The sequence below is a fragment of the Oncorhynchus clarkii genome, chromosome 5 (assembly GCF_045791955.1).
Source record: "Oncorhynchus clarkii lewisi isolate Uvic-CL-2024 chromosome 5, UVic_Ocla_1.0, whole genome shotgun sequence".
NCBI classification, from domain to species: Eukaryota; Metazoa; Chordata; class Actinopteri; order Salmoniformes; family Salmonidae; genus Oncorhynchus; species Oncorhynchus clarkii.
This window is the reverse complement of record NC_092151.1, coordinates 6,767,938-7,344,653: the sequence shown is the minus strand read 5'-3', so window position 1 is coordinate 7,344,653 and position 576,716 is coordinate 6,767,938. Positions and strand designations below refer to the sequence as shown.

Below are 576,716 nucleotides of genomic sequence, written 5' to 3'. Positions count from 1 at the left end.
ATAACAACCAGACTTAACAAACTGAGGATAAGGGCCAGACTTAACAAACTGAGGATAACAACCAGACTTAACAAACTGAGGATAAGGGCCAGACTTAACAAACTGAGGATAAGGGCCAGACTAAACAAACTGAGGATAAGGGCCAGACTTAACAAACTGAGGATAAGGGCCAGACTAAACAAACTGAGGATAAGGGCCAGACTTAACAAACTGAGGATAAGAGCCAGACTTAACAAACTGAGGATAAGGGCCAGACTTAACAAACTGAGTATAAGGACCAGACTTAACAAACTGAGGATAACAACCAGACTTAACAAACTGAGAATAAGGGCCAGACTTAACAAACTGAAGATAAGGGCCAGACTTAACAAACTGAGGATAACAACCAGACTTAACAAACTGAGGATAACAACCAGACTTAACAAACTGAGGATAACAACCAGACTTAACAAACTGAAGATAATAACCAGATTTAACAAACTGAGGATAAGGGCCAGACTTAACAAACTGAGGATAAGGACCAGACTTAACAAACTGAGGATAAGGACCAGACTTAACAAACTGAGGATAAGGACCAGACTTAACAAACTGAGGATAAGGGCCAGACTTAACAAACTGAGTATAAGGACCAGACTTAACAAACTGAGGATAACAACCAGACTTAACAAACTGAGAATAAGTGCCAGACTTAACAAACTGAAGATAAGGGCCAGACTTAACAAACTGAGGATAACAACCAGACTTAACAAACTGAGGATAACAACCAGACTTAACAAACTGAGGATAACAACCAGACTTAACAAACTGAGGATAACAACCAGACTTAACAAACTGAGGATAAGGGCCAGACTTAACAAACTGAGGATAAGGGCCAGACTAAACAAACTGAGGATAAGGACCAGACTTAACAAACTGAGGATAAGGACCAGACTTAACAAACTGAGGATAAGGACCAGACTTAACAAACTGAGGATAAGGGCCAGACTTAACAAACTGAGTATAAGGACCAGACTTAACAAACTGAGGATAACAACCAGACTTAACAAACTGAGAATAAGTGCCAGACTTAACAAACTGAAGATAAGGGCCAGACTTAACAAACTGAGGATAACAACCAGACTTAACAAACTGAGGATAACAACCAGACTTAACAAACTGAGGATAACAACCAGACTTAACAAACTGAAGATAACAACCAGACTTAACAAACTGAGGATAAGGGCCAGACTTAACAAACGGAGGATAAGGGCCAGACTTAACAAACTGAGGATAAGGGCCAGACTTAACAAACTGAGGATAAGGGCCAGACTTAACAAACTGAGGATAACAACCAGACTTAACAGACTGAGGATAAGGGCCAGACTTAACAAACTGAGGATAACAACCAGACTTAACAAACTGAGGATAAGGGCCAGACTTAACAAACTGAGGCTAAGGGCCAGACTTAACAAACTGAGGATAACAACCAGACTTAACAAACTGAGGATAAGGGCCAGACTTAACAAACTGAGGATAAGGGCCAGACTAAACAAACTGAGGATAAGGGCCAGACTTAACAAACTGAGGATAAGAGCCAGACTTAACAAACTGAGGATAAGGGCCAGACTTAACAAACTGAAGATAAGGGCCAGACTTAACAAACTGAGTATAAGGACCAGACTTAACAAACTGAGGATAACAACCAGACTTAACAAACTGAGAATAAGGGCCAGACTTAACAAACTGAAGATAAGGGCCAGACTTAACAAACTGAGGATAACAACCAGACTTAACAAACTGAGGATAACAACCAGACTTAACAAACTGAGGATAACAACCAGACTTAACAAACTGAAGATAACAACCAGATTTAACAAACTGAGGATAAGGGCCAGACTTAACAAACTGAGGATAAGGACCAGACTTAACAAACTGAGGATAAGGACCAGACTTAACAAACTGAGGATAAGGACCAGACTTAACAAACTGAGGATAAGGGCCAGACTTAACAAACTGAGTATAAGGACCAGACTTAACAAACTGAGGATAACAACCAGACTTAACAAACTGAGAATAAGTGCCAGACTTAACAAACTGAAGATAAGGGCCAGACTTAACAAACTGAGGATAACAACCAGACTTAACAAACTGAGGATAACAACCAGACTTAACAAACTGAGGATAACAACCAGACTTAACAAACTGAGGATAACAACCAGACTTAACAAACTGAGGATAAGGGCCAGACTTAACAAACTGAGGATAAGGGCCAGACTTAACAAACTGAGGATAAGGGCCAGACTTAACAAACTGAGGATAAGGGCCAGACTTAACAAACTGAGGATAACAACCAGACTTAACAAACTGAGGATAAGGGCCAGACTTAACAAACTGAGGATAACAACCAGACTTAACAAACTGAGGATAAGGGCCAGACTTAACAAACTGAGGATAAGGGCCAGACTTAACAAACTGAGGATAACAACCAGACTTAACAAACTGAGGATAAGGGCCAGACTTAACAAACTGAGGATAAGGGCCAGACTAAACAAACTGAGGATAAGGGCCAGACTTAACAAACTGAGGATAAGAGCCAGACTTAACAAACTGAGGATAAGGGCCAGACTTAACAAACTGAAGATAAGGGCCAGACTTAACAAACTGAGTATAAGGACCAGACTTAACAAACTGAGGATAACAACCAGACTTAACAAACTGAGAATAAGGGCCAGACTTAACAAACTGAAGATAATGGCCAGACTTAACAAACTGAAGATAACAACCAGACTTAACAAACTGAGGATAAGGGCCAGACTTAACAAACTGAGGATAACAACCAGACTTAACAAACTGAGGATAACAACCAGACTTAACAAACTGAAGATAACAACCAGACTTAACAAACTGAGGATAAGGACCAGACTTAACAAACTGAGGATAACAACCAGACTTAACAAACTGAGGATAAGGGCCAGACTTAACAAACTGAGGATAACAACCAGACTTAACAAACTGAAGATAAGGGCCAGACTTAACAAACTGAAGATAAGGGCCAGACTTAACAAACTGAGGATAAGGGCCAGACTTAACAAACTGAAGATAAGGGCCAGACTTAACAAACTGAGGATAAGGACCAGACTTAACAAACTGAGGATAACAACCAGACTTAACAAACTGAGGATAAGGGCCAGACTTAACAAACTGAGGATAAGGACCAGACTTAACAAACTGAAGATAAGGGCCAGACTTAACAAACTGAGGATAAGGACCAGACTTAACAAACTGAGGATAAGGACCAGACTTAACAAACTGAGGATAACAACCAGACTTAACAAACTGAGGATAACAATCAGAATTAACAAACTGAGGATAACAACCAGACTTAACAAACTGAAGATAACAACCAGACTTAACAAACTGAAGATAACAACCAGACTTAACAAACTGAGGATTACAACCAGACTTAACAAACTGAGGATAACAACCAGACTTAACAAACTGAAGATAACAACCAGACTTAACAAACTGAAGATAACAACCAGACTTAACAAACTGAGGATAACAACCAGACTTAACAAACTGAAGATAACAACCAGACTTAACAAACTGAGGATAACAACCAGACTTAACAAACTGAAGATAACAACCAGACTTAACAAACTGAGGATAACAACCAGACTTAACAAACTGAGGATAAGGGCCAGACTAAACAAACTGAGGATAAGGGCCAGACTTAACAAACTGAGGATAACAACCAGACTTAACAAACTGAGGATAACAACCAGACTTAACAAACTGAGGATAAGGGCCAGACTTAACAAACTGAGGATAACAACCAGACTTAACAAACTGAGGATAACAACCAGACTTAACAAACTGATGATAAGGGCCAGACTTAACAAACTGAGGATAACAACCAGACTTAACAAACTGAGGATAACAACCAGACTTAACAAACTGAAGATAACAACCAGACTTAACAAACTGAGGATAAGGACCAGACGTAACAAACTGAGGATAACAACCAGACTTAACAAACTGAGGATAAGGGCCAGACTTAACAAACTGAGGATAACAACCAGACTTAACAAACTGAAGATAAGGGCCAGACTTAACAAACTGAAGATAAGGGCCAGACTTAACAAACTGAGGATAAGGGCCAGACTTAACAAACTGAAGATAACAACCAGACTTAACAAACTGAGGATAAGGGCCAGACTTAACAAACTGAGGATAACAACCAGACTTAACAAACTGAGGAGAACAACCAGACTTAACAAACTGAAGATAACAACCAGACTTAACAAACTGAGGATAAGGACAAGACTTAACAAACTGAGGATAACAACCAGACTTAACAAACTGAGGATAAGGGCCAGACTTAACAAACTGAGGATAACAACCAGACTTAACAAACTGAAGATAAGGGCCAGACTTAACAAACTGAAGATAAGGGCCAGACTTAACAAACTGAGGATAAGGACCAGACTTAACAAACTGAGGATAAGGACCAGACTTAACAAACTGAGGATAACAACCAGACTTAACAAACTGAGGATAACAACCAGACTTAACAAACTGAAGATAACAACCAGACTTAACAAACTGAGGATAAGGACCAGACTTAACAAACTGAGGATAACAACCAGACTTAACAAACTGAGGATAACAACCAGACTTAACAAACTGAAGATAACAACCAGATTTAACAAACTGAGGATAAGGGCCAGACTTAACAAACTGAGGATAACAACCAGACTTAACAAACTGAGGATAACAACCAGACTTAACAAACTGAGGATAACAACCAGACTTAACAAACTGAGGATAACAATCAGAATTAACAAACTGAGGATAACAACCAGACTTAACAAACTGAAGATAACAACCAGACTTAACAAACTGAAGATAACAACCAGACTTAACAAACTGAGGATAACAACCAGACTTAACAAACTGAGGATAAAAACCAGACTTAACAAACTGAAGATAACAACCAGACTTAACAAACTGAAGATAACAACCAGACTTAACAAACTGAGGATAACAACCAGACTTAACAAACTGAAGATAACAACCAGACTTAACAAACTGAAGATAACAACCAGACTTAACAAACTGAGGATAACAACCAGACTTAACAAACTGAAGATAACAACCAGACTTAACAAACTGAGGATAACAACCAGACTTAACAAACTGAGGATAAGGGCCAGACTAAACAAACTGAGGATAAGGGCCAGACTTAACAAACTGAGGATAACAACCAGACTTAACAAACTGAAGATAACAACCAGACTTAACAAACTGAAGATAACAAACAGACTTAACAAACTGAAGATAACAACCAGACTTAACAAACTGAGGATAAGGGCCAGACTTAACAAGCTGAGGATAAGGGCCAGACTAAACAAACTGAGGATAACAACCAGACTTAACAAACTGAGGATAACAACCAGACTTAACAAACTGAGGATAAGGGCCAGACTTAACAAACTGAGGATAACAACCAGACTTAACAAACTGAGGATAACAACCAGACTTAACAAACTGAGGATAACAACCAGACTTAACAAACTGAGGATAACAACCAGACTTAACAAACTGAGGATAAGGGCCAGACTTAACAAACTGAGGATAAGGGCCAGACTTAACAAACTGAGGATAAGGACCAGACTTAACAAACTGAGGATAAAAACCAGACTTAACAAACTGAGGATAAGGGCCAGACTTAACAAACTGAGGATAAGGGCCAGACTAAACAAACTGAAGATAAGGGCCAGACTTAACAAACTGAAGATAACAACCAGACTTAACAAACTGAGGATAACAACCAGACTTAACAAACTGAGGATAAGGACCAGACTTAACAAACTGAGGATAAGGACCAGACTTAACAAACTGAGGATAACAACCAGACTTAACAAACTGAGGATAACAACCAGACTTAACAAACTGAGGATAAGGGCCAGACTTAACAAACTGAGGATAAGGACCAGACTTAACAAACTGAGGATAACAACCAGACTTAACAAACTGAGGATAAGGGCCAGACTTAACAAACTGAGGATAAGGGCCAGACTTAACAAACTGAGGATAACAACCAGACTTAACAAACTGAGGAGAACAACCAGACTTAACAAACTGAGGATAAGGGCCAGACTTAACAAACTGAAGATAAGGGCCAGACTTAACAAACTGAGGATAATGGCCAGACTTAACAAACTGAAGATAACAACCAGACTTAACAAACTGAGGATAAGGGCCAGACTTAACAAACTGAGGATAACAACCAGACTTAACAAACTGAGGATAACAACCAGACTTAACAAACTGAAGATAACAACCAGACTTAACAAACTGAGGATAAGGACCAGACTTAACAAACTGAGGATAACAACCAGACTTAACAAACTGAGGATAAGGGCCAGACTTAACAAACTGAGGATAACAACCAGACTTAACAAACTGAAGATAAGGGCCAGACTTAACAAACTGAAGATAAGGGCCAGACTTAACAAACTGAGGATAAGGGCCAGACTTAACAAACTGAAGATAAGGGCCAGACTTAACAAACTGAGGATAAGGACCAGACTTAACAAACTGAGGATAACAACCAGACTTAACAAACTGAGGATAAGGGCCAGACTTAACAAACTGAGGATAAGGACCAGACTTAACAAACTGAAGATAAGGGCCAGACTTAACAAACTGAGGATAAGGACCAGACTTAACAAACTGAGGATAAGGACCAGACTTAACAAACTGAGGATAACAACCAGACTTAACAAACTGAGGATAACAATCAGAATTAACAAACTGAGGATAACAACCAGACTTAACAAACTGAGGATTACAACCAGACTTAACAAACTGAGGATAACAACCAGACTTAACAAACTGAAGATAACAACCAGACTTAACAAACTGAAGATAACAACCAGACTTAACAAACTGAGGATAACAACCAGACTTAACAAACTGAAGATAACAACCAGACTTAACAAACTGAGGATAACAACCAGACTTAACAAACTGAAGATAACAACCAGACTTAACAAACTGAGGATAACAACCAGACTTAACAAACTGAAGATAAGGGCCAGACTTAACAAACTGAGGATAAGGACCAGACTTAACAAACTGAGGATAACAACCAGACTTAACAAACTGAGGATAAGGGCCAGACTTAACAAACTGAGGATAAGGACCAGACTTAACAAACTGAAGATAAGGGCCAGACTTAACAAACTGAGGATAAGGACAAGACTTAACAAACTGAGGATAAGGACCAGACTTAACAAACTGAGGATAACAACCAGACTTAACAAACTGAGGATAACAATCAGAATTAACAAACTGAGGATAACAACCAGACTTAACAAACTGAAGATAACAACCAGACTTAACAAACTGAAGATAACAACCAGACTTAACAAACTGAGGATTACAACCAGACTTAACAAACTGAGGATAACAACCAGACTTAACAAACTGAAGATAACAACCAGACTTAACAAACTGAAGATAACAACCAGACTTAACAAACTGAGGATAACAACCAGACTTAACAAACTGAAGATAACAACCAGACTTAACAAACTGAGGATAACAACCAGACTTAACAAACTGAAGATAACAACCAGACTTAACAAACTGAGGATAACAACCAGACTTAACAAACTGAGGATAAGGGCCAGACTAAACAAACTGAGGATAAGGGCCAGACTTAACAAACTGAGGATAACAACCAGACTTAACAAACTGAGGATAACAACCAGACTTAACAAACTGAGGATAAGGGCCAGACTTAACAAACTGAGGATAACAACCAGACTTAACAAACTGAGGATAACAACCAGACTTAACAAACTGAGGATAAGGGCCAGACTTAACAAACTGAGGATAACAACCAGACTTAACAAACTGAGGAGAACAACCAGACTTAACAAACTGAAGATAACAACCAGACTTAACAAACTGAGGATAAGGACCAGACTTAACAAACTGAGGATAACAACCAGACTTAACAAACTGAGGATAAGGGCCAGACTTAACAAACTGAGGATAACAACCAGACTTAACAAAGTGAAGATAAGGGCCAGACTTAACAAACTGAAGATAAGGGCCAGACTTAACAAACTGAGGATAAGGACCAGACTTAACAAACTGAGGATAAGGACCAGACTTAACAAACTGAGGATAACAACCAGACTTAACAAACTGAGGATAACAACCAGACTTAACAAACTGAAGATAACAACCAGACTTAACAAACTGAAGATAAGGACCAGACTTAACAAACTGAGAATAACAACCAGACTTAACAAACTGAGGATAACAACCAGACTTAACAAACTGAAGATAACAACCAGATTTAACAAACTGAGGATAAGGGCCAGACTTAACAAACTGAGGATAACAACCAGACTTAACAAACTGAGGATAACAACCAGACTTAACAAACTGAAGATAACAACCAGACTTAACAAACTGAGGATAAGGACCAGACTTAACAAACTGAGGATAACAACCAGACTTAACAAACTGAGGATAAGGGCCAGACTTAACAAACTGAAGATAACAACCAGACTTAACAAACTGAGGATAAGGGCCAGACTTAACAAACTGAGGATAACAACCAGACTTAACAAACTGAGGAGAACAACCAGACTTAACAAACTGAAGATAACAACCAGACTTAACAAACTGAGGATAAGGACCAGACTTAACAAACTGAGGATAACAACCAGACTTAACAAACTGAGGATAACAACCAGACTTAACAAACTGAAGATATCAACCAGACTTAACAAACTGAGGATAACAACCAGACTTAACAAACTGAGGATAAGGGCCAGACTAAACAAACTGAGGATAAGGGCCAGACTTAACAAACTGAGGATAACAACCAGACTTAACAAACTGAGGATAACAACCAGACTTAACAAACTGAGGATAAGGGCCAGACTTAACAAACTGAGGATAACAACCAGACTTAACAAACTGAGGATAACAACCAGACTTAACAAACTGAGGATAAGGGCCAGACTTAACAAACTGAGGATAACAACCAGACTTAACAAACTGAGGAGAACAACCAGACTTAACAAACTGAAGATAACAACCAGACTTAACAAACTGAGGATAAGGACCAGACTTAACAAACTGAGGATAACAACCAGACTTAACAAACTGAGGATAAGGGCCAGACTTAACAAACTGAGGATAACAACCAGACTTAACAAAGTGAAGATAAGGGCCAGACTTAACAAACTGAAGAAAAGGGCCAGACTTAACAAACTGAGGATAAGGACCAGACTTAACAAACTGAGGATAAGGACCAGACTTAACAAACTGAGGATAACAACCAGACTTAACAAACTGAGGATAACAACCAGACTTAACAAACTGAAGATAACAACCAGACTTAACAAACTGAGGATAAGGACCAGACTTAACAAACTGAGAATAACAACCAGACTTAACAAACTGAGGATAACAACCAGACTTAACAAACTGAAGATAACAACCAGATTTAACAAACTGAGGATAAGGGCCAGACTTAACAAACTGAGGATAACAACCAGACTTAACAAACTGAGGATAACAACCAGACTTAACAAACTGAAGATAACAACCAGACTTAACAAACTGAGGATAAGGACCAGACTTAACAAACTGAGGATAACAACCAGACTTAACAAACTGAGGATAAGGGCCAGACTTAACAAACTGAAGATAACAACCAGACTTAACAAACTGAGGATAAGGGCCAGACTTAACAAACTGAGGATAACAACCAGACTTAACAAACTGAGGAGAACAACCAGACTTAACAAACTGAAGATAACAACCAGACTTAACAAACTGAGGATAAGGACCAGACTTAACAAACTGAGGATAACAACCAGACTTAACAAACTGAGGATAAGGGCCAGACTTAACAAACTGAGGATAACAACCAGACTTAACAAAGTGAAGATAAGGGCCAGACTTAACAAACTGAAGATAAGGGCCAGACTTAACAAACTGAGGATAAGGACCAGACTTAACAAACTGAGGATAAGGACCAGACTTAACAAACTGAGGATAACAACCAGACTTAACAAACTGAGGATAACAACCAGACTTAACAAACTGAAGATAACAACCAGACTTAACAAACTGAGGATAAGGACCAGACTTAACAAACTGAGAATAACAACCAGACTTAACAAACTGAGGATAACAACCAGACTTAACAAACTGAAGATAACAACCAGATTTAACAAACTGAGGATAAGGGCCAGACTTAACAAACTGAGGATAACAACCAGACTTAACAAACTGAGGATAAGGACCAGACTTAACACACTGAGGATAACAACCAGACTTAACAAACTGAGGATAACAATCAGAATTAACAAACTAAGGATAACAACCAGACTTAACAAACTGAGGATAACAACCAGACTTAACAAACTGAAGATAACAACCAGACTTAACAAACTGAGGATAAGGACCAGACTTAACAAACTGAGGATAACAACCAGACTTAACAAACTGAGGATAAGGGCCAGACTTAACAAACTGAAGATAACAACCAGACTTAACAAACTGAGGATAAGGGCCAGACTTAACAAACTGAGGATAACAACCAGACTTAACAAACTGAGGATAACAACCAGACTTAACAAACTGAGGATAAGGACCAGACTTAACAAACTGAGGATAACAACCAGACTTAACAAACTGAGGATAAGGGCCAGACTTAACAAACTGAGGATAACAACCAGACTTAACAAAGTGAAGATAAGGGCCAGACTTAACAAACTGAAGATAAGGGCCAGACTTAACAAACTGAGGATAACAACCAGACTTAACAAACTGAGGATAACAACCAGACTTAACAAACTGAAGATAACAACCAGACTTAACAAACTGAGGATAAGGACCAGACTTAACAAACTGAGAATAACAACCAGACTTAACAAACTGAGGATAACAACCAGACTTAACAAACTGAAGATAACAACCAGATTTAACAAACTGAGGATAAGGGCCAGACTTAACAAACTGAGGATAACAACCAGACGTAACAAACTGAGGATAAGGACCAGACTTAACACACTGAGGATAACAACCAGACTTAACAAACTGAGGATAACAATCAGAATTAACAAACTGAGGATAACAACCAGACTTAACAAACTGAAGATAACAACCAGACTTAACAAACTGAAGATAACAACCAGACTTAACAAACTGAGGATAACAACCAGACTTAACAAACTGAGGATAAAAACCAGACTTAACAAACTGAAGATAACAACCAGACTTAACAAACTGAAGATAACAACCAGACTTAACAAACTGAGGATAACAACCAGACTTAACAAACTGAAGATAACAACCAGACTTAACAAACTGAGGATAACAACCAGACTTAACAAACTGAAGATAACAACCAGACTTAACAAACTGAGGATAACAACCAGACTTAACAAACTGAGGATAAGGGCCAGACTAAACAAACTGAGGATAAGGGCCAGACTTAACAAACTGAGGATAACAACCAGACTTAACAAAATGAAGATAACAACCAGACTTAACAAACTGAGGATAACAACCAGACTTAACAAACTGAAGATAACAACCAGACTTAACAAACTGAGGATAACAACCAGACTTAACAAACTGAAGATAACAACCAGACTTAACAAACTGAGGATAACAACCAGACTTAACAAACTGAGGATAAGGGCCAGACTAAACAAACTGAGGATAAGGGCCAGACTTAACAAACTGAGGATAACAACCAGACTTAACAAACTGAAGATAACAACCAGACTTAACAAACTGAAGATAACAAACAGACTTAACAAACTGAAGATAACAACCAGACTTAACAAACTGAGGATAAGGGCCAGACTTAACAAGCTGAGGATAAGGGCCAGACTAAACAAACTGAGGATAACAACCAGACTTAACAAACTGAGGATAACAACCAGACTTAACAAACTGAGGATAAGGGCCAGACTTAACAAACTGAGGATAACAACCAGACTTAACAAACTGAGGATAACAACCAGACTTAACAAACTGAGGATAACAACCAGACTTAACAAACTGAGGATAACAACCAAACTTAACAAACTGAGGATAAGGGCCAGACTTAACAAACTGAGGATAAGGGCCAGACTTAACAAACTGAGGATAAGGACCAGACTTAACAAACTGAGGATAAAAACCAGACTTAACAAACTGAGGATAAGGGCCAGACTTAACAAACTGAGGATAAGGGCCAGACTAAACAAACTGAAGATAAGGGCCAGACTTAACAAACTGAAGATAACAACCAGACTTAACAAACTGAGGATAAGGGCCAGACTTAACAAACTGAGGATAAGGACCAGACTTAACAAACTGAGGATAAGGACCAGACTTAACAAACTGAGGATAACAACCAGACTTAACAAACTGAGGATAACAACCAGACTTAACAAACTGAGGATAAGGGCCAGACTTAACAAACTGAGGATAAGGACCAGACTTAACAAACTGAGGATAACAACCAGACTTAACAAACTGAGGATAAGGGCCAGACTTAACAAACTGAGGATAAGGGCCAGACTTAACAAACTGAGGATAACAACCAGACTTAACAAACTGAGGATAACAACCAGACTTAACAAACTGAGGATAAGGGCCAGACTTAACAAACTGAGGATAACAACCAGACTTAACAAACTGAGGATAACAACCAGACTTAACAAACTGAAGATAACAACCAGACTTAACAAACTGAGGATAAGGACCAGACTTAACAAACTGAGGATAACAACCAGACTTAACAAACTGATTATAAGGGCCAGACTTAACAAACTGAGGATAACAACCAGACTTAACAAACTGAAGATAAGGGCCAGACTTAACAAACTGAAGATAAGGGCCAGACTTAACAAACTGAGGATAATGGCCAGACTTAACAAACTGAAGATAACAACCAGACTTAACAAACTGAGGATAAGGGCCAGACTTAACAAACTGAGGATAACAACCAGACTTAACAAACTGAGGATAACAACCAGACTTAACAAACTGAAGATAACAACCAGACTTAACAAACTGAGGATAAGGACCAGACTTAACAAACTGAGGATAACAACCAGACTTAACAAACTGAGGATAAGGGCCAGACTTAACAAACTGAGGATAACAACCAGACTTAACAAACTGAAGATAAGGGCCAGACTTAACAAACTGAAGATAAGGGCCAGACTTAACAAACTGAGGATAAGGGCCAGACTTAACAAACTGAAGATAAGGGCCAGACTTAACAAACTGAGGATAAGGACCAGACTTAACAAACTGAGGATAACAACCAGACTTAACAAACTGAGGATAAGGGCCAGACTTAACAAACTGAGGATAAGGACCAGACTTAACAAACTGAAGATAAGGGCCAGACTTAACAAACTGAGGATAAGGACCAGACTTAACAAACTGAGGATAAGGACCAGACTTAACAAACTGAGGATAACAACCAGACTTAACAAACTGAGGATAACAATCAGAATTAACAAACTGAGGATAACAACCAGACTTAACAAACTGAAGATAACAACCAGACTTAACAAACTGAAGATAACAACCAGACTTAACAAACTGAGGATTACAACCAGACTTAACAAACTGAGGATAACAACCAGACTTAACAAACTGAAGATAACAACCAGACTTAACAAACTGAAGATAACAACCAGACTTAACAAACTGAGGATAACAACCAGACTTAACAAACTGAAGATAACAACCAGACTTAACAAACTGAGGATAACAACCAGACTTAACAAACTGAAGATAACAACCAGACTTAACAAACTGAGGATAACAACCAGACTTAACAAACTGAGGATAAGGGCCAGACTAAACAAACTGAGGATAAGGGCCAGACTTAACAAACTGAGGATAACAACCAGACTTAACAAACTGAGGATAAGGGCCAGACTTAACAAACTGAGGATAAGGACCAGACTTAACAAACTGAAGATAAGGGCCAGACTTAACAAACTGAGGATAAGGACCAGACTTAACAAACTGAGGATAAGGACCAGACTTAACAAACTGAGGATAACAACCAGACTTAACAAACTGAGGATAACAATCAGAATGAACAAACTGAGGATAACAACCAGACTTAACAAACTGAAGATAACAACCAGACTTAACAAACTGAAGATAACAACCAGACTTAACAAACTGAGGATTACAACCAGACTTAACAAACTGAGGATAACAACCAGACTTAACAAACTGAAGATAACAACCAGACTTAACAAACTGAAGATAACAACCAGACTTAACAAACTGAGGATAACAACCAGACTTAACAAACTGAAGATAACAACCAGACTTAACAAACTGAGGATAACAACCAGACTTAACAAACTGAAGATAACAACCAGACTTAACAAACTGAGGATAACAACCAGACTTAACAAACTGAGGATAAGGGCCAGACTAAACAAACTGAGGATAAGGGCCAGACTTAACAAACTGAGGATAACAACCAGACTTAACAAACTGAGGATAACAACCAGACTTAACAAACTGAGGATAAGGGCCAGACTTAACAAACTGAGGATAACAACCAGACTTAACAAACTGAGGATAACAACCAGACTTAACAAACTGAGGATAAGGGCCAGACTTAACAAACTGAGGATAACAACCAGACTTAACAAACTGAGGATAACAACCAGACTTAACAAACTGAAGATAACAACCAGACTTAACAAACTGAGGATAACAACCAGACTTAACAAACTGAAGATAACAACCAGACTTAACAAACTGAAGATAACAACCAGACTTAACAAACTGAGGATAACAACCAGACTTAACAAACTGAAGATAACAACCAGACTTAACAAACTGAGGATAACAACCAGACTTAACAAACTGAAGATAACAACCAGACTTAACAAACTGAGGATAACAACCAGACTTAACAAACTGAGGATAACAACCAGACTTAACAAACTGAGGATAACAATCAGAATTAACAAACTGAGGATAACAACCAGACTTAACAAACTGAAGATAACAACCAGACTTAACAAACTGAAGATAACAACCAGACTTAACAAACTGAGGATTACAACCAGACTTAACAAACTGAGGATAACAACCAGACTTAACAAACTGAAGATAACAACCAGACTTAACAAACTGAAGATAACAACCAGACTTAACAAACTGAGGATAACAACCAGACTTAACAAACTGAAGATAACAACCAGACTTAACAAACTGAGGATAACAACCAGACTTAACAAACTGAAGATAACAACCAGACTTAACAAACTGAGGATAACAACCAGACTTAACAAACTGAGGATAAGGGCCAGACTAAACAAACTGAGGATAAGGGCCAGACTTAACAAACTGAGGATAACAACCAGACTTAACAAACTGAGGATAACAACCAGACTTAACAAACTGAGGATAAGGGCCAGACTTAACAAACTGAGGATAACAACCAGACTTAACAAACTGAGGATAACAACCAGACTTAACAAACTGAGGATAAGGGCCAGACTTAACAAACTGAGGATAACAACCAGACTTAACAAACTGAGGATAACAACCAGACTTAACAAACTGAAGATAACAACCAGACTTAACAAACTGAGGATAACAACCAGACTTAACAAACTGAAGATAACAACCAGACTTAACAAACTGAAGATAACAACCAGACTTAACAAACTGAGGATAACAACCAGACTTAACAAACTGAAGATAACAACCAGACTTAACAAACTGAGGATAACAACCAGACTTAACAAACTGAAGATAACAACCAGACTTAACAAACTGAGGATAACAACCAGACTTAACAAACTGAGGATAAGGGCCAGACTAAACAAACTGAGGATAAGGGCCAGACTTAACAAACTGAGGATAACAACCAGACTTAACAAACTGAGGATAAGGGCCAGACTTAACAAACTGAGGATAAGGACCAGACTTAACAAACTGAAGATAAGGGCCAGACTTAACAAACTGAGGATAAGGACCAGACTTAACAAACTGAGGATAAGGACCAGACTTAACAAACTGAGGATAACAACCAGACTTAACAAACTGAGGATAACAATCAGAATTAACAAACTGAGGATAACAACCAGACTTAACAAACTGAAGATAACAACCAGACTTAACAAACTGAAGATAACAACCAGACTTAACAAACTGAGGATTACAACCAGACTTAACAAACTGAGGATAACAACCAGACTTAACAAACTGAAGATAACAACCAGACTTAACAAACTGAAGATAACAACCAGACTTAACAAACTGAGGATAACAACCAGACTTAACAAACTGAAGATAACAACCAGACTTAACAAACTGAGGATAACAACCAGACTTAACAAACTGAAGATAACAACCAGACTTAACAAACTGAGGATAACAACCAGACTTAACAAACTGAGGATAAGGGCCAGACTAAACAAACTGAGGATAAGGGCCAGACTTAACAAACTGAGGATAACAACCAGACTTAACAAACTGAGGATAACAACCAGACTTAACAAACTGAGGATAAGGGCCAGACTTAACAAACTGAGGATAACAACCAGACTTAACAAACTGAGGATAACAACCAGACTTAACAAACTGAGGATAAGGGCCAGACTTAACAAACTGAGGATAACAACCAGACTTAACAAACTGAGGATAACAACCAGACTTAACAAACTGAAGATAACAACCAGACTTAACAAACTGAGGATAAGGACCAGACTTAACAAACTGAGGATAACAACCAGACTTAACAAACTGAGGATAAGGGCCAGACTTAACAAACTGAGGATAACAACCAGACTTAACAAACTGAAGATAAGGGCCAGACTTAACAAACTGAAGATAAGGGCCAGACTTAACAAACTGAGGATAAGGGCCAGACTTAACAAACTGAAGATAACAACCAGACTTAACAAACTGAGGATAAGGGCCAGACTTAACAAACTGAGGATAACAACCAGACTTAACAAACTGAGGAGAACAACCAGACTTAACAAACTGAAGATAACAACCAGACTTAACAAACTGAGGATAAGGACCAGACTTAACAAACTGAGGATAAGGGCCAGACTAAACAAACTGAGGATAAGGGCCAGACTTAACAAACTGAGGATAACAACCAGACTTAACAAACTGAAGATAACAACCAGACTTAACAAACTGAAGATAACAACAAGACTTAACAAACTGAAGATAACAACCAGACTTAACAAACTGAGGATAAGGGCCAGACTTAACAAACTGAGGATAAGGGCCAGACTAAACAAACTGAGGATAACAACCAGACTTAACAAACTGAGGATAACAACCAGACTTAACAAACTGAGGATAAGGGCCAGACTTAACAAACTGAGGATAACAACCAGACTTAACAAACTGAGGATAACAACCAGACTTAACAAACTGAGGATAACAACCAGACTTAACAAACTGAGGATAACAACCAGACTTAACAAACTGAGGATAACAACCAGACTTAACAAACTGAGGATAAGGGCCAGACTTAACAAACTGAGGATAAGGGCCAGACTTAACAAACTGAGGATAAGGACCAGACTTAACAAACTGAGGATAACAACCAGACTTAACAAACTGAGGATAAGGGCCAGACTTAACAAACTGAAGATAAGGGCCAGACTTAACAAACTGAAGATAACAACCAGACTTAACAAACTGAGGATAAGGGCCAGACTTAACAAACTGAGGATAAGGGCCAGACTTAACAAACTGAGGATAAGGACCAGACTTAACAAACTGAGGATAACAACCAGACTTAACAAACTGAGGATAACAACCAGACTTAACAAACTGAGGATAAGGGCCAGACTTAACAAACTGAGGATAAGGACCAGACTTAACAAACTGAGGATAACAACCAGACTTAACAAACTGAGGATAAGGGCCAGACTTTACAAACTGAGGATAAGGGCCAGACTTAACAAACTGAGGATAACAACCAGACTTAACAAACTGAGGATAACAACCAGACTTAACAAACTGAGGATAAGGGCCAGACTTAACAAACTGAGGATAACAACCAGACTTAACAAACTGAGGATAACAACCAGACTTAACAAACTGAGGATAAGGGCCAGACTTAACAAACTGAGGATAACAACCAGACTTAACAAACTGAGGATAACAACCAGACTTAACAAACTGAAGATAACAACCAGACTTAACAAACTGAGGATAAGGACCAGACTTAACAAACTGAGGATAACAACCAGACTTAACAAACTGAGGATAAGGGCCAGACTTAACAAACTGAGGATAACAACCAGACTTAACAAACTGAAGATAAGGGCCAGACTTAACAAACTGAAGATAAGGGCCAGACTTAACAAACTGAGGATAAGGGCCAGACTTAACAAACTGAAGATAACAACCAGACTTAACAAACTGAGGATAAGGGCCAGACTTAACAAACTGAGGATAACAACCAGACTTAACAAACTGAGGAGAACAACCAGACTTAACAAACTGAAGATAACAACCAGACTTAACAAACTGAGGATAAGGACCAGACTTAACAAACTGAGGATAACAACCAGACTTAACAAACTGAGGATAAGGGCCAGACTTAACAAACTGAGGATAACAACCAGACTTAACAAACTGAAGATAAGGACCAGACTTAACAAACTGAGGATAAGGGCCAGACTTAACAAACTGAGGATAACAACCAGACTAAACAAACTGAGGATAAGAGCCAGACTTAACAAACTGAGGATAAGGGCCAGACTTAACAAACTGAGGATAAGGACCAGACTTAACAAACTGAGGATAAGGGCCAGACTAAACAAACTGAGGATAAGGGCCAGACTTAACAAACTGAGGATAACAACCAGACTTAACAAACTGAAGATAACAACCAGACTTAACAAACTGAAGATAACAACCAGACTTAACAAACTGAAGATAACAACCAGACTTAACAAACTGAGGATAAGGGCCAGACTTAACAAACTGAGGATAAGGGCCAGACTAAACAAACTGAGGATAACAACCAGACTTAACAAACTGAGGATAACAACCAGACTTAACAAACTGAGGATAAGGGCCAGACTTAACAAACTGAGGATAACAACCAGACTTAACAAACTGAGGATAACAACCAGACTTAACAAACTGAGGATAACAACCAGACTTAACAAACTAAGGATAACAACCAGACTTAACAAACTGAGGATAACAACCAGACTTAACAAACTGAGGATAACAACCAGACTTAACAAACTGAGGATAACAACCAGACTTAACAAACTGAGGATAAGGGCCAGACTTAACAAACTGAGGATAAGGGCCAGACTTAACAAACTGAGGATAAGGACCAGACTTAACAAACTGAGGATAACAACCAGACTTAACAAACTGAGGATAAGGGCCAGACTTAACAAACTGAAGATAAGGGCCAGACTTAACAAACTGAAGATAACAACCAGACTTAACAAACTGAGGATAAGGGCCAGACTTAACAAACTGAGGATAAGGGCCAGACTTAACAAACTGAGGATAAGGACCAGACTTAACAAACTGAGGATAACAACCAGACTTAACAAACTGAGGATAACAACCAGACTTAACAAACTGAGGATAAGGGCCAGACTTAACAAACTGAGGATAAGGACCAGACTTAACAAACTGAGGATAACAACCAGACTTAACAAACTGAGGATAAGGGCCAGACTTTACAAACTGAGGATAAGGGCCAGACTTAACAAACTGAGGATAACAACCAGACTTAACAAACTGAGGATAACAACCAGACTTAACAAACTGAGGATAAGGGCCAGACTTAACAAACTGAGGATAACAACCAGACTTAACAAACTGAGGATAACAACCAGACTTAACAAACTGAGGATAAGGGCCAGACTTAACAAACTGAGGATAACAACCAGACTTAACAAACTGAGGATAAGGACCAGACTTAACAAACTGAAGATAAGGGCCAGACTTAACAAACTGAGGATAAGGACCAGACTTAACAAACTGAAGATAACAACCAGACTTAACAAACTGAAGATAACATGTATTGTGTGTTGGGGGACTGTGTTGATGTGGTACTGATTGTATTGTGTGTTGGGGGACTGTGTTGATGTGGTACTGATTGTATTGTGTGTTGGGGGACTGTGTTGATGTGGTACTGATTGTATTCTGTCTTGGGGGACTGTGTTGATGTGGTACTGATTGTATTGTGTGTTGGGGGACTGTGTTGATGTGGTCCTGATTGTAATTGTGTGTTGGGGGACTGTGTTGATGTGGTACTGATTGTATTGTGTGTTGGGGGACTGTGTTGACGTGGTACTGATTGCATGTTGACTCCTACATCTCTTTCTTCCGTGTTTGTGTGCTCTTTAATATTTCAACCTCCATCTTGTGATATTATTTGATTTGTCTGCACCTTTAAGATATTATCAAAATGATCGTTTAGACAAAGGGATATAAGACTAACACATTTATAGTACTGTAGATTGTGTTAGAGATCATTTTAATCAACAACAAAAAATGCAGATCTTTCTTGCAGTGACCAGAATTGCACTGTATAAACAAAGCCAACAACCAAAAACAAACAATGTAATGATATTTTAAGTAGTTATATTTTAGCAATGAAAGCCCACGGAGTAAGGTTCAATGATACAGCTTGAAACTACCAACTGCCCTGCAGTCAAGTAAATCCTGCTGTCTACCGTGCACGCTGGAGGGGGGGGGGCTTTGTGGGGTGTTTGGAAACCTAGGGCTATAGTGACACGCTAATGTGGAGAGTCCTGACCCCCCTAACACCATCTAAAGGGCTAGGGACAACCCCACCCTGGTTTAAATCGTAAGACATTCACGTCCCCACGGTGCCTAAGGAAACACAGGCTGTCACAAAATGAGAATATGTATATGCATTATACCAGTAGCTCAATGTGAAATATGGATGTTTTATTCATTATTGATTTCTCTTAATTGTTCTGCTTGGTTTTCTCAGCTGGAAACATAGATCACACTGCCTCGTGGGGGAATTACTGTAATGGTTCAAGATGTCACCCATGTTGAATACTCCATCGTGTTGTATAGTCTAACCACGGTGTGATGTCTGGTAGTCGTAACGCAAACAATGCAGATAGATGGATGTCATTTATGGATGTGACGCCACATCTTTGAAGTAGAAGTGGTTTAGTAGAAAGGTTATATTAGCAGTGTTGACATAATAAGAATTAGAGCAATTTATTCAACAGAAAATGGTAATTGCACCACCAAATTCACATTTTTTAAATTAAGTTTGGAATGGGGACCTTCAGGAGAGCTATACCACCCTGCTGGGAAAACGGCAACATGGTGGACACCAGACTCTTTGTGCACAGTTTGGAGAGGTCTGTTTATATGTTAGTATACTGGCCAACCTTTGGCATCACATCTCCTTACAGTCCTACGTTTGGGTTATTAACTTGCCCCTCACTGTCTCGCTTATAATTATCGATAATCTTTTCTGGGGGGTCAAACCTCAACTCCTATTTGCTCCCAATATCACTTCTGTTTTCGTTTTCTGAACCGTGACCTTTAATGTTGACCACACTGTTGTGGGACTCCTTCAAAGTCAACAGGGTGGCCATTTTGAATGTAAGTTCCAATACAGATTACAAAAGACAACAGGGCCAAGATTCAGGGAAGATGGAGTGACAGCCAGTGTCTATGCTGGATCCTGATATTTGCCCTTTGGGTTTCTCCATCGGTGCTGAAGGAGAGTCCCTTGAACGCCCTGGGAAAGAAAACACAGCCCCAGTAACTCAAGCTGGCCCTTGGTCAATAAAGACACACAAGACTGTTTGGCCACACGGACACCTCACACATGGCCCTCAGACCACATAGGAAATTAGCCCAGCCACAATATTTTCAATAGATTACAAGCAATACCACCTTTTTTTCACTATATCACTGAGCCCTTTGCTCTAAGCCAGTGATTCATTTTCTTAGCCTTAATTTCTCCTTCTCATTCCACCATCAAACTAAGCACGGTGTGGACCTCAGGTTGTATGTCAGGCCATGGGTTTATGTATATACCAGTCAAAAAAGTACCAGTCAAAAGTTTGGACACACCTACTTATTCCAGAGTCGGGGGGGGGGGGGGGGGGGGGGCAGCAATCGGTTGAAGAGCCTGCACTTAGTTTTACTAGCATTTTAAAGCATTTGGAGGCCACGGAAGGAGTGTTGTATGGCGTTGAAGCTCTTTTGGAGGTTTGTTAGCACAGTGTCCAAAGAAGGGCCAGATGTATACAGAATGGTGTCGTCTGCGTAGAGGTGGATCAAAGAATCACCAACAGAAAGAGCGACATCATTGATATATACAGAGAAAAGAGTCGGCCCGAGAATTGAACCCTGTGGCACCCCCATAGAGACTGCCAGAGGTCCGGACAACAAGGCCCTCCGATTTGACACACTGAACTCTGTCTGAGAAGTAGTTGGTGAACCAGGCGATGCAGCCAAGGCTATTGAGTCTGTCGAATAATAGTGAAGACATCTACACCATTAAATAACACATATTGAAGTGTTAAACAAATCAATATATATATATATACACTCAACTGGCCAGCATCGCAGAGTCGCCTCTTCACTGTTAACGTTGAGACTGGTGTTAGGCGGGTACTATTTAATGAAGCGGCCAGTTGAGGACTTGTCTAAAGAAGGCCAGTTTTATTGCTTCTTTAATCAGACCAACAGTTTTCAGCTGTGCTAACATAATTGCAAAAGGGTTTTCTAATGATCAATTAGCCTTTTAAAATGATAAACTTGGATTAGCTAACACAACGTGCCATTGGAACACAGGAGTGATGGTTGCTGATAATGGGCCTCTTTACACCTATGTAGATATTACAGTACAAATCAGCTTCAATAGTCATTCACAACATTAACAATGTCTACACTGTATTTCTGATCAATTCAATGTTATTTTAATGCGCACAAAAAAATAGCTTTTCTTTCAAAAACAAGGACAATTCTAAGTGACCCCAAACTTTTATACGGTAGTGTATAATATATTTTTATTTTAAAAAAATTACGTGGGAAAACAAACTCAATCAACTTTAACGTGACTAAAACCAAATCGTAGAAATTATAATGGACCTAAATTTAAAAAATATGGATAGAGGAAACAGTTTAGGAAATTTTGACGGCAAGGAAATAGAAAATAAATTCACTGAGGCCCGACCTCGTTGAAGACCAAATGTGGCCCCCAGAGCTCGTTGAAGACCAAATGTGGCCCCCAGACCTCGTTGAAGACCAAATGTGGCCCCCAGACCTCGTTGAAGACCAAATGTGGCCCCAGACCTCGGGGAAGACCAAATGTGGCCCCCAGACCTTGTTGAAGACCAAATGTGGCCCCCAGACCTCGTTGAAGACCAAATGTGGCCCCCAGAACTCGGGGAAGACCAAATGTGGCCCCCAGACCTCGTTGAAGACCAAATGTGGCCCCCAGACCTCGTTGAAGACCAAATGCAGCCCCCGGGGCAAAATGAGTCTCGTTTAACCCCTGGTTTAACCCATCGTACCCTGTAAACTTAGCCTCGGTGATCCTCCTCAGCCATTGATGATTTTTCAGTGTCATTAGTGCCTACTGGTACATGTCTGTGGAATGCCTGCGATCTGTTTGAAGCCTGAGCCGGCTGACAGGGCCCGGGGGGACGACTCACCGTGGCAACGACCCCAAGGGTTAACTCAAGCCACCGGCGTCCCATGCCTCCTGCTCCCTGTCGCCCGGGGCTATGGCCCTGCACTGCCGCACGTCTCTGTGTGCTTTTCCCAGAACCCTCACTGCCTGCCTAGGCCAGAGTGGACACATCTCACGGTCAGTCAAATCAGTCGCTACCGGTGAGGCTCAGCTGAGGAGGTCAAAGTTCAGATGGAAAAGAATAGAGCAGAGATCAGTCACTGTTCTGAATTATTTATTTTTTTAAGTCTTAAAACATGTCATCAACTGTTAAAACAGTACTTCCTCAGACATACACTTACTGTACAAAATATTAAGAACACCTTCCTAATATTGAGTTACAATTCTCACCAGGGATGCTGGCCCATGTTGACACCAATGCTTCCCACAATTGTTTCAAGTTTGCTGGATGTCCTTTGGCTGGTGGACCATTCTTGAAACACACGGGAAACTGTTGAGCGTGAAAAACCCAGCAGCGTTGCACTTCCTGACACAAACCGTTGCTCCTAGCACCTACTACCATACCCTGTTCAAAAAGACACTTAAATCTTTTGTCTTGCCCATTCACCCTCTGAATGGCACACATACACAATCCATGTCTCAATTGTCTCAAGACTTAACAATCCTTCTTTAACCTGTCTCCTCCCCTTCATTTACACTGAAGTTGATTTAACAAGTGACATCAATAAGGATTGATAGCTTTCACCTGGATTCACCTGCTCAGTCTATGTCATGGAAAGAGCAGGTGTTCCTAATGTTTTGTCCACTCAGTACATGGTGCTGATTATTGCTGCATTTTACTTTGGTGTAGACAGGACTGCTGTTACTCTCTTCCTTCAACATCGGTCTTTTATTTCTTACCTTTTGATTAAGAAAGAAATGGTTGTTGGTTGGTTGTGTACTCAATAGAAGATTGTAGGTGACATGTTTTATGGGATTTATGAAAACACACACAGTAGTGTATCTAGTGGTTCATGAGCACAGCTAATTTATGTAGGCCTGTGGTAAATATAACAAATCTTACCTCAGGTCTCTCAAACAAGTATTTTAGTCATTACAGAAATTGCTTTATGACAGGTGAACAATTTTTTGAAAACCGCTCTTAGTCGACTCAATGCTATTCCTAGAAAGGGTGTTTTTTTAATCTTCTGCTAATTTGATTTGAAAGAGACCGGATGAATGAAAAGATCCAGATAACGGCCGTTGTTAAAGTTCTGACTGCTGTGTACTCTCGTCTTTTTAGCAAACAGAGGCAGGGCTGTTCTCTCTGTCTAAACTTTACCCATGGTTTTACGGAAGCCCAATATAACCACTGAGCAATTATGTCACGAGGGGAAAACAAACATGGCTCCGTTGCTTTCATATCCGTCAAGAGGCTTTTAATGTAAACCAATTCAGTGATTCAGCTACACTGTGACAGTCACCTAAACTAGTGACGTCACGCACAGTACATATCCATTATACATGTACAAAGCTTTAAAAAATATGAGGATTCTGCTTGAATTAACTTAGCAAATACCAACCAACAGATAGAAAGAGATCTAAAATACCAACCTATAGATAGAAAGAGAGATAAAATACCAACCTAGAGATAGAAAGAGATCTAAAATACCAACCTAGAGATAGAAAGAGATCTAAAATACCAACCTAGAGAAGAAAGAGAGATAAAATACCAACCTAGAGATAGAAAGAGAGATAAAATACCAACCTAGAGATAGAAAGAGAGCTAAAATACCAACCTAGAGATGAAAGAGAGCTAAAATACCAACCTAGAGATAGAAAGAGATCTAAAATACCAACCTAGAGATGAAAGAGAGATAAAATACCAACCTAGAGATAGAAAAGAGAGCTAAAATACCAAACTAGAGATGAAAGAGAGCTAAAATACCAACCTAGAGATGAAAGAGATCTAAAATACCAACCTAGAGAAGAAAGAGAGATAAAATACCAACCTAGAGATAGAAAAGAGAGCTAAAATACCAACCTAGAGATAGAAAGAGAGATAAAATACCAACCTAGAGATAGAAAGAGAGCTAAAATACCAACCTAGAGATGAAAGAGAGCTAAAATACCAACCTAGAGATAGAAAGAGATCTAAAATACCAACCTAGAGATAGAAAGAGAGCTAAAATACCAACCTAGAGATAGAAAGAGAGCTAAAATACCAACCTAGAGATAGAAAAGAGAGATAAAATACCAACCTAGAGATAGAAAGAGAGGTAACATAAAATGCATTGTGTCGGCCTACGCAGGATGGCTTGAATGAGTACCATCCACCTTGGTGTTCTCTCCCAGTCTGCACCTTCCAGTTCCTTGGTGGTGTTGTAGAATCGGACATTGCTTCTGAGTATTTGGACACAGTGCAGATAGGTCCTAAAACTTCTGCCAACGATCAGTGTTAACTGCTAGCCTGTTACGTGACTCGCCAGCCTTGTCACAAGCCTGACTATCACAAGTAGAGTCAGTAGAGTCCAACTGCAATTCCAACTGCTTATGACTGCGCTATTTTAGCCTTACGTTGGTTTCAGTTCTCAGGCAGTATAAGACACGTGTCAAAAGTCAGACAAGGCAACATTGATTCATAACAATTAGAGCTTTATCATTAACCATGAAAGCAATGAAAGCTGTGTTTGATCCCTTTTGACAGGTCTTGTGACATTTTACAGGTAATTGTAATGAAATAAAGTGCAAACTACAGTAGCAACTACACAGTTAGGTTCCTAATCAGTCTAGTTTTAGAAAACGACATTTGATGCATGGCTAATTTGTAAAAATGTTTAGTTTTTTTGGTTCCCTTTGAATGCCACTGTGATGTGGTTATTTTTTTTCTTGGTAAATAACAGTTGTAACAGTGTATTACAAAGCCTTGTGCAGCTCAATAATCTCACACGATCAATACTGAGCTTCAGAACGCAGAGGTGGACAATCAACTGGCTGTTCAATTATTTAGCCCCTCCCCTCGGTCCTCACGGAATTCTGCCTAATCTCCCAACGTTCCCTATTGAATTCCAAACCGACACTCCCAATACCATTCCGACTGTCATAATAATGACAGGCCTAATAACGTTTCCATTGACAGAGGGAATGTATATGAGCTGATATTAGAGTGAGGTGACCTCTGGTGTGTCAAGCACACAGCACCCATGTCATGTCATTGACCTGATGACCGGTGACCGGTGACAACGCCCAAATATATGAGGGTGACCATCGTCATCTATCATTTGATGCTATCTCATACATTTAAATCTGTCACTTGTCATAGGGTCACCAGGTCCATGATTGCTTCATATTACTGCATTATGCTTCATAATGCGTATGATACTTGTCGATTTGTGGAGATGAGGGCATTGATCCCTCTGAATCCCATGCATACCAGATGGTGTCAGCCGTTCACCACTGAAACTCTAGAAAAGGTTTCCTGTGAAGATTTCAAACGGCATCCATTGAAAAACTGGAGATGATGAGTCCCACTCAAGGATATTCGTTAGGATAATGTCTTCAATGCATTTCTCATTCATATTTACAGTCCAGACATCACAGTTAAACCCAGTCCTCCTGCTCTACAGTTATTGGCACAGCGTTCTAAACTATTTAAAAAGTTGAGCCATCACATCTCACTACAGTCGACCAGAGCTAAGGAGATGCCTCTCCAAAACATATCTATGACGGCATTTACACAGGCAGTCCAATTCTGATCTTTTGCCACTAATTGGTCTTTTGGCCAATCAGATCAGATCTTCCGCCAATAATTGGGCAAAATATCAGAATTGAGCTGCCTGGGTAAGCGAAGCCCAAGTGTCTAACAATTAGATTCCATATGTGAACGAGAAGCTTGTTTGAAGTTAATGTATACCCTTTGTTGACAATGGGTTTAAAGTATTGCATTGATGGTTCAGGCATACTGTCCCAACCTACACGAGTACGTTCTAATCAAAATGGCTTCAACCACATCCAATTAACACAAGTCTAGTTAGTTAAGTGCTTGTTTCAAACCATTTAAAGGTTTGTATTTCATGCATCCCTAGTATTGGGTAATCATGCTCTGAAGAGCTCCGTTGGGAAATGGCACATTCTGTGAAAGTGGCGAGGTTAATAGTAGCATTGGTAAAGTGGGTCTTTTGTTTGCATGCCAGGTTAAAGAAGATGGATGCTGTGATTTAAGGGCCAGTGCCATTAAACCTAGCCAGAATGACCTCTTTAGTTTGGGCTCCTGAATGGAAATAATTACCTAGCGAAGAAGTCAATCCATTAGCTGTGTTAGTATGCCTGTCAATAAGGCATTTCCTGGCGTTAGCTGTGTTAGTATGCCTGTCAATAGGGCATTTCCTGGCGTTAGCTGTGTTAGTATGCCTGTCAATAAGGCATTTCCTGACGTTAGCTGTGTTAGTATGCCTGTCAATAGGGCATTTCCTGGCGTTAGCTGTGTTAGTATGCCTGTCAATAGGGCATTTCCTGGCGTTAGCTGTGTTAGTATGCCTGTCAATAAGGCATTTCCTGACGTTAGCTGTGTTAGTATGCCTGGCAATAGGGCATTTCCTGGCGTTAGCTGTGTTAGTATGCCTGTCAATAAGGCATTTCCTGGCGTTAGCTGTGTTAGTATGCCTGTCAATAAGGCATTTCCTGACGTTAGCTGTGTTAGTATGCCTGTCAATAGGGCATTTCCTGACGTTAGCTGTGTTAGTATGCCTGTCAATAAGGCATTTCCTGACGTTAGCTGTGTTAGTATGCCTGTCAATAAGGCATTTCCTGACGTTAGCTGTGTTAGTATGACTGTCAATAAGGCATTTCCTGACGTTAGCTGTGTTAGTATGCCTGTCAATAAGGCATTTCCTGACGTTAGCTGTGTTAGTATGCCTGTCAATAAGGCATTTCCTGACGTTAGCTGTGTTAGTATGCCTGTCAATAAGGCATTTCCTGGCGTTAGCTGTGTTAGTATGCCTGTCAATAGGGCATTTCCTGGCGTTAGCTGTGTTAGTATGCCTGTCAATAAGGCATTTTTTAAACTTTTACTTGATACTGCAAATCATCAAACGTAGCCTACCTCAAATTGCAGTTATTTTCCATACTCCTTTGCTTTTTGTCATTTTTGCAGACAATGATGGACATAGCCATACAATAGTTAGCTGTGTACGCCTGTCAATCAAATGTGAAATGCCTGTCAATCAAATGTGACACACATGTCAATCAAATGTGAAATGAATGTCAATCAAATGTGAAATGCCTGTCAATCAAATGTGACACGCCTGTCAATCAAATGTGAAACTAGTTGATGGCACGTCATGCTACTGAACCGTGCACAGTTCCTTTGGGTACATAACATATATATATATATATATCATATCTGCAGCCTCCTTTACGAGTTACCTCCCATTGTCCATCTGATTCCGTTACCAAAAGCTCAACCCTGATTCAAACCACAAAGCATGTCACATCATAGGTGTTCTGTTGTTTCATTATTAGTCACTACTCCAGTGTGTGCCTGTAGTTGCTTAGTAATTCATAAAAAAATACACCATTTCAGGTCACACAGCTCAGACAAGCTCCGCCACAGGTCTGCACTCTGCACACAACTACCAGCTGCTGACAAACATGTTTCAGGCCTACCTGGTATAATTTAATCGCATGTATACGAACGGGGTCGTGGGTCAGAACAGTGAAACCGTTGCTAGTACTCCGGTAACATAGCTGCAGACAGGTGACAGCCATCTTTAATGTTTATGACAGAGCTCCCCTTCCCCTACCTCTGGTGATGTCATCAGGGTCCTGGTTTTATTAATAAATCATGCATGGCAGCGGGAGCTTGGGTTTCAACGCGAGTTTCATTCCTAAAATAATCCACCGCTTTAAATGATCTCAGCAGAGAGAGAGAGAGAGAGAGAGAACACTTTCTAAAACAATAAACTAATCAACGTCGGAAACCGAAGAAACAACTCGCCTTACAGGGCACCGAAGGGCCAATCGGGCCTCACGCATTGACAGACAGTCTAATGGGCATCGCCGGTTGGTCCTCGTCTAACTGGTGAGTGTGAGGTACATCAATATAAAGTTATGGATGGATCCTAGCTTGATACAGTATGTATTTATTAGTTAGAGATAAATCATTGTCTCAATGTCAATGGGAGATTTGGGTTTCTCGCACAGATCTGAGATTAGGATTCAGTTTAATAGTCAGTGTCATCACTACCAGATCAGATTAAAATATTATCTAAATATTACATAGAGGAAATTCACTTTACTCAGAGCATAAAAGCTAGCAAATATAATGTAAATGCATATTTTAAATAAATGCATATTTTAATCATGATTATTAGAAAGAAAATTACGGACTATTCCTTCAAAGCTCAGTTGTCCTGAGTCTGCACAACTCTGCCAGGACCTAGGATCAAGAGAGACACTCAAGTGTTTTAGTACTATATCTCTTGATACAATGATGAAAATAATCATGGCCTCTAAACCTTCAAGCTGCACACTGGACCCTATTCCAACTAAACTACTGAAAGAGCTGCTTCCTGTGCTTGGTCCTCCTATGTTGAACATAATAAACAGCTCTCTATCCACCGGATGTGTATCAAACACACTAAATGTGGCAGTAATAAAGCCTCTCTTGAAAGCCTATATCAAGTCTTCCATTCCTCTCAACATTTTTAGAAAAGGCTGTTGGCAACTCACTGCCTTCCTGAAGACAAACAATGTATACGAAATGCTTCAGTCTGGTTTTAGACCCCATCATAGCACTGAGACTGCACTTGTGAAGGTGTTAAATTACCTTTTAATGGCATCAGACCGAGGTTCTGCATCTGTCCTCGTGCTCCTAGACCTTAGTGCTGCTTTTGATACCATCGATCACCACATTCTTTTGGAGAGATTGGAAACCCAAATTGGTCTACACGGACAAGTTCTGGCCTGGTTTAGATATTATCTGTCGGAAAGATATCAGTTTGTCTCTGTGAATGGTTTGTCCTCTGACAAATCAACTGTACATTTCGGTGTTCCTCAAGGTTCCATTTTAGGACCACTATTGTTTTCACTATATATTTGACCTCTTGGGGATGTCATTCGAAAACATAATGTTATCTTTCACTGCTATGTGGATGACACACAACTGTACATTTCAATGAAACATGGTGAAGCCCCAAAATTGCCCTCGCTAGAAGCCTGTGTTTCAGACATAAGGAAGTGGATGGCTGCAAACTTCCTCCTTTTAAACTCGGACAAAACAGAGATGCTTGTTCTAGGTCCCAAGAAACAAAGAGATCTTCTGTTGAATCTGACAATTAATCTTGATGGTTGTACAGTCATCTCAAATAAAACTGTGAAGGACCTCGGCGTTCCTCTGGACCCTGATCTCTCTTTTGACGAACTTATCAAGACTGTTTCAAGGACAGCTTTTTTCCATCTACGTAACATTGCAAAAATCAGAAACTTTCTGTCCAAAGATGATGCAGAAAAATGTATCCATGCTTTTGTTACTTCTAGGTTAGACTACTGCAATGCTCTACTTTCTGGCTACCCGGATAAAGCACTAAATAAACTTCAGTTAGTGCTAAATACGGCTGCTAGAATCCTGACTAGAACCCAAAAAAAGTATCATATTACTCCAGTGCTAGCCTCCCTACACTGGCTTCTTGTCAAGGCAAGGGCTGATTTCAAGGTTTTACTGCTAACCTACATAGCATTACATGGGCTTGCTCCTACCTATCTCTCTGATTTGGCCCTGCCGTACATACCTACACGTACACTACGGTCACAAGACGTAGGCCTCCTAATTGTCCCTAGAATTTCTAAGCAAACAGCTGAAGTCAGGGCTTTCTCCTATAGAGCTCTATTTTTATGGAATGGTCTGCCTACCCATGTGAGAGACGCAAACTCGGTCTCAACCTTTAAGTCTTTACTGAAGACTCATCTCTTCAGTGGGTCATATGATTGAGTGTAGTCTGGCCCAGGAGTGTGAAGGTGAATGGAAAGGCTCTGGAGCAACGAACCTCCCTTGCTGTCTCTGCCTGGCCGGTTCCCCTCTTTCCACTGGGATTCTCTGCCTCTAACCCTATTACAGGGGCTGAGTCACTGGCTTACTGGTGCTCTTTCATGCCGTCCATAGGAGGGGTGCGTCACCTGAGTGGTTTGAGTCTGGGATCTTCCTGTCTGGGTTGGTGCCCCCCCTTGGGTTGTGCCGTGGCGGAGATCTTTGTGGGCTATACTCGGCCTTGTCTCAGGATGGTAAGTTGGTGGTTGAAGATATCCCTCTATTGGTGTGGGGGCAGTGCTTTGGCAAAGTGGGTGGGGTTATATCCTTCCTGTTTGGCCCTGTTCGGGGGTATCATTGGATGGGGCCACAGTGTCTCCTGACCCCTCCTGTCTCAGCCTCCAGTATTTATGCTGCAGTAGTTTATGTGTCGGGGGGCTAGGGTCAGTTTGTTATATCTAGAGTACTTCTCCTGTCTTATCCGGTGTCCTGTGTGAATTTAAGTATGCTCTCTCTAATTCTCTCTTTCTTTCTCTCTCTCGGAGGACCTGAGCCCTAGGACCATGCCTCAGGACTACCTGGCATGATGACTCCTTGCTGTCCCCAGTCCACCTGGCTGTGCTGCTGCTCCAGTTTCAACTGTTCTGGTCTGCGGCTATGGAATCCTGACCTGTTCACCGGACGTGCTACCTGTCCCAGACCTATTATTTGACCATGCTGGTCATTTATGAACATTTGAACATCTTGGCCATGTTCTGTTATAATCTCCACCCGGCACAGCCAGAAGAGGACTGGCCACCCCTCATAGCCTGGTTCCTCTCTAGGTTTCTTCCTAGGTTTTGGCCTTTCTAGGGAGCTTTTCCTAGCCAACGTGTTTCAACACCTGCATTGCTTGCTGTTTGGGGTTTTAGGCTGGGTTTCTGTACAGCACTTTGAGATATTAGCTGATGTACGAAGGGCTATATAAATACATTTGATTTGATTTTAATTTCATGTTTATTTTAGCACTCTTTTTTTTAGACTTAGTCTAATCTTAGTCATTTTGACTAAAAATATAATTAACCACTTCTGGGAAAATTGGGAAACACTAAACAAACAACAACACGAAGAGTTATCTATCCAAAATGGAGATGTATGGGTAAACCACTTCTCCAATCTTTTTGGCTCTATAACAAAGAATAAAGAGCAAAAACATATACATGATCAAATACAAATCTTAAAATGAACTATTAAAGACGACCAGAACCCACTGGATTATCCAATTACATTGAATGAACTACAGGACAAAGTACAAAACCCTCCAACTCAAAAAGGCCTGTGGTGTTGATGGTATCCTAAATGAAATGATCAAATATACAGACCACAAATTCCAATTGGCTATACTTAAACTTTTTAACATCATCCTTAGCTCTGGCTCAATATTTGGAACCAAGGACTGGTCACCCAAATCCACGAAAGTGGAGACAAATTTGACCCCAATAACTACCGTGGGATATGCATCAACAGCAACCTTGGGAAAATCCTCTGCATTATCATTAACAGCAGACTCGTACATTTCCTCAGTGAAAACAATGTACTGAGCAAATGTCAAAATGGCTTGGTACCAAATTACCGTACGACAGAGCACATATTCACCCTGCAAACACTCATTGACGAAGAAACAAAACAAAACAAAGGCACAGTCTTCTCTTTGTTGATTTCAAAAAAGCTTTTGACTCAATTTGGCATGAGGGTCTGCTATAAAAAAAAATGGTAAGTGGTGTTGGGTGGAAAACATACGACATTATAAAATCCATGTACACAAACAAAAAAGTGTGCGATTAAAATGTGCAAAAAACACACCTTTTTTCCCACAGGGCCGTGGGGTGAGACAGGGATGCAGTTTAAGCTTCCCCTCTTCAACATACAGTACCAGTCAAAAGTTTGGACACACCTACTCATTCCAGGGTTTTTCATGTCAGATCCACTTCACCATCCGTTTTACACCCGAAGATCCCTTTATTAATGGATGATCTACTGGGGGACTGGTATTGGGTATTATTATATTAAATAATAGTAGTTGAGACTCTGTATCCTATGTAGGTGTAGGTTAACAATACTTTGGGGCTGGCCCATAGATAGATAGACAGACAGACAGATAGACAAACAGATACAGACAGACAGATAGATAGATAGATATAGAATTACTAGAAAGGACAAAGCCCCTCAGACCCCAGCAATTTGACTGGAACACTCACGGTTTCACTCAATGTGAATGGGACTGTCCGTTCTAGTAATTATATTTCTATGGTGTGAATTGTTTCCCACCCCGGGGCGATAGCCCTGTAATCCAGATCTCTGGTTCAGATTACAGCAGGGGGATTAGGTCTGTCTGACTGGCTGCCTGCACCAAACACTCTGACGTCCACTATCGCTCCCCACGTCATCATATCAAGTCCTCATATACCCCAATGTATATTGGTAAGGAACTCCTATTTCAGGAGTGTTCCTAGGAGTGTTCCTAGTCTTTGTTCCTAGTTCTTTACCATGGCCATAACCATTCAAATACAACAAATGTCCTTTTAACAGATGTTACAAACAATGTTCACTACCGTTCAAAACTTTTGGGGTCACTTAGAAATGTCCTTGTTTTCCATGAAATGAGGAAATAGGAAATATAGTTAAGACAATGACAAGGTTTAAATAAGGATTTTAAATATTATAAATTATAAAGGTTATAAATAATGATTTTGAACTGAAGTAAAAATTGTGTCCTTCAAACTTTGCCTTCGTCAAAGAATCCTCCATTTGTAATCTGAAGAGATTTCACCGCATGCTTCCTGAAGCACCTCTCACAAATTGGATTAGCTTGATGGGCACTTCTTACGTGCCATACTCCATTATAGACAGAATACCAGCTGACTGCTTCTTCCCTAAATAGTTTTTGCATAGTTTGGAGCTGTGCTTTGGGTCATTGTCCAGTTGTAGGAGGAAATTAGCTACAATTATGCGCCCGTCCACAGGGTATGGCATGGCGTTGCAAAATGGAGTGATAGCCTTCCTTCTTCAAGATCCGTTTTACCAAGTACAAATCTCCCACTTTACCACCACCAAAGCATCCCCAGACCATCACATTGCCTCCACCATGCTTGACAGATGGCGTCAAGCACTCCTCCAACATCTTTTCCTTTTTTTCTGCGTCTCACGAATGTTCTTCTTTGTGATCCGAACACCTCAAACTTAGATTTGTCTGTCCATAACACTTTTTTTCCAACCTTCCTCTGTCCAGTATCTGTGTTCTTTTCACATCTTAATATTTTCTTTTTATTGGCCAGTCTGAGATATGACTTTTAGTTTGCAACTCTGCCTAGAAGGCCAGCATCCCGGAGTCGCCTCTTCACTGTTGACGTTGAGACTGGTGTTTGGCGGGTACTATTTAATGAATCTGCCAGTTGAGGACTTGTGAGGCGTTTGTTTCTCAAACTAGACACTCTAATGTACTTGTCGTCTTGGGGCCTCCCTCCCACTCCTCTTTCTATTCTGGTTAGAGCCAGTTTGCGCTGTTCTGTGAAGGGAGTAGTACACAGCGTTGTGCGAGATCTTTAGTTTCTTGGCAATTTCTCGCATGGAATAGCCTTCATTTCTCAGAACAAGAATAGACTGAAGAGTTTCAGAAGAATGTTCTTTGTTTATGGCCATTTTGAGCCTTTAATCGAACCCACAAATGCTGATGCTCCAGATACTCAACTAGTCTAAATAAGGCCAGTTTTATTGCTTCTTTAATTAGGACAACAGTTTTCAGCTGAGCTAACATAATTGCAAAAGGGTTTTCTAATAATCAATTAGCCTTTTAAAATGATAAACTTGGATTAGCTAAGACAACGTGCCATTGGAACACAAGAGTGATGGTTGCTGATAATGGGCCTCTGTACACCTACGTAGATATTACATAAAAAATCAGCCGTTTCCAGCTACAATAGTCATTTACAATATTAACAATGTCTACACTGTATTTCTGATCAATTTGATGTTATTTTAATGGACATAAAATGTGCTTTTCTTTCAAAAACAAGAACATTTCTAAGTGACTTTTGAATGGTAGTGTAAATTAGCAAAGAGTGGATGGGAGTCAAATTAAGACAGAATCATTGATGGGGGTCAACATGCTCAGAGGGTGTGTATTTGAGGGTAGAGAGGGTAAAGATGTAGGCTAGACGTGGCAGCTGTGGGGTGTCTGGGGTCCGGTGGCAGGTTGTCAACAGGGGAGGGTGGGTACACCCACATCACAGTCCCTCAAAGAGGCTATTCAGAGGTCCTGTACAACACCTATGGAAGAATAGGAAGGGCAAACAAACACACACACACACGCACGCACACGCACACGCATACACATGCACCGCCCTGCTATGGTACAGCCCAAAATAAATATGCATGTTTTATTGTCACATACACCGGATAGGTCCAGTGAAATGTGTTGTTTTCTACTGTCTACTACAGGTCAGGTTTACAGACAGGGGCCTCTGTCACTTTTGGGGACCTTTCCAAAGGGAAAGCAATGTAAAAGTAGATTTACACTGGAGGGATGACTAAGTACTGTCACTTATACAGTGCCTTCAGAATGTAAGGGGAATGAAAGTATTCATACCCCTTGACTTTTTCCACATTTTGTTGTGTTACAGCCTGAATTTAAAATGGATTACGTTTAGATTTTGTGTCACTGATCTACATACAATACCCCATAGTGTCAAAGTGGAATTACACTATATATAGAAAAGTATTTGACCGCACATACACACACACACACACACACACACACAACTGTATATATATATACAAAAGTATGTTGACACCCCTTCAAATTAGTGGATTTGGCTATTTCAGTCACACCCGTTGCTGACTGGTTTATAAAATCGAGCACACCGCCATGCAATCTCCATAGACAAACATTGACATTCGAATGGCCTTACTGAAGAGCTCAGTGACTTTCAAAGTGGCACCGTCATAGGATGCCAACTTTCCAACAAGTCAGTTTGTCAAATGTTTTGCCCTACTAGAGTTACCCCAGTCAACTGTAAGAGCGGTTATTGTGAAGTGGAAAAGTCTAGGAGAAACAACGGTTCAGCCGCGAAGTGGTAGGCCACACAAGCTTACAGAACTGGACCGCCGAGTGCTGAAGCGCGTAGCACTGTCCTTGTTTGCAACACTCACAACTGAGTTGCAAACTGCCTCTGGAAGCAACACCCGCACAAGAACTGTTTGTCGGGAGCTTCATGAAATGGGTTTCTATGGTTGTGCAGCCGCACACAAGCCTAAGATCACCATGTGCAACGCCAAGTGTTGGCTTGAGTGGTGTAAAGCCCCCTGCCATTGGACTCTGGAGCAGTGGAATTGCGTTCTCTGGAGTGATGAATCACACATCATAATCTGGCAGTCCGACAGACAAATCTGGGTTTGGTGGATGCCAGGAGAACACTACCTGCCATGCAAAGTGCCAACTGTAAAGTTTGGTGGATGAGGAATAATGGTCTGGGGCTGTTTTTCATAGTTCAGGCTAGGCCCATTTGTTCCAGTGAAGGGAAATCTTAATGCTACAGCATTCAATGACATTGTGGCCGATTCTGTCCTTCCAACTTTGTGGCAACAGTTTGGGTGTCACGTTCGTTGAATGGAGGAGACCAAGGCGCAGCGTGATATGAATACATGATACTTTTAATAAAGAATAAAACACATAAGACACTTAACAAACTATACAAAATAACAACACGACCGTGAAGCTACAATATAAACGTGCAGACACAGGCAACTAGACATAGACAATAACCAAACGAAATACCCAAAGAAGACGGCTGCCTAAATATGGTTCCCAATCAGAGACAACGATAAACACCTGCCTCTAATTGAGAACCAATCTAGGCAACCATAGACATACAGTGCCTTGCGAAAGTATTCGGCCCCCTTGAACTTTGCGACCTTTTGCCACATTTCAGGCTTCAAACATAAAGATATAAAACTGTATTTTTTTGTGAAGAATCAACAACAAGTGGGACACAATCATGAAGTGGAACGACATTTATTATTTTTAACAAATCAAAAACTGAAAAATTGGGCATGCAAAATTATTCAGCCCCCTTAAGTTAATACTTTGTAGCGCCACCTTTTGCTGCGATTACAGCTGTAAGTCGCTTGGGGTATGTCTCTATCAGTTTTGCACATCGAGAGACTGACATTTTTTCCCATTCCTCCTTGCAAAACAGCTCGAGCTCAGTGAGGTTGGATGGAGAGCATTTGTGAACAGCAGTTTTCAGTTCTTTCCACAGATTCTCGATTGGATTCAGGTCTGGACTTTGACTTGGCCATTCTAACACCTGGATATGTTTATTTTTGAACCATTCCATTGTAGATTTTGCTTTATGTTTTGGATCATTGTCTTGTTGGAAGACAAATCTCCGTCCCAGTCTCAGGTCTTTTGCAGACTCCATCAGGTTTTCTTCCAGAATGGTCCTGTATCATTCGTTCCACTTCATGATTGTGTCCCACTTGTTGTTGATTCTTCACAAAAAAATACAGTTTTATATCTTTATGTTTGAAGCCTGAAATGTGGCAAAAGGTCGCAAAGTTCAAGGGGGCCGAATACTTTCGCAAGGCACTGTATATAAACACCTAGATGATAAACAACCCCATAAACCTACAAAACCCCTACACAGTACAAAAACACATACATCACCCATGTCACACCCTGACCTAACCAAAACAGTAAAGAAAACAAAGAATACTCAGGTCAGGGCGTGACATTGGGGAAGGCCCTTTCCTGTTTCAGCATGAAAATGCCCCTGTGTACAAAGCGAGGTCAATACAGAAATGGTTTATCAAAATTGGTGTGGAAGAACTTGACTGGCCTGCACAAAGCCCTGATCTCAACCCCATCGAACACCTTTGGGATGAATTGGAATGCTAACTGAGAGCCAGGCCTAATTGCCCAACATCAGTGTCCGACCTAACTAATGCTCCTGTGGCTGAATGGAAGCAAGTCCTTGCAGCAATGTTCCAACATCTAGTGGAAAGCCTTCCCAGAAGAGTGGAGGCTGTTATAGCAGCAAAGGGGGGGACCAACTAGATATTTTTTTTATATCTAGACCGACTAGATATTTTTGATTCTGGAACGAGATGTTTGATGAGCAGGTGTCTACATACTTTTGGTCATGCAGTGTATGTTTTTAGACATTTTTACAAACTAATCTAAAATTAAATGCTGACATGTCTTGAGTCAATAAGTATTCAACCCCTTTGTTATGCCCAAATAATTTCAGGAGTAAACATGTGCTTAACAAGTCACATAATATGTTGCATGGACTAACTGTGTACAATAATGGTGTTTTTGAATGACTACCTCATCTCTGTACCCCCACACATACAATTATCTGTAAGGTCCCTCAGTCGAGCAGTGAATTTCAAACACAGATTCAACGACAATGGCCAGGGAGGTTTTCCAATGACTCGCAAAGAAGGGCACCTTTCGGTAGATGGGTAATCATTTTTAAAAAGCGGACACTGAATATCCCTTTGAGCAAATATTCCAAAACAAACATCCTGTTTTCAATAAGGCACTAAAGTAAAACTGAAAAACATGTGACAAAGAAAATAGCTTTATGTCCTGATTACAAAGCATTATGTTTTTGTTAAATCCAATAACACATCACTGAGTACCACTCTTAATTTTTTGAAGCATAGTGGAGGCTGCATCATGTTGCTTGTATTCGTTAAGGACTGGGAAGTTTTTTAGGATAAAAAATAAACAAGCTATTAATTTCACTTTGGATGGTGTATCAATACACCCAGTCACTACAAAGATACATGTGTCCTTCCTAACGCATTTGGCGGAGAGGAAGGAAACTGTTAAAGGATTTCACTATGAGGCCAATGGTGATTTTAAACTACTTACAGAGCTAATCCAACACAACAAATTACTGAGTACAACTCTTCATATTTCCAAGCATGGTGTTGGCTGCATCATGTTATGGGTATGCTTGTCATCGGCAAGGACTGGGGAGTTCTTTAGGATAAAAAGAATAGGAATAGAGCTAAGCACAAGCAAAGTCCTAGAGGAAAATGTTGTTCAGTTTCCTTTAAAACAGACACTGGGAGACAAATCCACCTTTCAGAAGGACAATAACACTGGAGTTACTTACCAAGACGACATTGAATGTTCCTGAGTGGCCTAGTTACAGTTTTGACTTAAATCAGCTTAGAAAATCTATGGCAAGACTTAAAAATGGCTGTCTAGCAATGATCAACAACCAACTTGACAGAGCTTGAAGAATTTTAAAAAGAATAATGAGCAATTATTGTAAAATCCAGGTTTGCAAATCTCTTAGCGACTTACCCAGAAAAACGAACAGCTGTAATCGCTGCTAAAGGTGCTTCTAACATCTATTGACTCAGGGGAGTGAATACTTGTATCTTTCCAATCAAAATATGAGTGTTTTGTTTTCCATTAATGCAAATAAATTAAATAGTAGAATTGGCAACAAAACAATGACAATTAAATTCATTTTAATCCCATTTTGTAACACAACAGAATGTGGGAAAAAATCACGGGGTGTGAATATTTTCTGAAGGAACTTTCTAGAGAATATTGTCGCTGGACCTGCTATAACGTCATGTTTGTGGTTGTCCTCAGGATGTCGGGCGATGCCTTCAAAACTGGCCACTAGGGGCAATGGTGAACACTATTACCATCAAGTAGGCTTGCGGCGTGTTACGGCGTTGTCGATGGGGATGACGGATGGGCGTAAGCCACGTTCAATCCCAGTGCTTGGTAACCTTAACCCTTAACTTGATGACTGTGGTCCAGGGTCCGGTTTCCCAAAAAGCAGCTTAAGGCTAAGTTCATCGTTAGAACCATCGAGTTCAGAGCCACTAAACAGAGCACAAGACTGGTCTCTCACTGGTATTATAGTCAGTCAAAACACATTTTAAGCTCTATATTTTATTTTTTTAAATGTTATTATTAGCTTTTATTTATTCAGGGTAGCCCAATTGAGACCACAGTCTTATTCCCATTGGTGCCCTGGGTACAAACATTTTCTCAAAATAGGAAGAACAATGTACTTTACAATTAAAACAAGAAGAATAAAAAGAAGCACAAGACACAAACTCAACACCACAACCTCACAATTTCAACAAATATACCACCGCAATCAATCGAAGCAACTGAAATCATCAATGAATTCATTCACCACCAGAGTCGAGACCAGAGGGACCTCAAGAGTTAATCAATCCTGAGAGCGTGTTTGGTAGCTCATTCTTTTATACTTCACAAAGGAAGTTAGGTAAGCTAATAAGTAATGGATAGTGTCAACACTCGCACAACTCGTGTGTTTGTGTGTGTGTGTGTGTGTGTGTGTGTGTGTCTGTGTCTGTGTCTGTGTCTGTGTGTGTGTGTGTGTGTGTGTGTGTGTGTGTGTGTGTGTGTGTGTGTGTGTGTGTGTGTGTGTGTGTGTGTGTGTGTGTGTGTGTGTGTGTGTGTGTGTGTGTGTGTGTGACATTACACACAGGTTGGCTGGTCAAAAAATATATTTGAAATAAATTGCCCAGGGAGCCTGTGAGACTTTGATAAATGGAGCCTGATTATTTTGAAGCTGTGTGTACATGGACAGGGTCGGCGCTAGAGAAAACCGTGTCAGTTTTCTGGCAGGTAGAGACATGTCTGTCAGCAGCTCTACAGAGAGACTCTGGTTGTAGACACCTGACATCCAAAAATAGTATAGGTTTATATTCTATTTTGTTGATTAAATTAAATATTTGTGTATGTGTATGTGTGTGTGTGTGTGTGTGTGTGTGTGTGTGTGTGTGTGTGTGTGTGTGTGTGTGTGTGTGTGTGTGTGTGTGTGTGTGTGTGTGTGTGTGTGTGTACTGTACGCATGTGAGTGTGAAATGGTTACTATATATGCAGTAGGGTCAGTAATTATTGGATCCCTTGATGAAGATTAACAAATTATAAAATTATTATAATTATTATAAAATAAATAATACAAATAGTGAGCTATATTTTATGCTTAAAATAAAATGTATATATTATTTATACAATTGCTCAGAGAAAGAGATTTTGTTTAACAAGTTATAAAACAAAATCTCAAAAAAGATATTAGTAAAAAATATTGGATCCCCTGTTTTCAATGCTTCAGCACACTACCTTGCGATGATAACGACACTGAATCTTTTTCAACAATATTTTATGAGATCGGAGAACACACTGGAAGATACCATTCCTCCATACAGAATCTCTCCAGATCTTTGATATCTTTTATCTGCCCTTATGGACTACCTTCTTCAATTCAAACCACAGGTTTTCAAAAGTCCGGCGTTTTAACCCCTATATTATCACTTTGTAGTACTTATTACAAAATATATTTCTCTGAGCAATAGGAAAATAAAAATGTTGGAGCATATTATATAGCTCAGAATTGTTTTATTTTTTATATTATATATTTTTTGCTTATCTTTATCAAGGGATCCAACAATTACACAGTATGTGTGTGAAAAGAGTTTCAAACCACAAATTACTCTCTAATAGCCAGTGTCCCAATTTGGCACCCTATTCCCTATATAGTGCACTACTTTTGACCAGAACCCATAGGGTGCCATTTGGGACACAAAGAATATCTTGTATGAATTACAGCTTCTTAGCCCTCTCAGAGCTTGCACTCAGCACAAGGAAGATGTCCCAAGGCGTTTTCCACAGGGAAAAGTTAGCAGCCATCTTTGATGGTTAACCTCTGCTGACCCTTATCTAAAAGCTGGCCCAGGCTCCCACAGCATGGAACTCCTGCTTCTCATTACACCGCAGTCCAATGAGTTGGAGGGGGAGGGGGGGGTTCAATCTTGAACATGGCAACCTGGGCATGAGGTTTTACTAGGATGCATTGCCATGTTCGAGACACAGACACGCACAAGCGTTGGATTCAATCCCACCTATTCAAAGACGAAAAGTAGGCAGGGGGTTAAGACCTCTGGTTAACTCATAGCAATACCGCAACTGTGAAGTGGTTCCAAAAATCTATTGATTTGAGAATAGAATGTCAAAATGAAGGACAAATGTTTAATGAAGGTAACTATAGGCCTTGCCTTTTGGAGATGGTGGATGGTGCACTATCAATCGTTGTATACATTTTAGCTAAATGGTTCCTTAGACTGCTGCAGTCATTCTACCACATTAGCAATGTCCCAGACTTAGCCAGGCTAACAAGATGGTGACAATCCCCTCAAGAGGTCCTCCTCCAAGTTACAAAATAATCTGGCCAACAAATAAACAGTTAAGGGATTCCAGCGTCGAGCCCATTGTGACAGATGTTAGTGTATTCATTTATTTTACCTTTATTTAACAAGGCAAGTCAGTTAAAAACAAATTCTTATTTTCAATGGCGACCTAGGAACAGTGGGTTAACTGCCTGTTCAGGGGCAGAACAACAGATTTGTACCTTGTCAGCTCGGGGGTTTGAACTTGCAACCTCTTGGTTACTAGTCCAACGCTCTAACCACTAGGCTACCCTGCCGCCCCCGTATAAAGATAGACTCAGTGGAGAACTCCAAAGTGAGAGACCTCGTCTTTCTGGTGGATAAGTCCTGGCTCTGTGTTGGAGAGCAGGAGGAAGTACTGCGACCAGGAGACAGAGATGCAGGCAGGCAGCACGACAGCGCAGCTGCCATCAGTCATTAGCTTTTTGAGGTACCTATGACATCATTCCGGGGTAGAAAAACAAGCCCAATAGCTTTAGTCAAAGACCTAAAGCATCATCTCTGTGAAGGCCAATGATACTCATCCTGCACATTGCTCTGAATCTGAGTGGATCAGTGGGTATGTCTGTATGTATGTATGTCTGTCTGTCTGTGGATCATTTTGATATAAATGCGTGCGTGTGTGCTTGATTATGTGTGTGTGTCTGTGTGGCGATCAGCACCACTTTTCTCTCACTGCATATAGCGCTTCCACCAAAGCACAATGGAGTGCATAAACAGTAGTCCCAGTCATATCATCCCATAAACAGTAGCCTCAGACCTATCCTCCCATAAACAGTAGCCTCAGACCTATCCTCCCGTTAAACAGTAGCCTCAGAGCTATCCTCCCATAAACAGAAGCCTCAGTCCTATCCTCATATAAACAGTAGCCCCAGGCCTATCCTCCTTTAAACAGTAGCCTCAGGCCTATCCTCTTATAAACAGTAGCCTCAGTCCTATCCTCCCATAAACAGTAGCCTCAGTCCTATCCTCCTATAAACAGTAGCCTCAGTCCTATCCTCCTATAAACAGTAGCCTCGGACCTATCCTCCTATAAACAGCCAGCAGCATACCACCCTGCATACCACTGCTGGCTTGCTTCTGAAGCTAAGCAGTTGGTCCTGGTCAGTTAAGGGTTGGTCCTGGTCAGTTTTCCATAAACAGTAGCCTCAGACCTATCCTCCCATAAACAGTAGCCTCAGGCCTATCCTCCCATAAACAGTAGCTTCAGGCCTATCCTCCCATAAACAGTAGCCTCAGGCCTATCCTCCCATAAACAGTAGCCTCAGGCCTATCCTCCCATAAACAGTAGCTTCAGGCCTATCCTCCCATAAACAGTAGCCTCAGGCCTATCCTCCCATAAACAGTAGCCTCAGGCCTATCTTCCCATAAACAGTAGCCTCAGGCCTATCTTCCCATAAACAGTAGCCTCAGACCTCCTATAAACAGTAGCGTCAGACCTCCCATAAACAGCCTCCCATAAAGCACCAGAAACTCCCAACAGCCACCTGTACAGGACCTCTGTCTCTCATCTGTGTCTCATTTACCTCCTCTCGTCCCAGCAGTGGTGTGTGTGTGTGTGTGTGTGTGAATATAAATATTAATATGATTTCACAGAACATGTTGTTTGCACTGTCAAGTTAAACAGAGAATTACAGTAGGCTATAACCCATCGAATTTCCCCCCGAATGTAAGTACACCAGCTTATGATTATTTTAAAAACAAACATGTTTTAACTAACTAATAAATAGGGTAGCCATCTACATCAATCCGTTAACAAACTAGCAAAAACATAATTCACACTCTATGTTTAACAATGTCCATTCTTGCTTTTTATGGACTGTCATTAGTAATAACCTTACCGTTACCATGTCATTACCTTATTTCAATAGTCAAGTTGAACAATAAACACCAGCCACGGGATATTGGTGAAGAATTAGATAATTATTGATTCTTTATATGCACATTTTATCATGTTTTAAATTTAAATTTAGAGAGGGTTTAGCACTAGAATTCACATGCAATCTGCATTTAATGGGGATTTTAAAAAAAACATTTTTTTTTTGCATTTTGCTCATGTTATTAACTATTTGTAATAGATAGCCTAGCCTATAGGCCTAGACTAGACCTCACATCAAAAGAGGATAAATTGACGGTCATCCAACTGTAATTGTGCATAATTTAATAAAGTATCAGTTGATGTAGTTGCAACATTTCTGATATTATCCTAGCCTACTGAATTATCACCTTCAAGACACATAAATAAGTCAGTCACTTTTATGAAGGCTGTTGCTGGCGGCCCTTGCTCTCCCTTCCCTTGACACTTCTCTCAAGCCCGAGAATGTTAATAACCAAATTCCGCACAGGGTGGTTCTCAGCTCCGTGGAGATTCTCATGTTAAAGCCCTATCGACTGGAGCCATCGTAAAAATGTTAGTCTAATTATCACTTCAAAATACTAAGTTTCAATGAGTAGCTACTTTTCGACACATATGCAGGCGTTGTGACAGCAGCTATCACAAAATGCTGCCTTCTCCGCCTCACCCTCACATTCGACGTCTCTGACTTCAATTAAACGCCAATTAAAATGTCAGGCAGGTGAGAAGAGCGAGGTTTTATCGAGGTTAGACTAATATTTCATTACTCACGGTGTGTAGCCAGTAGCTTATTTTAAACAGATCCCATTTGAGTCCTTTAAACCCGTGTAATCACATTTATATTTGTGTAGGCTATTTTTGTTAGAGAGGGCCCGTTCGCAGTCTAGCTGCATTTCGTAAAATTAAAACTGGGCATCTATTATTTAGATTTTAACCTCCTGTCTGAACTATAGCCTGTATTTAATGTTTATGGCAAGAACAAAACAAAGAGGCTTTATAGAATGTATGTAAGCCGATAACATTATCTATATAACATCTAATATATGCCTTTTGATTTGAATTCGTTCGATTCATGCTTTTCTGGGCCTAAAATAGATAAGTATATATTTGTTTTAAGCCTATGCATTTTGAGTAATTTGAGGGAAAGATGTTGGAAATAGAACATAATGTTTTGTAATAAATAAACATCTGTCATGATAGACGGCTACAGCTATTATACATACCTTTCATTCGATGTCAAATGCCTCCATCTTCATTTCTAAGAAAACACGTTTTGTTTTAAACGCATATGCTATTTCTTTGCAATTAAAATTGTAGTTATATTATGAATATAGGCCGAATGGATATTCATCACGCTTGCCCCACAGACAAGCATTCATTTCCAGATTCCTATTTTCAGTAGTATTGAGGCAATATGTGATCGATTGCGACTATGGAATATTCTATAGAATATCCCCAACAATGGCGCGAGTCTTCAATAGTTTCCTCCTGTTTAATAGCGCCATCTAGAAGCTAAATAGTGTACCACACATCATGGTATATGGTTATTTGAGATGTTGGACTTAAGTCTCGAACTTTAGCCTTACATTTTAGTAATTTAGCATACGGTCTTATCCATAGCGATTTACAGTAGTGAGTGCATACATATTGTGACTTTTTTTTCGTACTGGTCCCCGTGGGAATCAAACCCATAACCCTGGCGCATGCTCTACCAACTGGGATACACGGGACTAGTTATCTCACATACGTGTAGCCACACTTTCATTCTTCAAGTTCATAGACACTTGGGCAACAGAATAGCCTACACTAAAGCTCTCGGCAATGAGGGATTCACAGAGGATTTTGATTTATAATTGATTTACAATAAAGTATCGACAAGAAACATGTAGTAACCTTCATTAATAAATATGTATATTATCTCAATTATCACATGTAGGCCTATGTGTTATGAAAGTTGTTTTGCCTATATAAAACATAGGATTGTAGGCCGAATGGGATCTGGAGAACATAATACCTAATGTGCCAAAATCACCCACGTTGATATGCTACTTTCGTGGGACTCACAAAATGATATGAGTGACAGCTGGCTACTTTTCACGTCTAAGATTATATATATATTTTTATTGTTAACGCGGTCCTTGCAGAGTAGTACCCACCGTCTGCTTAGAATTGGCCTAACCTTGACGCGTGCACCTGCTTCTTATTTCCAGATGCTATCAATCTACTCGTCGATACAGCCTGTCATCATTGTGACCGCAGGCGAGAAGAGCCAGTTGAGATGCGGTTGATAAGTGGACAAACCGCCACGTGACATTAACCCAGTTTAAGGTGTAGTAGCTTGGTGTACAGTGCCTTCAGAAAGTATTCATACCCCTTGACTCATTCCACATTTTGTTGTGTTACAGCCTGAATTCAAAATGGATTACATTCATTTTTTTCTCACCCATCTACACACAATACCCCGATAGTGAAAACATGTTTTTAGAAATGTTTGCTAATTTGTTGAAAAATGAAATACAGAAATATCTCATTTACATAAGTATTCACACCCCTGAGTCAATACATCAACTTTGGCAGTGATTACAGCTGTGAGTCTTTCTGGGTAAGTCTCTAAGAGCCTTGCACACCTGGATTTGCACATTATTCTTGAAAAAATTCTTCAAGCCCTGTGAAGTTGGTTGCTGATTATTACTAGACATCCATTTTCAAGTCCTACCATAGATTTTCAAGCTGTATAACTAGGCCACTCAGGAACATCCAATGTCATCTTGGTAAACTCCAGTGTAGATTTGGCCTTGTGTTTTAGGTTATTGTCCTTCTGAAAAAGGAATTGATCTGCCAGTGTCTTGTGGAAAGTAGACTGAACCAGGTTTTCCTCTAGGATTTTGCCTGTGTTTAGCTCTATTCCGTTTCTTTTTTATCCTGAAAAACTCCCCAGTCCTTAACAATTACCCATAACAAGATGCAGCCACTACTATGTTTGAAAATATGGAGAGTGGTAACCAATAATGTGTTGTATTATATTTGCCCCAAACATTACACTTTGCAGTATTACTTTAGTGCCTTGTTCCAAACAGAATGCTTATGTAACGGATGTGAAACGCTAGCTTAGTTAGCGGTGGTGCGCGCTAAATAGCATTTCAATCGGTGACGTCACTTGCTCTGAGACCTTGAAGTAGTAGTTCCCCTTGCTCTGCAAGGGCCGCGGCTTTTGTGGAGCGATGGGTAATGATGCTTTTTGGGTGACTGTTGTTGATGTGTGCAGAGGGTCCCTGGTTCGCGCCCGGGTATGGGCGAGGGGACGGTATAAAGTTGTACTGTTACACATATGTTTGAATATTATTAGTCTGTACAGGCTTCCTTCTTTCCACTCTGTCAATTAGGTTGGTATTGTGGAGTAACTACAATGTTGTTGATCCACCCTCTGTTCTCTCCTATCACAGCCATTAAACTCTGTTACTGTTTTAAAGTCCCCATTGGCCTCATGGTGAAATCCCTGAGCGGTTTCCTTCCTCTCTGGCAACTGAGTTAGGAAGGAGGTCTGTATCTTTGTAGTGACTGGGTGTATCAATACAGTACACCATCCGTTGTATGTGTAGGCTACAAAGATGAGGTAGTCATTCAAAGATCATGTTAAACACTATTATTGCACAGTGAGTCCATGCAACTTATTATGTGACTTGTTAAGCACATTTTTACTCTTGAAATTATTTAGCCTTGCCGTAAGAAAGGGGTTGAATACTTATTGACTCAAGACATTTCAGCTTTTCATTTTTTAATTAATTTGTAAAAAATTCTAAAAATAGGAATACCGCGTTGAAATTATGGGGTATTGTGTGTTGGCCAGTGACACAAATTCTCAACTTAATCCATTTTAAATTCAGGCTGTAACTCAACAAAATGTGTAAAAAGTCAAGGGGTGTGAATACATTCTGATGGCACTGTGGCACAGAGGCATAGAAATCGACGAACCAACCATTTAGGCCTAACCAGGCACATTGTACTGTCCTCCTTGAGGAGTTTCTAACCAAAATGGGAGACACGGCCAAACTCCATCACGAAGTGCATGCAAAAGCAGAACACACGTGAAACGCAAATAATTTATTCTGAAAAATGTTTTTTCTTGAACCAAAAAAGTTCTAGATTTATGCAATATTGTAATTTATTCATTAAGGCAGCTTACCATATATGCTCAGCAATGTAACCTACAAGCCTAGTGATTTGCATATTTGGTTTTCTGTCATTTCAGTGAAATATTAAATTCAAATATTCAAAACAGTTTGAATCAGCCTACTCAAAATAACCATATTAGTTATGGGAACAAGGAAATTGATGATTGATTGATTTACTAACCTCCTAAAACTTGCTGTCATGTCATTCCAATTACCTAACATTATTTTGACAGAGGGTACAAAATGAAGTGTAACACTTGCCCTCTCTCTCATTCTCCTCTCTGGCCCGTGTCCCTCTGAACAAAAAACCTACACTGAGACGCCTGATTTAGGGGATCACAAACGTAGACGGAGCGCTACGGGATCCCTCACTCCTGACAAAAGGAGAGAGAGAAACTGGTGGGAGAAGGAGGAGACATTAATTTCCCTCTCAGCTGTAGGCCTTGTCGGATCCCCAGCCTACATTCCCCTCTCAGCTGTAGGCCTTGTCGGATCCCCAGTCTACATTCCCCTCTCAGCTGTAGGCCTAGTCGGATCCCCAGCCTACATTCCCCTCTCAGCTGTAGGCCTAGTCGGATCCCCAGCCTACATTCCCCTCTCAATTGTAGGCGTTGTCAGATCCCCAGCCTACATTCCCCTCTCAGCTGTAGGCCTTGTCGGATTCCCAGCCTAAATTCCAACGGCTGACGTGGAGTCTGAGTCCCTGCATGTGGCCTCCAGTCTGTCCATGCAGACATGATGGACGCTTGGTTGTTAGTTTGGGACCAGACATTGGAGGGGTAGTGGGGGGGGGGGGGGGGGGGGGGGTATAAAGGGGAAATGTAGTCTAGAGACATTTCGGTGACTCTTACTACATTTCTGACCTCCCGAAGCTTCAGGAATGTCTAGGCCACCTCCTGTGTGTCTCACGCTCATGCCGGTAGCACGTTGCCACGGTTATCTCTAAAATATGCTCCAACCCAATAACATTGATCAGGTCCCCCCAGAGCAGTCAGAGAGAAACATCTAGCTCACAGAGTTCATAGTGAGGTCAAAGGTAATGCAGCTCCTTTTCTCTCTGCGGAGACAGATAAGCTGATTCTGACACAGGACAGGATTTGGAGACTGTTCGGCCCCAGGTGGGTGAATCATGGATTTTGTGTTTCCTAGTGCCAAGTAGATGTCAAGTGAACCTAGTGTTTGGAATCTCCAGATTCTTAGCTAGATATCAATGTCCATGCTCACATAGACCTGATACTTACCTACATTACCATAATCAGATCATGTAATGTGATGTACAACTACAGTACCCATAAACCAATACACTGTACTTGTAGTGTATGTACAGTATGACAGTCTTAGATTAAAATAATGAGTTTGACTGTTTTGTTTGTTTAAAAACACAATACAAATACACATGTGGCTACAATGCTTTTAAACTCATTGAGGATAAAAAATTTTAAAAAATTAAGTTCAAACTAATTTCCATTGTGCTCTTCTCTAAATGACAGAAAGGCTTGATCGAAGGTAGGGAGCATCAATGGTGCAGGGCAGAGAGAAAAAGTAAAGACAGTTCAGGAGCTCGTCGTCAGGGCACCTCACCATGTCCGATTTGTTTTTACAGTTCCCCCGTAACCGCTGGTTGCTCGTCCTCCGCTGCTGAAAGTGTAGCACCCATTTGGTGTGATTGCCCATAGCAGCATGGAAACGTGCAGAAAGCCCACCACACATTGGCTGTTTGGTCCGGAACAGGACGGACCCTCCTCTGCCATTTCTGCACACCGTGTTCGGTGCTCACGGTGCTCATCTTTCTTTTGTATCACTCATATCAGGAAACGCCCCCCCAGTCAGGGTGATCTGGGAGTCAGGGTGATCTGGGAGTCAGGGTGATCTGGGATTCCGGGTGATCTGGGACTCTGGGGGATCTGGGAGTCAGGGTGATCTGGGACTCCGGGCGATCTGTGAGTCAGGGTGATCTGGGACTCCGGGCGATCTGGGAGTCAGGGCGATCTGGGAGTCTGGGCGATCTGGGACTCTGGGTGATCTGCGAGTCAGGGTGATCTGGGACTCAAGGCGATCTGGGAGTCAGGGCGATCTGGGACTCAAGGCGATCTGGGACTCTGGGTGATCTGGGAGTCAGGATGATCTGGGACTCAGGGGGATCTGGGACTCAGATTGATCTGGGACTCAGGGTGATCTGGGACTCAGGGTGATCTGGGACTCTGGGTGATCTGGGACTCAGGGTTATCTGGGACTCTGGGTGATCTGGGAGTCAGGGTGATCTGTGAGTCAGGGTGATCTGGGACTCTGGGTGATCTGTGAGTCAGGGCGATCTGGGACTCTGGGTGATCTGGGACTCAGGGTGATCTGGGAGTCAGGGTGATCTGGGACTCAAGGCGATCTGGGAGTCAGGGCGATCTGGGACTCAAGGCGATCTGGGACTCAAGGCGATCTGGGACTCAAGGCAATCTGGGACTCTGGGTGATCTGGGAGTCAGGATGATCTGGGACTCAGGGGGATCTGGGACTCAGGGGGATCTGGGACTCAGATTGATCTGGGACTCAGGGTGATCTGGGACTCAGGGTGATCTGGGACTCTGGGTGATCTGGGACTCTGGGTGATCTGGGACTCTGGGTGATCTGGGACTCAGGGTTATCTGGGACTCTGGGTGATCTGGGACTCAGGGTTATCTGGGACTCTGGGTGATCTGGGAGTCAGGGTGATCTGTGAGTCAGGGTGATCTGGGACTCTGGGTGATCTGGGAGTCAGGATGATCTGGGACTCAGGGGGATCTGGGACTCAGGGGGATCTGGGACTCAGGGGGATCTGGGACTCAGATTGATCTGGGACTCAGGGTGATCTGGGACTCAGGGTGATCTGGGACTCTGGGTGATCTGGGACTCTGGGTGATCTGGGACTCTGGGTGATCTGGGACTCAGGGTTATCTGGGACTCTGGGTGATCTGGGAGTCAGGGTGATCTGTGAGTCAGGGTGATCTGGGACTCTGGGTGATCTGTGAGTCAGGGCGATCTGGGACTCTGGGTGATCTGGGACTCAGGGTGATCTGGGACTCAGGGTTATCTGGGACTCTGGGTGATCTGGGAGTCAGGGTGATCTGGGAGTCAGGGTGATCTGGGACTCTGGGTGATCTGCGAGTCAGGGTGATCTGGGACTCAAGGCGATCTGGGAGTCAGGGTGATCTGGGAGTCAGGGTGATCTGGGACTCAAGGCGATCTGGGAGTCAGGGCGATCTGGGACTCAAGGCGATCTGGGAGTCAGGGCGATCTGGGACTCAAGGCGATCTGGGACTCAAGGCGATCTGGGACTCAAGGCAATCTGGGACTCTGGGTGATCTGGGAGTCAGGATGATCTGGGACTCAGGGGGATCTGGGACTCAGGGGGATCTGGGACTCAGATTGATCTGGGACTCAGGGTGATCTGGGACTCAGGGTGATCTGGGACTCTGGGTGATCTGGGACTCTGGGTGATCTGGGACTCTGGGTGATCTGGGACTCAGGGTTATCTGGGACTCTGGGTGATCTGGGACTCAGGGTTATCTGGGACTCTGGGTGATCTGGGAGTCAGGGTGATCTGTGAGTCAGGGTGATCTGGGACTCTGGGTGATCTGGGAGTCAGGATGATCTGGGACTCAGGGGGATCTGGGACTCAGGGGGATCTGGGACTCAGATTGATCTGGGACTCAGGGTGATCTGGGACTCAGGGTGATCTGGGACTCTGGGTGATCTGGGACTCTGGGTGATCTGGGACTCTGGGTGATCTGGGACTCAGGGTTATCTGGGACTCTGGGTGATCTGGGAGTCAGGGTGATCTGTGAGTCAGGGTGATCTGGGACTCTGGGTGATCTGTGAGTCAGGGCGATCTGGGACTCTGGGTGATCTGGGACTCAGGGTGATCTGGGACTCAGGGTTATCTGGGACTCTGGGTGATCTGGGAGTCAGGGTGATCTGGGAGTCAGGGTGATCTGGGACTCTGGGTGATCTGCGAGTCAGGGTGATCTGGGACTCAAGGCGATCTGGGAGTCAGGGTGATCTGGGAGTCAGGGTGATCTGGGACTCAAGGCGATCTGGGAGTCAGGGCGATCTGGGACTCAAGGCGATCTGGGACTCTGGGTGATCTGGGACTCTGGGTGATCTGGGAGTCAGGGTGATCTGGGACTCAGGGGGATCTGGGACTCAGAGTGATCTGGGAGTCAGGGTGATCTGGGACTCTGGGTGATCTGCGAGTCAGGGTGATCTGGGACTCAAGGCGATCTGGGAGTCAGGGTGATCTGGGAGTCAGGGTGATCTGGGACTCAAGGCGATCTGGGAGTCAGGGCGATCTGGGACTCAAGGCGATCTGGGACTCTGGGTGATCTGGGACTCTGGGTGATCTGGGAGTCAGGGTGATCTGGGACTCAGGGGGATCTGGGACTCAGAGTGATCTGGGACTCTGGGTGATCTGGGACTCAGGGTGATCTGGGACTCAGGGTTATCTGGGACTCTGGGTGATCTGGGAGTCAGGGTGATCTGGGAGTCAGGGTGATCTGGGACTCTGGGTGATCTGCGAGTCAGGGTGATCTGGGACTCAAGGCGATCTGGGAGTCAGGGTGATCTGGGAGTCAGGGTGATCTGGGACTCAAGGCGATCTGGGAGTCAGGGCGATCTGGGACTCAAGGCGATCTGGGACTCTGGGTGATCTGGGACTCTGGGTGATCTGGGAGTCAGGGTGATCTGGGACTCAGGGGGATCTGGGACTCAGAGTGATCTGGGAGTCAGGGTGATCTGGGACTCTGGGTGATCTGCGAGTCAGGGTGATCTGGGACTCAAGGCGATCTGGGAGTCAGGGTGATCTGGGAGTCAGGGTGATCTGGGACTCAAGGCGATCTGGGAGTCAGGGCGATCTGGGACTCAAGGCGATCTGGGACTCTGGGTGATCTGGGACTCTGGGTGATCTGGGAGTCAGGGTGATCTGGGACTCAGGGGGATCTGGGACTCAGAGTGATCTGGGACTCAGGGTGATCTGGGACTCAGGGTGATCTGGGACTCAGGGTGATCTGGGACTCAGGGTGATCTGGGACTCAGGGTGATCTGGGACTCTGGGTGATCTGGGACTCTGGGTGATCTGGGACTCTGGGTGATCTGGGACTCAGGGTAATCTGGGACTAAGGGTTATCTGGGACTCAGGGTTATCTGGGACTCTGGGTGATCTGGGAGTCAGGGTGATCTGTTAGTCAGGGTGATCTGGGACTCTGGGTGATCTGTGAGTCAGGGCGATCTGGGACTCTGGGTTATCTGGGACTCTGGGTGATCTGGAACTCAGGGTGATCTGGGACTCAGGGTTATCTGGGACTCTGGGTGATCTGGGAGTCAGGGTGATCTGGGACTCTGGGTGATCTGGGAGTCAGGGTGATCTGGGAGTCCGGGTGATCTGGGAGTCAGGGTGATCTGGGAGTCAGGGTGATCTGGGAATCAGGGTGATCTGGGAGTCAGGGTGATCTGGGAGTCAGGGTGATCTGGGAATCAGGGTGATCTGGGAGTCAGGGTGATATGGGAGTCAGGGTGATCACGTATAAGGCTTTAAAGGGATACTTTGTGATTTTGGCAATGAAACCCTTTATCTACTTCCCCAGAGTCAGATGAATTCATGGATACCATTTTTATGTTTCTTTGAAGGAAGTTGCTTACTAGCACTAGTGAAATTGCTAACTAGCGTTAGCGTAATGACTGGAAGTCTATGGGTATTTGCTAGCTACACAGTACCCATAGACTTCTAGTCATTGCGCTAATGCTAGTTAGCATTGGCTCGTGAAACTAACTCAAACTTCCTTCATAATGTACACAGAGACATAACAATGGAATCCACGAGTTCATCTGACTCTGGGGAAGCAGATAAAGGGCCTCATCTGACTCTGGGTCAGTAGATAAAGGGCCTCATCTGACTCTGGGTCAGTAGATAAAGGGCCTCATCTGACTCTGGGTCAGTAGATAAAGGGCCTCATCTGACTCTGGGTCAGTAGATAAAGGGCCTCATCTGACTCTGGGTCAGTAGATAAAGGGCCTCATCTGACTCTGGGTCAGTAGATAAAGGGCCTCATCTGACTCTGGGTCAGTAGATAAAGGGCCTCATCTGACTCTGGGTCAGTAGATAAAGGGCTTCATCTGACTCTGGGTCAGTAGATAAAGGGCCTCATCTGACTCTGGGTGAGTAGATAAAGGGCATCATTGCCAAGATCACAGTTGATCATGGCCCCACCGAATGTGCATTAAACACACATATTTCTGAAGAAAACAGAATATTGACACTAAATTCTAGGACTACCAACATATTTTCTCATTATCATACAATGTAATAAAGTAAATAGTTGTTTTAATGTAAAGCAAACGACTATTGAGCATTTATTTAAAATGTTTTTACACATATTGAAGAAATGTTGGCTCATTATTTTGGCCGTAAGGGTTGGTAATGCCAGTGATATCTCCGGCAAAGCATAGGTGTGTGCCATTGTCAACAGCAGTTGGGTTAGCTATATACATCCTTCAATCATTCCTCTCGAAAGAAAAAAAAAAGATCATAAAAACGTATTAAGAACGATTTCTGGTTTCTTATGAAATTGGCAAACCTTTCCCGAAGACCTCAAAGGTCAAGGCTTAAAATACCAAAGTCATTTTTCACTTAAAGCACTTTTGTCTATTCCCACAAAAGGTTGAATCCCGGGGTTCTGGAGTATGAAGGTGTTCCATTTGCTCGATAGTATGTATTGATTGGTTTGTTATTAGTTGGGGGAGAACGTTTAACTCTGCAGGGGGGGTCAAAGGAGAAGTTCTCTGGTATCGACGGGAGGTGTCACAGAGTGCATTCTGCAATAAAGGGAAGATTTGGAAAAGAAAACTGTCAAAGAAAAACTGAAAAGTTTCAATAAGGTTTCAGAGGATCAATGAGGATGTGGAGATGCAGATTTGTGTGTAAAGAATGAGATTGGATTTGCTGTAACGCTATAACCCTGTGTGACGAAAACACAAGGTACAACCTAAAAGGTCATTTTACTCCTCAAGTCAGGATCAGATTCTCATTTCTGTTTATTGAAAGGCTCCTCATTGATCCAGTGACTTGTGGCGTCATCGATTTGTTTGCCCCTGTCCGTTCCTTATTGTTTCCATAATCGCTATGAGAACATTAAGGTGGGATTGAAAGACGATGACTTAAATAACATTCTTCCACAAATCGATCACATGACCCAGTGTCATGCCTGGCAGCAAAAAAATGAAATAAAACCATAGAGAAATTGACAGATGACTTTTATCCATGACAAGTGTGGGTGTTCAAAATAACATTCAGTAATATATTGATGCTTACTGAATTTGGCAGGAATAAAACGTGTGATTGAATACAGACAGTTTTACAGTATGCTCATGACTGTTGGGACAAAACTCATGTCGGCTGAGTACTCAAGCATCCGTTATTTAGTTCTTGCAATGCATCATGGGTAGTACTCACCAGGGTATTTGAAGCAGCCATCTTGCCACGGCTATGTCTTTGGAAGACGTTTGCAACCAAAATGGGCTACGAAAACAAAGGCAGAGAGAGAGAGAGAGAGAAAGAGAGAGGATGGATGCATGGTGCCGTGGCATCAGAATGCACATGGTTCGCATTTTCCCAAATCCAGCTTAGACGCTTCTCAGACAGGCCCGGGTCGGCACGGAAATCCTGATTTAGATACACAGGGAGATAGACCCGGCCTTGCCTGGGATCTGGAGCGGGCGGCCCGGAAGTCAAACCCAAACTCTTATTAAAGCATTAAGTACATGTTGCTGCTGAATGCACTCAGAGGCTCCAGGGGAAGTTGTTGTCTTTTGAATTGAAAATAATGGAGTGGAGCAGAGATGAACGTGCCATCTGTGCAAACAGAGGGTTTAGAGTGGTAGTCTTCAGAGGGTTTAGAGTGGTTGTCTTAGGTGGAACCAAAGACGAAGTGGAGGGGAAGGGGCCAGATTGTTCTGTTCATGTTAGATAAATACAATGTAACATGCTGTTGTTTTTAACGGTATTATATTTGTGTGTGTGCGTGTGTGTGTGCGTGTGTGTGTGTGTGTGTGTGTGTGTGTGTGTGTGTGTGTGTGTGTGTGTGTGTGTGTGTGTGTGTGTGTGTGTGTGTGTACCAGTGTGAGTATACAGAATAGACAGAATCTGATATGTTTCTTCTGTTATCTACATTGAACAAATTGTTGATCAAACTGTTATCACATGGGTCATCTGAGCGCATTCCTCCGACCTTCGAACTAGTGGTGGCCCAGTTCTGTTATTTTAGCTCTGTCGACCCGCATCGGACCTCTTCCATTCAAGAGATTTTCTCTGAGAATAGTGTTGGCTGCAGTAATTACTTTGGCCAATTGAGATAGGTTCCCAGAGTTGAATCCCATGAATTGGTCCTTGTCAAGCCCCATTCGGCGCTAGCGGTCTGGGCTGCCATCCAGCCGGCTTCCCCTGACTGAGTTCCCCCTCTCTCTCTCCTGGCTCCCTGTTTGAACGTTGCTCTCTTGACCCTGAGGCTTGGTGAAAACTGCAGCCTAATTGAATTAAGCACTTGATAGCAGTGACAGACTGAGTAAATATTGTTGTAAACTCCTCCACCTCTGTGTCGTCAGAGTCTGTTGGGTTTTCACATGAGACCCTTGACACGTCGTGACAGTACCTCGGGCCCAGATCACACAATAGAATAATGTTAACGATTTAGGTTAAGAGCACACCCTAAGGCCGGTTTACAGTGGCCACAGTGAGTGACATCATCAACATTCTATTGTCATCTGACATCAAAAACGTAGCTGTCGTTATGACATCAACAGCCTGGTGATCCAAATAGCATAACTGCTACATATTAACACCAATAAAATAATCTATTTAAAAAGGAATTTAGTATGTCGATCTAGTAAGCCAGAAAACTAAAAGCATCTTCCTTAACAATGTTTAGAAATGCCCTTCAGATTTGTCCTGTAAAAAATAAATATTAAAATAAATAAATAAATATTTATACAGTACCAGTCAAAGTTTAGACACACCTACTAATTTAAGGGTTTTTCTTTATATTTACTATTTTCTACATTGTGTAATAATAGTTGAAGAAATCAAAACTATTAAATAACACATATGGACTCATCTAGTAACCAATAAAGTGTTAAACAAATCAAAATATATTTTACATTTGAGATTCTTCAAAGTAGCCACCCTTTGCCTTGATGGCAGCTTTGCACACTCTTGGCATTCTCTCAAGCAGCTTCACCTGAAATGCTTTTCCAAAGGTTTTGAAGGAGTTCCTACATATGCTGAGCACTTGTTGGCTACTTTTCCTTCACTCTGCGGTCCAACTCATCCCAAACCATCTCAATTGGGTTGAGGTCGGGTGATTGTGGAGGCCAGGTCATCTGACGCAGCACTCCATCACTCTCCTTCTTGGTCAAATAGCCCTTACACAGTGTGTTGGGTCATTGTCCTGTTGAAAAACAAATGATAGTCCCACTAAGAGCAAACCAGAAGGGATGGCGTATCGCTGCAGAATGCTGTGGTAGACATGCTGGTTAAGTGTGACTTGACTTCTAAATAAATCACAGACAATGTCACCAGCAAAGCACCTCCACACCATCACACCTCCTCCTCTATGCTTCACGGTGGGAGCCACATATGTAGAGATCATCCGTTCACCTACTCTGCATCTCACAAAGACAAGGCGGTTGGAACCAAAAATCTAAAATTTGGACTCATCAGACCAAAGGACAGATTTCCTCTTGTCTAATGTCCATTTCTTGTGTTTCTTGGCCCAAGCAAGTCTCTTCTTCTTATTGGTGTCCTTTAGTAGTTGTTTCTTTGCAGCAATTCAACCATGAAAGCCTGATTCACTGTCTCTGAACAGTTGATGTTGAAATGTGTCTGTTACTTGACACTGTGAAGCATTTTATTTGGGCTGCAATTTCTGAGGCTGGTAACTCTAATGAACTTATCCTCTGCAGCAGAGGTAACTCTGGGTCTTCCTTTCCTGTGGCGGTCCTCATGGGAGCCAGTTTCATCATAGCTCTTGATGGTTTTAGCGACTGCACTTGAAGAAACTTTAAAAGTTCTTGAAATGTTCTATATTGACTGACCTTCATGTCTTAAAGTAATGATGAACTGTCTTTTCCATTTGCTTATTTGAACTGTTCTTGCCATAATATGGACTTGGTCTTTTACCAAATAGGGCTGTCTTCCATATACTTTGTCACAATACAACTGATTGGCTCAAATGCATGAAGGAGGAAAGAAATTCTACAAATGTACTTTTAACAAGGCGCACCTGTTAATTGAAATACATTCCAAGTGACTACCTCATGAAGCTGGTTGAGAGAATGCAAAGCTGCAATCAAGGTTAAGGGTGGCTACTTATAAACCATATTTTAATTTGTTTTGCACTTTTTTGGTTACTACATGATTCCATATGTGTTATTTCATAGTGTTGATGTCTTCACTATTATTCTCAAGCTTCAAAGCTTCTTTTTTTAAAGAACCACCAATCAGGAGGATACAGACAGCTCAAGAAGTATGCTTAGATATGCAGAAAAGTATGCTTAGATATGCAGAAAAATATGCATATTTTTTAACATAGAATAAGCATAATGATTAAGGCTCTAGATTGTAGAAAAAATATGTTTCAGGTGTTTGAAAACTTCACAATTCCCAAATGTATGGACATGGGGGCATAATCGCCCACCAGACCACCCCCAGCCATCCTCACCCTCAGATTTGTGGAGTGCATGATGCCCCTGGTCTTAATAACTTAAAAGCAAATGTTTATGAATTATTACAGGAAAATAAACTCACAACAAGATCATTATTTACCAGTTAATGACAAGCTATTTAGAGAAAATAGCTTACAGCTGTGAGTGTGAGGAAATAAAAGCAGGGCATTCTGCTGGAGAATTTTAGAACTTGTGTCTCGTTGCTATCTCAGACAGGTAACCATGACAACGGACACAGCAACAGGGTCAAAGTTGAACTTTTTTCATCTGTCTGAGACTTGGAAACCGAAGGTCCGCAGCGACGGTCTACAGACAGCAGTCGGTCTACAGACAGTCCGCCGGAGTATAAATTAAACGTTGTTTTGACCAGGGACACTTGTCGCATTGTAATTGTCTACCAGCCTTTACAGAAGCCTGTGGTGTGTCGTAATTACATTTCATTGTCTCAACCCCCCCCCCCCCCCCCCCCACACCCACACACACACAGTGGTGTAAAGTACTTAAGTAAAAAAATACTTTGAAGTACTATTTAAGTCGTTTTTTTTGTGGTATCTTTACTTCACTTTATTATTTATATATTTTTTTACAACTTTTACTTTACTACATTCCTAAAGAAAATAAATGTACTTTTTTTACATGTTACCTGAAACCCAAAAGTACATTTTCACAGGAAAATGGTCCAATTCACACACTTATCAAGAGAACATCCCTGGTCATAACTACTACCTCTGATCTGGAGGACTCACTAAACACAAATGCTTCGTTTGTAAAGGACGTCTGAGTGTTGGAGTGTGGCCCCTGGCTATCTGTAAAGGATGTCTGAGTGTTGGAGTGTGGCCCCTGGCTATCTGTAAATGATGTCTGAGTGTTGGAGTGTGGCCCCTGGCTATCTGTAAATGATGTCTGAGTGTTGGAGTGTGGCCCCTGGCTATCTGTAAAGGACGTCTGAGTGTTGGAGTGTGGCCCCTGGCTATCTGTAAAGGACGTCTGAGTGTTGGAGTGTGGCCCCTGGCTATCTGTAAAGGATGTCTGAGTGTTGGAGTGTGGCCCCTGGCTATCTGTAAAGGACGTCTGAGTGTTGGAGTGTGGCCCCTGGCTATCTGTAAATGATGTCTGAGTGTTGGAGTGTGGCCCCAGGCTATCCGTAAACAAACAAAAAATACAAATAAGCCGCCTGGTTTGCTTAATATCAGGAATTTGAAATTATTTATACTTTTACTTTTTATACTTAAGTACATTTAAAACCAAATACTTTTAGACTTTTACTCAAGTAGTATTTTACTGGTTATCTTCCACTTTTACTTGAGTCATTTTCTATTAAGGTATCTTTACTTTTACTCAAGTATGACAATTGAGTACTACTTCCACCACTGCACGGACACACACCGTGTACTACAGTGGTCTATGAACCATTTTGGTCAGTCAATTCTCTCCATTTATCGTCATACATCCAAATACATCTCTAGGAACTTAATAACCCTGGTTGGTAAACACTGGTTGTTAAACACTGGTTGTTAAACACTGGTATTGCATCATTCACCCACTGGTCTCACAGGATGTGTCCTTGGCTCAGTCCTGGAACATGAGAGAGGAAGATGATGTGAGTGTGAAGTCTACACTCTACAGAACTGTTGGAAGTCTCTCCTCCCTGCAGGCTTCATGGCCCAAATTTCTCTCAGTTGCTAGATGCAGTTGAAGCCAAATGGTTTTGACTGGCAAGAGTTGAACATGTTGAGGCCACGGACTAGTTCCTATGGCAATTAACAGGACATATAATATAGAGAACATCATCGCATAGAACTGCTTAGCTGTAATCTAGTATTTAGTATGGTATTATGATCCCCGTTAGCTGGAGCTACTCTTCCTAGGAGTCCACACAAAACATAAAACACAACATAGTACAGAACGCCAACAGCACAGAGCTACATAAAAGGACACAATATATATAATTAATAGATATCTGAGTGTCTGAATGTATAGAACAACATACTGTACATTTTAAAATAAGAATTCACACTTTCATATTCTTATGCCTTAGGAATCCATGCAACATGTAGTCATAGTAACAGCTATGCTGCAGTCCTCCATTTTGTTTTGGTTTCTTACTGTTGTTACAACTGCTGGTTCTGATCCTAAATCTCTCAGAGCCAGTCGTTCTTTTTAACACTGGTGAGAATCTCACAACATTAGGAACCACCCGCGTCCTCACAAGATGCAATACCCCAAAATAAACACAATCTGTAGTGGTGAAACTGTCACGTCCGTTTGCGATATTACTACAACAAAGATGTTAAACAAAGATGTTCATTCAAACAGCAAACGTTGTTCGCTTTTTTTCCCACCTCTGACATCATCACGTGCGATAGAACAACACAGAATGTAGGCTACTAAGATAAAAAAATTTTTTTTACCAAGAATGCTCATCTTCCCCGTTTCAAAAACAAAACAATAACAAATGCGCCTGGGGCCGACCAGTGGCGCTGTTTCACCAAATGCAGATCTCAGGTTTAAAAAGGGCAGGTTCTGGTTCTCTCCTTCTGGCTTTTACCTCCTCTTATTTTTCATGTTCCTTCCCTCAGTCTCCGGACCCTTTTACCTAGAGAGGATTAAGTTTATAGCGAAGGGGAAATGAAAAGAGATGTCATTCCAGTGGACCAATGTGAACGCAGGTAAAAATGGCTCCCAAGCCACTGCGTACGAGAGGAAATTGAGAATTTGTCCGAGCAAGCTGTGTATGATCTTCTAAAACAGATCTGGCGGTGGAAGAACCCCTGGGTATTACCAAAACAGACCTGGAGGTGGAGGAACCACTGGGTATAACCAAAACCATGTGCTGTACATAGCAGAAAACCTGCCCTTGCTTTTGGCCCTGGCCAGTTTCATACTTGAATAACATTACTGTTTGAGATGGTCATGTAAGGTTTTGACTCCTCATCTCAGTGACCATGTTTGTACCCCTCACTATCCTTCGTGGGTTTTGCGTTTTATTCCAACTCCAAGCCCTCCTCCTCCTCCTCCTCCTCCTCCACACCCCCCAACATACATTGATTTACTGAATCCTGTCTCCCCCCCTCCTTTTCTCTCTCCATAATACCATGTTGTGGCATCCCCCAACTACAATGTTATTTATGACCTGAGTTTTCAATCCCACGGGGTCCTGTGCTTTAATGAAAGATGCACCTCTTAGCCCCCCCCCCCCCCCCCCCCCCTCCCCTCCCCCCCATCCTTAACCCTACCAGCCACTGTGCAGGGGGTTGAAGCTACAAGCTTGAGATTCCTCTTGTCTTTTGGGCAAGGATAACAGACACAAACCTTGGGGTCAACAGGAGGGAGTTGGAATTTAGATGAAATAGGTTCTCTTAGGAAAACAGGTGGGGATGCTTAGAGCTGTAATCAAAAGATGATTGCTTTTGTTTGGCCGTTGTTTTGGAGTCCTCTGTCTAAGACGTAGTTGGCAGAATTCTTCAGCAAAATTAAATACCTGCTGTCTGAAGATCCTCAAACTGACCCGTTATCCTCGAACTCAGAAGGCACCTTTGAACCTTCTCAGTGAAACAAACTGACTCTTTATAATTTGTCTCTCTGTCTGAGATTTACATAGCAAGGTTACCTTGTATAGGCTGTCCTTTCATACAAACTATTTACAGTGAAACAATGAACGTGACTGTGTATATTAAAGTTGTGTGTACAGGTGTTTGAAGTCGTTTCATCCCCCTAATCGTAAAAGTTAGGATTGAGGTTAGGGTTAGGGTAATCTGTATCTCTCTCTCTCTCTGTGTGTGTGTGTGTGTGTGTGTGTGTGTGTGTGTGTGTGTGTGTGTGTGTGTGTGTGTGTGTGCCAAAAGTGCCCGGAGTCACCCTGAGCTCCCGGATCAAGGAAAGCTTCCCCAGATTCCAGCAGATGTTCTGACCGCGTCTGAACTCACTCCAGCCGCCCAAGCTCCAAGCTTTCCTCTCTGGATCTACACTGGAAGGACGAAGGGTTCAGACATCTTTCCCTCTTCTTCCTCTCGGCCATCTTTTTTTTGTACATCTCCCACTTCAATCGTCAGTCTTGATACAGCTGTGTGGTTGGGTAACGTCTTTAGGTTGAGTGAGAGACAGCATCTGCATTCATTTACGGCTGTATGGGCTAACTTGTCCATCTGTAAACCACAAGGCTTTCATGTGTTTGGCGAAGGGTCTTTTTGGCAGCCATCTTTGTGGCAGGAAGTAGCGTGCAATAGCCTGATGTGCAACAGTGGACAACGCCTTTTGTAAAACCCTTAAATAGCCTCAAGAAACCGGACATCTATATTTGCCTAATCTGTCTGACCTCTGATCTTCCACACAGAAATTCAGTACTTTAGTGCTGACTTGTCACTGTAACTAAAATCAAGACAACTGATTGACCAATGCTGCAATAACAAATTAGTTCCAATGCATTATTCTATTCTATTATTATATATATTATATTATTATACAATTCATACTAACTGCCTCTGTAGTGATTATTTTTTTTAAAATCTTTTTATTTTATTTACAACAACAAACTCACTCATCACAAATTGTGAGCAAACTAGTTACAGTGCCTTCTAAAGATGATGATTGACATCGGAAAAAGAAGGTACGCTATCAGCTGATCATTGATGTTGATGATTGTTGTAAATCTATAACTAACACGATACATGTTTTTGTTGTTGTTGTACTGATGTACCGGAGCACAAGATCATTTTGTATCCCCTTTATAGTAAAGCATTGCATGTTTATTATCACATTTGCATAGAAGCATAAAGCAGTAGAGTTGAGGCCTTACAGAAGTTTTTTTTTTTTTAAAGTGGCCTTTTATAAACACATTTCATGTAATTCTAGGTCATTTTACATGACTGGAGAATTTGGCAGAATCTTTTTATAATACCGCACAAATGATGAAAATGAAGCTAGCCTTGCTTGCCATATCCACACATTTTTAACGTGACAATTTTGTCACTGAACCAGTGTTATTTAGTCCCTTATTATGACAGTGAATGTATATGTTCGGTTTTTAATCCCATTTCCTATAAAGGGGTAAGGCACAGGGGAAGGAAGGTGCTTTTCAGAAGTGGTATGGAATGGTTGATGAGCTGGGGTCACTACTACCAGTCCCTGTATTGAAGTGCTGTTAAATGGTTGATGAGCTGGGGTCACTACTACCAGTCCCTGTATTGAAGTGGTGTTGAATGGTTGATGAGCTGGGGTCACAACTACCAGTCCCTGTATTGAAGTGCTGTTAAATGGTTGATGAGCTGGGGTCACTACTACCAGTCCCTGTATTGAAGTGGTGTTGAATGGTTGATGAGCTGGGGTCACAACTACCAGTCCCTGTATTGAAGTGCTGTTAAATGGTTGATGAGCTGGGGTCACTACTACCAGTCCCTGTATTGAAGTGCTGTTAAATGGTTGATGAGCTGGGGTCACGACTACCAGTCCCTGTATTGAAGTGCTGTTAAATGGTTGATGAGCTGGGGTCACAACTACCAGTCCCTGTATTGAAGTGCTGTTAAATGGTTGATGAGCTGGGGTCACTACTACCAGTCCCTGTATTGAAGTGGTGTTGAATGGTTGATGAGCTGGGGTCACTACTACCAGTCCCTGTATTGAGGTGGTGTTGAATGGTTGATGAGCTGGGGTCACTACTACCAGTCCCTGTATTGAAGTGCTGTTAAATGGTTGATGAGCTGGGGTCACAACTACCAGTCCCTGTATTGAAGTGGTATGGAATGGTTGATGAGCTGGGGTCACTACTACCAGTCCCTGTATTGAAGTGGTATGGAATGGTTGATGAGCTGGGGTCACAACTACCAGTCCCTGTATTGAAGTGCTGTTAAATGGTTGATGAGCTGGGGTCACAACTACCAGTCCCTGTATTGAAGTGCTGTTAAATGGTTGATGAGCTGGGGTCACAACTACCAGTCCCTGTATTGAAGTGCTGTTAAATGGTTGATGAGCTGGGGTCACTACTACCAGTCCACGTATTGAGGTGGTGTTGAATGGTTGATGAGCTGGGGTCACGACTACCAGTCCCTGTATTGACTGTCACAGCTACACTTTTACCATTGAGCTGTATGGAATAGTAGACTGTATGCCATACACACGCCGTAATATAAATAATTTAGCTTAAAGATTTTTTTGTTTACAGTTCTATTAGTGTAGTGTGCCTCGATGCGACCTGTCACCCATAGTTACTTGTTCATAAAGTGCATATTTTTCCTTCGCTCGACTTGGATTTGGAAAACATCAATGCTCAGTGGATTGTATGACTTCGTTATAAATTAACTTGTAGTTGTCTTTTCTGGATGAAATAAGTAACAAAGTGTACTACTATAAAACTTTACACAACTTTCAAAGTAGAAAAAAGTGTGGGCTTTCCCCTCCAGTGTTCGGAAACTTTGGAAAAGGCTCGGCTGTAGCCGTTGTTACTGCTCTGACAGTGTACACGTCACAGCCCATAAAACCTACATAACGTTTCAGACAGCAACGACAGGAAGAACGTTAACAATACATAACATAGTCAGTAAAAGTAAATACACAAATAAATGGTTTAAAAAAAAAAAAGTACATAAAAAAATATAAACATGCAACAATTTACAAGTTACAGTTCATATACTGTAAGGAAATCAGTCAATTTAAATCAATTCATTAAGCCCTATTCTATGGATTTCACATGACTGGGAATACAGAGATACGCATCTGGTGGTCACAGATATCTTAAGAAAAGGTAGAGGCGTGGATCAGAAAACCAGTCAGTATCGGGTGTGACCACCATTTTCCTTCTCCTTCACATTGAGTTGATCAAGCTGTTGATTGTGGCCTGTGGAATGTGAAATGTCCTCTTCAATGGCTGTGCGAAGTTGCTGGATATTTTGGCGGGAACTGAAACTGCCTCACTAACGACCCCTTTTTCCTGTTCCCTGCCTGTACCTTAGCCTATCAGATTTCCTGTTCCCTGCCTGTACCTTAGGCTATCAGATTTCCTGTTCCCTGCCTGTACCTTAGCCTATCAGATTTACTGTTCCCTGCCTGTACCTTAGCCTATCAGATTTCCTGTTCCCTGCCTGTACCTTAGCCTATCAGATTTCCTGTTCCCTGCCTGTACCTTAGCCTATCAGATTTCCTGTTCCCTGCCTGTACCTTAGCCTATCAGATTTCCTGTTCCCTGCCTGTACCTTAGCCTATCAGATTTCCTGTTCCCTACCTGTACCTTAGCCTATCAGATTTCCTGTTCCCTGCCTGTACCTTAGCCTATCAGATTTCCTGTTCCCTGCCTGTACCTTAGCCTATCAGATTTCCTGTTTCCTGCCTGTACCTTAGCCTATCAGATTTCCTGTTCCCTACCTGTACCTTAGCCTATCAGATTTCCTGTTCCCTGCCTGTACCTTAGCCTATCAGATTTCCTGTTCCCTACCTGTACCTTAGCCTATCAGATTTCCTGTTATCAACCTATTGCCTGATCTCCCAGATGACTTCCCTAGCCTTTTCCCTGCCTGTACCTTAGCCTATCAGATCTGTTATCAACCTATTGCCTGATCTCCCAGACGACTTCCCTAGCCTTTTCCCTGCCTGTACCTTAGCCTATCAGATTTCCTGTTATCAACCTATTGCCTGATCTCCCAGACGACTTCACTAGCCTTTTCACTAGCCTGCCCCTGGACCCAGCTACCTGCTTCCTCCTGAGGTGCTTCACAATAAACACCTGCTGCGCCATGCGCTTGAAACCAGCTCTCTGTCTCTCATCGTGTTCATTACAGTCTGTGGTTGTTCTGGCCGGTTAGATGTACTGCCAGGTTCTCTAAAACAACATTGGAGGTTGCTTATGGTAGAGAAATTAACATTCAATTCTCTGGCAATTCTCTGGTGGACAGTCCTACAGTCAGCATACCAATTGAAAGCTCCCTCAAAACTTGAGACATCTGTGGCATTGTGTTGTGGGACAAAACTGCACATTTTAGAATGGCCTTGTATTGTCCCCAGCACAAGGTCTATGTCAGGTGGATGGATTATCTTGGTAAAGGAGAAATGTTTACTAACAGGGATATAAACACATTTGTGCAAAACAAATGAGAGAGAAAAGCTATTTGTGCGAATGGAACATTTTTGGGATATTTTATTTTAGCTCATGGGACCAATACTTTACATGTTGTGTTTATATTTTTGTTCAGATCTACTTGAGATTGAGTGATTTCCAGACTCTGGCTTCAGCTCACAGTCTTTAATCAAATCGCTGCATGACTGTCTGTCTGCTCTCCAATGGTCCTGCTGACTTTCTGTGCGATGTCAAACTGGACATTGGCCCTTTGATGTTGGATGAGGTCTTTTGTGAGGCTCACGTGACGTTCAAGTCCAACACTATGTTGTATCCTGATCCATCACCTGTATGCGGCAGGTTAGCCTAGTGGTTAGAGAGTTGGACTAGGAACCGGAAGGTTGCAAGTTCAAATCCCTGAGCTGACAAGGTACTAATCTGTCGTTCTGACCCCTGAACAGGCAATTAACCCACTGTTCCTAGGCCGTCATTGAAAATAAGAATTTGTTCTTAACTGACTTGCCTGATTAAATAAAGGTTAAATTAAATTCACTGTGCAGTTCCACCAGAGTCTATGAGACACACTGAGGCTTTGTAAAGGCACTGCACTTTCTTTTTTTTTTTTTAATCTTTTTTAATTTTCTTTTCCCCCTTTTTCTCCCCAATTCCGTGGTATCCAATTGTTGTAGTAGCTACTATCTTGTCTCATCGCTACAACTCCCGTACGGGCTCGGGAGAGACGAAGGTTGAAAGTCATGCGTCCTCCGATACACAACCCAACCAAGCCGCACTGCTTCTTAACACAGCGCGCATCCAACCCCGGAAGCCAGCCGCACCAATGTGTCAGAGGAAACACTGTGTACCTGGCCACCTTGGTTAGCGCGCACTGCGCCCGGCCCGCCACAGGAGTCGCTGGTGCGCGATGAGACAAGGACACCCCTACCGACCAAGCCCTCCCTAACCCGGGCGACGCTAGGCCAATTGTGCGTCGCCCCACAGAAATCCCGGTCGCGGCCGGTTACGACAGAGCCTGGGTGCGAACCCAGGGACTCTGATGGCACAGCTGGCGCTGCAGTACAGCGCCCTTAACCACTGCGCCACCCGGGAGGCCCCAAACTGCACTTTCAAAAGCTCTAGGCTGTATTTTGTATTCCTTTACCCTCATGTATATAATCCAAAAAAAGTTATTTTCCAGGACTGACTCTTTCCGCCGGCCACTGTGATAACTGAATCAGTTCCTTTCCAGGAGTGATTTTGTTTTTGTCAACTGATCAGATCACCTTCACAAGCGGGGGGGGGGGGGGGGGGGGGGGGGGTCTGAGCGGTCTTGCCATCTACTTCTACGGACAAATATGGGACATAAGGTTCATTAAGTAAACAGTTTGATCCTCCTCATCATCTCGTTTTGACCACCTTTCATCTTCACATAGTAGCCCTAAAAGGCATTTTATATCTGATTTCCTTGTCATTACATCTGAATATTTGTGAGGTAAATGCCATTTAACATTAGACTTGTAGTGCACAAATTGTGGTAACAGTCTCACAATGACACGTCCCACAAGCTCTTTGAATTCGTTCTTGAGATATTGTTTGTCTCCGGTGTTTGGCACCAATTTGCACATACGCACTTCACGGACTGATCTGGACACCTGTTGGGGGAGGTAATCTGCACCAACACGTTCCTGGGAGGTAATCTGCACCAACACGTTCCTAGGAGGTAATCTGCACCAACACGTTCCTAGGAGGTAATCTGCACCAACACGTTCCTGGGAGGTAATCTGCACCAACATGTTCCTGGGAGGTAATCTGGACAAACACGTTCCTGGGAGGTAATCTGGACAAACACGTTCCTGGGAGGTCATCTGCACCAACACGTTCCTAGGAGGTAATGTGCACCAACACGTTCCTAGGAGGTCATCTGCACCAACACGTTCCTGGGAGGTAATCTGCACCAACACGTTCCTAGGAGGTAATGTGCACCAACACGTTCCTAGGAGGTCATCTGCACCAACACGTTCCTGGGAGGTAATCTGCACTAACACGTTCCCAGGAGATCATCTGCACCAACACGTTCCCAGGAGGTCATCTGCACTAACACGTTCCTGGGAGGTCATCTGCACTAACACGTTCCTGGGAGGTCATCTGCACTAACACGTTCCTGGGAGGTGATCTGCACTAACACGTTCCTGGGAGGTCATCTGCACCAACACGTTCCTGGGAGGTCATCTGCACCAACACGTTCCCAGGAGGTCATCTGCACTAACACATTCCTGGGAGGTAATCTGGACAAACACGTTCCTGGGAGGTAATCTGGACAAACACGTTCCTGGGAGGTAATCTGGACAAACACGTTCCTGGGAGGTAATCTGGACAAACACGTTCGTGAGACGCGCCCATTATGATCCTGTGGTTAGTCCCTTTTTTATGTTCTAGTGAAATTATGTGAAAGTTGTCAACTGTAAATTGATATGGATTTCTCTGTGCATAGGCCCATGTAAAAAGGACCACAGAAACAAGTTAATTAACTCAAATGTTGTTCATTCCGTGTAATGCCCAATATCAGCCCAATATAGCTGCATATTACAGCCAAAATGGATAATTCATGATTTAGGATGTTATTTCATTCATACCATTTGATCATTGTTCAGTTTAGAGGGTCTCTCCTCTGATCCAGGAGATGGGATGTCAGGAAGAGCTTCGTTCCCTGACATCAAGACCTGGCCACTGTCTAGCTGGCCCCGATGATGGCAAACAGTGACAAAGAGGTCCAAAGCAGTTACCAGTGATTAAATTAATACAGCCAACATACATACTGTAGCCATGTAATGCATTTGATAAAGGACAGCTACTGTGAGCTGCCACGGTATAACACTGCCCTGTGTGCATACTATTCCAACACTGCTGAGATGAGGTCTGTCCTCGGATCCAGGGGATGGGCTATCAGGAAGAGATTCCATCCCTGGTAGCTGGACCTGTTCACTCTTAATAACCTGTTGATGCCAGAGGTTCCCCTCAGGGAACTCCACCACCACCCCCCCCCCCCCGTTCAGCTGAAATGGTGGCGCAGGGAATGCAAAAATATTCTTAGAAATATTTAACCTCCACACATTAACAAGTCCAATACCTCAAATGAAAGATAAACACCTTGTTCATCTACCCAGCGTGTCAGATTTTTAAAATGTTTTACGGCGAAAACACAGCACATATTTATGTTAGACCACCACCAAAACAAAAGGCAAAAGGCAGCCATTTTGTCCCACAAAATATAAAATGATAAAAGCAGGATTTTTTTTTAAATCATTGACTACCCTCTTGAAAATCTTCATCAGATGACAGTCATATGACATGTTACACAGTACATTTATGTTTTGTTCGATAATATGCATTTTATATCCACAAATCTCGGTTTACATTGACGCCATGTTCAGAAAATTCTCAAAAATGTCCGGAGGAATTATAGAAAGCTACGCCAGATAACAGAAATACTCATCATAAACTTTGACTAAAGATACATGTTCTACATATAATTAAAAAGATGCACTGGTTCTTAATGCAACCGCTGTGTCACATTTTTTTTTAACGTTACGGAATTAGCCTACCATGCAATAATCTGAGACGGCGCTCAGACGTAACAATATTTCTCCGCTATGTTGGAGTCAACAGAAATACAAAATTACAACATAAATATTCCCTTACCTTTGATGGTCTTCGATCAGAATGTAGTGGAAGGAGTCCTACTTCAACAATGAATCGTTTTCTTTCATAATGTTCAATTCTAGTGTCCATGTAGTAGCATCTGCTACCACTTTCAGCTCAAATGCCCAAAAAATTACTTCTGGTCCAGAATAATTTTGCATAAAAACTTCCAAATTACATATTACAGGTCGATGAAACTGGTCAAACTAAGTGCAGAATCAATCTTCAGGATGTTATAATCATACAGATCGAATATCATTCCAACCGGGACATCCATGTTCATCTGAGGCTGATTGGAACAAAGGACAAAGGAAGCACTTTTTCCCATGCGCGCCTTCACGCACATGAAAATCTTTGCGACACTCACTACTTTTCTTCCCATTAGGTCAAAGTTCACAGCATATGCTCCATTCCACTTTCTACTGAATGAGGACATCTAGTGGAAGACATAGGAAGTGTTTCCAGATCCATAACTTGTTGGGAAGGGAGGGGGCGATGACGTCAAAGTTGCCCCAACTTTCAGGATTCCAAAACTATTTTGGAAGATTGCCTGCCCTGTGAGTTCTGTTATACTCACAGACATAATTCAAACAGTTTTAGAAGCTTCAGAGTGTTTTCTATCCAATAATAATAATAATATGCATATATTAGCAATTTAGGACAGATTTTGATGCAGTTCACTATGGGCACGCAATTCATCCAAAGGGGAAATACTGCCCCCTATCCTTATTAAACATTAGAATATAAACTCTGGAGAAAAAAAGAAAGGTCCCTTTTTCAGGACCCTGTCTTTCAAAGATAATTCGTAAAAATCCAAATAACTTCACAGATCTTCATTGTAAAGGGTTTAAACACTGTTTCCCATGCTTGTTCAATGAACCATAAACAATTAATGAACATGTACCCGTGGAACGGTCGTTAGGACACTAACAGCTTACAGACGGTAGAAAATTAAGGTCACAGTTATGAAAACTTAGTACACCCTAGGCCTTTCCACTGACTCTGAAAAACACCAAAAGAAAGATGCCCAGGGTCCCTGCTCATCTGCGTGATCGTGCTTTAGGCATGCTGCAAGGAGGCATGAGGACTGTAGATGTGGCCAGGGAAATAAATTGCAATGTACGTACTGTGCGACGCCTAAGACAGCGCTACAGGGAGACAGGACGGACAGCTGATCGTCCTCGCAGTGGTAGACCACGTGTAACAACACCTGCACAGGATCGGTACCTCCGAACATCACACCTGCGGGACAGGTTCAGGATGGCAACAACAACTGCCCGAGATACACCAGGAACGCACAATCCCTCCATCAGCGCTCAGACTGTCCGCAATAGGCTGAGAGAGGCTGGACTGAGGGCTTGTAGGCCTGTTGTAAGGCAGGTCCTCACCCGACATCACCGGCAACAATGTCGCCTATGGGCACAATCCGACCATCGCTGGACCAGACTGGACTGGCAAAAAGTGCTCTTTACTGACGAGTCTCAGTTTTGTCTCACCAGTGGTGATGATCGGATTCGCGTTTATCGTCGATGGAATGAGCATTACACCGAGGCCTGTGCTCTGGAGCGGAACCGATTTGGAGGTGAAGGGTCCGTCTTGGTCTCGGGCGGTCTGTGACAGCATCATCGGACTGAGCTTGTTGTCATTGCAGGCAATCTCAATGCTGTGCGTTACAGGGAAGACATCCTCCTCCCTCATGTAGTATCCTTCCTGCAGGCTTATCCTGACATGACCCTCCAGCATGACAATGCCATCAGCCATACTGCTCGTTCTGTGCCTGAGTTCCTGCAAGACAGAAATGTCAGTGCTGTGCCATGGCCAGCGAAGAGCCCGGATATCAATCCCATTGAGCACGTCTGGGACCTGTTAGATCGGAGGGTGAGGGCTAGAGCCATTCCCTCCAGAAATGTCCGGGAACTTGCAGGTGCCTTGGTGGAAGAGTGGAGTAACATCTCACAGCAAGAACTGGCAAATCTGGTGCAGTCCATGAGGAGGAGATGCACTGCAGTTCTTAATGCAGCTGGTGGCCACACCAGATACTGACTGTTACTTTTGATTTTGACCCCCCCCCCCCCCTTTGTTCAGAGACACATTATTCAATTTCTGTTAGTCACATGTCTGTGGAACCTGTTCAGTTTGGGTCTCAGTTGTTAAATCTTGTTATGTTCATACAAATATTTACACAGTACATACCATTGGATCATCGTTGTAGAATAATAGTGAAGACATCAAAACTATGAAAAAACAAGAGTGTGCAAAGCTGTCATCAAGGCAAAGGGTGGCTACTTTGAAGAATCTCAAATATAAAATATTAACACTATTTTGGTTACTACATGATTCCATATGTGTTATTTCATAGTTTTGATGTCTTCGCTATTATTCCAAAATGTTTATAATAGTAAAAATAAAGAAACACCCTCGAATGAGTAGGTGTGTCTAAACGTTTTTACAACGACTGTACATTTGAACATGCTCTTAAAACGGTGGCACCTGCCATGGCCATTGTGCACTTCTTTGTCTCCCCTTCCTTGTTCCTGGAGCCCAAGTCTGGCAGCCTCAGTGATTTAATTTGCCCCTCCCACCCCAAGTTTTCTGAGCAGCTCAAGTGTTATCGAGTGTTAATCAAATGTTATGATGCTGTGGCAGTTAATATTTAAACTATGACGCTTGCTTCACACACCAGACTAGTGATGACATTTCAAGCCATGGATGTTTGGATATCGGGTTGTACGCAACCTCCGCACAAGGCAGACTAAAAGGCACAAACTTGATGATGTCACAATGACTTGGGAGCAGTGGGTTCAGAACAACAACAAAAACTGTATTAGATTTAGAATTATAAACTGGGTAGTTAGAGCCCTGAATGATTGGCTGACAGCCATAGTATATCAGACCGTATAGCACGGGTATGACAAAACATTTACTTTTACTGCTCTAATTACGTTGGTAACCAGTTTATAACAGCAATAAGGCACCTCAGGGGTTTGCGGTGTTCGGTCAATATACCACGGCTAAGGGCTGAGTCCTGGCACTCCTCGTTACATCTTGCCTAAGAACAGTCCTTAGGCGTGGTTTATTGGCCATATACCACAACCCCTCGTACCTTATTGCTTCGTTATACCATCACCCAAAAGGGCACTTGGCGAAAGGGAGGGCAAGGGGCAGGTGCTCGGGCACAGGTACAACCCTCTGTGCATGTGCCTGACATGCGGTATGGGAGTTCATTTGGTCAAGTTGTGTGAGGAGTTTTTTTAATCACATTTCATACAGAACGCAAATACAATTAATATAACATGTTGTCCTCTGACATGACATCTCTGGCTTTGCCATTATGATAAAAAAAATATTTAAAAAACCCTATTTGATGTTCAGTCGTTGGAGAGATCATACTGAATAGCGGTCTGAAACCGCTAATTGAGGGGGGGGGGGGGTTTTAACTAAGAGAGAACCAGAAGAGAAAAGCTCAACAAACTAAATGTACTCATCCATCTATGATGGCAGGGTGATAAGAATGGTGGCTCTCGTAAATCTGCTGATGAGTGACAAAATAGTCCAGTTTTCAGTAATCCTCTCCTCGTTTGACTGTGCTTGTCTAAGCGGGTCTAGTCACTCAAAGCCCCCTCATTTTGGATAAATGCCTGAACATGGTGGCCTTTCACCTTCATTTCTTCAGCTCCTTCTCTGGCCCGGAGCAGTGTAGTGGAACGGCTGCATTATCCTCGGTTCAGGTGGATGCGAGGGCCGTCGTTACGAGACTTGGGATCCCATGAATTGGCTCTTTGTTCAACAGGCCTCGGTAGAGAGGACAAGAAATGTGGTTAATAGCTCGGGAAGTGGGCCTAATCTCTGGCCGCCATTACTGCTAACCAATATTTGCAGGGATGACAGACTTACCGATGACAAAGGCACAGGTGGAGAAACCTCTCGTCCCAGACTCTGTTTTGATCTCCCCTCAGCTGGGTAGGGCATTCCAAAGGGGGCCGAGCACTGAGCCCTGAGGTATCCCTCTCTCTTTATGGTGTGCCAGATGTCAGTCAAGCCTTCTCAAGCCTTGGCCATTGCCCCTGCAATTGGGTTTATCTGGCAAGAAATTGTGATGATATCTTTGGAAAAGCTGGAGATTTAGTCATTACAGAAGTGGGAGATTTAGTAATCATTCATCTGCTCATTTTATTATTATTATTTTACAAAAAATGAATACAGTACAGAGTATTTTTTTGTATCGCAAATCAAATCAAGAACATTCTGACCTTGAATTTATCTTCATCTTGAATTCTAGATCCACCTGTTGCTTTGCTTTATGTGCCAACAGGGAAGTAAAATTGTCACTGGTTTGGTATAATTTATGGATCATGTATCATATCATTGATCTAAGACTTGGCACCAGCAGATTGTCATTGACTTGGCACCAGCAGATTGTCATTGACTTGGCACCAGCAGATTGTCATTTACTTGGTACCAGCAGATTGTCATTGACTTGGTACCAGCAGATTGTCATTGACTTGGCACCAGCTTGACTTGGCACCAGCAGATTGTCATTGACTTGGCACCAGCAGATTGTCATTGACTTGGCACCAGCAGATTGTCATTGACTTGGCACCAGCAGATTGTCATTGACTTGGTACCAGCAGATTGTCATTGACTTGGTACCAGCAGATTGTCATTGACTTGGTACCAGCAGATTGTCATTGACTTGGTACCAGCAGATTGTCATTGACTTGGTACCAGCAGATTGTCATTGACTTGGTAAAAATACACCTGATGGAACAGCGGGGACTTTGAAGAGACACACACAGGCACAGACACACGCATACACACGATAAGACACACACTCTATTTTGTATTGTAAATATGTGGTAGTAGAGTAGTGGCCTGAGAGAACACACTTAATGTCTGGTGAAAAGTGTTTTGAAATGTATAGTCATATAACTGCCTAAATGTTGCTCGAGACCCAAGAAGAGTAGCTGCTGCCTTGGCAGCTAATGCAAAAGTATGCAGGTTTGGGGCCTCCCGGGTGGCGCAGTGGTTAAGGGCGCTGTACTATCAGAGACTCTGGGTTTGGGCCCAGGCTCTGTTGTAACTGGCCGCGACCGGGAGGTCCGTGGGGCGACGCACAATTGGCCTAGCGTGTCCGGGTTAGGGAGGGCTTGGCCGGTAGGGATGTCCTTGTCTCATCGCGCACCAGCGACTCCTGTGGCGGGCCGGGCGCAGTGCGCGCTAACCAAGGTTGCCAGGTGCACGGTGTTTTCTCTGACACATTGGTGCGGTGGGTTGTGTATCGGAGGACGCATGACTTTCAACCTTCGTCTCTCCCGAGCCCGTACGGGAGTTGTAAGCGATGAGACAAGATAGGAGCTACTAAAAAACAATTGGATACCACGAAATTGGGGAGAAAAAGGGGTAAAAATAAAATATATATATTTTTTTTTTTAAGTATGCAGGTTTTGCTCGGGATTCAAACCTTCTCAAACAGTCTGATTCATACTCTTAGAGGGGCTTCCACAATAATGTGATTTATACCACATACAAGTTAAAGTATTGGGTTCTTCACTCATCCACACTAATCCCATCCCACTACCTTTACAAAACGTTTTAAAATGATATGAAAGCAAGCTTTTCTTTTATACTTACAAGACAATCAGCTTAAGCTGTTTTGTCTTGTTGTGATGTGGTACCTGCCTGTATTTCCTTAAATCTTTATTTTAGATATTTTTGATAGAAAATGTCATTCCTAACATTTTTTTTTTTTAGTCAGTAGGTGCCCAACGTACAGTAACATGTGATGGTGTATTGAACACAGTCACGTATAGAGGCCTATAGAGCCCGTATGTATTCCTGATTTCTGGAACCGTTAGCTTAACAGTACAATATTGACATAAAGCTCAGAAACACTTGTTTTGCAAACATGCTCCTGTTTTATCAATTTCCTGTGCGGATCAACGGGAAGTTCATTACCTCTGTCACATGAAATATGTATCTTAAAGTGTGTATTTGTATTTATTTTAGCAATAAAGATGGTGACGCTACAAGAATACACATTTACAATAGGCCTATATCTAAAAATACAATAATATACACCGAGTAAACAAATCATTAAGTACGCCATCCTAATATTGAGTGCACCCTTTTGCCCTCAGAACAGCCTCTATATCGCCGAGGCATGGGACTTACAAGCGTTCCACAGGGATGCTGGCCCATGTTGACTCGATTGCTTCCCACAGTTGTGTCAAGTGGGCTGGATGTTCTTTCAGTGGTGGACCATTCTTGATATACACAAGTAACTGTTGAGTGTGAAAAGCCCAGCAGTGTTGTAGTTATTGACACACTCAAACCTTTCATCTACACTGATTGAAGTGGATTTAACAGGCGGAGTCAATAAGGGATGATAGCTTTCACCTGGTCAGTCGATGTCATAGATGTGTTTTGTACACTCACTATATATATGATAAATGAGAAGGTTTGAATCCTAAGCAACCTGCATACACATTGTTTGATGTACAATAGACCAACATACAGTGGGGCAAAAAAGTATTTAGTCAGCCACCAATTGTGCAAGTTCTCCCACTTAAAAATATGAGAGAGGCCTGTAATTTTCATCATAGGTACACTTCAACTATGACAGACAAAATGAGAAAAAAAATCCAGAAAATCACATTGTAGGATTTTTAATGAATTTATTTGCAAATTATGGTGGAAAATAAGTATTTGGTCAATAACAAAAGTTTATCTCAATACTTTTTTATATACCCTTTGTTGGCAATGACAGAGGTCAAACGTTTTCTGTAAGTCTTCACAAGGTTTTCGCACACTGTTGCTGGTATTTTGGCCCATTCCTCCATGCAGATCTCTTCTAGAGCAGTGATGTTTTGGGGCTGTTGCTGGGCAACACGGACTTTCAACTCCCTCCAAAGATTTTCTATGGGGTTGAGATCTGGAGACTGGCTAGGCCACTCCAGGACCTTGAAATGCTTGTTACGAAGCCACTCCTTCATTGCCCGGGCGGTGTGTTTGGGATCATTGTCATGCTGAAAGACCCAGCCACGTTTCATCTTCAATGCCCTTGCTGATGGTAGGCTTTGTTATTTTGGTCCCAGCTCTCTGCAGGTCATTCACTAGGTCCCCCCCGTGTGGTTCTGGGATTTTTGCTCACCGTTCTTGTGATCATTTTGACCCCACTGGGTGAGATCTTGCGTGGAGTCCCAGATCGAGGGAGATTATCAGTGGTCTTGTATGTCTTCCATTTCCTAATAATTGCTCCCACAGTTGATTTCTTCAAACCAAGCTGCTTACCTATTGCAGATTCAGTCTTCCCAGCCTGGTGCAGGTCTACAATTTTGTTTCTGGTGTCCTTTGACAGCTCTTTGGTCTTGGCCATAGTGGAGTTTGGAGTGTGACTGTTTGAGGTTGTGGACAGGTGTCTTTTATACTGATAACAAGTTCAAACAGGTGCCATTAATACAGGTAACGAGTGGAGGACAGAGGAGCCTCTTAAAGAAGAAGTTACAGGTCTGTGAGAGCCAGAAATCTTGCTTGTTTGTAGGTGACCAAATACTTATTTTCCACCATAATTTGCAAATAAATAAAAAATCCTACAATGTGATTTTCTGGATTTTTTTTCTCATTTTGTCTGTCATAGTTGAAGTGTACCTATGATGAAAATTACAGGCCTCTCTCATCTTTTTAAGTGGGAGAACTTGCACAATTGGTGGCTGACTGAATACTTTTTTGCCCCACTGTAGATGTCCTAACCGACTTGCCAAAACTATAGTTTGTTAACAAGAAATGTGTGGAGTGGTTGAAAAACGAGTTTTAATGACTCCAACCTAAGTGTATGTAAACTTAAACTGTAGTAGCTCAATTACCTTGACTACCGGTACCCCCTTATATATAGCCCCGCTATTGTTATTTTACTGCTGCTTTTTAATTATTTGTTACTTTTATTTTTATTTATTTGTAGGTATTTTTCTTTAAACTGCATTGTTGGCTAAAGGCTTGTAAGTAAGCATTTCACTGTAAGGTCTACCTGTTGTATTTGGTGCATGTGACAAATACAATTTGATTTGATTTGACAGCTATATAGCTATAGCCAGTTTGACTGTATCATGCCGGAGTAGCTAGATAGATGAGCAATGCCTTTTGCATGTATTATAAGTTAGCAGCGTGGCAGTTTCCCAAAGTTTGGTGTTGACTATGAACTTTACTTAGCTAGCTATGCTTTATGGAAGAATGTAACTTTGCTATCTAGGATAAATTGTCAACATTGAGTTGTGGCGAACAGCTTGGAGAAAAAGGCCAAGTAGTTGGCTAGCTAACTGGCAAGCTAACTGACTATTATAGCAGTCAAGGACATTCACTATCTTATTTATTTGTCCTCTGATTTAGTTTACACAGATAACTTCAGCCATATGAAAAACCTTTGCTTCCTTTGCTTCGAGCTTGCTTCTCATCTGACTGGTGTTAGCTAGCTAGCTACAACTGCTAGCCTGCTACTAGCTAGCTGCTGCTGTTGCGCAGCAACCAAATTGCTTGTGCCGGTTTTAGAACTCTGAGATTCGGCTGAAAAGATGTTCGCATTGTCAGAAATGCTGCAAAAAGATAGCACATCGTTAGCTCTTAACGCATAAATTACACATTTAATAAAGGCTGTTACAACTACGTATTTAGTCAATCCGGAATGTTTCAATCCAATGGTCACTTTATGGACGCTATGTAACGGTGTTCGTCTATAGGAGGAGAAGAAGCGGACCAAAGCGCAGCGTGGTGGTTACTCATGTTCTTTAATTAATGGAAACTGAACGATACATGAAATAACTTAACTCTACAAAACAACAAACGGAACGTGAAAACCTATACAGCCTATCCTGTGACAACAAACACAGTGACAGGAACAATCACCCACAAACAAACAGTGAAACCCAGGCTACCTAAGTATGATTCTCAATCAGAGACAACTAAAGACACCTGCCTCTGATTGAGAACCATACTAGGCCGAAAACATAGAACTGACCCAAAACATAGAAAAACGAACATAGACTGCCCACCCAACTCACGCCCTGACCATACTAAATAAATACAAAAACAAAGGAAATAGAGGTCAGAACGTGACAGTACCCCCCCCCAAAGGTGCGGACTCCGGCCGCAAAACCTTGACCTATAGGGGAGGGTCTGGGTGGGCGTCTGTCCGCGGTGGCGGCTCTGGCGCGGGACGCGGACCCCACTTCGCCATTGTCTTAGTCCGCCGTATTGTCCGCCTCCGTGGCTTACTCCCCATGCCCACCCCTCTCAATGACCCCACTGGACAGAGGGGCTGCTTGGGACAGAGGGGCAGCTCGGGACAGAGGTGAAGCAGCAGCTCGGGACAGAGGGGCAGCTGCTCGGGACAGAGGGGCAGCTGCTCGGGACAGAGGGGCAGCTGCTCGGGACAGAGGGACAGCTGCTCGGGACAGAGGGACAGCTGCTCGGGACAGAGGGACAGCTGCTCGGGACAGAGGGGCAGCTGCTCGGGACAGAGGGGCAGCTGCTCGGGACAGAGGGGCAGCTGCTCGGGACGGAGGGGCAGCTGCTCCGGGCGGAGGGGCTCTAGCGGCCCCTGGCTGACTGGCGGCACTGGCGGCCCCTGGCTGACTGGCGGCACTGGCGGCCCCTGGCTGACTGGCGGCACTGGCGGCCCCTGGCTGACTGGCGGCACTGGCGGCCCCTGGCTGACTGGCGGCACTGGCGGCCCCTGGCTGACTGGCGGCACTGGCGGCACTGGCGGCCCCTGGCTGACTGGCGGCACTGGCGGCCCCTGGCTGACTGGCGGCACTGGCGGCCCCTGGCTGACGGGCGGCACTGGCGGCCCCTGGCTGACGGGCGGCACTGGCGGCCCCTGGCTGACGGGCGGCACTGGCGGCCCCTGGCTGACGGGCGGCGCTGGCGGCCCCTGGCTGACGGGCGGCGCTGGCGGCCCCTGGCAGACGGGCGGCGCTGGCGGCGCCGGGCAGACGGGCGGCGCTGGCGGCGCCGGGCAGACGGGCGGCGCTGGCGGCGCCGGGCAGACGGGCGGCGCTGGCGGCGCCGGGCAGACGGGCGGCGCTGGCGGCGCCGGGCAGACGGGCGGCGCTGGCGGCGCCGGGCAGACGGGCGGCGCTGGCGGCGCCGGGCAGACGGGCGGCGCTGGCGGCGCCGGGCAGACGGGCGGCGCTGGCGGCGCCGGGCAGACGGGCGGCGCTGGCGGCGCCGGGCAGACGGGCGGCGCTGGCGGCGCCGGGCAGACGGGCGGCGCTGGCGGCGCCGGGCAGACGGGCGGCGCTGGCGGCGCCGGGCAGACGGGCGGCGCTGGCGGCGCCGGGCAGACGGGCGGCGCTGGCGGCGCCGGGCAGACGGGCGGCGCTGGCGGCGCCGGGCAGACGGGCGGCGTTGGGCAGACGGGCGGCGCTGGGCAGACGGGAGGCTCCGGCAGAGGCGCCGGACAGACGGGAGGCTCCGGCAGAGGCGCCGGACAGGCGGGAGGCTCCGGCAGAGGCGCCGGACAGGCGGGAGGCTCCGGCAGAGGCGCCGGACAGGCGGGAGGCTCCGGCAGAGGCGCCGGACAGGCGGGAGGCTCCGGCAGAGGCGCCGGACAGGCGGGAGGCTCCGGCAGAGGCGCCGGACAGGCGGGAGGCTCCGGCAGAGGCGCCGGACAGGCGGGAGGCTCCGGCAGAGGCGCCGGACAGGCGGGAGGCTCCGGCAGAGGCGCCGGACAGGCGGGAGGCTCCGGCAGAGGCGCCGGACAGGCGGGAGGCTCCGGCAGAGGCGCCGGACAGGCGGGAGGCTCCGGCAGAGGCGCCGGACAGGCGGGAGGCTCCGGCAGAGGCGCCGGACAGGCGGGAGGCTCCGGCAGAGGCGCCGGACAGGCGGGAGGCTCCGGCAGAGGCGCCGGACAGGCGGGAGGCTCCGGCAGAGGCGCCGGACAGGCGGGAGGCTCCGGCAGAGGCGCCGGACAGGCGGGAGGCTCCGGCAGAGGCGCCGGACAGGCGGGAGGCTCCGGCAGAGGCGCCGGACAGGCGGGAGGCTCCGGCAGAGGCGCCGGACAGGCGGGAGGCTCCGGCAGAGGCGCCGGACAGGCGGGAGGCTCCGGCAGAGGCGCCGGACAGGCGGGAGGCTCCGGCAGAGGCGCCGGACAGGCGGGAGGCTCCGGCAGAGGCGCCGGACAGGCGGGAGGCTCCGGCAGAGGCGCCGGACAGGCGGGAGGCTCCGGCAGAGGCGCCGGACAGGCGGGAGGCTCCGGCAGAGGCGCCGGACAGGCGGGAGGCTCCGGCAGAGGCGCCGGACAGGCGGGAGGCTCCGGCAGAGGCGCCGGACAGGCGGGAGACTCCGGCAGAGGCGCCGGACAGGCGGGAGACTCCGGCAGAGGCGCCGGACAGGCGGGAGACTCCGGCAGAGGCGCCGGACAGGCGGGAGACTCCGGCAGAGGCGCCGGACAGGCGGGAGACTCCGGCAGAGGCGCCGGACAGGCGGGAGACTCCGGCAGAGGCGCCGGACAGGCGGGAGACTCCGGCAGCGCTGGAGAGGAGGAAGGCTCTGGTAGCGCCGGACAGGCGGGAGACTCCGGCAGCGCTGGAGAGGAGGAAGGCTCTGGACGGATGGGCCGGAGAGACAGCCTGGTACGGGGAGCTGCCACCGGAGGGCTGGGGTGTGGAGGTGGTGACGGATAGACCGGGCCGTGCAGGCGCACTGGAGCTCTTGAGCACCGAGCCTGCCCAACCCTACCCGGTTGAATGGTCCCGGTCGCCCTGCCAGTGCGGCGAGGTGGAATAGCCCGCACTGGGCTATGCAGGCGAACCGGGGACACCGTGCGCAAGGCTGGTGCCATGTAAGCCGGCCCAAGGAGACGCACTGGAGACCAGATGCGTAGAGCCGGCTTCATGGCACTTGGCTCGATGCCCACTCTAGCCCGGCCGATACGCGGAGCTGGAATGTACCGCACCGGGCTGTGCACCCGCACTGGGGACACCGTGCGCTCCACAGCATAACACGGTGCCTGCCCGGTCTCTCTAGCCCCCCGGTAACCACAGGAAGTTGGCTCAGGTCTCCTACCTGGCGTAGCCATACTCCCTGTTAGCCCCCCCCCAAGAAATTTTTGGGGCTGACTCCCGGGCTTCCATCCACGACGCCGCGCTGCCTCCTCATACCAGCGCCTCTCCGCTTTCGCCGCCTCCCGTTCTTCCTTGGGGCGGCGATACTCTCCTGGCTGAGCCCAAGGTCCTTTACCGTCTAGTTCGTCCTCCCATGTCCAATCCTCCTCGCGCTGCTCCTGCTGCTGCTTTCTCCTTTGCCCATTACCACACCGCTTGGTCCTGTTGTGGTGGGTGATTCTGTAACGGTGTTCGTCTATAGGAGGAGAAGAAGCGGACCAAAGCGCAGCGTGGTGGTTACTCATGTTCTTTAATTAATGGAAACTGAACGATACATGAAATAACTTAACTCTACAAAACAACAAACGGAACGTGAAAACCTATACAGCCTATCCTGTGACAACAAACACAGTGACAGGAACAATCACCCACAAACAAACAGTGAAACCCAGGCTACCTAAGTATGATTCTCAATCAGAGACAACTAAAGACACCTGCCTCTGATTGAGAACCATACTAGGCCGAAAACATAGAACTGACCCAAAACATAGAAAAACGAACATAGACTGCCCACCCAACTCACGCCCTGACCATACTAAATAAATACAAAAACAAAGGAAATAGAGGTCAGAACGTGACACGCTATGGTCTCGTTTTAATCCGTCATCTTGAATTTGAGCTAGGTAGGCGCAGAAAATACTCTGAAAACTAAATTACTAATGACCCTTTTTTTTAAAATTCGGTATGTGGTTCTTGGTAACAGCCGGACGGCTCATGACAGAGACGGGGAATGGGTTGTGTACCTCCAAATCAAGTTGATTTGCTAATTTAATTGAGATTGGTGTCCTATTGGCTTAGATATGATGGTAGGGAGATTTGAATTTAACATTATGCTTCAACCAATGCTAACACCCCACACAATAATTTCACAGATTTGGGACTGTCAGGGATAAAATGCCCTTCAGTGTATCTGGCTCTATTGAGGCGAGGCACTTCACACCCAGACATAATTTGCTGTTCCAAAATCCATTGTTTGCAGCTACTGATATTTTCAATGTTTGCATCTATCACTTTACCCCATCACATATCGCATGGTTTATCTAAACAAAAGATACTTGGCCTGACTATCTATTTGACACAAGTGTTGAGAAGCTAAGGCCTGGACTGCAGCGATGAAGGCACTATACGTTTATCTTTATTGCATTGTGGAGTAAAAGGCTTTTTGATTGTAAAAAACCCTGTGTCGGCTGGCAAAACGCCACACACTAGTCCTTGGGTAAGGCATGGTGCTGAATTCTCTCAATCCATGGCAAACTAAGGAAAAGTAAACCAAGAAAATCAACAGACTAAATAAAGGCAATAGACACCCAGAAAAGGGTATGGCAGGAAAATGTACATCATTAATAAAATAGAATTCTATGAATTCTATGCAATAATCTGCATATTTGTGGCTTATACTGTAGTGTGTAAGATAAATTCAACATTTTAAATAGTGAGTTGGGATCACAAGGTATTAACACAACTTTTATACAGTATGATTTTTTTTTTTTGTTCTTCTTGTACCTCTGTTGCCTAACATCTCTCTGTGCAATGTTTCAGAGTGTGGTGGGCCAGGGATGACCTGGATGGCGTGAGTAGTCCCTGATCCACCGCACGCTAGGCTCAGGTTTATGTCGTGCCGAAGCATTGCCCGCGCCACGCTTCGCTGGCTCTCTGTACGGACGCTTCAACCTCAGCGGAACCGTGGCTGACAGATCCAAAATGGACATTCCGAACTGAACATGCGGAGGTGGCAATCACCCGCCATTGTGTTCAATCAGTTTCTTCTTTGTTTATTCACCAAGCCCCAGTTAAACTGAATATCTTATCTCCTAAACGACTCATTTCATACTAGAATAAAAAAGGGGCTATAAACCTTCACTTACCATTTATTTTAATGAATTTAAACAAATATGGCATTCATAAAAATGTCAGTTTAAATGTTAAGAAGATTCGTTGATGTGAGGATCAGTCTTAGCAGAGAAGGTGAATTGTTTCAATATACAATCCTGTTATCTTGTGTTCAGACCCTAAGCAAATTAACCCCCCAACACACACACACACACACACACTTCCTCAGACCGTGTAATCTACCCCTTCTACCTTCCATTCAGCTGATCTCTTTTCCACCCAATGAATCCAATATTGTATGCCTAATAATTAAATCAGATTTATTGCTTTTGTGCGTTTGATGGAATTATCTGCTCGTCCTATCAGTCCTTCTCCAGATAGCAGAGGCAATATAAACGTTTGGACCCTCTCACAAAGGCCCATGTATATTTCATCAGCTACAGCAAGAAGGCCAAACATCATACAGGACTGTTCAAACACAGCTGTTGTTCACGCACCCCTTCACTGGACTGCCCTCAATGGATAGATTTAAAGTATCATATTTGCTTGCATGTCTACTTTTTTTGATTCTATAATATTTTCTATTCTTTTTTTTCCCGCCCCAGCCAGATAACAGAGCTACCTACAGATCTGCAACACACCTGCTATCCCAGACACTTCTCTGATAATGGACTGATAACTGTCAACTGGATTGAAACTGTCCTGCATGTTTTCAAAAAATGTCTAAGGTTCAATTTCAGCAGATTTGATAATACAGCTATGGACAAAACAAAATAAACTGCTATTGGATGTCTATTTAATCTCCCTACTAACATACAGTAATTCAATGTAGAAATAAATTGATAAAGACAAATATCTTTGATTTTACATCCAGGCCCAAATTCTTTTTGGTCACAGTACATTTCAGACAAAGTATTTAAGTAGCTGATTTCTTCTTTAAGATACACATATATGTCAATAATCCTTGCTCAACAGGACCATTCTATGGATGACATTTGGTGAAAATTTGATGAAAATTTCAAAAATAATTGTATTTTTTTGTTATTATTGAGGTGCTTGAGCTAAATATTATTTCGTTTTTAACTCATTTCCACACTACAGGTTTTGTAAATATTATTGGGTTTTTAACTCATTTCCACACTACATGTGTGTATAATATTATTGGGTTTTTAACACATTTCCACACTACAGGTGTGTATAATATTATTGGGTTTTTAACACATTTCCACACTACAGGTTTTGTAAATATTATTGAGTTAACTCATTCCACACCGCAGGTTTGTTAAATATTATTGGGTTTTTAACTAATTCCACACGACAGGTTTGTTAAATATTGTTAGGTTTTTAACTCATTTCCACACTAAAGGTTTTGTAAATATTATTGAGTTAACTCATTCCACACTGCAGGATTTTTAAATATGAATGGGTTTTTAACTAATTCAACACGACAGGTTTGTTAAATATTATTGGGATTTTAACTCATTTCCACACTACAGGTTTTGCCGTGCATACACCTATTGCTTTTCACCATATCAAGAGACAAGTAATGAGGCAAATTCAGGTAACTAGCCAACGTTAGATAAGAACATGCTGCTTCACCTGTCCTGTGTGATATTATTCAGGTATTAGTAAAAAAAAACAAAGTTGCTTCTGTTGTCTCTCACTCTACCTCCCTAATACCCAAGAACAGATCTGCTGATTTTACTCACTCTGTAAGAGTGAGGCCTCTGTAATACAAATTGCAGAGGACAAAAATGTTGTTTTTTTTTCAATCTAATTGACTGCGTCCCAAAATGGCACTCTATTTCCCTACATAGTGCACTACTTTTGAACCGAGCCCTTTAGGGCCCTGGTCAAACATAGTGCACTATATAGGAAATAGGGTGCATTTTGGGACATATATACTAGGAGTAAGGCTCCATTCCCAGCTGGAGGAGCTCAGGCCTCCCCTCTCTGATCCCTGCACCTGCCCTGCATAGGAGGGGCACACAGCGCAGGGCCAAAGAATGTCTGGTCAAGCGACCGGCCGGCGCAGGCCAACAAAGGCCCACTTCAGGACAGATTACAACTTCAACAGGAGACTCTTTGATCGGGCTACTTTGAAAACATCATCGATATCAAGATCAACCCTCGAGGTCAAAAAAGCCATTTCAAAATGCTGTGTGTGTGTGTGTGTGTGTGTGTGTGCGCGTGCGCGTGCGCGTGCGCGTGCGCGTGTGCGTGTGTGCGTGTGTGTGTGTGTGTGTGTGTGTGCGTGCAGATGTGTCATGCCCGTAGGGGGCACAGAGGCACGTGCTACCCGATCTGTCCTGTTTAAAAATAAAATAAAAAAAATAAATTGTTCTTGTCGTTTTAACTGTAATACTGCCACTTACCAATTTAATGAAGTTGTCTTTAGCCCCTCAACCTATCTCCCAGCCTCATAGCTACCAAGAAGCCATTTCAGGCTATCAATCAAGTTAGAATAACTACATGTAACTGCCAACATAAAGTGTCTCAACAGGGCGTTGGGCCATTAAGAACCAGAACCGCTTCAATGCACCTTGGTATGGATTCAAGAAGTGTCTTGAACTCTATTGAAAGGATGAGACACCATTCTTCCACGAGGTATACCATCATTTGGGGTTTTTGTTGATGGTGGTGGAAAATGCTATCGCACCCGCCTTGTATAAGTGTTCAATTGGATTGAGATCTGGTGACTGAGACCGCCATGGCATGTGGCTTACACCGTTGTCATGCTCATCAAACCTTTCAGTGACCACTCGTGCCCTGTGGATGGGGGCATTGGCATCCTATGGGGGCATAGTCATGGTGGAAAAAAATTATAGCCTGCCCAGCATTTTTATATATGACCCTAAGCATGATGGGATTTGAATTGCTTAATTAACTCAGGAACCACTCCTGTGTGGAAGTGCCTGCTTTCAATATACAGTACTTTGCATTCCACATTTACTCAAGTGTTTCCATTATTTGGTCAGTTACCTGTATCTTGGCTGGCATGCCTGTTTGCAAAGTTGGTAGACTTTAGAAAAGCAAGCAATAACTAAATGTACTGAATAAGACTCACGTTCCTTTCAATATTTTACCCAGATTTTAGTAGAGATGCAGAGAAGCATGTTAAGTTTCTTTAAAAAAAGGACCACCAGTCAGAAGGATACAGACAGCTCAAGCGGTATGTTTAGATATGCAGGAAAATATATATATACAGTGCATTCGGGAAGTATTCAGACCCCTTGACTTTCTCCACATGTTGTTACTTTACAGCCTTATTCTAAAATGGATTCAATTTTTTTTTCCCTCATCAATCTACACACAATACTCCATAATGACATCACAATACTTCATAATGACATCACAATACTCCATAATGACATCACAATACTCCATCATGACATCACAATACCCCATAATGACATCACAATACTCCATAATGACATCACAATACTCCATAATGACATCACAATACCCCATAATGACATCACAATACTCCATAATGACATCACAATACTCCATAATGACATCACAATACCCCATAATGACATCACAATACTCCATAATGACAAAGGGAAAACTGGTTTAAAAATATAAAAGTTTAAAAAAGGAACTTATTTACATAAGTATTCAGACCCTTTGCTATGAGACTCGAAATTGAGCTCAGATGCATCCTGTTTCCATTAATCATCCTTGAGATATTTCTACAACTTGATTGGAGTCCACCTGTGGTAAATTCTATTGATTGGACATGATTTGGAAAGGCACACACCTGTCTATATAAGGTCCCACAGTTGACAAAAACCAAGCCAAGAGGTTGAAGGAATTGTCCGTAGAGCTCCGAGTCAGGATTGTGTCGAGGCACAGATCTGGGGAAGGGTACCAAAACATTTCTGCAGCATTGAAGGTCCTCTGTGGAGATGGGAGAACCTTCCAGAAGGACAACCATCTCTGCAGCACTCTACCATAAAGGCCAGACGGAAGCCACTCCTCAGTAAAAGGCACATGACAGCCCGCTTGGAGTTTGCCAAAAGGCACCTCAAGGACTCTCAGACCATGAGAAACAAGATTATCTGGTCTGATGAAACCAAGATTGAACACTTTGGCCTGAATGCCATGGGTCACGTCTGGAGGAAACATGTCACCATCCCTACTGTGAAGCATGGTGGTGGCAGCATCATGTTGTGGGGATGTTTTTTCAGCATCAGGGACAGAGAGACTTGTTAAGATTGAGGGAAAGATGAACAGAGCAAAGTACAGAGAGATCCTTGATGAAAACCTGCTCCAGAGTGCTCAGGACCTCAGACTGGGGCAAAGATTCACCTTCCAACAGGACAACGACCCTAAGTACACAGCCAAGACAGCGCAGGAGTGGCTTCGGGACAAGTCTCCGAATGTCCTTGAGTGGCCCAGCCAGATCCCAGACTTGAACCCGATTGAACATCCCTGGAGAGACCTGAAAATAGCTGTGCAGCAACGCTCACCATCCAACTTGACTGAGCTTGAGAGGATTTGCAGAGAAGGGGGGGGGGGGGGGGGGGGGGGGCATAAAGTTGAACTGACAATACTAGGCATGCATGATTAAAAATAAAATTCACATTTAACCTAATGTTGACTGAATGGTGGTGTAAAGTGGTCCAAACAATATTACAATGCATGATAATAACGTTCTCCAGAGAAACATGAACGTTCATCATCCTTCACCTTTTCACTAGTTATTAAGTCACTTTAATAATTCTACCTACATGTACATATAACCTCAATTACCTCGACTATCCGGTGCCCCCTCACATTGACTCTGTACCGGTACCCCCTGTATACAGCCCCTCTTTTGTTATTTTACCTCAGCTCAAAATTTGATTTGAAAACATTTCAGGTTCAAAGGTTATGCCTGTCCTGGGAAAGGTCTCAAACTGAGAAACCATCGTCTGAAAGCTCTCTCAGGTTAGCCTGTACTGCCACCAAGTGTTGTTCACACGTCATTTCATAAATAACCCCCCCCCCCATGTTCTTTTTTTTTTATCATGCAAAGAGGCATCATTGTGGTCTCAAGAATATACAAATATAACCACAGGGAAAAGCATGCGCAGGATATCAAAGTCATATGCTTAGTATTTTCATTCATTTAGAACCATATACACCCAACGTTTCCAATAGGTATTTTTCAAGAATGTCCTGCCAAATAACTTCTTCCTTTTCGTTTTTTTTCTGCCAAATATCAGCTCATCGTCTCACTACGTTGCACATCAGGGTTGTATTTAATATGTGTTTTCTTTCGGATGAGATGAACTCAAATATGTCATTTAAAAGACATGATTTGAACTTTAAGAATTTAGGGGGGGGGGGGGGACATTGTTGTATGCCAACATTATGTATGAATCTACAGAAGTAAGAATCTGTCCGATAAACCTGCCACGTTTTTAGAAGGCCCTCCTCCAACCATGATTCCGACTCATCTGGCAACCCAGACAGTGAGGGCGGGCTGGGGGCGGGTTTGTTTACATTGCTCATCATGCGCCATGCGATTCTTGGTTACGTGATGACGTGGGCTGAAAGATTTCCAGTGGAACTCGGAAGAGAAGCGACTGTTGTATTCTAAATCAAGAGATAGAAATGAAATCGAAGGTGAGACAACTCTATGTTTCATGCACGTACAATACCGAGATATTGACGTATGGCCAGTCATTCTTGAAAACTTAGAAATTCATCTTAATCGTCAGGATTTGATGTATTCAGTGCATGGCTACTTGGTTAGCGCCATAGGCTAGCCTAGCTATCCAGCTTCTGCAACATGATTTTTCAGGATCGGGTGAATCACAAGGAAAATGGAAATGTGACACTTGCAACGTAGTATTCGGTATGCAAATAGGTGGGCACATAACAGTTTGCCGATGTTGAAATCAAAAGCTATATAGCTTACCTACGTTTTTACCTAATGGAGTTTTCAATTGTATTTTGTTGGTCACAGCTTATATCATTGAGTACCATTATTGAGTGCACACCCCACGTATGTAAATGATAATGGCCATCTTTAGCAAGTTGAAGCTACTCCGTGTGGTCTCCTTTGATGAATATGATTATGGAATATGTCGCTACGGTCTTATAAATTGGCATGGATAGTTAATCATAGATGTTGTGTTTTTATCGCATCTCCTAGCTAAGTGGGAGTGAACGTTTACTGGTATTATGTTCTATAACTTGTAGATCGATAGGACTGTGGTCTTTCTTTTCTATTACCTGTAGGGAACACAATATATTGTCTATACTTGGATTGTAGCTTGTTTTTTTAAACTTATGGGTGGCACAAATTGCAATATGGGGGAAAGGAATAGGCAGGGTGCAAATTTAAAACAGTAGTATTTAATATACTTTAAAAAGTGTAGTGTTTTTGCAAACATTATTGTAGTATTTATTAAAGTACTTTTTTGAGGATAATATTATAGTATTTACTATAGTATTATACAGTATACTGCAACATTCTATAGTAGGTACTACACATGATCAAGCGATACTACAATCTGCAGTATAGTATTCTACAGTATACTATATAATTCTATAGTAAGTACTGTAGTATTTTTTTAATGTGGGTACATGTACATATCTACCTCAATACTCCAGTATCTCTGCACATTGTACATGTGGTACTGGCACTTACCATGTATATAGCTTCCTCTCTGTGGCACTGGCACTGATTCTGTATATAGCTGACCCTATATGTAGCTGGCCTTGTACATAACTGACCCTGTATATATCTTCCTCTCTTATTTATTGTGGGGTTTTTTTTATTCTTATTTTGTTATTAGTTCTACTTGTTTATATTGAATACTGCACTGTTGGGTAGGGCTTGCAAGTTAAGCATTTTCCCTGTATAAGTGGATGTCTCAAATAAAACTTGATCTTAAACAATACAGGAAATAGAACACACGTAGTTAACTTCAACACAATTAAAAGGATAGTTCATGCAAAATCTATATTTGGATCAAATTACCTTTACCTTGAGTTGTGTCTGAAGGCCCATGATGACAGAATCCACAATTATGCATTATCTACTTCTGGCTAACAGCCTGGAGTTAGCATATTAGCATAATCAGTTTTCCATGAGTGGAAACAGCCAATCCGATGTTATCAAAGCTGGAGCTACCAGTTTGTACACCAGATATGTGATAACTATGTTACCATGATGGTCATTACAGGAAAGCCCTATATAAAACGACGCCATAGATTGTTCAACTAACCTGTTTTTGGCAAAACTTCCTTTGTTCTCGATTCGGGGGAAAAAAGTATGTTTCAAATGTCCATGTCCAATTGACGGTGGTTCTACAAAAACCCACGAAAACTCAGAAAGATTTCAAATCCACATTTGGCACCAAGTGAGGAGTTCCCTCGTCATTTAAGCTGCCAGGCATCTTGCATTTCCCAACGTCTTTGCAGGAACTAGTTGTTTCTATGTGACGCGGCCACACAGTGCTACCAAAACAAAGATCTACACACATTCAAGAGGCATTTCTCACTTGGTACAAAACATGGATTTAATATCTTTCAGAGTTTTCACTGACATTTGTAGAAACACCTGCACCTGGACAGCTGACATTTCTAAGATACTTTTTATCACTGAATCGAGAACGAATAAAGTTTTGCCAGGAACAGGTTAGCTATCACATACAGTGGGGCAAAAAAAGCATTTAGTCAGCGACCAATTGTGTAAGTTATCCCACTTAAAAAGATGAGAGAGGCCTGTAATTTTCATCATAGGTACACTTCAACTATGACAGACAAAATGAGGAAAAAAATCCAGAAAATCACATTGTAGGATTTTTAATGAATTTATTTGCAAATTATGGTGGAAAATAAGTATTTGGTCACCTACAAACAAGCAAGATTTCTGGCTCTCACAGACCTGTAACTTCTTCTTTTAATAGGCTCCTCTGTCCTCCACTCGTTACCTGTATTAATGGCACCTGTTTGAACTTGTTATCAGTATAAAAGACACCTGTCCACAACCTCAAACAGTCACACTCCAAACTCCACTATGGCCAAGACCAAAGAGCTGTCAAAGGACACCAGAAACAAAATTGTAGACCTGCACCAGGCTGGGAAGACTGAATCTGCAATAGGTAAGCAGCTTGGTTTGAAGAAATCAACTGTGGGAGCAATTATTAGGAAATGGAAGACATACAAGACCACTGATAATCTCCCTCGATCTGGGACTCCACGCAAGATCTCACCCAGTGGGGTCAAAATGATCACAAGAACGGTGAGCAAAAATCCCAGAACCACGCGGGGGGGACCTAGTGGCCTAGCCAGTCTCCAGATCTCAACCCCATAGAAAGTCTTTGGAGGGAGTTGAAAGTCCGTGTTGCCCAGCAACAGCCCCAAAACATCACTGCTCTAGAGGAGATCTGCATGGAGGAATGGGCCAAAATACCAGCAACAGTGTGTGAAAACCTTGTGAAGACTTACAGAAAACGTTTGACCTCTGTCATTGCCAACAAAGGGTATATAACAAAGTATTGAGATAAACTTTTGTTATTGACCAAATACTTATTTTCCACCATCATTTGCAAATAAATTCATAACAAATCCTACAATGTGATTTTCTGGATTTTTTTCTTCTCATTTTGTCTGTCATAGTTGAAGTGTACCTATGATGAAAATTACAGCCCTCTCTCATCTTTTTAAGTGGGAGAACTTGCACAATTGGTGGCTGACTAAATACTTTTTTTGCCCCACTGTATATCTAGCGAAAAAAAATAACAACAGTCTCACGGCGAAGAAAACGTGGACAGGTTCTTTGCGAGTATTGACATACAGGAAGTTGTGGCTTGCAGTGCAGCTTTGATAACATTGGTTTCGGCTGTTTCCACTCATATGCTAACTCCAAGCTGTCGCCGGAAGAAATTTTCAGATTCTGTCACCATGGGCCTTCAGACACAACTCAAGGTAAGGCATTCAGACCCACATATAGACTTTGCATGAACTATCCTTTTATGTTTTATTTGTTCTGATCTACACTGACTGTACAAAACATTAAGAACACCTGCTCTTTCCATGACACATACTGGAAAAAGGTGAAAGCTATAATCCCTTATTGTTAAATCCACTTCAGTCAGTGTAGATGAAGGGGAGGAGACAGGTTAAAGAAGGATTTTTAAGCCTTGAGACAATTGAGACATGGATTGTGTATGTGTGCCATTCAGAGAGCGAATGGACAAGACAACATATTTAAGTGCCTTTGAACAGGGTATGGTAGTAGATGCCAGGCGCACCGGTTTGCGTCAAGAACTGCAACGTTGCAGGGTTTTTCACACTCAACAGTTTCCCGTGTGTATCAAGAATGGTCCACCACCCAAAGGACATCCAGCCAACTTGACATAACTGTGGCTAACAAGGGTCAGCATCCCTATGGAATGCTTTCGACAACGAATTGAGAGTGTTCTGAGGGCAAAGGGCGGGAGGTGCAACTCAATATTAGGACGTTGGGCCTAATGTTTGGTATACTCAGTGTAAATCTATAACCCACATAGTTAACATCAACACAATTAATGACCTGTTCATGTTCTACATATTCTAGATCTAGACCCCTGGCTGCCATGGAGTCTGAGGGGAATGTGCTCCGCGTGGACTTCCCAAACTTCTCCGGAACCATGCTGCAGAAGCTCAACCAGCAGCGGCAGAGGGGCCAGCTCTGTGACATCATCGTAGTCATCCAGGGACACCAGTACCGTGCTCACCGGGCCATCTTGGCCGCCAGTTCGCCCTACTTCTGCGACCAAGTGCTCCTTAAAAACAGCGCCCGCTGCGTTTTACCTGACGTCATGCACCCGTGCGTGTTCGAACGTCTCCTCCTCTCTTGCTACACGGGCACCCTGCACCTACCTGCCGGCGAGGTGGTAGCTTTCCTCACGGCAGCTAGCTTCCTCCAGATGTGGCACGTGGTGGACAAATGCACTGAGCTCTTAGAGGTGGTAGGAAGCGGCGCTAGCACATTAGTGCACAAGTCTTCTGGTGGGCTGAGGGACAGGCCTTTCCCTGGGGACAGTAGCTACCACAGCCCTGGGGATGGCTCCATGGGCCTGGAGGATGGTGGAGGAGGAGGAGCAGTAGAGGGCTTTGCCAAAATGGAGATGGACCAGCTCCTAGAGAACAGCTTCTCCCCTCCCACTCTGGAGAACAACAGCACCCAGCCCAGCGGAAGCTGCTCGCCACCGGTCGACCACGATGGCTCAGGTAGTGAGGTCGCCAGCCAGGATGGGGACGTTGAAGAGGGTGGCGAGGGGGACTACCAGTACTCCAGACCTGCCTATGTCCCACCCAGTATCATGGGCCACAGGAAATGGGTCCACGTAAAGTCAGAAAGGCGCGCAGATTGCAAGGGCGACGGGGCCCTCTTTAGCGGGGACCCTGCGGTCACTGACCCTGAGCAGCTGAAACTTACCCACTCCCAGGCCTCAGCCAGCAGGAGCTCCCTGGACCACGGCATTGATGAGAAACCTGTGGCTCAGCTGGAGGAGAGCCTGGAGGAGGATCCTCTGGACTTCTACGGTACCTCCATAGAGGGCTTCTCCACCGACAAGGCCGACGGGACACCGCTTGGACTGAAAGATGACCTACTAGAAGGGGCAACTGGAGTTGAGGAGAGTGGTGGTGGGGGAGAAGGAACCCCTGGTGGCCTCCAGGAAGAGACCTCCCACTCAGGCTTCGCCTCAGTGGTCTACAAGCTGTACCCCTGCCAGTGTGGCAAGAGCTTCACTCACAAGAGCCAGCGGGACCGGCACATGAGCATGCACCTGGGCTTGCGGCCTTACGGCTGCGCCGTGTGTGGCAAAAGTTTCAAGATGAAACACCACCTGGTGGGCCACATGAAGATTCACACGGGCGTAAAGCCCTACGAGTGCAGCCTGTGTGCCAAACGCTTCATGTGGCGGGACAGCTTCAACCGTCACACGTCCTCCTGCACCAGGGTCCATCAGGCCCGGTGCGCCGTCAATGAGCAGGCTGCCCAGATCTGCTGATCTCGGATGTTATTTCCAAACCACCATTCACCTCGTCTCCCTCCCCCCTCCACCACTATCCCATATCAGTTTCACTGAATAGGCTGCTCAGATGTGCCTGTCCCGGGATCAGATTAAGACCGTGCTGCTTGGATGACCACCTTCCAATCAGTTTAGCTGGATTTAGAATTATATATCCGAGCGGCGGCCTGAGCCACCGACGCATCACATGTAACTGATCCAAGATCAGAATCCTGGAAAGCTTTGTAGTCTGGTCAGATCTGCTTGTGTGGAATCAGAACCTTAGGTCCTGCGGTGTGTGGACTGCTATACAGGGCATTCTGAAAGTATTCAGACCCCTTGACTTTATCCTACTCATGTTACGTTTCAGCCTTATTCTAAAGTGTATTAAATCGTTTTTTTTATTCCCCTTATCAATTTACACACAAGACCCCATAATGACAAAGCAAAAACAGGTTTTTGCTAATTTATTAAAAATAAAACATGTAAATATCACATTTACATAAGTATTCAGACCCCTTTACTCGGTACTTTGTTGAAACATATTTGGCAACGATTACAGCCTTGAGTCTTCTTGGGTATGACGCTACAAGCTTGGCACACCTGTATTTGGGGAGTTTCTCCCATTCTCTGCAGATCCTCTCAAACTCTGCACAGCTATTTTCAGGTCACTCCAAAGATGGTCGATCGGGTTCAAGTCCGGGCACTGGCTGGGCCACTCAAGGACATTCAAGAACTTGTCCCGAAGCCACTCCTACTCTGTCTTGGCTGTGTGCTTAGGGTCTTTGTCCTGTTGGAAAGTGAACCTTCGCCCCAGTGTGGGGTCCTGAGCGCTCTGCAACAGGTTTTCAGGTTTTCATCAAGGATCGCTCTGTTCTTTGCTCTGTTCATCTTTCTCTCGATCCTGAGTAGTCTCCCAGTCCCTGCCGCTGAAAAACATATCCACAGCGTGATGCTGCCACCACCATGCTTCACCGTAGGGATGGTGCAAGGTTTCCTCCAGGCGTGACGCTTGGCATTCAGGCCAAAGAGTTCAATCTTGGTTTCATCAGACCAGAGAATCTTGTTTCTCATGGTTGAGAGTCCTATGGGTGCCTTTTGGCAAACTCCAAGTGGGCTGTCGTGTGCCTTTTACTGAGGAGTGGCTTCCGTCTGGCCACTACCATAAAGATCTGATTGGTGGAGTGCTGCAGAGATGGTTGTCCTTTTGGAAGGTTCTCCCATCTCCACAGAGGAACTCTGGAACTCTGTCAGCATGATCATCGGGTTATTGGTAACCTCTGAGCAAGGCCCTTCACCCCCTAGGAAGAGTCTTGGTGGTTCCAAACTTCTTCCATTTAAGAATGATGGAGACCACTCTGTTCTTTGGGACCTTCAATGCTGCAGAATGTTTTTGGTACCCTTCCCCAGATCTGTGCCTCGACAAAATCCTGCCTCGGAGCTCTATGGCTTGGTTTTTGCTCTGACATGCACTGTCAACTGTGGGACCTTTTATATAGACAGGTGTGTGCCTTTCCAAATAATGTCCAATCAATAGAATTTACCACAGGTTGACTCTGATCAAGTTGTAGAAACATCTCAAGGATGATCTTTATGGGGGTATTGTGTGTAGATTTATAAGGATTTTTAAAATGTATTTAATCTATTTTAGAATAAGGCTGTAACGTAACAAAATGTGGACAAAGTCAAGGGCTCTGAATAATTTCCGGAATGGACTGCAGCTACTTAACAGGAGCGATGTGGAGTGTATGTAAATTGACTTTGGAGCAAGAATGTGTTTGGTCACACATCCAATGTGGGGTCTACGTTACCTCAATGTTCTCACATAGACACAACCACAGCCATTACATTTACTGTTTAAAAAAAAATGGGCCTTTCTTTTGTTAACTATGTGGATGAGGATTATTCTTATTTCCTTCAGTCCCCCTCATTTAGAAAGTGTCCCTTTCCTCAGGTGTCTGGATGTTGGGAGAGCAGTGCTGTTCATCATATCAATTAGCCAGCGATTCCCCTGATGAGTCTTCATTTTGAAACCTCACATGTCGTTTGCCATCCAATGACTTTATCATATCTATCACTTCAAAAATAATTGTGTATAAATATCTAATTTATTGATGTTTTTTTTTTTGGGGGGGGGATCGTGTAAATGAGACAATGTATCTTGGACATACTGGTACATTTGTAGGAAATTATGGTAGGTTTACATGATGTTGAGGTGTGCCAATGTACTGTAGTTAGGTCAATAAAACATGAGGATACTGAGCTATGGAATAGTGCTTTTGATATTGATTTGTGCATTCTATTTGCCGTTTTGAACATACTTTAGTTTAAAGGGGCGATCAGTAGTTGAAACAATAACAAAGAGTTCTCTCCGCCCCCTGTTTCTGTTAAAAGTTGAGGGACGGCGCTGGAGAAATGTAACTGCTCTCAAATTCGTAGACGGAGCTGTGGATGCCAGGACTGAACATCCATGATATCAACATGATAGTTTTAACCATGGTTTGAGGATATATAGTGTTGGTTTACATTGTTTGCAAACATTGGTGTAAAATAAGATTATATGTTGGGTTCTGATGCGGGTAGGACAGTTGAACAAGCTCAGAGGCATAAGTTATATTCTTCAAGTCCAAAAATGGATGTAAGCAATTGCAGATTGCCTCTTTTTAAATGAGATACACATTTCAATTTTGGAAATAGCATTCTTTGAGGCACTCCAAATATGTACAGTGCCTTCAGAAAGTATTCTACCTCCTGACTAATTCTACGTTTAGTTGTGAATTCAAAATGGATTAGATAGATATTTTCTCACCCATCAACACACAACATCCCATAATAACAAAGTGAAAACATGTTTTTTGACAATACAGAAATATCTCATTTACATAAGTATTCACACCCCTGAGTCAATACTTTGTAGAAGCACCGTTGGCAGCGATTACAGCTGTGAGTCTTTCTGGGTGAGTTTCTAAGAGCTGTTGACACCTGGATTGTGCAACATTTGCCCATTATTCCAATTCAAAATTCTTCAAGCTCAGTCAAATGGGTTGTTGATCATTGCTTGACAACCATTTTCAGGTCTTGCCATAGATTTTCAAGTAGATTTAAGTCAAACTGTATCTCATCCACTCAGGATCATTCACTGTCTTCTTGGCAAGCAACTCCAGTGTAGATTTGGCCTTGTGTTTTAGGTTATTGTCCTGCTGAAAGATGAATTAATCTCCCAATGTCTGGTGGAAAGCAGACAACCAGGTTTTCCTCTAGAATGTTGTCTGTGCTTAGCTCCATTCTGTTTTATTTTTCATCCTGAAAAACTCCCCAGTCCTTAACAATTACAAGCATACCCATAACATGATACAACCAACACTGTGCTTGACAATATGGAGTGCTACTCAGTAATGTGTTGTATTGGATTTTCCCCAAACATAACACTTTGTATTCAGGACAAAAAGTGAATTGCTTTACCACATTTTTTTGCAGTATTACTTTAGTGCCTTGTTGCAAACAGGATGCATATTTTGGAATATTTGTATTCTGTACAGGCTTCCTTCTTTTCCACCTGTCAATTCGGTTAGTATTGTGGCGTAATTAAAACGTTGTTGATTCATCCTCAGTTTTCACAGCCATTGAACTCTGTAAGTGTTTTAAAGTCACCATTGGCCTCATGGTGAAATCCCTGAGCGGTTTCCTTCCTCTCTGGCAACTGAGGTAGGAAGGATGCCTGTATCTTTGTAGTGACTGGTTGTATTGATACACCATCCAAAGTGTAATTAATAACTTCACCATGCTCAAAGGGATATTCAATGTCTGCTTTTTTATTTTTTCCCATGTACCAATAGGTGTCCTTCTTTGCAAGGCATTGGAAAACCTCCCTGGTCTTTGTGGTTGAATCTGTGTTTGAAATTCACTGCTCGACTGAGTGGCCTTACAAATAATTGTATGTGTGGGGTACAAAGATGAGGTGGTAATTAAAAAAAATAATAAACTTATTATATGACTTGTTAAGCCAATTTCTACTCCTGAACTAAATTCAGGCTGTAACACAACAAAATGTGGAAAAAGTCAAGGGGTGTGAATACTTTCTGAAGGCACTGTATGTATATATAGAGGCACTCAAACCTAGTTTGAACTAGAGCATGACTTTCTGCCAGTAGGCTACCTGTTAGCTAGCCTACATGTTCGTACAGTCAGCCACATAAAGATTGTCTGTAACATAATACAACAATAATTTTAAATGATGCCTGGCGTTTCAAGTCTGCTGTTTTATGCTCGCTAGGTTTGTGATTAATTCAATTATATTTCCAAACAACAATTTATATATATATATAATTTTTGTAAAAATGTTACCCCTTTTTCTCCCCAATTTCGTGGTATCCAATTGTTAGTATCTTGTCTCATCGCTACAACTCCCGTATTGGCTCGGGAGAGACGAAGGTCGAAAGCCATGCGTCCTCCGAAACACACCCCAACCAAGCCGCACTGCTTCTTAACACAGCACGCATCCAACACGGAAGCCAGCCGCACCAATGTGTCGGAGGAAACACCGTGCACCTGGCGACCTGGTTAGCGTGCACTGCTCCCGGCCCGCCACAGGAGTCGCTAATGCGTGATGAGACAAGGACACCCCTACCGGCCAAACCCTCCCTAACCCGGACGGAGTCTCAGAGTCTCTGGTGGCACAGCTAGCACTGCGATGCAGTGCCCTATACCACTGCGCCACCCGGGAGGCTACAATTGATATATTTAACCGGAAACCTCAAAGACATACAGTACCAGACAGAAGTTTGCACACACCTACTCATTCAAGGATTTTTCTTTATTTTCTACATTGTAAACTATGAAATAACACATGGAATCATGTAGTAACCAAAAAAGTGTAAAACAAATCTAAATATATTTTATATGTGAGATTAGCAGCGACCCTTTGCCTTGATGACAGCTTTGCACACTCTTGGTATTCTCTCATCCAGCTTCATGAGGTAGTCACCTAGAATGCATTTTAATTAACAGGTGTACTTTTCTTAAAAGTTCATTTGTGGAATTTATTTCCTTCTTAATGCATTTGAGCCAATCAGTTGTGTTGTGACAAGGTAGGGATGGTGTCCAGAAGATATCCCTATTTGGTAAAAGACCAAGTCCATATTATGGCAAGAACAGCTCAAATAAGTAAAGAGAAACGACAGTCCATCATTACTTTAAGACATGACAGTCAGTCAATATGGAACATTTCAAGCACTTTGAAAGTTTCTTCGAAGTGCAGTCACAAAAACCATCAAGCGCTATGATGAAAGTGGCTCTCATGAGGACCGCCACAGGAAAGGAAGACCCAGAGTTACCTCTGCTGCAGAGGATAAGTTCATTAGATTTACCAGCCTCAGATTGCAGCCCAAATAAATTCTTCACAGAGTTTAAGTAGCAGACACATCTCCACATCAACTGTTCAGAGGAGACTGTGTGAAATCAGGCCTTCATGGTCGAATTGCTGCAAAGAAACAACTACTAAAGGACACCGATAAGAAGAAGAGACTTGCTTGGGTCAAGAAACATGAGCAATGGACATTAGACCGTGGAAATCTGTCCTTTGGTCTTAATGAGTCCACATTTGAGATTTTTGGTTCCAGCTGCTGAGCCTTTGTGAGACGCAGAGTAGGCTAACGGATTACCTCTGCATGTGTGGTTCCCACCGTGAAGCATGGAGGAGGAGGTGTGGAGGTGCTTTGCTGGTGACACTGATACTGATCCTAATAAAATACCAAATACCTGTCAGTGATTTATTTAGAATTCAGTGCACACTTAACCAGCATGGCTACCACAGCATTCTGCAGCGATACACCATCCCATCTGGTTTGCGCTTAGTGGGACTATCATTTGTTTTTCAACAGGACAATGACCCAAAACACACCTCCAGGCTGTGTAAAGGTTATTTGAACAAGGAGATTGATGGAGTGCTGCATCAGATGACCTGGCCTCCACAATGACCCGACTTCAACCCAACTGAGATGGTTTGGGATGAGTTGGACCGCAGAGTGAAGGAAAAGCAGCTAACGAGTGCTCAGCATAAAATATATTTTGATTTGTTACAAACTTTTTTGGGGGGGTTACTATATGATTCCATATGTGCTATTTCATAGTTTTGATGTCTTTACTATTATTATACAATGTAGAAAATAGTTTTTTTTTAAATAAAGAAAAACCTTTGAATGAGTAGGTGTGTCCAAACTTTTGACTGGTCCTGTATACTAAAACCTCAGCATATTTATCATCAAGTGTTTAACTATGTTTTTGGGAAGTAGGTATAAATAAATGTAAGATCACTGTACCCGTAGTTTGTAGTTACACAATCTGCTAATCAACATATTGAATATAGTTTATATGGTTTCTTACTACTGATATATTAATGATTGCTTTTTAGATAATTTATGACTGTTTTTGACATTGTTGCTATATTGTGACTTATAACTTCATTTTTGAATGAGCATGGGTTCCCAATTTAAGATGATCCTTGAAGAATGAAGGTGAAATTGTAATAAAAAAAAGTGAATATTGGTACTTATACCACAACAAGGAATTTGCCACAGTCTGTCCACCAATATCTTGTGTGGTTTAGGTTAAAACGTTATTTATGCTTCACGTCATTTTTTGGGGGGACCTGTCAGTTTGCCAGAATTGATTGACCTCTATTTGTACTGCTTGATAATAGGAATGTTTTTGTTAGAAATGTTTTTAAATGAACCTGGACTAACAAAGGTATTGCAAATGCCTGGAATACGTCATTTCTCATTACTTTGCAGCATTTTTTTTTATTACTGTTATACAATGATATTTTTGTATCGGCTGCTAACGCTAACAAAATACAATCATTTTAGAGTAACAGTTGTTAGTCTTTATCACGTGAAAGCTAACTTTGGTGCATTTAATGCAAAGTCTGAACTATATGATATGCATATGGAATTTGAAACTATGCTATTTGCTTACGTTCGACTTTTATCAGAAGTTCTGTAGGTTTTTGGATCATCTGGGGAAAATGTAGTTATCAATTGAAAATTACATTTCTTAGAATGATAGGCTTATGTATCGATAATGAAAGTGGACAGTGAGATTCTGCGCTAGTTGCTACTTTCGTGAAGATGCAAAGTCAGTTCCAAATATTGACAGCCCCTTGGTGAAGATGAGCACAAATAAAACACATTTTGAGCTATATTGTATGCAAAAAAATAATAATCGGAAATCTATATTATACCAATACAATTGCTCAGAGAAAGAGCTTTTTTTTTTTTAAATTAAATTGAACCTTTATTTAACTAGGCAAGTCAGTTAAGAACAAATTCTTATTTACAATGACGGCCTAGGAACAGTGGGTTAACTGTCTGTTCAGGGGCAGAACGACGGATTTTTACCTTGTCAGCTCGGGGATTTGATCTAACAACCTTTCTGTTACTGGCCCAATGATATAACTACTAGACTACCTGCTGTTTAACAAGTAATACTTTTTTCTCAAAAATATAGATAACGGCACTGAGCCTTTTTCTAAAAATGTCTTATGAGTTAGAGAACACATTGGGAGTGATCTCAATATAGAATCTTTCCAGATCCTTGATATCCTTCATCTGTACTTATGGACTGTCCTCTTCAATTGAAACCACCGGTTTACAATGGGGTTCAAGTTTGGAGACTGAGATGGCTATTGCAAAATGTTGTTTTTTGTGGTCAATTAACAATTTCTTTGTGGATTTTGATGCTTTGGGTTATTGTCTTGCTGGAAGACCCACTTGCGGCCAAGTTTCAGCCTCCTGGCAAAGTGAACCAGGTTACAACTATATTACTGGAAAAATTCAAATACAATTCTTCATTTTGAGGATAAAGAAAACATAAGGTTTGAACAATAGTAGCAATTGAGTTTGTTTGGGATGCGTCCCTATATTAGTGATTTAAATTAAAACTACCTCACGGAAATTAGCATATTTATTTTACTATCTAACGAAAGTTGCGGACAGTTTTCCAGAACCATTTCCTAACCCTTGCTTTGTCACCATTTTGAGATTTTCTTCTTATAGAAGAACTTTGTGAATGTTTTGTACAAAAATAAATGTTTTCAACAATAAACGTTTTTTCCCCCCCCCCCCGTGTAACATTTCATTGTGGATTTTTTGTTTGGAAGCCTCTACTTCCCCAGGTTACATTTAATTATTCCAGTGATATTGCCTGCGGGCTATTCCCTCTTATGCTTTTGTACATTGAACTACCTACCAACAGTGTGGCGTTAGAAAATGGCTCATCTTGGCTAGAATCTAAAGCATCACGTAGCAGGGTTGTCGCAATAACAGAATCACAATACCGCCATACCTGATTGTTGGCAACAAAAAAAGAACCTGAAGCAAACTGACCTCTATGGTCCTTTTTAAAACACGTCTGTATGTAAAAATCTTGTGTGATATAGTTTGGGAATAAACACGTGGCTCTTGGTGACAACTGAATGCTGTGTGTTTGCGACATTAGAAGAAAATATTCTCAAGAAATTAGGTTTGCTTCCTATTACTACTACTACTATGACCGAGTGGTTGACCCACATGACATCATCATCATACTGATAATGTCATCATTGTGACAGTATGGTGCTTTACTGCTAAGTTATGAAACACATCGCTAACTAATGTAACGGATCACTAACTAATGTAACAAATCATTAACTAATGTAACAATTCACTAACTAATGTAACAAATCATTAACTAATGTAACAATTCACTAACTAATTTAACAATTCACTAACTAATGTAACAATTCACTAACTAATGTAACAATTCACCAACTAATGTAACAGATCACTAAGTAATGTAACAAATCACCAACTAATATAACGGATCACTAAGTGATGTAATGGATCACTAAGTAATGTATCAAAACTCTAATGTAACAAATCACCAACTAATGTAACAAATCACCAACTAATGTAACAAATCCCTAACTAATGTAACGGATCACTAACTACTGTAATGGATCACTAAGTAATGTAACAAAACTCTAATGTAACAAATCACTAACTAATGTAACGGATCACTAAGTAATGTAAAGGATCACTAAGTAATGTAAAGGATCACTAAGTAATGTAATGGATCACTAACTAATGCAAAGAATCACTAACTACTGTAACGGATCACTAAGTAATGTAAAGGACCACTAACTAATGCAAAGAATCACTAACTAATGTAACGGATCACTAAGTAATGTAACAAAACTCTAATTTCACAAATCACTAACGAATGTAACAAATCCCCAACTAATGTAACGAATCACTAAGTAATGTAACAAATCACTAAGTAATGTAACGGATCACTAACTAATGTAACGGATAACAAAGTAATGTAACGGTTAACTAACTAAAGTAACAAATCACTAAGTAATGTAACGGATCACTAAGTAATGTAGCGGATCACTAACTAATGTAACGGATCACAAAGTAATGTAACGGTTAACTAACTAAAGTAACAAATCACTAAGTAATGTAACGGATCACTAAGTAATGTAACGGATCACTAACTAATGTAACGAATCACTAACTAATGTAACGGATCACTAACTAATGTAACGGATCACAAAGTAATGTAACGGTTAACTAACTAAAGTAACAAATCACTAACTAATGTAACGGATCACTAACTAATGTAACGGATCACTAAGTAATGTAACGGACCACTAACTAATATGAAGAATCACTAACTACTGTAACAGATCATTAAGTAATGTAACAAAACTCTAATTTCACAAATCAGTAACTAATGTAACAAATCACTAAGTAATGTAACAAATCACTAACTAATGTAAAGGATCACTAAGTAATGTAACGGATCACTAAGTAATGTAACAAATCACTAACTAATGTAACGGATCACTAAGTAATGTAACGGATCACTAAGTAATGTAACAAATCACTAACTAATGTAACGGATCACTAAGTAATGTAACGGATCACTAAGTAATGTAACAAATCACTAACTAATGTAACGGATCACTAACTAATGTAACGGATCACTAAGTAATGTAACAAATCACTAACTAATGTAACGGATCACTAACTAATGTAACAAATCACTAACTAATGTAACGCATCACTAAGCAATGTAACAAATCACTAAGTAATGTAACAAATCACTAACTAATGTAACGCATCACTAAGCAATGTAACAAATCACTAACTAATGTAACGCATCACTAAGCAATGTAACAAATCACTAACTAATGTAACGCATCACTAAGCAATGTAACAAATCACTAAGTAATGTAACAAATCACTAACTAATGTAACGGATCACTAACTAATGTAACAAATCACTAACTAATGTAACGGATCACTAACTAATGTAACGGATCACTAAGTAATGTAACAAATCACTAACTAATGTAACAAATCCCTAACTAATGTAACGCATCACTAAGCAATGTAACAAATCACTAACTAATGTAACAAATCGCTAAGTAATGTAACGGATCACTAAGTAATGTAACGGATCACTAACTAATGTAACAAATTGCTAACTAATGTAACAAATCACTAACTAATGTAACGGATCACTAAGTAATGTAACGGATCACTAACTAATGTAACAAATTGCTAACTAATGTAACAAATCACTAACTAATGTAATGGATCACTAACTAATGTAACAAATCGCTAACTAATGTAACGGATCACTAAGTAATGTAGCAAAACTCTAATGTAACAGATCACTAACTAATGTAAATAATCACCAACTAATGTAACAGATCACTAAGTAATGTAATGAATCACAAACTAATGTAACTGATCACTAACTAATGTAACAAATCGCTAAGTAATGTAACAAATCACTAACTAATGTGACGGATCACTAAGTAATTTAAATAATCACTAACTAATGTAAAGGATCACTAAGTAATGTAAAGGATCACTAACTAATGTAACGGATCACTAAGTAATGTAACGGATCACTAAGTAATGTAAAGGATCACTAAGTAATGTAAAGGATCACTAACTAATGTAACGAATCACTAAGTAATGTATCAAAACTCTAATGTAACAAATCACCAACTAATGTAACAAATCACCAACTAATGTAACAAATCCCTAACCAATGTAACGGATCACTAACTAATGTACCGGATCACTAAGTAATGTAATGGATCACTAACCAATGTACCGGATCACTAACCAATGTAACGGATCACGAAGTAATGTAATGGATCACTAACTAATGCAAAGAATCACTAACTACTGTAACGGATCACTAAGTAATGTAACAAAACTCTAATGTAACAGATCACTAACTAATGGAAATAATCACTAACTAATGTAACGGATCACTAAGTAATGTAACGGATCACTAACTAAAGTAACAAATGGCTAACTAATGTAACGAATCACTAAGTAATGTAACGGATCACTAACTAAAGTAACAAATGGCTAACTAATGTAACAAATCACTAAGTAATGTAACGGATCACTAACTAAAGTAACAAATGGCTAACTAATGTAACGGATCACTAAGTAATGTAACGGATCACTAAGTAATGTAACGGATCACTAAGTAATGTAACGGATCACTAGCTAATGTAACGGATCACTAAGTAATGTAACGGATCACTCTCTTTCACTTCTCATGTGTGCTGAGTCTCAGGTTCCATATATTGACCACTAGAAGAAGCCATGTACCTTTCCGTCCTCAAGGACTGCTCTGAATCAGGGGGTCAAGGGCAGAAGCGCCAGAGTACATTTTGCCCTTTAGATCGCAATGAATAAGATGAACTGGACTAGACCTGATCCTAGATCAGCACTCCTATTATGAGATACTTAATACATACAGTACCAGTCAAAAGTTTGGACACACCTACTCATTCATTTAAAAAAAAAAAAATTCTACATTGTAAAATAATAGTGAGACATCAAAGCTATGAAATAACACATATGTAATCAAGTAGTAACCAAAATAGTGTTAAACAAATCAAAATATATTTTATAGTTGAGATTCTTCAAAGTAGCCATCTTTTGCCTTGAATGACAGCTTTGCACACTTTTGGCATTCTCTCAACCAGCTTCAACTGGAATGCTTTTCCAATAGTCTTGAAGGAGTTCCCACATATGCTGAGCACTCGTTGGCTGCTTTTCCTTCACCCTGTGGTCCAACTCTTCCCAAACCATCTCAACTGGGTTGAGGTCGGGTCATTGTGGACGCCAGGTCATCTGATACAGCACTCCATCACTCTCCTGCTTGGTCAAATAGCCCTTACACAGCCTGGAGGTGTGTTTTGGGTCATTGTCCTGTTGAAAAACAAATGATAGTCCCACTAAGCTCAAACCAGATGGTATGGCGTATCGCTGCAGAATGCTGTGGTAGCCATGCTGGTTACGTGTGCCTTGAATTCTAAATAAATCACTGTCAGTGTCACCAGCAAAGCACCCCCACACCATCACACCACCTCCTCCATGCTTCACATGGGAATCACACATACAGAGATAATCTGTTCATCTAGTCTGCGTCTCACAAAGACATGGCGCCTGGAACTAAAAATCTCAAATTTGGACTCATCAGACCAAAGGACAGATTTCCACCAGTCTAATGTCTTGGCCCAAGCAAGTCTCTTCTTCTTATTGGTGTCCTTTAGTAGTGGTTTCTATGCAGCAATCCAACCACGAAGGCCTGATTCACTCAGTCTCCTCTGAACAGTTGATGGTGAGATGTGTCTCTTACTTGAACTCTGAAGCATTTATTTGAGCTACAATTTATGAGGCTGGTAACTCTAATGAACTTATCCTCTGCAGCAGAGGTAACTCTGGGTCTTCCTTTCCTGTGGCGGTCCTCATGAGAGCCAGTTTCATCATCTTGCCATAATATTGATTTGGTCTTTTATCAAATAAGACTATCATCTGTATACCTCCCCTACCTTGTCACAACACAACTGATTGGCTCAAACGCATTGAGAAGGAAAGAAATTCCACAAATTAACTTTTAACAAGGCACACCTGTTCATTGAAATGCATTCCAGGTGACTACCTCATGAAGCTGGTTGAGAGAATGCCAAGAATGTGCAAAGCTGTTTTAACACATTTTGGTTACTACATGATTCCATGTGTGTTATTTCATAGTTTTGATGTGTTCACTAGTTTTCTACAATGTAGAAAAACCCTTGAGTGAGTCGGTGTGTCCAAACTTTTGACTGGTACTGTATGTCCATTGGCCATTGTGCCCATCTCCAGCTCTTTGTGTGTATGTCTCTTCATTGCAGTGCATCCAACACCAGCCAGATCCTGTTTATATTTGAGTAAGCCTAATTTAAATAGCATTTAAATCCCAACTAGAGGATCATGGGTAAAGCAAGGTAGAGAAGGGTAGAAGGCTGAACAGAAGATTCCCTCATTTTACCAGCAGAGGGCACAACTAGTCCAATGCACGGTAGGCTATGGTATAGCACAGGCTTCAAAGCGGCAGAGGTTTCTACGTATCTATCTAACTGTCTGTGACCGATGTATGTATGTTGAATCGGGACCAACTAAAAACAACAATGTCCAGCAGCCAACAGCTGAGAGTATCCGTAGACATTTCTCAGGTCCAGTCCAGATGGGGGAGGCTGTTGTTAGATAGGATGGGTGTGTAGAAGTCTCAATCCTGATTGGATGTTCTGTAGACCTTGGCCCTTGTCGTAATTACATTAGATACACTCGCCATTCTTTGAAGTGACCCAAAACACGTTTGCCGAAAGTCATACCACAGCGCCTATCTTAAGACACTCTGGATTCCTGCTTCCTGCTTCCTGCTGTCTGATCTGACGGGAACCTGATGGATTAAAACATATATATTTTTTAAACTAGGCAAGTCAGTTAAGAACAAATTCTTATTTACAATGACGGCCAAGGAACAGTGGGTTAACTGCCTTGTTCAGGGGCAGAACGACAGATTTTTACCTTGTCACCTTGGGGGATTCGATCTAGCAACCTTTCGGTTACTGGCCCAACGGCAGGTAGAAATGTGGACTTTACCGGAATTCTAACAGAACTACCATAGTAATGCTGCTAATACACAAGTAGTAGTAATAGCTTGTGGACAGCGGGCTGTAATAATCAGTCAAGGTAATTGGTCAACAAAATGTCTAACGTAGGGATGGTTAACTTCTATGTTCAAAATGTTAAAGACTCACAAAGTGTTTGTTATAAATATAAGCAGTAGATACATCAGGATTTTGGATCACGTAAAAGCAGTAAATATTATGGGTAACCATAGAGATTAAATAAATGTCCTTTGATGAGGACATTGTTTAAGTTTATTTTATTTTTACAGGGACATTGCACATTAATCAACATTTCAGTAAAAGTGCCTACATACATACAGACAGATTAACATAGGACAAGCAAGACATAGCATACAGACAGAGCAACATAGGACAAGCAAGACATAGCATACAGACAGAGCAACATAGGACAAGCAAGACGTAGCATACAGACAGAGAAACATAGGACAAAAAGCAGCAGGACAAAATTCATAAAAGCAACAAAGTGTTTCCACACCTCACGAGCTACAGACAACAGACAACATTGAAAGCGGCAATACACAGCTAGGGACCATGTTCACAAATCTGATTGACCTTTAGCCATGTCTTCATGCATTTTGTGAAAGTGTGATAGGTGGTGCAGTTGTGTGTGTCTGATGGCAGTGTATTCCAGACATGGGAAGCTCTCACAGAGAAAACGGATTTACTAAAGGTGTTTTTCCTTAAGGGAACTATACAGTCACCTTTCATGGCAGACCTTGTGGATCTGCTGCCATATGTTTGGGTTTTCTGTTTAACAAAAATACTGAGTGGAGGGGGAGGAGCCAGGCCATTTAGGATCTTGAATACAAGACATGTGTCGGTGTATTGCACAAGATTTCCCAACTCAGGAGCTCATGCTTTCTGAGGATGTAACAGTGATGATGGCTATTGGGCTTCCTATCAAGCACTTTGATAGCCTGTTTGTAGACAGACTGAATAGGTTTTAATGTTGTACAGCAAGCTTGGGCCCAACTAGTCAAGCAGTATGTTAAGGGGTGGAGTATCATAGATTTGAAGTACAGTTTTGCTACCTCTGTTGTCAAACAATTTCGTATAAATCTGAAATTAGCTAGGTTGAATTTGGTTATCTGAATTACCTTTTTCACATGCTTTTTAAAAGAGAGGTTGGAATCAATTATGATGCCAAGGTACTTAAAATCAGATACCACCTGGAGCTTCTCCCCTGACACATAGACATCTGGCTCAGTAGCATCTGTTGTCCTCTTTGTAAAGAACATGCAAATGTTTTTTTTTCACATTGAGATGCAAACATGAGTCACTGAGTCACTTTGTAACCTGGACCATTACAGTAGTGAGTTCTTGTGCAGCTTGTTGTTTGCTCTTTGCATGCACATATATCACTGTATCATCTGCATACATTTGAACTTCAGACCCAGTACAGACAGAAGGCAGATCATTAATGTACAGGCTGAACAGGAGGGGCCCCAGTATTGACCCTTGGGGCACGCCCACATCATAGCTAAGAGTGGGCGACAGCTCATTGCTCACTCTGACACACTGAGTTCTGCCTTCAAGGTATGGTTTCATCCATCTCAAGGCATCGGGGGGAAAAGTTGAACTTGGACAATTTTGTGATGAGAATCTCATGGTTAACAGTATCAAAAGCCTTCCTTAGGTCCAGAAACACAGCCCAACAAGGCCCCCTTTGTCCATCTTGGACTTCACATTTTTCAGAAGAAAGCAGTTGGCCGTTTCTGTGGAGTGTTTCGCTCTGAAGCCAAACTGCATGGAGTGTAATGTGAAGGGGCTGTTGTTGAGGTGGGCAATCAGTTGTTCTGCTACTCACCTTTCAACAACCTTCAACACCACAGGTAGGATACTAACGGGCCTGTAGTTACTCACGTCAGCAGGGTCGACCGATTTAAAGATGGCCATTATATTATGGCCGACTTCCATACCCTTAGAAACACCCCGAGACCAATAGATGTGTTGGTGACCTTAGTAATGGGGCCAATGAGTGACTCTTTGTCACGTTCTGACCTCTATTTCCTTTGTTTTTGTATTTATTTAGTATGGTCAGGGCGTGAGTTGGGTGGGCAGTCTATGTTTGTTTTTCTATGTTTTGGGGCAGTTCTATGTTTTCGGCCTAGTATGGTTCTCAATCAGAGGCAGGTGTCATTAGTTGTCTCTGATTGAGAATCATACTTAGGTAGCCTGGGTTTCACTGTGTGTTTGTGGGTGATTGTTCCTGTCTTTGTGTAGTGTTCACCAGATAGGCTGTATTAGGTTTTGAGTTCTCACGTTTCTTGTTTTTTCGTTAGTTTGTTCATGTATAGTGTCGTAAATAAAATACAATGAACAACCACCACGCTGCGCTTTGGTCCGCCTCTACTTCACAAGAAGAGAATCGTTACACTCTTTGTAGTTTTAAAGAAAGGTAGAGTCCAGCCCAAACACGTCTTTGGCTTTAGAGTTCTTTAGTGAGCTAATCACCTTGTTCACCTTTGATTCAGAAACCTCCCTTATGATGAAGACAGGTTGAGCATCCTTTACTAGCACTGAGCCCAATAAACCAGTGGAAGGGTTCTGTGTCAGTACCCTAACAGAGTCAATAAAGTAGGAATTGAAGACTATTGCTATTTTGACTGCATCCTGTGTTAGACTGTTATTCACCATGATTTCTAGTCTTTTTGTAGTGTTACTATGGTCTTTCCCTGTTAACTTTTTTACATTCTCCCAGATCAGTTTAGAATTTCCCTTTGCTTCACCAATTATGTTAATAAAAAAGTTTGCCTTGGCCTGTCTGATTTCTTTCATCACCTTATTTCTCAACATGGTAAACCTACGTCTGTCATGCTCTAATTTGGATCTTAGTGCTGTTTTTAGAGCATAATCTCGTTGTTTCATCAATTTCCAGATTTCTCCATTTAGCCAAGGAAGAGTGCTCTTCTGGCCAGGTTTGGATTAGATTTTCTTTAGGAAACGATTTATTGTAGTCTGGATTGTGGATAGAAAAACCTGACTATCAGCTTCCACGTCTGTATAGGACAAGAGATCATTCCAGTTAATTCCCTTAATTGCGTTTTCAAAATAGTTTAATTCACTCTTAGGTATTCTGAGTTGATCCGACTTTCTAACAGTAGAGAGGGTAAACCTGCTCTTAGACAGCTTTCTGGCTATAAGTGTCAGATTATGATCAGACAGCCCAGTAACCATATTGAATGATTTAGTCACTCTCTCTGGTTTATTACTGAACACCAGATCAATCTGTGTTTTAGAGCAACAAGTCACCCTGGTTGGCCCTTTAACTAACTGTGTAAGGTCAAAGGTATTAGTGATCCGTTTGAGGGTTTTCTTACAAGACTTGTCTTCATAATTCATATTAAAATCTCCCATTAAGGTGACCTCTTTCCCAAAGTCACATTCCCTAAGCATGTTATTAAACTGATCACAAAACACACTTTTGGTGGAAAGTGGCCTATACATTCCAATAAGGGTAAAAGACACTTGGGGAGACAGTGTAACGTTCAGGCCAATACATTCTAGTTCATTATCACATGACCACTCAATTTGTTTACATCGGATATGTTCTTTAATGTAAATCATCACACCCCCTCTTCCTCCAATCCTGTCTCTCCTGAAGACATTGTACCCAATCACAATCAAAGCTGCAGATGGAGAGGTTTTATGGAGCCGTGTCTCTGAGAGGCAGAGGAAGTCAAGGTTGGAGTCTGTGAGAAGACGTTGAATTTGATCACTTTTTGGAATGACACTAGGAATATTCAAGTGCCCCCCCTAGTAGTCCCTTGGGCTTAGCTCGTGGGTCCCAGATGACTCGAGAGTGATTGACGCATTGAAAAAAGTTACATTTTCTGTGTTTTCTGACGGCTGGGTTTAGGTCGTTTTGTTTCGTTGTCATTATCATCACTTACAAAAATGTACTAATTATTACCTTTAAATGACCATACCTTGGTTGAAAGCCTATTTAACTGGGTTCTAATACATGCCTATTTAACTGGGTTCTAATACATGCATAATAAACTGGGTTCTAATACATGCCTATTTAACTGGGTTCTAAATCATGCATAATAAACTGGGTTCTAGTACATGTCTACTTCATTGGGTTCTAATACATGTCTATTTCATTGGGTTCTAATACATGCCTATTGAACTGGGTTCATATACATGTCTATTTCATTGGGTTCTAATACATGCCTATTTCATTGGGTTCTAATACATGCCTATTTCATTGGGTTCTAATACATGCCTATTTAACTGGGTTCTAATACATGCCTATTTCTTTGGGTTCTAATACATGCATATTTCATTGGGTTCTAATACAAGCCTATTTAACCGGGTTCTAGTACAAACCTATTTAACTGGGTTCTAATACATGTGTATTTAACTGGGTTCTAATACATGCCTATTTAACTGGGTTCTAATACATGCCTATTTCATTGGGTTCTAATACATGCCTATTTCATTGGGTTCTAATACATGCCTATTTAACTGGGTTCTAATACATGCCTATTTCATTGGGTTCTAATACATGCATATTTCATTGGGTTCTAATACAAGCCTATTTAACCGGGTTCTAGTACAAACCTATTTAACTGGGTTCTAATACATGTGTATTTAACTGGGTTCTAATACATGCCTATTTAACTGGGTTCTAATACATGCCTATTTCATTGGGTTCTAATACAAGCCTATTTAACTGGGTTCTAATACATGCCTATTTAACTGGGTTCATATACATGCCTATTTAACTGGGTTCTAGTACATGCCTATTTAACTGGGTTCTAGTACATGCCTATTTACAGTGCCTTGCGAAAGTATTCGGCCCCCTTGAACTTTGCGACCTTTTGCCACATTTCAGGCTTCAAACATAAAGATATAAAAATGTATTTTTTGTGAAGAATCAACAACAAGTGGGACACAATCATGAAGTGGAACGACATTTATTGGATATTTCAAACTTTTTAACAAATCAAAAACTGAAAAATTGGGCGTGCAAAATTATTCAGCCCCCTTAAGTTAATACTTTGTAGCGCCACCTTTTGCTGCGATTACAGCTGTAAGTCGCTTGGGGTATGTCTCTATCAGTTTTGCACATCGAGAGACTGACATTTTTTCCCATTCCTCCTTGCAAAACAGCTCGAGCTCAGTGAGGTTGGATGGAGAGCATTTGTGAACAGCAGTTTTCAGTTCTTCCACAGATTCTCGATCTGGATTCAGGTCTGGACTTTGACTTGGCCATTCTAACACCTGGATATGTTTATTTTTTTGTTTATTTTTGAACCATTCCATTGTAGATTTTGCTTTATGTTTTGGATCATTGTCTTGTTGGAAGACAAATCTCCGTCCCAGTCTCAGGTCTTTTGCAGACTCCATCAGGTTTTCTTCCAGAATGGTCCTGTATTTGGCTCCATCCATCTTCCCATCAATTTTAACCATCTTCCCTGTCCCTGCTGAAGAAAAGCAGGCCCAAACCATGATGCTGCCACCACCATGTTTGACAGTGGGGATGGTGATGAGCTGTGTTGCTTTTACGCCAAACATAACGTTTTGCATTGTTGCCAAAAAGTTCAATTTTGGTTTCATCTGACCAGAGCGAGCACCTTCTTCCACATGTTTGGTGTGTCTCCCAGGTGGCTTGTGGCAAACTTTAAACAACACTTTTTATGGATATCTTTAAGAAATGTCTTTCTTCTTGCCACTCTTCCATAAAGGCCAGATTTGTGCAATATACAACTGATTGTTGTCCTATGGACAGAGTCTCCCACCTCAGCTGTAGATCTCTGCAGTTCATCCAGAGTGATCATGGGCCTCTTGGCTGCATCTCTGATCAGTCTTCTCCTTGTATGAGCTGAAAGTTTAGAGGGACGGCCAGGTCTTGGTAGATTTGCAGTGGTCTGATACTCCTTCCATTTCAATATTATCGCTTGCACAGTGCTCCTTGGGATGTTTAAAGCTTGGGAAATCTTGTTGTATCCAAATCTGGCTTTAAACTTCTTCACAACAGTATCTCGGACCTGCCTGGTGTGTTCCTTGTTCTTCATGATGCTCTCTGCGCTTTTAACGGACCTCTGAGACTATCACAGTGCAGGTGCATTTATACGGAGACTTGATTACACACAGGTGGATTGTATTTATCATCATTAGTCATTTAGGTCAACATTGGATCATTCAGAGATCCTCACTGAACTTCTGGAGAGAGTTTGCTGCACTGAAAGTAAAGGGGCTGAATAATTTTGCACGCCCAATTTTTCAGTTTTTGATTTGTTAAAAAAGTTTGAAATATCCAATAAATGTCATTCCACTTCATAATTGTGTCCCACTTGTTGTTGATTCTTCACAAAAAAATACAGTTTTATATCTTTATGTTTGAAGCCTGAAATGTGGCAAAAGGTTGCAAAGTTCAAGGGGGCCGAATACTTTCGCAAGGCACTGTAACTGGGTTCTAGTACATGCCTATTTAACTGGGTTCATATACATGCCTATTTAACTGGGTTCTAGTGCATGCCTATTTCATTGGGTTCTAATACATGTCTATTTAACTGGGTTCTAATAAATGTCTATTTCATTGGGTTCTAATACATGCCTATTTAACTGGGTTCTAATACATGCATATTTAACTGGGATCTAATACATGCCTATTTAACTGGGTTCTAATACATGCCTATTTCATTGGGTTCTAATACATGCCTATTTCATTGGGTTCTAATACATGCCTATTTCATTGGTTTCTAATACATGCCTATTTAACTGGGTTCTAATACATGCATATTTAACTGGGATCTAATACATGCCTATTTAACTGGGTTCTAATACATGCCTATTTCATTGGGTTCTAATACATGCCTATTTAACTGGGTTCTAATACGTGCATATTTAACTGGGATCTAATACATGCCTATTTAACTGAGTTCTAATACATGCCTATTTAACTGGGATCTAATACATGCCTATTTAACTGGGTTCTAATACATGCCTATTTAACTGGGTTCTAGTACATGCATATTTAACTGGGTTCTAATACATGCCTATTTAACTGGGTTCTAATACATGCCTATTTCATTGGGTTCTAATACATGCCTATTTCATTGGGTTCTAATACATGCCTATTTAACTGGGTTCTAATACATGCCTATTTAACTGGGTTCTAATACATGCCTATTTCATTGGGTTCTAGTACAAACCTATTTAACTGGGTTCTAATACATGCCTATTTAACTGGGATCTAATACATGCCTATTTAACTGGGATCTAATACATGCCTATTTAACTGGGATCTAATACATGCCTATTTAACTGGGATCTAATACATGCCTATTTAACTGGGATCTAATACATGCCTATTTAACTGGGATCTAATACATGCCTATTTAACTGGGATCTAATACATGCCTATTTAACTGGGATCTAATACATGCCTATTTAACTGGGATCTAATACATGCCTATTTAACTGGGATCTAATACATGCCTATTTAACTGGGTTCTAGTACATGCCTATTTAACTGGGATCTAATACATGCCTATTTAACTGGGTTCTAGTACATACATATTTAACAGGGATCTAATACATGCCTATTTAACTGGGATCTAATACATGCCTATTTAACTGGGATCTAATACATGCATATTTAACTGGGTTCTAATACATTAATATTTAACTGGGATCTAATACATGCCTATTTAACTGGGATCTAATACATGCCTATTTAACTGGGTTCTAATACATGTCTATTTAACTGGGTTCTAATACATGTCTATTTAACTGGGTTCTAATACATGCCTATTTCATTGGGTTTTAATACATGTCTATTTAACTGGGTTCTAGTACATGCCTATTTAACTGGGTTCTAATACATGCATATTTAACTGGGTTCTAATACATGCCTATTTAACTGGGTTCTAATACATGTCTATTTAACTGGGTTCTAATACATTAATATTTAACTGGGTTCTAATACATGTCTATTTAACTGGGTTCTAATACATGTCTATTTAACTGGGTTCTAATACATGTCTATTTAACTGGATTCTAATACATGCCTGTTTAACTGGGATCTAATACATGCCTATTTAACTGGGTTCTAATACATTAATATTTAACTGGGTTCTAATATATTAATATTTAACTGGGCTCTAGTACATGTCTATTTAACTGGGTTCTAGTACATGTCTATTTAACTGGGTTCTAATACATTGATATTTAACTGGGTTCTAATACATTAATATTTAACTGGGTTCTAGTACATTAATATTTAACTGGGTTCTAATACATGTCTATTTCATTGGGATCTAATACATGCGTATTTAACTGGGTTTTAATACATTAATATTTAACTGGGTTCTAATACATTAATATTTAACTGGGTTCTAATACATGCCTATTTAACTGGGTTCTAATACATGCCTATTTAAATGGGTTCTAGTACATGTCTATTTCATTGGGATCTAATACATGCGTATTTAACTGGGTTCTAATACATTAATATTTAACTGGGTTCTAATACATTAATATTTAACTGGGTTCTAATACATGCCTATTTAACTGGGTTCTAATACATTAATATTTAACTGGGTTCTAATACATTAATATTTAACTGGGTTCTAATACATTAATATTTAACTGGGTTCTAATACATTAATATTTAACTGGGTTCTAATACATGCCTATTTAACTGGGTTCTAATACATTAATATTTAACTGGGATCTAATACATTAATATTTAACTGGGTTCTAATACATTAATATTTAACTGGGTTCTAATACATGCCTATTTAACTGGGTTCTAATACATTAATATTTAACTGGGTTCTAATACATTATTATTTAACTGGGTTCTAATACATTAATATTTAACTGGGTTCTAATACATTAATATTTAACTGGGTTCTAATACATGCCTATTTAACTGGGTTCTAATACATTAATATTTAACTGGGTTCTAATACATTAATATTTAACTGGGTTCTAATACATTAATATTTAACTGGGTTCTAATACATGCCTATTTAACTGGGTTCTAATACATTAATATTTAACTTGGTTCTAATACATTAATATTTAACTGGGTTCTAATACATTAATATTTAACTGGGTTCTAATACATGCCTATTTAACTGGGTTCTATTACATTAATATTTAACTGGGTTCTAGTACATTAATATTTAACTGGGTTCTAATACATGCCTATTTAACTGGGTTCTAATACATTCATATTTAACTGGGTTCTAGTACATTAATATTTAACTGGGTTCTAATACATGCCTATTTAACTGGGTTCTAGTACATGCCTATTTAACTGGGTTCTAGTACATGCCTATTTAACTGGGTTCTAGTACATTAATATTTAACTGGGTTCTAGTACATGCCTATTTAACTGGGATCTAATACAGTACATGCGTATTTAAATATTTGTTATTTAAAATACTTGTTTTCTGTCTATTTCAGTATTTTCTAATACTTATTTTCAAATAAATGACTTCAAATACCCCTAACCAAACAGACCTGGATTCAAATACATCTCAAATACCTCTAGGACCAAACAGACCCTGGTTCAAATACATCTCAAATACCCCTAGGACCAAACAGACCCTGGTTCAAATACATCTCAAATACCCCTAGGACCAAACAGACCCTGGTTCATATGCCCCTAGGACCAAACAGACCTGGGTTCATATGCCCCTAGGACCAAACAGACCCTGGTTCAAATACATCTCAAATACCCCTAGGACCAAACAGACCCTGGTTCAAATACCCCTAGGACCAAACAGACCTGGGTTCAAATACATCTCAAATACCCCTAACCAAACAGACCTGGATTCAAATACATCTCAAATACCCCTAGGACCAAACAGACCTGGGTTCATATGCCCCTAGGACCAAACAGACCCTGGTTCAAATACCCCTAGGACCAAACAGACCCTGGTTCAAATACCCCTAGGACCAAACAGACCTGGGTTCAAATACATCTCAAATACCCCTAACCAAACAGACCTGGATTCAAATACATCTCAAATACCCCTAGGACCAAACAGACCTGGATTCAAATACATCTCAAATACCCCTAGGACCAAACAGACCCTGGTTCAAATACATCTCAAATACCCCTAGGACCAAACAGACCTGGGTTCAAATGCCCCTAGGACCAAACAGACCTGGGTTCATATGCCCCTAGGACCAAACAGACCTGGGTTCATATGCCCCTAGGACCAAACAGACCTGGGTTCATATGCCCCTAGGACCAAACAGACCTGGGTTCATATGCCCCTAGGACCAAACAGACCCTGGTTCAAATGCCCCTAGGACCAAACAGACCTGGGTTCATATGCCCCTAGGACCAAACAGACCTGGGTTCATATGCCCCTAGGACCAAAAAGACCTGGGTTCATATGCCCCTAGGACCAAACAGACCCTGGTTCAAATGCCCCTAGGACCAAACAGACCTGGGTTCATATGCCCCTAGGACCAAACAGACCCTGGTTCAAATGCCCCTAGGACCAAACAGACCTGGGTTCATATGCCCCTAGGACCAAACAGACCCTGGTTCAAATGCCCCTAGGACCAAACAGACCCTGGTTCAAATGCCCCTAGGACCAAACAGACCCTGGTTCAAATGCCCCTAGGACCAAACAGACCCTGGTTCAAATGCCCCTAGGACCAAACAGACCTGGGTTCATATGCCCCTAGGACCAAACAGACCCTGGTTCAAATGCCCCTAGGACCAAACAGACCTGGGTTCATATGCCCCTAGGACCAAACAGACCCTGGTTCAAATGCCCCTAGGACCAAACAGACCTGGGTTCATATGCCCCTAGGACCAAACAGACCCTGGTTCAAATGCCCCTAGGACCAAACAGACCCTGGTTCAAATGCCCCTAGGACCAAACAGACCCTGGTTCAAATGCCCCTAGGACCAAACAGACCTGGGTTCATATGCCCCTAGGACCAAACAGACCCTGGTTCAAATGCCCCTAGGACCAAACAGACCTGGGTTCATATGCCCCTAGGACCAAACAGACCCTGGTTCAAATGCCCCTAGGACCAAACAGACCTGGGTTCATATGCCCCTAGGACCAAACAGACCCTGGTTCAAATGCCCCTAGGACCAAACAGACCCTGGTTCAAATGCCCCTAGGACCAAACAGACCTGGGTTCATATGCCCCTAGGACCAAACAGACCCTGGTTCAAATGCCCCTAGGACCAAACAGACCCTGGTTCAAATGCCCCTAGGACCAAACAGACCCTGGTTCAAATGCCCCTAGGACCAAACAGACCTGGGTTCAAATGCCCCTAGGACCAAACAGACCCTGGTTCAAATGCCCCTAGGACCAAACAGACCTGGGTTCAAATGCCCCTAGGACCAAACAGACCCTGATTCAAATGCCCCTAGGACCAAACAGACCTGGGTTCATATGCCCCTAGGACCAAACAGACCCTGGTTCAAATGCCCCTAGGACCAAACAGACCTGGGTTCAAATGCCCCTAGGACCAAACAGACCCTGGTTCAAATGCCCCTAGGACCAAACAGACCTGGGTTCATATGCCCCTAGGACCAAACAGACCCTGGTTCAAATGCCCCTAGGACCAAACAGACCTGGGTTCAAATGCCCCTAGGACCAAACAGACCCTGGTTCAAATGCCCCTAGGACCAAACAGACCTGGGTTCATATGCCCCTAGGACCAAACAGACCTGGGTTCATATGCCCCTAGGACCAAACAGACCTGGGTTCAAATGCCCCTAGGACCAAACAGACCCTGGTTCAAATGCCCCTAGGACCAAACAGACCTGGGTTCATATGCCCCTAGGACCAAACAGACCTGGGTTCAAATGCCCCTAGGACCAAACAGACCCTGGTTCAAATGCCCCTAGGACCAAACAGACCTGGGTTCAAATGCCCCTAGGACCAAACATACCCTGGTTCAAATGCCCCTAGGACCAAACAGACCCTGGTTCAAATGCCCCTAGGACCAAACAGACCCTGGTTCATATGCCCCTAGGACCAAACAGACCCTGGTTCAAATGCATGGATGATTTAAATATTTTTTGTAATATTGTTTTTCTCCAAATGAATGCCAAGACTTTCTGAATGTATTTCCAAATACATTCCAATATTCAAATAGTTACTTCAAATTTTAAAAGTAATTGAAATACCCTAAATAGTATTTGAATGGTCTGTAAATTACATTATAGAATGTTGGCTAATAATGACACTGATGGTGGAATTATGTGCTTCTCATTTATGATCATTGTGTATATGTTAATGCTGTTATTGCAGTAGCCACAGATTTTCAAACTACTTGACCACACAAATGAATTGTCGGATAAGGTTCCATCTCTGTGGCACTGGCGCGTTATCTGAAACGAAGATGATGAAATGACCGATTGCACCTGCGCATTTACAGGCTATTTGCATAAGACCCGGTCTGTTAACCTACTGATTGGTTTGTCATTACATGAAGGCGGAGCTTCATGTGGATTCGAACCGCTGATTAGGCAATGCACCTAGCCGTAACATTACCGTTCTCCTAGCAGCAGGATACCATGCTGGCAGCATTATCGCATATTTATTTTCTTAAAAATAAGAGTCCCCCTGCAAAAATATGATACATTTTGGGATTTATTTTTTTTCTCTGCTGTTTTTCCCACCTTTAAATAAATAAATAATAATAATTTGATGTTTACGCAAATACTGATATGTTGAAAGCTATTGTGTAGGCTATATTGAATGAAATACAAAAATAAAAAAAATATGTTGTTGGATTTACTCAATAGTGTCTGCAAAACTTAAATTGGTCTCTTGTGCTGGGCAATGGGTTTAATATAGCTGACTCCTTACTCGACTTGGCAACGGGTTTAATATAGAATGCTGGTGACTCGTGACCCCACCCCCTCCATTCACTGGAATGCGATACACGGTATATGGAATTCTTACTGGCTTGTAGGGAGGGAACTTGTCTACCTGTCTGAGCTAAAGTGGGGTGGGAAATATTCAGTCTCTACTAACCAGATATAGTTAGTTTTGGATGGGGACAGTGTCGTACACATCCAGCAACGTAGCTTTATATGACCTGGTACTATCCATGGTCCTGAAGTCAATACACACCCAACTCAAATAAAATAATGACCTGATACTATCCATGGTCCTGAAATCAATACACACTCAACTCAAATAATGACCTGGTACTATCCATGGTCCTGAAATCAATACACACCCAACTCAAATAATGACCTGGTACTATCCATGGTCCTGAAATCAATACACACTCAACTCAAATAAAATAATGACCTGGTACTATCAATGGTCCTGAAATCAATACACACTCAACTCAAATAATGACCTGGTACTATCCATGGTCCTGAAATCAATACACACTCAACTCAAATAAAATAATGACCTGGTACTATCCATGGTCCTGAAATCAATACACACTCAACTCAAATAATGACCTGGTACTATCCATGGGCCTGAAATCAATACACACCCAACTCAAATAATGACCTGGTACTATCCATGGGCCTGAAATCTATATACACTCAACTAAAAAAACATGGAGCAAAACTTAAATGAGAACTTCTAATATTATCTAAGAATAAGTTACACTAACAACTCTACCCACATGTATAAATTACCTCAATTAACTCGACTAACCGGTGGCACATTGATCCTGTTGTATTCTGCACATTCTGTTGTATGTGACTAATAAAGTTTGATTCGATTTAATAAGATAAAGGCCAATAATCGCTTGTATTTCCTCACAAAATTACAATTTGGAGAGATGGGTTATGTGATCCATGAATCAGTCCTTTGGATTAATTGCGACCAAGGTGGGTTTATGAAAACCGTTGGAAAGTTATGTATAATTGGGTTGATATAACAAGATTTTACTAGGATACTGCCTCAAAAATATTTTATTTGCCAGGCCAATCGATTGACCTGATGCATTGTTTGGCACATGTCAAGGCTGGCCTTGGGCTGATTTCAATGTGTAAAGGTACCCCATCACAACACCATTAGGTCGATAAACAGGTATGTCAGGACATCATTGTTTCTTTAAAGCAGGTGGCTTCTCAACTAATCAATTGGTAATTGGCTCTTTCGCCAGGGCAAGGCAAGAGTGCATGGAAGTCTAGTATGGAATAGCATTTTTTTTCACATTGGAAGCAATGAAAACAAGTGTTAAGGTGTTTTGTTCTCTCTACCAGCCGATATGTATTCCATGTACAGTCTATTACAGAGTATGTGGGGGCAGAATGAAAAGCCAGCAGCAGGCCTTGTGACACAGTCCCCCTCCAAAACTAACCATATTTGGTTAGTAAAGACCCTACTTAGTATTTCCCACCCCACTTTAGCTAAGAGCTAGAAACGTTTTTCATGTTTTTAAAACCATATTTTGTATTTGTTTTCATAAATAACTTATTGCCTTTTCTTGTTGGCACAATAAAAGTAGCCATATATATTTTTTGAATGAGTAATCCACATTGCAAAGTTTTGAAATGCAGGCTTTTATTTTGAAGGTTTGCTCATTACCATATACAAGTGACATCATCCTTTGTGCTGCTGGCAGAAAAACGAGTCTTAGCCGTCAGGTTAAGTGCACCTACCTGACACTTCCTGCTGTCGTCGTTATGGGTTTTTCCTTTCATGCGCGTGAATGACGTTTCTTACATATATATCACTGCCATGTTTGTATGCCTTCATCAGATGTATTCAATTAGAATTTCCACGTCCTCCGGCTGAAGCGCTGCGACCTTGGGTATTAACTCACATTTGGAGGAATATTGGTTGCGGGGTAGTTTAGCCTGCATACGATAGGCCTACTACAAAGATTGGATTGTGATTTGGTGGTTGGAGTTTTTATTTTCGTTTACGTTACCCAGTTGATACAGCAGTGAGACGCAACAGCGAGGGACTGACCCTCGTATTTGTAGAGGTAAGCAACACCTAGGCTACTGCATTTTTGGTTTTCATTTTATTTCGAGCGTGTATCCTATAATAAAAACACATTTTTTTCTGTGCTCTATCGACTATCATGAACGCGGTGGCATAGAATGTTTGCGTCATGACGAGTGCTTGTACAGGGTAAAGGTGATCTGAACGAGAAAGTGGGTGTACACTTGGCCGTCTCGTACGCATACAAATCTGGGCTAGGTCTATGCGACACTTTCTGCATTGTCCTCGTGACTTTTGTTAACGAGATTTATTTGGCCTATTTTGAAGACATTGAACGTGTCAACAGTGTCTCTCTACTGTCTAGCATGTAGGCTACAATTGGCAATGCAACGTAAAGATTAATGTGTTCAGGCTACTAATTTATCAAGTGTGTTCATTTGCGAAGCAGTAATTCTGTAACCCTTTCTGCACTTTCCCGACAGCCTTGTTATAGGTTTGCTACATCAGCAGTTATAACATAGAATTTGACTTATAAATTAATCTACCCATTGACTATTGAAGAATATTACTTTATGCCTCATGAACCTAAACTGTTGTACCCCATCAGAACCCAACATGTAAGCTTGTTTTACAACAGTGTTTGTAAACAATGTAAACACACACTGTTATAGCCTCAAAACATGGCTCAAACTATAATTTAGATATCATGGATGGTCAGTCCTTGCATCCATAGCGCTGTCTATGAATTTGAGTAATTACATTTCTCCAGCGCCCTCCATCTGATTTTTACAGGAAGTGGTGGGGAGTAGGCTGCACTTTTTTTTATTCAACCTCTGATTGGCCCTTTTTTTTAATTAAGCAGTAAGTATAAAAAATATATTACCAACAGCCATTTTTATAATTCCATTTTATACCAGACTACCCTACCTAGGCAACATTTGGATGACCCTATTATTCGAAGAGGCAAAGTCCGCAATCTGTTCTCAATTTATTATCATGCAGCAAATCTTTAAAACATGTTGATCCAGTTGTTGGCATCTGAGTTTTATGGGTCCATATTGAACGTTGTTTCTGGAGCCTTCTGTTGGACCATAGCCTGGCTACCCCTACTCACCTCACCACTAGTGGAATAGCCCCTAGTACCCCTACTCACCTCACCACGAGTGGAATATCCCCTAGTACCCCTACTCACCTCACCACTAGTGGAATAGCCCCTAGTACCCCTACTCACCTCACCACTAGTGGAATAGCCCCTAGTACCCCTACTCACCTCACCACTAGTGGAATAGCCACTAGTACCCCTACTCACCTCACCACTAGTGGAATAGCCACTAGTACCCCTACTCGCCACTAGTGGAATAGCCCCTAGTACCCCGACTCGCCACTAGTGGAATAGCCCCTAGTACCCCGACTCGCCACTAGTGGAATAGCCCCTAGTACCCCGACTCGCCACTAGTGGAATAGCCCCTAGTACCCCGACTCGCCACTAGTGGAATAGCCCCTAGTACCCCGACTCGCCACTAGTGGAATAGCCCCTAGTACCCCGACTCGCCACTAGTGGAATAGCCCCTACTCATCTCAACTCTCACATTTGTTGCATTTAAACTAAACAAACATATAAATGCAACAATGTCAAAGCTTTTACTGGAGTTACAGTTCATATAAGGAAATCAGTCAATTTAAAGATGTTCTTTAGGCCCTAATCTATTGATTTCACATATGCATCTGTTGGCATGTCTGGTGAATATGCAGACCGTGGAAGAACTGGGACATTTTCAGCTTCCAGGAAGTGTGTACAGATCCTTGTGTATTGGGCCCCTGCATTATCATGCTGAAACATGATGTGATGTCGGTGGATGAATGGCACAACAATGGGCCTCAGGATCTCGTGACGGCATCTCTGTGCATTCAAATTGGCCAGTTAGAAAATGCAGTTTTGTTGTCCATAGCTTATGCCTGTCAATACCATAACGCCAACATGGGGCGCAGTGTACACAACATTGACATCAGCAAACCGCTCGCCCACACGACGCCATACACGTGGTCTGCGGTTGTGTGGCTGGTTGGACGTACTGTCTAATTTTCTAAAACAACGTTGGAGGCAGTTTATGGTAGAGAAATTAACATAAAATTCTCTGGTAACATCTCTGGTGGACATTCCTGCAGTCAGCATGCCAATTGCATGCTGCCTCAACTTGAGACATCTGTGGCATTTGTGTTGTGACAAAACTGCACATTTTAGAGTGGCCTTTTATTGTCCCCAGCATAAGGTGCACCTGTGTAATGATCATGCTGTTTAATCAGCTTCTTGATATGCCACACCTGTCAGGTGGATGGATTATCTTGGCAAAGGAGAAATGCTCACTAACAGGGATGTAAAAACAAATTTGTGCACTAAATTTGAGAGAGATTAAGCTTTTATTTCAGCTCATGAAACATGGGACCAATGCTTTTTATAATTTTAGTGTTATTTAGCAGCAACCAAGCCAACATGTTTCACTGGGAAACGACTGAATAATGCTGCTCTGACCAGGACTCTTCATGGTCGAATTGTACATGCTTTGAATGATGAAGCAATGTGATTTGCGTTTGGACTCCCACCACCACTGTGAAAGAGTTTATTTGTATCACACAAACCCGAGCACTGCTGCATAATGACATTAAGGAGGTCGTGCCAGTTAAAAGATGAAGTTCTATGAGATAAGACCAGGCCAAGTATGGTCTGACTTTGCATGTATTGTGCTATTAGCAAGGAAAGGGGGATATCTAGTGAGTTGCACAATTGAATACATTCAACTGAAATGTGTCTTCCACATTTTAACCCAACTCCTCTGAATCAGAGAGGTGCGAGGAGGGGGGGGGGGGGGGGGGCTGCCTTAATCCACGGCATCGGCGCCCGGGGAACAGTTATCGTGTGTTCACTGTTTTGCTCAACAGTAGATCGGCAGATTTTTCTACCTTGCCGGCTCGGGATACGAACCAGTGACCTTTACTGGCCCAAAACGCTCTTAACCGCTAGGTTACCTGTTGTTGATATCTTGTCAGTATCAATGTCGATCAACCATGGAACCTGACAGGATATGTTTGTATGATTTACTAATTGTGTTCCACTAGAGTACGATAGTGATCTGCCCGTGCCATAATGTGCTGTGATAACCAGTGATGTTGATATAACATCCTCTAATGGTCCCCCGGTTCCATTAAATCTCGTCACTGTTTGATGCATTCCTTGACTTGGTTTGCAGCTGAGAAGAGTGCCATTGTAGTCTTACGCTGACAATTTGCATACTTTGTCATTCCAGCCAACATTCCTAATGAAAGCCCAGTTGACAGCTCTACCTATTTACTTTGTTCCATTGTAAATCCATTGTGATGTCACTGTGTTTAATGATTTGTGTCATTTGTTTCCCTTCCGTCCACTTGTCCCTGTAACTAGCAAGTTGTGTTGAGCTGAAACGGTTGCCATTGTCACGTAGTGTTTTTTTATATAAACTATTGTGGTGCATGGGAGAGAAAGTGAAACCAGAGAAACTGGTGACACAGGAAAGAGCGTTTCTCATAAACAATGTTTCTCAAGTTAACAGGAGTTCACCTGAACTACACAGAGTATTTCCTGTAAAAAAAAAAAGTCTTATTATTTAAACAGTTTAGTCAGTGTTTTTTTATTTTAATTTGGCTACTTTGATTAATTTGTAATACTGAATGGTGGGACAGTTTGTCACATTTTTTCAAAGGTGAATTTAGTTGTTTCTTAGCAAGTCCAGGTCTGTTGTCTTCTAAATGGCTTGGTCATCATTTATAGATTTAATTGACTGTGTGCACATACCACTAGGGGTTTGTCAATCATTGTTGCTTACTGCAAAGGATCCACCCTTCGGCGCCACTATTTATCCTTCTCATTGCAGTGCTATAGACGTATTCCATTGAACCTGCCCAGCAATCAGTGTATAACATGTTCAACCTATCATCTCTGGCTAATGTCCAAGCTCTCTGAGGTGAGTTTCTTCCAACTACTCCTCCACAGCCACTGGCAGAGCTGCTTTCACCAATCAAATCCTTTCAGATTTGTCAGTGGACATATCCAGAATGTTGGCCACATGCTCTGTTATTAGACGTATCCAGAATGTTGGCCATGTGCTCTGTGGTTAGACTTATCCAGACTGTTGGCCATATTCTCTGTGGTTACCTACACTGGTAGTACTTTCTGTTTTAACATTTTGTGCAGTTTCTGAATTTCTCATCTAGTGGTTGACCTTGATCACCTTGCAGCAGATGGTGCAGCATGTGTAAGCAATGGGCCTAATCTGGAGACAATGGGATATGATCAGATTTTAATGAGGAATTATGTTACAAGCTTAACTCTCATTGCATCTGTCTAGTTTGAGAGGCAAAAGTGGGTCGTTTTGATTGAATCACTCAACCGCCTTCCCTAATATACATGACTGTGACTGTCAGGCAGATCTGGCAATATACTGGCATAGTATATCTCTCGGTGCAAATGTTATCACATAAACCGGCTTATATTTAAGCGATAAGGCGCGAGGTGGTGTTATGGCCGGTAACTCACCAGAAAACTGAAACCGCAAACCACCGCATATAACCATGACAAGGTTTCTGGGATTATGGCTGAATACGAACAGTGCAGTTAATCCCTTTGTAAAGGCAATCACAGGCTAAATGTCAGTACAGAGACTAAGTGGAGTCGCAATTCATTATCTTGCTTCACAATATCCACCATTGTTCCTATACCCAAGAAAGCAAAGGTAACTGAACTAAATGACTATCGCCCCGTAGCAGTCACTTCTGTCATCATGAAGTGCTTTGAGAGACTACTTAAGCATCGTATCACCTCTACCCTACCTGACACCCTAGACCCACTTCAATTTGCTTACCGCCCCAATAGATCCACAGACGATGCAATCGCACTACACACTGCCCTATCCCATCTGGACAAGGGGAATACCTATGTAAGTATGCTGTTCAATGACTACAGCTCAGCATTCAACACCATAGTACTCTCCAAGTTCATTAAGCTCCGGGTCCTGGGTCTGAACCCCGCCCTGTGCAACTGGGTCCTGGACTTCCTAACGAGCCGACCCCAGGTAGTGAAGGGGGTTCAGACCCAGGACACCGAGCTTAATGACCTTGAAGGGTACTATGGTGTTGAATGCTGAGCTGTGGCCAGTCACACCTCCAAATCAATCATCATGTTTGCAGACGACAAAACAGTAGTAGGCCTGATTACCAACAATGACGAGACCACCTACAGGGAGGAGGTGAGGGCCTTGGTAGAGTAAATAGCTTTTCACTCAACGTCAACAATACAAAGGAGCTGATCGTGGACGTCAGGAAACAGCAGAGGGAGCACTCCCCTATCCACATCGACAGGACCGCGGTGGAGAAGGTGGAAAGCTTCAAGTTCCTCGGTAGACACATCACTGACGATCTGAAATGTTCCAACGACACAGACAGTGTGGTGAAGAGGGTGCAACAGCGCCTCTTCAACCTCAGGAGGCTGAAGAAATGTGTCTTGACCCCTAAAACCCTCACAAACCTTTACAACTGCACAATTGAGAGCATCCATGCTCTCAATTGAGAGCATCCATCACCGGGTGCAAACTGCCTGCCCTCCAGGACACCTACATCAAACGATGTCACAGGAAGGCCAAAAAGATCACCAACCACGCGAGCCACGGCCTGTTCACCCCGCTATCATCCAGAAGGCGAGGTCAGTACAGGTGCGTCAAAGCTGAGACTTAAAAACAGCTTCTCGGTCCCATCTCAAGGCCATCAGACTGTTAAATAGCCATCACTAGCCGGCTTCCACCCGGTTACGCAACCCTGCACCTTAGAGGCTGCTGCCCTATAGACATAGACATGGAATCACTGACCACTTTAACAATGGACCACTAGTCACTTTAATGTTTACATACTGTTTTACTCATATGTGTATGTACTGTATTATATTCTACTGTATTTTAGTCAATGCCACACCGACATTGCTCAATCTAATATTTATGCATTTCTAAATTCCATTCTTTTACTTTGTGGTATTGTTGTGAATCACTTTTAGATTCTACTGCACTGTTGGAGATAGGAACACAAGCATTTCGCTACACCCGCAATAACGTCTGCTAAATATGTGTCTGTGACCAAGACTGAAATTAATTTGTATATCAGCATTCAGGGCTCAAACCATTCGGTTTATAATCGGCATTAGAATCCACTATTCAACAATGCCGTGGTGTGACTGTCAAGAAGGGTGTTGTAGAGTGGGCATTATTTTCAGATCTATACGGACAGTTGTTAAACACTTCCTGAAGTAGTTCCAACAATAGGTGCCTTACTACCGTTGTAAATCACTGCACCAAGCAGCCTTTACAGAGCTATAAAGATTTTTTTTTTTTTTAAATTGAACCAGGTAGGCCAGTTGAGAACCAGTTCTCATTTACAACTGCGATCTGGCCAAGATAAAGCAAAGCAGTCTGAACAGACAACACAGTTAGACAAACAAACGTACAGTCAATAACACAAGTTACAGAAAGCTAAACCAACAAACTACACACACTGAAATTGGATGCATGTCCAATGAGGGAAAAACCTTAAAGTTTTGTTTTCTTTGCCGAGACTTGTATATATTTTTTCGTAGCATCTGATGACCTAAGGTGGTGAGTGATGAACATCACTCGTGCGGTCATGACGCAGGTGGAGCTAGACTCTATCAAATCCTCCCAAGTGTTTCTTGTTTGTTGTATTTAGTTAGCTTCTAGCCTTTTATCATTTGCATTGCGATGTCCTCGAGTAACGGAAAGCTTATGTCCTAACAAGACAAGCAGTTTTTCTGTGCCAGGCAAAATGATGCTGTTATGGATGTATACACATTTTAAATAGAAAACAGCTTATGCAAATGGATATACTTTGCTGTTCTGCGCAGTTGGACGAGACTTTGTTAGCCATAGCTGGCTAGCTGGCAAGCAAGGGATTAGAATGTTGCCAATTTACATGGCAATTGAACAAATTCCTACTGGTTAGAGCGCTATAGAATTGTTTCCTTTGGTTACTGTGGTATAAGCGGGATAAACGGCTCCATTCTCTACTAGGCCCGGGACGATACCATTAGCACTTTTTTTCCCCCACGTCATAAATGAAAACACGAAGCAGGCAACTCATTAGCCCTTTTAACATACTATTTGTAAAATATGGTGTGCTATAGCATGGAAAATATATGTGCATCTGAATGATAACAGAATGTTTGTTAACAACATTTAGGGATGTTTTCCTAAATAAGTTAAATCCGCTTTTTTGTTTCCTTGCTACGATACCAAGGATTAAGGCGATACGGGTTTGGTCCCGGTTCTTCTCTACATTATCTTGGACGTCCCCACCACACTATCTGTGATTTCCAGATAATGTACAGTGGGGAGAACAAGTATTTGATACACTGCCGATTTTGCAGGTTGTCCTACTTAAAAAGCATGTAGAGGTCTGTAATTTTTATCATAGGTACACTTCAACTGTGAGAGATGTAATCTAAACAACAATCCAGAAAATCACATTGTATGATTGTTAAGTAATTAATTTGCATGACATAAGTATTTGATACATCAGAAAAGCAGAACTTAATATTTGGTACAGAAACCTTTGTTTGCAATTACAGAGATCGTACGTTTCCTGTAGTTCTTGACCAGGTTTGCACACACTGCAGCAGGGATTTTGGCCCACTCCTCCATACAGACCTTCTCCAGATCCTTCAGGTTTCGGGGCTGTCGCTGGGCAATACGGACTTTCAGCTCCCTCAAGATTTTCTATTGGGGTCAGGTCTGGAGACCGGCTAGGCCACTCCAGGACCTTGAGATGCTTCTTACGGAGCCACTCCTTAGTTGCCCTGGCTGTGTTTCTCGGGTCGTTGTCATGCTGGAAGACCCAGCCACGACCCATCTTCAATGCTCTTACTGAGGGAAGGAGGTTGTTGGCCAAGATCTCGCGATACATGGCCCCATCCATCCTCCCCTCAATACGGGGCAGTCGTCCTGTCCCCTTTGCAGAAAAGCATCCCCGAAGAATGTTTCCACCTCCATGCTTCACGGTTGGGATGGTGTTCTTGGGGTTGTACTCATCCTTCTTCTTCCTCCAAACATGGCGAGTGGAGTTTAGACCAAAAAGCTATATTTTTGTCGTCTCAGACCACATGACCTTCTCCCATTCCTCCTCTGGATCATCCAGATGGTCATTGGCAAACTTCAGACGAGCCTGGACATGCGCTGGCTAGAGCAGGGGGACCTTGCGTGCGCTGCAGGATTTTAATCCATGATGGTGTAGTGTGATACTAATGGTTCTTTGAGTCTGTGGTCCCAGCTCTCTTCAGGTCATTGACCAGGTCATTGACCAGGTCCTGCCATGTAGTTCTGGGCTGATTCCTCATGATCATTGATGCCCCATGAGGTGAGATCTTGCATTGAGCCCCAGACCGAGGGTGATTGACCGTCATCTTGAACTTCCATTTTCTAATAATTGCGCCAACAGTTGTTGCCTTCTCACCAAGCTGCTTGCCTATTGTCCTGTAGCCCATCCCAGCCTTGTGCAGGTCTACAATTTTTTTCCCTGATGTCCTTACACAGCTCTCTGGTCTTGGCCATTGTGGAGAGGTTGGAGTCTGTTTGATTGAGTGTGTAGACAGGTGTCTTTTATCAGGTAATGAGTTCAAACAGGTGCAGTTAATACAGGTAATGAGTGGAGAACAGGAGGGCTTCTTAAAGAAAAACTAACACAGGTCTGCGAGAGCCGGATTTCTTACTGGTTGGTAGGTGATCAAATACTTATGTCAGGCAATAAAATGCAAATGAATTACGTAAAAATAATACAATGTGATTTTCTGGATTTTTGTTTTAGATTCCGTCTCTCACAGTTTAAGTGTACCTGTGATAAAGATTACAGACCTCTACATGCTTTGTAAGTAGGAAACACTGCCGATTTGGCAGGCTATCAAATACATGTTCTCCTCACTGTACACAGCGTTGGCGTTTTATCTCTTTTTTTACTAATGAAGCTGACTCTAAATAGGATCATTTTGGGAAGCCTCCAATGGAATGTCACACTGTCATCTACCGTTACAATTCCCAGGTTGCACAGAAACGCACACCAAGTGTCTCTTGTGTTAAGCTGCTCTCCTTGGGGAGAGGTGCGCCACTGCTAAGGGAATACAGGGGAAACACTGCAGATGGAGGATGCTTCCCAGGGACTTGCTTTGGCCTGACTTTTTTTTAAATGTCAATGTACTGCAGATGGAGGAAAGGAGACGAGCGGAGGAAATCACTGAAAACTATTGAGATGCACCCCCATAGCATGGCCTGTTTTTTCCCCCTCAAAGGATGATGAGGGCATCGGTGATATGGGACTCTGAGTAGGCATCATTTGGTCAGAGTTTAGTGCTGCAGCCACTCCACTGACTGGCACCTATGCTGTGTCAGCGAGAGGCTGCAGGCTATGCAGTCCCCCTTCGCCTGTCACCCTTATGACCCATTTCTGCCAGTCCAGTGGAGACTAGACACGTAATTAGTAAGGCAATGTGGTGTTTGCAAACATCAAAACAGTGACTCGCTCCTGCAGGTTCATGCACTGCAACATCCGTAGAGTACTAACCCTACCTCACACAGGAAGTGGCGCTGGTCCTGATCCAGGAACTTGTCCTCTCCTGTCTAGACTACTGTAACTCGCTGGTCTCCCCGCTTGTGCCATCAAACATTTTTATGTCGGCTCTGCGATTCGAGCCAGCAACCTTTCAGTGACTGGCCCAACACTCTTAACCACTAGGCTGCCTGCCGCCCTGCAAACCCTTACAATTTATCCAGAGCGCTGTAGCCCGCCTGGTGTTCAACTTTCCCAAGTTACATGTCACCCAGATCCTCCGCACACTCCACTGGCTTCCAGTCGAAGTTCTCATCCACATCCACTGGATAAGGCTGCTTCCCTCCCTCCAGGCTCTGCTCAAACCCTCCACCCCAACCCGAGAACTCTGTCCTGCCACATCTGCTCTCTTGGCCCTCCCACCCCTACAAGAGGGAAACTCCCTCTCAGCCAGGTCCAAGCTCTTCTCTGTCCTGGCACCCTAATGGTGGAACAAATTTTGTATTTATTTATTTAACTAGGCAAGTCATTTAAGAACAAATTCTTATTTACAATGATGGCCTAGTGGGTTAACTGCCTTGTTCAGGGGCAGAACGACAGATTTTTACCTTGTCAGCTCGGGGATTCGATTCAGCAACCTTTCGGTAACTGGCCCAACGCTCTAACTACTAGGCTACCTGCCGCCCCAACAAACTTCCCAATGACCTCCCTGCCCATCTTCTGAAAACATCTGAAACCCAACCTCTTCAAAGGGTATCTTAAATAATCCCACTTAACTATATATATATATATATATATATATATTACTTGCTCTGACTTTGCTGATGGCTACTTTGAGAAAAAATGTACTTACTATGACTGCGATATGTGGTTCTCCCACCTAGCTATCTGAAGATGAATGGACTCTGGATAAGGCTGTCTGCTTAATGACTAAAATGTAAATGTGTGTTTTGCATCACTACAGTATTATCCCAGTCTCTTTTGTATTTTGATTGACGTTAACTTAAATCCCCACGACAACCATTAACGTCATGTAAGAGTGTCCGCCCCAGTGGCAGCTGTTTCCATATCTGGCGTGGCAAGAGGCAGCATCGCTTGCCAACTTTAGATGTGCAAGCTATCAGTTTGCAGGCTAACTAGAGCTCTGGTTTTTACGTCCCAAACCGTACATGATATTAATACACCACACACACACACACACACAGCACATCATACTTTTTTACAAATGTGTGGTGATATAACTGCATATCATGTGAAATGTCTCCAAACATCATGCAATGCATTTTTCTCATTGTTAACCTCGTATAGATCGTCTTCATGCTAATAAGGAAAACAGCATGTGTAACTAAACACGTGATCTTATATCTTCATTGACTACGCCCTGCTGACACACTGGATGAGGGTGTGTATGGAAGCAAAGTTGAAAGGTCACTTAGTAAGGCTCCTGCTAGAAGTTTAACCCGAACCACAGATTTGAGATCAGCTTTGCCTCCCTCACTCCTAACAGGACATGCAGTACAAGTCAAACATGTGGACACACCTCCTCATTCCAGGATTTTCCCTTATTTTTTACTATTTTTCTACATTGTAGAACAATAGTGAAGACATCAAAACTATGAAATCATGTAGTAACCAAGAAAAGTGTCAAACAAATCAAAATATATTTGTGATTTAATAGCCACCCTTTGCCTTGACAGCTTTGCACACTTTTGGCATTCTCTCAACCAGCTTCATGAGGTAGTCACCTGCAATGCATTTCAATTAACAGGTGTGCCTTGTTAATTTGTGGAATTTCTTTCCTTCTTAATCCATTTGAGCCAATCATTTGTGTTGTAACAAGGTAGGGATGGTGTCCAGAAGATAGCCCTATTTGGTAAAAGACCTAGTCCATATTATGGCAAGAACAGCTCAAATAAGCAAAGAGAAACAGTAATGATGGACAGTCGTAAGACATGAAGGTCAGTCAATATGGAAAATGTCAAGTACTTTGAAAGTTTCTTCAAAGTGCAGTCACAAATACCATCAAGCGCTATGATGAAAGTGGCTCCCATGAAGAGCGCCACAGGAAAGGAAGACCCAGTTACACCTCTGCTGCAGAGGATAAGTTCATTAGAGTTACCAGCCTCAGAAATTGCAGCCCAAAAAAATGCTTCAGAGTTCAAGTAAGAGACACATCTCAACATCAACTGTTCAGAGGGGACTATGTAAATCAGGCCTTCATGGTTGAATACCTGCAAAGAAACCACTACTAAAGGACACCAATAAGAAGAGACTTGCTTGGGCTAAAAAAAAAACACGAGCAATAGACCGTGGAAATCTGTCCTTTTTGTCTGAGTCCAAATTTGACATTTTTGTTTCCAACCTCTGTGTCTTTGTGAGACGCAGAGTAGTTGGACGGATCATCTCCGCATGTGTGGTTCTCACCGTGAAGCATGGAGGGGATGTGATGCTGTGGGGGCGCTTTGCTGGTGACACTGTCAGTGATTTATTTAGAATTCAAGGCACACTTAACCAGCTTGGCTACCACAGAACTCTGCAGCGATACGCCATCCCATCTGGTTTGCACTTAGTCCCACTATCATTTATTTTTCAACAGGACAATGACCCAAAACACACCTCCAGGCTGTGTAAGGGCTATTTGACTGAGAAGGAGAGTGATGGAGTGCTGAATCAGATGACCTGGCCTCCACAATCACCCGACCTCAACCCAATTGAGATGGTTTGGAATGAGTTGGACCGCAGAGTGAAGGAAAAGCAACCAACGAGTGCTCAGCATATGTGGGAAAAGCATTCCTTATGAAGCTGGTTGAGAGAATGCCAAGAGTGTGCAAAGCTGTCATCAAGGCAAAGGGTGGCTACTTTGAACAATCTAAAATATATTGTTCATTTCGTTTTATAAAAAATATATATATAAATATAATATAATATATATATATATATATATATATATATATATATATATATATATATATATATATATATATATATATATAATATATAATATATTTTTTTACATGATTCCGTGTCTTCACTATTCTACAAAGTAGAAAATAGTAAAAAAAATAAGCACCATTTGAATGAGTAGGTGTGTCAACTTTTGACTGGTACTGTATGTCAAACTAACCTTAAGTCAGTGTCTAGTCCTCGGTCTGCCTTTGCCACAGTTAAGTTTTTGGAGTAGGGGTGATAGTCCTAAACGTTACAGTTCAACTGTAATTAAAATCATTATGATTTTATAGCTTCTTGATTCTCAACTGGTATTCAAATTGCATGGATCTATTGCGGTGCAATTACGCTCTTAGACATTACTTTTTTGCTAAGAGTTGTAATTGGCAGTGCCAAAAGCTCCTCCATTTCCTAAGACCCAATCATGTCACGCTTTCTGTCCGTCCTCACTCCACTTCGCCCAGTGGCCCTGGCTCTGAACGAGAGAGGCAGAAGTACGAAGGAGCTCTGACAGAGGCTAATGAAACCCGATTTTTCAGCTCTTCTCTCTCTTTCCCACTCCTCCGTCTCCCTCTCCGGGCACCTCCCTTTCACTCTCTCTCCTGGACCCTGAATGTGCCAGGAGTTCTCTCGTCTGAAAGGCCAACGAGAGTCCATTCACACCCTCACTAGTGAGGCAGGTCTGCTGGAGAAGGGCCAGAGTGAGAGCTGAACAATTTCTCTAAAAAGCCTCTAGTCACGACCCTCCCTTTTTATGCCTCCTTAAGTTTCCCCTGACAACGCCAGTTGGCTTTCCCCCAATAAATTATTCTGACAATCACCAATTTAGGGTAAAAACTAAGGGTATACTTACTATTAAAGCTGGGTGATATGGCCAAAATATCAGATCATGGTAGTTTTAGAATTTGATGGTATGATGGTTTTTGAGTAATAAATGTTCTTAATTAGTGCGTGACCCTAGGGGGGCAACACATACCCACTGAAAATCAGAATGTATTTTCCCCCCATTCTGATTTGTTTTACACTTCAATTCAACTATAACCAAAAATAATTTCCTGCATTTTAATACATTTCTGTGTTTACAGCACTCACTTGAGAATTTCCACGCTGCCACATAGGCCTGCATGATATGGGCAAAAAAATCTAGGCCTTATTTATTTGTCTTTTACCTAATGTTGCAATTGCGATTTTAGATCAAATAGATCATAACACTTTGTTGAGCTGTTAGTATCATGGACATAAAATTATTAATTGAATTCTATATAATAGTGGGTACATTGAATACAGTGTTTTGACATGAAAATGCCAGGGCGTTATTGTGGACAGGGTAGGAACCACTGTTGGTTAGTGTTTCCTTGGGGACCCTATAATCTTTGGCTGGATTAAATATTTATTAATGTATCCAACATTCATGCTACGCCTATTCCTCTTTGATTTAGATGATACCGTTGCTCAAACATGCTAATTTAGGCTATAACATCACTGGTATCAGGCTGTATAGCTAGCTACTTTGCTCTGACTCAGCTGGCTAGCTGGTGTCGTGTCTGGACTCATTAAATGTGAAGACTTATTTATATCAACTCAGTTCTCTGTTTAATTATGTGTTTAAACTAATAATGTAAACATTATTAGTAAGTTGGGGCACCACGGAAAATGTTTGAGATTACAAAGTTGATATTTTTCCAAATATAATTCTTCAGCGATTTTTAATATCTGATCAATTAAGTCTTCTATTAATTTAATTATTACGTCCTCATTGCTGAACGTCGCAAACCCTTGTATATTGCTGATTCATTATGGAAACTAGCGTTCGTGCCGATATCCAAATTGGTTTAATTGATTTATTTACTAACTAATAATCACACAATTACATAAACAGATATTGGTTACTACTAACAATGATAGAAAAGTCCCTAGTGGACTAAGCCAATATGATGGTTTGGTAGACAAAGGAAAGGGGTGGGGATTGAGAGAGAGCGGGAAAGACTAAATGGATTCCCTACACACAGACTGTAATTATATTAATTGAAATGCTAATCCTTTGCACATAAACTGCCGTTCATTCGAGAATAATCGCAACATACGGGCGTAAATATGTACGTTGTCTTCTCTGTTGGAATCCTCGATCGTCCTGTGGAGTTCATTAGAGTCTCTGGTTAACTTTCCCGGAAGTCACAATGTATTTCGTGGTTAGAATGCATACTTCAGAGTACCATTCAGAAATATTCTCATAGAATAGATGCTTCGGCGGTTGTCAGCGTTCTCGTACTAGACTTGCGTAACTTCTAGCTGCAGACTAGTAATTATACGTGTAAGATTTGCTCTTATTCTGTAGTGATCGATAGTCTCAGAGTTGAACCCTTTCCAGCCATTCCAATGAGCGAACTCCGTCCCGGGGTTCTCTGACTTAATGTATATTTTGTAGGATGGTGTTTTATATTCGTGGAAGAAGGGGAGGTTCTATGATGCCTAATGTGATGTCTGGGTTCATGCGGGTGTGAGCTTTATATGAAAACCTTCTAAATGGGAGTATGGATTAACATCACATTACATATTTTCACAAATAGCTTCATGTTTAATCACGTACGTTACACAGTATTTAGATGTAAACCTGACAGCTGGGAAATGTACACTTTTAAGAGATACAGTTGTGTGTTTCCTGTCATGAGATCACCAAATTAAACACTACTCGTCATGACTGTCCACGGATCATTCCCACATTCTCAAAAGTATAAATATTGTTTAGTTCTCCCGTTTTGGGGATTAGGAGTTATGAACTAAGAAGCGCTTTGTTCTGGTTGACACTCTCCCTCAATACTGCATGGCAGTTTCTACCAGGTATTTATGACCTGTCATAAAACTGTAGAGAGAGAGGGGGGGCTGCTCTGATCCTCCCCCCAGGGCATGTCATGACACTAGCTAGCTAATAAATGTACTAACTAGTGATTTAGCATGCATTAGCGGCTAACACGATTTAGCCTAACTAAAAAGGAAACTAATTGTTTGCAGAAACAAACTAATAGTGTTATTATAACCCTTGTGGATTTATTTTAAGTAGCAAAGTGTAAACATCGTCATCGACGTTTTTGCATGTGCTGCATTGACCATGCAGACTGAACTCAAGTGTCTCATAGTCGAGGAACAACAAATGCGCTCCGTGAGTGTCAGGGTCTGGCTAGTTCTGTGTTGAAAGGGGCATTGAGAGAGATGACTCAAGTAGCAGTGTAAACTATAAAATGGACGTTACACACAGCATATCACATTTAACAAACATTCATAAACATTCAAATACCGTTATAGAAGGTAAAGTAAAAACCTAAACCGGTCTGTGCATCAATACTCGTGTGTGTGTGTGGTAAAATACAGTATACCGCCCAGCCCTATCGACTTACTATTCTGCGCTCCAGTTTTCATTTTGGAGATCCTTCAGAAGCTTAGAGAACGACTGATTTTGATGAACGCTTAACATTTTTGCACCGATTGTCTGAAAAAGCTTGGGATAATGGATACGTTTTGTTCTAGTAGTTCTCAGAGGCTATACTGAGATCTGGTCTGAATGGATGCTCTGCAATAACATTTTCATTGTTGATGCCCTTGCAACTTTCAAGTTTCTCACACAGGCTGACGTAAACCTTGCTTGTTTTAACATGTGTACAGCAGGCCATAGCCTTTTGAATCTTTGGTACCCCTGTCAGACATTACTCTCTTGCTGCAGATCCCTTGCGAATCACCACCTAAACCACCTGTTTTGAACTCGCCAGTGTTTGAAATCTACCATATTTACAATCGGAGCCTGTGGGGCTTTGACCTTTTCCGAAACTACCTTTGACCTTTTTTATCAGAGCTAAAAGGCCGGCTTTGAAACTCAATGGGCTTGTGCTTCTTCCTCGACTGCCTTCCTGTCTACACTGTGATGGGACGTGATGTTTCCCAAATCTCGGCAGTGCTTGTTTGTGACATCCAGAGCGAGTTCCTCTTGGGGACAGGTGACTTTGTAGAGTGTGTCATGACGGAGCAGGGTTCCTCTTAGGGGACAGCTGACTGAGTAGAGTGTGCCATGACGGAGCAGTGTTCCTCTTAGGGGACAGCTGACTGAGTAGAGGACAAAGGTGGTGCAAAAGGACATCATCTGAAATGGTCCACCCACACAGACAGCGGGGTGAAGAAGGCGCAACAGTGCCTCTTCAACCTCAGGAGTCTGAAGAAATTTGGCTTGTCACCTAAAACCCTCACAAACTTTTACAGATGCACAATCGAGAGCATCCTGTCGTGCTGTATCACCGGCTGGTACGGCAACTGCTCCGCCCACAACCGTAAGGCTCTAAAGATGGTAGTGAGGTCTGCACAACTCATCACCGGGGGCAAACTACCTGCCCTCCAGGACACCGACACCACCCGATGTCACAGGAAGACCATAAAGATCATCAAGGACAACAACCACCCGAGCCACTGCCTGTTCACACCGCTACCATCCAGAAGGCGAGGTCAGTACGGGTGCATCAAAGTTGGGACTGAGAGATAGAAGCTGTTTTTCAATCTCAAGGCCATCAGACAGCTAAACAGCAGTCACTAACTCAGAGGATGCTGCCTACATTGAGACCCAATCACTGGCCACTTGAATAAATGGATCACTAGTAGAGGTCAACGGATTAATCGGAATGGCCGATTTAATTAGGGCCGATTTTCAAGTTTTCATAACAATCGGAAATCGGTATTTTTGGGTGCCGATTTTTGCCTTTTTAAACTTTTTTTTTTTTTTTTACACCTTTATTTAACTAGGCAAGTCGGATAAGAACACAATCTTATTTTCAATGACGGCCTAGGAACGTTCTGCCTCAAGGGGCAGAACGACAGATTTTTACCTTGTCAGCTCGGGGGATCCAAATCTTGCAACCTTACAGTTAACTAGTCCAACGCTCTAACCACCTGATTACATTACACTCCACAAGGAGCCTGCCTGTTACGCAAATGCAGTAAGCCAAGGTAAGTTGCTAGCATTAAACTTATTTTATAAAAAACAATCAATCAACGACTGTCGTTGCTCCAATGTGTACTTAACCATAAACATCAATGCCTTTCTTAAAATCAATACACACGTATATATTTTTAAACCTGCATATTTAGCTAAAATAAATCCAGGCTAGCAGGCAATATTAACCAGGTGAAATTGTGTCACTTCTTGCGTTCATTGCACGCAGAGTCAGTGTATATGCAACAGTTTGGGTCGCCTGGCTCTTTGCGAACTAATTTCCCAGAATTTTACGTAATTATAACATTTGAAGGTTGTGCAATGTAACAGGTATATTTAGGCTCATGGATGCCACCCGTTAGATAAAATACGGAACGGAATAAACGTTTTGTTTCCGAAGTGATGGTTTCCGCATTTGACCTAAGGCTCGTATTTCTGTGTGTTTATTATAGTTAAGTCTATGATTTGATAGAGCAGTCTGACTGAGGGGTGGTAGGCAGCAGCAGGCTCGTAATAGTCAAAGGTATATGGTTTAGAGAAATAGTCAACGCGTTATAATTCCTGTAATAACTTGCGGCTGAACTTGAAAGGGGTTCCTTCGTTATTTTTACCGTTCCTGTCTTCCATAGAGAGTGTCTTGATCTACTTCCAATAAGGTCTGTGTTTCGCGCAGGTTAGGGTGCAGGTTTAAACTGCCTCTGTTCATGTCTTCCATAGAGAATGTCTTGATCTACTTCCAATAAGGTCTGTGTTTCGTTCAGGTTTAAACCGCCTCTGTTCATGTCTTCCATAGAGAATGTCTTGATCTACTTCAGATAAGGTCTGTGTTTTCGTTCAGGCTTAAACCGCCTCTGCGTTTTGATACCCATGTAAATATCACTAGGATAAGGTAACGTTTTGTCAACGTATTTTCATAAATCCACTCTACAAAAAATATGATCTTCGCTTATATTTAGCCAATATTGATCAGAGTTACCTTGTCCTATGGATATCTACACAGTTATAAAATTGGCAAGGTGGTGTAAGCCTACACGAAACACAGACTTTTTTAAGTTAATCTAAAAATATCCTATGGAATTAATGAATGAAGGAACCGCTTTTCAGATTTTGCTAGAAGGTGTCATGGGAATTATGACTTGCACTTTGGTAGTCAATTCTTACCATGTCCATTGTTTAAAATAGGATTTCCTGCATATAGAAATTACAGTTTTTGTTTTCAACATTCATCACAGGCAACTTAAACTCTATTTTTATTCAAACAGTTGAGAGTATTTGTCTCCTAAGCAGACTCTTCAGTATCATTGTCACTTCAGAGCTGTGAGTGTGTTTTACAGATGGCAGAGAAAAGCAGAGCACCAGTGTGGGACTATTACATGGAATCGGCACCAGGGAAAGCAAGGTGTCTTATTTGTGATAAATATGTCAGCATGGGGTCAGCAACGGCTAAATAAAAAAATACCACCAACCTGTGGAATCGCCTTAATAAGAACACCCATCCAAAAGCCCATAATATGTAGTATATTAAGTTAAAATAAGTGTTCATTGTTCATTCAGTATTGTTGCAATTGTCATTATTACAAAACTGCATATATATATATATATATATATATATATATATATATATTTTTTTTTTTAATCGGCCGATGAATCGGTATCGGCTTTGAAAAATTATAATCGGTCGACCTCTAATCACTAGGCACTTTAAATAATGGTACTTTAAATAATGGTACTTTAAATAATGGTACTTTAAATAATGGTACTTTAAATAATGGTACTTTAAATAATGGTACTTTAAATAATGGCACTTTAAATAATGGCACTTTAAATAATGGTACTTTAAATAATGGCACTTTAAATAATGTTTACATGTCTTATATTACTTATCGTATGGGTATACTGTATTTTATACCATCTACTGCACCTTGCCTATGCCGCTCGGCCATCACTCATCATATATTTATATGTACATATTCTCATTCACCCCTTTTTAGATTTGTGTGTATGAGGTAGTTGTTGGGGAACTGTTAGATTACTTGTTAGATATTACTGCACTGTCGGAACTAGAAGCACAAGCGTTTCGCTGCACACATGGTTAGCAGATGTTTGTGTGACCAATAAAATTATATTTCTCCTGCTATTTTAATCTGTCTTCAGTACAACAAAAATCCCTGAGAATGTTAACAATGATGTGCATCGCACAAAGAGCTGCAGCTGCCTATGGTTCCTCCAGAGGTAAAATAACAATCTGAAAACCCAGAAATTATTTTCATCACAGGTCTGCGCATGTAGTCAATGGATTTGACTCTGCAGTCTGCGCACATATATTAGCTCCTTTACAATGTTATTTTGTTTTCATATTGAACGGTGAGGCTAAAACGTATCATCGTGCTGCCGAGGTGGCCAGAGGACAATTGTTCCCCCCCCCCAGGTAGACTTGGAAGGTCAAAGATCAAATGACAAAATGATTCTGCATCAGTCTGAATACAAAAGGTCTTGCTCTGAAGATGGCGTCACAAAAGGAGAACGTGAATGGAGAGGGATTGATCTGGTGTTAAGAGCTGGACATATTGGCTGGGTGGAGCATAGCATGTTTTAAACAACTAACAATGGTGCATACATAGGCTACAAGATCAATAACGCGCATCCACATCCTACACAAGTTGGCTGTGCCTCAGTCTCTTTACAGCGGTTTCTCTCTGGGGTTTGCATTGACAGATGAAGACTGACTCGTCTATTAGCAGGGACAGTCGTCACCTCCAAGGCATAATGGTTCAGTAGAAGCCCCCCCCCCCCCCCTCCCCGCTGGGGCGGGCACATGAAACATTAGATTGTCACCCACTTATTCCCTGCTGCTAACGGCCTCCAACTGTGTGTGTGAAGTGGTACTGGCTAGTTCTTTTCTTGCAGTTTGGACTACACCACACCAGCCGTTTAGCTGGTGTTTGTGTTCATATTAATGCTAAAGTTTACTAAAGGTTCAGGAAATGCTTCCCATCTTGCTATCTTAGGTCTGACAAGAGGGATGGCTGCACCTTCTCTCCACCTGATCAAATGGATATATGACATCAGAGAAGCTTTAGGGGAAAAGTCTGTCTCCCCCCCCCCCCCTCCACCCACAATTTTATTTTTTAAACTTGCTCTTGGATATTCCTGCGTCCTGACGTGGTCTGTGTGGTGCTGGCTCATGCAGACTCAGAACAAATTGCGAGTCCTACACTGACTCATTCCTGGAAGACTCCAATTGGATGACCTGAATGGGAAAAGGTTAATTCCAATTCCTGTTAGTTCTTTGGCTCCTGGCAATGTGGCATGTCAGTAATAGCGATGGATGATGATAAAATTACTATAGCAACAAGGGGTTGGAACTGAATTATTATTTTTTTTTAAATTATGATCGTTCTAGAATCATAATTTAGCAAAATAAAGTTCAAATCCCAAAGTCACTGTTTTAATCGTTCCTTTTTTAAATCTTTAAAAAATGTTTAAAAAACACATTTTAGCTCGACATTAAATGATTTCACTAATCGGTGGTGATAAAGCAGCTTGCTATGGAGCGGGCAAGCTATTTGCATGCATTGCAAAGACTAGTGTAGGGCGTGAGATGCAACTGAAATTTTGTAGGTCAGGAGAGAGCGAGAGGGTGGAGGAGACTTGGCTTGAAGTGCAGGGCATCTTTGTTATGACTTGCGTTATCTGAATTAGGCCCACAGAATTATACCTATGGAGGAACATTGAATGTCTGAACTTCAGTTGGCTTAACGTTGGACCACCTAGCTAGCTAGCTAATGTCGTGTCTCTGACTATGATTACATTATGACATGCTATTTTATCAAATCGATTACCTACTGTTTAATAGATTACGTGATTTGAATTAAACCAGTAATAACCTGAGGCACCACGGAAACAGGAATTTATATATAGAGCGGTTATCTCCCGAATCCACTCTGAAGATCTTTAATATCGATAGCAGTTAATTATTATTCGGCACTTTATTAGTCTCATTCTGATGGTCGTAAAGTACTTGGTTATCCGCACAAACCCTGGCTAATGAGTTGAATCAGCAATACACATTGGCTTAATTATTTATACACATAATTACATATACATACACAGGATAGATTATACATCAATTACTAATCATGTCATGAAAAGCCCCTAGTGGGCAACCCAATATGACGGCGAGTTACACAAAGGAAGGGGGTTGGGCTTGAATGAAAGACCGGGAAGACTGAAGGACAAAGGGATTGGGTCTCTTTCGGACCTTGAACTTATGCTACTGTAAATACAGAATCTTGCCCAGCCGAGATCGCCATTGTCCTTTTGAATAATCTTTCTGGTCTTTTTGTTGTAGAAGCAGGTACGTTGAAGTACCCTCAGTTCTTAGGAGATTCTCTCCTCGTCTTAGGCTACGTTCTCAACTGCAGCTGATAACTAGACGTCTAGGATGTATCACTTCTTCTTTAGTGAATAATAGTTCAAAGTTGATACCATAATCCGCTCACGCTGTATTCTGGCTGGTCTAGTCGATTCACCATTCCAGCGTGGTGATCGTCACCTTCACGTTGAAAATCACCCGTTTTTTTAAACGTTAAACACTTCTGGAACTAAGGTTGACTTCCATCAACGGGCTTTTGCACTGAGAGAGAGGAGGAGTGTGTTTCATAGTTCTCAACCAATGTCTGTTCATTTGGGCGTGGCCACTGAGTGAGCATAAGCTTACTTAAAATCACATTTCATCTTCACACAGTTTCATATTTAAATTACACAACAATTCCATGTGAATCTGATAACTAGAATGTGTAGACTTTCCAAGATAAATTTGTTGTGCTATCGTCAGAAATAATATCCCAGACAACAACTGATCTGAGATCATATTCTTTAAGTACCAATGGACACTTTCAACTGGTTGAGAAAGGGAAATATTGTTCCATTCCCCAACCTTTTGATGTGACCATACTCTCTCTATGTTAACAAATCTATCTCTATCTCTATCTCTATCTCTATCTCTCACGAGCAGTACTAACAGTCATCAAGGACTGTATAAATGACAATCACTGAACATTTTTACAGGTTACAAGCTATACTGAGTCAGCATACATAATACAACAATGAACTATTAAGAACAAATGTGTGTGTACATGTCACACATCTCACTTTGGGCACGCACACCGTCCCACAAGCCCAGATATGATCTCTGCCGCTGCCTGAAGGAGACCAACAGTGTTGTGGGACCTGTATAGTCAAAAGGATGGGCAGGATGTCCGGGCCCCTAGTAACATCCCTATCACACAGGTCAGAGATTTTGAGAGGCAGGTTTATGGTACCCCCTCGACTCTCCGGCGCCAGATGTGGGTTTATGGGGAGTGGAGTGTGCAGCTCAGGGTTGTGAGGTGCTGGTAACAGTCAGCAGAATTCAAATAACACACCTTTTTGTAATGAATAAGTGAAATGTGATAACTATAGTTTTCTCAACTAGCATTGAAAAGGTTAATCCATTCTTCTCCAATGAAAAATCTCTCTAATTTCTGAATCACGTTTGTAACGTCACTAGGCTACTAGTAACATCACTAGGCTGCTAGCCGCGTCATGCTAGTAGCGTCACACGGCTGCTAGCCGAGTCATGCTAGTAGCGTCACTAGGCTGCTAGCCGCGTCATGCTAGTAGCGTCACTAGGCTGCTAGCCGCGTCATGCTAGTAGCGTCACTAGGCTGCTAGCCGCGTCATGCTAGTAGCGTCACTAGGCTGCTAGCCGCGTCATGCTAGTAGCGTCACTAGGCTGCTAGCCGCGTCATGCTAGTAGCGTCACTAGGCTGCTAGCCGCGTCATGCTAGTAGCGTCACTAGGCTGCTAGCCGCGTCATGCTAGTAGCGTCACTAGGCTGCTAGCCGCGTCATGCTAGTAGCGTCACTAGGCTGCTAGTCGCGTCATGCTAGTAGCGTCACTAGGCTGCTAGCCGCGTCATGCTAGTAGCGTCACTAGGCTGCTAGCCGCGTCATGCTAGTAACGTCACTAGGCTTGGGGGGTTTGGGGCAGATTGCCTTGCGAAGATGTCCAGCTGGCTGGCAGGCAGACACTGGAATAAGTTTTAGTGACAGTGAGGGCTTTGCATAAGCACTTTTTTTGTGGGACTGGGGAAAAAAATGGCTGGAACAAAATAACGTTGTTAACCGTTTCCTATGCTTTTAAAATAACTGTTCTGTTCCGGAACAGCATAGATGACTTTCGTTCTGATTCTGTTCCTTGAAAAAAAAAAACGTGTTCATTTTATGTTTTTGGGTTCTGTTCCCTGAACGGGTTCCAACCCCTCGTAGGTACTGACCTTCAACAATTTAGATGCACTCCAAAGCCTTAATATTCCATTTGCGTTAGCATCTTGTTTGATGCCGACGCGTATTAGTAAATATCCAGTGCACTCAATGTCCCCTCCCTAGGCCCAGGGTTGACCACTCTTCCCTGCCCGTTTATTTAGTGAATGCTGTTTTCTCCGGGCAACCATCAAACGGCACTCTGTAATCCACGCAGCCTGCCTGAAATTCTGAGCTGCGAGCTGTTGCCATAACAACGCCTGCAGAGCCAAGAGGGGTGCGTTTGTGAGCAGTGGGAGGGGGACGAGCAGTAACATCTGGCCCAGTTGTCTTCCAGCGAGGAATGGGGTTTTGACTTGATTGTTTACCTGTGACTGCCTTTTCGGGTACATCTTCACTTAGTTCTACTTGTGAGCTGAAAACCAATTGTTTGCCTCAAGTTTCTCATAAATGTTTAGTATCACATGGTCCTCTATATTCTTTCACCCCTCAACAGTTTTCTGGTTCCACATTCAGCTTAAATCTTTACCCACGATGACAATTCAATGAACAACTCCACATTATAATCTGTGATCCCATTTCGGCCACCAACGGGAACTTTGTCAATTCAGGTTGCAGTATGCTAACTCGGTCACACCACAAATGTGCTTGCAGCAGCTGCTACCGAATCAGTCTCACTACAGCTGCTACCGAATCAGTCTCACTACAGCTGCTACCGAATCAGTCTCACTACAGCTGCTACCGAATCAGTCTCACTACAGCTGCTACCGAATCAGTCTCACTACAGCTGCTACCGAATCAGTCTCACTACAGCTGCTACCGAATCAGTCTCACTACAGCTGCTACCGAATCAGTCTCACTACAGCTGCTACCGAATCAGTCTCACTACAGCTGCTACCGAATCAGTCTCACTACAGCTGCTACCGAATCAGTCTCACTACAGCTGCTACCGAATCAGTCTCTATTAAGATGGACAGCGTGCATAATGTATTGCCTTGCAGATGAATTGTTTACTGAAATGATTTTCAAGCCAGACTTCATAGCAGACTTCATTTTTTTGTTTGTTGATAACATAGCTACAGTATTTCACTTTTTAATGTGTATAGTATTGCTTACTAGGTGTGTCCAATCAATTTTGTAACCACTCCCTATTCTAATTAGGACTAATTGGAAAAGCTGTTCAAAAGGGGACATTGTATTATTTCTTGGTACTCCCTGAGGAAGGCCATGCAGCCGAAACGTGTCGTATTTTTAAAACTTTTTCTATTCAACATGCCATACAAATAAGGGCATTTGAATTCATTATACGAAGAGTGCCTTGGTCCTCCTTTTCCAGACTTCATAGTACTCTGAATAATCTAAACATCCAACCATCCCAACAGACTGTCTATAGACTGTGCAGTTTGATTTACAGTGGGGTCTGAAATTGACACCCTTGATAAAGTTGAGCAAAAACGACTAAAATAAATTCCCCTTTTTTTTTTGCATACCATATAGCTCAGTTTTTGAATTGTTCTTTCATACTAATACAAAGATCCGATCCATTGTCCTGATTGGTGGGCTAAACAGAGGATCTGCTTCGGGAAAGTCGTATTCCTGGTCGTAATGTTGGTGAGTTGACGTTGCTCTTATATCCAATAGTTCCTCCCGACTGTATGTAACAAAACCTAAGATTTCCTGGGGTAACAATGTAAGAAATAACACCAAACAACAAAATACTGCATAGTTTCCTAGGAACGCGAAGCGAGGCGTCCATCTCTGTCGGCGCCAGATCGTGTATATTCCTCCACCCCCCGCCAAAGCAGACACATCGACGGCCCTGAACGAACTTCATCTACTATGTAAACTGGAAACCACATATCCCCTAGGTCTCGACCCCGCCATGTGCAACTGGGTCCTGGACTTCCTCACGGGCCGCCCCCAGGTGGTGAGGGTAGGTAACATCTCCACCCCGCTGATCCTCAACACTGGGGCCCCACAAGGGTGCGTTCTGAGCCCTCTCCTGTACTCCCTGTTCACCCATGCCTGCGTGGCAATGCATGCATCCAACTCAATCATCAAGTTTGCAGACCACACTACAGTGGTAGGCTTGATTACCAACAACGACGAGACGGCCTACAGGGAGGAGTTGAGGGCCCTTGGAGTGTGGTGTCAGGAAAATAACCTGACACTCAGAAGCACAAGCACAAACTAGAAGCGCAAGCATTTCGCTACACTCGCATTAACATCTGCTATCCATGTGTATGTGACAAATAAAATTGTTTGATTTGGACTGCCCTCTTCAATTCAAACCACAAGTCCGGTGACTGAGATGGCCATTTCTTTGTCGATTTTTTTTTATATATTTTTTATTTTTTTATGTGTGTTTGGGGTTATTGTCTTGGTGGAAGATTCACTTGCGGCCAAGTTTCATCCTCCTGGCAGAGGCAACCAGGTTTTTTTGGCTAAAATAACCTGTTATTTGGTCAAGTTCATGATGCCATTAAAGGGCCCCAGGACCAAGGGGTATGGGGTTATAGTCTTGGTGGAAGGGGTATGGGGTTATAGTCTTGGTGGAAGGGGTATGGGGTTATAGTCTTGGTGGAAGGGGTATGGGGTTATAGTCTTGGTGGAAGGGGTATGGGGTTATAGTCTTGGTGGAAGGGGTATGGGGTTATAGTCTTGGTGGAAGGGGTATGGGGTTATAGTCTTGGTGGAAGGGGTATGGGGTTATAGTCTTGGTGGAAGGGGTATGGGGTTATTGTCTTGGTGGAAGGGGTATGGGGTTATAGTCTTGGTGGAAGGGGTATGGGGTTATAGTCTTGGTGGAAGGGGTATGGGGTTATAGTCTTGGTGGAAGGGGTATGGGGTTATAGTCTTGGTGGAAGGGGTATGGGGTTATAGTCTTGGTGGAAGGGGTATGGGGTTATAGTCTTGGTGGAAGGGGTATGGGGTTATAGTCTTGGTGGAAGGGGTATGGGGTTATAGTCTTGGTGGAAGGGGTATGGGGTTATAGTCTTGGTGGAAGGGGTATGGGGTTATAGTCTTGGTGGAAGGGGTATGGGGTTATAGTCTTGGTGGAAGGGGTATGGGGTTATAGTCTTGGTGGAAGGGGTATGGGGTTATAGTCTTGGTGGAAGGGGTATGGGGTTATAGTCTTGGTGGAAGGGGTATGGGGTTATAGTCTTGGTGGAAGGGGTATGGGGTTATTGTCTTGGTGGAAGGGGTATGGGGTTATAGTCTTGGTGGAAGGGGTATGGGGTTATAGTCTTGGTGGAAGGGGTATGGGGTTATAGTCTTGGTGGAAGGGGTATGGGGTTATAGTCTTGGTGGAAGGGGTATGGGGTTATAGTCTTGGTGGAAGGGGTATGGGGTTATTGTCTTGGTGGAAGGGGTATGGGGTTATTGTCTTGGTGGAAGGGGTATGGGGTTATAGTCTTGGTGGAAGGGGTATGGGGTTATAGTCTTGGTGGAAGGGGTATGGGGTTATAGTCTTGGTGGAAGGGGTATGGGGTTATAGTCTTGGTGGAAGGGGTATGGGGTTATAGTCTTGGTGGAAGGGGTATGGGGTTATAGTCTTGGTGGAAGGGGTATGGGGTTATAGTCTTGGTGGAAGGGGTATGGGGTTATAGTCTTGGTGGATGGGGTATGGGGTTATTGTCTTGGTGGAAGGGGTATGGGGTTATAGTCTTGGTGGAAGGGGTATGGGGTTATAGTCTTGGTGGAAGGGGTATGGGGTTATAGTCTTGGTGGAAGGGGTATGGGGTTATAGTCTTGGTGGAAGGGGTATGGGGTTATAGTCTTGGTGGAAGGGGTATGGGGTTATAGTCTTGGTGGAAGGGGTATGGGGTTATAGTCTTGGTGGAAGGGGTATGGGGTTATAGTCTTGGTGGAAGGGGTATGGGGTTATAGTCTTGGTGGAAGGGGTATGGGGTTATAGTCTTGGTGGAAGGGGTATGGGGTTATAGTCTTGGTGGAAGGGGTATGGGGTTATAGTCTTGGTGGAAGGGGTATGGGGTTATAGTCTTGGTGGAAGGGGTATGGGGTTATAGTCTTGGTGGAAGGGGTATGGGGTTATAGTCTTGGTGGAAGGGGTATGGGGTTATAGTCTTGGTGGAAGGGGTATGGGGTTATTGTCTTGGTGGAAGGGGTATGGGGTTATTGTCTTGGTGGAAGGGGGTATGGGGTTATTGTCTTGGTGGAAGGGGTATGGGGTTATTGTCTTGGTGGAAGGGGTATGGGGTTATTGTCTTGGTGGAAGGGGTATGGGGTTATAGTCTTGGTGGAAGGGGTATGGGGTTATAGTCTTGGTGGAAGGGGTATGGGGTTATAGTCTTGGTGGAAGGGGTATGGGGTTATAGTCTTGGTGGAAGGGGTATGGGGTTATAGTCTTGGTGGAAGGGGTATGGGGTTATAGTCTTGGTGGAAGGGGTATGGGGTTATAGTCTTGGTGGAAGGGGTATGGGGTTATTGTCTTGGTGGAAGGGGTATGGGGTTATTGTCTTGGTGGAAGGGGTATGGGGTTATTGTCTTGGTGGAAGGGGGTATGGGGTTATTGTCTTGGTGGAAGGGGGTATGGGGTTATTGTCTTGGTGGAAGGGGGTATGGGGTTATTGTCTTGGTGGAAGGGGTATGGGGTTATTTTCTGCTCATGCATTCTCATTTTGACACCAAACCCACCACCGGTGTGCATGGCCAAAACACCAATCTAACGGTTAAGGTTTGAATTTGGGGCGGGGGGGGGGGGCTGATCCTAGATCTGATTCAGAACTAACGGTGAGCAGTTTGAGCCTCATTTTCTCTCTCCAGGCTACTGTGTGTGTGTGTGTGTGTGTGTGTGGTAATGTAGTCTAAAAGCTAGGGCACTACGATGCAGAGGCTCCGTACGTGTGACGCCTCCGGTGGTTTGCGGGGTCCAAACCGATGCTCTGTAGCACATTGCCGTGCGCCTCCCAAATGTTTTAACAATGCGGAGGGCTCCGTATAGCTCCGCATTGACATGATTGGTTGCCGGTAGGTGGGGGCGGGAAGTACTGTACACAAACATACTTCCTTGATGACAGCTCTTCTCTCCGCAAAGCACAATAATTATGAATGCCCTGACTTCTGCGGAGGGCCGTTTCACAGTACAGCCACTGCAGACGTCGGACTGACCATGCAAATCCTTCAAGTGTTCTCATCACTTAAAGGTCATGGGGGATAATGGAATACAGTGTATGGGGGGGGGGGGGGGGAATTCAGCAGAGTCATTTGGTGGAGATGATCAACAGATACTGCACTGACATCGGAGTGTTAATTGTTTCAGAACATGTATTTATTTTACCGTTTTAAAGAACAAACATCCATTTGTCCTGGATGACTTACGATTACAGGAGGGCAATAAGGGCAAATCCCTCGTCCCGTAACATTCTGGCACACTTTCACTCCTCTCTATTCAACCCATGTGTTATTCCTCTCCTAGTTTAAACTACCTTGCCCTGTATGTCCTTCTCTTCCCCCCTCTTCTTCTCCTTCTCTAGTAAAAGCTGCTGCTGCTGTCTCCTTGCTCATTGTGTTTGTACATGGCAGTCTGACCACTGCTCTGTCTAGTACATCCTCCTGGCTGTCTAGCAATCACGCCCTCGATCTCATCACACATTCACTGTGTGCTTGGCACTCCCTCTTCTCTCTTCATCCTCTCCTCTCTCTAACCTCTCTTCGCCCCTCCTGTTTTCCTCTAGGGGCTGTTTTTGAAGGTTCTGGCTGACGTCCAATTGAACCAGAGAGGAGCATTTCAGTCAGGCCCAGCCTTGCTCTCGCTCGCTCTCTCTCTCTTCCTCTCTCTCCGTGTCTCTCTAACCTCTCTCTCTCTCTCTCCGTGTATCTCTAACCTCTCTCTCTCTCTCCCTCTCCCTCTCTCTCCGTGTCTCTCTCCCTCTCTCCTTCTCCCTCTCTCTCCGTGTCTCTCTAACCTCTCTCTCTCTCCCCCTCTCCCTCTCTCTCCGTGTCTCTCTAATCTCTCTCTCTCCCTCTCCCTCTCTCTCCGTGTCTCTCTAACCTCTCTCAGTCTCTGTCTGCTTTAGTAGTAATCCCTCCCTGTTCTCCCCGCCACTCCACAACCACCCCTGACATATATTGAATAGTTAAAGGCAGTCATGTGAGTGCTGCTTGTCATCTGCTCTCTGTTTCTGTCTAACTGGGTGCCCTGTCTAACTGGGCGGTCGTGTGTTGCTGGATGCCTAAGGCCAGGGTGCACAGTGTGTGACTGTTTCTGTTTGGATGTGTCTTTTTGGTTGACTGTGTGTATGTGGCTAGCAGTTTGTCTGCAGAGAGCGAGACAGAGCAAAAGGGTTTCTGAGACAGAGCAAAAGGGTTTCTGAGACAGAGCAAAAGGGTTTCTGAGACAGAGCAAAAGGGTTTCTGAGACAATGCAGCATTTGTGCGTCTTTTGAGTCTCTCCACATAATCCATTTTGTCTGACCCGGCTTCCACAGAGCTGTATTGAGTAAGGAGTCATGACAGTCTTTTTTTCCCCTTCTCTTTTTTTTGGGGGGGGGGGGGGGGAGAGCCGTACATTTACAATGAAAATATTCAGCGCTATGACATCAGGCCGGATATGAAGTAGACTGTGAAAACGGTATTTGAATGACCATATCTAGCTATTTTTTTTGATCGTCGCTGGTTTGCTAAGGCTCGGTTGGCTGTGTTCGCCTAGGGCCCTATATGTGCATACCTTGTGAATGGAGGGGCCATGTGACTGAACATCGTCCTGATCCTGTCTTGTGCTTCAGGTGAAAGACTTCAGGCATTTTTCAATAGAAACTAGCAGGCATGCAGAGAAGGCAGTCTTATTGAGCTGACAGTTTCGTTTCACACTGTAACCATTTTGTTTTTGTCGGGTAGCCAAGATGAATACAGGTGCTAGAGAACAATGTTTGTTGATGTCAAAACTTTTTTTTAAATTCTGGATCAAAGAGATAAAAAAAAAAAAAAATGCTGATCAGATGTGTTTCTCCTTTTGTTTGTTGGATGAAACTTTTAAAGACAAATATGAACCCAAATGTCTTTGATGCCACATCCCATATGCTCCTACCAAGATCATATTTGTTTCTGATTGACGTATTGCCTTTAATTTTGATGGGGATTTAATTGTTTACAACAACAACAACAAAAAACAAGGAGGTGAAATCTGGTTAGTTTATGGAATAGGACCATTTTTTTTTATTTTTACAAATGATTTGAACGTAGTTTCTTTTACTATGACCATATTGAGGGAAAGTATTGTAATGCCATAGGAAACAATAGAATGACGCAACGGGATTTAATATATATTGATGTTGGCAAAGATTTGCAAGGAAGGTATTGTGTGTCTTTATTAAGTAGATGCACAAGAATTGTGTGTGTAATATGCGTTGTTTAGATCTTGTGTACAGGAGTCTTAAGCAGCATAATTATAACCTTTTTTTTAAAAGTATAGGGTTGATAATAATACGAATGCATTTTAAGAAAATTGCGTATCGTGAGACATGATCACATATTTGATAAGGCAACATCTTTGAAATGCTCCATCTCTTTGTTATTGTTCATGATTGTCATTAATATTGATGTGGCCTGTACGGTGCTAGTGGCTCGGCCTGTACGGTGCTAGTGGCTCGGCCTGTACGGTGCTAGTGGCTCGGCCTGTACGGTGCTAGTGGCTCGGCCTGTACGGTGCTAGTGGCTCGGCCTGTACGGTGCTAGTGGCTCGGCCTGTACGGTGCTAGTGGCTCGGCCTGTACGGTGCTAGTGGCTCGGCCTGTACGGTGCTAGTGGCTCGGCCTGTACGGTGCTAGTGGCTCGGCCTGTACGGTGCTAGTGGCTCGGCCTCTGGGAATGTTTTTGTGGCTTAGAACAGCAAATGATCCCAATATATCTGATGCATATTCAGTCAGATGTCTGACTGTCACCCTCCTTTTTATAAACAGTGTGAATTGGTTCACGTTTCTATTGTGACTCGACTTGCTTTTAATTGGACCAAAATGAATGGATACAGATTGAAAGCACTTCCCCCCCCCCCAACAGTCTTTCCTTCCATCTCATCCTTTTTTGTCGCTCACTTCCTATTTCTTTCTCTACGTGTTTTCTTCCTGCCTTAGTCTGTCCTACTTCCTCTTCTCCCTCATCTCTCTCTCTTACTGTCCGTCCCCTCTCCTCTGTCGCTGGCCTTTCCATCTGCCACTCCTCTGCTTGTCACCACGGCTTTGTTTAAAGACCCACAATGCACAGCGCCGGCCGTGGCTAGACGAGAGGGCGAGCGTGCCCTCAGGCTGGGGCTCTCAGCCTTGACTTTGTGCTAATGAGCGGCACAGACCATTCTAACCCTTCTCCTCCCTCTAAACTATCTACCCCAACCACTGCATTCACCTCTCCCTCACCCCCCGGAGGGTTGGGGTGGTGGCAGAGTGGGAGGTGCGTTGGTGTAGCTGTGCCGTTCTGCCGCCTGGACACGCCCTTCTTGCTGGGTCTCGTCGAGCACAAAGACAGCCTTTTGGAAGCTGCTCCGAGCGAGGCCACATAAAAACGTCTACAGACTACACTGGCACCCGTGGTGTCCCCCTCTAAGCTGATCTAAAGCCCTGGCTTGGCCTCCAGCTTATGACGGTCACTGTGACCTCGCCTGTCACATCAGAAGATTCCCATCTGCTCTTTCCTGTGTTACAATGTCATTGCAGGCGCTAACATCTACTTCCTGGTTCTGACTTGACTCACTGTGCTCTTATCAAACTGTGATGTCAAGGCTTCAGCATAAGAAGTTTGCTTTGCTGATAGCTGCTGGGACTTTTTTAGTTAACAGCTGGAGTGTTAAATTAAACCCAAATACAAGTTTCTCTTTGGTCCTCCATAGTCTTAAAGGTGGAAGAAGGGGCTATATCATGTTGGTGAACAGATGTGCCAAACTGCAATTGCCTGTTGGATTTATGATCACTCTGGTAATTGAGCTTTGCACAGCTTTTCACTCGGCGGTAATAAAACCTAGATGCCAGTTGCTTGCGGATAATCTCTCCTCCCCTCTGGTGAAATGTGCCAGCAGTATCCCATCCATCCCACTGCTGTCTTGCTTCTGAAGCTAAGCAAGGTCGGTCCCTGGACTGGAGACGAGATGCTGCTGGAAGTGTTGTTGGAGGGCCAGTAGGGGCCCTCTTTCCTCTGGTCTAAGGCGAGTCCAATGCCCCAGGGCAGTGAAGGGGACATTGCCCTGCGTAGGGTGTCGTCCTTTGGATGGGACGTTAAACGGGTGTCGTGACTCTCTGTGATCACCTAAAGATGCGATGGCACTTTTATCATAAGAGTTGGTGTTAACCTCTGTGTCCAATCTGGCCCTCGTATCATCATGGCCAGCTAACCATCCCATTCATCCCCCTTCCTTTCCCCTTGTAACTATTCACAAGACACCCGTTAGATCCACCGTATATCTTCATTCAGTGTACGCTTTATTTGGTGACATTCCTAGCATGCAATGACATGTAATTTCAAATCAAATCAAATTTTATTTGTCACATACACATGGTTAGCAGATGTTAATGCGAGTGTAGCGAAATGCTTGTGCTTCTAGTTCCGACAATGCAGTAATAACAAGTAATCTAACTAACAATTCCAAAACTACTGTCTTGTACACAGTGTAAGGGGATAAAGAATATGTACATAAGGATATATGAATGAGTGATGGTACAGAGCAGCATAGGCAAGATACAGTAGATGGTATCGAGTACAGTATGTACAAATGAGATGAGTATGTAAACAAAGTGGCATAGTTTAAAGTGGCTAGTGATACATGTATTACATAAGGATACAGTCGATGATATAGTGTACAGTATATACGTATGCATATGAGATGAATAATGTAGGGTAAGTAACATTATATAAGGTAGCATTGTTTAAAGTGGCTAGTGATATATTTACATTTCCCATCAATTCCCATTATTAAAGTGGCTGGAGTTGAGTCGGTGTCAGTGTGTTGGCAGCAGCCACTCAGTGTTAGTGGTGGCTGTTTAACAGTCTGATGGCCTTGAGATAGAAGCTGTTTTTCAGTCTCTCGGTCCCAGCTTTGATGCACCTGTACTGACCTCGCCTTCTGGATGATAGCGGGATGAACAGGCAGTGGCTCGGGTGGTTGATGTCCTTGATGATCTTTATGGCCTTCCTGTGACATCGGGTGGTGTAGGTGTCCTAGAGGGCAGGTAGTTTGCCCCCGGTGATGCGTTGTGCAGACCTCACTACCCTCTGGAGAGCCTTACGGTTGAGGGCGATGCAGTTGCCATACCAGGCGGTGATACAGCCGGCCAGGATGCTCTCGATTGTGCATCTGTAGAAGTTTGTGAGTGCTTTTGGTGACAAGCCGAATTTCTTCAGCCTCCTGAGGTTGAAGAGGCGCTGCTGCGCCTTCTTCACGATGCTGTCTGTGTGAGTGGACCAATTCAGTTTGTCTGTGATGTGTATGCCGAGGAACTTAAAACTTGCTACCCTCTCCACTACTGTTCCATCGATGTGGATAGGGGGGTGTTGTTCCCTCTGCTAATTTGTGATTACAAACTCAAGAAAGAAAAAAAAAATGTATAATTTGGCTCCTATACACCCTTTTGGATTTGAGAGAGAATGTTTCATATGAGGTGACAGGACAGAATGTCACCTTTTTTTTTAATTTGAGGGTGTTTTCATACCTACAGTGGCAAGGAATAAATGTGAACCCTTTGGAAATACCTGGATTTCTGCATAAATTGGTCCCCCCAAAAAATCTGATTTTTATGTAAGTCACAACAATAGACAAACACAGTATAATTAAACTAATAACACACAAACAATTCTATCTTTACATATAGTTACAGATCAGACCTGCAGAACGGTCAGGAGGATTTTTGGACCATTCATCTTTACAAAACTGTTTCAGTTCAGCAATATTCTTAGGATGTCTGGTTGAACCACCTTCGAGGCCTACAGCCTTTTAAATCGGGTTGAGGTCAGGACTCTTACTCGGCCACTCCAGAAGGGGTATTTTTTCTGTTTAAGCCATTGTTTTACTTCTGTGTTTTGGGTCGTTGCGCTTCAATTGGCAGATAGATGGCCTCGCATTCTCCTGCAAAATGTCTTGATAAACTTGGGAATACATTTTTCCGTCGACGATAACAAGCTGTCCAGGTCCTGATGCAGCAAAGCAGCTCCAAACCATGATTCTCCCTCCACCAGACTTTACAGTGGGGATGAGGTTTTGATGTTGGTGTGCTGTGCCATTTTTTTTATCTCCACACATAGTGTTGTGTGTTTGTGCCAAACAATTAAACTTTAGTTTATTCTGTCCACAGAAATTTTGCCAGTAGCGCTGTGGAACATCCAGGTGCTCTTTTTACAAACTTCAGACGTGCAACAACGTATTTTTTTTGGACAGCAGTGGCTTCTTCCATGGTGTCCTCCCCATGTACACCATTCTTGTTTAGTGTTTTACGTATCGTAGACTCGTCAACAGAGATGTTAGCGTGTTCCAGAGATGTCTGTAAGTCTTTAGCTGACACTCTAGGATTCCTCTTAACCTCATTGAGCATTCTGAACTGTGCTCTTACAGGCATCTTTGCAGGACGGCCACTCCTGGGGAGAGTAGCAACAGTGCTAAACTTTCTCCATTTATAGACAATTTGTCTTACCGTGGACTGATGAACATCAAGGCTTTTAGATATACTTTTGTAACCCTTTCCAGCTTAATGCAAATCAACAATTCTTAATCTTAGGTCTTCTGAGATCTTTGTTTGAGGCATGGTTCACATCAGGCAATGCTTCTTGTGAATAGCAAACTCAAATTGTGTGAGTTTTTTTAATAGTGCAAGGCAGCTGTAACCAACATCTCCAATCTCGTCTCATTGAATGGACTCCAGCTGAACTGACTCCTGACTCCAATTAGTTTTTGGAGAAGTCATTTAGCCTAGGGGGGGTTCACATACTTTTTCCAACCTACACTGTGAATGTTTAAATTATGTATTCAATATAGACCAGAAAAATACAACAATTTATGTTATTAGTTTAATTAAGCACACTGTGTTTGGCTGTTATCGTGGCTAAGATGATCAAATCAAATTTTTATGACTAATTTATGCAGAAATCCAGGTAAATCCCAGGTAAATCCCAGGTAAATCACATACTTTTTCTTGCCGCTGTAAGTGTTTCAGCATTTAGAAATTAAAGCACTATGAAGTCCCACATGTCAAAAGTCATCATTTATTTGGTATAAAAGGTATAAAAGTTCTGTATTTGGTCTCCTGTTCCTAACACCCAATAATGACGTCTAGTTCGGGGCAGCAGGGTAGACTAGTGGTTTCAAGTTCAAACCCCCGAGCTGACAAGGTACAAATCTGTCGCTCGGCCCCTGAACAGGCAGTTAACCCCCTGTTCCTAGGCCGTCATTGAAAATAAGAATTTGTTCTTAATTAACTGACTTGAAAGGTAAATAAAGGTAAAAAAATATTAAATTGGCGTCATGTTCCTAACACCCAATTTTTTATTTTTTTACCTTTAAAGGCAAGTCGGTTAAGAACAAATTCTTATTTTCAATGACGGCCTAGGAACAGTGGGTTAACTGCCTGTTCAGGGGCAGAACGACAGATTTGTACCTTGTCAGCTCGGGGGTTTGAACTTGCAACCTGCCGGTTACTAGTCCAACGCTCTAACCACTAGGTTACCTGCCGCCCCAATGACGACGTCTAGTTTAGTATTTTGTCTCATGTTCCTAACACCCGGTGACTACGTCTAGTTTAGTATTTGGTCTCATGTTCCTAGCACCCAATGATGACGTTTAGAATTTGGTCTCATGTTCCTAACACCCGGTGACTACGTTTAGTCTGTGACTACAAACTCATGTGATTCATTTGCAGTTTGTTTTGGTTTATGTTTTGCCCAATAGTAACTGACATAACAAAAGGAAAACTGCTGAAGCACTAGCTAGAACATTTTTGAAATTGCACCTTGTGCATTCAACTATTACAACTCTCAACAGGAAGTTGAAAGCTCGACTTGAACTTCTTTTTTGACCCCGGCCTTGTTGAGAATGGCTGATCTGGGGATTTGAAATGATAACCTACCTCTCTCAATCACTCCGCTGTCGTGCTTTACGCCTCTACTCTGGGTCTGTGTCCGAGAATAATTTTTTTCCTTTTATCCTTTTGATATGCTTTCTTTCTCACTTCTCTCTTTCGATCTTATCTCGGTGTCTGTCTTGCTCTTTCAGTCATCTCTCGATCTCCCCCCCCCCCCTGCTCTCTCGCAGAGCCCTCTCACTTCTCTCTTTCTATCCCCCACTCAGACGTTTTGCTCTTTTCCCCCCTCACTCGCTTTCACTTTCTCTCTTATGTCTTTCTTTCGGTCTTCTCTCTCTGATTCCCCAGCCATCTCTTTTTCCTCCCTCGCTTTGCTCCTGTGGAGACACTAATTGCAGTGCAGCTGGAGGAGGTGTGCAATTATGGCCTCTGAGCTCGAGCCCTGTGTGTGCCAGCCTAATGGAAACACAAGACTCTCTTGCCACACACGCCATCATTTAGGAACCAATGGGTAATGTTGGGGAGAGATAATGACATGGCTCTTTAAACAAATTTTTTTTAAAGGTTTTTATTTCAGATTAAAAATAGCATCTTCATGGTTCAAGAGCCTCTGTGTTGCGGCCTTAAGTCCTGATTCTGACTTTTTTTTTAATAGAAACATACACAAGGCAACTGTGGGAGTTCTGATTCGTACCTTTTAACATACACAGGTCTACGTGGTAACAATACTGTTGAAATCGTTCATTAATTTGAATAAGTTGACTCATTGATACTTCTAATTATCCATTCTGATTTAGACATGTTTTATACTGAATGCCAGACTCTGTTAAATGTACTGTATATTTGTATTGTATAACATGTTGTAAAACTGGCCTTTGGAAATACAACATGAATGTAGGCCCTTTGATGTCGCAGACAATGCCTTCACTCACACTCTCTCGCTCATATGGGGGGGCCCCCCTGTGGAAGACCGAGAGGGGTGGAACCTAGGGTGTGTCCCAAAATGTCTCCCTATTCCTTTATAGTGGACTACGTTTGGTCAACCTGGTCGAAAGTAGTGCACTATAAAGGGAATAGGATGTCATTTGGCACAATCTCACACACACTATGCCGAGCTTCATTACCAGAAAGGGGACCCTTTCATTTCACCCTCCTCGCGACGTCATCAGTGTTTCCACGGTTACCCGTCACCGCAACGACACACTCGGCTATCCTCTGGAGGGAAGGGATGTCAGAAGGATTTAATTAGCACGTCTGCTTTTATGCCTCCCTGTCTCTCTGCGTTTCATCATCATCATCATCATCACTAATATTTCATGAGTTGTGTGTATTTTATAGGCCTCGCTGTGAGTCTCATTTGTTTCCGAGTAGGCATGTATAGCGGATCCACACTGACCTTTGTACTGTATGCGAGCTGTATGGGACCAGCGTGTGGGTGGTCCAGGTTCTGACCCGATCCACAAGGGTGTTTGAATATCAACAAGCCGTCTTGGTTGCTCCACAGATCAATATACTATATATATATTTTTAGTGTGTCTGTGTGACACCTTAGACCAGACCAGACCAGGGGTATTTATACCTGTTCAGTAGGGACCCCATTCCCCCCCACCACCACACCCCGAATCTAATGACACAACCTTCAAATCGGTACATTTAGATTTTTACATCAAATAATCTTACATTTATTGCATTTTTATCTCATTAATACGAGAAGCCAATGAATGCATATCAATAAAATTCTTACAAATGATCTTTCTCAAACATTTGTTAAGTTCAATCTGTGCTTTTTAAAATGTATTACATTTTGGTGACCCCAAAATGTTCCCTCCTGACCTCAACTTTGAATACCACTACCTTAGTCTGTACGTGTGTGCGTAAACTGTCGTCACACAGTGCTTTAGCTCTCCTGTATCCCGCAGTGAGGAGTGACGACTCAGACGGTCTGCTTTCCTGCGTGTGTGTGTGTGTGTGTGTGTGTGTGTGTGTGAGTGAGTGAGAGACACACAAAACAACACACAGTAGGTGGCAGGGTTTGTCATACGACTGGGGAAAGCTGGTGGCATCAATATTTTATCTGACTTTTTTATGACCTTAGCATCCGCTCTTCCTGATGAAACTGGGTTTGCACACAACCAACATTTCTGCAGAAACCATCTCAGGGAAGCACATCTGCATGCCTGTCGTCCTCAACAGGGGTTTTGACCTGACTGCTCTTCACAGGATGAATTATGGTTTCAACTGTACCGGGCAGATGGCGTCTTGTGGGCGAGCGGTTTGCTGATGTGAACAGAGTGCTCCGTGGTGGTGGTGGGGTTATGGTATGGGGCAGACATAAGCTACGGACAGCGAACACAATTACATTTTTATCAATGGCAATTTTGAATGCAGCGATACCGTGACCTATATCCTGAGGCCCATTGTCGTGCCATTCGTCTGCCGCCATCAACCTCATGTTTCAGCATGATAATGTCGCAAGGACTTGTACACAATTCCTGGAATCTGAAAATGTCCCAGTTCTTCCATGGTCTGCATACTCACCAGACACGTCACCGTTCGGGATGCTCTGGATCGTTGTGTACGACAGCATGTTCCAGTTCCCACCAATATCCAGCAACTTTGCACAGTCATTGAAGAGGAGTGGGACAACATTCCACAATCAACAGCCTGATCAACGCGATGTGAAAGGAGATGTCACACTGCATGAGGCAAATGGTGTTCACACCAGATACGGACTGGATTGCTGATCCATGGCCCTACTTAAATTTGTAGGTATCTGTGACCAACCGATGCATATCTGTATTCCCAGTCATGTGAAATCCATAGATTAGGACCTAATTAATTTATTTAAATTGACTGATTTTACATACAAAAATATATATTTTTGTTCAGTCTATTTTGCATGGGCTACACGTCATGCTGTCTCAAGTTTCCATATGTACCGTGTGGGTCCTCTGCTAAGAAACACCAGACTCTATTACGCTCAGGTTATTTACCCATTTTTGTCTTGTGTAACGCACAAGAGGAGAGTTTATGCACAAGACAGCGTGTAATACACAAGACAAATGGTCGGTCTCTATTTCTCTTTCTTTCTCTGCTAACTACTTAGACTAGCACTTTGGACTAAGGGATGCAAAAAATATATATATATCTGCATTGCCATGGCAACCCCCTCCAATAGCTTTCACACTTGGCGCCCAGATGGTACCCCCCCCCCCCCCCCTGAGGTATTATGTTGCTCTCCTGTCCCCCTCTTAAAACAACACTTCAGACTCCTCAGACTTACCAAAGCTGTTTGTGCTAATGTGGGGGGGGAATTAATGTGGTTTATGCTGTGACGCAAGTGATTTCTGATCTGCCTCCCAACAAAATGGTGAAGCATTCAGCACCGTTGTTTCTGACAGGCAGATGGTGTGGATGTTTGATTAGGCTGAGGCACATTCAACATCGGATGTGTTCTGGTTGGTGGTGAAGTGTGGAGTCGTAGTGTGTGTTGTGTTCTGTCAGAGACTGTATTTACACACTAGAGTTATCAGAGAAACACCTGTATACACATATTACTGAAGTGTGTAGACCCAAATCTCGACACTAACACTAGTGTACGACACTAACACTTCGGTTCCCCATCTCTCTGTGTGTCTCCCTGTCGCTCTCTCTCCCCTTCTTGCACTCGCCCCGGTCGCTCTCTCCGCATCTCGCCCCGGTCGCTCCCTCTCCGCATCTCGCCCCGGTCGCTCCCTCTCCGCATCTCGCCCCGGTCGCTCCCTCTCCGCATCTCGCCCCGGTCGCTCCCTCTCCGCCTCTCGCCCCGGTCGCTCCCTCTCCGCCTCTCGCCCCGGTCGCTCCCTCTCCGCCTCTCGCCCCGGTCGCTCCCTCTCCGCCTCTCGCCCCGGTCGCTCCCTCTCCGCCTCTCGCCCCGGTCGCTCCCTCTCCGCCTCTCGCCCCGGTCGCTCCCTCTCCGCCTCTCGCCCCGGTCGCTCCCTCTCCGCCTCTCGCCCCGGTCGCTCCCTCTCCGCCTCTCGCCCCGGTCGCTCCCTCTCCGCCTCTCGCCCCGGTCGCTCCCTCTCCGCCTCTCGCCCCGGTCGCTCCCTCTCCGCCTCTCGCCCCGGTCGCTCTCTCTCCGCCTCTCGCTCGCTCCATTTTTTTATTTAAAAAAATATATATATTTAAATTTTTTGCTTTGTCATTAATTTGGTTGGGCCAGATTTTCTGAGTGCTGTCTTGAGGCTCTAGGGGTTGGTTTGGGTCAGTGAACTGAGCCTCAGAACCATCTGGCTGAGGGGACTCATCTCTTGTTTCATCTCTTGACATTGTAGTGCTGTGTTTTGAGGTTTCTGTTTTTTTTTTAAATAGTTGTAAAATGTTGTCTTTTCCCCCCCAATTTGAATAAGGAGGTGTTGGCCCAAATCTGCTCTACATACTCTATTTTGAGTGTTTCTTTGCACTTGCACCGTCGACAGAAGAATGATCATTTAATTGCTATTGTGATGTTTGTGTAAATTAATTCCTTGGGTTGCCAATTGGTGATTTGACATGAAAATGAAAATGTAATTCATTAATTTGTGCAATACACTCTTGCAAAACTCTGCATACTGTATACTGTTGATTGGATATTTGTCCCATTTGGTAAATTCATAATAAGAGAGTGGAACCCATACTTCACTGCCATATAAAGCAACTGGTTCTATAACTGATTGAACATGTTTGAGCCAGTTTCAAATTTGTCTCCATTTTTATAGATTGGTGTGATCAATCCTTGGTTCCAAATATCAGGGAAATTACCTGCAGATAATCAAATCAAATTGTGTTAGTCACATCCACATTATTTTGCAGATATTGCGGGTGTTATTGCAGGTGTAGCGAAGTACTTGTAATGTTAAATAGTTTGAGTATGGCCAATTTTTTTTTATTTGTGGTCTGTATATTTGATTTAAAATACCATCAGTACCACAGGCCTTTTTGGGTTGTGGAGTGCATCGTTTTTCCAATAATTATTATTCTGTAATTGGGGTATCTACATGATTCTGATAGTCTTTGACTGCTGATTCAAGGATTTGTAATTGTTTTTGTATATCTTGTTGTTCTGGGCTCTTTGTTATATTGCTGCAAAGTGATTTCTCCACATATCACCATTTTGGATAGCCAATTCATCACGATGTGATTTGTTTTTTTAACTTAGAATTAAACCACTTCTGGAAGAATTTGAATATGGATTCAATTCCTCAATTGAATTGAGGAATTGATTTTATAATGTGCTGTTCCTTTTTTGTTCTTAGGGTGTGTTTGTATTGCTTCAGTGTTTCTCCATATCGAAGGTGTATAAAAAAATGTTTTTGTCTGGTTCTCTGTTTTGTCATTTTTAGATATTTCTCATTGCCTTCGTTAGATTTTTACAAACATTATCAAACCATTTTTCATTCTCCTAACATATTGATTATGTTCCAAACGGCCAAATTTACACCTGCATTGCTGTAGGAGAACGTTAAGGCTAAAAAGTTGTCCAGGAGGGATTGTATTATTTTTTGGGCTACTAATAGCTTTTTGGTAGATTCCTGTACTGTTTGCACACCATCTATAGGCCTGTTTTATTAGCATGTCATTTTATTGGGCCTTGATGCTTCATGGTTTGGTTTTGCTCTTCTCAGATACACTGTGATTTTACTGTGGTCTGAGAGAGGTGTTAATGGGCTGACTGAAGGCTCTGGGTTGAGGTCCTGCAGCCTTTTCCCTCGCTCGCTCGCTCTCCAGCAGCTCCTCTCTTAGTGTGGTCATCTTGTTATTTACTGCTCTCTGTCTTTTTGTAGATCTCTAACCTCCGTTGTTAGATCAGCTCTCTCTTGCTGGACCTCTTTCAGCTGTGCTGCTGTCCTGTTCTGTCCACACCTTGGTTAGGACTGCTCTAAGGTGTGGATGTTTGGTTGCTGTTTGCTCACGCTCACCCTTAGAAGGACAACTTCCCCCTCCAGTTTGGTGAACTCCTCCCTCATGGCAGCCATGGTAGTGAGGAGGGGTCTGAACCTACTCTGCACTGAGGGGGGGATGTGGCTTTGGATGGAGAGAGTGGGGGTGGTGCTGGTTGAGTCTCTCTGGGGGAGGGTGTCACTCTTGCTCTCTCTGGGGAAGGGTGTCTCTCTCTCTCGCGCGCCCTCTCTGGGTGTGGGTGGCTCTCTCTCTCGCGCCCTCTCTGGGTGTGGGTGGCTCTCGCTCTCCTTAATGGTCTGAAAGTCTGTTTCAAACCATGTTATTTCCAGTTGGGGAACCCTGTGTTACTGATTCCCTCTTTCTTTATGGATGGGTAGTGAGAGCAGACTGCTGTGAGCCATGCATTTGGCTGGTCAATGAGAAAGATGAGATTACTCACATCACTGATTTTGTAGAGATCTGCGAAAAGTGTTTCTGGCCTCCTTTTGTAGCTTCTGTTTTTAAAAAGCTTTCCTCGTTGTCATTTCTGGCCTGTGGATGGCAGAGGATGGACTCGATGCTAAGGGGGGGGAGGGCGGGCATGGTTCAGGTGGGTTCTGCTGCCTCTCTGTTCTTCTGCCGCATTGTTGCCATCGCAACCATTTTTGTTTGTATACTGCTAGTTAGTTGTAACTAGTGGTGCACAGTCGTAGGAGTCGACACTTGCTCGACTCCCAGCACACACTGAAACGGATGCGCACACACACACCACTTCCATTACTGCAGAGTCCCATTAGGAAGATTACATTCACGTTCTAGAGGGCTGACGTGAGCATGATGCTGCCCATTTGCTCATCAATTTAGCCTATAAAAGGCCTGTTTATGTTTGAATATAGAAGGTGGTGTACAGCAACTAGAATATTTCAGTGATATTTCTGCTACGTGCTGCCTTGAAGGATCCCATGGAGTGGTGCGGTGCACTCCACGCTAATAAGCCTATTATTTGTCATGTTCGAGCCCTATTCGGACGGGTATTGCTAGAGACGTTGGTTTTGTAATTATTATCCAAGCATGTGCTTGGTTTTTCAAAACTGCCCCCTGTAATTCCATTTATTATGGCTGCCAAATGTATAGGTCTCCCCATAATATTTAAATTGAGGAAATGTGAAAATAATAAATATTTTAGTGATCCATGGTATAGACGTCCTTCCCAATAACAATGCCCCCTCTTCCTGCTGATTTCAGCAACTGAACTGTATTTGCACATTACTGTGTTTATGGATCAGAAAGTGAATTTACCATTTCCAAAAAGTTTAGCGGCGGTGCTGCTTTGCGATCTATTGCCTAGGACAGGGCTCTCAACCCTATTCGTGGAATGCTACCATCCTGTAGGTTTTCACTCCAACAAGAATCTAGCGCACCCGATTCCAAATCTTAGTTTGTTGATACAATGAAACAGATTAGTTAGGCTACAACTGAAGTTGGAGCGAAAACCTAAAGGAAGATACATAGATGCATACAAAGTTTTAGTGAATTTACGAGCATTTCTAGACAATGCATTACTAGATACAGATATATAGCCTATGCGCAAGGTTCTGTCTGCTTGACCTGATCATTTCTCCCCCGAGCCCACGTTAGCTCTCCTGCTCTTTTCTCCTCGCTATGTAAAACGCCAGCGTGTGTTTTGTCTCCGATCTGTTGCATGTAGAAGAGCTCAGCCTACTCAGTCATAGTCCTACTTTACTGAATTTGAGCGAGACATTGCAAGCCAAGAAATTGCGAAATACAGCATTGCAATACCCTTCATCCTTTGATGACTGATGCACGTTTCTTACTGTCTATCTGGTGGCTGTTGTCCCGAAAATCCCCCCCGCGCGTGAACGCGCACACACTCAATTCTTCATTGCTGCGACTTGCCTGCTAGTTGAGATTTCTGCTCTTCACTCCGTTGTCAGTTTAGCCTACATTCCACTGATCTTAGTAGCAGAAAGTATTTTTAAAAAATGTGTCCTTCAAGGCAGCTGTCAATGATCACGTTACATGCTGACCAGACCGGACACGTCGCGTGCGCGAGCGTCGCAAAATAAATTTAGAAATCAGTTATTGCACCCACACTGCTCACGCGCGCCAACGAGCGTCTAAAATAGAACTCCTTTCTATTTATGACGCAGTTCGCGCTGCAAGTCCTGCCTCTCCCATCTCCTCATTGGTTTATAGAAGCAGGTACCCACGTGCCATCTCCTCATTGGTTATACCCACATGGGTGATTGAAAGAAACCGTTTTACCGGTTGTCGTGGTAATACAATGAAAGTTTAGATGCATCACCAGAGATGACTATAAACGATTCGGTTGACCGTTTTATGTGTGGATTAATTGTCGGAGTAGAGGTCCTTCTGCAGTTCAGGTAAAATAACACCTCAATGTTTATATCCCAGGACAAATTAGCTAGCAAGTGCAAGCTAACTAGCTAAATTGCCATACATGTTTAATTATTTTTGACCTGTCCCCAAATTAATGTCATTGGTTCAGAGTTTGTTTTGATATTTTAACCTGTGTGTGTCACGCAGCCGGTTTGGGTTCTGTGTTAGGCTGCTTTTCATTTAATTTAAGGCGGTTTGATCGCAGGGGAGCCACTAGTAATATCTGCAGTTTTCGGTTTGACTATTTGTTTCGAGTGTATTAGTCTATAAATAAATCTTTGTCTTATTCGACGAGTAGTTGTTCTGAAATGTTTACTGCTTGCCTATGTTTTACTCCCTCTCTGTTTAATACAACACGCATACATTAATAGTTCATTTATGTTGCCTATCCTGAAGTGAAGTTTGTTCTATAGAAAGAATTTAACTCTGACAAAATTAAGGAAATTAAAAGGGGGGGGGGGGGGGGGGATTTCTGCAAAGGCCATTTTCTTGCCTGCTGAAATCCCCCCCCCCCCCCCTTTTCCTTAATTTTGTGACTATAGTCAAATTCTTTTTGTGGCACACACTGCTGGTCAACATGAGCTACCAACATTTTTCTGAAGTGTGCCAGGCCTTGCAGTCCCAAGATAGAAAGAGAGGGGGGGGGGGGGGGGGATTTATTTAGTGATTTATTTCAGCTTTTATTTCTTTCATCACATTCCCAGTGGGTTAGAAGTTTACATACACTCAATTAGTATTTTGTAGCATTGCCTTTAAATTGTTTAACTTGGGTCAAACATTTCAGGTAGCCTTCCACAAGCTTCCCACAATAAATTGGGTGAATTTTGACCCATTCCTCCTGACAGAGCTGGTGTAACTGAGTCAGGTTTGTAGGCCTCCTTGCTCGCACACGCTTTTTCAGTTCTGCCCCAAAAATATTCTATAGGATTGAGGTCAGGACTTTGTGATGGCCATTCCAATACATTGACTTTGTTGTCCTTAAACCATTTTGCCATTACTTTGGAAGTATGCTTGAGGTCATTGTCCATTTGGAAGACCCATGTGCAACCAAGCTTTAACTTCCTGACTGATGTCTTGAGATGTTGCTTCAATATAACCACATCATTTTTCACCCTCATGCCATCTATTTTGTGAGGTGCACCAGTCCCTCCTGCAGCAAAGCACCCCCACAACATGATGCTGCCACCCCCGTGCTTCACGGTTGGGATGGTGTTCTTCGGCTTGCAAGCCTCCTTTTTCCTCTAAACATAACAATGGTCATTATGGCCAAACAGTTATATTTTTGGTTCATCAGACCAGAGGACATTTCTCCAAAAAGTACGATCTTTGCCCCCATGTGCAGTTGCAAACTGTGGTCAGGCTTTTTTTTATGGTGGTATAGGAGCAGTGGCTTTTTCCTTGCTGAGCGGCCTTTCAGGTCATGTCGATATAGGACTCGTTTTACTGTGGATATAGATACTTTTGTACCGGTTTCCTCCAGCATCTTCACAAGGTCCTTTGCTGTTGTTCATGGATTGATTTGCACTTTTCGCCCAAAGTACGTTCACCTCTAGGAGACAGAACGCGTCTCCTTCTTGAGCTGTATGACGGCTGCCCATGGTGTTTATACTTGCGTACTATTGTTTGTACAGATGAACGTGGTAGCTTCAGGCATTTGGAAATTACTCCCAAGGATGAACCAGACTTGTTGAGGTCTCCAGTTTGGAGGTCTTGGCTGATTTCTTTTGATTTTTTTCCCATGCTTTTAGCAGAGGCACTGAGTTTGAAGGTAGGCCTTGAAATACATCCACAGGTACACCTCCAATTGACTCATGATGCCAATTAGCCTATCAGAAGCTTCTAAAGCCATGACATAATTTTCTGGAATTTTCCAAGCTGTTTAAATGCACCGTCAACTTAGTGTATGTAAACTTCTGGCCCACTGGAATTGTGATACAGTGAATTATAAGTGAAATAATCTGTCTGTAAACAATTGTTGGATAAAATACTTGTGTCATCCACAAAGTAGATGTCCTAACCGACTTGCCAAAACTATAGTTTGTTAAGAAATTTGTGGAGTGGTTGAAAAACGAGTTTCAATGACTCCAACCTAAGTGTATATAAACTTCCAACTTCAACTGTACTTTCTATAGAACAAACTTCACGTCAGGATAGGCAATCAAAATGAATAATGAATGTATGTGTGTTATATTAAACATAGAGGAGGGAGTAAAATGTAAAAAAATTAAAAATGTATATTCTCATTTAATAGAGTTGTTTGTTCATTATTTCATTTATTTTTAGATTTGAATCAGTCTCATTTTAAAAACCAAAAAGATAAATAAATCAGGAGCTTTCTCTGAGCATGTCTGTAGCGCTATCTCTCCCTCTCTCCTCCCCATCTCTCTCTCCTCCCCATCTCTCTCTCCTCTCCCCTCCTCTCCCCTCCTCTCCCCTCCGCTCCCCTCCGCTCCCCTCCGCTCCGCTCCTCTCCCTCTCCTCCTCTCCCTCTCCCCCTCTCCTCCTCCCCCTCTCGCCCCTCTCTCTTCTCCCCATCTCGCTCTCTCTTCTCCTCCCACATCTCGCCTTAATAGATTAGTTATGCAGAACGTCTTGAAGCATCTTACAGAGGTGGAAACATTACTGCAGAAGTGCCTCCTTCCTCTCAGATGACCACCTCTACACCAGCCAGTCAGTGGGGCTTCCCTGGTTAGTTATATATTAAGAGTCTTCTGTTTGCTGCTGGAGAGAAGTAGGGCAAAGAAAATGATGAAGAGAAACCGTGCCAGATTGCAATCTCAGCCTTTTGCTCCAGTGGTGCGTGACCACAACCAGTAAAGATGGGTATGCTGCCCTCTACTGGTTAATGTTACAAGATGTCTGAGGACCACTGAATTACAGAATGAAGGCACTGAGATGGAAGGTCTAGGTGAGGTTTGAGGACCACTGAATTACAGAATGAAGGCACTGAGATGGAAGGTCTAGGTGAGGTTTGAGGACCACTGAATTACAGAATGAAGGTACTGAGATGGAAGGTCTAGGTGAGGTTTGAGGACCACTGAATTACAGAATGAAGGTACTGAGATGAAAGGTCTAGGGGACCCCGAGGTGTAGTTGGGGAACCACTGTCTTAGAGGATTGGATAAGTATAAGCAAATCATTACATTCAACATGGTGTATCAGTGCAATATAGAGGTAGCACTGCTTACCTCCAGTCCTCTCAGATCTCCCTTGGGGTTAGGGCGTAGGTACCAGGTCCTCTCAGATCTACCTTGGGGTTAGGGTGTAGGTACCAGGTCCTCTCTGATCTACCTTGGGGTTAGGGTGTAGGTACCAGGTCCTCTCTGATCTACCTTGGGGTTAGGGTGTAGGTACCAGGTCCTCTCAGATCTACCTTGGGGTTAGGGTGTAGGTACCCAGTCCTCTCTGATCTACCTTGGGGTTAGGGTGTAGGTACCAGGTCCTCTCAGATCTACCTTGGGGTTAGGGTGTAGGTACCAGGTCCTCTCTGATCTACCTTGGGGTTAGGGTGTAGGTACCAGGTTCTCTCTGATCTACCTTGGGGTTAGGGTGTAGGTACCAGGTCCTCTCAGATCTCCCTTGGGGTTAGGGCGTAGGTACCAGGTCCTCTCAGATCTACCTTGGGGTTAGGGTGTAGGTACCCAGTCCTCTCTGATCTACCTTGGGGTTAGGGTGTAGGTACCAGGTCCTCTCAGATCTACCTTGGGGTTAGGGTGTAGGTACCAGGTCCTCTCTGATCTACCTTGGGGTTAGGGTGTAGGTACCAGGTTCTCTCTGATCTACCTTGGGGTTAGGGTGTAGGTACCAGGTCCTCTCAGATCTACCTTGGGTTTAGGGTGTAGGCACCCGGTCCTCTCTGATCTACCTTGGGGTTAGGGTGTAGGCACCAGGTCCTCTCTGATCTACCTTGGGGTTAGGGTGTAGTTAGGGCAAAGCTTTTCAATTACTTGTTTCATCTGTGCTGATGTTGGTCGTGGTGGGGATATCTACTGAGCTTCTTTCCTGAGTGACATCAGGACATCTAGACACATGGCTGTTTTTAGAAACTTGACTGACAAGACCTGACGCTTGGCAAAAAAAGAAATGCGTTATTCGTAACACGTCTTCCCAGTTGCTCCACTGATGTTGTTGTTGTTGTTTAAATGCTTGTCACTTACATCCCCGGGCGCCTTGTATTCTAATGGAATTATGTCCGGCCCACAGTTGTGTAAATGCTCAATCAATATCATCTGTGAATTGCTGCCCCTATCAGACTATACAGGGTAGGATGGATCAAATGACACCTTATTCCCTATATATTGCACTACTTTAGACCAGTGCCCCATAGGGTAGTGCACTACTTTTCACCAGGGCCCCATAGGGTAGTGCACTACTTTTCACCAGGGCTCCATAGGGTAGTGCACTACTTTTCACCAGGGCCCCATAGGGTAGTGCACTATGTAGGGAATAAATGACCATTGGGGATGCAACTGCCCCCCCCCCCCCCCCCCCCCCCCACCCACTGTGTCAGTGTGGAAGATTTTCAAAGGAGGAGGTAGTGTAACGGCAGGGTCTTTGTGTGAATCCGTGCTAAGGTCCTAGCTAGTCAGTAATCAGACTGATCAAGTGATTACTACAACTGAGGACAGTATAAGCTTATATCATATAATGTAGGATTAAATGTGTATTGTCACTTACTAATGCAAGCTGTAGCTTATCAAAGTTAACTGGCTAACTCATTCATTCTGCTTTGTAGTTTGCCTCCCTCGGTTGTCCAAAGCTGTTCTGTTGTGAATATGATCACTTAACATTCACTTGCAGTTCTATGTCCTTACACAAGGGGGCGTCTTAGTATTGCAAATCAACCTGGTTGGCCTTTTGTGCAAAGACATATTTCAAGTTTAGTTATTCATCTCTGTCTCCCTCTGTGTGTCTGTTTCTCTCTCCCTCTGTGTGTCTGTCTCTCTCTCTCTCCCTCCCTCTGTGTGTCTGTCTCTCTCTCCCTCCCTCTGTGTGTCTGTCTCTCTCTCCCTCCCTCTGTGTGTCTGTCTCTCTCTCCCTCCCTCTGTGTGTCTGTCTCTCTCTCCCTCCCTCTGTGTGTCTGTCTCTCTCTCCCTCCCTCTGTGTGTCTGTCTCTCTCTCCCTCCCTCTGTGTGTCTGTCTCTCTCTCCCTCCCTCTGTGTGTCTGTCTCTCTCTCCCTCCCTCTGTGTGTCTGTCTCTCTCTCCCTCCCTCTGTGTGTCTGTCTCTCTCTCCCTCCCTCTGTGTGTCTGTCTCTCTCTCTCTCCCTCTGTGTGTCTGTCTCTCTCTCTCTCCCTCTGTGTGTCTGTCTCTCTCTCTCTCCCTCTGTGTGTCTGTCTCTCTCTCTCTCTCTCCCTCTGTGTGTCTGGGATGGTAGACCTAAGGTTTGGTTTTACAGTTTGAGTTTCCAGTTTTATTAGTCATATGTACAGGATAAGCATCCAGGGATTTTTCTACCATTGAAGTCCTTGGGTGGGCTGCCTAAGCGTTTTTTTTCTTTTCGAGACGCCTAAAATTATTCTACGTTTTTGTAATGGAAAAATGCTTTCAGTGTAAAAACTTAAACGATTTAAACCCAGATGATAAAAAAATAAAAAAGATAATGGACCTATATATTTTCAAATAATATAATCTTTGAGTACTAACAATCACCAAAATAAAATGCAAGATAGTCAGGGAGAATTGAAAAATCCCAAAACAATGACGTAAAAGGCTGTGTAGAATAGAATAAACAGTTTAATACATATAAGTATAATACATGAAGCCACAATTTACAGTCCAATATATACATGTGATTTTTGTGGAAAGGGGGGGGCGGGGGGAGGTTGTGGAGTATTTTTTTAAATGTATTTTTTTTTTGTAATTGTGCAGTATTTAGCAATAATAATAAATCTGTTAGCAGCGTGTGTGGATACGAGTGTATATCTATATGGGTGAGTGCATGTGTGCCAAGGTACGGAGACTCGGAGAACCCTCTCTAGTTGATGTCCTGGATGGGTGGGGAGCATGGTCCAAGTTGATGTACTGGGTTGTCTTCACCAACCGCTGAAGGGCCTTACGGTTGTTGCAGGCGGAGCAATTCCTGTACCAGGCCGTGATGCAACCGGTCAGGGCGCTCTCGATGGTGCAGGCGTATCGTTGGTAGTATTTGCAGGGGACCCGGGGATGCATGCCACATTTCTTCAGCCGTCTTAGGAAGTAGAGACTCTGTTGAGCCCTCTTGACGAGTGGTGGTGTTGTTGGTCCATGTTAAGTCCTTGGTGATGTGGACACAGAGGAACTTAAACCTGCTGACTCTCTCTACTACAGTCCTATGGATTCCCCCCCCCCCCCCCCACCCCTGCTTCCTGAAGTCATCAAACTCCTTTGTTTTTCTGACGTTGAGGGAGAGGTCATTGTCCTGGCATCACAATGCCGGTTCACTTACCACCTCCCCATTGGCTGACTCGTCTTAGTTGGTTATCAGGCCTACAACCGTGGTGTCGTCAGTAAACGTGATGATGGAGTTAGTGTCGTGCAAAGCCAACCGAGAGCACAGCAGAGGACTGAGGACACACCCCTGGGTGGCCCCTGTGTTAAGAGTCGTTGTGGAGGAAGTGGCGTTGCCAATCCTCACAGCCTGTAGTCGGCCCATCAGGAAGTCCAGGATCCAGTTGCAGAGGGTGGTGTCCAAGCTCAAAGCACTGGGTCTGGTGTCGAACATGGAGGGAACAATCGTGTTGAACTCTCTGAACTGTTTTATCTCGCTTTTATCTAGGTTTACTCAGTCTGCCTTTCGGTTCCATTTCACTGTATTTTTACTAATAATTTAAAAAAATAGTTTTTTAAAATTAATTTGCCATTGTCAGCATCTTATCGCTTTGACTTGTGAAAAATGTTAATAAAATTGAAATGAGACTGCAGCTTGCTTTATTGATATTTCCCCCCACATTTTTATATATATAAAAGTAGGGTTATAATATCCTTGAAAAAGTCTCAGCTGTTTAAAATTTCCAGGCTGGCGTGCAGCCGTTCCATAAAACAGTAATGTTTCATCCTTTTGTACGTGTGCCGATTTCCATTGTAAAAGTCACATACTTTCCTATGTGTTCCCTCTCTGACGGCCAGAGAGCCTCGTCTGCCAGTCCAGCCACCTCCGCGCGCTTGTAGAAAATGTGCTTGGTTGCGCAATGAATTTAAGCGGCAAGTTTACCTAGAATTTGTTGGCGTGACTGAGTCATGGGGCGCGCACGCACACACACACACACACACACACGCGCACACTCTCACACACACACACACACATCTGCTTTTGGATGATGGCATGGAACTTCTGTATGTTTCACCTTCGAAAAAATCTGAAACGTTCTCTATATTATCCGTTTGTCCAACCGTGTGTCGTGGTCGTAGAAATGCCACTCTCTCACTGGCGCCATGGTTCATTTGACCCGAATTGACCAATCACTTGGTAATGCTAATAGGCTACTAGGACCTGTCCATCTAGAAAATGGTTTGTGTGAACTTTCTCTAAGCTCTATGTACGCTTTCATACTATGATTTATTCACTCTGATTTAATCTCTCTGATTGAATCTCTCTATGATTTAATCACTGATTTTAATCTCTCTATGATTTAATCACTCTGATTTAATCTCTCTATGATTTAATCACTCTGATTTAATCTCTCTCTGATTTAATCTCTCTCTGATTTAATCTCTCTCTGATTTTAATCTCTCTGATTTAATCACTCTGATTTAATCTCTCTATGATTTAATCACTCTGATTTAATCACTCTATGATTGAATCTCTCTATGATTTAATCACTCTGATTTAATCTCTCTATGATTTAATCACTCTGATTTAATCTCTCTGATTTTAATCTCTCTGATTTAATCACTCTGATTTTAATCTCTCTATGATTTAATCTCTCTCTGATTTAATCTCTCTGATTTAATCTCTCTGATTTAATCTCTCTGATTTAATCACTCTGATTTAATCTCTCTATGATTGAATCACTCTATGATTGAATCACTCTATGATTGAATCACTCTATGATTGAATCACTCTATGATTGAATCTCTCTCTGATTGAATCACTCTGATTTTAATCTCTCTGATTTAATCACTCTGATTTTAATCTCTCTATGATTTAATCACTCTGATTTTAATCTCTCTATGATTGAATCTCTCTGATTTAATCACTCCATGATTTAATCTCTGATTTAATCTCTCTCTGATTTAATCTCTGATTTAATCTCTCTATGATTTAATTGCAAATTAAGATAACAATGTTCAAGCTTTCCTCACCCTGACTGCACTTGCTATTTCCTGCCTCTTTCTTTATGTCATTAAGCTATACCATCGAAAAGCACCAATGAGCACCAACATGAGACGTTCATAGGAGCATGTTAAATTGGGTGTCAAACGAAAGCAAAGTATTTTGGGGGGGGGGGTGGTGAAGGCATTGATACATTTTTCAACCGTTTCCCCGTCTTAAAAACGAGGCGTAAGTTAAAGGCTTTGATTTCTACATAAACAGATGCAAAAGGGGGTCTTGGGAAAAAAATCTACCAGAAATTCTTAACAGGCTTCAGAAATGGATGAACTAACATCTTGACGTAAAGGCCCCTGCCAACTAACATCAACACTTTTATATTTAGTTTTTGGAGAAATTGTTTACCTTCTGTAAGTTTTTAAATAAATATTCCCTTGTGTGCCTTGTTTTCAAAAACCGACACATCTTTAAGATATTTTCACATTTCTCTGCCTCGTAAGGAGGGTTGCATTATGAAAGCTCACAGTAAGTAATGGACCTACCAAATTAGGTCTAGTGATTTTTACTGATATGCATTTTGTATATGAATTAGTAAGTGGTTCAAACTTTAGAAGGAAAAAAAACTGAATTTTAATGCAACTGAATTAAGTTACAAACCATAGTGTCGTCTCCTAATACTGTCCTCCTTTCCACTGACTTATGTTCAGCTCATAGTGTCTCCTGTTACTGTCCTCCTTTCCACTGACTGTTATGTTCAGCTCATAGTGTCTCCTAATACTGTCCTCCTTTCCACTGACTTATGTTCAGCTCATAGTGTCTCCTGTTACTGTCCTCCTTTCCACTGACTGTTATGTTCAGCTCATAGTGTCTCCTAATACTGTCCTCCCTTCCACTGACTTATGTTCAGCTCATAGTGTCTCCTAATACTGTCCTCCCTTCCACTGACTTATGTTCAGCTCATAGTGTCTCCTGTTACTGTCCTCCTTTCCACTGACTTATGTTCAGCTCATAGTGTCTCCTAATACTGTCCTCCCTTCCACTGACTGTTATGTTCAGCTCATAGTGTCTCCTGTTACTGTCCTCCTTTCCACTGACTTATGTTCAGCTCATAGTGTCTCCTGTTACTGTCCTCTTTTCCACTGACTGTTATGTTCAGCTCATAGTGTCTCCTAATACTGTCCTCCCTTCCACTGACTGTTATGTTCAGCTCATAGTGTCTCCTAATACTGTCCTCCCTTCCACTGACTTATGTTCAGCTCATAGTGTCTCCTGTTACTGTCCTCCTTTCCACTGACTTATGTTCAGCTCATAGTGTCTCCTGTTACTGTCCTCCTTTCCACTGACTGTTATGTTCAGCTCATAGTGTCTCCTAATACTGTCCTCCCTTCCACTGACTTATGTTCAGCTCATAGTGTCTCCTAATACTGTCCTCCCTTCCACTGACTTATGTTCAGCTCATAGTGTCTCCTGTTACTGTCCTCCTTTCCACTGACTGTTATGTTCAGCTCATAGTGTCTCCTAATACTGTCCTCCCTTCCACTGACTGTTATGTTCAGCTCATAGTGTCTCCTGTTACTGTCCTCTCTTCCACTGGCTGTTATGTTCAGCTCATAGTGTCTCCTGTTACTGTCCTCTCTTCCACTGGCTGTTATGTTCAGCTCATAGTGTCTCCTGCTACTGTCCTCTCTTCCACTGACATTCTGTTAAGTGTAGCTCATAGTGTCTCCTGTTACTGTCCTCCTTTCCACTGACTTATGTTCAGCTCATAGTGTCTCCTGCTACTGTCCTCTCTTCCACTGACTGTTATGTTCAGCTCATAGTGTCTCCTAATACTGTCCTCTCTTCCACTGACTGTTATGTTCAGCTCATAGTGTCTCCTGTTACTGTCCTCTCTTCCACTGACTGTTATGTTCAGCTCATAGTGTCACCTGTTACTGTCCTCCCTTCCACTGACGTACTGTCATGTTCAGCTCATAGTGTCTCCTGTTACTGTCCTCCCTTCCACTGACTGTTATGTTCAGCTCATAGTGTCTCCTGTTACTGTCCTCCCTTCCACTGACTGTTATGTTCAGCTCATAGTGTCTCCTGTTACTGTCCTCTCTTCTACTGACTGTTATGTTCAGCTCATAGTGTCTCCTGTTACTGTCCTCTCTTCCACTGGCTGTTATGTTCAGCTCATAGTGTCTCCTGCTACTGTCCTCTCTTCCACTGACATTCTGTTATGTTCAGCTCATAGTGTCTCCTGTTACTGTCCTCTCTTCTACTGACTGTTATGTTCAGCTCATAGTGTCTCCTGTTACTGTCCTCTCTTCCACTGGCTGTTATGTTCAGCTCATAGTGTCTCCTGTTACTGTCCTCTCTTCCACTGACATACTGTCATGTTCAGCTCATATCTCTTTTATTTGTCTTTCTGTTGTCTGATGGTCAAACCAAGAGTGGACAACCCCTCCCTCCCACTCTTCAGTTAATGTCACCTCTCCCAGCTCTTACTGACACCTACCCTGCCGTGCTGTATCCAGCATCCTCACCCACTGAGCACCGGAGGTCAGTCCACCTTGGCATTGATGTTAACGTCCACAGACGGACCGGACTGTACCAAATCTAAACCCTATTATAGACGTATGTTTCCCAGGTTTGAATCGTACAGTTAGTAGAGCAGTACAATACAAATATATATTATACTGTGCTCTACTGCACTGTACTGAACTTTACTCTACCCTACTGTGCTGTGGTGTCCAAACGTGTGAAACACGAGGAAAATGACTTTCATATCCATAATTCGACTCACTACCACCAGGTGGATATCACAAAATTGTGAAGGAAAAAAACGGTTTTTAAAAGTAAAAAAAAAAAAACATAACTTGGAAATCCGTGTGGAAGTGTTACTGTGGAATTACCCTGTTCAGTCTTGACCTGAAGGTTCACATTGTTTGCTTTGCAGTTGTGGGATATTTTGCTACAAGACTGTAAGGTCTATTTCCAATGCGGTGGTTCCTCTTGTTAAAGCCTTCTTTTGTTTCGGGCCAAGTAGAGAACATTAAGGTGGTGTTGCTAATTGGTTTTGTTTCCCCATTTTTCCATCACAAAACCATTTTGGAAACTGTAGCCTATTATTTGTAGACTGTTGCTCCATCGCAGACCCATTGTGTCTTGTTGCTATTCAAAATGAAACCTTGAACCTTCTTCCATTTTTGTTTTTTGTTCCAGATATGGATGAGAGGTCATGTGTGCTGTCCAGCTAAGGGCCTTGGTCGCCCCCCCATCCCCCCCCCGCTGCACGTTGTCGTGAGCATGTACCGTAGGAACGGTCTCTCGGATGGCGCCAGCATTAACTCCGCCTCCTCAGTGGTAAGAACAAGGACTGATTCTACTTCAGCCAAAATTTGATAGGAGTGACATCGAGCCTATCTTATGTACTGATCTGAACACACTGAATGGAAAGGTAAACTCAGCAAAAAAGAAAGAGGCCTTTCTACTGACTCTGGAAAAACACTAAAACAAAGATGCCCAGGGTCTGTGCTCATCTGTGTGATCGTGCCTTAGGCATGTTGCAAGGAGGTATGAGGACTGCAGATGTGGCCAGGGAAATAAATCGCAATGTCTGTACTGTGAGACGCCTAAGACAGCGCTACAGGGAGACAGGACGGACAGCTGATCGTCCTCGCAGTGGCAGACCACGTGTAACAACACCTGCACAGAATCGGTACATCCGAACATCACACCTGTGGGACAGGTACAGGATGGCAACAACTGCCAGAGTTACACCAGGAATGCATAATCCCTCCATCAGTGCTCAGACTGTCCGCAATAGGCTGAGAGAGGCTGGACTGAGGGCTTGTAGGCCTGTTGTAAGGCAGGTCCTCACCAGACCTCACCGGCAACAACCTCGCCTATGGGTACAAACCCACCGTCGCTGGACCAGACAGGACTGGCAAAAAGTGCTCTTTGACGAGTTGTGGTTTTGTCTCACTGGGGGTGATGATCGGATTCACGTTTATCGTCGATGGAATGAGCGTTACACCGAGGCCTGTACTCTGGAGCGGGATCGATTTGGAGGTGGAGGGTCCATCATGGTCTGGGGCGGTGTGTCACAGCATCATTGGACTGAGCTTGTTGTCATTGCAGGCAATCTCAATGCTGTGCGTTACAGGGAAGACATCCTCCTCCCTCATGTGGTACCCTTCCTGCAGACTCATCCTGATATGACCCTCCAGCATGACAATGCCACCATCCATACTGCTCGTTCTGTGCCTGAGTTCCTGCAAAACAGGAATGTCAGTGCTGTGCCATGGCCAGCGAAGAGCCCAGATCTCAATCCCATTGAGCACGTCTGGGACCTGTTGGATCGAAGGGTGAGGGCTAGGGCCATTCCCCCCAGAAATGTCCGGGAATTTGCAGGTGCCATGGTGGAGGAGTGGGGTAACATCTCACAGCAAGTACTGGCAAATCTAGTGCAGTCCATGAGGAGGAGATGCACTGCAGTACTTAGTATCTGGTGCATTGACTGTCACTTTTGACTGTCACTTTGATTTGAACCCCCCCCCCCCCCCCCCCTTTGTTCAGAGACACATTATTACATTTATGTTAGTCACATGTCTGTGGAACTTGTTCAGTTTATGTATGTTGATGAATCTTGTTATGTTCATACAAATATTTAAACGTGATAAGTTTGCTGAAAATAAACGCAGTTGACACTGTCTGAAGCATATCACCATGGAGACGAAGCCTCCTTGAACTACAGTACCAGTCAAAAGTTTGGACACATCTACTCATTCAATGTGTTTTTCCTTTTTTTTTTTTTTTTTTTTTACTATTTTCAACATTGAAGAATAGTAAAGACATCAACACTATGAAATAACACATATGGAATCATGTAGTAACCAAAAAAGTGTTAAACAAATCAAAATATATTTTATATTTGAGATTGTTCGAAGTAGCCACCTTTTGCCTTGATGACAGCTTTGCACACTCTTGGCATTCTCTCAACCAGCTTCATGAGGTAGTCACCTGGAATGCATTTCAATTAACAGGTGTGCGTTGTTAAAATGTATTTGTGTAATTTCCTTACTAAATGCGTTTGAGCCAATAAGTTGTTGTGACAAGGTAGGGGTGGTTATACAGAAGATAGCCCTAGTTGGTAAAAGGTAGGGGTGGTATACAAAAGACAGCCCTAGTTGGTAAAAGGTAGGGGTGGTTATACAGAAGATAGCCCTAGTTGGTAAAAGGTAGGGGTGGTATACAAAAGACAGCCCTAGTTGGTAAAAGGTAGGGGTGGTTATACAGAAGATAGCCCTAGTTGGTAAAAGGTAGGGGTGGTATACAGAAGATAGCCCTATTTGGTAAAAGAACGCATCCATATTATGGCAAGAACAGCTCAAATAAGCAAAGAGAAATGACATTCCATCATTACTTTAAGACGTGAAAGTCAGTCAATATGGAACATTTCAAGTACTTTGATTTCAAGTACTTTAATTTAAAGTGCAGTCGCAAAAACCATCAAGCGCTATGATGAAACTGGCTCCCATGAAGAGCGCCACAGGAAAGGAAGACCCAGACACCTCTGCTGCAGAAGATAAGTACATTAGTTACCAGCCTCAAACTGCAGCCTAAATAAATGCTTCAGAGTTCAAGTAGCAGACAGCATCTCAACATCAACTGTTCAGAGGAGACTATGTGAATTAGGCCTTCATGGTGGAATTGCTGCAAAGAAACGCTACCAAAGGACACCAATAAGAAGAAGAGACTTGCTAGCTTTGGCCAAGAAACACGAACAATGGACATTAGACCTGTGGAAATCTATCCTTTTGGTCTGATGAGTCCAAATTTGAGATTTTTGGTTCTAACTGTGTCTTTGTGAAACGGATGATCTCTGCATGTGTGGTTCCCCACTGTGAAGCATGGAGGAGGAGGTGTGATGGTGTGGGGGTGTTTTGCTGGTGACACTGTCTGATTTATTTAGAATTAAATTAACTAGGCAAGTCAGTTAACTTCTTGGCGCACCCATCCCTTTAGCGGGATAATTTCCGTCAACATCCGCTGATTTGCAGAGCGCCAAATTCAAATTAAATTACTAAGAATATTTAATTTTCATGAAATCACAAGTGCAAGATAGCAAAACACAGTTTAGCTTGTTGTTAATTCACCTGGCATGTCAGATTTCAAAAAAAGCTTTTTGACGAAAGCTATCCAAGCGTTTATGTAAGGACATCTCTCTCAGCAGACAAAACATTACAAACAGCTAGCAGCAAAGTAGATTGGTCAGAAAAGCAATACAATTAATCGCTTACCTTTGATCTTCGGATGTTTGCACTCACGAGACTCCCAGTTACACAATAAATGTTCCTTTTGTTCCATAAAGATTATTTTTATATCCAAAATACCTCCAGTTGGTTGGCGCGTTATGTTCAGAAATCCACAGGCTCGAGCGGTCATGACGGGGCAGACACATTCCAAATAGTATCCGTAAAGTTCGTAGAAACATGTTAAATGTTTTTTATAATCAATCCTCCGGTTGTTTTTACAATATATATAATCAATAATATTTCAACCGGACTGTAGTTTCTTCAATAGGAGAGAAAGAGAAAATGTCTACTCCACTCTGTTGGCGCGTGCAAAACGCTGCTGGCACCCAGCTTTCCAATGACGCAATGTGATCTTTCTCGCTCATTTTTCAGAATAAAAGCCTGAAACTATGTCTAAAGACTGTTCACACCATGTGGAAGCCATAGGAAAAGGAATATGGTTGATATCCCTTTCAATGGAGGGAAGGCATGCAATGGAACAGAGAGCTTTCAGGAAAAACAGCACTTCCTAGTTGGGTTTTCCTCAGGTTTTCGCCTGCAATATCAGTTCTGTTATACTCAGACAATATTTTGACAGTTTTGGAAACTTTAGAGTTTTCTATCCTAATCTGACAATTTTATGCATATTCTAGATTCTGGGCCTGAGAAATAGGCAGTTTCATTTGGGTACATTTTTCATCCAAACATCAAAATACTGCCCCCTACACTCAAGAGGTTAACCAGCATGGCTACCACAGCATTCTGCAGCGATACACCATCCCATCTGGTTTGCGCTTCGTGGGACTATCATTTGTTTTTCAACAGGACAATGACCCAACACACCTCCAGGCTGTGTAAGGGCTATTTGACCAAGGAGAGTGATGGAGTGCTGCAGCAGATGACCTGGCCTCCACAATCACCCGACCGTCAACCCAACTGAGATGGTTTGGGATGAGTTGAACTGCAGAGTGAAGGATAAACATGCAACAAGTGCTCAGCATATGTAGGAACTCCAAGACTGTTGGAAAAGCATTCCAGGTGAAGCTGGTTGAGAGAATGCCAAGAGTGTGCAAAGCTGTCAAGGCAAAGGGGGGCTTCTTTGAAGAATCTAAAATATATTTGGATTTTTACACCTTTTTTTTTGGTTACTACATGATTCCATATGTGTTATTTCGTAGTTTTACTGTCTTCACTATTATTCTACAATGTAGAAAATTGTCAAAATAATGAGAAACCTTTGAATGTGTAGGTGTGTCCAGGAAGTGTTTCCCAATCAACACTTCTATAGTGTCTTGTCCATGTACAGATGGCGTGACTGTCGGGCTTGTTTGTTGCTCTGCATTTACTCTTACTTTGTCTCTGAAGCTTATTTCTTTATCTAATATTGATCGTTGTGTATGTGATTCATCACGTCTCTGTATCTGTTAAATTCATGTATTTTTGCTTTCGGCCCACCTCCAATTGGTCAATCTTTTTTAAATGAACGCACAAGAAAATATTTTAGTCTGTTGGGTTAATTTACATTGTTTAGTTTTGTCTTGCTTCTGCTGCATATCCCCCTCACAACATGTACCAATCTATCTCTGGTGGTTTTTCTTTTGTGAACTCAGGGAAGCAGCAGCTCGGACTCTCTGGATGGGCCGGGCTTGGACTTCTCCAAGAGTTACGATGCCGTTGTGTTTGACGTGCTGAAGGTGACGCCCGAGGAGTTTGCTGTGAGTACAACCAAAGATACCCAGAAGCCTCGATGGAGATGTTATATCACTGTATTGTTTCATTTAAATCCAATCTAATCCAATTTTATTTGTCACATACACATGGTTAGCAGATGTTAATGCGAGTGTAGCGAAATGCTTGTTATTAATTGAATATTCTGTTGAATGTGAAACCGGAGACTCTTCTGGCCCGAGAGCACCGTTTAGGCCTTGTGATGTACCGCAGCTCTTTAACTGCACCAATTAGGAATTAAAATGCGTTATTTTCCTCTGTGGATGTCCTTCAAAGTAATCCACAGCCATTTACTCCTACCTAGACATGCATTACTCTTCTGTATATTTGGGAGGTTTGAATAGAGTTTTGTTTTTCTTCTTCTGCTTGTTATTTTAGGGTCAAATCACATTGATGGATGCTCCAGTATTCAAAGCAATACATCCAGAGGTAAGAGAAAGACCCTGTTTCCTAAAAACGTGTTATTAGAGTGGATGTGCAAAAAGATCAAAGCATATCTTGATTTTTAAAGGTGTGTGTGTGTGGTGTGTGTGTGTGTATTCGTCCACAATGATATGCATGATTTGAGTGGAACGAAGGTTCAGCTGTTGTAAATGACAATGTCGTCTGATCCAGACCAGTTTTACAGGTGTTCTGTTTCCATGTCATTAATAAATAATGCTGGATGCTGCACTACCTAGCCATCTTGTATTTTCTTAGGGCCTCTAAAAAAAAGGCTAACGCCGGCTCTGACTGCATGGGTGGGGTATGGATGTGAGTACGTAGACCCACGAGCTACTGCGACCGCCCCCCCCCCCCCCCCCCCAAGGTTCGATGTCATGTCGATGAGAAGCATCCATATTATTACATCTCTTGTACTTGATGAGTCATATTAGGGGACTCACTGTGTATCACTGCATGACAGACAACCTCGGACCCCCCCCCCCCCCCGATGATGCACTGTATTCCGTGTTGCAGAAAGTTATTTTATGTCTGCGTGATAGAAAATAAAGTCCAAGGCACTGGGCAATCAAACTATTACCCTTCAGAAGGGAGGAGAATGGCAATGAAGATCAAATGTATGCAGTCAGTAGTTAGATTGGGGGCGGGGAGAAAAAAAAACCACTCATTTGGAAAGCGGTACATTTTCCATACATGATTTGTGTCCCGTTTTGCCAGGGCAGATCTGAGAGAACTCCTCAAGCCTGACCTTGCGCAACAAGTTCCCTTCGTACGTCTGTGAGAATCCAGAAAAGGCTCAGTCTACGTGAGAAGACCCTGGAACGCGCCGAGGTTCCAAGCGTCTGAAGTGTAAAGTGCATGACGGCACTGGGTATCGTTAATGAGTAACAGTCACCAATGCGGAAAAAAAAACGAGCCTAGTTTCACTAATCAAATGCTTTGTTCCCATCCAACTCTTCTCCTCTGAGCCTTTAGGAGTAGCAGAGGTTTATGCTGTTCTCATGAGTCAAGGCGGGCCTTTTTAATTGGAGCCAGTGTCTTGGTTATGCTCAAGATGCTAGAATTGCTGACAACTCGTCCAGTGAGATTCAAACACCTGCTCTTTGCCAATACGTAAACATTCAGAGACAAACATATTAAAACCATCGTAATGGTGAAATTACTTATACTACATTTGTTTTATTTGGACAATGTACAGCAACAAAAAAGCATACGTAGAGGTGCAACCTAATTCCCTGTACATCTCCAGTCCGTGGGCAGGTGAGCATAGAAACATCGACAAAAGGGACCTTCAAAATAGACGTGACAACTGATTGTTTACCACTTCAGTCCTCCTGAGATTAAAATGAAGCTAGTTTACAGTCTGTGTTTAAGGGCCCCTGATTGAAATGTTATCCATTTCAGTGTCACGTGTAGCGTGGATTCCACTTGACGGGGGATCGCAGTAGGATATGTACAGCTAGCTGCTCAGTACTTGACAGGGATCGCAGTAGGATATGTACAGCTGCTCAGTACTTGACAGGGATAGCAGTAGGATATGTACAGCTGCTCAGTACTTGACAGGGAACGCAGTAGGATATGTACAGCTGCTCAGTACTTGACAGGGAACGCAGTAGGATATGTACAGCTGCTCAGTACTTGACAGGGAACGCAGTAGGATATGTACAGCTAGCTGCTCAGTACTTGACAGGGATCGCAGTAGGATATGTACAGCTGCTCAGTACTTGACAGGGATAGCAGTAGGATATGTACAGCTGCTCAGTACTTGACAGGGAACGCAGTAGGATATGTACAGCTGCTCAGTACTTGACAGGGAACGCAGTAGGATATGTACAGCTGCTCAGTACTTGACAGGGATCGCAGTAGGATATGTACAGCTGCTCAGTACTTGACAGGGATCGCAGTAGGATATGTACAGCTGCTCAGTACTTGACAGGGATCGCAGTAGGATGTGTACAGCTAGCTGCTCTGTACTTGACAGGGATCGCAGTAGGATATGTACAGCTAGCTGCTCAGTACTTGACAGGGATCGCAGTAGGATATGTACAGCTAGCTGCTCAGTACTTGACAGGGATCGCAGTAGGATATGTACAGCTGCTCAGTACTTGACAGGGAACGCAGTAGGATATGTACAGCTGCTCAGTACTTGACAGGGATCGCAGTAGGATATGTACAGCTGCTCAGTACTTGACAGGGAACGCAGTAGGATATGTACAGCTGCTCAGTACTTGACAGGGAACGCAGTAGGATATGTACAGCTGCTCAGTACTTGACAGGGAACGCAGTAGGATATGTACAGCTGCTCAGTACTTGACAGGGAACGCAGTAGGATATGTACAGCTGCTCAGTACTTGCCATTTAGCTGTTTAGATGGAATAACCGCCTCACTCCATTTCTGAAGTGTCTAAAACTATATTTAAAAAAATAATAATAATAAATTGGGCAGAGGTCAATGCAGAGTGTGACTCTGCATATCAACAAGACATGATTATATTTTCCCCAGACCCTTGACAACTGTCTACTTTTATAACGTCAGTTATTTGGAAAGAAAGTAGAGATTCCTTGGTGTAGACGACAAAATATAGTGGCCTGGCAATGTTTTAACAGCCTACCTGGCAACATTTTCACAGATTACGTTTCTACGCTGTTTGGGAGGAACAAAATGACATGTCAGGGTCAGTTGATATCTGTAGATCGTGTACAAATGAGAGCGGGTCAAAGGCAATTACGGGAATGATTTAAACGCCCAGTTAAGACTAACCTCCCTGATGGATGTTGGCCTTGTGAACAAGACTCTAAATCCCACCTCAACACAACCCTGAGGTGTTTGTTTTTTCTTCCAAATAGAACGAATTGTTTGGGAGAAACGTGGCAAGGGACCTTTAAAATGTATTCTGCTCCAAAGAATCTCAACAGTTTGCCGCCCAATTAAGAAGGATGATATTTAACACTGGAAAAATCTGGTAATTAAAGTGTATAAATTTCCCAGCAGCCTAAACTCTAACAAGCCTGACTATTCTAACACCATAATAGGTGCCAGACACCCCTGGGTTTCTCTAGCTGAAATGAAATAAATGGACTAAGTAGCCTAGCTTAAACACAGATTTGAACTCCAATAAGATTATATGAACTTAATAAATGTTGGCAAAGTCTTTACTTGAGTGAAAATGAAATCCACTCGCTGACAACTGCCCTTCTAATGGTTGTTGTTTTTTAAAATTGTTAATTGTAGTCACCTTATAAACTGCCTCAGCCCGAGGGACTGTTCATACACCTTTGGCCCTAAAAGAAATAATTTAAGCTGTAAAATTATGCCCATGTTCAAATAATGAGTTGCTGTAAACCATTGCAGCCTGCTGTCATGTTTTCCTATGGGGTAATGGATTGGAATAGGTATGTCTGCTGCTTCAGCAACAGCTAATGGGGATCCAAATAAAATACTAAATGCTTTGTTTTGTTGTTTTTTTGTTCAGGAATGTAGATATGTACATATACTGTAGGTAGGAATAAAGTGACTAGGCAACAGGATAGATCATTAACAGTAACGACAGTGTATGTGATGAGTCAAAAGAGTTAATGCAAAAAGGGTCAATGGAGGTAGCTATTTGTTTAACTATTTAACCAACTATTTATCAGTCGTATGGCTTTGGGGTAGAAGCTGTTCAGGGTCCTGTTGGTTCCAGACTTGGTGCACCGGTACCGCTTGCCATGGGGTAGCAAAGAGAACAGTCTGTGACTTGGTTGGCTGGAGTCTTTGACAATTTTTTTAAAAGGCTTTCCTCTGACACCTCCTGGTATAGAGGTCCTGCATGGCAGCGAGTTTGGCCCCAGTGACATACTGGGCCGTACGCACTACCCTGTGTAGCACCTTGTTGTCGGATGCCAAGCCATTGCCATACCAGGTGGTGATGCGGCCAGTGAAGATCTCAATGGTGCAGCTGTATAACATTTTGAGGATCTGAAAGCCCATGCCAAATCTTTTCGGCCTCCTGAGGGGGAAGAGGTGTTGTCTTGCCTTGTTCACAAGTTGGTGTGTGTCTGTAGGGACCATGATAATTCCTTTAGTCATGTGGATACCGAGGAACTTGACGCTTTCAACACGCTTCACGGGTCAATGTTCACGCCCTGTCAATGTGCTCGGCCCTTCATCTCCTGTAGTCCACGATCAGCTCTTTGTCTTGCTGATGTTGATGGAGAGGTTGTTGTTCTGGCAACACACTGCCAGGTCACTGACCTCCCTATAGGCTGTCTCATTGTCGTCGGTGATCAGGACAACTACCGTCGTGTCAACCTAATGATGGTGTTGGAGTCGTGCGCAGCCACACAGTCATGAGGTGAACAGGGAGTACAGGAGGGGACTAAGCACGCATCTCTAATGGGCCAGTGTGGTGTATGTTTTGTTGGTTTCTCTCCCCACTTGGGGCGGACCGTCAGGAAGACCAGGATCCAGTTGCAGAGGGAGGTAATTTAGTCCCAGGGTCCTTCGCTCACTGATGAGCTTGGAGGGCACTATGATGTTGAATGCTGAGCTGTAGTCATTGAACAGCATTCTCACATAACTGTTCCTCCAGGTGGTACTGGGCAGTGATGAGTGCAGTAGAGATTGCGTCATCTGTGGATCTGTTGTGGTGTAATGGGAATTGGAGTGGGTCCAGGGTGTCTGAGATGATGGTGTTGATGTGAGACATGACCAGCCTTTCAAAGATGTGAGTGCTACGGGACGATTAGTCATTGAGACTGGGTTACGTTGGCGTTCTTGGGCACAGGGAATATAGTGGTCTGCTTGAAACATGTAGGTATTACTCCACAATCCTGGAATTGGAATTTTGGTTTACTTCCTGAAATGGAATTGACCGCAACTCTGTCGAATGGTGAATCCAATGAGTGGCGTGGCCGCTGTGCAGCCCGAGTGGCGTGGCCGCTGTGCAGCCCGAGTGGCGTGGCCGCTGTGCAGCCCGAGTGGCGTGGCCGCTGTGCAGCCCGAGTGGCGTGGCCGCTGTGCAGCCCGAGTGGCGTGGCCGCTGTGCAGCCCGAGTGACGTATACATTTTTCTGGTATGCTGTATGAAACTGTATCAACAGGTAGTAGAGAATTCTCCTTCATGGATCTGAGTTCTGAGTTGTATCTTTTTCCTCTCCCTTGTAGACGAATGGGCGAGTACCGCTCGTCATGTGTGTTGTATTTAGCAACACTTTTTAAAGACTCTGACAGATGATTTTATACACAAATATCGCTTGGATGACATTGCACATTACCCAATAGAATAAATAATAAACAGATAGTGTGTCTAGATGCTTTGAAACAACACCATAAATCACTGCTGTGCAATATACTGGCACGGTGCACAGTAAAACTCAATAGCCCTGAAATTGCGTCATATTTCAATGTCTGGCGATAGTTTGTGAAGCGTTGACGTAAGCTCTTGTCAGATACTGTACATGTCACACTCACTGGTTTATTAGTGACCGCAGGGATGTTGCAATTCAACAGTTTCCTCGCTCCCATCTTTCCTCAGGAGGAACAAACCTATTGTACCTGTTAACAATAGGAAATTAAATATACATTCTATGAACGTGAACGCGTCATGCAACATAATGTACTAGTCACTCCTTTTCAATAGACTCTCTCTCTCACTCACTCACTCACTCACTCACTCACTCCCTCCAGTGGTCCCTCTCCAATTACTTCTTAACCTACTGACTCCGTTGGTACTTCCTTCGTTTATACAGATGGAAAGTGAGAAGTCTTCGTAACCTACTGACTCCGTTGGTACTTCCTTCGTTTATACAGATGGAAAGTGAGAAGTCTTCGTAACCTACTGACTCCGTTGGTACTTCCTTCGTTTATACAGATGTAAAGTGAGAAGTCTTCGTAACCTACTGACTCCGTTGGTACTTCCTTCGTTTATAGAGATGGAAAGTGAGAAGTTTACGTCACCTAGGATTTTCAGTTTTTCGAAAACTGCTCTCGACTGCTCATGCAGTAATCTGTTTATTTTAGATGAATCTAACTTGATGCCTAAATGCTAAAATTATTTCAAGATGTATAAATATTAACTGGTGCCCATTTAAAAGTGAACACATTACCAGCCTCTCTTCGCAGCTGCTTAGGGCATCACCCTTCTGGAAGTCAGCTCAGAACTTTGGAGGTTTTGAGCAAATTCACAAGGCAAGGCAACATCTGTTAAACTAATGCTGTCATGGCAACAGTGATTTGAGAGACTGAAGATCATTTTGAGTCCTAGGGGTTATAAAGTACCACTAAAGAGAGTTTAACCTTGTCAACATTGACTGACTGTCCTAGTTTTCTCCTTTTTTTTCTCCAGACCTGTGGAACAAAACATTGATTTCTTGTAGTAGATCAAGATATTTCAATTCAAGGTCTGTATGAGAATCGTGCCATTTTTGCATGCACAGCCGCAATCCCTTGTTTATTGAGCCGTGTAGAAGATACTCAAGTAGCAACAAAAGCAATGGAAAACTAACTAACTAAATACACCTCTTCACAGCAGAAATATATTATATTAAACTACAATAGAAGTGCTCTGAAAGCTTTGCTGACTATTCACACCCTGTCATTGTTTAGGTGCTTAATATCCAAGTGGTTGTTTGTTTTTAATGTATAGCAATTTGCTAGATGACTTAATTTAGACTTTAGGAATCTTCCACATTGTTATGGTGAAAATATCCACATTTTTATTGTGCTTCGTTTTCGTCCATCTTTGTCACCGTAGGTCTAAACTATTCTATTACTTCCTACTCCCCTGCAAACAATGATGTACTCAGGGTGTGACAAATGTGTTCCTTTTTGTAGACTTGACTTTTTTGTTGTTGTCATGTTGACTGGCCTTCAGCAGTACCAAGTGATGGTGCGGGGGAAGGACTCTGTTTGTACAGAGTGGGTGGTATATGTCAGTGGTCCCCTTGCACCGGGAGGGTGGTCTTGGGCCCTGGTCATACAGCCAACCACCTGCCAACCCTCTGACCACTACAGCAACCGGCTGTGGAGACTATTTACTGTATTTACTGTATGTTGTGGACGGAAAAGGGAGTATTGATGGGTTGCTGTTTCCCCTTCTCGTACGTCACGGTGAATACTGGAAACGCTTTCTCAGCTTGACATGGGTTGCCAGGTCTTGAATCTGAGTTGTCCAAAGTTAAGGGCAAAGATGCCATAGGGAGTCTTGTTCTTTTGTTGATGAACAACGGATCTGAGCTATAGAAAGGCAGAATGTAAGTCTTCACATATAGAACACATTGTGCATGCATTTACAATGGCTCCACACGTTGTCCGACCCCCTCGCAGTAAGAGCACTCTGTGAAAGAGAATCCACCATCTACTTCCTGTATACAGTACAATAAACGTGGCTTAAATGCAGAAGTGGTTATTTTCTGTCATGGCCACTTCCTACCCTTTTGCTTTCTTTCTTTCTACAAGGAAAATAGTTTTTTTTAAGAGCACAACTCAGCCAATGTGGTAAGAGCACAACTCGGCCAATGTGGTAAGAGCACAACTCAGCCAATGTGTTAAGTTTTGAGGTGAGACGTCTCCGGCCTATCACTTTACCCACATGGCAACGGTCCGACAAGAGTTAAGAAAACCTGCTGATTCAGGGGGGAAAGAGTTGTAACTTATAAATCTGTTCCCTGTACGGCATGTCCTATAAAGTCAGACGAATAGATGGAGGTGGAAAGTCAATATAAATATGATTATTTATTTTTACCTGCGAGATCAGACATCAAAAGTCAGCGAGTGGAATTTCCCATAAAGGAAAGGAGTTCACTGTTAAATCGTGTCGTCTCCTCCCAACATGGGAGCTTTCTGAGTGTTCCAGGACTTGGAATGAGATTAATGAAGGAGGTGGGAGATTCCCACCAAATGCATGGGTGGTGATGGGAGGGGGTGGGATGAGGTAGTGTGTCTGTGTGAAAGCCTGCATCATACTCTGGAACCGGAATCTAGTTTTTTTTTGCGAACACCTTTTTTTGTGTGTGAAGAATTACTTTGTACAGAAGCTTTTGTCTCAGCTGTCTGTTTTTGAAAAAGCAGATGAGAGAATGTGTGATTAAATGTTTAGCCTTTTTTTTACTGCAGCTGCTAGCTGGGATTGTGTGTACATTTTGACTATCTCTTGTAAAGGTCCAATGTAATTTAAGAAACCGTTTGACAGTGTGTATTTATGGCCACTGTTCTAATTTAAATAATCTGATCATAAATTGCTGCTCTCCCTGTTGCTCATTTTATTAGCACCCCCTACTTCCCATACCATAGTTTTAAATCTTTTTCTACTTCCTAGACACTGTATCTACTCTACCTTGATAATAAAACAAGTGTAGAAAATTCCTATACCTGGGAATTGTCTGGAGTAGAGTTAAAGGGGAGTTTACGGGAGAGGCCTCCTGTTGAAGGGGAGCGTGAGGCCTCCTGTTTAGTGGGGAGCGTGAGGCCTCCTGTTGAAGGGGGAGCGTGAGGCCTCCTGTTGAAGGGGAGCGTGAGGCCTCCTGTTGAGGGGGAGCGTGAGGCCTCCTGTTGAGGGGGAGCGTGAGGCCTCTTGTTGAAGGGGGAGCGTGAGGCCTCCTGTTGAAGGGGGAGCGTGAGGCCTCCTGTTGAAGGGGGAGCGTGAGGCCTCCTGTTGAAGGGGGAGCGTGAGGCCTCCTGTTGAAGGGGGAGCGTGAGGCCTCCTGTTGAAGGGGGAGCGTGAGGCCTCCTGTTGAAGGGGGAGCGTGAGGCCTCCTGTTGAAGGGGGAGCGTGAGGCCTCCTGTTGAAGGGGGAGCGTGAGGCCTCCTGTTGAAGGGGGAGCGTGAGGCCTCCTGTTGAAGGGGGAGCGTGAGGCCTCCTGTTGAAGGGGGAGCGTGAGGCCTCCTGTTGAAGGGGGAGCGTGAGGCCTCCTGTTGAAGGGGGAGCGTGAGGCCTCTTGTTGAAGGGGGAGCGTGAGGCCTCTTGTTGAAGGGGGAGCGTGAGGCCTCTTGTTGAAGGGGGAGCGTGAGGCCTCTTGTTGAAGGGGGAGCGTGAGGCCTCCTGTTGAAGGGGGAGCGTGAGGCCTCCTGTTGAAGGGGGAGCGTGAGGCCTCCTGTTGAAGGGGGAGCGTGAGGCCTCCTGTTGAAGGGGGAGCGTGAGGCCTCCTGTTGAAGGGGGAGCGTGAGGCCTCCTGTTGAAGGGGAGCGTGAGGCCTCCTGTTAAGTATCACAATCCCGGGCAGTATCACAACCGGTCATGATTGGGAGTTCCATAAATGCCGCACAATTGACCCAGCCATCGTCTGAGTTAGGGGAGGGTTTGGCTGAGGGGGCTTTACTTGGCTCACTGCGCTTTAGCGAATCCTTGTGGTGGGCCAGGCGCCCGCAGGCTGATTCCAGTTGTCAGTTGAACTGTTTTTCCTCTGACACATTGGTGCGGCTGGCTTCCGGGTTAAGCTGGCAGGTGTTAAGAAGCGCGGTTTGGCGGTCATGTTTTAAAGGACGCATGATTCGACCTTCGCCTCCCGAGCCGGATGGGGAGTTGCAGCGATGAGACGAGAGAAATTAAGGAGGAAAATGGTGTAAAAATTTGAAATAAAGCAGCACTTTGAATGTCCTGAAGACCATAACCTTGGTGATCCTCCCTCCTGTTTTCTGTAATTAGCTGTGAGCTCCAGATGCTGTTTATGAGCTGTTGCTAACACCAACCTGGACAGGCCCTCAGGCCCTAGTGTTTTGAGCTGTTGCTAACACCAACCTGGAGAGGCCCTCAGGCCCTAGTGTATTGAGCTGTTGCTAACACCAACCTGGAGAGGCCCTCAGGCCCTGGTTTATTGAGCTGTTGCTAACACCAACCTGGAGAGGCCCTCAGGCCCTAGTGTATTGAGCTGTTGCTAACACCAACCTGGACAGGCCCTCAGGCCCTAGTGTATTGAGCTGTTGCTAACACCAACCTGGACAGGCCCTCAGGCCCTAGTGTTTTGAGCTGTTGCTAACACCAACCTGGAGAGGCCCTCAGGCCCTAGTGTATTGAGCTGTTGCTAACACCAACCTGGACAGGCCCTCAGGCCCTAGTGTTTTGAGCTGTTGCTAACACCAACCTGGAGAGGCCCTCAGGCCCTGGTGTATTGAGCTGTTGCTAACCCCAACCTGGAGAGGCCCTCGGGCCCCAGTGTATATAAGTGGGTTTATTTAACAGTTGCATCTTCTTAATTGGTTGAATTCTTAGAGGATCTTGGCTCAATGGTTTCTCATCGCAAACCAAGGGGAAAATGTGATTAAAAAAATATATATATATATAAAACTCCCCAGACTTCCTCTATACAGCCTTGTGGGACACGGTTATGTCCTTTATTTTTCCAGAGGAACATCATTTGGCTTAACGTCTCCCTGCAGACGTGCTTGCCTGTGATATCGGAACATCTGTTAAAATATATGGTGGAAAGAAAGGACAGAGTGGATTGAGGTGGAACTATCGAGTTACAGGCGCGCTTGGAAGACTTCTGTTTATGGTTTGTTTTTGTCATTGCAAGTAATGCAATGTGACAGTCCATATGTGTCCGTGATATGAATTCATTATTTCCAGTTTTGGGCATCTTCATTCTTGTAAAGTGAAAATCAGAAGTTTTTGGAATTCCTTCATCTTTTCACTGCCACCAAATGGCATGTATAGGTTTCTGTTAATGAAAATAATCCATGTGAATTAAGTAATTGGTGTGAGTAACAAGAATTGAAACTAGATCATGTATTCAAAGCTGTGGGGGAAAACTAACACATTTATTCAGTCAATGTGCATACAAGTGGCTTTTCAGTTCTTCCCGTAACTAAGGATCACGTCCTTACAAGGCTTTGCTGTGCTCTTCAGAACGTTTCCAACTGATTTGTGCAATTTAGCATGACATCTCTATGAACCTTGAAATGAATTACCCTCGTTGTTCTCATTCTTATGTAGTTTCTTATACAGCGCCTTCAGAAAGTATTCACACCCCTTGACTTTTTCCACATTTTGTTGTGTTACAAAGTGGGATTCAAATTGATTTAATTCTTTTCTTTTTTTTTGTCAACAACGTACCCAAAATACTCATGTCAACGTGGAAGACTAATATGTCTTGATTAGATAACTATTCAACCCTTTGAGTCAATACATGTTACAATCAGCTTTGGCAGCGAACACAGCTGATTTTGTTTTTTCTGGGTAATTCCTGAAGAGCTTTGTACACCTGGATTGTACAATATTTGCACAGTATAATTGTTTTAATTCTTCAAGCTCTGTCAAGTTGGTTGTTGATCATTGCTAGGCAACCATTTTCAGGTCTTGCCATAGATTTTCGAGCTGATTTCAGCTGAAACTGTAACTAGGCCACCAAAGGAATATTCAATGTTGTCTTGGTAAGCAACTTCAGTGTATATTTGGCCTTATGTTTTAGGTTATTGTCCTGCTGAAAGGTAAATTCATCTTCCAGTGTCTGATGGAAAGCAGACTCAACCAGGATATCCTCTAGGATTTTGCCTGTGCTTAGCCCTGTTCCGTTTATTTTTTATCCTAAAAAACAGTCCTTAACGATTACAAGCATACCCATAACACGATGCAATTACCACTATGCTTGACAATATGAAGAGTGGTACTCAGTGATGTGTTATTGGATATGCCCCAAACATAACGCTTTGTAATCAGGACATAAAGCTCATTTCTTTTTCAAATTTTTTGCAGTTTTACTTTAGTGCCTTATTGAAATGTTTTGAGATATTTGCTCAAATGGATTTTCAAAAAACAACATATTTCCACTTTGACATTATGGTGTATTGTGTGTCGGTGTAACAGTATAGCTTCCGTCCCTCTCCTCGCCCCTACCTGGGCTCGAACCAGGGACCCTCTGCACACATCGACAACAGCCACCTTCGAAGCATCGTTACCCATCACTCCACAAAAGCCGCGGCCCTTGCTGAGCAACGGGAACCACTACTTCAAGGTCTCAGAGCGAGTGACGTCACCGATTTGAAACGCTATTAGCGCGCACCACCGCTAACTAGCTAGCCATTTCACATCGGTTACATCGGCCAATGCCAACAAATCTCAATCTAATCTCATTTGTAACACACCTTTTTTTTGGGGGGGGGGGGGGTGAGAATACTTTCTAAAGGCATTTTAGCTCCACCATTGTTCATTGTTGAGTTAGCCATCACATTGATTGTGTGTTTTGTTGTGTTGCAGGAGCTGGCCAGCTGTGGATGGAACAGGAAGGAGAAACACCGGCTGGCGCCCAACGTGGTGGCGTTTACACGGAGGTTCAACCAGGTGCGTCCTTCTTCTCATGAAGAAATGTTTCTCTGTTGAATAATCGGTTCACAAATACATTCACATCATAGACCGGAATGTCTAGGTTTATATTATGGCATATAACAGAGTTACTAGGTTTATATCATGGTTTCTTGAGTTGTAGTGCGAGGACCACACACCATGTTGATTTATTATAGCAATATTTGCACTTAATGGTGTTTTTAACTGAGTCCTTCAAAACCCATTTGTTTACATAGTTTTTTTTGTTCTTCCTGCTCATTTCCTGAATTCACCAAATGAAATGTGGTTTTGTCACATGATCTATTTTATAAAAGAATACCATATAAAAGGCAGTTCATTCATACATTTCTGGTGGGTTTTTTTTTCAGAACTTGGTTGCCTGATTTTGTCTTTTTATAAAAACCTGATACTATTTAACCTTGTTCCTCGGGAACTTGTAGAGGAAGAGGAAAATGAGATCTGTTTACTTTTCTATGTCTAGAGAAAACCCCTTTAAGGTGAAATGAATCGCGTAGCAGAGCAGTGGGCCTACGTTTTTCTCATTACTCCCTTGATGACGTATCTCTTCACCTCATCTTCTCCCACCTCCCTAATCCCATGGGCATCACTGGACAAAAAAATGAAACCAGACATCGTCCGGTTTACCCTCATCATCGTTGGTAGAGGCATAATAACCTTAATAGGTGTTTGCTAATGGAATACACTTATTCTGTGACCTGCTCTTCTTTTCACTTCATAAGGCATAATTCAAACCAGACGTGAAAGACCATTAAAATACATAAAATGTTACCACAGACAACAGATCCATATACCAAATTGCCGAGGATACATACACAAAGAAGTCAAGAGACTTGTTTTCGTTGTGGTCCTTTTTTTAAAAAAATTATGAGATTTGAAGTCTTACAATATGTTTTTCTTTTACACTTTTCCGTCACAAAATGGCCCGGCTTCAAAGCTTTGCATTTAAAAGGCTTACCCTGTTACGCTGGCTCTCACCTCTGTTTCTGTGTGTCATTGGCTCCCACTTGGTCCTGTCTGTTGGGCTCATACCCTCTGCAGCTTAGATCTCAAATGATCTCAAACTGGTGACGGCTATGCCATTAAACTACTATCGACCTCACGTGGCTCTCTAACTGGAAACGCAGGGTGGAAATACTATTAGCCGATCTCACGGGCGGTTTGCCAGCTTGTTTCTTTTTCTCCCTTTTTGTCCCCGTCTCACTCCACCCCCCCTTTTGTCCCCGTCTCACTCCACCCCCCTTTTTGTCCCCGTCCCACTCCACCCCCCTTTTGTCTTATCTCCGTCTTTATTGGCAGTCGGAGGGTACAGATATAGAAAGAAATAAAGACATTGATTTCATTTGAAACCCTGGTTTGTAATCTAAAGAAAACCTTTGGTTTGAATGGAATATCTTTTAATGTGAGGACCGAGCGACACTGACGGTGACATTCCTCAGCGACTGCCGATCCAGCTGGACACAGCTCTTCAACAGGGCTGTTCATTATCCCCACGTTGGGGCTCATGGGGACTGTAGGCAGCTCCCTACTCAGTGATCTACTGGAAATAGCCTGGTCCATTCACCACTAAAGGTACAATACATTTGGGATTTTTGTAGAACGTCCATACTTATTTGCGGGAAGTTGGAACTACAAAAAAAAAAGACAATTTTTCCCGTCTTCCCCCGGAAGGCATTGTAGTCCAAGGCAAGACGTGCAATTGCATTAATGCCAAAATACAGTTATTGACAGTCATTTAATTGCTGTAATTGGCCTGTTTAATCTCACACATTTCTAACTTTAATATTCCTTTGTTTTCAGTTGCGTAAGTACACATGTAATTGTCTCAAAGGAGAAGTTATGTTTATTTTCCCAGTCCTCATTTTTTCTAAGTGCAATTTAGAAGCATATACTTGGATTGCTGATATTTAGCCATTTACGTTTATGATCTATTTATAATGGAAGCATTTGTTACCATTTCAGCCAAGTCATAACTAGAAACAGATCGGGACCACTTTGAAATAAATCCTTTCTCCCCCCCCCATTTGTTGCCAAAATGGAAGAGTGCTGAGTTAACATAAATAAATATCCATATTTAGACTTAAATGACTTAAATGACCAGTCTCTTAGCTGGTGGTTGGGTCTGTTTTGTTTTTTTACGACACAATTAGACCAAACATGACTAGCTGGCTCCATGGTTCTGGAAATGGTTCTGCCACACATGTGAAGGAAGGTTGGGTACTTGTTGAAGGGTCACCTGCATACGCCTCCATAGGCCAGAGAGAAAGAGGTCCTCTGAAAGATCCCAATTCCCCCTCCAGCTTCCTTTTTACATCCTTGTCCATCAGAGGACATCTGGGTGACTGTTTCACAAACATGGAGGGTATCTGGGATTCTCTCTTGGATTCCCGTAAACACTTGAGATGTTGACTGTTGCATGACCACTGAAGCATAATCAGCAGAATGGTTCAAACCAATCATGCATTACATTTTTTATATTTTTTATATATAGCGTCATGGAAACGGGAGAAACAGGATGTCAACTTTTTAGTCGTTGATTGGCGAGGAATTCAAAAACCTTTTTTAAACAGTAAGTCCCCCTATTTAGGGGACTTTAAGTAGTTCTGCACCATTTCCCGACCGACATTCTTGTGTACAGTGCGCTCCGTGAACGGCGCAACATCAATTGCTGTGAACTCTGTGAACGCTCTGGTTGTCCCGCTTGTCCCGACACGTTACAGTTTTCTGGCCTATCCAAACAAAGGATCCATTTCCTCTGCCTGTGAACCTCGCAGCTCCGCTTACAATGCGGCATATGAAGTGGGAGGAGCCTAGCGATCGCAGCAAAGCAGCATCATCTTGTTGAAGTTTGCAGATGGATATCAAAATAATTTTGTAGTTTTGAAACAAGACCTCTTGGTCACAGAGGGATGAAGTCACTTGGTGCCTAAAGATGACGTTGTGACGAGTAATAAGCGTTACTTTGCGTTGTTTATGGCCCTCGCGATAATTACTTTTGCGTATGTCTATTTAGGTGGAAATCTACATTTTGGCATTACATTTATGCAGGTTTAAAGGAGGTTTTCCTTTTCGCTGTAGTGTTGCACACAACGGATGTGTTTTGATTACGGCTTGAGAAATGGTAGGTTTGCTATATCCCTCACCCAATGTCCTGAGGGGAAACAAATGCACACTGTTATTTCACAACAGACCGAAGCATATATGTGATGCTATTGGTCCTGGCTATGTTGCTGGACTCGTTTAGTATATGGATTTGTGTTAACGTGTTATTTTTGTATAATATGTATTTTTTTTTTAAAATCTTTCAGATTGATCCCGTGTAGCATTACCATGTGTTGTTGTCTGTTTAATTTTGGTTCCATTCTCCTCTGCGGGTTCATTTCCTGGGAGCGTTTTAGCTGGGATGAAGCCATAGTTTGAAAGGAGACATCGCTCAGAGATGCTCCAAGGAGTGGAGTGATATCAACCATGTTATTGACTTAAATTGTTCTACTGATACATTCCTGGAGGTTTATGTTGACCTAAGGAGTGAATGATTCATTGACACTGTGGGATTACACTGAGCTCCTTTTTTTTTTTTTTTTAAGTGTCTCTTGGCCTCCGCTGAGATAAAAATGCCATGTTGTCATAGCGAGTATTGAATCATCCCTTCCATCACATGATCAACCTCAGAACTGCCTCTGTCTCTCTCTTTATCGCTCTTTATCTCTCGCTCACTCACAACTCTCCACTTCCACTCTAGAACGTGTGGGGGTTCCCTGGCAGGTGGAGAGCTTTGAACCGCAGTAGCCGCCCACAACATTCACGGAAAGAATGATGATACTGTTGGGGGGGGGGAGATACTCTCCAAGTTGCAAATCGGTTTCCGTTCTCTCCTCCACTCCTTCTCAAGGCCCTGTTGCAGAACCATAGCTAATTCCTCATAGGTACCCAGGATACAGGGAGTCCTGGTGCCGTTAGAGCTTAGCGAGGGATTAGACCCCGTCCAACACTCAACGTCTCTGGCGCCTCCTCAAAGGGGCTTTCGGATAAGTGACTCTCGTTAGCTCATGAGCAACGGCCCAATTTGTGTCAAATGGCAACGATGGAAAGCAGCACAGTGGATGATGTAATGAGTCTTTCAATTCAGTGCCCCTCCTGATCCAAGCACATTGCACTAGTATCCATCTTAAGGATTGCCACCAGGCCTAGTTTGAAAGGTGTAACATTCAGATCAGTCACGTCCCCAAGCCAGAGGTTTAGCTCATTGCAGGTTACCCGTTTGAAAAGGGACTTTTAGACTGACCATCACCAGGCCTTCATTGTGGTGCTAATTTAGGTGAATTTTCTCTTTTTACATTTTTTTTTTTTTTTTTTTTTTAAGTGTCCCTTTGACATCAATGCATTGCTGAGTGAACATTTGACCTAAATCGAAGTTAGGATTTACAGCTGAATCAAGGTGAATGAAGACCATTTGAACAGCTTCCCAAATCCCAGACCGTAGGCCATGGAACGGTGCCAGTTAAATGTCTTCACAGCCACCCCGATCAGACTGTTACTTGCTGTGCTTCGAAGGTGGAGCTCAGACATTGCTAGAGTTTTTAAATTTCGAAACATAATATTTTATAACTCGGAACACCATCTGGCCTTTGCCCTGAGCCTGCCTGCGATGTTAAAAGACAAGTTCACTTTTTTTTTAAACCCAATCTGTGTTTTGGGATGTAAAATGGCATGTTATGGAAGTGTTTTTTTGTGAGATTTCACTTTCCCCACCAGCGATAGACTTCCTCATACTCATTCTGCATTTACACACAGAACAAATCATGAAAAAAAGGCTCCAAAAACACAGAAATACGTACTTTTAGATGTTGGACACGTGAAATTGTCATTCCTGAACTTTATCCTCAACGTTACGTTCCAGTTTGTTGGAATTGAGCAGTACTTTTACGTGTGCCTGCTACACAGAGGAGTATTGTTAAGGATCCCCGTTTGCTGTTGCCAAGGCAACAAACTGGATGCAGTCTATCACAGTGCCATCCGTTTTGTCACCAAAGCCCCATATACTACCCACCACTGCGACCTGTGCGCTCTCGTTGGCTGGCCCTCGCTTCATACTCGTCGCCAAACCCACTGGCTCCAGGTCATCTACAAGACCCTGCTAGGTAAAGTCCCCCCTTATCTCAGCTCGCTGGTCACCATAGCAGCACCCAACCTGTAGCACGCAATCCAGCAGGTATATCTCTCTGGTCACCCCCAAAACAAACTCTTCCTTTACGCCCCTCTCCTTCCAGTTCTCTGCTGCCAATGACTGGAACGAACTACAAAAATCTCTGAAACCGGAAACACTTATCTCCCTCACTAGCTTTAAGCACCAACTGTCAGAGCAGCTCACAGATTACTGCACCTGTACATAGCCCATTTATAATTTAGCCCAAACAACTACCTCTTTCCCTACTGTATTTATTTATTTTTCTCCTTTGCACCCCATTATTTCTATCTCTACTTTGCACATTCTTTCACCGCAAATTTTCCATTCCAGTGTTTTACTTTCTCATTTTTACTCTTGAACTTATTTTGCCTTGCTATAACAACGGGGTTGAATACTTATTGACCCATAAAACATTTCAACTTTTCATTTTCAATTAATTTGTAATAAATTCCAACATAATTCCTCTTTTACATTATGGGGTATTGTGTGTAGGCCAGTGACACAACATCTCAATCATTTTATAATTCTGGCTGTAACACCACAAAATGTTGAAAAAATCGAGGGGTGTGAATAGTTTCTGAAGGTGCTGTAACGTAATAACATGAACATAATTTGTTTTCTGGTGAGGCGATATTGATCTCTCCCGGTTTCCGCTGTGACCGTGATGATGTTGGTTTGAGAGGATCCTCAGTGATTTGCTGATGTTATGCGTGTCCCAGGAGAACTACCTCATCTTCAGTTGGAATGGCTAAGACCAAAACATTTCTGAGAGACTAGTTTTATCAATGAACAGTAGATAGTTTAAAATGTTTGTCTTGTCGATTAATAGTTCGAGGTACATTTTTTAAATATTTATTTTTATTTTTACACTGATGCATAGTGGGACTTTACTTTTTATTTTATCAATGAATAGTGGCTAGTTAGTGTTTGTTTTATCAATGCATAGTAGGTAGTTAAAGGGTAAGTGGGTAAACAGACATTGTAGTGAGATTTCTCTTTCCTATTTCACTACGGTTTGAAGTAATCCACTGAACAGTGGGAGTCTCCGGCTGATGCCTGGGCAGTTTTAACATGGCAAAGTATATAGAGTCAGGTTTCCTTCTCTTATACCATAACAAATTGTATATTACTCTATCCCTGCATCTTGATAGGTTGTCCCCAAAGGTACACGATCATGTATCTGCTTCACGTTGTGTTGTGTGGTGTACCCAGCATCGGTCCCACCCATGAGCCGTACCTATAGTAAACATCAGGGTTAAAGGTCACCATGTTTGCAAGCAGACAAACGTTCAATCACGTTTGAGGCTAATTCACCTTCAGACCATGAACTACTTGCACGGATCCCATAACCATTTAAAGATTTAGAGTGAAAACACCCTGTTTCTGGATCCCTATTGTGGAGGTTCTGTTTACTATGATTAGTATCATGGCACATGTTTACAGTGAAGCTTGTTTACTGCCAGATTGAAAAGGTATACAGTACTTACAGTGCATAGGATCCCACAGGGCTCCTATTCAGGGCTATACACAGGCCCTTTCAGGGCTCCTATTCAGGGCTATTGCCTGGCCAATTCCAGGGCTCCTATTCAGGGCTATAGCTTGCCCCATTCCAGGGCTAGTATCTGAGAATTGTAAGTATTGGAGTATTGGAGCTGGAACAAGCCCCTGGGGGACTCGGCAGGAAATATGTCATGATGGTTGTCTGTCAAATGGAGGCTTCCCAAGCTTACAGGTGGAAGTCCCAGGATCTGGCTTAATGGTGTTCACTGTAGGATCTCTGGTTTACCCTGTGGTCTCTGTTTCCTCCGGAGCTGTTACAGTAAATCTGACAGGCCAGAACCAGAAGATTATAGCAGGTTATCTTCCTGTCAAAAAAACCTAAACCTGTCGTAACAGGAAGGAACTGCCCAGTCAGAATCAGACAGCAGTTCCTGTCACGGTGATAGCCAGTTGAGCTGCGTTACAAGCAAAGTTAATTTATATTTTCCAGTGAAAAACTGAAAAGCAGAGCTTTTGCCCCCACATGATAAAGGAATTAGCCTTCGAGCATAATAAAACTGTCAGATGTAGGTGAAAAGGGCAAGTTGTTGTCAAGAACGGTTTGGATTCATCATGCGTCTCTCCTTCTGTTCACATGGGTGAAATAACTCTGTGGGTTCCAGAAAGCCGTCATCTACAGTACGTACACACACACACACACACACACACACACACACACACACACACACACACACACACACACACACACAATACCACTGCAAATGCCCTTTGTTTAAACTCATTTGGGGTTTGTGAGGCTCTGCCAAGCTAAGCCCATGTGGATGGCACACAGTGTTTGCGGCACAATTACAATCAAGGAAACCAAATGGCTTTTAATGGGTTTCCATGTCTAGTGTTATTGTGGGTTTTTGCTTCAGATTTTCTTCCCATTTTTTTTTTTTTTGTGGGTAAATTCAGAAATGAGTTCTCCTTAAGCTAGTGGTTTTTCTCAATTGAATTTCCCTCCAGGCCTCTAAGGAGATTCATGGACCAGACCTTGTAGGGGTTATGGGCTTGATTGAGCGTCCCCTGTGTTGCCTTGCCCATTTCTGACAAGACGTGCACGGACTCCAGCTGCTATTTGCTTTAAATCGCAAAGTTAGAAATGAGTGACCTACTGCTCACTAACCACAGTGTTAAGTGAGTGACTCTCACTCGTGACTCTAATCTGATCACCCACAATGGCTATGGAGAGTTAATAGACTGTTGAACGGCATTTTTTTGTTGTTGTTGCAGTGTACGTCTAATGACTTGGGGGAACAGTGTAGAGGTAGGCCTATTCATTCCTGGTTGGTCCTTGGGGTCTCCCGCTAGACTAACTACTAATTTACCAATCTTAAAAATGGGGATAAATTTGTCTAATTTTCTATAATAATGGTAGGTAGTAATGGTTGTCTCATTTAAAGAATACCATCTGGTTTCATCCTGCTGTCACGAGTCGGTAATGTGAATGCAGACTGATGTCTAGATTGTGTGTGTCTTTTAATACTGTTCTCCATATGTATACTCAGTAATTATGTACTTCTTGTTTGTTTGTTTATTGCAGGTTAGCTTTTGGCTGGTGAGAGAAATTTTGACTGCCCAGACACTGAAGATCCGAGCAGAAATACTGAGCCATTTTGTTAAAATAGCCAAGGTGAGTTCAGACCACTTGGCCACTGAGAATATTGGTTCTAGGACGAATGAGAAAATTAACCACACTGTTAGACTCCAGCAACACAGTCAAACACTCACATCTTCCTCGTATCCTCTGCTTATTGACCAGTGGGAGGGCGGCTCAACAAAACACACAAAACAATAATTGTCACACAAAGTACAGATTTAAGAAAATAATACACTGAATAACAACACAGAAATGTAAACATGAGGAACCTGCCCTACATCCACACTGGTGTGAATATTCCTTCCTTTGTAGCCATTCTAGTCAGCCATTTTTATTGAGGAAACATCCCATTCATCGCCTGCTGTTCCTTAACGCATGGCAAAATGTTGTTGTGCAATCCAGAGGTTCTCCTGGGACCGACAAGACAAACAAACCCTTGGAGTAGTACCTCTAATGACCACTAGGCTTTGAGGTTCACACCAATACTGCTGTCCCTATGGACGCTTGTTCAGTCGGAGCTCCCCTCAGTTCACCATCATTTAATTAATTCATTAAAAGTTGATTTGAGTAGATTACGTACCTCTAATGACCACTAGGCTTTGAGGTTCACACCAATACTGCTGTCCCTATGGACGCTTGTTCAGTCGGAGCTCCCCTCAGTTCACCATCATTTAATTAATTCATTAAAAGTTGATTTGAGTAGATCCCCCACCCCCCACACACACAGTTTATCTATAATACTATACACAGATATATTCAGTTTGATTAGTTCACCGTCAACTGAACATGTAGCAACTAAGTTTTCAAGCATATTGAGGGTAGTTAGTGCTTTAGCTATGTCAACAGTTTACAGCGTATTGAGGGTAGTTGGCAGCGTATTGAGGGTAGTTAGCTAAAGTAAAATGTCAACAGTTTGCAGTGTATTGAGGGTAGTTGGCAGCGTATTGAGGGTAGTTAGCTAAAGTCAAATGTCAACAGTTTGCAGCGTATTGAGGGTAGTTGGCAGCGTATTGAGGGTAGTTGGCAGCGTATTGAGGGTAGTTGGCAGCGTATTGAGGGTAGTTGGCAGCGTATTGAGGGTAGTTGGCAGCGTATTGAGGGTAGTTGGCAGCGTATTGAGGGTAGTTAGCTAAAGTAATATGTCAACAGTTTGCAGTGTATTGAGGGTAGTTGGCAGCGTATTGAGGGTAGTTGGCAGCGTATTGAGGGTAGTTGGCAGCGTATTGAGGGTAGTTGGCAGCGTATTGAGGGTAGTTGGCAGCGTATTGAGGGTAGTTGGCAGCGTATTGAGGGTAGTTGGCAGCGTATTGAGGGTAGTTGGCAGCGTATTGAGGGTAGTTGGCAGCGTATTGAGGGTAGTTGGCAGCGTATTGAGGGTAGTTGGCAGCGTATTGAGGGTCGTTGGCAGCGTATTGAGGGTCGTTGGCAGCGTATTGAGGGTCGTTGGCAGCGTATTGAGGGTCGTTGGCAGCGTATTGAGGGTCGTTGGCAGCGTATTGAGGGTCGTTAGCTAAAGTAAAATGTCAACAGTTTGCAGTGTATTGAGGGTAGTTGGCAGCGTATTGAGGGTAGTTAGCTAAAGTAAAATGTCAACAGTTTGCAGCGTACTGAGGGTAGTTAGCTAAAGTAATATGTCAACAGTTTGCAGTGTATTGAGGGTAGTTAGCTAAAGTAATATGTCAATAGTTTGCAGTGTATTGAGGGTAGTTAGCTAAAGTAAAATGTCAACAGTTTACAGTGTATTGAGGGTAGTTAGCTAAAGTAATATGTCAACAGTTTGCCGTTGCCACCAAACAAAGTGTTATTTTGAAAATCTTAAAGATCGTCTAGGGAGTTATTGACATTACGTGGGACTCTAACCTGCTGTACAGGGTGTCTTCCGTCTATGCTGAGGTCCTATTTATACCAGCAGACCATCCTGGTGTGTTCACCCGTATGGTGGGCCCAAGCACTCTGCTCAAGCCCACGCAACACATGGGACTTAAATGACACGTAGCAGTGTCCTTTCCAAGGAGCCGGTTGAAAAGTGTAGGTATGAAAATAAGCGATATTGCAGATGTTTAAAAAAATTATAATAATATTCAAACAGACTTCTTGAATCTATGGTGCAAAATGTTAAGTATGAGGTTTTTTTAGTTTTCCCAGCTGTATGATTTATGAACGAATAACTCAAGTAATCATTGTGTGTAGTCATCAACACTAAAGCACCGTGGCAGCGATTTGGTGTCGATCTGGCAAAAAATAAAATGTTATGCTCCAGTAGAATAGAGAAGTACCTGCATCAATTGCTGCTTTGAAACGAGGTACTATTCATCTTGCTCAGCACATCTATCAAGATTTTATTACAGCACCATAATTACAGGCCTTTTTAAAAATCTGTCTTAGGTCATTAATGGGTGTGTCGTCCCCCCCCCCCACTTGGTCACATGTACGTGTCATGCGTTGTTATTTCTCTTGCGAACCCATTAAGGTTATCAAATAAAACCCAATTTTAGTGAGGGGAAAAAATATGCAGTGGAGATATGCTGGTGACATATGACATGAACATGGGCTAGCCTTTCACATAGTTTATGCTGGTGACATATGACATGAACATGGGCTAGCCTTTCACATAGTTTATGCTGGTGGCCTATGACATGAACATGGGCTAGCCTTTCACATAGTTTATGCTGGTGGCCTATGACATGAACATGGGCTAGCCTTTCACATAGTTTATGCTGGTGACATATGACATGAACATGGGCTAGCCTTTCACATAGTTTATGCTGGTGACATATGACATGAACATGGGCTAGCCTTTCACATAGTTTATGCTGGTGACATATGACGTGAACATGGGCTAGCCTTTCACATAGTTTATGCTGGTGACATGAACATGGGCTAGCCTTTCACATAGTTTATGCTGGTGACATGAACATGGGCTAGCCTTTCACATAGTTTATGCTGGTGACATGAACATGGGCTAGCCTTTCACATAGTTTATGCTGGTGACATATGACATGAACATGGGCTAGCCTTTCACATAGTTTATGCGGGTGGCCTATGACATGAACATGGGCTAGCCTTTCACATAGTTTATGCTGGTGACATATGACATGAACATGGGCTAGCCTTTCACATAGTTTATGCTGGTGACATATGACGTGAACATGGGCTAGCCTTTCACATAGTTTATGCTGGTGACATGAACATGGGCTAGCCTTTCACATAGTTTATGCTGGTGACATGAACATGGGCTAGCCTTTCACATAGTTTATGCGGGTGGCCTATGACATGAACATGGGCTAGCCTTTCACATAGTTTATGCTGGTGACATATGACATGAACATGGGCTAGCCTTTCACATAGTTTATGCTGGTGACATATGACATGAACATGGGCTAGCCTTTCACATAGTTTATGCTGGTGACATGAACATGGGCTAGCCTTTCACATAGTTTATGCTGGTGATATATGACATGAACATGGGCTAGCCTTTCACATAGTTTATGCTGGTGACATATGACGTGAACATGGGCTAGCCTTTCACATAGTTTATGCTGGTGACATGAACATGGGCTAGCCTTTCACATAGTTTATGCTGGTGACATATGACATGAACATGGGCTAGCCTTTCACATAGTTTATGCTGGTGACATATGACGTGAACATGGGCTAGCCTTTCACATAGTTTATGCTGGTGGTCTATGACATGAACATGGGCTAGCCTTTCACATAGTTTATGCTGGTGATATATGACATGAACATGGGCTAGCCTTTCACATAGTTTATGCTGGTGGCCTATGACATGAACATGGGCTAGCCTTTCACATAGTTTATGCTGGTGACATGAACATGGGCTAGCCTTTCACATAGTTTATGCTGGTGACATATGACATGAACATGGGCTAGCCTTTCACATAGTTTATGCTGGTGGCCTATGACATGAACATGGGCTAGCCTTTCACATAGTTTATGCTGGTGGCCAATGACATGAACATGGGCTAGCCTTTCACATAGTTTATGCTGGTGGTCTATGACATGAACATGGGCTAGCCTTTCACATAGTTTATGCTGGTGGCCTATGACATGAACATGGGCTAGCCTTTCACATAGTTTATGCTGGTGGCCTATGACATGAACATGGGCTAGCCTTTCACATAGTTTATGCTGGTGGCCTATGACATGAACATGGGCTAGCCTTTCACATAGTTTATGCTGGTGGCCTATGACATGAACATGGGCTAGCCTTTCACATAGTTTATGCTGGTGGCCTATGACATGAACATGGGCTAGCCTTTCACATAGTTTATGCTGGTGGCCTATGACATGAACATGGGCTAGCCTTTCACATAGTTTATGCTGGTGGCCTATGACGTGAACATGGGCTAGCCTTTCACATAGTTTATGCTGGTGACATATGACATGAACATGGGCTAGCCTTTCACATAGTTTAGAGCTTTTGAACGGTGAACCAGAACTTTGTCTTAAGTGTTTTCCAGAACTCATAATTCACAAAATACTTAGGTTTTTATTTATCTGAATAATGGTTCACAGTGGAATAATTGAACCCAACATGTTTCTCTTGTTATCTTCTGTGACCACATCTGTAAATCAACTGGAATGCTTTTCTCTGATTTCAAAACCAGACCGCTTGAATGAATCTATAAATATTATCCCCCCTGTACAAGATTTTCACGTTAAGGTTGATCCAGTACACTTATATCCATGTCATGAATTGGATTGGCAATTGTATTTTCTGAATTCATTGTTATAGCTTAACCCCAATGAAGGCAAACCCTCCAGTAACGCATGTGGTGTTCTCTATTTTTGACGGCCCACTGTCAAAGCCAAACAAATCACCCGGCAACGGATTACAGGGATACTTCTGGATTTTATCTACTTCCCCAGAGTTCGATGAATTCGTGGATACGATTGTTATGCCTCTGTGCCCAGTATGAAGGAAGTTATAGGTAGTTTTGCGAGCCAATGCTAACTGTTGTTACCCATAGACTTCCAGTCTTTGCTAGCATGTAGTCATGATCTAAATGAACTCACCTTTTGACAGACTGTTTGTCCACATTAAAATTATTTTCTCACCTTTTTTAAAAAGTGAATTTCAAATGAATCATCACTGTATTGGTTTCCCAGAAACAATTAAACATGACTTATAATGGCCTCTAACAGTGCCCTGCTGGAGTGAGAGCCAGCTTACTTAGTGGGCCTCTAGGACCAGAGTTTTGTTTTGAGAGAAACACTACACAGGATTTATTAAACTGTGTCAGGACCCAAAGTGGGCCTTGGACATGTGAGAGGTGGGTCTTGAGTTATGTGAATACATCTATAATCACACACACTTTCTTGTTTAATTTGGGTCGTTGGAGGACCAATTGGGTCACAGGAGGACGGTCAATTTCTCATTTGGTTTCTGGAGCTGAAAAGGTTTCAGAACCCCTGGTCATGTTAATGCCATTGTATTAGAAGTAATGAAGAAAGCAGACACGCCAATGACAAAAACAATAGGTTCTCTCTCTCTCTGTCCGGCCACAGTCCAATCAGGGAGCTGCAGCAGTGAGAGCACCTCCCAGAGGTCATGGCGTGGGGGTGGAAAGAGCTTAGTGGAACCATGACATCATCATGGACCAGGAAAACCGCAACGGGGATATTGACCATTTGGAAATGGGGAGGATTTTAGAACTACCAAAACTGCCAATCAATTCAGTTGGAAATAGGAGAGAGAATTCATATTTATCTTCTCATTCAGCCAATAGTAGAAAAACGGACTAATTTAAAACTCATGAGGACAGAAGTATTAGGTAAAACATTTTTTAGATGTGGTTGTTGTCTAGTCAACAGTTTATGGGTCAATTTCATGTTACCTTCAGGAGTCTGATTCCAATTTGTTTATTTAATTTAAAATTTAACTAGGCAAGTCAGTTGAGAACAAATTCTTATTTACAATGACGGCCTACCAAAAGGCAAAAGGCCTCCTGCTGGGACGAGGGCCTGGGATTAAAATAAAAATAAAAATATAGGACAAAACACACAACAGTACAAGAGAGACACTACATGAAGAGAGACCTAAGACAACAACATAGCATGGTAGCAAACATAACATGGTAGCAGCACAAAACATTATTGGGCACAGACAACAGCACAAGAAGGTAGACACAACAATAAATCACGTGAAGCAGTCGCAACTGTCAGTAAGTATGTCCATGATTTAGTCTTTGAATGAAGAGATGGAGATAAAACTGTTCAGTTTAAGTGTTTTTTTTTTGCAGCTCGTTCAAGTTGCTAACTGCAGCGAACTGAAAAGAGGAGCAACCCAGGGATGTACTATTTATGGACTTATGATTCACTAGACTTTTTTAAACGAGGGCTGTTTTCAATTCATATGTTGCATTTCAGTGAATTTCAATATAGATTTTTTAGAATGAATTCACCCTAATCCTGATATCCAAAGATGGCTGTCTATATTAGACTAAGAGCTAGCACATGTATATGGAGGCCTGTATGATTCTTTTCACAAAGCCAAGTATTCATTCCTCTGGTTAGGCCATTAGTTCTCTCTCTCTTGTTTTCTCTTTAGATTTAACTTTTCATCAGCACAGTTTCAATCTCTTGGATTATTATTCCAGATGTACCATATAGTGAGGTCTTTTTTTTTCTTATGTTGACTGTATACTTCCAACCGTTTTGGATTTGAAAACTAGCAGTGACCTATGAGGTTAAAGTGCAGACTGTCAGCTTTAATTTGAGGCTATTTTCATCTATACTGAACAAAAAAACATAAAGGCAACAGGCAACAATTTCAAATGTTTTACTGAGTTACAGTTCATATCAGGAAATCAGTCAATTTAAATAAAGAAATTAGGCCCTAATCTTTGGATTTCACGTGAGTGTGCAAGGGCACAGCCATGGGTGGGGCTGGGGAGCCAGACCCTACCCACTGGGGAGCCAGACCCACCCACTGCTGTACTAGGCTCATCAAATCAGAATGAGAATTTCCCTTCAAAATGGCTTCATTACAGACAGAAATACTCCTCAGCACCACCTCAGATGATCCCGCAGGTGAAGAAGCTGGATGTGGAGGTCCTGGGCTGGAGTGGTTATGCGTGGTCTGCAGTTGTGAGCCCAGTTGGACGTACTGCCAAATTCTCTAAAATGATTTTGGAGGCAACTTATGGTAGAGAAAAGAACACTGAATTCTCTGGCAACAGCTCTGGTGGACATTCCTGCTGTCAGCATGCCAATTTCACGCTCTCACAAAACTTGAGACATCTGTGGCATTGCGTTGTGTGACAAAACTGCACATTTTAGTGACCTTTTATTGTTCCCAGCACAAGGTGCACCTGTGTAATGACCATGCTGTTTAATCCGCTTCTTGATATGCCACACCTGCCAGGTGGATGGATTTTCTTGGCAAAGGATAAATGCTCACTAACAGGGATGTAAACAAATTTGTGCACAACATTTTAGAGAAATAAGCTTTTTGTGGAACATTTCTGGGATCTTTTATTTCACCTCATGAAACATGGCACCAACATTTTACATGTTGCGTTTAGATTTTTGTTCAGTATTTTGGGTGAACCGTTTAGAATTTACAGCACTTTTTGTACATAGTCTCCCTATTTTAAGGGAGCAAAAGTATTGGGACAAATTCACTGTATATTAAAGTAGTAGAAAGTGAAGTATTTGGTCCCATATTCATAGAACACAGTGATTACATCAAGCTTTTGACTCTACACCTTTGTTTGATGCATTTGCTGTTTGTTTTGGTTGTGTTTCAGATGAGTTTGTGTATATAATATGCATTGTCCTTTTGCAAACCCCTTAAGGAACTGTCATGCCAAACATATATTTGACGTGATAATGAATGGCAAGGAGATGGCAATATGGCAGAAACAGATCTATCCAGGATAGCGTTATATATATTTACTATCCATTGTTATGTTACTTATTGCATAGGGATTTGCTAATTCTATTGAGGGTATTAAATGTACCGTGCTTTTCCTTTCAGAAACTGTTGGAGCTGAATAACCTCCACTCCATGGTGTCTGTGGTGTCAGCCCTGCAAAGCGCTCCCATCTTCAGGCTGAGCAAGACCTGGGCGGTAAGAGACCCTATGACCTATGATCCAGAACGTTCTTTGTATCTTATCGTGTACTATAACTGAATGGGAATGTAGTAGAGCAATAGTTCTCAACTGGTGTGCCACAAAACTTTCACTCATCTTGGATTTTTTTTTTTTTTTTTGGAACATTCACTTCTAAACGTGACCTGTGGAATGCACCGGGAATCTGACTTGGGAGCCTAGTGGTGGTCAGATCATAAAACATGAAATGTTTACATCTGTGTGGTTGGTTTTTAAAGTCCAGTGTGCTCAGGTTGGTTGCTGCTATATTTGTATCATTTTTAAAGGGGCGTGCATCACGAGCAAAGCTATTTGTATCATTTTTAAAGGGGCGTGCATCACGAGCAAAGCTATTTGTATCATTTTTAAAGGGGCGTGCATCACGAGCAAAGCTATTTGTATCATTTTAAAGGGGCGTGCATCACGAGCAAAGTTATTTGTATCATTTTTAAAGGGGCGTGCATCACGAGCAAAGCTATTTGTATCATTTTAAAGGGGCGTGCATCACGAGCAAAGCTATTTGTATCATTTTAAAGGGGCGTGCATCACGAGCAAAGCTATTTGTATCATTTTAAAGGGCCGTGCATCACGAGCAAAGCTATTTGTATCATTTTAAAGGGGCGTGCATCACGAGCAAAGCTATTTGTATCATTTTAAAGGGGCGTGCATCACGAGCAAAGCTATTTGTATAATTTTACTTTGCCTCAGTCATTTATTTCTTTAATATACAGTGCATTTGGAAAGTATTCTGACCCTTTGACCTTTTCCACATTTGTTACGTTACAGCCTTATTCTAAAATTGATTAGTTATTTTTCCCTCATCAATCTAAACACAATACCCCATAATGACAAAGCAAAAACAGTTTTTTTTTAGACATTTTTGCAACTGTATTAAAAATGTACAAAACTATCACATATTACATAAGTATTCAGACCCTTTACTCGGTACTTTGTTGAAGCACCTTTGGCAGCGATTACAGCCTCGAGACTTCTTGGGTAAGATGCTACAAGCTTGGCACACTTGGTTTTGCAGAGTTTCTCCCATTCTTCTCTGCAGATCCTCTCAAGCTCTGTCAGGTTGGATGGGGAGTGTCGCTGCACAGCTATTTTCAGGTCTCTCCACAGATGTTCGATCGGGTTCAAGTTTGGGCTCTGGCTGGGACACTCAAGGACATTCGGAGACTTGTCCCTAAGCCACTTCTGCGTTGTCTTGGCTGTGTGCTTAGGGTCATTGTCCTGTGGTAAGGTGAACCTTCGCACCATTCTGAAGTCCTGAGCGCTCTGGAGCAGGTTTTTATCAGGGTTCTCTTTGTACTTTGCGTCGTTCATCTTTCCCTCAATCGTGACTAGTCGCCCAGTCCCTGCCCATTTTTGGTGGTGGCGCTTGACATTCAAGCCAAAGAGTTCAGTCTTGGTTTCATCAGACCAGAGAATCTTGTTTCTCATGGTCCTGTCGGTGCCTTTTGGTTAACTCCAAGTGAGTGGGCTGTCAGGTGCCTTTTACTGAAGAGTGGCTTCCGTCTGGCCACTCTACCATAAAGGCCTGATTTGGTGGAGTGCCGCAGAGATGGTTTCCCTTCTGGAAGGTTCTCCCATCTCCACAGAGGAGAGCTCTACAGCTCTGTCAGAGTGACCATCAGGTTCTTGGTCACCTCAATGACCAAGGCCCTTCTCCCCGATTGCTCATTTTGGCCAGCACTAGGAGGAGTCTTAGTGGTTCCAAACTTCTTCCATTTAATAATGGCCACTGTGTTCTTGGGGACCTTCAATGCTGCATACATTTTTTGATTCCCTTCCCCAGATCTGTGCCTTGACAATATCCTGTCTCGGCACTCTGCGGACAATTCCTTCGACCTCGTGGTTTGGTTTTTGCTCTGACACGCACTGTCAACTGTGGGACCTTATATAGACAGGTGTGTGTGCCTTTCCAAATAATGTCCAATCAATAGAATTTACCACAGGTGGACTCCAATCAAGTTGTAGAAATGTCTCAAGAACGATCAATGGAAACAGGATACACCTGAGCTCAATTTAGTCTCATATTTAAATAAGGTATTTCTGTTTTTTTTTTAAATCTGTAATACATTTGCAAATTTTTACCTGTTTTCGCTTTGTCACTATGGGGTATAGATGTCACTATAGGGTATTGTGATGTCACTATGGGGTATTGTGATGTCACTATGGGGTGTTGTGTGTAGATTGCTGAGGATTTATTTTTATTTACTACATTTTAGAATAAAGCTGTAACGTAACAATGTGGAAAAAGTCTAGGGTTCTGAATACTTTCCTAAAAACACTAACATGTAGTGTGTTTGTGTGTGTGTGTGTATGCGTGTGTGTGTGTGTGTGTGATGATGAAGTGCTGGTGTGCGCAGTTTCTAAAGTTTTCCGTTTTGGATTTTAAGTTCCTCAGTTCTCACTAAATGCTCTTAGTCACAACTTCAGCACATATCTAAGTCCCAGAGCTCATTTACTTAACTACAGGGCTCATTTAGTTAACTACAGGGCTCATTTAGTTAACTACACTGGGTGACTGAGGTGGTTATAAACCCTGGTTATTAGATCACATTATTGACATGGCAGCCCATTCGCAGACGCCGCTACTTGTACTTTCGGAGGTGCTGAGCACATATTACTCCGTCTCTCATATCCTGTCCTCAACAAAGCACCACAGCGATGGGGAGCCGAGCTGATCACACTTGATAACCCCTGGCTTTGATATGATTCTAATCAACACTATCACCCAAATGACGTCAGTTTTGCAGCCATCTTTAAACATGCAGTCTAATGCAGTCTCATGCAGTCTCAAGTGTGAGACAGTGTGTTGGTGTTATCAGTTCGGCTCCCGACTGATACGGTGATTCATTATCAATATCAAAGGTGAAGGAATAGAAAGTCCAGAAATCCAGAATAGAAACAAAAAATGACCACCGACTCAATATTAGGTCAAATATGGACTCAAAACACCTGGATGCTTCTGAACACTTAAGCGTCTACATTACTTAGCTTGTATTTGGGTGTTCGATACCATTTTTATCCTGAAGCGCAAATGTAAAAGTAGAGTTGTGTGTTATATACTGCGACACTATTGACATATAGTTAAGCATTAAGGCCCGAGGAGGAACTACCCGGTTTATAATTAAGCAATAAGGCCCGAGGAGGATCTACCCGGTTTATAATTAAGCAATAAGGCTAGAGGAGGATCTACCTGGTTTATAATTAAGCAATAAGGCCCGAGGAGGAACTACCCAGTTTATAATTAAGCAATAAGGCTAGAGGAGGATCTACCTGGTTTATAATTAAGCAATAAGGCCAGAGGAGGAACTACCCAGTTTATAATTAAGCAATAAGGCTAGAGGAGGATCTACCCGGTTTATAATTAAGCAATAAGGCCCGAGGAGGATCTACCCGGTTTATAATTAAGCAATAAGGCCCGAGGAGGAACTACCCAGGTTTATATTTGGATTTTAAGCTGAACGGCACCCTGACTCACCTATTGCTCTTTTGACCTGATGATCACTCAGTTACACAGCTGATGCCCCCTGGACTGTTTCAATGACACGGTACCTCATTTTGTTTACCTGTCGGCCCCAGCCTCGAACTCAGGTCCTGTATGTACCTAACTGACCCGCTCTGCCCATTCATCTCCATTTACCTGTCGGCCCCAGTCTCGAACTCAGGTCCTGTATGTACCTAACTGACCCTCTCTGCCCATTCTCCACCATTTACCTGTAGGCCCCAGCCTCGAACTCAGGTCCTGTATGTACCTAACTGACCCTCTCTGCCCATTCTCCACCATTTACCTGTCGGCCCCAGCCTCGAACTCAGGTCCTGTATGTACCTAACTGACCCGCTCTGCCCATTCATCTCCATTTACCCGTTGTTGTCTTAGCTCTCCTGATTAACACCTGTGATTGCTTTATGCCTCTCTCTAATGTCAATATGCCTTGTCTACTGCTGTTTTATTTCACTGTAGAGCCTTCAGTCCCACTCAGAATGCCTTAGACAGCTCTCTCGTCCCCACACACGAGGAGACCTCAGTCCCACTCAGAATGCTTTAGACAGCTCTCTCGTCTCCACACACGAGGAGACCTCACCTGGCTTAACTTGTCCTTCCAGAGACGAAACCTCCCTCATCGTCACTCAACGCCTAGATTTACCTCCACTGTACTCACATCCTACCATACCCATCTGTACATTATGCCCTGAATCTATTCTACCACGCCCAGAAATCTGTTCCTTTTATTCTCTGTTCCAACGAACTAGACGACCAGTTCTTATAGCCTTTAGCAGTTCTTATAGCCTTTCTGGTGATGTAGAGGTTAACCCAGGCCCTGTAGCCTGGGTTCCACTCCTATTCCCCAGGCGCTCTCATTTGTTGACTTCTGTAACTGTAAAAGCCTTGGTTTCATGCATGTTAACATCAGACTCCTCCGCCAACCCTGATGTCTTAGCCGTGTCTGAATCCTGGTTTAGGAAGGCCATGAAAAATTCTGAAATTTCCATCCCCAACTACAACATTTTTTGCCAAGCTAGAACTGCCAAAGGGGGTGGAGTTAGCCTGCAGAGTTCTGCCATGCTATCCAGGTCTGTGCCCAAATAGTTTGAGCTTCTACTTTTAAAAATCCACCTTTCCAGAAATAAGTCTCACTGTTGCCGCTTGTAACAGACCCCTCTCAGCCCCCAGCCATGCCCTCGACACCATATGTGAATTATTTGTCCCCCATTTATCTTCAGAGTTTTGTAATGTTAGGTGACCTAAACTGGGATATGCTTAACAGCAGATATGTAGGCTGTGTGTGATGTTTTAAATGTATTTCAGTCCTTGACTAATAATGTTCTGTTCTATGTATGTTGTCATGTTTCATGTGGACCCCAGGAAGAGTAGCTGATGCTTTTTGCAGCTGCTAATGGGGATCATAATAAATACCAAATATAAACAATAGCTTAAATGTAGGCTAATTTTGCTGGGAGTGGCAATGAGGCGACTCTGGATCTGTCCTCAATTTATTTATTTTTTATTTTACCTTTTATCTAACTAGGCAAGTCAGTTAAGCACACGTTCTTATTTTCAATGACGACCTAGGAACAGTGGGTTAACTGTCTGTTCAGGGGCAGAACGACAGATTTGTACCTTGTCAGCTCGGGGATTTGAACTTGCAACCTTCCGGTTACTAGTCCAATGCTCTAACTACTAGGCTACCCTGCTGCCCCAATGACCCTTTCCCCTACACGTTTCCATTGCAATTCCATTGTTTTGGTCGAGTTCGATTGACCTCTTTGCCGCATCTATACAACCGGGACTAATGTGTTTGCTGTGGCAGTCAATTAATTTCTGTGTCATTTCTAAACTGTTTATTCAGACCAAAGCAAAACATGGGCCACCAACAAACGTTCCTGATTTAGCATCCGCATTGATTAGACATTCCTCCATATTTGATTTTTGATTTCTCTATTTTCTCACATTGGAAAGCTGAAGTCTTCACCATGCATATCTATCATAGTGGGAAGCTGAAGTCTTCACCATGCATATCTATCATAGTGGGAAGCTGAAGTCTTCACCATGCATATCTATCATAGTGGGAAGCTGAAGTCTTCACCATGCATATCTATCATAGTGGGAAGCTGAAGTCTTCACCATGCATATCTATCATAGTGGGAAGCTGAAGTCTTCACCATGCATATCTATCATAGTGGGAAGCTGAAGTCTTCACCATGCATATCTATCATAGTGGGAAGCTGAAGTCTTCACCATGCATATCTATCATAGTGGGAAGCTGAAGTCTTCACCATGCATATCTATCATAGTGGGAAGCTGAAGTCTTCACCATGCATATCTATCATAGTGGGAAGCTGAAGTCTTCACCATGCATATCTATCATAGTGGGAAGCTGAAGTCTTCACCATGCATATCTATCATAGTGGGAAGCTGAAGTCTTCACCATGCATATCTATCATAGTGGGAAGCTGAAGTCTTCACCATGCATATCTATCATAGTGGGAAGCTGAAGTCTTCACCATGCATATCTATCATAGTGGGAAGCGGAAGTCTTCACCATGCATATCTATCATAGTGGGAAGCGGAAGTCTTCACCATGCATATCTATCATAGTGGGAAGCTGAAGTCTTCACCATGCATATCTATCATAGTGGGAAGCTGAAGTCTTCACCATGCATATCTATCATAGTGGGAAGCTGAAGTCTTCACCATGCATATCTATCATAGTGGGAAGCTGAAGTCTTCACCATGCATATCTATCATAGTGGGAAGCTGAAGTCTTCACCATGCATATCTATCATAGTAGGAAGCTGAAGTCTTCACCATGCAATCTATCATAGTGGGAAGCTGAAGTCTTCACCATGCATATCTATCATAGTGGGAAGCTGAAGTCTTCACCATGCATATCTATCATAGTGGGAAGCTGAAGTCATGCATATTTATGATAGTGTTACCGTACGTTCCAGAGAAAGCCTGCTTCCCTCCATTGCTTTGTGGTGGTAGTTGCATTCGTTCTCATCTCTAACCCTGTCTCAAACTCTTTTTAAAGAGAGGAAAATTGGGAGGTCAGGAATGTACTGACTACTATATTTTAATTTGATTATTTATCTAGGCAAGTCAGTTAAGAACAAATTCTTATTTACAATGACAGCCTACCCCGGCCAAACCCGGATGACACTGGGCCAATTGTGCGCCGCCTTACGGGACTCCCAATCATGGCCGGATGTGATACAGCCTGGATTCGAACCAGGGACTGAAATGACGCCTTTTGCACTGAGATGTGCAAAAGGCGTCATTTCCTTAGACCGCAGCGCCACCCGGGAGCCAAAGTCTTTTAGTCTTTTACAATCTCTGCTGGGTTTTTTTTGGTGGGATTGGGTCCTCACGATATATTTTGCTACCTTAAATATCATAGGCGGATCAAGAGAAAGCTCTGTAAAAGTCATCGGTTTAAATGCTTAAGAAAATCTTGCTTCTGAACAGTGGATAAGGCTGATCGTGCACGTGTTTAACATGTACTTAAATGTTTTGCTTCATATATATATATATATATATATATATATATATATATATATATAATTGATTCTCCCATATAGATATTTGAATAACATTGAAACAAATCCAGTCATTGGTGATTGTTTTGCCTTTTTAGTCTCCTCTTCTGTTGGTGTGGAGGCAGTGCTCTCAGCCCAACGGTAGTAGACCCACTCACTGAAGAGCTTTTCATGTGTTCTCCCAAGGTGCTCTTAACACTCTCACGCTCCCGCTCACACACACACACACACACACACACACACACACACACACACTCGCGCACACGGAGGCACACCACCCCCATTATTGCCGATGGATTCTGAAGTGGAATTTCAAAGTACTAGCTTAACCCCCAGGAGGAACACTGTTCGCACCTTCCAGCATTTTTATTCTGTCTGGCAGAACATTGTACATTCAAATCCTCACTACGTGGAGGATTGTGTCACTGGAAGCCCTGGTCAGCTCTAGGCTTCTTCCAAGCATATTACCTGAAGCACTGGTCAGCTCTAGGCTTCTTCCAAACATATTACCTGAAGCACTGGTCAGCTCTAGGCTTCTTCCAAGCATATTACCTGAAGCACTGGTCAGCTCTAGGCTTCTTCCAAACATATTACCTGAAGCACTGGTCAGCTCTAGGCTTCTTCCAAGCATATTACCTGAAGCACTGGTCAGCTCTAGGCTTCTTCCAAGCATATTTCCTGAAGCACTGGTCAGCTCTAGGCTTCTTCAAAGCATATTACCTGAAGCACTGGTCAGCTCCAGGCTTCTTCCAAGCATATTTCCTGAAGCACTGGTCAGCTCTAGGCTCCTTCCAAGCATATTACTTGAAGCACTAGGCTTCTTCCAAGCATATTTCCTGAAGCACTGGTCAGCTCTAGGCTTCTTCCAAGCATATTACCTGAAGCACTAGGCTTCTTCCAAGCATATTACCTGAAGCACTGGTCAGCTCTTGGCTTCTTCCAAACATATTACCTGAAGCACTGGTCAGCTCTAGGCTTGTTCCATGCATATTACCTGAAGGACTGGTCAGCTCTAGGCTTCTTCCAAGCATATTACCTGAAGCACTGGTCAGCTCTAGGCTTCTTCCAAGCATATTACCTGAAGCACTGGTCAGCTCCAGGCTTTTTCCAAGCATATTTCCTGAAGCACTGGTCAGCTCTAGGCTCCTTCCAAGCATATTACTTGAAGCACTGGTCAGCTCTAGGCTTCTTCCAAGCATATTACCTGAAGCACTGGTCAGCTCTAGGCTTCTTCCAAACATATTCCCTGAAGCACTGGTCAGCTCAAGGCTTCTTCCAAGCATATTACCTGAAGCACTGGTCAGCTCTAGGCTTCTTCCATGCATATTACCTGAAGCACTGGTCAGCTCTAGGCTTCTTCCATGCATATTACCTATAGACTAATAGAAGGAACAAAAGCATATTTTTAAGTGTTGAGCCCTATTGCCATTTTGCCATGCGCAATGCCAAGCGTCTGTGTAAAGTTCACCGTCATTGGACTCTGGAGCAGTGGAAACACGTTCTCTGGAGAGATGAATCACGCTTCACCAAATGGCAGTCTGATGGACGAGTCTAGGTTTGGCGGATGCCAGGAAAACACTACCTGCCCCAATGCATAATGCCAACTGTAAAGTTTGGTGGAGGAGGAATACCGGTCTGGGGCTGTTTTTCATGCTTAGGGCTAGGCTCCTTAGTTCCAGTGAAGGGAAGCAGTTTGGAGAAGGCCCTTTCCTGTTTCAGCATGACAATGCTCCAGCGCTCAAAGCGAGGTCCAATCGTTCGCTTCAATCGTTTGACTTGCCCATGCACCCTCTGAATGGCACACATACTATCCATGTCTCAAGACCCCCCAAAAAATACAATTTTCATTATTGAATTTCAGTAGTCCTGCATGTTGGAGCTCGAAGCCTGTTTTCACTGTACCCTGCAATCACACTTGCAACCCTGTACATGTGACTATTAAACAATCTGGAAATCTTTCTTTAACCCCGTCTCCTCCCCTTCATCTACACTGATTGAAGTGGATTTTTACAAGTGACATCAATAAGAGATCGTAGTTTCCACCTGGATTCTCCTGGTCTGTCATGGAAAGAGCAGGTGTTCTTAATGTTTTGTACACTCAGTGAATGTGATTGTATATAAATGTAAGCAAGGTTTGAAATGATTGTTTTAGTCAAATATTATATTTGTTTCAAATCAAATCAAATTTATTTATATAACCCTTCGCACATCAGCCGATGTCACAAAGTGCTGTACAGAAACCCAGCCTAAAACCCCAAACAGCAAGCAATGCAGGTGTAGAAGCACGGTGGCTAGGAAAAACTCCCTAGAAAGGCCAAAACCTAGGAAGAAACCTAGAGAGGAACCAGGCTATGTGGGGTGGCCAGTCCTCTTCTGGCTGTGCCGGGTGGAGATTATAACAGAACATGGCCAAGATGTTCAAATGTTCATAAATGACCAGCATGGTCCAATAATAATAAGGCAGAACAGTTGAAACTGGAGCAGCAGCATGGCCAGGTGGACTGGGGACAGCAAGGAGTCATCATGTCAGGTATTCCTGAGGCATGGTCCTAGGGCTCAGGTCCTCCGAGAGAGAGAAAGAGAGAGCGAGAATTAGAGAGAGCACACTTAAATTCACACAGGACACCGAATAGGACAGGAGAAGTACTCCAGATATAACAAACTGACCCTAGCCCCCCGACACACAAACTACTGCAGCATAAATACTGGAGGCTGAGACAGGAGTGGTCAGGAGACGCTGTGGCCCCATCCGAGGACACCCCCGGACAGGGCCAAACAGGAAGGATATAACCCCACCCACTTTGCCAAAGCACAGCCCCCACACCACTAGAGGGATATCTTCAACCACCAACTTACCATCCTGAGACAAGGCTGAGTATAGCCCACAAAGATCTCCACCACGGCACAACCCAAGGGGTAAATTTTGCAGTCAATTAATTATTTGTGATTATGTTCGGGGCCCCTAACCATCCGCTAATGAAAAAAAATCTCCCCGCGGCTTAATCTAGTTGTGGATCTGTGGTTTACATTATAGAGGGCTTTAGCATTCTGGGGGGGGGGGGGGGAGTTTGAATAGTTGGCTTGTAGAACACCAAAAAACGTTAGTTACAGTTGCTTTGAAAAACCCCAAAAACATTGTCCACAAGCTGATTGCTTTTTGTAATTATCATCTATTGGGGATAACTGGGGTCAGAGCGTTCAGTTCCATTGTGTTCTCACCGTTTCCATCTAGAAGACCAGATGACAGATTTCAAGCCTTTTCTCTTTCCTCACAGGGCTTTAAAAACATATTGACTGTATGAACCCAGTACTGTCACTGGCACTCAGCAGAGAGGTCTGTTCACTTGGAAAGGCTATGCCTGGAAAACCTGTGGTGCTTCGATAATGACATCCAGAGAGAAATGTAAAGCACACACACACACACTCCCTGAATATCAAAACTAGACGAGTTGGCAGATTTCTGAAACAAAAATGTCTGTTGAATTGTAGATATAAATGTAATGGTAAGATGCTGTTGATGATGATGGTAATAGCACAGTATTCCATCAGGCGAATTTAAAACGAGTACAAGCATATATACCAGGTGTACTTTCCAGAAAGCTGGCTGAACTCTCTGGCGGGTCTTTCCGCCCTTGGAGCCAGTTGGGAAAGCGCTTACATCCTCTCCTGTGATGTGGCCCCGACAACAATAATGAGAAATTAGTTTATGGGGCTGTATATTTTATCCCCTGTCGCTACCCCACCTGCCACGTTATCAAGGAATTGACCACTTGCTCTGCCAATTCCTGGAAAGAAAATGACACCTCACCACCATGCCAGACGGCAGCTCCCACCCAGTAATTGGACAGGGGAGTACAGAAAATGCAGAGTTTCACTGGAGGCTTAGTGGATATGCTGATGGCGAAACAGGTCTTTCAATAAAGATTATTGTCGCTGTATGCAGTACAGCCCTCTACGCCATGCTTTTGGGTCAACTGAAACCAGTAGTGCACTAGGCAGCATGCAACTGTGCCATCTAGAAGCTGCAAATGGTGACACTTTTTTTTTTCTTCTCTTGAGTCTTTTTAAAGGTGCACTAGGGTCACACCATATGAGGGCCACAGTATGTGAAGCAAACAGCAGACTGCTGATTTTGAACTGAGATTATTTTAATTGTGAACCCACTTCTAAGAGATCTGAGTTTACTGTGTAAGTCCGTTTTAATAGAGTTTGGCTGTTTTTTGGGGTCCGTCGACAATAGTTTCCATAACTGTGTGTGTGTGCACATGTTCGTGTTTACCGGTAATGATGTCTGAGGTATAACGACCCCAGCCCATCCAGCTCCAGGTTATTTTATATGATGGTGAAAATGACTCGCTCCGTGCCGGGAATGACTGTTTGTGAGCCGTGAAATTTGGGTCGTTTTTGTTCCAGGCCATTTAAAACGTATGTGTAACATTTAGTTGGTTTTAAACATAAAATTGGATTTCATGACGTTACAAGAGCACAGAAACAACAGAGTATTTAGGGTCACCGGGGCCTAGTGTCATTGATTCAAAGAACTGTGTTCTGACCACTTGTGCTGAAAAGTGGTTTGTCCTTGTCAATGCTATTTGTGTATGATGAATGTACAAAACATTATGAAGACCTGCTCTTTCCATGACATGGACTGACTTGGTGAAAAGCTACAATCCCTTAGTGATGTTAATTGTTACACCCACTTCAATCGGTGTAGATGAGTGGTGTCAAACTGTGTCAAGAACTGCAAATACTGGGTATTTCACGCTCAATAGTTTCCTGTTTGTATCAAGGATGATCTACCACCCAAAGGACATCCAGTCAACTTGACAAAACTGTGGGACGCATTGGAGTCAACATGGGCCAGCATCCCTGTGGAACGCTTTGTAGTCAACATGGGCCAGCATCCCTGTGGAACGCTTTGTAGTTAACATGGGCCAGCATCCCTGTGGAACGCTTTGTAGTCAACGTGGGCCAGCATCCCTGTGGAACGCTTTGTAGTCAACATGGGCCAGCATCCCTGTGGAACGCTTTCGACAGCTTGTAGAGTCCCATGCGCCCGACGAATTAAGACTGTTCTGAGGGCAAAATGGAGGTGTGCAACTCAATATTTGGAAGGTGGTCCTAATGTGTTGTCCACCCAGTGTACGTTACAGTGCTGGAGACAGAGGTATAGTAGGTAACCAAAGTTTTCTCTGAAAAGCATGATATGTTTGAGGATGGAAAGGTCAAGGAAATGTTCCCTCTTTTTCCCCATTATGGCCTCTCTCTCTCTTTGTGGTTGGAAACAAAAGCGTTGGTTTGAATATTGGTCGGGTCCATTCGGGCTTTTCCCCCTCTTGCTAATTGGTTTGTGAAGACAAGTGGGACAGCTCTGACCCCTGGAGTCTGAACGTGTGTTTCCTGGGCTTCCTTGCGCCCACCATCTCTCCTTCCCTCCTTCAACGTGAGCTGCTTCTTTAGTCCTCTGCAAGCAAATAATCGACCGTCGCTCCACCACACATGTTCATATTAAGAAAAGACCTCGACTCAACCACAGTTTCCATCTGACAGTAAACTATACCTCTCAGAGTAAGTTTCTGTCTGTATTGTAATGCCAGGAATAACATGAAGATGCTGACCACTTCAGTTTTTACATTTTTATTCCATTATATAAAATCGTTTTCAGTTTATTCTGTGGCACTGGTAGAAAATGGAGCGCGTACAGGTAGTTGTATAGTTAGTTTTGGCTCGAATTTCTGCCATTTCTCGCTTTATTTGAAGACTTCATTATATATTTTTTTATATGAGTCTGTTGAGGGGGAGGGGGAGGGGGAGAGCCTTGTTCCATGCTTGGAAATACTTTTGTTGGCGTTGAAGGAGGTAAAGTAATAGTCTGTCATTATCTCCATTATATATCACATGGAGTAAATTCCCATTTCAGACTCTCCCCTCAACTCTTGGCACATTAGAGCAACTTGATCTCATAGCTTTCATGATACTGTACTGTGATACTTAACCAACACGGTGACAGTGTTCCCTGTTGTCTGTTTACCTTACCTGTGTAGTACACTCCAGGATTTACATCCTGTGTCAATGTGTCATGTTCTGTGCTAAGGACATGAATCTCAGCTCACGCATTAACACATTGTCTCGGTAGCTTCATCTCACGCCTTTACACAGTCTCCGTAGCTTCATCTCAGGTCTTGACACGGTCTATGTAGCTTCATCTCACGCCTTGACACGGTCTCCGTTGCTTCATCTCACGCCTTGACACGGTCTCCGTAGCTTCATCTCACACCTTGACACGGTCTCTGTAGCTTCCTCTCATCTCACGCCTTGACACGGTCTCCGTAGCTTCATCTCTCGCTTTGACACGGTCTCTGTAGCTTCCTCTCATCTCACGCCTTGACACGGTCTCCGTAGCTTCCAGTGGGAAATCGACAAGGTAGTCGGTCCAGTCCTATATATTATCAGGTTATGATCTGTGGAGGTAAAACATTCAGGCAAGCAGAAAAGGATAGACCAGAAGTCGTCTAATGTATGACTTATTGTGACGCGAGACTTGGAACACTGTACTGGCACCCTAACACTATGGTCTATGGGGCCGATTGAGGTGTACTACCATGAAAGGGGAGGAGTGAGGCTGGGGTGTACTCGCGGGGAGGAGTGAGGCTGGGGTGTACTCGCGGGGAGGAGTGAGGCTGGGATGTACTCGCGTGGAGGAGTGAGGCTGGGGGTGTACTCGCGGGGAGGAGTGAGGCTGGGGGTGTACTCGCGGGGAGGAGTGAGGCTGGGGGTGTACTCGCGGGGAGGAGTGAGGCTGGGGGTGTACTCGCGGGGAGGAGTGAGGCTGGGGGTGTACTCGCGGGGAGGAGTGAGGCTGGGGGTGTACTCGCGGGGAGGAGTGAGGCTGGGGGTGTACTCGCGGGGAGGAGTGAGGCTGGGGGTGTACTCGCGGGGAGGAGTGAGGCTGGGGGTGTACTCGCGGGGAGGAGTGAGGCTGGGGGTGTACTCGCGGGGAGGAGTGAGGCTGGGGGTGTACTCGCGGGGAGGAGTGAGTCTGAGTCCCTAAGGAGGAGGAGTGAGGCTGAGACCTGAGGATGAGTGAGGCTGGGGTGTACTCGCGGGGATGAGTGAGGCTGAGGCCTAAGGAGGTGAGTGAGGCTGGGGTGTACTCGCGGGGAGGAGTGAGACTGAGACCTAAGGAGGTGAGTGAGGCTGAGACCTAAGGAGGTGAGTGAGGCTGAGACCTAAGGAGGTGAGTGAGGCTGAGACCTAAGGAGGTGAGTGAGGCTGAGACCTAAGGAGGTGAGTGAGGCTGAGACCTAAGGAGGTGAGTGAGGCTGAGGCCTAAGGAGGTGAGTGAGGCTGAGACCTAAGGAGGTGAGTGAGGCTGAGACCTAAGGAGGTGAGTGAGGCTGAGGCTTAAGGAGGTGAGTGAGGCTGAGAACTAAGTAGGATGAGTGAGGCTGGGGTGTACTCGCGGGGAGGAGTGAGGCTGAGACTAAGGAGGTGAGTGAGGCTAAGGACTGCGGGGCAGGGGCTTGGCTAATGACAGAAAAAAAAATATATAGATTAAGGAGGTGAGTGAGGCTGAGAACTAAGTAGGATGAGTGAGGCTGGGGTGTACTCGCGGGGAGGAGTGAGGCTGAGACTAAGGAGGTGAGTGAGGCTAAGGACTGCGGGGCAGGGGCTTGGCTAATGACAGAAAAAAAAATATATATAGATAGATAAAAAATACTATTGTGCTGAAGCACATGAGCATACAGTACTTTCCAGGGTTGGGTGTTCCATGCAAGGGACAGACAGACGGATGCCAGGGTTGGGTGTGCCACTCTGGGGAAGACCGAGGACCCGGGGCGTGGGTGTGGTCTGTTTTACCAGATGGATAACCACCATGAGCCAGGGCTGGGTGTGTTTTAGAGTGTTTTTGGCAATACACACGGAAATAGTCTACCTGGGCATGATGCAAAAGGCGCACCTTTCCTGCAAGGGGCAGACACACAGAGTGGTGTGAAATACACACAGAGGGCAAGTCCAGGATATTGTCACAACGGTTCCGTCCTAATCCGCCGCAGCTGGTGCTCACCCCTTATTTGTTGGAAACACTATCCAGACGGGTTTCCCCTGCCGTTTGGAGCCCTAGCATAAATTCCACTTGTTTTTGTCCCTTCATGATGTTTTGATGAATGTTTCCCTCTGGCATGCCATTTCTCAGCTGCCCTTACCTTCCCTCAAAAGCCCCTTAACTTCCCTCAAAGGCCCCTTACCGTCCCTCAAAGGCCCCTTACCGTCCCTCAAAGGCCCCTTACCGTCCCTCAAAGGCCCCTTACCGTCCCTCAAAGGCCCCTTACCGTTCCTCAAAGGCCCCTTACCGTCCCTCAAAGGCCCCTTACCGTCCCTCAAAGGCCCCTTACCGTCCCTCAAAGGCCCCTTACCGTCCCTCAAAGGCCCCTTACCTTCCCTCAAAGGCCCCTTACCTTCCCTCAAAGGCCCCTTACCTTCCCTCAAAGGCCCCTTGCCTTCCCTCAAATGAAAACGAGTTTTTACATCTGTTATGGTAACCCGTGTAAATCCACACTACTGCATTCACTTAACATTGTGTCCATGGCATCTGTCTGGGCAGGGGAGTAAGAGACATCTGGCTACTCTCTTCAGGACCCCACTCTCCAGTGGCTAGGATTAGCTATTGATGCTCTTACCAACCCGAAGCAGGGAAGGAACTGTCCTTACTAGGGGGAGAGTATTCAACCCCTAAAGAGAGGAGATGATGGCTCAGGTGATTGTCTGCACTCCTCCCCGGCTACAGGATAGTCCTGTTTCTACTCCTCCCCGGCTACAGGATAGTCCTGTTTCCACTCCTCCCCGGCTACAGGATAGTCCTGTTTCCACTCCTCCCCGGCTACAGGATAGTCCTGTTTCCACTCCTCCCCGGCTACAGGATAGTCCTGTTTCCACTCCTCCCCGGCTACAGGATAGCCCTGTTTCCACTCCTCCCCGGCTACAGGATAGTCCTGTTTCCACTCCTCCCCGGCTACAGGATAGTCCTGTTTCCACTCCTCCCCGGCTACAGGATAGTCCTGTTTCCACTCCTCCCCGGCTACAGGATAGTCCTGTTTCCACTCCTCTCCGGCTACAGGATAGTCCTGTTTCCACTCCTCCCCGGCTACAGGATAGTCCTGTTTCCACTCCTCCCCGGCTACAGGATAGTCCTGTTTCCACTCCTCCCCGGCTACAGGATAGTCCTGTTTCCACTCCTCCCGGCTATAGGATAGTCCTGTTTCCACTCCTACCCGGCTACAGGATAGTCCTGTTTCCACTCCTACCCGGCTACAGGATAGTCCTGTTTCCACTCCTCCCCGGCTACAGGATAGTCCTGTTTCCACTCCTCCCCGGCGACAGGATAGTCCTGTTTCCACTCCTCCCCGGCTACAGGATAGTCCTGTTTCCACTCCTCCCCGGCTACAGGATAGTCCTGTTTCCACTCCTCCCCGGCTACAGGATAGTCCTGTTTCCACTCCTCCCCGGCTACAGGATAGTCCTGTTTCCACTCCTCCCGGCTACAGGATAGTCCTGTTTCCACTCCTCCCGGCTATAGGATAGTCCTGTTTCCACTCCTCCCGGCTATAGGATAGTCTTGTTTCCACTCCTACCTGGCTACAGGATAGTCCTGTTTCCACTTCTCCCCGGCTATAGGATAGTCCTGTTTCCACTCCTACCCGGCTACAGGATAGTCCTGTTTCCACTCCTACCCGGCTATAGGATAGTCCTGTCTGCACTCCTCCCCGGCTACAGGATAGTCCTGTTTCCACTCCTCCCCGGCTATAGGATAGTCCTGTCTGCACTCCTCCCCGGCTACAGGATAGTCCTGTTTCCACTTCTCCCCGGCTATAGGATAGTCCTGTTTCCACTCCTACCCGGCTACAGGATAGTCCTGTTTCCACTCCTCCCCGGCTACAGGATAGTCCTGTTTCCACTCCTACCCGGCTACAGGATAGTCCTGTTTCCACTCCTACCCGGCTACAGGATAGTCCTGTTTCCACTCCTACCCGGCTACAGGATAGTCCTGTTTCCACTCCTCCCGGCTACAGGATAGTCCTGTTTCCACTCCTACCCGGCTACAGGATAGTCCTGTTTCCACTCCTACCCGGCTACAGGATAGTCCTGTTTCCACTTCTCCCCGGCTATAGGATAGTCCTGTTTCCACTCCTACCCGGCTACAGGATAGTCCTGTTTCCACTCCTACCCGGCTATAGGATAGTCCTGTCTGCACTCCTCCCCGGCTACAGGATAGTCCTGTTTCCACTCCTCCCCGGCTATAGGATAGTCCTGTTTCCACTCTGCCCCAGGCAAAGAGCAGAAACTATTGCAAAAAATAGGATGGGGGCCAGTCTGGTTCTGTTCTGCTGTCTGGTATTGCGGAAATGGAAGGCTACTCCAAAGGCATCCCTCCACTCTGTGGTGTTAAGCTCCGAGGAAGCATGGGTTCACCCCTCCACTCTGTGGTGTTAAGCTCCGAGGAAGCATGGGTTCACCCCTCCACTCTGTGGTGTTGAGCTCTGAGGAAGCATGGGTTCACCCCTCCACTCTGTGGTGTTGAGCGCTGAGGAAGCACGGGTTCACCGCTCCACTCTGTGGTGTTGAGCGCTGAGGAAGCATGGGTTCACCCCTCCACTCTGTGGTGTTGAGCGCTGAGGAAGCATGGGTTCACCTCTCCACTCTGTGGTGTTGAGCGCTGAGGAAGCATGGGTTCACCTCTCCACTCTGGTGTTGAGCGCTGAGGAAGCATGGGTTCACCCCTCCACTCTGTGGTGTTGAGCGCTGAGGAAGCATGGGTTCACCCCTGCACTCTGTGGTGTTGAGCTCTGAGGAAGCATGGGTTCACCTCTCCACTCTGTGGTGTTGAGCGCTGAGGAAACATGGGTTCACCCCTCCACTCTGTGGTGTTGAGCGCTGAGGAAGCATGGGTTCACCCCTCCACTCTGTGGTGTTGAGCGCTGAGGAAGCATGGGTTCACCCCTCCACTCTGTGGTGTTGAGCTCTGAGGAAGCATGGGTTCACCTCTCCACTCTGTGGTGTTGAGCGCTGAGGAAGCACGGGGTCACATCTTGGCGCTCACCGGACTTTAGCTTTCCCGACGTGTCTGAACCACTCGGGGTGGAATACAGGACTCAATGGGAACCTAACACTGAAAATTAGCACTCAGCAATTTGATTACATTACTTAGACATTGTTTTTTTTTTTACAGGGTTTTAAGATGAGAAAATACAATATATATATTTTTTATGTACATTTCAAATACTTCCACACACACACACAATGAAATGAGTGTGCTGATTTTGAGTTGTACATAACATCTAATGACCTCCAATAACTGATTGGCTGTTTAGATTTAAGCTCTACACCTACATTCCACAAACTCTGGCAGAGTTTAAAGCCAAACGACATTGACTCCCAGTTAGGTCAGATGTAGATGTGCTTGACTGCATAGACGTGCAAAACAAAGGTGGCTGCAGGCTAATGTCATAATGATAACTCTGAGAAGGCAGTCAATGAGGGGAGCCAGGGTTAAATCCCTCAGACAGTGAGCACCCAGAAGTCCTCCAACTCCAAATCACTCTCGTATTCATGTCTGTCTGTCCCCAGCCGTAAGTCGATTAGAGTTCTCAATGACAAACACAAATGTCAGACAGTCCATGGTCTTGTGGTTTCTGGTCATGTGTTATTGTCTGTCTGTGCTGCTGACACCACTGTTCACTTGGTGTCTGTGTGTCAGTAATATGTTGTATTTTAAATGTTTCAACTCTACCTGTTACCGATGACTGATTTTCTTTTAAAAATGTATTTTGTTATTTATTTATTTTACCTGAAGTGTGTCGTTGGTTGCTGAAGAAGTAACAATGCATCAGATTTGCTAGTCCTCTGCAGGGGAAATCGACCACTCATGTTGTCGAGTTACAATTAACAGAGTACAACTAAATGATGTCGGCTGACTGGCTGAAAGAGGAAATTAATTAACAATAAGCTGATTCCACCTTGTTCTTCTTCTCCCAGCTGATCAGCCGGAAGGACAAGACCACGTTTGAGAAGCTGGACTTCTTGACATCCAAAGAGGACAACTACACGCGCATGAGGGAGTACATCCGTTCTCTCAAGATAACACCATGCATCCCCTACCTGGGTAAGTCTCTAACCTTAAACCCTATCTGGGTAAGTCTCTCTCATGATTTGTATCAGTCATTTGTTTTGCAAACTCTGCTAACACACATGCAGTAAAGAAACACTGCTAAACATACATCAGTCTCTTGAGGTGCGCAATTGAAATGATTGGTTAACTATACTCTCCAACATAAAATAAAACATTTCTAGAACTCAAGTGGTGTCCTGATATGTTTAGGCATTGTTGTGGAAAGAAGTGTGATTTAAAAAAAAAAAACGAGTGGTTTTTGGCGGAATTATGGTGAATAAATATATTGAGATTCTGGTCTGTTTTTCCATCTACCTGCAACAGTGGCTGGTGGCCCTGTTCATAAACCATGTCGGGTGCATTTGTTAACACCTTGCTCAGTCTTATTACCTCATTAGCTAGATTGCTAGCTAACAACCTGGGAACTTTAGCAGTATATCCAAACTTCTGGTGGCACAGAGAGAAAGGAAAGGGGATATCTTCTTCAGGAGATCAATGATCATAGATCAATGAATGAATGAATGACTGATCTCTTGCATGTCATCACTCACAAAACGTTACGCTTTTAAAGGGACAGTGTACAATTTTTTATCTTATGCATCTCAATAGGTAGTGCTTTTAAACAATGACAGTTTTTTTTTATATCAACGTAATAGCTTTTTATAATTAACGAATGTCTTTACAGAGTTAAATATTAGTTTCTTCAAAAGTAGCTAGAATTCATAGGCCCAATATAGTCTCTCTCTCCATAAAATAAAATAAAATGTTTCTCTTCTGGTGCTCCTAACTTTGGTTGTGCTCCTAACTTTTGTTGTGCTCCTAACCTTTGTTGTCCTCCTAACCTTTGTTGTGCTCCTAACTTTTGTTGTGCTCCTAACTTTTGTTGTGCTCCTAACCTTTGTTGTCCTCCTAACTTTTGCGGTGCTCCTAACTTTTGCGGTGCTCCTAACTTTTGCGGTGCTCCTAACTTTTGCGGTGCTCCTAACTTTTGTTGTGCTCCTAACCTTTCAAAGTTTGGAACACCAGTGCTATGATTTTTTAATATTTTTTATTTAGAGCCCTGTTCATAACATCGATATATTTTCCAAACTGATATGGTAAAGCCACATTTGGAGAAGCTACTTTTGATCAATCTGTTTGTTGTTAAATCATCACTACCACCATCATCATCAATAAATGTGCAGATGTTTCCCATTCACTGAGGAATTAAAACCCATTCAGCTGAGTCGGTTTAGTTTTATAACCGTGGCCAACCCCCCCCCCCCCCCCCCCCCCTTTATGACGAGTCATCCACCTGGTTCAGTCTGTGATTTGAGGAAAATAGCATCAACCTCTCTAGTAATTTAATAGGATCTCAATGTCATAAATCCTCAATGTTCCAGAATGTGGTGAAAATGGCAGGGAGAAATCTAAACCAGTCTAATTGGAATGAATGGCAGTAGAGGCGTAATCCCGATTTTTAATATGCAGGAACATAAAAGGCATGTGACATGTCAAACTAAAATGGTCATATATATAATTAGAAATACATTTTATACAGGTTTTATACCAATTTTCCATGTGAATAATAACCTCTAAAATATATGTAAACAAACCACAAATGTCTACGTTTTTTGTGTTCTTGGAAAGCTGTGTAAAATCAGTATTTGCAACTTGTCGAAGTCGTATCATCAACTGATTTGCGCCAGTGTATGGCTGTGGATTGACTGCATTTTTTGAATAGAATATTGGCAGTGAATTAGACAAATGTATGGAATCATTCCTCTAAAACGGTCTGGCTAGCTAGCAGACATGCAGTGCAGAAATTCTTCAAATTCATTATTTTACACTGTCTTAAAACAGCACAGGCAAACCATGGCTGACCTTTATCCCGTCATTGGAAGGTTCATGTCCATTCCGTTATCCTGATTCCTAATTCTATGGAAAAGAGGGTTGTAGTTCCAAATGAAAACACAGTTGCAAATGTCACTAACTAACTAGCAAAATTATTACAAACATTTTGGCAATGATTTAATAGTTTGCAATTGTTAGCCACCAGTTTTTAAAATGATCTATCTCCTGCACAAATTGTGCCAGGATGTTGGTCGCCAGTGATCAGCTGTGTAGCTTACTGACATAGTTAGCTAGCTCATCCTTCACTGGCATCAAAAGCTTGCTTAGCCTGTTTAAATTACCCTAAAGTTGTAGACATACTTTCCCACAATTAAGAGAAACTGTCTTATCAGAAATCAGTCCGTAGATCAGCATGTTTCTCTGCGATTGTATGGTTGAGTCAGCTGAGCACAGCCAGCAGCTGACTCGGTAGACTACTGTAATGACTCGACGCAGAAGAACAGCTGCTAAATAAAAACTCATAATGTAAGCATTAGCACTACTAGCTACAGTCGCTAGCAAATTTTTTTTTGGAGCATTCAGCATTGTGTGTGTGTGTGTGTGTGTGTGTGTGTGCAGCATCCTTTCAGTGACTGGCTCGGCTAACATTAGCGTTAATGTTGGACAAATTTATGCTAGCTGTCGTGCTATAGTCAAACTCTTTTGAAGCACAATAATCCTTATCTAGATTTAAAATAGGGCGACTAAGACTGCCTCGCCCTAAAAATCTACATTTGACATTTATTGTTTTAGCTTAGATCAATTGAGACAGTTTTGAGGCAGAAATGGGATTTAGCAGATGTCACCTAGGTATTTTTTTTTCTCTCCAAATGTTAGACCTTGTATCAGAACTACTTTCGAGCTATCCCACTTTGCGATATGAGACGGATCAGTGCAGGCGGAATCTACGCGCTGTCCGACGTAAAACAATGTCAACGACCACCAGCAATTAAAAATATCAACATGAATCGGTATCCCAGAGCAGATAAATTTAATCATGGAAACTGTGGACAGTCACTGACAGACATCACTACTATTGTGCTCTAACCGTTGTGTGCCTATTGAGACGTCTGTGTTGAGATTTCCACCGTAGGACTCTGGACTTTTGTACAGCGGTCCTCTTTAAAGGATCCTTCCCAGGACAGTTTGCGCTCGGTTCAGAACTTAAAGCACAGGGTTACAGGAACAGTACTTCAATGCAGATATTGTATTAAAATACAGGTATCCAGTGGGATAATACTGAACTATAATACTGAACTGTAATACTGAACTGTAATACTGAACTGTAATACTGAACTGTAATACTGAACTGTAATACTGAACTATAATACTGAACTATAATACTGAACTATAATACTGAACTATAATACTGAACTATAATACTGAACTGTAATACTGAACTGTAATACTGAACTGTAATACTGAACTGTAATACTGAACTGTAATACTGAACTGTAATACTGAACTGTAATACTGAACTGTAATACTGAACTACTCTAGTAATATAGTGTCCCAGGTGTAAATCTATAATACTCAGTATTACTACTCTAGATATCGGCTCGGCTCTATACTCTATACCCCTCATTCAAATCTGGAATGTTGAAGTCAGATCCCACTGCTTTTTCTTTATAATGGGACTGATTTACACCTGGGACACCAGGTGGATGCAATTAATGAACAGGTAGATCAGAAAACCAGCAGGCTCTGGACCTCGCTCAAGACTACATACAACTCAAATTCAAAAAACTAATCACACAAGGTATTTTTTTTTCTATCCATATCTTCTGAAGATTAACTAGTACCTAGTTTAATTTGGCGGGTCAGATGAAGAGGGGTAATTGCAATGGTTTGGCAGTAGCCCTCTGACCCAGTTTCCTATTATCACTAGGGTTGCAAAATTCCTGGAACTTTCAATAAATTCCCTTGTTTTCTAGAAATTTTGGTTGGAGGATTTGAGATGTTCTGCTTATTCCCTCCTGATTCTGGAAATCAATTTATTGAACGTTCCCCCTGATTTTTGCAACCCTAATTATCACACAGAGTTCTTGCCAACTCAGACTGGCATTTTAATGACTGAGGCATGAAAACAAAGTCAGGCCCATCTCACACAGACCTCCAGGGGACTTTGTTAATCTGCTCAGCTCATAGGGACTGGGTTGCTCCAAACCTCCCTGCTGGTCTTTTGTTGCTCTGGAAGTGTTGGCGGCGTTAGAGGTGGGGCTCGGTGCCTGGGCAGGTCAAGGGGCGGATCCCCTCTTTGTGGAACTGACAGCCTCACATGGTGGAGCTCGATAAAGGCTGCAATGCCCTGTCCCCCTCATCACTCCACACTCTCTGTGGACTCACCTCCCTCCTCCTTTCCTCATTCCTTCCCTAAAGAGCAGTGAGGTCTCAGTTTTCCAGGTTTGTGCCATGGTCATGTCAGCAAAGCAAAGGGAGGCATGTTTCCTTCGGCTAGCGTGAGATAATTACAATAGAAACTAAATGTGTTCCACACGACGTCATTTAAGAATCACAAATAATGTGAGTGGACATATTTGGGATCCCCCCCCCAATCCCTTTTTTTCCTGTTTTATGTTTTGCTCAAATCTACTGGGGGATGTGCCTCTGGTTTTTAAGTGGAAACTACAACACCAAACCAAATCTACTGGGGGATGTGCCTCTGGTTTTTAAGTGGAAACTACAACACCAAACCAAATCTACTGGGGGATGTGCCTCTGGTTTTTAAGTTGAAACTACAACACCAAACCAAATCTACTGGGGATGTGCCTCTGGTTTTTAAGTGGAAACTACAACACCAAACCAAATCTACTGGGGGATGTGCCTCTGGTTTTTAAGTGGAAACTACAACACCAAACCAAATCTACTGGGGGATGTGCCTCTGGTTTTTAAGTGGAAACTACAACACCAAACCAAATCTACTGGGGGATGTGCCTCTGGTTTTTAAGTTGAAACTACAACACCAAACCAAATCTACTGGGGATGTGCCTCTGGTTTTTAAGTGGAAACTACAACACCAAACCAAATCTACTGGGGGATGTGCCTCTGGTTTTTAAGTGGAAACTACAACACCAAACCAAATCTACTGGGGGATGTGCCTCTGGTTTTTAAGTGGAAACTACAATACCAAACCAAATCTACTGGGGATGTGCCTCTGGTTTTTAAGTTGAAACTACAACACCAAACTAAACCTAGGTAAATAAGAAAGTCTTCATACATCTTCCAGAAGCAGGTTGCCTTGGTAACCCTGCCCACCTTGATGTGCAAGTAAGAACTCAAGTAAAAATACTTTAGTTCTTAAGTAGTTTTTTGGGGGTATCTGTACTTAACTATTTATATTTTTGACTACTTTTACTCCAGTACATTCCTAAAGAAAAGAATGTACTTTTTACTCCATACATTTTTCCTGACACCCATAAGTACTCGTTACATTTTGAATGCTTAGCAGGACAGGAACATTCATGCACTTATCAAGAGAACATCCCTGGTCATCCCTACTGCCTCTGATCTGGCGGACTCACTAAACACATGCTTCGTTTGTAAATTATGTTGGAGTGTACCCCTGGCTATCCATAAATAAAAAAACAAGAAAATGGTTTGCTTAATATAAGGAATTTTTTATTATTTATACTTTTACCTTTATTATATTTTAGCAATTACATTTACCTTTTAATACTATATTTAAAACCAAATACTTTTAGACTTTTACTCAAGTAGTATTTCACTGCGTCTCTTTCACTTTCACGGAGTATCAGCTGTGGGACAGTCATTTTGTTCCTCATTCTCTGGCCAGTCGCATTAGCACTCTTTCAGTCCAGGGAAAGAGGACTTTTCTGCCTTGCCAGTTCTGGAATCTGTATTATTGTGTCATTTTCAATGTGCCCACTCAATGACCCTAGAATGAGGAACAATACAGCTGTTGTTCCCATCACACTACCTCAAGTTATGTCGGCCAATATTAGCCAATATCGTCTCTTGTTTAGTGTAAACAGACTCAAAGCAGAGCTTCTGAAAAGAAATGATAAGGCCCGGAGGGCTGTATTGTGCTATCCAGTGAGTGAATGGAAGAGCGGTGTGGTCGTCTGACTTTTACTGTCTCCATTAGTTAAAAGACAGAATGGGCCACTGTGTACTGGGTTTGACCACACGTCAGACTGCTAAGCGATATACACTACATGACCAAAAGTATGTGGACTCCTGCTCATCGAACATCTCATTCCAAAATCATGAGCATTAAGATGGAGTTTGTCCCTCCCTTTGCTGCTATAACAGCCTCCACTCTACTCGGAAGGCTTTCAACTAGATGTTGGAACATTGCTGCGGGGACTTGCTTCCATTCAGCCACACAAGCATTATTGAGGTCGGGCACTGATGTTGGGCGATTAGGCCTGGCTCGCGGGCGATTAGGCCTGGCTCGCAGCCGGCGTCCCAATTCATCCCAAAGGTGTTCGATGGGGTTGAGGTCAGGGCTCCTTGCAGGCCAGTCAAGTTCTTGCACACCGATCTCGACAAATCATTTCTGTGTGGACCTGGTCATGCTGAAATGGTGAAGTGCCTTCCCCAAACCGTTGCAACAAAGTTGGAAGCTCAGAATCGTCTAGAATGTCATTGTATGCTGTAGCGTTAAGATTCACCTTCACTGAGGGGCCTAGCCTGAACCATGAAAAACAACCCCAGACCATTTATTCCTCCTCCACCAAACTTTACAGTTGGCACTATGTATTGGGGCAGGTAGTGTTCTCCTGGCATCCGGCAAACCCATATCCGTACTGCCAGATGGTGAAGTGGGATTCATCACTCCAGAGAACGCGTTTCCACTGCTCCAGAGTACAATGGCGGCGAGCTTTACACCACTCCAGCCTACTCATGGCATTGCGCAAGGTGATCTTAGGCTTGTTTGCGGCTGCTCAGCCATGGAAACCCAGTTATTGTGCAGAGTCCGTTTTGGAACTCGGGAATGAGTGTTGCAACCGAGAACAGATGATTTTTACGAGCTTCGTGCTTCAGCACTCGCCGGGTCCTGTTCTGTGAGCTTGTGTGGCCTACCACTTCACGGCTGAGCCGTTGTTGCTCCTAGACGTTTCCACTTCATAATAACTGTTGACCGGGGCAGCTCTAGCAGGGCAGAAATGTAATAAATTGACTTGTTGGAAAGGTGGCATCCTAATGATGGTGCCACGATGAAGGTCACTGAGCTCTTCAGGAAGGCCGTTCTACTGCCAATGTTTGTCTATGGAGATTACATGGCTGTGTGCTCGATTTGATACACCTGTCAGCGGCTGAAATAGCCAAATCCACTAATTTGAAGGGGGTGTCCACATTAGAGGTCGGCCGATTAATCGGAATGGCCGATTTTAATTAGGGACGATTTTCAAGTTTTCATAATCTGAAATTGGTATTTTTGGACACCGATTTGGCCGATTTAAAAAAATAAATAAAAAAAAACTATTTAACCAGGCAAGTCGGTTAAGAACACATTCTTATTTTCAATGACGGCCTAGGAACAGTGGGTTCACTGCCTCGTTCAGGGGCAGAACGACAGATTTTTACCTTGTCAGCTCGGGGATTCAATCTTGCAACCTTACAGTTAACTAGTCCAACGCTCTAACCACCTGATTACATTGCACTCCACGAGGAGCAAAGCTGTTACGCGAATGCAGTAAGAAGCCAAGGTAAGTTGCTAGCTAGCATTAAACTTATAATAAACAATCAATCAATCATAATCACTAGTTAACTACACATGGTTGATGATATTACTAGTTTATCTAGCGTGTCCTGCATTGCATATAATCGATGCAACGCAGGGGGATGATTTAACAAAAGCGCGTTTGCGAAAAAAGCACAATCATTGCTGAGTGAAACTTATTATTCACAACTTCCTAGCAACTAACCATAAACTAGTACCTAACCATAAACACCAATGCCTTTCTTAAAATCAATACACAGAAGTATATATTTTTAAACCTGCATATTTAGCTAAAAGAAATCCAGGTTAGCAGGCAATATTAACCAGGTGATATTGTGTCACTTCTCTTGCGTTCATTGCACGCAGAGTCAGTGTATATGCAACAGTTTGGGCCGCCTAATTTGGCTCATTGCGAACTAATTTCCCAGAATTTTATGTAATTATGACATAACATTGAAGGTTGTGCAATGTAACAGCAATATTTAGACTTAGGGATGCCACCCGTTAGATAAAATACCGAACAGTTCCGTATTTCGCTGAAATAATAAACGTTTTGTTTTCGAAATGATAGTTTCCGGAGTCAACCATATTAATGACCTAAGGCTCGTATTTCTGTGTGTTATTATGTTATAATTAAGTCTATGATTTGATAGAGCAGTCTGACTGAGCGGTGGTAGGCACCAGCAGGCTTGTAAGCATTCATTCAAACAGCACTTTCGTGCATTTTGCCAGCAGCTCTTTGTTGTGCTTCAAGCATTACGCTGTTTATGACTTCAAGCCTATCAACTCTCGAGATTAGGCTGGTGTAACAGATATGAAATGGCTAGCTAGTTAGCGGGGTGAGCGCTAATAGCGTTTCAAACATCACTCGCTCTGAGACTTGGAGTAGTTGTTCCCCTTGCTCTACATGGGTAACGTTGCTTCGAGGGTGGCTGTTGTCGATGTGTTCCTGGTTCGAGCCCAGGTAGGAGCGAGACGGAAGCTATACTGTTACACTGGCAATACTAAAGTGCCTATAAGAACATCCAATAGTCAAAGGTTAATGAAATACAAATGGTATAGAGAGAAATAGTCCTATAATTCCTATAATAACTACAACCTAAAACTTCTTCCATGGGAATATTGAAGACACATGTTAAAAGGAACCTCCAGCTTTCATATGTTCTCATGTTCTGAGCAAGGAACTTCAACGTTAGCTTTCTTACATGGCACATATTGCACTTTTACTTTCTTCTCCAACACTTTGTTTTTGTATTATTTAAACCAAATTGAACATGTTTCATTATTTATGAGGCTAAATTGATTTTATTGATGTATTAAGTTAAAATAAGTGTTCATTCAGTATTGTTGTAATTGTCATTATTACAAATCAACAATTTTTTTTAAATCGGTTGATTTGAATCGGTATCAGCTTTTTTTGGGGGTCCTCCAATAATCAGTATCGGCGTTGAAAAATTATAATCGGTCGACCTCTAGTCCACATACTTTTGTATTATATAGTGTATATTTCCCAAAGCTGATCTGTTCTCCCTAGTCAGCGATTTTGTGTTTGTGTGCCAGGTTCCTCCCCCTTTTTTAATGAGTTTAATGCGTTCATGATACCAGAGCAGACTCATTGGAAACCGTCATAACAGCCAAGACGGGGGGGATAACAATAGAGCTTTGACTGGAGCAGTTTGAGTGGCGGCGAGGTTAAACCCGTCCCCCCGGGTTACCTATTTAAATTGTTGACTGTTTTGGCTCATTTTGGGCACCGTGGCTCTGTTGGCCCCTCTGAGTAGTTAAGAACTCCATAGAAAGTGGCAGAATGGAGACCACCATCACTTAGCCCCTCTCTCTCACACACACATACAGTATGCGTACTCACACACACACACACACACACACACACACACATACAGTATGCGTACTCACACACACATACAGTATGCGTACTCCCACACACACACACACACACACACACACACACATCTTTTTTGGATGGCTCCTGAGTGGCACAGCGGTCTAAGCCACTGCATCTCAGTGCTAGAGGGGTCACTACAGACACCCTGGTTCAAGTCCAGGCTGTATCACAACTGGCCGTGATTGGGAGTCCCATATTGGCTCAGCATCATCCCGGTTTGGCCGGTGTAGGCCGTCATTGTAAATAAGAATGTGTTCTTAACTGACTTGCCTAGTTAAATATATATACTTTTTAAATAAATAAATACCAGAGACTGGTGATTATTGTTGTTTTCTTTAATGGAATGCTTGTATCCGTAGCCTGTTTGTCTGTGTTCGTTCTTCATGTTCTCACATGTAGTGCTTTGACAAAACCTCTGTTATCTGACCCAGTTTCTATCTGGGTGCTGTATCAGTTCATTCACCTCCACAGCTGTCCAAAAGAAAACACCAAAGTGACTGGACATAGTTTATTATGCACTGGGTGGTTCGAGCTCTGAATGCTCTAGTTTATTATACACTGGGTGGTTCGAGCTCTGAATGCTCTAGTTTATTATACATTGGGTGGTTCGAGCTCTGAATGCTCTAGTTGATTATACATTGGGTGGTTCGAGCTCTGAATGCTCTAGTTGATTATACACTGGGTGGTTCGAGCTCTGAATGCTCTAGTTGATTATACACTGGGTGGTTTGAGCCCTGAATGCTCTAGTTGATTATACACTGGGTGGTTTGAGCCCTGAATGCTCTAGTTGATACACAGCAGATTGATACCTTACAAGAATAACCTTAATGAGGATAACTTATGTACAGAGAGGACTGAATTATTGACATGACGTTGTGTGAACACTACAGGGAACTGAAGTGAGATTAAGATCTCACCCGAAAGGGATTTGTAATAATCGAGTTAGACACACTTGGTCTCGTTGTGATAGCAGGTAGACTAGTGGTTAGAGCGTTGGGCCAGTAGCTGTAATATTGATTTTTGCATTGTTGGGTTTAGAGCTTGCAAGAAGGACATTTCACTGTACTTGTGCACGTGACATTAAAAACTTGAAACTTATTTGCTCCAGGGTCCCCGTCAATAATGGCAGGGGTCAGGGGGAGTAGGATACGCAAAAAAACACATTTCCATTTCACTCCACACGCTGTACAGGTTACACGCTGTACAGGTTACACGCTGTACAGGTTACACGCTGTACAGGTTACACGCTGTACAGGTTACACGCTGTACAGGTTACACGCTGTACAGGTTACACGCTGTACAGGTTACACGCTGTACAGGTTACACGTTGTACAGGTTACACACTGTACATTTTACACGTTGTACAGGTTACACGCTGTACAGGTTACACGCTGTACAGGTTACACGCTGTACAGGTTACACACTGTACAGGTTACACACTCTACAGGTTACACACTCTACAGGTTACACACTCTACAGGTTACACACTACAGGTGTGTGTGTGTGAAACAGGACACCATATAACCTTATTTGACTTCTGGTTTGGCAAAATGCTCAGAGCAAGTGGCCTCGTTAGATCGCCCATCTGAATCATTGAAGCTGCAACGTTGTTCTTTCTACAATCTTCCATCTTGCCTTAAAGCTCGGACTGCATGAAAGGAGATTATAAGGATTGTGAGCGGTTAACTGGGATGAGTCGGGGGTCGTTTTGGACGGTGGTTAGTTATGTAACTGGTGGGGGCTGTAATCTCACTTTAAAAAAGGTATGCTCACTGAACATATATTTTGATGGCATTACTGGCCCTTTTGAAAGCCTACCATCACCTTTCAGCTTCAGGTCTTCCCTTGCCCTCCTTCTGGTAAAACAGTAAGTTAGGAGTCTCTCTGTGATGCATCCGCAGTGTCAACACACCTCTGGAGGGAGGTCAGATCGATTTGGTTGACCTCATTCTCCCTAATGGTTCATTAGGACACAGCGATGAAGACTCCTTTCCACGCATCCTCCCTTTTCTCCCCTTTCTCTCCATCCTTATCATCCTCCCCATCCTCCCCTTTCTCTCCATCCTCTCCATCCTCCCCTTCAAACCCCATGACACTCACTCGGCCAGCCACTCCTCCCTTACAGGAAATTCCTCACAGTAGCTGAGCAGAGCAAAAGCTGAAGTTGCCACGAATCTCTGCTCTGCTGTGGAAATGGATGAGCTTCTTTGTTGGCTCAGTAGTTTGGCCAAAATATAGACACTTGTTACTGCAGGGAAAGATGCCTCTTTCAAAATAGTTGGGGTCACTTCCTGTACACATTCTTAAAATGTTAGGAAAGAAAACAAACTAATACCATTTTTTTTTCTCTCCAGTGAGTGTTTTTGGATAGGATCACCAGATATGAATTCCTGTGTCATGTTTCCTCAAAGTGAAATAAAAAAATAAAAAAACTTAAAGCATCATTACTAATATTGCATAACAGCCAGATAACAGTAGTGACTCGAAACGGTCAAATATAAACTTTATGGAGATGTGCTGTATGTATATTTAACAACCACAATAAACATCCCCCAAAAAATATTCCCCCTCCCCCCCCCCCCCCCCCCCCCCACAACCAATGACAAAAACAAAAAAACCTGTAATACAAACTTCTCTCTTGGTTTCATTGGTCAGCAACTGTAGAACAACACAGCAAAAAGCTGCACCATCATTCATGCAAGCATATGTGCAAAGTCTGTGTCCGAAAGGCACAGGGCCTGTCTTTGTAGTTGCAATTGTTTTTGCACGCTCCTCAGAGGGAACTTGACTACCCTGGTAGTTCTTCCGAGAAGGTAAACCATGTGGCCCTGTGCCCTCCAAAGAACGCTGGAGGAATCACTGTAAAGAGGGCTTTGAAACCTGTGGGGGGGGAAAAAACACCACCCTGTCCCTGTGAGCCATACACAAGACAGCCGTTGCACTTGTATGCTATATCTATATATTTATGAATGTAAAAGCGATTTAAAGGAATCAGAAGAAAACAAAAAGCCAAGACAGAAGCTGAAATGAATTGCACCTCAGGACAGAGGTCAAGTTGGAGAAAATGCCCGTTTACAAAAATGAAAAAAAAAACAATGTTTTCCTGCGGTTGGTTCTCTCGCTCTTCGAAAAACTGTGGTCTTAGTGGAAGGTGTTTGGGTTGGGTCGGATCATCATGGACACTTTCTTCAGGGAGTAAGCGCCCCCGCGGAACTCGGCCCAGTAGACGCCGTCCTGGTATCGGCTGCGATAGTGCCCGCCCCGGTACCACACGCCATTCAGGTTGGAGTGGGCACAGGCGTTATACCACCAGCCACCCTTCTGGTAATGGGCACAGTTACCTAAAAAAAGAACGATGCAGCTGTAGTCAATGCAAAGTAGAGTCAAATGTATGTTTTTTTTTAAGTTAGTTTAAAAAATATATATACATATAATTAATCTCCGTATTTTACCAAACCCTTTTCCATTTCTTAAATAGTACAGTTGCTTTAAAGCGGAAACATACAGTATGTATACCTCAACCATGCCTTCAAAAGACTTGTACCTGTGATGCCCAAATTCAAACAGCTCTGCCCATGAGGTTTGATCAGAAACTGGTACAGTCTGTCCCACTGTGCAAACCCTCGGGTTAATGCTCTTTGGCAAAGTCCCCCATAGGTGGTATTATTTTAATATTCCTTGTTCCCCCTCATTCTCGGCTCTGAGTTGTTTTGCAGCACTATAGCAACCTGGCCCCATATCCACAAAGCATTTGAGAGAGTAAGAGTGCTGATCTAGGATCAGTCCATATAATCTTATTCATTATGATCTAGGATCAGTCCATATAATCTTATTCATTAGAAACGAGGCAAAACTGATCCTAGATCAGCAGTCCTACTCAGGGATTTTTTTGCTACTGTAATTCTTGGGCAGGCCGCCTAAGCATCCAAACAATGTTCTATATACATTTACGGGATTAAAAAAACAACTTTCATTGTCAACTTAAACGACTAAAACAACATAAGAGAAAGGTAATAGACCTATATATATTTTTTTAAATTAATAATCTTGGAGAACTAAGAATCACCAAAATAAAACTAGATGGTTAGGGAGAATTTAGCAGTATAGATTTTGTTATGTTTGAGCAAAAGAACGTAACATTAGCCATGGCAAAATGTATAGAATTGCGGGACATTAGCTTTAAAGCTGCAATATTTTCTCTCAACCCCATGAAGACATTTTTAGAATTGCAGGCAAAAATGGCCAAGATGGGGGGCCTAAAGTTTCCCAAAAAATTCAGCAGCGCCAACGGGCCAACCGTGCCCTCTACCACGCCCTCCTTGACACGCGCCCTGCCATGCCCCCCCCCCGACACGCGCCCTGCCACGCCCCCCCTGACACGCGCCCTGCCACGCCGCCCCTGACACGCATCCTGCAACGCCCCCCCTGCCACATGCCCTGCCACGGGCCCTGCCACGCCCCCCCCCTGCCACGCCCCCTGCCACGCCCCCCCCCCCCTGCCACGCCGACCACCTTAAGCCCATTTTATTTTACAGAAGAAAGCCCTGCTACTCTGAGATGCTTTGTGAATATGTGGCCTGGTTTTTTGTTCATTGTTTTCTGCAGCAGTGCTAAGCAGGATCTCTGTGGAGAGACTCCAAACATGCAGTGGTCTAAGGGGTTCGATCCTGGGCTGTGTCGCAGCCGACCGTGACCAAGAGACCCATGAGGCGGCGCACAATTGGCCCAGCGTCGTCTGGGTTAGAGGAAGGTTTGGCCGACCGGGATGTCCTTGTCCTCCAGGCGTATGCACGCTGACACGCTCGCCAGCTGTACGGTGTTTCCTCCTACACATTGGTGCGGCTGGCTTCCGGGTTAAGCGAGCAGTGTGTCAAGAAGCAGTGCGGCTTGGTGGGGGCCGTGTTTCGGAGGACTCGTGACTTTCAACCTTCGCCTCTCCTGAGTCTGTACGGGAGTTGCAGCGATGGGACAAGACTGTAACTTCCAATTGGATACCACGAAATTGGGGAGAAAAAAGGGGTTAAAAATTCCAAATTCTTGCTTACAGGAAGGAGACTCTTTAAGGAGAAAACGCATCCTGAATAACACCCGTTTCTACATGTAGACTTTGTTTGCAAATGACTCTTTTCAGAGGTCCTAACGCTACCGGTGTGTCCGTGCCTTAAGACCGGCATAACCTGTCAACGACCTCTTTTTGTGTCTACTTGTGCTGAAATGCACTTAAAATAAGCAAGATATTGTCAAGGAAAACGAGAGCGCTATTAATGCCGGAAGACTTCTGAAAGACGCTGAGAAATGAACAGGGATATTGGGCGGACTTCTGAAAGACACTGAGAAATGAACAGGGATATTGGGCGGACTTCTGAAAGACACTGAGAAATGAACAGGGATATTGGGCGGACTTCTGAAAGACACTGAGAAATGAACAGGGATATTGGGCGGACTTCTGAAAGACGCTGAGAAATGAACAGGGATATTGGGCGGACTTCTGAAGAACAGAGATTTAACAGTGATTTTGGATTCGACCACGTCTGACCCAATGAATGAGAAGACGAAAGTGTCTGAGCTGACTAAGTATGACACACAGTCATGCTGTTGGTTATTGTGTATCCATGAATCACTGTCTGGTAGACTTTCTCTGAGTAATAGCAGCCATCACCAAAGGGTGTAATTCCTTTCTCACCTGTATACACGTCGTGGTCCCTGTCCAGCGTGGTGAACTGCTTGCCGTTGTGCCATGTGAGGGAGTCCCCGGCATTGCCATGGTAGCGACCCACTCTTAGTTTGTAGAAGTCTGCCTCTGCCTCAATACGGAAGCTGGCGTATTCGGCAAAGGTCTTGCGACCGGACCAGTCCTCCAGCATCACCAGAAGCTTGTAGTTGCCCTGGTTGGTCAGCCAGTAGATGTTTTCAAGACCCAGCCAGTATTCACTGTCAATGTTACCAAATCCTTGCTGTGAGAGGGGAGAAGCAGGAGAGAGGGAGGGAGGAGGAGGGGGGGGGGGGGGGTGGGGTATGTTTTAATGCTGCAGATAAGTCTAAATGCTACGTTCAAAGGCATTGACATTCACTATGCCAATGTCCACCCTCCCAAAAACACACACAATGTAGTCTGCACTTGTACGTCTCCCAGTCACCGTTTGTCAAAGATGGCAGAAGGGACTAAAGCATTGTGTGTGACACTGGTATAATGTCAGAGAAAGAGTGGTGGCATAATAGCAGGATGTGTTTAAGACGTCCTCTCCCCTAAAGTCGCTGTGCGTCTGGAACTGTGGCTCACATTTTAAACCACACATGGATTAAATCAGGAGGGAGCACATTACCCTGCCAACTATGAGCCTGTCATTTGTGATTCGGGGTGTTTTTAAGGTGCCTCGTTGCCAGAAGTGAAGAGTGGGTGGTGGGGGGCTTGAAAATGTCTTGTGTTCTTGGACTCAACTTTAAAGGGGAGGTAGGATTTATCCAAATAGGCCAGTCCGACCTCGGTGCTGCAGAATGTGAATCTCTAGCCACTAAACGTTTGGCTCTGTGCTCTTAAGATTACGACATTCTGGTTCAGACCCGTGGCAAATGGAGGAAACCACACTTCATGGATAATAGGACCTTAGGTCATTGAATTGGCTGTACAAAACTTCCCATCGAAACGTAATTTTAATATCGTATCGTGATATCTTGTGTGGACTGTTTGACAGGCTTTGTTCTATCGAATGGTCAAATAATTGAGAAACTCAACAAATGACATTTTGGAACTCTCTGGATTTTATTTTGGGGAGATGATACGGTGACACAATCAAATGGAAATGTTGGAACTGAGAATATATACTGACTCACTTTATTCAATGATAAACGTGTGACCCCCTCAAAGAGTCAATCTCCCGGAATTCTGCTCAGTATTTGATCACATGCCTTGGCATTGGTTTGGTTCTGTTGCTCATGTCCAGTGAAGCTGTTTCTCTTCAATGTGCTTTTCATTTGGCCATGCAAGAGGAGGAATGTGTGTGGACCAATCAAACGCTGGACTCAAATGACCTTTTGCTGTTAATTTTTTAAAATCAGGAACAATGAAGAGCAGTGAAGTACTAGCCTATAGTATGATGGGGCTACCTGGCTGATACTAGCCTATAGTATGATGGAGCTACCTGGCTGATACTAGCCTATAGTATGATGGAGCTACCTGGCTGATACTAGCCTATAGTATGATGGAGCTACCTGGCTGATACTAACCTATATGATGATGGAGCTACCTGGCTGATACTAGCCTATAGTATGATGGAGCTACCTGGCTGATACTAGCCTATAGTATGATGGGGCTACCTGGCTGATACTAGCCTATAGTATGATGGGGCTACCTGGCTGATACTAGCCTATAGTATGATGGGGCTACCTGGCTGATACTAGCCTATAGTATGATGGGGCTACCTGGCTGATACTAGCCTATAGTATGATGGGGCTACCTGGCTGATACTATCCTATAGTATGATGGGGCTACCTGGCTGATACTAGCCTATATGATGGGGCTACCTGGCTGATACTAGCCTATAGTATGATGGAGCTACCTGGCTGATACTAGCCTATATGATGGGGCTACCTGGCTGATACTAGCCTACAGTATGATGGAGCTACCTGGCTGATACTAGCCTATATGATGGGGCTACCTGGCTGATACTAGCCTATAGTATGATGGATCTACCTGGCTGGTACTAGCCTATATGATGATGGGGCTACCTGGCTGATACTAGCCTATAGTATGATGGGGCTACCTGGCTGATACTAGCCTATAGTATGATGGGGCTACCTGGCTGATACTAGCCTATAGTATGATGGGGCTACCTGGCTGATACTAGCCTATAGTATGATGGAGCTACCTGGCTGATACTATCCTATAGTATGATGGGGCTACCTGGCTGATACTATCCTATAGTATGATGGGGCTACCTGGCTGATACTAGCCTATATGATGGGGCTACCTGGCTGATACTAGCCTATAGTATGATGGAGCTACCTGGCTGATACTAGCCTATATGATGGGGCTACCTGGCTGATACTAGCCTACAGTATGATGGAGCTACCTGGCTGATACTAGCCTATATGATGGGGCTACCTGGCTGATACTAGCCTATAGTATGATGGATCTACCTGGCTGGTACTAGCCTATATGATGATGGGGCTACCTGGCTGATACTAGCCTATAGTATGATGGGGCTACCTGGCTGATACTAGCCTATATGATGATAGGGCTACCTGGCTGATACTAGCCTATATGATGATGGGGCTACCTGGCTGATACTAGCCTATAGTATGATGGGGCTACCTGGCTGATACTAGCCTATAGTATGATGGATATACCTGGCTGGTACTAGCCTATATGATGATGGGGCTACCTGGCTGATACTAGCCTATAGTATGATGGGGCTACCTGGCTGATACTAGCCTATATGATGGGGCTACCTGGCTGATACTAGCCTATAGTATGATGGAGCTACCTGGTTGATACTAGCCTATAGTATGATGGAGCTACCTGGCTGATACTAACCTATATGATGATAGGGCTACCTGGCTGATACTAGCCTATAGTATGATGGGGCTACCTGGCTGATACTAGCCTATAGTATGATGGGGCTACCTGGCTGATACTAGCCTATAGTATGATGGAGCTACCTGGCTGATACTATCCTATAGTATGATGGGGCTACCTGGCTGATACTATCCTATAGTATGATGGGGCTACCTGGCTGATACTAGCCTATATGATGGGGCTACCTGGCTGATACTAGCCTATAGTATGATGGAGCTACCTGGCTGATACTAGCCTATATGATGGGGCTACCTGGCTGATACTAGCCTACAGTATGATGGAGCTACCTGGCTGATACTAGCCTATATGATGGGGCTACCTGGCTGATACTAGCCTATAGTATGATGGATCTACCTGGCTGGTACTAGCCTATATGATGATGGGGCTACCTGGCTGATACTAGCCTATAGTATGATGGGGCTACCTGGCTGATACTAGCCTATATGATGATAGGGCTACCTGGCTGATACTAGCCTATATGATGATGGGGCTACCTGGCTGATACTAGCCTATAGTATGATGGGGCTACCTGGCTGATACTAGCCTATAGTATGATGGATATACCTGGCTGGTACTAGCCTATATGATGATGGGGCTACCTGGCTGATACTAGCCTATAGTATGATGGGGCTACCTGGCTGATACTAGCCTATATGATGATGGGGCTACCTGGCTGATACTAGCCTATATGATGATGGGGCTACCTGGCTGATACTAGCCTATAGTATGATGGGGCTACCTGGCTGATACTAGCCTATATGATGATAGGGCTACCTGGCTGATACTAGCCTATAGTATGATGGGGCTACCTGGCTGATACTAGCCTATAGTATGATGGGGCTACCTGGCTGATACTAGCCTATAGTATGATGGGGCTACCTGGCTGATACTAGCCTATAGTATGATAGGGCTACCTGGCTGATACTAGCCTATAGTATGATGGGGCTACCTGGTTGATACTAGCCTATATGATGATGGGGCTACCTGGCTGATACTAGCCTATATGATGATAGGGCTACCTGGCTGATACTAGCCTATAGTATGATGGGGCTACCTGGCTGATACTAGCCTATATGATGATAGGGCTACCTGGCTGATACTAGCCTATATGATGATAGGGCTACCTGGCTGATACTAGCCTATATGATGATAGGGCTACCTGGCTGATACTAGCCTATATGATGATAGGGCTACCTGGCTGATACTAGCCTATATGATGATAGGGCTACCTGGCTGATACTAGCCTATAGTATGATGGGGCTACCTGGCTGATACTAGCCTATAGTATGATGGGGCTACCTGGTTGATACTAGCCTATAGTATGATGGGGCTACCTGGCTGATACTAGCCTATATGATGATAGGGCTACCTGGCTGATACTAGCCTATAGTATGATGGGGCTACCTGGCTGATACTAGCCTATATGATGATAGGGCTACCTGGCTGATACTAGCCTATATGATGATAGGGCTACCTGGCTGATACTAGCCTATATGATGATAGGGCTACCTGGCTGATACTAGCCTATAGTATGATGGAGCTACCTGGCTGATACTAGCCTATATGATGATAGGGCTACCTGGCTGATACTAGCCTATAGTATGATGGGGCTACCTGGCTGATACTAGCCTATAGTATGATGGGGCTACCTGGTTGATACTAGCCTATAGTATGATGGGGCTACCTGGCTGATACTAGCCTATATGATGATAGGGCTACCTGGCTGATACTAGCCTATAGTATGATGGGGCTACCTGGCTGATACTAGCCTATATGATGATAGGGCTACCTGGCTGATACTAGCCTATATGATGATAGGGCTACCTGGCTGATACTAGCCTATAGTATGATAGGGCTACCTGGCTGATATTCATTACAACCTCAATCACAAAGATAGGTCTGTGTTAACATTCGTGGGCACAGCGCAGTGAATGTATTGCTTACTTCCTGTCCTCTCTATAGGGAAGAAACTCCCCTTGTTGACGTCTCCTAGTGGAGCTGTGTTGTGCTCTTTTTAGTTTATCTTGATTCAATCCCTCAGATAGGAAAAGCTGTTTTCACTGCCTGTTCTATCTGGGCCTCAAACAGTGAATCTACTGTTCTACGCAAGACCTTTTACCTTGTAAGTGTCCCAGTTCCTGAAGAAGTTGACGGAGCCGTCCTGGCGTCTCTGAATGACTGTCCAGCCGCCGGGGTCGTGCCTCTGGTCACACCACACCTGCATCAACCGGTTGGCGTTCTCAGGCTTGACCAGGTACATGCCACTGGTGGCGTGACCCTCCTCTAGAGCAGCAAGGCAGTCCTTGAAAGGCCCTGCGAAAAGAGGTCACGATGTAAGTAGTAGTCATGCGAAACAAATGGTTCAAGGGTTGAAAGCTTGTGGTTAAACACAGCTGGGGGAAATGTTTTCCATGGGATGATGTGGTCAAGCATGGTCCAGGGAGCTATTGTGCTCCCTCCTGGGTTTCCTCCTTTTAGTTTATCAGAACCCTGATTCGAATGATTGCTGGGAAAAGTTGCCTAGCTTACTCCACTCTCTCAACCCTCCAGCTGAGCTCAATCTCTTCTAATAACCCTGGAAACCGGTTCCCATTTGCTCATCCACTAAGCTGACTATCTCCATAGTATAGCTTCTTATTCTGTGGTTACACAGTTCTTTTAGAAATCCTGGGGCTCCCAAGTTTTTTTTTTCTTGCTGGGAAAAACTCTGTTTTAAGGCCTAGAATTGACTTTGGCTGCAGTTTGGGATGGGAGGGGGGCATAGCTGCCGGGAGGCTGACGCAGGCCAAGAACAACACTGGCATGAGGGCTGCGGAGAGAGGTAAGCGCTTTACTGGCATACAGTAGCCTGTAGATTATCAGGTACTCTAAAGTTTCTCTTGGAAATAGCACAGCTGTTAATATCATTTTATTGGGCATATGTTCCTTTATCCTGGTGACGCCGATTTACTTTGCCCGAGTGCTGACTAAAGGGGAAACCCTCTAATGTTGAGGTGCACTGGAAACGTCTATGATAAACCCTCGTCTCGTCATTTCAGGAAGAAACATTTGACCAAACCTGGCAAAGATTTGTCTCCACATGAGGTAAATGTATTTTACATGAGAAATGTCCAAAATGTCACTGTAGACCACTGCAGTAATTGACATGACCTTGTATTTAAATATTCAGCTTGTTTTTTTTTTTTTGGAGGTGTCAGACTGTCCCTTCCCACCCGTCTAGTTAGCAGTGTTTATGCAAACATTGCTATCCTACGACATCATTTCCTGCTGGCACTCAGTGACTGTTTAGGATTTTTTTTTTCCCGGTTCAACCTGAGTGATAATTGCTGTTTTTATGATGACTCCATGTCTAGCAGGATAGCGTGTGTTCAACAACTTTAAGTGTTCAATTCATATTGGACAGGAGTGCTGGGAACCACACATAATGGTGTCTGGTCCGTAATAAAAATCACATGGATCAGAGAGGAGCATTATCCCCAGCCAAGCTGAGACTTTCTTGGAACTATAAATTGTAATCTGGGCATAGTCAAATAGTTGTGAATTTTCTATCACAACTCTAATTGTGTGTGTGTGTGTGTGTGTGTGTGTGTGTGTGTGTGTGTGTGTGTGTGTGTGTGTGTGTGTGTGTGTGTGTGTGTGTGTGTGTGTGTGTGTGTGTGTGTGTGTGTGTGTGTGTGTGTCCTCATCTGGGAGCACTGAGAGAACTCCTGTGGGTGTTGTCGCAAGGCAGTTATTTCTAATGATGCCCACACACAACGTGTGGCATGGTGGCAGAGAGCTAAATCACCGTAACCCACACGCTCCCTCCCCTTAACACTAGAACCGCCATAGGCCAACTGCCACTGACGTTTAATTTTGTAAATAATTTTAAAAATGCCCCTTTTAAAAAAAGCTAAGTCCTTCCCTGAATTTAACAAAATGTTTGTATTTTACGTTTTACGTAGGACATGGGTACCCAGCCAGGCTCTAAGACAATGTGCTGTAGGACGTTGGTGCCCAGCCAGGCGCTAAGACAATGTGCTGTAGGACATTGGTACCCAGCCAGGCTCTAGGACAATGTTCTGTAGGATGTTGGTACCCAGCCAGGCTCCAAGACAATGTGCTGTAGGACGTTGGTGCCCAGCTAGGCGCTAAGACAATGTGCTGTAGGACATTGGTACCCAGCCAGGCTCTAAGACAATGTGCTGTAGGATGTGGTACCCAGCCAGGCTCCAAGACAATGTGCTGTAGGATGTGGTACCCAGCCAGGCTCCAAGACAATGTGCTGTAGGACGTTGGTGCCCAGCTAGGCGCTAAGACAATGTGCTGTAGGACATTGGTACCCAGCCAGGCTCTAAGACAATGTGCTGTAGGATGTGGTACCCAGCCAGGCTCCAAGACAATGTGCTGTAGGATGTGGTACCCAGCCAGGCTCCAAGACAATGTGCTGTAGGATGTGGTACCCAGCCAGGCTCCAAGACAATGTGCTGTAGGACGTTGGTGCCCAGCCAGGCTCTAAGACAATGTGCTGTAGGACCTTGGTACCCAGCCAGGTGCTAATGAGTCTCTCTCTCCTCACTGAATGGGTGATAATTGTGCATGTTACTTCACAATTTAGTTTAAATTAGGCCCAACTGAATGATATGGAGGGTGAAACAGTTGATTTAATTTAGAAAAACAATAGGCTGATGAGTTTGTGTTATCCTTATTTTTTTAGCGTCGGCGCTCATGTTTATAAATATTTTGACCACGCTCCTTGTGGGTTGATACCATTTTCTTTTACGTTATACTTGGGAAAAAAACAAGCTTTTACGGGACTATAACTCTATTAATAATCACATTTATTCTAAAGGGAAACAAAGACATACATGTTACAGTAGGCCTTTAGAATAATGCGAAACATATCCTTGACTCTATCCAAGTTGATGAGCATTGGGAAGCAAACGATTCCAGTCGGCCTGTGAAGCCGGCCCATTGAAGCTACACCTAAACTTATTTCACACATAATAAGACAAGATTACATTGATAATAGTCTGAATTACAATATTATCAGTTGTACCATTTGTGCACCTTGTAGACAGATGCTTGTGCACCTTGTGGATTGACGTGCATCTGATGCTTAGTCTGATGGGGACGCCCGGCAACGTTCTCTACGTTCTCTAGCAGGTACTGATAGGCTGAAAGGCCAGGTGCTGCTACTGTTAAAGGGCGTGGTTTATTTCACACTTTTGACCAATCAGTGTAAATCATGATGTAACCACTCTTAGAGCGGTCTCTCCACTGTTTAGGAGAACACGGGGAACATTTAAAACATGGCCTGAGGTAATTCAAGCTGTAGTCGAGCTCTGCGGGAAGCTCACTGTCACCTACTGCCAATGAAAATGGGCCAGACAAATCTAATTTGTCTTCTCTTTCGCTTTCCCCCCAGGCCCTTGCGGATACACTCTGGTTCCTAGCATACAGATCTGCTCCTGTATTTATGAGCTGATGCTTCCGCTTTACTTTCTTCTCCTCTCTCTACTGATTTAATGCCCACTGTGGAGAACTCCTGGTCGGACAGAAACTGAAGGCTGTAAGGACTACTGTGTGTGTGTGGAGGGGAGGGGACCCTAAATGCAGGCATATGTCTGCATTTGATATCCCCTAAGCAGTCTCTCGCTCCCAGCTTGTTGTCGATCAACTCCAGGAGGCTCATGTAACTGCAGTTACTTCACCTTTTTTTTTCAGTGGCGTATCGCAGTTTTGCAAGGCCCCCCGTTTTTAGGGGAAAACCACTAACTTCCTGCAATTACCCCCAAAATTCCCATAAGGCAATTTTCTATTTATTTCAGTTTTATAGCTAATCTCATGCTATACTACAAATGTTACCACGAGGTTGAGAGAAAATGTAAAATTTAAGATAATTTACTGTAATCCTAAATGGTTTTGTCCTGGTTAATAATGTGTTCATATGCTATCTGGAGAGGGGGGTCTGCAGGCAGGGAGTGGTACACCAGTGTCTCTTTTCCTATATTAAAACCAGCCCCTATCTAATACTGGTCTGGCTTCTATGAAAACCAGCCCCTATCTAATACTGGTCTGGCTTCTATGAAAACCAGCCCCTATCTAATACTGGTCTGGCTTCTATGAAAACCAGTCCCTATCTAATACTGGTCTGGCTTCTATGAAAACCAGTCCCTATCTAATACTGGTCTGGCTTCTATGAAAACCAGCCCCTATCTAATACTGGTCTGGCTTCTATGAAAACCAGTCCCTATCTAATACTGGTCTGGCTTCTATGAAAACCAGCCCCTATCTAATACTGGTCTGGCTTCTATGAAAACCAGTCCCTATCTAATACTGGTCTGGCTTCTATGAAAACCAGCCCCTATCTAATACTGGTCTGGCTTCTATGAAAATCAGCCCCTATCTAATACTGGTCTGGCTTCTATGAAAACCAGTCCCTATCTAATACTGGTCTGGCTTCTATGAAAACCAGCCCCTATCTAATACTGGTCTGGCTTCTATGAAAACCAGCCCCTATCTAATACTGGTCTGGCTTCTATGAAAACCAGCCCCTATCTAATACTGGTCTGGCTTCTATGAAAACCAGCCCCTATCTAATACTGGTCTGGCTTCTATGAAAACCAGCCCCTATCTAATACTGGTCTGGCTTCTATGAAAACCAGCCCCTATCTAATACTGGTCTGGCTTCTATGAAAACCAGCCCCTATCTAATACTGGTCTGGCTTCTATGAAAACCAGCCCCTATCTAATACTGGTCTGGCTTCTATGAAAACCAGCCCCTATCTAATACTGGTCTGGCTTCTATGAAAACCAGCCCCTATCTAATACTGGTCTGGCTTCTATGAAAACCAGCCCCTATCTAATACTGGTCTGGCTTCTATTAATGGCTTCTATCATTATAGATTAATAGCCGTTCTGTGTTTGCTGTGCAGTTGTCCCCCCCCCCCCCCCCCCCCCCCCAACGTATCTCTCTCTCTCCTTCTCTCTCCCTGCTTATATCCCCGCTTTAATTTCCTTGGTTGGAAAGGTGTTGTCATTTTCATAGACCCGGGGGGCTCAAATCCTCCTCACACCTTGTGAATCAGTGGGTTGCTAGATTCTTTCCACTGTGTCTGCCAGCTCGCTCCTGAGAAGCTCTCCACTGCCAGACTGCCAGACTGCCAATGCAATTGAAATGATAAGCTTTCGTTAAACCCCTCTCCTCCTGCAGGAGTGCAAGGGGGGCATCGACATGTCTCTTCAAGAACAAGGGATTCGTTATTAAGATGGACTAATCCAGTCTGTTGACAAATTGTTTCCAGTTGTCATTAATTCCCTCTACCTGAATATATATAATCCTTACTTACTGGGAAACAGATATTTTCACACCTTACAGTTCAGCTGCTGCTCCAGTTTCAACTGTTCTGCCTTATTATTATTATTATTATTATTATTATTATTATTATTATTATTATTATTATTCGACCATGCTGGTAATTTATCAACATTTGAACATCTTGGCCATGTTCTGTTATAATCTCCACCCGGCACAGCCAGAAGAGGACTGGCCACCCCACATAGCCTGGTTCCTCTTCTAGGTTTCTTCCTAGGTTTTGGCCTTTCTAGGGGAGTTTTTCCCTAGCCACCGTGCTTCTACACCTGCATTGCTTGCTGTTTGGGGTTTTTAGGCTGGATTTCTGTACAGCACTTTGAGATATCAGCTGATACACGAAGGGCTATATAAATACATTTGATTTGATTTTCTTGTGGATTTTAAAGATGCTCTAAAGTTGTAGAAAACAAATAGTGATCAGTTGTGCAACATCATTATAGTGGTAGCATTTGTAAAGGCACAACAATAGTAGTAATATAATTCATTTCGCTATGGATTAAGCAGAGACTGCAAAAACCCACAAACATCTTTAAAATCTCGACAGGGATTATTACTATGATCCCCAGGGCTCTACTTTCCACAGAGGTTAAGATATCCCAGAGCCTGACATTATACTTTCCACAGAGGTGTAAAATATCCCAGAGCCTGACAAATTCTACTTTCCACAGAGGTGTAAAATATCCCAGAGCCTGACAAATTATACTTTCCACAGAGGTGTAAAATATCCCAGAGCCTGACATTATACTTTCCACAGAGGTTAAGATATCCCAGAGCCTGACAAATTATACTTTCCACAGAGGTTAAGATATCCCAGAGCCTGACATTATACTTTCCACAGAGGTTAAGATATCCCAGAGCCTGACAAATTATACTTTCCACAGAGGTTAAGATATCCCAGAGCCTGACATTATACTTTCCACAGAGGTGTAAAATATCCCAGAGCCTGACAAATTATACTTTCCACAGAGGTTAAGATATCCCAGAGCCTGACAAATTATACTTTCCACAGAGGTGTAAAATATCCCAGAGCCTGACATTATACTTTCCACAGAGGTGTAAAATATCCCAGAGCCTGACAAATTATACTTTCCACAGAGGTGTAAAATATCCCAGAGCCTGACAAATTCTACTTTCCACAGAGGTGTAAAATATCCCAGAGCCTGACAAATTCTACTTTCCACAGAGGTGTGGATGTATGTCATTTACTGTTTTACATGGACAGTACTGAGAGGGTGTTTTAAGTTGTGTTAGCATATTCTGTTGAGTGAAGGGTGTTGCTGGAATATGACAGCAATTCTGCTGTAGGTGCATTTTTTATTTATTTTTTTGCTGCCCCAAAACGATCATTTTCTCTATCAAACATTTTCTTTTCCTCTCTAAGTATTAGTTCTGACCTTGCGGCAGACTTACTCACCTGTTGCATACTACCAATCGAACACTCAACATACTCTTGAATGCCCCACGGCTTCTACGTAGTGATGAAAAGCACCATCCCAACACATTTCATCCCTAAGTGGATGCTGAAAGATATGTGTTTGTGTGCTCAAATTTGTTTGCAAGTTGTTGAAACATTATATATTTTTTTAAATGGGGTTAAACCAATTTGTCCCATTTTCAGGCGTTGGAGACACTCCACCAGTACCTGTCAAACAGAAGCTACCGAGATTATCTGAAAGCCATGTGGGAATGCTGCCACCATTTTGTATTCAATCATCTGTACAGTGTCTCCTGGTTGTCAAAAAAAAAAACCCAGGGTTGATTTTAGGCTTTTTTTTGCACTGAGACGATGCTCTGCATGCTCCTAACCCTCAGCAGTCAGCGATTTGTGTGTGCGGTTCTGCTCTCTGCATCCCCACCAAGGGGATCCTTCTGTTCACTTTCAAAATATGGTTATCCAGCCCTAAGAAATCATGGTTCAGATGCCGCGATCTTCAGATCCTGGATTGGGATGAGCAGTCACAAGGAAGAGTTTATGTTTTCCCGGGTTAGGGTCAACTTTGCATTTTATTTTATTTGTTGCCTGTTAATTTATGCCTGTATTCTTTTCAGAGGAAATGTCAGACTCATTACTCTTCTCAGCCTAATCCCATTTTTAAGTCTGCAGTGTATTGAGACATACGGGCCGCTTCGGGACAATGCACGGCTCAAGTAAATATTGTTGAGGTGTGTTTAGATGAGCCGCTAGCCAAGACCCTTTCCAGAGTCTCGCTGTGTATGCCTGTCAGCTTTTTCCCCCTGTCTTGAGGATTTGTGAGGAGTGAAAGTGATTTGTTCTGTGTCACAGCAGGATGGATAAATGTACCTCTCTTATGCTTCTGTGACTGAGCAAACTGTATTTTCTTTGGCATGTAGGAACTCTTTAGTCGGAGGCAGACACTTACGAAAAGCTGTCTAGAACAATTTACGAGCTGTATAATTAATGAAACTATTATTTCCATAAATCTGCTGTGAAACCTCATCGAGAGGAGAAGTTTTTACCTTGGAGTGTGCTGTTCATACATTCTCCCTTTCGGATTGACACATCGCTATGGTCACATGGACATAGTGTAAGGCTATGGTCACATGGACATAGTGTAAGGCTATGGTCACATGGACATAGTGTAAGGCTATGGTCACATGGACATAGTGTAAGGCTATGGTCACATGGACATGGTGTACAGGCCTTGGCACGAGCTCCCTTTTGAAGATTATAACTGAATAAACTTTTCTTGAGTTTACTGACTTCTCGGACAAGTTGAGTTACTGCTACTGTTTAACCTCATTAATAACACCGTAGCGGGAGAGAAGGGGGGGGGATCAGAAGGGGAAGGTACTCACCTGAGGGCTTGTTTGTGGTGGATGGCTGGTTAGTGCCGGGGAAGATACTCACCTGAGGGCTTGTTTGTGGTGGATGGCTGGTTAGTGCCAGGGAAGATACTCACCTGAGGGCTTGTTTGTGGTGGATGGCTGGTGAGTGCCGGGGAAGATACTCACCTGAGGGCTTGTTTGTTGTGGATGGCTGGTGAGTGCCGGGGAAGATACTCACCTGAGGGCTTGTTTGTGGTGGATGGCTGGTGAGTGCCGGGGAAGATACTCACCTGAGGGCTTGTTTGTTGTGGATGGCTGGTGAGTGCCACTGGGCATGGTGGGCAGCGGAGGTGGCAACGCTTTGGAGTTCTGGTCGCTCTGGATTTCATTGGTGATCTGGTTGCTGCGGGTGTATGTGGGTGGATGGTAGGGTTTACTAGCCACTGGTGGCGCTACCGGCCTCTGCTGCGTAGGTTGCTGTGGCAACACGGGGGGCTGAGGGCGAACAGGACGAGACCTTTCTCTCTCTCCCCCGTACGAGTGGCCCCCTCGGCGGCAATGCTGCTCCAACTGCACGATGATGGCGCTCTGGTTGCCGGCGAGGGCGGATAAGTGCTGGTACTTGTGCTCCAGGTCACGGTAGCGCGAAGCCAGCCGACCCATCTCAGAGGTGTGGTTGAGCACGCGGTTCTCCAGCTGAGACACCTCCAGGGCGTTGTCGCGTTTGCGGATGATCTCGTGTAGCAGCTGCATGTAGAGTTGCGTGACGCGAGCGTTCATGTTGCGGCTCTCCTTGCGCAGGAGCTTGACCTCGTTGACGATGCCGCCGTCCACCTCCACCAGCTGCTGCAGCGACTCCATCTGTCGCCGCTGCTTCTGAAGCTCGCCGTTCAGTAGCTCCAGCTCCTGTTTGTTGACCCGGTTCTCTAGGAGGCTGTCGGGCTCCTTGGAGTTAACGCAGATGGCGCCGGTTTGCTTCTGCTGGGGGACGATAAAAGTGTAGGAGCACTTGTCTACTTGCGAGGAGGCGTCCGCTGACGCAGCACGCTTGGTGCGTCCGGCGAAGAGGAACTCCCGCTCCAGAACCTCATCTATGCTCTCCAACTCCTCGGCCTCCGCCTGCAGTGTGGAGCCCGGCCCGCAGACCAGCAGCAGCACCAGAGGAAAAACCACAGGGAGAATCATACTGCAGTCCGTAGCACCCTTACAAGAATGGTCTCTGTTTTTGAAAAATAAGAGAGAAGAGGAGAAAAAATAATCAAGTCTGTTCCTCTCCCAACAACATTCATTGACAACAGACATTCAGTGTAGAAATGTATATTGAAGCAAGTCAGTTTTGAGAAGTTTTAGTGAAAGCACTCCACTAAAGCCATGCCCTGCTCGTAAAATACGGTTGTCTAATTTTCATTGGCACCCTCTGCATAGAAACAGTAACCAACACAAGGAGATTTACGTTCCATCACTATCACACATTCCCGGTCAGCTATCTCAGGTGTTCTACCCGGCCTGATGAATCCCATTTTGAACTGAGAAAACTAAACCAGTGGGTTTATTGGAAGGCGTTTTGCTTCATCTGAATAGAGAACTTGTCAAACTACGACAGGTTTAGACGACATTATTCACCACAGACGGATGATGGCAAATCTAAAAGATCTTCTGGTCACGTCAATTATTGCCCTGGCAAGCGCTGTGAAGCAATTATCTATCATTATTGTCAACACCCCCCCCCCCCCCCAAAAAAGTATTTATTCTGCTAATCTAGTCATCCTAAAGCAGGTGTAGCATGAACAAAATGTCCTATTTGGAAAGCAGACTGAATTGACAAGAGTCAATAATACTAATAATCCCTTACCTTGTATTTAACGCGTGGTCCTTGGTGGCGCTGGATTACAGATTAGAGATTAAGGTTAGGTTAGGGTTTATTGGAAGGCGTTTTGGTTGAGGATGCACTAATGGAAGGTGAGGATTGTGTTCTACCACCTCAAGGTCTGCTTCGCATCAGAGTATAAACACTTGCATGCATTGAAATCCCATGTCTCCTGGAGCCTCTTTATCTACCTCTTATCTACCTCTGGCATCAAAATATACATTATCACTTGGAGTAATTATCCAAATAGCTCGATATATCCTGCAAAGGGTGTTTAGAAGGAATGTCTCTGTGTTAAGATCAACTACTGGTTGGCATGGAGCCTAGCTACATTCTGTTAGTGTTGGACTAGTAACCGAAAGGTTGCTGGATCGAATCCCCGAGCTGACATGGTAAAAATCTGTCGTTCTGACCCTGAACAAGGCAGTTGTGGGGACCAACTCCATATTAATGCCCATGATTTTGGAATGAGATGTTCAACGAGCAGGTGTCCACACACTGTTGGTCATTGTTGGGGCGGCAGGGTAGCCTTGTGGTTAGAGTGCAAGTTCAAATCCCTGAGCTGACAAGGTACAAATCTGTCGTTCTGCCCCTGAACAGGCCTGTTCCTAGGCCGTCATTGAAAATAAGAGTTAGTTCTTAACTGACTTGCCTGACTTGCCTAGTTAAATAAAGGTAAAATAAATGTGTTTTTTGGGATAGGTGACTTTCTTTTCCCCGGGTTAGGGGAAATTTTGATTTGAGACTGGATTGGGAAGTTTTGACTCCAGTGCTGTCATTTTGCTGGGCGTGGTCTCATTCATGAGTGACAGCTTGTACACGTTCTCATATGTACAGGTGATGCTTTTCAGCCTTGTTACTTTGGAAATATCCTCCAACCCACCTGCACCCATCTGTCCCTGATTTGACTTGAACCTCGAATAGCAAGTCATATCACATGGTCATGCCATTTGCTTTTAAGTGTGACCTCACTCTTTTCCATTTTAGCAGACTTTTATTAGCCTACTGTAGCTGGAATTTCTATAGGGGGCCTTCGGCCAATTAAAAATGTCTATAAGCTTTGCTTCCATTTAAGTTTGCATTGTTGTGTGACACAATTAGACTTTAATGGAAGCGTTTGTTGTTTTATTGCTTTTGACCAATTACAACAGTTGGTTGTGGCCATGGTTACATGCATAGTTAAAAAAAAAAATGGCATTCTAAATTGTGAGTACCTTCCCCCGAGATAATGCAACGTGTGTGTGTGTGTCCTCGGCCAGGTATGGTGAGGCCTTACCCTCGTCTGACTCCCCTTCCAGCGGGATAGGAATTACTTCACTGCAGAACACAATTGTTATTTTACCTTCTGTATGTGTGGGTCGTTGCCTGCTGTGTGTGTGGGGGTCGTTGCCTGCTGTGTGTGTGGGTCGTTGCCTGCTGTGTGTGTGGGGGTCGTTGCCTGCTGTGTGTGTGGGTCGTTGCCTGCTGTGTGTGTGGGTCGTTGCCTGCTGTGTGTGTGGGTCGTTGCCTGCTGTGTGTGTGTGGGTCGTTGCCTGCTGTGTGTGTGTGGGTCGTTGCCTGCTGTGTGTGTGTGTGTGGGTCGTTGCCTGCTGTGTGTGTATGTGTGGGTCGTTGCCTGATGTGTGTGTGTGTGTGGGTCGTTGCCTGCTGTGTGTGTGTGTGGGTCGTTGCCTGCTGTGTGTGTGGGTCGTTGCCTGCTGTGTGTGTGTGGGTCGTTGCCTGCTGTGTGTGTGTGTGTGTGTGTGGGTCGTTGCCTGCTGTGTGTGTGTGTGTGTGTGGGTCGTTGCCTGCTGTGTGTGTGTGTGTGGGTCGTTGCCTGCTGTGTGTGTGTGTGTGTGGGTCGTTGCCTGCTGTGTGTGTGGGTCGTTGCCTGCTGTGTGTGTGTGGGTCGTTGCCTGCTGTGTGTGTGTGGGTCGTTGCCTGCTGTGTGTGTGTGTGTGTGGGTCGTTGCCTGCTGTGTGTGTGTGTGTGGGTCGTTGCCTGCTGTGTGTGTGTGTGTGTGGGTCGTTGCCTGCTGTGTGTGTGTGGGTCGTTGCCTGCTGTGTGTGTGTGGGTCGTTGCCTGCTGTGTGTGTGTGTGTGTGGGTCGTTGCCTGCTGTGTGTGTGTGTGTGTGGGTCGTTGCCTGCTGTGTGTGTGTGTGTGGGTCGTTGCCTGCTGTGGTGTGTTGGTCATTACCTTCTGTGGGTATTTTAAATAGGTTATCATTTTGTGGCCATCAGAGGGACCCTTGTCTAGCAGCTAGAGGAAATTACTAGAGAATACTTTCGCAAGGCACTGTATATTTCACGATGCATTAAATCACCATAACCTTCAGCTTTGAAGGTGTATTGATATTTAACAAAGCCTTTTAACTCGTTGAGCGTTAAGCGACCTACACCTGTTATGCTCCGTCTAAAATACCTGCAACTTCAACCCTGTTGCTAACTTCATCAATCCCTATTCTGTTTAACAGGCTACATTTACTCTGCCCTCTACCAAAGATTATCTAATTATATTAAAGATAGCCGAGTGACCGCTCTAACAGTGGAAATGCATGTCCTCAATGATTGATTGAAGGCGGGTGAGATCAGGTGGAACCATTCTAGCCAATGAGAGGGCAGATACACGTGTGAACAAACTGTTTTTTCTCAGTTGACGAAATACACATGTGCATCCACTTATATCAGTGCATTTGTAACAGCCTAAAACAATACAAAACTTCTATTCAATCAGTTAAGCCTCACGTGATTCAACACTCTCTGATAGACCTCAGTACATAAAAAGGGTTTATCTCACATAGTAAATCCTCTTGCTTCACCTCTTCCTCTCGGCCTCTACCTTGTTAGCAGGTCATATTTATTCTGCCCTCTACCTAACCCTCTAACTTGTCAATGATCACAAGGCGAGCCCCTAAAGTTGTCCGCATGCTTCCCAGACAAAACAGTCCAGTAGTGTTTTTGTGCATATGTTATGACATTTTGTGAATTTTTTTGTTTTTGTTTTTTGACTTCGGTGAGTTTTTTTTCCTGCTGTTCAGGCACATTTTATTTTTTTCCTGGAGGCAAGCCGAAGTTCGTAACCGAAGTCTACGCCCCTTCGTCAGTGATTGGTCAACGGTATGGATTCTTCAATAGTCTTTTTTTTGGCATTGAACAAGACTCGTTTTCATGCACATTTCTTCATTTAAAAAAATACTGCACCAAACGTTTGATGTAAAATTGCGTGACTAAGATCTCTTCGGCAAAAATACCAACATGAAATGACAGATTTCTTAAATTACCTTAGATTAATACTGACTATTTTGAGGAAGTGTATACTGGCTAAGGCATCTCAAAACAGATAAACAGTACTATTGCCATAAAAAAATATCAAAAAATTAAGCAAATGTGTTTTAAGCGAGCACACTTGTTCAGTTCGGCTAGCCAGGTTTGACTAGACACCAGCCGAACTGAGGCATGCTGATACCTAGTGGTTCTATGACTACCACCCTCCGACCTCTTTCGCTCGACCTGTCTGTTAAACGTGTTCCAAAAGATCTGTCAGGGTCTCACCCAAACCACACCAGAGCTTTCACATTCATGACTCTGGCACATTTTGTATTTTTTTTACAATGGAAAAAAAACATTGACATTTTGTGTTTCTAGTTGAGCTTGAGTTTTTCTGGGCTTTTGAAAGCATTTTCAGTTTTTACTCGGCCACAGTGCATCATTAAAGATGGGGGTTTGCTGTGCCAACCCCCTCCCCCGGGAAGTACGAGAGAAAATCATGCAAAAAGACCTCAGTGGAATTGGACAAGGGAGTTTTCCCTTAGCAAGATATAATGATGTAACGGTCAATTAGCCATTTTTCACATTCTCTGTTTTGTTGGTGCGTTTGTGTAAATAAATAACTTGATGCCTCAGTGTCATGCTCACAACGCTACAGGCTCTTATTTCCTCATACGTTCAACACACACGCCAATGCAAACCTAGCGACCCCACTTTGATCCAAACAGGACAGTGCTCTGCAGAACCCGTTCCACCCATCCCTCTTCATAGTGTCCATTCGAGGCTCTTAGACATGCTCTTATGAGAGCATTGGGGAAACTAGTAGCCCAACCCACGTCAAAGAAGAATGTCGGAGTGTCGGTTATCAGCCAGACTACTACCCTGACTCCTTGTTATTAGGGTGCTGTCAACTAGGGTCAGGCCAAACACACACACACACACAAACACACACACACACACACACGATTCTGGAATGAGTGACATGCACTTCCCTCTTTGTTTCCCCGTTCTCGTATTTCCTCAGAAAGATCCTGTCTGAGCGTGGATAAGAAGTGTCATTCAATTCCCCTCAGCTGTTCGTATCACTTTTACCCAAACATCACTCCCTCCCTCCCTCCCCTCCCACACAATCAATCAAATGTATTTATAAAGCCCTTTTTTTCAGCCGATGTCACAAAGTGCTGAACAGAAACCCAGCCTAACCCCTCCCACACACACACACACACACACACACACACACACACACACACACACACACACAGCAAGAAAGGAGCCCCAGCAGCCGGGGATGAGAGACTGGCTCGTCTGCACCACAACAAGAAAAACAGACGACAGCGTCTCTTCTTCTAAAGCATCTAACCACAGCTAACCGCCTCTGTTTACCACCGGACTCCTGTCCATCAGAAGGACTGGGTTAAGTGGTATTTGACTTGATCAGAAGGACTGGGGTTAAGTGGTATTTGACTCGTGGTATGACTAACGATATACTTTTTAGTCATGTTCTGTTGGTTTCCGAGCCCTTACCTTGTGACTCCGCCGTAATGAGTCAAATGACTGTACTAAAAGCTATTCTCCTAGAACTTGAGGAGCAAATAGCAACCATGATCGCAGGTAAAAATGGATTACAGATTATACACTGCTATAGTAAATTCAACAACAAAAAATCTGTAATTTGGGACATATATTACGGCTGGTTTGGTAATAATCTGCTAACGCATTGTTTTGATTGTTCCGTTCCACCATTAATTCAGAATCATACAATTTATCTGTAGTTTTGTCTTTAAATCATCACCCCAAAATAAAATGATAGCAGAGAATAGTAAAGTCATACGCAGGGAGAGTACACGGACCCAGATTAGGGGAGTTAGCGGCACTTCTGAAAAGTGAACCCAGCTGTAAAGTACCCGAGCCAATCTGTAATTACTACTCAAACAAGCACTCTTTTAAGTGCAGGCTTTGCCACTGAAAGCTGTTATAAAAAAAAGTGCAGCAGCATGCAGAAGTAGGAACACCGGTCCTTACCAGATAAATGCGTTGATCTCCACCACTCTCTCTCTCTCTCTCTCGCTCGCTCGCTCTTTCCTCCTTTAAATCCCTTGCCTTCTCGTGAAGGTTTGATTTAAGGCTCTTCTGTGAATAAAGTCATGACAAAATCCTTGGATATTTTTCTCTTGTCCCCCCCCCCCCCCCTCACTCTCTCTCTCTCCTCCTCACGATCTTCTGTCAGAGAGGTTTCCCCTGCAGGGGATGTTGTTTTGAAGCCTACCAATACGTGACGTGCTCATTCACCGGAGAATCAGCAGGTAGCCCGAACTCTAAAGTTCCTCTTCAGTAACCGTGTCCCTAATGAGCACAGTATGTATAGGTGTCCAAACTTTATCAAGGGTTTCCGCCGTTTAGTTCATTCATAGGCTACAGATGCTGACTTTGTTACCTTTTTGTTTGGAGTCCATTGATAAAAGCTGAACACCTGAACATGTTTCCTCCAGCTCTGTCATAGTCTTAACACCGACTCTGTCACCTCTACCACAGCAGCCCCTTAGTCTGTTTTTCTACAGAGCCCCCCTCCTTTTTGGCTTTTCTCTCTGTTTCTCTCTGTCTCTCTCTCTCTCTCTCTCTCTCTCACACTCTCACTCTCTTACTCTCTTTCTATTAGAGGTAAGGCAGTCTTTTCGTCTCGTAGTAATCAAGTCGTGAGCCGGGACCTCCCCTTTCCCCTCCCCTTAACACAAAGGAGATCATGTTCCATGAGACACAGGGACTCCAGTCCCCCCACCCAAACCCTTGTCCCCTGCAGCCCCCCAGAGCCGTCCCCCCCTAGCTCTCCAGCCCTCCTTTTTTCCTACCCCCCCCCTCCCATCGCGGCTGTTTGGGGAGTCAGCCAGCCACAGCCACCAGCTGCAACTGTTGCAGACTGAGGCCATAGGCTTCAGTGTGTGTTGAGCTCAGGCCTGTTCTTAAGCGGCGAAGGGGGAGAGTGTTACATTGATTTCACTCGTTTAACATGTCGTGATCCTTCCATAATTATTTTCTTTATCCCACATGTTGCACATTTTACCAGATGGCTAGATTAGCTATCGTTACATCTACTTATATAAGAGAAATTAAATATTTCTGGTAAAACAATTGAATTAAATAATGGAAATGCACAGGGTTTTTTTTATTTTCTTCTCCAGAATCCACAACATCGTAGTGCTTTATCACTACTGTCAAAGCCTTGAGGCATCAGCAAATGGACTTGTCACCACTTGTCACCATGCCAGATGGTGATGGTGTCGTCTCTATGGACATATCTGTACCTGACTCTTTGCGCTTTTAACATTTTTTTTTGGACTGGTTTAAATGGGGGCATGCCTAGCTGTTGACTGGTTTAAATGGGGGCATGCCTAGCTGTTGACTGGTTTAAATGGGGGCATGCCTAGCTGTTGACTGGTTTAAATGGGGGCATGCCTAGCTGTTGACTGGTTTAGATGGGGCATGCCTAGCTGTTGACTGGTTTAAATGGGGGCATGCCTAGCTGTTGACTGGTTTAAATGGGGGCATGCCTAGCTGTTGACTGGTTTAAATGGGGGCATGCCTAGCTGTTGACTGGTTTAAATGGGGCATGCCTAGCTATTGCCTGGTTTAAATGGGGGCATGCCTAGCTATTGACTGGTTTAAATGGGGGCATGCCTAGCTATTGACTGGTTTAAATGGGGGCATGCCTAGCTATTGACTGGTTTAAATGGGGGCATGCCTAGCTATTGACTGGTTTAAATGGGGGCATGCCTAGCTATTGACTGGTTTAAATGGGGGCATGCCTAGCTATTGACTGGTTTAAATGGGGGCATGCCTAGCTATTGACTGGTTTAAATTGGGGCATGCCTAGCTATTGACTGGTTTAAATTGGGGCATGCCTAGCTATTGACTGGTTTAAATGGGGGCATGCCTAGCTATTGACTGGTTTAAATGGGGGCATGCCTAGCTATTGACTGGTTTAAATGGGGGCATGCCTAGCTATTGACTGGTTTAAATGGGGGCATGCCTAGCTATTGACTGGTTTAAATGGGGGCATGCCTAGCTATTGACTGGTTTAAATGGGGGCATGCCTAGCTATTGACTGGTTTAAATGGGGGCATGCCTAGCTATTGACTGGTTTAAATGGGGGCATGCCTAGCTATTGACTGGTTTAAATGGGGGCATGCCTAGCTATTGACTGGTTTAAATGGGGGCATGCCTAGCTATTGACTGGTTTAAATGGGGCATGCCTAGCTATTGACTGGTTTAAATGGGGGCATGCCTAGCTGTTGACTGGTTTAAATGGGGCATTTTCCTAGTTCCTCAGTGCTATCGCTCCACTCATGAATCTAACTTTGATTCTTTCAAAGCCATTGACTTCTGAAGTCTTCAAATTATAGTTACGTGTTACTCTAAACCCTTAATTGATGGTCTTAAGGCTGACTATGGTAAATGAAACAGTCTTGTGGAAAAGTAGAACCAGGATTGTGGGAGTCCTTCACCAAGAGCACATCTCTGCTGATACATGGTCTAGCAGTTTAGACTTAGCCAGTGAGGGTTGCCTATTCAATTCCTTCTATATGGTAGAGAGGTCTATGTTGCTGTGCTGCAAAGTAAAGAATATCCTCACTTCGCCCAGCTGTGTGACGACATAAAGCCTAAGGCATTAGCCTCTTTATAATGGTCTCTATTAAAGAAATAAATAGTAATGGTGGTATTGATAACGGTCCACGATGATGGCAGTAATATATTATATTTACTAATGGGCTTGACAAGTCTGACTCACTCCATCCCAATCCCTCCCCATACTTCCGTGCTGAAGGCAAGCCCCAGCTTGTGCCGACACACTCGGGCCTCCGTCATCTCTCTATTCATCCGTGTAGACTGCTGCCTGACAGCGAGGATGATTGATGGGGAGCTACAGGTGAGTTAAGCTGGTAGAGGGTAGCGACCCCCTCCCACCAGTCCCCACCAGTCCTGCTTGCTCCACTGCTTGCTAGTGGGGGTAGAGGGTAGCGCCCCCCTCCCGCCAGTCCTGGAACACTGCTAGCTAGTGGGGGTAGAGGGTAGCGACCCCTCCCACCAGTCCTGGAACACTGCTTGCTAGTGGGGGTAGAGGGTAGCGGCACCCCCCCCCCTCACCAGTCCTGGAGCACTGCTAGCTAGTGGGGGTAGAGGGTAGAAACCCCCTCCCACCAGTCTTGGAACACTGCTTGCTAGTGGGGGTAGAGGGTAGCGACCCCCTCCCGCCAGCCCCCACCAGTCCTGAGACACTGGATGAGAAGGGCACTGGTTATTTAAGAAAAAAGATTGTCCTTTATCACTGTGACACTATGAGAGAAGGTGGCACCGGTTTCAGGTATTACCAGGTTCATGGACTTAAGCCCATAATACAGATGCCAGGTTCGCCTTCCCCTGTGACTGTCACGGAATTTGTCAGTAAAATGACCACGGTCACCGCTATAATCGTTTGAATAGGAAAACAACTCATTAGAAGAAAAAAAAGTACATTTTCTCCTCTTCTCCGCTCCTGACTGCATGCGCTGCTGAAGGGAGGGAGGGAGGGATGTTTCCTAGACGACCAGACTTGTTTACTACAACACCTTGCTGAAACAAGGAGTAACAAAGTTTCATTACGTTGTAAAGAGTCCGTGTTACTGCGGAAGCGGTCTCAACCGCACGTCATCTTTCTGAATGCCCGGTCTTCCCGTATTGTCAGATGTTCACAAAATTCTAAAACGGACTAGTTTTTTTTTTTTTTTTTTTTTTTTTTTCCATCCTTCCTTATATCGGCTGTTAGATGTGAACCAGGATTACTTTTACTTTGCTGCTTTTGGGTAAAGTTTGTTGACATGCATTTGAAGTTGCTAAAAAAAAAAAACGTTAAATTAAAACGTTTATTTTTGACTGTCTTCGTCCATAGTTGTCGGTAACATGATTATACAATTACTGTGCCAACCCTAAATATCTTGTCTGCCGAGGGAGAATGCCTGACCTCTGTGGACTGTTTCAACCCACTTGTCTCTGTATCTTCACCAAATCACTGACCCAATCAAACTACCTCCGTGATCAAATTCAAAGTGACTTGTTTGTTACCAGCATGTCTCATTGGAATTCAGGTTTCTCAATTGACTTCACTCAGACCTTAATGAAACTGTTCCCAGCTGGCTGTGTGTGTGTGTGTGGTCTGTTTGTTCCCAAACTGCTTTGCCTTGATGATTCATGAGGGCTAACAATGCTGTAACCTTTGGGCTGAAAAGAGACCGGCCCTTTTGAAGAAGAACAAGAAGGGGGGGGGGATCTTCCACTGAAAGGCAGCATTGCACAGGCCTACTGGAGCTACCCCTTTTTGAAGTCACATCCATGCAGCACGGACCAGCCAGCCAGCCAGCCATGCAGGACAGACCAGCCAGCCAGCCAGCCATGCAGGACAGACCAGCCAGCCAGCCAGCCATGCAGGATAGACCAGCCAGCCAGCCAGCCATGCAGGACAGACCAGCCAGCCATGCAGGACAGACCAGCCAGCCAGCCAGCCATGCAGGACAGACCAGCCAGCCAGCCAGCCATGCAGGACAGACCAGCCAGCCAGCCAGCCATGCAGGACAGACCAGCCAGCCAGCCAGCCATGCAGGACAGACCAGCCAGCCATGCAGGACAGACCAGCCAGCCAGCCATGCAGGACAGACCAGCCAGCCAGCCAGCCAGCCATGCAGGACAGACCAGCCAGCCAGCCAGCCAGCCAGCCATGCAGGACCAAAACCAGCCAGCCAGGCAGCCATGCAGGACAGACAAGCCAGCCAGCCAGCCATGCAGGACAGACCAGCCAGCCAGCCATGCAGGACAGACCAGCCAGCCAGCCATGCAGGACAGACCAGCCAGCCATGCAGAATGGACCACCCACCCATAGCAGGCTTTCCTCTTATTAGAATTGGCCAACAATGGACCGTCACGCATTATTTGCTTAAGTAAAGCTATTATGTCATTGTCAATTATTTGGATGACTTTTGGGAAGGCAATACATTTTGACTAAAGCCTCTGAGTTGCCAGCCGTTGTGGCAACTTTTCATGGGCCTCTTGTTTTACTGAACATATATTGTCAATGTGATAGGTGTTTAGCAGCAGAAATCTGCCTCACGCACTGAACAGGAAAAAAAAAAGCCAGAGAGATTTTAGATTGAGAGGTGTACTCCTGTGAAAAAGCCAGAGAGATTTCAGATTGAGAGGTGTGATCCTGTGAAAAAGCCAGAGAGATTTCAGATTGAGAGGTGTGATCCTGTGAAAAAGCCAGAGAGATTTCAGATTGAGAGGTGTGATCCTGTGAAAAAAAACAGAGATTTCAGATTGAGAGGTGTGATCCTGTGAAAAAGCCAGAGAGATTTCAGATTGAGAGGAGTAATCCTGTGAAAAAGCCAGAGAGATGTCAGATGGAGAGGAGTAATCCTGTGAAAAAAAACAGATTTCAGATTGAGAGGTGTGATCCTGTGAAAAAGCCAGAGAGATTTCAGATGGAGAGGAGTAATCCTGTGAAAAAGCCAGAGAGATTTCAGATGGAGAGGAGTAATCCTGTGAAAAAGCCAGAGAGATTTCAGATGGAGAGGAGTAATCCTGTGAAAAAAACAGATTTCAGATTGAGAGGTGTGATCCTGTGAAAGCCATTCTACAAACCTCAGGGACGCTGTTCATCATCATAATGGGCCGAGGATAAACGCATGTGTTTTCCCCCAGGATGAGTTTGGACCAAGCTGCTGTAAAATCTGAGGTAAACTATTCTGACACATCCCAGAAGATTGCTTGCACCACATGTCCGTACAACACTCACTGAAAGTCACTTTCAAGTGACTCAAGATTATTATTATTTTTTTTACATTTGAGCAGACAATTGGATCAGTATGGAGAGAAAAAAAGGCCTCTTGTTTTGGTGCCCACCACATTTTTATGGAACTATTTCTGAGAGATTACATCACTCTGGAGCTAAAGATGACGTATTCAGTCTATGGATGTTTGGAAATCAAACTTGGAGCGTATGCCCTGTGTTATTAAAACGCCGGTTGTAAAAAATAAACAAAAAAAAAGAGATGAAGGACTGATTTACAGTAAATCCAGAAACTTGTTAGAAATATCAAACTGGCTGCATCCTTAATGCGCGTCATAAAAGCGCAGCTTAACCGAAGCGGTATGCTTTCAGAGCCTGATTTCTTTATGCCTGTCTAGGCCAATAGGGACTGTGGAACAGTAGCCATACAGAAGGAGTGTTTGTTGTGAAAAAGACATATGGAGGGAGGGGAGGAAGGGGGGGGAGGGGGGGTTCATGGACTAGGTCAGGAGGACCTTTCCACCCTTTGTTTTCCTTTTTGGAATCCAGCCAGTGTGTGTCTCTGCCGGGACACCTGGGAATCCAGCCAGTGTGTGTCTCTGCCGGGACACCTGGGAATCCAGCCAGTGTGTGTCTCTGCCGGGACACCTGGGAATCCAGCCAGTGTGTGTCTCTGCCGGCTCACCTGGGAATCCAGCCAGTGTGTGTCTCTGCCGGCTCACCTGGGAATCCAGCCAGTGTGTGTCTCTGCCGGCTCACCTGGGAATCCAGCCAGTGTGTGTCTGCCGGCTCACCTGGGAATCCAGCCAGTGTGTGTCTCTGCCGGGACACCTGGGAATCCAGCCAGTGTGTGTCTCTGCCGGGACACCTGGGAATCCAGCCAGTGTGTGTCTCTGCCGGGACACCTGGGAATCCAGCCAGTGTGTGTCTCTGCCGGGACACCGGGGAATCCAGCCAGTGTGTGTCTGCCGGGACACCTGGGAATCCAGCCAGTGTGTGTGTCTGCCGGGACACCTGGGAATCCAGCCAGTGTGTCTCTCTGCCGGGACACCTGGGAATCCAGCCAGTGTGTGTCTCTGCCGGGACACCTGGGAATCCAGCCAGTGTGTGTCTCTGCCGGGACACCTGGGAATCCAGCCAGTGTGTGTCTCTGCCGGGACACCTGGGAATCCAGCCAGTGTGTGTCTCTGCCGGGACACCTGGGAATCCAGCCAGTGTGTGTCTCTGCCGGGACACCTGGGAATCCAGCCAGTGTGTGTCTCTGCCGGGACACCTGGGAATCCAGCCAGTGTGTGTCTCTGCCGGGACACCTGGGAATCCAGCCAGTGTGTCTCTGCCGGGACACCTGGGAATCCAGCCAGTGTGTGTCTCTGCCGGCTCACCTGGGAATCCAGCCAGTGTGTGTCTCTGCCGGGACACCTGGGAATCCAGCCAGTGTGTGTCTCTGCCGGGACACCTGGGAATCCAGCCAGTGTGTGTCTCTGCCGGCTCACCTGGGTATCCAGCCAGTGTGTCTCTGCCGGGACACCGGGGAATCCAGCCAGTGTGTGTCTGCCGGGACACCTGGGAATCCAGCCAGTGTGTGTGTCTGCCGGGACACCTGGGAATCCAGCCAGTGTGTGTCTCTGCCGGGACACCTGGGAATCCAGCCAGTGTGTGTCTCTGCCGGGACACCTGGGAATCCAGCCAGTGTGTGTCTCTGCCGGGACACCTGGGAATCCAGCCAGTGTGTGTCTCTGCCGGGACACCTGGGAATCCAGCCAGTGTGTGTCTCTGCCGGGACACCTGGGAATCCAGCCAGTGTGTGTCTCTGCCGGGACACCTGGGAATCCAGCCAGTGTGTGTCTCTGCCGGGACACCTGGGAATCCAGCCAGTGTGTGTCTCTGCCGGGACACCTGGGAATCCAGCCAGTGTGTGTCTCTGCCGGGACACCTGGGAATCCAGCCAGTGTGTGTCTCTGCCGGGACACCTGGGAATCCAGCCAGTGTGTGTCTCTGCCGGGACACCTGGGAATCCAGCCAGTGTGTGTCTCTGCCGGCTCACCTGGGAATCCAGCCAGTGTGTCTCTGCCGGCTCACCTGGGAATCCAGCCAGTGTGTGTCTCTGCCGGCTCACCTGGGAATCCAGCCAGTGTGTGTCTCTGCCGGGACACCTGGGAATCCAGCCAGTGTGTGTCTCTGCCGGCTCACCTGGGAATCCAGCCAGTGTGTGTCTCTGCCGGCTCACCTGGGAATCCAGCCAGTGTGTGTCTCTGCCGGCTCACCTGGGAATCCAGCCAGTGTGTGTCTCTGCCGGGACACCTGGGAATCCAGCCAGTGTGTGTCTCTGCCGGCTCACCTGGGAATCCAGCCAGTGTGTGTCTCTGCCGGCTCACCTGGGAATCCAGCCAGTGTGTGTCTCTGCCGGCTCACCTGGGAATCCAGCCAGTGTGTGTCTCTGCCGGCTCACCTGGGAATCCAGCCAGTGTGTGTCTCTGCCGGGACACCTGGGAATCCAGCCAGTGTGTGTCTCTGCCGGCTCACCTGGGAATCCAGCCAGTGTGTGTCTCTGCCGGCTCACCTGGGAATCCAGCCAGTGTGTGTCTCTGCCGGGACACCTGGGAATCCAGCCAGTGTGTGTCTCTGCCGGGACACCTGGGAATCCAGCCAGTGTGTGTCTCTGCCGGCTCACCTGGGAATCCAGCCAGTGTGTGTCTCTGCCGGCTCACCTGGGAATCCAGCCAGTGTGTGTCTCTGCCGGCTCACCTGGGAATCCAGCCAGTGTGTGTCTCTGCCGGGACACCTGGGAATCCAGCCAGTGTGTGTCTCTGCCGGGACACCTGGGAATCCAGCCAGTGTGTGTCTCTGCCGGCTCACCTGGGAATCCAGCCAGTGTGTGTCTCTGCCGGCTCACCTGGGAATCCAGCCAGTGTGTGTCTCTGCCGGGACACCTGGGAATCCAGCCAGTGTGTGTCTCTGCCGGGACACCTGGGAATCCAGCCAGTGTGTGTCTCTGCCGGCTCACCTGGGAATCCAGCCAGTGTGTGTCTCTGCCGGCTCACCTGGGAATCCAGCCAGTGTGTGTCTCTGCCGGCTCACCTGGGAATCCAGCCAGTGTGTGTCTCTGCCGGGACACCTGGGAATCCAGCCAGTGTGTGTCTCTGCCGGGACACCTGGGAATCCAGCCAGTGTGTGTCTCTGCCGGCTCACCTGGGAATCCAGCCAGTGTGTGTCTCTGCCGGCTCACCTGGGAATCCAGCCAGTGTGTGTCTCTGCCGGGACACCTGGGAATCCAGCCAGTGTGTGTCTCTGCCGGGACACCTGGGAATCCAGCCAGTGTGTGTCTCTGCCGGGACACCTGGGAATCCAGCCAGTGTGTGTCTCTGCCGGGACACCTGGGAATCCAGCCAGTGTGTGTCTCTGCCGGGACACCTGGGAATCCAGCCAGTGTGTGTCTCTGCCGGGACACCTGGGAATCCAGCCAGTGTGTGTCTCTGCCGGGACACCTGGGAATCCAGCCAGTGTGTGTCTCTGCCGGGACACCTGGGAATCCAGCCAGTGTGTGTCTCTGCCGGCTCACCTGGGAATCCAGCCAGTGTGTGTCTCTGCCGGGACACCTGGGAATCCAGCCAGTGTGTGTCTCTGCCGGGACACCTGGGAATCCAGCCAGTGTGTGTCTCTGCCGGGACACCTGGGAATCCAGCCAGTGTGTGTCTCTGCCGGGACACCTGGGAATCCAGCCAGTGTGTGTCTCTGCCGGGACACCTGGGAATCCAGCCAGTGTGTGTCTCTGCCGGGACACCTGGGAATCCAGCCAGTGTGTGTCTCTGCCGGGACACCTGGGAATCCAGCCAGTGTGTGTCTCTGCCGGGACACCTGGGAATCCAGCCAGTGTGTGTCTCTGCCGGGACACCTGGGAATCCAGCCAGTGTGTGTCTCTGCCGGGACACCTGGGAATCCAGCCAGTGTGTGTCTCTGCCGGGACACCTGGGAATCCAGCCAGTGTGTGTCTCTGCCGGGACACCTGGGAATCCAGCCAGTGTGTGTCTCTGCCGGCTCACCTGGGAATCCAGCCAGTGTGTGTCTCTGCCGGCTCCAGCCAGTGTGGAATCCAGCCAGTGTGTGTCTCTGCCGGCTCACCTGGGAATGTGTGTCTCTGCCGGCTCACCTGGGAATCCAGCCAGTGTGTGTCTCTGCCGGCTCACCTGGGAATCCAGCCAGTGTGTGTCTCTGCCGGGACACCTGGGAATCCAGCCAGTGTGTGTCTCTGCCGGCTCACCTGGGAATCCAGCCAGTGTGTGTCTCTGCCGGGACACCTGGGAATCCAGCCAGTGTGTGTCTCTGCCGGGACACCTGGGAATCCAGCCAGTGTGTGTCTCTGCCGGCTCACCTGGGAATCCAGCCAGTGTGTGTCTCTGCCGGCTCACCTGGGAATCCAGCCAGTGTGTGTCTCTATCGGCTCACCTGGGAATCCAGCCAGTGTGTCTCTGCCGGCACACCTGGGAATCCAGCCAGTGTGTGTCTCTGCCGGCTCACCTGGGAATCCAGCCAGTGTGTGTCTCTGCCGGCTCACCTGGGAATCCAGCCAGTGTGTGTCTCTGCCGGGACACCTGGGAATCCAGCCAGTGTGTGTCTCTGCCGGGACACCTGGGAATCCAGCCAGTGTGTGTCTCTGCCGGCTCACCTGGGAATCCAGCCAGTGTGTGTCTCTGCCGGCTCACCTGGGAATCCAGCCAGTGTGTGTCTCTGCCGGCTCGGGAATCCAGCCAGTGTGTGTCTCACCTGGGAATCCAGCCAGTGTGTGTCTCTGCCGGGACACCTGGGAATCTAGCCAGTGTGTGTCTCTGCCGGGACACCTGGGAATCCAGCCAGTGTGTGTCTCTGCCGGCTCACCTGGGAATCCAGCCAGTGTGTGTCTCTGCCGGCTCACCTGGGAATCCAGCCAGTGTGTGTCTCTGCCGGGACACCTGGGAATCCAGCCAGTGTGTGTCTCTGCCGGGACACCTGGGAATCCAGCCAGTGTGTGTCTCTGCCGGCTCACCTGGGAATCCAGCCAGTGTGTGTCTCTGCCGGCTCACCTGGGAATCCAGCCAGTGTGTGTCTCTGCCGGCTCACCTGGGAATCCAGCCAGTGTGTGTCTCTGCCGGGACACCTGGGAATCTAGCCAGTGTGTGTCTCTGCCGGGACACCTGGGAATCCAGCCAGTGTGTGTCTCTGCCGGCTCACCTGGGAATCCAGCCAGTGTGTGTCTCTGCCGGCTCACCTGGGAATCCAGCCAGTGTGTGTCTCTGCCGGGACACCTGGGAATCCAGCCAGTGTGTGTCTCTGCCGGGACACCTGGGAATCCAGCCAGTGTGTGTCTCTGCCGGCTCACCTGGGAATCCAGCCAGTGTGTGTCTCTGCCGGCTCACCTGGGAATCCAGCCAGTGTGTGTCTCTGCCGGCTCACCTGGGAATCCAGCCAGTGTGTGTCTCTGCCGGGACACCTGGGAATCCAGCCAGTGTGTGTCTCTGCCGGCTCACCTGGGAATCCAGCCAGTGTGTGTCTCTGCCGGCTCACCTGGGAATCCAGCCAGTGTGTGTCTCTGCCGGGACACCTGGGAATCCAGCCAGTGTGTGTCTCTGCCGGCTCACCTGGGAATCCAGCCAGTGTGTGTCTCTGCCGGCTCACTTGGGAATCCAGCCAGTGTGTGTCTCTGCCGGCTCACCTGGGAATCCAGCCAGTGTGTGTCTCTGCCGGGACACCTGGGAATCCAGCCAGTGTGTGTCTCTGCCGGCTCACCTGGGAATCCAGCCAGTGTGTGTCTCTGCCGGCTCACCTGGGAATCCAGCCAGTGTGTGTCTCTGCCGGGACACCTGGGAATCCAGCCAGTGTGTGTCTCTGCCGGGACACCTGGGAATCCAGCCAGTGTGTGTCTCTGCCGGCTCACCTGGGAATCCAGCCAGTGTGTGTCTCTGCCGGCTCACCTGGGAATCCAGCCAGTGTGTGTCTCTGCCGGCTCACCTGGGAATCCAGCCAGTGTGTGTCTCTGCCGGGACACCTGAGAATCCAGCCAGTGTGTGTCTCTGCCGGCTCACCTGGGAATCCAGCCAGTGTGTGTCTCTGCCGGCTCACCTGGGAATCCAGCCAGTGTGTGTCTCTGCCGGCTCACCTGGGAATCCAGCCAGTGTGTGTCTCTGCCGGGACACCTGGGAATCCAGCCAGTGTGTGTCTCTGCCGGCTCACCTGGGAATCCAGCCAGTGTGTGTCTCTGCCGGCTCACCTGGGAATCCAGCCAGTGTGTGTCTCTGCCGGGACACCTGGGAATCCAGCCAGTGTGTGTCTCTGCCGGGACACCTGGGAATCCAGCCAGTGTGTGTCTCTGCCGGCTCACCTGGGAATCCAGCCAGTGTGTGTCTCTGCCGGCTCACCTGGGAATCCAGCCAGTGTGTGTCTCTGCCGGGACACCTGGGAATCCAGCCAGTGTGTGTCTCTGCCGGGACACCTGGGAATCCAGCCATTGTGTGTCTCTGCCGGCTCACCTGGGAATCCAGCCAGTGTGTGTCTCTGCCGGCTCACCTGGGAATCCAGCCAGTGTGTGTCTCTGCCGGCTCACCTGGGAATCCAGCCAGTGTGTGTCTCTGCCGGGACACCTGAGAATCCAGCCAGTGTGTGTCTCTGCCGGCTCACCTGGGAATCCAGCCAGTGTGTGTCTCTGCCGGCTCACCTGGGAATCCAGCCAGTGTGTGTCTCTGCCGGCTCACCTGGGAATCCAGCCAGTGTGTGTCTCTGCCGGGACACCTGGGAATCCAGCCAGTGTGTGTCTCTGCCGGCTCACCTGGGAATCCAGCCAGTGTGTGTCTCTGCCGGCTCACCTGGGAATCCAGCCAGTGTATGTCTCTGCCGGGACACCTGGGAATCCAGCCAGTGTGTGTCTCTGCCGGGACACCTGGGAATCCAGCCAGTGTGTGTCTCTGCCGGGACACCTGGGAATCCAGCCAGTGTGTGTCTCTGCCGGGACACCTGGGAATCCAGCCAGTGTGTGTGTCTGCCGGCTCACCTGGGAATCCAGCCAGTGTGTGTCTCTGCCGGCTCCCCTGGGAATCCAGCCAGTGTGTGTCTCTGCCGGGACACCTGGGAATCCAGCCAGTGTGTGTCTCTGCCGGCTCACCTGGGAATCCAGCCAGTGTGTGTCTCTGCCGACTCACCTGGGACTACTAGTTCAGTGAAGTGTTTGTTCGCTTTTTTTTTTTGCTTTTTAGAATCGTCCTACACCGCAGTGTGCATGATGATGAAAACATCTGTAGAAGGGAGAGGATTAATGAAACTAGCAGGAAGGCTTTCTTTTTCCTCCAGTTTTAAACTTTGACCTTGACCTTCCACAGGGTAGAGTTTACATGTTGAAAATCGTTAAATTAACATGGCGTCTCTCACCTGTCTGAGAGCCGTTAGGCCAACAAAAGCAAAGGGAGGATGTCTGTTTACCCGTTCAACCAAAATGAGCTGAGTCGCTCATGCTATCGCTTTTACAAGGTGACCCTCACATAGCAAAATTGTGATCATAGAAAACACTTACCTCATCCCCACGTCATTTTGGGTTGGTGCCCACTTCTGCACCCTAGTGTCTAATCCGCATTCTCTCCCTGTGTGTTTTTCCCCTTTCTGTCCCAGGATGTTACTGTTTTTATTGCCTTTCTGTCCCAGGATGTTACTGTTTTTTCCCCTTTCTGTCCAAGGATGTTACTGAGTGTTCCCCCCATTTCTGTCCCAGGATGTTACTGTTTTTTTCCCTTTCTGTCCCAGGTTGTTACTGTTTTTTCCCCTTTCTGTCCCAGGATGTTACTGAGTTTTCCCCCCATTTCTGTCCCAGGATGTTACTGTTTTTTTCCCCTTTCTCTCCAAGGATGTTACTGTGTTCCCCCCCCCCCCCCTTTCTGTCCCAGTATGTTACTGTGTTTCCCCCCCCTTTCAGTCCCAGGATGTTACTGTTTTCTTCCCCTTTCTGTCCCAGGATGTTACTGTGTTTCCCCCCCCTTTCAGTCCCAGGATGTTACTGTTTTCTTCCCCTTTCTGTCCCAGGATGTTACTATGTTCCCCCCCTTTCTGTCCCAGGATCTTCCTATGTTCCCCCCCCCCTTTCTCTCCAAGGATGTTCCTATGTTCCCCCCATCTTTCTGTCCCAGGATGTTCCTATGTTCACCCCCCCTTTCTGTCCCAGGATGTTCCTATGTTCACCCCCCCTTTCTGTCCCAGGATGTTACTTGGAACAAAGGAATATGACTCACTATTTCGAGCTCTGTTCCTCTGGCCATGTGTTGACAGCTGTTGGCTGTTGTGTACTTCATTATAATACACGTTACAGGTTTATTTCATTTTAGTTTGTTCTATTGGCAGTGCTTTAATGTGTAAGATTCTACATCTTTTGCCTAAATCAAATGGCACTATATATATTCTTAGCAGGCAGTCGTCTCAGTCATCAGCTAGCCTGTCTGTTGTGGCTGTATATGAATTGCTTACAGAGGTTTAAGTAGTTAATAGCGGAGTGCTCCAGACTAGGTCACTTAGGGTGTGAGAATCTAAACATTTTTCAAGTGTTAACGAAATAATATCGAACCCCTCTACTTTGAATGGGATTTGACACAGCTGTCCCTTGGCTCTTTCTGTTAATCCACACGAGCCTTTGAGGAAGTGGTTTGTCATCAAACACAGTTCCTGTCAGCTATGGGGAGAACATAATAATTACTCTCTAAAAAAAAAACGTCAAAGAACCATGCCAGTATTTGACGCAGTTTAGCAAGCTGGACGGTGGCCCCACCCTTTGGCCCGACACACAGAGTGGAGAGACATGGTGTGGATGAGCTTCTTGTTTCATTGGTGCCCTGTAAGCTTTTTGAATAGGGATTACAAATACCTCCACGTGTTACCTTGGGGCCTCACCATGACCCTTGTAAAAAAATGAAATAAAAATAAAAAACCCAAGGTAGGTCAACGGGAGCAGAACATTCAAACGTCAATAAAGCTGAATCCGCCCCCACCCCCAGTTACAGGATAGGTTACCCTGGGTTTTCAAACGTCTCCCACCGGGTTTGTGGTGAGGACCACTACCAGATGTGTGAGACCAGTTGGAGGTCACCGTTGTTCCCCTGTGACCTCTACTTCCTGACCCTAGAAGGTGAACCCCTGATGCGAAGCACACTGACCATGTTGTTTTCGAGGTCTTCTGCTTTCCATTTAAAAGTCTAAATATGCGAGAGCTTGCTTCGTAATGAGAGCTGCAGTCGGCCAACAAGGGAACTCCAGGACATGTCTCCCGTTACTGTGACACGTTCATATTGAAAGTGGAGGGTATGTTGTCAGACAATGCAGTAGATGGATTGGATAGTGTTGAAATTACATGCATCTGGGCGTTGAAAAAGTTCCCATCTATAAAACAAGTAAACTAATTCAACCACCACTCCCCAAAAAGAATGTAATTTTCCCCTACTGTAACAGTGGAAGAAAGTGCCTTTCTCTACAGACTTTGGACCAAGCTGTGGGGAACCAGTATTTGTTTTAATGTGCAAATCCAGTCATTAATACCACATGCATTTGGCTCAAGTGATTCATTTTAATATGGTGTTTTGTCAAGTAAGCTTAGGGCTATTTCAACTGGAAAGAAGTCCTCTAGCTCTTTACAGAACATACTGATATGGATGCAATGCATTTCAAAGAAGAGAAGAAGGCCATAAATGTGAACAGAGCTGGATGTTCCATGCTGTGGATCATTTGAATTATTATCCAAACGTTGATTTAACACTTTGACTGGCCTGTATCAGCTGTTTAAGGTTGACAATTTAGGCTACTTGCTGGCACCCTGGTCAACCCCTAAGGAGGTATTTGATCTTTCTCGCTCTCTCGCTCTCTCTCTCGCTCTCTCTCGCTCTCTCTCTCGCTCTCTCTCTCGCGCTCTTTCCCTCCCTCACCTAGATTTGACAGGGGGAGTCATGTGTGTGTGTAGAGTTGGCAGGATCTGTCAGCTGAAGTGCTCACCGTCTTAACTTGCACTTTACGGTGTATTCAGACCCCTGGACTTTTCCCACATGATCTGTTACAGCCTTATTCTAAAATTGCTGAGGATGTTTAAGAAAAAAAGAAAAAAAAATGTAATCAATCAACACACAATACCCCATAATGACAAAGCAAAAACAGGTTTTGGGATTATTACTTTATTTTTTGTGCAAATGTATAAAAATTAAAAACTCACAGGACCAGATTGATGTTGAAGCCTGTCTGTTGGTTAGTTGTCTTGATCTGGGTCCATGCAACTCTTTCCATTTGTTTTAAAGAAATGTTCCAGTGGAGAAGTGATTTGTGATCTCAAGACAAAAAAGGAAATCCAAGGGGAAGGTTGACTGTCACAGTTGTGAGTTCGGGAAACAGGTGCCTCTTCTAAGAAGCCGGACTGATTTCCTTAGCGCTACTTCAAAGTGCACACGACCCCCATCCATCTCACGGTTAAGACTGTAAAGATATTTCAATACCCTGAACCCAGTTCAATCACTTCTACAAATCAAAGCTTATTGATCACGTGCACAGGATACGTTTGAAAACAGTACGGGGAAATACTTACTTGCAAGCTCTCCTCGATGCAGTAATACTAAGTCATAAAATAAAACACACAAAGAGTATGCATAAGAATAAAATAAATACAATATGTACTTTATTTCTTGTGTGTATTTATTTGACGACTTAGTATTGCTGCATTGTTGAGGAGAGCTTGCAAGTAAGCATTTCACTGTACTGTTTACACCTTTTACCACTGAGTCCATGGTGCCTCTGCAAAAGACTATTGAGATTCTGGGAGAGGAAAGTCAAAACATGGAGAACACTTTGATGCTTACCAGACTGCAAATACACCTCCTAAACTGGTTTAAACCACAGGCAAATACACCTCCTAAACTGGTTTAAACCACAGGCAAATACACCTCCTAAACTGGTTTAAACCACAGGCAAATACACCTCCTAAACTGGTTTAAACCACAGGCAAATACACCTCCTAAACTGGTTTAAACCACAGGCAAATACACCTCCTAAACTGGTTTAAACCACAGTCAAATACACCTCCTAAACTGGTTTAAACCACAGGCAAATACACCTCCTAAATAGCCCGATATCTATCAGTGTTTTAAAATAGCAATAGATCCTCTATCCCAATATATTTCATAACCTTTTCCACCTCATGGTAATGCTACACGGGCGCACAGAGTCTAGTTTCGATGACTTAACACAGTAAACGGCAGCTGATGAATGTGTTGCCAGCCTCTCCTATGTAACAAAGGTCAAAGCAACAGTGTTCAACAGCAATGGTGTTTGTTTTGCAATGGAAAATTAAAATGACTTATAAGTCCAAGTACCCATAAAACTTCAATTAATAGCCCGGGGGTTTATTTGCTTCAATCAATGAACAGAAATCAAATTTTATTTTTCAAAAAAATAGACAAGTAAAAAATAAAAGTAACAAGTAATTAAAGAGCAGTAAAATAACAGTAGTGAGGCTATATACAGATGGTACTGGTACAGAGTCAATGTGGAGGCTATATACAGATGGTACTGGTACAGAGTCAATGTGGAGGCTATATACAGATGGTACTGGTACAGAGTCAATGTGGAGACTATATACAGATGGTACTGGTGCAGAGTCAATGTGGAGGCTATATACAGATGGTACTGGTACAGAGTCAATGTGGAGGCTATATACAGATGGTACTGGTACAGAGTCAATGTGGAGGCTATATACAGATGGTACTGGTACAGAGTCAATGTGGAGGCTATATACAGATGGTACTGGTACAGAGTCAATGTGGAGGCTATATACAGATGGTACTGGTACAGAGTCAATGTGGAGACTATATACAGATGGTACTGGTACAGAGTCAATGTGGAGGCTATATACAGGGTGTACTGGTACAGAGTCAATGTGGAGGCTATATACAGATGGTACTGGTACAGAGTCAATGTGGAGGCTATATACAGATGGTACTGGTACAGAGTCAATGTGGAGGCTATATACAGATGGTACTGGTACAGAGTCAATGTGGAGGCTATATACAGGGTGTTACGGTACATAGTCAATGTGGAGGCTATATACAGGGTGTTACGGTACAGAGTCAATGTGGAGGCTATATACAGGGTGCTACGGTACATAGTCAATGTGGAGGCTATATACAGGGTGTACTGGTACAGAGTCAATGTGAAGGCTATATACAGGGGGTACCGGTACAGAGTCAATGTGCAGGCTATATACAGGGTGTACTGGTACAGAGTCAATGTGGAGGCTATATACAGGGGGTACCGGTACAGAGTCAATGTGGAGGCTATATACAGATGGTACTGGTACAGAGTCGATGTCTGGGGCTACCAGTTAGTCGAGGTAATTGAGGTAATATGTACATGTAGGTAGAGTTATTAAAGTGACTATGCATAGATAATAACAGAGTAGCAGCAGTGTAAAGTGGGGGGGGACAATGCAAATAGTCTTGAGTAGCCATTTAATTAGCTGTTCAGGAGTCTTTTGGCCTTGGTGTAGAAGCTGTTAAGAAGCCTTTTGGACCTAGACTTGGCACTCCGGTACCGCTTGCTGTGCGATAGCGGAGAGAACAGTCTATGACGCCAGGTGGCTGGAGTATTTTACAACTTTTATGGCCGTCTTCTGGCACCGCCAGGTATAGTCCTGGATGGTAGGAAGCTTGGCCCCAGTAATGTACTGGGCCGTACGCACTCGTATGCCTTGCGGTCGCAGGCCTAGCAGTTGCCATTACCAGGCAGTGATGCAACCAGTCAGGATGTTCTCGATGGTGCAACTGTAGAACTTTTAGAGATTGCATCATCTGTGGATCTATTGGAGCGGAATGCAAATTGGAGTGGGTCTAGGGTTTCTGGGATAATGGTGTTGATGTGAGCTATGACCCGCCTTTCAAAGCACTTCATGGCTACGGACCTGCGTGCTACGGATCAGTAGTCATTTAGGCAGGTTGCCTTAGTGTTCTCAGGCACAGGGACTGTGGTGGTCTGCTTGAAACATGTTGGTATTACAGACTCATCAATGCACTTATTGATAAAGCCAGTGACTGATGTGGTGTACTCCTCAATGCCATCGGAAGAATCCCAGAACATGTTCCAGTCTGTGCTAGCAAAACAGTCCTGTAGTTTAGCATCTGCTTCATCTGACCACTTTTGTCTTTACTGAGTCACTGGTGCTTCCTGCTTTAGTTTTTGCTTGTAAGCAGGAATCAGGAGGATAGAATTATGGTCGTATTTGCCAAATGGAGGGCGAGGTAGAGCTTTGTATGCGTCTCTGTGTGGGGAGTAAAGGTGGTCTAGACTTAGTTTTTTGTTTTCCCCCCTCTGGTTGCACATTTAACATGCTGGTAGAAATTAGGTGAACTGGATTTAAGTTTCCCTGCATTAATGTCCCTGGCCACTAGGAGCGCCGCCTCTGGATGAGCGTTTTCCTGTTTGCTTATTGTGTGCGGTCTTGGTGCCGGCATTAGTTTGTGGTGGTAAATAGACAGCTATAAAGAACAGAGTAAATCTCACTTGGTAAATAGTGTGGTCTACAGTTTATCATTAGATACTCTACCTCAGGCAAGCAAAACCTTGAGACTTCCTTAATATTATATTTTATTGCACCAGCTGTTTACAAATATGCATAGATCGCCACCTCTTGTCTATTGCAGAGTAAAAACCCGTCAGTGTGTTATTCATGTCGTCGTTCAGCAACGACTTGGTGAAATGTAAGATATTACGGTTTCATATGTCCCGTTGGTAGGATATACAGTTGAAGTTGGAAGTTTTACATGTCAAAATAATAGTCGAGATATTTCTGTATTTCTGTGTTCAGTATGAAGGAAGTTTTAGGTCGTTTCGCTAGCCAATGCTAACAAAGTGTTGGCGCAGTGACCTGCGTGTTCAGCTAGCATGTTGGGGGGGGGGAAACATGGTATCCACAATTTCATCTGTCTGGGGAAGTAGGTCATGGGCTTCATTCATTGCTAAATTTGCCATGGTCTCCCTTCCCTTCAAACACCCCCCCCCCTTTTCCCATATGATGTCCTGCGCTTTAACAGGTGACTGTTGCCATGGAGATGTTCCAAGTTCTCATGGTGTGTTTTTCCCTCCACAGCCAGTGGCTTTTATAGACAATGTGATACCATAGGCTCAATGTCTAGCAACCCATCAGGGTCTAGCAACCCATCAGGGCCTTGGAAGACTGTATTTTACAGGCATCCTTGTCTTCTGTTCTGGTCTGACCAATAGTGTTACTGGTTCTGGGTGAGTCTGATTCGACGGAGGTTCCCAGAAATGCATATCTGATGTGACTTTCTGAAATGACTTTCTTCTTTCCCATCAGTTCCTCAATGTGCAGTGTGAATAAGTTATCTGTTTTTGTTTTTTGTTCTCTGCTGCAGTCCTTTTAGCACACAAAAAAAAAAATGTAAACACACAAGCTGCGGGTTTCTTTTCAGTTACCTGACAAGCATAGAAACTAAAGTGTGTAAAAACAAATAATGAAGCAATCACTTATAGTATCCAATTTATATACAGCACGTCTCAAAACTAACATCAGGTCTTTCCTGTGAGCCTTATTAATTCAGTTCTGATTAAGACAGAGTACAGTTATATTTTCAAAGCAGTTACATCATTTTGCCTGATTGCCGTATTCATTTCGGCCATCTTTCAACGCTCGTGCTGTGGTCTGTCGAATATCTGCTGAGCAGGTTCCTGCTATGTCCCAAGGCCTCGTAAGCCCACAGACAACCTTCACAGCTATTGCGTGGGTATGGAAATAAAATGGAACTGATGAACTCGTTTAGTGGTCCAAGCACACGTGTTAGAAACATACAGAAATCTAGTGAAGGTTTCAGTACGTTCCATGCCCCCCCTCCGCCCTCCGCCATTTTCTTTTTTCTCTCGCTACACCTCCTTTTTATACCATGTTCTGTTTGTGATTTGACTGTGAGCAGGGCTACCATTTCACCCAGTTTTACAGCTCTTTTTTTTAAATGGCCGACCCTCATGATGTTAAGGAGTACTTTACTGTGGGGTCTTTCTGGCCCCAAGTGCCACACATCTCACCCCCCCCCACCCCCGAGTTTGTGAGGGAATGGTTGTGGTTTCATTTTTATTGCCCTCCGCAAGGGTCCCCCCCCCCCGGATATCCAACCAGGAGGGCCTAGCATTCTGGGTAAAGTAACATTCACAAAACAGGAATAAAGCCATCATGAGAAGATGGGGAAAACCATGACTTTCACACAAAGAACAGAGCTTATTAACCACTCAGGGATGGAGCTTTGGTTTTTATTTCATCCAGCACGTAATCACAGAGTAAATATAAAAAGCTTCAAATTGCTTGGTGGTTTTCTTCCAGACACTACTGGGATCACAGCAATGCCTGGTATCCCTTGTTCCTCCTGATGCTGCTTTAAGGGTGAGAAAACAATCCAAGCATGATGTCAGGTCATTACAGGCCTGAGTACAAACAACCAGTGCCTTTATGCTTCACAGGGCTGGCCCGGCTCCAAGGTGCCTTAAGCTCATCAAGCAAAAGCGCCTCAGAGATCAAACTGGTGAAAATGAGGCCTACTTTATATACATGCCCATTTTGCAGTTCCAAATGGATGATAAATACATGCAGAACATGTTGGTTTCGTATAGTTACTTACGTTCTCCTCACATGTTGAGGATATGCTCTATCGTTCATATTGTTTTATGAGATGCTGCTTGACATTTGAACGTGGTAAAGGTTGTAGTTCAGCCGCAGGTATCCGCTTCTACATTTTGTACCCTTCAAGCGCTCAGTGGCAGCTCGCTACTTAACCCTGGACAGACAGGCCCACCACGGAGCCGTCGAGGTTGCTGTTTATCCCTGGACGGACAGGCCCACGATGGAGCCGTCGAGGTTGCTGTTTATCCCTGGACGGACAGGCCCACCACGGAGCCGTCGAGGTTGCTGTTTATCCCTGGACGGACAGGCCCACGATGGAGCCGTCGAGGTTGCTGTTTATCCCTGGAAGGACAGGCCCACAACGGAGCTGTCGAGGTCGCTGTTTATCCCTGGACGGACAGGCCCACAACGGAGCCGTCGAGGTCGCTGTTTATCCCTGGACGGACAGGCCCACGACGGAGCCGTCGAGGTTGCTGTTTATCCCTGGACGGACAGGCCCACCACGGAGCTGCCAGGGTCGCCCCTTATCCCTGGACAGACAGGCCCTCGACGGAGCCGTCGAGGTCGCCCCTTATCCCTGGACGGACAGGCCCACGACGGAGCTTTCGGGGTCGCCCCTTATCCCTAGACAGACAGGCCCTCGACGGAGCCGCCGGGGTCGCTGCGGAGATCATCTTCTTTCACTTGATTGGCCGAACCTGCTAGCACACCCCTTCATTACATCATGCTCTGTAACTCTCTAGGCAGACGTAACTCTGTTGTGCGAGCGATCACATAATAATCATCTCTCCTTTCCTAATAGAGGCCACAGGGCTTCACATTGTTAGATTTCAATTTAGCCTATGATGTTATTGATCATAGTTTGTTATTGAAAAAAACAAACTTATTATGTCTTTACATCACCTGCCATCACATGGTTGGAGAGTTAATTATCCAATATAACTGAGCATACTTCAATGGAAGCTTCTCTTACAGCAGATATGTACAGTGCGGTATCCCGCAGGGCAGTTGCCTTTGGCTGTTACTCTTCATTTTTTACAAATGATTTGCCACTTGTCTTACAAGAAGCTACAATGTCTATGTATGCTGATGCGTTACAGTCAGTGTCAGAAAAGGTAATTCATGATAAACTGGTATTAAATACATCTTAAACCAAAGGCATTGTATTTGGTTCAAAACATTATCTTCGACGTAAACCTCAACTGGAATTGTGTATAAAGGGTGTGACCATTGAACAAGTTGAACTCCTAGGAGTAACATTGGATGGTCAGATATCATGGTCAAGTCATATTGACGAAGTTGTTGTGAAGAGGGGTCTGTTTTTATAAAAAGATAAGCTGTTGTAGTTGTTCAGGCTGTGATCTTGTCTTGATTATGGTCACGTGCAGTAAAGAAAGACCCAAGCAAAGCTGCAGCTTTTTCAAAACAGAGCAGCATTCCTTGGCCTTAATGCCCCCCATGCATGATAGTCTCATGGTTGAGGAGAAATGTAATACTTCTCTTCTAGTCTTTTTAAGAAATATTTGTGTGTTGAAAATGCTTAACCACTTCAAACAGACATACAGTTGAAGTTAGAAGTTTACATACACCTTAGCCAAATACATTTAAACTCAGTTTTTCACAAACCTTGACATTTAATCCTAGTAAAAATGCCCTGTCTTAGGTCAGTTAGGATCACCACTTTATTTTAAGAATGTGAAATGTCAAAATAATAGTCGAGAGAATTATTTATTTCTGATTTTATTTATTTCATCACATTCCCAGCGGGTCAGAAGTTTACAATACACTATATTTAGTATTTGGTAGCATTGCCTTTAAATGGTTTAACTTGGGTCAAATGTTTCGAGTAGCCTTCCACAAGCTTCCAACAATAAGTTGGGTGAATTTTGGCCCATTCCTCCTGACAGAGTTGGTGTAACTGAGTCAGGTTTATTGGCCTCCTTGCTCGCAAACACTTTTTCAGTTCTGCCCACAAATTTTCTATAAGATTGAGGTCAGGGCTTTGTGATGGCCACTCCAATACCTGGACTTTGTTGTCTTTAAGCCATTTTGCCTCAACTTTGGAGTATGCTTGGGGTCATTGTCCATTTGGAAGACCCATTTGCGACCAAGCTTTAACTTCCTGACTGATATCTTGATGTTGCTTCAATATATCCACATAATTTTTCACCCTCATGATGGCGTCTATTTTGTGAAGTGCACCAGTTCCTCTTGCAGCAAAGATGCTGTCACCCCCCTGCTTCACGGTTGGGATGGTGTTCTTCGGCTTGCAAGCATCCCCCTTTTTCCTCCAAACATAATGATGGTCAAACAGTTATATTTTTGTTTCATCAGACCAGAGGACATTTCTCCAAAAAGTACAATCTTTGTCTCCATGTGCAGTTGCAAACCGCAGTCTGGCTTGTTTATGGCGGTTTTGGAGCAGTGGCTTCTTCCTTGCTGAGCGGCCTTTCAGGTTATGTCGATATAGGACAAGTTTTACTGTGGATATAGATACTTTTGTACCTGTTTCCTCCAGAATCTTCACAAGGTCCTTTGCTGCTGTTCTGGGATTGATTTGCACGTTCCACACCACAGTACGTTCATCTCTAGGAGACAGAACGCGTCTCCTTCCTGAGCGGTATGACGGCTGCGTGATCCCATGGTGTTTATTCTTGTGTACTATTGTTTGTACAGATGAACGTTGTACCTTCAGGCATTTGGAAATTACTCCCAAGGATGAACCAGACTTGTGGAAGTCTACAAAAAAAAGGTCTTGACTGAATTATTTTGATTTTCCCATGATGTCAAGCAAAGAGGCACTGAGTTTGAAAGTAGGCCTTGAAATACATCCACAGGTACACCTCCAATTGACTCAAATTATGTCAATTAGCCTATCCGAAGCTTCTAAAGCAATGACATAATTTTCTGGAATTTTCCAAGCTGTTTAAAGGCACAGTCAACTTAGTGTATGTAACTTCTGGCCCGCTGGAATTGTGATACAGTGAATTATAAGTGAAATAATCTGTCTGTAAACAATTGTTGTAAAAATTACTTGTGTCATCCACAAAGTAGATGTCCTAACCGACTTGCCAAAACTATAGTTTGTTAACAAGAAATTTGTGGAGTGGTTGAAAAGCGAGTTTTAATGACTCCAACCTAAGTGTATGTAAACTTCCTGACTTCAACTGTACATACCTCACCAGACACATCACTATGGGTTCCTTCATGGTTCCCAAAACAGAACAGATTTAATGCGTCACTTAGTAGTAATCTATAGAACCATGTCATCTTGGAATGCCCTGATACCAGAAGTTACTCAGTTAACTATAGAGTCATGGTGGAATGATCTGCTACCAGAGTTTACTCAGTTACCTATAGAGTCATGGTGGAATGATCTGCTACCAGAGGTTACTCAGTTATCTATAGAGTCATGGTGGAATGAACTGCTACCAGAGGTTACGGTGGAATGATCTGCTACCAGAGGTTACTCAGTTATCTATAGAGTCATGGTGGAATGATCTGCTACCAGAGGTTACTCAGTTATCTATAGAGTCATGGTGGAATGATCTGCTACCAGAGGTTACGGTGGAATGATCTGCTACCAGAGGTTACTCAGTTATCTATAGAGTCATGGTGGAATGATCTGCTACCAGAGGTTACTCAGGCAAAAAGCAGGTTTTTAGCTTTAATGAACAGATATAAAAACATATTGTACCACAGCGCCTCTCCTCTTTAGGGTGAATGGACAAGACAAAATATTTAAGTGCCTTTTGAACGGGGTGTGGTAGTAGGTGCCAGGCGCATCGTTTTGTGTCAAGAACTGCAACGCTGCTGGGTTTTTCACGCTCAACATTTTCCCGTGTGTATCAACAATGGTCCACCACCCAAAGGACATTCAGCCAACTTGGCTCAACGTGGGCCAGCATCCTTGTGGAACGCTTTCGACACCTTGTAGTCCCATGCCCCGATGAATTGAGGGTGTTCTGAGGGCAAAAGGGGGTGCAACGCAATATTAGGAAGGTGTTCCTAATGTTTTGTACACTGTGTGTGTGTGTATATATATACTGTTATATATATATATAAATAATGTGTACATAGTATTTTTTTTGTATCTTGTTTAAAAAAAAAAAAAGTATTTTGAATTTAATGTAATATTTTGTGGTGTTGTCTATTACTGTTCTGTACTTTGTCATGTATTTGTATGTGGACCCCAGGAAGAGTAGCTGCTGAATGTGCAGTAGCTAATGGGGATCCTAATAAAACAAATTAAAAAAAGGGACCCAGTGATCCCATTGGCTAACACAGGTGGAGGTCTAAGGGTTTACAGCATCTCAGCTTTGACAGAGGAGGGCAACTTGGATAAGATGCAGTATATGAGTCTTCAATTGGCTTCACAGAATAGTCTGATGATGGCTTCACAGACGGGCCTGAGGATGAGTTATTTTAAATCTATTTTTCCTCTTGTTTGTTTCTGTCTGTGTAAATTAGAGCTCCATAACCACACTTGCTGCCACTGATTCTACTAACTGTTACAATTGAAACAGTATGGACTTGACTCAGTCTTGAAACATGTTTGTTCAATGGCAAGATGAAGAAAACAATCGAATGGAATGATTCAATGTTCCACTGCAGGAGGAAACCCCGGAGTCCTATTGTCGGTACTGGAATTCTGACTCACACCCAAGGAAGTTATCCACATATTCACGTGACTGTAAGCCTTGGCTTCATGAAATATAATTTATTTTGCTTCTTAAATGTCCATCTATACATGTGTTTGCAAAATAACCGGTGTAAGTTTCAGTAATGTGTAAAAATACAAGCGGCTAGCCGAACCTGATGCGTTGTTGTGGGATTTGTCCTGTTGTTCTTCCATGTTGTATATTCTTACTCATTTAGTCCCTGACAGTCCCCCCCCCACTTAAATAATTAAAAAAAAATGCTAGTTCCTTTTTAAAAAAAACAAGGTTAAAAGAAATGCGTCAGTCGGATGATGTCATTGCCCTTGTCTCTGAAATGCGGGGATAGAGAGGACAGGACTGGTGGGACAGTCCATGTGGTCAGAGAAGACAACATGTTGACAGCTCGAGAGTGAAGTGGACTCCAGGGTTACACAGACAGTATGTCAGGGAACATCATTTATGTGTGTTGAAGATGTAAATACTATTTTGGACAACTTTTTTCTGTTACACAAGTCTGACTGATATCGAGAGACTACGTTATTCATTTGAACGGGCATGGAGTGAGTGAGACATATAATGGCCTCTGTCATTCACAAAGATGCCTTATTTATCCTTTTAGTTGAACACAGTCAATTCAGGAAGTAAACTGACATTATAGTTCAATAATTGAAAAAAGGGGGCATTTATTTTCAATGACTTGTCAATAAACTGAAAAGTAAAAGTTCAAATAACTTTCTGAACGGACTGCCTTCAATTTGAATTGATCCCAAACCTGGTGGACACGTGAAGCCTCTTCATGTCTGTGGTTCAGGGTCTCTGGGGTTGAGCAGTCAGAGTAATGCACCATTCAAATGTGCTCATGACTTGGACTTCTTTTGTTCTTTTGGATCTATTTACAACCAGGAAGTTTTTTATTTATTTTTTTCCCCCATTTTTAGATTCCTCAAAATATGATGATGTCATGTTCAGTGCTCAGTATCTCTAGAACAACAAGTACGTAGCAAACATGGAGCAGGTTTCTACCTACTGTAGCCAGGTCTATTTTCTGTAGCATTTGTTTTTTGGCTTGCTCGTACGTTCGAGGTGCCCTGGGCTGTGTAACCAGAATTGAGATACAGCGAGTGATGGGTGAAGGAGATGCATGAGAGAACTTTTTCCGTTCATTTAGAAGCAAGCTCCATAAAATAGGCACTTAATGAGGCATAGCCTTCAGCCTGATGATAACACATCACTAAGAGTGATCTCACCCTTTCAACTCTGGGGCAGGTCTGTTATTGCTGTTTCCATCCACCTTCCATCAATCTTGTCAGGCATCACAGTTTCTCATCAGTACTTTGTATATTATATATATATATATATATATAACATTGTATCGTGCAGGTTTCCATTGAATCCATGTTAAACAGCATGTCAAAGCCTTTTTGAATATATTCTGGACAAGTTGTTAGCTCTGATCTGTCAGAAGGCCATGTCCCAATCTGTCACAACAACATGTGACAGGAAGTCCCAAAACAGTCGCCCCCCCCTCCCATCTCCAGTCATTGCTAACCACTTTATTCCTAAGTATTGACATTGTCAGGAGACCCAAAAGGGATCGTATTTGCAGTTACACATCTCCTCCAGTTAGTTTTGTAACTATACAAATGTCACTGACTTATTCCCGCCCTCCATGTGTGTTTGTCTGTTTTATCCTGGAAGACGAAAGCAGGGGGGAAAAAAATGAACGAGAGAACTGCGGCAATTACAAGCGTGTGCCAAATGGCTGACAACAATTTCCACCAATGAGCTGTTAACGCATGCGTGTCTGCAGTAAGTTTCCCTCCTTCCAGTATTAGTCAGCAGGCGTTCGGACGGTCACGTTTTAATGAGCATTTCTTCCCAACCACTAAGTGGCATTGTTAAAAAGTTGGTTTGGCAAGTAGAAACCTGCCTGCAAGTCCATTTAGGTGAGCTGGTTTTTACACTGGTGCCAGCAAACGTAACCCACCTTGAGATTTTATACTGTGTCTTCCATTTTAAAAAAAGGTTCACCCATCTTATTGTCGATCCGGGTGCTTGGAAAAATATATTTGTGTTGACGATGGCTCAGTCTACACACTAAGGAAAGTAATTCTGTGTTTGTTTCCTGTTGCAGTCGGAGAGGTTCGTAGTTCAGCCTCTCTACCACTTTCCTCCCCACTGGCAGATGTTCTACCTTCCTCGGGGTCAGTGACACGACGAGCATCTAGCCTCAGAAAACGGTCACAAATCGTGTTGTCTTTGGGACGCTTCACCTTCAAAACGGACACTGAAAAGAGCACTTTGGAAAGGTACTTCCTGTAGGCCACCACACCTCTTGGCAACTCACCTGGAGTCCAGTGAACGTCCATCTGGCTCATGTCGAGGCCTGGATAACAGTGTCCAGCCATCAACGACAAGGGAGGGGAGTTTGACCATTGGGGAGCCACGTTTATGAGTGTAATTTGTGTTGTGAGACCTTAATAGTCATTCCTCTGATAGGACAGTACTTCCTCTTAGAGAGCAGCAGTTCAGTGTCTGGACACACTCAATGAGGAAAGCAGAGACATGACATCATCTGTACAGGAAATGGTGTAGGACCCTGCTCTGTTGTCCTTCTGGGGAGCTTCTTTTGGAATGGAGGAGGAGTATTCGGTCATTCTCTTCAACGTCTCTTTGGGTTGTTTATCGGTCAGTTGTTGTTGCAACAGACTCATGCTAACAAAAACGATGTAATGTTATGGTTGAACACCATCCAATAGAAGCAGGGAATAGTCTATAATCTCTGTCTTCCGACCAGGACACCCATCTGTCCTGATGTGTTTCAACCGATGTGTATAAACCTGAGATTGCTGATGCTATGTATTGGCCAGTGAAAGGTTTTGAAGACACCAGCTGGCCATATTGTCACATCAGAAGGAGCAATCCTCAATAGGAATGAATGGGATTCTGAAGTATTTCAATAACATGTCAAAATGACATGTATTTCATGTATTATGTATTTGTTATAGTGGGCAGATGGTAACATTTAGTACTCTCAAAGAATTCCACTTTAAAGCTGGGGGGGGGGGCGATCTGACCAAATTCACATAGAAATGTGAGTTATAGATCTGTTAATCTAATTGAAAGCTAGTCTAAGAAGAAGTAAGATCAGTTCTCTGTGCTTTATTTCTACACTTACATTTAGTTTTTTTTGCTTTTTACTTTTCGTTTTTTTGTACACCAGCTTCACACAGCTGAAAATTCTATATTTTTGGGGGTTTAATTCAAATGTATTTCACAGAGGTTTTAGATGGTTCAAGGATTTTCAGAGGTTTTAGATGGTTCAATGATTCTCACAGCGGTTTTAGATGGTTCAATGATTCTCAGCGGTTTTAGATGATTCTCTCAGCGGTTTAGATGGTTCAATGATTCTCTCAGCTGTTTTAGATGGTTCAATGATTCTCACAGCGGTTTTAGATGGTTCAATGATTCTCACAGCGGTTTTAGATGGTTCAATGATTCTCACAGCGGTTTTAGATGGTTCAATGATTCTCACAGCGGTTTTAGATGGTTCAATGATTCTCACAGCGGTTTTAGATGGTTCAATGATTCTCACAGCGGTTTAGATGGTTCAATGATTCTCACAGCGGTTTTAGATGGTTCAATGATTCTCACAGCGGTTTTAGATGGTTCAATGATTCTCACAGCGGTTTTAGATGGTTCAATGATTCTCACAGCGGTTTTAGATGGTTCAATGATTCTCACAGCGGTTTAGATGGTTAGATGTTTCTCACAGCGGTTTAGATGGTTCAATGATTCACTATCCATTGGTGGTTTTGTCACATAATCTGAAATTATGCGAACCAGGAAATGGTGGAGCAATTTCTGCATATTGCAGTGTGTGTGTGTGTGTATCGTTATATTTATCTTACATAATATCATTTAAAGTATGCATTAATGTGTCTAATAGAATAAACGTGGCAAAAACGAATGTAGACATTCATAAATGCATTTCTATAGCAAAATGTTTTTTTTTTTTTTGTAAAATGGAGGCGCGACGGCTTCAATACAGCGCCCCCTATCAGTCATCTAGTGTATATCACTGGTTTCAGCACGAGAGCCTGTAAGTTCATCGGAAGATTTAAGTTTGCTCTGATGTGTCACTGATCCCCAGCAGAAGAGACATGACATTTTGTTTGGAGGCATACAGCTGCTTACGGTCGGAAGGGGAAAAAACCCTCCAATGAAGCGCAATGAGATGGGCTCTTGTTTATATCATGTTTCTCGCATGATGAACAAGCGCCTTGTGCAATGTTGTGGGTGATTGGGGGGGGGGGGGGGGGGGGGGGTAAAGAGAAGAGGACGCGCATCACAGAGATTTGCAGTCAGCTAGTGTATACAGTATACATTTAGGATAATAAACATACCTCGCTCACTCTCACACCTGAAGTGAAAACAGGGCATTGATTTATAATGTACAGTGCTTGGACCAGGATGTTGTACAGCTGTTTCCTGTCAGTGTCTCACTCAATAATGAATAGTTTGTTCCAAGGCAATTGTAGAAGTGGCATAGTTAGTTAATGGCATAGTTAGTTAATGGCATAGTTAGTTAATGGCATAGTTAGTTAATGGCATAGTTAGTTAATGGCATAGTTAGTTAATGGCATAGTTAGTTCATGGCATAGTTAGTTCATGGCATAGTTAGTTAATGGCATAGTTAGTTAATGGCATAGTTAGTTAATGGCATAGTTAGTTAATGGCATAGTTAGTTAATGGCATAGTTAGTTAATGGCATAGTTAGTTAATGGCATAGTTAGTTAATGGCATAGTTAGTTAATGGCATAGTTAGTTAATGGCATAGTTAGTTAGTGGCATAGTTAGTTAGTGGCATAGTTAGTTAATGGCATAGTTAGTTAATGGCATAGTTAGTTAATGGCATAGTTAGTTAATGGCATAGTTAGTTAGTGGCATAGTTAGTTAGTGGCATAGTTAGTTAATGGCATAGTTAGTTAATGGCATAGTTAGTTAATGGCATAGTTAGTTAATGGCATAGTTAGTTCATGGCATAGTTAGTTCATGGCATAGTTAGTTCATAGCACACATTGCCTTCAGAAAGCATTCATACCCCTTGACTTATTCCACATTTTGTTATAACCTGAATTCAAAATACCCCATAATGACAAATTGAAAACATTTTTTGTTTTGTTATCTCATTGATATAGCTATTCACACCCCTGAATCAATACTTTGTTAAAGTACCTTTGGCAGCGATTACAGCTTTGAGTCTTTCTGGGTAAGTCTCTAAGAGCTGAGAGTCTTTCTGGGTTAGTCTCTAAGAGCTGGGAGTCTTTCTGGGTAAGTCTCTAAGAGCTGGGAGTCTTTCTGGGTAAGTCTCTAAGAGCTGGGAGTCTTTCTGGGTAAGTCTAAGAGATGTGCGTCTTTCTGGGTAAGTCTCTAAGAGCTGAGAGTCTTTCTGGGTAAGTCTCTAAGAGCTGGGAGTCTTTCTGGGCAAGTCTCTAAGAGCTGGTTGTCTTTCTGAGTAAGTCTCTAAGAGCTGGGAGTCTTTCTGGGTAAGTCTCTAAGAGCTGAGAGTCTTTTTGGGTAAGTCTCTAAGAGATGTGAGTCTTTCTGGGTAAGTCTCTAAGAGCTGGGAGTCTTTCTGAGTAAGTCTCTAAGAGCTGGTTGTCTTTCTGAGTAAGTCTCTAAGAGCTGGGCGTCTTTCTGGGTAAGTCTCTAAGAGCTGAGAGTCTTTTTGGGTAAGTCTCTAAGAGCTGGGAGTCTTTCTGGGTAAGTCTCTAAGAGATGTGAGTCTTTCTGGGTAAGTCTCTAAGAGCTGAGAGTCTTTCTGGGTAAGTCTCTAAGAGCTGGGAGTCTTTCTGGGCAAGTCTCTAAGAGCTGGTTGTCTTTCTGAGTAAGTCTCTAAGAGCTGGGAGTCTTTCTGGGTAAGTCTCTAAGAGCTGAGAGTCTTTTTGGGTAAGTCTCTAAGAGCTGAGAGTCTTTTTGGGTAAGTCTCTAAGAGCTGGGAGTCTTTCTGGGCAAGTCTCTAAGAGCTGGGAGTCTTTCTGAGTAAGTCTCTAAGAGCTGGGAGTCTTTCTGGGTAAGTCTCTAAGAGCTGGGAGTCTTTCTGGGCAAGTCTCTAAGAGCTGGTTGTCTTTCTGAGTAAGTCTCTAAGAGCTGGGAGTCTTTCTGGGTAAGTCTCTAAGAGCTGAGAGTCTTTTTGGGTAAGTCTCTAAGAGCTGAGAGTCTTTTTGGGTAAGTCTCTAAGAGCTGGGAGTCTTTCTGGGCAAGTCTCTAAGAGCTGGGAGTCTTTCTGAGTAAGTCTCTAAGAGCTGGGAGTCTTTCTGGGTAAGTCTCTAAGAGCTGGGAGTCTTTCTGGGTAAGTCTCTAAGAGCTGGGAGTCTTTCTGGGTAAGTCTAAGAGCTGGGAGTCTTTCTGGGTAAGTCTCTAAGAGCTGGGAGTCTTTCTGGGTAAGTCTCTAAGAGCTGGGAGTCTTTCTGGGCAAGTCTCTAAGAGCTGGTTGTCTTTCTGAGTAAGTCTCTAAGAGCTGGGAGTCTTTCTGGGTAAGTCTCTAAGAGCTGAGAGTCTTTTTGGGTAAGTCTCTAAGAGCTGAGTATCTTTTTGGGTAAGTCTCTAAGAGCTGGGAGTCTTTCTGGGCAAGTCTCTAAGTGCTGGGAGTCTTTCTGAGTAAGTCTCTAAGAGCTGGGAGTCTTTCTGGGTAAGTCTCTAAGAGCTGGTAGTCTTTCTGGGTAAGTCTCTAAGAGCTGGGAGTCTTTCTGGGTAAGTCTCTAAGAGCTGGGAGTCTTTCTGGGTAAGTCTCTAAGAGCTGGGAGTCTTTCTGGGTAAGTCTAAGAGCTGGGAGTCTTTCTGGGTAAGTCTCTAAGAGCTGTGAGTCTTTCTGGGTAAGTCTCTAAGAGCTGGGAGTCTTTCTGGGTAAGTCTCTAAGAGCTGGGAGTCTTTCTGGGTAAGTCTCTAAGAGCTGTGAGTCTTTCTGGGTAAGTCTCTAAGAGCTGGGAGTCTTTCTGGGTAAGTCTCTAAGAGCTGTGAGTCTTTCTGGGTAAGTCTCTAAGAGCTGTGAGTCTTTCTGGGTAAGTCTCTAAGAGCTGGGAGTCTTTCTGGGTAAGTCTCTAAGAGCTGGGAGTCTTTCTGGGTAAGTCTCTAAGAGCTGTGAGTCTTTCTGGGTAAGTCTCTAAGACCTGGGAGTCTTTCTGGGTAATTCTCTAAGAGCTGGGAGTCTTTCTGGGTAAGTCTCTAAGAGCTGGGAGTCTTTCTGGGTAAGTCTCTAAGAGCTGGGAGTCTTTCTGGGTAAGTCTCTAAGACCTGGGAGTCTTTCTGGGTAAGTCTCTAAGAGCTGGGAGTCTTTCTGGGTAAGTCTCTAAGAGCTTTACACACTTGGATTGTGCAACATTTGCCCTTTTTATTCCTATTCAAAATTCTTCAAGCTCTGTCAAATTGGTTGTTGATTATTTTCTATGTCTTGCCATAGATTTTCAAGCAGATTTAAGTCAAAACTGTAACTCGGCCACTCAGGAACATTCACTGTCTTCTTGGTAAGCAAATCCAGTGTAGATTTGACCTTGTGTTTTTGGTTATCGTCCTGCTGAAAGATGAAGTTATCTCCCAGTGTCTGGTGAAAAGCAGACAACCAGATCTTCCTCTAGGATGTTGCCTGTCCTTAGTTCCATTAGGTTTTTTTTAATCCTTTTTTTTTTATCCTGAAAAACTCACTAGCCCTTAATGATTACAAGCATACCCATAACACCACTATGCTTGAAAATATGGAGATTGGTACTCCGTAATGTGTTGTTTTGGATTTGGCCCAAACACTTTCTATTCAAGACAAAGTTAATTGCTTTGCCACATTTTTTTTGCAGTATTACTTCAGTGCCTTGTTGTAAACAGGATACACGTTTTGGAATATTTCTGTACAGGCTTCCTCCTTTTCACTCTGTCAATTAGGTTAATATTGTGGAGTAACTACAATGTTGTTGAGCCATCCTCAGTTTTCTCAAATCACCATTGGTCTCATGGTGAAATCCCTGAGTGTTTTCCTTCCTCTGAGTTAGGAAGGACGCCTGCATCTTTGTAGTGATTAGGTGTATTGATACACCATCCAAAGTGTAATTAATAATTTCACCATGCACAATGTCTGCTTTTTAAAAAATTTTACCCATCTACCAATAGGTGCCCTTCTTTGCGAGGCATTGGAAAACCTCTCTGGTCTTTGTTGTTGAATCTGTGCTTGAAATGAACTGCTCGACCTTACAGATACTTGTATGTACATTTTATCTCCCTCACCAACTTCAAACATCTGCTATCTGAGCAGCTAACCGATCGCTGCAGCTGTACATAGTCTATTGGTAAATAGCCCACCCATTTTCACCTACCTCATCCCCATACTGTTTTTATTTATTTATTTTTATTTTTCTGCTCTTCTGCACACCAATCTCTACCTGTACATAACCATCTGATCATTTATCACTCCAGTGTTAATCTGCATAATTGTAATTATTTGCCTACCTTCTCATGCCTTTTGCACACAATGTATATATAGACTCCCCTTTTTTCTACTGTGTTATTGACTTGTTAATTGTTTACTCCATGTGTAACTCTGTGTTGTCTGTTCACACTGCTATGCCTTATCTTGGCCAGGTCGCAGTTGCAAATGAGAACTTGTTCTCAACTAGCCTACCTGGTTAAATAAAGGTGAAATAAAAATAAATAAAAAAGTAGGGTACAGAGAGGTGTTAACACTCATAAGTTGCAACTTATGTGACTTTTTAATAACATTTTTATTCCCTAACTTATTTTATCTTGCCATCATAAAGGGGTTGAATACACTTCATGTTTTATTCATTTGTAAAAAAAACAACTAATAATTAAAAATAATCTATTTTAAATTCAGCCTGTAACAACAACAACATGTGGGAGAAGTCAAGTTGTGTGAATAGTTTCTGAAGGCTCTGTATGCCTAGACATCCACTGTATCATATGAATATTACAAAAATAAATATAAAGGAAGAGAAGCTTAGACCCCAAAGACGCAGAGAGAAAAGTTAGATTTAACATCTCTGTGTTCCCCGACACCGAAATGCATTTCTTAATACTTGTCAGATAGGCTACTACTGCTATACAGATATAGGTGTATAGGAAGAGGCAAATTAATACATTTTATATTAGAATGTTATAAAGATATTTAATCTAACAACATTAAATTATTGTAAAACATTGTTCCTCACCTCAAGTTCAACTGTTGGTGCGCACTGCACTGCAGTAGCTAAGCCGAATAATTGACATACCACACAAAAACTGCAAAGGTTTTCTTAACTTTTATTAGGGTAAAATCAAAAGTAAAGTCATTGTTTATAGGGAAAAATACAAAAACAGGTTCTTATATTGAAACCAAAACTGAGGCTTCTCTAAACTTGTATTGGTTGAGCTCAAAATCATACCTCAGCTGACGAGGACACCAATCTGTACGCCCTACGTGCTAAAATGCTTTATGTGCTAAAAAGTCCAACCTCAAAACATAAATCGAAAAAAAACTAACCTGTAACGGTAGCTACCTCCTAAAACATGGCTCTGTTTATTTTGTCCAGATCTTATCAGAACTCAATCTTGAGTTATTTCCTTAAAGCCTTTGCTGTTGTTCTATTTGCTCATGCCCATCTTTGTGTCAACTACAAAGATATATGGTAGCACTTGTGCCCTGGTTCAACTAGCTACAGAGATATATGGTAGCACTTGTGCCCTGGTTCAACTAGCTACAGAGATATATGGTAGCACTTGTGCCCTGGTTCAACTAGCTACAGAGATATATGGTAGCACTGGTACCCTGGTTCAACTAGCTACAGAGATATATGGTAGCACTGGTACCCTGGTTCAGCTATCTACAGAGATATATGGTAGCACTGGTGCCCTGGTTCAACTAGCTACAGAGATATATGGTAGCACTGGTGCCCTGGTTCAGCTAGCTACAGAGATATATGGTAGCACTTGTGCCCTGGTTCAGCTAGCTACAGAGATATATGGTAGCACTTGTGCCCTGGTTCAGCTAGCTACAGATATATATGGTAGCACTTGTGCCCTGGTTCAACTAGCTACAGAGATATATGGTAGCACTGGTACCCTGGTTCAACTAGCTACAGAGATATATGGTAGCACTGGTACCCTGGTTCAGCTATCTACAGAGATATATGGTAGCACTGGTGCCCTGGTTCAACTAGCTACAGAGATATATGGTAGCACTGGTGCCCTGGTTCAGCTAGCTACAGAGATATATGGTAGCACTTGTGCCCTGGTTCAGCTAGCTACAGAGATATATGGTAGCACTTGTGCCCTGGTTCAGCTAGCTACAGATATATATGGTGGCACTGGTACCCTGGTTCAGCTAGCTACAGAGATATATGGTAGCACTTGTGCCCTGGTTCAACTAGCTACAGAGATATATGGTAGCACTGGTACCCTGTTTCAACTAGCTACAGAGATATATGGTAGCACTTGTGCCCTGGTTCAACTAGCTACAGAGATATATGGTAGCACTGGTGCCATGGTTCAATTAGCTACAGAGATATATGGTAGCACTGGTACCCTGGTTCAGCTAGCTACAGAGATGTATGGTAGCACTGGTACCCTGGTTCAACTAGCTACAGAGATATATGGTAGCACTTGTGCCCTGGTTCAACTAGCTACAGAGATATATGGTAGCACTGGTTCAACTAGCTACAGAGATATATGGTAGCACTGGTACCCTGGTTCAACTAGCTACAGAGATATATGGTAGCACTTGTGCCCTGGTTCAACTAGCTACAGAGATATATGGTAGCACTGGTACCCTGGTTCAACTAGCTACAGAGATATATGGTAGCACTGGTACCCTGGTTCAGCTAGCTACAGAGATATATGGTAGCACTTGTGCCCTGGTTCAACTAGCTACAGATATATATGGTAGCACTGGTACCCTGGTTCAGCTAGCTACAGAGATATATGGTAGCACTGGTTCAACTAGCTACAGAGATATATGGTAGCACTGGTACCCTGGTTCAGCTAGCTACAGAGATATATGGTACCCTGGTTCAACTAGCTACAGAGATATATGGTAGCACTGGTACCCTGGTTCAGCTAGCTACAGAGATATATGGTAGCACTTGTGCCCTGGTTCAACTAGCTACAGAGATATATGGTAGCACTGGTACCCTGGTTCAGCTAGCTACAGAGATATATGGTAGCACGTGTGCCCTGGTTCAACTAGCTACAGAGATATATGGTAGCACTTGTGCCCTGGTTCAACGAGCAAAAGAGATATATGGTAGCACTGGTACCCTGGTTCAACTAGCTACAGAGATATATGGTATTACTGGTACCCTGGTTCAGCTAGCTACAGAGATATATGGTAGCACTTGTGCCCTGGTTCAACTAGCTACAGAGATATATGGTAACACTGGTACCCTGGTTCAGCTAGCTACAGAGATATATGGTAGCACTGGTTCAACTAGCTACAGAGATATATGGTAGCACTGGTACCCTGGTTCAACTAGCTACAGAGATATATGGTAGCACTGGTTCAACTAGCTACAGAGATATATGGTAGCACTGGTACCCTGGTTCAACTAGCTACAGAGATATATGGTAGCACTGGTACCCTGGTTCAGCTAGCTACAGAGATATATGGTAGCACTTGTGCCCTGGTTCAGCTAGCTACAGAGATATATGGTAGCACTTGTACCCTGGTTCAACTAGCTACAGAGATATATGGTAGGACTAGTACCCTGGTTCAGCTAGCTACAGAGATATATGGTAGCGCTGGTATCCTGGTTCAACTAGCTACAGATATCAAGTAGCTACAGAGAGATATGGTAGCACTGGTACCCTGGTTCAACTAGCTACAGAGATATTTGGTAGCACTGGTACCCTGGTTCAACTAGCTACAGAGATATTTGGTAGCACTGGTACCCTGGTTCAACTAGCTACAGAGATATATGGTAGCACTGGTACCCTGGTTCAACTAGCTACAGAGATATATGGTAGCACTGGTGCCATGGTTCAATTAGCTACAGAGATATATGGTAGCACTGGTACCCTGGTTCAACTAGCTACAGAGATGTATGGTAGCACTGGTACCCTGGTTCAACTAGCTACAGAGATATATGGTAGCACTTGTGCCCTGGTTCAACTAGCTACAGAGATATATGGTAGCACTGGTTCAACTAGCTACAGAGATATATGGTAGCACTGGTACCCTGGTTCAACTAGCTACAGAGATATATGGTAGCACTGGTACCCTGGTTCAGCTAGCTACAGAGATATATGGTACCCTGGTTCAACTAGCTACAGAGATATATGGTAGCACTGGTACCCTGGTTCAGCTAGCTACAGAGATATATGGTAGCACTTGTGCCCTGGTTCAACGAGCAAAATATATATATGGTAGCACTGGTACCCTGGTTCAACTAGCTACAGAGATATATGGTATTACTGGTACCCTGGTTCAGCTAGCTACAGAGATATATGGTAGCACTTGTGCCCTGGTTCAACTAGCTACAGAGATATATGGTAACACTGGTACCCTGGTTCAGCTAGCTACAGAGATATATGGTAGCACTGGTTCAACTAGCTACAGAGATATATGGTAGCACTGGTACCCTGGTTCAACTAGCTACAGAGATATATGGTAGCACTGGTTCAACTAGCTACAGAGATATATGGTAGCACTGGTACCCTGGTTCAACTAGCTACAGAGATATATGGTAGCACTGGTACCCTGGTTCAGCTAGCTACAGAGATATATGGTAGCACTTGTGCCCTGGTTCAACTAGCTACAGAGATATATGGTAGCACTGGTACCCTGGTTCAACTAGCTACAGAGATATATGGTAGCACTTGTGCCCTGGTTCAGCTAGCTACAGAGATATATGGTAGCACTTGTACCCTGGTTCAACTAGCTACAGAGATATATGGTAGGACTAGTACCCTGGTTCAGCTAGCTACAGAGATATTTGGTAGCGCTGGTATCCTGGTTCAACTAGCTACAGATATCAAGTAGCTACAGAGAGATATGGTAGCACTGGTACCCTGGTTCAACTAGCTACAGAGATATTTGGTAGCACTGGTACCCTGGTTCAACTAGCTACAGAGATATTTGGTAGCACTGGTACCCTGGTTCAACTAGCTACAGAGATATATGGTAGCACTGGTACCCTGGTTCAACTAGCTACAGAGATATATGGTAGCACTGGTACCCTGGTTCAACTAGCTACAGAGATATATGGTAGCACTGGTACCCTGGTTCAACTAGCTACAGAGATATATGGTAGCACTGGTACCCTGGTTCAACTAGCTACAGAGATATATAGTAGCACTGGTGCAACTAGCTACAGAGATATATGGTAGCACTGGTTCAACTAGCTACAGAGATATATGGTAGCACTGGTACCCTTGTTCAGCTAGCTACAGATATCAACAAGCTACAGCAAAGAGCACCTACGCAGCAACATTGATTATTATATAGAACAGAAGTGCTAGGTTTAGACATTGCTTTGTATCCAAGAGACTTACTTGACACTGTCTTCAGTTTATACTGATAAACCATTAGCATGCACTGTATCTGTTGCTTACACTGCAAATCAATTGGTGTGCTGCTGGATACACAGTGTTCACGACAACAGCTGGTAATACAGTATGTCTGAGAACATGTGCAGTGCAACCAGGCAATTAATGTAAACGGAGAATACTTCTATAAATGTAAAGTGTTCCTCTGTTTATTTCTACATAGGATGCTGGGAGTATGTTCCCCAGACCTCACAGCTGCAGAGGCTCCCATAATGTATTTTTAGAGGGAAGACCTAAGTGTGGTCATCATGGTTGGTTCCAGCCTACTTACCCGCTTAAAGTGACGTAAAATGTTAATCAACTCACGTTCTCGTTGACATTCATGACGTCAGAGGGTTATTACATTCACTCAAGTTATGGTGTGACATCTGGATACCAGGCCACATTTCAACATCTAGCTGACAAGATTTTACGCTGAGTATACAAAACATTAGGAACACCTTCCGTATATTGCACCCTTTGCCCTGAGAGCAGCTTCAATTTGCCGGCGCATGGACTCTACAAGGTGTTGAATGCGTTCCACAGGGATACTGGCCCATGTTGACTACAATGCGTTCCACAGAGATGCTGGCCCATGTTGACTCCAATGCGTTCCACAGGGATGCTGGCCCATGTTGACTTCAATGCGTTCCACAGGGATGCTGGCCCATGTTGACTACAATGCGTTCCACAGAGATACTGGCCCATGTTGACTACAATGCGTTCCACAGGGATGCTGGCCCATGTTGACTACAATGCGTTCCACAGGGATACTGGCCCATGTTGACTACAATGCGTTCCACAGAGATGCTGGCCCATGTTGACTCCAATGCTTCCCACAGTGATGTCAAGTTGGCTGGATGTCCTTTGGGGGGGTGGACGTTTCTTAATACACACGGGAAACTATTGTGCGTGAAAAACCTAGCAGCGTTGCAGTTCTTGACACACTCAAACAGGTGTGCCTGGCACCTACTACCATACCCCGTTCAAAAGGCACACAATCCATGTCTCAATTATCTCAAGGCTTAAAAATCCTTCTTCAACATGTCTCCTCCCCTTCATCTACACTGATTGTAGTGGATTTAACAAGTGACATCAATAAGGGATCATAGCTTTCACCTGGTCGGTCTGTCTTGTTAAGAGATGGAGGTTCCTAATGTTTTGTACACTCAGTGTATAAAAGCTATTGCTTTTCCAAAAGAGCTGTGTGAACAATTTGAGACGGTCTCTTGTACACTCAAACTTCATAAAAACATTCAAATTGGACCAGCTCGTTGGTACATGATGAGATCACACGGTGCGAGCAGCAGGCTCTCGACATCCGCAGGGCCCCTTTTTTTAAAAAACGTTTATTTAGAGAAGTGCGCGTTTATCTGTGAGTCTTCTATTCGTTTGCCGTCATACAAATGCAATGCAGAGCGATTTTGAAAAGACGACACCACGATGACGTTCCAACTCGTCCAGATGCTCAATAAACATCAGATCCAGAGTTTTACTGCTGTCTGCAGCGTTGTCTGGGCCCGTGGCCAATCTGATACGGAGACCATGAGACAACACAGCAGTTTGTGGGGTAGGCTGAAGAAAAAGTAATATCTCAGACTGGCCAATAAACATTTAAAAAAAAAAAGAGATTAAGATGGGCCAAAGAACACAGACGCTGGACAAGAGATGGCTTTTCTTTGCAACTCTGCCTAGAAGGCCAGCATCCCGGAGTTACCTCTTCACTGTTGACGTTGAGACTGGTGTTTTGCGGGTACTGTTTCATGAAGCTGCCAGTTGAGGACTTGTGAGTTTCTCAAACTAGACACTCTAATGTACTTGACCTCTTGCTCAGTTGTGCACCGGGGCCTCACTCGTCTTTCTATTCTGGTTAGAGCCAGTTTGCGCTGTTCTGTGAAGGGGGTAGTACACAGCGTTGTACGAGATCTTCAGTTTCTTGGCAATTTCTCGCATGAAATAGCTTTAATTTCTCAGAACAAGAATAGACTGATGAGTTTGAGAAGAAAGTTATTTGTTTCTGGCCATTTTGAGCCTGTAATCGAACCCACAAATGCTGATGCTCCAGATACTCAACTAGTCTAAAGAATTCCAGGTGTATTGCTTCTTTAATCAGCACAACAGTTTTCAGCTGTGCTAACATAATTGCAAAAGGGTTTTCTGATGATCAATTAGCCTTTTAAAATGATAAACTTGGATTAGCTAACACAACGTGCCATTGGAACACAGGAGTGATGGTTGCTGAAAATAGGCCTCTGTACGCCTATGTAGATATTCCATTAAAAATCATCTGTTTCCAGCTACAATAGTCGTTTACAACATTAACAATGTCTACACTGTATTTCCGATCAATTTGATGTTGTTTTAATGGACAAAAAAAGTTGCTTTTCTTTCAAAAACCAAGGACATTTCTAAGTGACACCAAACTTTTGAATGGTAGTGTACATACATACTCACTCACACACATGCATATTGATGCCACACACACACACATGCATATTGATGCCACACACACACACACACACACACACACACTTTCACTCTTCACATAAGCTGCTGCTACCCTGTTTATTATCTATCCTGATTGCCAAGTCACAACTAAGCAACTTTCACTTTTATCTACATGTACATATTACCTCAATTACCTGGCATCTCTGCACATTGACTAGGTACCAGTACTCATGTATATAGCCATGTTATTATCTGGTACCTCTGCACATTGACTAGGTACCAGTATTCATTGTATATAGCCTTGTTATTACCTGGTATCTCTGCACATTGACTAGGTACTCATTGTATATAGCCTTGTTATTACCTGGTATCTCTGCACATTGACTAGGTACTCATGTATATAGCCATGTTATTACCTGGTACCTCTGCACATTGACTAGGTACTCATGTATATAGCCATGTTATTACCTGGTACCTCTGCACATTGACTAGGTACCGGTACTCATGTATATAGCCTTGTTATTACCTGGTATCTCTGCACATTGACTAGGTACTCATGTATATAGCCATGTTATTACCTGGCACCTCTGCACATTGACTAGGTACTCATGTATATAGCCATGTTATTACCTGGTACATCTGCACATTGACTAGGTACCGGTACTCATGTATATAGCCATGTTATTACCTGTTACCTCTGCACATTGACTAGGTACTCATTGTATATAGCCTTGTTATTACCTGGTATCTCTGCACATTGACTAGGTACCGGTACTCATTGTATATAGCCTTGTTATTACCTGGTACCTCTGCACATTGACTAGGTACTCATTGTATATAGCCATGTTATTACCTGGTATCTCTGCACATTGACTAGGTACTCATTGTATATAGCCATGTTATTACCTGGTATCTCTGCACATTGACTAGGTACCGGTACTCATGTATATAGCCATGTTGTTACCTGGTACCTCTGCACATTGACTAGGTACTCATTGTATATAGCCACGTTATTACCTCGTACATCAGCACATTGACTAGGTACCGGTACTCATGTATATAGCCATGTTATTACCTGGTACCTCTGCACATTGACTAGGTACTCATTGTATATAGCCTTGTTATTACCTGGTATCTCTGCACATTGACTAGGTACCAGTACTCATTGTATATAGCCTTGTTATTACCTGGTATCTCTGCACATTGACTAGGTACTCATTGTATATAGCCTTGTTATTACCTGGCATCTCTGCACATTGACTAGGTACTCATTGTATATAGCCATGTTGTTACCTGATATCTCTGTTGGGAAAGGGCTCATCATAAGTAAGCATTTCACGGTCTACACCTGTTGTATTCGGCGACTGTGACTTGATAGCACAGCCACACCAGACATGAAGAATGACACACACGTTGACTGGAGTAAACACACTCACAGCAGATGTTATTCCTTTGTCGGCCATAAACAAATGACAGAGGATTTATTTAACCTTTTTATTCAACCTTTAGTTTAACTGGGCAAGTCAGTTATGAACACAGTCTTATTCACAATGACGGCCTACCCCGTCCAAACCAGGACTGACACTGGGGCCAATTGTTCGCCGCCCTGTGGGACTCCCAATCACGGCCGGTTGTGATACAGCCTAAAATCGAACCAGGGTCTGTAGTGACACCTCTAGCACTGAGATGCAGTGCCCTTATTAGACCGCTGCGCCACTCGAGGAACCCGATGGAAGCTGAGATGAAACCGAGGATAAACGCCAATCCGTTAGTACAACAACAACAAAAAACACAACACTTGCATGGCCTCAAAACACAAACACACAAACACATTCTCACAACCCTGTGTTCTTGCAGTTAGCTCATCCAGTGGAGAGCATGGGTGCCTCTGCCTGCTTCCCTCTTAATAAGTGGTAAATCTCTCTCTATTTAATACTGATTAGGTTTAAAGTTCTCTCTCCAGAATACTTCCATGAGTAGGTCATGGTAAATGGTCATGCGGTGTCTCCCAGCGTGAGTTTGAATATTCCTAAACGTGATAGATGGCTTTTAAAGGGGGTGGGGTGAGAAACATGCCTCCCACTCCACAGGGCTAGCGTTATAGGCACGTCATTATCATCTGGGACAAGTTACTGGCCTGGAGAGGAGGAGAGATATATATTAGCGGTAATCATAGTACAAATGATTGCCGTTGTCTTGGAGACCCATCCCCTCAGGATGTCATTCTGATTAATCTGGATCATGATGTCGTCGTTCCCTTGACTTCTGTTTTCTGATCCAGATTATGGTAGTATGTGTAACGTTTTCCTGGGACTTTATTCCTTTTTAAAGGTGATATGTAGTTTTATTTTGTTACATATGTCTCGGTTTTGTCAGTTATCAGAATCCTTGCTACAGTATCACCATGATCAGCACTGCATCAACATGAAGGGGAATGTGGTAGCACAGTAGGGGCGGCGCCCACCGGTGTAGGGGCGGCGCCCACCGGTGTAGGGGCGGCGCCCACCGGTGTAGGGGCCTCCCTTTTGACCTCAATTTCAACTCTCTTGTCCTTTCTTTCTCCAATTACGTGGCCTACAACTCAACCTTTTCAACGACACTGCACGACGTGATTTACACAGAAACATGTCCATTCACACGAGTGAAACAATGGTCCACACTCCACCTCCAGCCAGAGGCATCATTTGGTTTAATTTGAAGAACCATAAACTACTGCACCAAATGTATGGAACCTTTTATTTCATTTGCCAGAGTAATGAACCGTAATCATTACCAGCACACAACTGTTAAGACTTGACTATGAGCAATATGTCAGCCATTCGGTTGTATAATATATCGCTCTGTTTGTGAGATTTTACGTTCTAGGAACTTTCCCTGGCAGCTTTGAGTCTAGCCATGTGGATCTTTTAAAAAGAAAACAGAACTTGACCAGAAACCTTTTTTGTAAAATGCAGACAGTAAGACCTCGCTCTTCCTGGACCTGAACTGTGTGACCTGAATGCGTTTTTTGTTTTTTCAAGGGGCTCCAGAACTCACTGTTCCTTGGATGTGTGTTTCAGGTGCTGTTCATGAAGTTTAATTTTTAGGGTTTAATTGTTGTCAATTATCCCCTCTTTTTGTGAATGAAGGTAGTCCAGGAACTGCCTGAAGATGTTGAAATTAGCGACCCGAGCTCGAGTGACCCAAAACCATTCCTCTCATTTCTCCTGGTCTTTTTAGAACTGCGATGGGAGGAGGGCCTGTTGAAAAGCGTTCATTAGTAATTACATTAGTGGAACTCATCTTTCCAGTCAATTATTTTTCCATGCACGCCTCCCTTACGACTTAAAAAAAAAATCTGTTATATCAAGTACTACTGGCTAACTTCTAGATCTCTTTCTTTTTTTACAGTATAGGGCCGTTGAAGCTAATTGTTGAAATGCAGGTCTGCTTTTGTTGGTTTTTTGTTCAAGGGAATAAGGGGTAAGGTCAGGAAAGGGGTTGTTTTTGAATTTGTAATTTGATTAAAACATTTTCCCCCTCGCAATAGTGAATATTATTCACTTTTTCATTACGTCTGAATGTATAATGCATTGTGTCAGCAGGCTGAACTGGCGTAGCTATAAGAAGAAAATAGACATTTGAATCAAAGCAAAGTATCTCGACGCTCTGTTTGACACTCTAGCGTCTCGTAAATGTGGAAAATCGACGTTGCCTGAAGTGAACCTTTTCCTTAGCTCTGTCTCATGCAGAAGCCTTGCAGAGGGATGTTTTACAGTCTGGCCACGTACACAAACTTGAGCATGATGCTTTCTGGGGACATTCGTCTACTATTCCATTTTTGGTCATTTAGCAGGACACCCTTACCCAGAAAGACTTAGTCTGTGAATTCAACATCTCTTCTGTTTTTTACGTTTTTATTTAACCTGTTTTTTACGTTTTTATTTAACCTGAAATAACCTAACTTAGCAGGTGTAAAATAAATGCCTGAGCTGAGTTTCTTTCTGGTCCTGACGAGAGAGAGAAAAACAATCAACTGTCACAGGAAGTTGTCTTCAGCGCGGTTCAACCCATTCAGGAAATGTGAAGGAGAACTTAAGATGGGAGTGTTGAATTCTCAACGTCTAAATGTGAATGTCGCGTTGCAGGCTCTCTTTCCATTTCCCCCTGAAAACCCGGACTTATCCAGTTGTTTCTGACCCTGCTGAGTGTAGCTGAGAACCAATATAATGATTATGATTTACACAACTTCCTCACTACCATACTGGAGGGGTTTCCACAACTTCCTCACTACCATACTGGCAGGTTGTGATTTGATCATGTATTTTTTTCTCAATTTTAGAACTCTAATGGTGTCAACACCAGCCCCCTGTGTTGAGGGCCTCAGGGTTAAGCCACACAGGAACGTCTGGGGTTTGTGTCGACCGCCCATACTGCACCCTCAACCTCTGTTTGGGGGATTTATTTGGTCCCCCGCAGTGAAAAGGAGCCTTGTCCAACCCACTTTTTAAGACATGCTTTTAAAACGACATGGTTTACAGGTGATATGCATTTACTGCTTTCACCTTGAGTTTTAGTGATCCTTTCCTGTTGGGCGTTTGGTCTCACCAGCTATTCGACTTGTGGGATTGGGTCAGTCGTGGCTACTGTTCTATAATACCAATAGAAACTGCATCCTCGTTGAACATGATTTGCGTGGCACTACCGACAGTGGTGTGTGGCATCCTTGCGTTTGATGGCACCAAGCACTTGTGTATTTGGTTGATCAGTGAGGTGTTTGTACAAACAAATAGGTTCAAGACGGAGTAAGCTAGGTGTCTTCACATTGTGTCCCTACTCCAAATGGACAGGACAGGTCGCTGCTCCTGTGACAGTGGACAGGGCAGGTCGCTGCTCCTGTGACAGTGGGCAGGGCAGGTCGCTGCTCCTGTGACAGTGGGCAGGGCAGGTCTCTGCTCCTGTGACAGTGGGCAGGACAGGTCTCTGCTCCTGTGACAGTGGGCGGGGCAGGTCTCTGCTCCTGTGACAGTGGGCAGGGCAGGTCTCTGCTCCTGTGACAGTGGGCGGGGCAGGTCTCTGCTCCTGTGACAGTGGGCGGGGCAGGTCTCTGCTCCTGTGACAGTGGGCAGGGCAGGTCGCTGCTCCTGTGACAGTGGGCAGGGCAGGTCGCTGCTCCTGTGACAGTGGGCAGGGCAGGTCGCTGCTCCTGTGACAGTGGACAGGGCAGGTCGCTGCTCCTGTGACAGTGGGCAGGTCAGGTCGCTGCTCCTGTGACAGTGGGCAGGTCAGGTCGCTGCTCCTGTGACAGTGGACAGGGTACATTGTGTGATGTTAATATTGGACTCCATGCTTATTAGCTGGGGTAATATCAAGTCAATGTTTAACATCAAAACTAGTTTCCCACTTGTTGTTGCAGCCTGATGGGCTACCATCATCATGTTCTCCCTGTGATTTTACAACCAGACCTTTTTAATCTGCACCATAAAACACATTGACTGTCGGTGGTTGGACTCCAGTGGGATGAAATTAGTTTTGTCCTTGAAATACTCTATGGTCCCATATTCTCCTGAAGTCCTAAATGACACATGTTCCCTTTATAGTGCACTACGTTTGACCAGAGCCCATAGCGCATAGGGTATAGGGTGCTATTTGGAATGCCTCCACCGTAGACATAGAATTCATAAGGGCGGCAGGTAGCCTAGTGGTTAGAGTGTAGAGGTGGCAGGTAGCCTAGTGGTTAGAGTGTAGAGGCGGCAGGTAGCCTAGTGGTTAGAGTGTAGAGGTGGCAGGTAGCCTAGTGGTTAGTGTAGAGGCGGCAGGTAGCCTAGTGGTTAGAGTGTAGAGGCGGCAGGTAGCCTAGTGGTTAGAGTGTAGAGGCGGCAGGTAGCCTAGTGGTTAGAGTGTAGAGGCGGCAGGTAGCCTAGTGGTTAGAGTGTAGAGGCAGTCCTGCTAGTGGTTACTCTAGCCTAGTGGTTAGAGTGTAGAGGCGGCAGGTAGCCTAGTGGTTAGAGTGTAGAGGCGGCAGGTAGCCTAGTGGTTAGAGTGTAGAGGCGGCAGGTAGCCTAGTGGTTAGAGTGTAGAGGCGGCAGGTAGCCTAGTGGTTAGAGTGTAGAGGCGGCAGGTAGCCTAGTGGTTAGAGTGTAGAGGCGGCAGGTAGCCTAGTGGTTAGAGTGTAGAGGCGGCAGGTAGCGTTGGTCCACATACCAAATGGTGGCTAGTTCATATCCCTGATCTGACCAGGTGAAATATCTGTCTGTGCTCCAGGGTCGCCGTCAATTGCTCCAGAGTTGTTGTTGATAATGGGTGACCCTGGCTGTGACCCCACCCTCGGAGCATGTCTCGGGGGGGAGTTGGGATATGCAAAAAAAAAAAAAAAAAACATTCCAAATTGCACAGCTGTACATGTGGTGTTGAAATCATTGTAGACAATGATTATTATCATAAATCACTGTATGCTTGTTTTCCAGTAACCCATGTTCCTTAGTGATATAAAATCTCTTTTGTTTTCTTCATATAGTAGTTTATATCATTTTGTGTTTAAAGAGCAACTGAAGGTAATAAACAACTTATTTGGTGGAAAATGGCCTATATTGGCATCCATATTAGTAAACAATTACAGTGCCTTCCGAAAGTATTCGGCCCCCTTGAACTTTACGACCTTTTGCCACATTTCAGGCTTCAAACATAAAGATATAAAACTGTATTTTTTTGTGAAGAATTAACAACAAGTGGGACGCAATCATGAAGTGGAACGACATTTATTGGATATTTCAAACTTTTTTAACAAATCAAAAACTGAAAAATTGGGTGTGCAAAATTATTCAGCCCCTTTACTTTCAGTGCAGCAAACTCTCTCCAGAAGTTCAGTGAGGATCTCTGAATGATCCAATGTTGACCTAAATGACTAATGATGATAAATACAATCCACCTGTGTGTAATCAAGTCTCCGTATAAATGCACCTGCACTGTGATAGTCTCAGAGGTCCGTTAAAAGCGCAGAGAGCATCATGAAGAACAAGGAACACACCAGGCAGGTCTGAGATACTGTTGTGAAGAAGTTTAAAGCCGGATTTGGATACAAAAAGATTTCCCAAGCTTTAAACATCCCAAGGAGCACTGTGCAAGCGATAATATTGAAATGGAAGGAGTATCAGACCACTGCAAATCTACCAAGACCTGGCCGTCCCTCTAAACTTTCAGCTCATACAAGGAGAAGACTGATCAGAGATGCAGCCAAGAGGCCCATGATCACTCTGGATGAACTGCAGAGATCTACAGCTGAGGTGGGAGACTCTGTCCATAGGACAACAATCAGTCGTATATTGCACAAATCTGGCCTTTATGGAAGAGTGGCAAGAAGAAAGCCATTTCTTAAAGATATCCATAAAAAGTGTCGTTTAAAGTTTGCCACAAGCCACCTGGGAGACACACCAAACATGTGGAAGAAGGTGCTCTGGTCAGATGAAACCAAAATTGAACTTTTTGGCAACAATGCAAAACGTTATGTTTGGCGTAAAAGCAACACAGCTCACACCATCCCCACTGTCAAACATGGTGGTGGCAGCATCATGGTTTGGGCCTGCTTTTCTTCAGCAGGGACAGGGAAGATGGTTAAAATTGATGGGAAGATGGATGGAGCCAAATACAGGACCATTCTGGAAGAAAACCTGATGGAGTCTGCAAAAGACCTGAGACTGAGACGGAGATTTGTCTTCCAACAAGACAATGATCCAAAACATAAAGCAAAATCTACAATGGAATGGTTCAATAATAAACATGGCCATTCTAACACCTGGATAAGTCAAAGTCCAGACCTGAATCCAATCGAGAATCTGTGGAAAGAACTGAAAACTGCTGTTCACAAATGCTCTCCGTCCAACCTCACTGAGCTCGAGCTGTTTTGCAAGGAGGAATGGGAAAAAATGTCAGTCTCTCGATGTGCAAAACTGATAGAGACATACCCCAAGCGACTTACAGCTGTAATCACAGCAAAAGGTGGCGCTACAAAGTATTAACTTAAAGGGGCTGAATAATTTTGCACGCCCAATTTTTCAGTTTTTGATTTGTTAAAAAAGTTTGAAATATCCAATAAATGTCGTTCCACTTCATGATTGTGTCCCACTTGTTGTTGATTCTTCACAAAAAAAATACAGTTTTATATCTTTATGTTTGAAGCCTGAAATGTGGCAGAAGGTCGCAAAGTTCAAGGGGGCCGAATACTTTCGCAAGGCACTGTATATAATCCTGTGTTAAAATTGACTACAAAGTGTAAATAGGATAATTTTGGTCTCAAATTTAGTCTTGTCCAAAACTGAGATTTACGAGATACAGTAATTAGTAAAAAATTGGTATGTCACGGAATGAAGGGTTACCGTAAGTTTTCCTTGGGTTGAATTTATTTCAATAATGCCTACAGCTGGCAGCACCTAGTAATCATCGATTCAGAGCGCACCTGCACACGGCCCGATCGTAATGTCCATGATCAATTTGGTTTGATATTCGATATCCCTATGGGGCTAGTTAGTCAGTAAGTTACACAATGTGCATGGGCTAGTTAGAGACCATCAGTAAGTTACACAATGTGCATGGGGCTAGTTAGGGACCATCAGTAAGTTACACAATGTACATGGGCTAGTTAGGGACCATCAGTAAGTTGCACAATGTACATGGGCTAGTTAGAGACCATCAGTAAGTTACACAATGTACATGGGCTAGTTAGAGACCATCAGTAAGTTACACAATGTACATGGGCTAGTTAGAGACCATCAGTAAGTTACACAATGTACATGGGCTAGTTAGAGACCATCAGTAAGTTACAAAATGTACATGGGACAATATTTGTAGATGTCAATACCTTCAAATTTAAATAATGTAGCCTATTTACATGGCAGATTTGGGCATTGATAAGTGGCAAAATTGGAACCGAGTGGCTGTACGTCAGAGCTCAGGCTCTGCACGTCACATCGCTGTAAATTGCCCCCATCCGTTCTGCTAATTGTGCGACTTGCAAATGTTTTTTTTGTCTGAGTGAGGGAAATGCTGTCAATTTTAAAATGTACGTAATATATCAGATACTCTTATCCAGAGACTTACAAGAGCAATTAGTGTTAAGTGCCTTGCTAAAGGGCACATTGGCAGATTTCACCTAGTCGGTGGCTTGGGGATTCAAACCGCGACCTTTCGGTTACTGGCCCAGCATTCTTAACCACTAGAGGCTACCTGCTGTAAATTAAGAAGACTATGTCATTTGAAAGATGAGACGTTGAGGATATAATAAATACCGCTTTGATGTCATACAAACAAACCAAACACCTGTGAGTCCAAATGTGCACTTCACATTTCCATCTCATAAAACTGATGGAATATATAGTTCAACGTTTATGATCACTATGTTAGTTGTACAGTTACCAGATAACATGGTGTTATACCCTGGGTCGTTCTGAACAGAATGAGTCTGTTTGTTGTACAGTTACCAGATGACATGGTGTTATACCCTGGGTCGTTCTGAACAGAATGAGTCTGTTTGATGAACAGTTACCAGATAACATGGTGTTACACCCTGGGTCGTTCAGAACAGAATGAGTCTGTTAGTTGTACAGTTACCAGATAACATGGTGTTATACCCTGGGTCGTTCTGAACAGAATGAGTCTGTTTGATGAACAGTTACCAGATAACATGGTGTTATACCCTGGGTCGTTCTGAACAGAATGAGTCTGTTTGATGTACAGTTACCAGATGACATGGTGTTATACCCTGGGTCGTTCTGAACATAATGAGTGTTTGTTGTACAGTTACCAGATGACATGGTGTTATACCCTGGGTCGTTCTGAACAGAATGAGTGTTTGTTGTACAGTTACCAGATAACATGGTGTTATACCCTGGGTCGTTCTGAACAAAATGAGTCTGTTTGATGAACAGTTACCAGATGACATGGCTTCATACCCTGGGTCGTTCAGATCAGAATGAGTCTGTTTGATGAACAGTAACCAGATGACATGGTGTTATACCCTGGGTCGTTCTGAACAGAATGAGTCTGTTTGAACAGTTACCAGATAACATGGTGTTATACCCTGGGTCGTTCTGAACAGAATGAGTCTGTTTGATGTACAGTTACCAGATGACATGGTGTTATACCCTGGGTCGTTCTGAACAGAATGAGTGTTTGTTGTACAGTTACCAGATGACATGGTGTTATACCCTGGGTCGTTCAGATCAGAATGAGTCTGTTTGAACAGTTACCAGATGACATGGTGTTATACCCTGGGTCGTTCTGAACAGAATGAGTCTGTTTGATGAACAGTAACCAGATGACATGGTGTGATACCCTGGGTCGTTCAGAACAGAATGAGTCTGTTTGATGAACAGTAACCAGATGACATGGTGTTATACCCTGGGTCGTTCTGAACAGAATGAGTCTGTTTGAACAGTTACCAGATGACATGGTGTGATACCCTGGGTCGTTCTGAACAGAATGAGTCTGTTTGGTGAACAGTTACCAGATGACATGGTGTGATACCCTGGGTCGTTCAGATCAGAATGAGTCTGTTTGTTGTACAGTTACCAGATGACATGGTGTTATACCCTGGGTCGTTCAGAACAGAATGAGTCTGTTTGATGAACAGTAACCAGATGACATGGTGTGATACCCTGGGTCGTTCTGAACAGAATGAGTCTGTTTGGTGAACAGTTACCAGATGACATGGTGTGATACCCTGGGTCGTTCAGATCAGAATGAGTCTGTTTGTTGTACAGTTACCAGATGACATGGTGTTATACCCTGGGTCGTTCAGAACAGAATGAGTCTGTTTGATGTACAGTTACCAGATGACATGGTGTTATACCCTGGGTCGTTCTGAACAGAATGAGTCTGTTTGATGAACAGTTACCAGATGACATGGTGTTATACCCTGGGTCGTTCAGAACAGAATGAGTCTGTTTGATGTATTGTGATATATTCACTGTGGAGCACGGCACCTGAATGCTCTCATGACCTCTTTCTATGCTCATCAAAATTACAATCTGTTTCTCTGAATTGAATTGTGAAAGCCCAACTCTGTAACATTGTATTTTAGAACTTAGCTGGTCATGTTGGCAATAGAAGAAACTTTTAAAACGAGGCCCACCTGACCCCGATCGCGATTTATAATGGGCCTTTTTCCCCCGCCATTGTGTGATGACTGGGATGCAGGGCTGCGATCAAAACAACTACAAGTGTGCTTCCTGTAGTTCCTCAACGGCAGAGCTAGGAGAGCTCAAATAAGCATCTTTATAATTGAATAGTTTTCTTTGAGTCATAAAAACGCATTGAAATTACTTAGGAACTGTGCCCACTTTGGAGAGGTGTTTGTCCACTTGGAGACTCAGGTTAGTCCTCTCACTCAAACCCTTGTCATTTTTTAAATCTTATGCTGTTCCTACCACTAATTTTACTGAATGTATCCAAAGTTTTTTTTCAGGTTTCGTTATCGACAAATGGGGCAAAAAGTACAATAAATGTAAAATGCACGTAAAATCAACAGAGTAAATGTTTAGATTCAGTCTTGTGTCAGGTGAACTGTTGTCGTAAACTTTGGTCTAATAATTTTCCCATGATCGCCAAACTGTTCCCTACCATGCTTTTGCATATGTATTTCATTCTTCTTATGTAAGAAACATTGAAATGTAACCCTATCCATAATAGGCCAATTCCCACCTGCTAAAAGGATTAAAAACCTCTAACCAACTATAAGTTGTAGAAATTCTTATGCAAATATTGAAAGCATTTAATGAGACAACTCTCAAAGATGTGCAAAATGGAAATATTGTTCCATTTACATTGTGCAATTTATTGACGGCCCCTAACTATCCTGAGAGAGGCTATCCAAAGTCAAGCCAACTTTGCCACGGTCGCACACCAGCCGGCTGAAGCTAATAGATGAAATTAGTTGGCCAATACCAGCTAGCCTAGGTGACTTCAAGACAGAGTGAATGTAAAAACGCTTCCCACGTGCGAACACACACGTCACCCACATTAAACCATACCCCCGAAGGCAACTCTCGTTAGGCTTCAGTAATGACCGCTGCATTTGTTAATGAACAAGCTAAAACAAAATGAGGCCAAATCAGTAAGTTCAGCCCCCACTTTAAGCTGCTCTGTCATTCTCACCGTGAAGTGGTTGTTTTTCCACGTTTAGATGGGTTTGTTAATTGCCTGTTGTCCATTTTTTACGCATGGATTTTGGCATGCCACATTCTGAGCAACTCTACTCCTCCCCAAGAGGGACGGCTAAGGTTTCAGTGCTGTAGCTCAAAGCAACCTTTGACCCCTGTCCCTGCTCAATACATCTCAATCTGCTCTCCTCTTCTCATCGCATTCGTCTGAGCTGACGAGGTCGCCGACAGACACTTTGCACATTTTGACACTAATCAAAAATGTCTTCTACTCCACTTCGATGTTAGGGCCCCTGTTTAAACCAATTAGTGGGGCTATGGCAACATGTGGGATATATTGTTGGGGCAAATGAACCGCAGCTGCTGAAGTGGTCTAATGATGTGTGTGTAGATGGGTGACGTCTCGTTTCTATACAAAATGTCTTCCAGAAAGGTGTGGAAAGATGATACCAACCACCTCGCCTCTCCTCCCTCTTACCCATGAGTCGTGGCCAAGTATCGGCCTGCTCCCCCAATCACCCTGAAAATACAACGGAACCATTCTTCTCTGTTCTCCTCCACTACTCTCCATACCTCCACTGACAGGCCCATTCTCCTCCACTACTCTCTATACCTCCACTGACAGGCCCGTTCTCCTTCACTACTCTCTATACCTCCACTGACAGGCCCATTCTCCTCCACTACTCTCTATACCTCCACTGACAGGCCCATTCTCCTCCACTACTCTCCATACCTCCACTACTCTCTATACCTCCACTGACAGGCCCGTTCTCCTTCACTACTCTCTATACCTCCACTGACAGGCCCATTCTCCTTCACTACTCTCTATACCTCCACTGACAGGCCCGTTCTCCTCCACTACTCTCTATACCTCCACTGACAGGCCCATTCTCCTCCACTACTCTCTATACCTCCACTGACAGGCCCGTTCTCCTTCACTACTCTCTATACCTCCACTGACAGGCCCATTCTCCTTCACTACTCTCCATACCTCCACTGACAGGCCCATTCTCCTCCACTACTCTCCATACCTCCACTACTCTCTATACCTCCACTGACAGGCCCGTTCTCCTTCACTACTCTCTATACCTCCACTGACAGGCCCATTCTCCTCCACTACTCTCTATACCTCCACTGACAGGCCCGTTCTCCTTCACTACTCTCTATACCTCCACTGACAGGCCCATTCTCCTTCACTACTCTCCATACCTCCACTGACAGGCCCGTTCTCCTTCACTACTCTCTATACCTCCACTGACAGGCCCATTCTCCTCCACTACTCTCCATACCTCCACTGACAGGCCCATTCTCCTCCACTACTCTCTATACCTCCACTGACAGGCCCGTTCTCCTTCACTACTCTCTATACCTCCACTGACAGGCCCATTCTCCTCCACTACTCTCCATACCTCCACTGACAGGCCCATTCTCCTCCACTACTCTCTATACCTCCACTGACAGGCCCGTTCTCCTTCACTACTCTCTATACCACTGACAGGCCCATTCTCCTCCACTACTCTCTATACCTCCACTGACAGGCCCATTCTCCTCTGTTCTCCTCCACTACACTCCATACCTCCACTGACAGGCCCATTCTCCTCCACTACACTCCATACCTCCACTGACAGGCCCATTCTCCTCTGTTCTCCTCCACTGACAGGCCCATTCTCCTCTGTTCTCCTCCACTACTCTCTATACCTCCACTGACAGGCCCATTCTCCTCCACTACACTCCATACCTCCACTGACAGGCCCATTCTCCTCTGTTCTCCTCCACTGACAGGCCCATTCTCCTCTGTTCTCCTCCACTGACAGGCCCATTCTCCTCTGTTCTCCTCCACTACTCTCTATACCTCCACTGACAGGCCCATTCTCCTCCACTACACTCCATACCTCCACTGACAGGCCCATTCTCCTCTGTTCTCCTCCACTGACAGGCCCATTCTCCTCTGTTTTCCTCCACTACTCTCTATACCTCCACTGACAGGCCCATTCTCCTCTGTTCTCCTCCACTGACAGGCCCATTCTCCTCTGTTCTCCTCCACCACTATCTATACCTCCACTGACAGGCCCATTCTCCTCCACTACACTCCATACCTCCACTGACAGGCCCATTCTCCTCTGTTCTCCTCCACTGACAGGCCCATTCTCCTCTGTTCTCCTCCAATGACAGGCCCTTTCTCCTCTGTTCTCCTCCACTGACAGGCCCATTCTCCTCTGTTCTCCTCCACTACTCTCCATACCTCCACTGACAGGCCCATTCTCCTCCACTACTCTCCATACCACCACTGACAGGCCCATTCTCCTCTGTTCTCCTCCACTACTCTCCATACGTCCACTGACAGGCCCTCAGTCTGGCTCGAAAAACAAACAATGTTCTTATTTGCCTTGTTGTTGTTGTCCCTTCCAGAAAGATGTGGGAAGATGATGCCAACCCCCTTGCAATTGAGGGACAACAAAGAAAGACTCGCCGGCTTCGCTGCCCACATGTAAACGTAGTGTGACTATGTGTACACATGTCTTATGGGTGAAAGTAGCTGGTTAGGATACAGAGTCGAGTGGTAGGAAAAGTCTGACATCCATTCAATAAAAAGGTCAGCAGATGTTTTTCTAGGTTGCGTTTCATGCGTGCCATGTTTTTCCTTCTGCACAGAATAAGGGCAGGAAATGGGGAACAGTCCTTGCCGCTTCTCTGCTAGTTTTGACTGTTTGACACATTGCAGAGCATGGTGTGTGTTGACACATTGCAGAGCATGGTGTGTTTTGACACATTGCAGAGCATGGTGTGTGTTGACACATTGCAGAGCATGGTGTGTGTTGACACATTGCAGAGCATGGTGTGTTTTGACACATTGCAGAGCATGGTGTGTTTTGACACATTGCAGAGCATGGTGTGTGTTGACACATTGCAGAGCATGGTGTGTTTTGACACATTGCAGAGCATGGTGTGTTTTGACACATTGCAGAGCATGGTGTGTGTTGACACATTGCAGAGCATGGTGTGTGTTGACACATTGCAGAGCATGGTGTGTTTTGACTGTTTTGACACATTGCAGAGCATGGTGTGTGTTGACACATTGCAGAGCATGGTGTGTTTTGACACATTGCAGAGCATGGTGTGTTTTGACACATTGCAGAGCATGGTGTGTTTTGACACATTGCAGAGCATGGTGTGTTTTGACACATTGCAGAGCATGGTGTGTTTTGGCACATTGCAGAGCATGGTGTGTTTTGACACATTGCAGAGCATGGTGTGTTTTGACACATTGCAGAGCATGGTGTGTTTTGACACATTGCAGAGCATGGTGTGTTTTGACACATTGCAGAGCATGGTGTGTTTTGACACATTGCAGAGCATGGTGTGTTTTGACACATTGCAGAGCATGGTGTGTTTTGACACATTGCAGCGCATGGTGTGTTTTGACACATTGCAGCGCATGGTGTGTTTTGACACATTGCAGCGCATGGTGTGTTTTGACACATTGCAGCGCATGGTGTGTTTTGACACATTGCAGCGCACGGTGTGTTTTGACACATTGCAGCGCACGGTGTGTTTTGACACATTGCAGAGCACGGTGTGTTTTGACACATTGCAGAGCACGGTGTGTTTTGACACATTGCAGAGCACGGTGTGTTTTGACACATTGCAGCGCACGGTGTGTTTTGACACATTGCAGAGCATGGTGTGTTTTGACACATTGCAGAGCATGGTGACACGGATGTCAAATCCTGTTATAAGTAAAAGACCAGGTGTACCACTCATTTTCACTTTAATTCATCCTTTTTATGTTACTCCCAACTATTGTGAACAGAATGGGGGGGGGGGGGGGGGGGGGGGGGGGGGGTAGAACTAGTGTGTGAGAGAACAGAAGGGGGGGGTAGAACTAGTGTGTGAGAGAACAGAAGGGGGGGTAGGGGGGGTAGAACTAGTGTGTGAGAGAACAGAAAGGGAGGGGGTAGAACTAGTGTGTGTGAGAGAACAGAAAGGGGGGGGGGGGGTAGAACTAGTGTGTGAGAGAACAGAAAGGGGGGGTACTTTGCAGCATTTCGTGAGTGTAAAATCCTAGGCCTCCAGCCTGTAAAACAATAGATGGCTGTACAGGAGGATTAGGAGACAACACATGCCCAACAACAAAGACTAGGACAGCCTGAACTCCCAATACCACAGTAAAACTCAGCATTGTGCTAAGAATCTCTAGTCTTAATTTCCTACCGCGTTGTATATACGATCAAACAGACATCTGTTATGCTGTAGATTCTCACACACACACAGGCAGCATTAAGATCTGGGTTCTGTATCACTGTGTCTTTCATAAAACGGTTACATCTTAAGACCTTTGTGCAAACTGTATATGTTTCCAAGATGCATGACTACCGTAGCGGAGGGAAAAAACAGACACGTCTGGAACAAAGAGCCTATATGAACTAAAGGTTAACAACAGACACGTCTGGAACAAAGAGCCTATATGAACTAAAGGTTAACAACAGACACGTCTGGAACAAAGAGCCTATATGAACTAAAGGTTAACAACAGACACGTCTGGAACAAAGAGCCTATATGAACTAAAGGTTAACAACAGACACGTCTGGAACAAAGAGCCTATATGAACTAAAGGTTAACAACAGACACGTCTGGAACAAAGAGCCTATATGAACTAAAGGTTAACAACAGACACGTCTGGAACAAAGAGCCTATATGAACTAAAGGTATGTAAAAGGTTAACAGAACAAGATTAAAGAATATTGGAACCCAGAAGAAAATCTTGATTTGATTTGTTCGCAAAAAATGAAGTTAACAGTCTGACAAGACTAGAGAGTACTGTACACAACAGTATGTGATTTCACTAACAGTCTGACAAGACTAGAGTACTGTACACAACAGTATGTGATTTCACTAACAGTCTAACAAGACTAGAGAGTACTGTACACAACAGTATGTGATTTCACTAACAGTCTGACAAGACTAGAGAGTACTGTACTCAACAGTATGTGATTTCCACAGACAGCTTAAGATAGCCTGGCTAAAGCATGGTGAGCACAGCTTTCAGTCTGGTTCAACCAGGCTAAGTTTAGGAGGCAAGTTGAATGGAAAACCAAGCAGCCGTACAACATAAGACTATAGTGAAATAATGTGGTTTGAGCTGCACTAAGAGGAGTGACTCACTCCAGTACTCAACACAGCTCCTCAATATGGTTGGGTGGTATGCAGATGTTCATACCGTCATACCGTTTCTGTACCATACCGGGGTATACGGTATTACTGAATGTGCACAGAAGGGGGCGCTATTTCAGAATTGATTTACTTTTTATTATAAAATAAATATCCTTTTGTAGCAGTTGTTAATTGTATTATGTGGATGGTATCAATTCACCCAGTCATTACAAAGATACCGGAGTCCTTCCTACCTCAGTTGCTGGAGAGGAAGGAAATCGCTCAGGGATTTCACCATGAGGCCAATGGTGTCTCCTTAAAAACGGTTACAGAGTTTAATAGCTGCGATCGTTGAAAACTGAGGATGGATCAACAACATTGTAGTTACTCTACAATACTAACCTAATTTACCGAGTGAAGAGAAGGAAACCTGTACAGAATAACAAATATTCTAAAACATGCATCCTGTTTGCAGTAAGGCACTAAAGTAATACTGCAAAAAAAAATGTCAAAGAAATTCCCTTTGTTCTGAATACAAAGTGTTATGTTTGGGTCAAATCCAACACATCATTTCACTGAGTACCACTCTTCTTATCTTCAAGAATGGTGGTGGCTGGAGATGAATTCACCTTTCAGCAGGACGATATCCTAAACCACAAGGCCAAATATACACTGGAGTTGCTTACCAAGACGAACATTGAATGTCCCTAAGTGGCCTAGTTACAGTTTTGACTTAAATCGGCTTGAAAATCTGTGGCAATACTTGAAAATGTCTGTCATTGCAATGATCAACAACCAATTTGACAGAGCTTAAAGAATTTTAAATATTGTACAATCCAGGTGTGCAAAGCTCTTAGAGACTTACCCAGAAAGACTCACAGCTGTAATTGCTGCCAAAGGTGATTCAAGGTGTTTGAAAACTTATCTAACCAAGACACTGTATGTCTGTCACATAATTCATATTAATGAAGTTGGGCACAGGATACCACTAACTCCTCCCCTTCCTCTGGTCCCTCCCCTCTCCCCCTGCAGGCATCTACCTATTGGACATGATCTACATCGACTCGGCCTATCCGGCATCGGATAGCATCATCGAGACAGAGCAGAGGACCAATCAGATGAACAATTTGCTGAGGGTGATCTCTGACCTGCAGATGTCCTGTAAATATGGTAAGAGTACAACATTTCCCTCATTTTTACGGACAAGTCAGCTTCACCACACAAAAATAAATTGGTGTGCTCAACTCAAGTGTAGATTAAGTCTTCGGATGCCAGGTTAAGTAATACATGGTGAAAAGATGGAAAGCTATATGGTGTGTTAGATCAGTTATTCTATGCATGTTAGCAGCAGCAGAGGTAAAGCAACAGACTTGTTTCAGCGACAGAAGGCTATATAAACTCACCAAAAAAAGAAACGTCCTCTCACTGTCAACTGCATTTATTTTCATCAAACTTGTGTAAATATTTGTATGAACATAACAAAATTCAACAACTGAGACATAAACTGAACAAGTTCCACAGACATGTGACTAACAGAAATGGAATAATGTGTCCCTGAACAAAGGGGGGTTCAAAATCAAAAATCAAACAGTCAGTATCTGGTGTGGCCACCAGCTGCATTAAGTACTACAGTGCATCTCCTCCTCATGGACTGCACCAGATTTGCCAGTTCTTGCTGTGAGATGTTACCCCACTCTTCCTCCAAGGCACCTGCAAGTTCCCGGACATTGCTGCGGGGAATGGCCCTAGCCCTCACCTTCTGTTTCTACAGGTCCCAGATGTGCTCAATGGGATTGAGATCCAGGCTCTTCGTTGGACATGGCAGAACACTGACATTCCTGTCTTGCAGGAAATCACACACAGAACGAGCAGTATGGCTGGTGGCATTGTCATGCTGGAGGGTCATGTCAGGATGAGCCTGCAGGAAGGGTTCCACATGAGGGAGGAGGATGTCTTCCCTGTAACACACAGCATTGAGATTGCCTGCAGTGACAACAAGCTCAGTCCGATGATGCTATGACACACCACCCCAGACCTCCAAATCAATCCCGCTCCAGAGTACAGGCCTCGATGTAACGCTCATTCCTTCGACGATAAATGCGAATCCGACCATCACCCCTGGTGAGACAAAACCGTGACTCGTCAGTGAAGAGCACTTTTTACCAGTCTTGTCTGGTCCAGCGACGGTGGGTTTGTGCCCATAGGCGACGTTGTTGCCGGGGAAGTCTGGTGACTTCAACAGGCCTACAAGCCCACAGTCCAGCCTCTCTCAGCCTATTGTGGACAGTCTGGGCACTGATGGAGGGATTGTGCGTTCCTGGTGTGACTCGAGAAGTTGTTGTTGCCATCCTGTACTTGTCCCGCAGGTGTGATGTTCGGTTGTACCGATTCTGTGCAGGTGTTACACGTGGTCTGCCACTGCGAGGATGATCAGCTGTCCGTCTTGTCTACCTGTAGTGTTGTCTTAGGTGTCTCACAGTACGGGCTGTCGTGTCTTTGGCATAATTAAAAGTGAAGACTTATTTTATCAAATAAATTCTCTGTATTATTATTACGTGATTAAACTAATCATGTAAATGTAATTAACTAGGATGTCGGGCACCAAGGATAATCTTCAAATTACAAAGTTATAATTTTCCTAATATAACTTTCAGATATTTTAATATCTGACCAATTAGTCTTCTTATTAATGAATTATCCTTTCTCATTCAGTCTCATTCCAAATGTCGTAAATTGTTGGTTATCTGCACGAACCCAGCCTTTACTAGGAATCATCCATACAGCTTAATACTTTATTTACTAACTAACTAAATATTCACAGAAATGCACAAACAGTAGATCTGTTACTAACAAATTATAGTGAAGATTCCCTAGTGGGCTAAGCCGATATGACGGCTTGGTGGGAAAGACAAAAGGGGTCACTACATACAGTTGATAATTATATTAATTGAAATGCTAATCCTTTGCACATGCATGCTCACTCATTGGTAAGTAATTGCAATCAATATATATTTACGCACAGGTGTTGTTGTGATCTCTGTTGAAATCGTCAGTCCATCTGCTGGAGAGTCAGTTCATCATCGTGTCTTTCTCTCTCTTTGTTTCCCTGAAGATCAAACTATTTCGTGGTTAGTTTGAATACTTCAGAGTACCATTCAGAAATGGTCTCATAGAATAGATGTTTCGGTGGTTGTCGGTATCCTCATCCCAGGTTTACATAATTTCTAGCTGCAGACTAGTAATTAGTATCTAAGATTTGCTCTTATTCTTTAGGGATTGATAGTCTGAGTTTAACCATTTCCAGCCGTGTAGCCAATGCTCCATGTGGTATGGTTAGGAATTCAATAACTATGTGCAATCACAGCTCACGCTGTGGGTTTGCTTACTCTTGGTACTCAAACCTGTGCCACCTCAGTTTCCACCGAGATACGCGTGGTCTGAAGAGGATTTTCTTAGGAGGGGCTTTTATTCGTGATGCCTGATCATGTCTGTGCTCACGGGGGCGGGCCAATGACTTAGTTCAACTTTAAAGGGGAATTACAATTATCTCCCATTAAAAGTTTAACATCACATTACATAATTTCACAAATAGTTTCATCTTTACTCATTCATTGTATAAAATAATGAGATGCAAACCTCATAATGGAGGCACCTGTATAAACAGAGTTAGGGTAATGTGGCTGAAATTGTCTTTCATGAGGTCACAAACATGAGACAAAACGGACCGGGTCGTACCTGGCTTCTCCACCGACCGTTTACACATTCTCCAAAATATGGATATTTTTTCCAGTCTCAAATTCTGGAATGTAGCAGAATTTGGCGGGAGTTCCTTTGTTCTACTGTGGAACTCTCTCTCTCCCTACTGCATGAAAAGGGGGAGAGAGTCCCCGCCAGGAATTTAGATAACAGAACCTGGGTGTAGGAGAGAGTGAGAAGCTATGATCTATACCCAGAAAGGACCACATCATGACAGGACATTTCAATGTATTGCCCTGGCCACGTCTGCAGTCTTCATGCCTCCTTGCAGCATGCCTAAGGCACATTCACGCAGATGAGCAGGGACCCCGGGAATCTTTCTTTTGGTGTTTTTCAGAGTCAGTAGGAAGGCTTCTTTCATGTCCTAAGTTTTCATAGCTGTGACTTTTATTGCCTACCGTCTGTAAGCTGTTAGTGTCTTAACGACCATTCCACAGGTGCATGCTCATTAATTGTTTATGGTTCATTGAACAAGCATGGGAAACAGTGTTTAAACCCTTTACAATACAGATCTGTGAAGTTTTTTGGATTTCTACAAATTATCTTTGATAATCTTTGCTGAGTTTAGTATATACCAGTTAGAGAAGGATTTCCTTATTGTCAGCTTCACCACCTCAGCCACAATCACCCACAGACACTCTCAAATACTCTCTTATCGATGAAGGGATTTTCAAACTACTGAGCCCAACTGAGCTAAACTGTAATGCACTGGCCTGGCTGCATCCACCATAGTTGCTGGAAAGGACATATCAGATCCAGCACAGTTTGATTTGGGAATGCATAATAGTGTTAACACTAGAACCGCCAACGGCCACTGACGTTTGATTTAGTAAAGAAAATAATACTGAGTGTCGCAGTGTTGTGGCGTCACTACAGCCTGGGGTTCGATCCCAGGCTGTGTCACAACCAGCCGTGACCAGGAGTCCCATAGGGCGGCGCACAATTGGCCCAGCATCGTCCGTGTTAGGGAAGGGTTTGGCCGGGGCTCATCGCATTCTAGCGACTCCTTGTGGCGGGCCAGGCGCCTGCGGGCTGACTTCGGTCGTCAGTTGAACAGTGTTTTCCTCTGACACATTGGTGCAGTTGGCTTCTGGGTTAAGCGTACGGGTGTTAAGAAGAGCGGTTTGGCGGGTCATGTTTCGGAGGACGCATGACTCAACCTTCGCCTCCCGAGCCCATTGGGGAGTTGCAATGATGAGACAAGATCGTAATCACAGAGTTTGGGGAAAAAAGTGGGTTAAAATTACCCCCCGTTGGTACCCAGCCAGGCTCCAAGACAATGTGCTGTAGGACCTTGGTACCCAGCCAGGCTCCAAGACAATGTGCTGTAGGACGTTGGTACCCAGCCAGGCTCCAAGACAATGTGCTGTAGGACATGGGTACCCAGCCAGGCTCCAAGACAATGTGCTGTAGGACGTTGGTACCCAGCCAGGCTCCAAGACAATGTGCTGTAGGATGTGGTACCCAGCCAGGCTCCAAGACAATGTGCTGTAGGATGTGGTACCCAGCCAGGCGCTAAGACAATGTGCTGTGGGACGTTGGCACCCAGCCATTGTGGCGGTAATGTGACATTCTCTCCTCACTGAATGAATAACACATGGATGAATGGCTGATAATTGTGCACCTTACTTCACAATCAAATTTAAATTAGGCCTAACTGAATGATGATGAGGTTGATTTTAATTTTGAGACGCAATAGTGTAATGATGAGTTTGTTATGCCTATTTATCAGCGGCAAATCATTTGACTTCACACCTTTTGGTATCAGAAGCTGTTATGGGACTGTTTGATTTACAATAACTCTATTACTAATCAAATGTATTGTAAGGGAAACGAAAACATGCTACATGTCCAGTAGTCATTTAGAATAATGCAAAACATCTCATTGACTCAATACAGGGAAGCAAACAATGACAGCCCACTGCATGAATGACACATGGATGACGAACTACACCCTAACTATACCAAAACGAACTTCACACATAATAAGAGTGAGCCTACATGGCAAGATTAAATTGACAATAATATGATGAGTGACAATATTAGGCCTTAGCAGTTGTCAAATTGTACATGAAGAGATGGGCAAAGTAGAATATTTAGATTTCTATATAGTAGCTGAAAGAGCTTCTGCAGTTTCTATAACACTTACCTTTGTCAAATAACTCTCAGAATTCATGAAAACTGTGTGCAGTACAACCAATTTGTTTGTGGGGTTTGCTCACATAAAGCGCCGAAGATGTGTGCTGACGGTGGACCCAAACAGCGTAAAGAAAGACTAGATTTGATTTAATTCGTAAAGGCACTGGGTATAATAATGGCACAATAGTGTCTGATACAATCAACAAATTACTTTTTATATCTTTTATCAGGAATATATTTCCACAAATATTTATTTTCTGCAATTCATCATTTACAGTTGTTCATGCACTAGTGCTTCTCTTTAGGAATACTGGAAATAATTTCACCTGCATACCAGTATTATCAATTTAGTTTCTAATTTGTCAAAAGGACTTAATTGGACTTTATTAGTTACTGTAACTCTTACTAATCAAATCTACAAATAAAGTTGATCAAACGGATTACACTGTAATGTTTTTATTGTAATAGAAACGAAACTAGGCTATTTAGGCCTACGCTTTTTCTGTGACTTTCTGTAGAATTATACAAAACATGTCGTTGACTCTATGTGATTGATATCTGATGCCTATGCTAAAGAAACGCAACAACAACTTTCTCAACATTCTCTAGAGGGCACTGATAGACCGAAAGGCCAGGCGGGTTCGAGTGTTAAGTGATATGAATGTTCCCTCAGGCCTGTATGATGGTAGTCCTGCTGTCCTTGTATGTACATCATCTTTAAGTTGCCTGTGTTTTGAAGATACTTTTAGTTAGACAACACTGGCAAGAGCAAGCAAATGTTTACTCCTCATTTCTACATTGGAACTGTGGAACAGATCTCAGATCCAAGATGTCTCTTCTACTGAAACAAGACTGAGCTCATGAACCCTAAAGTGTTGCAATAATGTTTATGAAAGCCCATCAAATCCTGGCCTGGCATAAGACTTTTACAGTATATATGAAACGTTGTGCAGAGTAAAGAACAAGCACAGTGAAAACGAAGGAGAGGTTTATTAATTCCAGTTGTAGTTGGCCTCGCTGCCATGGCAACACTGTTAGCGGAGTTGGTTTAAATAAAGTAAATCCCTCATCGACGCACACAGAGATGAGCGGCAAGGCCAATGCCAGCGAGGTTCCGAGAACTTCCCCAGGGCCCGAACAAAATGGCAACCGCATGGGGCCGAAATGCACACATGTACAACCTTAACCCCGTACGACAGCTGGTAACAGCATTAAGATGCAACAACCAAACCGCCCAGTGTTCGCCCCCAGAGCTTACACGTCATGTCTCTCACGTACTGCCGGCTAGCCATTTGCTTCACTCGGACCAGACTTTGAGGATAGAACGAGGGAAGGATTACCCAGACTTCTCAGATGTTCATTTGCGTTAGAAGTAGAGTGCTGCTGATTAGAGGAATTAGGAGGAGACTGTTGCCGATGGGAGGGGTTAGGAGGAGACTGTTGCCGATGGGAGGGGTTAGGAGGAGACTGTTGCCGGTGGGAGGGGTTAGGAGGAGACTGTTGCCGGTGGGAGGGGTTAGGAGGAGACTGTTGCCGGTGGGAGTGGTTAGGAGGAGACTTGCCGGTGGGAGGGGTTAGGAGGAGACTGTTGCCGGTGGGAGGGGTTAGGAGGAGACTGTTGCCGATGGAGGGGTTAGGAGGAGACTGTTGCCGATGGGAGGGGTTAGGAGGAGACTGTTGCCAATGGGAGGGGTTAGGAGGAGACTGTTGCCGATGGGAGGGGTTAGGAGGAGACACTGCTGTCCGTGTTGCAGTAAATGTAGCTCAACAAACCACATTAAGAGGAAGACAATGAAGTGTTCCAAACCATTTATCTCTCTTGCTCTCTCTCTCTCTCACCGTCTGTCTCTCACTTGGTCTCTCTTGTCTTACTGTTTGTTTTTTGTCTTCCTGCTACCGTCTCTCCTTTCCCCACACCACTTTCCCTCTTCACAGATCACCTGGTGACCCTCCCCCATGTTCAGAAGTATTTAATGTCCGTGCGCTATATCGAGGAGCTTCAGAAGTTCGTTGAGGACGACAACTTCAAGTAAGTTGAGTCTGACCCCCTTCTCCCCCACCAACATACCTTTCGCACACCCCCACACACACACACCCCCACACACACACACCCACACACACACACACCCCCACACACACACACACACCCCCACACACACACACACCCACACACACACACAGGCGGTGGGGGTGGGGGGGGGGCTGGGCTGTGCATCATGACAGGGGAGCTCATTCCTCCAGTGGCTCTAATGAGTTCTTCAGGCATATATTGTAGATACAGAGTCTGCCTTGAGGGAGCGCGACCAAGCGTGGCCCCGGAAACGCAGAACTTCTGACGGGGGCTTGATTTAAAGCCGGAGCCGGCTCCTGGAGCTCAACTGTGAAAGACATGCACTGCTGGGACTGACAGGGGGAGTCCCAAGATGGAATCTTACAGATCGTTTCGTTTTGGAGACAGTCTTCTTTTTTTTTTGCGACCTGAATTTTTCGGTGGTTGACAGTCTGCTCGCTCAGAATTTGTTTGTAATTATATCAACACGTTAACCCGACCTCCAGACATTTTTAATTAGGCTAGTAAATATTAGGGCTAATAAAACGAATTGTTTTCATTGATAACATTGGATTTACTTTGAGTGTGGCAGGATTAGGTTTATTTTTTGTCTTAAAATGAAAAGCCGTGACAAAAAGCACGTGGGGTCTGAACTACTGAAGCCTATGTTATTATGTGAAGGACTGCAGTGCAAAAAGCACGTGGGGTCTGAACTACTGAAGCCTATGTTATTATGTGAAGGACTGCAGTGCAAAAAGCACGTGGGGTCTGAACTACTGAAGCCTATGTTATTATGTGAAGGACTGCAGTGCAAAAAGCACGTGGGGTCTGAACTACTGAAGCCTGTGTTACTATGTGAAGGACTGCAGTGCAAAAAGCACGTGGGGTCTGAACTACTGAAGCCTATGTTATTATGTGAAGGACTGCAGTGCAAAAAGCACGTGGGGTCTGAACTACTGAAGCCTATGTTATTATGTGAAGGACTGCAGTGCAAAAAGCACGTGGGGTCTGAACTACTGAAGCCTATGTTATTATGTGAAGGACTGCAGTGCAAAAAGCACGTGGGGTCTGAACTACTGAAGCCTATGTTATTATGTGAAGGACTGCAGTGCAAAAAGCACGTGGGGTCTGAACTACTGAAGCCTATGTTATTATGTGAAGGACTGCAGTGCAAAAAGCACGTGGGGTCTGAACTACTGAAGCCTATGTTACTATGTGAAGGACTGCAGTGCAAAAAGCACGTGGGGTCTGAACTACTGAAGCCTGTGTTACTATGTGAAGGACTGCAGTGCAAAAAGCACGTGGGGTCTGAACTACTGAAGCCTATGTTACTATGTGAAGGACTGCAGTGCAAAAAGCACGTGGGGTCTGAACTACTGAAGCCTATGTTATTATGTGAAGGACTGCAGTGCAAAAAGCACGTGGGGTCTGAACTACTGAAGCCTGTGTTACTATGTGAAGGACTGCAGTGCAAGTGACAGTTTCATTGAAATTCTTACCACCATGAACAGATCGCTATGAGGTCTTCATCTCCAAGTCCTTTATTGGGGTAGTATAGGACCATTGTTTGGCTTTTCAGAAGTGAAGACAGTAGTGTGTCCTGGGCAGAAGGATTTGGCATGACCCAGTACGGATGACAAAGTGGTCTGAGAAGTAATCTAACCCCACAGAACCAGGTTTCTAAATCAATATTCATCTCAAATAAAACCATTGTCCAGATTATGAACACCGTACTGTACAAATAAAACTAGTGTCCAGGACACTAACTATACTGTACAAAGGAAACTAGTGTCCAGAATAGGAACCCTGTACAAATGAAGCTAGTGTCCAGAATTTGAACCCTGTACAAATGAAACTTAGTGAACATTCACTGTGGTCTACTGTACTGTAGACAATCTAGACGGTCTATGTCTCGCTCTCTGTTCTAGACGTCAAAGAGATGGAGAGGCCGCCGCTCCTCTCTATACAAAAGGGATGATTTAAAGGGGCAATCAGAAGTTGAAACGATAACACAGAATACCCCCCCCGCCACTGTTTCTGTAAAAAGCTGAGGGATGAGGCTGGAGAAACCACTCTCAAATTCATAGACAGAGCTATGGATGCAAGGCCTCACCATCCATGATATCTAAATTATAGTTTGAACCACGTTATGAGGCTATAATAGTGTTTGTTTACATTTACTTTGTTTACAAACATTGGAATAAAACAAGCTTATATTTTGGGGGTTCTGATTGGGGTACGGCAGTTGAACTGAGTTTACGAGGCATTTTATAAATTATATCCTTCAAGAATCAATAGGTGTGTGTGTATGTGTATGTATATGTATATGTATATATATATATATATGTATATATATATGTCCCAAAAAATGAATGTAGCAACTGCAGATCTCAGCTTGAAATGATTCCAGCTCATTGGACTAGAGGACTGTGTTTAGATCCCCGGCATTAGTGATTGGCCAAGAGAGGATCTCCTCCGCCAGGGGGATGACAGCGTACGTTAACATGGACGCCCGCCAAGCACAGCAGCTCTCCCGCTACATTTGAGTTAAGTACGATATGTTTGTGGAGGAAAATGTAAAGCACATGTCACAAAATGTTGTTTTTTTAGAATCCCAGCCGTGTTCTAGTAAAGATAAATATTATTGCGAGCATAAACCCCCCCCCCCCCCTCAGAGCTCAGCCTCGTATGCACTCCTGCTAATGAGTTAAATATGAAGTCCGGCTTGTTTTGAGACTCTCTCTTGGTAGGTGTCGTTGAGCTGTGAAGGTCTACATTCCTACTGTAACCAACCTGTCATTGATAAGACTGATTAGAGCTCCGGAGCGGTGGGAACAGGTCTGTCTGTTGCCCTTAGGATGCCAAGTTCGATTCTCGCTCAAGGACCTTGCAATGGCCGCCCGAAACGCCACACAAACTTTGATATGCCCGCTAGGGTCTTTACAAAAGTAACACCTTACGTAATCAGATTGCTTTTTTGTTTGTTGAGTAACTAGTAATGTAACGCGTTACTTTGGGTAATATAATAAGTTACTTTGTCAAGTAACCGAGGGTGCGTGTACGTGCGGTCTAACCAGAACTGGCGGTTCGAGAGAAAGATTTTGAATGGAAAGATGATGGATATCTGTACAGATGTTTGACTTGCAAAAAAAAGAAAATTGTCCTAATATCTGAAAATCGTCCTAATATCTGAAAATCGTCCTAATATTGAGTTGCACCCCCTTTTGCCCTCAGAACAGCCTTAATTTGTCGGAGCATGGGACTCTACAAGGTGTTGCAAGCGTTCCACAGGGATGCTGGTCCATGTTGACTCCAATGCTTCCCACGAGTTGTCAAGATGACTGGTAGTGGATCTCCACTCCAAATAGCTCGTTCCATCTCATCCCCACAAATGCTCAATTGGACTGAGATCATGGTGTCTGGGCAGGACACTGCCGTAAACTGATTTCACTGTCATGTTCGTGGAACCATTCCTGGACAATCCTAGCCTTGTGGCATGGGGTATTATCCTGCTAATATATATATATATATATATATATATATTTGCAGATGGATACACTGCTGTCATGAAAGGATGCACCTGATTGGCAATGATGTTTTAGACATCCTGTGGAATTCAAAACATTGCTCCACTTTCATCAAGAGGCCCAATGTGTGCCGTGGAAACATAGCATCACACCACCACCACCACCAGCCTGCAATGTTGAGACGCTGCGTGATGGAAGCATGTACTCGTGGTTTTCTCTATACTCTAAGTCTTCTCATCAGCGTGAAACAGCAGGAACCGGGATTCATCAGCCCAGGCAATGTTTTCCAATTCTCCAGTGTTTTTGTTCCTTCAACTACAGTTTCTTTTTTTTTTGTATGCTGAAAGAAGTGGAACTCTCTAAGGTCATTGGCTGCCTTACCCCATTCAAGGTACGACAAGTTGCGCATTATTTTATGGGTCTTTGGACACCAATGTTGTACTGGACTGTCAGTCTGTCCTCTTTCATCAATGACCTGTTTTTCGACCACTGGCCTGCCGTTGACTGGATGTCCTTTGGGTGGTGGACCATTCTTTATACACACGGGAAACTGTTGAGCGAGAAATCCCCAGCAGCATTGCAGTTCTTGACACACTATAAACGGTGCGCCTGGCACCTACTACCATACCCAGTTCAAAGGCACTTATATATTTTGTCTTTCCCATTCACCCTCGGAATGGCACACACACACACACACACAATCCATGTCTCAATTGTTTTAAGGTCTAAAAATCCTTCCTTAACCTGTCTCCTCCCCTTCATCTACACTGACATCAATGTGACATCAATAAGGGATCCTAACTCTCACCTGGTCAGTCTGTCAGGGAAAAAGCAGGTGTTCCTAATGTTTTGTTCACTCAGTGTATTTGGCTAATTTAAGCAGATGAAAAGAGAAACTAGTGAATGTATAATGAAAGATAATGTATCGTGAAAGTAAGCAAAATAACAAAGCGAGTTATATAAGGAGTTACAATGCGAAGTAATATTGTAAAGTAACACGTTACTTTTGTTAACTGTAACACTGGGTGCAATGCACACAGGCATCAGAAGATCTGTTGGCCTTCAGGTTCTGTGGGCAGCTTGGAACCCAGCAGATCTGTTGGCCTTCATGTTCTGTGGGCAGCTTGGACCCCAGCAGATCTGTTGGCCTTCAGGTTCTGTGGGCAGCTTGGACCCCAGCAGATCTGTTGGTCTTCATATTCTGTGGGCAGCTTGGAACCCAGCAGATCTGTTGGCCTTCATATTCTGTGGGCAGCTTGGACCCCAGCAGATCTGTTGGCCTTCAGGTTCTGTGGGCAGCTTGGACCCCAGCAGATCTGTTGGCCTTCATGTTCTGTGGGCAGCTTGGACCCCAGCAGATCTGTTGGCCTTCATGTTCTGTGGGCAGCTTGGACCCCAGCGGATCTGTTGGCCTTCAGGTTCTGTGGGCAGCTTGGACCCCAGCAGATCTGTTGGCCTTCATGTTCTGTGGGCAGCTTGGACCCCAGCAGATCTCTTGGCCTTCATATTCTGTGGGCAGCTTGGACCCCAGCAGATCTGTTGGCCTTCATGTTCTGTGGGCAGCTTGGACCCCAGCAGATCTGTTGGCCTTCAGGTTCTGTGGGCAGCTTGGACCCCAGCAGATCTGTTGGCCTTCAGGTTCTGTAGGCAGCTTGGACCCCAGCAGATCTGTTGGCCTTCAGGTTCTGTGGGCAGCTTGGACCCCAGCAGATCTGTTGGCCTTCAGGTTCTGTAGGCAGCTTGGACCCCAGCAGATCTGTTGGCCTTCAGGTTCTGTGGGCAGCTTGGACCCCAGCAGATCTGTTGGCCTTCAGGTTCTGTGGGCAGCTTGGACCCCAGCAGATCTGTTGGCCTTCAGGTTCTGTGGGCAGCTTGGACCCCAGCAGATCTGTTGGCCTTCATGTTCTGTGGGCAGCTTGGACCCAAGCAGATCTGTTGGCCTTCATATTCTGTGGGCAGCTTGGACCCCAGCAGATCTGTTGGCCTTCATGTTCTGTGGGCAGCTTGGACCCCAGCAGATCTGTTGGCCTTCAGATTCCGAGGACTGTTTCACATATCTTAACATGAGCTACCATTGCATTGTCATGACAACCTTATATCTATGTCTGTATGCAATATGGCCTCAATGGAAAAACACATGGCAATAGTATTACTCTTTTAATGTGAAGAGTATTTATTACCTACGGCTATGTTTTTCTTTTATACATTTTTCTGCGTTGGAACTTTTGAATGGTCTGTTGTTGAAATTACCACCAGGGACACCTGAAGTCAATATTCAATTAATTATCAGCAAGCTGGAGTGGTTCCAACAAACTTAATGCACCATAGTACACGTCGGTCGGAAGCTCTGCCGGGGCAGTCCCGTTAGTTCTCTCATATACTGCTTACACAGACAAGTTATATTTGCATGATTTATATTTATTCATCATTAGCTTTTGGTTCATGCATGTGACCGACAAATACCTCACGAGAGGCCTCTTTTTTCCACGCTGAGACCTTGAAACTGAGATATCCCTTTCCATTCTCAAAACAATGTTCTGGGCATACTTCCAAATTGCTTATACTGATGGTGAGGATTCCTCCCAGGCACGATCAATCAGTCACTTGCATGAACCCAGTCGAATTGGTTATTAGAAAAGCACAAATACAAAATATTCCTTCAAAGGTCACTCAAATTATCTCATTTCAGAGCATCAAACTACTGCATTAAAAAAAAAATATCTGGAGAATGCAAGCTGTGGGTGTAGATTCTACAAGAGGTTTGCACACTTTTTAGGAGCACAGCTCAAAATATACAACTATACTGAACAAAAATATAAATGCAATATGTAGTGTTGGTCCAACTTTTCATGAGCTGAAATAAAAAATCCCCTAAACTTTCCATACGCACAAAAAATACTATTTTACCTCAAATGTTGTGCACAAATGTGTTTACATCACTGTTAGTGAGCATTTCTCCTTTGCCAAGATAATCCATCCATCTGACAGATGTGGCATATCAAGCAGCTGATTAAACAGCATGATCATTACACAGGTGCACCTTGTGCTGGGGACAATAAAAGGCCACTTTAAAATGTGCAGTTTTGTCACCCAACACAATGCCACAGATCTCTCAAGTTTTGAGGGAAGAGTTCAATTGGCATGCTGAATGCAGACATGTCCACCAGAGCTGTTGCCAAAGAATTGAATGCTGCCTCCAACATCGTTTTAGACAACTTGGCAGTACGTCCATCCGTCCTCACAACCGCAGACCACATGTAACCATGCCAGCCCAAGACCTCCACATCTGGCTTCTTCACCTGCGGGATCATCTGAGACTAACCACCCCGACAGCTAATGAAACTGAAGAGTATTTTTGTCTGTAATAAAGACCTTTTGTGGGGGAAAACTAATTCTGATTGGCTGGGCCTGGCTCCCCAGCCAGGGTGGGCCTGGGACTGCATAGGCCCACCCATTGCTGCACCCCTGCCAAGTCATATAAAATCCATAGATTAGGCCCTAATGAGTTTATTTCAATTGACTGATTTCCTTACATGAACTGTAACTCACTAAAATCTTTGAAATTGTTACATATTGTGTTTTATTGTTGTTCAGTATATAATATTGATATTGTGGATAGTCAGTTCTTGCATCCATAGCTCTATGAATTAGTGCTTGACATTTTTTCCAGCCCAATCTCTCATCTTTTTACAGAGACAGTGGCAGGATTTGGCTTTGTTATTGTTTAAATAGCTGATTGCCCCTTTTAATGTATACAGTGCATGTAGCTGTATTTTGCTGCAAGGAACACATCTGGTTCATGTTCTATTTTCCAATGTTTTTTTTTTTTTGCTGTGTTGAGCCATTAACTTTTTATGTGTAGCAGAATTATTTATTTTTTTAAATGAAAAATATTTTGTTTCCCACAACCTTTTCCATGGTCTCCTGTGTACAGTACGCAATACACATCTTTCTATTGCCCTGTTTTCCAATTATATGGTTATGACATGTTAATGTTTCTCAGCCTTCATGAGGATATCATGGATAGAACCACAGCTCTAAGTGATATTACTGAAAAGCAACATGGATAGAACCACAGCTCTAAGTGATATTACTGAAAAGCAACATGGATAGAACCACAGCTCTAAGTGATATTACTGAAAAGCAACATGGATAGAACCACAGATCTAAGTGATATTACTGAAAAGCAACATGGATAGAACCACAGCTCTAAGTGATATTACTGAAAAGCAACATGGATAGAACCACAGATCTAAGTGATATTACTGAAAAGCAACATGGATAGAACCACAGCTCTAAGTGATATTACTGAAAAGCAACATGGATAGAACCACAGCTCTAAGTGATATTACTGAAAAGCAACATGGATAGAACCACAGCTCTAAGTGATATTACTGAAAAGCAACATGGATAGAACCACAGATCTAAGTGATATTACTGAAAAGCAACATGGATAGAACCACAGCTCTAAGTGATATTACTGAAAAGCAACATGGATAGAACCACAGATCTAAGTGATATTACTGAAAAGCAACCTGGATAGAACCACAGATCTAAGTGATATTACTGAAAAGCAACCTGGATAGAACCACAGATCTAAGTGATATTACTGAAAAGCAACATGGATAGAACCACAGCTCTAAGTGATATTACTGAAAAGCAACATGGATAGAACCACAGCTCTAAGTGATATTACTGAAAAGCAACATGGATAGAACCACAGCTCTAAGTGATATTACTGAAAAGCAACATGGATAGAACCACAGATCTAAGTGATATTACTGAAAAGCAACCTGGATAGAACCACAGATCTAAGTGATATTACTGAAAAGCAACCTGGATAGAACCACAGATCTAAGTGATATTACTGACGAGCAGTCAATCAGTAAAATAACACCGTGAAACACCGTAAAATAACACCGTGTCGGTAGCAGTCAAACTGTAAAATAACACCGTGTCTGTAGCAGTCAAACTGTAAAATAACACCGTGTCGGTAGCAGTCAAACTGTAAAATAACACAGTGTCTGTAGCAGTCAAACTGTAAAATAACACCGTGTCTGTAGCAGTCAATCAGTAAAATAACACCGTGTCTGTAGCAGTCAAACTGTAAAATAACACTGTGTCTGTAGCAGTCAATCAGTAAAATAACACCGTGTCTGTAGCAGTCAATCAGTAAAATAACACCGTGTCTGTAGCAGTCAAACTGTAAAATAACACCGTGTCTGTAGCAGTCAAACTGTAAAATAACACCGTGTCTGTAGCAGTCAAACTGTAAAATAACACCGTGTCTGTAGCAGTCAAACTGTAAAATAACACCGTGTCTGTAGCAGTCAAACTGTAAAATAACACCGTGTCTGTAGCAGTCAAACTGTAAAATAACACCGTGTCTGTAGCAGTCAAACTGTAAAATAACACTGTCTGTAGCAGTCAAACTGTAAAATAACACCGTGTCTGTAGCAGTCAAACTGTAAAATAACACAGTGTCTGTAGCAGTCAAACTGTAAAATAACACCGTGTCTGTAGCAGTCAAACTGTAAAATAACACCGTGTCTGTAGCAGTCAAACTGTAAAATAACACCGTGTCTATAGCAGTCAAACTGTAAAATAACACCGTGTCTGTAGCAGTCAAACTGTAAAATAACACAGTGTCTGTAGCAGTCAAACTGTAAAATAACACCGTGTCTGTAGCAGTCAAACTGTAAAATAACACCGTGTCGGTAGCAGTCAAACTGTAGAATAACACCGTGTCGGTAGCAGTCAAACTGTAGAATAACACCGTGTCTGTAGCAGTCAAACTGTAAAATAACACCGTGTCTGTAGCAGTCAAACTGTAAAATAACACCGTGTCGGTAGCAGTCAAACTGTAAAATAACACCGTGTCTGTAGCAGTCAATCTGTAAAATAACACTGTGTCTGTAGCAGTCAAACTGTAAAATAACACCGTGTCTGTAGCAGTCAATCTGTAAAATAACACCGTGTCTGTAGCAGTCAAACTGTAAAATAACACCGTGTCTGTAGCAGTCAAACTGTAAAATAACACTGTGTCTGTAGCAGTCAATCAGTAAAATAACACCGTGTCTGTAGCAGTCAATCAGTAAAATAACACTGTGTCTGTAGCAGTCAATCAGTAAAATAACACCGTGTCTGTAGCAGTCAAACTGTAAAATAACACCGTGTCGGTAGCAGTCAAACTGTAAAATAACACCGTGTCTGTAGCAGTCAATCAGTAAAATAACACCGTGTCGGTAGCAGTCAAACTGTAAAATAACACCGTGTCTGTAGCAGGCTTCACCAGTGTTTTAACACTGTCAGTAGCAGGCTTCACCAGTGTTTTAACACTGTCAGTAGCAGGCTTCACCAGTGTTTTAACACCGTGTCAGTAGCAGGCTTCACCAGTGTTTTAACACTGTGTCAGTAGCAGGCTTCACCACTGTTTTAACACCGTGTCAGTAGCAGGCTTCACCACTGTTTTAACGCCGTGTCAGTAGCAGGCTTCACCACTGTTTTAACACCGTGTCAGTAGCAGGCTTCACGATTTTAACACCGTGTCAGTAGCAGGCTTCTCGATTTTAACACCGTGTCAGTAGCAGGCTTCACCAGTGTTTTAACACTGTCTGTAGCAGGCTTCACCACTGTTTTAACGCCGTGTCAGTAGCAGGCTTCACCACTGTTTTAACACCGTGTCAGTAGCAGGCTTCACGATTTTAACACCGTGTCAGTAGCAGGCTTCACGATTTTAACACTGTCGGTAGCAGGCTTCACCACTGTTTTAACGCCGTGTCAGTAGCAGGCTTCACCACTGTTTTAACACCGTGTCAGTAGCATGCTTCACCACGATTTTAACACTGTGTCAGTAGCAGGCTTCACCACTGTTTTAACGCTGTGTCAGTAGCAGGCTTCACCACTGTTTTAACACCGTGTCTGTAGCAGGCTTCACCAGTGTTTTAACACTGTCGGTAGCAGGCTTCACCACTGTTTTAACGCCGTGTCAGTAGCAGGCTTCACCACTGTTTTAACACCGTGTCAGTAGCAGGCTTCACGATTTTAACACCGTGTCAGTAGCAGGCTTCACGATTTTAACACTGTCGGTTGCAGGCTTCACCACAATTTTAACACCGTGTCAGTAGCAGGCTTCACCACTGTTTTAACACCGTGTCAGTAGCAGGCTTCACCACTGTTTTAACACCGTGTCAGTAGCAGGCTTCACTGTTTTAACACCGTGTCAGTAGCAGGCTTCACCACTGTTTTAACACCGTGTCAGTTGCAGGCTTCACCACTGTTTTAACACTGTGTCAGTAGCAGGCTTCACCACTGTTTTAACACCGTGTCAGTAGCAGGCTTCACCAGTGTTTTAACACTGTCAGTAGCAGGCTTCACCAGTGTTTTAACACCGTGTTGGTAGCAGGCTTCACCACTGTTTTAACACTGTCAGTAGCAGGCTTCACCAGTGTTTTAACACCATGTCAGTAGCAGGCTTCACCACTGTTTTAACACTGTCAGTAGCAGGCTTCACCACTGTTTTAACACCGTGTTGGTAGCAGGCTTCACCACTGTTTTAACACCGTGTCAGTAGCAGGCTTCACCACTGTTTTAACACTGTGTCAGTAGCAGGCTTCACCACTGTTTTAACGCCGTGTCAGTAGCAGGCTTCACCACTGTTTTAACACCGTGTCAGTAGCAGGCTTCACGATTTTAACACCGTGTCAGTAGCAGGCTTCTCGATTTTAACACCGTGTCAGTAGCAGGCTTCACCAGTGTTTTAACACTGTCAGTAGCAGGTTTCACGATTTTAACACCGTGTCAGTAGCAGGCTTCACGATTTTAATACCGTGTCAGTAGCAGGCTTCACCAGTGTTTTAACACTGTCGGTAGCAGGCTTCACCACTGTTTTAACGCCGTGTCAGTAGCAGGCTTCACCACTGTTTTAACACCGTGTCAGTAGCAGGCTTCACGATTTTAACACCGTGTCAGTAGCAGGCTTCACGATTTTAACACTGTCGGTAGCAGGCTTCACCACTGTTTTAACGCCGTGTCAGTAGCAGGCTTCACCACTGTTTTAACACCGTGTCAGTAGCATGCTTCACCACGATTTTAACACCGTGTCAGTAGCAGGCTTCACCACTGTTTTAACGCCGTGTCAGTAGCAGGCTTCACCACTGTTTTAACACCGTGTCTGTAGCAGGCTTCACCAGTGTTTTAACACTGTCGGTAGCAGGCTTCACCACTGTTTTAACGCCGTGTCAGTAGCAGGCTTCACCACTGTTTTAACACCGTGTCAGTAGCAGGCTTCACGATTTTAACACCGTGTCAGTAGCAGGCTTCACGATTTTAACACTGTCGGTAGCAGGCTTCACCACTGTTTTAACACCGTGTCAGTAGCAAGCTTCACCACTGTTTTAACACCGTGTCAGTAGCAGGCTTCACTGTTTTAACACCGTGTCAGTTGCAGGCTTCACCACTGTTTTAACACTGTGTCAGTAGCAGGCTTCACCACTGTTTTAACACCGTGTCAGTAGCAGGCTTCACCAGTGTTTTAACACTGTCAGTAGCAGGCTTCACCAGTGTTTTAACACCATGTCAGTAGCAGGCTTCACCACTGTTTTAACACTGTCAGTAGCAGGCTTCACCACTGTTTTAACACCGTGTTGGTAGCAGGCTTCACCACTGTTTTAACACCGTGTCAGTAGCAGGCTTCACCACTGTTTTAACACCGTGTCAGTAGCAGGCTTCACCACTGTTTTAACACAGTCAGTAGCAGGCTTCACGATTTTAACACTGCGTCAGTAGCAGGCTTCACGATTTTAATACCGTGTTGGTAGCAGGCTTCACTACTGTTTTAAAGGGACTTATATTTCTTTCATGGCTTCCTCTATATCTCTGCCTCCCGTAGCTGTTGGGAACACACACCTGGTTCCCATATCCAGCACTGCAGTACAGCTTGTCTACTTTTCTGTTAAATGTGGCCTGGGGAGGTTTCTGTCTCAACACACTCTCCTGGCATGTGAGAGAGATGTTGGTGGAATTGGAACAGTGGATGAAGGGTCGGCTAGAACGGGACGGCCCCATTCCCAAAAAATTGAGGGAGGCATGGAGGCGACAGGTGGGTTTGGGGGGACGTCAGCTTTGTGGTGAAGGTTGTGGTAACCATCCGGACCGGTGGAGGGGGTTCCAATGTGGTAACCATAGTGACGGCTGTCTGCAATCCTCACTCAAAGTCCCTTAGCAACCAGAGAGAGAAAGGGAGCGCAAGAGAGAGCCCTTAATCTTTGTCCAGATGCCTTCATCCTTCCCTCAGCCTGCTGCTTTCCTCAGCACTGACCAACCTGGACCCACCCTCCCCTCTCTCCATCCCTCCCTCCCTCTCTCCATCCCTCCCTCCCTCTTTCCATCCCTCCCTCCCTCTTTCCATCCCTCCCTCCCTCTCTCCATCCCTCCCTCAGCCTGCTGCTTTCATCAGCACTGACCAATCTGGACCCTCCCTCCCTCTCTCCATCCCTCCCTCACTCTCTCCATCCCTCCCTCCCTCTTTCCATCCCTCCCTCCCTCTCGCCATCCCTCCCTCAGCCTGCTGCTTTCATCAGCACTGACCAATCTGGACCCTGCCTCCCTCTCTCCATCCCTGCCTCCCTCTCTCCATCCCTCCCTCACTCTCTCCATCCCTCCCTCCCTCTTTCCATCCCTCCCTCCCTCTCTCCATCCCTCCCTCCCTCTTTCCATCCCTCCCTCCCTCTCTCCATCCCTCCCTCCCTCTCTCCATCCCTCCCTCACTCTCTTTCCATCCCTCCCTCACTCTCTTTCCATCCCTCCCTCCCTCTCTCCATCCCTCCCTCCCTCTCTCCATCCCTCCCTCACTCTCTTTCCATCCCTCCCTCCCTCTCTCCATCCCTCCCTCAGCCTGCTGCTTTCATCAGCACTGACCAATCTGGACCCTCCCTCCCTCTCTCCATCCCTCCCTCACTCTCTCCATCCCTCCCTCCCTCTTTCCATCCCTCCCTCCCTCTTTCCATCCCTCCCTCCCTCTCGCCATCCCTCCCTCAGCCTGCTGCTTTCATCAGCACTGACCAATCTGGACCCTGCCTCCCTCTCTCCATCCCTCCCTCACTCTCTCCATCCCTCCCTCCCTCCCTCTTTCCATCCCTCCCTCCCTCTCTCCATCCCTCCCTCCCTCTCTCCATCCCTCCCTCACTCTCTTTCCATCCCTCCCTCCCTCTCTCCATCCCTCCCTCCCTCTCTCCATCCCTCCCTCACTCTCTTTCCATCCCTCCCTCCCTCTCTCCATCCCTCCCTCAGCCTGCTGCTTTCATCAGCACTGACCAATCTGGACCCTCCCTCCCTCTCTCCATCCCTCCCTCCCTCCCTCTCTCCATCCATCCCTCCCTCTCTCCATCCCTCCCTCCCTCCCTCTCTCCATCCCTCCATCCCTCTCTCCATCCCTCCATCCCTCCCTCTCTCCATCCCTCCCTCCCTCTCTCCCTCCCTCCCTCTCTCCCTCCCTCCCTCTCTCCATCCCTCCCTCTCTCCATCCCTCCCTCCATCCCTCCCTCCCTCTCTCCCTCCCTCCCTCTCTCCATCCCTCCCTCCCTCCCTCCCTCCATCCCTCCCTCCCTCTGTCAGTTCTTTGAATGCATTGTAACTTTCCATCCTGAGGGAGAGAAAAAAGACTGTCTGGGTCTGACTGTACCCAGGGCAGGTTACCGTGGTCTGACTGTACCCAGGGCAGGTTACCGTGGTCTGACTGTACCCAGGGCAGGTTACAGTGGTCTGACTGTACCCAGGGCAGGTTACAGTGGTCTGACTGTACCCAGGGCAGGTTACCGTGGTCTGACTGTACCCAGGGCAGGTTACCGTGGTCTGACTGTACCCAGGGCAGGTTACAGTGGTCTGACTGTACCCAGGGCAGGTTACAGTGGTCTGACTGTACCCAGGGCAGGTTAGTGGTCTGACTGTACCCAGGGCAGGTTAGTGGTCTGACTGTACCCAGGGCAGGTTAGTGGTCTGACTGTACCCAGGGCAGGTTACCATGGTCTGACTGTACCCAGGGCAGGTTACAGTGGTCTGACTGTACCCAGGGCAGGTTACAGTGGTCTGACTGTACCCAGGGCAGGTTACAGTGGTCTGACTGTACCCAGGGCAGGTTACAGTGGTCTGACTGTACCCAGGGCAGGTTACAGTGGTCTGACTGTACCCAGGGCAGGTTACAGTGGTCTGACTGTACCCAGGGCAGGTTACCGTGGTCTGACTGTACCCAGGGCAGGTTACCGTGGTCTGACTGTACCCAGGGCAGGTTACCGTGGTCTGACTGTACCCAGGGCAGGTTAGTGGTCTGACTGTACCCAGGGCAGGTTACAGTGGTCTGACTGTACCCAGGGCAGGTTACCGTGGTCTGACTGTACCCAGGGCAGGTTACAGTGGTCTGACTGTACCCAGGGCAGGTTACAGTGGTCTGACTGTACCCAGGGCAGGTTACAGTGGTCTGACTGTACCCAGGGCAGGTTACAGTGGTCTGACTGTACCCAGGGCAGGTTAGTGGTCTGACTGTACCCAGGGCAGGTTACAGTGGTCTGACTGTACCCGGGGCAGGTTACAGTGGTCTGACTATACCCAGGGCAGGTTACAGTGGTCTGACTGTACCCAGGGCAGGTTACAGTGGTCTGACTGTACCCAGGGCAGGTTAGTGGTCTGACTGTACCCAGGGCAGGTTAGTGGTCTGACTGTACCCAGGGCAGGTTACAGTGGTCTGATTCTGACTGTACCCAGGGCAGGTGACAGTGGTCTGATTCAGACTGTACCCAGGGCAGGTGACAGTGGTCTGATTCAGACTGTACCCAGGGCAGGTTACAGTGGTCTGATTCAGACTGTACCCAGGGCAGGTTACAGTGGTCTGATTCAGACTGTACCCAGGGCAGGTTACCGGGTTCTGACTGTACCCAGGGCAGGTTACAGTGGTCTGACTGTACCCAGGGCAGGTTACCGTGGTCTGACTGTACCCAGGGCAGGTTACCGTGGTCTGACTGTACCCAGGGCAGGTTACAGTGGTCTGACTGTACCCAAGGCAGGTTACAGTGGTCTGACTGTACCCAGGGCAGGTTACAGTGGTCTGACTGTACCCAGGGCAGGTTACCGTGGTCTGACTGTACCCAGGGCAGGTTACCGTGGTCTGACTGTACCCAGGGCAGGTTACCGTGGTCTGACTGTACCCAGGGCAGGTTAGAGTGGTCTGACTGTACCCAAGGCAGGTTACAGTGGTCTGACTGTACCCAAGGCAGGTTACAGTGGTCTGACTGTACCCAGGGCAGGTTACAGTGGTCTGACTGTACCCAGGGCAGGTTACAGTGGTCTGACTGTACCCAGGGCAGGTTACAGTGGTCTGACTGTACCCAGGGCAGGCGACAGTGGTCTGATTCAGACTGTACCCAGGGCAGGTTACAGTGGTCTGACTGTACCCAGGGCAGGTTACAGTGGTCTGACTGTACCCAGGGCAGGTTACAGTGGTCTGATTCTGACTGTACCCAGGGCAGGTTACAGTGGTCTGATTCTGACTGTACCCAGGGCAGGTTACAGTGGTCTGATTCAGACTGTACCCAGGGTAGGTTACAGTGGTCTGATTCAGACTGTACCCAGGGCAGGTTACAGTGGTCTGATTCAGACTGTACCCAGGGCAGGTTACAGTGGTCTGAATCAGACTGTACCCAGGGCAGGTTACCGTGGTCTGATTCAGACTGTACCCAGGGCAGGTTACAGTGGTCTGACTGTACCCAGGGCAGGTTACCGTGGTCTGACTGTACCCAGGGCAGGTTACCGTGGTCTGACTGTACCCAGGGCAGGTTACCGTGGTCTGACTGTACCCAGGGCAGGTTACAGTGGTCTGACTGTACCCAGGGCAGGTTAGTGGTCTGACTGTACCCAGGGCAGGTTACAGTGGTCTGACTGTACCCAGGGCAGGTTAGTGGTCTGATTCAGACTGTACCCAGGGCAGGTTACAGTGGTCTGATTCAGACTGTACCCAGGGCAGGTTACAGTGGTCTGATTCAGACTGTACCCAGGGCAGGTTACCGTGGTCTGACTGTACCCAGGGCAGGTTACAGTGGTCTGACTGTACCCAGGGCAGGTTAGTGGTCTGATTCAGACTGTACTCAGGACAGGTTACAGTGGTCTGATTCAGACTGTACCCAGGGCAGGTTACCATGGTCTGACTGTACCCAGGGCAGGTTACCGTGGTCTGACTGTACCCAGGGCAGGTTACAGTGGTCTGACTGTACCCAGGGCAGGTTACCGTGGTCTGACTGTACCCAGGGCAGGTTACCGTGGTCTGACTGTACCCAGGGCAGGTTACAGTGGTCTGACTGTACCCAGGGCAGGTTACAGTGGTCTGACTGTACCCAGGGCAGGTTACAGTTGTCTGACTGTACCCAGGGCAGGTTAGTGGTCTGATTCAGACTGTAAAAAAGAAAGAAAAACCCTTGAGTATGGTGTGTCCAAAAATGTGATATTTCCTTTGTTTTATTTTTTTATATATTTGCAAACATTTCTCAACCTGTTTTTACTTTTGTCATTATGGGGAATTGTGTGTAGATTGAGGGGGGGGGGACAATTTAATCCATTTTAGAATAAAATTTTGTACCGTAACAAAATGTGGAAAAAGTCAAGGGGCCTGAATATTTTCCTAACGCGTTGTTCGTCACAACTTTGAGCATTTAACTATAATGCAATGTTTTATGAAGGAGATTTCCTTTCAACTATTAGTCTTGACCCACTTTCAAAAACAACCTGATTGAAATGATTTTATTTTCCAGAAGAGCTGGGTTCTACAGCAATACACGCACGTGTTTAATTGCATTACTGTGTTCGTGTGAATATGTGCTTTTGGCAAAACTACATCCGGTGAGTTCTTCAGGCAGCCCAAAATACTTTTTGAAAATAGTTTTTGGGGTTAAACCTTGACAATACAGTAGTTAGTCTTTGTCTGTTATTTAGTCTGTCTGTCAGTTAGACTAACTGACAGACAAAAGACTGACAGACTAACACTAACTGACAAAAGAGTCAGTCTGTCTGTTATCAGCATGCTTTGCTTGAGTTTGATTGAATATATACAAATGCATTTGTTGTCAGAAATGTGCTGTTTCCTCCAGGAGAAACTGCATGGATAGTTTTGATATTTGTGTGATTTGTAAAGCGTCAATCGGCAATTGAAACGATAACAAAGCCCCCCCTCGTCCCTGTTCCGGGTTAAAAGCTGAGGGACTGGAGACATGTCACCACGCTCATGAATACAAGGATTGACCATCCTTGAGATCAACATGTTAGTTTTAACCATGGTTTGACCCTATACGTTGTTTGTTTACATTTACTTTACAACAAGCGAATATTTTGGCTTCTGATGGGGTACGACAGTTGTACTAAGCTCATAAGTTATATTATTTTATTTTATTTGTACCTTTATTTAAACTAGGCAAGTCAGTTAAGAACAAATTCTTATTTTCAATGACGGCCTAGGAACAGTGGGTTTAACTGTCTGTTCAGGGGCAGAACAACAGATCAGCTCGGGGGTTTGAACTTGCAACCTTCCGGTTACTAGTCCAACACTCTAACCACTAGGCTACCCTGCCGCCCCAAACCAATACTGTACGTACTGTATAATTTTAATTTATAAGACCCCCCCCCCCCCAAAAAAAAAAATGTATGTAACAACTGCAGATTGTTCCTTTTTAAGAGCTGCTTTTTCTCACTTGTTGAAAACTTCCTGATTTGTACCCGTGTTACTCTAGTTCTTCACTGAAATGTCCCTAACCAGGAATTCATCTGCACTAACAAGTGATTTATCTGTATTTCTGGACCTTATCGATATCAACACCATTCCAGGTTGACAGAAACCAACTCAAAAGAATGCCTTTTGATCCAATTACAATGAGGACAGTAGTGATAATCTAGTAGAGTTGTAAGCGTCAGATATGCGGTGGAAAGCTCTGAATTTAGTTTACGGTGCAGCCCTTTGGCTCGGGTCGGTGCGTTGTAACAAAAGAGCCTGTGGTGTCACCACTCAACCACGGGTTAGCCACACGGGTTGTTATTTATACCCACGACGTATCCAGATGGACAGCCAGTCTATCTTCTGTCCGACAGACATCTGTTGTGCCCCTCAGGCCTTCCTACCAAAGTGTTTATTCTTTGTTTGCCTTACGATCTTCATTGAATTACCTTGACATGTGCTTTTAGTTCTGCCATTTACCCATGTGAGGGAGAGTTTAGTTCTACCATTTACCCCTGGGAGGGAGCGTTTAGTTCTACCATTTACCCCTGGGAGGGAGCGTTTAGTTCTACCATTTACCCCTGGGAGGGAGCGTTTAGTTCTACCATTTACCCCTGGGAGGGAGCGTTTAGTTCTACCATTTACCCCTGGGAGGGAGCGTTTAGTTCTACCATTTACCCCTGGGAGGGAGCGTTAATTCTACCATTTAACCCTGGGAGGGAGCGTTTAGTTCTGCCATTTACCCCTGGGAGGGAGCGTTTAGTTCTACCATTCACCCCTGGGAGGGAGCGTTTAGTTCTGCCATTTACCCCTGGGAGGGAGCGTTTAGTTCTACCATTCACCCCTGTGAGGGAGCGTTTAGTTCTACCATTCACCCCTGTGAGGGAGAGTTTAGTTCTACCATTTACCCCTGTGAGGGAGCGTTTAGTTCTGCCATTTACCCCTGTGAGGGAGCATTTAGTTCTACCATTTACCCCTGTGAGGGAGCATTTAGTTCAACCATTTACCCCTGTGAGGGAGCGTTTAGGTATACCATTTACCCCTGTGAGGGAGCGTTTAGTTCTACCATTTACCCCTGTGAGGGAGCGTTTAGTTCTACCATTTACCCCTGTGAGGGAGCATTTAGTTCTACCATTTACCCCTGTGAGGGAGCGTTTAGTTCTGCCATTTACCCCTGTGAGGGAGCATTTAGTTCTACCATTTACCCCTGGGAGGGAGTATTTAGTTCAACCATTTACCCCTGGGAGGGAGCGTTTAGTTCTACCATCATACAATCATACAATATATGATACAATGTGATTTTCTGGATTTTGGTTTTAGATTCCGTCTCTCACAGTTGATGTGTACCTATGATAAAAATTACAGTCCTCTACATGCTTTGTAAGTAGGAAAACCTGCAAAATCGGCAGTGTATCAAATACTTGTTCTCCCCACTGTAAATACCAGATTTCCTATAATGTCCTCCAATAATCTATATGTGCAACTTATGGTATTTGTGTTGCTATAACATTTGGTTTAAAGTGACTTTGAGGATTATTTGGGCAGGATTTTTTGAGCCATCCTGCTATAGACCAATCAAATCAAACGTTGTCACACACACACATGGTTAGCAGATGCGAGTGTAGCGAAATGCTTGTGCTTCTAGTTCCCGACCATGCAGTAATATCTAACAAGTAATCTAACCTACCAATAGTAACCTAACAATCACATTTTTTTCACTAGTGGGTTAAGTAAATAAAGAAAACTAAGTCATATTTTTGGTCATTGTCTCCCAGGATCAATGCATTCAATCACTGTTTGTGTATTTCAAATGTTGCTGGAAATATGACCAAATTAGTATTTACTTCAAAATTCTGAAAACTGAAATGATACTACATTCAAATGATGGTAAATGTGGATTGTACTTTCTGCATAGTAAAGTAAACATTTGTTTTACAGTATATGCTAATTAACAATACTTTTGCAAAAAATCTATATTTTTTTATTTATATATCTCATGATGTTTTGATAAGAATCAAGTTTATATTCTTCTATCATCGTTGTTTTTTTTTCAAATCGTTTATTTTTCAAAATGACCCCAGTTAGTATTTCATGTATGTTAAATATGTTGGTGGTATGAAGATGAAGGACCCTCTGTGCGTCGTGTATATATAAATGCATTTCCAGAAGTGATAGGATCAACCTTTTTTTGTTGAGGTCACTTGATCAAAACATTTAATTGGAGTGTCCCGTTCCAGTTACAGGCTTCACATGTGGCAAAGAGGGTTTTCTTTTGACAGAGACCCCACTTGTTTTTTGGGGGGTTTTCTTATAGCAAACTCCAAACATTTAATTTGTTTTCAGATTTGTTTAGTAGAATAAAACACAGGCTTTGCTTTGACTTTTAGATCATCCATTTCCCCCTGGCAAGGATTTCTGTCACACATATTAAATCCATACTCCTACTAAAAAAGGAGACATTGTTGTCCATTGCTATGGGCTTATCAATAGGGCTCATTCAAAAAGCTATGACATCACAAGATATGACATCACAAGCAATGATATCACAAGCTATGGTGAGTGACTCAAGCAGTGGATTTGAGGTATATGAATTGTGAGTGTCCTCCGGTTGCTGACCAGATGGTTGTGTTATTGCAGGCTTTCTCTGAAGATCGAACCTATGCACGGCTCCCCGCGCATGGCCTCATCCAAGGAAGACCTAGCAGGTAAGACCCGTTTGTGTGTCCTCCGTTTAAATACTATTGGGTTTTAGAGCCTTGTACGCACATCCCTTTCCTTCTGGCCAACCTCTCACGTTCCTTTCCTTCTAGCCAACCACTCACATCCCTTTCCTTCTAGCCAACCTCTCACGTTCCTTTCCTTCTGGCCAACCTCTCACGTCCCTTTCCTTCTAGCCAACCACTCACGTCCCTTTCCTTCTAGCCAACCACTCACGTCCCTATCCATCTAGCCAACCACTCACGTCCCTTTCCTTTCTAGCCAACCACTCACGTCCCTTTCCTTTCTAGCCAACCACTCACGTCCCTTTCCTTCTAGCCAACCTCTCACGTCCCTTTCCTTCTAGCCAACCACTCACGTCCCTTTCCTTCTGGCCAACCACTCACGTCCCTTTCCTTCTAGCCAACCACTCACGTCCCTTTCCTTCTAGCCAACCACTCACGTCCCTTTCCTTCTAGCCAACCACTCACGTCCCTTTCCTTCTGGCCAACCACTCACATTCCTTTCCTTGTGGTCAACCTCTCACGTCCCTTTCCTTATCGCCAACCTTTCACGTCCCTTTCCTTCTAGCCAACCTCTCACGTCCCTTTCCTTCTAGCCAACCACTCGCGTCCATTTCCTTCTGGCCAACCTTTCACCTCCCTTTCCTTCTTAGCCAACCTCTCACGTTCCTTTCCTTCTGGCCAACCACTCACGTCCCTTTCCTTCTGGCCAACCTTTCGGGAAGAATGCCTTGAAAAATAAATGGGGAAAAAAAGTTCAAGGTTAAACACCGATCAAACTCAATGACCCTCAAACTGCGGATGACCCTCAAACTGTGAGTTGGGGGCGGGCGGGGAGGGGGCGATTCCCTGTCCCAGCATGCAACGAGGCTTTCAGCTTGGCCCCACCTGAGTGTTTACGCCGTGGCAGAATGAGATCACTGGCTACCAATCCCGGCAAACCTCTCAGGATTGAGTTATTGCGGGGCCCAGGAGGGCCGGCGAGGGCCAGCCCTGGTTGAGTCATTCCATTTGGATTGGAAGGAGAGGGGGAAACAAGCGCAGCACTGGCCTGGCTGTTCCAGAGTGGGCTGAAGCAACACAAGCAGCCCCCCCCCCCCCCCCCCACCTCCACACCGACCCATTCAGAGCTAAGACGTCAGTCTTCCTCTCTTTCTCTTTTCACTCTTTCTTGTACAACCTCTTGTCTCTCTTTCACTTGGCTTCTATCTCCGCCCCTCTCTTGTCTTTCCCACTGTACTCTGAGGTCATCTATAGAGTCGGGGTGTTACAACAATTATCCCGCATGCTATCTGAGTTTAATCCACGTCAAGGGCAGCAGACGAAATAAGCAGTGATTTTTTTTAAATGCTCCATGTGGACAGATGTTACAGGGAATGGTTCCTTTCCTTGATTTCTTGACCTTCCTTTACTTTCCTCTGTCTGTTGACCAGGAGAGTGTTAAGGGTGATGTAATGGGGTTGGAATTGCTCCAGATGGATGTGGGTTGGGGGAATAGAGAGTTCCACGGAATGGTGAAAAAAGAAAAGAAGGTTGCAGGGGGAGTGTGCGTGTGATGACTCTTCATTCACAGGGAGTAGACAGTGATTGCGTATAGGCTAAACAATGGCAACATTGACGGCTTCCTTCCGTTATGAAGTGTGTGTGTGTGTGTGTGTGTTTGTGTGTGTGTGTGTGTGTGTGTGTGTGGACAGTGCCGTATTATTTCATTTATAAGCAAAGTTATGCAATAATCAATACCCCCTTTTACTCAATAACTGGGTGTTCTGTTCTGCTTTTAGCTGCAATGACTCCAACCAAACGCTTCCTGCAGTTGTTGATCAGTCGCTCACGTCGCCGTGGAGGAATTTTGGCCCCCTCTTCCATGCAGAACTGCTTTAACTCAGAAACATTTGTGGGGTTTTGACCATGAACTGCTGATTTCAGGTCCTGCCACAACATCTCAATCGGGTTTAGGTCTGGACTTTTTGACTAGGCCATTCCAGAACTTTATTTTCAGGCATTCTGATGTAGACTAGGATCTATTTAACCGGTCGTAAGTGGTTGTTTTTCTGTCACTCTTGGTGAACATAACTCAGAGAAAATGCATATCACATGTGGCGTTCCACAAGGTTCCGTTATGGGTCCGGTACTGTTCCGTGTGTATATATACGTTACCCCTTTGGCAGCGTTATCAGAAAGCACAGCATCGATTTTCACCGCTACACAGACGATACACAACTTTACATTTCTGTGTCACCAGAGGATTTTAGCTCCATGGATAAATTATTTGACTGTATTAGTGATTTAAACACTTGAATGGCTCACAACTTCCTCCAGCTAAATCAAGACAAGACCGAGGTATTTATTGTTGGAGCCAAAGCACAGAGAGAGAATTAGGCCTCATATTTTAATTCACGGGCAATAAAGATAAAACACCAAGTAAAAGAAACCTAGCTGTTATTTTAGATTCTGAACTCAATTTTCGAATCACACATTAGGAATGTGAACAAAATAGCTTTTTACCACCTGAGGAACATTGCCAAGGTGTGGACGTTTCTCTCTCAGGCTGATTAATTTTAAGATTATTCTATTGGTTTTTAAATCAACCCACGATTGTGCACCCCAATACTGCAGACATCCTTTTAAGTTATGTACCCAGTAGATTCCTCTGGTGCTGGCCTTTTAACTATCCCAAAGCCTAAGACCAAGAAGCATTGAGAAGCATCCTTTAGTTACTATGACCCCAGCCTCTGGAATAGCCTGCCAGAGAACCTGAGGGGGGACAAAACTGTGGACATCTTTTATGTTTATTCTGTATTAAATCTTTCCGTTTTTATTTTCATTGTTTTTATTTTTTATTTTTTCCTGTGAAGCACATCGTGTTGCAGTCCGTGTCTGAAATGTGCTGTATAAATGAAGCTTGATTTGATGTGATTAGTGTGTTCTGGATCATTGTCTTGCTGCATGACCCAGCTGCTCTTCAGCTCACGGATGGATAGCTTGACATTCTCCTTTAGAATTCTCTGATTCTCTGATTCTGAGAGAAGGATCAACAACTGCAGGAAGAGTTTAGTTGCAGTCGTTGCTGCTAACAAATGGCACAACCAGTTATTGAGTGTAAGGGGGGCAATTTACTTTTTTGGGGTGTTGCGTAACTTTGTTACTTTAATCATTTATTTAATTATCAACATTTTGTGTTATTTGTTCACTCAGGTTTCCTTTATCTAATATTATGTTTTGGTTGAAGATCTGACAATATTCAGTGTCAGAAATACGCAAAAATAGAGAATCTGAAAGGGTGAAAAGTTTTGTGTGTGAGGGGGTATATGGTGGGGATATATGGTGGGGATATAAGGGGGGAGGGGGTGTAGGGGTGTAGCGAATCTGTATGGGGGGGTGGGGGGGGGGTGTAGACAAGCTATATTGAAACAGGTGAGTCTATAAGGACTACATTCTGTCCTGGGATAATGGGCCCTTACCAGGACTACATTCTGTCCTGGGATAATGGGCCCTTACCAGGACTACATTCTGTCCTGGGACAATGGGCCCTTACCAGGACTACATTCTGTCCTGGGACAATGGGCCCTTACCAGGACTACATTCCGTCCTGGGATAATGGGCCCTTACCAGGACTACAATCTGTCCTGGGATAATGGGCCCTTACCAGGACTACATTCTGTCCTGGGACAATGGGCCCTTACCAACCTGCCTGTCTTCCCAAAGAGAAAAAAAGAGGGCTAAAGGAATAGGGACAATGCATTATAGGTAGGAATAAGTATGGTATAGCATGCATTTAATACAAACCAAAGTAAAAGGGATTGTTTAAGTCTATGTCTAAAGCGTTTTATGTGGGACCTACGTTTTATATTTATATCAACTGATGGAGACGTTTGATAGGATTCAGAGAACATTTGGTATGTAAGCATACTGAGGCTGTACACGTGCTATAGACATAGCCGGTGTGTAAAACACAGTCGGTTAATTCCAAAGAATTCCGTTTTATTTTTGAGTTTTAGTATGACTTTTTATTTGCGCTCACTGTCACACAATGAACCCGGATGGGGACAGCCAATGGTGAGGCATTTCCTTCTGCGCTCATTAAGGAAGCAGCTAAAAGTAGTCTAATAGCAATGTCACTCGGCGACCAGACCCCAGGAATGTAACAAAAGGCTATATATTTTTTTTCCATGTTCCAGTGGTCTAATCTCAGCGATCAGGGGACCACGTTATGGGGGACTGTATTTATCAGGGTTGCCACGGTAACCTGCAACTTCTGTTTTCTCTCCCTCTTTATTTTTCTTTTTCTAACACGTTTTCTTTTCATTACAAGGCCAGAAATAAATGTGCAGGATATTCAGATTTATAGCTTGATTACCACATCGACACAGACAAGTAGGAGCAACCAATGCTGTTGTTTCTAAAAACAGGACTGTAAAGACTGTGGTAGCACACTGAACTCAAAGCCTATTCGTTTTTTTGCTGAGGAAGCTAATGCAAGCCTTCAGGTTTCAGGCAAGGTTAGTCATTATCACATACGCATAGTTCACTGAACAGACTCTGTAACATGAGTGAAAAGAAACACTGTGCCACAAAAATAAATAGTAATGTTACCAATCTTGCCATTGCAAAAAAAAGCCGGACATAATGCACAGTATGTTGTTAAGCATGCAGAACGCAGGAAGACTCTGAGAGCGTTTGTTACCTAAAGCCCTTTCCCCTGTTGTTGACACCTTTTACAGATTACTTGTAATTGTTTTGTGATATCGATGCTCAAAAAGGGGAAATTAATGAATTGCCAAAGGGACTGGAAAACATACCTGACAGACAACGTGAAAAGATATAATCACAGATCAAGTGGCCGCGCCCCATCACGGAAGGGTTTCCCATCTAGGAAGGTTAGGGTTTTCCCATCTAGGAAGGTTAGGGTTTCCCATCTAGGAAGGTTAGGGGTTTCCCATCGAGGAAGGTTAGGGGTTTCCCATCGAGGAAGGTTAGGGGTTTCCCATCGAGGAAGGTTAGGGGTTTCCCATCTAGGATGGTTAAGGGTTTCCCATCTAGGATGGTTAAGGGTTTCCCATCTAGGAAGGTTAGGGGTTTCCCATCGAGGAAGGTTAGGGATTTCCCATCGAGGAAGGTTATGGGTTTCCCATCTAGGAAGGTTAGGGGTTTCCCATCTAGGAAGGTTAGGGGTTTCCCATCGAGGAAGGTTAGGGGTTTCCCATCTAGGAAGGTTAGGGGTTTCCTATCTAGGAAGGTTAGGGGTTTCCCATCGAGGAAGGTTAGGGGTTTCCCATCGAGGAAGGTTAGGGGTTTCCCCATCGAGGAAGGTTAGGGGTTTCCCATCTAGGAAGGTTAGGGGTTTCCCATCTAGGAAGGTTAGGGGTTTCCCATCTAGGAAGGTTAGGGGTTTTCCATCGAGGAAGGTTAGGGGTTTTCCATCTAGGAAGGTTAGGGGTTTCCCATCGAGGAAGGTTAGGGGTTTCCCATCGAGGAAGGTTAGGGGTTTCCCCATCGAGGAAGGTTAGGGGTTTCCCATCTTGGAAGGTTAGGGGTTTCCCATCTAGGAAGGTTAGGGGTTTCCCATCTAGGAAGGTTAGGGGTTTCCCATCTAGGAAGGTTAGGGGTTTCCCATCTAGGAAGGTTAGGGGTTTCCCATCGAGGAAGGTTAGGGGTTTCCCATCGAGGAAGGTTAGGGGTTTCCCATCGAGGAAGGTTAGGGGTTTCCCATCGAGGAAGGTTAGGGGTTTCCCATCGAGGAAGGTTAGGGGTTTCCCATCGAGGAAGGTTAGGGGTTTTCCATCGAGGAAGGTTAGGGGTTTTCCATCGAGGAAGGTTAGGGGTTTCCCATCTAGGAAGGTTAGGGGTTTCCCATCTAGGAAGGTTAGGGGTTTCCCATCTAGGAAGGTTAGGGGTTTCCCATCTAGGAAGGTTAGGGGTTTCCCATCTAGGAAGGTTAGGGGTTTCCCATCGAGGAAGGTTAGGGGTTTCCCATCGAGGAAGGTTAGGGGTTTCCCATCGAGGAAGGTTAGGGGTTTCCCATCGAGGAAGGTTAAGGGTTTCCCATTGAGGAAGGTTAAGGGTTTCCCATTGAGGAAGGTTAGGGGTTTCCCATCGAGGAAGGTTAGGGGTTTCCCATCGAGGAAGGTTAGGGGTTTCCCATCGAGGAAGGTTAGGGGTTTCCCATAGAGGAAGGTTAGGGGTTTCCCATAGAGGAAGGTTAGGGGTTTCCCATCGAGGAAGGTTAGGGGTTTCCCATCGAGGAAAGGTTTTTCCATCGAGGAAGATTTAGGGTTTCCCATCTAGGAAGGTTAGGGGTTTCCCATCGAGGAAGGTTAGGGGTTTCCCATCGAGGAAGGTTAGGGGTTTCCCATCGAGGAAGGTTAGGGGTTTCCCCATCGAGGAAGGTTAGGGGTTTCCCCATCGAGGAAGGTTAGGGGTTTTCCATCGAGGAAGGTTAGGGGTTTCCCATCGAGGAAGGTTAGGGGTTTCCCATCGAGGAAGGTTAGGGGTTTCCCATCGAGGAAGGTTAGGGGTTTCCCATCGAGGAAGGTTAGGGGTTTCCCATCGAGGAAGGTTAGGGGTTTTCCATCTAGGAAGGTTAGGGGTTTCCCATCTAGGAAGGTTAGGGGTTTCCCATCGAGGAAGGTTAGGGGTTTTCCATCGAGGAAGGTTAGGGGTTTTCCATCGAGGAAGGTTAGGGGTTTTCCATCGAGGAAGGTTAGGGGTTTCCCATCGAGGAAGGTTAGGGGTTTCCCATCGAGGAAGGTTAGGGGTTTCCCATCGAGGAAGGTTAGGGGTTTTCCATCTAGGAAGGTTAGGGGTTTCCCATCGAGGAAGGTTAGGGGTTTCCCATCGAGGAAGGTTAGGGGTTTCCCATCGAGGAAGGTTAGGGGTTTCCCATCGAGGAAGATTAGGGGTTTCCCATCGAGGAAGGTTAGGGGTTTCCCATCGAGGAAGGTTAGGGGTTTCCCATCGAGGAAGGTTAGGGGTTTCCCATCGAGGAAGGTTAGGGGTTTCCCATCAAGGAAAGGTTTTTCCATCGAGGAAGATTTAGGGTTTCCCATCTAGGAAGGTTAGGGGTTTCCCATCGAGGAAGGTTAGGGGTTTCCCATCGAGGAAGGTTAGGGGTTTCCCATCTAGGATGGTTAAGGGTTTCCCATCTAGGAAGGTTAGGGGTTTCCCATCGAGGAAGGTAAGGGGTTTCCCATCTAGGAAGGTTAGGGGTTTTCCATCGAGGAAGGTTAGGGGTTTCCCATCGAGGAAGGTTAGGGGTTTTCCATCGAGGAAGGTTAGGGGTTTCCCATCGAGGAAGGTTAGGGGTTTCCCATCGAGGAAGGTTAGGGGTTTCCCATCGAGGAAGGTTAGGGGTTTCCCATCGAGGAAGGTTAGGGGTTTCCCATCGAGGAAGGTTAGTCGTTTCCCATCGAGGAAGGTTAGGGGTTTCCCATCGAGGAAGGTTAGGGGTTTCCCATCGAGGAAGGTTAGGGGTTTCCCATCGAGGAAGGTTAGGGGTTTCCCATCAAGGAAAGGTTTTTCCATCGAGGAAGATTTATTGTTTCCCATCTAGGAAGGTTAGGGGTTTCCCATCGAGGAAGGTTAGGGGTTTCCCATCGAGGAAGGTTAGGGGTTTCCCATCGAGGAAGGTTAGGGGTTTCCCATCAAGGAAAGGTTTTTCCATCGAGGAAGATTTAGGGTTTCCCATCTAGGAAGGTTAGGGGTTTCCCATCGAGGAAGGTTAGGGGTTTCCCATCGAGGAAGGTTAGGGGTTCCCCATCGAGGAAAGTTAGGGGTTCCCCATCGAGGAAGGTTAGGGGTTTCCCATCTAGGAAGGTTAGGGGTTTCCCATCTAGGATGGTTAGGGGTTTCCCATCTAGGAAGGTTAGGGGTTTTCCATCGAGGAAGGTTAGGGGTTTCCCATCGAGGAAGGTTAGGGGTTTTCCATCGAGGAAGGTTAGGGGTTTCCCATCGAGGAAGGTTAGGGGTTTCCCATAGAGGAAGGTTAGGGGTTTCCCCATAGAGGAAGGTTAGGGGTTTCCCCATCGAGGAAGGTTAGGGGTTTCCCCATCGAGGAAGGTTAGGGGTTTCCCCATCGAGGAAGGTTAGGGGTTTCCCCATCGAGGAAAGTTTGGGGGTGTTTCCCCATCGAGGAAAGTTTGGGGGTGTTTCCCCATCGAGGAAAGTTTGGGGGGGGTTTCCCCATCGAGGAAAGTTTGGGGGGGGTTTTCCATCGAGGAAAGGTTGATGGGGTGCCTATAAGGAAAGGTTGGGGGGGCTTTCCCCATCGAGCAAGGCTAGGGGGGGGGTTCCCCATCGAGCAAGGCTAGGGGGGGGGTTCCCCATCGAGCAAGGCTAGGGGGGGGGTTCCCATCGAGCAAGGCTAGGGGGGGGGTTCCCCATCGAGCAAGGCTTCGGGGGGGTTCCCATCGAGCAAGGCTTGGGGGGGTTCCCATCGAGCAAGGCTTCGGGGGGGGTTCCCATCGAGCAAGGCTAGGGGGGGGTTCCCCATCTAGCAAGGCTAGGGGGGGGGTTCCCTATCGACCAAGGCTTGGGGGGGGGTTCCCCATCGAGGAAGGCTTGGGGGGTTTCCCATCGAGGAAGCCACTAGGTGACATCAGAAGGAGCCTAAATGATAATTTCATGATGGTGGTAATACTAGCCATCCCATGGACTAGGGATGTATCCTCCGTCTGTCCCCTGATTTTGTTAGGGATAACATGTAATAAAGAAAGTCTCTGGTTCTTGGGCCAGGTCTCCATTTTGTCGGCAAGCCCATTACACCAACAGCATACAAGCCCTGCACGCCCAGAGCCAATGGGATGAGGTATAGCGTTACTCAATCGCTCCGTACAGCACAAGGGCAAAACAACATGACAGAATCCAGAAGACATCACTGCACGCACACACACACTCACAGGCTCTAAAACATATACTCACATTGGACAAAGTATCTCGTGATTATCCAAAATAACATACAGCACACATTCTTGAAATGGTTTAAAACTAGCTTAATTTATATAACGTATGCCAGCTGTTACATGGCATGAAACCCACAGAACGTCACATCTTCCTATCAGCAACAACTGTATATACACACACACAGACAGACACACAGACAGACAGACAGACAGCAACTGTACACACACAGAGACTTAAAATACCCCTAAAACATGAGCAAACAAATACCCCTAAAACATGAGCAAACACACATGCTTTGAATATACCAAACAGACACTCACACAGTGTATTATATTGAACACTCCACTAACTGGCCCTCACACAGTGTATTATATTGAACACTCCACTAACTGGCCCTCACACAGTGTATTATATTGAACATTCTAGTAACTGGCCCTCACACAGTGTATTATGTTGAACAGTCCACTAACTGGCCCTCACACAGTGTATTATGTTGAACAGTCCACTAACTGGTCCTCACACAGTGTATTATGTTGAACAGTCCACTAACTGGCCCTCACACAGAGGGTATTATGTTGAACAGTCCATTAACTGGCCCTCACACAGTGTATTATGTTGAACAGTCCACTAACTGGCCCTCACACAGTGTATTATGTTGAACAGTCCACTAACTGGCCCTCACACAGAGGGTATTATGTTGAACAGTCCATTAACTGGCCCTCACACAGTGTATTATGTTGAACAGTCCACTAACTGGCCCTCACACAGTGTATTATGTTGAACAGTCCACTAACTGGCCCTCACACAGTGGGTATTATGTTGAACAGTCCACTAACTGGCCCTCACACAGTGTATTATGTTGAACAGTCCACTAACTGGCCCTCACACAGAGGGTATTATGTTGAACAGTCCACTAACTGGCCCTCACACAGTGTATTATGTTGAACAGTCCACTAACTGGCCCTCACACAGAGGGTATTATGTTGAACCCTCCACTAACTGGCCCTCATTGTGACTTCTACTGAAGCTGTGTTTCCAGAGAACGTTCTCGAATAACAGACAGACATCGGACGTATTTGGAGACGAGAGACTCAGCCAAGGCCTAAGCACATGCCTCTCATTAACACGATGCTACAGCCAGTTAGCCTTCACCACAAGGGGAAAACGTACGAGAGTCACACGGGAAGTCCACATAGTCCCCTTGGGTCTGCCTAAAACCAGCTGACCGTCCAGACCGACTACGGTCCCCATGCGGCCACAGTAGAGTTTACGAGTTGAAGACGGAGCCGGGTACACGTGGCAAGGCATGCCTTCAGGATAACTTGTTAGACTGAGCGCTGCCCCACACAGAAGCAGCTCTTCAAGTCTTAATTTGGGCAGTTGTAGGAAGTTGATTGCTCCAGGATGTGGAATCTGGATTTATTGTCCTTTATGTACCGTAGGCTGCTACTTCTACAAGTGAATCTTTGCTTCGACCTGGTGTCCCTGACTTCATATAATTTCAGAGGTTGCCTTGACTTTTTTCACAGTTTGTTACATTTCAGCCTTGTTCTAAAATGGATTCATTTTTATTTTATTTTATCTTCAGCACTCTTAACACAATACCCCGTAATGACAGTGAAAACAGGTTTTTAGAGATGTTTGCAAATGTATTCAAAATAAAAAAGCAGAAATGCCTTATTTACTTAAGTATTCAGACCCTTTGCTATAAGACTCTAAATTGAGCTCAGGTGCATCCTGTTTACATTGATCATCCTTGAGATGTTTCTACAACTTGATTGGAGTCCACCTGTGGTAAATTCAGTTGATTGGACATGATTTGGAAAGGCACACACCTGTCTATATAAGGTCCCTGAGTTGACAGTGCATGTCAGAGCAAAACCAAGCTATGGGGTCAAAGGAATTGTCCGTAGACCTCCGAGACAGGTTTGTTCGAGGCACAGATCTGGGGGAAGGGTACCAAAACATGTCTGCAGTATTTAAAGTCAAATCAAATGACAAAATTGTATTTGTCACATACACATGGTTAGCAGATGTTAATGTGAGTTTAGCGAAATGCTTGGGCTTCAAGTTCCGACAATGCAGTAATAACCAACAAGTAATCTAACCTAACAATTTCACAACAACTACCTTATACACACAAGTGTAAAGGGATGAAGAATATGTACATGAAAATATGTGAATGAGTGATGGTACAGAACGGCATAGGCAAGATGCATTGGATGGTATCGAGTACAGTATATACAGTGCCTTGCGAAAGTATTCGGCCCCCTTGAACTTTGCGACCTTTTGCCACATTTCAGGCTTCAAACATATATTTTTTGTGAAGAATCAACAACAAGTGGGACACAATCATGAAGTGGAACGACATTTATTGGATATTTCAAACTTTTTTAACAAATCAAAAACTGAAAAATTGGCCGTGCAAAATTATTCAGCCCCTTTACTTTCAGTGCAGCAAACTCTCTCCAGAAGTTCAGTGAGGATCTCTGAATGATCCAATGTTGACCTAAATGACTAATGATGATAAATACAATCCACCTGTGTGTAATCAAGTCTCCGTATAAATGCACCTGCCCTGTCATAGTCTCAGAGGTCCGTTAAAAGCGCAGAGAGCATCATGAAGAACAAGGAACACACCAGGCAGGTCCGAGATACTGTTGTGAAGAAGTTTAAAGCCGGATTTGGATACAAAAATATTTCCCAAGCTTTAAACATCCCAAGGAGCACTGTGCAAGCGATACTATTGAAATGGAAGGAGTATCAGACCACTGCAAATCTACCAAGACCTGGCCGTCCCTCTAAACTTTCAGCTCATACAAGGAGAAGACTGATCGGAGATGCAGCCAAGAGGCCCATGATCACTCTGGATGAACTGCAGAGATCTACAGCTGAGGTGGGAGACTCTGTCCATAGGACAACAATCAGTCGTATATTGCACAAATCTGGCCTTTATGGAGGAGTGGCAAGAAGAAAGCCATTTCTTAAAGATATCCATAAAAAGTGTTGTTTAAAGTTTGCCAAAAGCCACCTGGGAGACACACCAAACATGTGGAAGAAGGTGCTCTGGTCAGATGAAACCAAAATTGAACTTTTTGGCAACAATGCAAAACGTCATGTTTGGCGTAAAAGCAACACAGCTGAACACACCATCCCCACTGTCAAACATGGTGGTGGCAGTATAATGGTTTGGGCCTGCTTTTCTTCAGCAGGGACAGGGAAGATGGTTAAAATTGATGGGAAGATGGATGGAGCCAAATACAGGACCATTCTGGAAGAAAACCTGATGGAGTCTGCAAAAGACCTGAGACTGGGACGGAGATTTGTCTTCCAACAAGACAATGATCCAAAACATAAAGCAAAATCTACAATGGAATGGTTCAAAAATAAACATATCCACGTGTTAGAATGGCCAAGTCAAAGTCCAGACCTCAATCCAATCGAGAATCTGTAGAAAGAACTGAAAACTGCTGTTCACAAATGCTCTCCATCCAACCTCACTGAGCTCAGCCTGTTTTGCAAGGAGGAATGGGAAAAAATGTCAGTCTCTCGATGTGCAAAACTAATAGAGACATACCCCAAGCGACTTACAGCTGTAATCGCAGCAAAAGGTGGCGCTACAAAGTATTAACTTAAGGGGGCTGAATAATTTTGCACGCCCAATTTTTCAGTTTTTGATTTGTTAAAAAAGATTGAAATATCCAATAAATGTCGTTCCACTTCATGATTGTGTCCCACTTGTTGTTGATTCTTCACAAAAAAATACAGTTTTATATCTTTATGTTTGAAGCCTGAAATGTGGCAAAAGGTCACAAAGTTCAAGGGGGCCGAATACTTTCGCAAGGCACTGTACATATGAGATGAGTAATGTAGGGTATGTAAACATAAAAGTGGCATAGTTTTAAAGTGGCTAGTGATACATGTATTACATAAAGATGGCAAGTTGCAGTAGATGGTATAGGGTACAGTATATACATATACATATGAGATGAGTAATGTAGGGTATGTAAACATATTAAGTGGCATTGTTTAAAGAGGCTAGTGATACATTTTTCCATACATTTTTCCATATTTAAAGTGGCTGGAGTTGAGTCAGTGTGTTGGCAGCAGCCACTCAATGTTAGTGATGGCTGTTTAACAGTCTGATGGCCTTGAGATAGAAGCTGTTTTTCAGTCTCTAGGTCCCTGCTTTGATGCACCTGTACTGACCTCACCTTCTGGATGATAGCGGGATGAACAGGCAGTGGCTCGGGTGGTTGTTGCCCTTGATGATCTTTATGGCCTTCCTGTGACATCGGGTGGTGTAGGTGTCCTGGAGGGCAGGTAGTTTACCCCAGTGATGCGTTGTGCAGACCTCACTACCATCTGGAGAGCCTTACGGTTGTGGGCGGAGCTGTTGCCGTACCAGGCGGTGATACAGCCCGACAGGATGCTCTCGATTGTGCATCTGTAACAGTTTGAGTGTTTTAGGTGACAAGCCGAGTTTCTTCAGCCTCCTGAGGTTGAAGGAGCGCTGCTGCACCTTCTTCACGATGCTGTCTGTGTGGGTGGACCATTTCAGTTTGTCCGTGATGTGTACGCCGAGGAACTTAAAACTTGCTACCCTCTCCACTACTGTTCCATCGATGTGGATAGGGGGGTGCTCCCTCTGCTGTTTCCTGAAGTCCACAATCATCTCCTTAGTTTTGTTGACGTTGAGTGTGAGGTTATTTTCTTGACACCACACTCCGAGGGCCCTCACCTCCTTCCTGTAGGCCGTCTCATCGTTGTTGGTAATCAAGCCTACCACTGTAGTGTCATCTGCAAACTTGATGATTGAGATGGACGCGTGCATGGCCACGCAGTCGTGGGTGAACAGGGAGTACAGGAGAGAGCTCAGAACGTTCCCTTGTGTGGCCCCAGGGTTGAGGATCAGCGGGGTGGAGATGTTGTTACCTACCCTCACCACCTGGGGGCGGCCTGTCAGGAAGTCCAGTACCCAGTTGCACAGGGCGGGGTCGAGACCCAGGGTCTCGAGCTTGATGATGAGTATTCATCACAGCATTCTCACATAGGTATTCCTCTTGTCCAGATGGGTTAGGGCAGTGTGCAGTGTGGTTGTGATTGCGTCGTCTGTGGACCTATTTGGGCGGTAAGCAAATTGGAGTGGGTCTAGGGTGTCAGGTAGGGTCCTTGACTAGTCTCTCAAAGCACTTCATGATGACTGAAGTGAGTGCTACGAGGCGATAGTCGTTTAGCTCAGTTACCTTAGCTTTCTTGGGAACGGGAACAATGGTGGCCCTCTTGAAGCATGTGGGAACAGCAGACTGGGATAAGGATTGATTGAATATGTCCGTAAACACACCAGGTGGTCTGCGCATGCTCTGAGGATGCGGCTGGGGATGCCGTCTGAGTCTGCAGCCCTGCGATGGTTAACACGTTTAAATGTTTTACTCACGTCGTCTGCAGTGAAGGAGAGTCCGCAGGTTTTGGTAGCGAGTCGTGTCAGTGGCACTGTATTGTCCTCAAAGCGAGCAAAGAAGTTGTTTAGTCTGTCTGGGAGCAAGACATCCTGGTCCGCGACGGGGCTGGTTTTCTTTTTGTAATCCGTGATTGACTGTAGACCCTGCCACATACCTCTTGTGTCTGAGCCGTTGAATTGTGACTCTACTTTCTCTCTATACTGACGCTTAGCTTGTTTGATTGCCTTGCGGAGGGAATAGCTACACTGTTTGTATTCGATCATGTTTCCGGTCACCTTGCCCTGGTTAAAAACAGTGCTTTTCGTTTCGCGCGAATGCTGCCATCAATCCACGGTTTCTGGTTTGGGAATGTTTTAATAGTTGCTGTGGGTACGGCATCGCTGATGCACTTGCTAATAAACTCGCTCACCGAATCAGCGTATTCGTCAATGTTGTTGTTTGACGCAATGCGGAACATATCCCAATCCACGGGATCGAAGCAATCTTGAAGGGTGGAATCAGATTGGTCGGACCAGCGCTGAACAGACCTGAGCGAGGGAGCTTCCTGTTTTAGTCTTTGTCTATAGGCTGGGAGCAACAAAATGGAGTCGTGGTCAGCATTTCCAAAAGGAGGGTGGGGGAGGGCCTTATATGCGTTGCGGAAGTTAGAATAACAATGATCCAGGGTTTTACCAGCCCTGGTAGCACAATCAATATGCTGATAGAATTTAGGGAGTCTTGTTTTCAGATTAGCCTTGTTAAAATCCCCAGCTACAATGAATGCAGCCTCAGGATATGTGGTTTCCAGTTTGCATAGAGTCAAAGACAGTTCGTTCAGTGCCGTCGATGTGTCTGCTTGGGGGGGAATATATACGGCTGTGATTATAATCCAAGAGAATTATCTTGGTAGATAATGCGGTCGACATTTGATTGTGAGGAATTCTAAGTCAGGTGAACAGAAGGCCTTGAGTTCCTGTATGTTGTTATGATCACACCACGTCTCGTTAATCATAAAGCATACCACCCCCCGCCCCTCTTCTTACCAAAAAATATGCTTGTTTCTGTCAGCTCGATGCGTGAAGAAACCAGCTGGCTGTACCGACTCCGATAGCGTGTCTCGAGTAAGCCATGTTTCCATGAAACAAAGAATGTTACAGTCCCCAAGAACACATTGACCTCCATCATTCTTAAATGGAAGATGTTTGGAACCACAAAGACTCTTCCTAGAGCTGGCCACCCGGCCAAACTGCGCAATCGGGGGAAAAGTGCCTTGGTCAGGGAGATGACCAAGAACCTGATGGTCACTCTGACAGAGCTCCAGAGTTCCTCTGTGGAGATGGGGTTCCTTCTGGAAGGTTCTCCCAACTCTGCAGCACTCTACCATAAAGGCCTGATTGGTGGAGAGACCAGACGGAAGCCAGTCCTCAGTAAAAGGCACATGACAGCCCACTTGGAGTTTGCCAAAAAGCACATAAAGGACTCTGACCCTGAAAAACAAGATTCTGTGGTCTGATGAAACCAAGATTGACCTCTTTGGTCTGAAAGCCAAGTGTCACGTCTGGAGGAAACCTGGCACCATCCCTACTGTGAAGCATAGTGGTGGCAGCATCATGTTGTGGGGATGTTTTTCAGAGGCAGGGACTGGGAGACTAGTCAGGATTGAGGCAAAGATGAACAGAGCTAAGTACAGATAGATCCTTGATGAAAACCTACTCCAGAACTCTCAGGACCTAAGAATGGGTTGAAGGTTCACCTTCAAACAGGACAACACCCTAAGCACACAGCCAAGACAACGCAGGAGTGTCTTTGGGACAAGTCTCTGAATGTCCTTGAGTGGCCCAGCCAGAGCCCGGACTTGAACCCGATCAAACATCTCTGGAGAGATCTGAAAATAGCTGTGCAGCAACGCTCCCCATCCAACCTGACAGAGCTTGAGGGGATCTGCAGAGAAGAATGGGAGACACTCCCTTCATTATGGGTCAGTTATCTCTATGTAGCCATACACCCTTTACTTGAAGTCTTACGTTGGCCATATGACCAGCAGGAGACTGGAGAGTTTTGTCTATGGCAGGAGAATAGTGTGTGTGTGTGTGTGTGTGTGTGTGTGTGTGTGTGTGGTGGCTGATTTGAATGTGTTATACCGATTTGCAGGAACAGACTTCCAACATGAAAGACTAGCTAAGTGGGGTACGTTAACATGTGTTCCAACATGCCTTGATGGGATGTGTTATAGAACCGCCAAACGGGCGCCATTACACCCAATTGACAGCATCCCCCACAATATTTTGTATTTTTACCGTGCAGCAATGACTGAGCAGCCATCAGGGATCACCATGTCATACACATGTTCAGTAACGTGTTCAGTAGTTTATACAGTATTCTACTTAATGATGAAATGACTCCTGACACATTACGTAATTCATGAAGAATTGCTTAGACCAGTACCTGATTCACACTCCCGTTCAGACCAGTACCTGATTCACACTCCCGTTCAGACCAGTACCTGATTCACACTCCCGTTCAGACCAGTACCTGATTCACATACTTGTTCCGACTGCATCACACTGTGCTGGGGTTTATTAATTTGGCCCTAATACCAAGTTCAGCTGCAGGTACTTAATCAAGACCAGTTAGCCTTTAAAAAGTAAATATAATGGGCCACACATGGAGAGCATTTAGCTCATTTAGCTGTGGGTCGGGAAGTATTTATTGACAAACAGAGCGTGGGATAGCAGGAAGGCTCTCATTTGTTTACCATGGAATGTCATTAGAACCAGTAGGAGAAGTAGCGAGATGAGATTTACCATGAAAACATCATTAGAACCGGTAGGAGACGTAGCGAGATGAGATGCCCTCGGCGAGCTGCGTGGTGGTAAACCCAGAACCCTTCTCTACATGAACACGGGCCATTAACATTTCACTATGACAGCCTGTGTCTAGACCTCTTTTACTCCTCCAGACAGACTGATTGGCTAAAAATCCAGAAAATCACATTGTATGATTTTTAAGTAATTAATTTGCATTTTATTGCATGACATAAGTATTTGATCACCTACCAACCAGTAAGAATTCCACCTCTCACAGACTATAATACTTATGTCATGCAATAAAATGCAAATGAATTACTTAAAAATCATACATTGTGATTTTCTGGATTTTTGTTTTAGATTCCGTCTCTCACAGTTGAAGTGTACCTATGATAAAAATTACAGACCTCTACATGCTTTGTAAGTAGGAAAACCTGCAAAATTGGCAGTGTATCAAATACTTGTTCTCCCCACTGTGTATGGCTCTGTGATTGGTCATTGTTTTTCTCTCATCTTTGCGTGAGACATGGCCTATCCCCAAGTCTAGGTACTGGAATCAAGACCAAAGTGGGCCGTGGAGTCGACACCGACCCCTCAGAGTTTCGGATCAATGAAAATCTTTGTCACTGAAAATCACAACGAATTGGAGGAAGTCCAGTCTTTTAAGGATGGTTTCACTTCACTCATTGACTTGGAACCATGTTCTCATAAATTACAGCATATATTGTTGGCCGTTTATCGTCCTTGTTTTGTAAATGTAAAACAGGCTCAAGTGTGTGTGGACGTCTTCCCGACTGCAGTGCTGAGTTTAATCTGGTGATTTCATGACTAATTGAATGGTCCCCAGTGGGCTTAGTGCGAAGCGCCACACAGAGGGGGAACCGAGACTTGAGTCATAGGTTCCACTGGCAGAGAAAGCACACGGCAACACCACATGCCCTCGCCAAGCTCACAAATCTAGCAAGAGTGAAAACGTGGATAGGCTCATTATACAGCTGTTATCATACATGCGGGTACATGGAAGGATACACTCATCACATGTGGATAGAGGCTAATTAAAACAGCAAACATGTCTACGTGCTCAAACTACAACCCACTGACCCCACCTAGTGGGCAGATTCTGAATAACGTCAATGGTCTCTGCTCAGCACACTGGACTACAGTAGTTCAATCTAAAGATACACAGTCTTTGAAATGGTTTGCGTGCACCCACAGATGATCTAGCCTTAGTCTTCTAGCACATACAGCCATCAATCATTTCATGAATGGAATTCATTTACCAGATTCCAGGGTCAGAAGGTCAAATGGTAAGGGTTTCTGAGATTTGTTGTCTGCTCTTTTGAACTGAGAGCAGAGTACCTAACAACCAGTTGTGTTATTGTTTTTTTTTTCTAAATAGAGGTGTTTCTGTCTCAGGTTCAGTGGGGTGGGGGTGTATCGGATAGTGTTAGCTTGAGAACCATTTCCTGTTTCCTGTTTTGTGCTTTAATGACCAATGGTGGAGACTAGAGGGATTCTGACTTGTGGGAATCATTTTTACTGAGGGCCTCTCGTTTTGCTCCTCCTCTCAGGTCCGTCGGATGTGTCTGCCTCTGTGAGGTACAACTACCGGAGACCCACCTGTCCCGACGCCTCGGTGATGGTGCACATGCCCACCCCTCCCCCCTCTCGCCACAGGAAGAGCCATAGCCTGGGCAACAAGTGAGTGCCTATGTACAGTACTTGTGTTTCAGTGTCACTGAATATGATAAGATATCGCAGTACGTCTCCAATAGAGTGCAATGATTTGTCACATCACTATCATATTTTCTCCTCCCTCGGTTACTCTCTCTCTCTCTCTCTCTCTCTCTCTCTGTTACTCTCCCCCTCTCTCTCTCTCTCTCTGTTACTCTCTCTCCCTCCCTCCCTCTGTTACTCTCTCTCCCTTGGTTACTCTCCCTCTCTCTCCCTCTGTTACTCTCTCTCCCTCTGTTACTCTCCCTCTCTCTCCCTCTGTTACTCTCTCTCCCTCTGTTACTCTCCCTCTCTCTCCCTCTGTTTCTCTCTCTCCCTCTGTTACTCTCCCTCTCTCTCTCTCTCCCTCTGTTACTCTCCCCCTCTCTCCCTCCCTCTGTTACTCTCTCCCTCCCTCTGTTACTCTCCCTCTCTCTCCCTCCCTCTGTTACTCTCCCTCTCCCTCCCTCCCTCTGTTACTCTCCCTCTCCCTCCCTCCCTCTGTTACTCTCCCTCCCTCCCTCTGTTACTCTCCCCCTCTCTCTCTCCCTCTGTTACTCTCCCTCTCTCTCCCTCCCTCTGTTACTCTCCCTCTCTCTCTCTCCCTCTGTTACTCTCTCTCTCTCCCTCTGTTACTCTCTCTCTCTCCCTCTGTTACTCTCCCTCTGTTACTCTCCCTCTCTCTCCCTCTGTTACTCTCCCTCTCTCTCCCTCTGTTACTCTCCCTCTCTCTCCCTTTGTTTCTCTCTCTCCCTCTGTTACTCTCCCTCTGTTACTCTCCCTCTGTTTCTCTCTCTCTCTCTGTTACTCTCCCCCTCTCTCTCTCCCTCTGTTACTCCCCCTCTCTCTCTCTCTGTTACTCTCTCCCCCTCTCTCTCCCTCGGTTAATCTCCCTCTCTCCCTCCCTCTGTTACTCTCTCTCTCTCTCTCCCTCTCTCTCTCTCCCTCGGTTACTCTCTCTCCCTCTCTCTCGCTCCCTCGGTTACTCTCTCTCCCTCTCTCTCGCTCCCTCGGTTACTCTCCCTCTCTCCCTCCCTCTCTCTCTCCCTCTGTTATTCTCTCTCTCCCTCTGTTACTCTCTCTCTCTCTCCCTCTGTTACTCTCCCTCTCTCTCCCTCTGTTACTCTCCCTCTCTCCCTCCCTCTCCCTCGGTTACTCTCCCTCTCTCTCCCTCTGTTACTCTCTCTCCCTCTCTCTCCCCCTCTGTTTCTCTCTCTCTCTCCCCCTCTCTCCCCCTCTGTTACTCTCCCTCTCTCTCTCCCTCTGTTACTCTCTCTCTCTCTCTCCCTCTCTCCCTCTGTTACACTCCCTCTCTCTCTCTCTCCCTCTGTTTCACTCTCCCCCTCTCTCCCTCTGTTACTCTCTCTCTCTCTCTCTCCCTCTGTTACTCTCCCTCTCGCTCTCTCCCTCTCTCCCTCTGTTACTCTCCCTCTCTCTCTCTCCCTCTGTTACTCTCCCTCTCTCTCTCTCTCCCTCTGTTACTCTCCCTCTCTCTCTCTCTCCCTCTGTTACTCTCCCTCTGTTACTCTCCCTCTCTCTCTCTCTCCCTCTGTTACTCTCCCTCTCTCTCTCTCCCTCTGTTACTCTCCCTCTCTCTCTCTCCCTCTGTTACTCTCCCTCTCTCTCTCTCCCTCTGTTACTCTCCCTCTCTCCCTCTGTTACTCTCCCTCTCTCTCTCTCCCTCTGTTACTCTCTCTCTCTCTCTCTCTCTCCCTCTGTTACTCTCCCTCTCACTCCCTCTGTTACTCTCCCTCTCTCTCTCTCCCTCTGTTACTCTCTCTCTCTCTCTCCCTCTGTTACTCTCTCTCTCTCTCTCTCTCCCTCTGTTACTCTCCCTCTCTCTCCCTCTGTTACCCTCTCTCTCTCTCCCTCTGTTACTCTCTCTCCCTCTCTCTCTCTGTTACTCTCTCTCTCTCCCTCTGTTACTCTCTCTCTCTCTCTCTCTCTCTCTCTCTCTCCCTCTGTTACTCTCTCTCTCTCTCTCCCTCTGTTACTCTCTCTCTCTCTCTCTCTCCCTCTGTTACTCTCCCTCTCTCGCTCTCTCCCTCTGTTACTCTCCCTCTCTCTCTCTCTCCCTCTGTTACTCTCCCTCTCTCTCTCTCTCCCTCTGTTACTCTCCCTCTCTCTCTCTCCCTCTGTTACTCTCTCTCTCTCTCTCCCTCTGTTACTCTCTCTCTCTCTCTCTCTCTCCCTCTGTTACTCTCTCTCTCCCTCTCTCTCTCCCTCTGTTACTCTCTCTCCCTCTCTCTCTCTCTGTTACTCTCTCTCCCTCTCTCTCTCTCTGTTACTCTCTCTCTCTCTCTCTCTCTCTCCCTCTGTTACTCTCTCTCTCTCTCCCTCTGTTACTCTCCCTCTCTCTCTCTCTCCCTCTGTTACTCTCCCTCTCTCTCTCTCTCTCCTCTGTTACTCTCCCTCTCTCTCTCTCCCTCTGTTACTCTCCCTCTCTCTCTCTCCCTCTCTCTCTCCTTCTGTTACTCTCTCTCTCTCCCTCTGTTACTCTCTCTCCCTCTCTCTCCCTCTGTTACTATCCCTCTGTTACTCTCTCTCTCCCTCTGTCACTCTCCCTCTGTCACTCTCCCTCTGTTACTCTCCATGTGTCACTCTCCCTCTCTCTCTCCACTCTCTGCCCCCTGACTCTCTCCATCTCCCCCTAGTATGATGGCGTACGGCATGGTGGAGAGTAAGAGCGCCACGTTCCCCATTGAGAAGCCACGCCACCTGTTAGATGACAGCTTCCTGGAGTCCCAGAGCCCAGCTCGAAATGACCCACACAGCATGGCCATATCTAACGGGATGTCTTTAGGTACCCCCCCCCCCCCCCCCACACACACACACACACACACACACCTCATACAACCTCAACACCACATGTTGAAAGATGTCTTGTCTACAACATCTATTTTATAGTCTGTCTCCATAGCAGGGTATGCAGTCACAGAGTTAAATCTATTTTATAGTCTGTCTCCATAGCAGGGTATGCAGTCACCGAGTTAAATCTATTTTATAGTCTGTCTCCATAGCAGGGTATGCAGTCACCGAGTTAAATCTATTTTATAGTTTGTCTCCATTGCAGGGTATGCAGTCACCGAGTTAAATCTATTTTATAGTCTGTCTCCATAGCAGGGTATGCAGTCACCGAGTTAAATCTATTTTATAGTCTGTCTCCATAGCAGGGTATGCAGTCACCGAGTTAAATCTATTTTATAGTCTGTCTCCATAGCAGGGTGTGCAGTCACCGAGTTAAATCTATTTTATAGTCTGTCTCCATAGCAGGGTATGCAGTCACCGAGTTAAATCTATTTTATAGTCTGTCTCCATAGCAGGGTGTGCAGTCACCGAGTTAAATCTATTTTATAGTCTGTCTCCATAGCAGGGTATGCAGTCACCGAGTTAAATCTATTTTATAGTTTGTCTCCATAGCAGGGTATGCAGTCACCGAGTTAAATCTATTTTATAGTTTGTCTCCATAGCAGGGTATGCAGTCACCGAGTTAAATCTATATTTCCCCAGCCTTTTCTTCTAGGCCTATCTTTTGGATTACATTTCCCTCGGGGGGGGGGGGGGATCTGATGCAAACTTTGTATTGATGCAAACACTTAGTTTAATGTGATGATGGTTCACTCCAAAGTCGAAGTTTGTCCGACATTTGTCCAGAACTCAAATGAGTCTGATGGGTCTAACCAAGACCAAAGCCAGTGGAAACAATAGACCCATGTCTGGTTTATAGAAATGTGTGTGTTTATACCACACAGGACCAAACACCACAGCAGAGTCACACGTGAAAGAATGAGCACTAGTATCATCATCTCAGCGCAAGAGCCGTCACTGCAGTCCCTGGTTCGAATTCAGGCTACATCACATCCGGCCGTGATTGGGAGTCCCATTGCCCCAGCGTCGTCCGCGTTTGGCCGGTGTAGGGCCGTCATTGTAAATAAGAATTTGTTCTTAATTGACTTGCCTAGTTAAATAAAGGTTACATAAAGTTAATTCTATGAACAATAACTTGGTCCACATACTAAAATGTCCTTTGAAGATGTCGCCCCTTCCACGGTGCTGGCCATGTCGCCCCTACCGTGGTGCTGGCCATGTCGCCCCTTCCACGGTGCTGGCCATGTCGTCCCTACCGTGGTGCTGGCCATGTCGCCCCTACCGTGGTGCTGGCCATGTCGCCCCTTCCACGGTGCTGGCCATGTCGCCCCTACCGTGGTGCTGGCCATGTCGCCCCTTCCACGGTGCTGGCCATGTCGCCCCTACCGTGGTGCTGGCCATGTCGCCCCTTCCACGGTGCTGGCCATGTCTACCCTACCGCGGTGCTGGCCATGTCGTCCCTACCGTGGTGCTGGCCATGTCGCCCCTTCCACGGTGCTGGCCATGTCGCCACATCCACGGTGCTGGCCATGTCGCCCCTTCCACGATGCTGGCCATGTCGCCCCTACCGTGGTGCTGGCCATGTGGTCCCTACCGCGGGGCTGGCCATGTGGTCCCTACTGCGGTGCTGGCCATGTCGACCCTACTGCGGTGCTGGCCATGTCGACCCTACTGCGGTGCTGGCCATGTCGTCCCTACCGCGGTGCTGGCCATGTCGACCCTACTGCGGTGCTGGCCATGTCGTCCCTACCGCGGTGCTGGCCATGTCGACCCTACTGCGGTGCTGGCCATGTCATCACTACTGCGGTGCTGTCCATGTCGTCCCTACTGCGGTGCTGGCCATGTCGACCCTACTGCGGTGCTGGCCATGTCGACCCTACTGCGGTGCTGGCCATGTCGTCCCTACCGCGGTGCTGGCCATGTCGACCCTACCGCGGTGCTGGCCATGTCGTCCCTACCGCGGTGCTGGCCATGTAGTGCTGGCCATGTCGACCATACCGTGGTGCTGGCCATGTAGTGCTGGCCATGTCGACCCTACTGCGGTGCTGGCCATGTCGACCCTACTGCGGTGCTGGCCATGTCGTCCCTACCGCGGTGCTGGCCATGTAGTGCTGGCCATGTCGACCCTTTCGTGGTGCTGGCCATGTAGTGCTGGCCATGTCGTCCCTACCGCGGTGCTGGCCATGTAGTGCTGGCCATGTCGACCCTACCGTGGTGCTGGCCATGTCGACCCTACTGCGGTGCTGGCCATGTCATCACTTCTGCGGTGCTGGCCATGTCATCACTACCGCGGTGCTGGCCATGTCGTCCCTACCGCGGTGCTGGCCATGTAGTGCTGGCCATGTCGACCCTACCGCGGTGCTGGCCATGTGGTCCCTAACGCGGTGCTGGCCATGTGGTCCCTAACGCGGTGCTGGCCATGTCATCACTACTGCGGTGCTGGCCATGTCATCACTACCGCGGTGCTGGCCATGTCGTCCCTACCGCGGTGCTGGCCATGTCGACCCTACTGCGGTGCTGGCCATGTCGACCCTACTGCGGTGCTGGCCATGTCGACCCTACTGCGGTGCTGGCCATGTCGACCCCACTGCGGTGCTGGCCATGTCGACCCTACTGCGGTGCTGGCCATGTCGACCCTACTGCGGTGCTGGCCATGTCATCCCTACTGCGGTGCTGGCCATGTCGACCCTACCGCGGTGCTGGCCATGTCAACCCTACCGCGGTGCTGGCCATGTTGTCCCTACCGCGGTGCTGGCCATGTCAACCCTACCGCGGTGCTGGCCATGTCTACCCTACCGCGGTGCTGGCCATGTCTACCCTACCGCGGTGCTGGCCATGTCGACCCTACCGCGGTGCTGGCCATGTCGACCCTACTGCGGTGCTGGCCATGTCGACCCTACTGCGGTGCTGGCCATGTTGACCCTACTGCGGTGCTGGCCATGTCGTCCCTACCGCGGTGCTGGCCATGTAGTGCTGGCCATGTCGACCCTACTGCGGTGCTGGCCATGTAGTGCTGGCCATGTCGTCCCTACCGCGGTGCTGGCCATGTCGACCCTACTGCGGTGCTGGCCATGTCGACCCTACCGCGGTGCTGGCCATGTCGTCCCTACCGCGGTGCTGGCCATGTCGTCCCTACCGTGGTGCTGGCCATGTCGTCCCTACCGCGGTGCTGGCCATGTCGACCCTACCGCGGTGCTGGCCATGTCGTCCCTACCGTGGTGCTGGCCATGTCGTCCCTACCGCGGTGCTGGCCATGTCGTCCCTACTGCGGTGCTGGCCATGTCGTCCCTACTGCGGTGCTGGCCATGTCGTCCCTACCGCGGTGCTGACCATGTCTACCCTACTGCTTTCTCACTATACAGGCTTCCTCTTGCACCTGCTTCAGAATCTCCCCAATTTTTACTGTTTGCTCGGGTTCGTCATCAACCGAGTGTAGTTCACGGCAGTGTGGACTCATCTGAAAATGTCTGACAAACATTGATTTTGGAGTGGACTTTCACTTTACACACTGTGTAATGCTCAGAATTTGAGTATCGGGTAGTGTGAGTTTGCCAGTTAGCAGTGTCTGCCCGTGACAGCAGTGTTCTCCTGTCTCCCCTATAGGCAGCAGTGAAAGCTCATTCGGCGAGGAACTCTCGCCAGGGATGGAAAGGTTGGTACCACCTGACGTTTTGGTTTTTTAAACATGGCAACCCAACCCAGCACTTAACCTTATACCGTTCCTGTTTTGTTATCACTTTGAAATGGGTCACTATTTGCACACTATTAGTGAATGACGTAGTCATAGATAAGCAGACATACGTACAATGTGCCGATGGGCTGTTTTGCGTAAAACTTTCACGATTTTTGACCTGTACCTCGTTGAATGATTCACTAATAGTGTATTACGTAGTTGCTCATGTTTATCATCTCAAAGGGATTTTACAAGCCTGATATTAACGTTGCACCCTGTTTTTTTTTTTAATTGTTGCAAAATGAGTTGTCTGAGCGTGTCAAGTCGACCTCACCGAATAAAACTCACTAAGGAACGATATCATTTGTTCTAAATGTCCCAGCGGTGAGTGTTGACCCAACGTTCTCATGTGATCTCGGTTTTCATCGTCCGACAAGAAGTGTAAATTTATTCTCAACCCCGATGTTCTCGTCTTTTAATTCCAATCACTGATTGGGTCGAAAACACTGCGCTTCGTTTAGCTTGAAGTTTGTGCTTTGGGGACTATTTAATTGTACTGTGAAAACTAAATCAAGTGTTTTACGTATTTGTCCCAGGTCTGGTTTAAACATCAGAACTATTAGATACACTTGTGAGAAAGTGTGTGTGTGTGGAGGGGGGGGTTGTGTGTATTGTAAACCAAATAGCAGTGACCCTCCTGGCAACTCAGACTGACTATTGACAATGTGCACAGGGGACGCATGTATGCCACACTGGGCCCCAACTGGAAGGTCCCTCTGCGTAATTCACCTCGGAGCCGCAGCTATGTTTACAGGTACAGTGGTGCTGGTGGTGGTGGGGTCGGGTTATGTCACATGTTCTAGGGTCATAGGTCATTCATCACTGGGAAAAGAAGGGTGGGGGGGGGGGGGGGTCACGCGGTCACCTCTTGTCACTGCATGCGGCGTCCGTCTCACTCAGTCTCTTCACACTGTTGGTGGAAGTTGCCCCTAACCCCTGGTCTACGGTCAGTTTATTCACAGGTTTAATAGTTAAAGGGGAAGTTCGCTATTTTACAATTTGATGTTAGATGGTTTCCTCGCCCTGCTAGTAGTTTATGGGCCAGGAGAAACGGGAATCCATGGTCCGGTTTAACTTTAAACAGCACAATAAACTGGCCACTGCTAGCTTAAAAATGTACGGGCATGACAGGGATATTCTTTTTACGTACTCCGCATGGTTTAAGATGGCGCAGGCTGAAGTTTGTAGTGGCTGTTTAAAGAAAAACAAACTACGGATTACATTTTCTCTTTGCGCGTAGACAGGTTTTAGGAACTATCTCAGCGTTATATTGTGTCATCCTGAACTTCCCCTTTAAGGTTGGGGTTTCAGGGGTTGTGGTTTGGAAAGATGTCGTGAGCTTGGAGTAGGGGAAACTTCTACCCGGGGGCATCCTTCCTTCCTTCCTTCCTTCCTTCCTTCCTTCCTTCTGTATATCACCATCACAGACTTTTGAGTCCCTCGTCTCCACACTCCAGGGGAAAGGGACAAAGGACCTGGACAAATGCTACATAGTTCCTTGACTCTTGTCTTTTGGGATGGTGTTTCTGATTTCCTTTTACTTTGGGGACCGTTGACCCTAAGCTGTCTGTTTGTCTTCGGGGGAGGGTGTTTCACTGAGAATTTAAAATGAGAACCATTGTGGCGTGAGGAGTGTTCAGGGTTCTCATGGAAAATGTTCTACTGTAATTTCTTCATTATACCATGCACTCATTGACGGAGACTGGGCCAAATCCTGACTTCTTTTTTTTCCTTCTTTCTTTTTACTCATGTGCATACGTGCGACTCTTCCACTGATATCAATGCACACGGTTTACACAAAACCATGAAGGTGTGCGCATATTATCTCAAGTTAGCTTTTGTCCCGCTGTTCCAATGTCAACTCTCTGCTACAGAGGGATCAGAACGGGGTCAGAACGGGGTCAAGATCAGGCTAACGTTTATCGTCATCAGCTTGTCCCCTTTTGGTTGGCATGGCGATCCCATGCGTCACCTTCTTCCATAATCCCTAGAGAGTCTGAATAGCTAAATCGCCTATAAAACAGTGGGCAAAATTGGTTGGAATGACATAATTCCTGTTGCATACTAATTATATAAGGAAGGTCTCATTTTTGAATTTGTATAACAACATGTCTTTAAAGTCGTTATTTGGTTATCTGACCAGATATCTAAAATATGAAGTCTTTCCCTGATGTCTCGATAATGTAATGAAGACATATTTTCGGGGTCTTAATCTGGTTCCCTGACCACTCTACAACCAGTTTTTTACAACGTAACAATGACGTAATTATGACGTTCCCGGACCAATTTTGCCCGCTGGGTTACCTACTGTTCTCCCCTCTCCTGGTCTGGTTTATTAAGACTGAGAGTTTCAGAATAGCCTTCCTTTGGTCATGCCCCTTGTTCTACTCTCAACTTTAGTGGAACTTAGTGGATTAAAAAAATTAATAAAAAGCATGCAAGCCCCAATTCACATCTGTCACATCCCGTTATTACACAACACCATATCTGATCATCTTGTGGAGCTCTGCCAAAGAGACAAGGGGTGTCAGAGACCTATATACCCTTTTCACACTATCATGTTCTGGTTATATGGTTCGTTCCAGAACAGTTCCAGCGACTATGATGGATGCAAAACCAAGTACGGCTTGGTTCAGTAGTGTGAAAAAGGTACTAGAGAAGCCACAGTCTACAACTGTTCATACAACTTTGGTTTTGACCCTTTCCCCCCATCCTCATCTCTCTCCCAGCCCCTCGGGTGCCAACCCGTGCCACGGGTGCAGCGAGGTGGGCAGTGTTACTATCGAGGGGCCCCTTCGGAGGAAGACCCTGCTGAAAGAGGGCCGAAAACCCAAGGTAAGGAGGGATGTGTTTTCTGTCTGACTCCTGGTCCAAGGTAAGGAGGGATGTTTCCACTGTCTGACTCCTGGTCCAAGGTAAGGAGGGATGTGTTTTCTGTCTGACTCCTGGTCCAAGGTAAGGAGGGATGTGTTTTCTGTCTGACTCCTGGTCCAAGGTAAGGAGGGATGTGTTTTCTGTCTGACTCCTGGTCCAAGGTAAGGAGGGATGTGTTTTCTGTCTGACTCCTGGTCCAAGGTAAAGAGGGATGTGTTTTCTGTCTGACTCCTGGTCCATGGTAAGGAGGGATGTTTCCACTGTCTGACTCCTGGTCCAAGGTAAGGAGGGATGTGTTTTCTGTCTGACTCCTGGTCCAAGGTAAGGAGGGATGTTTCCACTGTCTGACTCCTGGTCCAAGGTAAGGAGGGATGTGTTTTCTGTCTGACTCCTGGTCCAAGGTAAGGAGGGATGTGTTTTCTGTCTCTCCTGGTCCAAGGTAAGGAGGGATGTGTTTTCTGTCTGACTCCTGGTCCAAGGTATGGAGGGATGTGTTTGCTGTCTGACTCCTGGTCCAAGGTAAGGAGGGATGTGTTTTCTGTCTGACTCCTGGTCCAAGGTAAGGAGGGATGTGTTTTCTGTCTGACTCCTGGTCCAAGTTGTTGCTTCTCCAATATTTTCTTACCCACTCGTTCCTCCTTTTCTCTATTAATTGAATGTTTTCTTACTGTTATACCATACTGTAGTGATCAAGGAACAAGTTGTTCATTGTAAGTTATTCTTATAGTCAACACTGTCGTGTGTGTGTGTGTGTGTGTGTGATTGTTCTCCAGTTGTCATCGTGGACACGCTTTTGGATCACTCTGTCTGGTTCGACGCTGACATTCTACGGGGCCAAAGCCTTGAGGGCCTCCGAGAGGAAGCATGTGAGTGAGACCGTTGGCGTATTCACTAGGAAGCAAATGGACGGAACAGGGAGGGACTACGTTGAACTAGTCCAACTAGTCCAGACTCTTCAGTTTTTGTTGCCCAACGTTTTCAGTTGCAAAATGTTTTGCTACGGGTGTGCACTAATGAATACACTCCTGAAGAACCTGTCTACTGCTGGTGTTTTCTCTCAACACAAACTAAATAGTGGTCCTAATGGTCACAATGTTCAGTTTACTAGAATGAAATGTAGGGAAAACAATGTTCAGTTTACTAGAATGAAAGGTAGGGAAAACAATTGAGTAGCAAATAAATAAATGTGAGTAAAAATTGAAAAATACTTTTTTGGATCAACAATAACCAAACAAACGCCGTCCTCTAGAGGCAGAAGGCTGTGTTGTTTTCATTACTCACTTCATCACATCTTCCCTGCAGTACAAATCTTCAGCCTGTAAGAAGGTGTGTGTAACGGGCTGGATGGTTGTCCTGCCTGACGACCCGGCTCGACCGAACATCTTCCACCTCAACGACCCGGATAAAGGTTAGACTCGGAGACCATTTTTGGGGGGGGGGGAATGTTGTCCAGGAGAAATTGTATTAGTTTAAAATATTTTTTCCCCCAAAAAAATTTGGCAGACAATATACAGTAGCTCAGTATTTTGTATAATTTATTTTATACTTGTCTTTAACAAGGGATCCAATCATTCTGGATGTGACTGTATATTCATATATTTGTTGATCCCAGGACATATTGCTGGATGTCTGAGGCATATAAGGGTTTGGGTTTTCTAGCGCACATTTATTCAAAAGGCACTCGCACATCTGAGCAATCTAATTTGCAGGTGGCAACAATTGAACAAGATGAAGGAGAAAGGAAACCGCACACTGCTCTTGATAGCGTCACTGCTCTTGATAGCGTCACTGCTCTTGATAGCGTCACTGCTCTTGATAGCGTCACTGCTCTTGATAGCGTCACTGCTCTTGATAGTGTCACTGCTCTTGATAGTGTCACTGCTCTTGATAGTGTCACTGCTCTTGATAGTGTCACTGCTCTTGATAGTGTCACTGCTCTTGATAGCGTCACTGCTCTTGATAGCGTCACTGCTCTTGATAGCGTCACTGCTCTTGATAGTATCACTGCTCTTGATAGTATCACTGCTCTTGATAGCATCACTGCTCTTGATAGCATCACTGCTCTTGATAGTATCACTGCTCTTGATAGTATCACTGCTCTTGATAGCGTCACTGCTCTTGATAGCGTCACTGCTCTTGATAGCGTCACTGCTCTTGATAGCGTCACTGCTCTTGATAGCGTCACTGCTCTTGATAGCGTCACTGCTCTTGATAGCATCACTGATATTTAATAAGCTTTACCTATCGGCCACACGGCCTTGGTCAGAGCTTTTGGGATTTTTTTGAAAGTTGCACCATTATGTGGACCTGGCCCCTCCCACGTCCGTTCCACACATCAAAGGGGGTTGGAGGAAAAATAAATAAGTTCTACCAAATATAACAATATGCATTTTATAAATATTACAAAAGTGTATAAATAAGGTGTATTAAACACGTCTGTAAAATCTCAATGAGGACATAGCAAGTTTTCATTAGTCATAGGGTACATCATACGAAAAACGTCAGAATAATCTACAAGAGACACATATTTCATGTTTAAATTCATAACATAACATACATAGGCATTTCATCATTAAGTCCTTTAGGAAATAATGTCTGGAGGGTGAAAATCCCAAAACATTCTCTTTTACTCAGAGTATTATTAATATCACCTCCCCCGTCTGATATCTTAACGTTCTCTATGCCACAAAATCTAAAAGGTAGAAATGTCATGCTTTAGGTCATGAAATGTACAGCGACTGGATAAATCCCTGTCATTTCTCCTGATTTAACTTTTATGTTCACTAATTCTCTGTTTGAGAGAGGGGTGGTTTTACCGACATAACAGAGCCCACATGGACATTTAATCATGTTTAAACACTTTATCATGTTGTTGCACTGTGCGCATCCTCTGCATCCCTAGCTACCATGTTCGCGAAAAGTGGGAGGTTGTGGTCAAGAAACACTGGCATATTTTATCATCGGATCCAGCTTTTTCGGCTGAATTTAAATATCCACCACGTATTGTGTATAGGAGAGGTCGCAATTTTTGAGCGATAAATTGGTTCATGCCAACTGCCAGCAACAAAATAAAATTAGCCAAGCTCTTTTACGCCCTCTACCAAATGTTAGCTATAAATGCAGAGGAATGCGCACAGTGCAACAATATGATGAAGTGTGAATGTTTCTGCCACCCACACACAGGAAAGCGGTTCCAAATAAATGACATTATTACGTGTTCCGCCACCCATGTTATCTACATTATTACGTGTTCCACCACCCATGTTATCTACATTATTACGTGTTCCGCCACCCATGTTATCTACATTATTACGTGTTCCGCCACCCATGTTATCTACATTATTACGTGTTCCGCCACCCATGTTATCTACATTATTACGTGTTCCGCCACCCATGTTATCTACATTATTACGTGTTCCGCCACCCATGTTATCTACATTATTACGTGTTCCGCCACCCATGTTATCTACATTATTACGTGTTCCGCCACCCATGTTATCTACATTATTACGTGTTCCACCACCCATGTTATCTACATTATTACGTGTTCCGCCACCCATGTTATCTACATTATTACGTGTTCCACCACCCATGTTATCTACATTATTACGTGTTCCACCACCCATGTTATCTACATTATTACGTGTTCCACCACCCATGTTATTTACATGGGTGGTGGATTTACATGATAAAGTGTTTAAACATGATTAAATGTCCATGTGGGCTCTGTTATGTCGGTAAAACCACCGCTCTCTCAAACAGAGAATTAGTGAACATAAAAGTTAAATCAGGAGAAATGACAGGGATTTATCCAGTCGCTGTATATTTCAATGACCTGAAGCATGACATTTCTACCTTTTAGATTTTGTGGCATAGAGAACGTTAAGATATCAGACGGGGGAGGTGATATAAATAATACTCTCGGTCTGACCTTAATTAGCTCAAGCAAATGGTTCGGTTGTTTTAGGTCAAACTCCAAAGCCCTCTTATCTTGTTGCTTCACAGGTAATGTTTACAAGTTCCAGACGGGATCCAGATTCTCTGCAATCATCTGGCACAAAAACCTGGAAGAGGCTTGCAGGAGCTGTAGACCTCAGGTAATGTTGTCTTTCAATATATACACAGACACAAGATCAATTCAATGGTAGTATATGCATTTAAAAAATGATTGAGGATGACACCAAAAATTAAATGACTGAAGTTATTTTTTCTTTCAATCTCTTGGGGAAAATGTGCCATTTCATTCTGACCACAGCTGTCAATCACCTAATTCCTTATTGCTTCATTAATGTACTTAATGTCCTCTGCTTGTGCCTTAACAGATACCAACCAACCTAATGTCATTTGAGTAGTGGACAACCAGCCAGCTTGCCCAGTGGGGAGTTAGTGCCAAGCCCTTTTCTATGAGAGTCTAACAAACTCTGATAAAATGGTGGAACGGAGGAATTGGTTGGAATCCTATGAAATGAGTGGTGAGGAAGTGTAGAAGTGTGTGTGTGTCTGATTCTACAGACTGGGGCAGATGCTCTTTACCACTGGGGACACACACACACACACAGCAGCGTTATAGCCAAGGACTACGTGCGATGTCTCTTTCCAGAGCAAGGAAAACAAATATGTAAAGCCCCTGTTTCGTGTCAAAGCTTTCTCGCTTGTCGTCGTTTGTTCCGCTGCTATAAACGTTCTGAGCAAGCTCATATTTCTTTGGCCCATGTTGGGTTTTGCTTAGAAGAAAGGATTAAAAAAAATACCTGTAAATGCACAAAGACTGACAGTGTTAAGAAACTGTGATAAGGGGACCAGTGACTTGGGCCCTTGGAGTATCAGCACTGCCATGGCCCCCTAACTATTTGAGCCAATGTTTCAGACCACTGTTGACTGGACACTTTGCAAAACACACGCTAGATTGATGCTCATTGTCGACCCTGGTCCTTGCGTCAGGCAGCGGACTGATACTCATCGTCGACCCTGGTCCTTGCGTCAGGCAGCGGACTGATACTCATCGTCGACCCTGGTCCTTGCGTCAGGCAGCGGACTGATGCTCATCGTCGACCCTGGTCCTTGCGTCAGGCAGTGGACTGATGCTCATCGTCGACCCTGGTCCTTGCGTCAGGCAGCGGACTGATGCTCATCGTCGACCCTGGTCCTTGCGTCAGGCAGCGGACTGATACTCATCGTCGACCCTGGTCCTTGCGTCAGGCAGCGGACTGATACTCATTGTCGACCCTGGTCCTTGCGTCAGGCAGTGGACTGATGCTCATCGTCGACCCTGGTCCTTGCGTCAGGCAGCGGACTGATGCTCATCGTCGACCCTGGTCCTTGCGTCAGGCAGCGGACTGATACTCATCGTCGACCCTGGTCCTTGCGTCAGGCAGTGGACTGATGCTCATCGTCGACCCTGGTCCTTGCGTCAGGCAGCGGACTGATACTCATCGTCGACCCTGGTCCTTGCGTCAGGCAGCGGACTGATACTCATCGTCGACCCTGGTCCCTGCGTCAGGCAGTGGACTGATGCTCATCGTCGACCCTGGTCCCTGCGTCAGGCAGCGGACTGATGCTCATCGTCGACCCTGGTCCTTGCGTCAGGCAGCGGACTGATACTCATCGTCGACCCTGGTCCTTGCGTCAGGCAGCGGACTGATACTCATCGTCGACCCTGGTCCCTGCGTCAGGCAGCGGACTGATGCTCATCGTCGACCCTGGTCCCTGCGTCAGGCAGCGGACTGATACTCATCGTCGACCCTGGTCCTTGCGTCAGGCAGCGGACTGATACTCATCGTCGACCCTGGTCCTTGCGTCAGGCAGCGGACTGATACTCATCGTCGACCCTGGTCCCTGCGTCAGGCAGCGGACTGATACTCATCGTCGACCCTGGTCCTTGCGTCAGGCAGCGGACTGATACTCATCGTCGACCCTGGTCCCTGCGTCAGGCAGCGGACTGATACTCATCGTCGACCCTGGTCCTTGCGTCAGGCAGCGGACTGATACTCATCTTCGACCCTGGTCCTTGCGTCAGGCAGCGGACTGATACTCATCGTCGACCCTGGTCCTTGCGTCAGGCAGTGGACTTTACAGCAAAAGTCATGACTCGTTGAGTTTTCAAATAAGGGAGAAAGGACTTGGCTTTCTGAACAACTAGTTATTTAACATACAAAGGCTCAGCCAAACCTGACCCACCCCCTGCTCAGTCAAACCACACTATTTACTATAGCCATACAAACAATGTCTGCCGATTTAAAGACCCATTTTTTTTTTTTTTTTACTCCAAGTAGGTTGAGTAAGAAAAGCCTTTATCACCATTCGTCATCTCATCTGAACCAATAAAGACTTTTCTACCAATCAGAAATGAAACAAACACACAGGAAGAAAAAAAAAAAAAAACGTATGTTGCACTTTTTTGTCATAACATTTTAAGTTTGATTCACAACTTTATTGTCCATCAAAGGGGAAATGTATTTGGTCACTTGCAATGACATTCATCATCATCATCATAGAAAAGACATCACTGATTTTTTTTTTTTTCCCCTCTTCTTGTACACGAACCAGCTTGAAGCTTCACTACCAGACAAAGGCTTTAGAGAAGGGTCAAGAAGATACTAGAGGGCCTCAGTTCTCTTGTGATATTCATCTGGTTGAGATTTCAGACAAGTCAGTGGGATTCAGCACCATCACTGAGTTCATTGTAAATATTTAAAAATATATATATATATATTTTCGTATTTATTTTCTCTTTAGTTGTCAATGGGAAATGATGGTATGATTTCAAGGGGGACAGTTCACCCATATTACAAACTTACACCCTGTGAATAAGTTATGACAGCAATCCATGCTGTGGTTTAGTTCCCTTGGAACGGTTTTCACATGCTAACGATTTAGCAGTTGTGGCACAAATCCCATTCAAATCATTGGACCGATATTAGCATTTTTAGCACATAATTTCCAAATTGTTTGTGAAGCTCAGAAAAAAAGTAACTTATTGATGATTTTGAAGATGATGCACAGAAAATGCTAATATTGGTCCATTGACTTGAATGGGATTTGTGCCACAACTGCTAAATCGTTAGCATGTGGAAACCGTTCCAAGGAAACTAAACCACAGCATTGATTGCTGTCCATAGACTGCTTACAGGGTAAGGAAGCCAATATACCATTTTGTAATTTGGGTGAACTATCCCTTTAAACGACCCACTGTAAGAATGTGGTAAGAGTGCGCGACAGGGCTCCTGAGCAGTCTAAAAGCACTGCATCTCAGTGCAAGAGGCGTCACTACAGTCCCTGGTTCAAATCCAGGCTGTATCACCTCCGGTCGTAATTGGGAGTCTCATAGGGCGGCGCACAATTGGCCCAGCGTCGTCCGGGTTAGGGCTGGGGTAGGTCGTCATTGTAAAAAAAAGATTTTGTTCTTAACTGACTTGCCTAGTTAAATATAAAGGATCAATAAAATAATGATCGATGAGGATCCTACCCTAGAGTTTACACCAACAAACCCGGTTTCCTGTCATTTTGAGGGTCACAAACAAAAAAGGGGTTGACGATGCCATGGATACAAGCCAAATGCGTTGCTTCAGAAGCACAACAAGGTTACCATTTCAAACATTGATCTATGTGTGAACTTAATGTGTTTCAAAAATGTCCAAACAAACAAACATAAGACATGATATCATATCACGTACGGCTGGAAAATAAGAACTCAAATGATTTCATGAATGAACTGGTTTTTATTGAAGCCATAGTCTCACATTGCATCCCCTATAAGTATGCTCAATGCCAATCATCTATGATGTGACAATCATAAGGGGGAGATTTTACCCTGGGTCAAAACGGTTACCTGTGGGGTTAAAACACGTCTGGTACTAAAAAAATAAAATAAAACATCTCTGTAAAAAGTGGTTAGGACATCAACCTTGATTTCTATTTAAAGAAAAATGTTATTTTTCTGTGTTAATTAGCACCCACCAAAGTGTGTATGACTGAGCCAATCAATGAGTTGTTTAAAATATATATAATGTATTGTTTTTTTTAATGAAGAACTGCATTCTGAACAAAAGAGATACGAGAAACTGCCAAAATAAAGGAAACACCAACATAAAGTGTCTCAACAGGGCGTTGGGCCATTAAGAACCAGAACCGCTTCAATGGGGCGGCAGGGTAGCCTAGTGGTTAGAGCGTTGGACTAGTAACCGGAAGGTTGCAAGTTCAAATCCCTGAGCTGACAAGGTACAAATTCTGCCCCTGAACCCACTGTTCCCTGGTAGGCTGTCATTGAAAATAAGAATTTGTTCTTAACTGACTTGCCTAGTTAAAAAAAAGGTAAAAAATTATAAAAAAATGCTCCTTGGTGTAGATTCAAGAAGTGTCTGGAACTCTACTGGAGGGATGCGACACCATTCCTCTACGGGAAATACCACCATTTGGTGTTTTGTTGATGGTGGTGGAAAACGCTGTCTCAAGACGCCACTCCAGAATCTCCCGGAAGTGTTCAATTGGGTTGAGATCTGGTGACTGAGACACACCCTCTTTCAACCCCTTGTTCTCCTAGTAGACCCCCTCTTTTAACCCCCTGTTCTCCTAGGAGACCCCCTCTTTCAACCCCCTGTTCTCCTTGGAGACCCCCTCTTTCAACCCCCTGTTCTCCTTGGAGACCCCCTCTTTCAACCCCCTGTCCTCCTAGGAGACCCCCTCTTTCAACCCCCTGTTCTCCTTGGAGACCCCCTCTTTCAACCCCTTGTTCTCCTAGGAGACCCCCTCTTTCAACCCCTTGTTCTCCTAGGAGACCCCCTCTTTCAACCCCCTGTCCTCCTTGGAGACCCCCTCTTTCAACCCCCTGTTCTCCTTGGAGACCCCCTCTTTCAACCCCCTGTTCTCCTAGGAGACCCCCTCTTTCAACCCCCTGTCCTCCTAGGAGACCCCCTCTTTCAACCCCCTGTTCTCCTAGTAGTCCCCCTCTTTCAACCCCCTGTTCTCCTTGGAGTCCCCCTCTTTCAAAGTCTTCTTCTAGCCAAGGTAGCCAAAATAACGGGCTACTGGGAATTTTTATACATGACCCTAAGCATGATGGGAAACGCTGCTCTAAGACTGACATGACAAGAGGAAAACTGACGATGCACTACCCAATTTCCAAATTGCACCTTGTGCATTCTACTATTACAATTAACTCAGAAAACCACAGCTGTGTGGAAGCACCAGTATACTTTCTATCCCTCATTTACTCGAGTGTTTCCTTTTTATTTTTGGCAGTTTGCGTGTAGGTGTTTGGTGTAGTAATGCCTCTATGCTATTGTGTTCCATGGATCCACTTTTATCTAAATCCCTTCTTTTGTGAAACCAAAATAAATGTAATGTTGGACTTAGAATTATCTGTGTAGTTGCTACAATTACCGTCCAAGTTTCAGATTGTAATTGTTTCAGGTGCATATTGAAATGTCCATGAATGTGAGCGTTATGCGCTTACACAAACTGAGTTACAATTGACTCGTGTTGCTTTCAGACTTACAGTTCTTATTCTGCCAGCTCAACGGAAAACACTTGTTTCATACTGTTGTCGTCATGACGTTGTCATATTGTACATGTCTGCAAGTTGCACATGTCATTTATTATTACTTTATGTTGAGACATAGGTCGGTGAGGGATTTGGTGTGTGTGTGTGTGTGTGCGTGTGTGTGTGGCAATGATACAAATGTTTTGTAAGGCCGGTATATCATTTTTTTTTTAAAGTTATTTGAAGATTATTCAAAGACAGATGTTCATTTTTCATAAAGACTTTTGGAAAGCAAATTGGGATGTTTCACTCTAGGTCCTCCTCCTCTCACACCTGTATTGGTGGACCAGAACTAAATTATGGAGGGGAGGGGCACCAAATGAAGGATTAGGGGGGTACCAAATGAAGGATGGGGGGGGGTACCCAAATGAAGGATGGGGGGGGCACCAAATGAAGGATTAGGGGGGTACCAAATGAAGGATGGGGGGGTACCAAATGAAGGATGGGGGGGTACCAAATGAAGGATGGGGGGGGGGCACCAAATGAAGAATGGGGGGGGTACCAAATGAAGGATTAGAGGGGGGGGGGCAACCCAAATGAAGGATTAGGTGGGGCAACCCAAATGAAGGATTAGGTGGGGCAACCCAAATGAAGGATTAGGTGGGGCAACCCAAATGAAGGATTAGGGGGAGGGGCACCCCAAATGAAGGATTAGGGGGGCACCCCAAATGAAGGATTAGGTGGGGCAACCCAAATGAAGGATTAGTGGGGGGGGGGGGGGCACCCCAAATGAAGGATGGGGGGGGGCAACCCAAATGAAGGATGGGGGGGAGGCACCCCAAATGAAGGTTTAGGGGGGGCAACCCAAATGAAGGATAGGGGGGGAACCCCAAATGAAGGATGAGGGGGTGGCACCAAATGAATGATTAGGGGGGAGGGCACTAAATGAAGGATTAGGGGGGAGGGCACCAAATGAAGGATTGGGGGGTGGCACCAAATGAAGGATTAGGAGGGGGGGGGGGGGGGCACCCCAATTGAAGGATTAGAAATGTACATCCAGTATTTGATTTCTACTTGGTTTAAACACCTGAACACCAGGAATGCTAAAACACATCACTGTTTTAGAGGGTATCTTGTTTCAATAAAATCAATACAATTTGATGGATCGTTATAATGAAGCAGATTCAATACACATCTTCAATCATTGTCAAATGGAATGTGTGTGTGTGTGTGTGTGTGTGATATCCTGTTTGGCTGGCTCAATACCCAAAGTCTAGCCCCTGTTGAACTTGATCTAAAGCCTCTAAGGCTGGGGTTAACCGTTTGTGTAGCATGTATAGCATTGCAGCAGCATTCTCACATTACACATATTACTGTAGCCTTTTCTCCTCAAATGTCAGATACATACATTGAGCATACATGTATTTGTGTCATGTACATAAAAACATTGAAGTCACTTTTTTTGGGGGGGGGGGGGGGTTTGCTATCATGTTGTTGACACTTTATTTAGTCTGCTATCTTCTTCTGGTGATTTTTATTATTTTTTTATTTAATTTGATACTTGTATCGGCCAGATTTTCTGTTTTGTAAAAAAAAAAAAAAACGTAGATATGTAATATTGCATGTATTTTGTGTACAACGTTTTCTGGTGTCTGTAGTGACTGTGAAAAAAATGACAACCACTCACCTGTGAATATTTTGCTAAGTTATTTGTAACTGTATGTAAGTCGCTGTATTTTTCAGCTTTTAAACGTTGACACCAATCATGAATTAAAACCATTCTGGAAAAACTGAGCCGGTGATTTCTTACTGAAGACAAGTACTTTTAGAATAATTGTCTTTAGCACGTTTTGCACTCCGAAAGAGCGTATTGATTCATCTGGAAATATTGACACGGGTTAAATATGAGTGTTTGTTTGTGTGGATGGTGGTGGTGTTTTCACATGAGTATAACGCTACAAGCTTGGCACACCTCTATTTTGGAGGAGTTTCTCCCATTCTTCTCTGCAGATCTTCTCAAGCTCTGTCACTTTGGATGGGGAGCTTCACTGCACTGCTATGTTCGATCGGGTTCAAGTCCGGCCTCTGGCTGGGCCACTCAAGGACATTCCGAGACTTGTCCCGAAGCCACCCTTGCGTTGTCTTGGCTGTGTACTTAGGGTCTTTGTCCTGTTGGAAGGTGAATCTTCACCCCGTTCTGAGGTCCAGAGCAGATTTTCATCAATGATCTCTGTACTTTGCATCTTTCCCTCGATCCTGACTAGTCTCCCAGTCCCTGCCGCTGAAAAATATCCCCTCAACATGATGCTGCCACCACCATCCTTCACCGTAGGGATGGTGCCAGGTTTCCTCTAGACGTGACGCTTGGCATTCAGGCCAAAGAGTTCAATCTTGGCCTCACTGGCCACTTCAATAATGGAACACTAGTCACTTTAATAATGTTTACATAGTGCTTTACCCATCTCATATGGATAAACTGTATTCTATTCTACTGTATTTTAGTCAGTGCCACCACGACATTGCTCATCCTAATATTTATGTATTTCTTAATACCGTTCTTTTACATTTTAATGTGAATTGTTAGATACTTCTGCACTGTTGGAGCTAGGAACACAATCATTTTGCTACACCCACAATAACATCTGCTAAATATGTGTATGTGAACAATAAAATGTGATTTGATTTGATGAGACGACGCAAGCAGGACACCTCAGGCTGAGGAGTAAGTTTCACACATCCCCAATGTGCTACATTCACTAAAATAACATGGTCACTGCGGTAGAATGTTTATTTTGATTGGAGATTTTCAGTGTCATCAGGGTAGCCTGATTTCAGATGTGTCCATGTCAACAGGATTATTAGGGAAATTGTTATATCCACAATAATCTCATTAATTTGTGCATGTAACTGTGCTCTCTGACTGTCCAAACATTTGTGTGTATATGTGTGTGTGTTCAGGAAGCGGTAATTTGCAGACATGGCTATGCTAGTTGTCATAGTAACAACGGGTGTATGCACAGTGGTGTAAGCTGATTGGTGGTGCTGCTGCTTCCGGTTTCCCCGGTTGCTTTGAATGTGATAAATCATAGTGTAAGAACACATTTAAAGCCTCAAAGGATAAGATGATTCAACTTTCAAAACGCGTCCTTTTTGGCTAGTCACGTCAGTCAACTAGGTGTCTGTTCAGCTTTGTAGTACATTTACTCATTTGTTTGTAAACCATTAACACGCTGGTTAGCTAACCACATGTAGTTGTACTGTCGACAGAGTAGCTAGCTAGCAACGAAGGTAAGCCAAATGACGGTCTACAGACCACTTGAGGGCAAATAAATCAGATTTCACTGTTTAAACACAAGTCGCATGACCAGGAATCAGATTTGTATTTGACTTCAAACCACCTACGAAATTCCTTTTCAAATTCCTGTTATTTTTCAAAGATTTCTCACAAAAACGCACATACCAAGCCTTTTATTTTCAAAGCCTTTTAAATTTAATTCAGCTCGTGTCATGCTAATTTAGCTTTTTGCAACCAGCCGAAACAACTTTGAGGACAACCGACCACAAAATGTAAAACCCTAAAAAAAAGCCTAGCAGTTAAGAGCGTTGCGCTAGTAACCAAAGGGTCACTGGTTTGAATCATCTTGCTGACTAGGTGAGAAAACAATCTGTGCCCCTGAGCAGGGCATTTAACCCTAATTGCTCCTGTAAATCACTCTGGGAAAGAGCATCTGCTAAATGACTACAACGTAAATATAAACCTGCTCTGCTGTGAACAGCTCGATGCTTATTATCCGATGTATTAGGCTACGCAATCCAACCTTTTTGGATATAATATTAAATTATATGTTAAAAGACCTCACTGACTGATTCAGAACATGAATAATCATATTTGTCTTGGTAAAATATATTTTTATAACAACAGGAAGTTAATATTCATCACCAAAGCGCATTTTTCACCCACTCTGTACAGAGTCAATGGACTAAAAACCTACAACCTGTTAGCACCCTGTAAATCATTAATAGAAATAGGCAACTTTTGCTTCATCATCTCATTTCAAAAATAAAACAATTTTTCCAACACAATACATAATACCCTGATTTGGATCATCTCAATGTGCACTGACTTGGCTCCCCTAGCTTGGAATGGTTGAAAAACGGAAACCTTGGGCATCTTACTGGATGATGGATTGATGCGAACTCCTTTCTGTGCCTGTTCGAGCCCATCATAATACAAGCCCTTGTCAATATTAATTTAATAATTCTGAAATGATTAATTGGTGAGTATGCCTACCCTTTATTGATAGGTATAGTCAATTAGTATGTGTGTGTGGCATCACGGTACACATTTGTAGGCTACATTTGTAACGGTATATACGCCAGAGGAGGCTGGTGAGAGGACCTATAGGACGGGCTCATTGTAATGGCTGGAATGGAATTAATGGTACGGTATCAAACACTTTTGTGACCAGATGAAAAACATATTTCCTAGATTAGCTTTATCTTGGCCAGGTCGCAATTGTAAATGAGAACTTGTTCTCAACTTGCCCACCTGGTTAAATAAAGGTGAAAAAAACATTGCTAACAATGCGATTGAGACAGAAATCAATTCCATTTCATTTTCCTTTTATTTATAGGTTATATGTTATATGTATGACATCATTTTGTATTGACAAACTTTTAAGAAAGGAAAAGTACATTAAATCAAGTGGCCACATCTCTGTACATGTGTATGGCGTCTTGGCAAAAACACAGATTCTGACAGCACAGCAGATCATTCACAACAAATAGTCAACTTTTGCTTAAAACCTCTACAGGATCGGTGGGTCCCCAGTAGGACGGTTGAGCTAACGTAGGCTAATGTGATTAGCATGAAGTGAGTAACAAGAGCATTTCCCTGGACATAGGCATATCTGATATTGTCAGAACGCTTAAATTCGTGTTAATCTAACTACACTGTCCAATTTACAGTAGCTATTACAGTGAAATAATACCATGCTATTGTTTGAGGAGAGAGCACAGTTATTAACTTGAACATGTATTAGTGAACCAATTAGGCACATTTTATCCTCAAAAGGTTTTACAGCTGCACCATCGAGAGCGTGGTGCATCACTGCACGGTATGGCAACTGCGCGACCTCCGCCCGCAAGGCAGTACAGAGGGTAGTGCGTATGTAACAGTACTCTTCTTGCGTTGTGTACAATCAGTCATCGACACGGAACTCCAACATATAGCACCAGTCATGTAGATTTATTCTGATAGGAACGGCACAAAATTGCACGTCATGCAATGCTCGTCTCACCATCCAACTCTGCACTCACGCACGCTGGTTTGGTGCTTGTTCACTGGGGTAGTTACCAAAATAATACAATTACAATATACAATATAATATCTTTAACAATGTACCTGATAGGAACGGCACAAAATTGCACGTCATGCAATGCTCGTCTCACCATCCAACTCTGCACTCACGCACTGTACAAAATATATGAACCCACCAGACACAGTAAGTTGCTACTAGTGTAAGTAAGTTACTACAGCTAGTACTGGCGGGAATTCTTTACAACAAAATGCACAACAAATATTCTCCAAAAACCGCTGCATCTTATGTGTGATGTTCGAATAACATTTACAAACAATTTGATATAAATTGTACATTTAAATCATCACTTGAGAGTATAAAAATCACTTTTGATATACAGTGCTTTGCAACCAACAATTTACCCCTTGTTCACTGGGACGATTCTAACTGGAACATCCCCCCCTCGTAAGCAAGCTACGCAAACCAGCCAATAAGATGCCATGTTGAGTAGGTGAAGGCAAGACAAACTCAAACCAAAAACCCATTGGCTTAACAATAAAGTGGCAAGGGGAATCACCAATATAACCCTGTTACACGTATGCAAGGCAGTACATTATCTATGCATAGTCACTTTAATAACTCTACCTAAATGTACATAATTACCTCGACACCAGTGCCCCTGGTACCCCCTGTATATAGCCCCGCTATAGTTTTATAGGTATTTTCTTAACTGCATTGTTGGTTAAAGGCTTGTAAGTAAGCATTTCACTGTAAGGTCTACACAAGTTGTATTCGGGCGTATGTGACAAATAACATTTAATTTAATTTGAAGAATATGCATATCCTTGCTTCGGGTCCTGAACTACAGGTAGTTAGATGTGTGTATATCATTTTAGGCGAAACTTTGAAAAAAAGGGGCGGATCCTTACGAGGTTTTAATCTCATTTCGAAAGTAAAACAATTTTCCAACATATGACAATAACGCCCTGAGTCGCTTCATCTCATTTCTAAAGTTAAAGGATTTTCTTTCCAACAGGACCCAAGAGGCGGAGGACACACTATTTTCCTTAGTAAGTGGTTCCTTCCATTTAGGCTACGGAGCAAAGATGTGCTACGTCAGTGGAGGAGAGAACGTCGAGTGACACACAGTTTGATTTCATTTTAGCTGCCGGTGGCAGGCGCGACTCAGGAGGTACGTGTGTTAATGAATTTGATCAAGCTATGTAGCCAATTTATTGCTTCTTGATGAATAAATACGACATTTGCTGTTTTTGTTACTAGCCACCTAGTAATTTTCTGATGTTGGTTTCAGCTAGCCAGCTAGATATGTTCCCGATCTCCCAACTAGATACCAAGCCATTTCAAGCAATCAATCAAGTTAGAGTAGTTTGTCTTAATTATTTTAGTGCTGGCAAGGTTGCTAGACTTTAAATTGCTTTAATTAACGGGTACTATATACCAATGTGGCGGCTAAAATCCGAAGGTAGTTAGCCTAGTGGTTAGAGCGTTGGGCCAGTAACCAAAAGGTTGCTAGATCGAATCCCGGAGCTGACAAGGTACAAATATGTCGTTCTGCTCCTGAACAGGCAGTTAATCCACTGTTCGTCGTCATTGTAAATAAGAATTTGTTCTTAACTGACTTGCCTAGTTAAATACATTTATCAAGTCTACCCCCCCCCCCCCCCCCCAAAAAAAAAAGATAAATCCGATTTATATAGGCTACATTTGTAAAACGATGTTTTTGTGAAATAGGCCTATGCGTCAGTGTTATTTTTACCATTTGATATTCACTCTTCCGTCCTTAACTTTGTCAACAGCACCAACTAACTGCATGCAACATGAAAAATTGGAATGTGAAACTGAAAGTTGTAGGGCATTAATTGTTGGCACCTAGTTGATCATTCACAGCAAATTAAGTGCTTATAGAAGATCTACACCACACTTGAATTTCTTAACATTTTATTGTTACAACGTGGGATTAACATTTTATTGTTACAATGTGGGATTAACATTTTATTGTTACAATGTGGGATTAACATTTTATTGTTACAACGTGGGATTAACATTTTATTGTTACAATGTGGGATTAACATTTTATTGTTACAACGTGGGATTAACATTTTATTGTTACAATGTGGGATTAACATTTTATTGTTACAACGTGGGATTAACATTTTATTGTTACAACGTGGGATTAACATTTGTTAAATTGTCATTTTTTTTGTTGTAAATGATCTCTACAAAAATAAAGTGGAAGAAAAATATGAACCTTTTTAAAGATGAATGAAAAATAAACCACTAATATACCTTGAATTAGATTAAGTATTCACCCCACTGAGTTACCCCACATGTTAGAAAGACCTTTGGCCGCGGATACAGGTGTGTGTCTTCTTGGCTAAATCTCAGATATTTGCACACCTGTATTGTGCACTATTTGCCCATTTTATTATTTTCAAAATGATTCCTGCTCTGTTGGGGATCATGGCTAGACAGCCATTTTCTGATCTTGTCATATATTCTCGAGCAGATTTAAGTCAAAACTGTTTCTTGGTAAGCGACTGGGTAGACTGTTTCAAGTTATCTAGAAGGGTGAGTGGCTGTAATTGTGTACTGTTTTGGCAGAGTGAAAGTACAAACGCTTCCCACATTTGAACACACGCACAAAAGACACACACACACACACATCAAAGTTGGTTCTTGTTCTCAGTCACATTTGGTAATGAGTTACAGTGCTATAATAACCATTGCTTCCCTTTCAGGCAGTTCACAACACAGCTATGGGGGGAGTCGCGTCCTTGCTAACTCATCTGAATAACCTTTCAATCACGTCTGACCATCTGAGGCCAATGAGACTGTGCCCCATGGGAGGCCCCGCCCTCTCAAGAATCAGGGTGCAGCCTCGACAAAGTTAGGACTACATTTGAAGTCTAAAGTTTACATACACTTAGGTTGGAGTCATTAAAACTCGCTTTTCAACCACTCCACACATTTCTTGTTAAACAAACTATAGTTTTGCAAAGTCGGTTAGGACATCTACTTTGTGCATGACACAATTTTTCCAACAATTGTTTACAGACAGATTATTTCACTTAGAATTCACTGTATCACAATTCCAGTGGGTCAGAATTTTACATACACTAAGTTGACTGTGCCTTTAAACCGCTTGGAAAATTCCAGAAAATTATGGCATGGCTTTAGAAGCTTCTGATAGGCTAATTGACATCATTTGAGCCAATTGGAGGAGTACCTGTGGATGTACAGTGCCTTGCGAAAGTATTCGGCCCCCTTGAACTTTGCGACCTTTTGCCACATTTCAGGCTTCAAACATAAAGATATAAAACTGTATTTTTTTGTGGAGAACAACAAATGGGACACAATCATGAAGTGGGACGACATTTATTGGATTTTTCAAACTTTTTTAACAAATCAAAAACTGAAAAATTGGGCGTGCAAAATTATTCAGCCCCCTTAAGTTAATACTTTGTAGCGCCACCTTTTGCTGCGATTACAGCTGTAAGTCGCTTGGTCTATGTCTCTATCAGTTTTGCACATCGAGAGACTGAATTTTTTTCCCATTCCTCCTTGCAAAACAGCTCAAGCTCAGTGAGGTTGGATGGAGAGCATTTGTGAACAGCAGTTTTCAGTTCTTTCCACAGATTCTCGATTGGATTCAGGTCTGGACTTTGACTTGGCCATTCTAACACCTGGATATGTTTATTTTTGAACCATTCCATTGTAGATTTTGCTTTATGTTTTGGATCATTGTCTTGTTGGAAGACAAATCTCAGTCCCAGTCTCAGGTCTTTTGCAGACTCCATCAGGTTTTCTTCCAGAATGGTCCTGTATTTGGCTCCATCCATCTCCCCATCAATTTTAACCATCTTCCCTGTCCCTGCTGAAGAAAAGCAGGCCCAAACCATGATGCTGCCACCACCATGTTTGACAGTGGGGATGGTGTGTTCAGCTGTGTTGCTTTTACGCCAAACATAACTTTTTGCATTGTTGCCAAAAAGTTCAATTTTGGTTTCATCTGACCAGAGCACCTTCTTCCACATGTTTGGTGTGTCTCCCAGGTGGCTTGTGGCAAACTTTAAACGACACTTTTTATGGATATCTTTAAGAAATGGCTTTCTTCTTGCCACTCTTCCATAAAGGCCAAATTTGTGCAATATACGACTGATTGTTGTCCTATGGACAGAGTCTCCCACCTCAGCTGTAGATCTCTGCAGTTCATCCAGAGTGATCATGGGCCTCTTGGCTGCATCTCTGATCAGTCTTCTCCTTGTATGAGCTGAAAGTTTAGAGGGACGGCCAGGTCTTGGTAGATTTGCAGTGGTCTGATACTCCTTCCATTTCAATATTATCGCTTGCACAGTGCTCCTTGGGATGTTTAAAGCTTGGGAAATCTTTTTGTTTCCAAATCCGGCTTTAAACTTCTTCACAACAGTATCTCGGACCTGCCTGGTGTGTTCCTTGTTCTTCATGATGCTCTCTGCGCTTTTAACGGACCTCTGAGACTATCACAGTGCAGGTGCATTTATACGGAGACTTGATTACACACAGGTGGATTGTATTTATCATCATTAGTCATTTAGGTCAACATTGGATCATTCAGAGATCCTCACTGAACTTCTGGAGAGAGTTTGCTGCACTGAAAGTAAAGGGGCTGAATAATTTTGCACGTCCAATTTTTCAGTTTTTGATTTGTTAAAAAAGTTTGAAATATCCAATAAATGTCGTTCCACTTCATGATTGTGTCCCACTTGTTGTTGATTCTTCACAAAAAAATACAGTTTAATATCTTTATGTTTGAAGCCTGAAATGTGGCAAAAGGTCGCAAAGTTCAAGGGGGCCGAATACTTTCGCAAGGCACTGTATTTCAAGGCCTACCTTCAAACTCAGTGCTTCTTTGCTTGACATCATAGGAAAATCAAACGCCAAGACTTCAGAAAATAAATTGTAGATCTCCACAAGTCTGGTTCCTCCTTGGGAGCAATTTCCAAACGCCTGAAGGTACCACATTCATCTGTACAAACAGTAGTACGCAAGTATAAACACCATGGGACCACGCAGCTGCCATACCGCTCAGGAAGGAGACAGGTTCTGTCTCCACAATAAAACGAGTCCTATATCGACATAACCTGAAAGGCTGATCAGCAAGGAAGAAGCCACTTCTCCAAAACCACCATAAAAAAGCCAGACTACTGTTTGCAACTGCACATTGGGACAAAGATCATACCTTTTGGAAAAATGTCCTCTGGTCTAATGAAACAAAAATGTAACTGTTTGGCCATAATGACCACCATTATGTTTGGAGGAAAAAGGGGGAGGCTTGCAAGCCGAAGAACACCATCCCAACCGTGAAGCATGGGGGTGGCAGCATCATGTTGTGGGGGTGCTTTTCTGCAGGAGGGACTGGTGCACTTCACAAAATAGATGGCATCATGAGGTGGGAAAAATTATGTGCATATATTGAAGCAACATCTCAAGACATCAGTCAGGAAGTTAAAGCTTGGTCGCAAATGGGTCTTTCAAATGGACAATGACCCCAAGCATACTTCCAAATTTGTGGCAAAATGGCTTAAGGACAACAAAGTCAAGGTATTGGAGTGGCCATCACAAAGCCCTGATCTCAATCCAATAGAACATTTGTGGGCAGAACTGAAAAGCGTGTGCGAGCAAGGAGGCCTACAAACCTGACTGTTACACCAGCTCTGTCAGGAGGAATGGGTCAAAAGTCACCCAACTTATTGTGGGAAGCTTGTGGAAGGCTACTCAAAACGTTTAATCCAGGGAATTTTTACTAGGATTAAATGTCAGGAATTGTGAAACTGAGTTTAAATGTATGTAAACTTCCAACTTCAACTGTATATGGTCAGACTACATGGAGTTAGTAGCCTCCGATCTTCGTGACAACGAGTCAGCTGATGTTTCGGCTACCCTCTGCAGCATGAGGGATCCGTGTTCGGAGGATGACGAGGTGGATTCTCAGACATCGTTTCTGCTACCCTCTGCAGCATGAGGGTCCTTTGCGTCCGTCTGCAGTTCATCTTGTGGAGCCCCAAGAGACTAAGAGGCACACAGGTCTGTGCCTGCCCGACCTACGCCACAGATGCAGCCCCAGTCTACTTGGAACAAGCATGATTTTGGGGCCACCTGGCACCTAGCTCGGGTAACCTAGCTCAGGGGGTGTTGACACAGGGTCGAGACACCTGTTCTGCCATCCACAAAAGTTTACTGTGAAAACAGTGCATCACCATAGACTGTAGCCCCTTTGACTATAACCACTGTACCCAGGGGTCCGTGCTCCATATCTACAGTCACGAAACCACAATGTATGTTGGAAGCATATCCACGACAATAATGCCCTTTCTTTTACCCCTAGTTCCACAGGGTTCAAGCGGTCTTGTTTTTTCCCCCCAGTATTAAAGTAATACAATTAGTTCACCTCCATATTGAGACACGTTGTGTTAAGAGGGCAACTCGCTCTCTGTCCATAAAGGGGACACCCCTCCCGAAACAAATGTCTCTTTGCTGGGTGGTCGTCGCCGATTCTGGATGTTACGTGCACTCACACTAGTCCCTATAAGGTGTCTAGTTCGGCGGGTTATGGTCGCCGTAGGCCATTGATTGGTAGTAGCGGGGCCTAGGGAAACAAGCGGTGTTGATTGGCGGTAGCGGTGCCTAGGGAAACAAGCGGTGTTGATTGGCGGTAACGGCGCCTAGGGAAACAAGCGGTGTTGATTGGCGGTAACGGTGCCTAGGGAAACAAGCGGTGTTGATTGGCGGTAACGGTGCCTAGGGAAACAAGCGGTGTTGATTGGCGGTAACGGTGCCTAGGGAAACAAGCGGTGTTGATTGGCGGTAACGGCGCCTAGGGAAACAAGCGGTGTTGATTGGTGGTAGCGGCGCCTAGGGAAACAAGCGGTGTTGAAAACACCTGTGCTATTATTTCACGCACAGTTTAAATTATAAACTGTTTCTACAGAGGATGTCTGTGTTTAAAAGCCATCTGTCCTGTTTCCAGCCAAGTTACAGCGTTTTTTTCGCCAGTACCTAGGTCTGTTGGGTATGATAATCCCCATGGTAACGTTTTTTCCCCCTCTCCTGCGTTGGGTTCTAAGCCAGGTGCCTGGACACGACGCATCTAACCACCTAAACGGAGTGCTTCAGGTTTCACCGTCTTACCTACAGGCCCTGTCTCTGTGGTGAGACCCTCTGCTTCGGCACGGGGCTCCCATGGGCAGGACTTTATCTGGAGATATGAGAGGTGTAGTAGATCGATACGGGGATGTGGAGAGCTTACTCTATATATAATGCCTGATGGTGTTCTCGCACTCAAACGACAAGGAGGGACTCTGTTCTCTCCCTCTTAATGTGGGGCTTGTGGTGAATGCCACAAACTTTTCTCAGTTCCTCCTCTGGGGTTGATTCAGCACTGGGTAGGCACCCTAACCTAACCTGAAGTTCTTTGGTTCTTGTGTCTCCCTAATAGCCCAGGAAACCATGGCTTTGCGGATATCATTCGCCTGGTTTGCGAAGATCCGTGGCTACCCCCCCCCCCCCACTGCGCGGGGATGTATTGTCTCGAGCACACAGGGGGAGTTGGGTTCTATTGTGGACATTTTAATGTTCTACAGGAACTGTTAGGACAGGGTCTTTCATTCTCCACTTTGAAAGTGTTTTTGCTTTACTGCCCCTGGTTTTAGCTTCGGCTAAGCAAATTGGGTTTCCCCATGCAAGAGCCGTGCACTCTTCTGTACTCAGTTCACCCCTGGCGAGTCTAGGTGACATTGCGTCCTAATGCAGACTGTGTGCTGAAGTCCTACAGGTATTTTAGCCTTCCATCTATTCCCATTTTGGCCCCTCTGTTGTGCAGGAGGCACTAACTAGTGTGACCAGATTTTTGTCTGTTTTGCTAGTCCAACCTGTGGTAGAGCGCTTTACAAGCAAACTCTCTTCCACAGGATTATGGCGGCTATCTTCTTTGCATGTAACAGCGAGCGGCAGGGGTTACCTAGTGGTACACACCGTGGTGGGTGTCTTTTACGGGATTGAGGGCTAGTGATGGCTGTGTGGCAGCCAGTTGGACATCGGCCCAGACGTTTGAGGTTTTATCGCTTGGATGTCACAGTTCTCTCTGTGGCTTAGTGTTCTTACACTAAGTGTTCTTACTGCAGGGACAGTAGAGCGTCACTAGGCAGCGTGCAGGTCACCACATTTTATGCAGATTAGAGTGACTGCTGTGGGCCGTTCTCAATTGCTATTCGCTGGTGTCAGCTTGTGGGGGTGATTGTAGCTGTGTTGTACTAAGTCAACTGACTGAAAGGGGACTTAAAAGTTATGAATATAACTAATGTTCCCTGAAGGAAGGGAATGAGGTAAAACAAAGTAGAAGAACTTGGTCTTGGTAGGAGGAGCATCTGCTCTGTTCTATCCATTTCCTCTTGTTTGGATTGGTCGCCTTTTTTTTAGGGGAGGAGTGAAGTGGGCAGGGAATTTGTGTGAGGTAAGAAAAGTCAATGGGAAGAGAAGAAAAAGGGCATTAAAAGGGTTTAAGTAATAGTCAAAGACCATAGAGTAGAATTTGTGTATTAAAACCTGGTTTGGATGGGATTCCCGAGTGGCGCAGCGGTCTAAGGCACAGCATCAGTGCTTGAGGCGTCACTACATACCCGGGTTTGATCCCATCCTGTGTCACAGCCGGCTGTGATCGGGAGACCCATGAGGCGGTCCACAATTGGCCCAGTGTCGTCCGGGTTAGGGAAGCATTTGGGATTTCCTGGGCCGGGCGCCTGCAAGTTAACTTCGGTCGCCACCTGTACGGTGTTTCCTCCGACACATTGGTGCGATTGGCTTCCGGGTTAAGCGAGAAGTGTGTCAAGAAGCAGTGCTTGGCAGCATCGTGTCTTGGAGGACGCATGGCTCTCGCCTTCGCTTCTCCTGAATCCGTACGGGAGTTGCAGCAATGGGAGAAGACTGTAACTACCAATTGGATATCAGGAAATTGGGGAGGATTTTTTTTTTTTTATTTTTTTTACGGTTTGGGGTAGGTTAGTAGTGTTCAGTATGGTGGAGAGAGGAGTGTCCTTGAGGGAATGACGCTGCACCCCTTGATTTTTATCACCTTTTGAGGCGCAGTTTCTTTGTCCTTGTCAGGCGTGATTTAAACGTTCTTCAGACAACTAGCAAGGGTGCGACTCCCCCATAGTGTGTTGTACCTATTTCCTTTCCTTCAGTGAACAGTAGTTATATTCATAACTTTACATGTTGTGTTCTCTTATTTTCTTTAGCTCTATCAGATAAAAAAAAAGAGCCAGAGGACCAAAAGAAGAAACATGGGAAAGAAGTCTGCATCTTTGTTCTGATGAACCCTCGTAAACAGGATGAAACCGCTCAGCAACTTCATCACGTGTCTACCCTGCTTGATTAACTGATGAATTAGCCTGTACAGTCAGATCATCTTTAAACATGTCTGACAACATAAATCCACAAACATTGTCAGAGGCAGAGACACAGTTGACAGTGGAGCAAGGTGACAAGCACATTGGGCAGAGTAATCTTCTTCAATCACCTACGAAACAGACATTCAAGTCAGCTGCAAATGGCACTACTGCCGTTATACCAGACTCAGGGGACAAGTTCTCCAGCTCCTCTCATCAGTCCGTTTCAGAGAAAGGAACAAAGATCGCTGGTCAAAAGGCTAATACTAAAAAAACTAAAAGAAAGAAAAATATGGCAACCTTGGACAAGAATGCTGAAGACCAGATTGTGAACCAGAATAGGCCACCCGACCTAAAAGACCAGGACTCTGCTCAAACTACTGCTGTCTGTTTTGGTTCTCAAAAGGTATCGTAGCTGTTTTGATTTTAAGAGGATTTTGTTTAATCAAGTATAAATATGTAATTTTCAGTTATATAGTGAGGGCCATCTGTGGCCGTTTTGGTTTCTTGTTGAGGTATTTGAGTGTTACGTTGTTGTTTAATTTACTTCACTGAACAGACCGAGACCATAGGTTCCAGTGTCGACCCACCGGAAGTGGAGCCTATGGAGATTGAGCAGTCTACCGATGGGAAAGGAGATGCCTCCTTTTCACCAACAAGTCCAGATTTTAAGATGGAACCAAAGGACAACACAATAGTTGGATCTGAGGTATCGTAGCTACTTGATGTTTTTTTTTTTAAAGAGGATTTTGCTGTTTGAACAATTTAAACTAATGGACCCAATACAATTTTTCATAGGTATTGAGGGATGAATTTGGCCATTTTGTTTCATTTTGAGGGGCAGTTATTAAGTGTTAAATGTTTTACTTTTACTTTAATGAACAGACAGAGAGCAAAGGTGCCAGTGTTGACCGACACGTGGAGCCTATGGAGGTTGAGCAGTCTGCCCATGGGAAAGAAGATGCCTCCCTTTCACCAACTAGTCCAGATTTTAAGAGGGACAACACAAGTGATGCCTCCCTTTCACCAACTAGTCCAGATTTTAAGAGGGACAACACAAGTGATGCCTCTGAAACTCCGGCTGGACCGCCGTCAGAAAGGTATCCAACATTTTCTTCTAGTCAGAAGTCACTCAACACTCATACTTATTTTAAATTAACTTAACCAAGACAATTCCTGCTCACTTCATCTTAAAACAATATTAATCTGATTTTGTTTTTCTTTGTTCCAATTTCAGCACAGCCATGGTTGGATCAGAGGTATCGTAGCTACTTGATTTTTAACCCTTTACACTGGCATGCGGGTTGAAAATGGCAGATTTGGGCACTGATAAGCACCTAAATTGGATCAAGAGTGGCTGCAGGGCCGTAACTAGGGTTTGAGTTTTAGTGCAGACCGTAAGGATGCTGTAGGTTCATTCACCTCAGTCGGTCTACAAAAAACACAGTCCATCTATTAGCTGTACAATTGTAATGTTACACACCTGAAATGGGGGAAATGTGAGAAATGATTCACCCTGACATGAAGCACCGGTAGCAAAACAAAAATGTAGGACACTTTTAGAACTGTAGTGGTTGTATTTTAATGTCGGCCTATAGGGAAGATAGGTCCTGTGGAGGTGTTCATATAGTAATGTCGGCCTATAGGGAAGATAGGTCCTGTGGAGGTGTTCATATTGAAACATACAGTGGTTGCATTTTAATGTCGGTCCATAGGGAAGATGGGTCCTGTGGAGATGTTCATATAGAAACATACAGTGGTTGCGTTTTAATGTCGGCCTATAGGGAAGATGGGTCCTGTGGAGGTGTTCATATAGAAACATACAGTGGTTGTATTTTAATGTCGGCCTATAGGGAAGATGGGTCCTGTGGAGGTGTTCATATAGAAACATACAGTGGTTGTATTTTAATGTCGGCCTATAGGGAAGATAGGTCCTGTGGAGGTGTTCATATAGTAATGTCGGCCTATAGGGAAGATAGGTCCTGTGGAGGTGTTCATATAGTAATGTCGGCCTATAGGGAAGATGGGTCCTGTGGAGGTGTTCATATAGAAACATACAGTGGTTGTATTTTAATGTCGGCCTATAGGGAAGATGGGTCCTGTGTAGGTGTTCATATTGAAACATATTTTTTTAAGTTCCTAACTTATTTGAAAAGTATAGTACAGGTTCAGTTAGGGTACCCCTGACCCCATGTTTGGGAACCACTGTACAAACCTCTTTCCGCTTGCTTCCTCCCTCTCTCTGTCTCCTCACCACTGAGCTCCACATCACCACTGTCTGTCTCTCCGTAGCAGAGCATGTGAGCGGAGTTGAGCGGTTGGAAATCCCTTCTCATCGCTCACGGAGCTCCGGCGCTCTGCCACAAACCGCTCAGTGCCTACAGGATCACAGGGGGGAAAAACTGCAGCTCCAAATTCGTTCCATTCATTTTCATCGCAATTTAACCAACACCCATCTTTTTTTTTTTGTTACTACCTGGATCTACCAATTGGTTAATATTTATTGAAGCCAAACCATATGGATTTGATTGAAAAGTATTTGAATAATAATGGAAAGGTGAATGTAAGAAGCGAACATAATTTCAAATAGGCTACATGTCATATTAAACAGCATATACGGGGCATTCAGAAAGTATTCCGACCCTTTGAATTCGTCCACATTTTGTTACGTTACAGGAAAAGGGGGAGGGGTCTGAATACTTTCCGAATGCACTCTAAATAGGTCAGGACCCAGACAGGGAGCCTAAGATGGAACCGATAATGAATTATTTAGGCTATATTATTTCAATTACTTCAAGGCTATAGCCTACAATGAAATGCGTTGTGACAAATTTGCTAGTGTGACACAATAGGTTGGTAGGGACATAAAGCGCTCAGCATTTAAACAACATTTCATTGTATTGAATCATTATAGTTTATAAATTGTTGCGTTTAGGCTGTGACTTACTTAGAATGACATTTTTGTATTTTATTTTAAGAAACACGAGTTTTGTCATCTGTGGTTTCAGGCTCATGTGATGGTGCCTGGAGAGCTGACCAGCTGACCATATCCTCTCCACACGTGTAGAGCCATCAGGGACGCTAGACTCCCTTTTGGCCACTCCTGCCAGGCTGGGCAGAGATGCAGTATTTATAAAAGAAGAAAATAATAATAATAAAAATATATATATATATATATATAGTTAGACCTAAAGGTTTTAAGGCAAAATAACCCAATCAAAACAAAAAGCTCCTTGAATGTGGGAATATGCCAGACCTATTGTGGCCTATTGTATATATCATAGAATGAAAATGAACGAAACGTTTTAAGAGATCTGATTTTTTCGGTTTATAAATACAATGATAAACTTAATTATCTACCCACCTCGTTCCTTTATTTTAGCATGTGCACGTAGTAAGTACACCATCATGCTTTTGAGATGCGTGTCTTTTCAGATTCCACAATGATTCTTTAGTTGTGTACATTACATCACCACACTCCCTCCCTCTCTTGGTCCTCATCTTTGTAAGTCACCTTGATTCAGCACCTGTGTGTTTCATCAGTTTCTTTATGAAAATGTTTAGTGAACTCCATGACAGCAGCTAAAGCAAGGGGTTACAGCAGCACACCAATAGACTACAAATTCGTGGTGGGGTGAGCATGCCACACGCTCGTGAAAATTGAGTGAAATTAGAGCGGGTGAAAAGACCCGATGCTCCAGCCTTTGAGAATCTTCCTCCAGTCAAATTGGCCACAGTCACTCCTCGCTCCGCTCCAATGGGAGAATGAGAATTTATTAGCTTGTTTTTTTTTTGCTCCTGCTTAGGGTAGGATCCGTTTAAAGTTAACTTCTTACTTCATCCTTCTATCTGGCTTAGTAACTTACTAACCAGAGCCCTTCGAAGTTACTGCAATATAAGTTTCTGCCGGCAGATAGCCACCTGACTGGCATATCTATAAGCGACTATTTAATGGTCGACTTTGGACACGAAAAACGGTCCAACTCCTCGTCTTTCTGAGCTTGTAAAGAGAAATGGCGTGTGCTTTTGGTGGTTCATCTGTTTCATTCCGGTCATGCGTGCCCCGACCGTCGTAGCTAGTTCGTTAGCTAATGGTGCTTTCAATACAACTGGGAACAAAAACAAAAATTCGGTCAAATCACAACGTCAGTGATCTTCCGATCGTAAAGTCAGAGCTCTTAGAAACAGGCCCCCTGTTCCCGATTAGGATTTCTGAGTTGGATGAACGTTTAAAACAAATTTTCCCAGTCGGAGCAATTTATTTCCCCAGAGTTCCAAGTTGTCTTGAACGCCCTGAAATCGGACTTCGGATATTTCCCAGATCTGAGGTCCACTTGAATAAACTTTCAAAGTTCTTGAAATGTTCTGGATTGACTGACCTTCATGTCTTAAAGTAATGATGGACTGTTGTTTCTCTTTGCTTATTTGAGCAGTTTTTGCCATAATATGGACTTGTTCTTTTACCAAGTCTTCTTCTTCTTCTTCTTCTTTACCAATATCTTCTGTATACCACCCCTACCTTGTCACAACACAACTTATTCGCTCAAATGCATTAAGATGGAAAGAAATTCCACAAATTAACTTTTAACAAGACACACCTGTTAACCTGTAGTGACGCCCAGCCCGTGAACGGGACCGTTATCATCATCTGACACTAATTAGCATAACGCAACGGACATAAATCTTCCTGGAAAATATTCCTATTCATGAAAATCACAAGTGAAATATATTGGAACACAGCTTAGCCTTTTGTTAATCACCCTGTCATCTCAGATTTTCAAAATATGCTTTACAGCCAACGCTAGACAAGCATGTGTGTAAGTTTATCATAGCTGTTAGTGTTCAAATACTGGAGAGTTGAGACCAAATCACGGACGCTGGACAGAGTGGATTTCAGTTGTAACGAAAGACAGTTTTAATGAGTCAGAGATATCTTGTCCCGCAGTTTTACGTGCACGGACCTAGTTCACATAACTCGGCAAGGAGCCAGGTGAAAAAGAGGCCTATACAATGGTTACACACATTTTTATACATAGAATAAAGTAGGTGGAGTCTTGTCGTTTCGGTCTTCTTGACTGGTCGGAGGGTTGGAGGCGGGCCTTGCTCTAGCCAGAGCGGGCCCCATTGGTGCACAGCAAAAGTTCTTTGCTCTTGGGACCGGCCAGTTAGAGGGAGATGAGATGTGTGTTTATATAAGGAAGAGGGGGTCAGTCTTCTGGCTGGGTGTATGTGTTCTTACGACGGAATGTCTTTGTTTATATGAGCTATGTGTATGAATATTTATATAACAAATCCCCCTCTTCACATCTATTAGACGTGAAAACTATAGCAGAAAGGTGGCGGTTGCAATCGTGGGTATACATAAGGTGGTGCTCCTAACCTTGTCTGATTTGCATGGTGGGTCTGTAGGTGTAGTGCTACGTTTGGGACGGGAGTGATTGGAGGGAGTGATATCAGGAAAGGAGTTAGGGACATGTGTAGGGGTTGGTGTATGTGATGTGGCAGGGTGAAATAGTTGTTCAATTAACCATGTGAAAGTCCTAGGGTTACTCCAAATATCAGTAGGAATATCACAAATAAGGGACCAGATATCCCCAGCCTCACCCAGAGAGGGAGAAATTTCCCTCTAACTGGGCGAGGTTCCCTTCTCAGGGGAGGCGGAGTTTGATGCCGCATCACCTGAGGAAGGAGTGTCTTCATTTGGAATCGAATTTAGGCCGCTCAAATCAGCTCTGACTTCAGTCAGTGTTCTAGAAGGAATTGGGGCTGGGCTGCAATGTGTAAGGCGGTGTCAAGGTGTGCCTGATTTACCTTTGACCTGGACTGAGTGTGAAGTAACCTCCTTCACTTCGTACGGTCCAGTCCACCTGGGTTCCAGCCACTTTCTCTTGTGGACTGTAACCCTCACCCCGTCACCAACCTTTACCTTCAGTAGTGGCGTGTCCCCCGGCAGCTCCCCCTCCTGGACCTTGTGAACCTGGGTAGAGAGTGCTGCAGAGAGAACCGTCAGTTTTTTCACATAATTAGACATTACAATTTGTTGTACATCAAGGGCGGGCATATGACCTCCCTCCCTTGGTGGACCATGCATGACTCTACCAGTCATTATCCCAAAGCTATCTTAGCTTTTGGTTTGACGTTCCACCAGATTTTGGGATTGGGGCCTGTACACAGATCCAAATCTGTGGGTTATGCCAAATCTTTCTTCCACCTGTCTCAGGTGTTTGTTAAATGTGAGCCATTTGTCAAATTTGATTTGTCTTGGGATGCCATACCTGGGTATTAGTTTGGTTTGTAGCCACTTAAAAGACTGACCTAACATCCTCCCCTTTTGTTAGTATTGCCTCTACCCATTTGGAGAACCTATCTACTATGACTAGGAGATAGAGTTTGCCTTTAGATAAATTTTCGGGGCCCATGTCGGTGTAGTCTATCCTAATATCCTGAAAACATGCATTAGGAATTACGTATGAGCCCATTGGTGTTTGATATGGTTTCTTTGGGTTGTGTCTGTCACAACCATTGCATTCGTCACAAAATAAATCATCGTCATAAAATAAGTCAGTCATATTTTTTATGTGAGGGTGCCACCAGATGTGCGAGGCCTTTTTGGAGGGTCTTTAGTTTGCCTTCGTGTGTGGGGCCATGTGTTTCTCATAAAAGTTCTGGGTCCATCAGTGTGGCCTGCTTCATGGGCATGGGCTGAGTCTGTATAGATATTCAGTCTTTCCTTTTCCTCTGATGAGGACCTGCGTCAATCCGATGATTTCAGCTAATTTGGCCGATGCTGGTTGAGGGTTGATGGCTGATTGAAGGGTGACATGTGAACCGTCTGGGAGTTGCTGTTTCCTTCTTCTGCCGTGGGTGGTTGGCATTTCTATGACCAGGGGATGGTGCTCCCAGTCATTCCCTGGAACTGCGGTTGGTTGTATGCGGGTTGCTGATGCATGGGTGTGGGTCCTGGTTGCTGATGTTCGTACTGTTGAGGTCTATTTCCACCCCTTTCCTTCCCATATGGACCTCTCGTAGAGTTCCACTGGCGTTGTTGTGGTGTGAGTGGGTATGGACACTCTCGTGAGTAGTGCCCTGGAGTTCTACAGTTGAAACAAACCCCTCTTTTTGGATGGCCTGGTATCCATTGCGGCTGGTATGCAAATTGTGGTTGCGGGGGATACCAAGGCCCCGGGTTGGCTGGTTGAGGACCGGCCTGCTGTTGAATCATCTGGGAGATAGTCTGGGCCACTATTTGAGAGATGTCTGTTTTGGTGCCCGTCTCCTTCGTTTCTTCCGCCACCATCTGTTTCTTAGGTTTTTCTCCTTGTTGTGCTTCCTTCAATTGGAGTTTCAGGAGTTGTACCTGGAGGGACTGCACCTGGCTCTCAGCACCCCCTCTTTCCTTGTTGTGCTGGGTCACATGGTGGTGCACATGAGTGTTGAATTGGGTCAGAGGAAGTGCAAACAACCCTACCGTTCCTCTGAGTTTGGTTTTAACATCTCCGGGACACCCGTTGACCACCATTTCCTTCCACATGCTGAGTGTGGTATCAGTGTGATCGAATGGTTCTTCGTGGACCGATCTCCATGTGGTCTTAGCCCTGTCCAGGTATGCTGCAGGTTGCTCACCTGGGTTGATTGTAAAGGAGGATAAGGTGGCATGGTTTCTTTCTGTAGGGTATGCTCTCCGTAGAACTTCCCATAATCTGGTCCGGAAGTGGTCTATGGGCAGTGTTGGGGCCCGCCATCCAAGGTCAGCTGCTGTCATGAGGGCCTCCATGGTTCCGTGGTCGGTGGCTCTTGCTAGAAGTGCTTTCATGTCTCCTAGGCAGAGTTGCAGGCCTGACGTAAGTGTCTGCAGTTGAAGTAGCCACGCTGAAGCTCCTCCATGTAGGCTAGGCATCTGTCCCATCAGTGTTGTTAAATCAGTCATTTTCCAGGGCTGGTACTCCACAGTGTGTGCATCACCTGGTGTCGGTCGCAGGGGGTACTGTCCTGCCATCTCCTGCTCTCGCTCTCTTTCTTCTATCAGCAATTCTGGAGGACCGACGGAGTGTTTCGGACCCCATTGATTCGGTAACTTTGGTTACTGTTCCTCTCATTATGCCTTCCACACGGTAGGCTCCCTCTCTGTTGTTATCTTGGTTAGCTATTAGCTCCCTGAGTTCCTTAGCTCGAGCTATTGATGATTTCAGCAGCTCCTGCATCTTAGTCACGTTTGGAGCTCCCATCGGAGCTGGGGTGAGCACCATGTCAATTTCTTCTTCGTTTTCGATATCCATGTTCTGATGACAGTCCTCCCTATCCGTCTGATAGAAGTGGTTTGAATCTAATCTTGTTTGTAAGTGTCCTCTGGTTTCAGAGGTGAGAGAGTTCACAGAGGAGCATTGCGGCCTCCGTTCCTGGGGGAGGTCTCCTGCTCCTGGAATCCCAGTTTCGAACTGTTCACATACCATATGGCCAGCTGTTATCCCCAGGGTAATTTCCCCTTTTAACTCCCCTTGGTCTATTCTCAGAACTGGAGCCTGTATTGTGGGAGGTGCCCTGGGCAGGAATGGGTTGTGTGACGGGCTCCGGTGATTTTGTCCCTTTGAGTATGGCTGGGGCTGAACTGCCTCCATTGTCAATTGTGGATATAGTGAGGGAGAAACGGCCACAGGGGGAGCCGTGGGCAAGTTCTCAGGCGGAGCTTTAACATCCCCCGACGCCACAATAGCCACGCCCATCATGTCTGGTGTGTTTTTTGGGCAGCACCCTCCTACTCTCCTGTATGGCCCATGTACCTATCTTGAGCTCCCCCTCTGCTCTCTCTCTCTCTCTTGTACCTACTTTTTTGAACCTGTGTATGTTGTTTCTCTCCGCCTCACTCGCTTTTGCATGCTCTACTGCGTCCTCTAATTCTGTCTGCATATCTTGGAGTTTCCCCCCTGTAGGTGGTCCTCCGCTAAAATAACCTGCTTGTGTCCATCTTATCCGTAATCCTTTCCACACTTTCTCCACTTTCCCATACTGTTTTTTACCTCCCGCTCTATCAATCATACTCTGATCTAAATAATCATTGAATTTTAGTTTGGGCGTGGTAGCTGCAGACATTTTATCTAGTTCGTCTGATAATGTGTATAATGCGTTATTTAGGTATATTCAATTCTTACTATGTGGTGTTTATTTCTATCGTTGTATGCTTAGCCTGTCCCTGGTCGAGACAAAGGGGGTTATCAGTATGTGACGCCCGCCACGTGTGTATTTCACCGGTATTTTATTTGAATTTGTTCAGCGATTCGTTTAGGTATTTTCTATAAATGATTCTGCGATTTCCTTTTGGAACAATATATCAGTGAATATATGCGGTTCTATAACAATTTTCAGAGTAATTCTAGCTCTTTAGGAAATATAGATAGAATTTCTAGACAACTAAGAGTTGTTCAGTGAATTATTTAAATACTTTCTGTAAACAATTCAGTAAATTCCTTTATGAACTTATATCAGTAAATTCGAGCGATTCTATAGCAATTGTCAGAATAATTCTATATATTTAGGAAATATGGATAGAATAGAAAAACCCCAAAATCAGTGTGTAGCTTTTAGCGTCTGTAAAACAAAGTCTGTACTAAGCTCGGCGACTTATTTAAATACTTTCTAGAAACAATTCAGTAAGTTCCTTTATGAACTTATATCAGTAAATTCCAGCGATTCTATAGCAATTGTCAGAATAATTTTAAACTTTAGGCAATATCAACAGGAATGAAAAAAAAACGAAAATCAGTATTCCAGCCCGGCTGCTGTCAAAGTTGCACGGCCATTCGATACTAAGGTGGCTTTGTCTTTCAGCACGTGTGCCTAATAGCCCAGTTACGTATCCCAACCTACTCCGCGACAAACGTTTCTTTCAATTTAATTTCCCCCATCTCCAAATCATGGAATGTCAACTCTGGTTCATCTTATGTTTATTGTTTGATGTGCAATAGCCACATCATTCCCGATCTCTGTCTAGTGGAAGGCCAAACTTACATATCCTGTATCTACTCGACTACACCTCTTACAAAACCTATTAAATAATACACAGCTTTTTTAATAGGGCATTTTTCATGCAGATTCATTCAATCCAACCACACCTCCACAAGACCTATTCGATGTTATATGTATCAACAGGAGATTTTACTTGCAGATCCGGTTCATCTATCATTCAACTATAACCACACCTCCACAAGACCTTATTCGATAGTACAGAACGTATCAAAATAGGAAATTTTTACTTGCAGATTCGGTTCATCTATCATTAAACTATAACCACACCTCCACAAGACCTTACTTGCAGATTCGGTTCATCTATAACCACACCTCCACAAGACCTTACTTGCAGATTCGGTTCATCTATAACCACACCTCCACAAGACCTTACTTGCAGATTCGGTTCATCTATAATTCATTCATTCGTATGAAATTCTCATTGAATTTCCAACATCCATAATTGTGTCCATTACGTGTTAAAACACAGCCACTATTTAACGTCACCTCTATACACAACCCAATACATATATAATTAGGACAGTTTTCTATGCAGATTTCAGAACAAATAGGGTCCCTGGAGGAATTTAACACATTGGTCAATCACAATTCACACATTCCTATTAAAATAACTGAGTATAGGCCCATTAATAAGAATATATATATATATTTTTTTTTACAAAACAAGATATCTTTAATCAATGTCTTAGGTTCTTATGTAAAAAATTTGGGCACCGATTCATACTCACGCCCAGTACTTTCTGATCAAAATTTGGTTTAGGCTATAATACAATATGCAGATTTCGATATAACGGGCTCTGCTCACCTTACATAGAGCGCTCCGATCAGATTTCCTGAGGCAAGATGAATGGCTGGGGAAGTCACTCTTCCGTCTGATTTTTTAGCCGTGATCAGTCTCGTCCTCTCACACTAACTTATAATAGATCGAATTCAAGAACAACCAAACTCTGCTACCAATTCTGTTAGTGTTCAAATACTGGAGAGTTGAGACCAAATCACGGACGCTGGACAGAGTGGATTTCAGTTGTAACGAAAGACAGTTTTAATGAGTCAGAGATATCTTGTCCCGCAGTTTTACGTGCACGGACCTAGTTCACATAACTCGGCAAGGAGCCAGGTGAAAAAGAGGCCTATACAATGGTTACACACATTTTTATACATAGAATAAAGTAGGTGGAGTCTTGTCGTTTCGGTCTTCTTGACTGGTCGGAGGGTTGGAGGCGGGCCTTGCTCTAGCCAGAGCGGGCCCCATTGGTGCACAGCAAAAGTTCTTTGCTCTTGGGACCGGCCAGTTAGAGGGAGATGAGATGTGTGTTTATATAAGGAAGAGGGGGTCAGTCTTCTGGCTGGGTGTATGTGTTCTTACGACGGAATGTCTTTGTTTATATGAGCTATGTGTATGAATATTTATATAACATAGCCTAGCATAGCATTATGCCTTGCTAGCAGCAGGCAAACTTGTCACGGAAATCAGAAAAGCAATCAAATTAAATAGTTTACCTTTGAACTTCAAATGTTTTCACTCACAAGACTCCCAGGTAGACAGCCAAAGTTAATTTTTTCCCAAAATATTATTTTTGTAGGCGAAATAGCTCCGTTTGTTCTTCACGTTTGGCTGAGAAATCGCCCGGAAATTTCGGTCACCACGACGCCAAAAAATATTCCAAATTAGCTCCATAATATCGACAGTAACATGGCAAACGTTGTATAGAATCCATCCTTAAGGTGTTTTTCTAATATCTATTCAATAATATATCAGTCGGGACAATTCGTTTTTCACTCTGACCGATTGGAGTAATGGCTACCTCTGTATTTTACGCGAGAATCTCTCTCGGAGCCACCATGTGACCACTTACGCAATGTGGCTGCCTACGGCTATTCTTCAACAGAAATGCGTAAAACTACGTCACAATGCTGTAGACACCTTGGGGAAAACGTAAGCTCGTTGATGGTACATTCACAGCCATATAGGGAGTCATTGGAACGCAGAGCTTTCAAAACCTGGGGCACTTCCGGATTGGATTTTTCTCAGGCTTTCGCCTGCAACATCAGTTCTGTTATACTCACAGACAATATCTTTTCAGTTTTGGAAACGTTAGTGTTTTCTATCCAAAGCTGTCAATTATATGCATATTCTAGCATATTTTCCTGACAAAATATCCCGTTTAAAACGGGAATGTTTTTTTTCCAAAAATGAAAATACTGCCCCCTAACACCAAGAGGTTAATTGAAATGCATTCCAGGTGACTACCTCATGAAGCTGGTTGAGAGAATGCCAAGAGTGTGCAAAGCTGTCATCAAGGCAAATGGTGGCTACATTGAAGAATACTTTGAAAATATATTTGGATTTGTTTAACACTTTTTTTGGTTACTACATGATTCCATATGTGTTATTTCATAGTTTTGGTGTATTCTCTACTTTTCTACAATATAGAAAATAGTAAAAATTTAAGAAAAACCCTTGAATGAGTAGGTGTGTCCAAACTTTTCACTGGTACAGTATATATGACCTATAATTAGTTACAATATGAGTGAAGTAGTTTTCCTTACAAAATAGATAATAATTTAGTCTGTTAAAAAGTATATTTTCTATGTTGGAATGGTGTGGGCGTACCCCAACAACAGAAGGGTGTGGGCGCATACTGGTCATTAGAAATATAATAGTCAGCATTTCACTGTTAGTCTGCACCTGTTGTTTACCAAGGACCCTTCAGTCAGCATTTCACTGTTAGTCTGCTTCTGTTGTTTACCAAGGACCCTTCAGTCAGCATTTCACTGTTAGTCTGCTTCTGTTGTTTACCAAGGACCCATCAGTCAGCATTTCACTGTTAGTCTACACCTGTTGTTTACCAAGGACCCTTCAGTCAGCATTACACTGTTAGTCTACACCTGTTGTTTACCCAGGACCCTTCAGTCAGCATTACACTGTTAGTCTACACCTGTTGTTTACCCAGGACCCTTCAGTCAGCATTTCACTGTTAGTCTACACCTGTTGTTTACCCAGGACCCTTCAGTCAGCATTTTACTGTTAGTTTACACCTGTTGTTTACCAAGGACCCTTCAGTCAGCATTTCACTGTTAGTCTACACCTGTTGTTTACCCAGGACCCTTCAGTCAGCATTACACTGTTAGTCTACACCTGTTGTTTACCCAGGACCCTTCAGTCAGCATTTCACTGTTAGTCTACACCTGTTGTTTACCCAGGACCCTTCAGTCAGCATTTCACTGTTAGTCTACACCTGTTGTTTACCCAGGACCCTTCAGTCAGCATTTCACTGTTAGTCTACACCTGTTGTTTACCCAGGACCCATCAGTCAGCATTTCACTGTTAGTCTACACCTGTTGTTTACCCAGGACCCATCAGTCAGCATTTCACTGTTAGTCTGCTTCTGTTGTTTACGAAGCATGTGACAATTTGAACTGGTCTCTTTGAGATCCAAGTTTGAGGTGAAGTTAAAAATAAAAAAAACATTTTCATCCAATTTATGATTTGGCCACATGAGTATAGGATGAGTCAAAAACATTATTTGAGTATGAGTTAACAGAATATAAACTTTTTAAAAGTGAAACTTTCAGTGGACAGTTACTTTAAAACTATTTGGTCATTTTCACTTGAGGGACAGTTAAGCGTTAACAGGTGTCTTGTGTTACTTGTTTAACAGACAGACAGCATCCCCTCCAGTGTTGGCCTGCAGGATGATGCCATGGAGGTCGAGCAGTCTGACCATAGGAAAGGAGACACGAGAAGGGATGACTCTGGAACTATGGATAAAAAGTATCCTTGTCCACCTCCAAAAAGGTATCCATTCCAAAACGTTCTGCTAAAACCGGATGTCATTCAATGCTCATGGTTATTTAAATCCCCTTCCCCAAATCCTACATACCTGCATACGTTTAGACCAAGGCTCTCCAACCATCTCCTACCATCCTGGAGGTTTTAACACACCTGATTCTAATAATTAGCTGGTTGATAAGCTGAACCAAGATGATACAAATCAAATGTTATTGGCCCATACACATGGTTAGCAGATGTTATTGGTCCATACACATGGTTAGCAGATGTTATTGGTCACATACACATGGTTAGCAGATGTTATTGGTCACATACACATGGTTAGCAGATGTTATTGGTCACATACACATGGTTAGCAGATGTTATTGGTCCATACACATGGTTAGCAGATGTTATTGGCCCATACACATGGTTAGCAGATGTTATTGGCCCATACACATGGTTAGCAGATGTTATTGGCCACATACACATGGTTAGCAGATGTTATTGGTCCATACACATGGTTAGCAGATGTTATTGGTCCATACACATGGTTAGCAGATGTTATTGGTCCATACACATGGTTAGCAGATGTTATTGGTCACATACACATGGTTAGCAGATGTTATTGGTCCATACACATGGTTAGCAGATGTTAATGAGAGTGTAGCGAAATTCTTGAGCTTCTAGTTCCAACCATGCAGTAATATCTAACAATTCCCCCAATAACTACCTAATACACACAAATCTAAAGAGGTGAATTAAAATATGTCCATATAAATATATGGATGAGCGGCATAGGCAAGGTGCAGCAGATGGTATAAAATACAGTATATACATATGAGATGAGTCAAGTAAGATATGTAAACATTATTAAAGTGGCATTGTTTTAAAGTGACTCGTGATCTATTCATTAAAGTGTCCAGTGATTGGGTCTCAGTGTTGGCAGCAGTCTCTCTTGAGTTAGTAATGACTTTTTAACAGTCTGATGGCCTTGAGATCTAAGCTGTTTTTCAATCTCTCAGTCCCAGCTTTGATGCACCTGTACCCCAGTTACAACTGGAGTTGGACTGAAAACCTTACAGGAGGGTAGCTCTCCATGAACAGGGTTGTAAGTGAAAACCTTTACAGCAGGGTAGCTCTCCAGGAGCAGGGTTGTAGTGAAAACCTACAGCAGGGTAGCTCTCCAGGAGCAGGGTTGTAGTGAAAACCTACAGCAGGGTAGCTCTCCAGGAGCAGGGTTGTAGTGAAAACCTTACAGGAGGGTAGTTCTCCAGGAACAGGGTTGTAGTGAAAACCTTACAGGAGGGTAGCTCTCCAGGAGCAGGGTTGTAGTTAAAACCTACAGGAGGGTAGCTCTCCAGGAACAGGGTTATAGTGAAAACCTTACAGGAGGGTAGCTCTCCAGGAACAGGGTTGTAGTGAAAACCTACTACAGGAGGGTAGCTCTCCAGGAACAGGGTTGTAAGAGCCCTGGTTTAGATCATACTCATCTGATTATTGTTGTTTGTTTTCATTTCAGGACAGACACAGGGAAAATGCAGGTGTCGGCAAAAGAGAGACTTAAAATCTATTTCCACGCCATCCTCTCAATGGACTTCAATCTTGACCAGAATGAGGATCGCCTTTTCATATGGGCAGGGGAGGAAACGGGGAGCTGGGAATCCAATGCAGTTGAGCTAACCGTGACAAAGTGGGTTCGCTTCACGTGTGTGTCTACTGTATGTTCAACCGGGAATTTAGTGGTTTGTCCCATTTGTGTTGCCCTAAAAAGTAATCCTATAAGTAATGTCATTCTACAAAAAGAGTGATGTAACACATCCTAACGTCATAACCCTTGTTGTGTTTAAAGCCACAGTCCAATCCTGGGACAGGATGTGATGTTGAGTGGCAAGAAACTAAATAGAACTAGTCAGGTTTTCATTGACCCAGGTTTATTCCACACAAGCAATGTCGGCCCCCCCCCAAAAATATATTTGACGTGTAGGGTAGCCTAGTGGTCAGAGCATTGGACTAGTAACCGGAAGGTTGCAAGTTCAAACCCCCGAGCTGACAAGGTATCTGTCGTTCTGCCCCTGAACAGGCAGTTAACCCACTGTTCCTAGGCCGTCATTGAAAATAAGAATTTGTTCTTAACTGACTTGCCTAGTAAAATAAAGGTAAAATAAAATTGTAAAAAATTAAAATGGAAACGGAAGATGTAGGAGAAATCTTCTAAAGATCAACACAAATTTGATCTGTTCGACGGGTGGGTTTCTTCTTTTATCTAACTTTCTTTTCAGCGACAAATTCAGGTGTTTTTTTTCTTCAAATAAATGCTGATTGCCGAATCATTTTGAAGGTACAGTGGGGCACGTGATGTCATCATGTCACTATTAAAACCATCCGTTCCACGTTACATTCTAAAGGCCTACTGCTGGCAAAATCTTTTTTTTTATTATTTTTTTTAATCTCTATATTTTTTTTAACTATAAAAGTTATGTTTCTTTGCAGGACAACGATTGTCTTGACTTTCAAGAATGCCTGAATTGCTGACCTTGCTTGGTGATACTGGCTGGTTGCAAGTTTCCAAATGGTTTCAGATCTATAGGAGTGTGAAGTTTTCACCATCCCAATTGTTTCAGATCTATAGGAGAGTGAAGTTTTCACCATCCCAATTGTTTCAGATCTATAGGAGAGTGAAGTTTTCACCATCCCAATTGTTTCAGATCTATAGGAGAGTGAAGTTTTCACCATCCCAATTGTTTCAGATCTATAAGAGTGTGAAGTTTTCACCATCCCAATTGTTTCAGATCTATAAGAGTGTGAAGTTTTCACCATCCCAATTGTTTCAGATCTATAGGAGTGTGACGTTTTCACCATGGCACGAACGTGGCTAAAAGTTGGCATATGAGAATTGTTAGAATATGGCAAATATGAATAAATTCTATCCATGCTGGCTTTTGCGGGCTACCTGAGACCATGACAAATTTTGGTGACAGCCTTTATTAATGCTCAATTTGCTTAATTGGATAATGGAAACACTTTGACTGCATCTTTGTTCGACATTCTAGGTTTTGGTGAAAACATTATTATTTTTTTAGGTGTGACTCATTTACGTCCAGCTGTTTTTATCAACGCGACAGTACAATGGAAATACGCAGCGTGGCGATCCACGGAGCGGACACAGACGTCAGGTCAACGTCTAGCTTTTGATTTACATTTGGTTGCGTTGTCAACTAAACGTGAATTCATTGGATTTAGGTTGAGTGGAAGTAGATCAAATTTCCTTACATTGATATGACTTTTTATCCAATCAGTTTTCTACGTTGATTCAATGTCACCACATGGATTTTTTTGTTGTTGTTGTTGTTGTTGAAATGTTGTGTAAACAATGTTGATTCAACCAGTTTTTTTTGCCCAGTGGGAAGCAAATCTATTTCCTATGAAAAACGTTGTAAATGTCGACCAAACAATCCCTGGACAAGTTCGTGGAAACCTAGCTGTCGAACCCATATTTCTCCAACACTCACTGCCTCGGGTCTGCATTGAACCTGGGGCAACAGGGCGTTCAGTGTCGTTACTCCTGACCTGTGGACTGCCCTTTCTAGGGTAATCAGGGTGGCACATATCGGAAAATACATCAGGTTAATCAAATATGCTTAAAACACCATGTGTGTAAGTTTAAATGTTTTTACATGTTTACTTACAATCTCTCCAGGGAACTGGGAGTGCATGGATTCTTAGTCGAAGGAATCCTGGTCACTGACCTGGTCGCTGTGTCCATACCATACCGATATATTGTCTACAGTTCCAAAAAGGCAACGTATGAGTACGAGTACATTGACTCTACACATCCCACCGGAAGAAGAAGTCTTTCTGTAAACACCAATCTACTCGATGAGGAAGGTAGGAGTTTTGTAGAATTTCTACAACTGTTTTCAATTGCAATGGCTGCATTTAATTGGAACACATGAGATGACAGCTTTTGGGTGATGCTCATCCCATTTTAGAACACTTTTTTAGCTTTGTCACTATGGGGTATTGTGATGTCATTATGGAGTATTGTGATGTCATTATGGGGTATTGTGTGACGATTGATGAGGAAAAACAAACAATTCAATTTTAAAATAAGGTTGTAACATAACAAAATGTGGAAATAGTCAAGGGGTCTGAATACTTTCCGAATGCACTGTAGATTCAGCTTTGATCTGGCTTTATTAAGCACCATTCTCCATTCATCACAGAAAATCGCCAGAGTAGCCTGTTCTTTGGGCAGCTGAACAAGTAGAGCAGAGATTGTGCGTAAAGAACAAAATCCCACTCGTACGCATAAGCTTCAGACTTAAAAAAAAAAAAAACTATTTTAAACTATTTTAGGTCAAACTCGACTGTAAACCAAGTTGAAATTAGTTTTGAGTCAAGTGCATAGTATTCCATATTTTTTTTTTTTTAGCAACATATCAACTTATTTGTGCTGTCAAAATGTCTCTTTCCTGCTTTGCCAAGAACATCACATAAAACATGGGTTGGCTAAAGTGGCATCTTCTTTTTGTTTGTGTGTGTCCACCCCACCCCTCCTCCACCCCACCCCATCCCCTCCTCCACCCCACCCCTCCTCCACCCATCCCCTCCTCTACCCCACCTCCACCCATCCCCTCCTCCACCCCACCACAGGGGCTTGGCATCAGTATGATGACATTATCTGTGCCTCGCCATCCAAGGATGTGTCCAAAATAATAATCCAAGGCAGAGAAATCGCAGGGAAGATAATGCTTCAGACTATTTTTGAACTCCTTCACAGCTGGAATGACATTCAACTCAACTGTTTCATGAAACGACTGATTCAATTTGAACAGATTTACAGGAAACCGTCATTGTATGCAGGCACCAACAAGAATATGAGAAAACAAAAAACAAATAAAGATGTGAGTTATTTTTAAAGAATTGTTACATAAACATAATGACATTCAGATAATGCATAGACCAGCGATAATGCATAGACCAGCGATAATGCATAGACCAGCGATAATGCATAGACCAGCGATAATGCATAGACGTTATGCCAAATTATTCATAGAAAAATACATGCTGTGTTACCGTGATTAAATAGATGAGAAAGAAACGCAATGCCGTTTACAAATGTCTTAAACAGTCTTCTAACATTCTGTTTTTACTCCAAGGTTCAAAAGCTGCTGAAACAGTTCATTCTGGAGAGTGTGCTTCCTCAGCTGCTGAAGAAGGGAGAGGGAAAGAGTCCCACTTTTCAGGACCAAATGAAGGCCGCTGTGATCGTACTGTATATGTGTAAACATTATGAGATCCCACTAGAGAAAGCAGAAGTCGCTGGTCTATGCTTCGCTCTCTGTCTGCCCAACATGCCTAAAGACGAGTTCCTGCAGTATTGGACAGATTTTACACAACCCGCCGTACTTCTCAAAAAGTGAGTACGTTGTTTTAACATTACAGTTCCTCAGCTATTGGCCTAAACCAAAAGATGGGATGCTTCACATACGATTCAATAACTCAGTGGCAGTTACATTTCCCTACAGGTTTATATAGAGGCGGACGGACCAGAAGGCTGTTGGTTTAATGCTGCATTCATAACCCAATGGAAAGGTGGTAATTACCAGTTGTAAATACCAGTTGGATCCCTTCACATCCTTTCAACTCATTGAGAAACACGACTCCAGTCGAGTTGTAGAAACATCTCAAGGATGATCAATTGAAACAGGATGCACCTGAGCTCAAATTTGAGTCTCATAGCAAAGGGTCTGAATACTCATGTAAATGTGATATTTGGGTTTTTTATTTTATACATTTCTAAAAACTAGTTTTTCTTTTGTCATTATCGGGTATTCCAAATCAAATCAAAGTTTATTTGTCACGTGTGCCGAATACAACAGGTGTAGTAGACCTCACAGTGAAATGCTGAATACAACAGGTGTAGTAGACCTTACAGTGAAATGCTGAATACAACAGGTGTAGTAGACCTTACAGTGAAATGCTGAATACAACAGGTGTAGGTAGACCTTACAGTGAAATGCTGAATACAACAGGTGTAGTAGACCTTACAGTGAAATGCTGAATACAACAGGTGTAGTAGACCTTACAGTGAAATGCTGAATACAACAGGTGTAGTAGACCTTACAGTGAAATGCTGAATACAACAGGTGTAGTAGACCTTACAGTGAAATGCTGAATACAACAGGTGTAGTAGACCTTACAGTGAAATGCTGAATACAACAGGTGTAGTAGACCTCACAGTGAAATGCCGAATACAACAGGTGTAGTAGACCTTACAGTGAAATGCCGAATACAACAGGTGTAGTAGACCTCACAGTGAAATGCTGAATACAACAGGTGTAGTAGACCTTACAGTGAAATGCTGAATACAACAGGTGTAGTAGACCTTACAGTGAAATGCTGAATGCAACAGGTGTAGTAGACCTTACAGTGAAATGCCGAATACAACAGGTGTAGTAGACCTCACAGTGAAATGCTGAATACAACAGGTGTAGTAGACCTAATACAACAGGTGTAGTAGACCTTACAGTGAAATGCCGAATACAACAGGTGTAGTAGACCTCACAGTGAAATGCTGAATACAACAGGTGTAGTAGACCTCACAGTGAAATGCAGAATACAACAGGTGTAGTAGACCTTACAGTGAAATGCCGAATACAACAGGTGTAGTAGACCTCACAGTGAAATGCTGAATACAACAGGTGTAATGTGAAATGCTGAATACAACAGGTGTAGTAGACCTTACAGTGAAATGCTGAAGACCTTACAAAATGCTGAATACAACAGGTGTAGTAGACCTTACAGTGAAATGCTGAATACAACAGGTGTAGTAGACCTCAGAATACAACAGGTGTAGTAGACCTTACAGTGAAATGCAGGTGTAGTAATGCCGAATACAACAGGTGTAGTAGACCTTACAGTGAAATGCTGAATACAACAGGTGTAGTAGACCTTACAGTGAAATGCTGAATACAACAGGTGTAGTAGACCTTACAGTGAAATGCTGAATACAACAGGTGTAGTAGACCTTACAGTGAAATGCCGAATACAACAGGTGTAGTAGACCTTACAGTGAAATGCCGAATACAACAGGTGTAGTAGACCTTACAGTGAAATGCCGAATACAACAGGTGTAGTAGACCTTACAGTGAAATGCTGAATACAACAGGTGTAGTAGACCTCACAGTGAAATGCTGAATACAACAGGTGTAGTAGACCTCACAGTGAAATGCTGAATACAACAGGTGTAGTAGACCTTACAGTGAAATGCTGAATACAACAGGTGTAGTAGACCTTACAGTGAAATGCCGAATACAACAGGTGTAGTAGACCTCACAGTGAAATGCTGAATACAACAGGTGTAGTAGACCTTACAGTGAAATGCCGAATACAACAGGTGTAGTAGACCTCACAGTGAAATGCTGAATACAACAGGTGTAGTAGACCTTACAGTGAAATGCTGAATACAACAGGTGTAGTAGACCTTACAGTGAAATGCTGAATGCAACAGGTGTAGTAGACCTTACAGTGAAATGCCGAATACAACAGGTGTAGTAGACCTCACAGTGAAATGCTGAATACAACAGGTGTAGTAGACCTTACAGTGAAATGCTGAATACAACAGGTGTAGTAGACCTTACAGTGAAATGCTGAATACAACAGGTGTAGTAGACCTTACAGTGAAATGCTGAATACAACAGGTGTAGTAGACCTTACAGTGAAATGCCGAATACAACAGGTGTAGTAGACCTCACAGTGAAATGCTGAATACAACAGGTGTAGTAGACCTCACAGTGAAATGCAGAATACAACAGGTGTAGTAGACCTTACAGTGAAATGCCGAATACAACAGGTGTAGTAGACCTTACAGTGAAATGCCGAATACAACAGGTGTAGTAGACCTTACAGTGAAATGCCGAATACAACAGGTGTAGTAGACCTTACAGTGAAATGCTGAATACAACAGGTGTAGTAGACCTTACAGTGAAATGCTGAATACAACAGGTGTAGTAGACCTCACAGTGAAATGCTGAATACAACAGGTGTAGTAGACCTTACAGTGAAATGCTGAATACAACAGGTGTAGTAGACCTTACAGGGAAATGCTGAATACAACAGGTGTAGTAGACCTTACAGTGAAATGCTGAATACAACAGGTGTAGTAGACCTCACAGTGAAATGCTGAATACAACAGGTGTAGTCGACCTTATAGTGAAATGCTTACTTACAGGCTCTAACCAATAGTGCAAAAAAGGTATTAGGTGAACAATAGGTAGGTAAAGAAATAAAACAACAGTAAAAAGAGAGTGAAAAACAATAGAGAGGCTACATACAGTAGAGGGGCTACATACAGTAGAGGGGCTACATACAGTAGAGGGGCTACATACAGTAGAGGGGCTACATACAGTAGAGGGGCTACATACAGTAGAGGGGCTATATACAGTAGAGGGGCTACATACAGTAGCGAGGCTACATACAGTAGCGAGGCTATATACAGTAGCGAGGCTACATACAGACACCGGTTAGTCAGGCTGATTGAGGTAATATGTAGGTGTAGACATGGTTAAAGTGACTATGCATATATGATGAACAGAGAGTAGCAGTAGCGTAGAAGAGGGGTTGGTGGTGGCGGGACACAATGCACTATTGTGTGTAGATTGATGCGGGGGGGGGGGGGGGGGGGGGTAAACTATTAAATCCATTTTAGATGAAGTCAAGCGGTCTGAATACTTTACGAACACGCTGTATGTGTAGGATATGCTTTGTTGACTGATTTATGCAGATCTAGTTTTTAAAAAAAACTCCATTCTAGAATACATTACATTACATCATGCACACACATCTTTCTATCTACGTGCTTTTATTTGGGTTTCTATGCAAAAGTATATCATAAAAATGGTCTTCTTTACTTGACATGAGACATACTTGTATATTCAGGCCTAAACATGATTAAAAACATTTGAATGAACTGACAGAGAGATGGCTAATGAAACACTAGCCTCCTGAGCAGGCACATTGGCTCAATGGTCAGCGGAGTTACAGCTTCATACGGTCAAGACAATTCATGTTGCATGCTGCATATTCCAAGTCTACTCGAAAACAGGTGCACTACATGACCAGCGGTATGTGGACACCTGCTCGTCAAACATCTCATTACAAAATCATGGGCTTTAATATGGAGTTGGTCGTCACTTTGCTGCGATAACAGCCTCTGGGAAGGCTTGGGTTCTTAAAGAAAAGGAGACTATTGCCATGTTTGCCTCATGTCGGAAACTCGTAAATTACTGAGTTTCTTACTAGGAAGCTCGATGCAAATCATTTACATTGATTTTAACTCTTGAGGTCCCGAGTTCCCGACATGATGTGAACGCGGCATAAGCTTCCTTACTAAAGTAACCAGAAGGGAGCGCCAAGATAAGGTTGCCGTTTTTACAATAGTGTTTATTAAATAGCATAGGCTATTGAAACAAATAATAGCATAGGCTATTGAAACAAATAATAGCATAGGCTATTGAAACCAATAATAGCAATATAATAGCAATAGCATAGGCTATGGAACCAAATATAGCATAGGCTATGGGAACCAAATATAGCAATAGCATAGGCTATTGAAACCAATAATAGCAATAGCATAGGCTATTGAAACCAATAATAGCATAGGCTATTGAAACCAAATATAGCAATAGCATAGGCTATGGGAACCAATAATAGCATAGGCTATTGAAACCAAATATAGCAACGGTAAAATATATTTTCTAAATATGTTTTCAGTATTGGCAGCAGTCAACATTGTTCTAACTGGTTTGAACGAGTATAGGCTTTACAAATCACACAAATACTAGGATTCTGTTAATTGTATGTGTGAAGCACGTTCTCAATAAGCAAGATATAACCTATCCACGGTTTGATTTGGAATTTTCTAGGACTGTATCATTTTGGAGGAGGCACTCTTTGGAAATGACGCTGGCTATTTGATCAAGGTAAATTAAGTGAGGAGTTAGACTCGTGTGAATTGTGTATAATGCAAAAGCATAATGGCAAAAGCCTCCAAAATATTTATCTTGAGTAGACCAATTTAAAAAAAACTTTTATGGATAGGCTAATGCATGGCCAGGATTTTAAAAAAGACACCTGACGCATTGCTGTTTAAGGAGTGTAGAGGAAAGGAAGGAAGATAGACTGTATTCTTCACACAACTTATTTTATTATAAGAATTGCATTTCTGGAACGGTTTACAATCACACAACAGATGCATAGCTTTAATTCGAAGAATACAACCCCCCCCCCTCCCCCCCTTTGGGTGGTGTGACAACCAATAGCCGTGAGGAACCACTGTTTGGTGACCCTAATGTACAGTCAAATGACTATGGAAGTGAGAAACTGCGGTTGGGCCGTGGTAATGGTGTTATTGAGAATGCTCACGGTCTCAACACTGTTTCTAAAAGGAACTGAAACCATTTGTCTTGTCACACTCGTCTCTCACAGCTTAGTTCAGTCTACTGCTAAATGACAGCATGATCTATTAATGTGTGCGCAAAGGATGGCCAGCATCCCGGAGTCGCCTCTTCACTGTTGACATTGAGACTGGTGTTTTGCGGGTACTATTTAATGAAGCTGCCAGTTGAGGACTTCAGGCGTCTGTTTCTCAAACTAGACACTCTACTGTACTCTACTTGTCCTCTTGCTCAGTTGTGCACCGGGGCCTCCCACTCCTCTTTCTATTCTGGTTAGAGACAGTTTGCGCTGTTCTGTGAAGGGAGTAGTACACATCGTTGTACGAGATCTTCAGTTTCTTGGCAATTTCTCGCATGGAATAGCCTTCATTTCTCAGAACAAGAATAGACTGCCGAGTTTCAGCAGAAAGGTCTTTGTTCTTGGCCATTTTGAGCCTGTAATCGAACCCACAAATGCTGATGCTCCAGATACTCAACTAGTCTAGAGAAGGACAGTTTTATTGCTTCTTTAATCAGAACAACAGTTTTCCGCTGTGCTAACATCATTGCAAGAGGGCTTTCTAATGATCAATTAACCTTTTTTAAATTATCAACTTGGATTAGCTAACACAACGTGCCATTGGAACACAGGAGTGATGGTTGCTAATAATGGGCCTCTGTACGCCTACGTAGATATTCCATTAAAAATCAGCAGTTTCCAATTACAATATCCATTTACAACATTAACAATGTCTACACTGTATTTCTGATCAATTTAATGTTATTTTATGGGACAATATTTGTTTTTACTTTTCTTTCAACAACAAGGTAATCTCTAAGTGACTCCAAACATTTGACCGGTAGTGTTTTATTTTGTACATTTCCCTTTGATACTGGGGTTAGCGATTCAGGTCCAGGAGTGACAGAAATATTTGAGTTATTTTCACAGTGAGAATCATGGGCGGAATAGCTGCCGGTGGCCTAAAAAGGTTTTTGATGAATAAATAAGTTGTAGGTGTGATGAGGGGCTTGACCACTCACTGACCAATCAACGATCCCCATTGTTCCCTATTGCTTAATATTGCTGGCCGTTGTCTCAAATTGTGTAGATTATTGACGGTCTTTGCCCTGTCATCAACTCCAATTTGGAGTTGTGACATTACCTCTCTCCTAAACAGATTGCCAGAGCTGTTGGTGACATTACCTCTCTCCTAAACAGATTGCCAGAGCTGTTGGTGACATTACCTCTCTCCTAAACAGATTGCCAGAGCTGTTGGTGACATTACCTCTCTCCTAAACAGATTGCCAGAGCTGTTGGTGACATTACCTCTCTCCTAAACAGATTGCCAGAGCTGTTGGTGACATTACCTCTCTCCTAAACAGATTGCCAGAGCTGTTGGTGACATTACCTCTCTCCTAAACAGATTGCCAGAGCTGTTGGTGACATTACCTCTCTCCTAAACAGATTGCCAGAGCTGTTGGTGACATTACCTCTCTCCTAAACAGATTGCCAGAGCTGTTGGTGACATTACCTCTCTCCTAAACAGATTGCCAGAGCTTCTCCTAAACAGATTGCCAGACCTGTTGGTGACATTACCTCTCTCCTAAACATATTGCCAGAGCTGTTGGTGACATTACCTCTCTCCTAAACAGATTGCCAGACCTGTTGGAGAAACTGATAGACATTGCGAAGGAGGAGGGGATTCTAGTGATTCCCATGCTCCATCTCCTCAAAGGTTCCTCCAAACCCTTTGAACCAATCCCTGTCACAATCACACCAAGTTGCAAGACTTGGTCAGGTCTGCAAAATACTTGGGCAGGTCTGCGAAAAGTGACCAACACTTCACAGAACAGCAACGACAGCAGGTACCATATTTCTCTCCCATTTCACGTAGGCAAATATTTGTGACTATCGGGGTTTGGGGTCTGTTCCATTTCAATTCGTCGAATTCAGTCTGTAAACTGAAATTCTCATTTAAATGTTTTGTCTCATAGAAAACCATTGAGGAAAATGTTTAATTAGAATCTGTTTAGGCCTAGTGAATTCACTGAATTGAAATGGAATTAGCCCCAACTCTGGTGACTATATCACCACATAAAAAGTGAATCCTTTATTTAGCTTAGTTTAGTCCTCTTACATTTTTTTTTTGTGGGGGGCGGACGTTGCTAATAACCCTTAACTCCTCCATTTGTAGAACAATGTTGAATCTCATTAAAGCCAATGGACATTTAGTGGAGATGGACAGACTAGCGAGCCGTTCCTGGATGTGTCTACTGACCGTAGAGGATCTGGTAGAATACAGCTCCATTGTCGAAGTTGAGCTCCTGGACATGCTTCTTGTTTTTACTGTGAAGGCTCCTGTGAGCGTATCCACCAGCAACAACGGGGTGAGTTCAAATCACTACTGTAGTTGAAGACATTCTATCGTACTAAGGTAACGCACCAAGAATGGTACTAACTTAAATGTTATTTTTATACCTTACAGAATTTCACTGCCACTCTTTCACATATTCAAAACCATCTTAAAGAGCAAAAATACAGGTGATTTGACATACTTGTCTAATGAGTTTGTTTCAATATTGACAGTTGTGTAGTTTTCAACTGTCAACTGTCATCTTTTTTTGTTTTGTTTTTTTGCAGTTGTTTCAATGATGGTTATGGGAGTGAGTGCTTGGCAACAACAGTGGAACTGCTTAAGAAGATATGCAATGGAGGTCGATCCTCAAAATTCACAGCCATCCCTGTAGACTGCGTGAGCTTGTTAGCCTCAGTATCAAACTTTTCCCAGTCCAAGGTATGTAGAAATTATATTTACTGTTACCATTATTTAATCGGGAAGGTTATGGAGAACACATTCTCTGTGACAAAAACAACCTTGACGACCTGACCGTTCTCTTTCACAACAACAATATATAAAACAATGCTGGCAATATACTGTCCGGTATTAGAATGATTTTGAACAATTCACTTGTTGAATTGTCTCTATTATATTATGACAGACCAGCTAGATCTACTGTCTCTATTATATTATGACAGACCAGCTAGATCTACTGTCTCTATTATAATATGACAGACCAGCTAGATATACTGTCTCTATTATATTATGTCAGACCAGCTAGATCTACTGTCTCTATTATATTATGACAGACCAGCTAGATCCACTGTCTCTATTATAATCTAACAGACCAGCTAGATCTACTGTCTCTATTATATTATGACAGACCAGCTAGATCTACTGTCTCTATTATTTTATGTCAGACCAGCTAGATCTACTGTCTCTATTATATTATGTCAGACCAGCTAGATCTACTGTCTCTGTCTCTATTATATTATGACAGACCAGCTAGATCTACTGTCTCTATTACATTATGTCAGACCAGCTAGATCTACTGTCTCTATTATATTATGTCAGACCAGCTAGATCTACTGTCTCTATGTCTCTATTATATTATGACAGACCAGCTAGATCTACTGTCTCTATTATATTATGACAGACCAGCTAGATCCACTGTCTCTATTATATTATGACAGACCAGCTAGATCCACTGTCTCTATTATATTATGACAGACCAGCTAGATCCACTGTCTCTATTATATTATTACAGACCAGCTAGATCCACTGTCTCTATTATATTATGACAGACCAGCTAGATCTACTGTCTCTATTATAATATGACAGACCAGCTAGATATACTGTCTCTATTATATTATGTCAGACCAGCTAGATCTACTGTCTCTATTATATTATGACAGACCAGCTAGATCCACTGTCTCTATTATAATCTAACAGACCAGCTAGATCTACTGTCTCTATTATATTATGACAGACCAGCTAGATCTACTGTCTCTATTATTTTATGTCAGACCAGCTAGATCTACTGTCTCTATTATATTATGTCAGACCAGCTAGATCTACTGTCTCTGTCTCTATTATATTATGACAGACCCGCTAGATCTACTGTCTCTATTATATTATGTCAGACCAGCTAGATCTACTGTCTCTATTATATTATGTCAGACCAGCTAGATCTACTGTCTCTATGTCTCTATTATATTATGACAGACCAGCTAGATCCACTGTCTATTATATTATGACAGACCAGCTAGATCCACTGTCTCTATTATATTATGACAGACCAGCTAGATCCACTGTCTCTATTATATTATGACAGACCAGCTAGATCCACTGTCTCTATTATATTATGACAGACCAGCTAGATCCACTGTCTCTATTATATTATGACAGACCAGCTAGATCTACTGTCTCTATTATATTATGTCAGACCAGCTAGATCTACTGTCTCTATGTCTCTATTATAATATGACAGACCAGCTAGATCTACTGTCTCTATTATATTATGACAGACCAGCTAGATCTACTGTCTCTATTATATTATGACAGACCAGCTAGATCCACTGTCTCTATTATATTATGACAGACCAGCTAGATCCACTGTCTCTATTATATTATGACAGACCAGCTAGATCCACTGTCTCTATTATATTATGACAGACCAGCTAGATCCACTGACTCTATTATATTATGACAGACCAGCTAGATCTACTGTCTCTATTATATTATGACAGACCAGCTAGATCCACTGTCTCTATTATATTATGACAGACCAGCTAGATCTACTGTCTCTATTATATTATGTCAGACCAGCTAGATCTACTGTCTCTATGTCTCTATTATATTATGACAGACCAGCTAGATCTACTGTCTCTATGTCTCTATTATATTATGACAGACCAGCTAGATCTACTGTCTCTATGTCTCTATTATATTATGACAGACCAGCTAGATCTACTGTCTCTATTATAATATGACAGACCAGCTAGATCTACTGTCTCTATGTCTCTATTATAATATGACAGACCAGCTAGATCTACTGTCTCTATTATAATCTGACAGACCAGCTAGATCTACTGTCTCTATTATAATCTGACAGACCAGCTAGATCTACTGTCTCTATTATATTATGACAGACCAGCTAGATCTACTGTCTCTATTATATTATGACAGACCAGCTAGATCTACTGTCTCTATTATAATCTGACAGACCAGCTAGATCTACTGTCTCTATTATAATCTGACAGACCAGCTAGATCTACTGTCTCTATTATATTATGACAGACCAGCTAGATCCACTGTCTCTATTATATTATGACAGACCAACTGGATCCATTGTCTCTATTATATTATGACAGACCAGCTAGATCTACTGTCTCTATTATAATATGACAGACCAGCTAGATCCACTGTCTCTATTATATTATGACAGACCAACTGGATCCATTGTCTCTATTATATTATGACAGACCAGCTAGATCTACTGTCTCTATTATAATATGACAGACCAGCTAGATCTACTGTCTCTATTATATTATGACAGACCAGCTAGATCCACTGTCTCTATTATATTATGACAGACCAACTGGATCCATTGTCTCTATTATATTATGACAGACCAGCTAGATCTACTGTCTCTATTATAATATGACAGACCAACTAGATCCACTGTCTCTATTATATTATGACAGACCAACTGGATCCATTGTCTCTATTATATTATGACAGACCAGCTAGATCTACTGTCTCTATTATAATATGACAGACCAGCTAGATCTACTGTCTCTATGTCTCTATTATATTATGACAGACCAGCTAGATCTACTGTCTCTATTATATTATGACAGACCAGCTAGATCCACTGTCTCTATTATATTATGACAGACCAGCTAGATCCACTGTCTCTATTATATTACGACAGACCAGCTAGATCCACTGTCTCTATTATATTATGACAGACCAGCTAGATCCACTGTCTCTATTATATTATGACAGACCAGCTAGATCTACTGTCTCTATTATATTATGTCAGACCAGCTAGATCTACTGTCTCTATGTCTCTATTATATTATGACAGACCAGTTAGATCTACTGTCTCTATGTCTCTATTATATTATGACAGACCAGCTAGATCTACTGTCTCTGTCTCTATTATATTATGACAGACCAGCTAGATCTACTGTCTCTATTATAATATGACAGACCTGTCTCTATTATAATCTGACAGACCAGCTAGATCTACTGTCTCTATGTCTCTATTATATTATGACAGACCAGCTAGATCTACTGTCTCTATTATAATATGACAGACCAACTAGATCCACTGTCTCTATTATATTATGACAGACCAACTGGATCCATTGTCTCTATTATATTATGACAGACCAGCTAGATCTACTGTCTCTATTATAATATGTCAGACCAGCTAGATCTACTGTCTCTATGTCTCTATTGTATTATGACAGACCAGCTAGATCTACTGTCTCTATTATATTATGACAGACCAGCTAGATCCACTGTCTCTATTATATTATGACAGACCAGCTAGATCCACTGTCTCTATTATATTACGACAGACCAGCTAGATCCACTGTCTCTATTATATTATGACAGACCAGCTAGATCCACTGTCTCTATTATATTATGACAGACCAGCTAGATCTACTGTCTCTATTATATTATGTCAGACCAGCTAGATCTACTGTCTCTATGTCTCTATTATATTATGACAGACCAGTTAGATCTACTGTCTCTATGTCTCTATTATATTATGACAGACCAGCTAGATCTACTGTCTCTGTCTCTATTATATTATGACAGACCAGCTAGATCTACTGTCTCTATTATAATATGACAGACCAGCTAGATCTACTGTCTCTATTATAATATGACAGACCAGCTAGATCTACTGTCTCTATGTCTCTATTATAATATGACATACCAGCTAGATCTACTGTCTCTATTATATTATGACAGACCAGCTAGATCTACTGTCTCTATTATAATCTGACAGACCAGCTAGATCTACTGTCTCTATGTCTCTATTATATTATGACAGACCAGCTAGATCTACTGTCTCTATGTCTCTATTATATTATGACAGACCAGCTAGATCTACTGTCTCTATGTCTCTATTATATTATGACAGACCAGCTAGATCTACTGTCTCTATTATAATATGACAGACCAGCTAGATCTACTGTCTCTATTATAATATGACAGACCAGCTAGATCTACTGTCTCTATGTCTTTATTATAATATGACAGACCAGCTAGATCTACTGTCTCTATTATATTATGTCAGACCAGCTAGATCTACTGTCTCTATGTGTCTATTATAATATGACAGACCAGCTAGATCTACTGTCTCTATTATATTATGACAGACCAGCTAGATCTACTGTCTCTATTATATTATGACAGACCAGCTAGATCCACTGTCTCTATTATATTATGACAGACCAGCTAGATCCACTGTCTCTATTATATTATGACAGACCAGCTAGATCCACTGTCTCTATTATATTATGACAGACCAGCTAGATCCACTGACTCTATTATATTATGACAGACCAGCTAGATCCACTGTCTCTATTATATTATGACAGACCAGCTAGATCTACTGTCTCTATTATATTATGTCAGACCAGCTAGATCTACTGTCTCTATGTCTCTATTATATTATGACAGACCAGCTAGATCTACTGTCTCTATTATATTATGACAGACCAGCTAGATCCACTGTCTCTATTATATTATGACAGACCAGCTAGATCCACTGTCTCTATTATATTACGACAGACCAGCTAGATCCACTGTCTCTATTATATTATGACAGACCAGCTAGATCTACTGTCTCTATTATATTATGACAGACCAGCTAGATCCACTGTCTCTATTATATTATGACAGACCAGCTAGATCTACTGTCTCTATTATATTATGTCAGACCAGCTAGATCTACTGTCTCTATGTCTCTATTATATTATGACAGACCAGCTAGATCCACTATCTCTATTATATTATGACAGACCAGCTAGATCCACTGACTCTATTATATTATGACAGACCAGCTAGATCCACTGTCTCTATTATATTATGACAGACCAGCTAGATCTACTGTCTCTATTATATTATGTCAGACCAGCTAGATCTACTGTCTCTATGTCTCTATTATATTATGACAGACCAGCTAGATCTACTGTCTCTATTATATTATGACAGACCAGCTAGATCCACTGTCTCTATTATATTATGACAGACCAGCTAGATCCACTGTCTCTATTATATTACGACAGACCAGCTAGATCCACTGTCTCTATTATATTATGACAGACCAGCTAGATCTACTGTCTCTATTATATTATGACAGACCAGCTAGATCCACTGTCTCTATTATATTATGACAGACCAGCTAGATCTACTGTCTCTATTATATTATGTCAGACCAGCTAGATCTACTGTCTCTATGTCTCTATTATATTATGACAGACCAGCTAGATCTACTGTCTCTATGTCTCTATTATATTATGACAGACCAGCTAGATATACTGTCTCTATGTCTCTATTATATTATGACAGACCAGCTAGATCTACTGTCTCTATGTCTCTATTATATTATGACAGACCAGCTAGATCTACTGTCTCTATTATAAAATGACAGACCAGCTAGATCTACTGTCTCTATTATATTATGACAGACCAGCTAGATCTACTGTCTCTATTATATTATGACAGACCAGCTAGATCTACTGTCTCTATTATAATCTGACAGACCAGCTAGATCTACTGTCTCTATTATAATCTGACAGACCAGCTAGATCTACTGTCTCTATTATATTATGACAGACCAGCTAGATCTACTGTCTCTATTATATTATGACAGACCAGCTAGATCCACTGTCTCTATTATATTATGACAGACCAACTGGATCCATTGTCTCTATTATATTATGACAGACCAGCTAGATCCACTGTCTCTATTATATTATGACAGGCCAACTGGATCCATTGTCTCTATTATATTATGACAGACCAGCTAGATCCACTGTCTCTATTATATTATGACACGCCAACTGGATCCATTGTCTCTATTATATTATGACAGACCAGCTAGATCCACTGTCTCTATTATAATCTGACAGACCAGCTAGATCGACTAACCTAATGTCAGCCAGTGTCCCATGTTATGTTACATGGCTGCATTACTCCGGATGTAATAATATCATCAAAAATATATTATAAACTGGGGGGTTCCAGTCCTGAATGCTGATTGGCTGACAGTCGTGGTATATCAGACCCTATACCCACGGGTATGACAAAACATTCGTAGTGCTCTAATTTACATTGGTAACCAGTTTATAATAGCAATAAGGCACCTCGGGGGTTTGTGATACATGGCTAATATACCACGGCTAAGGGCTGTGTCCAGGCACTCCGTGCTGCATCGTGCATAAGAACAGCCCTTACACATGTTATATTGGTCATATACCACACCCCCTCAGGAGCTTATTGCATAAATAAATCATAGGATATATCCTCAGCAGTCTTGACTCTCTGAGGTAATGGAACCAGTGTCTTTAAACCTAAACCATTGGCACCAGTCTCTTAAAAATCACATTGTGTGTTCCTAGTATTAGACTTAATGGGATGTAGACTATGGCCATGTACGAATACTCATACTAGTGTTCTAAGGTATGCATTTTAGGTATGCGAAAACAGAAAGTTTTGTATGCTTTAAATGCCAGGATGTCCTATTCATTTCGGGCTTTTCATCTAGTAGAATTTGCTGCACACTTTTAAAAAGACGATGATCTTTCCAGATTCACATGTTTAAACAACCGCTGATAATCAAATAATGAGATAAGGGGACGCGCTGTACCCAGACATGTATGAATGGTGGGAATCAACACAGTTCTGCATTAGCTGAGGAATTCTCAGGATGCCAGTGTTGTTGATATGTGTTGCTTACTGCATTCGTTTTTTACCGAACAGTAAAGTATGTACTGTAGTAGGCAAGACAGATTTCGGACACAGCCATTAAGATTTCCTACTGCCAAACAATAATTACAGGGTAGCTTAGTGGTTAGAGCGTTGGACTAGTAACCGGAAGGTTTCAAGTTCAAACCCCCGAGCTGACAAGGTACAAATCTGTCGTTCTGCCCCTGAACAGGCAGTTAACCCACTGTTCCCCTGTAGGCCGTCATTGAAAATAAGAATTTGTTCTTAACGGACTTGCCTAGTTAAATAAAGGTAAAATAAAAAATAAATAAAACCTTATGTAGACTATAGAGTAATAGATTTTGTTTGACATGTTCTAGAACCATGGGGGGGGTGGGGGGGGGCGGAGTTCATGAAACCTGGTTGTCAAATTTATTGGTGGCTTGTATACAAATCAATCAAATCTCGAAATCTTAATCACGTTTTCTTATCACTTTTGTATTTTTTTTAAACAAATGGATATGATTTACTTGTTTTGAACTAATCCTTGTGGGTTCCGTGTTTCCTAAGAGTAAAATCCTAACATGAGATCTGTGATACCTCAAACGATTACACGAGTCATGCAATCATTTTCAGAGAGATGTGTGATTTAAGATTTACATTTTTTTTTTAAATAAAAAAATGTAATGTAATTTTGAAAATGACTTTTTTTTAAAGACGTGTGATGAGGGAGAAGACACTATCCGTTCAAAGAATCTGAGGCTGCTGTCTGAGTCAATCGACATCGTCAGATCCTGGATCAGTACGACCTTCAAAGACAAGTTGCGCGATACCTCAGAGATCAAGGTGAGAGAATTACTCAACTTTTTAATTGCACAGATTATGGGCCAAAGCATTTTTTAATAAGAAGCCACATTGCTAATGCGGTAACAGTTCACTTGCGTGCAGCTGTGTCACATCGCATGTAATAATATCATTAAAAAATATATATATTTTATAAACTGGGTGGTTCGATCCCTGAATGCTGATTGGCTGTCAGCCGTGGTATATCAGACCATCTACCACGGGTATGACAAAACAATTGTATGCATGTATGAGCCTTTTTAATATTGTCTAATAATAAAACAGCTGCTATTTAGTCAGGAATTCTCTTATAAGACATTAGAAAGGGGTCATACATCACACGTTTCATAATGTAATCACACATGCTAAATAAATTATATCATTAAATAAATAGTTACTGTATTAATAAGTTCATGTCAGATTCGTTAATGCCGTTATGTTGTCGCATGGCAGTTTTTTTTTAATGACATTTAAAAAGTATTATTGTATGTTAATTTGTTAACCACATGCTCTCCTTAATTGGTTATGATTCACAGATGTGGAATAGCATCATCTCTCTCAGTTTTGCCAATGTGGATTTCACCAAGAAATGGAGACAAACCTTCTGTACGGATTTAGAGGGCAAACTTAAACAGGTGTGGAACTGCTACAAAAGAGCATTGATTTTAACTCTTATTATTATTATTATTATTATTATTTGTGTCCAGTGGAGATGTTTTGATTATGTTAAAAACACATTTTCAGATCTCCTCTCTGGATCAAACAGAGATATACTGCTCAAAGATGGAGGAGCTGGATAACTGTCATCCTAACATGACTTGTAGTATTGAGAAATGTGCTCTTGAAGCTGTCCCCTCATTGTGCCAGGTATGAGTACTCCTCAAGTAGTCCACATGGAAACCTTTAAATACTCATATTTCCGCCCCACTTTTTGGGGCCTAATGCTTGCAGGAATACTTTTGTTGGTAATAAATACAGGTAACTGCCAAAATAATGGAAACACTTGAGTAAATGGTTTTCTGGCGACTCTGTTGTGGTGTGGAGTGCATTTTCCTGGCATGGTTGAGCTCCACTCAACCCCCCTTAGAGGCCAAGGTAAATGCCAATAAATACACATTTCTATCCTGATGGGAGTGTTCTCTTCCGGGATGACAATGCCCCCCCCCCATCCACAGGGCACGAGGGGTCATTGAATGGTTTGATGAGCATGAAAACGATGTAAATCATATGCCATGGCCGTCTCAATCTTCAGATCGCAATCCCAATTTGAACACTTATGAGAGATTTTGGAGTGGGGCCTGAGACGGCGTTTTCCACCATCACATGGCGTCACATCCCTCCAATAAAGTTCCAGATACTTTAAGAATCTATGCCAAAGTGCTTTGAAGCTGTTCTGGCAGCTCATGGTGGCCCAACACCCTATTAAACACTATGTTGAGAGGGGGGGGGGGGGGGGGGGGGTCCTTTATTTTGGCAGTTACATGAATGATTCAACGTAGGCATATGCACATGCTGCATTACAAATGGAAAATGATCTTGAACTAATGTAATTTTAAACTATTTTTTTTCTCACACAAGAGTAAATCAGAGGGGAAACTCTTTGAGAGGTTTCAGATTAACAGGAAGTTTGGGAAACTCATCTCAGCCATAATCCAGAAAACCTGGCCAAGAGATAACCATGGAAACAAGGACGAGGTGGTCTTTCAACACCTCATGACTTGGACTGCAGCCAAAAATATATTTGAACTACATGGTACTTACACTTTCCTATTTTAAGCATCGTGTAGCTCAAACAATTCACCCATTCAAACACTTCAAAATGGAATGTGTGTCGTTCTTGGTGTGTCGTTTAGGTGCTGATGAAAAGCTGATTGAGCAGCTCTCTAAAGAGGCCAAGGTCAAAATTACTGAAGCAATCTCATCCTTCAAAGTCGTTTGTAACCAGCTGATCAACGGAAGCATCAAGATCAAACTGCTGAACTACATCTTAGAAAAGAAAGATACTTTCACAGAGCTGATGGAGATAGGTAATGGAAGGTTGTGTGTTCTACCTGGGGCAGCAGGTAGCTTAGTGTTTAGAGCGTCTGGCCAGTAACTGAAAGCTTGCTGGATCGAATCCCAGAGCTGACGAGGTAAAAAATGTGTCGTTCTGCCCCTGAACAAGGCAGTTTAACCCACTGTTCCCCGGTAGGCCATCATTGTAAATAAGAATTTATTCTTAACTGACTTGCCTAGTTAAATAAAGGTTCAACAAAAAATACACTGCTCAAATAAATAAATAAAGGGAACACTAAAATAACACATCCTAGATCTGAATGAATTAAATATTCTTATGAAATACTTTTTTCTTTACGTAGTTGAATGTGCCGACAACAAAATCACACACAAATTATCAATGGAAATCAAATTTATCAACCCATGGAGGTCTGGATTTGGAGTCACACTCAAAATTAAAGTGGAAAACCACACTACAGGCTGATCCAACTTTGATGTAATGTCCTTAAAACAAGTCAAAATGAGGCTCAGTAGTGTGTGTGGCCTCCACGTGCCTGTATGACCTCCCTACAACGCCTGGGCATGCTCCTGATGAGGTGGCGGATGGTCTCCTGAGGGATCTCCTCCCAGACCTGGACTAAAGCATCCGCCAACTCCTGGACAGTCTGTGGTGCAACCACAGTTGGTGGATGAAGCGAGACATGATGTCCCAGATGTGCTCAATTGGATTCAGATCTGGGGAACGGGCGGGCCAGTCCATAGCATCAATGCCTTCCTCTGGAACTGCTGACACACTCCAGCCACATGAGGTCTAGCATTGTCTTGCATTAGGAGGAACCCAGGGCCAACCGCACCAGCATATGGTCTCACAAGGGGTCTGAGGATCTCATCTCGGTACCTAATGGCAGTCAGGCTACCTCTGGCGAGCACATGGAGGGCTGTGCGGCCCCCCCAAAGAAATGCCACCCCACACCATGACTGACCCACCGCCAAACCGGTCAAGCTGGAGGATGTTGCAGGCAGCAGAACATTCTCCACGGCGTCTCCAGACTGGAACGTCTGTCACGTGCTTAGCGTGAACCTGCTTTCATCTGTGAAGAGCACAGGGCGCCAGTGGCGAATTTGTCAATCTTGGTGTTCTCTGGCAAATGAAAAATGTCCTGCACGGTGTTGGGCTGTCCCCCATCTGTGGACGTCGGGCCCTCATACCACCCTCATGGAGTCTGTTTCTGACCGTTTAAGCAGACACATGCACATTTGTGGCCTGCTGGAGGTCATTTTGCAGGGTTCTGGCAGTGCTCCTCCTGCTCCTCCTTGCACAAAGGCGGAGGTAGCGGTCCTGCTGCTGGGTTGTTGCCCTCTTACAGCCTCCTCCACATTTCCTGATGTACTGGCCTGTCTCCTGGTAGCGCTTCCATGCTCTGGACACTACGCTGACAGACACAGCAAACCTTCTTGCCACAGCTCGCATTGATGTGCCATCCTGGATGAGCTGCACTACCTGAGCCACTTGTGTGGGTTGTAGACTCCGTCTCATGCTACCACTAGAATGAAAGCACCAGCAGCATTCAAAAGTGACCAAAACATCAGCCAGGAAGCATAGGAACTGAGAAGTGGTCTGTGGTCCCCACCTGCAGAACCACTCCTTTATTGGGGGTGTCTTGCTAATTGCCTGTAATTTCCACCTGTTGTCTATTCCATTTGCACAACAGCATGTGAAATTTATTGTCAATCAGTGTTGCTTCCTAAGTGGACAGTTTGATTTCACAGAAGTGTGAACGACTTGGAGTTACATTGTGTTGTTTAAGTGTTCCCTTTATGTTTTTTGAGCAGTGTGTGTGTATATATATATATATATATATATATATATATATATATATATATATATATATATATATATATATATATATATATATATATATATATATATATATATATATATATATATATATTGAAGGCTTGTGATCATCTCTGTTTTTCTGCTCATGAGGAAATGGGTAAGTCATAATGACATTAATGGCTGTGATATGCTTGTTTGGATCTCAATGCAGATTGTCTGTCTTTGAATGAGAAGATCCAAGGCACGAACTGTGCCTCCGTGGAAACGCTCCTGAATCTGAGGTCTGAGGAGGCTAGAGCTGTCAACCATGAGAAGGAGCTGGTGGAAATCTTGCTCACCATGAGCCGCAAACTAAATGAACACATCACAGGTGTGTGTGTGTGTGTGTGTGTGACTGGGAGAATCTGATTGTAAATAGCTAATTCTTTACTGTTTTTATGTGCCATTGCAGTTAATTTTGGGGACATGGAAAAGAGACAACTGACCAACATCGAGGACATGACCTTGGACCAGTTTATGAAGGTTCACCCGTTTGACCAGCCCTCCTCTGGAATGCATGGTGTGGTTACCTACTTTGATCTTGATCAGAGCATGCGACAGATGGCAGATGTTTGGCACATGTTTGGAGAAAGCCACATATTCAAGATGTTGTGGGAGAAACAGACCAAAGACTTTGCTTCTGAATTTGATTCCTTAGTAACACCAAAGGAGGTAACCAATGGTATTTTTAGACCTTGCTACGCTAAATACAAGAAGATCTACGAAGGCCTGAAGAATGGCAGTCTCAAGCTTAAAAGGGTTGATATCCTCTTCAACGACTACAAGGGCAAATATGAAAAGCTGGCAATGGATTTGGACATTATGTGCAGACTTAACAAGTCAGATAACAAACGCTGGATCAAGGAAAGGGTCCAGCAGATTGAGCAATACCATGGCCTTCACTTGGCTGTGAAGTCTGCTCAAGTTATTATGAAGGTCAAGGAGACCCTAAATCTTCAAGGCGACTTCAAGGCCCTACAGACACTGCTAGACATTGTAAGAAGCTGATTTCTGAATTCAAATTGTCTAAATTTTTGTGAAAAACTCCCATTTTTGTTTTTGCATAATTTTACTCAAAACCCATAGTGAAATAAGGGATAATCAATGAGGGCAGGGGGAGTCCTGTGTAAATAAGCCTTGATGAGAAGTGCTCCCGACACGCAGCGGAGGGGCTGACCTAGCATGTAGTGGGTTAGTTCCGCAGGACTTATCTAACATGTACACCATGGCTGTTGCCACAGAAAACAATACTAACGCACACATTTACCAGTAGAAAAGTTTTCAACATAATTCATTGTGTCCTTACTCCCGAGTGGCGCAGCGGTCTAGGACACTGCATCTCAGTGCAGGCGTCACTGCAGTCCCTGGTTCGAATCCAGGCTGCATCACATTTGGCTGTGATTGAGAGTCCCATAGGGTGGCACACAATTGGCCCAGCGACGTCTGGGTTTGGCCGGGGTAGGCCGTCATTGTAAATTAGAATTTATTCTTAACTGACTTGCCTAGTTTAAATAAAGGTTAAATAAAAAAAATTAAAGATTCTGTGAACATCCACTGAAGCTAGCTAGCTAACTAGTTATCTAGGTTACAAAAAAAAAAAATTTTTAACAATGTCAATTATGTTTTCTTTTCTTTCTTTTTTTTTTACTTTGGAAACAGCAGATCAGAGGGAACATGTGGTATAACGTTTGACGTTCAGTTTCACCTCTTGGCGACATTGTAGCTGTCTAGAGGTGATTCATAATGGCTCCTGGTCCACAAACCAAATGTGACAATAAAAACATGACAGAGCTTGTCCAAAGTAATTGACTGCTAGCTAGCTAGCTAGCTAGCTAGCTAGCTAGCTAAATTCATCTGCATCCTCTGTCCACATTGGTCTTGCATTTAAAATATTTGGTTTGTGTAGATAGCAAAGTCGTTTGTAGCTAACATTGATGCCACTGAATATAAAGTAAAATCAAATTTTATTTGTCACACACACGTGGATAGCAGATGATAATGCGAGTGTAGCGAAATGATTGCGCTTCTAGTTCAGTAATATCTAACCTAACAATTTCACTAGTAAGGTGGGTTTTGTGAATGGATATTTAGGCACTGTTTGTGGTTGGAATTTCTTAGCTGTGGAATATTTAAAAAATTCTGGGTGTTAATTTGAAAATAATCGACACCAGCCAATCATAAAAAAATATTCCCTCCAAGCTGTGGGAAAGGACTTTTTTTTACATTACTCAAGTCAAGCTAGGATTAAGTGTGTATAAAGTCATTTATTTTGATCTATTTATTATTTTAATCTTAACAGTTTGAGGCATTCACTTTTATTGAATTGCTTTTAGTCGTTGTACACCACAACATAAACCAGTGGTAACTGAACAACAATGGATTCAGGTACATTTCTCAGGGTTTTTCTTCTTCTGTTCTCAGATGAGTGCAGATTTGAATGAAGAGCACATTGATCGGATTGACAATGACCTAATGCAGGCCAAGACAGATCTGGTGGACGTCACAGAACCTCGCAGACAATGCCTCTTGGAACTTGGCCACGCAAAAGATTTTGTAATCTGGGTTAAAGAGGCCCTGAAAGGTAAAGAGGCTTATGGCTAAACATTTTCATGACTCTAATACAGGGTTTCCTAAACTCTGTACTCGGGATCCCAAAGGGTGACCGTTTTTTTTTTTTTGCCCTAGCACTAAACAGCTGATTCAAGTAATCAATTAATCATCAAGTTTTTATCATTTAAATGTGCAAAAAACAAAACATGCACTGCTTGAGGTCCCGAGGACTGAGTTTAGGAAACGCTGCTTTTTTTAATCTGTAAAATATATCTGCATTGATTATATTTATTTTACAGATATCAATGAGCTGAAAGTGTTTGTTGACCTGGCCTCCATCTCTGCTGGGGAGAATGATCTTGATGTGGACCGTGTGGCCTGTTTCCACGACGCCGTTCATGGATACTCCTCATTGCTCTTCGAACTGAAGCAAGATTCCGGTTTTCAGAGCGTTAAAGAGGTGATGAAGAAGCTCTGGAGAACATTGGATAATGATTGCAACCTTCCAAAAAAGCTGGTGAGATAAATATTTAACTTAGTTTTTTTTAAAGACCGTTTTAATAATCCATTTTAAATTAAAGCAGTCGATGTCCGACACCTTAATTCTCTGTTTGAAGCATGACACAGCACGACACTTGGAGTGGTTGAAAACTGTGAAGGATTTCCACGGGTCTGTGGAGCTGTCCTCCATCTCCTTAGCAACCGCCATCAACAAAAAGGGCATCTACACCATCAGTGCACAGAACCAAAAGAAGGTAGACAATATTACCATGTAATATACTGTATGGATAACATTTTCATCAAGAAAAATACAATACAGATCTGCAATGTGATTTAGGTTCTATCTTAAACAATGTGCGTGAGATGGAGGCCATTACATGATGACATGTGAACTATTAGGAACCACCTGCTATTTTTTTTTTATATATATATTTTACCTTTAGGCAAGTCAGTTAAGAACAAATTCTTATTTTCAATGACGGCCTACCGGGGAACAGTGGGTTAACTGCCTGTTCAGGAGGAGGGTTAACTGAAGGGCAGAACGACGGGGGTTTGTCAGCTCAGGGGTTTGAACTTGCAACCTTCCGGTTACTAGTCCAACACTCTAACCACTAGGCTACCCGACGGGCAAGATGTATACAGATGTAGATGTATACATCTACAACATATAGGGGGGTAAAACAAGGGGTTCTAATCCTGTAGACAGTTTTTTTTGTGTAACTAAATTTCACAGATAAATGATATGCACAAATAAAATGCCCAACCAATGAGCATCTGACTTTCCTGAAGCATAAAGAAATGCCCATTTTAAGAATGTTGTGTGAAAGTAACGCATACACATTATTCTGTGTTCATTCTGAAACATTAAGAGAATATTATGTGCATTTTAAAAAATTAACATAACATTAACATTAACATTTAAACATAACAACTGGACAGATTTTGTGTTTTAAGGAACCAGTCTTATGTAATGACCCACAGCCTAATTCATGTGTCCACTTGCAACCTTACATGTTTTGGGACTGTTGTGAGAGCACAAAACATTTCAGTATTTAGTCAACATACCCAAGTTGCACAGTTTTGCGAAAATCAATAAGAACAGTCACATGTATCTCGGCGTGTTGCTTTTTTTCTCAATCAAGTTGAGTCTTGAGACTGCCCTGAAGTTAAACATCTCTGAGGAACATGGTGAGGAACAGGAGATGCGTTCCTACTCACTAGAGGACCTGAGGGAGCTGCAGAACAAACTCATGCTCATGTCTGGTAAAGGGGACCAGTCTGAGGTGAACCACTTTTCAGAGGTATATCTCTCAGTATTTCAAAAAAATGTTTTCAGATACTACTTGTAATGTTGTTGTGCCTTAGTTTATTTTCAGTTATAATTAAGCACTTTTGTGTTCATTTTCTTAGGTTTTCGCCAGTGTCCAGAGATTGGCTGTGGCATTCATTGCCTTGTTTACAGCTGGGAACCCCCTGTTCCGAAACTGGAAAGCCAACATCAAATGTAGTTCACTCAGTGAGGAGGCTGACATCGTCATGGACTTTAACCTGGGCAGTGTTGTCAGTGTGATTACGGTGGAGGGCAACATCGTGGATCAGCTTCCGGAGCTGTGCAGGAAGCTGGAGAAGTGTCTGCAGTACTGGAATGACTTTATGGACAAACAGAGATCCCACCATTACTACCTGAACTACTACAATGCAGAGCAGATAGTCTACCTGTGCAGTACGCTGACTCAGCAAAATGTGGCCGATTTTGAAGACCAAGTTCTCATGATGCTGTCGTTCGTCAAACCCAACTGCACAGCCTCTGATCTGAGGCAGTCCCTCCATGCACTGCGAAGTGAGATCCTCACCATACAATCAGAGCAAAATGAGGAAGTTGAATTTCACACCTTTGTTGAAGTGTCAAGCAGTCTCATCGAACAAGAAATTGGCTCAGGAAAAGTGAATCTGATTTGGAATGCTTACATGAGAGACATGAAAAACTTTCTTCCAGACACTCTTGATGTCAGAAGCTTTGGAAGATTTTTAGAAATATTGGCCAACAAAAAGGAATATAAATATTTGCCCAAAAAATGGAACGAAAAACCTATTCAAAGGGATCTGCCCAAGGGCCTAGCTATTGGGAGCCCAAACCTTATTGTTTGCCCTCACGACGAGATCCTGGCATCTTGCATCTCCATTTACATGAGTAGCGAATGTCAGCCATTGCCTACTTATGATGAGGTGCTACTGTGTAACTCTACCACACCTTTTGAGCAAGTGGAGCTGTTTCTCAGGCGCTGCCTCACCCCAGGCTACAGAGGACAGAAGATCTACACCATGCTCTACGGGGATCAGCTGAGTTATGAAGTGAGCTCCAAAACCGAGAGATTTTTCAAGAGTATCACAATGCAGTGCCGGAAACACTACAGGCTTGTGATCATCTGCAGTTTGGATCGAGAGCACACCTACCTTCCCTCAGCCTTCAGCCAGTACAGGTTACACATGGTACCCCAGGAACCCCTGATCATGATTCAGCGTTACCTGAACAGACACTATACAGTCCCAGCAGATCAGACCAGTGCTGCTGCTGTCTTCAAAGACAGACAGTTTGTGGGAGTTGTGTCGTCCGAAAGAGCAGGAGTTGGTCAGTATATTTCGTAGACATTTCCACCTGCAAATAGTGTAATATGTAGATAATGTCTGAAGCAGTAAGTCATGTCATTGAAGTGACTTTAACCCATCATCTAGCGACCTCATCAAGAGTTTTGGATGGTTAAGGTGTTGGCTTGGCAGTTGTTGGACCAGGGTTTAAGTCCTGGTTGGGGCTACGCCCCAGAATTTGTTACAATTACATTTTCTGAACATCATTTCACACTAATAAGTTATACAAAAACAATTATTTCACACATCCCTTTACAGATGTTTGTTTTAAGGTAATGTTAAAGTAAGGAAGTAGTGCTATGCTAGGTCAGATAGTTCTAAGCTTTTTTCTTTAAACATGTAGCTCCTGAAGTTTGATTGACTAATTTGTCTTTATTTAAAACGCCTCATTCTTCAACTTGTTTGGTTCCTCTCAATAATAACATGTTGTTGACCCTTTCAGGTAAATCCCTTTATATCAAGAGGCTATTTGAAAAACTGAAGGACGTCTTCATGAAGACCACAGTGCTGAAATGCATTCGCTTGATCAAGCCAACGGTTGACGAAAATGTCATTCTTCAGTCTCTTCTCAACAACCCTGGGAAGAAAGAGCTGACCATCTTCCATTTTGATGTCACATCTACGGTAAATATATTGGGGGGTATTTATTAAAGCTAGTTAGGTTTTCTCGTGTGAGAGGGGGAAAAATAAAATGTGCCTCTGAAATTGATTATTATAACATTATTGATTAACGCTATTTGATCATGTTTATTACAGACAATAACCCTTATCCTAGTTATGGTCTTCTTTTGAAAAAGCAGTTTACGTGCACCGTTAAAATGAACAACCGCCAATATTCCTGTTTAAATGATGAACAGAATACCCCTAATAAATTCTGTAACCTAAGTCCACAGCAAATGAATCCCTGGTAGTGGTTCAACAGGCACCTGAGAATTTGCCTTGTAGGCTTTAGGAAATTATTTTCCTGGCGATTTCCCACAACAATCATTTGTGCGAATTGCATGCGAGCTTTTAGTTTTGAGCTGTGATGTTTTCACATCAAACACTTATTTAATACGAACAGTGACTTGTAAATATAACCCCAATAAATCTAACTTCCTGGACAGACAAAAGCTGAGCCACTGATAGGTAAGGAGTTCTGATGACCCTCTGAACTGCTGTACCGTGTGCTGAGCAGCAATACAAAACACACAAATTATGACTTGTGCCATTCTTACCGGTCCTGATGGCCATGGCTGGCGCTGAATACGCTCTGTGTGAGGTCATGGGTCAACTACCGAAACTGTGGATTATGATTGGAGGATTTGGTAGGAATAGGCGTGATTCTCGCTCACACTTAAAATCTTGACTGCGTCATATATCCGATTCGAGTTAAAATCGTTTCGGACGTCAATGTCCTTCATCTGATTGCAATAACATCCCAACCTGACACTATGATCATAGGACTTCACAACAATCATGAAAGTTTGCCCACAAAAATAATCGGAGTGAAAATCGTATTGTATACCAGGCATAAAACAACATAATTGTCACTATGCTTGAATCTACTTTGAACTTAATTACATCTAGTATTTTTTTTGTAAATTCCTTTACCCTCATTGTTTTTTAATGCAATGTTCAACAGGTACAGAAGGGTCTTGATGAATGTCTGTTTAAACTGCTGGTCCTGGGCTATTTGATGGATTCTGAGGGAAGGATGTGGAAATGCAGCAACAAGCAGTTGTATGTGATTGAGATTCTACAGTCTACCGTAAACCAGCACAGAAATGAACCAACCATGGTATGCTTTTTATTTTACTTTAAAGACTATCCAATGTTCACTTGTTATCAGAGCCTGTAATCAATGTACATGTATTTCTTGATTTTCTTAATCACACTTTCTCTCCTCTTTACAGAAAGCACCTGTCAACTTTACTTTCCTGGCCGTGTTCCCAAACATCTTCTGCCGCCCACCCAATGAGATTCTAGAGCTGGAAATGAGGATGCAACAGGATCCCTCCATTACGAAGCCTGAAGGCCCGCTTATGGATGACCAAGAGTTCAAGAGTGACGCTTACCAACGACCATACCAATATCTGACGCGATCCCATAATCACGTCAACTTGGACAGATTTATGTACAGTGGAGTTGAAGGGAGCCATGTCAAATGTCTCCAGTTGCTCCTTCTGTACTGTGGAATTAAGGACCCCTCGTGGGCGGAGTTGAGGAATTTTACATGGTTCCTTAACCTTCAGCTGCGAGACTGTGAGACGTCCGTCTTCTGTGATGCCTCTATCACCGGGGACACTCTTCAGGGATTCAAGAACTTTGTGGTGGACTTCATGATTCTGATGGCCAAAGATTTCGCTACTCCTTCACTCAGCATCTCTGACCAGAGCCCTGGGAAACAGCAGACAACCGGAATACAAGAAGAAGACTTGGCACCCTTCCGGATCAGAAAGAGATGGGAGTCAGAACCACATCCCTACATCTTCTTCAATGATGACCACGTGTCAATGACCTTCATTGGCTTTCACCTTCAGCCCAATAAAGAAAACTGGGTAGATGCCGTTGATCCATCCACGGGGAGTGTGATCAAAAGAAACATCATGACCAAAAAACTGTTTGACGGCCTGACGCTGCAGAGAGTCCCTTTCAACATTGATTTCGATGAACTGTCGAGACAGGATAAAATTGAATGCATTTGCAATGTTATGGGAATCCGGCAGCATCTTGATCCCGATGAAACATATGAGCTTACAACTGACAATATATTGAAGATGCTGGCAATTCTCATGCGGTTCAGGTGTAGCATCCCTGTTGTAATCATGGGGGAGACGGGGTGTGGGAAAACGAGGCTCATCAACTTCCTCTGTGAACTACAGAAGAGAGCAGTGACCACGCAGAATATGAAGCTAGTCAAAGTGCACGGAGGAACTAGCTCAGACATGATCTACACCAATGTCAGAGAGGCAGAAGCCATTGCTTATAACAACAAACAAAGATATGGCTTTGATTCTGTTCTCTTCTTTGATGAAGCCAACACAACAGATGCCCTCAGCAGTATTAAGGAGGTCATATGTGATCATACTGTAGAAGGAGAACCTTTGCAATCCCAATGTGGCTTGCAAATCATTGCAGCATGCAACCCTTACAGAAAACACACAGATGAGATGATTCACAGATTGGAGTCAGCTGGCCTAGGATACAGAGTCCGAGCTGAAGAGACAGATGAAAAGTTGGGGTCCATCCCTCTCCGCCAGTTGGTGTACCGAGTCCAGGCCTTGCCCCCAAGCATGATCCCTCTGGTATGGGACTTTGGACAGCTCAATGATCACACTGAAAATATGTACATCAAGAAAATTGTCAAGAGAGTGGTTCAGACCAACATGATCAATGTGACATATGCAAGTTGGATCACAAATGTCCTGTCGGCTTCACAGAGGTACATGCGGAAAAGGAAAGATGAATGTGGCTTTGTAAGTCTCAGGGATGTTGAGCGTTGCATGCAAGTTTTTGTCTGGTTTTACAAAAACCATAAGATGCTACTTGCTGATCTCTGGGAGTTTGAGAGAAATCAAAATGCAGAGAGGCGTGAAGAAATCCGAAGAGATCCAGTCTTGTGGTCTCTGGTGATGGCAGTGGGCGTGTGTTACCACGCCTGCTTGGAAAACAAAGAAGAGTACAGACAAAATATCTGCAAGTATCTCACTGGAATATACACCCCATTGAAGGTGATGCAGGAAATCTCACTCATGCAGGATCTTTTCCTGAGTGGAGTGCCACTGGGGGAAACAATTGCACGAAACAATGCTCTGAAAGAGAACGTCTTCATGATTGTTATCTGCATTGAGCTAAGAATCCCTCTCTTCTTGGTAGGGAAACCTGGGAGTTCTAAATCGCTGTCTAAAACCTTGGTGGCAGACGCCATGCAGGGTCAAGCTGCACACTCTGACCTCTACAAAAGGCTGAAGCAGATTCACCTGGTGTCCTTCCAGTGCAGCCCTCACTCCACACCGGCGGGCATCATCAACACGTTCAAGCAATGTGCTCGTTTCCAGGAGGGAAAGAACCTGAAGGAGTACATATCTGTGGTGGTGCTGGATGAAATTGGATTGGCTGAGGACTCTCCCAAAATGCCCCTGAAAACCCTCCATCCTCTGCTAGAAGAAGGATGCATTGATGATGAGCCATTGCCACACAAGAAGGTTGGATTCATTGCCATTTCCAACTGGGCTTTGGACCCCGCGAAGATGAACAGAGGGATCTTTGTTTCACGCGGTGACCCTGACGAGAAGGAGCTGATTGAGAGTGCAAAAGGCATATGCTCGTCTGACACAATGATTTTGGAGAAAGTCAGAGATTTCTTTCAACCCTTTGCCAGGGCCTTCCTGAACATCAGTCCAGAAAAAGGCAAAGGTTTCTTTGGTTTGCGTGACTACTACAGCTTAATCAAGATGCTTTTCGCAATTGCCAAGGCCTCAGAGCAGATCCCTAGTGCAGAGAAGATTGTGGAGGCGGTACTGAGGAACTTCAGTGGAAGAGATGATGTGGACGCGGTCACAGTCTTCACCGAAACACTTAAGATCAATCCAAATCTGGAGAGGATCAGTGCCATTGAGCTTGTGAGACAAAACATCTCAGCTCAGGAGGAAGAGTGCCGCTATTTGCTGCTACTGACCAAAAACTACGCAGCTTTACAGATCCTGCAGCAGACTTTCTTCTCCGAGAGCTGCCAGCCTGAGATTATCTTTGGGTCCAGCTTCCCCAAGGACCAAGAGTACACCCAGATCTGCCGCAACATCAACCGAATCAAGATCTGCATGGAAACCGGTCGAACCGTCGTGCTCTTGAACTTGCAGAACCTATACGAAAGTCTCTACGATGCTCTCAACCAATACTACGTTTGCTTAGGAGGCCAAAAGTACGTTGACCTGGGACTTGGGACCCATCGTGTCAAATGCAGAGTGCACAAAGACTTCAGGCTCATTGTCATTGAGGATAAAGAGGTGGTCTACAACCAGTTTCCAATCCCTCTTATCAACAGGCTTGAGAAACATTACCTGGATATCCATACTGTCCTTAGTAAAGAACAAAGGGAAATTGTTGGGGACTTGGAGAGATGGGTTGGGCAGTTTGTAGATCTTCGACAAAGCTCACCTGCACCGCAGACCTTCAACTACCAACCTCCTGATGTTTTCATTGGCTTCCATGCGGACACGTGTGCCTCGGTGGTTCGTCAAGTGACCGAGAAACAGAGGGGAGACATGGACATCCCAGACCGACAAAGAAGAGTACTAGATGAGGCCAAACTCATCCTGGTGAACTGTGCCACTCCGGACTCTGTGGCTCGGCTGGACTGCACAGGGCTCTCTAAAGTGGAGATCGACCATCTGACCAGGTTCTACTATGAAGAGAGGAAGCACAGCTCTTTGGCTGACTTTGTCTGTCACACACAACAGGTTGAGCAGAGCCCTTCCTGCTTCATAGAGGTAATTTAGTCGTAGTTGAATTTGAACGGTACATTTTTACGTCTTATTTCTCCACCACCCCTTAATTTGTTTTATCTTTACTTCCTCAGGTGACAACATTTTCCAGACTGTTGACAGAATCGGATATTGGACCGCTGAAGGAGGTGGTGCACAATGTAGAGCTCCTGTCACTACAGCAGTTTGACACAGAGCTCTCTTTCCGCAAGAAGATCAGGTTGACTTATTTTTAAATGTTTTAGGTCTGTAAATCATATATTTAGTGTTGTTGTTTTTTTTCTTCTTGTTCTCCAGTTAACGTAGTTGTTTTCCCCCCTAGGGAGTTTCTGACACCTGGAGATGCATCTAGCAACAAACTACTCATTATTCAGTCGGATTTGTATGAAGCCTCACACAATGCAAGTGTCATTGCATCGGCAAAGTAAAGTCAATATAGTTTCATATTTATATCTGCAAATAAATGAAAACTAGGGTCAATCTAATTTCATAAATATCTGTAAACAAAATGAAGATACTATCTGAGAAAATGTTTCATTGTTTTCAGGTACTCTGCCATAAATGAAATCAACAAATCAAAACATGAGGAGATTGAAGGCAAGGTGTTTGTCTACTTCATTACCAAACTGTTCAGATTGGACAGTGGCACTTCCTTTGTTGGATTTCATGGAGGTGAGATGATCCTATCAATACATTTTTAAAGCCTGTTGTGATAAAAAAAATAAAAAAAATGGAATCAGAAAATGTCAATAAAAGACTATTGGTCATTTTCTGCCAATAGGCCCCTGGAGATCCGTTCACATTGATGACCTCAGAAGATCCAAAGATATTGTTTCAGATATCAGAGTCTTGCGGAACCTTGCCATCTGTCAACTGTTTGAGGAAAGGCAGGATCAGCCTCAAGGTATATATATATTTTTTTTTAAACCTGTGTTGTGATTATGTAAATGATCGGCTATGAAAATCCTTCTGACACTTGAGTGCGGTTACATGCACACAATAATGAGATTATTGTGGACAGTCAGATAAATATAATAGTTTGTCTAAAAACATTTACATGCTTTTCAAGAACGATTTCTTTAATAATCATGTTGACATGGACACATCTGAAATCAGGCTACCCCGATGACACTCTGATAAATGCAGAAAATCGACCAATCAAAATAAACGTTCTACCTCAGCGGCCATGTTGTTTTTTTGGGAAGCATATTTTATTCTGAGTTCGGACATATAAAGTTTGTATATGAAAAGTACTTCTAAGACATACATTTAGTTGTTTCCGAGAACACACCGCTCGTGCCATAGAGGGAGGCTCTCGGCTGGTGCTAGCACATGCGCAGATCAAATGCGCCGCTGGAATGCGGATTTAAGGTGTTAGTATGTCCTAATAGTTCTAAAAGAATGCTCAGAAAACCAGGGCTTTTAATCAGCGTATGCTTACTTCGAATTTTGACCTTACACCGATTTTAAGATAAGCAGAGTTAAGGTTGTTCACATGACTATTGCATAATCTACCTATTGCCATAAACAGTTTAATATCGAATGATTTGGTGTGCATGTAAACGTACTCATTGACTCCTGAGGTGATGACCTGTTGCACCCTCTATACCAGGGTCAGATAATAACCATATTATGCTGGTCATCGCTGATCGTCTTCAATGTGTTGAATAACGATAAGGCCTTAATGGCCACGTGCTCTTTTCTAATGTATTTTCTCCCCAATTTCCTGGTATCCAATTGGTAGTTTACAGTCTTGTCCCATCGCTGGTATCCAATTGGTAGTTTACAGTCTTGTCCCATCGCTGGTATCCAATTGGTAGTTTACAGTCTTGTCCCATCGCTGGTATCCAATTGGTAGTTTACAGTCTTGTCCCATCTCTGGTATCCAATTGGTAGTTTACAGTCTTGTCCCATCGCTGGTATCCAATTGGTAGTTTACAGTCTTGTCCCATCGCTGGTATCCAATTGGTAGTTTACAGTCTTGTCCCATCGCTGGTATCCAATTGGTAGTTTACAGTCTTGTCCCATCGCTGGTATCCAATTGGTAGTTTACAGTCTTGTCCCATCGCTGGTATCCAATTGGTAGTTTACAGTCTTGTCCCATCGCTGGTATCCAATTGGTAGTTTACAGTCTTGTCCCATCGCTGGTATCCAATTGGTAGTTTACAGTCTTGTCCCATCGCTGGTATCCAATTGGTAGTTTACAGTCTTGTCCCATCGCTGGTATCCAATTGGTAGTTTACAGTCTTGTCCCATCTCTGCAACTCCCGTACGGACTTCGGAGAGGCGAAGGTCGAGAGCCGTGCGTCCTTCCGAAACACAACCCAGCCAAGCCGCATTGATTCTTGACACAATGCCCGCTTAACCCGGAAGCCAGCCACACCAATGTGTCGGAGGAAACACCGTACAGCTGGCGACCGTGTCAGCGTGCACTGTGCCCGGCCCGCCACAGGAGTCGCAGAACATCCTTGCTGGCCTAACCCGGACGACGCTGGGCCAATTGTGCGCCGCCCCAAAGGTCTCCCGGTCGCGACCGGCTGCGACAGAGCCTGGACCCGAACCAGGATCTCTAGCTATAGACCACTACTCCGCTCGGGAGGCCCAAGGCCACATGTACTCTTAAATCTCCACCCAGCACAGCACAGCCCCCCCCCCCCCCCCCCCCCCCCCCCCGGAGCCTTGTTCCTCTCTAGGTTTCTTTCTTAGGTTCCTGCCTTCTAGGGAGTTTTTCCTAGCCACTGAGCTTCTGCATCTGCATTGCTTGCTGTTTGGGGTTTTAGGCTGGGTTTCTGTTCAGCACTTTGTGCTTTACAACTGTTGATGTGAAAACTGGCTTCATAAAATAGATGTGATTGATGTAAATGCAGAGCAAAGTAGACAAAATATCATTTCATGATCTCATCCCATGTCAGGAAGTACTAACTGAGATCTGTATAACACTTCCCCTAAAAGAAAGTTTGTTTACTTACAATTACGTTCTTACATTTTGGGCAGGTTTGGAGGACATGTACACTGGGACAGATAAACATGACATGGAATTTGAAGGCCAAACAGTGAGTAATATCCAAACTCATCTGCAATTTGATAGACTGATCACACACAAATATATATATATATATATATATTTTTTTTTTTTTTTGGAGCACTTTCATTTTCCTTGGGTTCTCTCTACCTTCCGCAGGCCTGGAAGGATGTCCTGGACACCACACTGTTGCTGCGTAGCTGTGTGCAGAGCGCAGTGGGCATGCTCAGAGATCAGATGGAGGGTGGGTTCCGCAACACCAGGAGAGTGGAGATCCTACTGACTCTCCTGACCGACAATGAAGAAAAACAAGGTAGTAGAGCTGAGCAACAAGTTATTCTATTGTTGTTGTTGTTTTTTTAGTAATGTTATCCGTTCACATTAATCCGACTGTTTCTAATTCACGTTGAAGGAACAGCTGGATTTCTGAGAATTGTTAAGAGACGGCTCCACTCTTTACTGGAAACCCGGGAAAAAAACACTAACTTAACAAAAAACTGGGTCATCAGTGAGGCTTCCAACATTGATGCCTTGCATGAGGGGGGGACATTTAGGTGAGTGAGCACTATTCACCAATGAATTGAGAGACACAAACCCCATCCGTATGTATGCTTGTGAAAGATGTCAAAATATTTACTGGGAAAAATAATTTTCTAGACTTGAATAACACAATGTAGCTGTTTACTCAGTTCCTTACTAAGCTAGTTTTGTGCTTTAACAGACAAACCCTTTGGAAGCGACTACAGGCGGTGGTCATTCCACTTTTGGCACAGCTGGTCTCTGTCATTGACCGTGATGGTAATCTCGACCTCCTGCTGGACACCAACTCTGAAGAGCCAATAAAAAAATTGTGGTTAGACATCTTTGGAGACGATAAACTACTCGACGTTCCCTTTCCCTATTCTAGTGTGGACAACAAGTAAGTGGCCTCAGTGACAAGGAGCATTGTTTTCTCTATGGTCTTATTCATTGTGAAAACGTAACATTTTAATTGGACGACGTTTTAATCACGTACAGTTGTATGTTCTTCGTCTCGGCACCCAGAACCAAATCTTGTGAGTGTGCCTGCCTCTGCTCAGCTACTTAGAGATGTATATGTCACTTATCCTTAGATCTTCTTTGCAGTATATTGGTTATTGACATTTATTTACTCCACCATGGCTGGTCTATAACCTAAATTAAAGGACAAGTTAGCTTTTTTTTTTTATTTTTTTTATTTTTTTTTTACCAGGTGTCACTTAGTTTTGAGGAAGGTACCCCACCAGCGATAGACTTCCTCGGGTTTATTTTGCCGTTTCGGGGGGATAAAACATGAACAAAGGCTCCAAAAACACAGAAATACGTACTTTTTTAGAAACATCAAAGCTCTCAGTTTAGTGACGCAGGTCTTTCAAACGTTGTACACATTAAATTGTGTCATTCTGAACTTTATCCGCCAACATTATATTCCATTTTTGTTTTCCGTGTTTGAGCCATACACATACATGCCTTCTTGTTCCCATTGTGGTGATGGTAATATGGAAAATGTGGAATTGGAATTTGGTTTACTTTCTGAATTTAAATGGAATGGGAATCCCAACTCTCTGGAATGCATTAGCCTGGGTTCTATTCCTGCTATGTCCAAAACAGAATCAGTCTGGCGACAAGGCTAGACGTCTCAGTGCCCTATTCTTAGGGTTGTTGATATCCAGAAATATTTAAGCGATTCCAAGAGTTGATTCCTGGATTTGGAAATCGATTCCAAGAGTTGATTCCTGGATTTGGAAATCGATTCCAAGAGTTGATTCCTGGATTTGGAAATCGATTCCAAGAGTTGATTCCTGGTTGATTCCTGGATTTGGAAATCGATACCAAGAGTTGATTCCTGGATTTGGAAATCGATTCCAAGAGTTGATTCCTGGATTTGGAAATCGATTCCAGAGTTGATTCCTGGATTTGGAAATCGATTCCAAGAGTTGATTCCATAGCAAACGCGTTACAAAACAATGTTCACACAAGTATAATAATATGTATTTGCTATTTATAGGAATGGAAAATATACATTTTCTACCTGAACCCATGTGCCATTATCAAAATTGCACACAACCAACAAAAAATAATAACACTCACAAAACCTGAAATTTGATGGAAAGTACCATTTTTAAAGTGGCAGGAATCGATTCTTGAAAAATAATTGATTCCTCGTAAAGGAATCTATTCTGATTCCCACTACTGTTAGGAATTGGGAATCAACCATTTTGGGGGGGGGGGGGGGGGGGGGGGGGGGGAAATGACTCCCCTGCCTTACATTTTTTTTAAATGTAATTCCATTGTAAATCAACCTCACCTTGTCCCAGTGCTACGTCCAAGACCTTCCTGGTCCAGAATAACATCCCAATAGACAAGAATATCAGCTGCATCATGCCCTTCAGCTGGAGGATCAAGGACTACCTGAATGAGCTCTGGATTTATGCTCTGCAACATGAAGGTAGTAGCTTATCAGAACACATCTGTGGGAGGGGGGTCGTCATCATAGTGTAACCTATGCATTGCACTGTTACAATTTCTTTTTGTTTCCCAATTGTTTGACAGGCCAAAGTCAGAGGCAGTTGGAGGAGTTTTTTGGGAAGACTCCTCTGGGCCGCTACATTGCGATAGCGGACGATGAGATGCAGACAGAGCTTTTCCACAGATACCTGCAGGATTTCATTACCATGACCATGAATGTGACTTGTGCAGAGGACCTACAGGTTGGATTTCTCTTTGCACTTTCGGCCATGATTCAGTGTTTCCCCTATGAGATTTTTCAGCTGCGGTGGCAAGGTTGGCATAGAGAGAGGGGTTGGGACATTTTGAGGCGGCAGGGTTAGTGGTTAGAGCATTGGACTAGTAACCGAAAGGTTGCAAGTTCAAACCCCCGAGCTGACAAGGTACAAATCTGTCATTCTGCCCTGAACAGGCAGTTAACCCACTGTTCCCTGGTAGGCCGTCATTGAAAATAAGAATTTGTTCTTAACTGACTTGCCTAGTTAAATAAAGGTCAAATTTAAAAAATTGACAGTTTCTATGTCGTGTTCTTATGCTATTTAAGTGACTCGAAAAATTATAACAAAATAATGGGGGCCCCATGCATCTCCTCATTCAATGGTTTTTCTTTATTTTTTATATTTTCTACATTGTAGAATAATAGTGAAGACATTAAAACTATGAAATAACACATATGGAATCATGTAGTAACCAAAAGAAAAGTGTTACAATAAATCAAAATATGTTTTATATTTGAGATTCTTCAACGTAGCCATCCTTTGCCTTGATGACAGCTTTGCACACGCTTGCTGTCTCAACCAGCTTCACTTGGAATGCTTTTCCAACATTCTTGAAGGAGTTCCCACATATGCTGAGCACTTGTTGGCTGCTTTTCCTTCACTCTGCAGTCCATCTCATCCCAAACCATCTCAATCGGGTTGAGGTCCGGTGATTGTGGAGGCCAGGTCATCTGATGCAGCACTCCATCACTCTCCTTCTTAGTCAAATAGCCCTTAGACAGCCTGGAGGTGTGTTGGTCATTATCCTGTTGAAAAACAAATAATATTCCCACTAAGCCCAAACCAGATGGGATGGCGTATCTCTGCAGAATGCTGTGGTAGCCATGCTGGTTAAGTGTGTCTTGAATTCTAAATAAATCATAGACAGTGTCACCAGAAAAGCACCATCACACCTCCTCCTCCATGCTTCACAGTGTGAACCACACATGCAGAGATCATCCATTCACCTACTATGCGTCTCACAAAGACACAGCGGTTGGAACCAAAAACCTCAAATTTGGTCTTGTCTAATGTCCATTGCTCGTGTTTCTTGGCCCGAGCAAGCCTCTTATTGTTATTGGTGTCCTTTAGTAGTAGTTTCTTTGCAGAAATTGAAGGCCTGATTCACGCAGTCTCTTCTGAACAGTTGCTGTTGAGATGTGTCTGTTACTTGAACTCTGTGAAGCATTTATTTGGGCTGCAATCTGAGGCTGGTAACACTAACGAACTTATCCTCTGCAGCAGAGGTAACTCTGGGTCTTCCTTTCCTGTGCCGGTCCTCATGAGAGCCAGTTTCATTATAGTGCTTGATGGTTTTTGCGACTGCACTTGAAGTTCTTTACCTTCATGTCTTAAAGTAATGATGGACTGTCATTTCTCTTTGCTCGTTTGAGCTGTTCTTGCCATAATATAGACTTATTCTGTATACCACCCCTAGTTTGTCAAAACAACTGATTGGCTCAAACGCATTAAGAAATTCCACAAATTAACTTTTAACAAGGCACACCTGTTAATTAAATTGCATTCCAGGTGACTACCACATGAAGCTGGTTGAGAGAATGCCAAGAGTGTGCAAATCTGTCATCAAGGTAAAGGGTGGCTACGTTGAATAATCTCAAATATAAAATATATTTGGATTTGTTTACCACTTTTTTTGGTTACTACATGACTCCATATGTGTTATTTCACAGTATTGATGTCTTCACTATTATTCTACAATGTAGAAAATTGTTTTTTTTTTTAAATAGAGTGGAGGCCATGATTTAGCAGCTAAATTAATATAGGGAAAATACAGATTATTTTTCCAAAGTTCATTCCAGGTTGTCAAGAGGGATGTGTAATATCTCGAGGTGTGTGTGTGTGTGCGTGTGTGTGTGTCTGTACGCAACAATCTAGCTCCTTTGTGGCGCCTTGACCTGTTGTGTGAACGAGCTGCGACTAGGTCATGATGCTGTGTGTACGGAGGTGGCCTCTCTGCCCTGGGTCCATGATGCCTACAACCAGTTTAAGAACCGCCTACAGAACTTGTCCAGAATGATCAGCATCCCCCGAGTGGGTCAGGGCCTCCTGGCGAACACACACATCAGAGAAGGGATGGAGCTGGTGAGTATATACTAGGGTACTGCATTATCATGTAAAAATAAAAAAAGGCCCAATTGATATCAATACAAGTACGGTAAAAGTAAGAAGGGGGGAAAAAAGCCTGTTTCGTTGCCTAGCCAACTCTTATTGTTAACGGTCACTGTTTGCATAAAGGACGTCAATAGTTGCTCAAATAATGTACATGATGCTGTGAGTTTATACACGTGTATCTAAAGCACATATGTCAGAGTCAAGGCCCGCGGGCCACATCCGGCCCGCAAGAAGGTTTTTTACGGCCCCTGGGATGATCTTGATTTATTATTAGAACCGGCCCGCAGCAAGCCGGCAGCCCGCAGATCTTTTACACGCACCAATACTACATTTCCCACAATGCAAAGGTGACGCACCGAGCAGTAGGCTGCTTCATTTCAATATTTATTGGCACAGCAGTCGTCAGCATCACAGTAAAATTAACTTTCAGATACCCATCAAAAATGGCAAAACGGAAGGTGGATACTGAGAACCGGGGGTTTCAAACAAGGTGGGAGTCGGAGTATATGTTCACGAAGGTAGCTGGAAAACCTGTGTGTCTTCTGTGTGGAGAAAGTGTGGCGGTACTGAAAGAGTATAATCTGAGACGACATTATGAAACGAAACACGCGGACACACACGCGGACGCAACTGTCAAGGCCAGTTTTATTTTGGCAGAAGAGATCGCTAAATCAGCCCGGCCATTTACGGAGGGGGATTTCATCAAAAACTGCATGATTAAAGTTTGTGACGAAGTTTGCCCAGAAAAAAGGCAACTCTTTTTAAATGTGAGTCTGAGCAGAAACACCATTGCCGAGAGAGTAGACCAGTTGTCCATCAATCTAAAAGAGCAGCTTGTGAAAAAGGGAAAAGATTTTATTGCATATTCCTTGGCTGTGGATGAGAGCACCGACATTTCTGACATTGCCCAGTTGTCAATTTTCATCCGCGGAGTGGACTCCAACCTAAGCGTGACAGAGGAGTTTTTGGCTTTACGTCCTATGCATGGCACAACTACGGGGCATGATTTGTATGAAGAGGTGTCAAGATGTGTAAATGAGATGGAGCTGCCTTGGGAAAAACTCGTGGGTTTGACAACCGACGGAGCACCTGCGATGTGTGGACACAGGAGCGGACTGGTGGCGAAGATACGGGAAAAGATGCAAGAGGAAAACGCGACAGGTGAGCTGACAGCTTATCATTGTATCATACACCAGGAAGCGTTGTGCGGTAAAGCCTTGAAAATGGAGCATGTAATGAGCATCATCACGCGCACAGTTAACTTTATCAGAGCCAAAGGTTTGAATCACCGCCAGTTCAAGGCATTTCTGACGGAGTTAGAAACGGAGCATGGTGATTTGCCTTATCACACAGAGGTGCGATGGCTAAGCCAGGGAAAGGTGCTTCAAAGATGTTTCGAGCTTCGTGAGGAGATTTGTCTGTTCTTGGACAGCAAAGGGAAAGACACAACACAACTCCGAGACGAAATGTTTCTGTGTGAAATGGCTTTTCTGTGTGACATTACGAGTCATCTGAATGCAATAAACTTGCAGCTGCAGGGTCGGGATCGTGTCATCTCTGATATGTACAGTACAGTGAAGGCATTTAAAACCAAACTGACTCTGTGGGAGACGCAGATGCGGAAAGAAAATTTGAGCCACTTTCCCAGCTGCCAGACCATGAAAGAGAAGCTCTCTACCAGTGCGTTCCCGAGCACACAGTTGGCTGATAAAATAGGTATGCTTGCCGCTGACTTTCGACGCCGATTTGCTGACTTTGAAGCACAAAAAAGCAGGTTGGAACTGCTCGGTAACCCATTTGCTGTTGACGTGGAAAGCTCACCACCAAACCTCCAAATGGAGTTGATTGACCTCCAATGCAATGATGCACTGAGGGCAAAATATGCGGCAGTGGGTGCTGCGGAGTTCGCCCGTTTCCTCCCCGGCACAATGCCCCAGCTGCGCATCCAGGCTGCTCAAACGTTGTCTATGTTTGGCAGCACATACCTGTGTGAACAACTGTTTTCTTTGATGAACCTGAACAAAACATCACACAGAAGTCGACTTACTGCTGAACACCTCCACTCAATTCTGAGGATTTCTTCAGCTCAGAGCCTTACCCCGAACATTGATGAACTTGTGGAAAAGATGGGACACCACCAAGTATCACCCTCAACCTCAAACAAGTGAACATTACTGTGCAATCACATATTTAGAGTTTTTACTCAGTTCAAGTTTAAAAGTTAAAATTTAATATTTGTTTTCACTGCATGTTACTTCTCCTTAAACAAAGTGTTGTTTTTGATTAATAGATTTTTGCACTTTATTTTTTTGTATTTCAATCCAATTATATTTTAAAAATATTTCAGTTGAGTGGATGATAGAAAATTGCTATTATTGTTTTTTCTTTGAAGTAAATTTAGCCCACTTTTGCTAAAATAGAAAATATAGTCTACTGATGGTGCCTTGAATACCGGTTTCTTTCATTTAATGTTCATGTTATGGGGATATTTATATAAAGGAAATTTGTCTTTTGTGTCTGTTGAAAATTAAAGATTACTGACAGAGCCATAAGAAAATATTGCTTTATTTATCTGATCATATTGTAATATATTTGTTAGGTTTTCAGTAGGTTCAATTAGGTTCACTAGACTATATGCGTCATTTAAAAATTTTTCAATGAACATTCGAACAGTCCGGCCCTCGTCTTGTAGCTGATTTTTTTATTTGGCCCTCCGTCCATTTGACTTTGACACCCCTGATCTAAAGGGTGTTTTTCAGCATTATCTTCTTTCCCTCACTATCTAAAGGGTTTTTGCAGCATTATTCTCTATCCCTCACTATCTACAGGGTGTTTTTTGTAGCATTATCCTCTATCCCTCACTCTCTAAAGGGTGTTTTACAGCATTATCCTCTATCCCTCGCTATATCTAAAGGGGTATTCTACAGCATTATCCTCTATCCCTCACTATATCTAAAGGGGTATTTGCAGCATTATCCTCTATCCCTCGCTATATTTAAAGGGTGTTTCAGCATTATCCTCTATCCCTCACTATATTTAAAGGGCGTTTTCAGCATTATCCTCTATCCCTCACTATATCTAAAGGGGTATTTGCAGCATTATCCTCTATCCCTCCCCATATTTAAGGGGTGTTTTCAGCATTATCCTCTATCCCTCATTATATCTAAAGGGAGTTTTCAGCATTATCCTCTATCCCTCACTATATCTAAAGGGGTGTTTTCAGCATTATCCTCTATCCCTCACTGCTCGCCAGGTCCTGGACGTGTATGCGGCCTTGGCCTGTGTGGAACACCTGGAGCCTCAGGCTCTGGACACAGATGCCCAGCGGCTACACTGGCTCAGGCAGGTCAAGAGACTCCAGGTGCCCATAGAGCTGGTCTGCTCTGAGGAGAGTCGTAGACACTATGGGGAGAGAAGCAAGGCCATGGTCTGCAGAGTCCAGTGAGTTCAACGGGATTAGAATATAAATAATAATTGTCCGTCCGAAGATGTAAATTTAGCCGTCCTTAGGCATCGCCTTACATAAATGACACAAACAACACATCATACCCGTTATTACACGTTACAAACAGGATGGACGGCGAAGATGACACGCCAGACCTACTATACATTTAAAATACAATATTTATATTATTTACTATATTTAATCCCATAGGACATTATGCTTTACACAAACATGTAAACCTGCCTTCTATTGCATTTACACGATCGAGCTAAGTAACTGTCAACTACTGTTCTATATATTAATATATAGGTAATTAACTACTGTTCTATACATTAATATATAGGTAATTAACTACTGTTCTGTACATGAATATATAGGTAATTAACTACTGTTCTGTACATTAATATATAGGTAACTGTCAACTACTGTTCTGTACATTAATATATAGGTAATTAACTACTGTTCTGTACATTAATATATAGGTAACTGTTAACTACTGTTCTGTACATGGAAAAAGTCACATTCCAGTACATGTACATAAGATTCCTTAGTTGCTGCTACAACATGAGTGGTTGTTTTCTGGTCCCTGTAGGAGCAGATGGAATCGTATCTTCGTCCTGTCTCTATTTGTGGAGCACTTGTTGCTGGGCGTCGAGAAAGTGGACAAGAGGCTGAAGCCTTTCGTTTTGGCATCTGTACGACGCTTGTGCCACGTGAGATTCATCTTATCCTCTTCTCTGTTTGTATTTAATCTAATGTAGAGAAATTGCATAACATAAAATTGCATTTTAATTCTTTTTTTTTTTTTTTAACTCTTCTTAATTAATCAAGGTACTGGAGAGGGATGCCGACGTTAAAATGAAACAGGCGTTTGAGGAAGTACTCAATATACTTAAGGCCTGCAGAGAAGAAGCAGTTGAAAACAAATGGTGAGGAAACTCATGTTGACGATTTAAATCATTAAGGTTACGTTTCAGTTAGTCAAATACTGCTTGATTTACCACTGACGATTCTAAATGTAATTACCATAACGCCGATTATCACTCTTAATAGCCATGCAAACCACTGTGTGCTAGCGTCAGAGAAGCTTGAAAGATGAATAAACCAATCAGATTACTTCCTGTAAATCCTGTGTGTACTGTACAAGGTAGATTTAGACAGGAGTCTATGGGAGAGTGGAATGTTCTTCAGTACATCTTAGTTAATCTCGTGTTGAATCGATTCAATTGATTTTCAAAGATTCTCTGTCGCTAGCACGCATCGGCAACACAGATAAATCTTGATAATGGGTGAGTGGCTATTGGTGACATCAGTAAAGGTTTTAATTCAGAGTTGAAGCACCAATTCGAACATTTTAAATGTCACTCTTCACAACGACGTGTACCTTCGGTTTATCCTGAACTGAAATGGCCGTTTTGGACACGAACCCATGTCTTTTCATTGTTTTATTGTGCAGGAATACCAAGCAGTTTAAGAAGAAGTGCAGTGCTTTCTTCATTGACCTGGTTTCTACGGTTTGCTTCAAGGACAACTGTCCGCCCTGTACGGCCATCATCCTCCACCTGTTGTCCTTCCTCACAGTGGAGGCTCGATCCTGTCCTGTCATCACAGGTACCCTCCTTCCGTCTGACGGATTGTCCCAGGCAAAAACAACCCCTTAAATTCCGCGATAAGTGTAAAACAATATGGCAAAAGTCCCACAAATTCCATCAGATCTTCAGACCCAGAAGGTCAACTGGGGCTTTGTTTTTTTGGGGGGGAGGGACAGGCCATTGTGTCCCTTCAGTGTTCGCAAATCTAATGTTTGTGTGTTATTTTGTTTCCCTCTCGGCCAGGACGTCGACAGATTCAGAGGCGCTCTCGCTTTGATCAGTCCGTGGACAACATCCAGTGGTTCGTTGGATCGGTTTGGTTGTTATTCATCAAACTGCTTCACCTGCTCTTCCACCTGCTGAACTTACTCATGGTGGAGGCTCAGTCTGCCCTCAATATCAGAGGTATCCTCCTGCTGTCTGACAGCTTGTATCAGCATGATGGAGAAATGTGTGTTTTTTTTCTATTTCTTACATCCGTTTTCTTTACCAGGACCTTTTCGCAGACCAACCAAGGCAATCTCTCCCTTCGGTGTTGATGTGGATAAAAGTCCAGTGGTTTGGTCAGTAGTGCTGAAACTCCTGCTCAAGTACAGGTGAGTTACAAGTGCTGGTTGTCCGCTTTTTATTTCATGGGGTTAAGTTTATCAAGATAATGTTAATTGAATGGGGTTTCTGTGTGTTTTGTCTTGAAGCTTTGATGATGTCAAAGGTCACCTGCAGCAGCATCTGACCGAAGTTGAGAAGAGTGACATCTTGGAGGAATCAAGAAAAACAGAACTTTATTCCCTATACATAAACTGCATGGAGGTATGAACACAATTTCACGTTTCAATTTGCAATAGAAGTCAGCATTTATCTGATTGTGAAGATCATTATGCACTGTTGATAAAATGTTAGAGCCATTGAATTAGTACAAATGTTCCCAAACAGTGGATGGGTTATTAGGTAAACCGTCCTGTGTGTCTCAGTTGGTAGAGAGCCCTTACAGCACCAGGGTCGTGGTTTTGATTCCTGTTGGGGCATTAATAGAAAATGAATTATTACACGAATGACTGGAAGTCCCTTTGGATAAAAGTGTCTGTTAAATTGCGTATATTAACTGAAAATATCATGCCCGTCATTGCTCAGCTGTTTTTATTTTTAGCTCATCGAGCGTCTTTCAGTGCGAGGAATAACGTCACCCGTCGTGGCGTAATCTGACTCATTTCACTGATATCATCTGATATCCCCGTTGTTCCTCCAGGACTCCTTGCATGAGAAGATGCAGTGTCGCACAATGGTGTCGCAGCAGGAGTGTCTGCAGAATGAGAGCGCCTTCCTGAGTGACTTCCTGCGCTCAGGCGCTGCGTCTAGACAGATGGCCACTATAGAGTGCTTCCAGCAGGTGGCCAGGTTACGCATGTGTCTGGATATGGCTGGGAATCTATTGGGAGACAAACAACGGTTGAGTGCCACAGGTACTTCATTCCATTTTTTTCCCAAAATGATACATAACCATAGCGAAAACAAATACTGTGTATATAGTAGTTTTTTTGTAACCGGTTAACCCAAAAGCTATTTATTGTCTCCAGGCATGGTATGTATACTGGTTTAATGTATTCTAGCTACATATATTACTGTCTACAGTATATTTTACCTTCATTTGGGGTGGCAGGGTAGCCTAGTGGTTAGAGTGTTGGACTAGTAACCAAAAGGTTGCAAGTTCAAATCCCTGAGCTGACAAAAACTACACAGTATCTGTTGTTCTGCACCTGAACAGGCAGTTTAACCCACTGTTCCCCGGTAGGCCATCATTGTAAATGTGAATTTGTTCTTATTAACTGACTTGCCTAGTTAAATAAAGGCAAGTCAGTTAAGAACAAATCCTGAACAAAGAACTGCCTTGTTTATCTAACCACTAGGCTACCTGCCGCCCCAGTCAATGACATGGCCAGCATTCTCTCAGTCATTTCTGCTGCCTTTTTTTGTCTCAACCTACAAGAACGTGAACTTGGTTTTTGATCTGTCCCTTGATGAGCCCTTGTCTACGTTTCGCTCATAGATAAAGGGGGCACGCAGATCAAGTCTAAAATAACTTACGTAGAAATTCCTAAGGTTTCCATAGATTTCCAAAAATGACCTGGTAATTACCTACTTATTTCTAAAATCCTTGGGAATATAGGGTTATGCAACCCTATCTAGATTAAGTAAAAAATGGTCTATACTCTGATGCAATCATATACCCAAAAATTCTATACTGTCTATACACATACTCTACCCAATCTGTGTGAAATTTCACATGACAGAAGGTATTAACAATGTAATCATGAGAGGCTGGCTGGTACTTGGTTATCTATGCAAACAGTGAGGATTCACATCATTGATCTGGTTTATATAGTATTTTAATTCAGGCATTGGGTATCATTGATCTGGTTGATATAGTGTTTTCATTCAGGCATTGGGTATCATTGATCTGGTTTATCGTGTTTTCATTCAGGCATTGGGTATCATTGATCTGGTTTATATTGTGTTTTCATTCAGGGCATTGGGTATCATTGATCTGGTTTATATAGTGTTTTCATTCAGGCATTGGGTATCATTGATCTGGTTTATATAGTGTTTTCATTCAGGCATTGGGTGTCATTGATCTGGTTTATGTAGTGTTTTCATTCAGGGCATCTTTGATCTGGTTTATATAGTGTTTTCATTCAGGCATTGGGTATCATTGATCTGGTTTATATAGTGTTTTCATTCAGGCATTGGGTATCATTGATCTGGTTTATATAGTGTTTTCATTCAGGCATTGAGTATCATTGATCTGGTTTATATAGTGTTTTCATTCAGGCATTGGGTATCATTGATCTGGTTTATATAGTGTTTTCATTCAGGCATTGGGTATCATTGATCTGGTTTATATAGTGTTTTCATTGAGGCATTGGGTATCATTGATCTGGTTTATATCGTGTTTTCATTCATTGGGTATCATTGATCTGGTTTATAGTGTTTTCATTCAGGCATTGGGTATCATTGATCTGGTTTATATAGTGTTTTCATTCAGGGCATTGGGTATCATTGATCTGGTTTATATAGTGTTTTCATTCAGGCATTGGGTATCATTGATCTGGTTTATATCGTGTTTTCATTCAGGCATTGGGTATCATTGATCTGGTTTATATAGTGTTTTCATTCAGGCATTGGGTATCATTGATCTGGTTTATATCGTGTTTTCATTCAGGCATTGGGTATCATTGATCTGGTTTATATCGTGTTTTCATTCAGGCATTGGGTATCATTGATCTGGTTTATAGTGTTTTCATTCAGGCATTGGGTATCATTGATCTGGTTTATATAGTGTTTTCATTCAGGGCATTGGGTATCATTGATCTGGTTTATATAGTGTTTTCATTCAGGCATTGGGTATCATTGATCTGGTTTATATCGTGTTTTCATTCAGGCATTGGGTATCATTGATCTGGTTTATATAGTGTTTTCATTCAGGCATTGGGTATCATTGATCTGGTTTATATCGTGTTTTCATTCAGGCATTGGGTATCATTGATCTGGTTGATATAGTGTTTTCATTCAGGCATTGGGTATCATTGATCTGGTTTATATAGTGTTTTCATTCAGGCATTGGGTATCATTGATCTGGTTTATATAGTGTTTTCATTCAGGCATTGGGTATCATTGATCTGGTTTATATAGTATTTTCATTCAGGCACTGGGTATCATTGATCTGGTTTATATAGTGTTTTCATTCAGGGCATTGGGTATCATTGATCTGGTTTATATAGTGTTTTCATTCAGGGCATTGGGTATCATTGATCTGGTTTATATAGTGTTTTCATTCAGGCATTGGGTAAAATGTGCATATATTTTCAGGTAAGTTGCACTTCTTTTTTTTTACCTCATTTATGGTCCATCAGAGAGAGAATTCCTGACCAGCGTGGGAGAACTGTGTAAGCGCAGTGGGAATGACTGGTATCGGATCTACCTGATCCGTAAGATCTGCAACCAGCACGGAGTGGAGTATGTCCAACGCTTCCTGACAGTGGCAGATATGCAGTGGCTGTTCCCTCGCGAGGTCCTGCAGAAGGTACTGGTTTGTGTTCATGGGGCGCCGTACTACTATGGCTGACCCTGTAAAAAAAACGCACGTCACTGCCCCTCTCCGGTGTGTGTGACAATATAAACAATCTACCTATAAGAAGATTAACCTTCTACGTGCTTCTACACCTGCATTGCTTGCTGTTTTGGGGTTTTAGGCTGGGTTTCTGTACAGCACTTTGTGACATCAGCTGATGTAAGAAGGGCTTTATAAATACATTTGATTTTAAATTTTGATTTGATTAACCTTGTATGTGGCGCTCTATTCAATTAATTATATAACACATTTGTCCATGTGTAATTAACTGATTGAATTTCTAGAAAGCTTTTCAAGCTTTTCTGTGCTTTAAATAAAGGTTAAATAAAAAATATAAATTCAATTTAAAAATGGGAGGGGGGGGGGGCCTCATCTCATCCACACTCATCACCCACGTTAATTTCCCTGTCTTTCAGAATCAAGATGGCAGCCAGATTGACCAGTATCTTGTTTGTGGAGAGGACTACAAGACTATCCGAGATGTGGTTGCCAAAGCAATACTGGAGGGCAAAATTAAGGATATAGATCGTGCTTGTAAGGTATTGAAAGGCTCATAGAGATAGCAAATTGAAGTCAGTGATTTTTACATGCCTGAATAAATGTTCTATCCTGTTTACAAGCATAAGCATTATTTATTTGTTCCGGTAATGTGTGTAGGGTTCTTCGTGTCCAAACAATAAGAGGACAATATACCTGCTTTTGGCTCTGTTCAGAGAAGTCACCTGTCTCTATAGAGCAGCCAATCCCAACCTCCATCCAAACTCTGAGGTAAGAAGAGCCCAGGGAGAAAATACTGTAGCAAAGTTCATCTCATATACAGCTTGTCTCTACATACAGCATCTTTGTTTAATGTTCCGTTTTCTTTTCCTAGTTTTGTCAAGCACTGGTGGATTTCATCGAGGCCTCAACGTTTCTTGCAAGCCGAAATGTGAAGGAATTCGCAATGGACCTGGTAGCCAACCGGCTGGGTCCCCTGACTGTCCAGACTGGGGCCTCTGGTGCCCAGTGGGTGGTGGTGGAGCTGGCCATCCACTTGTCTGCAGTGCTGCTCTGTGGGAACCAGGGCCTACTGATACCCCTCCAGCAGCTGGCTCTTTTCCCTACTAACATGCAGGTGTGCTCCCCTTGTCTGCTCCCTACAGTCTGCAGTGAACCTATTGTTCTTCAGCATAAATCACTCAATTAAATATATGTATTGCTTTTAATAACAGAGAGCCTTCATACCCACCATGCCCGAGGATATGCTTGCAGTTGTACGCCAGGCCATTAGAGGGATGTTGTGGTACAGTAAGTATTGTTTCAGTCAATAAAATAAAATAAAAAACAAGTAACAGCTAAAACTAGAATGCAGAAAGTTATAACGGGTAAATGCATGTTACAAAACTCAAAAGTCCCAGAGAAACAAGAGTAACAAAATGACTATGGCATTTCGGCTTGCTTCTTCAGGCATCATAGATTTTGGTTTATAATGTCTTTTATTGTTTTGAAACTTCTGTATGTGTAATGTTTACTGTTAATTTCTATTGTTTATTTCACTTTTGTATATTATCTACCTCACTTGCTTTGGCAATGTTAACACATGTTTCCCATGCTAATAAAGCCCCTTGAATTGAATTGAATTGAATTTTGTTATTCATTGTACCTTTTATGCATTCTAGTTTTTTGTGCGGTTTTTTTTGTTCCATGAACCCTTGAAGACCCCCCCCCCCCCCCCTTATGAACCCATGAAGAACCCCCCCCCTTATTTGTCCTTGCCAAAAATGATCCTTCATTGTGCTCACTTCTGCACCCCACAGATTGTCCGAATGGTCACCCTTGCGCCATTGGTGAGGTATGTAGAATTGAGTTGATTCTGGGTTAAGAAAGTGTGGCCTATCATGACTGTAGTTACATTTCCTTCAATCATGTCCCTCCTGCTCTCCTCTCTAACCCCCCACCTCAGTGTGGCAAGCCCATGGAGACGAGCCGTTGTGTGGACTGTGGCGCTGAGATCGGAGGGCGCAGCCACAATCCTGTCGCGGGCTTCACTACTGCTCAGATCCGGTAAGTGGGCGATTCTATACGAGATTGACCCATGGATATTTATGATTTTTTCGGGGGATCTATCTGAAATGAAATCCATAGAAATGTCCTTTGGAGGAAGGATGATTTTTTTCAAATTATTGTTGAAAATGAATTAATTATATATTTTTCCTGTTGATGGCTACGCTGCTGAATGTGTCTGCCAGGGAGTACTTGGCCTACAGGCTATGGTTCATTATTATAACATTTATAGACTGATCGCGGTTATAGACTGATCTAGAATATAGACTGATCGCGGTTATAGACTGATCGCGGTTATAGACTGATCTAGAATATAGACTGATCGCGGTTATAGACTGATCTAGAATATAGACTGATCGCGGTTATAGACTAATCTAGAATATAGACTGATCGCGGTTATAGACTAATCTAGAATATAGACTGATCGCGGTTATAGACTGATCTAGAATATAGACTGATCTAGAATATAGACTGATCTAGAATATAGACTGATCTAGAATATAGACTGATCGCGGTTATAGACTAATCTAGAATATAGACTGATCTAGAATATAGACTGATCTAGAATATAGACTGATCTAGAATATAGACTGATCGCGGTTATAGACTGATCGCGGTTATAGACTGATCTAGAATATAGACTGATCTAGAATATAGACTGATCTAGAATATAGACTGATCGCGGTTATAGACTGATCAGGATATAAAATAATGTACATTTAAAAAATAAAAATAAAATGTCAATAGGAAAAATATATAATAACTCACAATCTACAGCTGTCCTTTAAGTGGACCACAACACATGAAATACTTAATTATGCTTAATTAATAAGTGACAACAAACAACAAATATTTTAAGATAACTTTATCCCATTACTCAACAATATGAAAGCCAACGAAATGGATCAATCTTCCCATAGATCTTAGTTAGAATAAACCTCTTCAGAATGCTTTTATGTTTGTAGGTAATACCAATTACCCCACCAAAGATATGATTTAAAGTATACTCGGTCATGACAAACTTTTACAAGGGCAAATCAAATGAATAGGACATCTTTTACACCTAAGTCAGAGGGAGATTTTTAACCTTCCAGACTTAAAGGCACTAAAGAGGAACAATTTGGGTACATATTGAAGATGTGCCTGCTCACTCCTAGAATATTTTGAGGTGTATTATCAAAGGATAAAGCTAAGAACTTTAACTTCATAGTATACAATATGGAAGAAAATGAAAACTTATATCACTCGCTAAAAAACACAACAGTATGGAACAATCCTTGGATAGCTTTTCATTATTTTTTACAATTTTAAATTAAACCTTTTTATTTAACTAGGCAAGTCAGTTAAGAACAAATTCTTATTCACAATGATGGCCTAACCCAGCCGAACCCTACCCTGGACAATCCCGGAAGATGCTGGGCCAATTGTGCGCCACCCTATGGGACTTCCAATCACGACCGGATGTGATACTGCCTGGATTCGAACCAGGGTGTCTGTAGTGACTCCTCAAGCACTGAGATGGCAGTGCCTTAGAGTGGCCTAAAACACACTTGCTTCACACTTGCTTAAAGTCTACATTGAAAACGTAAGGTATAGCAACTGTAAATGACTTGGTAATAGGAAATAAATGTCTTTCCAAAAAAATAATTCAAAAGCAATTTTAAGACTAACAAATGTAGATATTTTCAAATACAACTTAAAAGTTTCATATCAAGACATTTCAATTTTCAATCTTTTGGACATCAGATAAATCTTGAGGGAACCCTAATTTGAGTCAAAAAAATAATATATTTTCATATGATCAGTAAAATGTAGAAAATCTTGCAGATCCAACTGATAATCTCTTTAGAAAATAAATATAAACTACTGGAACCAAAACTTCTAAACAACTGATAGTGGTACAAGATGGAGGGAATGTTGGAACACAACTAATGATATAACAGTTATCGAATATGTACGCTTTATCAAATCACATTTTATTGGTCACATACACATGGTTAGTAGAAACCCCACAACATCATAAATATATACGCCATTTCCCAAGTGAAGCTTTTAATGAGTCACAGTACTGAAGAATGAAAACATTTTTGTCTTGTCTTTTCATAAGAGGTGACAGTACTGAGACTGGCCACGTCCTGGGAGACCCTCGACGGAGGGACCACCCAGACATGCAGGACACAAAGAGCATGTCCTCTATTCCTTTCAACCTGGTCCGGCTTCTCACCCACGTAGCCATGCTACTAGGAGCCAGAAGTAACACACAGGTACACCGCGGCAAATCATACTAGAGGGACCTATGGATTTGTGTGATTTAAAGGGACAGTTCACTCAAATATGTTTCCTTACCTTTGAAAGCAGTCTATGGACAGGGAGAGACAGCAGATACTTTTTTTCCTCTATCATTTCTTGTCCATAGACTTCAATTAAGGAATTATCCCTGGCTTTAAGTTGATAGCCGGCAGATTTGTTTAGCTGTGACGTGACATTTTGCTTCTTACAGTACACCTGCCTTAGTGGCAGAGGCCCGTTCAGAAACCCCTAGCTCTTTCCCGTAGTCCCTACCCTATTCAGTGGATACGGAGCTAGTCCCTACCCTATTCAGGGGATAAGGAGCTAGTCCCTACCCTATTCAGGGGATAAGGAGCTAGTCCCTACCCTATTCAGGGGATAAGGAGCTAGTCTCTACCCTATTCAGGGGATAAGGAGCTAGTCCCTACCCTATTCAGTGGATAAGGAGCTAGTCCCTACCCTATTCAGTGGATAAGGAGCTAGTCCCTACCCTATTCAGTGGATAAGGAGCTAGTCCCTACCCTATTCAGTGGATAAGGAGCTAGTCCCTACCCTATTCAGTGGATAAGGAGCTAGTCCCTACCCTATTCAGGGGATAAGGAGCTAGTCCCTACCCTATTCAGTGGATAAGGAGCTAGTCCCTACCCTATTCAGTGGATACGGAGCTAGTCCCTACCCTATTCAGAGGATAAGGAGCTAGTCCCTACCCTATTCAGGGGATAAGGAGCTAGTCCCTACCCTATTCAGGGGATAAGGAGCTAGTCCCTACCCTATTCAGGGGATAAGGAGCTAGTCCCTATCCTATTCAGTGGATAAGGATTCAGTGGATAAGGAGCTAGTCCCTACCCTATTCAGTGGATAAGGAGCTAGTCCCTACCCTATTCAGTGGATACGGAGCTAGTCCCTACCCTATTCAGTGGATAAGGAGCTAGTCCCTACCCTATTCAGTGGATACGGAGCTAGTCCCTACCCTATTCAGGGGATAAGGAGCTAGTCCCTACCCTATTCAGTGGATAAGGAGCTAGTCCCTACCCTATTCAGTGGATAAGGAGCTAGTCCCTACCCTATTCAGTGGATAAGGAGCTAATCCCTACCCTATTCAGGGGATAAGGGGCTAGTCCCTACCCTATTCAGTGGATAAGGAGCTAGTCCCTACCCTATTCAGTGGATAAGGAGCTAGTCCCTACCCTATTCAGTGGATAAGGAGCTAGTCCCTATCCTATTCAGGGGATAAGGAGCTAGTCCCTACCCTATTCAGTGGATAAGGAGCTAGTCCCTACCCTATTCAGTGGATAAGGAGCTAGTCCCTACCCTATTCAGTGGATAAGGAGCTAGTCCCTACCCTATTCAGTGGATAAGGAGCTAGTCCCTACCCTATTCAGTGGATAAGGAGCTAGTCCCTATCCTATTCAGGGGATAAGGAGCTAGTCCCTACCCTATTCAGAGGATAAGGAGCTAGTCCCTACCCTATTCAGGGGATAAGGAGCTAGTCCCTACCCTATTCAGTGGATAAGGAGCTAGTCCCTACCCTATTCAGTGGATAAGGAGCTAGTCCCTACCCTATTCAGTGGATAAGGAGCTAGTCCCTACCCTATTCAGTGGATAAGGAGCTAGTCCCTACCCTATTCAGTGGATAAGGAGCTAGTCCCTACCGTATTCAGTGGATAAGGAGCTAGTCCCTACCCTATTCAGTGGATAAGGAGCTAGTCCCTACCCTATTCAGTGGATAAGGAGCTAGTCCCTACCCTATTCAGTGGATAAGGAGCTAGTCCCTACCCTATTCAGTGGATAAGGAGCTAGTCCCTACCCTATTCAGTGGATAAGGAGCTAGTCCCTACCCTATTCAGGGGATAAGGAGCTAGTCCCTACCCTATTCAGGGGATAAGGAGCTAGTCCCTATCCTATTCAGTGTATATAAGGAGCTAGTCCCTACCCTATTCAGTGGATAAGGAGCTAGTCCCTATCCTATTCAGTGGATAAGGAGCTAGTCCCTACCCTATTCAGTGGATACGGAGCTAGTCCCTACCCTATTCAGTGGATAAGGAGCTAGTCCCTACCCTATTCAGTGGATAAGGAGCTAGTCCCTATCCTATTCAGTGGATAAGGAGCTAGTCCCTACCCTATTCAGTGGATAAGGAGCTAGTCCCTACCCTATTCAGTGGATAAGGAGCTAGTCCCTACCCTATTCAGTGGAGCTAGTCCCTACCCTATTCAGTGGATAAGGAGCTAGTCCCTACCCTATTCAGTGGATAAGGAGCTAGTCCCTACCCTATTCAGTGGATACGGAGCTAGTCCCTACCCTATTCAGTGGATACGGAGCTAGTCCCTACCCTATTCAGTGGATACGGAGCTAGTCCCTACCCTATTCAGTGGATACGGAGCTAGTCCCTACCCTATTCAGTGGATAAGGAGCTAGTCCCTACCCTATTCAGTGGATAAGGAGCTAGTCCCTACCCTATTCAGTGGATAAGGAGCTAGTCCCTACCCTATTCAGTGGATAAGGAGCTAGTCCCTACCCTATTCAGGGGATAAGGAGCTAGTCCCTACCCTATTCAGGGGATAAGGAGCTAGTCCCTACCCTATTCAGTGGATAAGGAGCTAGTCCCTACCCTATTCAGTGGATAAGGAGCTAATCCCTACCCTATTCAGGAGCAAGGAGAAGGAGTTGTTTCCTAGTGTCTTATCCCGGTCTCTCTTTGTCTTTGATAGGCCATTGCTGCTATCATCAAGCCCCGAGTCGCTGACCCCAGTTCGTTCCTCATGGGTCACCTGCTGAAAGACATGGAACACGTGATTAGGTTTATGGGGAAGGGGAGAGATGACACAGTCAATGCCATCCACCTGATGATCAGTAGCCTACTGAAGCCTCACCGTCGTGGTAAGGCGCAGTTAAATTTTTCATTTTTCACCTTTCGGTTACTGGCCCAACGCTCGACCCGCTAGGCTACCTGCTGCCCTGCCATGTGACTTTTTAGCCAAATCAACAAATGAACATTTTACAATGGCCATCTCAGTCTCCGGGACTTGAACCCCGTTGAAAACCTGTGGTTTGAATTAAAGAGGGTAGTCCATAAGAGCAGATGAAGAATATCAAGGATCTGGAGAGATTCTGTATGGAGAAATGGTCTAAAATCCCTTCCAATGTGTTCTACGATTTCATAACGTTTTAGAAAAAAGGCTCAGTATCAGGGGGTGGGTGCTGGAGTATTGAATCATTACCAATCATTTTTACCCTTATTGTTTTTCTAGATTTGTTTTATTACTTTTTAAATGTATTATCTCTTTCTTTGAGCAATTGTATTAGTATCGAATATAATTTTCACCGCAAATTTAAAAAAAAAAATATTTATCTCAGTGTTTGTAGTATTTATTTTCTACAATCTTTTCTTGTCGATATTAAGGGAGGTGATATTAGGTCAAGATGTGTCCGTTGGTTCTGGTTCTTGTTGTCAGTGTTTGTCACTGGAATCAGATTATGTACAGTTTAAACTTCTCTCCTCAGGGTGTGCTGATAATCATCTCTCTACCAAAGAGGCCAGAAACGACTGGGAGATGACAGTCGGTAATGAAATAATCTCCCCTCTGCTGAAGGTAAAAAAAAACAACATGATACCAGAAAAATCACAGTTTTTACTGCCTTTTTATGAGCCGAACATCAAGGACAGATGTGTTTTTTAAATTCATATAATTCCCAGTTCTAATTGCAGGATTGGGTTGGTATAAGCAATAATTATTGTAGCTCTGCCTTGTTTTCCATATTGATTTTATTAAGGTTGACAGAATTACCTAGAAGTCAGGGTTGGGCCCGGAATTCAGAGGTTTGTAATTGACTCCCATTCAACTCATGAGTTGGAATTCAAATTGAAAATCGACCACACCCCACCTGATTCAGTATTAGAATTTGAGAAAAGATTTTCTGCGGTTGGTGAAGTTCATCACTGACATCCTGGAACTACAGAGAAATCTGGTCGAAGACCTGTCGGAATGTGACTGATCTGTCCCACGGCACCAATTCCTAATATTGAGTTGCACCACCCCCTCCCTTTTGCCCCTCAATTTGTTGGGGCATCGACTCTACAAGGTATTGAAAGCATTCCACAAGGATGTTGACTCCAATGCTTTCCACAGTTGTGTCAAGTTGGCTGGATGTCCTTTGGGTGGTGGACCATTTTTTTATATAAATGGGTAACTGTTGAGCGTGAAATACCCAGCAGCATTGCAGTTCTTGACACACTCAAACCGGTGCTCCTGGCACCTACTATCATACCCCGTTCAAAAGGCACTTAAATATTTTGTCTTGCCTATTCACCCTCTGAATGGCACTCACACACCATCCATGTTTCAATTGTCTCAAGGCTTCAAAATCCTTCTTTAACCCGTCTCCTCCCCTTCATCTACACTGATTTGAAGTGGATTTAACAAGTGACCTCAATAAGGGATCATCGCTTTCACCTGGATTCACCTGGTCAGTCTGTCATGGAAAAATCAGGTGTTCTTAATGTTTTGTATAATCAGTTTATAGATCTCATTTGTTTGGCTTCTTTTTGAAGGCCTACGGGTCAAGTTGAGGGTTAAACTAATGCACTCTGGGAAATGTTGTATTTTCCCCATATTGAACACAAATTTAAGTGGTTAATGGAATATAATAATTTAGGATATTTGCATACAGGTTTTGTTTTCCTTGATCATTTATTTTAAGTTGGTCCTGAAAATAAATTGTTTCAACAATATTTCATATGCATGTATGAACGACGTGTTTGGCGTTTTTATGTACAATGTATAGACAACACCTAATATATAGACAATATATATGTATAGACAACACCTAATATATAGACAATATATATGTATAGACAACACCTAATATATAGACAATATATATGTATAGACAACACCTAATATATGTATAGACAACACCTAATATATAGACAATATATATGTATAGACAACACCTAATATATGTATAGACAACACCTAATATATAGACAATATATATGTATAGACAACACCTAATATATAGACAATATATATGTATAGACAACACCTAATATATAGACAATATATATGTATAGACAACACCTAATATATAGACAATAAATATGTATAGACAACACCTAATATATAGACAATATATATGTATAGACAACACCTAATATATAGACAATATATATGCATAGACAACACCTAATATATAGACAATATATATGTATAGACAACACCTAATATATGTATAGACAACACCTAATATATAGACAATATATATGTATAGACAACACCTAATATATAGACAATATATATGTATAGACAACACCTAATATATAGACAATATATATGTATAGACAACACCTAATATATAGACAATAAATATGTATAGACAACACCTAATATATAGACAATATATATGTATAGACAACACCTAATATATAGACAATATATATGCATAGACAACACCTAATATATAGACAATATATATGTATAGACAACACCTAATATATAGACAATATATATGTGTAGACAACACCTAATATATAGACAATATATATGTATAGACAACACCTAATATATAGACAATATATATGTATAGACAACACCTAATATATAGACAATATATATGTATAGACAACACCTAATATATAGACAATATATATGTATAGACAACACCTAATATATAGACAATATATATGTATAGACAACACCTAATATATAGACAATATATATGTATAGACAACACCTAATATATAGACAATATATATGTATAGACAACACCTAATATATAGACAATATATATGTATAGACAACACCTAATATATAGACAATATATATGTATAGACAACACCTAATATAGAATAGAACAGGCATTTGAATTTCACTGAATTCAATTATATTTACTTTTAATTCAAATTCAAATTGCAATTCTATATCCTGTTTACTACTTCAATACAATAATTACATTTTAATTAATGAGGCATTCTGAATTCTGAATTGAGCCCAACCCTGCTAGATGTACATAGGAGACAGGTGTCAATTTGGAATTGTGGTTCAATTACCCCGCTGGCTGTCTCCTCCTATCACGTCTCCAGGACCTGGATCGGCGGCTGCAAGAGGTGAATGCCTTCATCAGGGATGACTCAAGGTTGTCCTCCAACCCTATCATGAGGGTGTTGTCTCCGGAGCCACGCCTGTTCCTGACCTCGCTGCCCCACAACTCCCAGATCCACAGCTCAGCGGTGTGGAACTGCAGGGAGAGGGTGTCCCTGCTCAGCCTCACCCGCATTGTGGAGCAGAACAACGGAGAAAACACCCTGCCAGTGCTCTGGAGGTTCCTGCACAAGGTAAGAGGTTTATTTCACCTTTATTTAACTATGCAAGTCAGTTAAAAACAAATTATTATTCACAATGATGGCCAAATCCTCCTCTAACTCGGACGACACTGAGCCAATTGTGCGCCGCCCTATGGGACTCCCGATCACGGCCGGGTTGTGATACAGCCCGGATAGAACCCGGGTCTGTAGTGACACCTCTAGCACTGCGATGCAGTGCCTTGGACTGCTGCATCACTCGGCAGGCCCGGCTATGTTATGTAATTGAGAGCAAATGAACAATGAAATAAGGAAAAGCTTGCTCAGTGATGACAGATTAAAAGCCTGTCGTGTTAAATGTGAACAGGCCTCATTTGTATTGTTGGGCTCTGACTTTCTTTTCAATCATAACCTCAGCTGCTCAGCATGTATAGGCCTTATACAGTTTACCAGTCAGTAGGTCTATGCCTTGTGATTGATTGCAGTCTGTCAGCAGATATTTTACTGAGCCCTGTGATTGGTTGCAGGAGGCAGAGCTGCGGTTGCTGAAGTTCATCACTGACATCCTGGAACTGCAGAGAAATCTGGTGAAGACGTGTCGGAATGTGACTGATCTGTCCCACGGCACCATTGCCAAATTCCTCCAGAGACAGGAATCAGGTACTATAACATAGGTGTCAAACTCATTCCATGGAGGACCGACCGAGTGTCTGCGGGCTTTCACTTCTCGCTTGTACTTGATTGATCAATGAAGGTCACTGATGAGTTAGGGAACTCCCCTCATCTCGTTGTCTGGGGTCTTAATTGAACAACCTCACCTGGTTGTCTAGGTCTTAATTGGACAACCTCACCGTCTTAATTGGACAACCTCACCTGGTTGTCTGGGCTCTTAATTGGACAACCTCACTTGGTTGTATGGGCTCTTAATTGGACAACCTCACCTGGTTGTCTGGGCTCTTAATTGGACAACCGCACCTGCTTGTCTGGGCTCTTAATTGGACAACCTCACCTGCTTGTCTGGCTCTTAATTGGACAACCTCACCTGGTTGTCTAGGTCTTAATTGGACAACCTCACCTGGTTGTCTAGGTCTTAATTGGACAACCTCACCTGGTTGTCTGGCTCTTAATTGGACAACCTCACCTGGTTGTCTGGCAACCTCACCTGGTTGTCTGGCTCTTAATTGGACAACCTCACCTGGTTGTCTGGCTCTTAATTGGACAACCTCACCTGGTTGTCTGGCTCTTAATTGGACAACCTCACCTGGATGTCTGGCTCTTAATTGGACAACCTCACCTGGTTGTCTGGGTCTTAATTGGACCACCTCACCTGGTTGTCTGGCTCTTAATTGGACCACCTCACCTGGTTGTCTAGGTCTTAATTGGACAACCTCACCTGGTTGTCTAGGTCTTAATTGGACAACCTCACCTGGTTGTCTAGCTCTTAATTGGACACTAATTGAAAGGAAATAACATAAACTAACAGACCGCCCTCCAGGACTGGAATGAGTGTGCTGTATCTTCTGATTGATGCAGTGTTTCCCAGTCCTGGTCCTTGGGACCCAAAGGGGTGTACCTTTTTTGGTTTTGCCCTCCCACAACCTGATTCAACTTAGCAAAGGCTTGATGAGTTGTGTTAATGCTAGGACTAAACCAAAACCACTCGGGTCCAAAGGACCAGGACTGGGAACCACTGAATTAGTGGCATTGAGACCAATCTTAACTTTAGATGTTTGCAAATTACTCATCTTCCTGTGCAAATATCCTATGTGCGTTATTTAAAAATCTATGTGAATGCTTAAGTAAGCCAGGCTTATCAACTATTCTGTAAGCATTCTGTAAAACGTGTCCTAAGGGAATTGGAGGAGATTCAATCCGCATTCAATCCATATCGCGGAAGATCTGCGCTACAATTTGAAGGTCACATGCCAGTTTACAGTGAATGCAGTCTCCGCGACCACGGGAACATTGCCTTTGGTTGTTAATTACGCTACTAGAGCAGATCTTCAGCACCACGGATTAAATAGAGGCCAAAGTTTGTCATTGGTTTTGTCTTTGTCCATCTTTCCACAGTTCCGCTGAGAGCCTGGCATGAGAAACGGATCAACATCTTCCTGACAACATGGAATCTGCTTAGGGGCTCGCTGGCAACCAATGGTAATAACACAGATAAAGCATCATATACCATTTGGGGTCTAATAGTGATCTGGTAACCCCTGTATATAACCTCGCTATTGTTATTTTATTGTTGCTCTTTAATTATTAGTTATTTTTAACTTCAGTTTATTTTAGTAGATACTTTCTTAAAACTGCATTGTTGGTTGAGGGCTTGTATAGGAAGCATTTCACCTGTTGTATTCGGCGCATGTGACAAATAAAATTTGAATTTATATATAATTACTCACGCACACGCATTTTCAGAACATATTTGTTAACGTTTTTGTCAAACAACGGCAACCTTAAAAGAAAGCGTGTGTTGGGCACTCGAGATCCCAGGGCACAACTTCCTAGTGAACCCAAGCATGTGAAATATTCCCACTTCCCACTCTCCTAAGTATCTCAATAATTCAATGATAACCCCCCCCTGGCTCTGCTATAATGAGTTAAAGCCTAATCGTGTTCCCATAACATCAGAAACAATGTGTTTGTTTGGTTCTGTAGGAGAGATTAAGATCCCTGTTGAGTTCTGCCGGAAGGATCTGGACATGACCAGTGACTTCCAGGTCCTGTTGCCACGGCGTCAAGGTCCTGGTCTCTGCTCCACAGCCCTGGTCAGCTACCTCATCGCCCTGCAGAACGAGCTGGTCTACTGTGTGGACAAGCACCTTGGAGAGGAGACTAGGTGGATGCATGTTGTACTAATTTGGTGTGAAATAGGGGTCAGCAACATGCGTGATTCTTTTATTTTTTTCCCCTCAAGTTTTTTGTTAAAAAAAAAAAATGTTTTTAGGTACAAAAATACTAAAATCACCAGGAATTCAGTTAAAAATTAGTTTAATTTATGAAATCTGTTCCCAAGTAATTCCCACAAAAAAAAGAGACATGGTCCGTGTCTCAATGTAATCCAGGTCTGAAATTATTTTATTCAAATGCAATCTATTATTGGACTTAGCGGTGGTCAAGTTGGAGTGCACTAATTATTATAATTATGTTCCGTTCCCCCAACCATCCGCTTCGACATAAATCATCCCGCTGCTTGCCTTGCTACCCCTGATGTGGTCCTAGTACACATCCTGGCATTATGTCAAGGCATACAGTGCCTTGCGAAAGTATTCGGCCCCCTTGAACTTTGCGACCTTTTGCCACATTTCAGGCTTCAAACATAAAGATATAAAACTGTATTTTTTTGTGAAGAATCAACAACAAGTGGGACACAATCATGAAGTGGAACGACATTTATTGGATATTTCAAACTTTTTTAACAAATCGAAAACTGTTAAATTGGGCGTGCAAAATTATTCAGCCCCCTTAAGTTATTACTTTGTAGCACCACCTTTTGCTGCGATTACAGCTGTAAGTCGCTTGGGGTATGTCTCTATCAGTTTTGCACATCGAGAGACTGAAATTTTTTCCCATTCCTCCTTGCAAAACAGCTCGAGCTCAGTGAGGTTGGATGGAGAGCATTTGTGAACAGCAGTTTTCAGTTCTTTCCACAGATTCTCGATTGGATTCAGGTCTGGACTTTGACTTGGCCATTCTAACACCTGGATATGTTTATTTTTGAACCATTCCATTGTAGATTTTGCTTTATGTTTTGGATCATTGTCTTGTTGGAAGACAAATCTCTGTCCCAGTCTCAGGTCTTTTGCAGACTCCATCAGGTTTTGTTCCAGAATGGTCCTGTATTTGGCTCCATCCATCTTCCCATCAATTTTAACCATCTTCCCTGTCCCTGCTGAAGAAAAGCAGGCCCAAACCATGATGCTGCCACCACCATGTTTGACAGTGGGGATGGTGTGTTCAGGGTGATGAGCTGTGTTGCTTTTACGCCAAACATAACGTTTTGCATTGTTGCCAAAAAGTTCAATTTTGGTTTCATCTGACCAGAGCACCTTCTTCCACATGTTTGGTGTGTCTCCCAGGTGGCTTGTGGCAAACTTTAAACAACACTTTTTATGCATATCTTTAAGAAATGGCTTTCTTCTTGCCACTCTTCCATAAAGGCCAGATTTGTGTAATATACGACTGATTGTTGTCCTATGGACAGAGTCTCCCACCTCAGCTGTAGATCTCTGCAGTTCATCCAGAGTGATCATGGGCCTCTTGGCTGCATCTCTGATCAGTCTTCTCCTTGTATGAGCTGAAAGTTTAGAGGGACGGCCAGGTCTTGGTAGATTTGCAGTGGTCTGATACTCCTTCCATTTCAATATTATCGCTTGCACAGTGCTCCTTGGGATGTTTAAAGCTTGGGAAATCTTTTTGTATCCAAATCCGGCTTTAAACTTCTTCACAACAGTATCTCGGACCTGCCTGGTGTGTTCCTTGTTCTTCATGATGCTCTCTGCACTTTTAACGGACCTCTGAGACTATCGCAGTGCAGGTGCATTTATACGGAGACTTGATTACACACAGGTGGATTGTATTTATCATCATTAGTCATTTAGGTCAACATTGGATCATTCAGAGATCCTCACTGAACTTCTGGAGAGAGTTTGCTGCACTGAAAGTAAAGGGGATGAATAATTTTGCACGCCCAATTTTTCAGTTTTTGATTTGTTAAAAAAGTTTGAAATATCCAATAAATGTCGTTCCACTTCATGATTGTGTCCCACTTGTTGTTGATTCTTCACAAAAAAATACAGTTTTATATCTTTATGTTTGAAGCCTGAAATGTGGCAAAAGGTTGCAAAGTTCAAGGGGGCCGAATACTTTCGCAAGGCACTGTATCTGTTTTAAAATATCCTAGTGCTTTGTTACAATATCCTAGTGCTCTGTTACAATATCCTAGTGCTCTGTTACAATATCCTAGTGCTCTGTTACAATATCCTAGTGCTCTGTTACAATATCCTAGTGCTCTGTTACAATATCCTAGTGCTCTGTTACAATATCCTAGTGCTCTGTTACAATATCCTAGTGCTTTGTTACAATATCCTAGTGCTCTGTTACAATATCCTAGTGCTCTGTTACAATATCCTAGTGCTCTGTTACAATATCCTAGTGCTCTGTTACAATATCCTAGTGCTTTGTTACAATATCCTAGTGCTCTGTTACAATATCCTAGTGCTCTGTTACAATATCCTAGTGCTCTGTTACAATATCCTAGTGCTCTGTTACAATATCCTAGTGCTCTGTTACAATATCCTAGTGCTCTGTTACAATATCCTAGTGCTCTGTTACAATATCCTAGTGCTCTGTTACAATATCCTAGTGCTTTGTTACAATATCCTAGTGCTTTGTTACAATATCCTAGTGCTTTGTTACAATATCCTAGTGCTCTGTTACAATATCCTAGTGCTTTGTTACAATATCCTAGTGCTTTGTTGCAATATCCTAGTGCTCTGTTACAATATCTTAGTGCTCTGTTACAATATCCTAGTGCTCTGTTACAATATCCTAGTGCTCTGTTACAATATCCTAGTGCTCTGTTACAATATCCTAGTGCTCTGTTACAATATCCTAGTGCTCTGTTACAATATCCTAGTGTTGCATTTGAGTGAGGGGAAATACATAGAGAACAGCACATTGAGACTGAAGCAGAAACTGTTGATAGCAGCGCCATCGTTTCAGGCCATTTTGTTGACTTCATTTTTCTTCCCCCCAGCTTTAAAGTGAGCCCGGTGGACCTAACGGACCTGCATGTGATTCAGTATGATCTGGAGAGGGACCTGCTGCCGCTGATCCTGTCCAACTGTCAGTACAGCATGAAGCAAGGCAAGGAGACGCTGCACGAGTACGACCTGTCCAACATCCAGCAGCAGATCCTCTCCCGCTTCTTGCAGGGCAGGCCCATCATCACCCTCAATGTGAGTGCCAATCGCTCGGTTGGCGCATCCAACACTAGTGTTGTGGGTTTGATTCCTGAATGGACGAGGTATACTGACAGAATATACTGTATGTTAACTGTAAGTCAGTTTGGATAGAAGGAATGTTAAATGACCATATGACCACCAGCGTTGGTGTCAATTTAATTCATTAATTTTTTTTAAAAGTACAGTTATTTTTTTAAATAGACACAGTTAGCAATATTTGACATTTCAAACGGAATTCAGCCCAACCTTGATGCTATAAATATTGACTTTTATCAGCTATTCATGATGTCCGTTATTGGTTTCTACAGGGAATCCCAACACTGGTGAACAGACATGATCGAATTCATGAAATTATTCTGAAGGACATGAGAGGAAAGATTGAACAAGTAAGTCACGTTAAAATCTAAAAACGATAAGTTAGCCGTGTCTTCTCCCCAAAACATTCACAAATGATGAGTCACCATTTTCAGAGGATTTTATTTATTTAAACTTTATTTAACTCGGCATGAACCAGATGAAGCTTTCTTTACCTTTTTAATGACATTTTCTGCAGATCTGAAGGAACCAGATAGACTTCAGTAATATAGTGATGGCTCCACATTGCCACAAATATTGGATTTGGGGAGCCACTGCCATATTCTGTCTAGTTCTTTCAGATCTAAAAACACTGGGAAAGATCTTGGGCTTTGTCCTCTACTTTGGAGATAGGGTTTTGTCCACTCTACTTTGGAGATAGGGTTTTGTCCACTCTACTTTGGAGATAGGGTTTTGTCCACTCTACTTTGGAGACAGGGTTTTGTCCTCTACTTTGGAGATAGGGTTTTGTCCTCTACTTTGGAGATAGGGTTTTGTCCACTCTACTTTGGAGATAGGGTTTTGTCCACTCTACTTTGGAGATAGGGTTTTGTCCACTCTACTTTGGAGATAGGGTTTTGTCCACTCTACTTTGGAGATAGGGTTTTGACCTCTCTACTTTGGAGATAGGGGTTTTGACCTCTCTACTTTGGAGATAGGGGTTTTGACCTCTCTACTTTGGAGATAGGGGTTTTGACCTCTCTACTTTGGAGATAGGGGTTTTGACCTCTCTACTTTGGAGATAGGGGTTTTGACCTCTCTACTTTGGAGATAGGGGTTTTGACCTCTCTACTTTGGAGATAGGGGTTTTGACCTCTCTACTTTGGAGATAGGGGTTTTGACCTCTCTACTTTGGAGATAGGGGGGTTGACCTCTCTACTTTGGAGATAGGGGGGTTGACGTCTCTCTTATTTGTGTCTCTAGGTGCCTCTGCCCTCGCGGGCCCTGTCGACACTAGTTGGAGAGCTGAAGTCGTACAATGAGGTGTGTGAGGCCCTCTCCACCGTAGAGGTGGCCCTGGGGTTCCTGGCTATGACCGGGGGAGAACCCCACATGCAGCTGGGCAGCTACCTGGAGGAGGTGCTGCAGATGGGAGATCAAACGGCTCCACACATCCTAACGGTCAGTCTTGTGATTCTGGACTTTTAACACTGGCTTCCATTGTCAAGTCGTCTCCAATAGGCGCCGATCTTTCATAATAGCTAGGGCACGCGTTACATTTAGTCTGTAATAAACGTGATTTTGAGTGCACGCATAGATTGCCCCTCTGCTCATTTCACAGTCCAAACACAAGTCTGTCCCTTTATTATAAAAGTAGCCAGTGAATTAAATCAATGAGTTAAGATTTTTATTTTAAGAACAAATTCTTATTTACAATGACGGCCTACCAAAATGCCTCCTGCGGGGAAGGGTGCTGGGATAAAAAAAAAATGTTTTAAAAAATTATAAAAATATAGGACAAAATACGCATCACGACAACGAGAGACACCACAGCACGACATAAAGAGAGACACCACAGCACGACATAAAGAGAGACACCACAGCACGACATAAAGAGAGACCTGAGAAAACAACATAGCAGATAAGACACACAACATAAAAGATCAAGTTACATTTGTGGAACAATACCAAATACATTTTTTGTTACATCTCCTGTGCATTCTAAATGCAGACGGGGCTATTGGTGATATACTGTACATTATAATCTGCCATATTTGAGTCATTCCACCAATAGAGGGCCTTTTGGGTAGTGTAATTTTGTAAAATGTATGTACGCTTTGGATAAAAGCATCTGCTGAATTATATATTATGTAACTTTCTGTCATAAACCCCCTTACCTCCATTATCCCACCTCATTTACACACACTGTATATATACTTTTTCTATTGTATTATTGACTGTATGTTTGTTTACTTCCATGTGTAACTCTGTGTTGTTGTTTGTGTCACACTGCTTTGCTTTATCTTGACCAGAGGTCGCAGTTGTAAATGACAACTTGTTCTCAACTGGCCTACCTGGTTAAATAAAGGTGATCTGGCCTATCTGGTTAAATAAAGGTGATCTGGCCTATCTGGTTAAATAAAGGTGATCTGGTTAAATAAAATTTTGAAAATAAACAACACGTTAAACTTCATTTAAATTTTTTTTTTTTTTAATTAATCTTAGAGGTTAAATAAAAAAATGTATGAATGTAGTAGTAAGTGCCAATAAAATGCCAAAAGTAACAGGGTTGATGTTTTCATCGGGTTTCAAAAGTTTCTTTTGAAATAAAAATTCTAAAATTGAATTAGTTTCCACCGTATTAAAATGAGTTACAGATGTAAATGAATCACTAAAATCACATCAAATACATAATATTCTACAGACATGACTTTGTCAAAGCAACAAAAATAACCCGGACTTTATAATAATGGAGTTACGTGGGATAAAATGACGAGGGACACGTAGAAAATGCAGATTTGTAAAATGTTTCATTTGTTTCGTATTGAAAAGCACATTGTTTAATATAACAGGCTTTTAATTCAATATTAATTCACATTTTCTACTTAAAATATCAAAGGGACAAAAAAGGCAATGGAATGATAAAATGTTTATCATAAAAGGGTGAGGTCCACATCTCAAAACGGTACAAACAACATCCTCCAATACAGGCCTTTCTCCAACAAACGGCAAGGGTGTAGTCTGAGCCAGGGGTGTAGTCTGAGCCAGGGGTGTAGTCTGAGCCAGGGGTGTAGTCTGAGCCAGGGGTGTAGTCTGAGCCAGGGGTGTAGTCTGAGCCAAGGGTGTAGTCTGAGCCAAGGGTGTAGTCTGAGCCAAGGGTGTAGTCTGAGCCAAGGGTGTAGTCTGAGCCAAGGGTGTATTCTGAGCCAAGGGTGTATTCTGAGCCAAGGGTGTATTCTGAGCCAAGGGTGTATTCTGAGCCAGGGGTGTATTCTGAGCCAGGGCTGAGCCAAGGGTGTAGTCTGAGCCAAGGGTGTAGTCTGAGCCAAGGGTGTAGTCTGAGCCAGGGCTGAGCCAAGGGTGTAGTCTGAGCCAAGGGTGTAGTCTGAGCCAAGGGTGTAGTCTGAGCCAGGGCTGAAGTCTGAGCCAGGGGTGTAGTCTGAGCCAGCGGTGTAGTCTGAGCCAGCGGTGTAGTCTGAGCCAGGGGTGTAGTCTGAGCCAGGGGTGTAGTCTGAGCCAAGGGTGTATTCTGAGCCAAGGGTGTATTCTGAGCCAGGGGTGTAGTCTGAGCCAGGGCTGAGCCAAGGGTGTAGTCTGAGCCAAGGGTGTAGTCTGAGCCAAGGGTGTAGTCTGAGCCAAGGGTGTAGTCTGAGCCAAGGGTGTATTCTGAGCCAAGGGTGTATTCTGAGCCAGGGGTGTAGTCTGAGCCAGGGCTGAGCCAAGGGTGTAGTCTGAGCCAAGGGTGTAGTCTGAGCCAAGGGTGTAGTCTGAGCCAGGGGTGTAGTCTGAGCCAGGGGTGTAGTCTGAGCCAAGGGTGTAGTCTGAGCCAGGGCTGAAGTCTGAGCCAGGGGTGTAGTCTGAGCCAGGGGTGTAGTCTGAGCCAGCGGTGTAGTCTGAGCCAGGGGTGTAGTCTGAGCCAGGGGTGTAGTCTGAGCCAGGGCTGAGCCAGGGGTGTAGTCTGAGCCAAGGGTGTAGTCTGAGCCAGGGCTGAGCCAGGGGTGTAGTCTGAGCCAGGGCTGAGCCAGGGGTGTAGTCTGAGCCAGGGGTGTAGTCTGAGCCAGGGGTGTAGTCTGAGCCAGGGCTGAGCCAGGGGTGTGGTTTGAGCCAGGGCTGAGCCAGGGGTGTAGTCTGAGCCAGGGGTGTAGTCTGGTGTAGTCTGAGCCAGGGGTGTAGTCTAAGCCAGGGGTGTAGTCTGAGAGCCAGGGGTGTAGTCTGAGCCAGGGCTGAGCCAGGGGTGTAGTCTGAGCCAGGGCTGAGCCAGGGGTGTAGTCTGAGAGCCAGGGGTGTAGTCTGAGAGCCAGGGGTGTAGTCTGAGCCAGGGGTGTAGTCTGAGCCAGGGCTGAGCCAGGGGTGTAGTCTGAGCCAGGGCTGAGCCAGGGGTGTAGTCTGAGAGCCAGGGGTGTAGTCTGAGAGCCAGGGGTGTAGTCTGAGAGCCAGGGGTGTAGTCTGAGAGCCAGGGCTGAGCCAAGGGTGTAGTCTGAGCCAAGGGTGTAGTCTGAGCCAAGGGTGTAGTCTGAGCCAAGGGTGTAGTCTGAGCCAGCGCTGAAGTCTGAGCCAGGGGTGTAGTCTGAGCCAGCGGTGTAGTCTGAGCCAGCGGTGTAGTCTGAGCCAGGGGTTTAGTCTGAGCCAGGGGTGTAGTCTGAGCCAGGGGTGTAGTCTGAGCCAGGGCTGAGCCAGGGGTGTAGTCTGAGCCAGGGCTGAGCCAGGGGTGTAGTCTGAGCCAAGGGTGTAGTCTGAGCCAGGGCTGAGCCAGGGGTGTAGTCTGAGCCAGGGCTGAGCCAGGGGTGTAGTCTGAAAGCCAGGGGTGTAGTCTGAGAGCCAGGGCTGAAGTCTGAGCCAGGGGTGTAGTCTGAGCCAGGGGTGTAGTCTGAGCCAGGGGTGTAGTCTGAGCCAGGGCTGAGCCAGGGGTGTAGTCTGAGCCAAGGGTGTAGTCTGAGCCAGGGGTGTAGTCTGAGCCAGGGGTGTAGTCTGAGCCAGGGGTGTAGTCTGAGCCAGGGCTGAGCCAGGGGTGTGGTTTGAGCCAGGGCTGAGCCAGGGGTGTAGTCTGAGCCAGGGGTGTAGTCTGAGCCAGGGGTGTAGTCTGAGCCAGCGGTGTAGTCTGAGCCCGGGGTGTAGTCTGAGCCAGGGGTGTAGTCTGAGCCAGGGGTGTAGTCTGAGAGCCAGGGGTGTAGTCTGAGCCAGGGCTGAGCCAGGGGTGTAGTCTGAGCCAGGGCTGAGCCAGGGGTGTAGTCTGAGAGCCAGGGGTGTAGTCTGAGAGCCAGGGGTGTAGTCTGAGAGCCAGGGGTGTAGTCTGAGAGCCAGGGGTGTAGTCTGAGAGCCAGGGGTGTAGTCTGAGAGCCAGGGGTGTAGTCTGAGCCAGGGCTGAGCCAGGGGTGTAGTCTGAGCCAGGGCTGAGCCAGGGGTGTAGTCTGAGAGCCAGGGGTGTAGTCTGAGAGCCAGGGGTGTAGTCTGAGAGCCAGGGCTGAGCCAAGGGTGTAGTCTGAGCCAGGGGTGTAGTCTGAGCCAGGGCTGAGCCAGGGGTGTAGTCTGAGCCAGGGGTGTAGTCTGAGCCAGGGGTGTAGTCTGAGCCAGGGGTATTCAATATTGCTATCTGTGATGCGAGACCACTGAGAGTCAACTTGTTACCAATTTATGTCATGTTTATATAAGAGATTTGCTCAATCGAAATTTGACCCCCACCACTAGGCACTTATTATAGATCTGATTGAATAGGTATAAGCAATGGATAGTTATAGCCTTCTTATAGGCCAGAGGGAATTATTGTCATATTTCTGTGCACCTATCCAGTTAATTCATACACAAGTGCTTAGTCATTTAAAGCAGGCGTAGTTTGTGTGTAAGATAAGGCTAACCTCAGGTGTTGTCGTCTGGCCCTGGGCAGATACTATCTGAAGCATGGCTAACCTCAGGTCTTCTTCTATTGTCCTCAGGCCCTGGGCAGATACTATCTGAAGCACTGTTTGGCACTGTGGCAGCTCCTGACATCACTCAAATCAGAAAACATGCTGTGGCTCAAGAGGGTAAGACACCTACTCACCTATTGCTGGCTAGGGAGCCTCTTGGATGTTTTAATATGGTAAAATGTACCACGGGGCCTCAAATGCGGTAGTCTGGGCGCTGGGCATGGGTTAAAATCGAGGGTGGGGGAGAGAGCAAGCCTGCTACAGCTGTATTAGATGAGATGTGAAAATCAGCAACAACAATATATGTTCTATCATAGCGACCATATTTTTGGGAAGCCCAAATTTGGGCATATAAAAGTTTATATGTAAAAACTAGTTTCACAAATGAACTTCACATACTTTCCCGATTTTCCGAACTCACTTATTTGTTTAGCCTAAATCACTTGCACTGCTCGTGCTTTGGAGGTCCTAAGGGTCATGCTAGATGGTGATGGACTGAGAGAGATCAGCCAATGAAATTCCAGTGGGAGTTTTTTCCCGCTCTTGCCATAGGTTCCATTCAAGTCCCTTTGTGAGGCGCTGTGAACAAGATTAACCCTTACCCACTTGGCACTTAAACTATAAGAGGGCAATGTTAAGTGCCTAAAGGTGCTTCCACATTATAAGCCCAAGAGTGCATTGATCCAATGTGTGCTTGTGTCTATAATGGTATTGAGCCGAGAGTAAGAGGGCAGCAGGGAAACGCTGACTTACTAACGCAGTGCAAGAATATATCATGTTGTTGTTGTTGCTGCGCTTGGCTTTTCAGCACACAAATTGGAAGACGTAGTGTGGACATAGCATAAATGTAACTACTAGGGGTTGACTCCCTCTCTCTCTCTTGCCCTACCTGTCCTAAGGACCCATTTGAAGGGATCTCAGAAGAGTACAGGAAGGCCCTGGGAGAGGAAGAGCACAGGCTGCTCACTGGGTTCTTTAATAAAAGCAGCGCTGATTCCATCCTGCTGGAGATGCACGAGTTCCTGATACTGGTCCTGAAGGGTCCCCGCGCATCTGACACCTACAAGCCTGACTGGGGGTAAGGCTACATACAGACACACGCTAGCAAAGGCCCAACAAGCAACGTGGAGTGGTTGTACTTGCCATTGTATAGAATGCTGAACATTCAAATGTTTCATGTGTAGCACTTACCCGTCTGGAAACGACGTCCACGCGGAAACATTTGCACAGTATGACTTGGGGGGGAAATTGATTAAGTGCAATGGGGAACTTGTTTTCTACACAGATCATTGATGATGATCTTCCCTGATGTTTCCCGGAACTTTGCAGTACCTTTGTGGTGTACTTCTCTCCCTTCAAAGCATACTTTATTTTTTTTAATACCACCAAATGTCCATCTTAACCAGTAAAAATCATTCAACTAGTTCTGTGAACCTCACATGTGCCATTGCATTGCCTTTCTCTTCTAGTCTGAAAGACACACTTGTGGCATACATGGAGCGTAAGAACCTGGACATCCCACCTGACGTTGAGGAGTTCTTCCCTGAAGAGATCGACCTGTCTCAGTACATCGAAGCCTGGAAGTTCGCGGTGGCATTGAAACGGGAGAGAAGTCAGAGGTAGCTCCAACCTCACACACTTGCTCATTGATTTCATTATGCAATGAAAAAAACGATATATCGCAAACCGCAAATGTAAACACAACTGGAGCCCCCTTGTCATTAGTGAAGGAAGGTTACTGTTACTGTCTCCTAACGGCTACCTCCAGAACGAATAACCACTGCAGCGTGGGTTCCCATCCGGTCCAATGGTATTTCAGCAAAAACTCTCTATATACAGTATCTTTCCCACTGTCTCTCCTCTATCCAATAAAGCATTTTTTTTAAATGCTAAAAGATAAAGAAAAAGTTACTAGCAACAGATAAGAGCAATAGCAAAGTGAAGTTGAATAGGTGGAATTTGTTTCGCCATAAGTTGGTTAGCTAGCCAGAGTTATGTGCATTTATTTACAGCTATCTACCACTCGTACTCCCTTTTCTTCATGCCTCCAAAATGCTGAGACTCTAGTTCTGTCGAGGTTCTGTCAATGGAGGAACAGATGATGGCATTCCAGGCCTTTACATGTTTTTATTTTTTTATTTTTTTTAAATTGGGGGAATAATTACTTTTATTAGATTTACTTTAACTTCAATTAAATGTAGGTTGGTTAGGCCTACTGTCGTCATAGTTTCTGACGAATCACTAGCTTTTAAATGTGTAATAAAAGTACATTAAACACATGAATCGGGAACATTGTCAGCGAAGAGTTGTGAAAATATGTAGTAAGGAAAATGCATAGAGTTAGATAGAGGACTCATCTTTGTATTTGTGCCATCGTAGTGTCTGTAACAGAATGGACAGTGCCATTGTAGTGTCTGTAACAGAATGGACAGTGCCATCGTAGTGTCTGTAACAGAATGGACAGTGCCATCGTAGTGTCTGTAACAGAATGGACAGTGCCATTGTAGTGTCTGTAACAGAATGGACAGTGCCATCGTAGTGTCTGTAACAGAATGGACAGTGCCATCGTAGTGTCTGTAACAGAATGGACAGTGCCATTGAGGCCATCTCCCATTTTGAAGTAGTCAATTTTCTTCTTCTTTTGTGTTTAAAATAATAATATATATATATATATAACACACACACAAATATTGGTGATGTACTGGCCCCACCAGTGCTGAAGTCTTAAATTAAATCATGTGTGTCATTCCAGTTTACTATTTTAAAATTGTGGAAGCCTTAAATATCAATGGTAAAAAGGGTTATCCATTTAGAGTCCTCTAACTTACTATTGTAAAATGTCACCAACAAAACATATACCAGTTACACCTCCGACATCGCAATGATATGCTATGCAGTTTAATGTAGATCTGATTAAATCTAGATGATATGCTATGCAGTTTAATGTAGATCTGATTAAATCTAGATGATATGCTATGCAGTTTAATGTAGATCTGATTAAATCTACATGATATGCTATGCAGTTTAATGTAGATCTGATTAAATCTAAGCCCTAGTCTAGACTTGAAGTATAGTAAATTGTCAATTTAATCATTTGAAGGTATTTTATATTGCAGTTGGGCATTGATCATGAATCTCAAGGATGAAATTGGTTTGTGAAAAATGTAATTGTACTTATTAAAACAATGATTGAAACAAAATCATTGTGCTATCGAGTGTGTGTGTGTGTGTTGTTTTTTTTTGGGGGGGGGGAATATATCACTCCATCACAATTGTATGCCGCATTCACGTGCTATCAGAAACTCGAAACCTCCGAGTTAAAATGAACATCATGTACTTGCGTTTGTACTTCCTATTGGGTGATTCTGGTACTTTCAAGTGGGGGAACTCGGAGCTCATGTTTCTACCACAAGTTTCCGTGACGAAAATGTCAGTCTCCTAGGTCTGACTAGCACGTGAACACAGCATTAGGCCCAGCGACCCATGAAGACCATCGGCCATCATCACTCCATAGTTGATAGCAACAATACAAAATATTAGCTTCACTGTCCTAATACATACTATAAACTGGGTGGTTCAAGCCCTGAATGCTGATTGGCTGACAGCCGTGGTGTATCGAACGATAAATCGAACGTGTGCACCACACAGAACGCACTGCAACTGTCTCTGCAACGCAAGGCAAACGCAGCGTTTCATTGGAAATGAATGTAATTCTGGCTGTACCAAAATGCACAAAACTCTCGATGTGATCGAAGCGTGAATGGCCTACTCTGATCAAGGATTTACTCTTGATCAAACCATTTACATCTCAGTAGCCAAATAGTACATGAATTGTGGGATCTACACCTTTTATACCACTAGATGGCAGCAAATATGTACTTTTCATTGACCGTATCAGTAATTCTGAGGCTGGAAAGAAATGACTTTATATTGAAATACATGGCCATGTCAAATAATAAGCTCTCAATCACACTGGATTATTCAAAACCAATTCCCATACTACCCACACACAAACAAAGCATTTTTACAGGACCAGACACCACCACTACACCTCATACTAGTACTTGGGAGTATGGCTAGACTGTTCTTTTCTCAGCACATATCAAAGCTGCAGGCTAAAGTTAAATCTAGACTTGGTTTCCTCTATCGTAAATCGCTCCTCTTTCACCCCAGCTGCCAAACTAACCCTGATTCAGATGACCATCCTACCCATGCTAGAGTATGGAGACGTAAATTATAGATCGGCAGGTAAGGGTGCTCTCGAGCGGCTAGATGTTCTTTACCATTCGGCCATCAGATTTGCCACCAATTCTCCTTATAGGACACATAACTGCACTCCATACTCCTCTGTAAACTGGTCATCTCTGTATACCCATCACATGACCCACTGGTTGATGCTTATTTATAAAAACCCTCTTAGGCCTTACTCCCCCCTATCTGAGATATCTACTGGAGCCCTCATCCTCCACATACAACACCCGTTCTGCCAGTCACATTCTGTTATAGGTCCCCGAAGCGCACACATCCCTGGGTCGCTCGTCTTTTCAGTTCGCTGCAGCTAGCGACTGGAACGAGCTGCAACAAACACTCAAACTGGACAATTTTATCTCAACCTCTTCATTCAAAGACTTAATCATGGACACTCTTACTGACAGTTGTGGCTGCTTTGTGTGATGTATTGTTAGGGTTAGGGTTAGTGCTGTAGGGTTACTGTTGTCTGTGCCCAATAATATTTGTACCATGTTGTTGTCATGTTGCTACCATGCTGCCTTGCTTTGTTGTTGTCTTAGGTCTCTGTGTGTTTTGTAATATATTTTTTTGTTTTTAATCACAGCCCCTGTCCCCACAGGTCTTTTGCCTTTTGGTAGGCCATCATTGTAAATAAGAATTTGTTCTTAACTGACTTGCCTAGTTAAATAAAGATATATAAATCACTAACTCCAGCACCAGATACCACCACTACTAGGCCTACGTGTGAGCCAGTCTAAGATTATTATTTTTTTTAAGTCAGCAAAATGTGTATCACAAAGCATTAATTTCCATAGATCATAATCAATGCAACACACAATCATTATGCAATTTATTGTATTGTTGTTTGAGTCATGTTTTATAATTTGGTTTAACACACAGGCTAATTGAGGAGCTGCTTTTATCTGAGTCTGCTTGATTCTTTCAACACCTTGTACCGTCACCCTGCGATCCAGTCAGCGTATTGGCAGTGGGCTCACTTGATTGCAGATCTGAGATATGTGTGCGTGCCGCAACAAGAGGTCATTTGGAACGCGGATGGTGGAAAAACACGCACAGCGCACGCTTGTTGGAATCCGCGCCCATAGCCTATATTCGCTCTTTCCTATCCGTGACAGAGGCTGCAAAAATGACGATCAAGAAAAGTAAAACCGTCGTTTTTGAAAGACGTGCCGGGGATTTAACTGCGTTGTATTGTATGAATGATTGGGTGGTTGCAGTGGTGTTGGCTATTATTGTTATGATGTCTGTATGGGCTGCACTCATCATATACAGATATATACAGACAGAGAGAGGTAAAAGAAGAAGAAAGGTTGACGACGACACTATTTTGGAAACTGAAAAGGACGAAAATGAGACGACAAACGAAGAAAAAATACTGTCCTGTGTCGAGTCAACAGGTAAATCAACATTTATTAGTGTTCATTCTTCACTGATCGGTCCTAGGATTGTAATGAAGTCGAATGTAACCCATATGCAGCATAGTTGCTGTCTACGCTTGTTATGTTTTGTGCTATATGAGAGATCCGCCATGATAATGAATCGGAAGCCTACTACAGTCATGTCTACAAACACGTGTGCGCAGGTCTCCTTGAAGCTGTCAGCTGTGAGCGCGCAGGAGGTTGAAAATATAAATAGTTATATCAATGAAACCCTTTGCTTAAGTGAAAAACAAATATCAGTTGTCTGTAACAAAATCCCCTAGTTTAATTGTCTGATTAATGCTTTAGATATTACAGTAGCTATTAGATTTGTTTGCTGGGTTGGGTAGGTTACTTTCTAGTTACCTGTCAGAAATTGTAATCAGTAAAGTAACGTTTGGTTTACACATACTCTAACGTAATTTCATTACTTTCAGTTACTTTTGCATTACTTTCCCCTTAAGGAGGCAGACAAAAATAATCATAGTGCTCTCTGTATGGGGTCAATTTCACGCCATATGTAATTGAATTCAAAATAAAATAAATCGTGAACATGAAATGTAAAGTTGAGAATGTAAACATAGTTTCGATGACGGGTGAAATAATGGATGTTGAAATCAAAACCAAACCATTGAAAGCTAAATGTATAGAATTATAAACAAAAATAAGACATCAAAAGCAAAAACCCCAAAACTTGTAATCAAATCATTTTTAAAGCGAGAGCAAAACTCTATGACAAATGATTAAAATATTTGAAAACGAATGCAAACATCGTTTCCCGTTAAACTTTCCCAGCAACGAATCCTATTGAATACATTTTGCCTACGCTCTTGCCTGCATGTACTACCTATTGGTTACGCTACTCGTGTCTTTGCTTTCAATTCAAGGGGCTTCATTGGCATGGGAAACGTGTTAACATTGCCAATGCAAGTGAGGTGGATAATACAGGACTGACAGCTTTCACTGTCAGTCCTTTCGAGTGCGAGGTTTGGCATTATATTTCCGGGAAGGGCGGGGTTTAGAGGGAAGCGTAGACGATGAGTCTCCATTGGTCCGCTAGTTTTGGAGTGACAGTTCTATGATCAGCAGAGTTATAGGCTACACTACAGCAAGGACCTGCATGCTGTTCATGATCAGGAAACGTCAGTTGATCTCTTTCATTTCAGATAATGTGTCGGTAGCCTCACAATATCGGCCAACATTAATTGTATATTTGAGTGATTTATAAAATAAAAGTGATCTATACCTGACAAGTATGAGTGGTTTAAGCTAATTTCCCATCCTTTGTGGGCTCTGCCTGTCAAGCAGCAGAAGGGTACATTTGCCGATGTACAGTTAGCTGGTAATGTTAACTTTGCTAGCTACTGGTAGACACTTTGTACAGTTAGCTGGTAATGTTTACTTTGCTAGCTACTGGTAGAAACTTTACAGTTACCTGGTGATGTTAACTTTGCTAGCTACTGGTAGAAACTTTGTACTGTTAGCTGGTAATGTTAACTTTGCTAGCTACTGGTAGACACTTTGTACTGTTAGCTGGTAATGTTAACTTTGCTAGCTACTGGTAGAAACTTTGTACTGTTAGCTCAACGTATAGTGGTAGGTAGACCTAATGTACTTTTTATGTAGAACCCATTGAGGGGATCCCAACAACCAATGAAGGTGTAGACCTAGCGAATTTAGCTAACATTCCCTTTTCAACAGTGTTTAATCACGATTGCTGCTGACAGACATGATAGGCTACATTGATTGATGGTTAACAACAGATCACATCAAATTGGCTAGCTAGTTAACAACAGATCACAACAGATCACATCAAATTGGCTAGCTAGTTAACAACAGATCACATCAATATGGCTAGTTAATAACAGAACACATCAAATTGGCTAGATAACTTTGAGGGGATAAACTAGACGGCCATATCCAAATAGTGTTTGATTTGCTTTCCATCTATAGTGGTGGTGACAGTAGTCTGACAACTTTACCAGGACGAGGACTCGTCATTTACAGTGCCTTGCGAAAGTATTCGGCCCCCTTGAACTTTGCGACCTTTTGCCACATTTCAGGCTTCAAACATAAAGATATAAAACTGTATTTTTTTGTGAAGAATCAACAACAAGTGGGACACAATCATGAAGTGGAACGACATTTATTGGATATTTCAAACTTTTTTAACAAATCAAAAACTGAAAAATTGGGCGTGCAAAATTATTCAGCCCCCTTAAGTTAATACTTTGTAGCGCCACCTTTTGCTGCGATTACAGCTGTAAGTCGCTTGGGGTATGTCTCTATCAGTTTTGCACATCGAGAGACTGAAATTTTTTCCCATTCCTCCTTGCAAAACAGCTCGAGCTCAGTGAGGTTGGATGGAGAGCATTTGTGAACAGCAGTTTTCAGTTCTTTCCACAGATTCTCGATTGGATTCAGGTCTGGACTTTGACTTGGCCATTCTAACACCTGGATATGTTTATTTTTGAACCATTCCATTGTAGATTTTGCTTTATGTTTTGGATCATTGTCTTGTTGGAAGACAAATCTCCGTCCCAGTCTCAGGTCTTTTGCAGACTCCATCAGGTTTTCTTCCAGAATGGTCCTGTATTTGGCTCCATCCATCTTCCCATCAATTTGAACCATCTTCTCTGTCCCTTCTGAAGAAAAGCAGGCCCAAACCATGATGCTGCCACCACCATGTTTGACAGTGGGGATGGTGTGTTCAGCTGTGTTGCTTTTACGCCAAACATAACGTTTTGCATTGTTGCCAAAAAGTTCAATTTTGGTTTCATCTGACCAGAGCACCTTCTTCCACATGTTTGGTGTGTCTCCCAGGTGGCTTGTGGCAAACTTTAAACAACACTTTTTATGGATATCTTTAAGAAATGGCTTTCTTCTTGCCACTCTTCCATAAAGGCCAGATTTGTGCAATATACGACTGATTGTTGTCCTATGGACAGAGTCTCCCACCTCAGCTGTAGATCTCTGCAGTTCATCCAGAGTGATCATGGGCCTCTTGGCTGCATCTCTGATCAGTCTTCTCCTTGTATGAGCTGAAAGTTTAGAGGGACGGCCAGGTCTTGGTAGATTTGCAGTGGTCTGATACTCCTTCCATTTCAATATTATCGCTTGCACAGTGCTCCTTGGGATGTTTAAAGCTTGGGAAATCTGTTTGTATCCAAATCCGGCTTTAAACTTCTTCACAACAGTATCTCGGACCTGCCTGGTGTGTTCCTTGTTCTTCATGATGCTCTCTGCACTTTTAACGGACCTCTGAGACTATCACAGTGCAGGTGCATTTATACGGAGACTTGATTACACACAGGTGGATTGTATTTATCATCATTAGTCATTTAGGTCAACATTGGATCATTCAGAGATCCTCACTGAACTTCTGGAGAGAGTTTGCTGCACTGAAAGTAAAGGGGATGAATAATTTTGCATGCCCAATTTTTCAGTTTTTGATTTGTTAAAAAAGTTTGAAATATCCAATAAATGTCGTTCCACTTCATGATTGTGTCCCACTTGTTGTTGATTCTTCACAAAAAAATACAGTTTTATATCTTTATGTTTGAAGCCTGAAATGTGGCAAAAGTTCGCAAAGTTCAAGGGGGCCGAATACTTTCGCAAGGCACTGTAGCTTGCTTCATCGGAGATTACGCATTTGGAAAGAGCTTGACATGGACATGTTTTTCTCCACACAGATATTATATATGGAATAATCGGGATATATTGTATGAAAATACGTATTTGTTTTTAGAATATTGGTTCCGAAATAATATCCTATTGGTGAGCCAACTGGTAAATGCAGAGGGTCTTTTACTCAGTTATAAGGAATTCTTATCCCTTTACAAGGTCCCTGTAACACCTAAAGATGTTGCCATTGTTTTAGACGCCATTCCCTCAGGTGTTGCTCTGTTATTCAGGAACGTGTCAAGACCCTCAGAGCCTACCTTCTATTGACCCTGTTGACTCATCAGTAGGAAAGATTTGTTTCTCTTTTGGTCCATTCAACAACAGAGCGAAATAACTGTGGCAAGACATCAGTAGGTTTATAATTGAACACATTTATGAAGATGTTACACTATTGTGGAGAGATGTACTGTTTGGATTCTTTACATACAATAGAAATAAGCTGAAACATTTTTATGTAATTAATTTCGTTTGGCCAAATTTCATATGCACAAATGTAAATTTACAAACAGAAAACCACATTTTCGTACCCTACAAAAAGAAATTGAACTTTATTTTAAGACGGTTAAATGCTCTACTAACAAAAAATATGTTAGAATTGTAAGTATATGTATGTCCCTTAAGGTCTTTGTGTAATTGTAATGTGATATTGTACCCCCTAGCCCCGCCCCCAGCCCCGCCCCTAGCTCAATTGTCCATTGTTTGTAATCTGTGTGCTTGTGTTCCCTCATGTGCTTTATGTATTGATTTGTTGTTAATAAAACATATATTAAAAAAATAAAGACACATGTTGTTTGCTTAGCTAGCTAGCTACATCCAAAATGGATATGCTACCTCTCTGTAACTGGGGAGGCAGGAAGCCTAGTGGTTAGAGCGTTGGACTAGTAACCGGAAGGTTGCAAGTTCAAACCCCTGAGCTGACAAGGTACAAATCTGCCGTTCTGCCCCTGAACAGGCAGTTAACCCACTGTTCCTAGGCCGTCATTGAAAATAAGAATTAACTGACTTGCCTAGTTAAATAAAGGTAAAGGTAAAATTAAATTACATGATGGTGTTTAGTGATCACGAAACGCATGCAGTTACTGTATAACTCTGATGATAGAGCTAAATGTGGAATAATCTGAAATCACTAGGCTCTTAAAGAGGTGACGATATTAAAACTAATTAGTTTTAACATTTATTTAACCATCTCTTGAAAACGGCACATAGTTGTCAATGGTTTTAGCGGAGCTGGGGGTCTCCTTGCAGCCAAATTGAAAGCTTTGTGAGCTGTGACTCCCTCGCACCCACTGCTATTGTGAGGTTTTATTGATAACGACCTATTCATTCCAATTAGACTGGTTTGGAACTTTGAGGGTTTATGACATGGCCCATCCAGTCATTTAATAGGATCTCCAATGTGCTTATTTTCCAGAGGAGGGTGAAGACGAGACGCTGGAGAGCTGGGATGGAGAGGAATGGAGGAGAGAGCCAATGGAATGGATTCCAACAACCAGTGAGAATGTAGAACCCTTTGAGGAGATCCCAACAATACCCAATGAGGATGTAGAACCCATTGAGGGGATCTCAGCAACAACCAATGAGGATATAGAACCCATTGAGGGGATACCAACAACCAATGAAGGTGTAGAACCCATTGAGGGGATCCCAACAACCAATGAGGATGTAGAAACCATTGAGGGGATCCCAACAACCAATGAGGGTGTAGAACCCATTGATGGGATCCCAACAACCAATGAGGGTGTAGAACCCATTGAGGGGATCCCAACAACCAATGAGGGTGTAGAACACATTGAGGGGATCCCGACAATAATCATTGATGAGATAGAACCTATTACAAGGATTCGAACAACAACCAATGAGGATCTAGAACCAATTAGACAAAACCGAACAGCAACCAATGAGGATCTACAACCCATTAGACGCATCCGAACACTAACCAATGAGGATCTAGAACCAATTAGACGGACCCGAACAGCAACCAATGAGGATCTACAACCCATTAGACGCATCCGTACACTAACCAATGAGGATCTAGAACCAATTAGACGGAACCGAACATCAACCAATGAGGATCTACAACCCATTAGACGGATCCGAACAACAACCAATGAGAGCGATGGTCCTTACACGTGGGAGTCGTATGCTGAGTGGCAGATTGTTGAGGAGTTTCACCTCGGCTCTCAACCTCAAGAGCACTGTGAAGGCACATGTCAGCACTATGACGGTTTATGTCAGGTCTGTGGAGGCTTGTGTCATTGCAGTGAATGCTTATGTCAGTTCTACGAAGGCTTATGTCAGGACGACGCCGAATCCCAGACTGACCGGACCGTGGGTCAAGAGGAGCAGGCTTCTACCAGTCACTATTCCCTCAGTGACATAAACTATCAATCTGGACATGAGAAAAACACAGATGTGTATAACCAGGACGAGGAGGATTTGAAGGAAGTTGAACTGAGTGATGATTGTCAATGTGAGAGCACAGAGGAGGAGTCTGAGGTAAACCATCCACATGCCTTTGCCATCAAGCCTCAGAGAGATCTGGAAGAGCTCAATGAAAATCTCCCTGGCATGATATTGACTGACACTGACCTTGAAGAACCTGACCGTGTGTGTTATACAGAGATACAGGAAGTACAATACACAGATGATGACATGACCAGCCATGTTGTCTTTTACAACGAAGAGAGGCCGGAGATGACATTGACTGACACTGAACATGTGTCGGATAAAGAAAGAGAGGAAGTAGAATATCCGGATGACGATAGACACAGCCATGTTGCTTTTGCCAAAGTCCAGGAAAGTGAAAATCTACCTGATATGAAATTGACTGACACTGACCGGATAGAACCGGAACATGTGTATGAGGTGGAGAGAGAGGAAGTAGAATATCCAGATGAGGTAATCACTGAAGGTCCAGAACATCCCAGTGAAAACATCCCAGAGATATTGAGTGACACTGACCTCCAACAACCTGGCAATTTATGTGAAGAAGAAACACAGGAAGTAGAATGTACAAGTGATTATATGGACAGCCAGGTTGCCTTTGTCAGCGACACTCAGGAACCAGAACATCCCAATGAATATCGACCTGACATATTGAGTGACACTAAGACTAAAGAACTTGACCATGTGTGTGATTCAGAGATACAGGAAGTGGAATACCCAGGTGCTGACATGACCAGCCATGTGCCGTCAGTCTCTGATAGGACAGTAGAAGACGATATGAAAGAAGCTATGGTAGAGGATCTTGACATGGAAGCTATGGTAGAGGATCTTTGGAGGAAGGACTGTCTACTTCATGACTATGTCATTGACGGGTTGAGCCAGCCAACCGATGTTAGAGACACACATGTGGCTGAGAGGAAAGGAGACATCGTTGATGATAACAGCAAGGACACGCGTGTAGAGGAGGAGAGGAAAATACAGAGTGATGATACACGGATAGAGGAGAGTTATGAGAAAGTTGAAATTAACATAATGGAAGCCACGATGGACTATAATGAATGGATGACAGTCAGCGGCACAGAGGACAACAGTGACTCCCCATGGGTGAGGATAAGCCACTCGTCCATCGAATGCTCTTCTGCTGAGGCGGAGCATCATCCCACAGAAACACATCACAATTCAGATGATCCAACGGTGGCTGACGCAACCGCATTCAAGGAGGTCAAAGAAACAGGAACTAAACCTGTATCACCAGATGGAGACCTGCGTAGGAATAAGAAGATGGCGGCTGTGCTTCCTATCAAACCCAAGACTGTACGGGTGAGGTTCTGTGTCCACTACCGCACCCAGTCTCCCTGGCAGGAGCTGGCTGTGACAGGGAACCAGCAGGAGCTGGGGAGCTGGACGGGCTTCGTTCCACTGGAGAGAGCCCAGGACGGGTTCTGGGCCAGCTGGGTCGTCCTCCCCGCGGAGAAGCAGGTGGAATGGAAGTTGGTACTGGTGGAAGATGGAGAAATCCTACGCTGGGAGGAGGGTGGTAATAGACACCTGGAGACAGGTTGGGGTGGTGGAGAGGTGTATCTCAACAAGTGGTGGGGCAGCCTCTGAGTGACAGGTTCCTACTGGGCACCAACTGGTTGGAACAACACTGTTCTTCACAAAAAATATATATCAATGTGATGACGTTGAATCGATGTGGAAAAATAATTTGATTTGCAAAAAACGTAAAGTAATTTTGAATTTTTTTATATTTTCTTACCCAATTGTTAACCAAAATCCTATAACAAACACAGTTTGCATGTTTGGAGATTTGAAAACTAGACGTTGAAATGACACCTGTGCCCTGTGGGGCAGCCTCTCTGTGCCCAGTGGGGAAGCCTCTGAGTGATAAGGAGGGAATGGCACTACAATTCCCATTTCCATACTAGCATACTACTTAGAATGCATAGCCATTTTACATTTTAACATTTTACTGGCGCTAGGGGTCATATATATGTATGTGTGTATATATATATATATATATATATATATATATATATGTGTGTGTGTGTGTGTGTGTGTATATATATATATACAGTGGGGAGAACAAGTATTTGATACACTGCCGATTTTGAAGGTTTTCCTACTTACAAAGCATGTAGAGGTCTGTAATTTTTATCATAGGTACGCTTCAACTGTGAGAGACGGAATCTAAAACAAAAATCCAGAAAATCACATTGTATGATTTTTAAGTAATTCATTTGCATTTTATTGCATGACATAAGTATTTGATACATCAGAAAAGCAGAACTTAATATTTGGTACAGAAACCTTAGTTTGCAATTACAGAGATAATATATTTCCTGTAGTTCTTGACCAGGTTTGCACACACTGCAGCAGGGATTTTGGCCCACTCCTCCATACAGACCTTCAGGTTTTGGGGCTGTCGCTGGGCAATACAGACTTTCAGCTCCCTCCAAAGATTTTCTATTGGGTTCAGGTCTGGAGACTGGCTAGGCCACTCCAGGACCTTGAGATGCTTCTTACGTAGCCACTCCTTAGTTGCCCTGGCTGGGTGTTTCGGGTCATTGTCATGCTGGAAGACCCAGCTACGACCCATCTTCAATGCTCTTACTGAGGGAAGGAGGTTGTTGGCCAAGATCTCGCGATACATGGCCCCATCCATCCTCCCCTCAATACAGTGCAGTCGTCCTGTCCCCTTTGCAGAAAAGCATCCCCAAAGAATGATGTTTCCACCTCCATGCTTCACGGTTGGGATGGTGTTCTTGGGGTTGTACTCATCCTTCTTCTTCCTCCAAACACAGCGAGTGGAGTTTAGACCAAAAAGCTCTATTTTTGTCTCATCAGACCACATGACCTTCTCCCATTCCTCCTCTGGATCATCCAGATGGTCATTGGCAAACTTCAGACGGGCCTGGACATGTGCTGGCTTGAGCAGGGGGACCTTGCGTGCGCTGCAGGATTTTAATCCATGACGGCGTAGTGTGTTACTAATGGTTTTCTTTGAGACTGTGGTCCCAGCTCTCTTCAGGTCATTGACCAGGTCCTGCCGTGTAGTTCTGGGCTGATCCCTCACCTTCCTCATGATCATTGATGCCCCATGAGGTGAGATCTTGCATGGAGCCCCAGACCGAGGGTGTTTGACCGTCATCTTGAACTTCTTCCATTTTCTAATAATTGCGCCAACAGTTGTTGCCTTCTCACCAAGCTGCTTGCCTATTGTCCTGTAGCCCATCCCAGCCTTGTGCAGGTCTACAATTTTATCCCTGATGTCCTTACACAGCTCTCTGGTCTTGGCCATTGTGGAGAGGTTGGAGTCTGTTTGATTGAGTGTGTAGACAGGTGTCTTTTATCAGGTAACGAGTTCAAACAGGTGCAGTTAATACAGGTAATGAGTGGAGAACAGGAGGGCTTCTTAAAGAAAAACTAACAGGTCTGTGAGAGACAGAATTCTTACTGGTTGGTAGGTAATCAAATACTTATGTCATGCAATAAAATGCAAATTAATTACTTAAAAATAATACAATGTGATTTTCTGGATTTTTGTTTTAGATTCCGTCTCTCACAGTTGAAGTGTACCTATGATAAAAAATTACAGACCTCTACATGCTTTGTAAGTAGGGAAACCTGCAAAATCGGCAGTGTATCAAATACTTGTTCTCCCCACTGTAAGTGTGTGTGTGTGTGTGTGTGTGTGTGTGTGAGAGAGAAGGGACTGACTAGGGGTCCTACATAGAGACATACTGTATATAGAGAGGGGACTGACTAGGAGTCCTACATAGAGACATACTGTATATAGAGAGGGGACTGACTAGGGATCCTACATAGAGACATACTGTATATAGAGAGGGGACTGACTAGGGATCCTGCATATACATATATATATATATGTGAGAGAGAGAGGGGACTGACTAGGGGTCCTACATAGACATATATATATATATATATATATATATATATATATATATATATATATATATATATATATATATATATATATATATGAGAGAGAGAGGGGACTGACTAGGAGTCCTACATAGATATATACTGTATATATAGAGAGAGGGGACTGACTAGGGGTCCTACATAGACATATATATAGAGAGAGGGGACTGACTAGGAGTCCTACATAGATATATACTGTATATATAGAGAGAGGGGACTGACTAGGCACAAGTGTACACTTGGACAGAGCATAGGGACGCGACAATGTATAATATACTGTCTACGTACCATCAACATACTGTCCACATACTATCTATATACTATCTATATACTGTCTATATACTGTCCACATACTATCTATATACTGTCCACATACTGTCCATGTACTGTCCACATACTATCTATATACGGTCTATATACTGTCCATGTACTGTCTATATACTGTCTATATACTGTCCATGTGCTGTCTATATACCGTCTATATACTGTATATATACTGTCGATGTACTGTCCACATACTATCTATATACGGTATATATACTGTCCATGTACTGTCCATATACTGTCTATATATTGTCAATATACGGTCTACATACTGTCCATGTACTGTTTATATACTGTCCATGTGCTGTCTATATACTGTCCATGTACCGTACACATACTGTCCATGTACTGTTTATATACTGTCTATATACTGTCCATGTACCGTACACATACTGTCTATATACTGTCCATATACTGTCTACATACTGTCTATATACTGTCCATGTACCGTACACATATTGTATACATACTGTCCATGTACTGTATATATACTGTTCATGTACCGTACACATATTGTATACATACTGTCCATGTACTGTATATATACTGTCTATATACTGTATATATACTGTCCACATACTGTCTACATACTGTCCATGTACTGTCTATATACTGTCTATATACTGTCTATATACTGTCTACGTACTGTCCATGTACTTGTCTATATACTGTCTATATACTGTCTATATACTGTCCATGTACTGTCTATATACTGTCTATATACTGTCCATGTGCTGTCTATATACTGTGTATATATACTGTATGTACTGTCTATTTACTGTCTATGAACTGTATGTACTGTCCATGTATTGTATATATACTGTCTATATACTGTCTACATACTGTATATATACTGTCTATGTACTGTCTATATACTGTATATATACTGTCTATAAACTGTCTACGTACTGTCTACGTACCGTCTACATACCGTCTATATACTGTCTATATATTGTCTATGTACTGTCTATATATACTGTCGATGTACTGTCGATATACTGTCTATATACTGTCGATGTACTGTATATGTACTGTCTATGTACTCTCTACATACTGTCTATATACCATCTATCTACCGTCTACATACCGTCTATATACTGTCTATATATTGTCTATGTACTGTCTATATATACTGTCGATGTACTGTCGATGTACTGTATATATACTGTCTATATACTGTCTATGTACTGTCTATATACTGTCTATATACCATCTATCTCCCGTCTACATACCGTTTATATACTGTATTATAGCAATATAACTATTATGCAACTACGATATTGTCATCGAATGATAATAATCATCTTGGAAATGAAAAATCCCCCGTATTCCCTTTTGTCCAGTGAAGTACCTTAGTGTAGATTACAGCAGTGTCTGTGCTGTGGCATTACAGCACTAGTAATCACAGGTAGAAGGATGTTCTGTTATCTATTGACCAGTGAAGCACCTTAGTGTAGATTACAGCAGTGTCTGTGCTGTGGCATTACAGCACTAGTAATCACAGGTAGAAGGATGTTCTGTTATCTATTGACCAGTGAAGCACCTTAGTGTAGATTACAGCAGTGTCTGTGCTGTGGCATTACAGCACTAGTAATCACAGGTAGAAGGATGTTCTGTTATCTATTGACCAGTGAAGCACCTTAGTGTAGATTACAGCAGTGTCTGTGCTGTGGCATTACAGCACTAGTAATCACAGGTAGAAGGATGTTCTGTTATCTATTGACCAGTGAAGCACCTTAGTGTAGATTACAGCAGTGTCTGTGCTGTGGCATTACAGCACTAGTAATCACAGGTAGAAGGATGTTCTGTTATCTATTGACCAGTTTATGTGATGCTGAAATTTAAAATATATATATATTGAGTTATTTCTCTTTCATATCTGTACAACCAGGTACATGTAGATCTGTTGAATGAACGTTGTTGTGGTAAATAAAAACTAATCAGTATCATCTACACTAATAAGTCGCCTTGGAACATTTTTCATACTATGTTTATCAACAGGGTTTGTTCATCATAAATGTTGTTAGTCTTTTGTTTTCGTCGGTTTGACTTGGGTTTTTTTCTCGATTTGCTTACATTTTATTTGATCACAATTAATCGTGTTGTTTTGGTTCTCACTGAGTTTGAACCTTTTTTGTAAAAAAAAAAAAAAACTATATTTTTGTTAAATATGACACTTAAATGTTGTTTAGATGGAGTAGAGTTGTTATCTATTACCCAATAAACATTTTCTTGGAATGCTGTTGTCTATTGGACTCATATGTACAGTTTTTTTCTGATCAATTTGATGTTATTTTAATGGAAAATGTTTCCTTTTTTTAAACAAGGACATTTCTAAGTGACCCCAAGCTTTTGATTACTGATATCCTGTTAGTTCCAGGTTAGACCTATAGCTACTGATATCCTGTTAGTTCCAGGTTAGACCTATAGCTACTGCTGTGCTGTTAGACCTATAGCTACTGATATCCTGTTAGTTCCAGGTTAGACCTATAGCTACTGCTGTGCTGTTGGGCCTATAGCTACTGCTGTGCTGTTAGGCCTATAGCTACTGCTGTGCTGTTAGGCCTATAGCTACTGCTGTGCTGTTAGACCTATAGCTACTGCTGTGCTGTTAGTTCCAGGTTAGACCTATAGCTACTGCTGTGCTGTTAGACCTATAGCTACTGCTGTGCTGTTAGTTCCAGGTTAGACCTATAGCTACTGCTGTGCTGTTAGACCTATAGCTACTGATATCCTGTTAGTTCCAGGTTAGACCTATAGCTACTGATATCCTGTTAGTTCCAGGTTAGACCTATAACTACTGCTGTGCTGTTAGGCCTATAGCTACTGATATCCTGTTAGTTCCAGGTAATACCTATAGCTACTGCTGTGCTGTTAGACCTATAGCTACTGCTGTGCTGTTAGTTCCAGGTTAGACCTATAGCTACTGCTGTGCTGTTAGACCTATAGCTACTGCTGTCCTGTTAGACCTATAGCTACTGCTGTGCTGTTAGTTCCAGGTTAGACCTAAAGCTACTGCTGTGCTGTTAGACCTATAGCTACTGATATCCTGTTAGTTCCAGGTTAGACCTATAGCTACTGATGTCCTGTTAGTTCCAGGTTAGACCTATAGCTACTGATATCCTGTTAATTCCAGGTTAGACCTATAGCTACTGATATCCTGTTAGTTCCAGGTTAGACCTATAGCTACTGCTGTGCTGTTAGGCCTATAGCTACTGCTGTGCTGTTAGGCCTATAGCTACTGCTGTGCTGTTAGGCCTATAGCTACTGCTGTGCTGTTAGACCTATAGCTACTGATATCCTGTTAGTTCCAGGTTAGACCTATAGCTACTGCTGTGCTGTTAGACCTATAGCTACTGCTATCCTGTTAGTTCCAGGTTAGACCTATAGCTACTGCTGTGCTGTTAGACCTATAGCTACTGCTGTGCTGTTAGGCCTATAGCTACTGATATCCTGTTAGTTCCAGGTTAGACCTATAGCTACTGCTGTGCTGTTAGGCCTATAGCTACTGCTGTGCTGTTAGGCCTATAGCTACTGCTGTGCTGTTAGAACTATAGCTACTGATATCCTGTTAGTTCCAGGTTAGACCTATAGCTACTGCTGTGCTGTTAGACCTATAGCTACTGATATCCTGTTAGTTCCAGGTTAGACCTATAGCTACTGATGTCCTGTTAGTTCCAGGTTAGACCTATAGCTACTGATATCCTGTTAGTTCCAGGTTAGACCTATAGCTACTGCTGTCCTGTTAGACCTATAGCTACTGCTGTGCTGTTAGTTCCAGGTTAGACCTAAAGCTACTGCTGTGCTGTTAGACCTATAGCTACTGATATCCTGTTAGTTCCAGGTTAGACCTATAGCTACTGATGTCCTGTTAGTTCCAGGTTAGACCTATAGCTACTGATATCCTGTTAATTCCAGGTTAGACCTATAGCTACTGATATCCTGTTAGTTCCAGGTTAGACCTATAGCTACTGCTGTGCTGTTAGGCCTATAGCTACTGCTGTGCTGTTAGTTCCAGGTTAGACCTATAGCTACTGCTGTGCTGTTAGGCCTATAGCTACTGCTGTGCTGTTAGTTCCAGGTTAGACCTATAGCTACTGCTGTGCTGTTAGACCTATAGCTACTGCTGTCCTGTTAGACCTATAGCTACTTCTATCCTGTTAGTTCCAGGTTAGACCTATAGCTACTGCTGTGCTGTTAGGCCTATAGCTACTGCTATCCTGTTAGTTCCAGGTTAGACCTATAGCTACTGCTGTGCTGTTAGGCCTATAGCTACTGCTGTGCTGTTAGACCTATAGCTACTGCTGTGCTGTTAGACCTATAGCTACTGCTGTGCTGTTAGGCCTATAGCTACTGCTGTGCTGTTAGAACTATAGCTACTGCTGTGCTGTTAGAACTATAGCTACTGATATCCTGTTAGTTCCAGGTTAGACCTATAGCTACTGATATCCTGTTAGTTCCAGGTTAGACCTATAGCTACTGCTGTCCTGTTAGACCTATAGCTACTGCTGTGCTGTTAGTTCCAGGTTAGACCTAAAGCTACTGCTGTGCTGTTAGACCTATATCTACTGATATCCTGTTAGTTCCAGGTTAGACCTATAGCTACTGATGTCCTGTTAGTTCCAGGTTAGACCTATAGCTACTGATATCCTGTTAATTCCAGGTTAGACCTATAGCTACTGATATCCTGTTAGTTCCAGGTTAGACCTATAGCTACTGCTGTGCTGTTAGGCCTATAGCTACTGCTGTGCTGTTAGGCCTATAGCTACTGCTGTGCTGTTAGGCCTATAGCTACTGCTGTGCTGTTAGGCCTATAGCTACTGCTGTGCTGTTAGACCTATATTTACTGCTATCCTGTTAGTTCCAGGTTAGACCTATAGCTACTGCTGTGCTGTTAGACCTATAGCTACTGCTGTGCTGTTAGGCCTATAGCTACTGCTGTGCTGTTAGACCTATAGCTACTGCTGTGCTGTTAGTTCCAGGTTAGACCTATAGCTACTGCTGTGCTGTTAGACCTATAGCTACTGCTGTCCTGTTAGACCTATAGCTACTGCTGTGCTGTTAGTTCCAGGTTAGACCTATAGCTACTGCTGTGCTGTTAGGCCTATAGCTACTGCTGTGCTGTTGGGCCTATAGCTACTGCTGTGCTGTTAGGCCTATAGCTACTGCTGTGCTGTTGGGCCTATAGCTACTGCTGTGCTGTTAGACCTATAGCTACTGCTGTGCTGTTAGTTCCAGGTTAGACCTATAGCTACTGCTGTGCTGTTAGACCTATAGCTACTGCTGTGCTGTTAGACCTATAGCTACTGCTGTGCTGTTAGTTCCAGGTTAGACCTAAAGCTACTGCTGTGCTGTTAGACCTATAGCTACTGATATCCTGTTAGTTCCAGGTTAGACCTATAGCTACTGATGTCCTGTTAGTTCCAGGTTAGACCTATAGCTACTGATATCCTGTTAATTCCAGGTTAGACCTATAGCTACTGATATCCTGTTAGTTCCAGGTTAGACCTATAGCTACTGCTGTGCTGTTAGGCCTATAGCTACTGCTGTGCTGTTAGACCTATAGCTACTGCTGTGCTGTTAGACCTATAGCTACTGCTGTGCTGTTAGGCCTATAGCTACTGCTGTGCTGTTAGACCTATAGCTACTGATGTCCTGTTAGTTCCAGGTTAGACCTATAGCTACTGCTGTGCTGTTAGACCTATAGCTACTGCTATCCTGTTAGTTCCAGGTTAGACCTATAGCTACTGCTGTGCTGTTAGACCTATAGCTACTGATATCCTGTTAGTTCCAGGTTAGACCTATAGCTACTGCTGTGCTGTTAGACCTATAGCTACTGCTATCCTGTTAGTTCCAGGTTAGACCTATAGCTACTGCTATCCTGTTAGTTCCAGGTTAGACCTATAGCTACTGCTGTGCTGTTAGGCCTATAGCTACTGCTATCCTGTTAGTTCCAGGTTAGACCTATAGCTACTGCTATCCTGTTAGTTCCAGGTTAGACCTATAGCTACTGCTATCCTGTTAGTTCCAGGTTAGACCTATAGCTACTGCTGTGCTGTTAGACCTATAGCTGCTGATATCCTGTTAGTTCCAGGTTAGACCTATAGCTACTGATATCCTGTTAGTTCCAGGTTAGACCTATAGCTACTGCTGTGCTGTTAGACCTATAGCTACTGCTATCCTGTTAGTTCCAGGTTAGACCTATAGCTACTGCTGTGCTGTTAGACCTATAGCTACTGCTGTGCTGTTAGACCTATAGCTACTGCTGTGCTGTTAGGCCTATAGCTACTGCTGTGCTGTTAGGCCTATAGCTACTGATATCCTGTTAGTTCCAGGTTAGACCTATAACTACTGCTGTGCTGTTAGGCCTATAGCTACTGATATCCTGTTAGTTCCAGGTTAGACCTATAGCTACTGCTGTGCTGTTAGGCCTATAGCTACTGCTGTGCTGTTAGACCTATAGCTACTGCTGTGCTGTTAGACCTATAGCTACTGCTGTGCTGTTAGTTCCAGGTTAGACCTATAGCTACTGCTGTGCTGTTAGACCTATAGCTACTGCTGTGCTGTTAGTTCCAGGTTAGACCTATAGCTACTGCTGTGCTGCTAGTTCCAGGTTAGACCTATAGCTACTGCTGTGCTGTTAGACCTATAGCTACTGCTGTCCTGTTAGACCTATAGCTACTGCTGTGCTGTTAGTTCCAGGTTAGACCTAAAGCTACTGCTGTGCTGTTAGACCTATAGCTACTGATATCCTGTTAGTTCCAGGTTAGACCTATAGCTACTGATGTCCTGTTAGTTCCAGGTTAGACCTATAGCTACTGATATCCTGTTAATTCCAGGTTAGACCTATAGCTACTGATATCCTGTTAGTTCCAGGTTAGACCTATAGCTACTGCTGTGCTGTTAGGCCTATAGCTACTGCTGTGCTGTTAGGCCTATAGCTACTGCTGTGCTGTTAGGCCTATAGCCACTGCTGTGCTGTTAGACCTATAGCTACTGCTGTGCTGTTAGACCTATAGCTACTGATATCCTGTTAGTTCCAGGTTAGACCTATAGCTACTGCTGTGCTGTTAGACCTATAGCTACTGATATCCTGTTAGTTCCAGGTTAGACCTATAACTACTGCTGTGCTGTTAGACCTATAGCTACTGATATCCTGTTAGTTCCAGGTTAGACCTATAACTACTGCTGTGCTGTTAGGCCTATAGCTACTGATATCCTGTTAGTTCCAGGTAATACCTATAGCTACTGCTGTGCTGTTAGACCTATAGCTACTGCTGTGCTGTTAGACCTATAGCTACTGATATCCTGTTAGTTCCAGGTTAGACCTATAACTACTGCTGTGCTGTTAGGCCTATAGCTACTGATATCCTGTTAGTTCCAGGTAATACCTATAGCTACTGCTGTGCTGTTAGACCTATAGCTACTGCTGTGCTGTTAGTATAGCTACTGCTGTGGTTAGACCTATAGCTACTGCTGTGCTGTTAGTATAGCTACTGCTGTGCTGGTTAGACCTATAGCTACTGCTGTGCTGTTAGACCTATAGCTACTGCTGTCCTGTTAGACCTATAGCTACTGCTGTGCTGTTAGTTCCAGGTTAGACCTAAAGCTACTGCTGTGCTGTTAGACCTATAGCTACTGATATCCTGTTAGTTCCAGGTTAGACCTATAGCTACTGATGTCCTGTTAGTTCCAGGTTAGACCTATAGCTACTGATATCCTGTTAATTCCAGGTTAGACCTATAGCTACTGATATCCTGTTAGTTCCAGGTTAGACCTATAGCTACTGCTGTGCTGTTAGGCCTATAGCTACTGCTGTGCTGTTAGGCCTATAGCTACTGCTGTGCTGTTAGGCCTATAGCTACTGCTGTGCTGTTAGGCCTATAGCTACTGCTGTGCTGTTAGACCTATAGCTACTGCTGTGCTGTTAGACCTATAGCTACTGCTGTGCTGTTAGACCTATAGCTACTGATATCCTGTTAGTTCCAGGTTAGACCTATAGCTACTGCTGTGCTGTTAGACCTATAGCTACTGCTATCCTGTTAGTTCCAGGTTAGACCTATAGCTACTGCTGTGCTGTTAGACCTATAGCTACTGATATCCTGTTAGTTCCAGGTTAGACCTATAGCTACTGCTGTGCTGTTAGACCTATAGCTACTGCTATCCTGTTAGTTCCAGGTTAGACCTATAGCTACTGCTGTGCTGTTAGACCTATAGCTACTGCTATCCTGTTAGTTCCAGGTTAGACCTATAGCTACTGCTATCCTGTTAGTTCCAGGTTAGACCTATAGCTACTGCTGTGCTGTTAGACCTATAGCTACTGCTGTGCTGTTAGGCCTATAGCTACTGCTATCCTGTTAGTTCCAGGTTAGACCTATAGCTACTGCTGTGCTGTTAGACCTATAGCTACTGCTATCCTGTTAGTTCCAGGTTAGACCTATAGCTACTGCTGTGCTGTTAGACCTATAGCTACTGCTGTGCTGTTAGGCCTATAGCTACTGCTGTGCTGTTAGGCCTATAGCTACTGCTGTGCTGTTAGACCTATAGCTACTGCTGTGCTGTTAGACCTATAGCTACTGCTGTGCTGTTAGTTCCAGGTTAGACCTATAGCTACTGCTGTGCTGTTAGACCTATAGCTACTGCTGTCCTGTTAGACCTATAGCTACTGCTGTGCTGTTAGTTCCAGGTTAGACCTAAAGCTACTGCTGTGCTGTTAGACCTATAGCTACTGATATCCTGTTAGTTCCAGGTTAGACCTATAGCTACTGATGTCCTGTTAGTTCCAGGTTAGACCTATAGCTACTGATATCCTGTTAATTCCAGGTTAGACCTATAGCTACTGATATCCTGTTAGTTCCAGGTTAGACCTATAGCTACTGCTGTGCTGTTAGGCCTATAGCTACTGCTGTGCTGTTAGACCTATAGCTACTGCTGTGCTGTTAGACCTATAGCTACTGCTGTGCTGTTAGACCTATAGCTACTGATATCCTGTTAGTTCCAGGTTAGACCTATAGCTACTGCTGTGCTGTTAGACCTATAGCTACTGCTATCCTGTTAGTTCCAGGTTAGACCTATAGCTACTGCTGTGCTGTTAGACCTATAGCTACTGATATCCTGTTAGTTCCAGGTTAGACCTATAGCTACTGCTGTGCTGTTAGACCTATAGCTACTGCTATCCTGTTAGTTCCAGGTTAGACCTATAGCTACTGCTGTGCTGTTAGACCTATAGCTACTGCTATCCTGTTAGTTCCAGGTTAGACCTATAGCTACTGCTATCCTGTTAGTTCCAGGTTAGACCTATAGCTACTGCTGTGCTGTTAGACCTATAGCTACTGCTATCCTGTTAGTTCCAGGTTAGACCTATAGCTACTGCTATCCTGTTAGTTCCAGGTTAGACCTATAGCTACTGCTGTGCTGTTGGGCCTATAGCTACTGCTGTGCTGTTAGACCTATAGCTACTGCTATCCTGTTAGTTCCAGGTTAGACCTATAGCTACTGCTGTCCTGTTAGTTCCAGGTTAGACCTATAGCTACTGCTGTGCTGTTAGACCTATAGCTACTGATATCCTGTTAGTTCCAGGTTAGACCTATAGCTACTGATGTCCTGTTAGTTCCAGGTTAGACCTATAGCTACTGCTATCCTGTTAGTTCCAGGTTAGACCTATAGCTACTGCTGTGCTGTTAGACCTATAGCTACTGATATCCTGTTAGTTCCAGGTTAGACCTATAGCTACTGATGTCCTGTTAGTTCCAGGTTAGACCTATAGCTACTGATATCCTGTTAGTTCCAGGTTAGACCTATAGCTACTGCTGTGCTGTTAGACCTATAGCTACTGCTGTGCTGTTAGACCTATAGCTACTGCTGTGCTGTTAGGCCTATAGCTACTGCTGTGCTGTTAGGCCTATAGCTACTGCTATCCTGTTAGTTCCAGGTTAGACCTATAGCTACTGCTGTGCTGTTAGACCTATAGCTACTGCTGTGCTGTTAGGCCTATAGCTACTGATATCCTGTTAGTTCCAGGTTAGACCTATAGCTACTGCTGTGCTGTTAGGCCTATAGCTACTGCTGTCCTGTTAGTTCCAAGTTAGACCTATAGCTACTGCTGTGCTGTTAGACCTATAGCTACTGCTGTGCTGTTAGGCCTATAGCTACTGCTGTGCTGTTAGGCCTATAGCTACTGCTGTGCTGTTAGGCCTATAGCTACTGCTGTCCTGTTAGTTCCAGGTTAGACCTATAGCTACTGCTGTGCTGTTAGACCTATAGCTACTGATATCCTGTTAGTTCCAGGTTAGACCTATAGCTGCTGATATCCTGTTAGTTCCAGGTTAGACCTATAGCTACTGATATCCTGTTAGTTCCAGGTTAGACCTATAGCTACTGCTGTGCTGTTAGACCTATAGCTACTGATATCCTGTTAGTTCCAGGTTAGACCTATAGCTACTGCTGTGCTGTTAGACCTATAGCTACTGCTATCCTGTTAGTTCCAGGTTAGACCTATAGCTACTGCTGTGCTGTTAGACCTATAGCTACTGCTATCCTGTTAGTTCCAGGTTAGACCTATAGCTACTGCTATCCTGTTAGTTCCAGGTTAGACTTATAGCTACTGCTGTGCTGTTAGACCTATAGCTACTGATATCCTGTTAGTTCCAGGTTAGACCTATAGCTACTGCTGTGCTGTTAGACCTATAGCTACTGCTGTGCTGTTAGGCCTATAGCTACTGCTATCCTGTTAGTTCCAGGTTAGACCTATAGCTACTGCTGTGCTGTTAGACCTATAGCTACTGATATCCTGTTAGTTCCAGGTTAGACCTATAGCTACTGATATCCTGTTAGTTCCAGGTTAGACCTATAGCTACTGCTGTGCTGTTAGGCCTATAGCTACTGCTGTGCTGTTAGGCCTATAGCTACTGCTGTGCTGTTAGGCCTATAGCTACTGCTGTGCTGTTAGACCTATAGCTACTGCTGTGCTGTTAGACCTATAGCTACTGCTATCCTGTTAGTTCCAGGTTAGACCTATAGCTACTGCTGTGCTGTTAGACCTATAGCTACTGCTATCCTGTTAGTTCCAGGTTAGACCTATAGCTACTGCTGTGCTGTTAGACCTATAGCTACTGATATCCTGTTAGTTCCAGGTTAGACCTATAGCTACTGCTGTGCTGTTAGAACTATAGCTACTGATATCCTGTTAGTTCCAGGTTAGACCTATAGCTACTGCTGTGCTGTTAGACCTATAGCTACTGATATCCTGTTAGTTCCAGGTTAGACCTATAGCTACTGATCTCCTGTTAGTTCCAGGTTAGACCTATAGCTACTGATATCCTGTTAGTTCCAGGTTAGACCTATAGCTACTGATATCCTGTTAGTTCCAGGTTAGACCTATAGCTACTGCTGTGCTGTTAGACCTATAGCTACTGCTGTGCTGTTAGGCCTATAGCTACTGCTGTGCTGTTAGGCCTATAGCTACTGCTGTGCTGTTAGGCCTATAGCTACTGCTGTGCTGTTAGACCTATAGCTACTGCTATCCTGTTAGTTCCAGGTTAGACCTATAGCTACTGCTGTGCTGTTAGACCTATAGCTACTGCTGTGCTGTTAGGCCTATAGCTACTGCTGTGCTGTTAGGCCTATAGCTACTGCTGTGCTGTTAGGCCTATAGCTACTGCTGTGCTGTTAGGCCTATAGCTACTGCTGTGCTGTTAGAACTATAGCTACTGATATCCTGTTAGTTCCAGGTTAGACCTATAGCTACTGCTGTGCTGTTAGACCTATAGCTACTGATATCCTGTTAGTTCCAGGTTAGACCTATAGCTACTGATGTCCTGTTAGTTCCAGGTTAGACCTATAGCTACTGATATCCTGTTAGTTCCAGGTTAGACCTATAGCTACTGCTGTGCTGTTAGACCTATAGCTACTGCTGTGCTTTTAGGCCTATAGCTACTGCTGTGCTGTTAGGCCTATAGCTACTGCTGTGCTGTTAGGCCTATAGCTACTGCTGTGCTGTTAGGCCTATAGCTACTGCTGTGCTGTTAGGCCTATAGCTACTGCTGTGCTGTTAGACCTATAGCTACTGCTGTGCTGTTAGGCCTATAGCTACTGCTGTGCTGTTAGGCCTATAGCTACTGCTATCCTGTTAGTTCCAAGTTAGACCTATAGCTACTGCTGTGCTGTTAGGCCTATAGCTACTGCTGTGCTGTTAGGCCTATAGCTACTGCTGTCCTGTTAGTTCCAGGTTAGACCTATAGCTACTGCTGTGCTGTTAGACCTATAGCTACTGATATCCTGTTAGTTCCAGGTTAGACCTATAGCTGCTGATATCCTGTTAGTTCCAGGTTAGACCTATAGCTACTGATATCCTGTTAGTTCCAGGTTAGACCTATAGCTACTGCTGTGCTGTTAGACCTATAGCTACTGCTGTGCTGCTAGTTCCAGGTTAGACCTATAGCTACTGCTGTGCTGTTAGACCTATAGCTACTGCTGTCCTGTTAGACCTATAGCTACTGCTGTGCTGTTAGTTCCAGGTTAGACCTAAAGCTACTGCTGTGCTGTTAGACCTATAGCTACTGATATCCTGTTAGTTCCAGGTTAGACCTATAGCTACTGATGTCCTGTTAGTTCCAGGTTAGACCTATAGCTACTGATATCCTGTTAATTCCAGGTTAGACCTATAGCTACTGATATCCTGTTAGTTCCAGGTTAGACCTATAGCTACTGCTGTGCTGTTAGGCCTATAGCTACTGCTGTGCTGTTAGGCCTATAGCTACTGCTGTGCTGTTAGGCCTATAGCTACTGCTGTGCTGTTAGACCTATAGCTACTGCTGTCCTGTTAGACCTATAGCTACTGATGTCCTGTTAGTTCCAGGTTAGACCTATAGCTACTGCTGTGCTGTTAGACCTATAGCTACTGCTATCCTGTTAGTTCCAGGTTAGACCTATAGCTACTGCTGTGCTGTTAGACCTATAGCTACTGCTATCCTGTTAGTTCCAGGTTAGACCTATAGCTACTGCTGTGCTGTTAGACCTATAGCTACTGCTATCCTGTTAGTTCCAGGTTAGACCTATAGCTACTGCTATCCTGTTAGTTCCAGGTTAGACCTATAGCTACTGCTGTGCTGTTAGACCTATAGCTACTGCTATCCTGTTAGTTCCAGGTTAGACCTATAGCTACTGCTGTGCTGTTAGGCCTATAGCTACTGCTGTGCTGTTAGGCCTATAGCTACTGCTGTGCTGTTAGACCTATAGCTACTGCTGTGCTGTTAGGCCTATAGCTACTGCTGTGCTGTTAGGCCTATAGCTACTGATATCCTGTTAGTTCCAGGTTAGACCTATAGCTACTGCTGTGCTGTTAGACCTATAGCTACTGATATCCTGTTAGTTCCAGGTTAGACCTATAGCTACTGATATTCTGTTAGTTCCAGGTTAGACCTATAGCTACTGCTGTGCTGTTAGACCTATAGCTACTGCTATCCTGTTAGTTCCAGGTTAGACCTATAGCTACTGCTGTGCTGTTAGGCCTATAGCTACTGCTGTGCTGTTGGGCCTATAGCTACTGCTGTGCTGTTGGGCCTATAGCTACTGCTGTGCTGTTAGGCCTATAGCTACTGCTGTGCTGTTAGGCCTATAGCTACTGCTGTGCTGTTAGGCCTATAGCTACTGCTGTGCTGTTAGAACTATAGCTACTGATATCCTGTTAGTTCCAGGTTAGACCTATAGCTACTGCTGTGCTGTTAGACCTATAGCTACTGATATCCTGTTAGTTCCAGGTTAGACCTATAGCTACTGATGTCCTGTTAGTTCCAGGTTAGACCTATAGCTACTGATATCCTGTTAGTTCCAGGTTAGACCTATAGCTACTGATATCCTGTTAGTTCCAGGTTAGACCTATAGCTACTGCTGTGCTGTTAGACCTATAGCTACTGCTGTGCTGTTAGGCCTATAGCTACTGCTGTGCTGTTAGGCCTATAGCTACTGCTGTGCTGTTAGAACTATAGCTACTGATATCCTGTTAGTTCCAGGTTAGACCTATAGCTACTGCTGTGCTGTTAGACCTATAGCTACTGATATCCTGTTAGTTCCAGGTTAGACCTATAGCTACTGATGTCCTGTTAGTTCCAGGTTAGACCTATAGCTACTGCTATCCTGTTAGTTCCAGGTTAGACCTATAGCTACTGCTATCCTGTTAGTTCCAGGTTAGACCTATAGCTACTGCTGTGCTGTTAGGCCTATAGCTACTGCTGTGCTGTTAGGCCTATAGCTACTGCTGTGCTGTTAGGCCTATAGCTACTGCTGTCCTGTTAGTTCCAGGTTAGACCTATAGCTACTGCTGTGCTGTTAGACCTATAGCTACTGATATCCTGTTAGTTCCAGGTTAGACCTATAGCTGCTGATATCCTGTTAGTTCCAGGTTAGACCTATAGCTACTGATATCCTGTTAGTTCCAGGTTAGACCTATAGCTACTGCTGTGCTGTTAGACCTATAGCTACTGCTGTGCTGTTAGACCTATAGCTACTGCTGTGCTGTTAGGCCTATAGCTACTGCTGTGCTGTTAGACCTATAGCTACTGATATCCTGTTAGTTCCAGGTTAGACCTATAGCTACTGCTGTGCTGTTAGACCTATAGCTACTGCTGTGCTGTTAGTTCCAGGTTAGACCTATAGCTACTGCTGTGCTGTTAGGCCTATAGCTACTGCTGTGCTGTTAGACCTATAGCTACTGCTGTGCTGTTAGTTCCAGTTTAGACCTATAGCTACTGCTGTGCTGTTAGGCCTATAGCTACTGCTGTGCTGTTAGGCCTATAGCTACTGCTGTGCTGTTAGACCTATAGCTACTGCTGTGCTGTTAGGCCTATAGCTACTGCTGTGCTGTTAGAACTATAGCTACTGATATCCTGTTAGTTCCAGGTTAGACCTATAGCTACTGCTGTGCTGTTAGACCTATAGCTACTGCTGTGCTGTTAGGCCTATAGCTACTGCTGTGCTGTTAGGCCTATAGCTACTGCTGTGCTGTTAGAACTATAGCTACTGATATCCTGTTAGTTCCAGGTTAGACCTATAGCTACTGCTGTGCTGTTAGACCTATAGCTACTGATATCCTGTTAGTTCCAGGTTAGACCTATAGCTACTAATATCCTGTTAGTTCCAGGTTAGACCTATAGCTACTGCTGTGCTGTTAGACCTATAGCTACTGCTGTGCTGTTAGGCCTATAGCTACTGCTGTGCTGTTGGGCCTATAGCTACTGCTGTGCTGTTGGGCCTATAGCTACTGCTGTGCTGTTAGGCCTATAGCTACTGCTGTGCTGTTAGACCTATAGCTACTGCTGTGCTGTTAGGCCTATAGCTACTGCTATCCTGTTAGTTCCAGGTTAGACCTATAGCTACTGCTGTGCTGTTAGACCTATAGCTACTGCTGTGCTGTTAGTTCCAGGTTAGACCTATAGCTACTGCTGTGCTGTTAGACCTATAGCTACTGCTGTGCTGTTAGTTCCAGTTTAGACCTATAGCTACTGCTGTGCTGTTAGGCCTATAGCTACTGCTGTGCTGTTAGGCCTATAGCTACTGCTGTGCTGTTAGAACTATAGCTACTGATATCCTGTTAGTTCCAGGTTAGACCTATAGCTACTGCTGTGCTGTTAGACCTATAGCTACTGATATCCTGTTAGTTCCAGGTTAGACCTATAGCTACTAATATCCTGTTAGTTCCAGGTTAGACCTATAGCTACTGCTGTGCTGTTAGACCTATAGCTACTGCTGTGCTGTTAGGCCTATAGCTACTGCTGTGCTGTTGGGCCTATAGCTACTGCTGTGCTGTTGGGCCTATAGCTACTGCTGTGCTGTTAGGCCTATAGCTACTGCTATCCTGTTAGTTCCAGGTTAGACCTATAGCTACTGCTGTGCTGTTAGGCCTATAGCTACTGCTATCCTGTTAGTTCCAGGTTAGACCTATAGCTACTAATATCCTGTTAGTTCCAGGTTAGACCTATAGCTACAGCTGTGCTGTTAGACCTATAGCTACTGCTGTGCTGTTAGGCCTATAGCTACTGCTGTGCTGTTGGGCCTATAGCTACTGCTGTGCTGTTGGGCCTATAGCTACTGCTGTGCTGTTAGACCTATAGCTACTGCTATCCTGTTAGTTCCAGTTTAGACCTATAGCTACTGCTGTGCTGTTAGACCTATAGCTACTGCTATCCTGTTAGTTCCAGGTTAGACCTATAGCTACTGCTGTGCTGTTAGGCCTATAGCTACTGCTGTGCTGTTAGGCCTATAGCTACTGCTGTGCTGTTAGACCTATAGCTACTGCTATCCTGTTAGTTCCAGGTTAGACCTATAGCTACTGCTGTGCTGTTAGACCTATAGCTACTGATATCCTGTTAGTTCCAGGTTAGACCTATAGCTACTGATGTCCTGTTAGTTCCAGGTTAGACCTATAGCTACTGATATCCTGTTAGTTCCAGGTTAGACCTATAGCTACTGCTGTGCTGTTAGACCTATAGCTACTGCTGTGCTGTTAGTTCCAGGTTAGACCTATAGCTACTGCTGTGCTGTTAGGCCTATAGCTACTGCTGTGCTGTTAGACCTATAGCTACTGCTGTGCTGTTAGACCTATAGCTACTGATATCCTGTTAGTTCCAGGTTAGACCTATAGCTACTGCTGTGCTGTTAGACCTATAGCTACTGCTGTGCTGTTAGGCCTAAAGCTACTGCTGTGCTGTTAGGCCTATACCTACTGCTGTGCTGTTAGGCCTATAGCTACTGCTGTCCTGTTAGTTCCAGGTTAGACCTATAGCTACTGCTGTGCTGTTAGACTTATAGCTACTGATATCCTGTTAGTTCCAGGTTAGACCTATAGCTACTGATGTCCTGTTAGTTCCAGGTTAGACCTATAGCTGCTGATATCCTGTTAGTTCCAGGTTAGACCTATAGCTACTGATATCCTGTTAGTTCCAGGTTAGACCTATAGCTACTGCTGTGCTGTTAGGCCTATAGCTACTGCTGTGCTGTTAGACCTATAGCTACTGATGTCCTGTTAGTTCCAGGTTAGACCTATAGCTACTGATATCCTGTTAGTTCCAGGTTAGACCTATATCTACTGATATCCTGTTAGTTCCAGGTTAGACCTATAGCTACTGATATCCTGTTAGTTCCAGGTTAGACCTATAGCTACTGATATCCTGTTAGTTCCAGGTTAGACCTATAGCTACTGATATCCTGTTAGTTCCAGGTTAGACCTATAGCTACTGATATCCTGTTAGTTCCAGGTTAGACCTATAGCTACTGATGTCCTGTTAGTTCCAGGTTAGACCTATAGCTACTGATATCCTGTTAGTTCCAGGTTAGACCTATAGCTACTGATATCCTGTTAGTTCCAGGTTAGACCTATAGCTACTGATATCCTGTTAGTTCCAGGTTAGACCTATAGCTACTGATATCCTGTTAGTTCCAGGTTAGACCTATAGCTACTGATATCCTGTTAGTTCCAGGTTAGACCTATAGCTACTGATATCCTGTTAGTTCCAGGTTAGACCTATAGCTACTGATATCCTGTTAGTTCCAGGTTAGACTTATAGCTACTGATGTCCTGTTAGTTCCAGGTTAGACATATAGCTACTGATATCCTGTTAGTTCCAGGTTAGACCTATAGCTACTGATGTCCTGTTAGTTCCAGGTTAGACATATAGCTACTGCTATCCTGTTAGTTCCAGGTTAGACCTATAGCTACTGCTGTGCTGTTAGACCTATAGCTACTGATATCCTGTTAGTTCCAGGTTAGACCTATAGCTACTGCTGTGCTGTTAGACCTATAGCTACTGATATCCTGTTAGTTCCAGGTTAGACCTATAGCTACTGATGTCCTGTTAGTTCCAGGTTAGACCTATAGCTACTGATATCCTGTTAGTTCCAGGTTAGACCTATAGCTACTGCTGTGCTGTTAGACCTATAGCTACTGCTGTGCTGTTAGGCCTATAGCTACTGCTGTGCTGTTAGGCCTATAGCTACTGCTGTGCTGTTAGACCTATAGCTACTGCTGTGCTGTTAGGCCTATAGCTACTGCTACTGCTGTGCTGTTAGGCCTATAGCTACTGCTGTGCTGTTAGGCCTATAGCTACTGCTGTCCTGTTAGTTCCAGGTTAGACCTATAGCTACTGCTGTGCTGTTAGACTTATAGCTACTGATATCCTGTTAGTTCCAGGTTAGACCTATAGCTACTGATGTCCTGTTAGTTCCAGGTTAGACCTATAGCTGCTGATATCCTGTTAGTTCCAGGTTAGACCTATAGCTACTGATATCCTGTTAGTTCCAGGTTAGACCTATAGCTACTGCTGTGCTGTTAGGCCTATAGCTACTGCTGTGCTGTTAGGCCTATAGCTACTGCTGTGCTGTTAGGCCTATAGCTACTGCTGTGCTGTTAGACCTATAGCTACTGATGTCCTGTTAGTTCCAGGTTAGACCTATAGCTACTGATATCCTGTTAGTTCCAGGTTAGACCTATATCTACTGATATCCTGTTAGTTCCAGGTTAGACCTATAGCTACTGATATCCTGTTAGTTCCAGGTTAGACCTATAGCTACTGATATCCTGTTAGTTCCAGGTTAGACCTATAGCTACTGATATCCTGTTAGTTCCAGGTTAGACCTATAGCTACTGATATCCTGTTAGTTCCAGGTTAGACCTATAGCTACTGATGTCCTGTTAGTTCCAGGTTAGACCTATAGCTACTGATATCCTGTTAGTTCCAGGTTAGACCTATAGCTACTGATATCCTGTTAGTTCCAGGTTAGACCTATAGCTACTGATATCCTGTTAGTTCCAGGTTAGACCTATAGCTACTGATATCCTGTTAGTTCCAGGTTAGACCTATAGCTACTGATATCCTGTTAGTTCCAGGTTAGACCTATAGCTACTGATATCCTGTTAGTTCCAGGTTAGACCTATAGCTACTGATATCCTGTTAGTTCCAGGTTAGACCTATAGCTACTGATATCCTGTTAGTTCCAGGTTAGACTTATAGCTACTGATGTCCTGTTAGTTCCAGGTTAGACACATAGCTACTGATATCCTGTTAGTTCCAGGTTAGACCTATAGCTACTGATGTCCTGTTAGTTCCAGGTTAGACATATAGCTACTGCTATCCTGTTAGTTCCAGGTTAGACCTATAGCTACTGCTGTGCTGTTAGACCTATAGCTACTGATGTCCTGTTAGTTCCAGGTTAGACATATAGCTACTGATGTCCTGTTAGTTCCAGTTTTAAATATACCTACGGCTGAATTGTTCAGTTTTCCCATTTTAAGCCTAGTTTCTGGGAGGGCACTTGATGTTTTTTACAACAAACTGAGAGATGTCATGAAGGATGTATTATTTATTGGGCTTTCGAAGCTCTATTAATATATTCCTCTCAGAACGAACAGAATAAAATAGTTACTTTACTCCCTCCAGTCTCAGATAGAAAATAGCTTGATTTAACTCTGAACAATGTGTTTGTCCTCTTGTCTGTAACAGATGGTTTATGCAAAATGTATGTTTACGGTTATGCAAAAAAGTGGTGAAGATGAGTCTGTTCAGATCTAACATAAACATTACGTCTGTTGTGGCATTTTCATTTTAAGCTTCTTAGTCAGCCTATTATTAACTCAATTATTTTATTGTCCACACTGAACGTGCCTCCAGTATTTAAAGGATGAGAGACTGGAGAGAGAGACTGGAGAGAGAGAGAGAGAGAGAGAGAGAGAGAGAGAAAAAACACTGAGTCTTCTACACCAGTTCTGTAAATCATGTATATCAACTGCAGTGAATGGGCGTGTAGAGAGAGAGAGAGAGAGAGAGAGAGAACTGAGTCAGACCTGAGTCTTCTACACCAGTTCTGTATATCAACTGCAGTGAATGGGCGTGTTGGAAGGTTGGCTCATTATCAGCTAAAGCAGAGGGACTGAGATGATATGGGTAGAATATCATGTTTGGCCAGTGTAGTCACCCTACTGCTATAGGGTGACTAGGGTTCCTCGTGGAACAGGCCTGGGCCTCGTGGAACAGGCCTGGGCCTCATGGAACAGGCCTGGGCCTCATGGAACAGGCCTGAGCCTCGTGGAACAGGCCTGGGCCTCGTGGAACAGGCCTGGGCCTCGTGGAACAGGCCTGAGCCTCGTGGAACAGGCCTGGGCCTCATGGAACAGACATGGATAGAAATGGTGTCCACATTTCTGTTGTAAACCCCCACCATGACTGGGACAGAGAGGGTTCAGGGGTCACCGTTACACCAGGAGATACTGTAAGTCTGTCCATAGAGGTCAAGCAGAGGCACAGATAAGGTGATGAAAAGGGGACCTGGTGCCTATTGGGGTAGTTTGGAGACCCAGATGTGGCTGTCTTATCGGTGAGAAGAAGGTGATGCCCAACTTTAGAAACACCAAGCTCGTGGGCTTCATTTCCGTCGGGATCACATTCTAAACTCAGCAAAAAAAGAAAGCTCCCTTTTTCAGGACTCGGTCTTTCAAAGATAATTTGTAAAAATCCAAATAACTTCACAGATCTTCATTGTAAAGGGTTTAAACACTGTTTCCCATGCTTGTTCAATGAACCATAAACAAGGAATCAACATGCACCTGTGGAACGGTAGTTAAGACACTAACAGCTTACAGACCGTAGGCAATTAAGGTCACAGTTATGAAAACTTAGGACACTGAAGAGGCCTTTCTACTGACTGGGAAAACACCAAAAGAAAGATGCCCAGGGTCCCTGCTCATCTGTGTGAACGTGCCTTATGCATGCTGCAAGGAGGCATGAGGACTGCAGATGTGGCCAGGACAATCAGGATCGGTACATCCGAACATCACACATCCTCCTCCCTCATGTGGTACCCTTTCCTGCAGGCTCATCCTGACATGACCCTCCAGCATGACAATGCCACCAGCCATACTGCTAGTCCTGTGTGTGATTTCCTGCAAAACAGAAATGTCAGTGTTGTGCCATGGCCAGTGAAGAGCCCGGATCTCAATCCCATTGAGCACATCTGGGACCTTATTGGATTGGAGGGTGAGGCCTAGGGCCATTCCCCCAGAAATGTCCAGGAATTTGCAGGTGCCTTGGTGGAAGAGTGGGGTAATATCTCACAGCAAGAACTAGCAAATCTGGTGCAGTCCATGAGGAGGAGATGCACTGCATCTCTTAAGTACTTAATGCAGCTAGCTGGTGACCACACCAGATACTGACTGTTACTTTTGATTTTGACCCCCCCCTTTGTTCAGGGACACATTATTCCATTTCTGTTAATCACATGTCTGTGGAACTTGTTCAGTTTATGTCTCAGTTCTTGAATCTTGTTATGTTCATACAAATATTTACACATGTTAAGTTTTCTGAAAATAACACAGTTAACAGTGAGAGGACGTTTATTTATTTTTTGCTGAGTTTATGTATGCGTTCTCTGCATAAGCGAAGAGTAACCATCTATCGTAGAGTAACCATGAGTCCACGAACATTTGCAGCCCTTAGCAACGGAGGGCCACAGTGGAAACGAGTCTCTTGACTGCGTTGGGTATGCATCCTCTGCATTTTATTATATGTATATTTGGCCTGGAGTAACATTTGAGGTATTTTGAATTAAAAGACACCGTCAAGTAGCGTCAAAGTACTTCATGCAGGACAAATCCTCATCTTTGGTGTTAATGTGAAAATGAGAAGTGTTTATGCTCTAATTTCCTCCTCATGGTAATGTCATGGTAATCCTTTATTTACACACAGGACTTCACGGAGAGGTACGTCTAGTTGCTCTAGGATCAGTGCTCACTCACTGCTAACGCTGGGGTCTTATAACGCTGGGGTGTTAACGCTGGGGTCTCATAACGCTGTGGTCTAATAACGCTGGGATGTTAACACTGGGGTCTTATAACGCTGGGGTCTTTTAACGCTGTGGTCTCATAACGCTGTGGTCTTATAACGCTGGGATGTTAACACTGGGGTCTTATAACGCTGGGGTCTTATAATGCTGTGGTCTCATAACGCTGGGGTCTCATAACGCTGGGGTCTCATAACGCTGGGGTCTTATAACGCTGGGGTCTTAATGCTGGGGTCTCATAACGCTGGGGTCTCGTAACGCTGGGGTCTCATAACACTGGGGTCTTATAACGCTGGGGTGTTATAACACTGGGGTCTTATAACGCTGGGGTCTTATAACGCTGGGGTGTTAAAACACTGGGGTGTTATAACACTGGGGTCTTATAACACTGGGGTCTCATAATGCTGGGGTCTCATAACACTGGGGTCTTATAACGCTGGGGTGTTATAACGCTGGGGTGTTAACGCTGGGGTGTTAAAACACTGGGGTCTCATAACGCTGGGGTCTCATAACGCTGGGGTCTCATAACGCTGGGGTCTCATAACGCTGGGGTCTCATAACGCTGGGGTCTCATAACGCTGGGGTCTCATAATGCTGGGGTCTCATAACGCTGGGGTCTCATAACGCTGAGGTCTCATAACGCTGGGGTCTCATAACGCTGGGGTCTCATAACGCTGGGGTCTCATAACACTGGGGTGTTATAACGCTGGGGTCTTATAACGCTGGGGTGTTATAACGCTGGGGTGTTAACACTGGGGTCTTATAACGCTGGGGTATTAAAACACTGGGGTGTTATAACACTGGGGTCTTATAACACTGGGGTCTTATAACGCTGGGGTCTTATAACGCTGGGGTCTCATAACGCTGGGGTCTCATAACACTGGGGTCTTATAACGCTGGGGTGTTATAACGCTGGGGTGTTATAATGCTGGGGTGTTAACTCTGGGGTCTTATAACGCTGGGGTGTTAACACTGAGGTCTTATAACGCTGGGGTGTTAACACTGGGGTCTTATAACGCTGGGGTGTTAACGCTGGGGTGTTAACACTGGGGTCTTATAATGCTGGGGTCTTATAACGCTGGGGTGTTAACACTGGGGTCTTATAATGCTGGGGTCTTATAACGCTGGGGTCTCATAACGCTGGGGTCTCATAACGCTGGGGTCTCATAACGCTGGGGTCTCATAACGCTGGGGTTATGAGGAGGATGTGTGATGAGGAGGTACCACATGAGGGAGGAGGATGTGTGATGTTTGGATGCTACCCCTCTCACCGTGCTGACCCCTCTCACAATGCTCACCCCTCTCACCATGTGACCCCTCTCACCATGCTGACCCCTCCCACCATGCTGACCTCTCCCACCGAACTTGAAACGCAATCACCAAAACCTGAAACTCATGTACCAAATCCCTAAACCAAGTCTGTAAAATTGCAAGCACAATTTCTGCTTTACACTCAGTTTTTAATTCTATATCACACTTTTTGCAAAACACTACACACATTAGGCACAGCATTCACAATTAAAATCTCTTTAGTCCCTTTGGAAAGCAACACCAATCACAATGCCAAGCTCTATGCACCAATTGGCAACACCCACTCCTCACAGGTGTAAACACTCGCTGCTGAATTGTTCACTTAGAAATCAGAGTTTTAGCACTATAAAAGGCCACAGATGAGCTCTCCTGTTCTGGAGGAAAATGGAAGTCAATGGTGAAACAAGAGCTAGAGGTGAAGGAGTGAGAGGAAGAGGAGGACGAGGAGGATGAGGAAGGACAGTTGTCTCAGGTGAGATCAGGACCACATTGGTTGACCATGTGCTCAACCATGGATTGAGTATAAGGGCGACTGGTCAGAGAGTTCAGCCCAACCTGAGCCTCTACAAGGTTGCATCGATCATCCGTACATTCCGAAATGAGAACCGGTAAGTTACCCACCATCTACACTATGCTCTTTATGTATGTATGTATACTGACATACCAGTAGGCCTATGTTACTCAGTGATTGTTGGCCAATGTTACAGTTAGCATACTGTAGCCAATCATATCATATTTGTGGATGTTCTTCAGAACTGAGAGACGGCCAGGCCATGGTGGAAGACTCCGGCTGTTCACACCAGAACAGGAGACGGCCAGGCCATGGTGGAAGACTCCGGCTGTTCACACCAGAACAGGAGACGGCCAGGCCATGGTGGAAGACTCCGGCTGTTCACACCAGAACAGGAGACGGCCAGGCCATGGTGGAAGACTCCGGCTGTTCACACCAGAACAGGAGACCGGCTATTGTGAACATGATGTTGGCAAACGATACCATTAGACTAGGAGAAATCCCGAACCACATAATTGCAGACAACACAATATTCAATAACAGTCACCAGGTGGGCTTGTCTCTATTGGACCGTGTGTTACAGCACAACCGAATCCGCATGAAACAGGTCTACAGGGGAGCCATTTGAGTGAAACTCAGAGAGGGTTACAGAACAGAGCTATGAATATGTGCAAGTAAGTACTACACTGTGAATTTACTATCATATCAGCACTGTATAGACCCATTACAGTGCTGTAATCCAGTGTATTGTGCCTCACCATATTGACTGCTCTGGGTCTATGTCACATCTTGTCTGTTTCAGAGAGTCTTGGCGCTGGATGCCGCTGCAATTCAGCACGTTTATATTTACTTTAACGAGGCTGGCTTCAACCTAGCCAAAAGAAGGGGACGGGGACGGAACATTATTGGCCACCATTGTGAATGTCCCTGGACAGCGTGAGGGGAATATCACCGTGTGGCGCAGCCGTTAGCCAGCAAGGCGTTCTCCATCACCATGCCAACCTTGGTCCCTACAACACCGCCCTTCTCGTCACATTCCTGCACTACACTACAGCAGAGGGGTGGACCAGAGCAGCCCAGGGATATTGTCGTCAGGGATACCGTGAGTTTCCACCGGGCTGCTCTGGTCCGCAACTGGTTCATCGACCTCCCACAATGTATTGTTCTATACCTCCCACTATATTCCCCATTTCTAAACCCAGTTGAAGAGGTTTTTTTTTGGCATGGATGATGGAAGGTGTACGACCACCATCCCCTCGCACGCATGCCTCTTCTCCAGCCAATGGATGATGGATGTGGTGACTTTGATGTGGGGGCTTTCAGCGGCTGGATCCGTCACTCCAGAACATTCTTTCCCCCGCTGTTTAAGCCAGGGAGAACATGGCTTGTCATATAGATGAGGTTCTGTGGCCAGACCAAAATAGGAGGCCGGATGCAGCCAAATGTAATTGTTCTTACATTTTGCATGTTTTTTTTGTTGTACAGAAAACCCTTTATCTTACTGAATGTTTATCCTGGTTTTCTCCTGTTGGGTTTGGAATGTGTTACATTGAAAACACAAGTGTTAAAAAAAACACAACATTTTGGAATAAATTACAGTTTTTGTTACTGTATTGCATTTGTGTGTTTTTATTTATGTATATTTGAGTAGGTATACATTACTGTAATATTTTACAACCGGCTACAGTGTAACACTGAAAATGCAAATGGCATAAACCTACAGTACTGATGAGATATTCATAGTTGTGTTTTGTGTTGAGTACATCAGTGTGTTGTTGGTAGACAGATCTATTCACATAGATACAGTGGGGCAAAAAAGTATTTAGTCAGCCACCAATTGTGCAAGTGCCAGGTGCCATTAATACAGGTAACGAGTGGAGGACAGAGGAGCCTCTTAAAGAAGAAGTTACAAGTCTGTGAGAGCCAGAAATCTTGCTTGTTTGTAGGTGACCAAATACTTATTTTCCATCATAATTTGCAAATAAATTCATTAAAAATCCTACAATGTGATTTTCTGGATTTGTTTTCCTCATTTTGTCTGTTATAGTTGCAGTGTACCTATGATGAAAATTGCAGGCCTCTCTCATCTTTTTAAGTGGGAGAACTTGCACAATTGGTGGCTGACTAAATACTTTTTTGCTCCAGTGTGTGTGTGTGTAAAACAGTTTTGAATGAATTGTTTACTCTTGCTAGAGATTTGTAGAGTTCTGTGTTTGTTTTGGGAAAATTGGCCAAATATTCAGCAAACGTGTGTAAACTAATAAGGAGGAATTATGTTCTCTAGCACACGGAATTACGTGCTTTGGCACACAGTAGGAATGATATCCTAACCCTTGTAGGCTATCCAGAGTGGAAGCAAAGACCTAGAAAATGGACAGAACCCACAGAATCAGAAGGTAGAACATTTAGGTGCAGTATATATCTATGTGTGTATCACTCTGCTATGAGGTAACTGTCTGTCATTGTTACAATAAACTATTCTCTGTGTACCTTGAAGCCTGTTTGCTGCCTCTCTCTCTATCTCTGTCTCTGTCTCTCTCTCTCTCTCTGTCTCTGTCTCTTTGTCTCTCTCTCTCTCTCTCTCTCTCTCTGTCTCTGTCTCTCTCTCTCTCTGTCTCTGTCTCTGTCTCTCTCTCTCTCTCTCTCTCTCTCTCTCTCTCTCTCTCTCTCTCTCTCTCTCTCTCTCTCTCTCTCTCTCTCTCTCTCTCTCTCTCTCTCTCTCTCTCTCTCTCTCTCTCTCTCTCTCTCGCTCTCATATATACTATTAATAAAACATACCACTCCTCATACTGTCTGTGATTTCACTGTAGCTTCCACTGACCTTCAGTAGGGACAGTCTATAAAAAGTCCTAGTAAGGAAAGAATCCAGAACACAGAAATAGAATCACTAAAACAATTCCATTGGTTCCACATTCCATTCCATATCAATGTCCTACAAGTGATGCTATAATAGCCAGTTTTAGCAACAAGAAACAGTTTTAAGGTGCTACATGTGATCAAAACTAGAGATCTGTGATTGTGCGAAGGACCTGGCGCTAGCCTGGGAGACCACTCTCTCGCTGTCTGTGACATCATCAATCCCAGACTGCATAGCTGCAGGGTCAGTGCCCCTTCTGCTGTTTCAGAGCACTGAGCTAAGCATGCAGGCAGAGTGCACTGACTCAAATAACACAACACTTATGTCCTGTTATTTATGGGAACTTCTCAATGGATGATAGTGGGGAAAGTCAAGAAACAGTCTGGAAGTAAACACAGAAATAAAATGTTTTATTTTATTGTATTTGGACATATACACGACATGACCAACAGTTTGTGGATGTTGTTGGGCGATTAAGCCTGGCTCGCATTCGGCGTTTCAATTCATCCCAAAGGTGTTTCATGAGGTTGAGGTCAGGGCTTTGTGCAGACCAGTCAAGATCTTCCACACTGATCTTGACAAATAATTTCTGTATGATCCTCACTTTGTACACGGTGGGGCATTGTCATGCTGAAACAGGAAAGGGCTTTCCCCAAACTGATGCCACAAAGTTGGAAGCACAGAATCGTCTAGAATGTCATAGTATGCTGTAGCATTAAGATTTCTCTTCACTGGAACTAAGGGGCCCGAACCATGAAAAACAGCACCAGACCATTATTCCTCCTCCACCAAAGTTTACAGTTGCGCTATGCATTGGGGCAGGTAGCGTTTTTCCTGGCATCCGCCAAACCCAGATACGTCCCTCGGACTGATAGATGGTGAAGCGTGATTCATCTCTACAGAGAATGTGTTTCCACTGCTCCAGAGTCCAATGGCCGCTAACTTTACACCACTCCAGCCGACGCTTGGCATTGTGCATGGTGATCTTAGGCTTGTGTGGGGCTGCTCCACCATGGAAACCCATTTCATGAAGCTCCCAACTAACAGTTTTTATGCTGACGTTGCTTCCAGAGGCAGTCTGGATCTCTGTAGTTAGTGTTGCAACCGAGGACAAACGATTTTTACAGCTCTTAGCGGTCCCGTTCTGGGAGCTTCTGTGGCCTACCACTTTCAGCTGAGCTGTTGTTGTCCTGGAAGTTTCCACTTCATAATAACAGCACTTATAGTTGACTGGGGGCAGCTCTAGCAGGGCAGATATTTTAAATAAATCACTGACAGTGTCACCAGCAAAGCACCATCCCACCTCCTCCTCCTCCATGCTTCACGGTGGGAAGCACACATACGGAGATCATCCATTCACCTACTCTGTGTCTCACAAAGACAAGGTGGTTGGAAGCAAAAATCTCAAATTTGGACTCATCAGACCAAAGGACCAATTTCCACCGGTCTAATGTCCATTGCTCGTGTTTCTTGGCCCAAGCAAGTCTCTTCTTCTTATTGGTGTTTCTTTAGTGGTGGTTTCTTTACAGCAATTCCACCATGAAGGCCTGATTCAATCAGTCTCCTCTGAACAGTTGATGTTGAGATGTGTCTGTTACTTGAACCCTATGGAGCATTTATTTGGGCTGCAATCTGAGGCTGGTAACTCTAATGAACTTATCCTCTGCTGCAGAGGTAACTCTGGGTCTTCCTTTCCTGTGGCGGTCCTCATGAGAGCTAGTTTCATCATAGCGCTTGATGGTTTTTGCCACTGCACTTGAAGAAACATTCAAATACTTGAAATGTTCCGTATTGACTGACCTTCATGTCTTAAAGTATTGATGGACTGTCTTTTCTCTTTACTTATTTGAGCTGTTCTTGCCATAATATGGACTTGGACATAAATAGGGCTATCTTCTGTATACCAACCCTACTTTGTCACAACACAACTGATAGCAGTGGATTGATTCTAACACCATGCCACGTATATGTTGGCATGTGGAAATCAATAGGAATTCCCTTTCCGTCTGAATTCAGCATTCCCAGGCCCTTGCTTGCTAATGCATGAGATGTCCTCATGTAACTCAACATCGCCATCCTCTGGCCATCACCGAGCAAAGGACAGACACTTCATGAGCTTTGCATAGTAGAAAGCGCAAAGCAGATTAACCCAAGCAAAACATTCAAATTCTACCAAAATTCACCACTCCCGTCCTTTACGACAATCAACTCTTGAATCAACTCTTGAATCAACTCTTGAATCAACTCTTCAATCAACTCTTCAACTCTTGAACTCTTCAATCAACTCTTGAGTTGCCCCTTAATCTGCTTTTTATTTTTTATGTATACCTCAATTGCAGCTTTTAGCTGCAAATGTGTAGAAGTGCAAATAAACCTTACTATAAATGTGTTAATAACATGGTAATATCATTGTTACAATTGTTAATAGCGTACAGTATTTCAGGAAAACCATCTTTTTGGAAAATGGTTCATTATCTTACTGTTATTTTTATTGATTATTTATTATTATGTATTATTTTATTTTTTGGGGAAGACTTGCAAAACAAAGACATGCATACAATGCCTTCAGGGAAAATGTTCACACCCACATTTTGTTGTTTTAGCAACAACAACAAAATAAACACCTGTTTTTTTGTCATGATGGGGTATTGTGTGTAGATTGATGAGGTGAAAAAACTATTTCATAATCAATTTTAGAATAAGGCTGTAACAAAATGTGGAAAAAGGGGGTCTGAATACTTACTGAATGCACTGTATAGCAGAACCCAGGATATGTAAAAAAAAAAAATATATGAAATAAATAAATAAAATACAATCTAACAATTTTGTCACACTGATGCATATAATAAACCTTCCATCTGTCTGTTATTTAAGCATTGCGTCTGTCTGGTCCATTCTTATATAAGATGTGTATTTTATTCTCAAGACCAGTCTTTCAACACACTCACACACACACACACACACACACACACACACACACACTCACGCACACACACACACACACTCACACACACTCACACACTCACACACACACACTGATTTGCTTGTAAATGATGTCTGAGTGTTGGAGTGTTCCCCTGGCTATACGTAAATAATAACAAATTCTAAATTGTACCGTCTGGTTTGCTAACAAAAAACTTTTACTTTTGATAATTAAGTATATTTTAGCAATTACATTTACTTTCGATACTTAAGTATATTTAAAACCCAATACTTTAGACTTTTACTCAGGTAATATTTTACTGGGTGACTTTCACTTTTACTTGAGTCATTTTCTATCAAAGTATCTTTACTTTTACTCAAGTATGACAATTGGGTACTTTTTCTACCACTGATTTTGATGGCCTCTATTAAAAAGAGGAGGACCCCAGCTTTATATTTTTTCTCAACTGCTAATATTAAACACAAGGGTGCGTTCTGAGCCCTCTCCTGTACTCCCTGTTCACCCACGACTGCGTGGCCACGCACGCCTCCAACTCAATCATCAAGTTTGCGGACGACACAACAGTGGTAGGCTTGATTACCAACAACGACGAGACGGCCTACAGGGAGGAGGTGAGGGCCCTCGGAGTGTGGTGTCAGGAAAATAACCTCACACTCAACGTCAACAAAACTAAGGAGATGATTGTGGACTTCAGGAAACAGCAGAGGGAGCACCCCCCTATCCACATCGATGGAACAGTAGTGGAGAGGGTAGCAAGTTTTAAGTTCCTCGGCGTACACATCACAGACAAACTGAATTGGTCCACCCACACAGACAGCACCGTGAAGAAGGCGCAGCAGCGCCTCTTCAACCTCAGGAGGCTGAAGAAATTCGGCTTGTCACCAAAAGCACTCACAAACTTCTACAGATGCACAATCGAGAGCATCCTGTCGGGCCTGGTACGGCAACTGCTCCGCCCACAACCGTAAGGCTCTCCAGAGGGTAGTGAGGTCTGCACAACGCATCACCGGGGGCAAACTACCTGCCCTCCAGGACACCTACACCACTCGATGTCACAGGAAGGCCATAAAGATCATCAAGGACATCAACCACCCGAGCCACTGCCTGTTCACCCCGCTATCATCCAGAAGGCGAGGTCAGTACAGGTGCATCAAAGCTGGGGCCGAGAGACTGAAAAACAGCTTCTATCTCAAGGCCATCAGACTGTTAAACAGCCACCACTAACATTGAGTGGCTGCTGCCAACACACTGACTCAACTCCAGCCACTTTAATAATGGGAATTGATGGGAATTGATGTAAAATACATCACTAGCCACTTTAAACAATGCTACCTAATATAATGTTTACATACCCTACATTATTCATCTCATATGTATATGTATATACTGTACTCTATATCATCTACTGCATCTTTATGTAATACATGTATCACTAGCCACTTTAAACTATGCCACTTTGTTTACATACTCATCTCATATGTATATACTGTACTACTCGATACCATCTACTGCATCTTGCCTATGCCGCTCTGTACCATCTCTCATCCATATATCTTTATGTACATATTCTTTATCCCCTTACACTTGTGTCTATAAGGTAGTAGTTTTGGAATTGTTAGCTAGATTACTCGTTGGTTATTACTGCATTGTCGGAACTAGAAGCACAAGCATTTCGCTACACTCGCATTAACATCTGCTAACCATGTGTACGTGACAAATAAAATTTGATTTGATTTGATTTGACATTGCTTCGGTTTACAACCAGCATAGCCAACCTGGCTGTCATGAAAATTAACCCCGGGAAAATCACTTAAATATATTTATGAAGACGATTTTAAATCAGCAGATGTCACAAAGTGCTGTACAGAAACCCAGCCTAAAACCCCAAACAGCAAGCAATGCGGGTGTAGAAGCACAGTGGCTAGGAAAAGCGTCTCCATTCGCTATTCGAGTGCATACGGATGACATGTTGTTTTTCTTTCCCTCCTACCCCTGTTCCTACAGGTGCATACCTTGCTGATAATGGCCCGTTCTAAATCAAATGATTTCACACACATTACTTAGTAGTCAAGATTACAACGAGTATAGTCTGATGGGTGAGAATATTAGGCCCTTGCACTGGCTGTGCAGAACAAGAAAGAGTACACCATGAATCACATATATGTTTTGATCTCAAAGACATTCTAAGGTTTCTATCATAACTAAAGTTGCCCAAATAACTTTCTATAATAAGCTTATAGGACCCCAGGGTTTGAGAGATCAGGCAAAACGTGTTCTTATAAGCCCAATCATTGCGCAATTGCTTGTCCAAAAAAAATAGAGTTTTGAATGGCCACTAATAAAAAGAGGAGGATCCCAGATTCGTAGTGTTTCTTTATTTATTTATCAACTCCTAAAATAAACCACGTTAATCCGCTTAACAACCGTAGTAGGCTACCTGGGATATTAAAAACGTAGCCTCACGAACCTCTTCCGCCATTCGCTATTAGCTTGTATAGGCTACTGATGACATGTCTGTTGTTGGAGGGCACAAATCATCAGGGGTCCATCAGGGGCCCATCAGGGATCCACCAGGGGTCCATCAGGGGTCCATCAGGGATCCACCAGGGGTCCATCAGGGGTCCATCAGGGGCCCATCAGGGATCCATCAGGGGTCAATCCGGGGCCCACCAGGGACCCATCAGGGGTCCATCAGGGATCCATCAGGGGTCCATCAGGGATCCATCAGAGGTCCATCAGGGGCCCACCAGGGGCCCATCAGGGGCCCACCAGGGGCCCATCAGGCGTCCATCAGGGGTCCATCAGGGGTCCATCAGGGGCCCACCAGGGGTACATCAGGGATCCATCAGGGGCCCACCAGGGGCCCATCAGGGGTCCATCAGGGATCCATCAGGGGTCCATCAGGGGTCCATCAGGGATCCATCAGGGGTCCATCAGGGGCCCACCAGGTGCCCATCAGGCGTCCATCAGGGGTCCATCAGGGGCCCATAAGGGGTCCACTAGGGGCCCACCAGGGGTCCATCAGGGGTCAATCCGGGCCCATCAGGGGTACATCAGGGGTCCATCAGGGATCCATCAGGGGTCCATCAGGGGTCCATCAGGGATCCATCAGGGGTCCATCAGGGGCCCATCAGGGGCCTATCAGCGGTCCATCAGGGGTCCATCAGGGATCCATCAGCGGTCCATCAGGGGTCCATCAGGGGTCCATCAGGGGCCCATCAGGGATCCACCAGGGGTCCATCAGGGGTCCATCAGGGGCCCATCAGGGATCCATCAGGGGTCCATCAGGGGTCCATCAGGGGTCCATCAGGGGCCCACCAGGGGCCCATCAGGGGCCCACCAGGTGCCCATCAGGCGTCCATCAGGGGTCCATCAGGGGTCCATCAGTGGCCCACCAGGGGCCCATCAGGGGTCCATCAGGGGTTCATCAGGGGCCCATCAGGGGTCCATCAGGGGTCCATCAGGGGCCCACCAGGGGCCCATCAGGGGCCCACCAGGTGCCCATCAGGCGTCCATCAGGGGTCCATCAGGGGTCCATCAGTGGCCCACCAGGGGCCCATCAGGGGTCCATCAGGGGTTCATCAGGGGCCCATCAGGGGTACATCAGGGATCCATCAGGGGCCCACCAGGGGCCCATCAGGGGTCCATCAGGGATCCATCAGGGGCCCACCAGGGGCCCATCAGGGGCCTATCAGCGGTCCATCAGGGGTCCATCAGGGATCCATCAGCGGTCCATCAGGGGTCCATCAGGGGTCCATCAGGGGCCCATCAGGGATCCACCAGGGGTCCATCAGGGGTCCATCAGGGGCCCATCAGGGATCCATCAGGGGTCCATCAGGGGCCCATAAGGGGTCCACTAGGGGCCCACCAGGGGTCCATCAGGGGTCAATCCGGGGCCCAACAGGGGCCCACCAGGGACCCATCAGGGGTCCATCAGGGATCCATCAGGGGTCCATCAGGGGTCCATCAGGGGTCCATCAGGGGCCCACCAGGGGCCCATCAGGGGTCCATCAGGGGTTCATCAGGGGCCCATCAGGGGTACATCAGGGATCCATCAGGGGCCCATCAGGGGTCCATCAGGGATCCATCAGGGGCCCACCAGGGGCCCATCAGGGGCCTATCAGCGGTCCATCAGGGGTCCATCAGGGATCCATCAGCGGTCCATCAGGGGTCCATCAGGGGTCCATCAGGGGTCCATCAGGGATCCATCAGCGGTCCATCAGGGGTCCATCAGGGATCCATCAGCGGTCCATCAGGGGTCCATCAGGGGTCCATCAGGGGCCCATCAGGGGTCCATCAGGGGTCTATCAGGGGTCCATCAGGGGTCCATCAGGGGTCCATCAGGGATCCATCAGGGGTCCATCAGGGGTCCATCAGGGATCCATCAGGGATCCATCAGGGGTCCATCAGGGGTAATCTCACCTACCAAACATCCTGTAAGCCATCTTAAATATACACCACACACCACATAACCTCCCTCCTGCCACACATGCACACAAATGTACACACACACACATGCCCCCCCCCATCCCCCAAACACACTTCAAAATTGACTCTGGGTTCCATGGATAGAGGAACTGGTGTTCAGACAATGTGAGAACCCTCCCACTACAAAATCGAGCAGCTCACAGTTAGGAAACATTCCTGACTGTACCGGTACCCGGTGACCTCATTGGTCTGAACAGGAGCCAGGAAGGCCTCTACGGTGGTCATTAAAACAGCGGACGAAGATGGGTGTTTATCACCACAGTTCGTCAACACAACCACAGACACTTTCAATAGCATCTCCATGCTGACTTATTGCATCAATACAGTAACATTGACAAGCAGACAGAGGCCTTTTTTTGTAGACACTGAGAGTCGTAGCAAGCCCTGTGTTGGTCTACCCAAGAATAATGTAATTATAATAGAGTGTAATTGTAGAATAGAATATTTTCATTTTCTGTCAGACTGATCGGTTATCTACATCTCAGTGTGAGAGGTGAGGCAATTGGTTTATAGCTGATTCATTTCCTCCATTTCAACACAGGAACAAAGGAATGCAGATTAGTGTAAACACACTCCCTCTTAGTTGGAAACTGGTGCAACGTGTGTGAACTGTGAAAGCCTAACCAACACGGTGGTCATCTAACCAGTACACGTCTGACTGACATAAATAAGACAGGGATAACCTGAAAATTTGAGAAAACCTAATATGTAGTTTTTCTTTTTTTTTTAAAGAGATTTGCTAATGTCAGGTAAGGTGTCACATCTATCCAGACTACTCCTTTAATACCAGCTCACTCTAATACTCTCAACAGGTGTCCTTACACTTATAAGGAACCACATAACCTACTGGGCACAGACGTCAATTCAATGTCTATTACACGTTGGTTTAACTTAATTTCACTGAAATAATGTGGAAACAACGTAGATTCAACTAGTGTGTGCCCAGTGTAAAAAGCCTGTTGGATTTAGTCATAGGTCTACACCCCCCCCCCCTCCCCCCCCCCAATACATCTGCAAATATTGGACTGTAAATAGTTCCTTCCTGTATTCTACTGATGCTAAAATATTGATTATATTCTACTACCATTTACTTCATGTTCATATTCTTATCTTGTATTATTTCTTATTGTTGTATTGTCGAGAAGGAACCTGCAGGGCACCTGCAAGTTGGTACGATGTATACCATAGATATCATGTACACAGGACTAATACGATTTAATAAAACTTAAAACAAAATACAAAAGCGGTAAATTCATATTCTGTTATTCACCCCTGATTTTGAATTTCGATAACGCAATCAATAGACATTTAGCCACAACACAAACACAATGATGGCGTGGGATGGATGCTGTGTTTGCGCTTCCAGTATGTGTGTCAGGATAGTTTAAAAAAAGACATTTCACGGTGTTGAATAAACTAAAGCACGTATGTAATTTGATTTCTGTACCATCTCGGCAGTTTGAATTTTTAAGAAGCGGGCCGGGTAGGCTACGCTTTCCACTAGTTATCACAATCACAAAGTGATTGAGGTTAGATATAATATTACATTTTAAAACGAGAAATTGTAGAAATGGGCAGGGCTTATGACTTTGTTGCTGTGGTAACTAGTGACGACCGTAGACTACTCCTCTCAGCACATGCGCACTACCCTACTTCAATCATTGACTGAGAGGAGATTACCGTTCTCCTAGCAGCAGCATATTATGCTGGCAGAACGATCGCGTATTTATTTTTATTAAATAAGAGTCCTCCTGCAAATTCATGCTAAACTGGGAATATATATATATATATATATATATATATATATTTTTTTTTACCTCCAGTGCAGTACAATTGTTTTGTTAATTTTACGTAATTAAAAAAAAAAACATATTGTGTTATTTATTTCAGCATTTATTTTTGAAAGTTTACACAAATACTTGTATTATGAATGCGATTGTGTAGGCTATATTTAAAGAAATACACTTTTATTAAAATACAAATATATGTTATTGGATTTACTCTGTATAGTCTGCAAAACTTAAATGGGTCTCCTGTGCTGGGCAATGGATTTAATACAGCTGCCTCCTTACTCTACCCACTCCATTCACTGCAATGCAATACACGGTATATTGGATACTTATTGGCTTGTAGGGAAAACTTTTCTACCTGTCTCGGCTAAAGTGGGGTGGGAAATACTCAGTAAGGTCTCTACTAACCAAATATGGTTAGTTTTGGAGGGGGACTGTGTCACAAGGTGCTGGCTTTTCATCCTGCCCTCTCCATAGCTCCTAATGCAATACTCTGTAATAGACTGTACGTGGAACACATCCTGGCTTGTAGTTATAGGCAGTGTACTGTAAAGACCAAGTAGACCAATAACACAGACAAGATTGAAAGATAATGCATAACACAGACAAGATTGAAAGATAATGCATAACACAGACAAGATTGGAAGATAATGCATAACACAGACAAGATTGGAAGAGAATGCATAACACAGACAAGATTGAAAGATAATGCATAACACAGACAAGATTGAAAGATAATGCACAACACAGAGACGTGGTGATTATCACATTAAGGTCAGCAAAAGGCATTTTCTGTAGTTTTAAAAATGTAATTCCGTCGTAATTTTTTCTTTCTAACTGATATAAAACATACTGTCGTATGCCATTGTGACAAAACGCATTGGCATTGCCCTCTAATAAGACTGCCTTTAGAGAATAAGCACACGTAAACACCACAACTACGACCGTCTGACTGTTTTCTAAAATGGAGGCACCGATGAGAAAATTCCTAGTTTAGTGTCACGTCCACTACAAGCCCCATGCATTGCCAGATAGTGTAATGTCAGGTGTTTCTGATGTGGAAGTAGTGTTTCTTTTTTATTCTCTTTCATACTGGCTTAAGGAATCCATCATTTTAAGATGTAATGCAAGTACTGCTACTAATTACATGTTGCATATTTATGGTTATAATTATCACACGCTCAAAATGCCACCTATTGTCCACCGTTCTGTACTGTACTATTTATATTTCTGACAACTTTTACTTTTACTTCGCTACATTCCTAAAGAAAATCATGTACTTTTAATTCCATACATTTTCCCAGACACCCAAAAGTACTTGTTACAATTTGAATGCTTAGCATGACAGGAAAATTGGACAGGAGTCACATGCGCTGAATATACAACAGGTTTACAGTGAAATGCTTACTTACGAGCCCCTAACCAACAATGCAGTTTCAAAATATACAGATAACAATAAGAAATAAAAAGTAACAAGTAATGAATATGTACATGTAGGTAGAGTTATTAAAATTACTATGCATAGATGATAACAACAGAGAGTAGCAGTGGTGTAAAAAGGGGGTGGGGGGCAATGCACCGGGTACAGAGTCAACGCGAGGGGGCACCGGTTGGTTAGTCGAGGTAATTGAGGTACATGTAGGTAGAGTTAAAGTGACTATGCATAGATTATTAACAGAGAGTAGCAGCAGTGTAAAAGAGGGGTCTGGGTAGCCATTTGATTAACTGTTCAGGAGTCTTATGGCTTGGGGGTAGAAGCTGTTTAGAAGCCTCTTGGACCTAGACTTGGCACTCTGGTGCCGCTTGCCGTGCGGTAGCATAGAGAACAGTCCACTTTAGCTTGTTCCCACAATACAAGTGGCCATTGATTCAAATTCAATATACATTTGAGTGAACTATCCACATAGTAATATTTAGAAATGTGGACTTTTATTTAGAAGGTTTCGTCATTAGCATACGAACGTGGCGTCCTCATTTGTGCTGCTGGTAGAATACTAGTGGAGAGGAGGGGGAGGCAAAACCTTATTTGCCGTTCTCCTTGCTGCAGTATATTATCAACACTTTGCATCTATGGAACTGGACTGGGGATGCTGAACCGCATCAAGGGAACAATATTGATTCAAATGTTATCCTGTTGAGTACGTCCATATTCTCAATCTATCGGCAATCTAGGTGGAACTTTTAGAGAAAGTAGGTGAATCAAGTGTCTAGTGCGCAAAAAGTTTTTTTTTCTGACGGGGCAAATTGACCTGATCCCGCTGCAACCAGCTCGCCGAGGAGAGAAGAGCGCTCGCCTTTCTCCCAGCCCAGTGGATTGTAGCAAATTCTATTGTGATGCTAAAATGAAGTCGTAAGAGGGAGAGGGCTGACCAACGATCAGAAGTGAAGCTATCCACGGGATTTCTGCAAAATCCATTTGAAGTTAACATTTTTTTTCGTTTGATCCATCCATTTAATGTTATGTTTGTGTAGCGTTTCATTTTCACCACTTGTTGTTGACTGTTGGAACGAAGTTAAATTGTTTCAACAGACAGACTGCGGCGAGAGAGAGAAGGCAAACCATGTTTCATTCGCTGACTAAGATTCGGTAGTGTTAGGAAATGATTTAGCCTGTCTGATAGGAGTGGACATGCCCCTCTCGGTATGCGCTGCAGAATACTTTAATAAGAAAAGGAAAATATAACAAATCATTTATTCAATCTTTTCGAAATCATTTCCCCTCTGCTGTGGGTCTGGTGGACTGAATAGGACCCGAGCCACCAGGACCAGGCTTCCTCGGCAGTGCTAGTGATTATGGATAGCAGTCTCCCCAGCTACAGTACAGTCACACACCGAGGAAAGACGCTGTTTCTGGAGGCTCGACTCCTGGGTGGGGCGCCCTGGGGCTTTCAGCTCAAAGGAGGTCTTGAACATGGAGAAGAGTTGATCGTCTCGAAGGTAAGACAGTTCTATGTCTATGTCAGTTGCACCCCTAGCTGAGTTTACTTATATACATATCCATGGACGATATCCATATTTCCGGGATCTAAACTAGAACTAGTGCACGCTCCCTCCCCATCCACCCTTCCCCCCAAATTGCTACTTTGTAATATCAGGCCTATGAACACAGCTGTCATAATTGGGATTAAGTGAAAAGTCCCCAAGGGCAACATTGTTACTACCCCCAGGCTAGGTGGAAGGAAGGACTGTGACGTTGCTACAGCGTTACAATGTGTCTGTTTACAGAGTCGTGTTACAATGTGTTTATTTCATAGAAGAGGAATTGAGCAATTTTTGATTTCCGATTGTATTTGATCTGCAGTACATGTTGCGACAGACAAATCATGTCTAGAACTCATCCGCGGTCAGATGTTTTTTCCGTGTGCCTCATCAAGAGTACGTTTACAGTTAGTAGGAGCAGGGCTGCCAACTGTTGATGAAAGCTTGGAGTGAGATTTTGCCTAGAAGGGGGGACTGTGGGTCCTCCCCCATTTAAAAAAAAAAAATAAAAATCAGTTTTAAAGCTATTTTCCTGCAATTCTATGTATTTTTTTTTTTACATGGTTTAGGCTTATGACCAGGGAGGAGGGAACACAGGTCAGGGGTATTCAGAATGCTTTGACCATTAAATGAACACAAACAATTTGACGACTTTGACATTTTTTTTGGGGGGGGGTGAAATTTAAAACTATGCTAATATTTTTTTAAAACATGTTTTTTCAGATGGTTTGAAACTTTATTCAGACAGTAATGCAATTAGATGGGGAGACAGGCAAATGGCAGAAACACTGAGAAGGTTGGTGGGAATGCTCTGCATAGGAAATACTAATATGAATGGCTGATGACAGTGGGTAACCAAATATTAGATTGCAGTCTCTTTGTCCATTGACTGCTGTCAAGGTAAGGACACAAACATTTGTGTCCTTACCTGCTGCCTAAACTTCTCGCTGCCCAAACCTCTCGCTGCCATGCTTTTGTCTGCACCAGAAATCTGAGGTCTCATGATCGGCTCCATATGCTTTTACATGTGTAGGCTACTGTTAGGAATAACAACTATCTGAAGGCCTTTCACTGTGCTTTACATTACTACTGTTAGTAATAACAACTAGCTGAAGGCCTTTCACTGTGTTTTACATTACTACTGTTAGTAATAACAACTATCTGAAGGCCTTTCACTATACTTTACATTACTACTGTTAGTAATAACAACTAGCTGAAGGCCTTTCACTGTGCTTTACATTACTACTGTTAGTAATAACAACTATCTGAAGGCCTTTCACTGTGTTATACATTACTACTGTTAGTAATAACAACTATCTGAAGGCCTTTCACTGTGTTATACATTACTACTGTTAGTAATAACAACTATCTGAAGGCCTTTCACTGTGCTTTACATTACTACTGTTAGTAATAACAACTATCTGAAGGCCTTTCACTGTGTTATACATTACTACTGTTAGTAATAACAACTATCTGAAGGCCTTTCACTGTGTTATACATTACTACTGTTAGTAATAACAACTATCTGAAGGCCTTTCACTGTGCTTTACATTACTACTGTTAGTAATAACAACTATCTGAAGGCCTTTCACTGTGTTATACATTACTACTGTTAGTAATAACAACTATCTGAAGGCCTTTCACTGTGCTTTACATTACTACTGTTAGTAATAACAACTATCTGAAGGCCTTTCACTGTGCTTTACATTACTACTGTTAGTAATAACAACTATCTGAAGGCCTTTCACTGTGCTTTACATTACTACTGTTAGTAATAACAACTATCTGAAGGCCTTTCACTGTGCTTTACATTACTACTGTTAGTAATAACAACTATCTGAAGGCCTTTCACTATACTTTACATTACTACTGTTAGTAATAACAACTATCTGAAGGCCTTTCACTGTGCTTTACATTACTACTGTTAGTAATAACAACTATCTGAAGGCCTTTCACTGTGTTATACATTACTACTGTTAGTAATAACAACTATCTGAAGGCCTTTCACTGTGCTTTACATTACTACTGTTAGTAATAACAACTATCTGAAGGCCTTTCACTGTGTTATACATTACTACTGTTAGTAATAACAACTATCTGAAGGCCTTTCACTGTGCTTTACATTACTACTGTTAGTAATAACAACTATCTGAAGGCCTTTCACTGTGCTTTACATTACTACTGTTAGTAATAACAACTATCTGAAGGCCTTTCACTGTGCTTTACATTACTACTGTTAGTAATAACAACTATCTGAAGGCCTTTCACTGTGCTTTACATTACTACTGTTAGTAATAACAACTATCTGAAGGCCTTTCACTGTGCTTTACATTACTACTGTTAGTAATAACAACTATCTGAAGGCCTTTCACTGTGTTATACATTACTACTGTTAGTAATAACAACTATCTGAAGGCCTTTCACTGTGCTTTACATTACTACTGTTAGTAATAACAACTATCTGAAGGCCTTTCACTGTGCTTTACATTACTACTGTTAGTAATAACAACTATCTGAAGGCCTTTCACTATACTTTACATTACATCATATATTTCATTCACATTTTCTTTACACTCTTGAGAACAAATCAAATATTTGGAAGTCCATGAATACTGTACACACACACACACACACACACACACACACACACACACACACACACACACACACACACACACACACACACCCATCACCCCTACTTGCTCAGAGTCTTGATAGCGATAGTTCTGAACAGGACTGTGGTGGTCATGGCTGCCAGTCTCACGGTAACTGACTATTAATGAAGAACGATGAGCGAGAGCGCAGGAGAAGTGGTTATGTTGAGCGTATAAGGTGATCATTTGAAACAGGTCCTGTACGCTAGATTTAGAGTTATTTGGCAACTTTAGTTGTGAATGATACAATCCTTAGAATGTCTTAGAAATTAAAACGAATATGAGCTGCATGATGCGACTGGAATTTGATCGAAAAGAATCCGTCTGCGTTGAAAATAAATAAAAAATAATAATAATAATTACAAAACAATTTGTTGTAGTTCCGTATCTCAAAGTAGAAGGTGGCATATCGCTGTTCTGACAAAGATATGCTCAGGTCGGATTGTTAGAAAAGTCACCAGCAGTCAACCATCTTTCAGAGATTCAGTTGTAGAGAATCATGGGAAGTGTAGTCCTTTATGCCTGGATGATGCTCTTAGTTGATTGATGATTTGAGAAAGTAGAGAAAAAAAAAGCTTGAGCTCAGATCCTTGCATTCCTCTCATCAAGTGATCATATTTTCACCCATCATACTTTTCTCAATTTAATCTAGTCTTTGCTAATACAGTACCAGTCAAATGTTTGGACGCACCTACTCATTCAAGGGTTTTTCTTTATTTGTACAATTTTCTACATTGTAGAATAATAGTGAAGACATCAAAACTATGAAATATCACATATGGAATCATGTAGTAACCAAAAAAGTGTTAGACAAATCAAAATATATTTTATATTTGAGATTCTTCAAAGTAGCCACCCTTTGCCTTGATGACAGCTTTGCACACTCTTGGCATTCTCTCAACCAGCTTCATGAGGTAGTCACCTGGAATGCATTTCAATGTGCCTTGTTAAAAGTTAATTTGTGGAATTTATTTCCTTAATGCATTTGAGCCAATCAGTTGTGTTGTGACAAGGTATGGGGGTATACAGAAGATAGCCCTATTTGGTAAAAGACCAAGTCCATATTATGGCAAGAACAGCTCAAATAAGCAAAGAGAAATGACAGTCCATCATTACTTTAAGACATGAAGGTCAGTCAATACGGAAAATTTCAAGTACTTGAACGTTTCTTCAAGTGCAGTCACAAAAACCATCAAGCGCTATGATGAAACTGGCTCTCATGAGGACCGCCACAGGAAAGGAAGACCCAGAGTTACCTCTGCTGCAGAGGATAAGATCATTAGAGTTACCAGCCTCAGAAATTATAGCCCAAATAAATGCTTCACAGAGTTTAAGTAACAGACACATCTCAACATCAACTGTTCAGAGGAGACTGTGTGAATCAGGCCTTCATGGTGGAATTGTTGCAATGAAACAACTACTAAAGGAAATCAATAAGAAGAAGAGACTTGCTTGGGCCAAGAAACACGAGCAATGGACATTAGACCGGTGGTCTGGAGTCCAAATTTGACATTTTTGGTTTCAACCGCCGTGTCTTTGTGAGACGCAGAGTAGGTGAACGAATGATCTCTGCATGTGTGGTTCGTGTGTGTTATTTCATAGTGTTGACGTCTTCACTATTATTCTACAATGTAGAAAACGGTACAATAAAGAAAAACCCTGGAATGAGTAGTAACTTTTGACTGGTACTGTATAAAAAAAGTAATTTATCAAGAGAACATCCCTCATCCCTACTGCTTCTGATCTGACACTCACTAAACACACATGCTTATTTTGTAAATGGTGTTGGAGTGTGCCCCTGGCTATCCATTAATGTAACCCGTTGCTGACAGGTGTATAAAATAAAGCACACAGCCATGCAATCTCCATAGACAAACATTGGCAGTAGAATGGCCCGTACTGAAGAACTCAGTGACTTTCAATGTGGCACCGTCATACGATGTCATGTTTCCATCAAGTCAGTTTGTCAAATTTCTGCCCTGTTAGAGCTGCCCCATCAACTGTAAGTACTGTTATGAAGTGGAAACGTCTAGGAGCAACAACGGCTCAGCCGTGAAGTGGTAGACCACTCAAGCTCACAGAACGGGACCCGGCGAGTGCTGAAGCATGTAGCGTGTAAAAAAAATCCTCTGTCCTCGGTTGCAACACTCACTACCGAGTTCCAAACTGCCTCTGGAGGCAACGTCAGCACAATAACTGTTAGTCGGGAGCTTCATGAAATGGGTTTCCATGGCCAAGCAGCCGCACACAAGCCTAAGATCACCATGCACAATGCCAAGCATCGGCTGGAATGGTTGGACTCTGGGAGCAGTGGAAGCATGTTCTCTGGAGTGACAGCTCTGCCTTGGGTGTTTCCGCATAATACTCCACCTCTCTCAGGAAGAAAACACTAATTAAATCCTGCAATGTTTCTGTGTGTTTGATGCAGCAGGAAGGATGATGTTGTTTCCCCCCCCCCCCCCCTAATATATTTAACGCATAATTACATTACACTTCCTGGTACCTGTATGCAGAAAGGTGTTTTAAAGCAGTTTCCACACCCATCAGACACAGTGATCATAATGTAGAGGAAAAACAAAATTTCCAAAGATTAGACCTTAAAATAGTTGTGAAAGCGATCATACAAAGAGATTTTGCGATGATTCCTATGTGGAAGATGTGACTTTTTTGTTGTTGTTCTGATAATGTAATGAGGAACAGCCTGACACAGTACTTATGAAAATATGTTTAAGCATTTATGAAAGATAGTGTGTGTGCCCTCAGCCCTGGAGTAGAGGCAAAGGTCATTCCGCTGGCCAAGAATAGTTCAGCACCCTTTAATGGTTCGAACAGCCAACCCATCAACCTGTTACCGGCGCTTTGCAAACTTTGGGGAAAAATGGTGTTTGACCAAATACAATGTTATTTTACAGAAAACAAATTGGCAACGGACTTTCAGCATGCTTATAGGGAAGGGTATGCAAAACATGCTTGGCACTGACACAAATGACTGATGATTGGCTGAAATAAATGTATTAATAAAAAGATTGTGGATCTGTTTAGTTTGACTTCAGTGCAACTTATGATATCATTGATCATTAAAAAAAATATATATACATATATATATATATATATATATATATATATATATATATATATATATATATATATATATATATATATATAACTTTTATTTAACTCATAACCTAACTCTAAAAAAATGTAGGTGTTATGTATTTTCATCCTCTATCGTGGATTGAGAGTTGCCTGTCTAATAGAACACAAGAGGGTTTCTTTAATGGAAGTGTGGTGTACCACAGGGCAGCCGGCTAGGGCTATTATTGTTTTCTGTTTTTACTAATGACCCTCCACTAATCTTGAATATAGCCTGTGTGTGTCCATGTACGCTGATGACTCAACAGTAAACACGGCGGCTACGACAGTAAAATGAAAAGCTCCAGTCAGTTTTAAGGTGGCCAACTAGCAATTTCGCTGGTGCTAAATATCTCAGTGTGTATTATGCATTATGTAGTGTAGTGTATTATGTAGTATATAGTGTAGTATGTAGTATGTAGTGTGGTGTATTATGTAGTATGTAGTGTATTATGCATTATGTAGTGTAGTGTAGTGTATTATGTAGTATATAGTGTATTGTGCATTATGTAGTGTAGTGTATTATGTAGTATATAGTGTAGTATGTAGTGTGGTGTATTATGTAGTATGTAGTGTATTATGCATTATGTAGTGTAGTGTATTATGTAGTATATAGTGTATTGTGTAGTATGTAATGTATTATGTAGTGTATTATGTAGTGTATAGTGTATTGTGTAGTATGTAATGTAGTGTAGTGTATTATGTAGTATATAGTGTATTGTGTAGTATGTAATGTATTATGTAGTGTATTATGTAGTATATAGTGTATTGTGTAGTATGTTGTGTATTATGTAGTGTAGTGTATTATGTAGTGTATAGTGTATTGTGTAGTATGTAATGTATTATGTAGTGTATTATGTAGTGTATTATGCATTATGTAGTGTAGTGTATTATGTAGTATATAGTGTATTGTGTAGTATGTAATGTATTATGAGGTGCATTATGTAGTGTATTATGCATTATGTAGTGTATTATGTAGTATATAGTGTATTGTGCATTATGTAGTGTAGTGTATTATGTAGTATATAGTGTAGTATGTAGTATGTAGTGTGGTGTATTATGTAGTATGTAGTGCATTATGCATTATGTAGTGTAGTGTATTATGTAGTATATAGTGTATTGTGTAGTATGTAATGTATTATGTAGTGTATTATGTAGTGTATAGTGTATTGTGTAGTATGTAATGTAGTGTAGTGTATTGTGTAGTATGTAGTGTATTATGTAGTGTATTGTGTATTATGTAGTGTAGTGTATTATGTAGTATGTCGTGTATTGTGTAGTATGTAGTGTATTATGTAGTATGTAGTGTATTGTGTAGTATGTAATGTATTATGTAGTGTATAGTGTATTATGTAGTATCTAGTGTATTATTGCGTGTATTGTGTAGTATGTCATGTATTATGTAGTATGTAGTGTATTATGTAGTGTATTATGTAGTGTATTATGTAGTGTAGTGTAGTATGTAGTGGGGTGTATTATGTAGTATGTAGTGTATTATGTAGTGTAGTGTATTGTGTAGTATGTAGTATATTATGTAGTGTATTGTGTAGTATGTAGTGTATTATGTAGTGTAGTATGTAGTGTATTATGTAGTGTAGTGTATTATGTAGTATGTAGTGTATTGTGTATTATGTAGTGTATTATGTAGTGTAGTGTATTATGTAGTGTATTATGTAGTATATAGTGTATTATGTAGTATCTAGTGTATTATTGCGTGTATTGTGTAGTATGTAATGTATTATGTAGTGTATTATGTAGTATGTAGTGTATTGTGTAGTATGTAGTGTGGTGTATTATGTAGTATGTAATGTATTATGTAGTATGTAGTGTATTGTGTAGTAGGTAGTGTATTGTGTAGTATGTAGTGTATTATGTAGTGTAGTGTATTATGTAGTATGTAGTGTATTGTGTAGTATGTAGTGTATTATGTAGTGTATTGTGTAGTATGTAGTCTATTATGTAGTGTATTATGTAGTATCTAGTGTATTATTGCATGTATTGTGTAGTATGTAATGTATTATGTAGTATGTAGTGTATTATGTAGTATGTAGTGTGGTGTATTATGTAGTATGTAATGTATTATGTAGTATGTAGTGTATTGTGTAGTATGTAGTGTATTGTGTATTATGTAGTGTAGTGTATTATTTTGTGTAGTATGTAGTGTGGCGTATTATGTAGTATGTAGTGTATTATGTAGTATGTAGTGTATTATGTAGTGTAGTGTATTATGTAGTGTAGTGTAGTATGTAGTGTGGCGTATTATGTAGTATGTAGTGTATTATGCAGTATGTAGTGTATTGTGTAGTATCTAGTTTATTATGTAGTGTATTGTGTAGTATGTAGTGTATTATGTAGTATGTAGTGTAGTATGTAGTGTATTGTGTAGTATGTAGTGTATTATGTAGTGTAGTGTATTATGTAGTGTAGTGTAGTATGTAGTGTGGTGTATTATGTAGTATGTAGTGTATTATGCAGTATGTAGTGTATTGTGTAGTATCTAGTTTATTATGTAGTGTATTGTGTAGTATGTAGTGTATTATGTAGTATGTAGTGTAGTATGTAGTGTATTGTGTAGTATCTAGTTTATTATGTAGTGTATTGTGTAGTATGTAGTGTATTATGTAGTATGTAGTGTATTGTGTAGTGTATTGTGTAGTATGTAATGTATTATGTAGTGTATTATGCATTATGTAGGTGTAATGTGGTGTATTGTGTAGTATAGTGTAGTGTAGTGTATTATGTGGTGTGTTGTGTATTGTGTAGTATGTAGTGTATTATGTAGTGTGTAGTGTATTGTGTAGTATGTAATGTATTATGTAGTGTATTATGCATTATGTAGTGCAGTGTATTATGTAGTATGTAGTGTAGTGTAGTGTATGATGTGGTGTGTTGTGTAGTGTATTATAACAACTACACATTCAAGGGTTTTTATTTATTTGTACTATTTTCTACATTGTAGAATAATAGTGAAGACATCAAAACTATGAAATAACACATATGGAATCATATAGTAACCAAAAATGTGTTAAACAAATCAAAATATATTTTATATTTGAGATTCTTCAAAGTAGCCACCCTTTGCCTTTGTACACTCTTGGCATTCTCTCAACCAGCTTCATGAGGTAAGAAGAAGAGATGTGCTTGGGCCAAGAAACACGAGCAATGGACATTAGACCAGTGGAAATTTGTTCTGGAGTCCAAATTTGAGATTTTTGGTTCCAACCGCCGTGTCTTTGTGAGACACAGAGTAGGTGAACGGATGATCTCCGCATGTGTATTTCCCACCGTGAAGCATGGAGGAGGAGGTGTTATGGTGTGGGGGTGCTTTGCTGGTGACACTGTCTGTGATTTATTTAGAATTCAAGGCACACTTAACCAGCATGGCTACCACAGCATTCTGCAGAGATACAGCCTCCCATCTGGTTTGGGCTTAGTGGGACTATTATTTGTTTTTCAACGGGATAATGACCCAACACACCTCCAGGCTGTATAAGGGCTATTTGACCAAGAAGGAGAGTGATGGAGTGCTGCATCAGATGACCTGGCCGCCACAATCCCCTGACCTCAACCCGATTGAGATGGTTTGGGATGAGTTGGGCCACAGAGTGAAGGAAAAGCAGCCAACAAGTGCTCAGCATATGTGGGAACTCCTTCAAGACTATTGGAAAAGCATTCTAGGTGAAGCTGATTGAGGGAATGCCAAGAGTATACAAAGCTGCCATCAAGGCAAAGGGTGGCTATTTGAAGAATCTCAACTATAACATACATTTGGATTTGTTTAACACTTTTTTTGGTTACTACATGAAGTGTTATTTCACAGTTTTGATGTCTTCACTATTATTCTACAATGTAGACAATAGTACAAATAAAAACATTTTAATGAGTAGGTGTTCTAAAACTTTTGACCGGTAGTGTATTGTGTTGTGTATTATGTATTGAATTGTATTGTGTAGTGTACGTAGTTAGTTTTGTATTATGTAGTGTAGTGTATTGTATTATGTTGTGTGTTATGTAGTGTGTAGTGCATTGTGTTGTGTACTGTATAGTGTAGTGTGTAATGTAGTGTGTAGTGTATTGTATAGTATGTATTGCGTAGTGTGTATTGTGTAGTGTATTGTGTAGTCTAGTGTGTAGTGTAGTGTGTATTGTAGTGTGTAGTGTGTATTGTGTAGTGTATTGTGTTGTGTGTATTGTAGCGTGTATTATGTAGTGTAGTGTGTATTGTATTGTGTAGAGCTTATTGTGTGTTGTGGTGTGTAGTTTTCAGTGTGTATTGTGTTTTGTAGTGAAGGGTGAACTATGTATTGTATTGTGTATGTATGGTGTAGTGTATTGTCTATGTATTGTGTAGTGTATTGTCTATGTATGGTGTGGTGTATTGTCTATGTATGGTGTAGTGTATTGTCTATGTATGGTGTGGTGTATTGTCTATGTATTGTGTAGTGTATTGTCTATGTATGGTGTGGTGTATTGTCTATGTATGGTGTGGTGTATTGTCTATGTATGGTGTGGTGTATTGTCGATGTATTGTGTGGTGTATTGTCGATGTATGGTGTGGTGTATTGTCTATGTATTGTGTGGTGTATTGTCGATGTATTGTGTGGTGTATTGTCGATGTATGGTGTGGTGTATTGTCTATGTATTGTGTGGTGTATTGTCGATGTATGGTGTGGTGTATTGTCTATGTATGGTGTGGTGCATTGTCTATGTATTGTGTGGTGTATTGTCAATGTATGGTGTGGTGTATTGTCGATGTATTGTGTGGTGTATTGTCTATGTATGGTGTGGTGTATTGTCTATGTATGGTGTGGTGTATTGTCGATGTATGGTGTGGTGTATTGTCTATGTATGGTGTGGTGTATTGTCTATGTATGGTGTGGTGTATTGTCGATGTATGGTGTGGTGTATTGTCTATGTATGGTGTGGTGTATTGTCGATGTATGGTGTGGTGTATTGTCTATGTATGGTGTGGTGTATTGTCTATGTATGGTGTGGTGTATTGTCGATGTATGGTGTGGTGTATTGTCTATGTATGGTGTGGTGTATTGTCGATGTATGGTGTGGTGTATTGTCTATGTATGGTGTGGTGTATTGTCTATGTATGGTGTGGTGTATTGTCTATGTATGGTGTGGTGTATTGTCGATGTATGGTGTGGTGTATTATCTATTTTATTCATTCTATTTGTTGTTTCCTGTTTGGACCCCGGGAAGAGCTAATTGGGGATCTTAATGAAATACTATTTATTTATTTTAAATCTGGCGTGAGAGGCTGTTACAGTATAACAGGTAGGGCTGGTGTGACATCAGTTACAATTCTGTTAGAAAGTGTGAAAGGATTACATAAAGCTGTACTTTAACACTGTGTCCTGGCTTTTTTTTGGCATATATCAGTATAGTTGGCCTACAAAAACAACTCTGTCATGAGTATGAGCTCCAGAGAGAGGTTAGGGATGGTCTGACATGTTTATATCGTGAATCGTCTCTGGTGTTGCAGTGCTGGTGGTGTCTGACCGTGAGGCAGTACGTCTGGAGCATACAGCCTACTCTGAACTGGGGTGGGGCCGTGGCGGGCTGGGAGAGGTGGGTGGGTGGGAGAAAGAGAAAGCGAAGAGTCGGGTGGGGCGGTGGCGGAACTCGTTGTGTGGCGGTGGTGATGTGGCTTTAATGTTATTGAGCATGTCCTTTTAGCACTTCACACACTAAGCCGCTTTACTGCGGGGGGGGGGGGTGCTGCGTCACCACTACCAGTCTCACCAGCAGCAGTACCAGTTCTACACAAAGACATGTTTCCACTGCAGGGAGGGGGGGGGGGGATGCTGCGTCACCACTACCAGTCTCACCAGCAGCAGTACCAGTTCTACACAAAGACATGTTTCCACTGCAGGGAGGGGGGGGGGGGGGGATGCTGCGTCACCACTACCAGTCTCACCAGCAGCAGTACCAGTTCTACACAAAGACATGTTTCCACTGCAGGGAGGGGGGGGGGGGGGGGGGGATGCTGCGTCACCACTACCAGTCTCACCAGCAGCAGTACCAGTTCTACACAAAGACATGTTTCCACTGCAGGGAGGGGGGGGGGGGGGGGGGGGATGCTGCGTCACCACTACCAGTCTCACCAGCAGCAGTACCAGTTCTACACAAAGACATGTTTCCACTGCAGGGAGGGGGGGGGGGGGATGCTGCGTCACCACTACCAGTCTCACCAGCAGCAGTACCAGTTCTACACAAAGACATGTTTCCACTGCAGGGAGGGGGGGGGGGGGGATGCTGCGTCACCACTACCAGTCTCACCAGCAGCAGTACCAGTTCTACACAAAGACATGTTTCCACTGCAGGGAGGGGGGGGGGGGGGGGGGTGCTGCGTCACCACTACCAGTCTCACCAGCAGCAGTACCAGTTCTACACAAAGACATGCTTCCACCGGCGGTCACACTGCAGAGATCCCCGGGGGAACCCAGAGACAGAACCAAAACAGGACCAGAGACAGGACCAGAGACAGGACCAGAAACAGGACCATAACAGGACCATAACAGGACCAGAGACAGGACCAGAGATAGGACCATAACAGGACCACAGACAGGACCACAGACAGGACCAGAGACAGGACCAGAGATAGGACCATAACAGGACCACAGACAGGACCACAGACAGGACCATAACAGGACCAGAGATAGGACCATAGATAGGACCAGAGATAGGACCAGAGACAGGACCAGAGACAGGACGAGAGACAGGACCAGAGACAGGACCAGAGACAGGACCAGAGACAGGACCAGAGACAGAACCAGAGACAGAACCAGAGACAGAACCAGAGAGTAGGGCCAGAGACAGACCCAGAGAGTAGGGCCAGAGACAGAACCAGAGAGAGTCTGGTGTAGGATAGGTCAGAGAGCAGGGCATGGTAGTCTGGTGTAGGATAGGTCAGAGAGCATGGCATTGTAGTCTGGTGTAGGATAAGTCAGAGACAGGGCATGGTAGTCTGGTGTAGGATAGGTCAGAGAGCAGGGCATGGTAGTCTGGTGTAGGATAAGTCAGAGACAGGGCATGGTAGTCTGGTGTAGGATAGGTCAGAGAGCAGGGCATGGTAGTCTGGTGTAGGATAAGTCAGAGACAGGGCATGGTAGTCTGGTGTAGGATAGGTCAGAGAGCAGGGCATGGTAGTCTGGTGTAGGATAGGTCAGAGAGCAGGGCATGGTAGTCCTGATAATTTTTAGAAATCAAGCTATAATATCTATAGAATATTTAGAAGTCAGGCTATAATAGACAGGCCTATCCTGAGAATCTTTAGAAACCAGGCTATAATAGACAGGCCTATCCTGAGAATCTTTAGAAACCAGGCTATAATAGACAGGCATATCCTGAGAATATTTAGAAACCAGGCTATAATAGACAGGCCTATCCTGATAATCTTTAGAAACCAGGCTATAACATCTATAGAGTCTTTATAAACCAGGCTATAATAGACAGGCCTATCCTGAGAATCTTTAGAAACAAGGCGATAACATCTATAGAGTCTTTATAAACCAGGCTATAATAGACAGGCCTATCCTGAGAATCTTTATAAACCAGGCTATAATAGACAGGCCTATCCTGAGAATCTTTAGAAACCAGGCTATAATAGACAGGCCTATCCTGAGAATCTTTAGAAACCAGGCTATAATAGACAGGCCTATCCTGAGAATATTTAGAAACCAGGCTATAATAGACAGGCCTATCCTGAGAATCTTTAGAAACCAGACTATAATAGACAGGCCTATCCTGAGAATATTTAGAAACCAGGCGATAACATCTATAGAGTCTTTATAAACCAGGCTATAATAGACAGGCCTATCCTGAGAATCTTTAGAAACCAGGCGATAACATCTATAGAGTCTTTATAAACCAGGCTATAATAGACAGGCCTATCCTGAGAATCTTTAGAAACCAGGCTATAATAGACAGGCCTATCCTGAGAATCTTTAGAAACCAGGCTATAATAGACAGGCCTATCCTGAGAATCTTTAGAAACCAGGCTATAATAGACAGGCCTATCCTGAGAATATTTAGAAACCAGGCTATAATAGACAGGCCTATCCTGAGAATCTTTAGAAACCAGACTATAATAGACAGGCCTATCCTGAGAATATTTAGAAACCAGGCGATAACATCTATAGAGTCTTTATAAACCAGGCTATAATAGACAGACCTATCCTGAGAATCTTTAGAAACCAGACTATAATAGACAGGCCTATCCTGAGAATATTTAGAAACCAGGCTATAATAGACAAGCCTATCCTGAGAATCTTTAGAAACCAGGCTATAATAGACAGGCCTATCCTGAGAATCTTTAGAAACCAGGCTATAATAGACAGGCCTATCCTGAGAATCTTTAGAAACCAGGCTATAATAGACAGGCCTATCCTGAGAATCTTTATAAACCAGACTACCCCGGCCCTTAAACAACCTCTTATAAAGCCAGAGAGAGAGAGAGAGAGAGAGGGCAGAGAGAGAGAGAGGGCAGAGAGAGAGAGGGCAGAGAGAGAGAGAGAGAGAGAGAGAGAGAGAGAGAGAGAGAGAGAGAGAGGCAGAGAGAGAGAGAGGGCAGAGAGAGAGAGAGGGCAGAGAGAGAGAGAGAGAGCCTTTACATGCACAGTAATAATTTGATATTTACCTGTTTCATGGCTGTAGACCGTGTGCGGCATTAGTCATGTAAACACCTTACCCTGCTTATCTTAATCGACGCATGGTCAACATTTAAGTAAGCATACCGCTGATTTAAAAACACCTGGTTTTCTGAGCAATCTTTTGAATTATTAGGACATATAAACACCTTAATCGGTGTGAGAGAGGGGTGGAGAGAGAGAGAGAGGGATGGAGAGAGAGAGGGGGAGCGGAGAGAGAGGGGGGGCAGAGAGAGGGGGCGGAGAGAGAGGGAAGCGGATAGAGAGGGGAGCGGAGAGAGAGGGGAGCGGAGAGAGAGGGGGGCAGAGAGAGGGGGAGCGGAGAGAGAGGGGGGTGGAGAGAGAGAGGGGGGCAGAGAGAGAGGGGGCAGAGAGAGAGGGGGGCAGAGAGAGAGGGGGAGTGGAGAGAGAGGGGAGTGGAGAGAGAATGAGAGTGATATAAAGAGGAATGTCAGCATCGGAATTTGCACCAAGAGTTCAGCTAGTCTGAATAGCAACACAAGGAGAGAGAGATTTAAAAAAAAAGGTATACTCAATCAGAACACAGTGTTGACAGAATACTGGTTTCTTATAAAACATTTCTAAATCGTTATTTCATGTGGTTGTTATTGAAGGCCCATATTGTTGACAGTGTATTAGTACTCTGAGATGGTGTCTCGCTGGCCTGTGACTTCTGGAAGAGGAGGGTTAAGGAAAGGTTAAGATTTTTTTTTTGTTTCTGTGTCCCAAATGGCACCCTCTTCCCTATATAGCGCACAGTGCCATTTGGGACGAAGGCCACGTTAATAGGTTCATTGTCAGACCCTTCGTAGCCCATCTGTAGTTCGAGGTGTTTTTTCAGACACTTTCAGACCAAGTTAAGCAACCCCCCCCCCCCTCTCATTCCCTGACTTCTCATTGGCTACGACTATTTACCACCAAGGAAGTGTAAAAAGAAACGCCTGCTTTTCTGATTATTCAAAAATATTTCCTGTTTTCTGTTGTTCTATGCTGTCTGAGGGGCCAGTTCAGCTTTAGAATACAGTAGGTGTGACATTGGCAGTTCCCAGTGAGGCTTGAATGGTAGAGGCTCTGCTTCTACATGCCATTGTCAAGACGAAGAAAATCCAAGGAGCTTGTGACGGTTGGTTTGTCCATTTGTTCACCCCAAAGTGGACGAACTGTATATTAGTTCTGTATTGTGCCACCCTGTGAGTTTAGCCAAGAGGATGTCTATAAGGTCTGTATTGTAATATTGTGATACAGTTTTGGGAGGGAGGAGCCCTGTTGAATGTTGAATCTGCACGTTTTCCCTGGGGAATGGGTTTAACATTACCCCGAGCATAGATGTTTCCCTGGGGAATGGGTTTAATGTGACCCCAACCATGTCTATGTTTCCCCGGGGAATGAGTTTAATGTAACCCTGACCATGTCTATGTTTCCCTGGGGAATGGGTTTAATGTAACCCTGACCATGTCTATGTTTCCCTGGGGAATGAGTTTAATGTAACCCTGACCATGTCTATGTTTTCCTCGGGAATGAGTTTAACATTAACCCCACCACATGCTTCCGGTCACCAGCACTCCAGTCTTCAGATAAAGCATACTGGGCAGAAGGGCTGATCCCCACATCAGGGGACATAATAAGGGGTGACACTTCCTGGGCTTTGGTGTCATGTGCCACTGGAGAATGCACCAGCAGCACTCTGTCTTTATTAATACAACATACTGAAATGACTGGAGCATGTAAACTATCTGAAATGACTGGAGCATGTAAACTATCCTAAATGACTGGAGCATGTAAACTATCTGCAATGACTGGAGCACGTAAACTATCTGCAATGACTGGAGCATGTAAACTATCTGAAATGACTGGAGCATGTAAACTATCTGAAATGACTGGAGCATGTAAACTATCTGAAATGACTGGAGCATGTAAACTATCTGAAATGACTGGAGCATGTAAACTATCTGAAATGACTGGAGCATGTAAACTATCTGCAATGACTGGAGCACGTAAACTATCCTAAATGACTGGAGCATGTAAACGATCTGAAATGACTGGAGCATGTAAACTATCTGAAATGACTGGAGCATGTAAACTATCTGAAATGACTGGAGCATGTAAACTATCTGAAATGACTGGAGCATGTAAACGATCTGAAATGACTGGAGCATGTAAACTATCTGAAATGACTGGAGCATGTAAACTATCTGAAATGACTGGAGCATGTAAACTATCCTAAATGACTGGAGCATGTAAACTATCCTAAATGACTGGAGCATGTAAACAATGTATCACACCCTGACCTTAGAGAGCCTTTTAATGGCACGTGCCGGGCCAAAGTCACCATCCAGCTAGGACGGGTTGTGCAGGCTCTTAGCTCGAGACCTCCACGGCCCAGTGTATCCGGTGCCTCGGCCAAGGACAAGACCTCCTGTATGTCTCCCCAGCCTGGTGAGTCCTGTGCCTGCTCCCAGAGCCAGGCCTCCTGTGTGTCTCTCCACTCCATGATCCATGGCAAGAAGCCTCCAGTGATGATCCATGGCAAGAAGCCTCCAGGGTGAGACATGGCACGAAGCCTCCAGCGACGTCCTCCAGTCTAGAGCCTCCGGCGACGCACTCCAGTCCGGAGCCTCCAGCGACACCCTCCAGTCCGGGGCCCGCAGCAACGAGGGTGCCCAGTCCGGGGCCCGCAGCAACGAGGGTGCCCAGTCCGGGGCTCGCAGCAACGAGGGCCTACGGCGAGGTCCACCACACCAGAGGCGTCACCAAAGCGGGGTGAGCCAGAGGTGGAGCGGGGTCTGCGTCCCGCACCTGAGCCGCCACCGCGGATAGATTCCCGCCCAGACCCTCCCCTATAGGTTGAGGTTTTGCTGCCGGAGTCCGCACCTTTGGGGGGTTAGGGTTAGGGGTACTGTCACGCCCTGACCTTAGAGAGCCTTTTAATGTCTCTATTTGGTTTGGTCAGGGTGTGATTTGGGGTGGGCATTCTATGTTTTGTTATCTATGATTTTGTATTTCTATGTTTTGGCCGGGTATGGTTCTCAATCAGGGACAGCTGTCTATCGTTGTCTCTGATTGGGAACCATACTTAGGTAGCCCTTTCCCCCTCCTTTCTTCGTGGGAAGTTGACTTTGTTTAGGGCACGTAGTCTTTGAGCCTCACGGGTTGTTTTTGTAGTGTTTATTGTTTTGTTCTGCGTCATTTTGATCACATTAAAAAAAATGTACGCTCACCACGCTGCACCTTGGTCCTCTCCTTTCAACAGCCGTGACACAATGTGTCCCACTCAGTCCCCGCTAGGGCTGTTACAGTGACCGTATTACCGCCACACCGGCGGTCCCAAGTCATGAAGGCAGTCAAATTCCATGTGACCATTTAGTCACGGTAGTTATTCTTCTCCAAGCTCTGATGCTGCTGATGGTCATTAGTAGCCTACCGAACTTGTTAACTTCCTGGTACTCAGCACTCTGTTGTCCCTCTAATCACTCTGACATCAATGCAAATGTATTGAAAATCTAATAAAACACTTCATGAGAGCCCAGGAGTTCATGTTGTGGAAGTTTTGTCTGCCCGTATTAAAAAGAGGAGGAACCCATCAGCTTTCTATCGGCTAGGCCTACCATTTATCACATGTCCTAATATTAAGCGTATTGCTCCGCTTTACAACAGGAGTATAGCCTACCTGGATGGCATGAACATGAACTACAGGAAAGTGCATAACATTTAAGTGCATGACATGACAAGTAGATGACTTTTCCCGCTGCCCGTTTCGAGACGGGTGCATGATAATGGTCTAAATCAAAACAAATTTCACACATAAAGTACCAGTCAAAAGTGTGGACACACCTACTCATTCCAGGTTTTTTCTTTATTTTTTACTCATTTCTACATTGTAGAATAATAGTGAAGACATCAAAACTGTGAAATAACACATATGGAATCATGTAGTAACCAAAAAAGTGTTAAACAAATCAAAATATATTTTATATTTGAGATTCTTCAAAGTAGCCACCTTTGCCTTGATGACAGCTTTGCACACTCTTGTTTTTCTGTCAACAAAATAAGTGTGACACAGCCCCAGAAGACTGGAGTTGCCCAGGCCTGTCCTAGGACCCACTCCAATTCCCATACCGCACCAACTGACCCACAGATGATGTGATCTCTATTGCACTCCACACTGCCCTTTCCCACCTGGACAAAAGGAACACCTTTGTGAGAATGCTGTTCATTGACTACAGCTCAGTGTTCAACACCATAGTGTCTACAAAGCTCATCACTAAGCTAAGGACCCTGGGACTAAACACCTTCCTCTGCAACTGGATCCTGGACTTCCTGACAGGGCCGCCCCTAGGTGGTAAGGGTAGGCAACAACACATCCGCCAAGCTGAGCCTCAACACGGGGGCCCCTCAGGTGTGCGTGCTTAGTCCCCTCCTGTACTCCCTGTTCACCCACAACTGCACGGCCAGGCACCACTCCAACACCATTTTTAAGTTTGTTGACGATAACAATGGTTGGCCTGATTACCAACAATGATGAGACGGCCTATAGGGAGGAGGTCAGAGACCTGGCAGTGTGGTGCCAGGACAACAACCTCTCCCTCAATGTGAGCAAGACAAAGGAGCTGATCGTGGACTACAGGAAAAGGCGGGCCGAACAGGCCCCCATTAACATGTTACGGGGCTGTAGTGGAACGGGTCGAGAGTTTCAAGTTCCTTGATGTCCACATCACTAACAAACTATCATGGTCCAAACACACCAAGACATTTGTGAAGAGGGCACGAAAACATATTTTCCCCCTCAGGAGACTGAAAAGATTTGGCATGGGTCCCCAGATCCTCAGAAAGTTCTACAGCTGCATCATCGAGAGCATCCTGACCGGTTGCATCACTGCCTGGTATGGCAACTGCTCGGCTTCTGACCGTAACGTGCTACAGAGGATAGTGCGTACGGCCCAGTACATCACTAGGGCCAAGCTTCCTGCCATCCAGGACCTATATACTAGGCGGTGTCAGAGGAAAGACCAAAAAATTGTCAAAGACTCCAGTCACTCAAGCCATAAACTATTATTTTTTACTTTTGTTTATTTGGTAAAAATGTTCTTAACTCTATTTCTTGAACTGCATTGTTGGTTAAGGGTTTGTAAGTGAGCATTTCACGGTAAGGTCTACCTACACCTGTTGAAATCGGCGCATGTGACAAAGTTTCATTTGATTTTGATTATCAAGTGCTTGTCAAATTGTGAATGAGAGACTGATGAAGTGTGTACAGCCTGCGCAAAAAAACTAAGCAGAGCTCATGACTCATATCATCATTAGTCTCATCATGCAGCCTTACAATGTATTAAACATCTAAACATATAGCCCAACGTTTGTAGAACAACTTACATTAATAACTCTAAATTAAGCGTATAGTAATACCTATTTCTTTGTTAACCGCTCAACACAGAATAGCCCAATATGTGCACTCCCTCAAATCGTTTGGAGAAAACAGGTATATTTTATTCTGATTTTTTTAAATTTAATTCTTCATACTATAAAATAATGCCACGGAATTATAAGCAAATCGTATCAGCTAAATTAACTAGTCGTAACCCACAGCCATATGGCATAGCCAGATCAGGACCTAACATAAGGACAACTCAGAGTTGAACAGAAGCTGCTCCACTCGGGAGCCCACTGAGATGCAGTGTCTTAGACCGCTGCTCCACTCTGGAGCCCACTGAGATGCAGTGTCTTAGACCTCTGCTCCACTCGGGAGCCCACTGAGATGCAGTGTCTTAGACCGCTGCTCCACTCGGGAGCCCACTGAGATGCAGTGTCTTAGACCGCTGCTCCACTCGGGAGCCCACTGAGATGCAGTGTCTTAGACCGCTGCTCCACTCTGGAGCCCACTGAGATGCAGTGTCTTAGACCACTGCTCCACTCGGGAGCCCACTGAGATGCAGTGTCTTAGACCGCTGCTCCACTCGGGAGCCCACTGAGATGCAGTGTCTTAGACCGCTGCTCCACTCGGGAGCCCACTGAGATGCAGTGTCTTAGACCTCTGCACCACTCGGGAGCCCACTGAGATGCAGTGTCTTAGACCGCTGCTCCACTCGGGAGCCCTCTGAGATGCAGGACCTTAGACCACTGCTCCCCTCGGGAGCCCACTGAGATGGAGTGTCTTAGACCTCTGCACCACTCGGGAGCCCACGTGAGGAGGTCCTCTTGTAGGAGAATATGAGGGAGATAGTGATAGCTCTATAGGTCCAAACAGAGATTTGTAAATCTGAAGTCAGGTGTTAGGTTAGTTTAGCCTTAAGGTCAATGAAGACCTTCATGGTGTAACTATACTAAACTCTGTGTGTGTGTGTGTGTCACTGCTTCTCCAAGTCTGGTGCGGAGTGATCTGGTACCAGTATCCTAGATGTTCGTTATTCTGCCATGTCCTCCTCAACCCCTACATCTGCTCTAGAGGCTCCTCTACTGATTTCTGTGATCTGAAACAGAAATGTATTCTTCTCTCTCCTCTTCAATCCAGGTTGAGGGAGGTGGGAAGGCGGACCTGTTGGAACACCCCCTGTTGC

The 576,716-nt window shown here is 43.6% G+C and overlaps 8 protein-coding genes across 8 annotated transcripts in view; 5 read left to right on the top strand and 3 right to left on the bottom strand.

Annotated features, from left to right (window-relative positions):
- Positions 1-50,927: 50,927 nt before the first annotated feature.
- LOC139409628 (uncharacterized) lies at positions 50,928-73,115 on the bottom strand. Its single transcript, XM_071155050.1, has 7 exons — positions 72,989-73,115; positions 53,410-53,589; positions 52,849-53,028; positions 52,441-52,569; positions 51,999-52,178; positions 51,659-51,787; positions 50,928-51,073 (listed from the first exon to the last, which is right to left on the bottom strand). Exons 1-7 carry the CDS (start codon positions 73,113-73,115, stop codon positions 50,928-50,930), a joined length of 1,071 nt encoding a protein of 356 aa, XP_071011151.1.
- A 17,883-nt stretch (positions 73,116-90,998) lies between these two features.
- On the top strand, positions 90,999-104,588 carry LOC139408282 (zinc finger and BTB domain-containing protein 43-like). The gene is made up of 3 exons (XM_071151987.1): positions 90,999-91,093; positions 95,040-99,967; positions 100,020-104,588. Exon 2 carries the CDS (start codon positions 95,059-95,061, stop codon positions 96,478-96,480), a length of 1,422 nt encoding a protein of 473 aa, XP_071008088.1. The 5' UTR covers positions 90,999-91,093; positions 95,040-95,058; the 3' UTR covers positions 96,481-99,967; positions 100,020-104,588.
- Positions 104,589-125,130: 20,542 nt separating this feature from the next.
- Positions 125,131-393,590, top strand: LOC139409832 (ras-specific guanine nucleotide-releasing factor RalGPS1). Its single transcript, XM_071155218.1, has 21 exons — positions 125,131-125,444; positions 182,038-182,178; positions 186,722-186,826; positions 187,218-187,268; positions 199,450-199,533; positions 207,828-207,917; positions 215,887-215,979; positions 235,087-235,213; positions 330,970-331,107; positions 337,768-337,861; positions 358,793-358,860; positions 377,593-377,722; positions 380,389-380,537; positions 384,206-384,254; positions 385,009-385,089; positions 387,065-387,170; positions 387,983-388,075; positions 388,512-388,617; positions 391,215-391,306; positions 391,532-392,924; positions 393,097-393,590. Exons 2-20 carry the CDS (start codon positions 182,044-182,046, stop codon positions 391,559-391,561), a joined length of 1,821 nt encoding a protein of 606 aa, XP_071011319.1. The 5' UTR covers positions 125,131-125,444; positions 182,038-182,043; the 3' UTR covers positions 391,562-392,924; positions 393,097-393,590.
- Positions 163,402-176,750, bottom strand: LOC139409627 (octapeptide-repeat protein T2-like). The gene is made up of 3 exons (XM_071155049.1): positions 176,605-176,750; positions 165,927-166,392; positions 163,402-163,476 (listed from the first exon to the last, which is right to left on the bottom strand). Exons 1-3 carry the CDS (start codon positions 176,748-176,750, stop codon positions 163,402-163,404), a joined length of 687 nt encoding a protein of 228 aa, XP_071011150.1.
- LOC139408281 (angiopoietin-like 2a) lies at positions 244,998-271,166 on the bottom strand. The gene is made up of 5 exons (XM_071151985.1): positions 270,535-271,166; positions 263,690-264,618; positions 255,375-255,568; positions 250,364-250,634; positions 244,998-248,021 (listed from the first exon to the last, which is right to left on the bottom strand). Exons 2-5 carry the CDS (start codon positions 264,582-264,584, stop codon positions 247,822-247,824), a joined length of 1,560 nt encoding a protein of 519 aa, XP_071008086.1. The 5' UTR covers positions 264,585-264,618; positions 270,535-271,166; the 3' UTR covers positions 244,998-247,821.
- Positions 393,591-402,916: 9,326 nt separating the features above from the next.
- Positions 402,917-502,823, top strand: LOC139408280 (E3 ubiquitin-protein ligase rnf213-alpha-like). Its single transcript, XM_071151984.1, has 68 exons — positions 402,917-403,179; positions 411,281-411,836; positions 411,990-412,139; positions 412,316-412,530; positions 412,668-412,689; positions 425,113-425,249; positions 426,745-426,915; positions 428,923-429,110; positions 429,879-430,129; positions 430,385-430,644; positions 437,315-437,527; positions 437,857-438,049; positions 438,148-438,203; positions 438,303-438,456; positions 446,173-446,301; positions 446,835-446,933; positions 447,043-447,165; positions 447,877-448,051; positions 448,152-448,325; positions 450,345-450,503; positions 450,585-451,168; positions 452,594-452,753; positions 453,022-453,239; positions 453,340-453,477; positions 454,366-454,524; positions 454,634-455,852; positions 456,312-456,493; positions 457,494-457,649; positions 457,765-461,340; positions 461,430-461,554; positions 461,657-461,758; positions 461,882-462,006; positions 462,116-462,238; positions 464,329-464,387; positions 464,516-464,669; positions 464,769-464,910; positions 465,078-465,275; positions 466,693-466,823; positions 466,928-467,085; positions 469,036-469,242; positions 472,526-472,713; positions 473,310-473,430; positions 473,549-473,646; positions 474,174-474,328; positions 474,553-474,714; positions 474,803-474,905; positions 475,005-475,119; positions 475,556-475,769; positions 478,218-478,387; positions 478,852-478,974; positions 479,093-479,203; positions 479,307-479,549; positions 479,647-479,722; positions 480,232-480,266; positions 480,378-480,478; positions 482,586-482,742; positions 485,477-485,645; positions 486,270-486,358; positions 488,848-489,099; positions 489,594-489,726; positions 491,137-491,220; positions 491,725-491,905; positions 494,825-495,026; positions 495,341-495,418; positions 496,311-496,508; positions 500,978-501,067; positions 501,850-502,028; positions 502,420-502,823. The coding sequence occupies exons 2-68, from the start codon at positions 411,459-411,461 to the stop codon at positions 502,571-502,573; spliced, it is 15,144 nt and encodes a 5,047-aa protein (XP_071008085.1). The 5' UTR covers positions 402,917-403,179; positions 411,281-411,458; the 3' UTR covers positions 502,574-502,823.
- Positions 502,824-506,203: 3,380 nt separating this feature from the next.
- LOC139408279 (uncharacterized) lies at positions 506,204-514,388 on the top strand. The gene is made up of 2 exons (XM_071151983.1): positions 506,204-506,598; positions 511,715-514,388. Exons 1-2 carry the CDS (start codon positions 506,328-506,330, stop codon positions 514,354-514,356), a joined length of 2,913 nt encoding a protein of 970 aa, XP_071008084.1. The 5' UTR covers positions 506,204-506,327; the 3' UTR covers positions 514,357-514,388.
- Positions 514,389-554,822: 40,434 nt separating this feature from the next.
- LOC139408277 (protein Shroom3-like) overlaps positions 554,823-576,716 on the top strand; it is a 150,203-nt gene continuing 128,309 nt past the window's right edge. Inside the window, exons 1-2 of the mRNA XM_071151981.1 lie at positions 554,823-555,677; positions 576,671-576,716. The exon at positions 576,671-576,716 is cut by the window's right edge and continues 109 nt beyond it. Coding sequence (XP_071008082.1) covers positions 555,534-555,677; positions 576,671-576,716 — 190 coding nt within the window. The 5' untranslated portion in view covers positions 554,823-555,533. The remainder of the gene's footprint in view (positions 555,678-576,670) is intronic.

What these genes read in the sequence shown, in the direction of transcription:
- LOC139409628 (XM_071155050.1), bottom strand. Translation starts at nt 73,115, where the DNA reads ATGCTGTCACAGACCGCCCGAGACCAAGACGGACCCTTCACCTCCAAA. An exon ending in GAATCCGATCATCACCACTG is followed by an intron (nt 53,590 to 72,988) that starts GTGAGACAAAAC and finishes CCTGACTCCCAG; the next exon opens with ATCGCCTTGAGTCCCAGATC. An exon ending in TGACTCACAGATCACCCAGA is followed by an intron (nt 51,788 to 51,998) that starts GTCCCAGATCAC and finishes CCTGAGTCCCAG; the next exon opens with ATCCCCCTGAGTCCCAGATC.
- LOC139408282 (XM_071151987.1), top strand. Translation starts at nt 95,059, where the DNA reads ATGGAGTCTGAGGGGAATGTGCTCCGCGTGGACTTCCCAAACTTCTCC.
- LOC139409627 (XM_071155049.1), bottom strand. Translation starts at nt 176,750, where the DNA reads ATGCATCCCCGGGTCCCCTGCAAATACTACCAACGATACGCCTGCACC. An exon ending in CGGTTGGTGAAGACAACCCA is followed by an intron (nt 166,393 to 176,604) that starts GTACATCAACTT and finishes AAAAAAATGGAG; the next exon opens with CGAGCGAGAGGCGGAGAGAG. An exon ending in AGAGAGCGACCGGGGCGAGT is followed by an intron (nt 163,477 to 165,926) that starts GCAAGAAGGGGA and finishes CCTTCCCTCCAG; the next exon opens with AGGATAGCCGAGTGTGTCGT.
- LOC139409832 (XM_071155218.1), top strand. Translation starts at nt 182,044, where the DNA reads ATGAGAGGTCATGTGTGCTGTCCAGCTAAGGGCCTTGGTCGCCCCCCC. An exon ending in TCAAAGCAATACATCCAGAG is followed by an intron (nt 187,269 to 199,449) that starts GTAAGAGAAAGA and finishes GTTGTGTTGCAG; the next exon opens with GAGCTGGCCAGCTGTGGATG. An exon ending in GGCTGAGCAAGACCTGGGCG is followed by an intron (nt 215,980 to 235,086) that starts GTAAGAGACCCT and finishes TTCTTCTCCCAG; the next exon opens with CTGATCAGCCGGAAGGACAA.
- LOC139408281 (XM_071151985.1), bottom strand. Translation starts at nt 264,584, where the DNA reads ATGATTCTCCCTGTGGTTTTTCCTCTGGTGCTGCTGCTGGTCTGCGGG. An exon ending in GGAACTGGGACACTTACAAG is followed by an intron (nt 250,635 to 255,374) that starts GTAAAAGGTCTT and finishes CCCCTCTCACAG; the next exon opens with CAAGGATTTGGTAACATTGA. An exon ending in GGACCACGACGTGTATACAG is followed by an intron (nt 248,022 to 250,363) that starts GTGAGAAAGGAA and finishes TTCTTTTTTTAG; the next exon opens with GTAACTGTGCCCATTACCAG.
- LOC139408280 (XM_071151984.1), top strand. Translation starts at nt 411,459, where the DNA reads ATGTCTGACAACATAAATCCACAAACATTGTCAGAGGCAGAGACACAG. An exon ending in GCAACCTTCCAAAAAAGCTG is followed by an intron (nt 453,240 to 453,339) that starts GTGAGATAAATA and finishes CTCTGTTTGAAG; the next exon opens with CATGACACAGCACGACACTT. An exon ending in CTTGTGCAGAGGACCTACAG is followed by an intron (nt 467,086 to 469,035) that starts GTTGGATTTCTC and finishes GCAACAATCTAG; the next exon opens with CTCCTTTGTGGCGCCTTGAC.
- LOC139408279 (XM_071151983.1), top strand. Translation starts at nt 506,328, where the DNA reads ATGACGATCAAGAAAAGTAAAACCGTCGTTTTTGAAAGACGTGCCGGG. An exon ending in GTCCTGTGTCGAGTCAACAG is followed by an intron (nt 506,599 to 511,714) that starts GTAAATCAACAT and finishes CTTATTTTCCAG; the next exon opens with AGGAGGGTGAAGACGAGACG.